Here is a 576,716-nt window from a genome sequence, read left to right as displayed (position 1 = left end):
GGTTTTGTGCTGTATACCTCCTGCCAATTGTTAAGAAGATCCCTCTTGCCTTTTAGGTGCTACGTGTAAGGGAAAACCTATGGAAAATGCATCAAAGCAAAATCGTGTTTTGTGGCCCGCCATTCATCTTTTCACTCCCTTAAGCTATCACTTTTAAACATTGCATTTTCTACTAATGCAGAAAGAACAGTGGCATCGTTGTTACAAAGCAGAAATATGAGTAATTCCAAACTGTCGGAATCCGAGTGATGTAATATGTAAGGTCATAAGTATTGCATGGCGAGGGCATGAGTTATAGTTCCTTGAATTAACTATAACTGGTGAATTTAAGTGCTTTTTAAAGTTACAAATGTCAAGTTTTAATAGACAGTATCACCTTTTTCTAACGTAACTTTAACATTTGTTTTTTTCAGTGAATCTGCAGGGTTTTTTTTGTTGTAAAGTAATATTTTATTATGGTCCCCCAACCTCCCATGGTTGCACAACAACCCAGTGACACTCACCAAACTTTTTGGGTGGGGATTTGTCCCACAGTAATCTTACAGCAGTTTCATAGTTATTGCATAGCACAAATAAACAGAAAAATATCAAGGGTTGGAGAGAAGCAAGACATTTCTATTTCCCAATCCGCGTCCAAAGCTATGTACCAAAGTATCAAAATGAGTGGGACAAGATGTTGTCAAAAGATCTCTTTTAAAGAATTATTCAGGACCCTCAACAGATATCTTGGGTGAATGGTATATTTTCGCCGCTGACGCACTAATACCCATCATCATTGGTTCTTTATATCCACCAGGAGGCAGTCTCCTAGAACCCAGGGACTTTTAGGGATCCATGTTAACACACAAATGAGTGAGCTAAAATTACCTCTTAACCATAACCAATGAGATTTATTAAATATAAATAGAGGTAAGGTTGAAAACAAAGATAAGATGTGTGTAGGCATATGTAAGGTGCTCCTCACATTGTGAATATAAAAGCAGGTTTACATGTTTCAGCCTATTTGCGCCACAAAGGGTTGGTGGATAAGGATTCAAAGAATGGATAGATCCCTTTTCTGCACCAGTTGGGACACTTTCCCCTGGTTTGGTTTGTTCACTCTATGTGAGTGTGAGTGTGATAGAGCGCAAATAGCACTCTAATTTGTATGGGTGCACTATACTCATGTTTAGGACGCACCTGTATATAATCATAGTGTTACACTGTATTATATTTATATGAATGAATTTATTCTACACAATCAATAAGAAATGTAATGTGCACTTTAAAAAGAATGTGCATGGTTTAGAAAACACCATCATTTTGACATGTATAAGAATGCCTTTTAATTAATATATTCATGAAAATATATCTGTATGTGATAAAGTTGCCTGCAGTCTAGGCCCGAAACTGCAAGTTGTTTACGAGTTAGTTTTACGCTCAGCTACTGAAGAAATAAGTAAATGTATTTTTGTATGTGCAGAGACAGTGTGCTTCCCTCCCATTGCAGGTATAAAGAATAACATCATTCTTTTCAACTAGGGAGATACTTGGAATGTCTTTGAACAAGCCTGAGAAGAGATGGGGAGTATATCTTCTGTGCCTGGCCTATCTACACTCCAAGGTCATAAGAAGCAAGATGATTTAATTAAAGAAGTTACGGAAAAACACTGAACCTTTGGAAACTGTGGAGAAATGAAACAAATTGTTACGTGATACCCACAGGAGGGGGCTAAAATTATCCTCTTTTGTATTATGCACAGGTACAGAAACGCCAGACTTCTAGAGTGTGGAGAAGAGAGAGCACCTTAAAATGAGCTCTATAGCTTTTAGCTATTTGACCCATTTTTGAGGTGAGTACTTCTTAGGAAGTCTACACTTGCTGACACCTTCGAAAGCTGAGCCAGGGGAGCCACCCAGAATCATCATTCACGAGAGTAGTGTAGGGAGAGATATTTTATGCTTTCTTTCCTGATGAAAAGGGACTTTGACTCTCCCTCCATCTTGAGTTGCGTGCCGATCTTGGAGTTTATAATTGTGTGCCTCTTATGCCCAAGTAATTACATGCGCAGATTTGGCTTTGTTTGATTTTTCCGGCTTCATTGATATTACGGTGTGTCTATATACAATTATTTTTAGTCTTATAATAAAATCCATAATTAGAATTCGGAGTTTGTGGTCCTTAAAGCATAATGAAATTGTAAGTATAATTTTGATGTGTTGTGTTTCCCCTCGACAAACTTTAGCAGGCAAATAAAAGACCATCTGAGCCAAACTCGAGTGATAAAATAAGGTTTACGTTTGGCTCTATCAAATGGTAGCAGAGGATGGTTTGCCTCTTATTTGAGGGGAAATTGAGAGATTTAGAGTAGAAATAGGGAACATTTTAGCACTGGACTCTGCAGCGTGGAAGACTGTGGAGGAGCAGCGACCAATGGAGTTTGGCAGACGTTGACGGTGCAGCGGAAAGGAGGAGAAGCGGTGTGACTATGAATGAGTGAGTGAAGTGTGTTAGATTGGGGTGTGTTTCATGGGTATGGTGTCTTGCGAAGTGAAAATGTGTGTGGAGTGATTGTGGGTTATTCGGTTTATTGGTCTGAACACGTGCAGATCAGGAAGTTTTGAAGTGACGTCCAAGCTGCCGGGATAGTTGTCTCTGTAATTGTCTGGTTAAAATGTGGGCGTCATGAATCGCTATTGATGGTCCACTTGTGGTAGGGAACTTTGAGTGAATGTGTGAGTAAAGTCGCGGTGGTAAGCCTCAGGTACCAGGGGTTAATCACAGAGATTGAGTGATCAACGCGGTCACAGCCGATGTTCTTGTGTGAGTGTCCTATCGATCCGGTAGAAAACCGACAATTACTTGTTCATGTGACTGTTAGTTATTGTGGCTGTAGTAGGAAGCAGCTACTTGGTTAATAACTTTGGTTATACAGTTACTTGTGTATGAATGTGTGAGCGAGAGAGTGCGAGGAGAAATTGTAAGGGAGGGTGAGCCGCTGAAAGGAGGGATTTGTAACATCAGGGAAGAGCAGCACTGGGATTGGTTGGTTGGTGTAGCTCGGCGCTGGGTGTGGTGGAAGTTCATTTCTAGTTTTACTACTGTATTTGTAATTTATATATTTGCAATGAGATGTTTTAAGGTATTACACGATATGTGCAGAGGTGATACAGGAGTAGTAACCCGGGTGGGAGAAGAGGCTCCACTGGAGGATACCCTAGCTCATTATATGGCCACCAATGTAGGACTCCATACGATAGTGTGGTTACAAAATTGGTACAAGCTTACAGAGAAAGAGGGTGACTTGGCTTTTCCTCATTATGGGTCATTTAAGATGGAGGTGTTGTATCAACTCAGAGGAGTAATTAATGCTCTGAAGACTCCACCCAGACCGACACAATTTGAGCCTTTAGATGCATGGATGAGGGCAGCAATGGCAAAAAGAAGGGAAGCTACGCAAGAAATGATAAAAAGAGCAAAGCATATCAAGATGCTAGGTGGGACGCGCAGTTGAAAAGGTGGAGAGTAGACACTATAGAAGGAGAACGCTTATATCCATTTAGATTGTTAAAAGGAGGATCTGAAGGTCAGAGCAAAACAGAAGAGAATAGTGATACAGATGATAGTTTTCTAGAGAGATTATTGGCAGGTCACCCTCCCCCTTTGAGTCTAGGTCAGAGCAGGACACAGTGCAGCAACTTGGGGAAGCAGTATGAATAGGTCAGACGTGTCTGGAAGACCAGTTAACTGGAGTGCAGGGAAGAGTGGTAGTGGAATCAGAATCCCAGGAGGCGCTGGAGGGCCTGGATTTGAAGGTACCGAGCACAGTAGAAGTGTCAGTGCTAGACAGTTACCAGATTCATTAACATTGCCAATTATAGTAGAACCTGTCGCTTTCGAATTATAATCCAATTGAAGGAACAGATGAAAGACAAACTCAACAATAGAGGGAAAGGGAGGATACAATAACAGGGGGAGCCTTAATATGAGTAGGACAGGTATGGTTCAAGGGCCAGTAGAATCTAGTACTCCATTGCCAGCTACTGCCGATCCATCAAGAATAGGTAGTGGGTCAGAACGAAGACGTACTGGAGCATTGGCAAATTTCAGATCAGATCTTAGAATGTGGGTTCATCCAGTAAGAGAGTCAATGCTACCAAGAGAAGAGCGGGAGATGAGACATGAAGCCCCTAGAGTAACATTTCCTCCTATGTCGACATGTGAGGAAAATCATTGGTGAAGTCGGAGTTGTGAAAGAGAAAGTCGTCCAATAGTGAGAGAAGAGGAAGGTGCCATGCCAAAAAGGACACAGATTTGGGGCAGGGAAGAGTCTAGGAGTAAACAAAGTCAGAATATAATACAATGGGCAATATGGGCACCACTGTTAGACATGGTTAGACTGAAAATTGAAATAGATGAGGTGATAGAAGGGAATCTGCCAATAGAAAGGATTGAAACATATAATCCTAGTGAGTTGCTATTTTTAGCTAAGGATGTTACAAAAAAAGCAAATCGCGTTCACGAGGCCTTGGAGCAATTAGCAAGACGATATGAAGTGGATTTGTCAAATACAAAAGTGATGCAGGGATATTGAATAAGCATGGGCGAATTTTGCGAATCTGGCGTTCGTGAATTTGCGTATTTGCGAATTCGCAATCCGCAAAATTCACGATCTCGCAAATTTGCGGATTTTTTTTTTGTGTTCGCAAGGGTTTCTGCCAGTTCGCGAGGGTTTTGTACCAGTTCGCAATTGCGAACTTACTTGTCGGCTCCCAACGGTCACGACTATGTTGTTTCTACGTCTGGTTCATCATCACAGGTTCACAGCACCCTCTGTTTCACCACTGCCAACCTCTGTTTCAGCCATGCCACCCTCTGGTACATCAATGCCACCCTCTGGTTCATCACTGTAGATTATGGGGGGGGAAAGCAAGCACACCTGCCCTGCTTCAACTGACATGAATTAATTTGGGGTTGATTTATTAATGTGTCACTGTTTTAAAATTCCAGTCTGGCACCTGCTTCCTTATCTGTAATTTACTTTCTGTTGCAGTGCAATTTTTTTTCCCAGGACCTTTGTGGCCTACTTGTAGCTATTCTATGAGCCTGCTGTGAGGGTCAGAGCAGGGTCATAGAATAGTTGCAAGTAGGCAACTGAACTCTGGAGGGGCCCCTCAGGAAGCACTACAGGGAATGGTTACTAATGATGAGTTTGAACTTTTGCACCTGCTGAGTGCTTTCAGTTTTGCAAAACTCGTTTTTCTGCAATTTCGTGGGATTCACGGGGCGCGAACTTGCGCGAGATCGAATTCGGAAGCCGCGAATTCGTGCGAATATGCGATTTGTTTTTTTGCGGCGTGTTAGTTCGCAAGGTTTTGTCCGTTTTAGTGAGCCGCTTGTAGCGCAACGGCGCGAAGATACCCTGACGGTCGTTCACGGGCGCGGCCATCTTGCATGACGTATTTCCGTTTCCGGGCGCGATGTGTAATCTCGCAAAGTGTGTGGCTCGCCAGTACAATTTTGCGCGTGATCGCAAGGAAAATCTTGCGTGAACTTACCCACTTGGTCGTGAACGGGCGCGGCCATCTTGTTTCTCATTCATTGCTATGGTTCTGGGCATGCTTTTTGTATCCTCTCTGAATCTCTGCCATCCTTTGCTTGTTTGAAGTTTTTTTTATCTATTTTACTTATTATCTATCCCTCTATTTTTCTAGCTCTATATTTTTGTGTTTACTGCTACTTTTGGTTAATTTTAAACTACTTTTTTTAACTCTTTTCTTTTCTTCTTCCCTATTCTATTTCTTCTTTATTATTTAGTTTCCTTTCTGCCCAGACCATGGTAAAGGGAGCCGGGAAGCATCCTGAGAAGGGGAAGGGTCCCGCACCCTGTGCCCCGCTCCCATGCGGGCGTTTGAGGGGGGAGACAGTCACAGCCCGGGAGATCTTTAGCGCGGAGGAGGTGGCCGCACTAGTCTTTTATGTCCAGCGCCGCCTCCCCAGGACCATCATGGCAGGCGGCAAGATCGCTAGCGGCTACGGGATCCAGGAGCGCCGGGAGCGGTGGGAGAAGGTGTGCCGGGCCATGTACCAACACTCTCGGGTCCGGCGCACCTACAACCAGGCCACCCACCGTTGGACGGATCTCCTGGACCGGGAATGCGATCTGCTCGACCTGCTCGGCCTTGAGATCCCCGGGCTTGGTGAGTAGTAGTAGCTATTTCTTTACTACTCTGTTTTCTCCTGCTCTGTGTGTTATTATCTTGCAAATTTTTGTTTTTTACCAAGAGCAATAATGCTGCTGATTACATTGTAGGTAAATTATATTTCAAAATCTTCTGTGCATTTCAGATGCACTGCTCTCCTTCTCAGTAGCGCTGCTACTATGCTTATTTGTTTTCGATTTTGTGTTCATTTCATTGGCCTGTGAAATTATGCATGAGTGTAGTTTAAAAAACTGCATAATGCTAGACACTAACGGTCAGATTTTTAATTACCGGCGCATCCCTGCAAAGTAGCAGGGATGCGCCAGTAATTGTGCGCCACGCCACCACCACCCATGGTGCGCCGTATTTACAATGCGGCGCACCATTGCCCAAAACGTCACCGAAGCGTTACGCTTCTGTGCCGTAAAGGCGGTGCATTGCTGGAGTTGCGTCGCAACGATGGCGCAGCTCCAGCAATGCTCTGGGGTGCCCTATCTCCCCAATGCTGCATCAAGCCATAGGGTTTGAGTCACGCATCATTGTCCTCAAAGTGACTGATTGAAATCTTGTAGATTTCCCTCAGCCACTTTTAGGATGCGTTCCTGCGCAGGAACGCCCTCCCTTGCGCCGGAATGCCCCCTGATGGCGCAGGGCTTTACAACGTGATGCATCTCCCATATGCGTCACGTTGTTAATATACGCCGCACCATGGCGCCTCTTTTGTTCTGCCGCTGCGTCACAAAAGTCACGCAACAATGGAGCAAAAGAGCCGCAAGGGTCTTCTAAATCAGCCCCTACAGACTCAAGTCCAGTCCTTCCTTTGTACACCTGGCAATAAGAAGAAATAGTGGTGGTGGATTGATAGTTTGAGTATTTTAATGACTGGTTAATGTAGTAGGAAACTTTTTAGTGTTGTCGCTGATCTGCAATAACAATGGACTTTGTCTGTCACTTCGCGTGCTGCGGACTGCTGCCTGCCAGTCCTAGGCGAACCTTTTTAGTAGTTTGTTTAGTGAGTTACATAAGAACTTTCCAAGTCGACGGTCCGCAAATCAAGCAATACTAATAACGTAGTAGACCACATGAGATAGGTCAATATATCCCGTGGAATAGTTGTCTATTTGCGATTTCGCCAAAATATTTTGTTATTGTTCTTTTGAAATGTTTGATTTGGTTGACAAATATCATCCATGTTTTTTGGTCTTTCTTTCTTTCATGTTGTACATCAGCTCCCCCAGGGGCAAGAGGGCATTGGAGGAGGCTGCTGCTGCTGCTGAACAGGATCGGTCAGGCGAGGGCTCCTTTGCTGGCCCCGGTAAGTTTTAATTTTAATATAGAGTACCTATTTTTTCCTAGCGTTCCTCATTCGATTTTTTCTAAATCGTCTTTGATCTTCTTGTAGACTGTATCTAAATTCTTATCCTGCCTCGACTATGACTCCCTGTGGTATTACTAGATTATTCTTATTAGTCTGTCTGTGTAGCTAACTAAGATTGCACATTTGGCAATTCCATTGGACTCCCATTCTAGTCAGCAATAGCTCTATGCACTGAGTGCAGTCCTCTGGGATTGTCCATAATGTCTTTTCAAGTCTTCTAAATGTTCATGCTTTGACAATTGCCAACAATAAAAAGGTGAATGACCACCAAGAAAGAATAAGATACTACTTTACTCTTGGTTTGGATAGGAGGACAATCCATTCTACTACTGTTGCTGGGACAAATCTGCACAAACAGAACTATGGACACTAAATAGTGCATGTAAGTAAGTAAGAATAAGCTTTATTCGATTTGCGTAAAATCATAAAAGCACAGCAAATACATGTAAAAGCATCACACTTAATAGGAGCTTACATATTAAATTTAACAGTTAAAAGAGCTGCAGTCATAATCAAATCTTAAAAATCATCCAATACCATACAATTTGAATTGCAGTTAATACTAATCGGCACAAAATACATGGAAAGACCCAGACAGAAGTGTTTTACAGCATGGTTTTCCGCAACAGCATAACAGATCTTAAAAAACGAGATACCGCAAAGATCACATGCTCGTCTTCCAATTTTAACAGTCTTAAGAAAGCAGGCCTGCAATTTCTTACTCCCCAGCGTTTTAACAAAGGTTTCAAATAAAATGTTCTGGGGGTGGAATAAAAGGGACAAAAGAACATTAAATGCAGGTTAGATTGAAGTGCGATGTTATCACACGGACATATTAAAGTCAATGTAGACCAGTTGTTCATCACCGGGATGGAAACAATACGAAAGAAAATACCAAGACGTAAACGGGTCAAAAGCATTCTATAATAAGGGCTGGGGTCCACTTTTAAATACTTTTGCATGCCTTCAGTGGGGGTGATTTCTTGGAAATTTAGGATGGTTTGTTTGTTTTTTTCAGTGTTCCATCTCAAAATTTCCAGATGGGTGGTCAGTGTTTTCTTGAGACATGATCTAGGTACGCCCTCCATGCTCCTGGGATTTACATAATAGTCCAGGAGACCTATGTCACTAAGTACAGATCTTACGTACGACAACCACCGGAAGTTTGCGACCCCATCTAGGGCCAAGCAGTCCTCCAGGAGGTCCCTATTAAAACTGGCCTCTCTAGTTGTCCATACCTTGTGCCATAAAAGAATTGGGGCCATCTTAATTGTGTCGCCCAGGTGCTTGACTCCCGCCTCTATGTGTGTCATAAATGAGGATGTAGTCTTTGGGACACCCAGAAGGTAGCTGATGAACTGGTTCTCACAGCTCTGCAAGGATTGGTCCTTCTCGATGCCCCAAAGTCCCGCCCCATAAGTGGCTGTGGACACACACTTCGCCTGATATATTTGAGCCAGTTCTTTGGCTGGTTTACCACCCACTCTGTTTGAAAAGGCGCGTAGGGCGCCTATAGTGTGGATAAAGGCCAGCTTTCTTGCTTCGATCGCCTGTTTCCAACGACATTTCCTGTCAAACATTATACCAAGGTAGCAGAATTTTTCTACGGTGGCTAAATTCTGGTTATTCAGGAGCACTTTACAAGGCACCTTACTGCGCTTGTTAGTGCATGGCATAGTAAAGGTCTTCTGAATATTTACTTTCAGCCCTCTATCCTGCATAAAACCTGCAAATTTAGACACTGCCCTCTGCAGTCCCACTTGGGTCTGGGACATTATAGCCGCATCGTCGGCGTACAGAAGGATCGGGACCGGTAGACCTTTCACGGTGGGGTAGTCGTTTTGAAAAAGAGAAAGATGATGGCCCACTGAGTTGATATAGTAAGTGAATAGCCTGGGGGCTAGGATACACCCTTGCCTGACCCCTCTTGACAAGGCGAATTTGTCAGTACATTCGCCTTGCTTGCCAAATCTTACTCTTGCCCCACAGTTATGATATAATTCTCTAATAAAAGTAATTAGGCGTGCGTCAATACCCATTTCGGCCAATGTTGACCATAACAGAAGATGGTCCACGCAATCAAAAGCCGAACTCAAATCAACAAAAGTAATAAAAAGTGATCCGCCTCTAGCCTGCGTGTATTTGGCACAGAGAAGGGCCAGGTTTAGACACTGCTCAGCAGTCCCTATACCCTTCCTGAATCCATATTGGAGGTGCGAGACTACATTATGTTCCTCCTCCCATTCTTGGAGTCTCTTTAAGATAATCCTCCCTGCTAATTTCATAAGGCCATCTAATAAAGATATTGGCCTATAGCAGGTTGGATCATCACGCCTGCCCTTTTTAAAAATGGGGACCACTATTGCGTCCGACCAGCTATCTATAAACCCCTGTTGGTTGCCTTTATTCAGCACATTTGTGAGCAAGGGGGCCCAAAAATCTGGTTCAGCCTTGTACACATCTACCGGGGTGCAATATGGCCCAGGAGCTTTTCCTGATGCACTGTCCCTAATTGCATCATACATCTCCCCCACCGTAAATATTATGTCAATAGGGAATGCAGAAACATGGGGATCGGTCTTTCTCCTACTGTCTATAATTTGTGGGACAGTTGGGACATGCCCTATTGGAGTGATGGTTTCAGCTGGCTTTGTGTCAATATACAGCTGCTTAAAGTGTGTCAACCATCTGTCACCTGTTATTGCCAGATCAATTTTATTGCCATTATTAATAGGCTGGTACAAGGACTTAACAAGCCTCCAAAACTTGGTGGGGTTTTTCTGGGCAGAAGCTTCTCTTAGTGTATCCCACGCTTGCTTTTTTAGGGCCAGGGTTCTTTCTTTTAATGCACATTTATATGCTTTCCTAGCACTACGAATTGTTTCGGGGTCCCTAGGTTTGAGGGCTAAAGCTTTTTTGAGAGATTTTAATGCTTTTGTGCACTTCCCATCAAACCACCCTTCTCTTGGTGAATAGTTATTCGCTGCCCGGGTCAGCAAGTTTTTTATCCGCTGTTGGATGTTGCAGAAGGCGGTCATGACAGAAGAAGAATCCGCCTGTTCCTCTAGACAGAGGTTAACATCGTTTGCGGAATCGGAGAGTAATTTTTTCAAGAATGCAGCGGGAACAATCCTCTCCCATTTCACAGCGTAGCCATTAGATTTGGATAGATCTACCCTATAGGGATACCTGGAAAGGGTAGGGTTCTTGGAATTACGTTCCTTTGTTTTTACACTAATAGAAAGGGGGTAATGGTCACTAAATACATCCTTGCCAACCACACACGAGGTCAGAATTCCAGAATTTGCAGTAGAAATTAAAATGAAGTCAATAATTGAATTACAGTCTCTACCAAAAAACGTTGGCTCAAACTGCACGGGTGAGGGACAGAGCAAGTTGGCAAAACAAAGATTAAATTTAAGGACAAAAGTGTTTAACAACATCCCCCTCTTTGTATGCACAAAATGAGTTGGGTTTTCCTCGCCAAGGTCCGCAATACCACACAGGGGGGATTCGGACTGTGGACAGATGGTGCAGTTAAAATCCCCTACCCACATTATTGTTGCCCCCTCGAGGTGATCCACAATGTGTGACAACAGACGAGATATATTTGACATAGTGGTCTCCAGTTCAATATCAGCCATATTATTGTAAAAGTTCAGCAGTACTATGTTCTCTAATGTGCCCCACTTAAGGAGTAAAATTTGAAAGTGGGTATTAGAGAGGAATTTATGGATCTTAACCTTAGCTACTGTTGAAACATAGACACAGAGCCCCCCCTTATTGTGGCCCTGGGCTGATGGTATGGCAGGAGAATGAAAAGTTTGGTACCCCAGTAAATGCACTTCCTCACAGCACCAGGTCTCTTGAAAACATAGGATGTCATACATATGGACAACATTAAGCCAAGCTTTGTTGGAAGCCTTGCTGGCTAGTCCCGCCACATTCCATGAGATGAGTGAACTAGAGGCAGTGGCATTGCTGATGTCTCCACGAAGACTGCCTAGATTCACACAAGGTAAGTCAAGTTGTTGTATTCTGGTAATAGAAGTATGGGAAGGGTTCAAGGCATTGGAAATGGGGCCGTTATCCACTGACTGTTGAGACTGTGGATGATCCGGTGACCGTAGTTCATTTAGTGTGTCCGTACCCACTTCTATTCTGCCACTATTGCTCTTAAGAGGGCTGGATAACGAGGAATGGATGGAAGTGCAGTGGCTAGTCCACGGGCCATCCGAGGATTTCTCTGCGATAGGTGGTTTATGAAGTCATTCATTGTCATCTAATCCTGATAATGGATGGTAAAAATTGGACAGAGGTATATTCCAGAATTCTTTTGGATTGTGATGACGTGGCTCGCCCCAGTGAAAGTTGGAATTATGGGGTTTCCTAGGTGGTAATGGTGCCTGACTGGGTTGCTGCCAGAAGTCATTGATGTTTTCAAATAGATTCTGATCTCTTAATGTCTTAGCATAGGCTAGACTATCTCGGCCGGAAGGTCTATATGGCAATGGGGCGAAAGTATTCGGATGGTAGGGAAAAAGAGTGTTATGGCCCTTGTGCTGGTTATGAAATATAGGGGTGTTGAAACCACCGGGGGTTTTTGGGCGACCATAGCTATCCGGGTGGTAAGTTCTGGGCTGGGGTGGCGGTTTCCTCAGCATAGCCTCAGGGTAGAAATAGCTTAGGTTATGAGTTGAAATTCCCCCCTCCCCCATTCCAGGGTACCAATCACTAATATAGGTTACCAATCTGTGATCCTTGAAGTTTACTAGGATCACGTCACCTTCAATATCCTTGGGTCTGGTACCTACCCAATGGCATCGCCTGGCCGAGACGATGTCGCCATTAAGGTGAGGCGGGAGTGGTCTATTCCTCCTCAGCCAATAGATGACCTTATTTTTTAGATTGGCCTGATGTTCGCGCTTGCCTTCTGGCAGGGGCAACACTCCTGTGAGGGCTATAACATAATTTATGCATTCTGGGGGCAGATCTACGTTATTCTGTGTTCTTCTGATTGAGTGATGTAGCACGGTGGGTGAGGGTTTTGGATTAGTGCTATTGTTGGGACGCGTAATGTGGAGCATTATAGGAGAGTTGGGTTTATCCACAGTCGGAGGTTTTGCTGATACAGTTGTTTGACTGTTACTTTTATTACTATTTTTAACGTGTGATATGGAGTTCTGGGCCGGTTTTCGTGGCCCTGGTGTTGGGAGTGCAATTGCCTTGGGTGTACCAGACACTGTCGTAAGTGTTTTAGATGTTTTAGATTCTTTAGATGGCTGTATTGGAACTCTAGGGGCATTCAAGTTCAAAGAAGATGGCTCTGAATGCCCTTGTAGAAGTTTTTCCACATTCTCCCCTAATCTTTTGATCCTTTCAGTAAGGGGAAGGATCAATGCCTTAATAAGGCAGTCAATGTCGTTTAGTAGACCCGCGTAACTGGGTACCGAGATAGAGCTGGAAGTAATCTCTTTCGCGGGGTCTACAGCCCCAACCTTATTTGGAATAGTGAATATGGAAGGTGACGGTTGATTAGGGGGCACGACTCTCTTTTTAATTGTCAGCTTCTTTCTACGCTTCCTAGGTGGGGAGCCAAAGGAGAATTTACTGGAGGGGGTTTTAGGGCTTTTAGTAGTGCCCCTGGGTGATGGCAATGGAGGCTGGCCCACGGTAGTGCACTTAGTATGGTGGTCAGATATGCTTGGTGTGAACACGGGAGATGGAATATTTGGATCATAGAGAGGGGCTGGATCTACAGCGGGGGTACATAGGTCTATTGACTGAGTGTCAAGTGCCTGAGAATTGATGGAATCCGAAATGATGATGATATCGTTCTGTACAGTGGGTTTGGTCTGAAAAATGAGAGGAATGTCATCTATGGGAGGTGAAATATTGACATGGTCTACTGATGAAGTTAAATCCCTAGAAGTGGAGCTGGCTGTTGTTGGATCCAAAAGTGTTAAAGGTTTTGATTTCAGCCTGTCGATGGAAAGACGTCGACCTGCCCTTTTTTCAGCCAAGAGGAGCTCCCGGTCTACGTCAGTCTTGATTTTGGCAAAGAATGTGTCCAAAGGGCCTAACAGAGAGGACCCTTGTGCGACCGGTGCCTGCGTTGCCTCAGAAGACAACATCACTATAGGCAGTAAGGCGATAAACAGGGCGTGTAGGCAAAATGTAATAAAGATAACTTACTGGGACAAATAGGTTGGCGGGTAGGTCTAAGAGAATGGGCCCAGCCCGGCCTCCTTTGGCCCCGGACGGCCACAGACGGCCCCGCCCTTGTCCCGGGCTTCTCCCGGCGCTCCCCGCGCGCTCCCGCGCTGCAGGATCTACGTCTCCTTTATGTAGCTCACTGCTATGGGGACCAGCGGGTGGGCGGGGCCGGCAGGGAGAGCAGCCCAGCTGGTCACAAGGGCGCGCAGGGACTCCTGGTCCTTGGAGTCCCTGCTGGTGCTCGCAGCCCTGCCGGTTGCCGCTACAGTGCCCCTGGTGGTCAGTGTCAATGGGGTGCAATCGCCGATGTCCGTGGGCGAGGTCCAGAAGTCCAGGTGTCACGGAGGCGCTGAGTTTACAGGCAGCGCGATGGGGAAGGAAATGCGCTCACTCCCTTAATCAGCCGACTTTTAACATCAGGAGCGGGCGGGCGGGGCCGGCAGGGAGAGCAGCCCAGCTGGTCACAAGGGCGCGCAGGGACTCCTGGTCCTTGGAGTCCCTGCTGGTGCTCGCAGCCCTGCCGGTTGCCGCTACAGTGCCCCTGGTGGTCAGTGTCAATGGGGTGCAATCGCCGATGTCCGTGGGCGAGGTCCAGAAGTCCAGGTGTCACGGAGGCGCTGAGTTTACAGGCAGCGCGATGGGGAAGGAAATGCGCTCACTCCCTTAATCAGCCGACTTTTAACATCAGGAGCGGGCGGGCGGGGTCGGCAGGGAGAGCAGCCCAGCTGGTCACAAGGGCGCGCAGGGACTCCTGGTCCTTGGAGTCCCTGCTGGTGCTCGCAGCCCTGCCGGTTGCCGCTACAGTGCCCCTGGTGGTCAGTGTCAATGGGGTGCAATCGCCGATGTCCGTGGGCGAGGTCCAGAAGTCCAGGTGTCACGGAGGCGCTGAGTTTACAGGCAGCGCGATGGGGAAGGAAATGCATAGTGCATTGTTTATCAATTATAATACTTCAGAAAAGGGGGGTGGTGATGGACAGAGCATCTGAATTAAACAGAATACTCGTACCCAGTCAACAGATCAGGGCTTGATCCATCACCGTTTTTTAGCTCACTGCACCATCCCAGCTCAGAACCTGGCTACATGCAATTAAGTCTGTCCCCTGGTCCAGTGCATCATGGGAACAGGGCAGACCAAACTACCAAGCCAATTCTTATACTGGAAAGGAAACAAGCTTCTGGGGACCAGTTTCTGGCATTACAGCCGTCTTCGGCCCTGCTTGCTTAAATCCTGATGGTGCAGTGAGCAAGGGACTCACATCTGAGTATACCCTTCCACGCTTATGGTGGACAAAATGATTCAGAAAAGGGGGGTGGTGATGGACAGAGCATCTGAATTAAACAGAATACTTGTACCCAGTCAACAGATCAGGGCTTGATCCATCACCGTTTTTTAGCTCACTGCACCATCCCAGCTCAGAACCTAGCTACATGCAAATTAGTCTGTCCCTGGCCCAGTGCATCATGGGAACAGGGCAGACCAAACTACCAAGCCAATTCTTATACTGGAAAGGAAACAAGCTTCCGGGGACTGGTTGCTGGCATTACAGCCGTCTTCGTCCTGGCTTGCTTGAGTCCTGATGGTGCAGTGAGCAAGGGACTCATATCTGAGTATACCCTTCCACGCTTATGGTGGACAAACTGATTCAGAAAAGGGGGGTGGTGATGGACAGAGCATCTGAATTAAACAGAATACTCGTACCCAGTCAACAGATCTTCGGCCCGGCTTGCTTGAATCCTGATGGTGCAATGAGCAAGGGACTCATGTCTGAGCATACCCTTCCACGCTTATGGTGGACAATGCTCTGTCCATCACCACCCCCTTTTCTGAATCGTTTTGTCCACCATAAGTGTGAAGGGTATGCTCAGACATGAGTCCCTTGCTCATTGCACCATCAGGATTCAAGCAAGCCGGGCCGAAGACGGCTGTAATGCCAGAAACCGGTCCCCGGAAGCTTGTTTCCTTCCCAGTAAAAGAATTGGCTTGGTAGTTTGGTCTGCCCAGTTCCCATGATGCAAACAAAACAGGTGATGGACAGAATGTGGATCAATGTCACACATTCACCCCAGTCCAAGGATCTGGGCCCAAATCCATTGTTTTTTTGCACTCCTCACCACCCTGGGTTAGACAATGGCGATATGCAAATCAGCTCTGACCCTGTGCCCCATGGGAACAGTCCAGTCCGAACTACAAAAGCCATGTCCTTCCCAGAACGGAATCAAGCATCCGAGGACCGGTTTCGAGGTAACACCTCTCATCAGCCCGGCTAGCTTGACTCCAGTGGTGTGGAGTGCCTGGGACCCACGTCTGGGCATCCCCAGTGCACTTAGGGCGGAATTTGCAAACAAAACAGGTGATGGACAGAATGTGGATCAATGTCACACATTCACCCCAGTTCAAGGATCTGGGCCCAAATCCATCGTTTTTTTGCACTCCACACCACCCTGGGTTAGACAATGGCGATATGCAAATCAGCTCTGACCCTGTGCCCCATGGGAACAGTCCAGTCCGAACTACAAAAGCCATGTCCTTCCCAGAACGGAATCAAGCATCCGAGGGCCGGACCGGTTTCGAGGTAACACCTCTCATCAGCCCGGCTAGCTTGACTCCAGTGGTGTGGAGTGCCTGGGACCCACGTCTGGGCATCCCCAGCGCACTTTGAGCGGAATTTGCAAACAAAACAGGTGATGGACAGAATGTGGATCAATGTCACACATTCACCCCAGTCCAAGGATCTGGGCCCAAATCCATCATTTTTTTGCACTCCACAACACCCTGGGTTAGACAATGGCGATATGCAAATCAGCTCTGACCCTGTGCCCCATGGAAACAGTCCAGTCCGAACTACAAAAGCCATGTCCTTCCCAGAACGGAATCAAGCATCCGAGGACCGGACCGGTTTCGAGGTAACACCTCTCATCAGCCCGGCTAGCTTGACTCCAGTGGTGTGGAGTGCCTGGGACCCACGTCTGGGCATCCCCAGCGCACTTAGGGCGGAATTTGCAAACAAAACAGGTGATGGACAGAATGTGGATCAATGTCACACATTCACCCTAGTCCAAGGATCTGGGCCCAAATCCATTGTTTTTTTGCACTCCACACCACCCTGGGTTAGACAATGGCGATATGCAAATCAGCTCTGACCCTGTGCCCCATGGGAACAGTCCAGTCCGAACTACAAAAGCCATGTCCTTCCCAGAACGGAATCAAGCATCCGAGGACCGGACCGGTTTCGAGGTAACACCTCTCATCAGCCCGGCTAGCTTGACTCCAGTGGTGTGGAGTGCCTGGGACCCACGTCTGGGCACCCCCAGCGCACTTAGGGCGGAATTTGCAAACAAAACAGGTGATGGACAGAATGTGGATCAATGTCACAAATTCACCCCAGTCCAAGGATCTGGGCCCAAATCCATCGTTTTTTTGCACTCCACACCACCCTGGGTTAGACAATGGCGATATGCAAATCAGCTCTGACCCTGTGCCCCATGGGAACAGTCCAGTCCGAACTACAAAAGCCATGTCCTTCCCAGAACGGAATCAAGCATCCGAGGACCGGACCGGTTTCGAGGTAACACCTCTCATCAGCCCGGCTAGCTTGACTCCAGTGGTGTGGAGTGCCTGGGACCCACGTCTGGGCATCCCCAGCGCACTTAGAGCGGAATTTGCAAACAAAACAGGTGATGGACAGAATGTGGATCAATGTCACACATTCACCCCAGTCCAAGGATCTGGGCCCAAATCCATCGTTTTTTTGCACTCCACACCACCCTGGGTTAGACAATGGCGATATGCAAATCAGCTCTGACCCTGTGCCCCATGAGAACAGTCCAGTCCGAACTACAAAAGCCATGTCCTTCCCAGAACGGAATCAAGCATCCGAGGACCGGACCGGTTTTGAGGTAACACCTCTCATCAGCCCGGCTAGCTTGACTCCAGTGGTGTGGAGTGCCTGGGACCCACGTCTGGGCATCCCCAGCGCACTTAGGGCGGAATTTGCAAACAAAACAGGTGATGGACAGAATGTGGATCAATGTCACACATTCACCCCAGTCCAAGGATCTGGGCCCAAATCCATCGTTTTTTTGCACTCCACACCACTCTGGGTTAGACAATGGCGATATGCAAATCAGCTCTGACCCTGTGCCCCATGGGAACAGTCCAGTCCGAACTACAAAAGCCATGTCCTTCCCAGAACGGAATCAAGCATCCGAGGACCGGACCGGTTTCGAGGTAACACCTCTCATCAGCCCGGCTAGCTTGACTCCAGTGGTGTGGAGTGCCTGGGACCCACGTCTGGGCATCCCCAGCGCACTTAGGGCGGAATTTGCAAACAAAACAGGTGATGGACAGAATGTGGATCAATGTCACACATTCACCCCAGTCCAAGGATCTGGGCCCAAATCCATCGTTTTTTTGCACTCCACACCACCCTGGGTTAGACAATGGCGATATGCAAATCAGCTCTGACCCTGTGCCCCATGGGAACAGTCCAGTCCAAACTACAAAAGCCATGTCCTTCCCAGAACGGAATCAAGCATCCGAGGACCGGACCGGTTTCGAGGTAACACCTCTCATCAGCCCGGCTAGCTTGATTCCAGTGGTGTGGAGTGCCTGGGACCTACGTCTGGGCATCCCCAGCGCACTTAGGGCGGGATTTGCAAACAAAACAGGTGATGGACAGAATGTGGATCAATGTCACACATTCACCCCAGTCCAAGGATCTGGGCCCAAATCCATCGTTTTTTTGCACTCCACACCACCCTGGGTTAGACAATGGCGATATGCAAATCAGCTCCTACCCTGTGCCCCATGGGAACAGTCCAGTCCGAACTACAAAAGCCATGTCCTTCCCAGAACGGAATCAAGCATCCGAGGACCGGACCGGTTTCGAGGTAACACCTCTCATCAGCCCGGCTAGCTTGACTCCAGTGGTGTGGAGTGCCTGGGACCCACGTCTGGGCATCCCCAGCGCACTTAGGGCGGAATTTGCAAACAAAACAGGTGATGGACAGAATGTGGATCAATGTCACACATTCACCCCAGTCCAAGGATCTGGGCCCAAATCCATCGTTTTTTTGCACTCCACACCACCCTGGGTTAGACAATGGCGATATGCAAATCAGCTCTGACCCTGTGCCCCATGGGAACAGTCCAGTCCGAACTACAAAAGCCATGTCCTTCCCAGAACGGAATCAAGCATCCGAGGACCGGACCAGTTTCGAGGTAACACCTCTCATCAGCCCGGCTAGCTTGACTCCAGTGGTGTGGAGTGCCTGGGACCCACGTCTGGGCATCCCCAGCGCACTTAGGGCGGAATTTGCAAACAAAACAGGTGATGGACAGAATGTGGATCAATGTCACACATTCACCCCAGTCCAAGGATCTGGGCCCAAATCCATCGTTTTTTTGCACTCCACACCACCCTGGGTTAGACAATGGCGATAATGCAAATCAGCTCTGACCCTGTGCCCCATGGGAACAGTCCAGTCCGAACTACAAAAGCCATGTCCTTCCCAGAACGGAATCAAGCATCCGAGGACCGGACCGGTTTCGAGGTAACACCTCTCATCAGCCCGGCTAGCTTGACTCCAGTGGTGTGGAGTGCCTGGGACCCACGTCTGGGCATCCCCAGCGCACTTAGGGCGGAATTTGCAAACAAAACAGGTGATGGACAGAATGTGGATCAATGTCACACATTCACCCCAGTCCAAGGATCTGGGCCCAAATCCATCGTTTTTTTGTACTCCACACCACCCTGGGTTAGACAATGGCAATATGCAAATCAGCTCTGACCCTGTGCCCCATGGGAACAGTCCAGTCCGAACTACAAAAGCCATGTCCTTCCCAGAACGGAATCAAGCATCCGAGGACCTGAGCTGGGATGGTGCAGTGAGCTAAAAAATGGTGATGAATCAAGCCCTGATCTGTTGACTGGGTTCGAGTGTTCTGCTTAATTCAGATACTCTGTCCATCACCACCCCCTTTTCTGTATCAATTATAATAGGCGCAGGTAGACTTTCTACATAACTCAGTGATATCAGACTTTGAAGAACCCCCAATCTCCTTACTGACTAGATAGTGTGGCAGAGTCATTTAGCTCCCGAATTCATCGATGATTGATCCCCAATGATGATTATCCAACGCAGGACAAGAGTACGGAGTCAGAGTCCAGAAGTGTCAGAGGCACGGACTCATGCTTGCAAATTGCAAAACCTTTTGCTCATTCACTCATGACCAAAAACCACAGAGTCTATTTAAGTTTTAAAGCTTTATTAAAAGTAAAAATATTTATTAAAATCAAGCTTGTCATAAAACATAAACAGTTGATTAAAAATGGAAAAGTGCTAATACTCATTTTTTATTTCACATATTTATTGTGGGCGAGCCGAGCCCTCACCTGGTTTGAACTTTCATTTTTCTTTTTGGTGCTGAATCATTGGTCCCTTCGTCCTAATGATTTCTTCTTAGAAGTGAAGCTTCTGTCTGTTATGAGGAAAATGGTGCGTGTTAAAAAGCAAGCATTCATCAGTTGTGCCAAATAATGCTGCAAGACAACACCCTTCCCTGGAAAAAGGGACATTTTTGCTTTAGAGTAGACAGTCACAATTTATTAGATTGGTTTCTGTATTCACATTTCTTCATTCCTAGACAAAATACTAGTGAGTGGTGTATGTCTATGACATCTAACATTCTTAAATGTACTTTGTAGGTGGAACATCTGGAGCTGGGCCCAGCGCGGAGGTGGAGGGAAGCTCTGGGGAGGAGGCGGTGCAAGTGCCAGACCAAACTGCTGTGCGGGTTGCCACGGTAGTGGCGGGCAGTGGTAAGCTCTTACCTTCCTTACTTATTGAGATTGCAGACTGTATAGTGTGCTGCTCCCCGTGAGAAAATGTAAGGTTTGTCCAGATGAGTACATGAAGAAGAATGATTGACATTTAGGGGCCTATTATGATGGCGGACGGACCTGAGTCCGTCCGCCACCATAGAGTAGGAGGGACCGTCCGCAGGGGCAGCGGCGGTCCCTCCGTGGTAATTAGGATGTGACTGCCACCCTGGCGGTCACATCCTGTATTTTTATCATTGCGGCGGGTGCTGCTTGAAGCAGCACCCGCCGCAATGATAAAAATGTAATTTGTGCATTTGCATGAACAAAGCGTCAGGCACCGAGCGGTGCCTGCCGCTTTGTGCAGGCAAATGCAGGGGGGTACCATAGGTACCCCCCATGTGCACCCCCCACCCCCCTTCACCTCTGGGGGCCTGCAACGGGCCCCCAAACAAAAATCCGTATGCCTTTGCACTTCGGAAATGCCGCTGTGTAAAGGCATGTTCCTCCAGACATTCTAATATGGCTGGCGGTGTCTGATAGACACCGCCAGACATGTTAGTGCTTTTCAGCTGCGGACGGGAGGCGACCGCGGCGGAAAAGCTGCGGACTGAAAAACGATCCCCCAGCCATCCTAATCTGGCCGCTGCAGATATCCCGCATCCTCCGGGCCGGCGGCACGGCCCGGAGGATGCGGGAAATCCGCAATCCTAATCTGCCCCATAGTTTGAATGGATGGATGCCTGGATCATGGTACTATCTGACTCTTAGATTGCATATGTGTATCTAGAGAAAGTAGATGGTCACTGGATGAACTAAGTGTTACTTTGAAGAGCATGTAACACCGCACCCACACGTCCGTCCCAGTGTAGGAAAGGCAAGGAAAAGAAGTTGTAATTTTGTCCGAATACTACCATGAATAGTAGCAGTAGTTTGTATTGCAAGCACAGCATATATCCGGCTATTACGATGGCCACTCACTACCTCTGTTAATAAGTTTAGTAGAACTCGGTCATTCATGTCTGGATGTATCACTGTTCACTCAATAAAAAGCAAAGCACCTAAAGTCATCCCATATGTAAGTAAATACATACCATGTGCAGTGATAGTTAATCAGATTATTTATCTTCTTCATTTTCCTTTTCTAGTATTCTTTGGCACTGTAGGGTGAAAGTTAAATTAATTAAGCAGTAGCCCTTGTAACAGAGTATTCTCAGTGCCACCCGTAAAAGAAAAGTAAGAGCATCACCACCTTCATGTACTGGACTGGTACAGTAACGCAAGTCTGTCTCACTCATCATGGCGGGCGTCTGTTTTCCTCGGGTGCAAGTTGACTGCGCTGGCATTATGCCGGCTTGCAGAAGTTAAAGTACCAATTTTGCTAAACAAGAGAGAAGAAGAAGAATAAGACTGGTGTACTGTCATAGTCGACTCTAATGGAGTGAGTCCATAGCGCTCGTAGAATTGATTCATTAAACTCCCACTAATGTTAGAGCAAGGGTGAAGAAGTAGGAGGTTAGATAGATACTGGCCACAATAGTTATGTACTGCACTTGCAAGTTGCTAGTTCTACTGTGACATAACTTTCTGCTGAATCATTTTTTGTTAATCTTAAAGAGCATTGGTTACAGACTATGTCTTTCTTTCTTCATATAGATGCTCCTTCCAAACCAACCCGGAAGGAGCTGGCTAGATGGGCCCGGCAACGGAGGCTTGAGGCCACTGTTGCTGAATATCGCCGGCTGGTGGCCCAGGAGGAGGGGGACACGCAGTCTACCACAACATCTACCGGGACAGCTGCATCCTACTCCGCGCTCCCTGGGTCACCCAGACGGCGCAGGTCTCCAGCGGTATGGAGCCGGGGTACCGCAGTCACCCGCCACCGCCAAGCAAAGAAATCAGCTGCCCCCCACAGCAGTTGCAAGAAACGCATGCACCGCATTTCCCTGAGGGTTTCCTACCTCGAGCAGGAGCTGCTCAACATGAAAACCCTGCTCGAGACCCTCCGCAAGGAGCATTCCGACCTGGCCCAGAAATTCAACAGCAGCAGCCAGCAGTCGGAGGAGACTGTCCCTTGCCCCTTTTTTAAAGACTTCTGGGGGGTGGGAATTGGGAGTTGGGTTTTTTCACTTTTTTGGACTTTTCACGGACATTCGTTGGGGTTAGGGAGTGGGGGTGGATTGGGTCTTGTGGGAGATTATTTTTGTCAGGGATATAAATATACTTTAAACTTTATCTTAGCATACGTGTTTTTTTTACTGCTTTTGAGGCGGGTGGGTGGGGGTTTAACAGTAACTTTGTTTTGGTGACACTTAAGAGTCATCTTGATTCAAGTTGTGTAATTAATTGCCCAAATGTTTTCAAAACTAAGTGCCTCTCACAGAGTAAGTGAATTCAATAGTCCTAGGACTTTACTAGTACTAGTGTCAGTCTCTCGTCTCTCCTAATACTCCATTATACTTCCTCCTCCCAAACGCTTATCTTACCTGTAATTTGTGTTTGGAAATAGGGCTAGGCACAGGGCTGGCTGCACGTCAAATGGCGATATGGCAATACTGGGCGGATGAAATGTCATCATTGCGTTGGTACTAGTGGTGTTACACAGTGGCAGTTGCAGCATCTGAAAAAAAAGAAAATAAAACCTTGTTTGTCCTTACCGTAGCATTAGAACAGTACGATAGAGAATATAGCAGGTGACAGTACACTAGAACAGTGCCACAATGTAGCCTAACAAATGGTAAAGTATTGAAAGTATAACTAGTACTTGCGTTGAATTTCTTTGACATTGGCTACTACTACAAGAAATAGTACTGAAGGTGAAGGACACAGCAGCGTAATAATTTGCCACTTCTAGGAGGAGGATGTTCTTGATGACCTATCAAGTTGATGGCGGCATGGCGCACATGAAAATCTGCTTTCATTTGCCAATAGTGACTGAGTGTGAAGCTGAGTAAGTATAGAATATATCCTCGGATTCCTTCACCAGCCTGTTGCTATGACACTATCCTCCCCAGCAAGTGTGTGGAATTATTGCTGTCATTTAGTCACACATCAATCAAAACCACACAGCCCGGGGGAAGAGGGTTAGGGTTTGTAAAATGGATGGGAATGGGGTATTTTGGGAAAGTTTTTTTGAGAGAAGAAAAAAAAGCACAGCATGGACAAACAATAATTGAAGATAAAGAAATCTTTGGGTACAAAGCTAACCATAAATCTTTTAAGTGACATAAAGGAAGTGCATGCACTACTGCATGCATTGTTACTGAAAAGCAAGTAGTACTTTCGACAACCGTGAATGACAGAATGCGACAGTACAGGGCTGCAGCGTTTTCACTTGCCTATCTCTGCACTCAGAGAAACACTTCTTACATTAAATTAGGTTTAAAAAATAGCCGAAGTAAAACCTATAGAATGGCTGTAGGGATCAATTTAGAAGCAGAGAGAGATCCAAGAAATGCAGAGTCACACTCATAGAAGTTCACAGCAATAACATTACTTAAAAAATAATTAGAAAAGAATGGATACTGTATCTGTATGTTGTTGTAGTTGTCCTGTTGAATTTGGTAAGTAAGTTGCACGCATCAAACCATTCCTCTTATTAGCGGCACTCCTCCATTCCAGCTGACGCTTCGTCCATCAATGTTGGTGACCAGAAGGCACCCTGTCCACTGCCTGCCCGGCGGATGCTGAATTGCGGCTCGCTTATGTGAAGCCGGACTTCATCCTTTTTTTCCCATTGCACAGACTGAAACCCGGCCTGTAATTATTGATGGAAAAACAGGAAGTGATATTAGAACACCACTGACAAATAAATATAAAGTATGTACGCTGTGTAGTGCAAAAAGTCACACTTTGAGTTTCCTAATAGACAGTACAATATTTTTGAAAGTGCGTACTCTGTCTGAGTCTCCTTTTGAAGGATAAATAAGTATGGGCAAATTAATTTAGCGGATCTTTCCCCTCAAGCTAGGTGTACTGTAAACTGTGTTTTAGAACAAAATTAGACCTTCCCAGCTGTGCTCCCACCCAGACCCTTACTAAAGCCAGTCGCAAAAATGTAGAAGACCCCCAATCAGATCTCAAAAAACGAGACCTAGTAGAAAACTGGTGACAAAACGTACTTTGAAAGTAAAAGTAGGCCCAAATCCCCCTTACCCACCGTGGATTGTATTCAAACCACTTGCAAGCAAGCAAACGTATCCATACCCAGCATCGCTCCAAGACTCGCAAACGCCCCCACAAACAACCCCCCCCCAAACACATGCAATACAAATACTGCTAACCCTCACAAGCTCTAAGTTAAGAATAGTGGCAAACGCTTGCTTTAACTATGCCAAATCCCCCCTTTCCCACCATGGATTTTCTTCAAATCACTTGCAACTAAAGTTACACATTCCCACGAGTGCTCTAAGACCCCGAAACTCAGTTGCAAAAATCTAGAACACCCCGAAACACATGCAAAACTGCTGCTAGGGCTAACCCTAACGAACCCTAAGTTACAAAAAGTGCCGAAAGGCTTTTCCGCATGGATTTTCTCCAAACCAGTTTTATCCCAGCAATGCCCAAAGACCCGCCAACCCACCCGCAAAAAAGCACAACACCCCCAAACAGCCAAAAAGGAAAATCTCATACTTACAATATTTTTCGGCCTTCTGTCCAAATGCGCTGTGCAGCTAGGTCATAACTCCCTTTTTCCAACATGGATTTCCTGAAAAGCGAATGCAATCAAAATTAGACTGTGCCAGCAGTGCTCCCAGACCCCAAAACCCACACACAAACACCCGGAACCCCCCCAAAGAGCACCTCAAAGACAAGCAAGTCAGCAAAAACGCAAAAATAATTTCGCCTCCGATTTGGTCCAAACCACTTTTATCCGGTATTAGAGCTTCCCAGCAATGGCCCCAGAGCCGTCAACCCAGGCAAAAACAAGTAGAAGACCCCCAAACAGCCAAAAAGCAAAAGTTCCAAAATGGGGACTTAGTCATTTTCATGGCAATTTCCAAAATCACTCCGCGCGCGCTCTGCAGCTAGGCCCTAACTCCCCTCTGCCACCATGGATTTGCTTCAAACCTCTTGCAATCAAAAGTATCCATAGCCAGCAGTGCTCCAAGACCCCGAAACCCACCCACTAACACCAGGAAGCCCCCCAAACAGGCCCCCGAAAACGCTACATTTAGCGAAATGTCAGAAATAGCAAAATCTTTTTCCTCATGGATTTTGTCCAAACCACTTCTATCCGGTATTAAACCTTCCCAGCAATGCCCAAAGAGACCCGCCAATCCACCCGCAAAAAAGCACAACACCCCCAAACAGCCAAAAAGGAAAATCTCATACTTACAATATTTTTCGGCCTTCTGTCCAAACGCGATGTGCAGCTAGGTCATAACTCCCGTTTTCCACCATGGATTTCCTGAAAAGCAAATGCAATCCAAATTAGACTGTGCCAGCAGTGCTCCCAGACCCCAAAACCCACCCACAAACCCCCCCAAAGAGCACCTCAAAGACAAGCAAGTCAGCAAAAACGCAAAAATAATTTCGCCTCCGATTTGGTCCAAACCACTTTTATCCGGTATTAGAGCTTCCCAGCAATGGCCCCAGAGCCGTCAACCCAGGTGAAAACAAGTAGAAGACCCCCAAACAGCCAAAAAGCAAAAGTACAAAAATGGGGACTTAGTCATTTTCATGGCAATTTCCAAAATCACTCCGCGCGCTCTGCAGCTAGGCCCTAACTCCCCTCTGCCACCATGGATTTGCTTCAAACCTCTTGCAATCAAAAGTATCCATAGCCAGCAGTGCTCCCAGACCCCAAAACCCACCCACAAACGCCAGGAAGCCCCCCAAATAGGCCCCTGAAAACATGATAGTGAGCAAAAAGTCAAAAACGTTTTCAAGTCTGATTTGGTCCAAACCACTTCTATCCGGTATTAGACCTTCCCAGCAATGCCCCAAGACCCGCCAACTCACCCGCAAAGAAATAGAACACCCCCACAAGTGCAGAGTCTTTCTTCATTGGGCATAATCCAGCCCTCTGCTTTGAGAGAAATAGGAGTCCGGAGGAGGAGGATAGAGGAGCATGTTCTTGTGAACCTGAGGAATGCAGACTGCGGCACCTTCAAATCAATAAGGAAATAAGTGAAGACAGTTCTGCTGATGGGCTTGTTTTTGTGATTAGGTGATTAAAGTTTCAATTATATTAACTGTGCAAAACAAAGAAAGACAGACACACAGGAATAAAAGTGAATAAGGATGAAAAAGAAAGTTATTGATTCATTGGCTCATTTTCAGGGCTCGGTGTCAGGGAATAAGAGTTCGTTCTCATACTCTGCGAATTCAGGCAGGAGTAGGTCAGTGTCACCTAACAGAGAAGAAATTCCCTCATCTAAGTTGCTGTCCTCCTCGTCTTCTTCCGGCGTGTATTCTCGTACTTTGTAATCTGGTGGTATGAGGTGCTGATTCATCTTGATGATTGTTAACCTCTCCACATTTTTGGGCGAGAGGCGGGTCAGTTTGCAAGTTACAATGCCACCAGCAGCACTGAAAACACGTTCAGAAGACACGCTTGCGAGTGGGCAAGACAAGTAGTTTATAGCCAAGTTGGAGATCTGTGCCCACAATTCTATTTTCCCATGCCAATACGCCAATGGGTCAGCTTTAACATAGACCTCTGTTGAGTCATTCAGATAGTCCTGCACCATCGACTGAAGGTTCTCCAAGGTTCCTCTACTTTGCTTACTTTTTTCTGGGACCTTTTGAGAAGCAAACCCAAGCTGAGTTAGCCAATCCTCTTCTTCACCCAATGTTACTGTTGTGTCTGGTGCAGATGATCCGGTTGCCAGTGTCTTTAACGGCTGAGAGGTCACTTCTGCCACAGCCAGAGGTGCAGAAGTGGATTCTTTTGACTGGGGATGGCCTGCTGATGCTGATGTACTGCCTTTTCCTTCAATTTTCTGCCATTCTCTTTCAAACCTCATGGCTGACAAGGCTAGCCAACGTTTGTACTTTGTAACATCTTCATCACCAAAAGGAAAGAATGCTCTGCCTGCCAGCGCCTTTTTGTAGCGTGGGTCCAGAATAGTAGCACAAATGTAATGCTGTTCTGAGTGGATCATTTTAAGATAATCATCGCCAAGTAGGCGCTCTAATAATTTCTCCGCCAAAACAAAAGCGTCTTGCTTTTCTTTATCTTTTTGAAACACAGAAGACACCGCCTTCAGTTGGTGCTCCAGCATGCGCAACAATGGGATAGCTTTTCCCAAATTACAGTCCTCCCTGCTGACTGCACGAGTGAAGACCTCAAAAGGACGAAGCATGTCTGTCAGGCTTTTAACTAGCTTCCATTGTGCCGCATCTAGCCTCAGGTCCTTCTGAGCTGTACCCAGTGTTAAGAAATACTGATCGAGTACCGTAAACTGCTCATGCAGACGCTCAAGCATGTAGAAGGTTGAGTTCCAACGTGTTGGCACCTCCTGGATGAGTGCTTTCACTGGCATTCGACGTTCATGTAGCAGGCCCCTCAGATGCTTCCGGGCCTTAAAAGAATGGCTGAAATGGTTGCACATCCTTCGGCAGGTGGCCACTAACTAGCACGCTGGGCTGTCTTCTTCACTCAAGAATTTTTTAACAACCAGGTTTATACAGTGCGCCAAACACGGCACTCTGAAACAGTTACCCAGATCCATGGCCTTAACTACATTGGCGCCATTATCCGTGGAAACATAACCAATCTTGCGTTTTTTTGGGGCCAGCCAGTGAAAGACCTTTGTGTTAAACTCATTCAAAATATTTTCTACTGTATGACGTTTCTCCAAGCCAAACAGGGCTAGTGTTGCATGCTTCCGAGCAGCTTTAAAAACTTGGTCCGGGTCAACACCTGCGTTTAGCTTTGCTTTAACCCCTTAAAAAGAGACCCAGTGTGCAGTGATGCACATGTAATCAGTGCCTGCGGCACTGGTCCACATGTCTGTTGTCAGATGTATAGTGTGAACAGCACTCTTCTGCAAAGCTGCCCCAATCACCTCCAGCACATCTTCATGTAGTGCTGGAACCGCAACTCTGGCAAAATAGAACCGGCTAGGAACCTTCCATTTAGGGCAGAGCGCTGCCACTAATTCTAGAAAACTAACCCCTTCTACAAAAGAAAAAGGGAGAAGGTCCAGAGCTAGCATTTTAGCCAGCTTAGTTTTATACAGACACGTCAGTGGGTGGTTGCGTTCATATGGCGCTTCTGAAAACAACATGGTTCTAATGTTGGCCTGGACCATTTTACGGGATGATGATGATGACTTCTTCGACCCAGTTATGCTCGCTGATTAACTTTTTCGCATTGGTGTCTCACTCTCTCCCACACTCTTAGTGTGGCTCACAGGGGGTGTGCTGACAGGGGTACTGGGTGTAAGTGAAGTAGTGTTTGACGCTTCTTCCTCCTCGTCATCATCAGATGAAACATCAACGTTTTCTTGACTTGCAATTTGGGCTTCCTTGATCTCCTTTAGGTGCGCAAACCATTGGACAGCGTGCTGTCTCTTAAGATGACCTCTCTGGCCTCTGGTACCATAGTTGGTAACAAACTTACCACGACTAACTGCAAGCTTACAAATGCTACAAATGGCTATGTTTTCCTTTTTTGGGCAAACACTAAAGAAGTCCCAAACTGCGGACTTGAAATGTCTGTGGGGGCCGGGGGAGGCGATACTGGTGGTGGTCATGCTGCTAATGCCAGATGAAGTGGAGGATGTGTATTGCCGAACTTTACTACATTGTGCACTTTCACCACCACTAATTGAGGCCGAGGTGGATGGAGGTCCCTTCTGGCGAGGAAGAAATATGGAAGCGGTAGGTGGTGGTGTACTAGTTAACTCCAATGATTGTGGTGTTCCCATTGCCTCGTCGTCGACATCATCACGCTCAGCAGCTTTTCAGCTAGGGTCAAAATGTCTGTTTGCTGCATGCCCGCTGAGGCTCGAGTGACGTCTATGATGACTGCGTCGTCGTCGTGAGAGTCTTCATCAGCAGGAGTATACGCTACTTCTTGTTCAGCGTCATCATCACACTCCATAACTATGAGAGTTTCGACGACCTTCCTTTTACGCTTAGCTACCTTTGTCAGATCATGGTGTGTCTCACTCTCAGACGGCTGTGGTGGTTCCCAATTGTCATCCATATCAACAGAAGGAAGGGGGCTTGAAGAAGATGTAGACACCACCCTTGATCTTTTCCTTGCTAGGGATGTGGAAGACAATGAATGATCATCAGGAGGAGTGGCTTCCTCAATGATACCTCGGCTTGATTGTCGATTTCCTGATGTGCCCCTACTTCGGGAGGAACAACTATTGGGGGCACTTGTGCCCCTCCATGCACCCCTGCTTGCGCATCTCCTTGCGCTGCCTCTCCTTCCACATGTACTTGGGCTTGTACTTGCACATGTGGTTGTTGTTGCGGCTGTGGTTGTTCAACACTTGTCAGATGAGTTACAACAACCTGTGTTGATTGAGGGACATTGCTGCTACTTTCTTGCAATTAGCCAACATCACTGGTCGATGGTGATTGAACAACTAGACTAAATGCCTCAGCAGCACTCAAGGGCCTAGTTGGCGTGGTGGTGGTGGCACTGAGCCCAATGGAGCGGAGGTGCTGCTCCCAGCTTGGTCCCCAGCAGATCCCGCTGCTGCTGCAGGCGTACTTTTTTTTTCATTCCACAAAAATGTGGCGGGCGGCACACCAGTCTCCTTGGTAACTTGCTTCTTCTGCTCCTTACTGGCAACTTTCTTGTTAGAGGAGCTACGGGGAACTTCTTTTGGGGCCATCTTCTTCAGAGGTCAGAACAGCAGGCCGCAGTTGCATGAGTTGCAGAGTCGTCTGTGGCCAGACGTGACGTTGCGTGACTTTATGCTGCACACACACACCGCTGCGGGACTTCTTCCTGGCACTGGTGGTTCTCTTGAGTCTTGTGCACCTAAAAGCAATGGAAGACAGAGGAACATCAGTTCAGTTAACACCCCAAAAACTTGAAAACCACATAAAAATCAGCACAATCCCATGCCATCAAAGCCCTCAATGATGTTTAAATTCAAGACACCCCACAGAAAGACTAGGCCCATGCACCACTCACTAGCCCTGGTCAAAAGGCCCCAACAACAGCCCAAAAATCGAAAAACACACAAAAATCACCACAATCCCATGCCATCCATGCCCTCAATGATGTTTAAATTCAAAACACCCCACAGAAAGACTAGGCCCATGCACCACTCACTACCCCTGGGCATAATGGATGAAAGCTAGGCAAAATGGGCGCAGGCCTGAGAACACTGCCTGCATTCAAAATGGCCCCTTGCCTCCCAGCACATGGCCAGGGCCTGCCTGTGCCAGCACTGAAAATGGCCCCCACCCACATGGCCAGTCCCCATGAACACCCCAAAAAATCAAAAAACACAGAAAAATCAGCACAATCCCATGCCATCCATGCCCTCCATGATGTTTAAATTCAAGACACCCCACAGAAAGACTAGGCCCATGCACCACTCACTAGCCCTGGTCAAAAGGCCCCAACAACAGCCCAAAAATCGAAAAACACACACAAATCACCACAATCCCATGCCATCCATGCCCTCAATGATGTTTAAATTCAAAACACCCCAGAGAAAGACTAGGCCCATGCACCACTCACTACCCCTGGGCATAATGGATGAAAGCTAGGCAAAATGGGTGCAGGCCTGAGAACACTGCCTGCATTCAAAATGGCCTCTTGCCTCCCAGCACATGGCCTGGGCCTGCCTGTGCCAGCACTGAAAATGGCCCCCACCCACATGGCCAGTCCCCATGAACACCCCAAAAAATAAAAAAAACACAGAAAAATCAGCACAATCCCATGCCATCCATGCCCTCCATGATGTTTAAATTCAAGACACCCCACAGAAAGACTAGGCCCATGCATCACTCACTAGCCCTGGTCAAAAGGCCCCAACAGCAGCCCAAAAATCGAACAACACACAAAAATCACCACAATCCCATGCCATCCATGCCCTTAATGATGTTTAAATTCAAGACACCCCACAGAAGGACTAGGCCCATGCACCACTCACTACCCCTGGGCATAATGGATGAAAGCTAGGCAAAATGGGTGCAGGCCTGAGAACACTGGCTGCATTCAAATTGGCCCCTTGCCTCCCAGCACATGGCCAGGGCCTGCCTGTACCAGCACTGAAAAAGGCCCCCACCCACATGGCCAGTTCCAATGAACACCCCAAAAAATCGAAAAAAACAGAAAAATCAGCACAATCCCATGCCATCCATGCCCTCCATGATGTTTAAATTCAAGACACCCCACAGAAAGACTAGGCCCATGCACCACTCACTAGCCCTGGTCAAAAGGCCCCAACAACAGCCCAAAAATCGAAAAACACACAAAAATCACCACAATCCCATGCCATCCATGCCCTCAATCATGTTCAAATTCAAGACACCCCAAAGAAAGACTAGGCCCATGCACCACTCACTACCCCTGGGCATAATGGATGAACGCTAGGCAAAATGGGTGCAGGCCTGAGACCACTGCCTGCATTCAAAATGGCCCCTTGCCTCCCAGCACATGGCCAGGGCCTGCCTGTACCAGCACTGAAAATGGCCCCCACCCACATGGCCAGTCCCCATGAACACCCCAAAAAATCAAAAAACACAGAAAAATCAGCACAATCCCATGCCATCCATGCCCTCCATGATGTTTAAATTCAAGACACCCCACAGAAAGACTAGGCCCATGCACCACTCACTAGCCCTGGTCAAAAGGCCCAAACAACAGCCCAAAAATCAAAAAACACACAAAAATCACCACAATCCCATAGCATTCATGCCCTCAAAAACGTTCAAATTCAAGACACCCCACAGAAAGACTAGGCCCATGCACCACTCACTAGCCCTGGTCAAAAGGCCCCAACAACAGCCCAAAAATCGAAAAACACACAAAAATCACCACATTCCCATGCCATCCATGCCCTCAATGATGTTTAAATTCAAGACACCCCACAGAAAGACTAGGCCCATGCACCACTCACTACCCCTGGGCATAATGGATGAAAGCTAGGCAAAATGGGTGCAGGCCTGAGAACACTGCCTGCATTCAAAATGGCCCCTTGCCTCCCAGCACATGGCCGGGGCCTGCCTGTACCAGCACTGAAAATGGCCCCCACCCACATGGCCAGTCCCCATGAACACCCTAAAAAATCGAAAAACACAGAAAAATCAGCACAATCCCATGCCATCCATGCCCTCCATGATGTTTAAATTCAAGACACCCCACAGAAATACTAGGCCCATGCACCACTCACTAGCCCTGGTCAAAAGGCCCCAACAACAGCCCAAAAATCGAAAAACACACAAAAATCACCACAATCCCATGCCATCCATGCCCTCAATCATGTTCAAATTCAGGACACCCCACAGAAAGACTAGGCCCATGCACCCCTGAGTACACCTGGGCATAATGGATGAAAGCATGGCAGACTGGGTGCAGACCTATGGCAAAACAAAGCACACTGCCTGGCTTTAAAATGGCCCCTAGACCCCCACCACATGGACAGGCCCGGCCTGCACCAGTCCTCAAAATGGCCCCCACCCACATGGACAGGCCCATGAACACCCACAAAAAATCGAAAAAACACACAAAAATCACCACAATCCTATGCCATCCATGCCCTTAATGATGTTTAAATTCAAGACACCCCATTGAAAGACTAGGCCCATGCACCACTCACTAGCCCTGGTCAAAAGGCCCCAACAACAGCCCAAAAATCGAAAAACACACAAAAATCACTGCAATCCCATGCCATCCATGCCCCCAATGATGTTTAAATTCAAGACACCCCACAGAAAGACTAGGCCCATGCACCACTCACTACCCCTGGGCAAAAGGACCCAACAGCCCAAAAATCGAAAATTCCAAAATTGTAGTTGCAGCAACTGTAATGCCCCAAACAAACTTACTTGTGAAATTTCTAATCTAAAAGTTATCCAAAGAAAGTCAAAAAGGCCTCAAATCCAAATATCCAGCAGCATCCACAAAAAGTAATCCTTCCAGGTCAAGATCCGACTGAAAGTGACCAGCACATGAAGAAAGCACTGGGAGGAGCCTGCTGGACAGGAACATGAAGTTGGAGACTGTGGGGCACTTCCTTCCTCCCACCCCCACCCCCCCAAAATGGACTCCTTACAAAAAAAAGTGCAGGCAAATGTCAACCTGAGGAGTTATTCTGATAAAAAATCATCATTTTCAGAAGGTTTATGCTGCTTGCTGGTGGATTTCTTGTGCAGAATTGCAAATTCTGTATTTCGCGAGTGCGAGATTGTTGCTGCCCGCCGCATCGACGCATTCGCAATTGCGAACTCTCGCGATGCGTGCTCTGCAAGGTGGCAAGCCGCGATTACGTAATCGCAGTCGCCAAACTCCCGCGGGATCCCGCAGCAAGATCCAAAATGGCGCAGCACTCGCAAAATATCGAGAAAAACAACTCGGCAAACGCTGAATGACGGTAAGTGAACGCCGCGCGCCGCAATATTGTATCACCAAGCAAAAAAATCTGCTGCGTGCAAATTTGCGGATTTTTGGCAAATTCGCGAGAGTTCACGGATTGCGAATTTACCGAAAATCCGCGAGCGGAACGGATTTTACGCCCATGCTCAATATTGAAGATTAAATTACACTGATCAAGATTCGGAGGAATAGCGAACCACAGGACTAAAAACGCAAATTAGAGATCTGATAATAGCAATGAGACCATGGAGAGCTTTGGACAAATGGGAAGAAACGTGGGGCAAAAAGAAAAGTACCACAAAAGTGATAGGGGATACTCCGCCTCCAGGTAGAGGAGCAGGAGCAACAAGACATTTCCCTATTAGAGAAGTGCAGAATGCAAGGTATGTACATGTGCCATGGAGCAGGGGGGATTTGGCAGCTTTTACTAATGACTTTGCTCGGCTGAGGGAAATGCCTGCCGACTGGTATAAGTAAATTGATCGGTTTGTCAAGATTTTGAAAGTGTTGTGGATAGATCTGAACAAATTGTTTGATATAGTGGTTCCGGGTGATTTGTGGACTGCATGTAAGGTTGCTGTTGATTGACCTACTGCAGAACCTGCTAGGGATGCATTGACAAATGGTCCTTCAGCAGAGGTAATGAAGAAATATGAACAGGTAATAACTTGGTTACAGTCTAAAGTTACTCTGCAAACTGTTGATTAGCTTAAAATCGATCATACCACTCAAAACACTAAGGAGTCTGTGCACGATTATTATGAAAGACTATTAGTAGCATTTAATCAACATAGTGGATTGGTTACTGTTGAGCCAAAAGACATGGGACAGTTTGAGTCTAAATTTGTGTTAGGAGTGCAATCTGATATCAGTTTGATGATACAGCACCACTTGATATGTTGGCAGAACAAGTCTGTTGATGAAATTTTGAGATATGCAAAATATTGCAGTGAACAAGTGGAGGCAGCACAGAAGAAAACAAAAGGAAAAGTTGATGTCAGTACAGTTGAGAAATGCTGAACGGCCAGATTGGGAGCAAGGAGGTTGAGGAAGAGGAAGTGGTGGAGGAATGAACCAACAACAAATTGTGACACAACCCGGACAGGGTAGGGGAAGAGGTGCTGAGGTTGATATGGGAGTTGAATGGGTGGCCAATCAAAAGCGTATGACAGCGTGTCATTATTGTCACAAAATACGGGCATTGGAAGCACAAGTGTAGATCGAATCCAGCAAACCAGATGCAATATGAAGGTGAGGGACAGATGACAGAGAGCATGAATACTGTGACATGACCCAGATCTATGTATGGGGTAGTTGTGAGTTCCAACTTCAAATACCACAACCACAACCACCCATGACTACCTATGAACAATCAGACATACAGACAGATGCCTTATTTTGAGATTAAAGACAGACTGGAGCAAACACCAGATCCCTATGGGTATCAGGGGGAGGGGGCAGGGAGAATGCACTTTTAGTGCTGCCCTGGAAATAGACCAAAGTGGACCCTTCGTGGATGGAAGGGTGAATGGACATCCTGTTACTTTCTTGTTAGGTACTGGAGCCGCATGTTCCACGGTTCGAACAGAGTTGGTCCCAGACTTAACTTTGTCAGGAAAATCAATCCAAGTAGTAGGAGTATCCAATTTGAAAATTACTAACCCTTTAACACTGAACTGCCTGCACTCCAAGAGGTGTGGAGTTGCATACCTATGATGATGATGATGATGATTTTAAGATGGCAAACATGAGTCTGTGTGCAGAGCTGTTTGTAATTCTCACAATAGAAGAGTTGCACCATGACTTAAGTGATTCAGTATCACTAAAGGTATGGGATTTTACTGGTGAAGACATCGGATTGATCAAAGGCGTTGAACCTGTGAAGATACAGGTTAAACCCAATGTTGAATTTCTCCGAATTCCACAGTATAAATTGACTCCAGAAACAATGGCTGGAATATGACCCGTGACTGAGTCCATGTTCGCACAGGGTATATTAAAGGAAATAAGAGGGAGTCCCTGTAATTCACCTATAATGGGACTACAAAAATCTAGGAGACTGCAAGATGAGGTCCCAGAAGAAGAAGCAGCATCGTGGGTTAAAGCAGGTTGTCAAAAGAAAGATGATGGCATTTGGGTGTCAACAGATGAAAGGGCAGTATTACCAAATTGTTTATTAAATCAAATGGCAAGACAAATTCACAGAGCAGTTAATCTTGGAAGAGATGCCATGGTGCGAGTGTTTAGGCAAACATGGTTTAACCCTCGATTCCGTGTGCATGCTGAAGCAGTTTGTGACAGATGTGTTACATGCCAACAAATGAATGTGGGAAAGAGAACTGTGGTTGCAATGAGTCACATTGTGGGGTCAGGAGGTCCGTTCAACAGAATACAGTTAGACTTCATTGAGATGCCCCGATGCAATAGGTTGGGATGTGTCTTGGTGGTGGTCTGTATCTTTTCACGATGGGTTGAGGCATATCCCACTAGGCGATGCGACAGTCTCACAGTGGCAAAATTGCTCTTAAGGGAACTGATACCGAGGTTTGGAGTTCCGACCTCGGTGGAAACAGATAGAGGAACACACTTCCACAACGATCTCATGCAATTGTTTTGTGCAGCTTTGAAAATCGATCAAAGATTACATTGCAGCTATATGCCCGAGGCTTCAGGTCTAGTGGAACAAGTGAATGGTACCATCAAAATGAGGGTGTCCAAAGTGTGTTCATCAACTTCTTTGAAATGGCCTGATGTGCTCCCTCTTGTACTGATGAGTATGCGTAGTACACCTGATAGGAGAACAAGGCTCTCTCCCCACATGATATTGATGGGAAGAGCTATGCGACTACCTATGATGCCAGCTACTGCATTAATAAACATCACTGATGATGTGGTTCTGCATTATTGTAAGGGACTGGCTGATGTAATTACTTCTGTGTCTCACCAGGTCGAGGCTGTGACTGCATCCACCTCGAGTGACCTGTTGCATGATTTAAGCCCTGGAGACTGGATCCTGGTTCAAAAGCATGTGAGGAAAAGCTGTCTTGATGCCCGGGGGCAGGGACCCTATCAAGTGCTTTTGGTCACAAGTACAGCAGTGAAGTGTGGTGGTCTACCAAATTGAATCCACGCTTCACACATTCGCAGAGTCCCAGAACCTGTGGATAGAACAACACCTCTGATTTCGAGAAGAGCAATTGAGAGTATAACTGAAACAGAGAAAACTCTTGATGAAGAGGAACAACCAGCTGAGCGAGAAACAATAAATCCAGCTTCTTCTGAGGCAAATACAGAATCTGAAATTGATGATATTGTAGAAGTGAACTTTGACCAAGGACAGAGTGAACCATCTGGCGCTGAAGGATCAGATCAACAGGAAAGACGGAGAGCAGATGTAGCCACAGCAGCAAAGAGGCCAGCAAAGAAAGACAGGCTGAATTTACGGCTTGTATCTGGGGAAAATCTTGCTCCAATTGCTGAGACATCTAAATCTGAACAAAGTGATACTGAAGAAAGACCGGATGGTCTGAGATGATCGAGAAGAGAAAGAGTGCCATCTCGAAAGTACACATCTCCTGAGTGGACATACCTGGCTGCAGATGCAGGGACCGGGAGAATTTGGGAGACTGGGAAAAGGCACAGTGAGTTACAGTGGTAATACCCTGACCATAAATCTTCAGTTAATAGTTCCTGGAATTGACGCATTTGGAATAATGGCTTTGACAGTTCCAGATCCACCAAGGCTTAGTGGATTGCGCTTTTTGATTCTTAACATGGTTCATTGTCCTACCTTTGGTCGTCAGCCAACTGCAGAAGAAATGGGAGTAATTTGTGCCGAACTATTGCAGCTTGCTCTTACTATGCTTGGATCAAATATCATAAATGATGAAGAGTGAACTTTAAAGAGACATTTGTTAGCCTTAGAAAGAAGATAACCTAGCCCCGAGAGAAAAGAAGATATACATTTAGGGCCTTTTCACTAGAGAGAAGAGCTGAGAGTAGGGTTGACAACTTCTCTTCAATAGGCTTAGTACTGTTGAACTGAACATTGAGGAAAAGAATGAAACGATAAAGACATTGTAAATAATCCAGTAGATAGCAAATCAGTCAAATTCCATTGAGAATCAAGACAAGAAAAGAAGCAAGATAGGGTCCGAAAAACCAGGAGGGAAAAGGAAATGTCTAATTGGTACCCTTATTGTAATGATGATTATTGTTTTAGCAATGGTGATTGTTGGAGTCCCCTGATTCTGAAAAGAATGACATACCGCCTACCTCCTCTACTGCAGATTTAGATGAGGGTGCAACTGCCAAGGATAGGGATATGATTAGGGAAACCAGCCAAATGCTACATGTAGATCTATCAAAAGGAGATTTCACACTGAATCCCTATGCTCGATTGTTGTATGAGTATGTTGACACCATGGAAGCGAAAGACTGTTACATGTGTATGCAATTACCTGCATCTGTAGAAGAGGGCATTTAATATCACCACCTACCTCTGACGTATGGCATTAAGTGTAGTGTGTTGCTAAGCATGTTTTATAGCAAAGCCCACTTCGAGTATTACTTTTCTAATTATGATGTGGTACTCTCAGAAATCCCCGGTCTCAAATATATGAATAAATATGACTATTACAAAGAGGTAGAAAGATTGTCTACATACTTCATGCCCACTATTACACTAGATACTTCATACACCCATAGGCATAATCTAACCTGCATGCTGACTGAAATTGAGAAGAAATTCATAGATCAGATAGAAGATTGACATAGACAGACATTATTTAGACCAGATCCAAAGCCTAAGGTTATTCCATGGACGCAGGAGGAATTAGATCATAAAGCTAAGGGAAGTTCAGGTCCTATAACCTTAGACTTCAAACAAAGAGGGAGGTTATGTATCAGACACCCGTCCACTTATTATGATAATCTTTTGTGGGTGACAGTGATTGTGAACACTTTTTCTTGATTGAAGAAGCAATAAGAAAGGCACTATTGGATAAATTGACCATAGTGCCAAATGTGTATTTTGTGTGTGGACAAAGAGCTTATGTGAAGTTGCCTAAGAACTGGTATGGTACCTGTTACCTATCAATATTATTTCCCAAAATCTTCCATGTAGAGGATCTGTGGCCTTTGGAGGGGAAAAAGGTTCGCAGGGGAAAAGTGGGGTAAGTGCTGGATCAGTTGTTGGTGATATATTTGGAGCCATGATACCAAGTGTGGGTGTGATTTTGAATGATGTGAAGATTAGAAAACTGGCAACTATAGTAGATAAACTCTCTTTGAATATGCCCCACATTTTTTTGCTTTGAGATTAGGAGATGGATTTGATAAGGCCTATGGTTCTTCAAAATCGGCTTGCTTTAGACGTCCTTCTAGCAAAAGCCGGAGGAGTCTGCAAATTATTGAAAGTGCAGCAATGCTGCACTTATATTCCAGACAATAGTCGGGACATACGCAAATATATCAGTAACATCTCAGAAATCCATCAAGATTTAATTGATTTAGCTGCAGATGGTCTGTGGGAACAAATTGGTAAGGGTTTTTGGAATGATTGGGAGTTGGTTTGGAAGCCTGAGACAAGGAATAGTGGGATACATCCTGAAACCCATCAGAATTGCAGTTATTTGTGTCATTGTGTTATTGGGAGCCATCAAGGCTTACAAGTGGCAGAAAGCACGTCATGCTGAAAACTTCTTGAAGAAACGAGAGCAGCAGTTAGAAAGACAGCAGGACAGTCATTACCTGCATCTTAAGGGATTAGAGAAATTCAGACAAGAACGGCAAGCCACAAAGCCCATGTAAATTGCTCTTTTGTAAGGGTAAGTGATAGGGATGTGTGATGTTGGTGTTATGACACTAGTCATAAGAGGGGGGACTGATAGAGCACAAATAGCACTCTAATTTGTAAGGGTGCACTATACTCATGTTTATGACGCACCCGTATATAATCATAGTGTTACACTGTATTATGTTTATATAAATGCATGTATTCTACACGATCAATAAGAAATGTAATGTGCATTTTAAAAAGAATGTGCATGGTTTAGAAAAAAACATCATTTTAACATGTATAAGTGTGCCTTTTAATTGATATATTCATGAAAATATATCTGTATGTGTTAAAGTTGCCTGCAGTCTAGGCCCGAAACTGCAAGTTGTTTACAAGTTAGTTTAACTCTCAGCTACTGAAGAAATAATACGCGGAGTTCTACAAGCAGTGGAGAGCGCTAGATCGTGCCGTTCATGCAGATTTTGTGCGCTGGGTGTTTTTCCTCTGCTGTGAAATCTGCGCAAATGGCACCAGTGCAAGATGGCGCTGCATTCTTTCTGCCACTCAATTTGATGTTCTACTCGAGCAGCAGGTTCCTCAAAGCAACCAGTAGTGGCCATCCACAACCACCCGTGTTGAGAAATCTTGCCGGTAGGTCGACTGGAGTAAGCTTTCTGTGCTCGCCAACTTAACATTAGCTCGCACGAGTGAGAAAAAAACTCTCACCGCGCTACAAGGAGGGTGGAGTGGGAAAAACTCTGCGAGGTGAACAGAATTTTATGCCTAGGCCTACTTCATTAGGACTTGCATCTCAGTCTTGAGACCTAAAAAACGGGCCAAAAATGACATAGGGAGGCAGGGTAGGGTTGTCCTGACCCCCAGGTATGGTGGTGGGGATCCAGAGGGACCTCGCTTGGGGCCAAAAATATATTTTTTTAAGTGTTTGCAGTGAATTCACAGAGGATTTGTGATTTGATGGCCAAATTACAAAAACATTTGTGGGCTTTCACACTATTCCTAAGAAAACATCCCCCCTGGGGAGGTTTAAAAATGTTTTTTTTTGGGGGGGGGACACATGGCCTCTGCTCCTGGAAACTCTTTGGGGCCCCGTCCCCTAGGTTCACAGTACATAAAAAAAGGAGGGGCCCATACCCTCCTTCCTCCCTGAGCCCTATTAGGGCCAAGGGACCCTAATCCCTAGTGCCTAAATAGATAGAAAAGGTGAGGAGGGGCCATACAGCAGCCCTCTCCACACCTTATCAGGCCCCAGGGTTGAAGTGCATATTAAAGGGAAAGGAAGGCCAGGCAGTCCCCCGGCCTGAGCCATTAAAGACTACGGTAAAGACCACGGGGACCCCTTTCCCCAGGGCCAGCTCAGTTACTTTTTCCCAGGTAGCCCACTCCCGGGACACATTAGTTTCCCTGTCCACATCAGAGTTGGAAGGAAAAAATATGTTTGCTCCCATCCGGCTGGAGCATTTTTTAATCTCCTGCTGAGTGAGAACAAACATGATGTCACTGCCTGCAGGAGTGAGGGCAGAGATGCCATGTCTTCTCTTACTCATTTAGAAATTTAAAAATGCTCCCACTGGGTGGGTGGAAAATTCTGATTGCCTGACTGTGCTTCAGGGGCAGTGAAGCACACATTATCCCTGCCTGGAGGGAGCAATCAGAAATAGCGGCTCCCACTGGGCTGGGGGGGCGACTTTGTGCCCATTCCTCTTTATTGGAATTTGGCCCCATGAGATGGGTTTCCTTGGTCTATCAAGGCTTGGATAGGGGGCCACGTGGCCCCTTGCCCTTTTTAGTGGAATTTGTCCTTGGTGGGTAGGGTCCCTGGGGCCTATTAATGCTCAGAGAGTGGGTCTGGGCACCCCTCCCCTTAATATATATTTTTTGGGCCCTGGGGGTGGTGTCCCCAGAGTCTATTAAGGAAGGAGGTTTGTACATGCCCTCCACTTAATATATATGTTTTAGCCTGAGGGATGGTGTCCTTGCGGACACTATTAGCTTGGGGAGGAGGGGCGTGTGCCTCCATCCCGCTAACATATATGGTTTGGCCCCGGAACATGGGATAGCAGGGGACACTCTTGGCATGGTTGGGAGCCCCATTTCCTTAAGGGCCCGAAGGGATAGGATCCCCGGGCCGCTTCTTGGGGGGGCTTAATGCCCCCTCCCTTTTATAACTATCTTCTGGTCCCAGAGGATGAGGTGCCCCGGATGACAAGTGCCTTCAAAGAGAGGACCGCTTATCCACCCTCCCTTTAAAAATAAAAATCCCACGGGATGAGTCCCCAGGGCTCGAACTCCAATCTTACACTGCAAAAGGCTGTGTGGGGTGTGGTGTTGGCATCCTGTAAGGGGTTGGCCGCAGGGTCTGGCCATCTGGCAGGACCTGTGGCCAAGCTCACACCATGGGTTGGTTGTCTGCTGGGGTTTCGCCACAGAGCTTGGCAGCAGGCCAAGTACAATACATGTTTTTCTAAAATCACAATCACTAACCAATGAATTGTTTACCTTCCCAGTATCCTATCCTTAAGAGTGTCTAGTTTCAGCACTTAGGAGACAACAAATGACGCATTATTTTGATATATACCAACATGGCTAGCCCTAGAAAAAGCTATCCTACACAATTCAGACCCCCTAACCCTCCTAACAGCCAACAAGCAGACACTATAATGTAACCGGATATTCAAGACAACTAGATCTGCCCTCCTTAAGCTCAGAAACTAGAAGTAAGCATAAAGAACTCAAAGTGGATAACACTATGGAACAACCCGAAAATAAGATATAGAGGGAAAACCATAGAAATAAGCATGTGGAGGGCTCTGGACATCGCACATCCAGCTCACCTAGAAGAGGATGGCAACCCTCTCACTTTCAGCACCTTAGAGGGGAGGTTCGAAGAATCAAAACAGCGATCACAAAAGCAAACCTAAGCAACCACACCCTATCAATTTTCAAATTCATATAAAACCTAAACAAAACAGGGCACCACATTTCACACATATATAAACTCCTCCGCCCATCGTCCTCAAAACTCAACGACAAGAATAAAAAGTACTGGGACATCCAGATAGGCAGAACGCTCACGGAACAGGAACAAATAACCATGTGGAGCTCCCCCACGCTAAATATAATTTCACCTATACTCGCACAGACCAAATTTTGGTTATTGCACCAAGCACACTGGACCCCAACTAAACTGGCGAAACTTGGCCTGAGAGAAAACAGCCAGTGCTGGAACTGCAATAAGGCAACAGGAGACCTAGCCCATCTAATCTACCAATGTAGCAAGGTCAGGAAATTCTGGGACAAAGTGTTCGATTTCACCAACCAAACACTAGGCTGCAACCTTAAGAGAGAGTTCTACACGCTAGCAACAGCTTTCCTTAACACCGAAATCAACACACAACAAGACAGGTACCTTCTCGACTTTCTCTTAACTAGTCCAAAAGGAAGAACACCGCCAAGGCCACTTATAAGGGGTGGCTAAACAGGGTGACATTCCTGAGAGGGGCTGACAACACAGCACTAAGAAATACACCATGGAAGAGACCAACCAGACAGATGTGGTCATCACTAGACAAGGCGCTAGACCCATTCAAACCCCCTTAGGCAACATAAACGGCGAGACAGAACCAGGATGTAGTATGCCGATCTGTAACCACTTGCCAACACCTATTTGTTACATGTTTCATGTTATATTTGTATAACAAGTATTGCGCCAACAAAGTCAGTCCACTGTAATGTATATAAGTAGGTTCAGCAAAGGGGGACATGTACTAACCACCCAATGAAGGAGAACTACGCATAGGAAATTCACCTAACTACCTTATGCAATGTACTGGGGCGGCGTTCTATGCACAAGAAATGCTATAAGTGTTTGTTTTTATGTGTATATTGTGTCTACAAAATTCCATAAAAATATTTAAAAATAAAAAAAAAAAGAAATTGGGTTTTAGGTTGACTAGGGTGTGAGGTCCAGTCAAGCAGCAGCCACAGTCCTAGTCAGGGCAAGAAGCAGGCAAACCCTAAATTAACCTGTGCTCACTCTCTGGTAGCTTGGCACAGAGCAGTCAGGCTTAATCATAGAGGCAATGTGCAAAGTGTTTGTGCAACACTTCAAACAGTAACACAGTGAAAACACCATACAAAAAATTCAACATCAGGTTAGAAAAATAGAACTCAATTAAAAAAAATAAAACAAGACCAAAACGACAAAAATCCAATATGTAAAACTTGAGATATTGAATTTAAAAGTTTTTAGGTAAAAATAGAGCCTAGAAGCAAAAAGCGCAATTCAGAGTATCTGTTTGCAGCAGACTGGTACAAAGTCAAAAGGTCAGGCCCATCGCGATGTAGCGTAGGCCGGAAACAAAAACACTGTGAGATCCGCTGAACAAAGGTACCGTAATCCTGGGTGCGTGTCGTTGAGAAAGTGTAGCAGAGTTGAGATGCTGTCTCGCTGTCGATCCATGAAGCAACGGCAACGTGCTGGTCCTGAACCATGCAGCTGTGGTGATGCCTCAGCTCCAATGAGCTGCAATGTGGATGTTTGGTGTTGATGGTGAGGCTGCCGTGGACGGAGATGTGAGGACATTGCACTGGGAAGAGCATCACATAGTGGTGGTTCTAAAGGCAATGCATCAGTTCCAATCCACGCAGCAGCACAGATGAGTCAGTGTCAATCCACACAGCAGAGACGATGCACCAGTTTGGATCCTTGCAGCAGAGGCAATACATTGGTTCTGATCTGCGCAGGATTGGGATGGCTCCACCAGGCAGGGCAGACTCATAGTTTGCAGGTGCAAGAGCAAGATGGTTGGAAGTCTTTTATGTCCCTGAGACAGCTAGCCCTTGGAGTCCCTCTGGGTTCAAGTGATGCAGGCCCGGGCAGGGGGAGAGGCGGCAGCATGGCAGCAAGGCAGTAGCCAAGCAAAACATCAGTCCAGCAGAGTGGCAGTCCTTCAGCAACTTAGCCATTGTTTTTCCTGACAGGGTCTACTCAGGTCTAGAAGTGTATTGAAGTGGTGGTGTCTGAGGTCCAGTACTTCTACAATGTCTTTCCTTTGAAGAGGACAAGACTTCAAAGACATGCCTTTGGAGTGCACAGGGGTCCTACCTTCCTGCCCTGGCTCCAGAGTCACTAAAGGGGGAATGCAGCCCTTTCTGTGGGGACAGGACATAGCCTATTCAAGTGTAATTGAGGCTGGGTCCAGCGCCTTCCTCCAATCCTGGTAGGATGGTCCATCAAATCACATCCAATCTCCCATTGTGTGAGGCTGTCTAGGGGGAATGCACAAAGCCCAACTGTCACCCACCCCTGACATGCAATCAGAGATTGCCGCAGACACATGAAACCTAAAGTAAGAAAATCCGAGCTTTCTAAAATGCATTTTCAGAACTGCATTTTACAATCTAACTTCTCCATAAGGTTAGATTTCAAATTGTGATTCCAGAGACACTTGGAAAGTTCATCTCTTCACAATTGGTAATTACACTTAGACAATTGAATAATGTAATTCCAATGTTATCCTATGGGAGAGGCAGACCTTACAGTAGTGAAAAACGAATTTGAGAGTTTTTTACTACCAGGACATGTAAAGCTTAACAGTACATGTCCCGCCGTTTAAACACAATGCACCCTGCCCTCTGGGTACAGTCCCAAGAGTGTTTCAAAATGCACCACCAGCTAATTACCACACACTTACCACTCTCCTGCTGAATAGGCTTGAAACATTTGCTCCACCTGTTTTTTGGTGTATCAATTGAATTCGTCACAATTACTAAGACTTTAGTGATCTAATTAGTACCCTCACTCTGAAAGCACCTCACATGCAATGCCCCCTCGACACAAAGCAGAGCATAAGGCAACTTTGCGCTACTTTGAGATACTGTCCAGTACAAATTCAGATATGTGTTGAATAGTAAATCCAATGCAAGCACTTTATGCAAGGTTTGTGTTACAAAAGTGATGCAACCCTGGCACAAAGCAGTAGCAAATCTATGTCTTGGTCCACTGTATGACTGACTGATATCAGTTGAAGTGACTGACGTTGTGAATGTTGGTGAGAAGAACACTGGGCAGTAGCAGAGAAGCATAGCGACAGGCAGTCCTTTTAGTATTGCAGCACACCCATTTGTAAATATTATTTTTGTGCCTTTGAATTACATAGAGGATCCAAACTTTTTCCTGCATTGTCAACACAATGCTTTTCTCCTCTGTTCTATTAGTCATAAAATGTTTTTAAAACAGACCTTAACCCCTTCCCTGCTTATGACGGAACCACGCCGTCATAAGCCACGGGCGGTGTGTGCTCATGACGGCGTGGTTCCGTCATGCTGCGGCCGCTCCGCCCATGCTGCACTGATTCCCCGCCTGTGCGGGCGAATTAGTGAGTGGGCGGAGTAGTGACGGAACCACGGCGTCATGAGCACAGCTCGCCCGTGACTCATGACTGTGTGGTTCATTCACGAGCATGGCGGTGCAGCACCGTGGCGGAATTAGCGCCGCGGCCAAGGGGTTAATTCGTATACTCCCATAGTTATTTAATATTTGTTATTGTACCACAATGTGCGTCTTTTTTTATGTCCTCTTGAAATCTTTTTTTTAGGATTCGTCATTTATAAGCCTTTCCTGACAATAGTAAAGTTAGTGACACACTGTAGTTGAGAAAGAGTACGGAAGTTGAAGGTAAATTCAAGGTTTTATTCCCAAAGTACTCGCCCACAACATACACTACACACACACATCACCAAGCATCTTCCTAATATTCACTTGTTGATAGTAAATTAAGCGGAAAGTCGTTCATTTATGAGCGACACAAACACAAATGTTTTTTCTGCCCGTCAATGTCTCAATCCTTCTAAAGTAATTTAATTCGGAGCTTGGCTGCCAGGCTTTCTTACCTGATATCTCTTGATGAACGGTGCTTGGTTGCTGACTCCTCAATAAAGGTCTAAAAGCTTTAGGAGAAGTGGACTCCTGTTGTCCCCTCTCACTTGTCCTGCTGCCATTCACCTTCTATGTTGAGAAGCGGCTTGTTTCTGGTTGCCATAACCTCGGATTCTGCGCTGTGGCATCACACAGGCATCGACGTCACACACGCAATGACATCACATGAACAATGACATCACAATGCTGATCAGACGTCAGCCATTCTCCCCTGTAGTCTGTAGCCAAATCCATGCATAAACATTGACACAAAAGGGATAGTGCTTCCTTTTATTTTTTTACTACTAGTCATAACATAAACATGTGCTCCTTTAGCTTATATTCTCCTTCCATTATTACTGCAGCAGTGGTACAAAAATGGCAGTTTGTACTTTCAGGAAGTGGGTAATAAATGACACTTGAAAATGGAAAGTACAAACGAAAGAGAGTTTATTTCCACCGTAAAATCATGTTAAAAAGCATAACCTGTACAAAGTTTGAATAAAGTCACGTTTGGAGTGAAATAATTGCGCCTGTGGCATGTATCCCTAGCAAACAGTGCCCACCCTTCGGAATGTAATCCTCACCCAAGTGGAGCTCTGTCAGCGTGCCTATTGTTATGGTGGTTTAATGTTATGTGAGAGGGGATTTATTGTTATGCAAGGAGGGTGGCTTAGTGTTGTGTGAGAGGGGTGGTTGTGGTATTGAAAGGTAAATGCTAAACCATATGGCGTGCCTCAGAAACGTAACTGCCAGAATACTTCCTCTGACATCGGGAATAACCCTCTTTTGGCCATTATAAGTCCACTCTAGTAAAGTAGCCAAGGCATTAATGTCTGAAGTCTGTTCCAGCAGGGCTACACATTAGCCTGGTTCTGGGGCCAAATGGGGCCCTCCTTAAACCACATCAAAAATCACCACAAATGGGAGGTGCTGGGTGTTCTGGGCACCCTCTGAAAGGAAGTACCACCACACAAGACCCTTAGAGGGTACCTTCTAATATTTCTACCACTGCAAGAGTGGCTGGGGTTGTATAGAGTTTTAATTCTGTGTGTTGGGGAAGCCAGTGAGGTCACTCAAAATGGACACAGGGTTAGTGTTTGGCTGTTATGGGTAGGAGCACAAATGAAGGGAAAGGTAAGCCTGAGGTTTTAATATACTTCCCTGGTAAGCATTTCCATAAGTCATTATTTTAACTTCGCTTTCATATGAATGTGATTGAAACATGGTGAATCATACGTAGAGTTGAGGGGAGAATGTTGTCAAATATGCTTTGTTACCTAACAATATCATCCGGAAAAACCCGTCCTATTACCAGAGCAAACTTTTCTTCCTCTTCTGGAAAGAAAAATAAATTGGATAAACACGCGCTGTATGTTGAAGATGTTAGGAGAACTGGTGAAAGAGGATGGGAATATTACAGAGACAATTATAGGGTATCAAAATATATTTTTCTTTCAGGATAGATCAAGAAATTATAAATCTCCTTCTAAACACCCTCTTGCAGGAGCAGAAAAGGCAGACCACAAGTTTATATTGAAACAGTGTGGACTTAGGGCAGATTTACTAAACTGTCACCCAACAAAGCCAAAAATACTACGCTGCATGACAGGGAGGAAGCGCAAGAGTACTGTATCTACGGAGATATGGCTCTCTCATCCCCTCTCCCTAGCACCAGGGTCGAATTTTCCCCACTCTCTAGCACCACTGACACACACACCTTTGTGCCATAGTGCACGCGCGAGTCTAGCATATGTTTTGCAATGGAAAAAATCCCTTCCAGTGCAAAATACTATGCCTAGACAACTCCTAAAACTTTTCCTTCTTCGTATATAGGCTGTACAGTTCAGCACCCATGCAAAGTCAAAAAAGAAAGGAGAAATTACAAGATTTTTCCTTTTAATGCCTAGTTTCAAAAGGCGTTATTTTTTCACGCAAATCCCTGTTTCACATTGTTGGTAGATAGGGTTTTTCGTCAAAAAGGATGGGTGATTGCATGGGCATGCCAATGTAATACCCCGTTGATGCTGAGTAACTCAAAGCAACACTCTACTCTTCTTTGCATTACTTTCAGTCAATTTCCAATGCAAAACAAGTTTTGCCCTTTAAAGTAAATAATAAAAAAACATTTGTGCTGGTTTGTGTCACTTTTATGATGCAAACCCAGCACAAAATGTTAGCAAATTACCCCCTTAGTCTTCAATTCATCTGAGGTTAATAAATAGAGCATTATTTAATTGGGTAACTGTGGAACCTCTTACTGACAATGCTTAGAAACCTCACACATAAGGGAGCACTGAATAAAAAGTCATTATGAGCAGGGAATAGGTAGTGTCCTACAGATAAAAGCAAAGAAGAGAGCTTCTAGAGCACCAAGACCTTCTTCCAATTTTCCCTGCAACTGACCTTTTTAGGAGCCTAAGAATAAAAGGAAGTTAAGATCATCCATAAATTTAATTTACAGTGTAACCAATTTGGCTAAACAGTGAGGACCCAAAAATTGGCAAATGGTTTAAGTATAGTTGTATTACAAATTCAAAGCCAAGCTGATGTATACTAATCTCAAAAATATATTGTAAAGATGCAGAATTAATACTGGCATACCAAATCTCCTTACAAAGTTAGGTCTCAGCAACAGGAAACATATGAGAAATTCAGTAATTGCAATGCAGAAAATGAGGAACAGGATTTGATGATCAGAATATGATTAGCATTCCTCCTGTCTAGGCATGCGTCAATCTAAGTTACCTAAGCTGAGCCTACTCTAGGTAGCAGTAATTGGTGAAACCCTAATTATATCCAGAAAAACAGGAAGTTGGCAGCATTACAGACACTTCTGTAGAAGTTCTCCAAAATCAGTAGAATTTATTAGAATAAAGCCATACAATAGAGAAAAGGCTCTAAAAGAACTCTGAATACAGCTGAATTTGATCACCAATTAAACCTGCAAAAGAACATTTCAGAATCACATATCACATCTCATTATTTTCCAGCTTCAAACAGTAAAACTTGGCTACTACACTTGAATATTTGGTCCACATATCAGAACGTCCTTGGAATCCTCCTGCCTCCCAATCCAGCACAGACAATACTCCTCCCTTTGTTAATTAGTGCCTCTTGTTCTTGCCAAAAGTACTCCTCCCCAACCTCACTTTCTCTCATACACAATGAGCCTTTCTCTATCCATGAGAGCATATGAATGCACCTGCAAAGGAGAAAAAAAGATTGCAACCTTAGAAAACGCTCTTGATGAAGATAAAACATAAAATTAAAATGTTACGGCCTTTAGTCAAGTTAACGTGGTGATCATCTCAATGCACATTTAAATGCATGGCTATGGATACATATTCACTTATAAAATGCATGCAGAATACTATTCAATCAGTATGTGAACATATATGAATTAATAATATTATTCCACCCACACAGTTACCGATATGCATCAGAACTGCAATCTGATAACACTGTAAGAAAAACATTACTATTCACCCTCATTTAAATGTAAAGATTATACAGTAAATGCACTTTCTGTATCTGCTCAAGTGCACTACATTACATTAATGATATTAAACCACACAAATACATGAGACCATGTCTACATACATATGCCATGGTCAAAATATAAAAGGGTGGAGTCAAAATTATGTTGCTCCAGAGCTAACTTGGTCTAGACATAAAGAGCCACAGATACATACCTAACTACCTACATGCACTGCTGAACAATTACCATGAGAATGCTAATCACTAGAAGAAATAACCATTGAACAATATGTTACAAATAACATTATATCACTTTAAAGTTGTCTGTGGTCTCAGAAGTACACCATTCTTAATCCCAGTGGCACCCTTTCACCAACTAACAGGGTAGCTGCACAAATTGATATGGTGGAAAACAACATGCAATAGCTGCATTAATTCCTGTATTCAAATAATTATGAAGGTGGAGCAGGTTTGAAAGCCTGCATAAGTATTACTTGGTCTATCAATTGGTAGCCATGAATAACTAATTCTACTTCACAATCCTGCGTCCATCAGTGTAAGGGGGTGGGGCACTGTCGGGAAAGATACTTTCTCTGTCCCTTTAGTCCTCTTCCAAATCTATGCCAGTAGGTCCAAGATCGAGAATCTTGTAGCTCTACATTGCCTCACACTCTTTCGCATAACTCTCCTCTGCTTTTGATCTTTGTCAACATTTAGGGAACAGGGATAATCAACTTGTACTCAAGGATCACTCTAATCTATCCCTGAATTTAAATGGTCTCACTAACTACATTAAGTGAAAAAAGGCACAATTTTACATGGCCACTAAATCCCCTGATACAGGGCTTGTTTAAAAGCCACACTTGTCACTGAATTAACATATGAATTAGTAAGACACTGGGTGATTAAAGTGCTGTGTACCTGTAGTTCCTCCTTGGCAGAGTTATTACATTTTATAAATCGATCTTGCTCCGAATACTGAAGTCCTTGTCACACCCCAAGGGTCATTTTTAGGTCTCGCCTAGACGAAAGCAAAAAGCGAAGCTTTTTGCTGTCAAGGGAGACAACTTATGTAATCACTTTCCGGGGAATGTAGACAGGAAACTGTCACGAGCTTCTCCTGCTGGAGATTTGACCTCGCTCTCGCGCACGCTCTCGCGTCGGTGAACAGGCAGGCACACACATGCACGCAGACACACACACTCACGCACGCCCGCAGGCAGGCACACACACACACACACGCAGGCACACAGACACACACATACAGGCAAATGGACCCCCCCCTCCCCCTCCCCCTCTCCCTCCCCCCCTCACCAGGCTCGCACCAATGAGGCCAGCGTGTCCAGGTCTTCCAGCCGGTACTGCGGCGGCTCCTCTGGAAGCGGCGGAGGCGGCTCCTGCAGAGAGGTAGGTGGGTACCAGGCTGCCTCCTCTCCTTGCTGTTTGCCAGTGCTGTTCGCCGGGCCACCCGGCGCTCTAGCCGCCCCAGCCTCTATCGGCGGGGATCCCCCCTTACAGCCGCTGTCCTGGCCACGGAGTCCCCCGTCGGTCGCCGCCCCGCAGGCTGGAACACAGCACTAGGAGCCCGGGGCTTCTGCGCCACATTACCTCGGCTCACAGGGAAGGCATGTGGATCTCGCCGGGGGACAGAAGCTCCAAACGGAGACAGCGCACCTACTGCCGGCAGCGGCGCCCAGCTACACACAGAGCGGCGCGGAACACACAGCCCTGCCCACTCAACAACTAGTAGCCAATACCAAACGGCCTAGGTCTCAGTACAGGCTCTATTGGCTGCGGCACGTTCCCACTCCTTCCAGCCCGGATACCACACTCGCTTTTTTTTTTTTTTTTCATTCACGTCCGCCAATGCTTTTTATTTTTTTTTCCGTGCATGGATTACTCTTTAATAATGCTGCGCTGGACAGGCTGCCCTCTGGTGCGTGAGTATTGTCAGGGCGTGCTTTGGAACGTAACTGTTGCGTGTTTTCTGGTTTGTTCATCTGGCTTTGGCAATGGCGGCCGCGAAGTGCGATGCAAATATAAACTATCGGCTTTTTTCCATTAGCATGTCACTTTGTGTAGCCACATCAGCATGTTACAGGACACCTTTCGTACCCCATCTTCGCACAGTTGTGCAGGCAGGTGCCTGCTGCCCCTACCTTCCACTGCGCAGGCAGGTGTCTACATGGCTAGCCGGCCTCTGTACGCAGGTAAGCGCCTCTGACCCCACCATGTGCCAAGTAGCTATCTAACGCGCACAGCCCACGTGAAACCAGCAGGCGTCTCCCCTCGGGTCTGCAGTGAGTAAACAGGTGCCAACTCCCCTCTGGATCAGCGTTAGGAAAGCGGCGCCTGCCTCCCTAACGCACATCCTGCACACACTCTCCGAGACCCACTACAGTCAGAGGAGGCTAGCCCGTCCTCTCAGCCGTGCCCCGTAGCACCACGGACTGCCCCCAGTGCCTCTTCTAAGTGCACTTACCTGTCTACTCACAATGCGCGCACTTTGTGCAAACATAAGCCCACCCTCACTGTGCCCTCCGCATGTGCTGCCTTGTGCCTGCATTCCTGCACCCCACACCTGTGCCAGCAGGATCCCTCGCCCGCCATGTGCCAGCAGCCTCCCAACACCCCGGCAGGTGACTGAAGCCCCCATGCCCCGTCAACCGTGCCCCCCATCCCCCACCCCATGCGCAGATCAGCATATTTTCCTTTTTGGCGAGTGAGCACCTGCAACCCTAGATGTACTTCCGTGTAACCCCTCGGTGTGCAGGCAGGGGAGTGTTGCACTGCTGCTCCGGCCGTGTGGAGTACAGAACCTGCCCTCCCCCCCGACCACCCGTTTGCAGTTAGATATGTCCACCGCTAGTGCCTCTGCGTGAGCAGTTGGGTGCCTACACTGCCAGTGCCCCCTTCATGTGTGCCTGACTCTCCAGGGAGCAGTCAGGTGTTTGCACCTTGTTCACCCCTTCCAGTGCAGGTAGGTGCCTCCCCCTCTCCCCTAAAGCCCCATTCAAGTCCGGTCAAGGGTCTGGTCTTCGCGGTCTTACTCCTGTGGAGGCAGATACCCCCTCACCCCCTCACAGTCTCCTCCATGTGTAAGCAGGAGCCTGCAGAGTGCATTCATCCGATCTCCCATCGCTGCTATCCGTTCTTTATTCCTTCCTTTCACCGTCTTGCTGGCACCTTCCTCTGTTTCCCTCTTCCTTCATCTTTCACTTCCTCCTTCTTCCCACCTGTACATCCCTTTACCTCCCCTTCCCTAACTCTCCAATCCACTCCCTTCCAATGCCCTTCTCTTCCAATTCCCTCTCCTGTCCCTCTCCCTCTCCCTGCCCCTCTCACTCTCCCTCTCCTCTCCCCTCTCTTATCATTCTCTTCCCTCCCCTCCCCTGCCCTCCCCTATCCTTCCCTTCCCTTCCATGCCCTTCCCATCCTTCTAACTTCCAACGCCCCCATCTCTACTCTTCCCTTCCCATCATAGATGCGGCACTCAAGCCTCGACATAGCATCTCCCCATGAGCACAAAGTGCCTCTTCATTCTTACATACACTTTACAACGCACCCTACCGGAAGACCTGCTTTCACCGCCTCATTTTAGAAGAACTGCTTTCAAGAATGCACAACCTCTGTCAGCTAGTGCTATGGACTCCGTCAGTGAAATGTCATATGTGTGATCTTACAGCAGTCAGTCACCCTCGAGAAGACGCGGCCGCAAGGCGCCTGTATTGTCATCTTGATGAAAGCAGGCTTTATTATGCGGCACCCTTGTTTGCTGTAGGCTTGTTTTCTATTGCTGGCAGTTACCAACAAGCGTTTGCAATGCAATAGGTCTCGCATTTTCAACCGTTTAAGCTATGAGCGTTGCAAATGACAATGCCTTTTATTTATGTTTTGGCTTTTAAAACATAAATAAAAAGCATTATCGTTACATTGTCAATAGCTCAAACTTGTTAAAAGCGAGACCTATTGCATTGCAAATGCTTGTTTATTTACTGATAAACAGAATGCAGGGCAAAATGCTGCCAGTGTGCTTCGTTTATGCTCACAACTGTAGGAAATTGGAATTTCTACGACCTCTTGAGTGCCCTGCCAAAATTTGGGTAGACATGAAAACTGGTGCAAGGGAAATGGAACATGACTGTACACTCGTTATTAACCCCTTCGATGCTGATGACGAGCTCAGCTCGTCATCAGCCACGGCGCTCGTATGCTGATGACGAGCTGAGCTCGTCATGTAACGCGGGTTTTCGAAAAACTCAGCACACAGCGGGAAAACCGCTAGCGTGCAAGGGGTTAACAGGCATGTAGGCCTGACTGCTGATGGTAGGGAAAGACGACTACTGAAGGTTCTGATGGCAGACAATGAAACAGTTGACCTCTGGAGACTACTGTACCCATGACAGAGAACCTAATCTTTCCTTTTCTGTCTGCAGGGTATCATCACTTCTATGACTTCATTCTCCTTTCTGGCACATTGTGGCAGCAAGTATGTTCCTGCTCTATTCTGGAGGGTGTCATCTAAAATAAAGCCTTTGTTAGGACCTGCCCATGAGACTAGTCCAACCTCCTTTGAAGACATAGCACATTAGTACGCCCGAATATAAACTTTCTACTGAAAAGAAACAACTTATGTTTCACTTTACTGTTTGAATGACTACAATGGTTTAGTTTCCTCTGACCAAGTGCTCTTGACTGCCAAAAAACAAGCATCTTTGGTCCATGATGGGAGATCTGTGTGGAGCCATCAAAGCTCTTCAGTGCATCTAGAAATAACTAAAGAAGACCTCACTCTTCCATCCATCACCTTGTTGTTTTTGCATTTGACACCCTAAGCACACCAAGTGTGCCTAGATGTGGGTCCGGTGTCACCGTGCTATAGGAGTCAAGATATAACTGTCTGATGAGCCCATAAAAAAGGCCAATTCAAACATGGGTTGCTGGTGTTCCATTTCAGGGAGGACATTTACTTCAGGAGGGACCCATTACTTGGTCAGGCCACAAAGCCATCAATTTTAGTCTAAAAGTTGTTCCACCAACCAAAAAACGCAGAAGGCAGGAAAGAATATGGAGAAGAAATGATCTCAAGGAAGAAAAGGCAAGGTAAAATCAGCCTATTCTTGAATACAAAAAATGATTCTTATTGATAAAACCAAATATTTTTTTTAAACATTAATGCAACAAACAATGTCAGTATAAAACTTTTCAAGACAGTCCAAGTCCTGTCACACAGGGCCCACTTGTCAACTTTTCTGTGATAAGCCAGCAGAATTTTTTTATAAAATAATTGGAGGGAACTGCAAAGCCTACAAATGCGGTAGCACGACTGCTGAAGAAAATTCCCAAGTATAAGTCAGTCTCCGAACCTCTTTCTGAACTCCATTGGCTCCCTGTGAGAAAAAGAGTGATTATGAAGGCCTTATGTTTGACAAATAAAACTATATATGGTGATGGTCCTGTATATCTAAGAAGAAACCTCTTTTGGTATACCCCAAAAAGAACCCTGTGCTCAGCAAATTCTAGGACAGGTAATGTCTTTAAAATCAGAATAGAGAGCTGGGAAGGAAGGCGCTTTATCCACATTACATGTCAACTGTGGAATAAATTACCCTACCAGCTTAGGACTCAGTCCAACCTTTCTAGTTGCAGAAAACATCTGAATACCAGGTTTTTTCTCCAATGTGGTGTGATCAGGTATAGGCCCTTTGTGATGGTACATTTTTGGTTTCTCTCTGTTCATTTCGTAATGTAGCAGACACCAGCGCCAAGACACCTTTGGAATTTGTGTGCTATATAAAATATTTAAATATCAATACCTGACCTGGCAGTTTTTGCTGAACTGTTCTCATGAGAAGCAGGGTCAAGATTGATTTTTATATGCTTGGGTCGAAACTCAAGTGACATGGTGGGAAAAGGATGATGGATTGCGATATGGCCCGAGTGATTGCCAATGGCTGAGATTTATTCAAACATTCCATTCATCACTGTCTTGTTTTTGCATTTGATGACCTAAGCGCTCTGGGTTGGCCAGTTGTGGGTCCTAGGCTCATTGTGCCACTGGAACAAAGCTACACCTGGCTGAATAGCCCTTAACAAGGGCAAAGCTGGTCCTGGGTTGATTGTGGGTGTGACCTGGCCTGTCAGTTTAGGGCTGGACTGTGCTCATGAGTAGCATGGCCAACACTGATTTGCATATGGTTGGGTCCAAATTGAGGTGGCATGGTGGGCGAAAAGCAATGGACTGGGATGTGGCTGAAATAATTGCAAGTGGCTTAGATTAATTCAAATGCGAAGGAGACTGCGGAACCCCACAATCTAGATACAGTGCACAGCTTTGAAGACAATGATGATCGTCTCAAAACATTTTTTGACTGGTGATTTAGCATCAAATTAATATGCAAACTCTCATGTTTTTATCATTTTCAACATTTGTTTTATCTTTCACATAAACATGCTATTTATTTCAGCATTGATTATCACGTTATGTAACATTCATATATTCATATTCTCTACTTCCAAACACATCATTTGTTATGTTACATCCTATATTGCATTTGTACATTTGACATGAAAAGAAAGAAATTTGTTTGCAAAATTCAAAATTCTAGAGAAGAATCCCAACGCATTTTGGGTCTATCTGACCCTTCTTCAGGGGTTATTGCAATTATACAATGTGTTAGTGATGCATTTTCATAATCTTTGATCCTAAAATGAAACTTATTGTGTTGTAACCTACAACACAATAAGTTTAATTTTAGTACTGTGAAAAATAACTATTACTCAGAAAAAATAATTCATGCATACGCATGCAAAACCACTGATGTAGTTTTTAAAAAGCACTCTCCAGTATTCTACATGAAAAGTGAAAGGGACATTTTGGGGAAACTTATATAGTGCTTAAATTAGGTGTTAACCCCATGTTGGGTAAAATTAAAGAAGTAGAAAAAAGTAGAAAAAAGTAGCGAGTTTTTAGTGTGCAGAGTTGATTATATAGCTACCCTTGCTTGTACCTTAGCCCTATAGTGTTTTAAACTTTTAAAATTCCCTCATGTTACAAATGAATTTAACTGTATGATTCTTACCGCTCCTTGCGGTGCAAGGTAATCGCTAGCTGGGGGCTTGTGCGAGCTCCACTTCAATCAGCTATCCATTGACGTTACAATTTTTGTGGTGACTAATGGTATAATACTCTATTAGCTGTGGTACTGAGGGGTTATATAAAGTATTTCAGTACAGTAGGTTCTTCTAACATTTATTTACCTCCCGAATGGTGTGGAGGTTCCCGTGGGAGTCCGCTAACGCTGTCCTTTATGGCGTTTCTTTAAAGTTGTGCGTGATCTATTTAAGATAATAAAGCGAGTTTAATGAACCGCTTTTAGGGTGTTACCGCTACTCGAATGAATTTAAAGTTCTAAAGTGAACCGAGTCTTCACTTACCCGAATTGTGAGATTTCGAGATTTCGATTGGGGGAGTCAATCCTTCTCCGTCTTCCGTGAAATGCACAGACTGGACCTGTCCCAGCATGCAATGAGGTTTTAAAGAGATAGTCTCTCTTTTACTTTAACTTTCAATAAATAAGTTCTCAACTCGCTAATGAAGTCTACCTTGGATGACATAACGTCTTTTAAACTTGAATCAGAAAAGGATTTTTCCAATAATAAACTACTGAATGTGAAATAAATTTGTGTGTATAAGATTTTCAACGCAAGTATCATGATTAGATTAATTCAAGCCATCTGTCCATCACCTTGTTGTTTTTGAATTTGAGAACCTAAGTTTGCTGGATATGCCCAGGCATGAGTCTCAGGCTCACTGTGCCACTGAACCCAAACTTTACCCAGCTGAAGAACCTATAACAAGGGCAAAACAAGTTCTGGGTTGCTTGTGTTCTGGTTCAGGGAGAACCTGTATTGTTCACATGTGTAGAGGGTCAAGACTGATTTGTATATGGTTGGGTCTAAACTGATGTGGCAGGGTGGGCAAAAAATTCTCGATTGGGATGCGGCCTGAGCAATTGCCTGTGAATAATTTAAGCATTCCATCCATTACCTTGTTTTTGCATTTGATACCCTAAGTGCCCCACGTATGCACGCACAAGGGTCCCAGGCGCACTGTGCCACTGGAACTAAGCTATATCCAGCTGAAGAGCCCATACCAAGGGCAAAAGACGTCCTGGGTTGCTTGTGTTCCAGTAACAAGGAGGACCTGGTCTGGCAATTTGGGCTGGACTTTTCCTATGAGGAGCAGGGCTAAGACTGAATTGGATATGGTTTGGTCCAAAGTGAGGTGGCATGGTGAGTAAACAATGTATGAATGGGATGCAGCCCCAGGCAATTGACAGTGACTGAGATTAATTCAAATATTCCATCTATCATGTTGTTGTTTTTGCCCTTTGTGTGGAGGTAAGACACAGAATATTCAAATGTAAGTAAGGCTATGCCCAGCTCCTGCCAGTGATGGCCCATCCAGGCACATGTAATCTCCCTATTGTGTGTAGCTGTCTAGGAGGAATACACAAAGCTCATTTGTCAGCTACGTCTAGTCATGTGACCTATGTACAGGTTTCAGGCACCAAATTGCTAAGGTAAGGAAATGCCACTTTCAAAATGTAGAACAAGGGGGTTACCTAGGCCTCTAATATTGAATCAAACAACAAATTCCTAAGTGGGGATAAACAAAAATGTATTGGTTTATCCTGACATCGATTTATGTCATTTTTGTTTGTGATTATTTTTCTAAATCTTTTTACATCAAGACGGAAAAAAACCGTAGTCAACTTCATGTAGTGCCATACAATTTTCAACACAGTGAAGAACAAATCATAAATATTTACAATGAAAAAGACATGACATTGAACATATGATTATACGTACAAAAAACAGTGTGTTCATGATTTTCAAGAATAAAACAAGTAACAGTTACCAAAACTTAGTAGTAACAAACTGAATCGTCAATGCAAATCCTATGAGAGAAGGGGAAAAAGCTTATTAAATGTCACCCCAATTTATATACAATATAAAGCTGTTCCTATTTTAATCAGGAATTAGATGCTGATTAACAAATGAATGATGTTGGCATTAAATGACGTTAAAGGATAAATGCTGACGCGTTTCGAGTCTCTCAGTCTGAGTCACAGGACTCTCATCAGGGCAGGATGAGTTAAATCCATTGGAACTGTTTACAAAAAAAGAAGAAGTGCGGGGGGAAGATTTTTACAAGCAGGTCCTCAATCCATTGAATCTTTAAATAAATTGCATCATTGCGATGCGGCATACCTTATTTTTGTCGTAACCAAGGATGTGCTTGCTTTTAAAATGTCGTCAGTGCCGTGGATATCACACTGCAATAGAGTGAATTTTTGGATCAGAATCGAAGGTTCCCAGTGTAAGCCAATTGGTACTTATGTGGGGGACACAGGGTTGTTATTTAGCTTAAACCTTCTTGCTCTGGCGGCGTGTCGGCCGGCATGCGGGTGTGTAGAATTTTCAGATCGGTTTACATCTCTGAAAAATCAAGTCAAACATAAGTATTTTTGGTGTCCGCAAGGCGATTGAAGCTTGTTGGAAAAACAAGAGACTTACTCGTGAGGAGAACGAGAAGGACGCGGAAGGACGTGCAGTGAGGTGTGTGAAGCACGCAGAGCGGCAGGTAAGTTCAGCAGCAATTGCCTCCTGTACTTGCTGCATTTCTTTTTTTAAAAGGGTGCGGCTGAGGGGCAGATTGTATGCCTTTGTGAAAGTATTCAGGTTAAACGCAGTGTCAATCATGCGCTGTAAATAACATGATTACTTAACAAAGGCATACACAATGTCCCACAGCAGTGCCCTTTTAACAAAAGAAATGGATCAAGTCTACAATCAAGATGTGTGCTTTCAGATGATTATGAAAGCGCATGTGCTTGTAGACTTGCTGCATTTATTTTATTAAAAGAGTGGGGCAGATTGTTTGCTGCACTCTATTATCAAAAGAAATTCATCAAGTTTACAAGCACGACTTTAAGCAGGTGCGGAGACATCTCACGAACAGGCATTTTTACCTTCAGGATTGAGAGAAAAAAAGCATAATTTCTCATCCATCATTGCTTTTGATGTAACTTCAAAGACACTCACTTTTCAGTTTAATATAGCACGAACTTGGAGCAAACACGAGCACTAGTTACAGTACACAAGGACATTTTCATGTTTTGAATTACAGGATATTGATTGAACGGACTTGAGGCTCGAACTTACTTTCTCAGCTCGAAGGTCAGCTGCTCTAGCCTTGGCCACAACCTCATCCACAAGATTGGAAGCATTTTCAATAATATATGCAACAAAGTCACAAGAAGCACAGAAGCAGCAAAATACCAGTGGGGCAGCACACTATGCTAAGCACAGATTTTTACCGTAAATATTTAAAGCAACGCCCTTGATTACAGCGACCACGTCCCCATGGAAGACCCCCAGTTTTTCCATCCCAATTAAAGCCCTGGCCTCAGCTTCAAAGTGTGATACACAATTAAATGAATTAGACGGGATCAATAGTGGTACACAGAAGAGCTTAGACTTCATCGACAACATTGTAGGAATCTAGAAAGACGCTGGAGGAAATCCTATTCCCCCATAGCTAAGCAATCCTACAAAGATGCCTTAACTATATATAAAAAGGCCATTACTGCTCGGAAAACAATTTTTTTTCTCGACCCAAATAGATAACGCTAGGAATTCGGCCAGAGAATTGTTCTCAGTGGTCACCTCCCTATCTACTCCTCCGTCGGGTCTCGTAGTTGAACCCTCCCAGCTGTTCTGTAATGCACTGTCCACTTTCTTTATTACTAAAGTGGCAGATATTTATGCATCCTTTGGTGGGGATGCAGGGGCTAGATCCACTGTCAGCAGTAAGGAAATACCCCATATCAACCATGCCCCTCTCTCTTCATTTGTCGCCACCACAGAAGACCAAATCAGCAGACTTATTTCCATCACCAAGTCTGGATCCCCTCTGGACCCATGTCCTCCCTCAGTGATGGCTAATTTAAGTGAGGTGATTTCTCACCCACTCATGGAAATCTGCAACACAGCCTTTCAAACCGGCTGTTACCCAGCCCCGTGGAAGAAGGCAGTGATTAAGCCTCTTTTGAAGAAGCCCTCCCTGGATCCCTCCGCCTTGGTCAGCTACAGACCCATTGCCTGTCTCCCCTTCCCTGCCAAAATTTGCAAATCTCTGATGAATATACAACTCTCAGAGTTCGTCGATACTCACCAACTCTTAGACGAAACACAGTTTGGCTTTAGGAAGGGACACGGGACGGAGACCGCTCTAATAAAAGCTTCAGATGAAATTAGAACCATCATGGACCAGGGAGGTGCGGCCATCTTAATTCTTCTGGATTTGTCCGCAGCATTCGACACGGTCGACCATGCTATTTTGGTCGACCGTGTCACAGCTCTGGGGATAGACGGTTCGGCTAGAGACCTTATTTCATCCTTCCTGGCCGACCGCACCCAGACAGTCAAGTTGGGTAATTTCTACTCTCCCGTCTCTGCATTACCATGTGGAGTACCACAAGTCTCCTCGCTAAGTCCCACGTTATTTAACATCTACGTAGCGGACTTAGCGAGGGTAATAAAGGCCTATGGGGTGCGATTAACTTCCAACGCAGACGACACCCAACTGGTGCTGGCGATCCATAAGAACGGCACAGCAGTGGCAGCCAATTTCCAGGAGGCTATGCTTGCTGTCAGTATGTGGATGTCCTCCAATTGCCTAAGGCTTAACTCGGATAAAACCGAGGTTATGACCTTTGGCAACCTCTCCCCGGAATGGTCTTCCATTTGGTGGCCCAACCAGCTGGGCTCTCCACCCGTCCCAGTGGTAAAGGCGAGGAATTTGGGAGTCATCTTCGACAGCAAGCTGACTTTTAACCTTCATGTCAACAAGGTTGTCTCCTCTGCTTTCTTTATTTTAAAGAAAATTAAGAAATTGCTGCCTTACCTCCCCACCTCAGCTGGGAAGACCCTAGTTACCACCTTGGTATTTTCCAAAATTGATTATGGAAATGCCCTTTTTCTCAACACCCAGAAATTTGTGTTGTCAAAGCTACAGTCTATACAGAACGCGGCTGCTAGAATTCTCTTAAACATTCCTCGCCGCCAGCCTACTACCCTTGCCATTCGCCAGCTTCATTGGCTCAGAGTAGAAAGCCGAATTAAATTCAAGGCCCTCTGCACTGCCTACAAGGCAGTGCATGGCATTGGACCCAAGTTTCTGACTGAGGCACTTCAGCTGTACACTCCCAAAAGACTGTTGAGATCTGCTAACACCTGCCTCCTACCTGTACCTCGCACTAGAACGGCAACTTGGGGAGACAGACGCTTCTTAGTGGCCGCACCAAAACTTTGGAACCTTCTACCACTAAATATTAAAAATGCCCCCAACCTGATGAGCTTCCGGAGGCTCTTAAAGACATGGCTGTTAGATCAGTGAACTCTATTATTGCGGTCCTGCTAGCTCACACATGCACCGAGACACCTTAGGGTAATTGTTTGCGCAATAAAAATTCCAAAAATAAATAAATAAATAAATAAAATAGTGGGGAAGGAGTCCGGTCATTCTATGACTAAACCGAGTGACAAATTGATTCTTTCATGAGACTGCAGAGTTTCTTCCCCACACAGACTTTCTGAAAATCAGGATGGAAATGTGTCATTCCAAAGCATAGTTTGTAGAGGTCATTGGTCAGAGGCTGTAGCAGTGTGACAACAAACAATACAGCACCTTAACTGTACACATTTCACCTGTCTAAAGATAGATTTAGCATCACTCAAAAGCTTGTGTCATCAATCTTTAAACGATAAAACAGCTAGAGAGAGAAAAGACTTTTAATCAGCCCCTTGGTGCCAGTGACGCCAGGATTCAGCCCCAGTGGCGGCTCCTCCACTATGGCGGAGGAGCCTCACCACACTGCTTTCTTGCAGTGCAAAAAGCAAAAACATTAAATGGTAATGACTTTTAGTTATTACCATTTTATGTTTACTTTGTGAGAGGACAGGGGAGTGGGGCTGCTCTTCTAATGGAGTAGGGCAGGGGGGAGTGGTTTGCTCACTCCTAAGTGTGCAGTGACTGTTTGGTCGGCCCTCTCAGGGTGCCCAAACCAGTCATGTGCACTTTTCCCTTCTCCATGTAGGCTGCATTAAATTCCAGGTTGCAATGTTGTTGGAAGTCTGTTGTGTCCCTGACGCTTCAGATCAGGACGACAGCCAACTAGCCCTTGGAGTCACTGTGGCTTCAAGTGATGCAGATCCAGTCCTTCTCACCTGGGCAAGAGGTTAGCATACAGCAGGGAAGCAAAGCAGCAGCTCCTTCAGAACAGCAGTCCAGCCGAAAGGCAGTTCTTGTAGCAGCATAGCCTTCTTTCTGCTTGGAAGAGTAGTCACAGGTCCAGAAGTACTGAAGTGGTGTTGTATGAAACCCAATAGTTATACCCAGTTGTGCCTTTGTAGTGGTGAGAAGTTTCAAAGGTTTTGTTTTGAAGTCTCCAGGTACCTTGCCTCCCCTGTCCTGGCTTCAGAGTAACTACAGGGGGTATGTAGACCTTTGTGTGGAGGTAAGACACAGCCTATTCAAGTGTAAGGCAGGACAGAGGCTATTCAAGCGTAAGCAGGGCTGTGCCCAGCTCCTCCCGCCCATCCTGCCAGTGATGGCCCATCCAGGTGATAGAGCGCGCAGGTCGCCGGACCCTTAGATTTTCCAGATTTCACGCACTTGGGCCCATGACGGTATTATGACAATATTTTTGGGAGTCGGGTGAGTTTACGCACCACTATCAGTAATTTGTATGTGTCTTCTTAAACACTATTACCATGGTGCCTGACTTACCACAGGCACTTATCTTCCTGATGGATCAGGAGCTATCAGTGGACAAGAGATAAGATAATCCTAAAATACATTAATCATTCAAAAATACTTTTAATAACTTTATAATGACCACAGACACCTGAAGGGTTTTAAGGATTTTATATAGTAATTAAAATTCAAAGTGCCAACAGTATAAGGCTGATGCAAATCAGTACGTCAATAATCAGGATTACAACTATAATGTAGCTATGAATGAGGGCAAGCACCATTGAGTGCGAGTGGTGAATCTACTGGGTAAGGGTAACAGGGAACATGCTATTCAGTTTCAGGCTTACATTAAGGTATGCACGTTTAAAACACATTAGTCAGTGAATTTCTAAAGACCTATATGTGATAAAACTGATCTTGGTCTAACTGTTAATTCAAACCTAAATTCTAAACACAAGTGAATTTTAGATCATGTTAATTAAGTAAAACAGTTTCAGTAATGTTCTATAGGTAGGGGAAAAATGGAACACAACTAATAAACAGTTTGCATATACGACATTGGAGATGACAGGGAGAGTATTATGGGCATAGAGGCTTTATTTAAAGAACAGGAGGAAGGAGGATAGAAAGACGAATACCCACAAGTTATATTTACCTAGGACAGGAATGAGGACTAACCCTGGCCACGGGTCAGCTTCGGGAAAAGACGAGGACAAGGACCCTCAAGGATTTAGGATGCCAGTAGGTGAGCAGGTACAGCTCACGGACAATCAGGACAGGATACCCCTCAGGATTTGTGTCAGGACTGGGCTCACCAAAGGGCACGACCAACACCTGCAGCTTCGGATGCAACGCCTGCGCTACCCCCTCTCTGCACGGAATCCGCCAGTAACCCCGATTGGGTTCTCGAATCTCCCAGCAAAGTGCTTCGCCAGCACTTAAGTCTATTTCCACCCCTTGGAGTTTTGTGGAAATTTCGGACAGAGGGCTCCGCAGCCCTCTGTATCAATCACCTATAGAGTTCGTAGGGTCGGTGACAGGTCAGCTACTCGGACAAGTCGGACAATTTCTCTAGCTAAAACTAGGCTAGTTATACCATTTTTCGGGTCCCTAGACCACCCACAAATGTTGCAAGTGACAGGGTCCCCAACTTATGAGTGGTCAAGAGAGGTGGTTAGGTCATTGTCACCACCTAAAATTCTGGGTTCCCATGTTTAATATTCATATTTCAGTACCCACCCCTTACATTCCAGTTCCCAGGCATACGTGTAGAAGAGAACAATAGAGCACACAGTGGAAAGAAACAAATGTAACAATTTCAGGTGAAATTCAGCTTCTTCTCTCTGGGTCAGGGGGCAGGTTCCCAGGAGCATCTCAGCTTCGGTAGCCAGCTGGCTGGGTTCCACTGATGTAAGGCTCGGTTCTCATGTCATGTGATCGGGTCCGCATAGACTTCTAAGATGGAGAGGCTCCCCACTCCCAGGCCCCCAGATACACGGTACATGAAAAGTAAGCGAAAACAAATTAGAAACACAGAAGAAATGAATACACTGTACACCATGATAAGCTACACTTCACCCCTTACTTTATAATAACTATAGCGGTTAGGAGTTATGCAGAAATAGACAGAAGTGCAAAGCGGCATTGGCAAGCAGAGAGCGTGTTTAAAGACAAGCGGCCATTTTAGCAGTAATGCGCATGAGCGAGAATATCCCTCCAAAACTGCGTGTGCGTCACATCACATGGGTATGACCGACGCATGCGCAGACTGGATTTCTGCGAAGCAGCCATTCTGTAGTATTCAAGCTTTGTTTGGATTAATAGACACATAGGCAAGCGTCTCTGGGACACCCGCGTGTACTGTAAAAGTGCGATATTAATGACAAATGGGATTGGTTAATACTATTACATGTTAACGAGGTTCATGAATATGAGCAAGTCGCTTTATGTGCGAATCCTTGCTCCATCAATCCCCTCTTTGATGGTATTTACTATCATCACTATTAATGTAAACAGATGCCAACATCCTTTCTCACATATCACTCATCTCGATCTCAATAAATTTGTTATTGAGCTTCTTCTCAGCATCTTTATTAGGATGGAAACTCTTGGCCTTTTTGTAAATCTGATTTCTTAATTCCTCTAATTCCAGCTCATCCACATTTCGTTTTACTCCCCTCCTATTTACAGTGTACTTCTTTCTGCATTTTTGGCATTTACAGCAAATTATTATAATGAACACAATCAGACTTATTCCAGCTATTGGCATCAGTATTTTCCCAACGAGACTTCGCCCTATGTTAGAAAACCAACTACCTACAGAGGAGAGACCATCAGTCAGTCTCTTCCAGGCACTGTCAACCTCCAGTGGTTTAAGTTCTTTTTCCAAATTTGTTATGTTTCGCACATATTTCCTAATTTCTACGCTTTTATCAGGAATGTAAGTGCAACAATGTTGCGCCTTCAGCATCCTGCAGACTCCGCCCTCTTTTGCCAATAAGGTATCAAGAGCAAGTTGATTCTGTAAAACCATTGATCTGATCGCAACCATTTCAGTATTGACCAGCAGGAATCCAGCAGCAGTGTCAGTTGATACCCGATCCACTACTGTAGATAATTTGCAAATACGGTGAGTATTCAGAACCACTCCCACTCCAGGTATCAGTGCACTAAATATATCACCTATAATTTCTCCTACACTTTCACGTCTACTACGTATTAAACCGTTAGTATTTTCATTGCTTCCAGCGGCGTCGTTCACATAGTATATTTTCGGGAAGACAATGCCAAAATAGCAGCTTCCATACCAGTGATCCGGCAAATTGAAATAAGCCTTGTTTCCGCATATATAATAAATTCCGGGAAACACAGGTTCTGACCCATTTTTGAAACCCCAACCTCCAATTACCTTGTAATTATGTTCGCATTCACTGGAACCGATGAGTACATTGTTATAATAACTAGTCTTTTCTCTATGAAGACAGTTTCCCTTTTCGTTCAAAGTCCAGCAACAGTGCAGGATTAGCTTCGCCATTTGAGGTGCTTTCCATGTTTTCAGCCCATTTAGGAGTTTTCTGTCTCTTATCATTTGCCTTCCTCTGGAAACTCTCCCTTCTCTTTTCTGCCATTTTCAAGAACATTTTCTCTTGCTCATGTAATGAACAAGTCAAATTATCTCTGCGAGCTTCATTTAAGTCTATGTCACCTATAGTCAGGAAGTATTCTCCCATGTAACGAGTTACTACGCTTCTAACATGTACAATGTTCAGGCTTCCCCGAATAGGAAGTTCAGAAAAGATCACGTCAGTGTTTGAGTAGTAGTACGGTAAGGTGCTTCTATAAAATAAGCTTGCTAATATACTACAGGAAATTCCATAGGTCAGGGGTAAATGGTGATAGGTCACACCTTCCGCTACAGAAGTAGGTAGCTTCATACAGACAGAACAATCTTCTATTTCCATAGTTTCTACATAATGCACTAAAAGATTTGCAAAGACATTTAAATGTGTTCTGTTTCTCATTCTGTGAAAATGTAGTCCTTCCTCATCTGGTGCTTCTAAGTCAGGTCGGGTTTGTTTCAGGCTAACTGAATTTTCACGTCTTTCTACACTTCGTGGTGTTTCTTCGGTATGTACAACTTCTGTGTCTGGTGTCATCGATTTAGTAGGGTACAAGTTAGTATCTTTACTTATCATAAAAGGTATAAAGACTGTTAGTCCTATCCATACTACTATAACTATTGCTACGCTGCATAAGCATATTTTACAGCAAGTTTTACAACAATTTCCTCTAGGTCTTCCATTCACATTTGAATCAGACATTTTGGCTCACAGGTGGCTTTCCAACCCCTCTTTGTTTCTCAACACAAGAGGCTTACGCTGTTTCACTCTCAAGTTGGGTCTTCTTCCGCAGGACTCAGATCCTCAATTTAATCTTGGTCACTTTTGTCGCTTATTTCGGGATTAAGAATTTCTTCCAACACCAAGTAGGTCCATTCCGGACTTCGATAGTTTTTGTTTTGTCTTTTTATCCTGGTACTGCGTCTGTTTTGCTGCGTTCCTGTTTTCTGTCTTTCACTAGCAGCTCTTTTCCGGTCTTCTATCTTTTCTTCTACTGTTTTTAATCTTAATTTCAGTCGCTTTATGTATCTGGGTTCACTTTTCTTCTTGAGCCTTTTAGCTGGTTCTGTAGTTTGGCCCTCTTCACGAGCCCTTTTATTTTCGTTTTGTTGTGGCACTATCGCTTCGGCAGTGTCTTTTTCCCTTCCTGTCTGACTAGTCCCAGGTCTTTCTTCAGTTTCTTCTGCCTGGTTTCTAAGCTGGCCTTGTTCAGGTATACTCTGGATTTGTTTTTGATTTTCAACTGTTTCGGGCTCTGCCTCCTAAACACGTTTGTCTATGTCTATCTGTTCCTGTTCATGTACTTCGATACCTTGATTTTCTTCCGCATGAACTTCAGCCCTAATTACTATCTGTCCCTTTTCGGTTTCTGGAGTCTTTGGAGGTGTGTCGATGACTTGGTCTGTCCCTACTTGACCTACTCCCTGATCAGGTCTGACGTGAATCTCGATAACCTGACCGTCTTCTTCTAGTACTGTCTCATCCTCACTATCCCACTCTCTATCTAGATAAGAATACTTTCTGGTTCTTATTGGATCAAGAATCAGATCGTCTGCTGGGAACCATTCATCTTGACTGGTGCTCGGTAGTATGACATCAGCTAGATCCGGAAGCTCGTCATGAGTCTCCTCAGCTGCACCACCTTCAGCTTCAGTCGCTTCTTCTCCGGTTACCTTCTTGGTATGGCTGGCGTGGATCCACTTTGGCACGCCGGCGCACTTCACAGCAGTGGTAGTGACAAGGATCACTTGCCTCCGTTTTCCCCACTTTGGTGCAAGGCAACTCTTCCGGGTGTGTTTCTTCAACACAACCCAATCCCCAGGTTTCAGTTTATGGGCTGGAGTTGTTGGCCATTCAACAGCAGCCTCCCCAATCTTGTGAGAGATAGAACGCACTTGGTCACCCAGCTGCCTGCAGTATTCTAGTACCAAATCATCAGAAATACTTAGCAGTTTGTGTCCAGGTACCCATGCCTGTCGCATCACTCTTTTCATTAGTATCTCATGGGGGCTCAGGCCTGTTTTTCGGTCTGGAATGCTTCTCAATCACATCAGGACAAGAGGTAATGCCTCTATCCAGTTCAATTTTGTAGAATTACACATTTTTGCCAATCTCGATTTTATAGTGCCATTCACTTGTTCGACTATTCCAGAAGCCTCTGGATGATATGCACAGTGTAGCTTAGGCTCAATCTTGAACGCTGTATAGAGCTCTGTTAAAAATTCGTTGGCAAAGTGCCCACCTCTGTCTGTTTCAATTGTTTCTGGAAATCCATACCTAGGTATTAGTTCCCTGAGTAACAATTTGGCTATGGTAATGGCATAATTTTTCTTTGCTGGGTAGGCTTCCACCCACCTTGAGAATAGGCAAACTATCACTAAGACATACCTATACCCTTTGCACATGGGTAACTGAATAAAGTCTGCCTGTAGTCTGAAGAAGGGGCCTTCTGCCTTTCCAATTGTACTTTGTTCCAATACAGTCCTCTTCCCTGGGTTAAACTGCTGGCACACCAAACACCTCTGGCAAAGCATCTCCGCAATGTTTCTGAACCTTGAGTTATAGAACACTTAATGGAACATACGGCACATCGCATCCCTCCCAATATGTGTGTCTCCATGGATCATCCGGGCCATTGGGGCAACCATGCTATCTGGCAACACAGGCACACCGGTCTTATCAACCATAACACCATCCCTGTCCCTGGGCTGACATTCCTCAGTCTCCCATCTTTGCTTTTCCTCCTCCTCTGCTGCTTGCTGCAACTCTTTCAGTTCCCTCCAAGAAGATACATTCTCAAACACCATAAGTTGGCAGCTGTTTCCTCCTCCCCATAATTTAATTTTTAGGGACATTTTGTATCGGGCACAGTATTGGGCAATTTGGTCAGCATATCTATTTCCGGCTGTCACATCGTCATTACCAGATTTGTGAGCAGCACATTTGACCACCGCCAATTCTTTGGGTAACTGGATTGCTTCCAGTAGGTTTTGTACCACTTTTCCATTTCTGATAGGGGTACCTGAGGAAGTCATGAATTCTCTTTGCAACCATAGCTGGCCGAAGTCATGAACAACCCTGTAACCATATTGACTGTCAGTATATATGGTTACTCTCTTATTTTTCCCTTGCTTGCAAGCTCTTGCCAATGCAATTAACTTGGCTACTTGGGCAGATTTTATTTCACTTAAATAGGATGCTTCCAGGGTCGTTTCCAGTGTGACTACAGCATAGGCAGCACTCAACCCTCCATCCTCATGTCTTAAGCAGGAGCCATCCACAAACATCACAAGGTCCTCTACAGGTAGAGCCGTTTCTTTTATATCAGGTCGCGGTTTGGTGCTAAACTCAGTTAAGTCAATGCAATTATGTTCAATTTCACCCTCTACTTCTGCATTTTGGGTGATTGGTAACAAGGTTGCAGGGTTCAAGACATTACATCGGGAAATTATCACATTTTCTGCACCAATAAGAATTCTTTCATACTTAGTCAGCCGACTAGGTGTGAGGTACTGGGTCTTGGTTCGGGTCAACAGAATCACAACTGAATGTGGAACATAAACCGTTACAGGATGTCCCATGACAATGTTTTTACTTTGTTCCAGACTAACGCAAGTGGCAGCTACTGCTTTCAGACACCCAGGCAGTCCAGCAGCCACTGGGTCCAGAGTAGCTGAAAAGTAGGCCACTGGACGTCTGGTCAGACCATGTTCTTGTGTCAGAACAGAGAGTGCACAATTGTCTCGTGTATCACAGAACAATTCAAAGTTCTTTGAATAATCAGGCATTCCCAATGCAGGAGCTAAGCACAGACAATTTCGTAACTTTATCCAGGCAGTCATGCTTTCATCATCCCAGCTAACGGGATCATCTACTCCTTTCTTGGTCATTTTTATCAATGGTTTGGCTAAAACAGCAAATCTCACAATCCACTGTCTGCAGTATCCCACAACCCCTAGGAACATCCTGACTTCCTTCTGGGTTCTAGGTAACTCCATATCTCGAATTATTCTAATTCTTTATGAAGTAACCCTTCTGATACATTTTTCCATCTGGTGCCTCAGATATTTCACCGAATTTTTACAGAACTGCAATTTGTCAGGTGATACTTTATGTCCTCCCTTGCCTAAATGATTCAATAAGGCAATGGTATCAGTAACACAGTCGCCTTGACTTTAAGACGCCACTAGAAGGTCGTCTATGTACTGAACCAAAACAGATTCTTTTGGCAGGACTAAGGACTCAAGGCATCTTTTTAAAATCTGATTGAAAATCGAAGGACTTTCTGTGTACCCTTGAGGAACACGATTCCAGACGTAGACATGACTGTCGAACTCAAACGAGAAAAGAAATTTGCTGTCTGGATGTAATGGGATGGAAAAGAATGCATGACATAAATCAATGACAGTGAACCATTCTGCATTCCATGGAATCTGGTACAGGATCACTGCAGGGTTTGGCACAATGGGACAGCAAGGTACAACAATCTGGTTTACCTTTCGCAGGTCCTGCACTACCCTGTACTTTCCGCTAGGCTTTTTAATTCCAATTATGGGTGAATTACAAGGACTGCTCATTACCTCCTGTATTATGTTTGCCTCCAGCAATCTGTTTACTTCGATTGCAACTCCAGCTTTCACTTCTGCACTCATTTTATACTGTCTAGTTTTCGGGTAGATAGCATTGGGTTTAATGGCTATTTTAACTGGGTCCACATTTGCCATTAATCCTACATCTCTCCCAGTGAAATCCCACACCTCTGGTGTCACCCTTTGTTGGAGTTCTTCAGGTAAGTCGTGAACTGTCAGAGCTTTAATTGCTGCATCGGGCCTTAGCAACATTAGTTTGTACAGGCCGTCTTCATCTGGGGTCTGAATTTCAACGCCTTTTGGTGTGCAAAAGATGGTACCGTTCATTTTGCAAAACAAATCACGTCCCAGTAGATTCACTGGACTAGAGTCACAGACAACAAATCTGTGCATTTCCTTGAAATTCCCTATAGAAATCTCCATTGGTTCAGTTACAGGAGTACTAATTATCTGATTTGATACGCCCACTACTTGGATAGCTTCTCCCGAGAGGGGTAGGTTTGGAACGTTCACTGTTCTCACAGTCGAACGGGTAGCACCAGTGTCCAACAGAAAGGTGACATAATTTCCTTCAACCTTTCCTGCAATGTATGGCCCTGTCTGGTCTACCAGTAAGGAGGCGCCAAGCACGCACTCCTCTTCCTCCCCCCTCAGGCCCCGTCAGTATGGTTCATCGCAGAGGAATGTATCATTTAACAGGAATTGTGAAGTTGCTGCATTTCTCTCATTCCCTCCTTCCCATACCTCGACCCCCTCATTCTGTTGAGCCTGATTCTTGTAATTAGGTCCAGGAGCTCGAGGCAATGGATGCTGGTTTACCTGTTGCTGATTCTTTCGTGGCCCCTCTTTCTGCACCTGTGGATTTAAACCATTTATGGGGGCATTACCAGCCTGCAAATGTGGACACTCGTCTCTCCAGTGCCCTATCTGACGGCACCTGTGACAGGGGAACTTTTTCTTGGCCTCTTCTTTACTCATCTTTACTCGGGGCTACCCTCCTCCCCCAGAGTTAGTATTTGGAGTATTACTATTCATTTTACTTAACTGTTTCTCTTGTTGCTCAGCCAATTTTACTTGTGCCCACATGACCTTCTCCTTCAGGGCTTTCTTTTTGTTCTCCATCTCATCCTCACAGTACTTGGCGTACTTGAGAACCTCATCTATGGGCTTTCCCTGCCAACAGATTTTATTATCCCTAATCCACTGGGATATTTCCGGTCTCAAACCCAACACGAATCGATAAATGAAATGGGTCATATCCTTCATTTCAATGTTATCGATTCCACTGTAGGTTTTGAACACCTGTAGTAATCTTTCATAATAGGAATGCACAGTTTCGTTATGATCCTGGGTAGTTCTATCTATTCGGGTCCAATCAGTTTCCTTTGCTGGCACTTTTCCTTTTAGGTATTGTATGACTTGATCATACTTTCTCATCACGTCTGGAGAGGGAGCTCCCGTTCGGGAGTCTCTCTCATATTCGTCACTGGGCCAATCAATTGCAATCTTGCACTCAGTCCATAAATCTACAGGAACTACAATGTCAAAGAACCCATCCAGGTCTTTTAGGAGACACTTCCGGACTTTCACAAATCGCTCCACTTGCCTATACCACTCCACTGGCTTTTCCCTTAATTTTGGGAAGTCATTGGTAAAAGACACAATGTCGTGTCGGGACCACGGGACATGTACGTATTTCTCACCTGGTACTTCTCTCATGGGATACAGTTTTTCTGCTTCGCCTACTTCTTTTAACACGTATTCGGAAGTCTTTGGTTTGGCTTTACTATCTTCCTTTTTCCTTGCCCACCTGGCTTTCCATTTATCTAAATCACCCCATTTCTGCAGTATGTTCAGTAATTCTTTTATCTGTATCTTCTTCCCTGACACATTCATGTTCTCCAAATCCTTGTCGGAGAATTCAGCTCTATAGGGTTTCTGTAGGACTTTGGATCGACTAACATCAATTCCCATATCGGCAGCTGTGTCCATCAATTTCTCGTGGAGCACTCGAGTGTTCCGGGTAAGGATTTTGCTGATAAACAGCAACTCCTCCTCACTGAGGGTATTCAACCTATCTAATCCCACATTTCCGGAAATTAGCTCCTCCATTTCTATCCTTAGTCTGTAGATATCTAACGGTTTGGGCTGGGGCGTTTCCTTTTCTATTTCTCTGGTCCATCTATCCAGTTCTTCTGGAGTCACCATTGTGGCACTCCGAGTCCCAGAACCTGTTTCAATTTGGACTTCCCTTGCCTTCGCCGGATGTCCTGACCGTGGTACACTGGTTCCAGGTTCCCTTATGGGCAAATCCATTAAGGAGATCACGGACTCACATTCACTTGCCTGATCATCAACTATGAGCGGCTCCTTTCTTGGGGGTGCTGCAATTGGAGTAATAACTGGAGTTCTTGGACTAGCCTGTCTATCCCCATAAAGAGGAACAACAGGACCAATAGTCACTGGGATTGTTAGGGAGTCAGGACTGGGATTTATCTGAGCTATGGTCTGAATTAGTTCATTTCGCTGTTTAATCAGTGCTTCTCTTTCTCGTTCATGCAAAACCCTTTCCATAGAGTTGTCATGCATTACTTGAGGTACTAAAGGAGGATATATACTCGGGGCAGTCGGTATGGCTAACCCTGGTCTGTTTTCACCAAAAGGTCGGTAATTTGGGACCGCTGTACCGGGTCTGCAAAACTCGTCACTATCACTGGGTTTGCTACCAGTACCAGCTACATCTGTCTCACTGGCCCTTCTACTTCAAGGATGTCGGAAAAATGGATTTTTCGAGCTTAGGGCCCCAGACTCTTCAGCATAAGGAGGTGGATTTTTCATTAACAAATCCTCCAGGTATTCATCCTCCGAATCCCCCATAGTCATTAAATGTCGGGATTTCTCGGTCCTCTTTCCTCCCTCTTGTTCAGTTACTCCAAACATTGGAAACAGTCCCTCAACCATCATATTCTTTCTCCACTGTTTCATCTTGTTCTCCTTTGTTTCCCGCTGCAACTTTGGATACCATTTGCTCACTCCCTTATCCATTCGGGGTCTGTCTCGCTCTAGAGCCTCAATCTCCCATTCCTCTAAAGCTTCATATTGCGTTAATCTGGGTCGGGGTGTAATTCATTCATGCGGGTCCTCAAGTTAAACAGGATTCTACCATTAAAGGTACCATCGAGGGGAAATGCTAGGACTCCATCGTCTTCAGTGTACTTTACCCAATTTTCCAACCATACACAAGTATGATACCCTTTGTCAAACATCATAAAGGATGCAGGAGTATTAGGAGGTGGAATGATCACATCCTCCCTATTTCTAACGGGTTTGTCTTTCTTGAAATAATTCTTGATCTTTTCGGCAAGGGTCAATTTTCTCTTTCCTCCGTACATATTGTAAGGTCTACCTCTTAGCATCTGCTCCTTATGAAAACCTAGGTTTTGCGGATTAGGTAAGAATTCAGGATACCACATACACCTTTCCAGACTATCCTCAAGCTCGGATTGATTAATTTTGTTTACTTATGTGCTTCCAATGCTAGCGCGTCTTTCAACTCACAGCAACCAATCAGCACTAAGGTTGCAAAATCTGTCGACCAATGGGTGCGCGGCCCCTTCGTGAGACGTGGTCTCACTCTTCGGCGCTCACCCCTCCCTTACAATTCTGGCTTCGCTACACACCCGCTGGTTCAACCAATACCAGCGCGGCACGGAGTGACGTCAGTGCAGCCTTGCGACCGACTCCCTCCTTCACAAGGTAACGGAAACTTTAAATTTTCCTCAAAGTGCAAGTACTTATTTAAGTTAACAACTATACCATTCGCCACTGTGCTTGAGGGTTTTAAAGAGAAAGAGGGTTTTTCTTTTACTGCAAGTAAACCACTTTTCACTACTTTTCATTCACTACGGATAGATCTCTTCTGCCTATCCTCTCATACAAGCCTTAGAGAACCTGCTACTCCTTTGACTCATCCACTTCTTTCCGGGATATATACTAAGTCAAACTTTCACCAGCGAACTCCTTTGCTGTCATTCAAGCTCCGAAGAACCTATTACTCCTACCGCACGTGACCCTTACTAGGTGATATCACAACGGAAGTTTCATCAGAGTACTCGTAGCTAACATTTACACCTCAATAAATTCGGGAAAAAATCCTAATTAGCGCTTCCTGTTCTACCTAACCATGCACTAATCTCCCTCCTAGCCAGTGACCTCACAGCCAAGTGGATTCTACTCACCACCTGCTATTTTATTTCCCCGGGGATTCCAAACAACACAAAAACTCTTACTCACAATTTTGTTAGTCACATGAAATAATATAGCAGCATTTCATGAGATATAATAAAACTTATTTTATAACATTTAAATGCAATAACAACCTTAATTTTAGCAGCAATATTTTTAGCAGCACATTTTATTTTTCACAATTCATCAGAAACTATCTTATCTACCTATCTTAACTAGTCCTAACTATAGCTCTGCTACCAGAAAATACTGACAGAGCGCACAGGTCGCCCGACCCTTAGATTTTCCAGATTTCACGCACTTGGGCCCATGACGTGATTATGACAATATTTTTTGAATCGGGTGAGTTTACGCACCACTATCAGTAATTTGTATGTGTCTTCTTAAACACTATTACCATGGTACCTGACTTACCACAGGCACTTATCTTCCTGACGGATCAGGAGCTATCAGAGGACAAGAGATAAGATAATCCTAAAATACATTAATCATTCAAAAATACTTTTAATAACTTTATAATGACCACAGACACCTGAAGGGTTTAAGGATTTTATATAGTAATTAAAATTCAAAGTGACAAGAGTATAAGGCTGATGCAAATCAGTACGTCAATAATCAGGATTACAACTATAATGTAGCTATGAATGAGGGCAAGCACCATTGAGTGCGAGTGGTGAATCTACTGGGTAAGGGTAACAGGGAACATGCTATTCAGTTTCAGGCTTACATTAAGGTATGCACGTTTAAAACACATTAGTCAGTGAATTTCTAAAGACCTATAAGTGATAAAACTGATCTTGGTCTAACTGCTAATTCAAACATAAATTCTAAACACAAGTGAATTTTAGATCATGTTAATTAAGTAAAACAGTTTCAGTAATGTTCTATAGGTAGGGGAAAAATGGAACACAACTAATAAACAGTTTGCATATACGACATTGGAGATGACAGGGAGAGTATCTTGGGCATAGAGGCTTTATTTAAAGAACAGGAGGAAGGAGGATAGAAAGACGAACACCCACAAGTTATATTTACCTAGGACAGGAATGAGGACTAACCCTGGCCAAGGGTCAGCTTCGGGAAAAGACGAGGACAAGGACCCTCAAGGATTTAGGATGCCAGTAGGTGAGCAGGTACAGCTCACGGACAATCAGGACAGGATACCCCTCAGGATTTGGGTCAGGACTGGGCTCACCAAAGGGCACGACCAACGCCTGCAGATTCGGATGCAACGCCTGCGCTACCCCCTCTCTGCACGGAATCCGCCAGAACCCCAATTGGGTTCTCGAATCTCCCAGCAAAGTGCTTCGCCAGCACTTAAGACTATTTCCACCCCTTGGAGTTTTGTGGAAATTTCGGACAGAGTGCTCCGCAGCCCTCTGTATCAATCACCTATATAGTTGGTAGGGTCGGTGACAGGTCAGCTACTCGGACAAGTCAGACAATTTCTCTAGCTAAAACTAGGCTAGTTATACCATTTTTTGGGTCCCTAGACCACCCACAAATGTTGCAAGTGACAGGGTCCCCAACTTATGATTGGTCAAGAGAGGTGGTTAGGTCATTGTCACCACCTAAAATTCGGGGTTCCCATATTTAATATTCATATTTCAGTACCCACCCCTTACATTCCAGTTCCCAGGCATACGTGTAGAAGAGAACAATAGAGCACACAGTGGAAAGAAACAAATGTAACAATTTTAGGTGAAATTCAGCTTCTTCTCTCTGGGTCAGGGGGCAGGTTCCCAGGAGCATCTCAGCTTCGGTAGCCAGCTGGCTGGGTTCCACTGATGTAAGGCTCGGTTCTCATGTCATGTGATTGGGTCCGCATAGACTTCTAAGATGGAGAGGCTCCCCACTCCCAGGCCCCCAGATACACGGTACATGAAAAGTAAGCGAAAACAAATTAGAAACACAGAAGAAATGAATACACTGTACACCATGATAAGCTACACTTCACCCCTTACTTTATAATAACTATAGCGGTTAGGAGTTATGCAGAAATAGACAGAAGTGCAAAGCGGCATTGGCAAGCAGAGAGCGTGTTTAAAGACAAGCAGCCATTTTAGCAGTAATGCGCATGAGCGAGAATATCCCTCCAAAACTGCGTGTGCGTCACATCACATGGGTATGACCGACGCATGCGCAGACTGGATTTCTGCGAAGCAGCCATTCTGTAGTATTCAAGCTTTGTTAGGATTAATAGACACATAGGCAAGCGCCTCTGGGACACCTGCGTGTACTGTAAAAGTGCGACATTAATGACAAACCGGATTGGTTAATACTATTACATGTTAACGAGGTTCATGAATATGAGCAAGTCGCTTTACGTGCGAATCCTTGCTCCATCACAGGCACACCTAAGTTATTTATTGATTGTGGCTGTTTAAGAGGAATACACAAAGCTTAACTATCAGCTACACCCAGCCATGTGACCCAGATAAAGACTACAGACAGCAAATGTCTAAGACTAGAAAATGCCAACTTTCAAAGCGTCTGACAGCAACAGAACACCACACGAGACCGCCTATAGATGCCATGGTTACAGATTCGAAAACTATTAATTTTCACCTCTTCTACATTCTCTTATAGGAGGTTAAATAATCTATCATCCACTTCAGAAGAAAATAACTACATCATTACAACTCTTGACTCACTGATTAGGGGTCTTGTCTTGAATCTTCAAATGATTTGTGTGCACAGAAGATAGTCTCATAGATTATTTCCAAAAGAGACTGAAACATTGACACCTAACCCTACTTCTTTTTATTCATTGTTAAAATTACTTTAAAAGGTTTAGTTCCTATGTATAGTACAGACTCTAAAGGTGTTGTTACAGGAAGTGGGCATTCATACATTGATAACTATCTAACTTTCATCCATAACAATTGTAACATCTGTTGTCAATGTTGTGTGAGGACTTTGTTTTCAACCCCTAATTCTTTGTATTTTAATATAAAATCAGAAAGAAAAAAGGCACCTGGCTAATGGAATTCAATTCATTAGATGAACTGATACATGCATTGCTGTAACTGATTTGTGTTGTCATGGTGAGACATCGGAAGCAAGTAATAAACCTTTTCTTGAAAAATAAATCCCTTGTATGCATTATTGCCTTATAAACTTTCTATAATTTGAATTTTCAAAATTGTAATTTAAAATCCGACTTCACCATAAGTTAGGATTTTAAATTCTAATTCCAAATACAATAAACATAAACCGGTTACCTGTTCCCATTTGGAAATTGCACTTTTAAATTAAATAAGGTAACTCCAATGTTATTCTATGGGAGAGGTGGGCCTTGCACTTGTGAAAAGTGAATTCAAAATGTTTTCACTATGGATAACTTATATGTATTAAAAAGGAAGGTTTGGGCCCTGCAAAAGGGTTTACTCTACCAAGTCGAAAAGGTAATTTACAATTGCACACACAGGCTGCCAGGGCAGGCCTGAGACACGTTTAAAGCACTTCTTAAGTGGATGGCAGAATCAGTGCTGCGGCAAACTAGTAGCATTTAATTTACAACCATTGGGTACATGTCGTACCACTTTGCTAGAGACTTCTAAGAACATTAAATATGCCAATTGGGTATAAGTTGATGTTACCATGTTTAGAAGGAAAAGCACAAGCACTTTAGCATTGGTTAGCAGTGGAAAAGTTGTGCATAATCCTGAGGCCAGCAAAAACAACATCAGCAAAAATGGAGGGGCAAGCAAATGTTTGGGGGAGATCTCCCTGAATGAATGAATGAATGAATGGAATCTTGTAAAGCGCAACTTAGCCCAAGGGCGTCAAGGCTCATGAGCAGGTCAGATGGAGAATAGTCGACTAGGGGAGATCTTACGGATACGCTTCAGAGAAAACCAGGTTTTCAATGCTCTGCGAAACAGTGCCATAAAAGGTTGCCTCAAGAGCTGGGGGGAGGGAATTCCACAATCTGGGAGCAATAATGGAAAACGCTTTACCTCCCCATTTGGCCTTGTTGAACTTGGGAACCTCAAGAAGATTTTTGCTAGAGGAGCGAAGGGATCGACAAGGAGCATACGGATGTATAAGTGACCTGAGACCCTCGGCACCTGTACCATGGAGAGCCCCATAGGCAAGACAAAGAATCTTAAAGGAGATCCTAGATTGAATGGGAAGCCAATGTAGGCTTTTACGGGATGCTGATGCCGAGGCACGTCTGGGGAGGTTAAGAACCATCTTTGCAGCCGCGTTCTGAACCATCTGAAGGCGATAGATAAGACTCTTATTAATGCCCACGTAGAGGCCATTACAATAGTCAAGTCTCGAAGAGACCTAGGCCACAGTGGCCAGTTTCCTGGCCTCAGGGGACAGGTAGTGAGCGATTTTTCTGAGGACCTTGATGATGCCACAGCAGGTGGAGACAGTTCTACTGACTTGACGGTCAAAGGAGAGTGAGGAGTCCATCAGAACCCCTAGGTTCTTGGCAAACTGATGGGGGGGAGGGCAATCCCCGAGAGAAGCCGGCCACCAGTCATTGGACCAGACGTCCTGACAGCTCCCGAAGATCAACACATCCGCCTTCTCCCCATTCAGTTTCAGGAAGTTCTGAATCTTCCACTGAGACACCGCCTCCATGCAGTTCCTGAAGTTCGAAGCCGAATCCTTAACAGGCTGTGAGAGGGAGACCATTATTTGGGTGTCATCCGCGTATGAAAGTACTTCCAGCCCGAACGATCTAACTATCCTAGCAAGTGGGGTCACATAGATATTAAATAAAATAGGGCTCAACGAGGAGCCCTGAGGGACCCCACAATGCACAGGCTTCGGACTAGAAATAAACTGGCCCAACTTCACTCTCTGTTCTCTTCCAGTAAGAAAGGAAGACAGGAGACTCAGGGCAGGGCCTCCGACCCCAATCTCCCTAAGGCGAGAGATCAAAATAGAGGGAGATAGGGTGTCAAAGGCCGCTGTCAGGTCTAAAAGGACCAGGAGGGTGGTGTAGCCCTTATCGACTTGAGAGTGTATGTTATTAACCACTGCCGTTAGGGCCGTCTCAGTACAATGGAAACTCCTGAAGCCATGTTGGGAGATATCAAGGAGGGCCGAGTCCTGAAGAAAGGAGCTGAGGTATCAATTAAGAATCCAGCATCTTAGCCGGAGCCGGGAGGAGTGAAATGGGGCGGAGGTTTTTCAAGACCCCAGGGTCTAAAGTGCACTTCTTAAGTAAGGGTTTAACAACCACCAATTTCCAGGAGGTTGGAAAAACTTCCTCAGCAATAGCACGATTCATGACATTCATGAGGGGAAGAGTAACTGCATTCCGGCAGGATTTGAGAACTTTAAGTGGACAGTATCCAAAGGGGACCCTGATTTGATGTTGTCCAGGAGCTGAATTGTCAGCCTAGGAGTAAGTAGGGGGAAGGACAGAAAACTGGGCAGGGGTCCAACAGATGTACTCGGAGCTCCGGGTGAAGCCAGAGTGTCAGGGGAAGTAATACTCTGATTAGATGATTCAAGGGAGCTATAGATATCCACGAACTTAGAGTGGAAGAAGACCGAGATGTTGTCACACAGATCTTGAGATTCCACTATAGGATCGGCTCCCTGAGGGGAGGACAGGGAATCTATGATTTTAAAAAGATCCCTGGAGGAGCTTAGGGAAGCAGTAATCTTAGAGAAGTAGTCCTTCTTTTCCTTCATAACAGCTAATTATAATCTTTAAGGAGGAGTTTATGTAATTCCTTCTCTAAGGGATCCAGCCTAGTCCTCCAACGCCTCTCCTGCTTACGACACCTTTGTCTCAGCAACCTAAGTCTGTCCGAGAACCAGGGGGATGAAGGGTTCTTTCTCGCGGAGTAATGTTTCTTAAGGGGGGGCCAGGATCTCTAACGCCCCTGAGAAGGTGTTTGCCAGTTCAAGAGCAGCAGAATTGACATCCTGCAATTCAGCGGGCGTAAGATTGTCCAGGTACGGGGAGAGGGATTCACTACGGCTGACAGGTCTAACACCTGGGAAAACCCTCATTATCCTTGAGCTACAGACTGGCCCCACTGCGTTACAAAGATATTTGAGTTTTTGCAAAGGGTCCGGCTAACATTTTCAAGACCCTGACTCTGTCTCGAAAACACCTGGAACCAGTGACCTATGCACTGGGGTGCAGCTTTGGAGGTAGTATTAAGATACTCTTGTGTTTACTTAGGCAAGTCAGTAATTACCAGGATGATAAATTGGCAAGTTGTTGGGTTGTGTTAAATGGGAATACCTTCTTAGCGTTGTGTTAATTGGGAATACCTTCTTAGAACTTTGGAAAGGACAGGAATGGGTTCAAGTATTGCAATTAAGGGTTGATTGCTCTATTCAAATAATTTAGTTGTGTTGAATTTCACACTGAAAGTTTTGTGATAAAAAGGGGTATCAGACAAGAATTTTTGCTGGTTAGCTGCTCTTACTTCTGGCTCTTAGTAGTGGTAATATGTCATTCAGAATGCATTTGGATAATTGAGTCTTCAGCTGGCGCCCAAAAGATCTAACTTATTCAAATAACATTCTACTCATAATCTTACCTCCTGATACCTCTGCTCAGTGTCGATTGGATCTGAATGTCAGTTTTCCATTGTCACTTGTTACTAAATAATCTAGTCAAAGAGTAAGGTGTTCACTAAGACTAAACAAAGAAATAAGTCTGTTTATTGTGATCACCCTTTCAAGTGAGTCCCTAAAAAATTGCCTAGGCATTTAACTGAGCACTTCTAACAACAACCTCATGTTTGATAAGACCTCCGTTGACGTTCTCTACTGCTCAAAGCTTCACCTATCACTGTTGACAGCGCCTAGAGGCACAGATGTATATTGCTCTTAGGCTTTACTACATATTCAGCATGATATTGTTGACAATCTATTTAATTAATTACGAGGGTTGATAGGTAATATCAGAACTATCTGAGTGTTAGTAAGACTTAAAGCGTCTTTGTAAGACTAAGTCCAAGCCAATTAAACAAACTCTCACTAGACAGGATTCCAGGTTAAACCTTCTAGGTTTATTCATAATTAGGATACCAACAGAAGGAAAAATGTATTAGTTAGTGAATCATGATCAATGTCTCAATAGCAAATCATAGTCGAATATTGTGAGAAGATCAACATAAGGTTTACTTCCAAATCAAGCAATCAGTCTGAAGTATAGTACAGCAAAAGGAAAAATAAAGAGTCTTCCTCCAAACGAAAGCATAGAAAGTCTCCAAGAATAAATCAAATGACAAACTGACATTGAGTCTGAACAGTTAGGAAAGCAAGAAAGGTCTGTTGCACATCCCCTAAACATTGTCTTTTATATGCTTTTAGACAGAAAAACCATGCATTCTTTATGGTCTGACATGATATAATAGGGCTGTGTTTAGCACACAAGCGTTTATTTAAACAACTTTTCAAATATACATGGTATATATATATATGACACATCTAATGAACCCTTACTTTGCTGCATATTATTAAGGAGGTGCGCATAGAAAATGAAGGAGATTGTGGTACATTTATGAAACATAGCAAACAGTTACATGTTAAGTGAATAAACAGCTGTTTCGTTCAAGCCTAGGAAAAAGACCTTAAAAATGACAACACACAAGAACATCCAGGACTTGACTTCCTCTTGCGGAAGGCACATTTCTATGATTATATTAATACAGTGTACAACACCATAACAAGGTTTCTGTTTTGATGATTTTTGGAAAAAGAAAAGCACACAGAGAACATGAATGTGGAAAGGCTTGTTCACATAAAATAAAAGTGCACATTTCTTTTTGCAAACAGGAGCATATGTCTTTGCAGATTTACTGATGTCTAGTCAGGCCAACTAAACCATGTCTAAATTAAGCATTGTTTTCTGATTAATAAAGATACTCCTACAGTACCCTTGAAGGTCCCTAGATTGTTTCTAATGAAAATAAATTAAAGGATATAAATGATTAATGCAGAATACTATTAGACATGCACTTAAGTCTTTGAAGTTACTTCCTACAATGTCACTAGGCGACACCGTGTTCAATACATTTATTTTTACTATATGATTTATCAGTTGACACATACTGCATGCCGCTTATACCCAGGACCCTGGTTGGTTGATGACTGATGTAATAGTACTGATAGAAAGATTTATATACCCTGGCCATTGGGGTTTCCACTCTGCCTGTTACAACCAGCGACACTATAAGACATAGATTCTTCCTCACTGACCCAGGTAGTAACAATATTTAATTATATGAACGATATTGGGTTCCCACTTGAGTAGCTGTTAGGAGTCAATCTTAGATACAGATTTCATCCGTATGGTGTGAGGATGTCAGGCACTGGGCTGATTTCTTGTGAACGTTGACAAGTCCATCACTGGCACCCTGAACATTTCCCCGAAGACTTGTCTACTACGGCACTTTCTGTATTCTCGCACGGCAAGATATATCAATAAATTTGCACACTTGTTGCTGTTATTAGCCAAAAGCAGGATGAACATATGGTGGAAGGCTCCCCTGATTTTGTGTAGTGAAGCTCAGTGGGAATAGTAGTTCCTTAGGTGGCTGGCATTGCGGTGTGGCTCAAAATACACAGAGCGTGGGAAGTGGAGCTGAACAAAGTTGCTCAGAAATCAATTCACCTTCCCCGTGACTTCTATTGTCTCCTTGATGAAAAAGATATAATAGGACCCCAGCAAAATGGGTAAGAATTACGAGGTGATGAAGGGAGATTATGTTTTGCCAAGCCGCCCATCTGAAGATTGGTGTGGTAATGAATCAAAGCTTCTCCCTGCTAGTATTATCCTGTGATGACGTTAGACATGTGGCCCTGTAAACCTGATTTTTTTTTTGTTTATAATTGTTGTAAACTTTGTAGCCTGAATAATTGTACAACTCATGTGACTATCCTGTGATTATCTAATGCAGATCAGTAGTGGTCGGTGGTGGGAGTGCTGCCGGGCGGTGACATGGGGTGGGGAGGGGCAGGGTGGGGGTAGTAAACTACAGAATACAGCCAAATACAGGTAAGTAAGCATATAAATAAATAAAATGAATTTCGTTGTTCGCACTGCATCGAATTTGGCGTATTTATATGTTTACTTACCTGTATTTGGCCGTATTCTGTAGTTTATTACCCCCCCACCCCATGTCACCGCCCGGCAGCATTCCCACCACCGATTGCTACTGAATGCACTGTTATGACTGGCAGATCAATCACATAAACTCTGAAGTGTAAGGCAAAAAAAACAACAACATTTGAAATAGAAAATGAATAAAGTTTGTTCTAAGAAAATAGTTGCAGGCACGTGCATGCCAAGACACCAATTTGGTGAAGCACAACATTTATCATAAGACAAGTAAGGCATAACAATAATAATAATAATAATAATCTTCATCATCGTCATCATAACCATCGTAATCATCATCATCATAAAAAGAAGTAGAACTAATGATTGTTTGAAAGCAGATAAAGTACTGCTCATGCTGATATGTGTCTGCTCTCCAACTTTTATGTGAGTGAATGAAGGGTGCATCTTTTGCTCCTCCTCTTTTTCTTATTAACTCTTCTCTTCTATTCCATCACACTCTCATCTTGTTTTTTCAAATGGCTGGTCTGACTCAACTACCTTCTCGCTTTCTCTGTTCTCATTATTCCATTCCATCTTAACCCACTTTTCTTTCTATAGCAGTCTCAGATTAATACACTTTATTTCTACATTCTTCTTCCTCTTTCCATAGTGTTGTCAACTTTTCTCAGCTCTTTCTTTCTTCGTTTTGTTGGTTTGTGTCCTCCCATGTGATATAGTGGCTAAGTTACTAATATTAAAAACTAGAGATCTCGCTCTCTCTTTAGCAAACCCAGCACTTACTATTATTAGCCATACTAATATAATAAAGAGAGAGCCCAAACCTTTGAGGCGGGTAATCTCAGGAACCACAGCACCAATCACAACATCCAATACAGCGTTGGGAAGGGCAGTTGCAGCAGAAGGACATAGGCTATGCAGATGCCCACCATATACATTTAAAAGGTAAAAGAAGCGTGACAGCAAAGTAGTCCCTTGTGGGAGTGTCTGTGTTGTGCTGTGGGCGTGTGCTGGGGGCGTGACAAACGCTGGGGGCGTGTGGTACGTTCCGTCCTTCATGCCATGTCTCATATCGTGTGCTAATCCCACCCTGCTCCCTTTAAATACCCCTGCACCCCATAATCATAACCCACCCTTACTCCTTAAAATACCCCAACACCCTTAAACACTAACCCATCTTAACCCTATAAATATACCCTGTACCCCAAAACCCAAACCTATCCCTAAACCCTAAAAATACCCCTGTACCACAAAACCCAAACCTAGCCCTGAACCCTAAAAATAACACTGTACCCCAAAACCTAAGCCTAGCCCTGAACCCTATAATACCCCTGTACCCCAAAACCCAAACCTATCTCTAAACCCTAAAAATGCCCCTGTACCACAAAACCCAAACCTAGCCCTGAACCCTAAAAATAACACTGTACCCCAAAACCTAAGCCTAGCCCTGAACCCTATAATACCCCTGTACCCCAAAACCCAAACCTATCCCTAAACCCTAAAAATACCCCTGTACCACAAAACCCAAACCTAGCCCTGAACCCTATAAATACCCCTGTACCTCAAACCCCAAACCTGCCACTGAACCCTAAAAATACCCCTGTACCCCAAAACCCAAACCTAGCCCTGAACCCTAAAAATACCACTGTACCCCAAAACCTAAGCCTAGCCCTGAACCCTATAATACCCCTGTACCCCAAAACCCAAAACTAGCCCTGAACCCTTAAAATACCCCTGAACCCTAAAAATACCCCTGTACCCCAAAACCCAAACCTAGCCCTGAACCCTAAAAATAACCCTCTACCCCAAAGCCCAAACCTACCCTGAACCCTAAAATACCCCTGTACCCCAAAACCCAAACCTAGCCCTGAACCCTAAAAATACCCCTCTACCCCAACACCCAAACCTAGCCCTGAACCCTTAAAATACATGTGTACTCCAAAACCCAACCCTACCCCTGAACCCTAAAAATACCCCTATACCCCAAAACCCAAACCTAGCCCTGAACCCTAAAAATACCCCTGTGCCCCAAAACCCATACCTATTCCTAAACCCTAAAACTACCCCTGTACCCCATAACCCAAAACTATATCTGAACCCTTAAAATACCCAAACACCCCAAAACATATACCTCAGTACTCCAAAACATATTCCCCTATACCCATACTTACCTTATCCAAACATAAAAAAACATGCTTTTACCATTCATGCATTTACAACAAATTTCGTTGTAAATGTATGCGTGGTAAAAGCATAAAAAATGTAATGCCATGTGTTATAATGGCATTGCGGAGTCATGGTACTTTTGTAATGAAAGTATGCGGAGTGATGGCATGCGGAAAGAAAGTTGCGGAATAATGGGTGTTTACCCTCCCCCGGTAAGTACATTGGTGGCACGGCAGCCCACATCTCCAGCAAAAGACTCTTATTTTTTAACCACCCATTTGAAAAATGCACAGGTCTCTCTCATTGATGACCAGCACGACATACACTTTTAGACACACCTCCCGCCACAAGTTCTAGAATTTCGAACTTTAGAGCCGGGGAGCTATGTTCGAATCTCGGCATCAGCTCAACATCCTGTGATTCCAGGCAAATTGCTTTGTCTCCCCGTGCCTACCACAAATTAATGTGTTCTTCTGTAATGTAAAATGTGCTCAAGCCATGTTGTCGAGTTTGCGCTATATAATATTGCAAGGAAAAATAAAGTAGGGAAACTCGAGTTCACACACTACTGAACACGCACTCTTAAGTGCATCAGCAGTGCACTGTGAATCGGAGCGTTTCACAGGCCTGTCACAGATAAGAAATGCTATCAAAACAAAATCCTACAAAACAATATACTACTGGCCGGCAGCAATTCATACCCGGACAACGTCGGGACGGGCTGCTAGTTATTATTATTATTATTATTATTCAGGCATGCTAGCCTCTAAATTTGTTTTTTATCACTAGAGAATTTTTTCTGCTCCAACTACTGGACCTGCCCCTGTCTGGACTTCCAGTATTGGCCTTCATCCTGGGGGCTTCTTCTGCTGCTCCCACTGCAGGCCACCAGCAGCGTCCCCCCTGTCATTGGCCATCCTGCAGGGCAACTGTGTGTCAGTTCCGCAATCAGTGTTCCCCCATACTGATGGGGATCACCTAGCTGCTGGACCAAGCCACTAAAGGTCCAGGAGAACCCACCAGAGTCCCCCCAAGGATATCCTTCCCGCTACTGTCCTTAAGACCCTTGATAATAACTCCCAGTCCCTTGGGGTCAGTTGGAGTTCAAGTCCTTAAGTTAAAACTTGCAGTTTGGTCAGGTGACTTCTCCTTCCAACTAGGCATGTATTTGCCCATTGTCTCTCCCAGATCCAGTGAGTTTTCAACAGTCTCTCTAGTGTACAGGTGTTTTTAATTGAGGGTGGCAAGTTCTAAAAGGTAGGTACCACTGCCCAATCAAAGGGCGTCACAAAATCAGTACATCCCTGCCCCAACCGCCCTGTGCAGCACACTAAGACATTTAAACAAGTACACTGTGAATGCTAATGGGCATTATAAGGCAGGCGCTATGTTGACATGAATCCCTGAAGAGTTCCTTCTGTCACAGGCTACCTACACGTAGATACCAGGCTCAGATAAATGGTAATCTAACACACTCATCCTACACATGTTGTTACACATGAGCGCTCATATGTTTGGGTGTAATCAGCCCAGATCCTCTTACCCTAGCTGTGCAGCGGTAACGTTATCTTAAATGCAGGCACTGGTGATTAGCACTCCCCTGTTTTCACAGAATGTACAGTGAGTGAGATTCAAGTAGTGCGACTCACTCACAGTAAAAGTCATAAACTGGGTAGTCAACAAGAGAAAGATCCAGCAGGATTAAATGCGCAGAACCCATTTCCTACATTCATTATAATGTGTTCTGTACATTCCTGTTTTAACTGTGTTTTTTAAATGGATGCTTCCAATAATAACTTTAAATCACTTTGAGTTGCCAGGGTGGCAGAAAGGAGAAGAAAAGAATGAAGAATGAATGAATGGATCACTACAACTGTGGCACAAATACATAACATCATGACCTATGAAACTCACAAGGGGGCAGATTTACAAGAACTGACGCATCTCTGCATATTAGCAGAGATGCGTCAGTTAATTTGCAACATTAAAAAAAGCCCTTGCGCCACCATGGATGCATCGCAATTACAATGTGGTGCACCGTGGCACAAGGATTGATATATGCATGATGCATCTATTGGGTTAAAGGCAACGCATTGCTGGAGTCGTGTCACAAGCATGACGCAACTCCAGCAATGCCTAATTCTGTTATGCTGCGTCATTTGTTACGCCTGCTTCAAGCGCGTTTAAGGTTTTGACACAGTGGCATCGTAAAAGTGACTGTGAAATCTTTTAGATTTCACTGCGTCATTTTTACGAGGCTTTCCTGCGTCGGAACGCCCACACTACATACATTATAACTGATGCAAGAATAATGTGACGCAGGGCTTTGCAAAGTGACGCACCTCCATAGATACGTCACGTTGTAAATATGTCACAACGTGGCGCATTGTTTACGACGACGCTGCGTCACAAAAGTGATGCAACGGCAGTGTAAAAGAGGGGCAGGGGCTTGTAAATCTGCCCCAAGGTTTTTAACGTTTACAGTATCCATTTCCTTGCAGTTTGCCAGAGGTGAATCCACTCAACACTTTCCTAGTGTACAAAGGTAAACATTGCAAAGATGTGCAAACCTGCTGCTCCCTGCACAACATCCTTCCAGTAACCATGTTTGTGCCTCGCGTCAGTATCCTATTATTCGGGGCTTAACAGCGCTGCTGCCTTTGCCATGCTTTAACAAGCAGTGGCAGAGGAAATGCGTCACTCGGCGAAAAACAGATTAACGTTGACTAGGAATGCGTTCTGCTCCCTGCCGGTGTTTATTTGATTTACACGCTTTACTGAAACTTGCAAACGCCTGAGTGAATAAAGCCTTTTTAGGGTAATGGCCTGCGAGTAGTCAAGATGGCTGCCTTCAAGATCATCATTTCGTTGGGAGTGCGCTCCTACTAGAAAGACGTGGTAATAGTGGCATTCTTATTAAAAGGGCTTGCTAAAAGTAGCTTCGGCAGCTCTTCTCATCTGATGTTGCTTGCTTTATTTTGAATTGTCAAGGGAATCTAGTTCAGACTTTTTCAAAATTAATCACTTGGCACCTCGAGGTGTTTTCAATATGTATATAATTACAATCCTTGTTAAAGGACTGCATGGGGAAAATCTTGCATGCCAACGAATCAGAACCCCATCTAACATAAAAAGGCCTACTTTGGTATGCATTAACATATTTTACAGAGTCTGATAGGGATAAAAAATGCATTATTTAGTTATTTATTCAGTTTCATGAGGTGCGAGCAGGCAGTGGGTGTCAGATTGTGCTGTCCATGAATGTTGGTTAACAGAGTATCAGGAAACCAATATCTGGGACAGAAATCCAACAACCACTCTATATCTGTACTTGACAAAAAAAGATATCTACATATTGGGGCGAGTCACAACATTTTTGATGACTACGGGAGATAAAGCTATGGGAAGCAATACTACATGAGTACTCTTTATGTTCTCCTACATGCACGGAAGCGTCCAGCTCCCTATTGGTGAAAGTATAAAAACAGATCAGTCCATTCTTTTTATACTGTTTGTAAATGGCTACTCAGAAATATTCCCATTTTAGTTGTTTTGGGGCCAGACTATTTCACAAAGCCATGTAGGAAGGAATATGTTAAAGAGTGCTAGAGGAGTACCACTCGTGCAAGCTGGTCGCAATGCTGTTGCAACGTGAATACAACACTTTACAGGGGAGTCAAGCAAAAAGAATTCTCACACAGTATGTGTTGGCCTGACTCAGCATTCAGACCTCCATTTGGGAGGTAGAAGTCATTGTATACTATTGCACACTCCCAAATCCAAGCCTCAGTAAACATTTTGCAGATGAGCAGACCCTTGATAGAAAGCCAGATGAATTTAAGTATAGTTAGTTCTGCAGCAATATATATATATATATATATATATATATATATATATATATATATATATATACTAGCAGCCCGCCCCAGCGTTGCCTGGGGCTGAAGGGGGCTGGGGGCTGCATGTTTACCCCGGGGCAGACGGTGGCTGGGGCAGCATGTTCTCCGACTCCCGCCCCGCCCGCCCGCCTCCCGCCTCCCGCCCCGCCCGCCCGCCTCCCGCCTCCCGCACGGACTCGAATTAAGTTGTAGCAGCCCCCCCGCCCGCCCCGCCTCCCGCCTCCCGCCCCGCCTCCCGCCTCCCGCCTCCTGCCCGGACTCCATAAACATTAAAGCCCGCTTGGTGCACCCGCTGACTCCCTCCCGCCTCCCGCCCCAGAAACGTACCTCTCACTGCCACTGCTGCTCCGGTTCTCGCAGCTCCTACCGGCGCTGTTGTCCTCCGCTCTTCCTGGTTGTGGTCAACGCCGCTCCTCCCCTCACGTCGCTCATGTCGTCTGCTCTTCCTGGTTTTCGTAAACGCCGCTCCTCCCCTCACGCAGACGTCGCGGCCGGCGCTAGTTGCAAGGGACTACTTTTTTTAATTTATTAACATTTTAAAAAACGTTTTATTTTTATTTTTATGTAGCCTATGTCCTTCTGCTTGCCCTGAGGTTTTCTAAGATGTCTTGGGTGTGTGGATTGGCACTGTAGTTCCAGAGTTTACCTTGCCTAAAGGTGCAAGTTCTCTCTTTATAATAGTAGTACAGATATATATATATATATATATATATATATATATATATATATATATATATATATATATATATATATATATATATATATATATATATATATATACCGAAACAAGAAGCGGAGTCCTGCTGGGATTCTTCCTCCCGAGTCAGATGGCGCACGTGTATCGGCGGACCGCAAAGGCCGATTGAGTTTTGTAAAACCAAAGTAATGCTGCAAAGCAAAAAGTTGCGCACTCAGGAATCCAATTTCAGCATGAAAGGTTTATTTTCAGTTACGTTACCAGGCTTGTTATGCTCTAAACAAAGGTAAACATGGAAAAGGTGACTCAACATGGTAAACATAACATTTCATCACTCAAAAGATTTTGAGTTTACACCTACGAGTGCCCCAGCCAGCGTCATAAAAGGATATTCATAATTCTTTTTTGACGCTGGCTGGGGCACACATATACCCGCTAGGACTATAGGCACTAGACCTTCAGAAAGTCATATGGAGATGCCCGATAACCCAGATATATATCATATCCCTGCATGCATATTGTAACACTTTTGTGTGATACTATGTAGCTCCACATCAGGATGCTTTGACATAGAAATATGATAGGCGTTGGAGTGATCTCTTTTTAAAATTATGGTGAAATGTTTTACATGTGCATATCATGACTACTCACCGCCTCGATGTTGGGTAAAATCGATACATCTCTGATCTTCTACTGTATGATTAGATAATATCAACCCAGCAATGCGTTCTGTTGTGTCATATAATTACTCGTTATGAATTACAGCAGGTTGGTACTACATCTCAGTCGAATAAGCAGTAGATATAATTTAACTTGTTTCAGAAATACCCCGTTACAAAATGGCGGTACTTTTGAGTGATGAAATGTTATGTTTACCATGTTGAGTCACCTTTTCCATGTTTACCTTTGTTTAGAGCAAAACAAGCCTCACTGTTCAGGGTGGTTCACGTGTGATCAAGACACATTGAGTGTCGAAACGCGTAGCGTGGTAACTGAAAATAAACCTTTCATGCTGAAATTGGATTCCTGAGTGCGCAACTTTTTGCTTTGCAGCATTACTTTGGATTTACAAAAAATATATATATATATATATATATTTTTTTTTTTTACAAACTCATGCTATTGAAAGGTGCAGTCAGGATGTCATTGTCCATGACACTTTGGGACAAGAAACAGTCAAACTATGGCCAGTCGTACTTGCAAGTAGGGATTGGAAGTTATGGTCTAATTTTTAGAAGACGAAGCCTGAGTAATAGCTGGAAACCCAAGTGTGGATGCAGATAAGGGAGGGAAAGTGGTACTGTGGGCACTTATGAAGAAGATTTCAGATTCAGCAATGCAATAAGATCCTCTATGTGATGTAAACCTCCTTGTAGGGCGTTTGCTTACAAATGGTTCCTGTTAGATGGTTTACAAAGCAATATAAAGTAGAAACAGAGCCTGTGATTTCAAAGACATCCTTTCTGAAGTATCTGAAAGCTATCTGTATGATGTGAAGACCATAGAGTAGGAAATATGACCCAAATTTAGGAGATTTTTGTGGTTCCTTTTCAGACATCATGGACCTATATTTTCCCAGGATCACTAACGAGAGAGCTATGTTTAGGCACTCAAGGCTTTAATTATTTTCAGAATTTATGATAATGGTTCCAGGATTTTTTCAAAGGTAACAGATGCACAGGGGTATAGTTTTGCAAGTTTATGGGATCTTTTAACGACCTTAAAGGATCCAGATATTGTTTCCAGGGCTGTAGGAATCCTTAGAGCAGCAGGAATTGAGCCACTGTGGTCCAAAGGTGTAAGGGACCCACTGCATCGCAGTTATTACCTCCATATATTACATGACAGGCAGTAGGAGACCCATTTGGGTGGTTTGCATTCACACTCATGGTATCTTTGCAATTGTAATGCTTGTTTCATATTCTCATGTGATGTACCAGGAAAGAGAGTATGTAAAAGTTTTACATTCACAACGTTTTACAATATTTTTTTACTACTTTGCACTGAAATCATTCATATTGTCTCTACTTGGAGTGAATTTATTCAGAGATGTCATACTATTGTACCTACGTAGCATAGAAGACCTGTAAGGGCCCGATTCACAAAAGAATCTGAGACAAAATCCTAATTTTACGACTTTTGGTATTCACAAAGTGCATTTAGGAGTAGTAAAGTTAGGAATCCCAATTTTACTACTCCTAAATGCCCTTTCTGAATACCGAAAGCCGTAAAGTTAGGATTTTGTCTCAGTTAAACTTAAGTTTCAAGTTAAACTTAAGACTAAAACTTGAGTTAAACTGAGACAAAATCCGAACTTTACAACTTTCAGTATTCACAAAGGGCATTTAGGAGTAGTCAAGTTAGGATTCCTAACTTTACTACTCCTAAATGCACCTTGTGAATACCGATTGTCGCAAAGTTAGGATTTTGTCTCAGATTACTTTTGTGAATATGGCCCTAAATTAATATTTTCCCTTCTCCTGATTTATGCTTGATGATTACTGTTATGTGGTTGAAATATTGAAGTTGAGGCAATATACTGATCCACGGGGCAGTAACTGAGCAAAGCAGACCTAAGAAGCATATTGATTGCAACTCACAGATGACTGGGAAAATCTTTCTAAATGTATTATGCTCATAAACCTACAATAGAGAAGATTAAGTGAGTACTTACTACAATGTGGGAAGATGTGAAGGCCAGGAGAGGACTGCAGCCCCAGACTTCAAAGACAACACCCACATTGTAGAGTGGAAGACAACATTAGGATTCACATGGGATTACGTTCTGATACTCACCAAGCATACTGATGGTGGCAGAGGTGGCGTCTCAAGTGATGTGGCAACTTCACTGAGGTAATGAAATCGAGCGGCATGGCATGGGGGGGTATATGTGTTCTCCTTCCTCTGGCTTCTACACCCTTCCTCACATCATGTGTGGTACTGATGAAGTAATGAGTCCTCAGTTCATGAGGACATGAGAACATGGGCGTTGGCCCTGGAGCGTGCTCATTTCAATTTTACAGCTATATGCTGTTTTTTAGTGCTTCGTATCCCTTGCTAAATAGCGTCAGCCTGGCGCGAATATAAGAAGTGACGCATTGCAAGCTCTAGCTCAGGAACCTCAGGTACTAAACTGCACCCACCTCGCCAAAGCATCTTCCAAACAGATTTCCTGTAGTGCTTTTAAAATGCGAGGAACTTTCTTCGCGATATTGCTTATCACAACAAATGCTGTGGCACAAGCCTTTAAATAAACACATCGGATAAAATGTGTACGCGGATTAATGTTAAGGTATTTATCTGCTTTTTGCTAACTTGAAAGGGGCATCTGAAACACAGCCAGCAACAAAAATGGACGTTCCTGCCTCTGTTATACCAAAAATACAGCAGAAGTAAAGGTACCATGTGCTGTAATTTTAATAAATAGGGAACTTTTCTCACCTGTGGTTGTGGTTTTTGTAGTTCAGGGGGTGGGATGGCGCGACCCACAGCCCAAATTGCCTGCCACATTTTCAGGATTACGACATGGGGTGAACAGGCTGAATAGAGCACAGAGCTCAGCCCGCTGACCTTGAAATGTCATGCTTTAGTGATCTATATTTGAAAGAATGAATATCTGATTATAAACCCTGGTTGAGTCCCTCAGCGGCTTAGCCAGTCCCGTTAGAATTACCGTAGCAGAAAGGATTGAATCACTTGCCCACCTTAGGACATAAGCAGAGTTGACAGCATGCAAAGGCACGTAGAGAAAGAATAATCGATTTCTGAGGACAGAAGGCGAAGGAACACAACTGAGACTCTTCGTTACAATTTTTGGTATCTGCCCTTCGTATCATTTTGCTTTGCTTGGACCCCAGCTCATATGAACAGATGTTGCATTTCTCTTAGTTCAGTATGTCGTGCAAAATGTTCTACAGGTGCTATGCTAATAATTTAAGAAAGACAGCATTCAGGTTGATAAAAGTACAAGAGCGACATTCCAGTCAGAAAACAGAGCAATAAAGTTGGCACTATAGGCCTGATTGCCAGTCTGTCAGAGCAAAATTAAAGTATGGGTGCATGTTTTATGTATCTCCGCTTGATTATTATTGGTTGGATTTTCCCGGGTGTGGCCGAACCTAATCCAGTTCCGGAAACATCACGTGAGACTTTGGCTGCAGAAGCAGCAAAGTTTCTTTTTATTTTTTTTTATTTTTTTATTTCAAATATTTTTATTGAAAATAAATTTGTTTTACATATACATAGACATACAGTAGTCTTGCTTGGGCTGTTCTTGTAGTGTGCCATTTCGTATGAGCTTTGGCCTGGTGGAGCCAGCGAGAGAGAAAGAGAAGGAGGAGAAAGAGAGAGAGAGAAAAGCGGGGGGGGGAGGGGCTTGCTGTCATTCCTTTAGATAGGCGTCGAGGGCTTCCCACATGTCTTCTTTGCCTGTGTGGTTCGCCGCCTTGTGCTTGGCGGTAATGTTGTCTGCCCCACGAAGGAATGTTACCCAGTTGAACCAGCGTTTGAAGGTGGCTTGGGTGGTATTCTTCCAGTTCCCCAGGACAGTTTTAACTGCGGCAGTCAGTAGAATGTCGACTAGATCGCGTACTTCTTTGGAATGAAGCTGTGTGTCTAGGAAGCTGGTGGCAATCCCTGCTAGACCCCGTTGAATCTGGCAGCCCGTGATTGTGTCTATGAGGTTATATACTTTGTCCCAGAATGCTTGGACTCTCGGGCATTCATATATCATGTGGCCTAGGTCACCCCTCGCTTTATGGCAGTTCCAGCAGGTGCCGCTGTCACTTCCCCCCACTGTTTCTAGTTTCGCCGGTGTCCAGTGTAGTCTGTGTAGGATCCAGTATTTTGTTTGTGCCAGCTGCGGTGTAATTTTGTTTTTGGACGCCGATGTCCATAGTTTGGCTCTCTCTTCTTCGTTTAGTGGTCTCTGTATGGTTCCTTCCCAGAATGCTAATGTTTTGTTGTTAAGAGTTGTGGTGCGTGGTGTGATTAGTTTGTAGATCTGCGCTGTTTGGTGGCCTGACTCGTACAGGTTCTGTGCAAGCTGTAGGATGGTGGGTTTGAGTTTGGAGAGGTTTGCTTTGGTGATGGCAGCTTTGATTCTTAGGAAATCGTAGAATTCCTTGTCAGGTAGCCTGGTTGGTTGCTGCAGTGCCTTGTAGGTGAGTGGGTTGTTCCCTACTTCTAGTTGTGCCGGCGTGGTCATTCCTCTCCTGAGCCATTCTCTGTTCTCTAGCGCTTTGCCCTTGTATGTGATTTTGGTGTTGTACCATATTGATTCCCATTTGGTGCCTCTGATGCTTACTACTAGTTCCCTGTCTACTCTCAGTAGCGCTGTTTTTGTGTTGCGTAGTATCGCGTTTTTGACTTCTGGGTGTTTGTTAGCCGTGAGCGCCATGATCGGGTCAGCTCCTCCTAGAATACCCCTTTCCAGGTCCAGCCACACTGGCGTGTAGTCTGGGGTTGGGGCCAACCAGTGTAGCCCCTGCTTGGCGAGGCAGGCCATATGGAAGGCCTTGTAATTTGTGAGGTTCAGTCCACCTTGTTCTCTCTTAAGTCTGAGTTTTGCTAGGCTTATTCTTGTTTTTTTCCCACCCCATAGGAACATGTTGATGGCTTTGTCCATGTGTTTGTGGAAGTCCGTGGTTAGGGTTAGTGGTAGCATGGACAGAAGGTAATTTAGCATAGGGGTGATCATCATCTTGACTGTCTCTATTCTCCCCCACCAGCTGACGAATTTGGGACCCCATGTTCCTAGTTTCGTCTTGATCTTTTTCCCTATCGCTTCCTCGTTGTGTTCTAAAGTTGATCTAAGGTCCCTCCCGAAGAGAAGGCCCAGATATTTTAGGGGTTTTGTTTGCCACGCCAATCCGGACGTGCCTAGGACTGTTCTGGTTGTGTGGCAGTTCATTGGTTTGCATTCAGATTTCTCCCTGTTGAGTTTGTATCCTGAGACTTGTGCGTATTTTTCTATAGTCTGCATTAGTGCCTCTATAGATTCTTGTGGGTTGCTGGTGGTGACCAGGATATCATCCGCATATGCAGCGAGTTTGAAGGCTTGGCCCTCTACCCGCACACCTGCGATCTGCGGGTTTGTCCTGATCATATGGAGGAGTGGTTCTAGTGCTAGTAGGAATAGGCCTGGAGAGAGAGGGCAGCCTTGCCTCGTCCCTCTGCTTAGGGTGAGTGTTTCTGATGTTGCTGCGTTGACCACGACTCGTGCCCTTGGATTTTTGTACAGAGACATGATCATGCCTCTGTACCTATCGCCAAGTCCGAATTTGCGCATACATTGGTTTAGGAATGGCCATGAAACTCTGTCGAAGGCTTTTTCCGCATCCAATGCTATCATGACGGCCTTTTCTGTGCTGTTAGCGGCGCTGTTTATTAGGTGGCAGAGTAGTCTGGTGTTATCTTGCGAGAGTCTATTTTTCAGGTAGCCCACTTGTGTTTTGTGTATAAGACTGGGAAGGTATGCATTTAGTCTTGCTGCCATTGCTTTTGCGTAGATTTTGCAGTCCACGTTTATTAATGAGATTGGCCTGTAGTTTTGTGGGAACTGAGGGTCCTTCCCCTCTTTGGGGATGACAATAATATTTGCCTCCGCCATTGAGTCTGTCATGCACCCTTTCTCTGCGCAGGTTTGGAAGACTCTGACTAGTATGTCTTTTAGTAGCGGTTGGAATTGTTTAAAGAAGGTTGCTGTGAAGCCGTCTGGCCCAGGGGCTTTGTTGGGTTTTAGTGAGTCTATGGCCATCCCTATTTCTGCTGTGGTTATGTTTTGGTCTAGCGCTTCTCGTTCCTCGCTGCTTAGTCTGGGTAGGTCTAGTTTATCTAGCAGGCTGGTTCCCCCGTCGGCTTCTAGTGATGATTCTGCGGTGTATAGGTCCTTGTAGAACCTTCTGAATGTTTCGAGGATTTGTTTGTTACTCGTGTGCGTCTTGTTGTCTGTATCAGTGATTTCCACGACTGAGTGTTGCCTCTGTTTGGCTTTGAGGTACCCTGCCAGGGCCCTACCTGCTTTGTTTGCTGAACATAAGTTAATTGATTTGTATTTGTTGATCTATGTGGAGGCTCTCTCACTTAGTAATCTGTTGAGTTCGTACTTTTTCTTTGTGAGTGTTGTGAGTGTGTTCCTGTCCTGTATGTTGGCAATATGGTTGCTTTCTAGTTCCTTTATCTGTTCCTCCAGATCTCTCATTATTTTGTTCCTTCCTCTATTCATTCGCGCCTTAATGCTTATGAGTTTCCCTCTTATTGCGGCTTTAAGGGCATCCCATATTATCATAACGTCTGTTTCTTCTGTGTCATTGTGTTGGAGGTATTGTTTGATCGCCTCTTCTATTTCTGTGATGTTGGTGGGGTGTTCTAGTATGTCGCTATTGAGACGCCATCTTCTGCTCGGTGATTCATTATGTTTCCCGCTTAAGGAGAGGGAGATATGAGCGTGGTCTGAGATTGCTATTGGTCCTATGTCTGTTGTGTCAGTTAGGTGTGTGTGTGTGTTTGACATGAGTATATAGTCTATTCTGCTGTACGAGTTGTGAGGGTTTGAGTAGAATGTGTATTCTCTGGTGCTCGGGTGCTGTAGTCTCCATGGGTCCGATAGTGCAAGTTTGGTGGATAGGTTCTTGAGCATATTCTGTTCATGTGTGGCATGGCAAGGCCTGGTTGGGTGCCTGTCTGTGGCGTTATCCATCGCCTGGTTCATGTCACCCGCAGTGATAAGTAGTTCTCCCAGTGGGATCTTGTTGAGCTCGTTTTCTACCTCCTCCCAGACTTTTTTGTCTGTTGCGTTCGGTCCGTATATGTTTGCTATGTGTATGCTTTCCTCTCCCCTTTTGATGCAGGTGACTAGCCTTCTACCCTTCGTGTCTGCAGCGTTGTCGTGGACGCTGAATTTCCCTTTTTTGCTAATGATGGTGATCACCCCTCCCTTTTTGTTGACTGCCGGTGAGCAAACAACCTCACTTATCCAGTTTGCCTTAAGCTTGTTAGCGTCTTCTATGGACACTCTTGTTTCTTGGAGGACGTATACGTCCGCTTTGAGTTTGTTCAGGTAGTCTAATGTTTTCCGTCTCTTGGCGGGGTGGTTGAGGCCTTTGACGTTTAGTGATACGATCTTAAAGTTTGAGGCTATTTGCGCCAGGCCCTGAGTGTGGGGTGCAGTCATGGTGTCTCAGTTAGGTCGCCGCTCTTTGTGGTGTGTCTTGTGTGTGGCCTCCATCGTCGGTGTGTGCCTGCTCCTGCTCTTCGTCCCCCCTCTTTAGGCCTCCCCCAGGGTATGGATAGGGATGGGAATGTGTGAATGGGTAGAAGAAAGAGTGAGAAAAATAGAAGATAGCTCCACCAAGTTGCAAATGGTCCTGCCGTGTTGCCCCCTGCCCGCGTCCCCCCCCCGCCCCCCTCCCCCCTGTCAACGTACTGTAAACGTGCGACAGCAACGGTTCTCCGCCCTCCGCCCCCCCGGCTGCAACAAAAGAATCTGACCCCTGCTCCCTTTTGTGCTGTTTTTTAGGAAAAGGATATAAGCAGATCAATGGGCCTGCCCAACAATTGTCACATTCTCAGAGTTCTGTAATGCTTTTCCTGGCAGTCCTTGTTCTTCATATCAGTTTCTTGAGGTAGGTCTCGTTCGGTAATCTGTTAGTCACATTCTAGGAGTCCTGTAACGCTTTCCTGGCGGTCCTTGTGCATTTGTGTCGATGTCCTGAGGTGGGTGTCGTTCAGTAGGCTCTTAGTCTACCCTTTCTTTTTTCTTCCTTTTTCTTTTTCTTCTTCCTTCCTTTCCCTGAGGTAGGTCTCTTTTCCACTGAGGTAGATGTTGTTCTTCCGAGGTAGTTGTCCGTTCCGATCATCTGCGTTTCCATGACGTTACCTATACTTTTATCGGCCGCCTGCTGCTCCCTTCTCTTCCGTCTCTGAGCTGTCTGATGAGGCTCTTCTTTTTGCCGTTCCGGGACTTGTGTGTTCCATCTCCTCCTGATCTGGCTTCCTGAGGTACCTACGTAGTTCTGCTGGGTCATCGAACACACGTGTACCCTGCCCGTCTGTTATTCTCATTCTTGCTGGACCTACAAAGCTGAACGTTATCTTTGCTCTCTTCATAGTGTCTCTTAGCGCTAGGAACCCTTTCCTTGCTTCTACCGTGCCCCTTGAAAGGTCTTGGGTGAAGATTATCTTCTTGCCTTTCCAGTTGACGGTTTGGCCTTTGCGTGCGAAGGCGAAAATGGCGTCGGTGTGGCTGGATCTTAGCGGTTTGCAGATGATCGTTCTTGGTCCTTTCATGTGCATTTGTTTTGTGGCGGGGACTCTGTAGGCTTTGTCGATCTCCAAGGTTCTTTCAAATCTCAGGCCAGTCAGCTTGGGTATCAGTGTTTCAAGTAGTGCCGCGCATGAGCCTGCCCCCTCCTCCTCGTCTTCCGGTATGCCTAGGATCCTGATGTTGCCTCTCCGGTTTTTATCTTCTTGTTCTGCGAGCCTTCTCTGCATGTCGCTGGAAATCTTGGAGATGTAGCATATATCTTTGTCCATGATACCTGACTTGTCTTCTATGTCGCTGATCCTTCTTTCTGTCTCCGCTACTCTGCTAGCTATTTTGTTCTGGTCTGCACGTATGGCTGTAAGTTCTAGCTGGACGTTGTCCATGGAGATCTTTGTGGCCTTGGCCAGGTCGTTGGCTTCGGTTATTTTTTTGACGAGCAGGTCCATCGCAGTCTCTGTTTTGCAGGCTTTTCATTTTGATCGGTGATTCCAGGTCTTTCCTAATTTTTCTGGTATCACTGTTCATCTTCCCTAGACCTCTTCTACCCTGGTATTTGGACAGTCTCTCCTTCTTTTGCAGGTCGGACTGAATTGCCCCTTTTGGTGGGTTGTTTTTAGTGTTTGTGGCTGTGTCAGCCTTTGAAGTGCTAACGAAGGTGAACCTACTTGGCCACTTTATCGACCTTGTTCTGGTTTTCCCGGACGCCAGGGCTACCTTCCCAGAGCTGGGTGTCTCCTTCCTTCTGCTGTGGTTAGTGCTGATCCCTGGTCTTTGGTCTCTGGTGCCTTAGTCAGGGCCTTCTCAGCGCTCTTTTTCCTTCTGTTGCCGCCTGCTTCGCTGTTACTCGCATTAGCAGTGGCCAGCAGTGCCAGGGGTGACCAGAACGTTTCCGGATGGTTGCCCAGGAGGCTGCAGTGATGCGTTCAGGCGCTTGGTTGCGCTCCGGTTGATTCTCGCAACGAGGTTGAAGGATCCGCTTTCTCTGCTTGCCTGCCTGTGGGGAGCCTCCTCTTATGGTGCCCGCTGCCGGTTTCTCCCTTCTAAGATGGCTGCCTATGTCTTCAGCCTCACCTCAGCCACACCTTCCTTGCACCTTGAGTCGCACTTCAGTTTACAGCGTGTGGCTACTAGGGCTTAACGCCTGGGTGCATACCCGGCTGGTGTTACCTTTTGTTGCGGTGTGCTTGCGTTGGTGTGTACTGCCGCGCCCCGGTCTGATGTGGTCTGATCTGATGTGATCTGCCCCATCCAAGATGGCCGCCGCCGTTTGTTCACCTCGTTTCCGGATGGGCGCCTCTCTGTTTACCGGCTGCTACCTTGGTGCTTCTCCGTTTCGATGGGCGGTGCTCGCGAAAAGACAAGCAGTGCTTCGTTTTCCCCTGCCTGCCTTGTGTCGGCTGGGGCTCGCTCTCTCGCGCTTCCGTTTCCAGCGGTATGACCTGCCCCTTCCAAGATGGCCGCCGCCGCCGTTAGTTCCCCCCGTTCCAAGATGGACGCTGCCTCAATGTTTACCGGCCGCTGCTCTGGTGCCTCTCCGAGTGGTGGACGGCGTTTGCGAAGGAGACAAGCATTGCTTCGTTTTGCACGGCCTCCTTTGCGCCGGCTGGGAACTGCTCTCGCACTTCCGTTTCAGGGGCTTGTGTCGCTGTACAGCTTGCACCCAGCTTTCGCCTCACTCACACTCTCCCACACCACCTCTCCTACCTCCGTGTGTAGCCGCTTGCTCAGCTCTTCCTCGTTCTCACGGTTGTGGACCTACGGGCGGGTGCTTCGCTGGGCTTGTCCCCGTTTGTTTCCCCTCCTTGTTGCACTTCAGGTTGTGGTCAAGATGGCCGCCTTTGTTTATCTTCGGTTCGTGCTTATTTCTTTTGTGCGCAAGTCCGACCCTCCGTTCTCTTGTACAAGCCGTACGCCGCCTCTGCCGCGGTTTGTCATTCACCCGTATCCACCGCGTTTAGCCTGGTTCCAGATGAGCCTTATGTTCCCCCAATCGTTGTGGCTTCTCCTTGCTCTCTTGATTGCTCTGCCATCTTGGGCTGTTCACTTCGCTTTCCCGATCTTAGGGTTTTTTGCTTATTTCGCCTCTTGACCATTGTTCCGCTCACTCAGGCTCCTCTCTTCCGCTGCTCTATGTATTCCCCCACACTTTTCTCCATTTCACGTGGGAGACCGAGGACTATCGCTGATTATCTCGCCGTTCTTCTTCAGGGGGTTGCGGAGCTCTCGAACTTAGGCGACTGCCTGCGTTGCCATCCAAGCCACGCCCCCCAAGCAGCAAAGTTTCAATTCGTTTTTAGCTCGAGCGTAAGCGAACAGCCTCATGTATACTTTAGTATACTTCTCTGAGACAAAAGCTCCCCCCCTGTCCCCCACCCCACTTTTGATTTGTTTGTTGCTGTGTCCTTTAAAAATCCTTGCTTGCTAATGGTCAGTCCTACCTCTTTGTCCCTCCATTTCTCTTTCACTCCTCCCAGAAGCAGGGACTAACTAGGGTATCTTTACACTTAGTTGCGTTTATCTATTCCCTAAGGATTCTTTTTGCTTGGATTCCTGCTAGTGTTTGGGAAAGGTTCCCTTTTCTTTTGCAGAGCATTCTTGCTCTGGGCTTAGCTTAACTGCAAGGCTGTTTCTGTAAACAGGGCTGAAAATCATGCTATGTCTGTCACATTTACTACGCCCTTCCCCACTTGTGTTTTTATTTCTCCATCAGGTCGACTGCTGTGCTTGGTTTGTCTCTGTGCCACCGGCCCCGCCCCATACCTTCCTGGCTCATTCACGTTCTGGCAGTCTGCTGCTATGCTGAAGGTCCCCACACCCTCTGGCTAGTTATTTGTTTAAAGTGCAATTTATACATTTTCCTTTGAAGTCAAAACTCCATCGAACCCCAAGCTCCCGAAAATATTTGCCCCTTGAGAGCTGGGCCTGTTGCCTTTCGCCCACATAGAAAACTGGATGAGATTTCCCTGTGTTCCCTCCATGCAAAAAATGCCAGGAATGTGATTTGTTTTTCTTCCTGAGCACCTCTCCTGCAGCCCGACCTTATGGCGGAGGTCAATTCCCTCTCTTTACTAGGGGAACACTCGGTCCTTGTGTCCGGTCTCCTCGTGGGCTGATTGCCTGTGGCTGCCTCCTGAATTCTAGGTTTTACTGAACATTGCAAAAAAATATTTCCACACACCCAGCTCACTCTGTACCACGTTTCCAGCTGAATGGGGCTGTCCCACAGGTGGTGAGCTGGAAAAAAATAGTCCCCTGTATAAATGAGAGAACTGACTCATTCTCATGCCTCCACCCCTGGGACAGCTCTCTCCACCCACGTTCTTCATTTAAATGCATACGTGAAAAGGTAATTTCCTTAGCTTCACACAACTTTAAAATACATAGAATGCTGAACACGTCAACAGGGAAACTAAACATAGGTCTGTAGGCAGACCGTTAAGTAAGTCTCAGGGATGCAACAGTGGGCCATGGCCTTTCAGAACCAATCCTATTTTTTATTGTATTATCAAATATGTGCAGCATAAAACAAAAAATGCCTATTTAGCCTTTATATGTGAAAAGGTACTCATTACTTTTGAACTGTACTTTTTTCGCATTTTTATTGAATATCCTCATATATTAACACAGTTTTGACCCTCACCTAAATCCCCTTTATTTTTGTAGAACACAGCTTTTATTATATAAAAGTTCTCTTTGGTAAATACGTGCGCCCTTCAGTTTGTTGTTTTTCTTCAATTCTTACAATGATCCTTATTTTGCTACCCTGTATTGATTTTTTGGTCGAGCCCAGGCAGTGCATGAGCAATCTGGAAGATCTGCTGTAATCTGTACATAGAGGATAATCAGACCTCTACTTACTATTGGTTCACTTCTGTGTTGCTCTTTTTTGCTGCCTTCTAAGTCGTTCCCACAGCTGAAAGCTCACTTCCTGTCAAAGCGAAGGAGCACCGGCCAAGCACAGACTCATTGCACTTAATTTCTTTATCTGTTGCTTTACAGAACTATTTTTTTAATGATTGCTTTAGGCCTGTCGCTGCGTTTGCCCTCGCACCATGCTCAGACACAAATGCAGTGTTTCCAAATGCTGGTGGTCACTCATTGCGGCGTTCGTGGGCTACAACTGTCAGCACGGATCGGGCGCCTTTTGTGAAAATGTGCCACTTCTGGTAGACTAGACAGCTGCTTTCAAACAGAACTCTTCACAAAATGGTTTGGTATGTTCACTTATATGAAACACAATACTTACACCTAAACATCACATTTGCATTATTCATTATTGCAGCGGCATCCTACATTGGCAGGGCGACCATACCAAATAGCTCATTTCTGAAAATGTGTAAACAACAAGAAAGACCCAACATGTGGCACTGACTCAAGCTCATAGTAAAGATGGCTTTTGATGCGGCACAGAAATCCAAAATGGTGCAGATGCACACAGTAAATTGTTCTACTTTACTGTCATGAGATAATGGCTATACTCTTAATATCCCGGGTAAAAAAGGTGCATTTATTCTAACAAGAGGATTCGTCATGTTCGTCCTGATGGAGCAAGGATTTGCACGTAATGCGACTTGCTTGAATTCAGTCCTCTCGACATAACGTTAATGCGCTAACCAACATGTTTGTCTTATTAATATTGCATTTCACAACATGTTAGGTATCTAGAAGAAGCTTGCTTATGTGTCTCTACTAACTATAATCCGCTTGCACTAAAATGGCCACTGCTACACGGGATTTCCTACTGCCCATGCGTCTGTCATACTCATGTGACATGACGTCTTTCTCGGCTTGGAGGGAAACTTTTGCTTCTCCTCACAATTACTAAGATGGCTGCTCTGTGTTACAGCATGCATGAAGCTTGCACTGCTGCTTTTGCTAAGCTGTTCGTTTTGCCTAATAATTAACGCAATAGTTAAATTAAAAATAATGGGAATAGAGTAGAGATAAGTAGTATACAGTACATTCATTTATTCTGTGTTCTAAAACTGTTTCTTTTCTACTTTTCATGTATCGTAATCTTTGGACCTGGGAGGCGCTATTACTCCTTCTTGAAAAACCACACCGCGCATGTCAAACTTCAGAAGGAGCTATGTCATTCGTCATTGAATCACAGCCAAGCTTACAGTACACTAGAAGATGTGCCTGGGAGCGTGAACTTTCAACATCAGGAGAGGAAGCTGGACTTTACAATACTGAACGCTATTGTTACTGATTGATAGATTCATTGCCGGGTGGGATAAAAGTGCATGGGAAAATAAAGTTATGGGCGGGAACGTTAACTTTAATATCATCAAGAAAAGTTTAAATTTGGCATGGTGTGATAACCTCTCCCCTTTCCTTGTCCAATCAAAATTGGGGATCCTTACACTTGCAACATTGGGGGTTGGTACACTGACCTGGAAAATAGTATAACTAGGGTAGGCTTAGCTACTTAATTTGTACGACTTGTCCGAATAGCTAACCTGTCACTGACCCAACTCACTCAATAGCTCAATAGGTGATCGGGAGCAGAGTTGCTGGCGGAGCCCTCTGTCAGAAGGTTCGAAACCCACATTGGGGTTTGAGACCTGAAGTGCTGGTGAAGCACTTTGTCAGAGAAATCGATAACTCTTACCGGGTTCTGGCTGTTAGCTGCAGAGAGGGAGTAACGCAGGCATTGCAACTTTAACTGCGGGTGCTGGTCTTAGCCCTTGGTGGTCCTGTCCTGATCCAATTTGGTTTTACCTGTCCTGATTCCTATCTGCACCTGCTTGCCTTTAGGGTGCCTGCACTTTCGGGGTTCTGTCCTTTAAACTGACCCGTGGCCAGGGTTAGTTCTTCACACCATTCTAGGTAAATATTCAATGTGTGTATGTCATTGTACTGTTTCCTTCTCTTTTCCCACCCTTAATGTTAAATGCGTAAATACTGCTTTATAAAAACTGCATATTTTCATTCTAATCGTTATTTTTCTAGTTGAGAATTTTGTACTGTTCAATGCTTGGATTATGACATTTTAAAGATTTAGATAAAGAGTTTAAACCTTTGCCCGAGTTGTGGTTATTTTATGAGTGCAAATGTTCTTTTCGACCTATTATTCTAACACCTTTGTTCCCTTAGGACTCTAGGTACCGATGACGAAGATTGGTAAGTCAATGGTATAGGTCCTAAAGGAAATTTATAAATCACTGCTTAGAGTAAGTGCACTGGTTACCTGATTAAATCTCACCATATGTTGTTTATGGGCCCAGGTGAGTATGGTAATCTGAGTCGGGTGACCTGCGTGCTATATCAGTATTTCTTTTGGTAGCAGAGGTAAGGTTAGGGTTTAGTTAAGATAGGTAGTTAGTTAATTATGTACTGATTATTGATCGATCAAATCTGATTTTACATTGATTATATTGATGCTGTATTGATTTATGAATTAACCAAAATCGTTTGTACCTGTTATATGTTTTGTCTGGAATCCCCGGGGGCAGAATAGCGGGTGGTAAATGGAAGCCACACTGCAGTGAGGTCACTTACCTGTAGGAAATAAGTGCATGGTTAGGGAAAACCGGAAGCACTATTTAGGGTTTTCTGTGTAAATGTGTGAATAAATGATAGTAGAGAGTTACGCTGGCAAAACTTCTTGTGTGATATCACCTAGAAAGGGTCACACGGAAGGAGTAGCAGGTTCTTCTGAGCTTGATGGATAGCAAAGGGGTTCACTGGTGAAACTTTGGCCTTAGTATATCCCGGAGTGGATAAGTCTGAAGGAGTAGCAGGTTCTCTAATGCTTGTGTGAAGGGTAGACGGAAGGGATCTACTCATAGTATATGAAGAGTAAGCAGAAGAGATTTACTCGTAGTGAGTGACATTTATCTTTCCTTTGAATTAGTAACTCAGGTACAGTGGCAACTGTTTTTACGTGGTTGAATAATAAAATCTGCACTTTTAAGAGAAAAAGAAAAAGGTTTTGGTATTACCTTGCAAAGGAGGAGTCGGTCGCGGTGCTGCACTGAAGTCACTCAGAGCCGCGCTGGTATTGGTTGAGACAGCGGGTGTGAGTCTGCGGTAGTAATTGTAAATGAGGGGTGAGCCCAGGATTATGGGAACTCGTCTCTTGAGAAAAGACGTGCAATCATTGGCTATTGTTATTTGAAACAACATTGTTCATTGGTTAAAGAAAAATAAGAAACATACTGGTATTGGAAGCACTTTAGGTAAACAATTAAGTGTAACTGGAAAATTTCAAAATCCGGTAAAATTATATGTGGCATATAGGTCCTGATAGGAAATACTTAGGTTTTGCTAAAGAACAGATGATAAGAGGCAGACCTTATATTATGTACGGAGGTGAAAGAAAAATGTTGTTTGTTAAAAGGGTTAAGAATTTTTTTAAAAAGGATAAACCAATTAAAACTAGAGAAGGAATATTATTCCACCACCGAATACGCCCGCATCATACATGATGTTTGACAGGGGCTACCACACTTGTGTATGGTTCGAAAATTGGGTGGAATACACTAAAGATGATGGAGTTTTGGCAATTCCCCAATATGGCACTTTCAATGGAAGAGTTTTATTTAATTTAAGGACACAAATGAATGACCTAAATCCCAGACCTAGATTAACCCAATATGAGGTACTAGAAGAATGGGAAATTGAGGCTTTTGAGCGGGACAGACCCAGAAGTGACAAAGGGTTGAGTAAATGTTACCCTAAGTTTCCACGAGAAACTAGAGATAAATAAATGAAACAATGGCGACAGAATATGATATTGGAAGGATTATATCCTGTGTTAACTTCAGAAGAACCTACTGGAAGTAAGAGGACTGAGAAAACAAAACATTTAATGACCAGTGATGAGTCAGATGATGATTATTTGGAGGATTTATTAATGAAAAATCCACCACCTTATAATTAGGAACTAAGCACAGTAAACCCAAATGCACCATTTCTGAAACCACCTCTGATTCCGCAAGTGGTATGTGAGACTTCAATAGAAAAGGTATTTCAAGATAGAGAAAGAGAAGCATTAAATAAACAGAGAAGTGAATTAATTCAGAAGATTTCCCACATAAATACATGTCCTGAAGCCCTGACAATACCGGTAACTATTGGCCCAGTAGTTCCTTTGTATGGAGAAAAACAAGCTAGTCCTCAAACCCCTGTTTTTACTACATCGGTAGTACAGTCAAGAAAAGAACCTTTGATAATAGACAACCAGGCAAGTGAATGTGAATCACTAATCTCCTTAATGGATTTACCAATAAGAGAACCAGAAAGTAGTTCGATTAGGAAAACCACTCCTGTAAATTAAAGAGAAGTACAAATAGACATCCTCAGGTACAAGAAGTGCCACGGTAGTAACCCCAAAAGAAATAGAGAGATGGACACGAGAAACAGAGAAATCAAAATCACAACTAAAGTCATTTGATATATATAGATTAAGAGTTGAATTGGAGGAAATGATGGCTGGAAATGTGGAATTGGACAGATTAAATACATTAAGTGAAGATGAATTGTTATTTATATGTAAAAGTATTACTAGAAATAGCAAGGTGTTTCATGAAAAATTTACGGACACAGCAGCTAGTATGGGAAATGACATTGGCAAATCTAAAGTATTACAAAAACCATATTGAGTTGAATTTTCTGACAAATATCTAGAAAACATGAATGTGTCAGGGAAAAGGGTACAAATCAAGGAGCTGATGACTTTATTACAAACATTGGGTGAATGAGAAAAATGGAAAACTAGATGGGCCAAAAAAAAAAAAGAGGTTTGATCTAAACAAACAGCATTTGAATATGTATTAGAAGAAGCAGAAAAAGTGGAAAGGTTGTATCCCATGAGAGAAGTGCCAGATGGAGGTTATGTACATGTCCCGTGGTCCCGACAGGATATTTTGTCATTTACAAATGACTTCCCAAAACTTTGTGAAAAACCCGTAGAATGATACAGACAAGTTGAAAGGTTTGTGAAAGTTTCAAAATGTCTTCTGAAAGATTCAGATGGGTTATTTGATATTGTTGTGCCAGTGTCAGTAGCCAGGTCCGAACCACAGGAGTCGAAGATGGACCCAATGCCCCACCACCAACACACTGCCCGAAAGGATACAATTCCTTCAGGACAGTACACCAGCAGGGGGGAAAGGGGAAGTGGATAAACAAGAGAGACAGCCTTGATATGTAGACGTAGTACACGATGTTGGTTCAGCTCTGCTGGTACCTTCTTATCTGCACCTGTAGTAAAGAGAGTTTCATTAAACCCACACAGTACATACGGTGAAATAACTTTATATTTACTATAAACAAGCTTCAATTACCAGGTGTACTTAGGCTATTGCTTCTCTCTATTTTTTTGTTTGTTGGGTAGGTTCCTGTTACGATATCTGAAACACATTAGATTGACATGCTATAGCTAATTGTTTTTTTTTTAACCTGAATATATTCTATTTAACACCAGCTAACATATGTATATTTACCAGGTAAACTTCGGTAGACGCTGCAGTTGGGTTCTGTTCTAGAAAATTATTTTACAATGACTAAATAAGTAGTTAGTCAAACTGGAACTCAAGGAAATTTCTCTCAAGAAGCATTTCAACCTCACAGAAAAAACTGTGGTAATAGAAGCGGTGTCGACTGACACCTCTTCCCACCGCAACCACTAAATCGGAATTGACAGTTCTTCTTCTACCGCTGACTTGAAGAATTCCTTCGCATTCAGCAATACAGCAGGATTCCCTCGTTGTGCATGTGTTGAAGATTTTCTGTCAAAAATTAAAGACTGAATACCAGGAAATAACCTATGAGATGCGCGTTGGTATAGTTAACTACAAACGCGACCAAACTCGAGTGGTTTAGAAACTTTAAGATAGTCTCTCACGAAACACCAGAAAAAGCTTTCGGCTTTGAAAATGCGACGGTTGAAGTGCGCAGCTAATTGTTGCTCGCGCGTCGAACACCTGGTTCAACTGCGCGTCTGAAAACCTGGGACGCTGACTTCATTGCCTTATTGGCGCTAGTGGGTGCCATGTTGCTTTTCTGCAGGATCAAAAGACAATGCCTTAAAAAGAGTCTAGTAACCTTCAAGGCATGCTTTCTAATTAAACGCTTTTGTCCAATGTCTCTCTTATTTCTTGAATGATTGCTTTGTATTAGACCGATCCTGACAGCCAGTGGATTTTTGGACAGAATGTAAAATTGTTGTCGACTGGCCTAGTGATGAGTACTCTAGAGACCCAAAGACAGGGGCACCTTCCGATGAGGTTATGAAAAAATATAACCAGGTAACACTATACCTCAAAGGAAAGGTGCTTGCAAAGGAAACTGATTGGACTAGGATAGATAGAACAACTCAGAATAAACGTGAATCTGTGCATGCATATTATGAACGACTGTTACAAGTTTTCAAACAGTATAGCGGCTTACACAACATTGATATGAAGGATATGATGCATTTCATCTATCGGTTTGTGTCAGGATTGAGGCCAGAAATCTCTCAATGGATTAAAGGCCACAAAATTTGTTGGCAGGCTAAACCAATCGACGAAATCCTTAAATATGCAAAATATTGTGAGGACGAACTTGGCCATAAATGATCAGAGTTCAAGTGAAAGGTAATGTGGGCACAAGTAAAGTTAGCTGAGCAACAGGAACAACAGTTAAGCCAAGCGAACAATAACCAGACGCAAGGTGAGGGAAATGGGGGTAGGCCCAGAGGAAAGTTTATTAGGGAAGAAGCAAAGAAGAAGTTTCCCTGTCATGGGTGCGGTAAGTTGGGGCACTGAAGAAATGAGTGTAAGGAAGTACAAAATGGTAATGTCTCCACTAACAATTTAAATCCACAGACGCAGAATGAGGTGCCACGGAAACAGAAGCAGCGGGTAACACAAGCCCAGTTGCCCCTTGCACCTATGCCAGATCCTGGGAAAAAAGCAAACTATAGTCCAGAGAAGAAACACAGCGACATCACAATTTCTTTTAAGTGATACGTTTCTCAATGAAGACTTATACTGACGGTGCCTGAGAGGGGAGGAAGAGGAGTGTGTACTTGGTGCATCCTTGCCGGTAGATCAGTCACGTCCATACATTGAAGGAAAGGTTGAAGGAAATGATGTCACCTTTCTTTTGGACACTGGTGCTACCCGTTCTACTGTGAGAACAACAGACGTTCCAAACCTACCCCTCTTGGGAGAAGCGATCCAAGTAGAGGGTGTTTCTAATAAACAAATTAGTACCCCAGTTACAGAACCGATGGAAGTTAAAATAGATCATTTTAAAGAAATGCACAGATTTGTCGTATGCGATTCTAGCCCAGTAAATCTGTTAGGCAGGGATTTGTTGTGTAAAATGAATTGCACAATCTTTTGCTCGCCAAGTGGTGTAGAAATTCAAACACCAGATGAAGATGGTATTTATAAATTAATGCTGGCTAAACAAGAGACTGAAAATAAGAAGTTGACTTTAGAAGACCTACCAAGTGATTTACAGCATACTGTAAATCCTGTTGTGTGGGACTTCACAGGAAAAGATGTAGGATTAATGGAAAATGTAGACCCGATAAAAGTGACACTAAAGGAAGGTGCAGTTTACCCAAATACCCGACAGTACAAAATGAGCCCAGAAATAAAAGCAGGAGTTGCAGCAGAAATAAAGCGCTTGGTTGAAACTGGCATTTTACAAGAAATAATGAGCTGTCCATGTAATTCACCCATAATTGGCATTAAGAAACCGAGCGGTAAATACAAGGTCGTATAAGACCTCCGAAAAATTAATAAAATTGTTGTCCCATGCTGTCCAGTTGTGCCCAACCCTGCGGTGATTCTCTTTCAGATACTGTGGGAAGCTGAAAGCTAACAAACTCCTGAGGCGGAAAGCCGGGAGCGCTGCTCATTTTACTTGTTTTTAAAATTGTATTTGCACTGCTGTGTTTGACAACTCACCGGCATCTTGCCACGATCCTTGCCTGCTTTCCGAGGTCCCAGACAGACGATTTGGGCGCTGCCTTGGGGAATCCTCCCTCGCTGCCGCCATCGACCGTGAGCGAGTAAGCTCCGCCCACTTTGCAGGCCACGCCCCCTTCCATCTGTTATAAGGGCGCGCTGACCACTAGCGCGTCCTCCTAACAAACTCCTGAGGCGGAAAGCCGGGAGCGCTGCTCATTTTACTTGTTTTTAAAATTGTATTTGCAATGCTGTGTTTGACAACTCACCGGCATCTTGCCACGATCCTTGCCTGCTTTCCGAGGTCCCAGACAGCCGATTTGGGCGCTGCCTTGGGGAATCCTCCCTCGCTGCCGCCATCGACCGTGAGCGAGTAAGCTCCACCCACTTTGCAGGCCACGCCCCCTTCCATCTGTTATAAGGGCGCGCTGACCACTAGCACGTCCTCCTAACAAACTCCTGAGGCGGAAAGTCGGGAGCGCTGCTCATTTTACTTGTTTTTAAAATTGTATTTGCACTGCTGTGTTTGACAACTCACCGGCATCTTGCCACGATCCTTGCCTGCTTTCGGAGGTCCCAGACAGCCGATTTGGGCGCTGCCTTGGGGAATCCTCCCTCGCTGCCGCCATCGACCGCGAGTGAGTAAGCTCCGCCCACTTTGCAGGCCACGCCCCCTTCCATCTGTTATAAGGGCGCGCTGACCACTAGCGCGTCCTCCTAACAAACTCCTGAGGCGGAAAGCCGGGAGCGCTGCTCATTTTACTTTTTTTTTAAATTGTATTTGCACTGCTGTGTTTGACAACTCACCGGCATCTTGCCACGATCCTTGCCTGCTTTCCGAGGTCCCAGACAGCCGATTTGGGCGCTGCCTTGGGGAATCCTCCCTCGCTGCCGCCATCGACCGCGAGCGAGTAAGCTCCGCCCACTTTGCAGGCCACGCCCCCTTCCTTTTCCTCTCTCCCTCTGATTCTCTCATAAAAGGATGTGTTTGGGCCGGAGGCGCAGCGGACGGGCGCAGCGGGCGCGACGATTGCGCGCCAAAGGCGCGCCTAAGGCAAGCCCGTCTGCGCCCGTCCGCGACTGTCCGGGGCCAGGGGCACGTCACTCTGCCCCACTCACCATCTATACCCCCGACCATCTACGCAGCCTCCAGGGACCATGGTCCCTACCTGCCTCCACCCGCTCTCGCATCTCTTCCCTCGGCCTATCTCCTGCTGTTCCCCTTCACATCCCCCCTCCTCTAGTCGCCCCCCCCCCACTTTCCTAGAGACAATGCTCTCCCTGCAACCTCCAAAACTCTTGCGGCATTCTATCTCAACACCCGGTCTGCAGTAGCCCATGCGCATGAACTCTCGGTACTGCTAGACCTTCATGCCCCAGATCTTCTTTTTTTAACGGAAACTTGGTTCTGCGATGACTCCCTCCCTGCCCTACTGGCCACTTTACCAGCTCCATACTATGCCCTCCGGGCAGATCGCCCTACTGGCAGAGCCGGGGGCGGCGTGGCGGTCATCGCACGTACCGACCTTCCTTTCCAAACCCTATCCCTGACAGACATCGCGACCACCGAGTACCTGGCTATCCGCACTACTTCCATTACTCCCCCTCTCACCTGTTTTCTTACCTACCGCCCTCCTCAATCCCCTTTACCATTTCTCTCTGACTTCCTGGAAGTTCTGGCTACAATCACTGTAAACAACTCCTCTATTCTACTTCTTGGCGACTTCAACTTCTGGCCCTCCGACCCAGCGGAATGCTCGTCTTCAAAAGAATTTTTTGAAACCCTTCAATCCCTTAACTTCAAATCTCATGTTCATTCTCCTACCCACATTAAAGGCCACACGTTAGACCAGATCTGTTCCCTGAACTGTTCTGTGGAGTCCCTTTCAATCTCGCCGTGTACATGGTCTGACCACCACCTGATCTCATTTGCCCTCCCCATTCACCCTCCAACCAAGCGCCCCGTCCCAAAAACATCTGGGTTCGTGCTTGGGGCCGAGTTAACCCGGAAGACCTATCTTCCCTACTCACCACCTCCCTCCCTCCCCTGCACGGCCTACCCACCCTCTCCCAGGTCAAGGCCATTGACCAGTGGCTCTCCTCAGGCTGCGATTCTGTTGCCCCTCTAAAACGAATTACCTCTAAGCGGGAGAAGGACGCCAACCGGTGGTTCAACGATGAGCTCAAGGCCACCAAACTAGCGGTACGTCGCGCGTGTGGTAAATAAAAATTACCTATACTGAATTTCTATGCGGTAAAGTTCAATAAAATAACTCAATCGAAAATGAGAGGCAGAGTCCGTGGCATCTGAGTTTATAAGGGTTTTATTCCATAAAATGGAATTGGTTCGAACCAGGTATCATGTTCCATCACCACGAAGGTTCAGGAAGGGATAGACAATGCTTTATTAACAGAATACAATATATATAGTAAATGCATATGATGGTGATGGATACAGAAGGCGTAACAGCTGAGAGAAAAGAGATAAGAACACATGTACGTAACAGAAGGCGTGCACGAGGGCGTACACGGAGGTGTGTGCTAGACAACGTCACATGAAAGTGTTACAGGTGGGTGGATCCATAGAGGAATCCTGCAGTGTCAGCAGAAATATATGGCAGAGATGCGCGCGCAGCAGCATGACGTGTGATTGACGTGGAACTGGAGGGTGAAGGGGACTTGACATTTAGCTCTACATAAGGCGACAGAAGTCTGGCGTGTCAGGACAATCTAAACCCAATCATATCTGATATCTTGTGTTTGAGGAACTATATTATCTAGAAGGAAAGGTCTCTCGGGCAGAGGCTATTCTATACTGACTGCTATTGCGTGTATATGCGCCTACGTGTCTGCGTGTAGTGCGAGGGGCCATGGGCCTACCATGGTAACAGGAGCAATGAATTACTTGCACGGAGACAGAAAGGCCGGGCCCTTTGCTCTGCAGCTGGGAAGATGTTTTCCTAAATCACTAGACAGGAATGTATTTTCGAGGAGCGGAGCAGATAACTTGAAGGCAAAATACAGTCTTGGCAGGCAAGCAGGCCGAGCCGGGCACCGCTCGCCGCACAGGGAGTAATGCAAGGGTCATGGAAGCGGCAGGCTGCAGCTTTCAGAGGCAGAAGGCAGAAAGGGCTCGATGGCAGGAATCAGGGCCTAGCTCGCCAGAGCCAGGAAAACGTGAAAGTGCACCATGTAAAGACGGTGGCAAGACATACTTAGGAACTGAATTATCGATCCATTCATGGTGCATCTGAAAGAGGACATGTTAACGTTGGACGCAAATGTATTTGCGTCTTTCTTCATAGCGGGTTGTGGAGGGAACATACATGTACTTGAAGCACGTACATGGAGCCGTTGGGGTCTACGTTAGGGGACACAATTGACCATAAAAATTCATATTACCTCATTCCCTCCTTGTCCCCTACGGACCCTTCATGATATATCGATCTTCATTAGTCTATCAATTTGTTCATATAACATCATTTGCTCTTCCTTCTTCTGGCGGGATTTTGAACGTGGACTTGAATGGGGGATACATGATGTGGCGCACAAGCCGCAAATCGCTGGCCCACATTGTAAACATAAGCAACAACTGAATACTATGAGAAGGGCTATTCCGAGGAAGGATAGGACCTTCCATCCCCAGGCTGATAGCACGCTCCAGAACCAACCGGACCAAGTCCAGGTGCCTGGGTTCTGGTGTATCTGACTTGCAATCTTGTGGAGACGGGTAATAGCTCTATATACTGATGGTGCGTTTTCTGGAATGAAAACACAGCAACTCGATCCGATGACTCTACAAGCTCCGCCCCTATCGGCCAGGATGACGTCAAGGACAAGACGATTTTGAAGAACAACAATCCGCATAGCAGACTGCTCCTCTGTTAAGTTGCCTAGGGCGGAAGTAGTTTCATTCACTACTGCTTCGAGGGTTCTTGTTAATTTGCGTATCAGTTTACTATTAAAGACAGCACCTAGATAGGGAAAGAAACCTTTATTGAAGTCTGTATACTGTTCCCATGCCGTTTCAGTATAGTCGACAATCGGGAGATCTCTCTGGGGTCTGTTGTGTACTAGATGGGAGTTCCTATGATAGTCAGGAGGGGCTAGGAAAACAGGTGGCAGAAGGAATGCAATGTAACAAGTACCATCCCAATCTAGAGGTAAGCGTATATACGCTGTATGACCACAAATGAAATAGGAATGACGGGAAGCTTTGAATGTAGACTTGCCTTTATCACTGAATTCGATCACAGTAGTACATCTACTATGACCCAGGTGTACTGAACCATTCTTTCTGACACATAATTCACCTTTGACTGGTAATACTGACATAGCGGGCAAGACTGGTTCGGTTTCGGACTGAACATGAGGTTAAGTGTAAAATTACCTAATCCATATACTTCGTTTTCTAGATCAGTCCCTGTCCTTTGGGGAAGACCCTCCTTGTCGGGGAAACATACTTTATGCAGAACTGTGTTCAGATTTCCCCACACCCAATTGCCCTGGTAAACTACGGAATCAGAATCTAAAGAATTCATTAAACTAAACCATGCACCACAGGAGCCATTATGTGTGAACGGGTACGGAAAGAGGGGCAGAACTCCCTTGTATTTCTGATAGGGAGGGAGTCGGCCACATATCCAACAATTGGTAGCATTGCTGGTCTGATGGGAATGATGTAACATGCTGATGAATGTATTGTTGCGCAGCGCAAGTCGATAAGATAACTCGTGCGGGGGCAGTTCACTGAAAGTGTGCTCGGCAGTGTCATTTGAAGAAGAATGTGCACGTTTGAAAATAGGAAAATACATGTGTAACAGTATACTTGCAGCAATAATCATAAGACTCAGAAAAAACATAATCAATAATGTCACAATGCAGTGACTACGGAGAGATTTACAATATTCATGTTTCTTGATCTGTTTCTGTCTATCTCTCTCTCTATTGGGGTCTAGGGGGTACATATCAGAAACTCGTCTAACCGATTCACCTAGGGGAGGACTTAAACAATTAAACTGTCTGACTTGCTAGACCTCAACTTCATGCGAAATTCCTGGGAAGGAGTTTTCTCTACCAGGGGGAGTTTTGTATCAGTCTCTGGAAGGGGGCAGGGCTGGGAGTCTAGTTTCGGAGGCAGTCCATAATGTCTTTTTACATGACTCGAGTGGAGCCAGCCCTTGCGGCCCTCCACTTTTATTGCTGTCCTTGTGGTTAATAACACGAGCTTCGGCGCCTGCCAACGGGGCTCCAGCGGACTCCTCCTGTCAAAGTTCCTCACGAGCACCAGGTCCCTAGGAACAATCTCGTGTGGCTTCACCTCGGTGTTGTCGGGAAATGCTGCAGCTACCTGTGAACGACATGATTGTAGTGCAGACATCAAGGAGGCAAGGTAATCTGTCAGCATAGTACAGTCAACATCTGTTATTTTACGAGGCAAAGGCGTCCCCCACATATTCGGTGGCCTACCAAAGACCACCTCATACGGGGATAGCCCTGTTCTTGAATGCGCTATCATTCTCATGTAAAAGAGTGCAACTGGTAAAGCTACTATCCAGTCAACGCCTTTCTCTCTACAGATCTTGGCAAGACGTATTTTCAGGGTCTGATTATGACGTTCCACGAGACCTGCTGCCTCGGGATGTCGGACACAGTGGAACTTCCACTGATAACCTAGCAGGAGTGATACCTGCTTCATAAGCTCGGACGAGAATGGCTGACCATTATCTGAATATACGATACGGGGCAAGCCATACCTGGGGAAAAATTCACGTACCAGCTGCTTGGCAGTGGTCGGAGCAGTATAATCTGGGACTGGATATGCTTCTGTCCAACGGGAGAGTGCACATACAACTACAAGGACATATTTGAATCCTCGACAACGTTCCATCTGGATATAATCCATCTGGAGGACTTCAAAAGGGTGATCGGGAGGATGAAATCCACCTTGCTCTACGGGAATGCCTTTACCTGGGTTGAACTGACAACAGATCATGCAAGTACGTACTTTCTGTTTTGCTGCTGCTCGTAAATGCTTATTGAACCAGAGGTTTTGAATACTGTCTAACATGGCTTTTTCTCCTAAGTGTGCAGGACTATGTACTGTGTTAATGATAACCTGAACCATAGAGTCGGGGAGAAACCATGTGGCTTTCCCCTTCGTCATCCATCCCTGTTCTGTCTGGATCCCTCCTAGTTCAATCCATTTCTTGATTTCGTCTGGTGTAGCATGTGTCTGTATGTCAATTACATCTAGGGCGGGATCTCTAACTGTCATGCAATGTGTCGGTGTCTGGACTATTTTCTTTGTCAGGTCAGTTGCGTGAGTCTGAGTCTGGGCTGTATGTTTGGCTGTTCGGTCTGCCAGGTCGTTACCCTGGGAGATGGTATCTGTGACTTTCGTATGTGCTTTGCATTTCATGATGGATATCGCTGTAGGCAAATGTATTGCGTCTAACAGAGCTTGAATGAGGGGACCGTGCTGGATTTTGGCTCCGTGAGAGGTCAAGAAACCTCTCTCTCGCCAGAGTACACCGAAGTCGTGTACGACTCCGAATACATAACGGGAATCTGTGTATATGTTAACTCTCTTGTTCTTTGCTCGAATACAGGCTTGAGTCAGAGCGATGAGCTCTGCTGCTTGGGCTGACAGTGTATCAATACGATTTGTTTCTATGACTTCAGTTTCGGTCGTGACTGCGTAGGCGGCCACTAACTCTCCTGTACTTGTTCTCATACATGAACCATCCACATAAAGTGTCAGGTCTGGATCTGGTAATGCAGTGTCTGTCAAGTCTTGTCTGGGTTTCGTCGTAATGGTAACGACTTCAATACAATCATGTGCCAAAGGGTCTGTCTCACTTAATGGCAGAAGTGTAGCAGGGTTCAATGTATTGCAACGTCTGATTTCTATGTGTGGTTGAAACAATGTCAATTCATAACCTGTCAGTCGTGCTATAGTCAAGTGTTGAGTCTGTGTTCGGTTTAAAAGAACTTCCACGGAATGCGGAACTTGTACTGTCAATTGGTGTCCTAACACTATGGAATCACTTTGTCTAATCGCTAGAGCTGTTGCTGCTACAGATTTCAAGCACGCAGGCAGAGCCTGGGCTACTGGATCTAATGTACTAGAAAAATAAGCGCACGGTTTGTGTGAACCTGCTTGATCCTGGGTGAGTACTGACAATGCAGTACCTTCACGTTCTGTGACAAAAAGTGTAAAAGACTTGCTGTAACATGGTGTCGCTAAAACAGGTGCTTGACATAAGGCTTTCTTTAACTCGTCAAAAGCTTGTGTATGTTCCTGAGTCCAAGGGAGGACAGTCGATGTCGCTGCCTCCTGGGTTGTCAACTGTATGAGTGGCTTGGCTAGAAATGCATACTGAGGAATCCATTGTCTACAGTAAGAAGTGAGGCCTATAAAGGCCCGTACCTCCTTTTGTGTCTTGGGTTGTGACATGTTTACTATTAACTGGATACGGTCAGGTGTTAGCTGTCTCCCCCCTTTGGACAGCAAGTGCCCAAGGTACACCACTTGCTGAACACAGAATTGTAGCTTCGAAGGAGACACCTTGTGTCCCTTGTCAGCCAAGAAATGTAAAACTGTCAGTGATGCTTGTTCACACTCTGGTTCACTTCGGGCGGTGATCAATAGATCATCGACATACTGTAGTAGGGCAGTGTTGTCAGGCATGTGAATACTGTCAAGTTGTCTTTTCAGTGCTTGGCTATAGATGCTGGGGCTTTCTGTGAATCCTTGAGGTGCGCGTGCAAATTTGAAGCTTCGGCCATTTAAACAGAATCCGAAAAGATATTGGCTTTCCGGATCGATTGGGACACTAAAGAAGGCGTTCTTCAGATCAATTACAGTAAAGAACGTTGCTTCGGAATCAATGGCAGTCAATAGAGACGAAATGTCTGGGACCACGGGATATTGTGGTACAATGCATTTTTTCAGTTCTCGTAGATCGATCACTAATCGATAAACTGGGGGTGCATTTGGGTCAGTACGTTTAAGAATTGGAATGATGGGGGAGTTACAGAGGTTTGAGTCGGTTTCCACAACCACTCCTTGTGCAATGAGCTCGTCAATGATTTTCAGTAAAGCCACTACAGCATCTGGGGGTAACTTGTATTGTCGGATTCGTGGTAGTACTACTCCTGGCTTCAGTGTGACACGGTATGGAGTAATGTGCATACAACCTACATCAGTGGGGCCTTGTGCCCATAAATGTGCAGGAACATTCTGTAACCTGGGATCCATATCTCTCAACACATAGTGACCCTTAAAGTCACGCAAAAACAATCTTACTCCTTCCGGAGAACAACATATTACAGCTCCTAGAGCCTTCAGTGTCTTAATACCTAATAAGTTTTCTGGACATGATTTCGTGAGTAATAAATCTGTCGTGCGAGACAACGGACCAACTAAAAGGGGTACTGGTTTCGATACTTCATTTAAAATAGGCTTGCCTGAAAATCCAAGGGAAACATTCTGTGAGCCTGAGAGGGGTGCCCCTGGAACCTCGTCGTGACTTATTGTCGTCCTGCTTGCCCCTGTATCAATCAAAAACTTTCTATCTTTCCCTAATACTTGACTATGTACGTAAGGACCCTCTTGATCTACAGGAACCTCAATAAGAGGCAAGCCAACCTCCCTCTCTAGGCTGTTTCATGTGTATCGCTGGTAATCGGGATAATCAGTTTGTGCATACTGGTACATCTGCTGTGTTGCATGTTGTGTTGCGGCAATGGGCTGTGTCTGTGGTACCGCTACGGTCTGTACTGTCTGTTGTGGAGCATGCATAGGCTGTACATTCTGTGGTACGTGTTGTTGGACCTGATCTTGTCTATGTTGACGCGGTCTTTCTTTAGTTTTACCTGTGGATATATTGTGTTTCAAGACTGCACAATCGTTTACATAGTGACCTGGCTGTTTACAATAGTTGCATGTCCCTTTAACGGGAGCTGCCGAATTATTGGACTGTGTCATACCCTTTTTATTACCGTCAGATGGAACTGACTGAGCAACTAGCATTTTCATTTTCGTGTCTTTCATACGTCTTTGTTCGTGATCCTGTTCTTCCCTAATTCTGTTCTGGTGATACTGTAACATCTGTAACATTTGTGAAGGCGTATTTGCTTGCCATGTGCTCTCGACTTTCAGTACACGATTCTTAACTTGGGGCAGTGAATTCTCGACTAATTTGGATACAAAAAGGTGCGGGTATGACTCGCTACTTGCTTTCAGGCCACTATTAATAATAAAACATTTCTCAAATCGGGAATAAAAATCACTAGTGTCTTCATCGGGTTTCTGTTTGCAGGCTGAGATTGCATCCCAATCCTCCTTTTTAGTTGCTAATAACCTTGGCAATACTTGTACTAATAATCCTGGTAATGCTTTAGTTTTATCCCCAAGACCTAAACCTGGGGTTCGGCCATTTTCTTCTGTTTCTAATGCAGCCCAATCTATCTTTTTGTCACCCACCTCCCATTTTTTTTCTTTGAGTTTCTCGTAAATACCGGCAGGCAGTAGTACTTTCAATATTTTCATAATGTCAGGGTAGGTATAATCTCCCATGAGTAACATGTCTTCAATTTCACGGTGGAAACCTGCTGGGTCCTTATCATGACTAGGCACTATTTTCTTCATTTCCAATAATTCCATTTTAGTTATGGGCGTGTACACAAACACGCGTCTAAGGGTATTATCATCATTCCTGACTGGGTGTACTTCTCGTAAGGGATTCTGTCTGTCTATGTAAAACATTTTTCTTTCTGGGGGTGGAGCTGGAACAAACTGTGGATTCAGGAAAGCACTATATCTGTGTCTATGTTCTAAAATTACTTTAATTAAATCGGTACCTAGGCCTCTCCATTTATTCATGAGTAGTTCTACTAGTATATCCGGTAGGGGACCTGGATCAGCATGTTGGCTCTTATACAATAAAAGGAGATGCTGTATCATGTACATACCAGCTAGTCGCTGTTCATCTGGGGAAAGATTCAAAAAGGTTTGTGCTACTGCGTCATCATTATATTTATCGGAATTGTCAGCCCATTGTACTGCTGACCTGGCTAATTCTTGTTCATCCATGGAATCGAGTACATGGTACCCCATTCGTTCTTGAAGTATTTTATCGGTAGCCTGAAACAGATGTTCAGGAGTCCTCGGGTTTGACATGGCAGAGTGAAAAAGTCTCTTGCTTTCTGGGCGTATCGTTTTATTAAAGGGTCTACCCTTTCCTACATATGCTATCGTTCCTGTATCTTCTGGCTCATCCTCCTCTGAGGATTTATTCGCGTCTGATTCTGCTTCCCTTTCAGCTTTCTCTTTTGCATGGAATACTGTTATTTCTTTACGGATTTTTCTGTACATGGCCTCTATACATTTTTGTTTATCATGTTTTCCGTCTGCAATGTTCTGACCCCATGTAGTTAGTACCTCCATCTCTTCTTTATTTACATCAGGCCGGTCTCGATCTCTTATGAAACAGTTTATGAGGAATCTTAATAGTACACCTTGAGTGTCTACTTTCTGATGTGCCATGGCCTCGTGAATACATTCCTGACCCTCCCCAGTCTGAACAAAATGATATATCCTGTCTAGATAATCTTGCATTCCTGGAAATAGAACCAAAAAGTTTGCAGCACGTCTTATACGTATTGAGGCTAATATCATGCAACCGTCTTTGCCTGGTACTGGATCATATCTACAGTCTGTAAGAAACTCTTTAAGCTTTTCAATTGTGACTGGTTTCGGAGTGCGTTCCATTGCTAGTTCTCTAACAGTTAATCGGCGTACTGGTGGCGGGGTATGGTAACCCCCTAATGCACCTCCTGTGGCGGAGGCTTGAGCATGATCTGTCTGTAGGGTCGGTGGCGGCTGTAACAGAATTCCAAAAGGATTAAGCGGATCAGTAGGGGGTGCAGGAAGTGGTGGAGGAGTGGTCTGTCGTCGGGGAAGGCGATCAGTGGGTGGTATAGGTGCAGGTGGAACATTGGTATATTAGGGAGCTACATCGTCTAAATAGGAAGAAAGAAAAATATCTGCTGCAGTCTTGTGACGTAATTTAGTCGGAACCAATGGAGGGGGCAGATTTTTCGGTGTTTCCGGGGTCGCCTTGGGCAGGCCCTCGGCCAGGACTGGATACAATCCTGTCATAATTGCGTTCCTCTTTCTGTCGTGTTGTTCCATTCTAACTCGTTCCCCTTCTTCTAATAGTTCTTTTTCTTTGGCTTTTTCAGAATCCTCTCTACTTTTCTCTGCTTTTCTGAGTGCTTTCTCTGTCCGTCTGTGTGATTCTTTACGCCATAGTTCAATGGCATCTTTCTGTGACTGTCTGGCTTTCTTTTTCCACAATGCTTCTTCTACTCTCATGATGCAATCGGCATCCCATGTCCCTGTAACGGGCCATCTCTGATTTTCTGCTAAATCCTTGGTGTAATCCACCCACAAGTCGAGATATAATACAGCGTCTAAGCCGTGTTTGTGGTACATAAAATATCCGGGAGTGTCCCTGGGTGGGATGGGAACAGCTTCCTCGAGTATCCCTTTTCTAGTTCCTATCTGTTTCAGTTTAGAAAACAGCGGCATTTTGAGCCGTGATACTTGACACTTGATACTTACTCGGACTTGGACACGACTAATACAATAAACACAGTAATGAAAATCAAACAATCACTCATACCACGACATTAAAAAAACACATTGAAACATTTCAGACTTAAACAATAACTTGATAGCTGGATACTTGATATACTGCTAAACAGTACAGATACACTGCTAAACAGTGCAGACCGGGTCTGTGTACCCAAACCCGTCTTGACCGGACACAAATTAATGCACCCGTCTAGATGCGTCCCCAGCAACGGTACTCACCGGGAAGCACGGAACGGAAGGCCTCGGAAAACTCGACACTGGACTGGACCGGACTGGACTCGACTCGACTCGTGACGTAGGTACTTCGGAACTTCGGAACTGGTGGGCCTCTGAACACCTCAGACCTTGCTCTCTCGGCTGGGCTCTGGTCGGGATCCTCCGCACTCCTCACCGCCTCGTCTGGGTGTCGATCGCAGCCTCAGTCACCTCCGTTGGCCTGAGGGAGATACAGGAAATCCTGCGGGTACGCGTAATTGTCCGTCACGGCTGTGGCAGGGGACCAGGCCTGCAACGCACTGCCGGCGCGTAAGGTGGGGGAGGGGTCCCTGTTCGGGCGCCAATTATGTGGTAAATAAAAATTACCTATACTGAATTTCTATGCGGTAAAGTTCAATAAAATAACTCAATCGAAAATGAGAGGCAGAGTCCGTGGCATCTGAGTTTATAAGGGTTTTATTCCATAAAATGGAATTGGTTCGAACCAGGTATCATGTTCCATCACCACGAAGGTTCAGGAAGGGATAGACAATGCTTTATTAACAGAATACAATATATATAGTAAATGCATATAATGGTGATGGATACAGAAGGCGTAACAGCTGAGAGAAAAGAGATAAGAACACATGTACGTAACAGAAGGCGTGCATGAGGGCGTACACGGAGGTGTGTGTAGACAACGTCACATGAAAGTGTTACAGGTGGGTGGATCCATAGAGGAATCCTGCAGTGTCAGCAGAAATATATGGCAGAGATGCGCGCGCAGCAGCATGACGTGTGATTGACGTGGAACTGGAGGGTGAAGGGGACTTGACATTTAGCTCTACATAAGGCGACAGAAGTCTGGCGTGTCAGGACAATCTAAACCCAATCATATCTGATATCTTGTGTTTGAGGAACTATATTATCTAGAAGGAAAGGTCTCTCGGGCAGAGGCTATTCTATACTGACTGCTAATGCGTGTATATGCGCCTACGTGTCTGCGTGTAGTGCGAGGGGCCATGGGCCTACCATGGTAGCAGGAGCAATGAATTACTTGCACGGAGACAGAAAGGCCGGGCCCTTTGCTCTGCAGCTGGGAAGATGTTTTCCTAAATCACTAGACAGGAATGTATTTTCGAGGAGCGGAGCAGATAACTTGAAGGCAAAATACAGTCTTGGCAGGCAAGCAGGCCGAGCCGGGCACCGCTCGCCGCACAGGGAGTAAGGCAAGGGTCATGGAAGCGGCAGGCTGCAGCTTTCAGAGGCAGAAGGCAGAAAGGGCTCGATGGCAGGAATCAGGGCCTAGCTCGCCAGAGCCAGGAAAACGTGAAAGTGCACCATGTAAAGACGGTGGCAAGACATACTTAGGAACTGAATTATCGATCCATTCATGGTGCATCTGAAAGAGGACATGTTAACGTTGGACGCAAATGTATTTGCGTCTTCATAGCGGGTTGTGGAGGGAACATACATGTACTTGAAGCACGTACATGGAGCCGTTGGGGTCTACGTTAGGGGACACAATTGACCATAAAAATTCATATTACCTCACGCGGAGCGGGCTTGGAGGAGAAATTATTGCCCCTCTCTACGATTGGAGTTTATCAACATCTTGACCCAATATAAAAAAGACATCTTGGAGGCTAAAACCACCTACTTCTCCTCCAAAATCCTCGCAGCAGAAAACCAGTCGAAGGAAATCTTTGCAATCGTTCACAACCTGGCGTTCTCGGACAGAACAACCCTTAAGCCCGCCCCGTCCAAAGAACTCTGTCCCTCCCTCAATAACTATTTCATCCAAAAAATATCTACCATCAAAGCCAACATCCCCCCGTCCCCCACTTTTGTCGACCCCCAATGTCCCCCTCTTAAGGGAGAACTCACCACCCTCCCCCCTATAACTAAAGAATCTCTGACCTCCTTAGTACCCCTCGTCAAATCTGGCTCTCCACTAGACCCCTGCCCTGCCCATATTCTCCGCCACATCTTCATCACTTGTCCAGACCCCCCCCTTCACCTCCTCAATAGCTCCCTTTCTCAAGGCGTAGTACCGAACCCCCTTAAATCTGCGGTAATTGTGCCCATCCTGAAAAAGCCGGGTGCGGACCCCTCAATCCCTGCCAACTTCCGCCCCATCTCCCTCTTGCCATTCCTGGCAAAGGTGCTCGAGCGCCATGTCACTGGCGCTCTGAGCTCCTTTGTGGAGAAGCATGGAGCTCTGGCCCCCCGCCAGGCCGGGTTCCGCCCCACACACTCTACGGAGTCCGTAGTCATTTCGGTCTTGGACAACCTCAGGGAGGGTATGGATACCAACCAGCCCCAGGCCTTGGTGCTCCTCGATCTCTCGGCCGCTTTTGACACGTTGGACAATACCATCTTGCTTTCCCGTGTCAAGGCGGCGGGGATCGGGGGCACCGCTCTGGCTATCCTCCTTCCTGAGCGACCGCACCCAGGCTGTCCGCCTGGGTGACTTCACTGCGGACATTCGGAAAGTTCAGTGCGGGGTCCCCCAAGGCTCTTCCCTTTCCCCTCTTTTGTTTAATCTTTATATTGCCCCTCTTATCTTCTCCCTGCAACAAATGGAGGTCGCCGTATTTAATTATGCGGATGACCTCCAGCTTGTCTTCAATCTGTCTTCTTCCCCCTCTTCTGTTCTAAATTTCCAATCTATCATGCTCCATATCCGGGACTGGATGAACCACAACCACTTGAAGCTCAACCCCGACAAGACCGAGCTGGTGTTGACGGGTGGTTCGTCCAGCCCCTGGTCCTCTCTATTCTGGCCCCCCTCTCTTGGCCCTTCACCTGCTCCCTCTACCTCAGTCAAAACACTAGGCATAAAACTCAATTCTCAACTAACCCTTCAATCCCAGGTTAGCTCTGTGGTTTCTTCTTCCTTCTTATCACTGTGCACCATACGCAGGGTGTCCCGTTTCTTTTCCTTTACTGCCCTCAAACTTATCATCTTGGCCATGGTGGTGTCCCGCCTGGATTATGGCAACGCCCTATATGCAGGTATTCCTGCATATAGCTTACGGCGTCTGCAACAGATCCAAAACCAGGCGGCCCGCCTGGTCTTCAAACTCCCGAAATTCCACCACTCCACCCCCCTCTTGAAGTCTTTACACTGGCTCCCTGTTCGTGCTCGGGTCCAGTTCAAGCTCGCCTCCATCACCTTTCTGGCTCGACTGGGCTCGGCACCGGCGTTCATCTCATCTGAGATCACCCCTTACGTTCCCACCAGGGAACTACGCTCATCCACCCAGTCCCTTCTCACCATCCCACGTTACCGGAGAAAGAAATGGGGAGGCTCGAAATTCGCGAGCCTTGCCCCGCTCCTCTGGAACTCCCTCCCCCTCGAACTTCGAACCCTCACTCTGTACCCACAATTTCGGAAACACCTCAAGGCTCATCTGTTCATGAAGTCCTTCAACTAATCCTTCTGCAGTTTATCCTTGTCTTCTGGCCCTGGATCTTTTGTTAGTTGTAGCGCCAAGAAACCGTTGGTGTATGTGCGCTTTAAAAATAATTTTAAACTCAACTTAAACTGAATGGTTCACTGTAATTGACCTTTGTCTTGCATTCTTTTCGATTTCATTACATCCAGATAGCAAATTTATTTTTTCTTTTGAATTCAACAGTCATGTTTATGTCTGGAATTATGTCCCTCAGTGGTACACAGAGAGTCCCTCGATCTTTAATCAGATTTTGAAAAAGTGCCTTGAGTCCTTAGTGTTACCTTGGCACTCAGTGCCCGTTCATTATTTAGAGGACCTACTGGTGGCATCAAAATCTGGAAATGACTGTGTTGTTGATACCATTGCTTTACTAATTCACCTAGGTGAAGGAGGGCATAAGGTGTCACCTGAAAAGCTGCAGTTTTGCACCACATCAGTGAAATACTTAGGGCACCAGATAGAGAGAGGTGTTAGGAGAGTTAATTCAGAAAGAATCAGAATATTTAAAAACATGAATCTACCTCAAACTCAAAAAGAAATTAGAATGTTTCTTGGAGTTGTTGGATACTGTAGACAGTGGATTGTGGGTTTTGCAGTTCTAGCAAAGCCATTGATACAAATGACAAAGAATAGAGCAAAAGACCCAGTAGAATGGGATAATGAAAGTATGACTTAATTTTTGAAATTACAAGAATGCCTGTGTACAGCTCCAGCATTAGGCATGCCTGATTATCCAGAGAATTTGCACTTTTCTGTGATACACGAGACAACTGTGCACTTTCAGTTTTGACCCAAGTCCGTGGTTTATTGAGACATTCCTGTGGCATATTTGTCTTCCACACTGGATCCAGTGGCATGTGCATTGCCAGGATGTCTAAAATCAGTGGCTGCAACTTGCATGAGTCTTGAGCAAAGTGAGTCCATTATTATGGGACATTATGTAACTGTGTATATTCCACATGAAGTTGTGATATTACTGACAAGAACCAAAACTCAGCATTTAGCTCCCAGTCGGCTGACTAGGTATGAGCGAATCCTTATAGGCGCAGGAAATGTAACCATTGCTAGGTGTAATATTTTGAACCCAGCAACACTGTTACCTGATTCACACTTTGCAGAAGTAAAAGGAGAAGTCGAGCATGATTGTATTCACTTAACAGAGTACAGTACTAAACCACGTCCTGACATAAGAGAAGAGCCATTAATTGATTCTGAATATGAGCTATTTGTAGATGGCTCATGCATGAGACATGAGGAAGGAGGTCTAAGTGCTGCCTACGCAGTGTGTACCTTGTGGGGGTCCAGTTGAAGCATCCCACTTACCTGGAGTCAAGTCTGCACAAGTAGCCGAATTGGTGGCATTGACAAAAGCTTGCAAATTTGGGAAAAATTGGAGAGTAACCATTTTAACTGATAGCCAGTATGGTTACGGGGTTGTGTATGACTTTTGCCAACTTTGGATGCAAAGGGAGTTTCTGACTTCTTCAGGTACTCCAATTAAAAATGGTCAATATGTAACAGATGTACTTGAAGCAATCCAACTGCCAAAAGAAGTGGCTGTGGTCAAGTGTGCTGCTCACCAATCTGGAAATGACAAAGTGAGAGCTGGTAATCCATATGCTGCCCAACTTTGTGCCAAATTTGAAATATCTGTAAACAAGAAAATTGAAGTAGGAGGAAACAGCTGGCAACTTATGTTGCTTGATGGTGTGGATACATGGGAGGAAGTGAGAGACTTACAGAACAGAGCAGAACTAAAAGAAAAGGAAGAATGGAGAAAGATAGCTTGTCAGAGAAGGGCTGAAGATGGTGTCATTGTGTACCCTAATGGTAGGCCTGTGTTACCAGACTGTATGCTTGCTCCCATGGCTAGGATGTGTCACAGAGATTCTCATCTGGGGCGGGATGCCATGATAAGATTGTTCAGGCAGTCATGGTTCAATGCGAAATTCAGGAACATAGCAGAGGCACTTTGCCATAGATGTTTAATATGCCAGCAAATGAATCCTGGAAAGAAAACTGTAGTGTTGCCAGGGAAAATTGGAAAGGCAGAAGGTCCCTTTATACAATTGCAGATTGATTTTATTCAGTTACCCCCTTGTCGAGGACTATAATACATTCTTGTCTTTGTCTGCCTGTTTTCAAAATGGGTGGAAGCTTACCCCACACGCAGGAATGATAGCATCACTGTAGCCAAACTTCTACTCAGAGAGCTTATACCACATTTCGGTTTTCCAGTAATGATTGAATCAGACCGAGGCTGCCATTTTAATAATGAAATAATTGGTCTAATCTGTGAAGCATTCCAAATAAAGCAAAAGCTGCACTGTGCATACCGCCCAGAGGCTTCTAGAGTGGTAGAACAATTGAATGGCACAATCAAGTCAAGATTGGGAAAGATGTATGAATCTACCCGATTGGAGTGGCCTGATGCTTTACCTCTTGTTCTGATGGGACTCAGAAGTATTCCAGACAGGAACACAGGCTTGAATCCTCAAGACATACTAATGGGAAGAGCAATGAGGCAAGCATGGGTGCCAGGACACAAGCTGATAAATATATCTGATGATTTAGTAATGGAGTACTGCAAAGAACTGGCTGACCAAGTGCGTTCTATCTCTCACCAGGCTGGGGAAGATGCTGTCGCCAGACAAGCAACTCCAGCACATGACCTGAACCCAGATGTTTAGGTAGTGTTAAAGAAACACACTCAAAAATCTTGCCTTGCACCGAGGTGGGGAAAACAACAGCAAGTCATTTTGGTTACCACCACAGCTGTAAAGTGCGAAGGAGTTCCACACTAGATCCATGCCAGTCACAAAAAAAGAGTGACTGAACCTGATGAAACTGAAGCTGAAGGTTGTACAGCTGAAGGGTCTCAAGATATTGATCCTGAAGTAGCTGAAGAGGAACAACCAAGCACCAGTCAAGATGATTGAATTCCAGTAGTTGAGATACCTGCAGAATATGTGAGAACCAGAAGTCAGACTTATCTAGACAGTCAGAGTGATAGTGAGGACAAGATAGATCTAGAAGAACTAACTCAGATTACAAAAATACAAGCCAGTAGTAATCCTGAGGTGGAACAGATAAGGAAAGATCAGAATACTCAGACAAATGTATTCTGTAGAATATGAACATGTAGTATAGTGATTGTACTCGTAATATGGTTAGGATTAACAATAGCTATTCCCTATCTAATAAGTAAACAAGTACAGAATGACACTAAAATACATGACAAGGTAGATGCTCTTGAAAAGATAGACACACATGAGAAAGCACTTATCATTAAACAACAGAAGGTAGATTTAGAAGCATCAGATGAGAAGGACTACATTATACTGGAATTAAAAACAGAACTCACTTAAATGTATTAGCAAACCAATTAGTATATTATGTAGATGCTATGGAAATAGAAGATTGCTATGTTTATATGAAGTTACCTACTTCGGTAGCCGAAGGTGTGACTTACCATCATTTACCACTAACCTATGGTATTTCATGTAGTATTTTAGCTTGTTTATTCCATAAGAAAGGACCTTTGAAGTATTACTATTCTAATTCAGATGTGATATTTCTGAACTTCCTATACGTAGTAACCTGAATACTGTACATACTAAGAGTGATGTACCAAATTATATGGGTGAATACTTTCTAACTATAGGTACAATAGATATAGCTGAAGTACACAAGAATAATTTAACATGCTTATTACAAGAAAAAGAGAAAATATTTTTGAATATGGTTGAAAAAAGGAGAGAGAATTTCCAAAGAAAGGCGAATGATAAGAATCATAAAATTCTTAAATGGGCAGAAAATATAGGGTTCACCCCAAATGGCAAGACTCATGCTGCTATGTTGCTGGATTTTGAAAAGAAGGGGAAACTCTGTCTCTACAGGGAAAGAACTAGTTATTATAACAATATATTCATTGGTTCCAGTGAATGTGAACACAATTATAAGGTAATTGGGGGTTGGGGTTTTAAAAATGGAACTGAACCTGTGTTTCCTGGAATTTATTTTATATGCAGAAACAAGGCTTATTACAAACTGCCATATCAATGGTATGGGAGCTGTTATTTTGGAATAGTCTTCCCAAAGATATATCATGTAAACAAAATCACTGGAAACAATGAAGAAACTAATGGATTGATACGTAGCAAATGAGCTAGTTTTTGAGACATAGTAGGTGATATATTTAGTGCATTGATACCTACAGTGGCTCTGAATACTCAAAGAAATTGCAAATTGTCAATAGTAGTGGATCGGTTATCAACTGATACTGCTGGAGAGTTTTTAATGGTCAATACTGAATTGGTTGCAATCAGATCAATGGTTTTACAAAATTGACTTGCTCTTCAAGTCAAGTCAAATAACTTTATTCGGTTGCTTAAAATAACAACCATAAAAGCATTACACACGAAACATATATTGACTCATACTTACATAAAGAAAGTTAAAAACAGCTTAGAGTAAATGGGGTACAAAAAGTTACAGGCAGAATGTACACTCAAAATGTTGAAAGAGAATGTTCTGAGGATGTAAAAAGGTTAGTATTTTACTGAAAATATATCTATTACCAACACTATTATCCTTCCATACTTTTCCTAAATTTGAGTGCTAATTTAAAAAAAACTGCATACAAATAAGGTACAATCACAGCTTAGCATCTGAAGATAATAAAGTGCTGGTCTAAATTGAGAGAAATTAAATTTTTTAAGACAGGGTTTTAGGTATAACCTCCGTGGTATGATATAAAATGGACAGAAAAATAAAAAGTGTGCCAGGTCTTGCGGAGACTTTTCATCGCAGCAGCAAGCCGGCAACACTTGACTACGGTAGGATCCCTCAGGCACAGCCAGAAGTAAGTGAAATAAATCCAGCCTAAACCTTGTCAACAAAAAACGATCATAGCTTGACATCTGCCACGACAAATACGGTTCCATGAGCAAAGTTGTTTTTAATAGCACATGTTTTCGTACACTTCCTTTGTTTATTTCACCGGCCTCCCTGGCTAAGTACCAGGAGGAGATGAAAGCCTTCTTTACAAGGGTAACATCCAGTTTCGTAATGGATTTTGGGGTCAAAAAGAGATCTGGGCGCCCATTTCAATAAAGCAGTTGCTTAAATACTTTATCCAAGGGACCTTAAGCCTATTTTCCCATGTTAGCGCTTCCCTCAATATGAGGTGAGTAAGAGGTACATCATTATTTAACCAGCAGTTTAGCCAACATACTAGAGGTTTTACTGCTATTTTGTCACATAAAAATGGCATACCCAGCTCTTCGTGTACGGAAAAATTTGCTGTTCCCCTAGGAACCCTCAGTATCTGTTTAAGAAAATTATTTTCTACTATCTCCAGGGCTCCTAGTGGGGCATATCCCCATATCTCGCTGCCATAACATGCAGTAGCAACACTCTTGGCCTGGTAAAGTTGGAGTAATGCAGCCACTGGACTATTGCCCATTTTTCTTGCAAATTCGAATATTGCTGCTCTCCCTTTTTTTTCTGTACTACGGGTCCCCAGTTCAGTTGATGGTCGAACAGGGCTCTGAGATAGGAGAATGTTTTTGTTACTGGGATTATTACCCATTAACATTTAGGCAGTTTGGCTTTTTATTACCTTGGCCAACCTTCATTACGAAAGATTTGGAGTTGTTTATGCTCAAATCTCGAGATTTCATGAATGTAAAGAAGGAATTTAATAATGTTTGAAGACCGATGGCAGTTCTGGACAAAAGGACTGCGTCGTCCGCATAACGCAGAACCGGCAGACCCTTTCGACCAATGTAAGGGTAGTCTGCTCCTGTACTTAAAAGATGCTCTTCCAAATCATTTATATATAAATTAAAAAGGAACGGGGCTAAAATGCACCCTTGTCGGACGCCCCGGTACACTCCAAAGTCTCCTGTCACATTTAAATCTTGTGTGTACAGGACGTTTGCTCTAGTATCAGAATGCATATCTGCTAACAAGTTAATTAAATTCTGCTCTACGCCCATTTTCACCATGGCGTCCCAGAGCTTTCTACGGCTTACACAGTCGAAAGCCGACGATAGTTCCATGAACGCCATGTGAATTGTACCTTGACGGGCCATGGTGTACTTCCCTATAATTAGGTACAAATTCAGACACTGGGTAATCGTAGAGTGGCCAGGTCTGAATCCATATTGAATTGGGGATATTACATTATTTTCATCTGCCCATGCGACTAATCTATTTAAAATTACTCCCCCCACTACTTTGACAACAGAATTAATTAGTGATATTGGTCTGTAACAGAGGGGGCTATTGCGGTCTCCTTTCTTAAACACTGGTACAATGGTGGATACCCCCACGACCTTGGGCAACCAGAAGACACAGCCGCATTGAGTACGGCGGTGAGGACTGGTGCCCATAGCGGGGTTTATTTATGATATCCCAAAACTTGGCACTGTTTCTCAATGTTTTGGGATCTAAAAGGGACTCCCAAACACTTTTCTTTACCTCTCTCTTTCAGGTAGCAAGGGATTTTTTGTACCTAGCACGCATGATCTTGATATGGTATTTACAACAAGGGGTGGTGAGGGACAGAGTCTCTGAATTAAGCAGAAAGCTCTCACCCAGTCAAGAGATCAGGGCTAGATCCAACACCGTTTTTTAGCTCACTGCACCATCCCAGTTTCAGAACCTGGCTGTATGCAAATTAGTCTGTTCCTGTCCCAGTGCATGATGGGAACAGGGCAAACCAAACTACAAAAGCCAATTCTTACACTGGGAAGGAAACAAGCTCCCGGGGACCGGTTTCTGGCATTACAGCCGTCTTCGGCCCGGTAAATAACGGTGATGGATCAAGCCCTGATCTTTGGACTGGGTAAGAGTGGTCTGTTTAACTCAGACACTCTGTTCATCACCACCCCCTTTTCTAAATCGTTTTTGGCCACTATAGGTGTGGCAGGGTATACTCAGACATGAGTCCCTTTCTCACTGCTCCATCAGGATTCAAGCAAGCCGGGCCGAAGAAGGCTGAAATGCCAGAAACCGGTCCCCGGTAGCTTGTCTCCTTTCTGGTGAAGAATTGGCTTGGTAGTTTAGTCTGCCCTGTTCTCATGATGCACTGGGCCAGGGACAGACTGATTTGCATATAGCCAGGTTCTGAGCTGGGATGGGGCAGTGAGATAAATAACGGTGATGGATCAAGCCCTGATCTTTGGACTGGGTAAGAGTGGTCTGTTTAACTCAGACACTCTGTTCATCACCACCCCCTTTTCTAAATCGTTTTTGGCCACTATAGGTGTGGCAGGGTATACTCAGACATGAGTCCCTTTCTCACTGCTCCATCAGGATTCAAGCAAGCCGGGCCGAAGAAGGCTGAAATGCCAGAAACCGGTCCCCGGTAGCTTGTCTCCTTTCTGGTGAAGAATTGGCTTGGTAGTTTAGTCTGCCCTGTTCCCATGATGCACTGGGCCAGGGACAGACTGATTTGCATATAGCCAGGTTCTGAGCTGGGATGGGGCAGTGAGATAAATAACGGTGATGGATCAAGCCCTGATCTTTGGACTGGGTAAGAGTGGTCTGTTTAACTCAGACACTCTGTTCATCACCACCCCCTTTTCTAAATCGTTTTTGGCCACTATAGGTGTGGCAGGGTATACTCAGACATGAGTCCCTTTCTCACTGCTCCATCAGGATTCAAGCAAGCCGGGCCGAAGAAGGCTGAAATGCCAGAAACCGGTCCCCGGTAGCTTGTCTCCTTTCTGGTGAAGAATTGGCTTGGTAGTTTAGTCTGCCCTGTTCCCATGATGCACTGGGCCAGGGACAGACTGATTTGCATATAGCCAGGTTCTGAGCTGGGATGGGGCAGTGAGATAAATAACGGTGATGGATCAAGCCCTGATCTTTGGACTGGGTAAGAGTGGTCTGTTTAACTCAGACACTCTGTTCATCACCACCCCCTTTTCTAAATCGTTTTTGGCCACTATAGGTGTGGCAGGGTATACTCAGACATGAGTCCCTTTCTCACTGCTCCATCAGGATTCAAGCAAGCCGGGCCGAAGAAGGCTGAAATGCCAGAAACCGGTCCCCGGTAGCTTGTCTCCTTTCTGGTGAAGAATTGGCTTGGTAGTTTAGTCTGCCCTGTTCCCATGATGCACTGGGCCAGATACAGACTGATTTGCATATAGCCAGGTTCTGAGCTGGGATGGGGCAGTGAGATAAATAACGGTGATGGATCAAGCCCTGATCTTTGGACTGGGTAAGAGTGGTCTGTTTAACTCAGACACTCTGTTCATCACCACCCCCTTTTCTAAATTGATCTTGATATGGGCCGGGTCTCTGGGTTTGGTTTTCAATGCCGTCTTAAGCTCACGGCTGGCCTTGGAGCAGGCGTTGTTGAACCATTTTGGGTTACTGCTAGCATTCCCTTTAGCTGGCACCATTAACATCGACCCTACTGTTAAGGCAACACCCTCAAAGGCTGCCAGAATTTGTTGTGATGATGATACAGGTGATATACATAGTGAAAGTTCAGAACTGCACAGATTATTAATAGAAGTATACAGATTTTCACAGTTCACCATTGACCATTTTAAACGACGCTTACCATTTATACACTTTATGGACCCACGATCCACTCGTGCCTTTCGCTGCTCAAAGATTCCCCCACCCATTTTGATACATATAGGGTTGTGATCACTATAAATGATCATTTGGATGTAGAAGTCCAGAACAGTGTTGGCAAGGTCAGCAGACAATAAAATGTGGTCTATGTATGATCCAGTTGCATGGCCTTTGAACGTAGGAATGGGAAAAAGAGTTTGGTCCGCCACGGTAGACATTGCTGAAATTAGGTTATTTTCATTCATTAGCGTATTTAGTTCTGATCCACGCCGCGAGTGATCAAAGTGGAAACCTTCCAGGCTGTTACATCCCAATTGGTCGATAACAGTCTCTCCAGGATTTCCACATGGGTGTGTATTAAAATCACCTGCAATCAGCATTTGGCTGGGCAAGTTCTCAGCATTTTATCTCAGGAAATCGCACAAAGGTTGTATGTTACAGTCACCTCTCTGATTCACTGCGTTATAGAAGTTAATCAGAGTGAAGGTCGTTTTACCCCTCTTTAGCTCCAAAACTTGAATATTTCTATTTCCTGAATGATACTCAGCTTTAAAGCATATAAGAGCCAGGTTAACATAGATTGCCAAACCCCCCTTTGCTCTACCGCTAGTTGAGGGTTCTGCTGGGATGAAAAAGCTTTGAAACCCCTCAATATGATTTTTTTTTCCCACCAGCCATGGTTCCTGGAGACATATTACCGCATATTGTTTAACTAGAGACAACCACCCAATGTCGCTAGATTTATTGAAAAGCCCTGCAATTTTCCATGATATTAAACTTTCATTACAGGGTGGTGATGAGCACAGTGTTTTGGTATCTGTGTCTGTGTTTGCCTTTTCAATTGGGATAACATACGATGGTCCTGTACATCTGTCTACCTGTTCTTCCACGGAGTTATATATTGTGTCTGCTTGAGTAGAGACAGGGTTATACATGTTTGATAAATTATTAGGTCGATTTATCTGGGCTGATGAAACTGTCATCTCGGAGTTAAGACCGTGCAGCACAAAAGTATTATCCTCATACCTCAATCCTACACCTTGTTGTATACAATTGTTATAATCAGGAAAAGAAAGTATATCAGGTAGTCATTCAACCCCTTCTAGCCCTCCCTGACCATAGAAGGCGTCAAACCTGTTGAAAATAGGGATGTTGTACTGGTTATTAAAATGGGTAGGGTATTGATATTCGTGTTGGTGAGTTTGATGTGGCCCTTCCCACCTTTCTAAACTACACCCCCAATTGTTGATAGAAGCACCTGTGCCCCATCCATATGTTGTTCCATTCCGTGCTGGCCTAGTGAACATATGGGTTGTCTTGGGGTAAGTCATACTTCGTTGTTTCTTGCCAAAAAATTCTAAAGTGAGTGGGACAATAGTGCCTCTCCTGCGTTGAGGGGGGAGTATATTTGATAGAATATTAGGTAGAACAGCTGAGTTCGTGAAGTTTAGAACTATACAATCACCATTAAACTTTTTTGGATTTTGCCCTATCCAAGGTACCCTTCTGGCTGACCTGACCTCTCCTGTTAGCTGTTGTTTTCCCCAAGGGGCCATCTGCATATTACCCGACAACCAATGCAGGGCCTTACTTGTCAATGATGTGGGGGATTCTATTTGGCCAGTAACCAGAGGGGGAACGTTTGCCAGTACCAGCACTAAGGGTGAGGCATCTTCCATAAATTGTAATGAATCTATTTCTGCGCTTAATGTGGTCAATTCAGATGGTTTTGGAGGCGGATCTTGTCTTATCACTGAGTGGTTATGGTCTATAGCTGGTGTATGTCCAGGAGGATTGGTCTGTGCTACATTTACACCTCCCTCTAACCCACTCGTGGCAAGCTCTTTGTTTGTGTTAGCTAAATTTGTGACTATGGTTGATATGTTTGTCATCTCATCCGCTATCTTTTGCTGGGCCGCACCTAGTTTCTTTACTTCAGCGGTGAGCTTATCTAATTAAGCCACCACCGGTTTAATAAATGCCTTCAGCTTGCAATCAATCATATCCGCTATCCTATTTAATAACTCATCATCCGCATTTTGTTTATCACTAACATCCCCTTGCCCCCTACTTTTGTCCCTAGTTTTGGCTGGCGATGCAGCCCTTTTTCTCCCTGGACGAGACCCTCCACGATTTGTCTGAGCTTTTCTACACTTTCTAATTGCCTGTGTAACTGGCACAAGAACAAGGGGGTCTTCAACTGCCATGTCCACCTGTGTGTCCACCTGTATAGGAGAGTCCTGTACTGTATCATCAACCTGAGACTCAGTGTCATGTTCGTGATCTAATTCTTGGTCAGACTCTAAAAGTACACTATGATTAAGAGTCTCACTATCACGTATCTCAGTATCTGGGGCTTCATTTCCTATATCCTGGGATGGTATATCTACCCACGGGGAGTTTGGTGGTGGGCTCAGGGGGTGCAGAATAGGGGATTGACTTAGTCCTAGTGACTGTCTTCTTTCACTATTAATCTTAGATACGTGTACCATATAATTATCCATAGTGTTTACCGCAACGGCGGGAATCTTTTTTGGCATCCTAAATAGAGTTAGTTATAGCACAAAATCTATACCGTACAAATAAGGTTAAACATTATGAGAAGAAGGAATGAAATAGTGAACCTCAGTGTGGTTACAAACCAAGCACAGAATGTCTTACTTTGGCAGGGTAGCTTGTTGTCAGCACGGGCAGTATGTCGTGCCCAGTCCACTCACGGCCTGTCTCGGACTGTCTTAGACTGTCCGCCCTTTGTCCGGGCTTCATCCCGGTCTTTGTCCCGCGCGCTTCCCGCTTGCGCGTGTGGGGGTGTAGCTATATGTGAGGAGGTGGGGGCGGGAAGAGGCACCAGGTGCGCGTGATCACAAAGCGCAAGTCCCTCTGGTCCTCGCAGTTCCGCTCCCCCTAAGGATCCCAAACTACGAGTCAACAGCAGGTCCGGGTCAGGAGCAGGCAAAGGAAGCCAAGCAGCAATAATTTGCAGCAAAAGTGGAGGTACGTGGGCTTTAAAAACACGCCAATGACACCAGGTTACTCCAGAAGTTTGACTACGAGCGGCTCCCGCGGAGCGGGGGCCGCGAGTCGTATTTAGAAGGCAGCAGGGAGGAGGGGGCGGGAAGAGGCACCAGGTGCGCGTGATCACAAAGCGCAAGTCCCTCTGGTCCTCACAGTCCCGCTCCCCCTAAGGATGCCAAACTACGAGTCAACAGCAGGTCCGGGTCAGGAGCAGGCAAAGGAAGCCAAGCAGCAATAATTCCCAGCAAAAGTGGAGGTACGTGGGCTTTAAAAACACGCCAATGACACCCGGTTACTCCAGAAGTTCGACTACTTGCTCTTGATACATTATTAGCAAAAGAAGGCGGAGTCTGTAGAATGTTGAAAGCGCAACATTGTTGCACTTATATACCTGTCAAAAGTGTTGAAATTAAAGGGTATGTAAGAAATATTACACATTTGGAAAAAGAGCTCAAACCACATTGGATGGAAGAGACTTACCGATGGTCCCTCCACCATAGGTAGTTGGCTTTTAATGTAGGACAAAAATTTGTAGGCAGAATACTGATGCCAATGGGTGCAAATGTCTGAAGCACAAAAAGACATATACAGTAAATATGAGAGGGAATAAGAGAAATATTAATGAGCTTGAATTAGAAGAGTTTATATATAAGAAAGTGAAAAACTTTCACACAAACAATGAAAATAAACAAAATAGAAAGCTTGAAGAAATTGAGTTGGGTGAAATGTGAAAAGTTGGCTACTGTTTCATTAATTGGTGATGATATAAAATATCCTCAAAGAGGGGATTGATGGAGCAAGGATTCGCACGTAACGCGACTTGCTTGAATTCAGTCCTCTAGACATAACGTTAATGCGCTAACCAACATATTTGTCTTATTAATATTGCATTTCACGACATCTTAGGTATCTAGAAGAAGCTTGCTTATGTGTCTCTACTAACCATAATCCGCTTGCACTAAAATGGCCGCTGCTACGCGGGATTTCCTACTGCGCATGCATCTGTCATACTCATGTGACATGACGTATTTCTCGGCTTGGAGGGAAACTTTTGCTTCTGCGCACTAGAACTAAGATGGCTGCTCTGTGTTACAGTATGCTTTTGCTAAGCTGTTCGTTTTGCCTAATCATTAACGCAATAGTTAAATTAAAAATAATGGGAATAGAGTAGAGATAAGTGGTATATAGTACATTCATTTATTCTGTGTTCTAAAACTGTTTCTTTTATACTTTTCATGTATCGTAATCTTTGGGCCTGGGTGGTGGTATTACTCCATCTTGAAAAACCACACCGCGCATCTCAAACTTCTGAAGGAGCTATGTCATTCGTCATTGAATCACAACCGGAGGAGGCATCGCCATCGTCCATAAGAACAACATCAAAATCACGTCCAGCTCCGACGATAACCTTACAACCGCCGAACACCTCCACTTCCAGATCCACACCGACCCTAGGACCACACTCAGAGGCACCCTCATCTACAGGCCTCCAGGAACCCGTAAACAATTCAGCGAAGACATCACTGACTTCATCAGTCCACTTGCCCTCGCCTCCGAGAACTACATTCTACTAGGAGACCTCAACTTCCACCTGGAAAAGAATAACTACAGCAACACCACCACCCTTCTTGACAACCTGGCCAATCTCGGCCTCAAACAAATCGTTGACACCCCCACCCATAGAGCCGGACATACGCTCGACCCAATCTTCACCTCCAGCAAACACATCTTCTTTGATCGCACCACAGCTCTCCATTGGACGGACCACAGTTGTGTTCACTTCAGCTACAAAACCACCTCGACCCACAACCCCCCACAACCTATTCCGCGAAGAAACTGGAACAAAATCACCACCGACCAACTCCTTACATCGCTCAACCAAAACCCACCCGCCCTCTCATCGGACCCAAACCAAGCGGCCATCAAATTCAAACAATGGATCACTCACAGCGCTGACGAATTAGCACCCTTGAAAAACCATCACACCAAACAAGACAGAAAAAAGGCCCCCTGGATCAACGATGACCTTAAGAAATCCAAGAAGCTATGCCGTACTCTCGAGAAAACATGGAGAAAAAACCCACCACCGACAACATGACCACCTTCAAGGCAGCCACCCGCAAACACCACCAGCTGTTTCGATCCACCAAGAAATCAGCATTTAAGAATCGACTCGACAACAATGCCCATAACAGCAAGGAACTATTCAACATAGTCAAAGAATTCACCAACCCCACCGCAGCCTCAAACGACATCACTCCCTCCCAAGACCTCTGCGATTCGTTATCCTCCTTCTTCTACAACAAAATTGCAGACATACCTAACAGTTTTGAAAACAGTTCCAATGAACAATCCTCTCTACCCCCCTCAGAACGTAAACCGCCCTCTAACAACCTCAGCACCTGGAACCCAATCACCACTGAAGACACCATCCGCCTAATGAACTCCATCCATTCTGGCTCGCCAACCGACCCTTGCCCCCACCACATCTTCAACAAAGCAGACTCCATCATCGCACCCCATCTCCGTGATGTCATCAACTGCTCCTTCAACTCTGCTACCTTCTCAGAAAGCTGGAAACATGCCAAAGTCAGCGCCCTCCTGAAGAAACCCACTGCAGACCCCTCTGAACTTAAAAACTACCGCCCCATATCTCTCCTCCCATTCCCGGCCAAAGTCATTGAGAAAGCCGTCAATAGCCAACTCGCCGCCTTCCTCGAATCCAACAACTCCCTCGATCCCTCACAGTCCGGCTTTCGAGCCAAACACAGCACCGAAACTGCCCTCATTGCAGCAACAGACGACATCCGAACACTACTGGACAACGGAGAAACAGTGGCCCTCATTCTACTCGACCTCTCCGCCGCCTTCGACACTGTCTGTCACAGCAATCAATCAATCAATCAATCAAAGACATTTATAGAGCGCACTACTTACCCGTAGGGTCTCAAGGCGCTGGGGGGAGGGGGGTGCCGCTACTGCTCGAACAGCCATGTCTTCAGCTTCTTCCTGAAGGAGAGGTGGTCTTGGGTCAGGCGCAGGTCGGTCGGGAGGGAGTTCCAGGTCTTGGCGGCCAGGTAGGAGAAGGACCTTCCTCCTGTAGTCGCTCTTCGGATGCGGGGGACGGCGGCGAGGGCGTGGTTGGCTGATCGGAGGTGGCGTTTGGGAGCGTAGAAGTTGATTCGGTTGTTGAGGTAGCTCGGGCCTTGGTCGTGTAGGGCTTTGTGTGCGTGGGTGAGGAGGCGGAAGGTGATTCTTTTGTTGTCGGGGAGCCAATGTAGGTCTCTCAGATGTCCGGAGATGTGGCTGGTTCGTGGGATGTCGAGGATGAGTCTGGCTGAGGCGTTCTGGATCCGCTGGAGTCTCTTCTGGAGCTTGGCGGTGGTACCGGCGTAGAGGGCGTTGCCGTAGTCCAGTCGACTAGTGACGAGGGCCTGGGTGACGGTCTTCCTGGTCTCGGTGGGGATCCACCAGAAGATCTTCCGTAGCCTGCGTAGGATGTTGAAGCACGCCGAGGAGACGTTGTTGACTTGTCTGGTCATGGAGAGGGAGGAGTCCAGGATGAAGCCCAGGTTTCGTGCGTGGTCTGTCGGTTTGGGTGTGGTGCCCAGGGCGGGAGGCCACCAGGAGTCGTCCCAGGCGGAGGGTGAGGAGCCCAGGATGAGGACCTCCGTCTTGTCCGAGTTCAGTTTCAGGCGGCTGGTCGTCATCCACTCGGCTACCTCTTTCATCCCTTCGTGCAGGTTGGCTCTGGCGGCGGCGGGGTCGTTGGTCAGGGAGAGGATCAGCTGGGTGTCGTCGGCGTAGGAGATTATGCTGAGGTTGTGTTGTCGTGCGATGGCCGCGAGGGGGCTCATGTAGACGTTGAAGAGGGTGGGGCTCAGCGAGGATCCTTGAGGGACGCCGCAGATGACTTCGGTGGCCTCTGACTTGTACGGTGGTAGGCGGACTCTCTGTGTTCTTCCGTCGAGGAAGGAGATGATCCATTCCAGAGCCTTCTCCTGGATTCCGACGTTGCTGAGGCGCTGTACTAGGGTGCGGTGGCAGACAGTGTCGAATGCCGCGGAGAGGTCTAGGAGGATGAGGGCCGCTGTTTCTCCCTTGTCCATCAGGGCTCGGATGTCATCGGTGGCGGCGATGAGGGCGGTCTCGGTGCTGTGGTTGGCTCGGAAGCCAGACTGTGAGGGGTCGAGGGATCCATTCGTCTCAAGGAAGGCGGCCAGCTGCTTGTTGACGGTCTTCTCGATGACTTTGGCTGGAAACGGGAGGAGCGAGATGGGGCGGTAATTCTTGAATTCGGTGGGGTCCGCTGTGGGTTTCTTGAGTAGAGCGCTGAGTTCGGCGTGCTTCCAGCTCTCAGGGAAGGTGGCGGTGTCGAAGGATGTGTTGATGATGTCTCGCAGGTGGGGTGCGATGACAGCGTCGGCCTTGTTGAAGACGTGGTGAGGGCAGGGGTCGGTCGGCGATCCGGAGTGGATGGAGTTCATCGTGCGGATGGTGTCTTCGGTGCTGATCGGAGTCCAGGCGTGGAGGGTGGTGGTGGGGGGTGGTTGTTCGGTCTTGGTGTGCGTTGGTTGGTTGTTGAAGCTGTTGTGTATGTCCGCGATCTTGTTGTGGAAGTATGAGGCGAGGGAGTTGCAGAGGTCTTGCGATGGGGTGATGTCGTTGTTTCCTGCGCTGGGGTTGGAAAGCTCTTTCACGATGTTGAAGAGTTCCTTGCAGTTGTGTGCGTTGTTGTCCAGCCGGTCCTTGAATGCAGTTTTCTTGGCGGCGCGGATCAGCTGGTGGTGCTTTCGGGTGGCAAGCTTGAAGGTGGTCATGTTGTCCGGTGTTGGTTCCCTTCTCCAGACTTTCTCGAGGGCTCGGCAGTTCTTCTTGGAGCTCTTGAGTTCGTCGGTGAACCATGGGGCTTTCTTGCTGCCGGGTCTGCTGGGCGGGATCCTCAGCGGGGCGAGCTCGTCTGCGCAGTTGCTGATCCACTTTGTGAGGTTGACGGCGGCCTGGCTGGGGTTCGCTGAGCTGGCAGGCGGGTGCTGGCTCAGTGAGGTGGCGAGCTGGTTGGCTGTGATCTTGTTCCAGCTTCTGCGGGCAGCCTGTTGCTGGTAGTGGTGGGTCGTCGTTCTTTTGAAGGTGAAGCACCCTCATACAATGCCTCAGCAACATCGGCATAAAAGGAAAAGCCTTGGACTGGATCATCTCGTTCCTAGCTGGGAGAACTCAGAGAGTACAACTTCCCGATTCAAATCAGAGGCCACCGAAGTCATCTGCGGTGTACCACAAGGATCTTCACTCAGTCCCACCCTTTTCAACGTTTACATGAGTCCACTCGCTTCCATCGCGCGTCAACACAACCTTAACATCATCTCCTACGCTGATGACACCCAGCTGATCCTTTCCCTCACCAAAGACCCCAACACCGCCAAAACCAATCTTCACGAAGGTATGAAAGAAGCAGCCGTTTGGATGAAAAACAGCCGCCTAAAACTTAACTCAGACAAAACGGAAGTGCTCATCCTAGGATCTTCCCCCTCTGCCTGCGACGACTCATGGTGGCCTTCGGATCTGGGCTCAGCACCCATACCCACAGACCACGCACGTAACCTTGGCTTCATCCTAGACTCCTCTCTCTCGATGACCAAACAAGTCAACGCCGTCTCATCCTCCTGCTTCAACGTACTTCGTATGCTCAAAAAGATCTTCCATTGGATCCCCGCCGAAACAAGAAAGACTGTCACCCACGCACTGGTTACGAGTCGACTAGACTACGGAAACACCCTCTATGCCAGAATTACAGCCAAATTACAGAAAAAACTCCAACGCATCCAAAACGCATCAGCGAGACTCATTTTAGACATCCCCGCCAAGATCACATTACCGGCCATCTGAAAGACCTCCACTGGCTTCCCGTCAACAAGAGAATAACATTCCGTCTCCTCAGCCACGCACTCAAGGCCCTCTACAAACTAGGGCCCGAATGCCTCAACACTTGACTATCCTTCTACACACCCACCCGCCAACTAAGATCCTCCAATCAAGGCCTCGCCGCAGTTCCGCGTATCCAAAGATCGACCATGGGAGGTAGATCCTTCTCCTACCTGGCGGCCAAGACCTGGAATTCACTCCCAACTCACCTCCGCCTTACACAGAACCACATCTCCTTCAGAAAAGAACTTAAAACTTGGCTATTCGATAAATAATAATCCCCCCTCTCCAAGCGCCTTGAGACCCGCTGGGTGAGTAGTGCGCTATATAAATTCTTGAACTTGAACTTGAACCAAGCTTACAGTACACTAGAAGATGTGTCTGGGAGCGTGGACTTTCAACCCCAGGTGAGGAAGCTGGACTGTACAATACAGAACACTATTGTTACTGATTGATACATTCATTGCCGGGTGGAATAAAAGTGCATGGGAAAATAAAGTTATGGGCAGGAACGTTAATTTTAATATCATCAAGAAAAGTTTCATTTTGGTATGGTGTGATGACCTCTCCACTTTCCTTGTCCAATGAAAATTGGGGATCCTTACACTTGCAACATTGGGGGGTGGTACACTGACCTGGAAAAACGCATAACTAGGGTAGGCTTAGCTTGTTAATTTGTCTGACTTGTCCGAATAGCTGACCTGTCACTGACCCAATGCACTCAATAGGTGATCTGGAGCAGAGGTGCTGGCGGAGCCCTCTGTCAGAAGGTTCAAAACCCAGATCGGGGTTTGAGAGCTGAAGTGCCGGCGAAGCACTTTGTCAGAGAAATCGATAACTCTTACCGGATTCTGGCTGTTAGCTGCAGAGAGGGAGTAACGCAGGTGTTGCAACTTTAACTGCGGGTGCTGGTCTTAGCCCTTGGTGGTCCTGTCCTGATCCAATTTGGTTTTACCTGTCCCGATTCCGATCTGCACCTGCTTGCCTTTATGGTGCCTGCACTTTCGGGGTTCTGTCCTTTAAACTGACCCGTGGCCAGGGTTAGTTCTTCACACCATTCTAGGTAAATATTCAATGTGGGTATGTCATTGTACTGTTTCCTTCTCTTTTCCCATCCTTAATGTTAAATGCGTAAAGACTGCTTTATAAAAACTCTGCATATTTTCATTCTAATCGTTATTTTTCTAGTTGAGAATTTTCTACTGTTCAATGCATGGATTATGATAGTTTAAAGATTTAGATAAAGAGTTTAAACCTTTCCCGCGTTGTGGTTATTTCATGAGTGCAAATGTTCTTTTCTACCTATTATTCTAACACCTTTGATCCCTTAGGACTCTAGGTACCAATGACTAAGATTGGTAAGTCGATGGTATAGGTCCTAATGAAATTTATGAATCACTGATTAGAGTAAGTGCACAGGTTACCTGATTAAATCTTATCATATGTTGTTTATGGGCCCAGGTGAGTATGGTAATCTGAGTCGGGTGACCTGCGCGCTCTATCAGTTCATTAAGTTTTCATACATTTCATGATTCTTTTGATGAAGATAAAATAAGGTACATCGTATGAACAGAAAAAATGAAAAAAAGAATGTAGTGACAATTGTTGGAATGTTACTGACTTGAGGCACTCCTCTGAAACCTGTAACTGCTAGTTCTGCTTCTCGGATGACACTGGCAAATCTCACCATCACTGTGTCTTTCTGATTGGGCTACGCACTTTACACAAATGAGTGAAATGATGAATGTGCTAATGGCCTTGCATAGTCCAGCTTTGTGGGTTCAATTCCCTTTGTCACGTGAATTCTTCAATGAGCTCAGGGATTAGAAGAACGCCTGCCTGCTGGTTTCAGAAAAGGTGCCTTTTAAGTTTCTTTCTGAAAGTGAGACAGTTGTGGCTTTAATGTTCGTATGGAGTACACTCAGGATTAGGCAGGTGAGTACCTAGATGAATGTGAGAGATAACCAAACAGTTTTAGGCACCGACAACGGTGTCAGAACCTAGCAGTAAGGAACTTTAAGGTTTTCTTCCAGTGATGAGTTTTGAAAATCTGGGTTCAAAGTTTCAAAGAACATTTAGTATAAGTGGTAGATATATTTTAAAAGGGTACAGGTGTGATTTATGAGCGATGACTTTATGGTAGGGTGACCAGGCGTCCCCGTTTTGCCAGGACCGTCCCAGTTTTTAACCAGCTGTCCCAGCAAATTTCAAGAAATGTAGCTCATGTCCCGGTTTTTAGAGAGGGTCGACTGAAAACGATGGGAGCTGTTTTTTATGTTTTACAAAGCAGGGATAGTTAGCAGTTGTTTCAAGAAAGCAATTTAATTAACAGGTAAGCTACTGGGCTTAAAAATTGCATTTTATGTATGTTCTTACAGCCTGTTCTGTAATTCTCTGCTGAGGAGCGCTCTCATCGCTTGAAGTAAAAATGTATTCCTTCTATTTTTGGGAAATGTCCTGGTTTTTGGCTTTAAAATTCTGGTCACCCTACTTTAAGGGCTGAACAGCAGCAGACTGCGATCGGTCGGTGCTGGAAGAGAACAGTGCTGTAAGTGCAGACGTGTACCACGGTAGACCGGTGTAGGTCCCAGAGAAGCAGGGCACATGACTGAGGGAGCGGATTGCCCACTGTTTTTGACTAAACTAATAATGCATTTGGTTATTTGCACTGCTATCATTTAAGTCTGTGTGAATTCAACCTTTTCTTTGGCTCACTCTAACAGAATATCCACCACCAAACACAAGTAGGAACACCTGTGTCACTTTTAAAATGACTGATATCAGAGACTGGTGTGGTGTCTTCCACATTAAAGAAGAAAACTGGACATCGTGAAGCAAGTAAGTGGGTTTATTAACCTCATCCACTAACAGACATAGTTCAACTGACAGATGAAAACATCATGTTCTAATAAGGAATACAGATCATAAGTTCTATGATCTTAAAGGAGAAAGAACAACATTATCACAACTGGCAGCGTAGGGAACCGCCGACACACAACAGCCAGTGAACCAACCTGTTCATCAGTGCAAGTTTTTTTCTGCCAGAACATGTTCCCAGCCTTATTTGGAGAATGTTTCACTCTGTTAGCTTTTGAGGTCGAGCAATCGAGATGCTGGTAATATACAGGGGTGAAGCGACATCCCCTGCTATCCTGCTCACCTCTGTGCTCTCTGCTCCTTCTCTTCTCCATTCATCTCACTATTTCTGCTCCTCCTTTTGTTCACCCATTATTTATTTGCTGCTTCTTCTCTACTCCCGTTCATGTTTCATCACTAACCTCAGGGCAACTCGTTCCTTCTTTTCTCCATTCACTTCAGTTCTTTTTGCTCCTCTTTTTCTCCACTCTCAGCAGTACTTTTGTCTTTTTCAATTCAGCTTTGACCTCACAGCACTCTCCTCCTCCATTCACCCCAGACTAAAATCTATTTTTCAGTATTCACCCTGGTGTGCTACGTCCCCATTTTTTTCCACCCGACAATTGTCTGCTCATCTTTTTCTTCCCTTTTCAGTATTCACTGCGCCTCACTTGCTCCACTTGCCTGGGTTCTCTGCCCTTCTTTTTTTTCAACACACCTCAATAGACTTTGTACCTGGTTTTAATTATTGTTGGAGTGCTGGTCAGACTGATTTTTTAACTTTGAATTTATTTATCCTCACATTGTGGCCCCACTCAATGGGACTACCCATGACCGTCTAAGTCGTCTGTATAAATGGGATGCCACTTGGCTTAAGACTTTATCGAATGGCCATGTGCATTGGCTTGGTTCCCTATACTTCAGTCTACTCTGTCAGTGCTGCACGGCAGGCCCCTGGCTGAGCTGTGTGTGTGGCATGGCTCTCAGCTGTTGCAATGTGTTTTGCAGCAGTACTCTGTGCTGCCTGAACTGAGGGTTGCTGCATGGTTCTGGCATGAACACACCTATAACATGACAATCAGCGAGCTAGAGGTATGATAATGGAGATGTATCAGTTGTATGTGTGCTTTTTTTGTGTGTGTATTCTTCAATACTGTTTGGCGTAAGTCATCTTGCACAATTACTGAACGTGGCTGCTTCTGTGGGGTGCTGCTTTACACATGTCAGTGTTAATTATCCATGCAGTGCACGCCATACAATTGAACTCCTCACATTTCCAATCCACATTACATAATTTAACACCAAACCACATAATTCATCTCAACAACGGAATTAGTCCTATCTCATACTTGCCAATTTACAAGAAAGTAGGATATTTTATATATATGTTGAGTACCAGCAAATCGGTTATGCTAACATTTGTAATTGAAAGTAGAGCTTGTCAGCTTTTTCTATCATTCACCCTAAATATTTTAACCATAATGTCTCTTTCCACCTGTGCCCCCTAGTGAACATTCAAACCTAATCAGAGCAAATGCCACAACATGGAAAGTCTGATTTTTGCCAGAGGGGTTAGAGGCTTGTTACGTTTAATAATTTTTTTGGGTGAAGTTTTCTTCAAATTTGGCTACTCTAGAAAAGAGTCAGTTTAACCGCTGTTTGTGGTTTGAAATATCGGCGCAACCATACCGGCATCTTTGGTCGCTTGCTCTCCATGCAACTACAGCTACGCAGCTATCTTTTGCAGATTTGGGATGCTTTAGGAGCGCCGACATGCTTTGTGCCACCCGCCTTGCATCATTCAGCGTCTAGCCATTTTGTGTTTGGCGTTTCTCAGCGAGTTGGTGATCTACGCATTTTTCTTCATTCTCCACCTTGATTTGTGAATGCTTTGCCAACCACGTCCTTAATAAAGTTAATTCAAAACGTGTCCACGACTGGGAACATCATGCTGCTCTTTCCAGCCGTAGTTCATATTTTCGAGGAATTTGAAGGTGTCCTGGGATGTCGTATAGTTTTGATTGTTGGCAAGTCTTGTTGGAGATCCGATAAGCCACAGGTATCTTTTTGCTTGATTATTATGGGGCTGCCACCTAGTTTGGTTTGGAGACACATGAAATGATCTATCTATTTGAACTTGCTCACAGCTGTATCCAGACCACATCTCTTAATACATTTCTAGAAGAGTTATGATGAACAGCTGTTTACAGTCATGTTTGACTTGTGCTGTGCAATGCCAAATAACTAAATGTTTTATTTGCCTTATTTAATAAGTTTCAAGTGGGGCGCACAAGTTTGGTATGTGCCCAAGGTTTTGCTGCTCGGGTGAGAGATCGCTCACCAGCGTGTTGCATAGGGGCTTATGATTTTTTCTGAGGGGCATGACCTAATATTTTGACTAGAGTGTTGTATTTAGAAGATATAGAGTATGCACTTCTTAGTTTTTATGTTAAAGTAACCTGCTATTACAGCACATTTATTGTGTAGTGATGCCACCTATTACAGCACATTTATTGTGTAGTGATGCCCAGTTTAGGTTCATTTATGTATGGGACATCCTAGTCTCCTAGTGGGTGGACATCACAGTTGATCCCTTACTTGAGGGATATGTTTTGGCTATAGTACATCCTTACATGTCGGATGGGTTTGGGTAATAGTCCTTTCACTATTTATTCTTTTTGTCAAAGTTAGGGTTGGGTTTGGTCCCAGTTAGTAACTTCTGCTGGAGGGTTGGGACATTATCGTTTTGTTAGTATAACCCTTACATAGGGTTAGGATAAGGGTTTAGACCCCATTTTGATGTTGCGCGCAGTACTAAGGTACAACCCAACATAGGGTGGGTGTTATGGGTGCTAGCTCCTCACACAGGTTCATGGGTCGTTGTCCCATATCTTGTTAGTTCCCTTGCAAATGGGATTGGTGTTGCGGGGTGTTTTACCTTTTGCATTACAGTATATTATGTTACAGCTTGTTTTATAGTATTACAATTTGTACTTGATTTTCTACAAGTTTATGCTTCATAATATTTTTATAATTTGTCATGGGGAGGATGAGGGATATTGATGCACATATATTTTGATGTTTTTTTAAGCATCTTTTCTTGTTTTGTATTGTTTACTCTCTTGTGATGTTTTGCTTTTAGTTGCATCCCTGAGTTATGAACATTACAGCTTTCTTGTGTATAGTTTTCTTCTTTAGATTCTCGCCTTTAGATTTGTCATTTTTGTTTTTATTTAAAGGAAAGGGATAATGTTATATCCTAAGTATTACATTTACATGTAATCATCCTGGGTCCTCCTAGCTGCTCAGCCAGAGTGAGAGATGGTAACGTAATGTTGGTGTGACTGTGATGAATGGAATGTCTGGGTGCCTGTGTGGATGAGTTGTGACAGTTGGAGATGGGCTGAGCAGCTAGGCAGGCTTGTTCCTGGTGGGGCTAGTACATGGCTAGTACGTGGCCAGAGCTGTCTGGACAGAGATTGATGCTACCTTGACATGGAACCAATAAAGAAGACTTGGATAATACTACATGGCTACCAGTGTCTCTATGTACAGGGTACAAAAATTTCCACTCAAGTACTCCTACAAGTTAGATTTAAACTACGTTCCATTTGCTCAGATTCTGGGAGTGGGGGATAGAGTAAAACAAAACATGGATCACATATTAGGCCTAATATTAGTTGCACACTAGGGTCTGGGATCCACGCATGCAGGGGTTACAGTGACTGTTTCCTTGCTGAAACAATGCCATTGGTGGCCAGGATTAACAAAGCAGACTAAAGATTATGTCTTGAAATGCGACATCTGCCAGCAGATTAAAGGCTCCACCATAACATGTCCAGCGCAGACACCATTATTAATATCAGACAAACCAGTTGCATGTGTTTATTTGGACCACTGTGGTCCCTTACAAACAGATTGGGCTTATTGGTAACCCTGGGCAGAGTGCTTCGCTCAGCCCATGGACTGCACATAGTGTTGCCTACTACGCAATTCGCAAAGTAGGCGTAGTAGGCAACACTACGTACCCCCGTGGACGGAGCGAAGTTGCCCGCCGCCCGCCTCCATCCCACCCTCTTCTACACCCCTAATTTGGATTTTAAATAGGTTAAAAAGTAAAGAAAAGCACTTACCTTTTATGCGGCGTCCCGGGGCTCCCTCATCCTCTTAGCGCCGACTTCTTCCAAACCAAATATGCATGCGCGGGTGCCCGCGCATGCTCATTTGGTTTGGAAGAAGTCCGCGCAAAGAAGACGGGACTTAAAGTAATCTTCAACAGCTAAGTCAGTCAAAATTTACCTTATTTGGTTTGTCACAACCATAAAGCATACATATACAAAATTTCAATTAAAATAGCAAAAGACAAAAATTCATTTACTTAAAATATGTTTTCTCATTCCTTAATTAGACACTTTATTCCAGACCCTGTCTGTAGTCTGTTTCTGCTTTTTGAAACTGAATCTCTACAAAGTTCATGAATTTTACCCCGCGGCATATTAGGACGTTTGAACCTGCTCCCATCCAGCTGGTAACAGCTTGCCTGCAGGTACGGATCTGTAACATATTAAAAATTGGTTTCAGTAAAGTTTTCCTCTTGTCTTTGGAGGACTCACATGTACACAGGAGGTGGCACAAGGTTTCCCTGTGGTAATCACAGAGTCTACATCTTGGTCCCTGGTGTGTGTCCTTCCATGACGGGATCAAGTCTTTTGCTATTTTAATTGAAATTTTGTATATGTATGCTTTATGGTTGTGACAAACCAAATAAAGTAAATTTTGACTGACTGACAACAGCTAGAGTATTAGGTTTGGGTGGTAGTTGGGACAAACATTTATATGGAGTACAAAGAGTCTTGAACAACATGCCAAGAAGTTCTCTTGGGGGAGTCACCCCTTATGAGGTCCTCTTTGGGATGAGAATGTGGGTACCTGATCTTGATTGTGACGGCACAGTGGCAGATGATAAACCTTTTGATGTCCATAAACGTTTGGCTGTTTTACAGGATCTGAATTAATCCAGGGCACTACATAGCAATGTCCAGATAAAGAGGACCGCCACTGGGGAAGTCAAGGCAGTTATGGCAAAACCTGTCTGGGTCACAAAAGTTGGGGATCTGGTCAGAGAAAAAATAGAGTACAAAAAAGAATTTGGCCATCATACAGAATGCCTGTACCTGTCCTGGCCATCGAAGGAACAAGAACTGTACTTCTGCTGCCTTTTGCTGGGAAAAAGGAACAAAAGATTGGTCTTCATTAACTGGATAAAACCACACTATGTGGCTTATACTGAATAGTAGGCTTCGTGGACTCCTGAGTAGCCGATGGCCTCCTCTCGCTACTATACAGGGAGTTCACATTTGAAGAGTGCCTAGCATGGAATGATCGACTATGCAATAATGCTATGGAACTCGTTCCTCTTGAAAATGAAGTTTAAACTCAAATTCAAAATCATAATGAAAGACAAATTTCTATTCGACCAAACAATGATGTCTACATCAACATGCCTCAACAAGAGCTTTCTGCAAGTTCCACAAAACCCACGGTACTACCAAAAATAGATCAAACTGAATCTGGCTATTTCATCGACTATGACACCTTTTCATTGGATCCAAGTGAACCTGAAAATATGCCAGCCCAAAAAACTTGTCAACAGCAAAGCAAAGACTTTTCATCTTTATTAAACAAAGATACCTGGTATCACCTTGGATAGAACTTTGGGTAATCACTGGGATACTTTTTTTTCTTTCCTAGATAGGCTTAGTAACAGTTTTTATCATGCCCATCAATGGAACTTTTCTTAGACAAAGCTCTGCAGCATCCAAAGTGAATATGATTCTGAAACCTCACCTTTCATCACATCGTGAACAAATAAACTTGTCATTAGTAAACATTACAGCAGTTCCTATACCAGATGGGATAGTGTGGGACAAGGTTGATTACAATATATTTGGTCCGACCAAACTTTTTAAAATACCACATTTATTTATTTACTCCAGTACATTCTCCGTTGATTGGGATTATGAAACTTTAAATAATATGTTGTCTGATTTAGAACAAACTGCTGCCTTTTCTAATAATGAAATGTTGGAAGACACATCAGATTTCAACACAATGTATTGCTATCAACTTTATTGTAATCATATTTTGCACAATTGTGTTAATCCCAGAAATGTTTTCACTTATCACCAATGGGAACATTGCCCAACACCACCAAAAAGCAGTTTAAAAACATTTGCACAGAAATGTTCCAATTTTTCAGGGTTTAACATGTCTGATCCAGCTTCATATTATTATAAGGTTGCACCGACATCAGCATAAAAAAATATGTTGACAAACAGCAAACAGATTTACTCTGCTTCCCTTATTACCCAGATGTCTAACCAAGGTATCGATTTATAGAAAGACACAAAATCAGTTTGGGGTTCTAGAGACAGGCAAATCCAGGGAGCAGAAGTGCTATTTAGAGCATGCCTCACTCCTCAGCAGATTATGTTTCTGAATGGTACTATGCAACAAACTACCTGTCTTGGAATAGCCAAGAATAAGGATTTGAACACACCATCACATACCGAGGGTAACGTTACATCACGGGAAGGGTTTACGCTACATGACATCATGCAATACAATAGATAAGACCCCAATTGGAAAGGATGGTTGGTTTGGCCCACAGACACCAATAGATGTCAGGAAAGATTCAAAGGTACAACCAAAGGGTTTAGTATCCACAGGCCAGATCCACACTATGTACAGAGAGAACATCCCGGGGTAGTGACGTCATTCAGTGTTGGGAATGTATGCCTAGATTGACTAAAAACCTCAATACTTACACAGGTATAACAACATTTATCCTTACTTACAGAGGATGTGGACTTATGGGATTTTTTATTCGGTCCCAGAAAGCCACGTCAAAAACGTTTCTATTATGCTATCTATAACGAAATGTGGAAAATCTCCCAACAAGAAACAGAGAAGAGGTTACGAGAAAGAGATCAGATTAACTTAGAGAAAGCTTTAGCCGTAGTTGTCAATGGCATGACTATGTTGACTTCCAGGATATATTCACTGGGCATCATTGTATCTTCTGCTATTGATGTACCCAATGTGTTTTTATCTTCCTACTTTCTCGCCTCAAAACCAGCATGACGTTAACTTGTGTAATGATTGTTGCTCTGCCTAACTATTGATGAGGTGTGACTTGAACCCGAATTGTGTGAGTTCCATCGCGCCATTTCCTACGGTGGTTGGTGACCACCAATGACACCAGTATGTTTTGTTTATGTCACATGTGCCACAAGTCTTCTTATTATGTTTGTCTGGCTATGCACCTCTTGAGATGCACTAACCACTTGTGCATGTGTTTTTAATTTCATTCTGGGGGAATTATTACTGTGTGTGCATACCTTATTCACGTATCATTGTTTTTCTCTCTCTGTTTTGAATCTCATTAGGTTGGACCCATGATTTGTATTATTAAGGTACCTCATTGAAAGGTCATCAGAGTGATTGGTGCATTTTCCATAACCAACCACCCATGTAGATAGTGCATCGAGATAGGTCCTGAAGAATTGCAGAGTGATTTACACACATAGGTCAAAAAACATGTTGGCCATAACGACACACATATAGTCACCTCTGACTATTATAATCGCTGGTATCCCTATTTTGGTTTTAAATGAGACGAGTGGGCTTGCAGATTAAAATTCATTTTGGAGCACCACCTTACCTCTTTTTATTTCTCCTCACATCACCTCACATCTATACAACTAGGCCCCTCACACACAGCTCACCTATATGGCTTGGGAAAAAGATCTCCCATAAAGAGCCCCTCATAGTGTGCCCGTCAGGCATTACAGTGCCGGCCTGATGAAGAGCATGCCCTATGATGAAGCATGACACCCAAATGGGTGTGTGAGGGCCCCACTTCCCAAATTGGAAGACACACTCTACTACTGTGTAACGCTGTTGAGCAACCCAACGTCCTTCTCTCTTTCCCCACCCTATAGGAACTGCATACTCCTTCGGTGCTATAGAGACCTCAAAGGCCCAGGAGTATACTGGCTTGCTAGGGTCAGAGCCCCACTACTTATATCCAAATGTTACTCTGAAGTGGGGGTGACTTCAAAGAAGGCCCTTGAAGTGCACAGGTTCCCTTCTTCTCAGCCCTATGTACCAGGACTTCTGTGGTAGTAATCAGCCCTTTGTGTGGTACACAGGGCACTGCCTATTCAGGTATACCCACCCTTTCTGTGTTTGGGGTTGTCTAAAGGGAATGCACAAAGTGTAGCTGTCACCCACATCAGACTTATATTGGAGACAGGCTGCAAGACAGACAGAGCAGTGGGAGCAGAGAAATGTCCGCTTTCTGAAAGTGGCATTTCTAAGACAATACTGTAAAATCCAACGTTACCCCAAAAGAGGATTTATCATTACCATGCCAAAGATATATAACATGATGCAGCTACTACTTTCCCATCTGGAATTACTGTTTGTCACTACCAGAACATGTAAAATTGAAAAGTACATGTCCTACCCTTTAGTTACACAGCTCCCTGTCCTTAGGGCTACCTAGGGCCTTCCTTAGGTGTGACTTGTGCATGATGAAAGAGGAGTTTAAGGCTTGGCAAGTAGTTTTAAATGCCAAATACAAGTGGCATTAAACTGCACACATAGGGCCTGCAATGGAAGGCCTGAGGGAGGTTTGAAAGGCTACTTGTGAGGGGGACACATTCAGTACTGCAGGCCCACTACTATCATTTAGGTTACTGGCCCTGGATATCTGATATACCACTTTTACAAAGTACTTAGAAGTAAACTAAATATGTCAATTGTGAGTACACCACATAGACTTTAGCACTGGTCAGCAGTGGTAAAGTGCTTAGAGTCCTGAAGCCAACAAAAAGAAGGTCAGAAAAATAGGAGGTGCTAGGAAAAAAGCTTGTGATGACCCCTCAGAGAGGGTCATTCTCCAATATGACCCCCCTCCAACCTAAAGCCAGGGTATATTATTCAATACCTAAATGGACTTCCCTTCTTAGGCGATAGAGCAGGTGCACTTGCCAGTTCTATGTCTTTCTGAACCGAGTTGGATCCCTCTGTCTATGCTCTCTGGAGACACGGAACTGACTTGTGGTGAACCCTTTTCCTCATCTGTGGACCCCATCTCTGCAGCACCTAACTTTAATCTACTCACCGATGCATCCCAATAGGCAGATAGTACCACCATAGCCAACAAAATGATGTGGCCCATTCCACCCATTGGGTCTGACAGCAACAAATAGAAGTCACAGACAGCAGTCAGTATCAACAGCCAGACCACCACCCCTCCAGGGGTCTCAGTCCTGCATGGTTTCTCAGAGTGGGAGGCAGTATCCCCAGGTGATTTGCACCATTTTTCCACTTTCCCTCCCGCCAGTGAGTGGTGATATTCTAAACCTGGTAACCCAACTCAGGGTCTGTACCCCCAGGCCAAATATGTGCCTGGCAAGCCTGTACTTTCAGGGGCATACAACTACCACCCAAGGGAAACATATTCTGCATGTGTTGTGCAATAGTATGCTGGCTCTGGTTTCTAGCCCTCGTCAGTGACAATGCTGGGGCCCCCGAGGCCATAAGTAGCCTGACTAGGGTCAGTCTTGGGATACTCTGAACTCAGAGCTGGAAACCTCTGACCTACTGGTCCTCCCACTGTGAACTGTTTCCACCTCCTGTCTCTATCTCTGGGCCTCTGCACCCTCTGCTGTGGAGTAGTACCCCCATAAAGCATAACTGGTAGGTCACTTGTGGCTGCCGCTCCCCCATCTCTGTTCACACTCTGGGGCTCACATCAGTGGATAGTCTCTTGGTACAGACCAGGCATCCCTGCTTGTGCTCCTTCTGGAACATTCCAAGTCCTGGGGCTGGGTATAGGGCACCCTGTGCCTCTGCCTACTTCACATCCTACTCTTAAAAGGAAATGGGCCCCTTTCTCCCCCCAATACTGTGACCTGCCTGGGTCACTGAAAACCTTCCCCTCACTCTGTTAAGGAGAACCTGAAACACCCTCCTTTGGAGTACTCTCAAATGCCTTCTCAGACACATTGGTACTCACCCAGAAGTCTACCTCCATTGCAAGTTCCCTGGGGTCAGAGAACGTACAGTCCACCAGGTGTTGGAATAGCTCTAAAAAACAACGGCTGAACATGTGCTCTCTGTCAATAAAATTGTACAGCGCCTCCAAAGTGTTTACCATGCTACCCTTCACCCAACCATTCAGTGCCTTGCAAAGGTACTCCACATATTCCCCCACGACAGGTGAGGCAGTTTTTGGATAGCACACATTCACCCAGAAGGGTATCTTGGCACTGAATAACAGATGTTTCTTGTTACCCAACAGTAATCGTTTTATTACCCTCTGAAGGCTGAGTGGACCATTTGGGATCTGAACCTATGACTATGAGGTCAAACACAAGCCCCCACAGTTGGAGGATTCGTCCACTAAGGCACCAGACCCAGTTATGTAACTGTATTAACATATTTAGTATTAACACAAACATCAGAAAACATCACATCAAAAATATCTCAGCAACAACACTAAAAATGAAACACTTTTTCAAAAGAATAAGAAAGATAGTCTTGCTAAACTAATCATTGTCTGCACTAATATGTGCAAACAATAACCTAATAAGTGTGATGGGCATTATTGTGTATGCATTACATTTCAGAGCACTCAAGCAATATTGTTTGCCTTCTTCAGGACACCATAATAAAATAATCTAGTGGAGAATGGTGCCACCATATGTCCAGCTTTGATTAAATGGCAGTGCTACAACTTACAGATCACTGCAAAGTAGGGTAGAATAAAAGTAATGAAGGAAGGATACAAAATGGAGGATGATAGGAGTAAAGGAAAGATAGTTTCCTGATTATGTCTCGAACAATGAAGACTAGATGATTATTATCTTTCCATTCTTTTTTACACAAACTCTATCTAACAAATCTACCATGTAAAAAATAAAATCTACAGGATAATTGCTATTGAGTGTGTGTTGGGGGTAGCTATATCTGTGCTTGTATGTGTGCAAGAAAGAAAACAAAAGATAATCAGATGCATTTTATTGTACCCAGCCCAACATTCAAATCATTTCCCAGGAAGAAGCACTGACTACTCAACTAAATTACCCAGGAGAGGTAACAGCAACTTTGGGGCCCAACATTCATCCAAAGATTACATACCGAGCATGCTGGTCAGTAAAGAATGCTTTGAGTCTGAACTTTAATACTCTTTGGTGAGCCATACATGTTCAAGATTTGATAATAGTGGCACACATGTGAGAGCTAAATCATACACTGAGTGGATTATCAGATGGCAGCATATCAACAGGAAATTCTGAATTCGAGGAACTAATCATATCAAACAAAATGTATATACATTTGAGATCTCCATGTTTACAATTATCACCAACATTGTGATTTGCATGTGAATTGTTTTCAGACCAGACAGCCAACGAAAGCCTACATGCATTAGCACATTTTACTTTTTTTCACCAGAAAAATACTTATCCAGCTATCAGAGGCAATGTTAGTGTTACTAGGAAGGCAGCCAACTCATTCTCCCATATCCTTTTGAAAACCGGTATCATTGTATTAAACACTTTTACTTTCACCTTTTATAAGAATATTTTACTTGTGCTCTCATGTAACTAGAGGTTATGCCCAGTTCTGGCACCATTAGTGAAGATTGCAGCTACGTTTTGCCCCTCCCCCTTTCTCCAATATGTTGGGTTGTCATGCTTTGTGTATTCTGGATAAAGTGAGTGCACTGAAGATGCAAGCCCTCAGTGTGCTAATCATGTGAACCAGACACACAGGCCAACATGCCTGCAAATTCACCATATAATGTCAGGCTGGTTATTACTAGTACCATCAAAGGATGGTAAGGGAAGATGGGGTTTGGACTGGGAGGAAGAAGATGATAGGATAGTCTGTCCTAGCATAGTTTTCCAGGAAGTACTTCTTTCAGGAAAAACATGTCCTGTGTACTAGGTGACTGGAGTCATATGTAATCCAGTATGCCTCCCCGCAAGGTGCTGAATCTCTGGTAGTGAGGTAAACCCTGAAAACCTAAGCCTTACAGTGAGCCTCTCAGATCCTAAGAACCTCTATTACTCTGAGGGGTTCCCTGAAGCTTAATCGGACTGGTAAAAGGTAGGACAGACAAATTATCATTTAAATTGACAGTAAATGGCCCTAGGCAATCCCAGAGTGGTTCTATGATGAACATTACCAACGGAAATATTGCATAACAAGAAAATGGCAAAAAAACTATAGAGGACAAAAATATCAACTTTACATTAATTTGTTTGTAAAGTACAAAATATCAACTACAAAAAAAGAAAACCAAAACATCATCACAAAATATCTAAGTATATTGATTTTTAAATGACAAACATTGAATTAAGTTTAAAAAAGATTTTGACAAAAAAATTACATTTAAAAATACATAAAATGTAAAAGTACATTTTATAAATTACAAACAGAAAATAAAAAGGTTCTAGGTTCATCTCTAGATTTTCTCTATCTTCTGCACTATCTTTACTCCTAGGTACCTCATCTCTCTTTTGGTCTGGTATTGGCACACCCCTAGGTTCCAAGACATCACCTCAGTCTTCTCTGCGTCAATCTCATATCCTGATATCAAACTGAAATATTCTGCATGCTTTATTGTCACTGGCAGGGCGCTAATAAGGTCAAAGGAGAGGACCAGCACATCAGCGGCATACAGGGCCACTTTCCATTCCCATCACTCATATCTGAATGGTATAATATTTATCTCATCCCTCAACCTCTGAGCAAATGGCTCGATGAATAAATTGAAGAGGAGGGTAGATAGGGGACAGCCCTGTTGTTGTAGATGATTCTAGGACTCTAGTTAATATTCCCGATTTCATGCCCTTATGTGGTTATATCAAATCATACCCTTATACAGGCATAAGAATCATACCCATATTAGGACATAGCCAATGCAGTCCAAATACGGTAAGGCTACTCCCATAGACTCCTAGAAAGCACAACGTGTTCTTAAACAAACCAAGCCTCCAGCAGCCCAGGAATTCCCCCTTCTTCTGTATTGATTTGTCCTAGAACTCCTAGAGTCCTGAAAGAACTGCGAGTTCCTAGTGACTTCTTATGTCCAACCTTACGTCAAACTTGGCACCTTCCAGGTATAAATATACCAGCATCTGCCTTAAGCAACACACGGTGGTTTGGAGCAGATCGGCTATCTACTTGCCCGACGCCCTGCTGATGCGAGTGCCGAAGGAAGCCGACCCTCCCATTGACGCACTGAGAGAGACGCTGTCTTTTCTCCTGCCGAGAAATCCAGCTCCAGTGTTTTCCGTCACCCTTGCGGGTTGCTGGGAGATCGAGTCCTGAGAAAGAGAGACAAGACCTCCTTCATTCTATAACCAAGGTACGGAGCTGATTAGACCCACAGAAAATTCTTGATTCAGATTCTTGGCAAAAACTATAACTCATCTACTTCTTCCCTGTACTAGGCTTAGGTTAGGTACACTGGGGTAGGCGTATCTTAGAAACACCAGTTGAGTACGTTTAGTCATTATTTTATCGTTGTATGTATTTTATCCATTTTAAGTATCTTATGGCTTAGAAACCATATAAATGCTTTTACAGTATTATTTCATAATACTCATTTTACTGTACACACTTTACTTTATGACAAGTATTGCAATTGTGGAAATTCACTTCTCTTGCATGAGAAAGTAAACTGCTCAATAAATAACCACTTTTATTGAAAACGCCTGTCTCTCTATTTCTCTGCACTTCTGGTGAAACTAAGCATGCACGATGGACTGAGTGAAATAGCTATCTATTGTTTCCGCGACTCTGGAGATATACTCCTTATTCTGGGGGAGCAAAGTTGTCATGTTTATGCGGTTGTCAGAAACTAATCCCTTCTTGTCTATCCAGGAAAGTTAACACCTTCTTGTTTACTCTAGAAAGTTTCTAGTGACCTCTGAGCTAGCTGGCACACATAATTAAGTCTAACATATTCAATAGAGACCTAGTTGAACTCAGTCCTATGTCTACACTGTTGTTTATGTTATTCCAATGCGCAGAGCCTATTGGGAATATAGGAACTACACTACACTGTCTTGTGCCTCTCCTGATGTAAAAAGGGCTGGTCAAATTACCATTTACTGGCAACTTAGCGTACGGGTCTTGGTAGAGCAACTGGATGGTCCTGCGGAACTTTACACCAAAATTATATTTTCCCAATAAAACCAACAGATACACCGAGTTGACCCTATCAAATGCCTTAGTAGCATCCAAGGTCATAGCTGCAAGAGGGAAATAGTATGTTGTGGCTAGATCGATTGCATCTATCAGATCACAAATAAGTTCATATAAGTTTCTGCCCTTAGTGAAGCCTTTTTGATCTAAATGTAACATACGCCCTGCTACAATTCCCAACTTCTCTGCCAGGACTTTAGTGAAAAGGTAATACTACATTTAGAACTGAAATGGGTCTGTAGGACTCACATTTTGCTGGATTCTTGCCTGGCTTCAGTAGCAGAATAATTGTTGCCTCGCCGCAAGAGCCTAGCAGCTTCCCACATTCACTTAAGATCTCATTAAAAAGCTGGGTCAAAAACAGATTTACAACCTCACCCAAGCTCTTGAAAAGTTCGATTGGCAAGTTATCTGGGCCTGCGGCATTCCCTTCCTTAATATCTAGAATGGCCTTCCTGACCTCTTCCTGCGAGATTTCCTGTTCTAATAACTCCTGCTGACTTTTGTCCAAGGAGTTTAGGGAGCCCTTGCTCAACCAATCAGCAGCCTCATGTTTGTTAACTACCATATCCTCCAAGTACAACTTTCAGAAAAAATCATTGATAGCACCCTCTGTCTCTTTATCTGTAAATACAACAGCCTTACAGTTTCCATCCTCAATTGATTTTATCAGATTGCAGGTCCTATCTGATTTTCCTTTCCATGCTAATAACCTCCCAGCCCCTTCACCATATTCAAAATGGGCTAACTTACTAGCCTAATCAAAAGGAGGAGCGGGGGACGCACAAATTAGTTAATGTAGATTTTTCAAAGAAAGTTCAATGAGAGTTTGTATAGAGAGTGGGGTGCTCCAACCAGTGGCGTGTCCGTCCGAAACACGTCTCTGAATGAATTTGATTATGTGTCACCATAAGACTATGGTGACATCCCTGTGATTGGGCACACCTTAGGTTCTTGATGAACAAGATTCCACATGGGATTGATGTGAAGGATTTATTCTAGTATCATCATTAATTTTCATGAGAACATACTATATTATTTTCATTTTCATAGTTGCATTACATGTTCAAGATTCCATGAAGTTTCAAAGAACTGCTCCAATGCATTTCGGGCCGGTGGCCCTTCTTCTTGGAGCTCTACAAGTAAATCAAAGATATAGCACTAAATAGCTGGAACAATAACAGAAAATAATCAAACAGCCTACATGTGACACGATGCGTAGCAAGCAGGTAGGTAGCAGTGGGGAGTGCTCACAAGTGTATTACGTCTAAAAAATGAAAAGATGAAAACGAGTGTCAGCTGGGGTGAAGTGAATATCGAGTGCGGTCATATTTAAAGTGCCTATGGTGAAGGTTAGAGATTATGACGTTAAAGAAATACGCCTTAAACACTCACGTGTTATCCGACGTGTAGGGAGCCTAAAACAACAAAAACGTAAGAGCTCAGGGTTAAACTCACAACAATGTATTTGTGCGAGTCATAAAGTAAAAAGTAAAAACGCGGCTCAAATTGCCGACTTACTTGATAATTCACTGGCGCAATGCCTCAAAAGGTTAGTAACAGTCAGTCCGGTGTGTTCAATAACAGTGTAAACCCGAAGGACGGAAGATCGCGATATTAGGAAGGAATAGTGATAGATAGTGAGAAAGGACTATGGGAAGCTAAAACATTGGGTGAATGAACACAATACGAGTAGAGACCAAGTGCATGAAAAAAGGTATAATGCATAGTGAAACGTGAGTGCATCAATAAAAATAGATTATTATAAATAAATGTAATCACTGTGATAGTGGGGATAGCATGCAGAGTGTAATAAAATGGTGGAAGTGAAAAATACGACAGTGTTATGCTACACTAATGGAAATACAGTAAACGGCATATAGTACCCCATGGTGGTTCACAAAAAGCAGGAAAATTCCAAACGATCTTTAAGTCCCATCGGTTTCATGGATTGTATTTTAAAAATCCAAGCAATCTCTCTTCTTAACAGTTGTTATCAATGTCCTCTCGTTTTTTGACAACCTCAAGTATCAAGAACTTGAGTTGGGAGATGTTGTGTCTTGCTTCATTAAAATGTACAGCGACATTTGATTTGGTGTTTTTCAACCTGATGTTGGATTTGTGCTCATTAATACGAGTCTTCACCTTCCTTTCTGTTTTACCAATGTAAATCATGCCACATGGACATTTAATCAGGTATATGCCATTGGGAGTATCACATGTCGCATTGACGTTCAGTCTGATATCAGTCCCTTTCATGGGGTGGTTAATGGAATTGCCTCTGATGATGTTATTGCAATTCGTGCAAGGTCTAGTGCCTTTATAGGTGACTTTGGTGGGAAATTTCTTGTTAAGAATTTCTTGAAAATTAGGACTACGGGTGTAAGCAAAGATGGGTGGATTTTTAAATGTTGTTCCAAAATCTGGTTCAGCAATCAGTATAGGACAGTGTCGCATGATAATCTTCTTGTAAGCCACACTTAGCGTGGAAAACTTGGAAACTAGAACCATTCTGGCTTCTTTGTTCTTGATAGTTCTGGAAAGTAATTTTTCTCTCGGAGTTTCCAACGCTCTTTTTTTGGCCTGGTCAATGAGGGATTCTGTTATGAAATCTATCACCCATTTCGTCGAGGCGAAGTACTGTCTGAGTTTGATTAGAGGTGATCCTTTTAACTCGTAACATCTGGGACAGTGGTAGATGCTGTTTTAGCGACCCTTGGTAAAAGTTTGCGTAATGCAGCGTGTTGTTTCTATCTGTGTGTTTTCGAAAAAGGTCAGTTTCAAAACCGGACTCTGTGATCGAAATTCTGACATCCAAGAAAGTTATAGTTTTTTTGTTGGTCTCCCATGTGAATTGTATGCGTTCGTTGGCGCTGTTTAAAGCGGTAAGTGACTTAAGTAGAGTTTCTTCAGTATTCTTCCAGACGATGAACACGTCGTCGATGTATCTTACATACATTTTTATGTTGTCAGTCCAAGTAGGGTTGTCATAAATGTTTTCGTCTTCAAAGTATTTCATGTAGATATTGGCATATGTCGGTGGGGCACAGTTGCCCTTCGAAGTACCGGACAGTTGAAGGTACCATTCGTCATCATGTTGGAAATTGCTCTGATTAAGTGTGAAAATCATCAGCTCCATTAGGAATTGTTGCATACCTGTTTCTATGTTGCTTTCAAGAATAGCTTTTTCTATAGCCTCCATAGCTCCATCATGGGGGATAGAAATGTAGAGGGAACAGACATCCGCTGTACACAATATCAAGTGTTCATCTTCTGAGATCTTAATTTGAGTCAATTTGGTTAAAAAGTCAGTGGTGTCTTGAACATAACTTCTCATTTGTCTCACAATCGGTTGCAGGTATCGGTCAATGAATTTTCCGACCGGTTCTTGGAGAGAACCCTTAGTTGAAACAATTGGTCTGAACAGAAGGTTTTCAAGGCCCTTATGAATTTTTGAGGTCATGTGTATTGTGGGACATTTTGGAAATGATTTCAATAAGTATTTTTTAGTTCTTTCATCGATTGTGCCCATTTCAAATGCTTTCTTCACAATTTGGTTTAACATCTCTTCAAATTGTGTGGTTGGGTTGTTCGGAGGTTTCATATAAATCAGTTCATCATGAATGTGTTCTTCAATAAGCATGGGCGAATTTTGCGAATCTCGCGTTCGCGAATTTTGCGGATTTGCGAATTCGCAATCCGCAAAATCCGCGAATTCTCGCGAATTTGCGGATTTTTTTTTTTTGTGTTCGCAAGTGTTTCTGCCAGTTCGCGAGGATTTGGTACTAGTTCGCAATTGCGAACTTACTTGTCGGCTCGCAACGGTCGCGACTATGTTGTTTCTACGTCTGGTTCATCATCACAGCCTCCCAGCACCCTCTGTTTCACCACTGGCACCCTCTCTTTGACCCATGCCACCCTCTGTTACATCAATGCCACCCTCTGGTTCATCATCACTGTAGAAGATGGGGGGGAAAAGCAAGCCCACCTGCCCTGCTTGAACTGACATGAATTAATTTGGGGTTAGTTTATTAACAACACCTGCCCTGCCCCAACTGACAATAATGAATTAGGGGCTAATTAATGTGTCACTGAAAGAATTTCAAGTTCCAGCCTGGCACCTGCTTGTCTGCTCCTTTAGCTGTAAATCAGGACCTTTGTGGCATACAGTTAAGGTCAGAGCAGGGTCACACAATAGTTGCAAGCAGGCAACCGAATTCTGGAGGCCCCCCCCTCAGGAAGCACTACAGAGAATCGTTACAAATCATGAGGTTGACCTTTTGCACCTGGTCATTGCTTTTGCTTTTGCTAAAATCGTTTTTCGGTTTTTTCGCGCTATTCGCGGGGCGCGGAGTCGTGCGAAACCGACCGCGGAAGCCGCCAATTCGTGCGAATGAGCATTTTTTTTTTTGCGGCTTGTTGTTTCGCGAGTTTTTTTGCAGTATTCGCGAGCCGCTTGCAGCGCAACACGCGAATTTACCCCAAGGTCGAGTACGGGCGTGGCCATTTTGTTTGCGTGACGTATTTCCGTTTCCGCCCGCTATGTATAATCTCGCGCAGTAAGCGCATTGCGAGTAGAGGTTCGCACGAGATCGCGCGGGAAATCTAGAGGTTCGCACGAGATCGCGAGGAAAATCTCGCGCGAACTTACTTTCGCGCTCGTGAACGGGCGCCGGCCATCTTGTTTTTCATTCATTTCCTGTGTCTGGGCATGGTGTTTAATCCTCTTGGTATCTTTGCCATCCTTTGCTTGTTTTCAGTTTTTTTTTTACGATTTTGCTTCTTATCTATCCCTCTCTTTTCCTAGCTGTATATTTTTGTCTTTTCTGCTATTTTTCTTTACTTTTAAACTACTTTTTTAAACTCTTTTCTTTTCTTCTTCCCTATCCTATTCTTTCTTAATTTTCTACTTCTTCCTACCTTACCTGCCCAGACCATGGTCAAGCCAGGCGCCGTGAAGCTGCCCAGGCACTTGAGGGCCGCAGCGGCGGCGGGGAGTAGTGCTGGACCCAGTGCCAGGACAGCATGCGGGAGATTGAGGGGGGAGCAGGTGACGCGACAGGAGATATTCAGCCCGGAGGAAGTAGGCGCGCTGGTCTACTTTGTCCAGCGCCGCCTGCCCAGGACCATCGCGGGAGGCGGCAGGATCGCGGCCGGCGGCTACAACATGCGGGAGCGCCGGAAGCGGTGGGAGAAGGTGTGCTGGGCCATATCCCACCTCTACGGGGTCCAGCGCACCTACAGCCAGGTCACCCATCGCTGGACGGACCTCCTGGACCACGAGCGCGACCTGCTAGACCAGCTCGGCTTGGAGATCCCCGGGCTTGGTGAGTAGTAGTAGCCATTTAATCACTCACTACTATGATGTTTTCTCCTGCTCTGTGTTGTTGTATTGCAAATATTTGTTTTTTACATGGAGCAAGCCAATAATGCAGCTGATGACGATTACATTGTAGTTAAATTATATTTCAAAATCTTCTGTGCATTTCAGGTGCACTGCTCTCCTTCTCAGTGGCGTTGCTACTATGCTTATTTGTTTTCTATTTCGTGGTCTCATTGGCCTGAGTAACTATTATGTATGAGTGTACTTTACAGAACTGCGTAATGCTAGACACTAGGGGGCAGATTACATTTACAAGCCCCTTGCGCCACGTTTACGTTGCCTTGCGTGACGCAACAGCTGCGTAAACGTGCCGCATCCCTGCGAGTCATTTACAGCATGACGCATCTAGGGAGATGCGTCACGTTATAAAGCCATGGGCCTGCACCACAATGGGTGCGTTCCTAGTACGCAGGGTGGGCGGTCCGGCGGCTGTGCGCCTCGCAAAATTGCCTGCGTGAAATCTACAAGATTTAACGCAGGCACTTCTGCGACGCTGCTACGTCAATTCAATTCCTTATGTCTGCTCGAAGCAGGCGAAAGGACTGACACAGCATGTTAAGTATTGGGTGGCCCTGAGCATTACTGGAGTTGCATTGCGTTGGCGACGTGACTCCAGCGATGCGCCGCTCTTACGTGACGAGATGCGTCACGCAAGTGCCTACCCTTGCGCCAGGGCGCACCGCATTGTAAATGAGGCGCATCTGCCGTGTCGCAAGGGTAGTTTTGCGTGATGCATTTGATCTGGCGCATCTCTGGAGATGCGCCAGAACGCGTAAGTAAGTATGCCCCTAAGGGGCAGAATTGCAATTACCGTCGCATCCCTGCAAAGTAGCAGGGATGCGCCATTAATTGTGCGGCCCGCTACCACCACCAAACATGGTGCGCCGTATTTGCAATGCGGCGCACCATGGGCCCAAAACGTCACCGAAGCTTTACTGCTGGAGTTGCGTCGCAACGATGGCGCAGCTCCAGCAATGCTCTGGGGTACCCTATCTCCCCAATGCTGGGTCAAGCCGTACGTCTGCTTCAAGCAGGTGCAGGGTTTGTGTGACGCATCATTGTCCTAAAGGTGACTGATTGAAATTTTGTAGATTTCCCTCAGCCACTTTTAGGATGTGGTCCAGCGCAGGAATGCCCTCCCTAGCGCCGGAACGCCCCCTGATGGCGCAGGGCTTTATAACGGGATGCATCTCCCAAATGCGTCACGTTGTTATAATATTATACGCCGCACCATGGCGCCCTTTTTTGTTTAGCTGCTGCGTCACAAAAGTCACACAAGAACGGCGCAAAAGAGCCGCAAGGGGCTTAAATCTGCCCCTTCCTTTGTACCCCTGACAATAAGAAAAATAGTGGCGGTGGATTGATAGTTTGACTATTTAAATGACTGGTAATGTAGCAGGCAACTGTTAGTGTTGTCACTGATCTGACTGAAATCACAATGGAGTTTGTCTGTCACTTTGCGTCTTGCCTGCGGACTGCTGCCTGCCAGTCCTAGGTGAACGTTTCAGTACTTTGTTTAGTGAGTTACGTGACTTTCGAAGTCACAGGTCCGCAAATAAATGAAAACTAATCCTAATCAATATAATTTCGCGGAAATATTTTGTTATTGTTCTTTTGAAATGTTTGATTTGGTTGACATTGACAAGCAACAATCATCCATGTTTTCTGTTCTTTCTTTCATGTTGTACGTCAGCTCCCCCCAGGGGCGAGAGGAGGACACAGGAGCAGCAGGCGGCGGATGCTGTTCAACAGGGCCAGGATCGGGCAGGCGAGGGCTCCTCTGCTGGCCCCAGTAAGTTTTCATTTTAGACTAGTACCTATTTTTCCTAGCGTTCCTCATTTGACTTTTTTCAAAATTGTCTTTGATCTTCTTGTAGACTGTATCTAAATTCTTATCCTGCCTCTACTATGACTCCCTGTGGTATTACTAGATTATTCTTATTAGTCTGTCTGTGTAGCTAACTAAGATTGCACGGTTGGCGAAACTCCCATGATTCTAGTCAGCAATAGCTCTATCAACTTAGTGCAGTCCTCTGGGATTGTCCATAATGTCTTTTGAAGTGTTCTATCTGGACTCATGCTTGCAAAAATTGCAAAACCTTTCGCTCAGTCACTCTAGTCTGGACCAAAAAACACAGATTGTATTTAAGTTTAAAAGCTTTATTAAAAGTAAACACATTTATTAAAATGAAGTCATAATAAAACTAAACGTTTAACTGATAATGGAAAAGTGGTTAGTGCTGACGATTAATTGAAGACATTTCTTGTAGTCGAGCCGAGCTCTCACCTGGTTTCAACTTGATCTTGTTGTTAGAAGTCCATCTTCTGTCTGTGTGGAGAAAAATGGTGCGTGTTAAAAAAACAGCCTTCATCAGTTGTGCCAAAAAGTGCAGCAAGACAACCTTCCCTGCAAAAAGGGACATTTTTTTTAACTTTAAAGTAGACAGTCACAAATTACATTGTTTTCACATGTCTTCATTCCTAGACCAAAGACTAGTGAGTGCTTTATTCTAACATTCTTAAATGTACTTTGTAGGTGGAACATCTGGTGGCGGGGCCAGTGTGGAGGTGGTGGTGCTCGACATGGAGGCGGAGGGCGATTCTTCAGGGGAGGAGGAGTCGGCGGCTGTGAGAGTTGAGACGGTGGTGGTGGCGGCCAGAGGTAAGCTCTTATATATTCCTTACTTATTGAGATTGAAGACTAGCTGGGAAGGCAAGAATATGAGATGCATGGCTGGGTGAATGATGAAGCAATGATGGGTGGAAGGACAACAGCCTGGGTGGGTGACACAGAAACTGTATGTGTCCATATACCTGGATCATGCTACTATCTGACTCTTAGATAGCATATGTGTATCTAGAGCAGGGGTACTTATAGTACGGCCCGCGGGCCGGTGGTGGCCCGGCAAGCCTTCCTTGGTGGTGCGCAGACCTTGCAGACAATCACTGCTCCCCCGGCCCCCACAGAGCAGAGGCTTTTTTGTATTTCACCTGTTAGCGCCCCTGCATCTCCACTCTGACAATCACTGCTCCCCCGGCCCCCACAGAGCAGAGTGGAGATGCAAGGCCACAAAGAGGTGAAATAGAACAAAGCCTCTGCTCTGTGGGGCCGGGCAAGCAGTGATTGTCAGGGTGGAGAAGCAGGGGCGCTACAACAAACAAAGCCTCAATAATATGTTAATGGTCTTTTAAAGACCTGTTAAGTACTTTGGTGTTGTTGTCTGTGTGTGCGCGTTGAGGAAGCGGTCTCAACCCGGGCTGAAGGCTGACACAGATAGACACACACACAGTGAGATGACAGAGGTGGAGGGAGAGGGAGGGCAGGAGGGAGAGAGAGATGGAGAGGGAGGGCAGGAGGGAGAGCAGGAGGGAGAGAGATGTATGTAAATGCTGGGTCTGGTGGCTCAGTGGATGAGGGCATCTGCTGCAGGGACCTGTGTGCAACCTCATGGTCACAAGTTATCGTTTTGCTTTAGCCCCGCCCCCTCTGACTCCGCAGCCACCAGTGCGGCCCTCGGCCACAAACTACACTGTAAATTTAGCCCCTGAGAGAAAGTTTGTGAGTACCCATGATCTAGAGAGAGTAGACGGTCAGTGGATGAACTAAGTGTAACTTTGAAGAGCATGTAACACTGCACCCGCACGTCCGTTCCAGTGTAGGAAAGGCAAGGAAAAGAAGTTTTAATTTTGTCCAAATACTACCATCAATAGTAGCAGTAGTTTGTATTGCAAGCACAGCATAGATCCGGTTATTACGGTGGCCACTCCCTACCTCTCTTAATAAGTTTAGTAGTACTCAGTCATTCATGTGTGGATGTATCACTTGTCACTCAATAAAAAGCAAAGCACCTAAAGTCATCCCATATATAAGCAAAAACATCCCATGTGAAGTGATAGATAATCAGATTATTTATCTTCTTCAATTTTCCATTTCTAGTACTCATTTCCACTGTAGGGTGAAAGTTAAATTAATTAAGCAGTAGCCCTTGAGTTGTAACAGAGTATTCTCAGTGCCACCCGTAATAGAAAAGAAAGAGCTTTGCCACCTGCATGTACTGGACGGGTACAGTAACGCAACGCAAGTCTAGGTCACTCCTCATGGCGTGCGTCTCTTTTTCTCGGGTGCAAGTTTACTGCGCTGGCATTATGCAGGCTTGCAGAAGATAACGTACCAATTTTCCTAAACAAGAGACAAGAAGAAGAATAAGACTGGTGTACTTTCATAGTCGACTCCAATGGAAGTCCATAGTGCTCGTAGAATTTGTTCCTTAAACTCCCACTAATGTTAGAGCAAGGATGAAGAAGTGTGAGGTTAGATAGATACTGGCCTCAATAGTTATGTAATGCGCTTGCAAGTTGCTAGTTGTAGTGCAACACAAATTTCTGCTGAATGATTGAGTTAATCTTAAAGAGCATTGGTTACAGACTATGTCTTTCTTTCTTCATATAGGTTCTCCTTCCAAACGAACAAGGAGGAAGGAGCTGGCTAGAGCGGCCCGGCAACGGAGGATCGATGCCACTGTGGCCGAATAGCGGCGGCTGGTGGCCCTGGAGGACGAAGAAAGTGTGCAGTCGACCACAACAACTACGTCGTCTGCATCGGCCTCCGTTCCCCCACGGGCTGCCAGTGCCACCCAGCACAGTGGTCCACCCAGACTGAGCCGGGCTGCCAAAGCCAAACGCCACCGCCGAGTAGCAAGGACAACAGCTTCCTCTCACAGCCGTTGCACCTACAAGGCATTGAAGGCACGCCTGCGCCGCAGTACCCTGATGGTGTCCCGCCTCCAGCAGGAGCTCCACCACTTTTCAGAGGAGTTGGAGGGGCTCCACGTAGAGCACGCCTTGCTCCGCCAGGAGCATGATGCCCTGGCCCAAAAAGTTGACAGCATCCACCCATAGTGTCCCTTGCCCCTTTTTTAGAGACTTTTGGGGGGTGGGAATTGGGAGTTGGGTTTTTGGGGACTTTTGAAGGACAATCGTTGGGGTTAGGGAGGGTCTTGCGGGAGATTATTTTGTTAGGGATATAAATATACTTTTTCAAACTTTATCTGAGCATACCCGTTTCTTACTGCTTGCCTGGTGGGTGGGGGTTTAACAGTGACTTTGTTTTCCTGAAAGTTTAGTTCCATTTTCTTCCTTTAAGTGTAAATGCCCAAATGTTTTCAACACTAAGTGCCTCTCACAGACTAAGTGAAGTGAATCCAAGAGTCCTAGGACTTTAGTAGTACTACCTTCAGTCTCTCGTCTCTCCTACTAATACTCCATTATACCCCCAAACCACCAAACGCTTATCTTACCTGTAATTTGTGTTTGAAAGTAGGGCTAGACCCAGGGCTGGCTCCACGGGAAACAGCGAATAAGGTTGGCAATCTTGGTCGGATAAAATTTCCTCATAGCGGTGGTACTAGTGGTGTGACACAGTGGCAGTTGCATGCCTATGAAAAAAAAGAAAATGAAATCTGGTTTGTCCTCCTGAGCAATTCAACGGTACAACTGAGAATATAGCAGGTGACAGAAGTACAGTAGAACAGTGCCACATTGTAGCCTAACAAATGGTAAAGTATAACTACTAATTCGGTTGAAGTTCTTTCACATTAGCAATGGTTCTTTGTCAAGCAGAGTAAGAATATATCCTCGGATTTCTTCACCAGCCTGTTGCTATCACCTTATCCTCCCCAGCAAGTGTGTGGATTTATTGCTGTAATTTAGTCACACATCAATCAAAACCACACAGCCCGGGGGAAGAGGGTTAGGGTTTGAAAAATGGATGGGTACGGGGGTTTTTGGGAAAGGTTTTGGGAGACAAGAAAAAATAGCACAGCATAGACAAACAATTGTGAACATAAACAAATCTTTGGGTACAAACCTATCCATCAATCTTTGAAAGTGCATGCACTACTGCATGCATGTCAGTGAAAAGTAAGTAGTACTTTCGACAACTGTGGAAGAAAGAATGCGACAGTACAGGGCCTGTGTGGAATTATTGATAACGATATTCAACATAAGGTCTCTGTAGCCAGATACCCGAGAGCCTTGCTGGTCACTATAAATCCATTCACAACAACACTCAATGGGGTTGGTCTGGAAGGTATAGTAGATAGAAAAGGAGAAATTGCTTTTTTTCTAGGTGTCCCCTCACTCACCAGGGTTGCCCCTTGGTGACATGCTTCATCATTGGGGCCATCCCAGTCCTCTACGGCCTGGGGCGTGCTGCGACTTGCGAATTACGTAGGAGCACTTACAAATGACTATGTGTGGTGCAGATGTGATAGTGGAGTGGACTAAGTGATGTGTTAAGGGATCAATTTAGAAGCAGAGAGAGATCCAAGAAATGCAGTCACAGTCAGAGAAAAAGGCAAGGGATACTGTATCTATGTGGTTGTAGTGGTCCTGTTGGAAGTGGTAAGTAAGTTGCCTGCAGAAAAAAAATCCTCCTATTAGCGGCACTCCTCCATTGCAGCCGACGCTTCGTCCATCGATGTTGGTCACCAGAAGACACCCTGTAAAAAAAAGCACAGCATAGACAAACAATTGAACATAAACAATTCTTTGGGTACAAACCTATCCATCAATCTTTGAAAGTGCATGCACTACTGCATGCATGTCAGTGAAAAGTAAGTAGTACTTTCGACAACTGTGGAAGAAAGAATGCGACAGTACAGGGCCTGTGTGGAATTATTGATAACGATATTCAACATAAGGTCTCTGTAGCCAGATACCCGAGAGCCTTGCTGGTCACTATAAATCCATTCACAACAACACTCAGTGGGGTTGGTCTGGAAGGTATAGTAGATAGAAAAGGAGAAATTGCTTTTTTTCTAGGTGTCCCCTCACTCACCAGGGTTGCCCCTTGGTGACATGCTTCATCATTGGGGCCATCCCAGTCCTCTACGGCCTGGGGCGTGCTGCGACTTGCGAATTACGTAGGAGCACTTACAAATGACTATGTGTGGTGCAGATGTGATAGTGGAGTGGACTAAGTGATGTGTTAAGGGATCAATTTAGAAGCAGAGAGAGATCCAAGAAATGCAGTCACAGTCAGAGAAAAAGGCAAGGGATACTGTATCTATGTGGTTGTAGTGGTCCTGTTGGAAGTGGTAAGTAAGTTGCCTGCAGAAAAAAAATCCTCTTATTAGCGGCACTCCTCCATTGCAGCCGACGCTTCGTCCATCGATGTTGGTCACCAGAAGACACCCTGTCCACTGCCTGCCTGATGCTGAATTGTGGCTCGCTACTGTGAAGCCTGACTCCATCCTTTTTTCCCCATTGCAGAGACTGAAACCCGGCCTGTAATTATTCAACGAAAAACAGGAAGTGATATAATATTACAACACCACTGATAAATAAATATAAGGTATGTAGGCTGTGGAGTGCAAAAAGTCACAATTTGATTTTCCTAGTAGACAGTACAATATTTTTGAAAGTGCGTACTCTGTCTGAGTCACCTTTTGAAGGATAAATAAGTATGGGCAAATTAATGTAGCGGATCTTTCCCCTCAAGCTAGGTGTACTGTAAACTGTGTTTTAGAACAAAATTAGATCTTCCTAGCAGTGCTCCCACCCAGACCCTTACTAAAGCCAGTCGCAAAAATGTAGAAGACCCCCAATCAAATCTCAAAAAACGAGGCCTAGCAGAAAACTGGTGACAAAACTTACTTTGAAAGTAAAAGTAGGCCGAAGTACCGCCTTCCTAATTACCCCTTACCCACCGTGGATTGCATTCAAACCACTTGCAAGCAACCAAGCAAAATTAGCCATAGCCAGCATCGCTCCAAGACTCGAAATCCCCCCCACTCAAACACATGCAATAGAAATACTGCTAACCCTAACGAACCCTAAGTTAAGAATAGTGGCAAAGGCTTTCTTTAACTATGCCAAATCCCCCCTTTCCCACCATGGATTTTCTTCAAATGACTTGCAACCAAAATTACACATTCTCACGAGTGCTCTAAGACCCCAGAACTCAGTTGCAAAAATGTAGAACACCCCGAAACACATGCAATCCTGCTGCTAGGGCTAACCCTAACGAACCCTAAGTTACAAAAAGTGCCAAAAGGCTTTTCCGCGAGGATTTTGTCCCAACCACTTCTACCCGGTATTAGACCTTCCCAGGAATGCCCCAAGGCAAAGACCCGCCAACCCAACCCACCCGCCAAGAAGCATAACACCCCCAAACAGGCCAAAAGCAAAATCTCATACTTGCAATATTTCTCGGCCTTCGGTCCAAACGCGCTGCGTAGCTAGGCCATAAGTCAGGGTTGCCACGACGGATTTCCTGAAAAGCAAATGCAATCAAGATTAGAGTGTCCCAGCAGTGCTCCCAGACCCCGAAACTCACCCACAAACAGACGGAACCCCCCCTAAGAGCACCTCAAAGGCAAGCAAGTCATCAAAAACACAAAAAAATTTCCGCCTGGGATTTGGTCCAAAACACTTTTATCCGGTATTAGAGCTTCCCAGCAATGGCCCCAGAGCCGTCAACCCAGGAGAAAACGAGTAGAAGACCCCCAAACAGCCAAAGAGCAAAAGTACAAAAATGGGGACTTAGTTAATTTTTCACAAATTTCCCAAATCACTCCGCGCGCGCTCTGCAGCTAGGCCCTAACTCCCCTCTGCCACCTTGGATTTGCTTCAAACCTCTTGCAAAGTAAAGTATATATAGCCAGCAGTGCGCCCAGACCCCGAAACCCACCCACAAACACCAGGAAGCCCCCCAAACAGGCCCCCGAAAACGCTACATTGAGCAAAATGTCAGAAATAGCCAAAAAAAAATCGGCCTGGATTTTGTCCCAACCACTTCTACCCGGTATTAGACCTTCCCAGGAATGCCCCAAGACACGCCAACCCACCCGCCAAGAAGCATAACACCCCCAAACAGGCCAAAAGCAAAATCTCATACTTGCAATATTTCTCGGCCTTCGGTCCAAACGCGCTGCGTAGCTAGGCCATAAGTCGGGGTTGCCACGACGGATTTCCTGAAAAGCAAATGCAATCAAGATTAGAGTGTCCCAGCAGTGCTCCCAGACCCTGAAACTCACCCACAAACAGACGGAACCCCACCTAAGAGCACCTCAAAGGCAAGCAAGTCATCAAAAACACAAAAAAATTTCCGCCTGGGATTTGGTCCAAAACACTTTTATCCGGTATTAGAGCTTCCCAGCAATGGCCCCAGAGCCGTCAACCCAGGAGAAAACGAGTAGAAGACCCCCAAACAGCCAAAGAGCAAAAGTACAAAAATGGGGAGAGTCAATTTTTCACAAATTTCCCAAATCACTCCGCGCGCTCTCTGCAGCTAGGCCCTAACTCCCCTCTGCCACCATGGATTTGCTTCAAACCTCTTGCAAAGTAAAGTATATATAGCCAGCAGTGCGCCCAGACCCCGAAACCCACCCACAAACACCAGGAAGCCCCCCAAACAGGCCCCCGAAAACGCTACATTGAGCAAAATGTCAGAAATAGCCAAAAAAAAATCGGCCTGGATTTTGTCCCAACCACTTCTACCCGGTATTAGACCTTCCCAGGAATGCCCCAAGACACGCCAACCCACCCGCCAAGAAGCATAACACCCCCAAACAGGCCAAAAGCAAAATCTCATACTTGCAATATTTCTCGGCCTTCGGTCCAAACGCGCTGCGTAGCTAGACCATAAGTCGGGGTTGCCACGACGGATTTCCTAAAAAGCAAATGCAATCAAGATTAGAGTGTCCCAGCAGTGCTCCCAGACCACGAAACTCACCCACAAACACCAGGAAGCCCCCCAAACAGGCCCCCGAAAACGCTACATTGAGCAAAATGTCAGAAATAGCCACAAAAAAATCGGCCTGGATTTGGTCCCAACCACTTCTACCCGGTATTAGACCTTCCCAGGAATGCCCCAAGACACGCCAACCCACCCGCCAAGAAGCATAACACCCCCAAACAGGCCAAAAGCAAAATCTCATACTTGCAATATTTCTCGGCCTTCGGTCCAAACGCGCTGCGTAGCTAGGCCATAAGTCGGGGTTGCCACGACGGATTTCCTGAAAAGCAAATGCAATCAAGATTAGAGTGTCCCAGCAGTGCTCCCAGACCCCGAAACTCACCCACAAACAGACGGAACCCCCCCTAAGAGCACCTCAAAGGCAAGCAAGTCATCAAAAACACAAAACAAAAAAAATTCCGCCTGGGATTTGGTCCAAAACACTTTTATCCGGTATTAGAGCTTCCCAGCAATGGCCCCAGAGCCGTCAACCCAGGAGAAAACGAGTAGAAGACCCCCAAACAGCCAAAGAGCAAAAGTACAAAAATGGGGACTTAGTCAATTTTTCACAAATTTACCAAATCACTCCGCGCGCGCTCTGCAGCTAGGCCCTAACTGCCCTCTGCCACCATGGATTTGCTTCAAACCTCTTGCAAAGTAAAGTATATATAGCCAGCAGTGCGCCCAGACCCCGAAACCCACCCACAAACACCAGGAAGCCCCCCAAACAGGCCCCCGAAAACGCTACATTGAGCAAAATGTCAGAAATAGCCAAAAAAATATCGGCCTGGATTTTGTCCCAACCACTTCTACCCGGTATTAGACCTTCCCAGGAATGCCCCAAGACACGCCAACCCACCCGCCAAGAAGCATAACACCCCCAAACAGGCCAAAAGCTAAATCTCATACTTGCAATATTTCTCGGCCTTCGGTCCAAACGCGCTTCGTAGCTAGGCCATAAGTCGGGGTTGCCACGACGGATTTCCTGAAAAGCAAATGCAATCAAGATTAGAGTGTCCCAGCAGTGCTCCCAGACCCCGAAACTCACCCACAAACAGACGGAACCCCCCCTAAGAGCACCTCAAAGGCAAGCAAGTCATCAAAAACACAAAAAAATTTCCGCCTGGGATTTGGTCCAAAACACTTTTATCCGGTATTAGAGCTTCCCAGCAATGGCCCCAGAGCCGTCAACCCAGGAGAAAACGAGTAGAAGACCCCCAAACAGCCAAAGAGCAGAAGTACAAAAATGGGGACTTTGTCAATTTTTCACAAATTTCCCAAATCACTCCGCGCGCGCTCTGCAGCTAGGCCCTAACTCCCCTCTGCCACCATGGATTTGCTTCAAACCTCTTGCAAAGTAAAGTATATATAGCCAGCAGTGCGCCCAGACCCCGAAACCCACCCACAAACACCAGGAAGCCCCCCAAACAGGCCCCCGAAAACGCTACATTGAGCAAAATGTCAGAAATAGCCAAAAAAAATCGGCCTGGATTTTGTCCCAACCACTTCTACCCGGTATTAGACCTTCCCAGGAATGCCCCAAGACACGCCAACCCACCCGCCAAGAAGCATAACACCCCCAAACAGGCCAAAAGCAAAATCTCATACTTGCAATATTTCTCGGCCTACGGTCCAAACGCGCTGCGTAGCTAGGCCATAAGTCGGGGTTGCCACGACAGATTTCCTGAAAAGCAAATGCAATCAAGATTAGAGTGTCCCAGCAGTACTCCCAGACCACGAAACTCACCCACAAACACCAGGAAGCCCCCCAAACAGGCCCCCGAAAACGCTACATTGAGCAAAATGTCAGAAATAGCCAAAAAAAAATCGGCCTGGATTTTGTCCCAACCACTTCTACCCGGTATTAGACCTTCCCAGGAATGCCCCAAGACACGCCAACCCACCCGCCAAGAAGCATAACACCCCCAAACAGGCCAAAAGCAAAATCTCATACTTGCAATATTTCTCGGCCTTCGGTCCAAACGCGCTGCGTAGCTAGGCCATAAGTCGGGGTTGCCACGACGGATTTCCTGAAAAGCAAATGCAATCAAGATTAGAGTGTCCCAGCAGTGCTCCCAGACCCCGAAACTCACCCACAAACAGACGGAACCCCCCCTAAGAGCACCTCAAAGCAAGCAAGTCATCAAAAACACAAAAAAAATTCCGCCTGGGATTTGGTCCAAAACACTTTTATCCGGTATTAGAGCTTCCCAGCAATGGCCCCAGAGCCGTCAACCCAGGAGAAAACGAGTAGAAGACCCCCAAACAGCCAAAGAGCAAAAGTACAAAAATGGGGACTTAGTCAATTTTTCACAAATTTTCCAAATCACTCCGCGCGCGCTCTGCAGCTAGGCCCTAACTCCCCTCTGCCACCATGGATTTGCTTCAAACCTCTTGCAAAGTAAAGTATATATAGCCAGCAGTGCACCCAGACCCCGAAACCCACCCACAAACACCAGGAAGCCCCCCAAACAGGCCCCCGAAAACGCTACATTGAGCAAAATGTCAGAAATAGCCAAAAATAAATCGGCCGGGATTTTGTCCCAACCACTTCTACCCGGTATTAGACCTTCCCAGGAATGCCCCAAGACACGCCAACCCACCCGCCAAGAAGCATAACACCCCTAAACAGGCCAAAAGCAAAATCTCATACTTGCAATATTTCTCGGCCTTCGGTCCAAACGCGCTGCGTAGCTAGGCCATAAGTCGGGGTTGCCACGACGGATTTCCTGAAAAGCAAATGCAATCAAGATTAGAGTGTCCCAGCAGTGCTCCCAGACCACGAAACTCACCCACAAACACCAGGAAGCCCCCCAAACAGGCCCCCGAAAACGCTACATTGAGCAAAATGTCAGAAATAGCCAAAAAAAAATCGGCCTGGATTTTGTCCCAACCACTTCTACCCGGTATTAGACCTTCCCAGGAATGCCCCAAGACCCGCCAACCCACCCGCCAAGAAGCATAACACCCCCAAACAGGCCAAAAGCAAAATCTCATACTTGCAATATTTCTCGGCCTTCGGTCCAAACGCGCTGCGTAGCTAGGCCATAAGTCGGGGTTGCCACGACGGATTTCCTGAAAAGCAAATGCAATCAAGATTAGAGTGTCCCAGCAGTGCTCCCAGACCCCGAAACTCACCCACAAACAGACGGAACCCCCCCTAAGAGCACCTCAAAGGCAAGCAAGTCATCAAAAACACAAAAAAATTTCCGCCTGGGATTTGGTCCAAAACACTTTTATCCGGTATTAGAGCTTCCCAGCAATGGCCCCAGAGCCGTCAACTCACCTGCAAAGAGGTACAACAACACCCCCACAAGTGCTGAGTCTTTCTTCATTGGGCGTAAACCAGCCCTCTGGTTTGATGGAAATAGGAGTCTGGAGGAGGAGGATAGAGGAGCATGTTCTTCTGAACTTGTGAACCTGAGGAATGCAGACTGCGGCAACTTCAAATCAATTAGCAAACCAGTGAAGACAGTTCTGCTGATGGGCTTGATTTTGTGATTATCTGATTAAAGTTTGAAATATATTAACTGTGCACAACAAAGAAAGACAGACACACAGGAATAAAAGTGAATAAGGATGAAAAAGAAAGTTATTGATTCGTTGTCTCATTTTCAGGGCTCGGTATCACGGTCCAGGAATAACAATAAGGCTTCGTCATCATACTCTGCGAATTCAGGCAGGGTGAGCTCAGTGTCACCTGACAGAGTAGAAATTCCCTCATCTATGTTGCTGGCCACCTCCTCTTCATCCGGCACGCTTTCTCGTACTCTGAAATCTGGTGGTATGAGGTGCTGATTCATCTTGATCATTGTTAACCTCTCCACATTTTTGGGCGAGAGGCGGCTCCATTTGGGAGTTACAATGCCACCAGCAGCACTGAAAACCCGTTCAGAAGACACACTTGCGAGTGGGCAAGACAAGTAGTTTAAAGCCAGGTTGGTGAGCTGTGGCCACAATTCTTTTTTCCCATGCCAATACGCCAATGGGTCAGAATTAACATAGACCTCTGTTGAGTCATTCAGATAGTCCTTCACCATCGACTCAAGGTCCTCATCAAAGGTTCCTCCACTTTGCTTAGCTCTTGCTGTGCCTCTGACCTTTTGAGAACCAAACCCACGCAGAGCTAGCCAATCCTCTTCAGCCTCCAATGTTTCTGTTGTGTCTCGTGCAGATGATCCGGTTGCCGGTGTCTTTAACGGCTGAGAGGTCACTTGTGCCACAGCCACAGGTGCAGAAGTGGATTGTTTTGACTGGGGATGGCCTGCTGATGTACTGCCATTTCCTTCAATTTTCAGCCGTTCTGTTTCAAACCTCTTGGCTGACAAGGCTAGCCAACGTTTGTACTTTGGAACATGTTCATCATCAAAAGGAAAGAATGCTTGGCCTGCCAGCGCCTTTTTGTAGCGTGGATCCAGAATAGTAGCACAAATGTAATGCTGTTCTGAGTGGATCTTTTTAAGACGTTCATCACCTTGTAGGAGCTCTAATAATTTCTCAGCCAGAAGCAAAGAGTCTTGGTTTTTGTCATCTTTTTCAAACACAGAACACACCTCCTTCAGTTGGTCCTCCAGCATGTACAACAATGGGATAGCTTTTCCCAAATTAGAGTCCTCCTTGCTGACTGCACGCGTGAAGAACTCAAAAGGACGAAGCATGCGTGTCAGGCTTTGAACTATGTTCCATTGCGCCGCACCCATCCTCAGCTCCTCTGTACCCTCTGTAAGGAAATATTGATCGAGTTCCGTATACTGCTCATACAGACGCTCAAGCATGTAGAAGGTTGAGTTCCAACGTGTTACCACCTCCTGGATGAGTGCTTTCACTGGCATTTTACGTTGATATAGCAGGCTCCTCAGCTGCTTCCGGGCCTTAAAAGAATGGCTGAAATGGTTGCACATTTTTCGGCAGGTGTCCAATACACTGTACGCTGCACTGCCTTTATTACCCAAGAATTTTTGGACAACCAGGTTTATACAGTGCGCCAAACACGGCACTCTGAAATAGTAACCGTCCCTCATGGCCTTAACTATATTGGCGCCATTGTCCGTGGAAACATAACCAACCTGGCGTTTTAGTGGGGACAGCCAGTTAAGGACCTTTGTGTTAAAGACATCCAAAATGTTTTCTGCTGTGTGACGTTTCTCCAAACCAAACATGGCTAGTGTTGCATGTTTCCGAGCAGCTTTAAAAACAATGTCCGCGTCAACACCTGCGTTTAGCTTTGCTTTAGCCCCTGAAAAAGAGACCAAGTGTGCAGTGATGCACATGTAATCAGCGCCTGCGCCACTGGTCCACATGTCTGTTGTCAGATGTATAGTGTGAACAGCACTCTTCTGCAAAGCTGCCCCAATCACCTTCAGAACATCTTCATGTAGTGCTGGAACCGCAACTCGGGCAAAATAGAACCGGCTAGGAACCTTCCATTTAGGGCAGAGCGCTGCCACTAATTCTAGAAAACCAACCCCTTCTACAAAAGAAAAAGGGAGAAGGTCCAGAGCTAGCATTTTAGCCAGCTTAGTGTTATACAGACGCGTCAGTGGGTGGTTGCGTTCATATTGCGCTTCTGTAAACAACATCTTTTTAATGTTGCCCTGGACCAAGGATTTACGGGATGATGATGATATCTTCGACCCAGTTACGCTCGCTGATGAACTTTTCCGCATTGATGTCTCACTCTCTCCCACACTCTTAGTGTGCCTCACATGGGGTGTGCTGCTGACAGGGGTACTGGGTGTAAGTGAAGTGTTTGAATCGTCTTCTTCCTCCTCGTCATCATCAGAAGAAAAATCAACGTTTTCATTACGTGCTATTCCGGCTTGCTTAAACGCCTCTAGGTGCAGAAACCATTGGACAGGGTGCGCTCTCTTAAGGTGACCTCTCTGGCCTCCGGTACCATAGTTAGAACCAAGCTTACCACGACCAACTCGAACCTCACAAAGGCTACAAATGGCTACGTTTTCCATTTTTGGGCAAACACTTAAGAAGTCCCAAACTGGAGACTTGAAATGTCTTTGGGGGCCGGAGGAGGCGGCGATACTGGTGGTGGTGGTCCTGCTGCTAATGCCAGATGAAGTGGAGGATGTGGATTGCCGAACTTCAGTACGTTTTGCACTTTCACCACCACGAATTGAGGTCGAGGACGAGGTGGGTACCTTCTTGCGAGGAAGAAATATGGAAGCGGTAGGTTTTGGTGTACTACTTAACTCCAAATCTAATGATTCCATTTCCATTGCCTCCTCGCCGACATCATCATCACGCTCAGCAGCTTCTCGGGATAGGGTCAAAATGTCTCTTTGCTGCATGCCCGGTGGGGCTGCAGTGACCTTTGTGATGACTGGCTCGTCGTCATCGTGAGAGGCTTCATCACCAGCAGTATCTGTCACTTCTTGTTGAGCCTCATCACACTCCATAGGTATGAGTTTTTCGACGACCTTCCTTTTACGCTTAGGTACCTGTGTCAGATCATGGTGTGCCTCACTGTCAGACCGCAGTTGTGGTTCCCAAGACAGATCACTTGCATCAGAACGAGGCGGGCTTGAAGAAGATGTAGACACCCCCCTTGATCTTTTCCTTGCTAGGGATGTGGAAGACAATGAATGATCATCAGGAGGAGTGGCTTCCAATGATACCTCGGCTTCATTGTCGATTTCCTGATGTGCCCCTACTTCGGGAGGAACAACTATTGTGGGCACTTGTGAACCTCCATGCACCTTTGCTTGCGCATCTCCTTTTGCTGCCTCTCCTTCCACATGTACTTGGGCGTGTACTTGCACATGGTGTTGTTGTTGCGGCTGTGGTTGTTCAACACTTGTCAGATGAGTTACAACAACCTGTGTTGATTCAGGGACATTGCTGCTACTTTCTTGCGGTGAGCCAACATCACTGGTCGATGGTGATTGGAGAAGTACACTGACTGCCTCTGAAGCACTCAAGGGCTTTGACTTAAGTTGGCGTGGTGGTGGAGGCACTGAACCCAATGGAGCAGGGGTGCTGCTCCCAGCTTGGTCCCCAGCAGATCCTGCTGCTGCAGGCGTACTTTTTTTTTTCTCCCAAAAAACGTGGCGGGTGGCACACCAGCCTCCTTGGTAACTTGCTTCTTCTGCTCCTTACTAGCAACTTTCTTGCTAGAGGAGCTACGGAGACCTTTTTTTGGGGCCATCTTCTTCAGAGCAGGTCAGACAGCAGGCCGCAGTTGCACGAATTGTAGAGTTGTCTGAGGCCAGACGTGACGTCGCGTGACGTTATGCTGCACACACACACCGCTGCAGGACTTCTTCCTGGCACTGGTGGTTCTCTTGAGTCTTGTGCACCTAAAAACAATGGAAGACAGAGGAACATCAGTTCAGTTATACAGCACAAAAAAATCGAAAAACACTGCAAATTCAGCACAATCCCAATCCATCCATGCCCTCCATAATGTTTAAATTCAAGACAACCCACAGAAAGACTAGGCCCATGCAAGACTCACTACCCCTGGGCATAAATAAAGGTTGAAAAGTAGGCAAAATGGTTGCAGGCCTAACAACAAAGCCTGCATTCAAAATGGCCACTTGCCTGCCAGCACATGGCCAGTGCCTGTAGCTGCACTCAAAATGGCCACCAGCCACATGGCCTGTCCCTCCCCATGAACACCCCCAAAAATCGAAAAACACTGCAAAATCAGCACAATCCCATTCCATCCATGCCCTCCATGATGTTTAAGTTCAAGACAGCCCACAGAAAGACTAGGCCCATGCTAGACTCAAATACCCCTGGTGAAAAGGCCACAAGTACAGGCCCAAAAAACGAAAATCACTGAAAAATCAGCACAATCCCATTCCATCCATGGCCTCCATGATGTTTAAATTCAAGACAACCCACAGAAAGACTAGGCCCATGCAAGACTCACTACCCCTGGGCATAAATAAAGGTTGAAAAGTAGGCAAAATGGTTGCAGGCCTAACAACAAAGCCTGCATTCAAAATGGCCACTTGCCTGCCAGCACATGGCCAGTGCTTGTAGCTGCACTCAAAATGGCCACCAGCCACATGGCCTGTCCCTCCCCATGAACACCCCCAAAAATCGAAAAACACTGCAAAATCAGCACAATCCCATTCCATCCATGCCCTCCATGATGTTTAAGTTCAAGACAGCCCACAGAAAGACTAGGCCCATGCTAGACTCAAATACCCCTGGTGAAAAGGCCACAAGTACAGGCCCAAAAACGAAAATCACTGAAAAATCAGCACAATCCCATTCCATCCATGGCCTCCATGATGTTTAAATTCAAGACAACCCACAGAAAGACTAGGCCCATGCAAGACTCACTACCCCTGGGCATAAATAAAGGTTGAAAAGTAGGCAAAATGGTTGCAGGCCTAACAACAAAGCCTGCATTCAAAATGGCCACTTGCCTGCCAGCACATGGCCAGTGCCTGTAGCTGCACTCAAAATGGCCACCAGCCACATGGCCTGTCCCTCCCCATGAACACCCCCAAAAATCGAAAAACACTGCAAAATCAGCACAATCCCATTCCATCCATGCCCTCCATGATGTTTAAGTTCAAGACAGCCCACAGAAAGACTAGGCCCATGCTAGACTCAAATACCCCTGGTGAAAAGGCCACAAGTACAGGCCCAAAAACGAAAATCACTGAAAAAGCAGCACAATCCCATTCCATCCATGGCCTCCATGATGTTTAAATTCAAGACAACCCACAGAAAGACTAGGCCCATGCAAGACTCACTACCCCTGGGCATAAATAAAGGTTGAAAAGTAGGCAAAATGGTTGCAGGCCTAACAACAAAGCCTGCATTCAAAATGGCCACTTGCCTGCCAGCACATGGCCAGTGCCTGTAGCTGCACTCAAAATGGCCACCAGCCACATGGCCTGTCCCTCCCCATGAACACCCCCAAAAATCGAAAAACACTGCAAAATCAGCACAATCCCATTCCATCCATGCCCTCCATGATGTTTAAGTTCAAGACAGCCCACAGAAAGACTAGGCCCATGCTAGACTCAAATATCCCTGGTGAAAAGGCCACAAGTACAGGCCCAAAAAATGAAAATCACTGAAAAATCAGCACAATCCCATTCCATCCATGGCCTCCATGATGTTTAAATTCAAGACAACCCACAGAAAGACTAGGCCCATGCAAGACTCACTACCCCTGGGCATAAATAAAGGTTGAAAAGTAGGCAAAATGGTTGCAGGCCTAACAACAAAGTCTGCATTCAAAATGGCCACTTGCCTGCCAGCACATGGCCAGTGCCTGTAGCTGCACTCAAAATGGCCACCAGCCACATGGCCTGTCCCTCCCCAGGAACACCCCCAAAAATCGAAAAACACTGCAAAATCAGCACAATCCCATTCCATCCATGCCCTCCATGATGTTTAAGTTCACGACAGCCCACAGAAAGACTAGGCCCATGCTAGACTCAAATACCCCTGGTGAAAAGGCCACAAGTACAGGCCCAAAAAACGAAAATCACTGAAAAATCAGCACAATCCCATTCCATCCATGGCCTCCATGATGTTTAAATTCAAGACAACCCACAGAAAGACTAGGCCCATGCAAGACTCACTACCCCTGGGCATAAATAAAGGTTGAAAAGTAGGCAAAATGGTTGCAGGCCTAACAACAAAGCCTGCATTCAAAATGGCCACTTGCCTGCCAGCACATGGCCAGTGCCTGTAGCTGCACTCAAAATGGCCACCAGCCACATGGCCTGTCCCTCCCCATGAACACCCCCAAAAATCGAAAAACACTGCAAAATCAGCACAATCCCATTCCATCCATGCCCTCCATGATGTTTAAGTTCAAGACAGCCCACAGAAAGACTAGGCCCATGCTAGACTCAAATACCCCTGGTGAAAAGGCCACAAGTACAGGCCAAAAAAACGAAAATCACTGAAAAAGCAGCACAATCCCATTCCATCCATGGCCTCCATGATGTTTAAATTCAAGACAACCCACAGAAAGACTAGGCCCATGCAAGACTCACTACCCCTGGGCATAAATAAAGGTTGAAAAGTAGGCAAAATGGTTGCAGGCCTAACAACAAAGCCTGCATTCAAAATGGCCACTTGCCTGCCAGCACATGGCCAGTGCCTGTAGCTGCACTCAAAATGGCCACCAGCCACATGGCCTGTCCCTCCCCATGAACACCCCCAAAAATCGAAAAACACTGCAAAATCAGCACAATCCCATTCCATCCATGCCCTCCATGATGTTTAAGTTCAAGACAGCCCACAGAAAGACTAGGCCCATGCTAGACTCAAATACCCCTGGTGAAAAGGCCACAAGTACAGGCCCAAAAAACGAACATCACTGAAAAATCAGCACAATCCCATTCCATCCATGGCCTCCATGATGTTTAAGTTCAAGACAGCCCACAGAAAGACTAGGCCCATGCTAGACTCAAATACCCCTGGTGAAAAGGCCACAAGTACAGGCCCAAAAAACGAAAATCACTGAAAAATCAGCACAATCCCAATCCATCCATGCCCTCCATGATGTTTAAGTTCAAGACAACCCACAGAAAGACTCAGTCCACCCACCACTGAGTACCCCTGGGCAAAAGGCCCCAAAACAGCCCAAAAATCGAAAATTCCAAAATTTTCGTTGCAGCAACTGTAATGCCCCAAACAAACTTACTTGTAAAATTTCTAATCCAACAGTGATCCAAAGAAAGTCAAAAAGGCCTCAAATCCAAAGATCCAGCAGCATCAACAAAAAGTAATCCTTCCAGCTCCAGATCCAAATGAAAAGTGACCAGGAGATGGACAAAGCACTGGGAGGAGCCTGCTGAACAGGAACAGGAAGTTGAAGACTGTGGGGCACTTCCTTCCTCCCACCCCCCTCCCCCCCTCCCCAAAATGGACTCCTCGCTAAAAAAGTGCAGGCAAATGTCAACCTAAGGAGTTATTCAGATAAAAATCATCATTTCAAGAAGGTTTATGCTGCTTGCTGGTGGATTTCTTGTGCAGAATTGCAAATTTTATATTTTCGCTTGTGCGAGATTCTTGCTGCTCGCCGCATCTCAAATCTCGCAATTGCGAAGTACCGCGAGACGTGATCTCGCCGTACTCGCGTTGACAAACTATCGCTGTGCAAGTTGGCAAGCCGCGATGACGTAATCGCGCTCGCCAAATTCCCGCGGGATCACACAGCAAGATCCAAAATGGCGCAGCACTCGCAAACTATCGAGAAAAACAACTCGGCAAACGATGATAAACGCCGCGCGCCGCAAAAATTGTATCACCAACGCCGCGCGCCGCAAAAAAAATCCGCTGCGTGCGAATTTGCGGATTTTGCGGGAAATTCGCAAATCTCGCGGATTGCGAATTTCCCGAAAATCCGCAAAATCCGCGAGCGAAACGGATTTTCCGCCCATGCTTATTCTTCAACTTTCTGGTTGTACATGAGCCTCATCTGAAGGGCATAATCTACTTGTCCCTTTACCTCCCTCAATTCAGCTAGGTTCTCCTGATGTTTCTCTGGTTCTGTCATGTTATTCAGGTCTTCCTCTATGTTCTTCATTTCTACTTCTCTTTGGGCAATCTACTCCCTAAACTGTCTGTTTCTAAAACAGACCCTGCTCGTAACATTTCCCCTTAAGTATACCTTCCAAGAATCCCAAACTATGGGAGCTAAGGCTGACCTCACATTCTGACTCAAGACATCTTTTGTCTCATTGATCAAATACTTCTTCTCCTCCTCATCTAAAAGCAGAGTATGGTCAAAAGTCCAAACTCTGTTGCTCTGCCTATTTTTTAGATCCAAATCCAAATGTACCCCTGCATGATCTGATGGATTTGGCGTCAGATAACTGATATCTTTCACTATCTCCCTCAAACTATGACTGATCAACACATAATCAATCCTTGATTTATGATGATCCTTCCCATTATAATAGGAGACTCCTAGCTGTTAGCCTGATATGTCTCTCCAGATATCCCTACGTCCCATCTGCTTCATCATTGCATAAAGATATTCCCGCAATTTAGAGGGTGTCCTGGCTCTACTGTGCGGTGATTTGTCCAATTTGGGATCCAATACGATATTAAAATCACCTGCCAAGATTACGGGATCTGGGAAATCTAATAGGTTTGTAAAAATCATTATTAAGGCGGTGGGATCATCATGGTTTGGGCCATAATATCCCACCACTGTAAAAAGAGTGCCCATGATGATCACCTTTAGAATGACCCACCTCCCCCCATTATCTACCCTAAAATCCACTGGACAAGCTTTTACTTGTTTTTTTTATCAGTATTGCCTTCAGGGCCATATTTAAAATCTTCTTCCTCAAAGAGTATGTGTGGAAATTAAGAAGAATCTTCCTCGGTTTAGACCTGTTTGGGTTTCTTATGTATGGATCCCTATGAGCCCTTTGAATATCATGCTTTAAGTCCTCATCAGACTCCTTAATGTAAATTGACTCTTTCAATAGTTTAACAATATAAGATTTTAAATTCTCCCCCTCTTTGCCCTCCGGAATATTAAAAATCTGGAGATAATTTCTCCTGGAGTTATTTTTCAACTGCTCTATCTTTTCCCAGGCCTCCTGCTCCTCTTTTTTAAGAGCCAATATATCTGCTTTGGCTAAACTGAGGTCTTCTTTTAGTACCCCCATAGAATTTTCAATTGTTTCAGTTCCTGCATTGAGGAGATAAATCTTCTTTTCCAATGTCTTACAAAGGTTTCTGATTTCAGCTTGGTTCGATTCTGACACTGAAACCCCCTTTTTAATGTCGCTTGAAAGGGGACAAAATAGGGATTCTAAGGAAGCTGATGAGGCCCCTTTTGACTCTTTGGGGTCTTGCCCAGGCTCCATACACGGGCCCTCCCCTGACACAGAGGGAACTTTATCTCTCGGACTCCCAGGACTTGGGTCAGCACCACCTGTTCCTGCCAACTCCTGCTCTTGCATAGTCGAGAGATTACTTTTTGGAGACCCCCCCAGAAGCTGCCATATCTCCTATGCCGGATTCTAAATTGATGAGGGCTGGCCCCCGTCTAAGTGCTTCTCCCTGTTTTGCAATATTGAGCACAATTGATTGGACCTTAAAATATGATCTGAGGGAGGGGGTGATCCTCACCTTAAAGTCCATGGATTTGCTCCTACTTTTCCCAGCTTTTACAGTCTGACCTTTTATTTCACACCTCTGAAATGAGCTAGAGATAGACCCCTCCTCTAATACATGTGTGCTGATCTGTGCAGGGGGTGAGAGATGTATTTTACCCTCCCCACCTACAACCTTCACCTTTCTGAGGCGCTGCCTTTTCCTCTTAACAGTCAATTTTACAGGCTCTTGAAAGGCCCCCCAATACCCTTTACCTTCCTTAACAGTGGCTGGATCTGGAGCTGACACGTCCACCGGAGGTTGGTTCTCCAAACCTTCTTGCCTTACTTCCAGGGAGAGAGTCCGCAATGGTTTCTGAGAGCCCAGCCCCTCAGTTTGGATCTCCTCTCCAGCAGCTGACTCCACCCATGGCTGAGCTTGCTCGGCATGTACTGTTGCTGCTCAGACTAACCCGGAGGAGACCGCGCTCCGCAGCTCTACGGCCTCTCCTGTGCTCCAGGGCGGCCGCCCCCCACCGCGTAACCAAGGCAGAGACCGCTGACAGACAACTTCCTGTCAGCCCCGGAGTCTCGCAACACGTACTCCGGTAAAAGAAGTTCAGATGAAACCAAGTTTCCCAAAAGGCCCAAAGCTGATTTAACCAGGGAAAGAGAGCGGGGTATATAAACGTATAAGTCAAGTCAAGTCAATTTTTATTGTATAAAATTAATAAAAATTATTACAAAAACATTTCTAAAGTTAAAAACACATATGTAACTATTACTTATATTAGAGTCTGTTGATCATATGAAGAATAAAATAAAATATATTTCAGTTTTTTGCTATAATTCCCTGTTCGGCTTGCTGTAGGAGGGATTGGGCTTCCATCATATATTTAACCCCCCTACATGCCAACATAGGAGATGGACCATCTAGCCATCGAATTACTGCTTGCCTACATGTCCGAATGTTCAATTTGTTAAAAATGTCCTTTAAAAGCCGTCTCCTCAAATCATTAAGCGCCGGGCAAGCACATAGCAAGTGAGTTAATGATTCATTTTGATATCCACATAGACGACAGTGAGAGTCAAGGTACCAATTTTGCCAGGATGGTAACAAGTCCTTTGAAAACTGTAGGCCTAATCGATGGTTAATATATCTTTGTTTTAGGAACCTATTGAAATGACTTTCCAGATACGTCTGTGGCTTTATCCCGGAGTATGAATTTATCACGGTCCACCCGTGTCGTCGTTTTGCTATACTTGTTTTATCTTCCAGATAGGATTCCCATTTGACAGCATTGTTTGTGATTTTGTCAAAGGTATAAACGTATAAGTATTATGGCATATCCATTAGAAGTCCTCCCTTAGTTTAATTCCAGCGCAAGACATAGGACCTGGGAGCCTCCGACGAAGCAAGCAGCAGCTCACACAGCATCCCCCATGTTCTCCGAGTTTGAGCTGGGTTCACCTCTTTTTATCAATCCTTGTGTGGGTCAACCCGGTAAAAATGATAGTGCTCCCCAAAATTACTTTTCTTTTTAATACCATTCATTTACATTTTAACAAATTGGCTATAGACAAACTCCGGCAGGCAATTAACTCTTTTATTTGGGCCTACAGAGGTACCAGAAACGCATGGAAAAAGTTGAGGCGTAGAATGGAGGTCTTTCATTGCCGGACTTGCAGTATTATGCCTGGACCTTTCAATTGTTCCAACTACCTTTTTCCTGCGGTTGATATTGACCACCACATTTTCATCTTAATGACTGCTCTCATTGTCATGTAATCATTGAGATTAGGCAATTAGTTTGCACCTTGGTGGTGATGTTGAATTGAAATGAATGCTTTGATGACCTCTTGCCTAACCTCTTGTATGGTCATTTGCATGGCCACCAGCATGACTGCTTGTATGACTGTTAAAAATACGGGTCTCTAGTTGGCAATGGTTTGTGCCTTTGTCCAAGTAGGGACCCTTCTTCCTAGTCTGGGTAAGGGGGTTACACTTCTAAAATAACCCCTGTTCACCTCCTTGGTAGCTTAGCATGAGCAGACAGGCTAATCTCAGAGGCAATGTGCAAAGGATATGTGAACACATACAGTAATAAAATGAAAACACTAAAAATGCACACCACACCAGTTTAGAAAAATAAGAAATCTTTATCTAAACCAAATAAGACCCAAACTTCAAAAATCCACAACACAGTAATAAAAATATGGCTTTCAACTGGTAGAAATAGTTTCGTTTAAAGCAAATTGCAGATGCAACAATTTTCACACAAAGTACCTTGGATGCGTCACGCACAGAAACAAAAAGGACCGCAGGGAAGGTGATCTATTAGTTCCTTACACTCAGGGAAGGTGATGCATCGGTTCCTTGCTTCGGGGTGGTGATGCATCAGTTCCTTACTGCTGCACAGAGGAGGTCATGCGTTGGTTCCTTATTGCTGCGCAGGGGCAGTGATGTGCGGTTCCTTACTGGAGAGGAGGTGATGTGTCAGCTTCTTACTGCATGGGGAGGTGATACATCGGTTTCTTACTGCGTCCCCAAATGATGGGACAGACCTGGCACCTTGATGCAATGGGACGATCCGGGACAATGCGTGGATTCTTGCAGCCACACAGCAGGACTTGTGTCAGTATCGGTGCGGTGATCTTGAACTTCGGAGACCAGTGCACTCGATGCAGCGTGTCACGTGGTGATTTCTCGAGCCGCGCCAGGCGCTGCGGCAGTTTCTTCGGCGATGCATGTGAAACAGGCCCAGATGCATCACAGTTCTCGTTGTTGTGTTGCTTTTCCAGCTCCCAACAGCCAGAACAACTTCCAGAGGCCCAGAAGAGCTACAGGCCCCTCTTGGCAGGTCAGAACTCCCAGCAAGGAAGGTCAGAGGACCTGGAGGTGAAGTCTTTCTGTCCCTGAGATTTCAGAACAGGAGACAAGCTTTTCTTCAAGCCCTTGGAGAACTTCCTCAAGCAGGGTACACAGCAAACTGCAAAGTAGCCACTGCAGGCCAACCCCAGCCAACAAACAGCACAGGGGCAGTAATCCACCTCAGTTTCTCCAGCTCTTCTCCTTGGCAAATATTCCTCTTAAGTCCCAGAAGTGATCAAAAAGTCTGGGGCCTGGACCCCTCTTTTCATAATACAAAATCCTTTGTTCTCTGGAGAGAGAGAGTGTCTATGCCCAGCCAAAAGCAGTTCTGTCCTCACTGGTGCAGCTTCCTGGAAGGAGATGGAGGTAGCATTGTCCTTGGCAGACCAGGCCCATTCAGGTGTGAAGGAAACCTCCTCCCCCTATTCTGAATGCACCCCAAGTCTATTCAGCCCAGCCCTGACTCACCCTGGAAAGGTAGGACACTCCTTAAACCCCCAAGTGGCTGTCTGAACAGCATGCACATCCCCAGCCCCTGTCACTCCAAAGCCAGACAGTTAATACACAACCTAGCAGAGGCACACTAGATGGTTAGTCTAACAATGACCAATACACAACACATGTACAGTCACCTATTTCGCAGACACCATGACAGATTGTATAATAATTTCAAGCATATCACATGAGAGGCTACATGACAGTCGGTGATCACTTCATAAAACAGATTGCCTGACAAATTGTACCTCAGACTGCTTACAAACTGTGTGACAACTATGTGAAAAACAGCATAACAAATTGTAAGTCAAAGTAAATAACAAATATCTCTAATATAAGTACTGTGCGAACAGTATGTACCTGTCCACAAAGAACTTCAGTGCTTTGGCAGGGTCCAAAGAGCTTTATAAATTCCACTGTAATACAATATTTGTGACAGAGTACTTGTGAATTTCTTTGAAATAACCAAGCATTGTTTGTTTAAAACGGCATGAATTAAACAAAAGGTGATTGACAAAATGCTTTCAAATAGTCTAACTCTGGCAATCTTTCTAGGTATTGGAAACCATTGTTTTTTCCCCCAAAATGACACATCATATTAGCCCAAGTCATATGCAAATCAGCCTTGGTCCTGCTCCAATAGGAACAGCCCAGCTGAAACTGCCAAACCAGATTGTCTCTGAACTGGAATATAGCAATCCAACAATGGCTTGGGGGTAATTTGAGCTTTCTCTATCAGGTGCAGCTTGGTTTTATTGGTACCGTGAGCTCAGAACCCATGTCTGGACACATCCATGGCCACTTTTGGCATTACATTAAACACACAAAAGGTGATGAGAGGAATGCTTGCAAATAGCCTATGAACAATCAATCACTCTGGAAAGCAGTCAAACCATGCTTTTTTTGCCAATTGTTCCACCTCATAATAGACGGTGGCATATGAAAATCATCCTTGTTCCTGCTTCAATAGGAAGGGGCAGTCCTCCTCAAACTGCCTAGCCAGGACGTCGCTTAAGTAGTTTAGTATTTATGAGAATATCACACAGTGCCACAAGTCACCTTGCTGAGCTGCATGACAGGGTAACGGCAGGAATGCACTGTATTTAAAAGAATATGGCTCGGTGGCTTACGCGCCGGCGTGTGATGGCGCTGCCTTCGTGAGCTCCGTGGCGACGCGGGATTCCCGGCTGCATATCTCGTCACTTACCCGCATACGGAGACCGGCAAACGGCATCCCCGCACGGCGGAACATGGTCCCCGTGTGTTGCGAGGTGCAGCGGCTTTCATAATTGCCGCCTTCACCTTCTTTTGCCGCAACATCTTCTTCAGCCACTGCGGGACGCGGGCGGCCGCCATTTTGTGCCGCCGCGCTCGCGTCCCGTTTTTTTGTCATCTTCACAGTCTCATCAGCCCGTGTATCCTCCTGCAGAAACGAATGCTCTTATTTGGACAAGGTATGTGCTAAGGGATGCGCATCAAGCTCCTACTATGTATCCATGACCTTTGCGGCCAAAGTTCGCTGCATAACATCTAATTACACTATACCTCATAGCGGCGGCCATTTTGTGGTGCTCCCTGTGCAATGCTAAATACCTTCTTTTCCTCTGCTGTCAGTCCTCCGTGGAACATCAATTGAGCCTCTTGGGTCCCATATAGTATGGACGCTTTGCTGTTTCTTTGATGCTATATTCCTGGATGGTTTTTTGACTGCGTATTGAATGGATTTTTGCTACTTTTCGACGCATTTCCTGTAGGTCTGAGGTATTGCTTCTCCATTGCATTCTATTACCTCTTATATGACCTCTTCCTTCCAGTACTTCGTATCCCTCTACATATAGGGTCTCAACATTTAGGCTATTGCATTGCGGCTTTCATCTCTGCGGTCCTCCTAGTTTGCCCCTCTGTTGACATCATGTCTCAGGACGCAGGCCATGCGAGATCGTCTGTCACCGGTACCAAGCCGAAACGCCCTAAGAATGACCCTCCATCTCCAATTCGCACTTCTCAGAACCCCGTGCTGGACTCTATCCTTGAAGAGGTTCTTGGCTTACAACCTTTCATGTTGGCAACTAACGAGAAGCTCAAGCAGATAGAAGATAGATGGGTCGTCATGGAGAACAAGGTTCTGCAACTAGAACAACGCATTAGTGACGTCCAGGATGTATCTACGAAAATTCCTATTCTTGAAAAGGAGATACAGCAGTTGAAACTTCACACAGAGGACCTTGAAAATCGTAACAGGAGGAATAACCTCCGTATTTATGGTGTTCCGAAGTCCCTTGGGGAGGCTGATATGGTGTCCTTCATCCGCAAATTCCTCTATGAACTCTTGGAACTTCCACCTGAATCTACTCCTCTGAACATACAGCGTGCTCACCGTTTGGGCCGTCCAACGTCTAACCCAACCAAACCTAGAGGTATTATCCTGCTTTTCCTTGAATTCACCGAATTGATGACTGTTCTTAAAGCTGCAAGATCTAAACGTCGCCTCATTTGGTCGGGCCACACCATCTTTATAGCCCAGGATTTATCGAACGCCACGAATGCACGTCGCAAAGAGTTCCTTAATCTACGCCCACGTATGAGGGAATTTAGCATTCAATATGGAATCCTACATCCATGTCTCTGCAAAATAACTCACAATGGTCGTTCCCGTACATTTGATGATCCTCAGAAGCTTCGAGAATATCTCCAAACTGTTTCTGCTCCCACGATGGACACTAATGACTGAACATAACCCGTTGCTGGTGTCTGCTTTCACTTATCTTCTGTCTTGACGAATGTAGTGGCCTTGTCCCGGTCTCTTGCTTGTAATTCTTTGCTACGACTTTTCTTCTTTTTGATTGTATCTTATCTATATTCCCGCGTTTTCCTTGCTCTGTGAGGTAGGCGCCCGCGCTGGCGTCTCCATGCTCCTAATGTCTCGGTATTCTCTTTTTTCTCAGATCTGGCGTCTTTGCCTTAATCTGTTTCTTATTTTTCTCCTTCTTTTTCTTTCTTCTCTTTTTTCTCTTTTCACAGGCCATTCATGTTTTCCCCTTGCTCATTTGTGTCCCGTTTTCTTTTTTGTATCTCTTATTTCCTCTCTTATTGTTACCTCCCGTACTCTTCATTGTTCCTCCTCTTTTTTCCTTATGCTTGAGATGCTCATTTGCCTACTGTTTCTCTATATTTACCCGATTTTCATTGCCTTTGTTCATATTTTGTATTTGATTCTCATTTCTAACATGTTTGTCTCCATTGTCTCTCCTTGTAGTTGTTCACCTGCAGTGTATTGGACCCAGGTGTTACCCTACTCCCTTGCCTTCCATCATGTGTAATTTTGTATCGTGGAATGTTCGTGGTCTTGGCAACCCTGTCAAACGTCAAAAGGTACTGTCCCATTTATCCAAGTTAAATGCTCAGATTGCCTTTCTCCAAGAAACTCATTGTACAGATGCCGAATCGTTGAAACTTAAGAGAGCTTGGGTGGGTCAAGTTGTATTTTCTCCTGCTGTTGCTAAAAAAGGTGGTGTTGCTATACTATTTCGCAAAGGTTTGGATGTTCAAATTCTCTCTTCTCAATTGGATGATGAAGGTCGTTGGGTCATGTCAAAAGTGACTGTACAAAACAAAACTATGGTGCTCCTCAATATTTATGGTCCTGTCCGACCAGACCCTAAATTTTGGTCTGACGTCAAAATCCTCATCTCTTCCATTGACTGCCCTAACATTATCATAGCTGGTGACCTTAACCAATGGTTAGATCCCTTTTCAGATAGACTATCCTCCTCCAAATTCCAGCCTGATAAGACTCATAAATCCTTCCAATCAGCCATTGCCTCACGTCCCCTTTTCGATGTGTGGAAAACATGCAATCCAAACTCACTCGAATATACATTCTACTCTAATGTTCACCACTCCCGGTCCAGAATTGATTATATTCTAGTCAGCAAATCCCTTCTCCCTGCGATTCAGAAGTCCGAAATTGGTTCTATTTTTCTCTCCGATCATGCACCTGTTTATGCCACTTTTGACCTGGCCCAAACCTCTTCCTCTTTCAATCGATGGAAACTTAACACATTCCTCCTCTCCGATTCTGTATTTATGTCTAAAGTTAAAGATTTCATTGCTGAATACTTTTCCCTCAATTTACCACATGACACATCAGTTTCAAATAATTGGGATGCCTTTAAAGCTGCTTTACGAGGTTTCACAATTTCTTATGTATCTCGGAAAAAGAAACTCAACCGTGATAAATATACCGCCCAACTCTCCAACATCAAGACCCTAGAACATTCTTACTTTTCGTCCAAGAATCCTGACGCTCTTCTCCAACTTATCAAAGCTAAATCTGACCTCAATCAAATCGCCACAGTTGAAGCTTGTAACACCCTTTTGAAGATTAAATCTAAATTTCATGGGGGCCAGAATAAAGCTGGGAAAATGCTAGCAAACTATCTCAAAATTAAATCCGAGCGAAAATCAATTGGCTCTATTCTCAACGAGGTAACCAACACACTGGTTTCTTCGGATGAGGATATTGCACAAGTATTTCATAACTACTATAAACTCCTATATACTGATGATACGCACCCTGATGATGATGACCTCTCCCGTTTTTTCAAAGACCTACCTCCTCCCCCATCTCTACCTACCGAATTCCATCAACTAGAGTCTGACATTACCCCTCAGGAAATTCTCAAGGCAATTACCTCCTAAAAAAAGCGAAAGCCCCTGGCCCAGATGGTCTCCCAATTGAATTTTACGCCACCATGCATTCTATTTTTTTCCCTCATCTTTTACAACTTTTTAACTCCTTTATTGCAAATGCCAAAGCCTCTGGCTCCTTTTTGGATGCCCTAATAATCATAATCCCCAAACCTGACAAAGACCATTCCCTGTGTAAAAACTATCGTCCCATCTCCCTGATTAATTACGATTGTAAAATTTTTGCCAAAATTCTAGCGGCCCGCCTGGACTCCCTTATCCCTCTACTAATCAGCACCGACCAAGTTGGCTTTGTGAAAGGTAGACTTGCTGCTGACAATGCCCGTGTCTTTGCCAATATTATTTCACACAGTAAACAATTTAAAGCCCCCCTAGCTGCACTATCCCTGGACGCTGAGAAAGCATTTGACCGTATTAATTGGAATTTCATGTTTAAATCACTACAATGGTTTGGGTTTGGTCCATACTTCATTTCCTTAGTTAAACTACTTTATTCTGCTCCTCGTGCAAGTGTTTTTGTTAATAACCAATTCTCAAAATGTTTCCCATTATCCAGAGGAACGAGACAAGGCTGCCCACTTTCCCCTTTACTTTTTATTCTTTGCCTTGAACCCTTCCTCATTAAAATCCGCTCTAACCCCCTAATTCATGGGTTCAAATTGTCTTCGATTGAGACAAAAATTTCAGCCTATGCCGATGATGTCCTGGTTTACATGGCTAACCCTGTTGCTTCCCTTCCTCCATTTTTAGAAGAAGTCCGCTTATACTCCTCTGTTTCTGGTTATAAGCTTAATCTCTCTAAAACGGAGGTCCTACCCCTCAACTCATCTTGTTACCAATATATGTTTGCATCAACTGATTTTGCATGGTGTCCCTACAAGATCAAATACTTGGGTATTTGGTTCTCCTCTACCTTAGGTGAAACACTCAAACTGACCTTTACATCCCATACTCAAAAGATTCAATCACTCCTTCAAATATGGTCCCCCCTTTTCCTTTCATGGTGGGGTCGTTTAGACACCATCAAAATGATGATTTCCCCTCATATTTTATACACTGTCTCCATGCTTCCTGTAAAAATCCCTAAATTGTATTTCAATCGGCTGAACTCCATCTGCTCCAAATTTCTGTGGAATAATAAAAGACCTCGTATTGCCTTACATAAACTTACACGCCCGAAATCCGAAGGTGGGGTTCGCTTTCCTGACTTTCAATCTTACCACTCTGCCTTTTTAATAAAACAAGCCTTCTCATTGGCTTACGATTTCAAATATACCCCTCTGCCCAGATGGATCGCAGTCGAACGGTCCTTGTTAAAAGATTTTACTTTTCAACAATCTCTTTTTATGTCAAATTGTTCATTCTTGACTACACACCCTGTACTGAAATACTCTCATACTCTGCTGCACAATGTATTCTCGAAAGACTCGTCCCCCTTACAAAGTTTTCTCTCTTCTAGTGTATGGTATAACAAATATCTTAAGTACAAGGGCAAATCTTTTTATTTCAAGTATTGGAAAGAAAAGGATATTATGTTTGTGTACCAATTTTTTTCTGATTCCTCCATTATTCCATTTGATGTAATACAAAATATGTTTAATTTACCTGCACATTTTCGCAAAGAATATGACATTATTACTTCTGCCATTCTCTCTCACCTTTCTACCTTTCCTACTTTTGATCTCCTTCCTTCCCTTACTCCTTCCACTCCTCTATATCCTATGTTTACTCAACAAATTCCCAAAGCTGCTCTAATTTATAAACTGTTATTAGATAATGTTGGCCTTAGGCCTAAAACCGTCACTGAAACTGTTTGGGAAACTGATTTATCTTTCTCGTTATCTGTTGATGTTTGGGATCGCTTATAGTCTAAACTGTTTAAGACTTTGATTTCAGCCCGTATTACTCAGTCACTTTTTTTTCTTTACCATAGAGCTCTTATTACCCCCGTAAGCATAACAAAATTCTCCCCTTCCTCCTCCCCCCTTTGTTGGTCCTGTTCCTCCCACCCAGGCACACTCAAACACCTCTTGTTTGATTGCCCCTCTGTTCTTATTTTTTGGAGCTCAGTTTGGAATTATTGCATGCGTATTTTTCATTTCTCTGAACCATTTTCATCGTTGCACATTTTTTTAGGTTCCCTATCTGATGTTTTGGACTTACATTCGTATAACGCTAAATTGTTTGATCTTCTTATTGCAACTGCTTTCAAAGTAATTTTGTCTTGCTGGAAGGATAACTCTAAATTGTCTGTGCATACGTGGTGGAATTTTGTATGTGATGAGCACAGAATTGCAATTGCTTCTTCTTCTTCTGTCGCCTTAAAAATTAAATCTGATCTTACCTGGCTACCTTTCTCTACCTTCTTATCCTCTTCTCCCCCTCCCTAACCTTCCCTTCCTATTTCTCTCTCTCCCTCTTTTTCTCTTTTCTTTTCTTATCTTTCTTTCTCTCTTCTATTTTCTTCCATTTCATATTTTATCTGAACCTTTTTTCATCTCCACTTATCTTTCATGACTATCTCATATTGGTTCTGTTTTATGTCATGCTGTTATATTATGTTGTACTACTTTTCTTAAACAAAATAAAAACCTTATTAAACTGAAAAAAAAAAGAATATGGCCTTTCTGGCAGCGTTTTGACTGCCTAATGCCAATGCAGGCACCCTGATACCATGGTACAAGGGTACCTGTGTTGCTTTCAGAATGTTTCTTGTGCAGGAAGGGACACCTTCTTGCGCAACACAATCCTGAGAGGCATATTCCTCTTTCAATATGTGCTGCAGAATGCAACACACACACAGAGACGAAGTAATAAGGAGAAATGAAGATATTTTTCCATTCCTCCCCTGAAAAGGCAAATCTTTTTGGGCATTCCCAGGTCTACTACTATTGGTAAATCTAGGAATGTATAAAAAATCATGGGAGTTGCTTGGTAACAACCACGCAACACCCATGTAACGCATTCCCAGGGCAGGGTAATGCAATGCAGCGATTTGTGCTGTCTTGCGTTACTTCAGATTTATGAAGCCACTCAGGGCCACGCGAGGTGGCCTTGCATACCTTCATTAATCACATTTTGGGATTGTGTCGCACCAGGAGCATATTGAATGGTGCAAGAGTGACGAAACTCTCCCCATAAATATTCCCCTTTGTTTTTGGGTGCAGGTGAGGCTAGTGCAGAGCCTTTTATGCTTTTTCAGGTTTTATTTAGACAGTATGGTCTTCTCGAAATAATGGGGTGCTTTCACATCGACTTCGAGATTATTGTGTGAGGCCGAGCAGCGCTTCACATGAAGGCGACAGGATGTTATTACCCGAGTACAATTGGGTTCCTATTTCATCCGCTTCCGAGGGATAAAAGGCTCTGAGTGCAACGCTGAAAGGTGAACCTGTAAACCTCAGTTTGTACAATTCCATCCTTAGAAGCGCTGAAAGAAAATCTGACATCTACCGAGTTCAGAACTTACAAATGAGGCCCATTGTTGGTTCTTTTGTGCGGGCCTTCAAAAACAAGAGAAAAAGGAAAGTTCAACCTGCGCATTTTCAATATCTTTAGTGACTTTCAGGACGAACTGTTTCTAAAAATAGAGAATGAAATATTCTTACACCGCAGGTGTTTATAGAAATGTCGCGGGTGCCCCTGTCGCGGTGTAACTAATGCGCGTACCATCTGCCGAAAGCGGGCCCCGGTTCGAGGCTATTAAAATACATCTCTATATCTTACTGAAGGCTAGGTAAATCCCGAGATGTGTTCTGCATTACAGCTCTTCATCGCTTCTGAGAACCTGGAGGTTGCACGCAGACATTTTGCAGGTGATCTGAATTCCCGCCTCGAGCAGTTAAATCTGCTGGAAAGTAGGCAACAGGCCTTACGCGTGGAATTGGGGAGACCCGGGGCCATGATAGTTTAAAAAAAAAAACACGAATTATCATACATTGAAAAAACATGACAGTAGCTTTCTCCAACCCTCCTGGCAGTTACTGCAAGACTGCATTCCGAGCAGCCGCTGTGGAAATGCAAATATCTTCCCAGGGATTTTTATTTCCGTGTACTACAAGAGACGGTTTTGCGAAGACATAAATGTGCGTATTAATATTTTAGCATTGCGGTAAAATATTAAGTGGCGTTACCAGGAGCTCGAACTGAAAAACATTGTAATCTAACAATGATTTTGCAATGGGTATTTTAGATTGGAATTTGGCCAGGATACATAGATGCCCAATGGATCTCTATAAACTGGTAAGAAATAAATATTTTTTACCTCATCATTATAGGGGTTTGCACAAAAACCAGGACCTCGGGCGCCATTGTCTTTCTTTCAGCAGTAGATATAAAAGGAGAAACATGCTGAATAATATTTGATTTTTTAATGCAACTTGCAAACTTCTTTATGACCACGCTTGTTTTGGCTATCACATATATGCCCATCGCGCTGCATTGTATCACATCTTCAAAATGACCAAACAATATGCAAGCTAGTCTTACTCCACTCAACAACAGGTAAACTAAGCCCACTTAAGAGCAGCAAAAACAAACAAAAAGAACAATAAGCAACAAACAGGTTTCTGCTTTTTAGATTTCATTAGTAAGATTCTTCTGGAGCTCCTAATTACACATTGAAGACTCCCTACTATTTTAGGCAGGGCTAAATAAAAAATAAAAAAAATGAAAAAAAAGACAAATCCCAGTTCCCAAAATGAGTGCCGGTGCCTCCATCTGTAACAAGATGTACAAATTAAGCACCGAATTTAGGGGCATATTAGCAACAACTTGCGATAATTATCGCAAACCGCGATTAGCGCGATTTTTTTATCACCTACTATCGCTGGATTTTATTGCGGAGATAACGCTGTATTACCAACATTTATCTCCACAGCAATAAAAAATCCAGCGATAGCGGCGAATCCCATCTATAATGTGAGATTTCCAGCGATAACAATCCTATTGCTTGGAAAATCTCGCTAATAGGCAGGTGGGGACTTAGCCATAGAATCCACCTCCCATTGACTAATATGGCTAAGCCAGGTTTTTGCCAGGTGTAAAATACTGGCGCTAATCGTGGTTAGCTCTCCTTTTTTAATTGCGTCGCGGGTATTGCTAATAGGTGATAGCTGTGTTAGCGACTGCTTTCTGTCGCTACCAGTTTGGGTACGCCCAATTTGCATGTCATTAGCGATAAATATCGCTGACATGCAAAGCGGGCCCCAAACCGGTCGCTATCGCCTGGAAGCTGTCGCTAACTGCTGTTAGCGACAGCTTGGTAATTAAGGGATAAAAAAATTGCTCTTTATTGGTAAAAAGTGCAGCTAAAAGTGGTGATAACACCCTTGTTAATATGCCCCATATGGTTGCAAAACGCCAGATATGTAAAAACTTGTCACAATGGCTTGTAGGCTACTACTGATAAAGTTTGCAGTGAATCGATCTGGGAGCCTCTCCTCCACATTCAGAGTCAGTTGCAGGGTGCTCCAAAGGTTGTCACCTCACCTTTTCTCAGTCTCTATTAAACCATTTAACCTCACTCACAACTGGTCTCTTTGAGTGGCAACATTTGTTTGAGGTTACCTTAACTTTTTTGATTGAATTCATTTTGATCACTGGTATTAAGTCCTCTTACCTTTGTTTTGTTTCTCATTCTCCTGTTCCCTCTCGGTTCCCTAATATTTGCCTTATAACCATTTGCGGATTATCACATTTCTTAATTCTGGTCTCCGTCTCCATCCCTGAGCACCCCAGAGATATCCTCCATCAACTGTTGCCACCAGCCTCCCTTGCTGAAACCAACATTAATCTGGTCTGGGTTTTGCTAACACCACAATCCTTCCTGAATCACTCCTGTGTGTCTCTCTCGTCCCTTCCCTCTTTTGCCCTGGTTTCTCTTGTGTGAAGATGCCACTTCCCGAAGGATGGATGGAAGGAAGGAAGGAAGGAAGGAAGGAAGGGGAGCCAGGATCTGCAGCGAGTCCACGTCTCTGCCTTTGGACATACCCAAAGGCCACTGTTGACGGGCAGATGTCTGCTTTGGCTACTTACTGTGAGGAATTTAACATCAAATTATGTCAGTTGCAACTCACTTATTTGTTTTCAATGAGTTCGAGTTAAATTCTGAAAAATCGAGGAGAACCTGCTTGCCCCAAAACATCAGTGTGTCTCTGAGACTCTCTGTCCATTTCCCTCTACTCTACTTGCCATCTTTCCAAGTTATCCAGCTATGAAAAAAACATGGGCTGCTCTACCGACGCTGATGTGAGCTTTAGCATTCACACTGACCACAATTGCTGGTTTCAGAAACACCAACATTTCAAAGGGCTTGGTTTCCTTCCCGTTGATGATTATAATGTAATCGTGGGGGCTACGATGTAATATGAAGTTTATTTTGGGAACCCTATGTTCAGGTGGCGTCCCCGATTCCCATCTTAATTGGGCTCAATATTGCCTTATTAACTATCTGTGTCATTCCTTTGTATACATATTTGCCTGTGTTGCAACTGCAGTTTAATAGCTGGGTTGTCATTGCAAGACTATCAGCATTTAATGTCCCTTCATGAGCATCTAAGCTACCAGAGGTCTTTAGCAAACCAAGCGGAGGACAAGCAGACCTTTTTTCTGGGTTTAGTTGTCAGGGGAGCAGTGTGATCTAACAATACCAAAGGGTAAGTAAGGGTTAACTGAAACTACAGCCCTGTGCTGCTTCCACCCATTTAGTCAGTAGTCCTTCTGGCATACATTTTAAAATAGATTTTAGAGGGGAGCTGATAATCTATATGTGAATGAAACATATTCAGATACTTCCTTCATCATTACTTTTTTTACTCTTCAATAACTTTTTATACAAAAAATATATACGTTCATAAAACCTCTTGTATATATCAGATGCATACCAATCTCAATTACTGTTCAAAATGCCTCATTAAATCCTTTTACATTTATATTCTCACATAATTATTGATCTATAGATCTTTCATATGCAGAAAAATAGTCTATGCACGGAGTCACTACTTATTGCAGAGTTCATGCCAGACGTATATCCTATTACGAATATTAGCACAGGCCCCATTTCCTTCTCTAGTTTTATCACACACTATGAAATCGGCAGGGTGAAACAGAAGTGCATTGAAAAGTAATGTGCAGAGACTAGTAGGTTATGAATACTTGTTTTACTTTGGATGCTATATAGCACAGTACAGGAATGCAGTGGGATTTTCTTCTTTGATACAATGGCAAAACACATTTTTGGTCAATGAAACTAAAGTGAATGGCGCATGTGTTAGTTCTGGGAATAAGATGTCTTGTCTTGACCTGTTGCTATAGAATTGGAAGTGAAAACCCCAAGAAACGTGATATAGTTTAGCCCATTCAAAAGGAGTGATGAAAAGTTCTATATCTAATTACAGCCCTGAAGAGTGTAATCTGTGTTAATTAGGGACTCCATGCAGAGACTATTATTTTACCATTGTCCATGCACAATTCATCTGTAAATTCTTTTACTGTTGAAACGTTTCAGCCATACTGCTTATTCACACACATTGTAAACAAACCTTTCTTCTACCCACTTGCTATGGTGATCTATCATAAATAAAGTACAATTTAAAGTGCCTAACTTAGGGGCCCATTAGGATGTCGGGCGGATTGCTGGTGGTAGCCACCGCCGACCTGGCGGGTGCAATCCACCCGACATCCTCTCCTCAATGCCCCACCATATCACCATATTAGTTTGACAGGGGGACCGCGGCGGACGGAAAGGTTTAATATGGTGGCGGTGTCAGTTTGACACCGCCAGCCATATTACAATGGGCCCGATCTGATGCCTTTCCGTGGTGTCAATGTTGCATGCAGTCTTCACCTCAGGGGCCCCCTGTGGGCCCCCATGGTGAAGGGGGGAGTGGGGGGGTGCACATGGGGGGTACCTGGGGTACCCCCCTGCATTTGCATATGCAATGCGGCAGGCACCACGCGGTGCCTGCCGCTTTGTGTATGCAAATGCATACATGCATTCTTAGCATTGTGGCGGGCGGTGCTGAGAGCACCGCCCGCCACAATATTAAGAATGCATGATGCGCCCGCCGCTGTGGCGGGCGCATCCTAATGTCCAGTGCGGGACCGCCGCTCAGCTCGCGGGCGGCCCCGTTTTCCGCAAGGGTGGCGGGTGGGCAAAGTCCGCCCGCCATCCTAATTGGGGCCTTAATGTCAGAGGGAACCGCCATATCCAAGGTGAGCTGAGAATTATGAGCTTCATAAGGTCTACTGTGATCGTTTAACACTTCTCATTTACAGCACAATCCACACAATCTTCAAAAATGTCTCCAATGGCTCTATTTAAGGTTGGTCACAAAAAGTCTCATTTGTCATGCTGTTTCAAGGACCTCCTTTTAATGTCTTTCTCAAGGTCCCTCTTTCTCAATGTTAACAGAACCACCATCAAGCCTAGCCATCTTTTTTTCAGTTTAAAAATGAAGTTTATTGAAGAACAAGGAATAAAGGAATACAAAATATGAAGAACAAAATATATATACAATAAAGAAGGAAAAAGGAAGGCATATACAGTGAAGATAGCATTTAATCATGGGTGCAACTGAATGGTAATATAACAAGATATCATTATAAGCATTGATATATATGTTTTGTTATAAAATGCTTATTAAGCGCTCGAATGCTGAGGCGTCTTGGTGCTGGTGTGTGTGAGCGGAGCGAAAGTGATAAACTGATAACTACTCAGAGTTAAACAGCCGGGATTTCAGGATTTTCCTGAAAGATGAGAGATTCGAGTGAAGTCTCAAGGCCACCGGCAGTTTATCCACAATTGGGCAGCACAACTAGAGAGTGAGTGCCCCCCTATCTGACCCGTCTATACCTTGGGATACAGATCAGGCCAAGATTGGCCAACCGTAGGTCTCGCGGGGGGTGTATAGAGCCCGAACCTATCCTGACAGAACTCAGAGCCACCCCCATATCATGCCTTATGTACCAGGCAGAGTACCTTAAACTCAATTCTCTGCTGGACGGGGAGCCAGTGTAGCGTACTTCTGCTCTGAGTAGTAGGGTGGCCCTTCGGAAGCTTTAGAATCAGTCGTACTGCGGCCATCTGCAGTGATTGAAGTTTACTGATCTGGTGCTTATCGATGCCCAGGAGCATCGCATTGCAATAGTCCAATCTGGACACAAAAAGGACGGCCATTACCGTCTTCTGGAGTGCCAGGGGAATGAAAGAGAAGATTTTGCGCAGGGTCTTAAGTAAGAAAAAGCTAGCCAATGTTAGGCTATTCACCTGAGCTGACATGTTCAATTTGTCATCAAAAATGACCCCAATATTCCTCACCTTCTTTACTGGTAAAGGACATTCCCCCGCCTCCTGCGGCCACCACAGGTTACTCCAGATTGGTGGTCCGTTCCCAAATTCAATCACTTCTGTTTTCTCTGTGTTAATTTTCAGGAAACTCAGACTCATCCACTCCATGACATCCTTCAAACAGGCATGGAATCTTGCCGCTGTTTTCTCCGGCATGTCTGAGACAGATATCACCAATTGCAAATCGTCCACGAAAGACACGAGGGTGAAGCCATGTTCCCTCACAAGCCTGGCCAGCGGCTTCACACACAGCTAGATTCATGAAGCCAAATTGCGATTGCAATAGCTGCGAGTAAGCAATTGCGATCGCAATTTGATGAAAAGGAATTCATGACAGTGTAATCCCAAAAATTGCAAATTCGCAAATGAAAAATTGCAATTTCGCAAATAAATTTGCAGAATCCTGGAAGAAACCCATTAGCGATTCTGAAATTGCGAGAAACCATGGAATCTGCTAATTAATCTGCAATATCACAAAAAAATCGCAATCGCTATTCATGAAAATTCGCAGAATGCGAAAATCCCGAAAATCGCTATTTGCGACGCGCAATTTAAGGAGAACCCAAACCAGGTGGTAACCAGTAGGGAATTTTTTTTTTTTACAAAAAAGCATTTACTAAGTGCCAACAGGTGCAGGCCTGACCAAACACACTTAAGGACATGCAGCTGGAGCATTAGGACTCTCACAATGCCAGGACTCTACATGGTGGTCAGGCGGCGAAGGCTACAGCGAGCAGCATGGAACAAACGTAGGATCCAGGAGTGGATATTCTGCCAGCGGGTCACCCTTCTGGGCCAAACCAGGGAGCAAATATACGCTAAGTACCGCCTGAATGGGCCAATGATCATCAAGCTAATCAAGAACCTAGACCCCTGATGCAGCACCCAACAAGGAGGACCAATGCTGTGCCCACACATGTCCAGGTATTGTGCAGCTCGCACCTTCTGGCCTCCGGAAGCTTCCAGGGGATAGTCACTGTTGCAGGGGGGATATCCCAGCCCACCATGTCCCGCTGCCTAAGGAGTTTCCTGGAGGCCATGCTGACCCGGCTACACCACTACATGTCATTCCCCACCAGCCAACAGGACTTGAATGACACCAAGCTACAATTTTACAACATAGCACAATTTCCACATATAATAGGATGCATTGACTGTACCCACATCCACATCTGCCCACCAGCACAAACGGAATACATGTATCGCAACCGCAAGTCCTACCACTCTCTCAATATGCAGATGGTGTGCAATGCAAAGACAATCATCACGGACATAGTGGCACAGTACCCGGGAAGCACACATGACTCCTTCATATTCCGGCACAGCGGCATTCACACACGACAGGCCAGGGGAGACTTTGGTGAAGGACACCTACTAGGTAAGTACACATGCCCCACAATGTTACACTGTGATAATGTAGCTGCGCAGCACAGGCACTCACCCTCTGCTCCTATCATTCAGGTGACAGCGGCTACGCTCTCCGTGAGTACCTCCTCACCCCATACCTCAACCCTGCAACACCACAGCAACGGCGTTACAATGTAGCACACATACGCACAAGAAATTGCATTGAGAGGACATTTGGCCTTTTGAAGAGCAGATTCCGCATACTGCACAAGACTGGTGGGGCCATCAAATACGAGCCAGAGGTCTGCTGCCGCATCGTGGCCATGTGTGCAATCTTCCACAACATTGCTACCAAGCGCAGGATACCTGTAGACATCTCTGGCAGTGAGTCGGAAGGGGACAACCGACCACCTGCACATGTGCGTCACGCACGCGGGGAGAATCCTGCAGAAGGACACAGGCGCCGTAACCAAATCTGCATGAACTATTTCTAGTGCACCAACTCCCCACACCCATTACTTCACTCGTGCATGACAACATTAATATTGACATGAGTCAGATTAAGTTAGACTGAATATTTGTTATTGTTACTGCACAATAAAGTGGGGATTCCCCAAACTGGTACATGAATGACATATTGCGTCATATTTCTGTTCTTCAGGAGAGCATGCTTGTAGCAGCAGCATGGCCCCTCATGTAAATGTTCAAATGTTCAATGCCGCCTCCGGGCAGATGCTCCTAACCTCCTTTCAACATCCTCCTCCTGATTCGGCCGTGAGGCAGCAGAGGGCCTGCTGCTGCGGCGGGGTGCTACCACCGGTGGCACGGACTGGCTACTATGGCTGGAAGTAGCCTCACTATTGTCGTCACCCCCCCCCCCCCCCCCCCCAGCCTGGCCTTGGCCGGTAGCCTGCATGCCCTGTACTGCTGTTGACACCTGCTCAAGAGCTCTCGCGACATCCTGACAGCGCTGGACCATTTGGACCTGCATGGCCAAGGAGCGTCGCGAGAGCTGGGAGGTCGCCTTGCCAATAATGTAGTTGGACCGCGTGTATGCTGACAGGCGGGTCAGCAGCTGCCGGTGTCTGCGGCAGTTGAGGTCCCGCTAGCTGTACATGGCCTGTGTGTTGGCCTCCATGGCAGCTGTCATCCTCTCCATGCGGTCTGACATTTGTGCTACATTTCGGGCGGTCTTGTTAAGTTGGAGGTGGATAGCCGCAAGATTCCGGGCCTGTGTTTGATGGACATGTAGCATACGGCGCTCAATGGAGAACCCACCTGGGCGCACGTTTGGTCCCCTGCCAGCGCGGGAATTGTTATTGCGTTGCTCCCTCACCAGTCCGCTTGACTGGCTCCTCACTGCCGCAGGGCGGCGGGTTGGTCGGCGAACTGCTGCTGGTGTTGTAGGCCCGACTGGTGGTCGAGTGACACGCTGTGGTACAGCAGCGCCTGTTGGCGCAGGGGTGGCACTGTCCACAGGGACAGGTGGTGGAATGACCGCTGGTGCGGCTGCTTGCCCTGATGGTACGGGCTGTGGGGATAGATGTATGTCTCCCTCTGTGTCCTCTGTGATGTCCTCAATTAGCAGGGCATCGCTGTCTGTGCTTGGGACTTCAGCCCCACCTGTGATGTAAAGTGGACGTTGATTAGTGACATGTTTCTTCCACATTTAGGCTTCCTACATGCATACAGACTACCATTCCTTGACTCACTGCAGGATTGACTCTCACTAAACATGTCTGGCTTTATGGGGCTAGGTGGTGATTGTGGTCAGACTACATGTCCCACAATGCAATAGCGCTTTAGTGGTGTGCTTTGGCTGCATGACTGGGGTTTTAAATGGAATGCTCAGGACTTATGGACATTGTTAGGGGACAAGGGGTCGCAGTCACATGGCACTTACCTTGTGTGTCTTGGGTGGGTCGGGAGGAGTCCAGCTGGATCACACCCACGCATGCCTGCGGATTAATGGTGTCCTCCACTCGATCCTCGAGTGGTGTGTTTGGTGGGTCAGTGGGCTCCCCTCCACCTGTCGCAACACGCTCCCCCAGCCTCTCTGCAATCTTCTCCTTTGCCCGCCCTCTCAGGTCGTACCACCATTTTTTGAGCTCGTCCATGGAGCGCTGGGTCACCCCCACAAAGTTCACTTTTGCGCGGATGCGCAACCATATCCACCTTTTATCGGCCTCAGGCACCCTTCTGGAGTCTTTACCGAAGAGCCGATTGTGGTCCTTGCAGACTCCTTCCATCAAATATTCGAGCTCTTGCTCAGAAAATTAAATTTTTCTTTTTCTTCCACTGGAAGTTCCACCTGCAGCTTCCTGTGACATGCTGGCCACTGGGGTGTCTCCTGGTTTTCTTCTGTTGGCACTCTGGAGTGGAGCTCTGACAATGCTGCATCCACTTCAGGCTCTCACTGCTGAATGAGGGTGGAACCTGCCTACTTCCTGGTTGTGATGTCATCACTGTGCTCAGGATGCGACTTCCCGTTTTTGCGATCTCGCAATTAGCGAGATCGCAATTTGCGATTTCGCTAATTGCGAGATCGCAATTTCAACACGGGTATCGGCCGATTCTGCGAATATTTACCGATTTTTGGGTTCTCGCAATCGGCGATTGCGGCCGATTGCGATTCGCTTTTTTTTCTCGAAAATATTCATGAATGCCATTCTGCGATTTCTTAATTGCGATTCGCTTTTTCTCGTAATTTAGAAATCGCAGAATTTGACATTGATGAATCTGGCTGATAAACATTAAACAGTGTTGGGGACAGAGATGAACCTTGTGGAACACCGCAAGGCAGATTAAAACTGTCCGATTGTAGACCCTCCCAGTTCAGACTTTGTTTCCTATTGTCTAAAAATGAGGAGAGGAGGGCCAAAGCCAGCTCAATGATTCCTATCTCCCGTAGTCGCTGCAAAACACGGTGTGATTCACAGTGTTAAATGCGGCCGACAAATCTAGGAGAACAAGGATTGCCCTCCCCGTCCATTACTGTTCGAATCCCCTCAGCCGTGGCAGTCAGAGCAGATTCAGTGGAGTGTCTTGGACGAAAGCCATGCTGGGAGGAATCCAATAGCCTGTTACTATCCAGGTATTCCGCTAATGTTTTATTAATTGATTTTCAAGGACCTTGGCCACTAATGGCAGACCCGAGATTGGCCAATAGTTTTTAAATTCAGTGGGATCCAATGTGGCTTTTTTCAGGATCGGCCTGATACTGGCTGTCTTCCAAGCTGCAGGGTAAATCCTAGAATCCAGGTCTCGATTAATCAAAGAGGTAAGGGTTTCACTAATCCTTTCCGCCGCCAGGTGCATAATGACCGTGAGACAGGGGTCACAGGATGAGCCAGATTTAATAGATTTTAAGATGTTTATTGCCATTTCTTCCGATAGGGGGTCAAAACAAGTCAGTTTGCATGGCATTGCTCCCCCCCCAACCCCCTCCCGGGGGAGTTGATGAATACCTGACAAAAAGTTTGATGAGTTAGCCAGGTCATCATATATTGTTTGCACCTTGTTCTGGAAACAAACCGCTAGCTGATTGCAGAGAACCTGTTCGGGTTTAAACAGGCAGCCTTGCTGGGGTTTAGCTAAAATAGACACAGATTTAAACAGTTCTTTTGCAGAGTTTCCAGTTTCCTGGATTTTTGAGGTAAAATACGCTCTCTTAGTAGCCAGAATAGCCTCTTTATATTTATTCAAGGTTCCATTGTAGGTATCTCTAATAATCCTACTGTAGTCGACTCTCCAAAGACGTTCAAACAGTCTACATTCAACTTTCAGTCCTTTAAGTTCAGGGCCATTCCACGGTGTCCCCAAAGGGGACCTGTCTGCTGTGGCGGTGTGCTCGGGAGCAACACAATTGATCGCTCTTAGGATCCATTGGTTAAACTGGGTGACAGCCAGTTCATTATCATTATCTAGAGTTGGAGGGGAGTGGTCAAGAGCAACCTCTAGGTCTTTTCTTGTTATCTTGTTCCATTGTCGGAACGTCACCTTAGTGGCTTTGTGAGAAGGACACCTCCCTATTGCCTTGGCCCTAACCTCGAAGAAAACCGCCTTATGGTCTGTCCAAGGAAGAGCCTCTACCAAGCCCAGTGAGATGTCAGGGTGATCGGAAAATAATCAGTCTAAAATATGACCCCCTTGGTGTGTGGGTACAGACACTAACTGACGCAATCCATGCGCTTCCATGAGGTCTAGAAGTCTGCCAGTCTCCGGGTGAGTGCCCAGCTCCAGATGGTAATTAAAAATCGCCTAATATTGTAAAACATTCGGAATCTATACAGGATTACATGTAGGACATAAGGGCCGCTGGAAAAGCCGCTCTAGGGTCCGGCGGTCGATAGATCAGTAGGCCATGAAGTACAGTTGCCTCCTTAAGCCTACCACAAAATTGCACTGCTTCGGCATTCAGATAATAAATGTGCTAGTCATATGAAAATGAAATAAACAGAGATATGAGAATATGTTATTAAAAGGAGGAATGTCATGGAGGTTGGGCAACTTCTTGCTGAATAGGTGTTAAGGAAAAGGAGTGCTTAGCACTAGCATCAATAAACAATGTGACTGTTGACCATAGATTCAAACGTTGTATAGCAAAATGAATATGATGAACAAAAGCTGTGTCAAGTCTATGATTGTAACGCATGGCATACCACCAAGCCTGAAATGATAATTGATTCAAATCCTACCCATTTTTAGTGATTTGCTGAAATGCAACAGTTTACAATGAATCAATAATCTTTACATTGTGCGTATAGTCTTCCCAAATAGGTGATAAACTTCCTAGAAATAAAAGAATATTTGAAAAAGAGAAACTAGAACCAAAAATTAAGGTGATCTGGGACCAAACTAGTTTCCAGAAAGTGTGTACAGGTGAAAAGAAAGTGTTTCAAATCAACAGTTGGGGAAGAGGAGAGCCAACAAATCTCAGGGATGTCATTGTCTCTTATGCAACAGGACCAAGTTAAATAAAAGCCTCATGTGAATGAAAAACAGTCTTTGAGTAGTGTTCTCGGCTCTAGATGACTTTCTAATCGTGGTCCAAATTTTATTCCACATAAGAATAAACCAGTCTATCCAAAAGACCTCTTCCCATGCAAGTTCCACCTTAGTTTTTTTGTTTAACCAAAGACGAAAAGCGTAGACGAGCATAAAAAGTGGAAGCTCTGGGGGAGGAATATAAGAGATTGTGTAATTTGTTGATAGGAGAGGAACTTGAAGGAGAGTGGGAAGACACTTGAGTATAAGCATTGAGTAGAGCCTGGCTAAAAAGCTTATATTCAGACTGAAAAGATGGAGGTAAGTCAAAGAGTAGGTTAGCTCTGGAGAAAAATATAACAGTATCTTGAGAAAAAAGTTGATATACCCAAATTAGACCTTTTTGTCTCCAGACTTCCAGTAGATAGTCTTCCCACAAATTAGTATAGCTTTACTATGCCATAGAGAAGAATTCTGAAAGGAGGCTGGATCGGTAGGAGGTGATGATGAACCAGAGTCTAGACGTTTAAAGGTATGTTTAATAATAGGGGTAGGTAAAGATTGTGTCTACGGGGGAAAGAAAGATACTCTTTAAGCGAAAAAGGAGAAAGGAATATAGGTTCAAGGTCTACCCAACGAGGGCAATGCAACAAATAGTCATCGAGCCATCTAGAAGCTTGACGAAATAAGAATGATTTGTGATAATTACGAAAATCAGGATCATTTACTCTACTTTCTGAGTTGGGTTGTATTAATCAAAACAGTGACCTACGAGATTTTTTTTTATTCCACAAGAATGATGAAAGTAGAGAATTAATTTTTTAAAGAATTTTAAAGGAATGGGAACCGGAATATTAGAGAGGGTGTATAAAATAATAGGAGAGAGCATCATTTTAATAGTATCCAAGTGGCCCTACCAGGAGAGATATAAGGGATGCCACCTAGTTGTCAGGGTGGAGATTATTTGTATGCATTTCTCCAAACACTAAGAGATTGTAGTTGAAAGTAAAGGGGTGAAAAAGAGTCATACATTTTTAATATGTTGAGAATTCCAGGAAAAATTCGAAACACTGAAATCATATTTAAAGTTATATTTAGTTAAAGGTAGTATTTCACACTTGTCTTTGTTGAGGTTGTAACCAGAGACCGAAGCAAAATGCTCCACTTCATGTAAAAAGGCTGGGATGTACAAATGTGGGTTCAAAATGAATAATAAAATATCATCATCATATGCAGCCAGCTTAACTTGGGTATCATTCACTTCAAATCCCTTTATATCATTATTTTGACGCAATCTGGACAAAAAAGGCTCCAAAGCTAAGTTAAAAAGATATAGAGAAAAAGGGCATCCCTGATGCACACCCCTCTTCAGATTGAAATACGAAGATGTAATGCCGTTTACAAAGACCACTGCATGAGGGTTGGAATAAAGAATCGAAATCAAAGAGATGATCTTTGGGCCAAAACCGAACTATTTAAGCGTTTGGAAGAGGTACCGCCAATTGACTCTATCAAAAGCTTTCTCTGCGTCTAAACCTTTAGCAGCTAAGGAATGGGATAAATGAGAGGATTTAGAAATTATGTCCAAAAATAAGCGAGTGTTACCCGAAATAAGACGACCTTTTACAAATCTAGATTGTTCCGCACCAAGCAATTTGGGAAGAAAAATCTCCAAATGCAAAGCCAATGCCTTAGAGAAGATTTTGTAATCTAAGTTGACAAGGGAGATAGGCCTACAATTTTTATAGTATTTTAAATCTTTGCCATCCTTAGGAATTATACATTTTAGAGCCTCCGAAAAGATCCAGACAATTTATTGGAATGTGAAAATGAATTAAGGAGGGTTAGTAACTTGGAAAGGAATAATGAAGCAAAGTGTGCAAAAAATCTATTGTGAATCCATCCGATCCAGGAGCATTATCTCTTTGTAATGAGAGCAAAGCAATAAGTAGTTCTTGCTGAGAGATATCGGTTTCTAAAGGAGTGAAATCTATTTGAGTGTCGTGGGTACGATGAGTGTTGTCAAGGAATTGTGCGATATGAGAATGTGAAGGAACCTTTTAAGGGGAGTAAAGTGATTTGTAAAAGAGAAGGAATTCATTTAATATTTCTGAATCATTTGATTGCAATGTGTTCTGTTCATCCAAATTACACTCAATATCAAGCTTATTATGTTTAACTTTTAAATAGTTTGCCAAAAAATTACCTGCCTTATTCTGTCCACCATAGAACCTAGCGCTGGATTTTAACAGATAAAGGGATGCATTTTCAGTCGATTCCTTATTAAATTGGAACTTTGTCTTAACAAGTTGAGACAGACACTGCTTGGATTTAGAAGTGTAATATCAATGCTCCAGTCTATTTATCTCAGCTAACAGATCACCAGTGGCTTTGCAGGAATTTTGGTATTTCCTAGAAACAAAGCCAATAATGAAATCTCTTGCGGCTGTTAGGAAATCATCCCAAATTACATGGAAGTGGAGCGTATCAGACTGGTTTAAGGAGAAATATTCATGGAAGAAGGAGGAAAAAAAAGAGGTAAATTTGGGGTCTAAAAGGAGTGAGTTATTAAAATGTCACCTTCTGGGAATTTTGGATCTAGGTGCTATATCCAATTGAATGAAGATGGGAGCTTGGTCTGAAATCAAAATGGAAACAATTTCGGCACCTCTTAATGATTGGGAAACGTTATGAGAAACAAAAAAAAATAAACAATTCGTGTTTGAGTCTGATGAGCTGGAGAGTAAAAAGTATATTCCTTTGTAGTGGAATAACAAAGTCTCCAAGCTTCTATGAGGGTTTGGAGGAACATGTTATACGCTTTGTGCGGCCTAAAAGAAAATGACGAATGATGATCTATAAAAGGATCTACAATTTAATTACAATATCCCGCTAGGATAAAATTATCATCAATGCACAATGACATTTATTGGGAAGGGATAAGCAAAAGGAAGGTTTACCAATAGTAGGAGCATACATGTTAAATAAAGAAACTGGAGTATTTCCAATCAACAATCTTTTATATAACCATCTCCCATCCTCATCAGAGAGTTGGGAAAGCAATTTAACATTAAGTGATTTGTGACAAAGTGTTATTACACCATTCCGTTTACCATCTCTGGGTGAGAAGAATACTTTTACAACCTAACCTCTCTTCAGTTTCATAGATTCCGTGGCCATTAAATGAGATTCTTTTATAAGAGAAATGTCGGCACACCATTTGGTGAGTTGGGTTAGGACACATTGTCTTTTTTGGGGGGGAATTCAAACCCATGACATTTTGTGAAATGATCTTCAAAGTCATATAAATAACGTTGAGAAAACAAACAAATGAGAGACTAAACAAACCATGAACAAGTATGAAGCAGAATAAATGACAAGCCAACCATGAGAGCATGAAGTATGGCAGGAAAGGGGAACTAAGAAGAATAAGTACGAGAGTAAGTGTATAGTATTAAACCAGAAGAGGAAAAAGGAAGATGTACAGAAAGTAAAAGAAAGAGAAGTGAGACAAAGAGAGAAAGCAAGGGAAGATAAAAAAAACCAATAAAAAAGATACAACATACCTAATTCTAAAGACATCATAAGGAGGTGGGGGGAGATGAGGCCACATGGAACGAATGGCACGTGTAAACTCAATGGAACAAAGACGAGAACAAACCACAGCATTTCACATAAGGTGAGGATACATAATGGGTACGAACATCAAATAACCTATGAAGAAGAGGAGAAGAACAGACATCATAACAAAGAAACAGGGAATACAAAATACAATAACAACACAAGATAAACCAACAAAACGCACAGTGATAAATAAACAAATACTATACATTGATTTAATAGATGTTAGGACCTAAAAACAATAGAATCAAAAAGAGAAATTGTAATATTAAAGAGAATAACCAATCAAACATTTTGAGAAGATGAAGCTCCAGAAAAGTCCATAGAGTCAGCTTTGCAAGAATTGATGAAACGCTGCAATTTAACAGGATCCTCATAAGTTGTCATTTTGTTTGTATAGGTAACCTTGAAAAGGCAGGGGACTGTTCCCATGAGGGACAGGGTCAAGACTGAATTGCATATAACTTGGCCTGAACTGAGGTGGCGAAGTGAGCTAATGAATGATGATAGACTCAACCCAGATCTGTGACTGTGGGTGAGTGTCTGAAAACTTTCGGCGCTCCGACCATCATCTCTTTGTGTTTGCTTTGTTCGCCCAAGTTGGCAGGGTATGCCCAGATGTGGGTACCTTGCTCACTTTGCCACTGGATTCAGGCTAGCCTGGCTGATGAAGGGTGTTACCCAGAAACCGGTCGAAGAATGCTTGTTTCCGGTTCAGGGAATAAATGGCTTGGCAGTTTGGGCTGGACTGTTCCCATGAGGCACAGGGCCAAGACTGATTTGCATATAGCTGGGTCTGAACTGAGGTGGCAAAGTGAGCTAAAGAATGATGATGGATTCAACCCAGATCTGTGACTGAGGGTGAGTGTCTGAAAGGTTTCAGCGCTTCCTCCGTCATCTCCTAGTGTTTGCTTTATTTAAAATGTAGGACATGTCCCTTTACCCCTTGCATGCTTGTGACATCCGGGATCCATCACGCGTCATGGTGGGCGTGTGCAGAGGATGGCCCCCAGCCATCTGAATCCCACCCAATAATAAAAAATGCCGGCACAGTGCGAAAATTTGCGCCGCATGCAAGGGGTTAAGGGTTACATGTCCTGATAGTGAAAAACTCTTAAATTTGTTTTTCACAACTGCAAGGCCTTCCTTTCCCAATAAGCATTAGGGTTAACTTATTACATGTAATAAGCTATTATTTGAAAATGGGAACAGGTAGTCAGTTCATGTTTGGTGTCTTTGGAATTATAATGAAAAATCCTATCTCACGGTAAAGTCAGATTTTGAATTACAGTTTTGAAAATGCTACTTTCAGAAAGCAGAGATTTTCCTGCCTTAGCCATTTTGGGCCTGCAACCTGTCTCTGGGGCGCATGACTGGGTGTAGCTGAAAGCTTGGCGGCTTTGTGTATTACTTCTAGAAAGCCGTGCACAAACGAGAGCTTAGGTGTGTTTCGATGGCTCATCAGTGGCAGTATGGGATTGTGGAATCTGAACACCCCTAATGACACTTAAGTAGGCTTTGTCCTGTCTTCACTCAAATGGCTGCATATCCCCTATAGTTAGCCTGGAACAAGGACAGGTAAGGCAGGAAGCCTACTGACTTCAAAAGGAAACCTCTAGAAGCTTCTCCCAATTCATAGGAAGAACCAGATATAAATAGTGTACCTCAGACACCAACACTTCAGTACTCTTCTAGACCAGTGGAGACTCTGCCAGGAAGACAGACTACTGTGCTGCTGATGGGGCTGCCTTGCTGGACTGCTGCCCTGTTACCCTGTTGCTGTCCTGCCTGAATCAGAGGGATCTGGACTTAAACCTGAACACAGGACTCTCAGAGTGACTCCAATGGCAAGTCTGCTGGCCTCCTATTTAGAACAACAGAGACATGACAGGCTCACAACTACTTGAACTGCCCCAGTTCTAGCTGAAGAAAGCCTCTGACCCTCAAGTGGTGCCTCTTATGTCAGTGACCTTAGTGTGGCCTCAGAGAAGTGCTTTGGGAGCGCAAATGGGCCCTTTAGCACCCAAAATATTGCAGCTCGCACAGACAGACAACGTGAAGGTCAGTCAACAGAACTCTTTGTGCGACAGCATTGACCGCTCATGGGCAGTGCCACCAAGAAGCGCTGGCCAAGCAGCTTGTGGCGACAATAGGATTTTTGCTCTACAGTGAAGACCGTCTGTGATGCCAGGCCTGCTCTTTGCTCTACATTGACGACCGCCCACGATGCTTCCCTGCTCCTCACGGACCCCTTCATTGTGAACATAACTCTTTGTGCTTGACTGAGAAGGCAAGTTTTCAGCAGGGCTGCCCTGGTCCCTGCATCTGACCGGTGCTCCATTGCTGTTGGCTTTAATTTGTAAGTCTCTCCCAGTCTGGCACAACCAGATTGTCACGAGTGGCACTTTCAGGTTTTTGGCACTATATTTATTGAAATCTTTAATATTGCATATCTCCGATTCTACTTTAATGATTTTTGTCATGAGGTCTTGTTGTATTTCTTAACATATACACTTTTAGTGATCTGGTGTAGGATCCCTTTTGTGGTGTGTTTAAATTTTTTCACTGTTTGAAGTTTTGCACAAACACTTTACACATTACCTCTAAAATAAGCCAGACTACTCTATGTCAATCTACCAGAAGGTTGAGCACAGGTTAATTTAGAGTTGGCTTGTGACTCACCCAGATAAGAATTGTCCTCATAGCTAGAGTAGGGTTTTATTCTCCTCAACCAGTAACCCAGTTTCTCACAGCCTCATAGTGCAGTGGTAGTGAAAATATGACTTCAGGCCTACTACTGCAGCCTGCCTGTGCAGTTTTAAAATTGCAAAATCAACCAGCCTAAACCATCCTTTTAAATGTTGATAAGTTACCCTAGTAAGAAGACCGAGAAGGCAGAGTGCATGATATTTAAATGTACAACATGTAAAGATCTAATGTTAAACATGTCCTTACAGTGAAAAGACGCCAAAAGCTATTTTTACTGTAGCAAGGTTGGCTGTTCCATAGGAAAGAATTGGGATGCCATATTAAATGAAATAATGTTATCCAACTAGTTAACAGCTTCAAAATAAATGTGTCTTTTTATATTTACAATAAGCCCAATTCAATGGTAAAGTCGGATTTGTAATAAATATTTTGGAAAAGGTACGTTTTAGAAAGTTTACTCTTACCAGCTTAAAGCCTCTAGAAGCTGACTTCAATGAGCTCCAACTGTCACACAGGAGCTGGTCAGGTATGAATTTGCTACAGGAGCTGAGACAAAGGTCTTGGGTGTGGGGATGTGTTCTGTTCCGCTGGCAGGATAACATTCTGGCCTGTGCCCAGGGATTAGATTAACTTCAAAAGGCCTACCCTGTTACTTACAAATATTAGCCAACACCTCCTTTTTCCACCTAGATAGGCAGGCACCAACCACTCTGGGTGAGGAGCTGCACCCACGGTGGGGGGGGGATTGCTAATTTCCGTGGTCACACCACTGGGGCGGGCACAGTAGCAGTGCACATGGGAAGATAGTTTCTGCCTTCTCAATTTTAGGTAGAGAGGCATACTGTGGAACTGTTTGCAGTAGGGGACACAGAGGATGCTTCAAAATTAGGTAGGGTTAACCTTTGGGGACTTTTTCCTTATTGGTTAGGCAGAGCACCTGGAATCACCCTCACCCACAGGCTCATGCCATGGATCTATGTTGCACTTCTGGGCACCCTCTTCAGAACACTTATCTACCTGCGGAAGACAGAAGAAGGACTGCAGCTGAGACCTGTGAGGAGACCTGGAAGGCTGGACCAGCCCCCTCTTCTGCCATGACAAAGACGCGAACTCCAAGGGGCAGATAACTGAACTCCTGTTAACATACAGGGACACAAGCCGGTAGAAGCTCTTTTTTCTGAGGAGCCCAGATGACCAGTTCCAACTGAACCTGATTGAATCCTGCTGGTGGCTACTGCTGGAGTCATTCATCTCCCTCAATTGCTGTTCCTAAGGTCCTGGGACCATTGACTGTGTTAAAATAAGGCCCTACTACTATCTTGAAAAACTGGAATGTGAAACCTTTGGGTTTCAAAGACCTCTGGAGGATTGGGACAAACAGGCTAAGTCAAACTGGTGAAGATGCATTGCTGCAGGGCAAAAGAATCAAGTTGTTCCTACTTGAAGCCATTTTGCTGCAGCAAATCCATTGTAGCAGGACATGGAGACAGATATAAGGGCTTGTGGATTGGCTATAGCTTACAGCCTTTGCCCACTGGGAGAATATGAACTTCAAAAATTTGACCTAAATCGGAACAGTTAAATCTTCACTGGGTGAAGGCACCAAAAGTATCCTTCCGGAGACACACCTTCCTTGGGAGTGATTTTTTAATTTCTCCCACTCTGAGCTTTCCAGCAACAAAGTCAATAACTTCACTGGGCCCTCTTCTGATTGCTATATGGTCTCCTGGAGCCATTCTCTACTTTGCTCCACTGAGGATAGTTTACTTCAGTAAAACTTCTGACCGGGAGTAAACAAATTTCTGTATCTGACCAGCGATACACCACGGCCATCTATAAATTGCACCAAAGTGTAAATGGGCTTGCTAATATGCGTTATAGAACTCCAATAGAAACCCAGGTTAGATGTGCAGGACATCTAACCTGGGCTTCTACTGGAATTCTATAACGCATATTAGCAAGCCCATTATCGCCGTTTTAGCGGCAGTTTCCTGCTGTTAAAACTGCAATATTTTTAACGAGGTTCTTGCTAATATGCCCCGTGTCACTATGTCACGAGTCATGTCTATCGGGACTAATAGCAGAGGGGTTACCCAGGGAACACCCCTGCTGGTGAAGTGGACATGGCCTGACCCACTTCATTGAACATAACATTCCTCCTGTGCTAACAATAGACTCCAGAAACTAAAAGGAAGAATACAACAACAAAATGGGTAAAGAACAGAGAAAAGAAACATAAAAGCAAAAAAACAAACAACATTTTACCATCATAAACAAAGGTGCAATAATTTTTCCTTCTTTATGGCAATACGAAGTTCTTGAATCAAGAGGACCACACAGGATTGGATTGAGTCATCAATGTGCAAACGTATTAGATGGTTTTTAAGGCAGTCTATGCCCTCAAACAGGGATGGAAACTGAGCCAGCAAACCATCCACACTTTCTTGGTGTATGCTGAGTGCAAACACGACGAGCTGAAGGCGCTCTGCCTCATTTGGTGACGTCAACCTTGGTACAAGTTGAGTGAGACTCATGGACAATTTACTTATTTATTTGTATTTATTTATTTAATGCAGTTTTATGTGGAGAAAACTTTACCCAAAGGTGTTGGAGCACTTTACAAAAGAACCAAGTAAGTTACATAAGGTACACAAGATACATTAAACATGCTAACAAGTTACATATATATATAGTTACAAAGGTGCAGAAGAAAGACAGTACGCTAACAAGTTACACATATGATCAATCAATCAATCAATCAAACAGCAGAATTTGTGTAGCGCGCTACTCACCCGTTAGGGTCTCAAGGCGCAGAGGGGGGGGGGGGGGTTGCTACTGCTCGAACAGCCAGGTCTTGAGTTGTTTCCTGACGGAGAGATGGTCCAGGGTCAGCCATAGGTGAGTGGGGAGGGAGTTCCATGTCTTGGCTGCCAGGTAGGAGAAGTATCTTCCTCCGACGGTGGATTTGCGGATTCGTGGGACGGAGGCGAGGGCGAGGCTGGCAGATCGGAGCTGGCGGGTGGGTGTGTAGAATGTGAGGCGGCTGTTGAGGTACTTCGGGCCCGTGTCGTGGAGAGCCTTGTGTGAGTGGGTGAGGAGTCTGAACGTGATCCTCTTGTTGTCGGGGAGCTAGTGCAGGTCTTTCAGGTGTGCAGAGATGTGGCTGTGGCGAAGGATGTCCAGGATGAGTCGTGCTTAGGTGTTCTGAATGCCCTGGAGTCTTTTCTGGAGTTTGGCTGTGGTTCCAGCATAGAGGGTGTTCCTGTAGTCCAGACGGCTGGTGACGAGGGCCTGGGTGACTGTCTTCCTGGTTTCAGTGGGGATCCAACCGAAGATCTTTCGGAGCATTCGCAGGGTGTTGAAGCAGGATGACGAGACGGTGTTGACTTGCTTGGTCATCGTGAGGGAGGAGTCCAGGATGAATCCCAGGTTGCGTGCGTGGTCCGTTGGCTTGGGTGCGGTGCTCAGGGCAGGGGGCCACCAGGAGTCATACCAGGCGGAGGGAGATGGTGCGAGGATGAGGACTTCCGTCTTGTCTGAGTTCAGTTTCATACGGCTGATCTTCATCCATTACGCGACGTCTTTCATTCCTTCCTGGAGGTTGGCTTTGGCGGTGGCGGGGTCGTTGGTGAGGGAGAGGATCAGCTGGGTGTCGTTGTCGTAGGAGTTGATGTTGAGGTTGTTTTGGCATGCGATGGCTGCGAGAGGGCTCATGTAGACGTTGAAGAGGGTGGGGCTGAGTGAGGAACCTTACGGAATGTCGCAGATGACTTCGGTGGCCGTGGATCGGAACGGGGGGAGGCAGACTCTCTGGGTTCTTCCTTCGAGGAACGAGATGATCCACTCCAGGGCAGCTCCTTGGATTCCGGTGTTGCTGAGGCGCTGTATCAGGGTGCGGTGGCATACGGTGTTGAAGGCTGCTGAGAGATCCAGAAGGATGAGGGCAGCTGTTTCCCCGTTGTCGAGCAGGGACCTGACGTCGTCGGTGGCTGCGATGAGGGCGGTCTCGGTGCTGTGGTTTGCTTGGAACCCGGACAGAGAGGGGTCGAGGGATCCGTTAGTTTTGAGGAAGGCGGAGAGTTGTCTGTTGACAGTCTTCTCGATGACGTTGGCTGGAAAGGGGAGGAGCGAGATGGGGCAGAAGTTCTTCAGGTCCGTGGGGTCCACAGTGGGTTTCTTCAGGAGGGCGCACAACTCGGCATGTTTTCAACTCTCCAGGAATGAGGCGTATGCGAAGGTGCTGTTGATGATGTTCCGGAGTTGGGGTGCGATGATGGAGTCGGCTTTGTTGAAGATGTGGTGTGGGCTGGGGTCGGTAGGGGAGCCGGAGTGGATGGTGTTCATCAGGCGAGTGGTGTCTTCGGGGCTGACCGGGGTCCAGGTGCAGAGGGTGGTGGTGGGGGGCGCCGCTTCAGTGGTTGGGTCCATGCTCAGCGCGCCGAAGCTGTTGTGTATGTCGGCGATCTTGCGGTGGAAGAACGAGGCGAGTGAGTCGCAGAGGTCTGGCGAGGGTGTGCTGTTGTTGTTGCAGGCGCTGGGGTTGGAGAGCTTTTTAACGATGCTGAAGAGTTCCTTGCTGTTGTTATCCAGTCGCTCTTTGAATGTTGTCTTCTTGGTGGTGCGGATCAGCTGGGGGTGTTTGCGGGTGGCGTTCTTGAGGGCGGTCATGTGTTCTGCTGTCTGGTCGTGGGGCCAAGCTTTCTCGAGGGTGCGACAGGTTTTCTTGGAGTTTTTGAGTTCGTTGGTGAACCACAAGGCTTTCCTGCTGCCGGGTCTGCTGGGAGGATTCTTCAGTGGTGCGAGTTCGTCGGCGCAGTTGAGGCGCCACTGTGTGAGGTTGCGGGCTGCTTCGTTGGGGTCCGTCGTGTTGGTGGGCGGGTTCTGGCTGAGAGCGGTGGTGAGCTGGTCGGCGGTGATCTTATTCCAGCTTCTGCGGGGAACCTGTTGCGGGTGGTGGTGGGTCGTGGTTCTCCTGAAGTTGAAGTGGACGCAGCTTTGTTCTGTCCAGTGTAGTCCGGTTGAGTGGCTGAAGGAGATGTGCTTGCTGGAGGAGAAGATCGGGTCGAGCGTGTGGCCGGCGTAGTGGGTGGGGGTGTTCACCAGTTGCTTGAGTCCGAGGTTGGCGAGTTTATCCAGCAGGGCGGTGGTGTTGTAGTCCTTGTTGTTCTCCAGGTTGAAGTTGAGGTCCCCTAGGAGGATGTAGTCTGTGGAGGTGAGGGCGTGCAGACTGACGAAGTCAGCGATGGCTTCGCTAAATTGTGTGCGTGGTCCCGGGGATCTGTAGATTAGGGTACCTCTGAGGGTGGTCTTGGGGTCGGTGTGTATCTGGAAGTGAAGTTGCTCAGCGGCGGTGATGGTGTCGTCAAAGTTGGTGGTAATGCGGATGGTGTTTCTGTGGACGATGGCGATGCCTCCTCCGGTTTGGTTGATGCGGTCCCTCTGGGTGATCTTGTAGCCCTCCGGGATGGCTATGGCGATGTCGGGGGTCTGAGGAGGCGTTAATCCATGTTTCTGTGAGGAAGGCGACGTCTGGTGATGTTGAGTCGAGGAGGTTCCAGAGTTCGACGGCGTGCCTGTGGACGGAGCGGGTGTTGATCAGGATGCACTTGAGGTGGTTGTTGCTGGGGCTCGGCTTGGCGGGTGCGGTGCAGGTTCGGAGGCAGGTGAATTGGCAGGCTTGGCAGATGAAGGGTCCGTGGGTGCGTTTCGGGGTGGCTCGGTAGCAGGCGGGGTTCCGGCCGGCTTTAAGTGAGTGGAGGGTGGCGTCGTCGTAAGTTCATCCGGTGCGCTGGCATCGACATGGGCCAGGGGTTCTGGCGCTGGGCGCGGTCCAGGCGCGGATGGGCGCAGATGAGCTTGCCTTTGGTGCGCCTTTGGCGCGCCAGCGGCGCACCAGCTGCGCACATCCGCTGCACGGTCGCTGCGGGGTCTGCATAAGTGTGCTGACGGGCGGGAGGAGCTGCTGGGTGGCGGGAGCAGGGCGGCGAATGGGGATCCCGGGGGTTCCGGGGGCGGGGCTACAGGGAGCAGCGGCGGGAAAGCGAAGCGATCAGCAAGGCTGGCAGCGGGCACCAGGGAAAGCGAAACGATCAGCAAGGCTGGCAGCGGGCACCAGGGAGAGCAGGCAGCAGCGGCATGTGGGCGACCTAACCTGTAGACAGGGTCAGAGATTTCATATGCAGTTCCAACACTAACTATTTGCATATTTATATTGTACAAATAAAAAGGTGTCAGTGTTAGGTTTAAAGCAGGAGTTAAATACATATTTACAAGTTGTCCTCATGAGAGTGCTAGATGACCGTAAGGGTCAAGAAATGGGTTGAATTATTCCAGGAAAGAGAAGAGTTTTAAGATCAGTTTTGAAAGGTCTGGAAAGAGGTAGTGGTTCGGAGGGATGGAGGAAGTGACTTCCAGATTCTGGTCGCATTATCAGAGAAGGATTGAGCTATAAACCTTTTGCTTTTGAATGTAGGAGGTTCAAGCAGTAAGTGTTCCACATTGTATGAAGGTCCAGAGCCGCCAGAGATTTTGAGTTTATTAGCCAGATAGCATAGGGTGGAGGTGTGTGAGAGTTTGTGGTTGATACAGGCAGTCTTGTAAATTGGTCTTGCTTCGATAGGAAGCAAGTCAAGAGACAACAGTAGGGGTGAGATGTGATAATTTCTATTAACCCCATATACAAAGTGAGCTGCTGAGTGGAGGATGGATTTTAGAGGGGAAAGGTGAGATTTGGGGAGGCAAGCAAAGAGTGTTGCAGTAGTCCAATTTGAAAAGTACCAAAGATTGGACCAAGGTTTTTAGGTCTTGCTCAGGAAAGAAGCACTGAACTCAACGAGTTGGAAGTGGAGAGATTGATCCATAGGCGAATACTTTGGTAGTGGTGGTCCTCAGGGTAGGCTGTTCCGGTAGGGTAAGTAGCATGGACTGGGCCATGATGTTTATGGATGCTCCAGTGTCAATTAGAACCTGCACCTGCTGTTACCCAGGAATATGGTACATTTCATAGTGTGCCTTCGAGGGTATCCTTCCAGTTGCAAAGCATGGATCACGTGGACTGCACCCTCGACATCATCATCATCCATGTCACCCTCATCCATGGGCATATCAGACGCAACCAAGTCATTGACTGGCCGGGGCTTCTGATCTCTCAGGGGGGTTGATGACTGAGAAACTTTGTTGCATGTTGAGCATCACTTGCCTTGCACAGAGCAAGTTCCTTGGTGAGGGTAAGAGCCTGCGCATCCGTAGCAAGTTCTTGGTGCTCTCAGGAGGGTGTAGAAAGCATCCACTGATTCTTCAGGCAGCTGCCTGGTCTGATCCACTAGAAAATGTTCATAGACAGGATTTGCCAGTGGCTTGTAATAGGCTGTTAGGGCCCGCTTTAGCATGCCATACGTGCAAGGGGGACTGCCTTCAACAATTGACTTTCCCAGTTTGTGTATGGCTGACCCACCCAGGTGTAAGAGCATAGGGCGTTGTCTGTCATTTTCAAGGTGTATGGTCGCAAAGTAGGTTTTGAGATGCTACACCAGTCCTTCCATTTTGCTGCCTGCGCGGGTTGGTGGCCATCATTCAGAAATAGTTCCATCGGGGGTATGGCTGACGTAGTGGATGCACCAGTAGAAGAGTACATGGGGCTTTATAAGAGAATAGCACAGGTCATGTATCCCCTTGTCAGATGTTTGATGGTTAGAGGTACTGCCTCACGGTTCTCATTAGGTGTACCACACTCAGCCCAGAATGTCAACCACTATATTCCACATGACCGATCTTCCTTTTGTCTATGTGTGTTCACCATCAGAAGAGAAAAAACAGAGACCACCAACCTGGGGCAGCTAAGAAGCACTGCTGGTGCCCAGTGAAAGAGGAAGACACCCTCAAAACGGCCTCTGCAATGTGGGCATTGCCAATGTTCGTAAACGTTCAACCACACGTCCCTCTGTACTTTCAGTTATTTTCTTCTTTATTGGCATGTCTTAGTGGCAGACTGGGGAACAGCGAAGCACTGGACGCTAGAGCTGACGATTGGAGGAAGGACCGGAGCCTGTCCGCTTTAAGCAGGCAGCCACTTCTGTTGTCAGCAACAACACTCACCTGGAGCCACAGGGCGGCCTTTTTGAAGGGAGAGGCACATCCAGCGGAAGGCACGCGCTCCACACAGCCCACAGACTCAGACCGGCACAGCTGGCAGCCGTACAGCCATCAACGGACGGTAGTGCTGAGCATCAGGATCAGTACATGTGACCCAGCAGCCAGTAGAACATGCAGGATATCTAGGCAGAGGGATCCCCAGCAGGCGCCGATGCCGAGAACGATTCAGACACGAGCCACAGCGGACCCTCGGCACAGCAACAGCAGGCAGCTGAGGTAGAAGGCGGGTATGAGCCTCCTTCTGCGCCAATGTTGTGTGTGTGTGTGAGTGCACAGGCACAAGTGGCTTACATTGCGCACATTGCTAACATAAAATATATGACACCACATAGTAGTCTCAGTTGGTACTCCCAGGCAACGCTCTCAAGTCTGTTTATTTTAAAGTCCATATCCCTACATCACGAGTTGTGACTATGGAGACTAATAGCGGAGGGGTTACAATACCCACGGAACACCCCTGCAGGGGAAGTGAACATAGGCTGACCCACTTCCTTGAACATAACAGCACACATCCATCAACCCCACTTGTGTTCTACGTAACTAATGTTGACAATATTTCGAACTTTACTTTAGAATTGAATTGTGGCAGAAACACTTTAGTTTTCCCTATACTTCATTTAACATATCCTTCCAATTTGCATCCCCAGGTACTTGCTTGTAGGCCTGAAACACCTGGTTGTGATGAATGGGATGCAGAATATTGTGTAGCCTCCTTTACTCTTTCTAGACTACTAAGCAAGACGGTTCATTGTTGCAGAAAAAAAGTCAATTTGTTTTGTTGTATTTAAATGTTACCATGGTGTCAAATGTCCTTGCTATTTCAATAGATATCTACTCATACACAAACAATTGACTTTAGTCTTCTTCATTCCACTGTTGCTAAAGAAATACCCATCCATCCATGCCTTACTTGTCGATGTAAATGGTGAGCCAGAATTTGTCATCATTTTAGTTCAATGTCACTCACAGTCCTCGTGAAATATGACATTTTGTCCTTCATTCCTTCTACCGACAGCACACACATTACCACCAGGTCCCTCCTGTCCTCGTCCCCTTCATACAAACAATTGAGATTAACCATCTCCCAGACAGAAAAAAGAAAGCAGGAATGCTGGCACGCCCCTCCCTCTCCCTATAGGGAGTACATAAGGGTACAGTACCCAGCATGCCTCCTGTTTTTTTTCTGTCTGTAGACAGTTTTTTCTGTGCATGGATCCAGGAGCCGTGGGGCTCCTGGGGCTTGCCTGCTGCTGGGCTTCGGGTAGGGCTGGTCTTCCTGGGTCTCTCCTCCTGCCGGGCTTGGGGAGTTTCCTGTGGCGCTTCCAGGTCGTCCTTAGCGGTTGGCTGCTGTTTTCTGTTGCCATGATGGTTCCGGTTGGCCCTGGAGGTGTTCGCGCCGTGTCTCCGTTCTTCCAGGCTTTTCGGAGACACGGGCGCTCTGGGAAGGATCTCTGCGGTGTTGCGGTGGCCCGGTGTGGCTGGGGCGCTTCCTTCCTGTTTCTGCCTGACTTCCTTTGGTTGGGGCAGGAAGTCAGGCGTTTTCGTTTGTCGGCTGGCAGCAGAGTCTTGGAGGTGTTGCCGGTCTTTCTGTAAGTACTGCGTAGCGGTCTCCTTTTCCCCTTATAAAACGGATGTGGGTTTCTTGGTCCCTGCATTCGTTTTTTTTGCTGATGCTGGTGCGTGGTGCTGCTGTTTGGCTCGGTGATTTGCATATCTTCCTGTGAGCCTCGCTCCCTGGATTGCTTTCTGGCTTGGCTTGCTGGCTTGGCTGGGGTGCGCCCACGCTGTTGCTTTGCTCTGTGTTTCCTGCTGGACTTTGACATGGGGAAGCATTCTAGGAAGAGCAGGCATGTTGCTGTGTCCTCTTCTTCCTCTTCATCTTCTTCCTCTTCTCCTGCCCGTTCTAGGCATCGTTCTAGGGGTGGTGATGCCAGGTTGAAGGCTCTCATCAAGGAGACTCTTTTGGAGATGGGGGGTCCCAGGTCCAAGGGATCCTCGGCCAGGTCGAAGTCGCGGTCCGGATGTGTTCTGCCTCTGTCTTCTTCTTCTTCTTCAGCTTCTGGCTCTGAGGAGGGGGGTTTGGACGCAGATTCTAATAAGGGCAAATATGTCGATAAGGATATGTTGCCGGACTTGTTGAGCCATGTTAAGACTAATATGGGGTTCCCTGCAGATGATGTCCCTAGCACTTCTGGGGGTTCCTTGCTTTGCCAGTTCCAGTATTCTGCGCCTGTGGTGATGCCTGTTCATCCATGTGTGAAGGAGGTTTTGGATCGGGAGTGGAAGGATCCGGATCGTATCCTGCTTCCTCGCTTCATGACCAAGCTGCATCCTCTCCAGGATATGGCTAAGGATTTTCCGGACTCTGTTCCTGTGGATTCTCTGGTGTCGAGTCTGGTGGGGCGCACCTCCTTGGCCGAGGATGCTGTGGTGGTGATCCTGTTGATAAGAAGGTGGACGCCTCTCTTCGTAAGGTGTATTCGGGGTCCCATTTGGCGCTGCGGGCTGGCATTTACGGGACTTATGTGGCTCAGTCTTTGCTTTCTGACTTGAAGACTTTGTATGGTTCCATGGATAATGCCACGGACTGTTCTGACGTTCTGGCTCACATTGAGCGTCAGGTGGAATTTCTTTCGGACATTTCCTTCAATGTAGTGCGTGCCTCTGCTCTGTTGGGGGGTGCTTGCATTGCTGCTCGTAGGAACGTGGTCCTCAAGGACTGGAAGACCGATTCGGCCCAAAAATCTGCTGCCCTTCGTTTGCCCTTTCAGAGTTCCATGTTGTTTGGGACGGAGTTGGAAGGCAAGCTTCATCGGCTTTTCAAGGAGAAGAAACATTCCTCTTCTTTTAAGTTGCCCTCGGCTGCTCCTGCTTTTTCTAAGCCTAAGCCCTTCTTTCGGCACTCTTCTCACACTCTTCTCACAGGCAATTTTCCTGGGGTCGTGACCGTTTTCAGCCTGGTCGAGGACGGGACAAGAAGTCCCCTCCTGAGAAGCCTCATTCCTGACTATCTGGGGTCCGAGGTCGGATCCTTGGTTGGAGGTCGGCTTCGGTTGTTTCTTCAGGCCTGGATGTCCTCCTGTTCAGACTTGTGGGTCCTGGACGTGATCCGTTTGGGGTACCGGGTGGAGTTCTCCAGCCCGCCTCCGGACTCGGGGGTCCGTCCGACTCCTTGGCCGTCTTGCCACTCCAAACGTGCAGAACTGTCCCGGGGGGTTCAGTCTCTGTTGGACAAAGGGGCTATTCAGGTTGTTCCTCCGGGGGAGATGGGTCGGGGTTTTACTCCATCATCTTTCTGGTGCCCAAGGTGACTGGAGGGTTTCGCCTTGTTCTGGATCTCAAGACCCTGAACAAATATGTGTTGAGGATTCCGTTCAAGATGGAGACTCTTCAGCGGGTGATTCCCCTGGATCCCCAGGGTCATTACATGTGCACTCTGGACCTCAGGATGCCTATTATCACGTGCCTGTCCATCCTCTCTCCAGTCCCTTCCTGCGCTTTTGTCTTCTGGGGGTCCATTACCAGTTTGTAGTTCTTCCATTTGGCCTGAGGTCGGCTCCCAGGGTGTTTACGAAGGTGGTCGCCCCCTTGGTGGCTTTCTTACATCTCCAGGGGATGATGGTTTATCCGTATCTGGACGACTGGCTCCTGCATGCTCCCTCAGCGGAGCGGTTGTTGGAGGATCAGGGGTTGGTGTATGCAGCATTGAGAGACCATGGGTTCCTGTTGAATCTCCCCAAGTGCCGGCTCCCTCCGTCTCAGGACTTACAGTTCATCGGGCCCGTTTCTGCACAGATATGAATTGGTTGTTCCTGCCGGTGGATCGGGCTGTGACCCTGTGTTCTCTGGCTCATCGGTTTCTTGTGGGGAGGTCCGACTTTGGTTGCGCCTTCTGGGGTTGATGGCGGCCTCAGTGTTCACTGTGCCTTGGGCGCGTTTCCATCTTCGTCCTCTGTGGTCATACCTGCTGACTCGTGGGATCCCTTGTCGGGGGACTTGTCCCTCCTTGTTCCGGTGTCCCTGTTGATCCTTCCTGCCCTGTGTTGGTGGTCTCTGTCTTCCAATCTGGACAAGGGCTTGCCTCAGCAGTCTCCTCCTCCGGTGGTCCTTACGACGGATGCCAACGCTCTGGGTTGGGGGGCGACTTTGGGGTCGGAGTGCCTTCAGGGTCGTAGGTCCCTTCTGGAGGGTCGTCGGTCTTCGAACTGGCGGGAGTGGTCTGCTGTGTGTCGGGCTGTCCGGGGGTTTCGGCTCCGTCTGGTGGGCCACCATGTGTTGGTTCGGTCGGACAATTCAGTGACAGTGGCCTACTTGAATCACCAGGGCGGTATCCGTTGTCGGTGCCTGAACGCGGTGGTGTTCCCGTTGTTTTGCTGGGTGGAGTGCCATCTTTTGTCCCTGGTGGCTGTACATGTTTGGGGGGTGGACAATGGGGTGGCAGATGCCCTCAGTCATTTTTTTCCTGCCTCCCTGGAGTTGGCCTTGACCCCGGTGGCCTTTCGTCTGGTGTGCGTGAGGTTTGGTCGGCCCTTTCTGGACCTCTTTGCTTCCCGGCACAATGCGCAGCTTCCCCGTTTCTTCTCCCGGATTCCTCAGGAGGGGTCTTGGGGGGTGGATGCTCTGTCCCTTCCCTGGCCGTCTCGCCTGCTGTACGCCTTTCCTCCTCTGGTTCTGATCCCTCGTTTTCTGTCCCGGCTATTGAGGGAGGATCGGGATGTGGTGGTGGTGGTGCCTTTCTGGCCTCGCAGGTCTTGGTTTCCCACGCTGATGCTGTTGGCTGTTCAGGGTCTGTGGTTCTTCCCCTTCCCTCCGTCTCCGTTACGGTCCTCTCCGATGTTTCCCCTGCGACGGCTTCGGCTGTCGGTTTGGCGGTTGAGAGGCAGGGGTGGAGTAATAGGGGTCTCCCGGAACATTTAGCCTTGGCTATTCAGCAGTCTCGAAAGCCTTCTACTCTTCAGTCCTATGGTAGGCATTGGGGCAACTTGAGCGTTGGTGTCTTGGCCTGGCTTTGTAGCCCTTGGTTTGTCCTTTGCCGGATGTTCTCCAGTTCCTTTGGGATAGGTTCGAGAAGCGTTTGTCCGTTTCTACTTTGCGGGCTCAGTGGGCTGCTATCAGGGCTTTTCGGGCTCCTTGGGGGAATCTGCCGGATGTGGATGGTCTGGTTTCCCATCTGTTGCGTAGCTTTTCTAATTTCCGCCCTGTGGTGCGTCTTTCTTTTCCTCTCTGGGATCTTCCCTTGGTTTTGAGGGTTCTTATTGCCGCTCCTTTTGAACCTTTTGGAGGAGGTCGATATGAAGTTTGTCACCCTGAAAGTAGTTTTTTGGTGGCTATCACTTCTGCTCGTCGCCTGGGGGAGCTGGGTGCTTTGATGGCTTGGGAGCCTTTTCTGTCCTTTTCTGCTGACGGGGTGGTTCTTCGTTTAGATTCCTCCTTCGTTCCTAAGGTTTCCTCCCAATTCCATCTCTCTCAGGAGCTGGTCCTGCCTGCTTCGCTTTCGGCTCCTGTGGACGGGGACGACCTTCCTTGGTCCTTGTTGGATGTGTGCCAGGCTTTGCAGGTTTTTTTGGATCGGACCAGTGCCTTTTGGCTTTCTGCCTCCCTGCTTGTTTCTTTTGGGGCTGTCTCTAGGGGTTGCCGTGCTTCTTCTTCTTCCATTGGGCGATGGTTGAAGCAGGTTATTGTTCTGGCCTATTCCCTTTCGGGTTCTCCCCCCCCCCCCCCCGGCTGGGGTTCAGGGACGTTCCACTCGGGGGATGGCTGCTTCCTGGGCGGATGTTCGTGGGGTGTCCCTTTCTGAAATTTGAATGGCCGCCACTTGGGCTTCTGCTAATACCTTTGTTAGGCATTACCGTATCCAGAATGTTCTGGGGGATGACACTAACTTTGGTTTGGGGGTTCTTCGGGCTGTGTGTTCCTGATTCCCCTTGTTTTCCTTCTGCTCTGCTGTTGTTTTCAATAAATTGCTGGGCTTTGCTGTTCTGCTGTGTCCTAGTGGTTTGTTATTTGATGATGGCCGGTTGCTACTTGGGTATTCTCAATTGTTTGTATGAAGGGGACGAGGACAGGAGGGTAATGTCATATTACTTACCGGTAATCTTCATTACTCCGGGTCCCGTTGTCCTCGTCCCCTTCATACCATCCCTCCCTCCCTCCCGGGCTTTCCGGCCCTCATCTTGGGCTTGGTGGTTCAGGAGGCATGCTGGGTACTGTACCCTTATGTACTCCCTATAGGGAGAGGGAGGGGCGTACCAGCATTCCTGCTTTCTTTTTGCTGTCTGGGAGATGGTTAATCTCAATTGTTTGTATGAAGGGGACGAGGACAATGGGACCCGGAGTAATGAAGATTACCGGTAAGTAATAGGACATTTCCTCTTGTTTCTTGTCTCCCACATCCTTAATTAATTCTTCTTCTCAGTCAAATCATTCACTCTATTGTTGCCAAAGGTATTTGCTTTCTATCTTTGTGCCAAGTAGTTCCTTACACTACAGCTACTGATTGTGAAAGGTAATGTTGCTGGAACAATTTTCAGAGTGGGGATGCTTCCTTCAATGTTATGTCAATGAAGTCAAGGGTTGCGAAATAACCCAAGAGTTACATAAAGTGTAGCAAATGAGCCATGCCTACTCTGCAGACGAGATGTGGGCGAGTAGTGTGTGCCCAATGGTGTATATTGCATCCTTCGAAGTTTTCTTTCTGCTGATATAGTTTGAAGTACTGGTAAAGTTCACATACAAGTATATACATTTTGTTGTGTGTTAGAAAACATTTGACATCCTGCAGCCTTTCATTTCATGCTTGTAACCCAGCAAGATTGTCACTGGATTGACATTGCAAAATTCCCTCACTTCCAACCACGGAAAAGAAAAGTAAATACAAATCTTCATGTTCAATGAGCAGCAGTTTGGTAAAAGTAATTCCATGACGCTTTACATCTGCCTTTGAACATCAAATATAACAAGATGTAAAATAAACGTAAAGGTCTCCTTAGTGCCCATCCCCTTCTAAAGAACTGCGGGGTTATTTTGGTGGTGCTACAGCACTTATCGCTTCTCTACTCCCAGCGCCCCAGGAGCCATACAATGGGAGTGCCCCCGGGGCACAACAGGCGCGTTCGCCCACTTTCCATGCCCCCAGGGCACTTTGGTATTACAGAAGGGGCCGCAGATGCCTGTGTGGCCCCTTCTCTAATACCGGTAGCGTGGGCATGCATGAAATGCCAGCGCTATCTTCAGAGGGCATTTCCTTCATTTGTATGGGGGCGTGCCTGATGCAAATGACGGAATCCCTTTACCTCTGTGCCCACGATGTATTACCAACGTGGGTGCAGAGACATATAAGCTCTCGGGAGGGGCACTGACAGTGCAGTACCTAAAAGGTGGATGGCAGCAATCTGGAGGAAGAAAATGGGGTCCTGTGGAACCCCCAGACTTCTTCTTGCAGATGGGTGTAGTCGCTCACTGCATCCGCCTGCAAGGGACTCTCTAATCTGCCGGCAACCCACCTGCACTGTTAACAAATGGAGCAATTTCAAAGCAGCCACTCCGTTTTTCACCTGAAATGCACCGCCCTCCCGGGCAGCTTGAATTCGGTGCTGCCCCAGGGGCAGCGCATTCATGCTAATGGGATACATTTTCATTATCTGTGTTGGGCGCACCTTCTAAAAGGTGCACCCTGTGCAAACAATAAAAATTTGCCTTATCTGTAATAAGGCCCCTGGTGAAAATGACAGACATGTTTTCACTTCCAATTTGAAAAGTACTACAGCACTTCGAGCAGCAATTTACTTGTCTCTAATTTATCACCTTTCTCACACCTCATTTGTTTTGTTTATATGCTTTTGGCTGTATCTCTAGACTTTGCACCCTTCCATGCCCAGCAGTCTTAATTCCATTTAATTAATTTACTCAGCAGGGTACCCTAACCTGATCTGTTTTATTTGCTTGCTCCAAACCAGGAACCTTCACTGCCAGCAAATCTTGTCAAACTTTTCTACTGCTCTTTTTATCAGATGACTGATTTCGAATCACTTCATCCTCAGAGTGACAATAATTACAAGTTGTAGCTAGTGACCTCAAAACTGTGAAATATGCTTCAATTGTTTTCCCAAGAAAGAAAACAAGAGAAAACTCATAAACCCCAGTTGAGACCTGGGTGAATCCGGTAACAAACATCATCTCAACAGGTAATATTTTCAAGAGACAATTAGATAGGGTGCAAAATAAATTCCAAAAATACAGATATGGGAACCAATACTACAATTGGATACAGCATATGCAGCAATGGCTGCTGGGAGTAAGAGGGCAAGTGAAAACATTAGACCTGGTCCGAGGGGTAGAAAGGAACTGCTCCAGGACTCCTGGGGGTTGTGGAAGAGTGACACAAGGGGGGCAAAGACCTGGAGTCTGGAGCTGCCAACATGTGTCTATGTGAAACGAAAGGTAGGATCAGAGATAGATTTTGATACATAAAATACTACGGGCAAGATGTAGGTAATTGTGAAATATCGATTTCTTAATACCAAATTTTACCGATTCGGTATTAAGAAATCGGTATTTCCAATGTAGGTAAAAATTTGGTAATTTTCACCGCATCGGTAAAAGTCTGAAAAAAAATACAGAATCCTTAATAATGATCGGTATTACCAATTCTGAAATACCAAATCGGTAAATACCAAATTGGTAATTCAAAATTTTTGCAATTGAGGAATCAGCCAATCCTGTGCATCCTATTTACTCCCAACAAGGAAGTGGCCACACCCAAGCAGATGCACTGAACCAGAAGCTGTTGGAGAGGCAGGCAGCAGAGAAAGACAAACAGGAGCAACTTTACTACCTGACATCAAACACCAGATTGGACAGCCAGGACAGGGAAACTGATGGTGCAGAAAGGAAAAGAAAACTTACATTTGGTGAGAGGGAGCTTGAGATCTTAATTGAGGAGGTGGCAAAGGAACACACTAAGCTATTTGGTAAAAAATCACTACAAGTGCCTGAGTCAGAAAAAAGAAAAATATGTATTGGAATCAAGGACCTCATTAATTCCATAGGTGTGAACCACCGTGACGTGGATGACCTAAAAAAGAGGTGGTATGACCTCAGGAGTATGGCGAAGAAGAGGATGTCTGAAAGGAAAAAGCAAGCAAACCTGACAGGAGGATCAAAAAATAGAACACCTGCACCGACTACCCTGGAACTGCTTGTCGAGTCCACCATTGAGCCTGAGAGTGTCAGCGGCATCAGGGATGCCGACAGCTCAGCCAGAGCTGAAACCAAACAAGGTAAGATGCATGCACACCAAGCTGCAGTCCCCACTCCCTAACCCCATTCCCCAATGAGGCAGTGTGAATCCCACTCCAGTACAGGTTTTACTAAACACCAGCAATGCATTATGGGAGATGTAGTCAGTGTAACACCTATCAGAACAGTCAGCCCACTGAACCCAAAGGCATGTGACGCACATCGGCGATAAGCAAGCAAAGGACAGTTAGATTTATTGGCAGACATGAAATTTATTTGCATGCAAATGCTGCCAGACAAGTGAAATAATATACAATCTGTCTCCACAGGTTAGACATCGTACAGGGCTGCGCCAGGCAAGGCAGGAAAGGGACCCCAGAAAGATAGAGCGGAGGAGGAGGATGTCATTTCGCCTGCAGGCCACACCACAACACCACCGTCAACACCACCACAATCAACACCACCACCATCAACACAGGCATCACGACTGGCATCACTAACACCATCATCTCCAAGACCCAGGAGGCATGCAGTTGCCAGTCTCCAACAGATGGAGTTGTCCGACGAGGACTGCAGGGGGGGAAGAACAGCCAATGGTGCCAGACGATGGCAATAATGCGGTACACAGTCCCCCACAGAGCGACCACACACAGGTGCCAGATGCCGTAGTGCTAGGGCACACAGTCCACTTTCGCAGGTCGAGGATCAGAGTGTCTATGCAGGTCTGGAGGTGAACATGTTGAATGTCCAGCGCCCGCAAGGAAAGGCAATCCGATCAGTTCAGTGGCAGATGGGGCACATGACAGCACACTTGTAGTGCATAGAGATGGGCATCTGCACAATGAGCACAACACTGCCTGAGGGAATAAGGGACATGGCTGAGGGCATGAGGGACATGTCCGACTCAGTGAGGCTGTTGTGCAGCAAGATGGACCATGACAGAATGGCAAGGCGCAGGGAGAGGCATAAAATGGAGAACTACACCAAGGTAGTGAACCGCCTCTCCACTGCCACTTCTCTGCTCTGCGGGCGCCATGCAGGAGGAGATGGCATACTGCAGCCGGGATGTGGCAAGGGGGCTGGTGACAGTGACCACTGCACTTGAAGTGCTACAAAATAATCAGACTGCCAATACTGGTGCAGGTGATGTGGTGGACAGTGAGGAGACAAATAGCTGCAGTACTGAAACGCCTCCTGTTACAGAGTCCAGGAGGTGCATTGGACGGCAAAGTGATGGCACAGGACAGATTGCCAATGAGGATAGTGTATACAGAGGAAGCAGCAATGTTGTGCATGGGCGCAGGAGGCAATGCCAGGCACACTTGTTTTTGATACATGGGTGAATTAACCCATGACGGCTTTGTAGGCTTTTTAGGATTGGGACTGCTATGTTAAGCCCTTCATGATGTGGCATAGTGACATGCTATTAAATTACTTCATTCACACACAATTACTGGCTGTGTCTCCTTACTTACCTAGAAATAGTTCAGTGTAATCTCAGCCCGTTTTTGTCTCCCCTCTGGTGCTGGTGCCGCCCCTGCTGCACTGGGCTCTGGCTGGGGACAGTCATCGTCATCGTCCTCAGAGTCGGTCAAATCGACTGTTGTCCCTTTTTTAGTTGCCAGGTTATGCAGCATAGCACATGTAGCGATGATCTTGCAGCAGATGATGGGTCGGTACTGACGGACGCCTCCGCTTTTGTGGAGGCAGCAGAACCTGCTCTTTAATTTATTTATTTATTTATTTGTTTAATTTGTAAGGTGCTCAGCTACCCAAGAAGGGTTTCCCGGCGCCAAGACGGAACATTGGCAGTAAGGCAGGAACTTCCGTGGGTGTTACTGATCAAACAACCAGGTTTTGAGGTTTTTTCTGAAACGCATGTAATTAGTTTCTTTATGGATGGAGGTAAGAAGAGTATTCCAGATGGAGGGGCCTAGATAGGAAAAAGACCCCCCTCCCATTCTGGAAAGTTTAAACCTGGGCACACAGAAGTTTGTCGAGGTTTCAGATTGTAAATGGCGGGCAGGTACGTAAGGATGTACTAGTGCTTGGAGATATTTGGGAGCAGTACTAGCTTTTATCCTAAACATATAGCTCAGGGCTTTGAATTTGATGCGATTTTCCACCCTGAGCCAATGTAGGTCACGTAGGTATCCAGAAATGCTGGAGGTCTTTGGAATCCTACAAAGCAACCTGGCAGCAGAATTCTGGATTAGCTGTAGTCTACGTACCACGGCTTTGTTTGACACAAGATAGAGAATGTTGCCGTAGTCAAGTCTTGATGTAATAAGAGCATTGACTACGGGTGGAAACGGGCAGCATCCATGAAATGTTCTTGAGCCATTTTAAAATGGTGAAACATAGTGCAGCTACCTTGACAGTTTGATGGTGCATGGACAATGTGTTGTCTACAATGACACCCAAGTTCCGGACATGGCTGGTAGGTTTAGAGAGATTACCCATTTGAGTAGGCCAGTGGGAAGACTTCCAAAGTTCTTCAATTGTCCAAAGGTGCGCTCCACCACATTGCGTGTTGATTTGAGCGCAGCATTTTATCGTCTCTCACTTAGGGTTGATGTGTTTAGGTAAGGAATGAGGATGAATGCCCGCACGGCAAATGCGCTATCTCCTAGGTGAGAAAGAAAGTGCCATTAATAACAAACACCAACACATTCATCAGCAGTATACATCAGGGTGTAACACAGTGATTTACCTAGCAGGTATCCTTCTCTAAATTCCCCCCCAGCCAGACATGTGCATATCCCACTGCTGTATAATATATAGGAGTCATGGGTGCTCCCAGGAAATGTTGCCACGATGTTGGTGATGATGTTGGCCGCATCGCAGATGACCTGCACATTGATGGAGTGGGTTGATTTTCTGTTACGGTAGATGTACTCATTGGCTGCAGGTGGGCAGATAGGTATGTGTGTCCCATCAATGCACCCTATAACATGCGGGAACTGTGCCTTTTGGTAGAAGTCTGTTTTTGGTTTTCTGCAGTTCGGCCTGTGTGGTGGGGAAGCGTATGTAGTGATGCATCCTTTGCATCATGGCATCCAGGAAATTAAGGAACCAAGACAGGCAGTTCTGCAACACACCACCTGCCGCAGCTATCACCCCCTGGTAACTTCCTGGTGCTAATAGGTTGAGGCTACAGAGCACCTGGACATTTGGTGGCATAGCGTGCGCCCTCGGTGTAGGATGCTTCAGGAGTGGGTGCAGGTCCCGTATCAGGTCCAGGATAGTTTGGGGGTGTAGCCTGTACCTTTCTTGAATTTCTGCCTCAGTGAGTTGAAATAGTGTGATGCGCTGTCTGTATATGCGCTCCTCCCTTCTCCAGATCCTCATTCCTACTGCCTGAAGTCGTAGCCGCCTTGCAATAACGTAGGGGGTGGCCATTGTGTTGAGACTGTTGCGTTTTGGGGCTGTATAAATGCTGTGCACATGATTACCACCTGCTTTGAATCAGTGGTAATTACTGACTCTTAAATACCAAATTTCATGAAATTTGGTATTACCGATTTTTGGTACATCTCTTTTACCGATTCTTATTTACCGAATCGGCGGGGTTTTTGGTATCTCCTATTCGGTAATAGGGAATCGGTAACTGGTTTTCCTTATTTTACTGATTCCTTATTACCGAACCCATTCGGTATTACGAAAATTGCATTTGGCTAAAAACCGGTTGGTAACAGTGAAATTTACAGATTTTCACTGTTACTGACCGGTATTTAGCCACCTACATTGGGCCCTACATTTCTAATTATCAGTTATTTACTGTCAATCAAATGGCAGTAGTACATATAGTACCCGCTGTAATATAGAAAAAGTAGAGGGGGTTTAGGAAAGAAGAGTATATGCAATGAGTTCTCACAAATGTGCAGAATATGCTAGATATAATAAACAGTACTATGCCACATCCGATACTTTTTAACAAAACAAAAACATTATTAAAATACAAAGGGCATTAAAAACTACAAAAAAGAGAGAACGTACCAGTATTTATGGGATGAATTCTACAATAGCACCTACCAACCCCCCAGAATACGCCACTTGGGCAGGTTGGACAGGTATGGAAATAACCGAACAATAACAACTTCCAACTCCTCCAACACCTCCGTCAAGGACTTTCACCCCAGGGAGGGCAGTAGCTGAGACAGAAGGCAGAGTAGACCACCACCACCTCTCCTCCCTACCCATTTTTTAGACTTAATATACAGACGCGACAAAGGGAAAAACTAGGCCCAACTATCAGTACCATTATTTGGGCAAATGCTAGACCTGACCCACAGTCCACAGTAATTCATTTGACCTACATGAGGATCTTCTGTGTTTCTTTAGATGCATCAGGCTTAAGCAATTTTTCTTTGACAGACCCCACTATAACAACTCTAGTTATTCTCATTTCCATCCCCCATTGGCTTTTCTTCCACCAGCCATCACAATACCACCAGAAAACTTATGTTTGAAAGATCGGTCCTACATGAAGTTATGGAGGTCCAAATTTCATTTGAATATGTTCTTTACAACCTCATCCTCAGAGAAAAACATGCCCTGAACAATCTTAAAGCCAACTCAAACAAAGTGACCGAACCAGCGGATAAAGGGGGAGACACCATCATTATGGACTCAGACAAGTATGATGCAGATATAATGAGGCAGCTGCCTAACAGTAACCACCTCCGTGTCTTACCCTCTGACCTGTTACCTAACATTCGTATCTTGATTTAACAGGTTGGAGACTAGGGTGTCATAATGGAGAAAGAACACTGTTTCCAAAATAGCTCTCACTCACACACCCCAGTACTATACGTAGTACCTAAAATACATAAGGACGTCTTTAACCCCTCTGGTTGCCAAATCATTCAAGATGCAGTACTATTTTAGAACGTATAGGAAATAAATTTACGCCATTATCAAAGACGTTTTCCAATCACTGATGCCTATATAAGGGACAATACAGACCTCACCAACCAAATAGAGGATAAACCCTTTAACTCTGAAACAGTTTTGATGGTAGACTCTTTAACTCTGAAAGTTTGGATGGTAGGCCTTGATATTGAATCATTATACATGAACATACCGCATATTGAGTGTATGGAAGTGATTCAAAATCTTTTTAATACCCTCCCCATCAGAATGCAGATCTCTACTGAATTTGTGACTTACCTACTGAAGATTGCCTTGACTAATAACTATGCTCTATGTAAAGAGACCTTTGATTTATAGATCAAAGGCATCTCCATGGGGGCTTGCTTTGCACCCAATTTTACCATTCTGCATGTCTTGAAAACCACCTGCATCCTGACATTAGAGAACGCATTTTATAACCAATAGGTTTCTGGAGGAGATATATTTATGATATTTTCCTACGATAACATGACCAAAATAACTGTCCTTTGCAATTCATTGACTGGCTGAATCAATGCCAAGCTCACCTTAGATTCACCTCTAAAGCTAGAAAAAATAATGTACCTTTCCTTGACCTTACCCTGCACACAGAAGATGACAAAAGTGGTAATTCACTGTTCCATAAACCAACTAATGCCATATAGGCAGTTTCTTCGCATCCAGAGAAACTGCAAATGAAAAAAAAGATTACTTTAGAGAAGCAGCAGTCCTGACAGACAAACTAATCCATCTGGGCTATTTATGTTGACTAGTCTCCTGGGTGCTAATACGGAATGGTATTGTCACAGAGACCTTCTTCACACCTCAGGACCCAATCGTGAGAACGCACGCATAACATTTGTTTGTACATTCAGTCCCTCCAGTAAGAAGGTTAACAAAAGAATCAGAAGAAACTGGAACATCTTGTGCACACAGGTTCCCTTTCAGGAACCTCCCCTCTTTTACAAGAGAGAATCATCTGGCGGATCATTTGGTCCATGCAGTAACATGGGACAGCAAGACTAACAACACCCAATCTATCACCACATCCTCTTAGTAGTCGGGCACTACAAATGTCAGAATTGTGTGCTTTGCTCACTCACGCTTAACACAAAGGATTTTCAAGTGGGAAACCTTGTTCACCAAATAAAGCAATTGAGCAATTGTCACACACCAAATGTCATTTTCTCCATAAGCTGCCCATGCAACCTATTAAATATAGACCAGACCAGCTAGATGATAAAACAGCACATCATATTACACAATAGCAGCATCAGATGCAAAGTGGAAAATGCCTCTCTGGGATCTCACCATATTGATAAAAAACACTCAGAAACAAATATGATATGCCAAGTGATTGACCAGCCTTCCATCCCGTAATGTGGAGGTGATCTATAACAACTGCTGCACAGATGTGAATGCCACTGGATAACACAATGTAATTCAGTAAACCAAGGTCTCAATACTCTGTCGGAGTGGAATAGCACACTCTACACATAGACATGATCTCCTGATTCTTGCATCACGTTCCATCTGGTACTCTCACTCTTCACATTTAATTATTTATGAAAAGAAGGCTCCTGGCCTACATAGAACCTTTTGCCCAATTGTTGAAAGGACATTTTAATAGTTATCTCATGGTGTCAATATTAAAAGACAGTGCAAGCGCGGTCTGAACAAATTATTGAGCAAGCATGTCTTTACAGAGGGTCTACATGTTTCGGCCATGATGATCAGTCTTTGATCGCGGCCTTCTTCAGGACCTAGATGACAAATGCTACTGCCAATATAATGTGAAAAATAATAATTTAAAGTAGTTAAATTAAGACGATGCAACATGCAAACATCTGTGATATTCTAAGTTTTGGTAAGGTCTACAGGATTTGTTTGGGTCTTTTTTTTTTGTCCTCATTCGCCTCTCCTCACCCCCTTTTTTCGCGGTACCGCCCTCTGGCAATTTCATCTCATATGGTGGAGTTTTATGCTCTTAGGAGGAAGTACACCACCTTAACCGGTCTTCCTTGAAGCATGTTTCCGCCGAGATTTTGGAGAGGCTTAATCATAGGACTTGTTTACACCTTTACCTTAACCACCCTTCCCATCACCCAAAACATCGTAAGAACGGAGTCCAGAATCTATATCTCTTCTTATGCCGATCCACCATATCAAGCTTAGCAATAGCTCTGATTGCTCTTAGCCATTTCAGATTTGACGGCGGGTCTACAGATACCCACATCCTGCAGATCTCTCTCCGGGCCACCAGTATAGCATAAAACACCAATTTTACTTTATCATCCAAGCCCTTACCTTGTAGATCCACTCTTCCAAAAAAAATCATGGGGGAAGGATCACTTGTCCTGCATAACCAGGGTATGCAGGTAGGTACGTGGTGTCTCACAATTTAAAAGACCCTCATGCATGTGTATTATGAGTTATCCTAGCGGTATATGTTGTCTCCCCGCTCTTTTATACATGTGTGTGCATAATCCTTGGGTCAGTATTTATGCACCCTCCGCCTGGAGGATTTACCCTTGGTTAAAACAGTAGTGATCGTGGATAGTGAGAAAGAGGTGCTAGGGAAGTGAGTTAAAATACCCGGACAGCCAGGTTAGAAGAGGCAGCGATAGCACAAGCTACGCGGGAGGAGTCATGCCACAGTTAGGCATGTCCTTTTAGCCCCTGACCCGAAGAAGTGCGCTTCTGCATTTCGCAAGGTACAATGCGACCTTAGACTGCCTGAAAACAGGTCATATTTTCACTTATTTTCACTTTTTCTTTTCATTTTGCACTGGTCCTGAAGAAAGCCCACCGACCTATATAGGCAACAAGGCTGAAACATGTCAACCGTTTTTTAACACATACCATACAGTGCGCTCGAATTCCTAATCATTCCAAAGCGGCACACCAGCCAACTGTCCCCCTTTTTTGGGCTACCCAAATCCAGACCCAATAAAGTCATGTATCTGGCTGTCCGGGTATTTTAACTCACTTCCCTAGCACCTCTTTCTCACCATCCACAATCACTTTCTCCCATGATTTTTTTGAGTATTTAAAGGAGACTGAATGGATCAGCATTCTTCCTCCCCCCTGTGATTTTTTGATCCGCTCTTCCCGTCATAACAAGTTCAGGGCTTACCTCAATGTGCTGCCCCAGTACGGTTGACAAGCAATTACTCACAGCAGCCCAGAAGTCCTTCATCGCCGGGCAGGTGACAAACATGTGCAGATCGTCTTCATTCGGGCTACTGCATTTAGGACACATCACTATTCCGCCGGGTTTGAATTTCGCCAATTTTTTGGGAGACCAGTAAGCCCTGTGGAGAGTGAACAAGTGATTTCTCCTTAAATTCGCAGGTTTTACCACCTTGTAGAGAATCAACATAGTTACTTGCCATTGATCTTCTGTAGCAATCCTCGGCAAGCACTCTCCCCAAAGGGTCTCCACCAATGTAAAGGGTCCGTCCTCCATTTCCACTATTGACCAGTACCACATCCCCACTTCTTTTTTTAATCCAGGTCTCCAAAGCCAGCTTCTCTTCAAACACATTATATTGCCCAATTAACTTTTCTTTCCCGGCAGCCCAGCTTTGTATCTGAAGATATTTAAACTTAGAGAACTTGTGTCCCCACTTTTGTTCACAATATCTCCATGGTGCTAAGCTGCCTTCTATAAACAGATCCCCCCATCTCTGAGGACCCTCTATTTTTAGTGACCTTGCCAACGCATCCTCGGACCAACTCGGAGCTCCTGGTGTATCCCAAATTGGTGCCATCGCACTAAAATATGGTATTCTTGTTGCCCTCCTGATTTTATACCAAACCATTGCTAGATCTTTCAGCACTTTTAATCTTATTGTTTTAAAGTACTTCGGATCGGCAAATTTGTACATGAATCCATTCTGCTTTATCTTCTCCATTTTAAGCAGTGCCGACAGCAATTTACCATTAACCTAACTCCCTGGAGTGCCCAGAAGCATTCTACAGTTCTACAACAGAAAAGCCCAAGAGTAAATCTGGAGGTCTGGAGCTGCCAATCCTCCTTTCAGAGGTTTCCTCCTAATCTTTTTCCATGATAGGCGCGATCCCTTAGACGCCCAGATGAATGACCCAATCTCGCTCTGCAACTTTATGAGCCCCTCTTTCTCAAAAAGAAGAGGCAGGGAATCAAATAAGAAAGTTATCTTAGGTAAAACCATCATCTTTACCAAGTTAACTCGACCACATGTTGTTAGCAGCAGGTGTGCCCAACCTCTCATAGCCGAAGAGATTTCCTTCCTGACTTTGGCATAATTGACTTTAGTGAGTTCCTTTATGTCCTGTGTTATTCGCACTTCTAGATATCTTATTTCTGCTTTGCAAGTTATGTCATCTGCAGTTAAATTCCAAGACATAACCTCGGTTTTGTCAACATTTATACGATATCCGGAGACCTCCCCGAATTCCTTCGTTATAGTATCTATACAGCCCATTGATTGCTGGAGGTTGGGGGTTAAAATAACTATATCGTCCGCATATAGCCCGATCTTCCTGGCCCATCCCTGAAACTCAAAAGGGGGAATCATATCTGCCTCTCTTATTCTGCAAGCTAGCGGTTCTATGTAAAGATCAAACAAGAGAGGAGATAAGGGACACCCCTGTCTTGTACCCCTCATTACTTTTATTGGCTGGGTTAGTGTCCCGTTTACTAATACTAGGCATGGGCGGAAAATCCGTTCCGCTCGCGGATTTTGCGGATTTTCGGGAAATCCGCAATCCGCGAGATTTGCGAATTTCCTGCAAAATCCGCAAATCCGCGAGCAGCGGATTTTGCTCGCACTGCTCGCACTGTTCGCGTGAGTTCGCGCCCCGCGAATAAGTGCGAAATTGCAGAAATACGATCTAAGCAAAACTGAAAGTAACTACTTACCAGGTTCAAAAGTTCAGGCACATCATTAGTAGCCATTTCCTGTAGTGCTTCCTGAGGGGCCCCTCCAGAGTTCAGTTGCCAGTTGAAACTATTATGTGACCCTGCTCTGAACCTCAGAATAGTTACACATATGCCACAAAGGTCATGAATTACAGCTAAGGGAGACAAGCAGGAGCCAGGCTGGAAGTTAAAATCCATTAATCAGCCCCTAATTCATTATTGTCAGTTGGGGCAGGGCAGGTGTTGTAACTAATTTTGCAACAATGAAAGCACTTAGCAAGTGCAAAAGATCACTAATCAGGGCGCACTAAGGAAGCAGGTGCCAGCTAAAAAATATTCTGTGACACATTAATCAGCCCCAAATTAATTCAGGTCACTTGAGGCAGGGAAGGTGTGCTTTGCTTTGCCGAAAATAATGTACACTGGACAACCAGAGGGTGTGGTGATGAAACAGAGGGTGGCATGGGTGGGCCAGAGGGTGGCATGAGTAGTCAGAGAGTGGCAGTGGTGACAGAGAGTGGCAGTGATGAAGAAGAGTGTCCCAAACAGGTTGGACACGTAGAAACAACAAGTTCGCAAAACTTGCGACCCGACAGGTAAGTTCGCAAATTGCGAAATTGTAAAAACCCTCGCGAACTGGCAGAAACACGGGCGAACACAAAAAAAAAAAAATCCGCAAATTCGCGGGAATTCGCGGATTTTGCGGATTGCGAGTTCGCAAATCCGCAAATTCGCGGATTGCCAATCCGCAAAATCCGCTCATGCTTAACTAATACCTTCGAGGTAGGTGATTGATACAACCAGGCCAAGACCGTGCCAAAATTTGCCCCATCTGTAGATGCTTTATTAAAGCCTTTAAATACACCCAATTAACACGATCAAACGCCTTGGCGGTATCCAGAGCAACTACCGCCAAGGGAAGATTATGTGTAACAGCCACATCTATACTCCCTTTAAGGGAAAAAGTTAACTCCTTTAAGTTCCTGCCTTTTATTAAGGATTTGTTGTCATCACCCGTAATTTCATGGGTGGATACCTCACCTCACCTGGCAGCAGCTCAGGATGTGAGGCCCGCTCTCTCCGTTGGTACCCTGCGCCTTCTTCTGGCTGCTACCGTTGCAAAAATTTCCTTTTTCTCCTGGTAGCCACTTCACTTTTTCACATTAATTTTTGCACTGCAATTTGCTTCAAATCTATACGGATATTAAGAGATCCAACACTCTGATCTACCAAAACATCCCAGAGCTCCTCCCTCACAGTGCGGGAGTTTTAGCCCTTGGTTGCACTAGGTTTTGCAACCAAGAGGAGATTCCATATGATGAAGCATGCCGCCTCGGTGGGTGATGGGATTCCGTCCTCTTAAATAGGACTTCTTCCTTAGTTCAGTAGGAGCAATTTGCTTGTACTTTCAGTGATTTGGACCTCCTTTTGGAGAGCCTGTTAGACCTGCGAACTTCGTTGTTTGATATCATTTCTACATCCCTCAGGGCTACTGGAGTGGTTCCTTTCTTCCCCTCATACCCTGTCTAGTGTTCTCGGTAGCCGAGTCCTTATAATACTAGCAGCCATTGCACCATCCGTGCTACAAACTGGACGCCTGCTGGCCCAAGAATAACAACCTCAGCGCATGTTCCCTTCATGGAATAGCTCAGATAGAGCAACACGTACATGAGGTAAGCTGACACATGCTCCAGGCCACCTGTTCTATAAATACATTAGAAGTTGCTCCTGAATTATGTATTTTATTACAATACACTATTTTCTTCTCCTTTCCACCTCGTAACTCTGGGCAATTCGTGGTATCTAGTGCCAGGAATAACACCACTGCATCTCTTCACGCACCTGCATCCCGATCCTTGGCACTTTGGGTCATTTGTAGTCCTCAAACCTGGATGGTAAGCGCGATTGACCACTCCTTTTTGAATCCCTGATAGCCTTTACCACCTCCATCATTTGGGATTATTTCTGAATCCAAATTGGCTCGCATAGCCTCTACATGATCATCCCACTTATCTAAATACACCCTCCCTTTATTTCAGAATGTAATTAGGTCTGCACAGCCTGTGCACCTCATCTCACAGGTGCATTCTACTACGCACCTCATCTGGATCCTCCCTAATCAACTCTTCGGTTGAATTGCCCCCTGGAATTATATAAAATCAATTAGGAGTCCCCCCTTTACAAACCTATCAAGTAGCTATTTACACACCCAACACATCCTCCCCTTTACTAACTGCTCCCTCCTTTCTATCCTGTATCTTATCCTTGACCCAAATTGCTGTCTCCAACGTACAGCAACTACTGATTCATTGTGTACTCCTGTCCTGATGGTGACCTGAACTCATACAGGTTGAAACACCGTTGACTACTTAGCATACTCTTGGCCTTCTGGGTTCCTAACATGTTCTCAAATAGTTGTTCTCTCACTGTTCATTTTATGTTTCTATTTTAATACATTGCACCATCTTCACTGCTTATTCCACTAAATTACGTGTCTCACCTTTTCACAAGAACTTGGTGTGCCCTGCATTTCTGGATTGCACTTGTATATGATATAATATTGCTGACAGAACTACAAACGTACTGTATTAAAAGATTACATGCAGACTACACTATCCAAGTTTAGTGTTATTTTCAGTTTCGTTCCTTTTGCAATTTATTTTACACCGAATCAAATTGTCTCTCAAAAAGATTACCTGTTGAGACATTGCCGTTTGTTATCAATTGGTTTTCTAAACATGTGTTCCCTTTCCATAATATATGTGGCCTTACTTGACTGCATTTTTCCTTGGATTACATCTTACCAAATATCGTAGGAGCAGACACCTACTCATCACATACATCTTCAAACCCCCTTCCTCGCTGTCGTTTCCTTTTTAACAACTGTTTTTAACATATTTCTACCTTCAGAGTCCTAAATCTTTCTGAGTAAAGCAATTATTTTTTTAACACCCCAATGCCATTGAAGTATGTTTCAGACCCTTCCCTCCACAGTTCCTCCAACAGTCTTTAGAGCACCACCTGCCAAAACAAAAGTGGCAGAGGTGCAAGAGGCTTTCTGATAGTCACGCATTTCTTACTAACGGCATACTCCCGGGTCCAAATGCTATTTATCCAATGTCAAAACAAATGCAGTTTGATCAATTGTAATGATTTTACACAGAGGTATCAACGCTGGAGGTACGCTCCCATGTTACAGCACTAATGTAACCACAAAGTTTCCATCTTTCTTCAGTTGCAGCACTCACTCCTTGGAAGAATACAGTACTAGGCTTCAGACTTACTCTTTTTTCAGAGCAGTGGAGCACCAAGTCTACTTTTGCATCATTGCATTCCAATTCAGTGGTCTAGGAAGGCCATAACCACTGTGCAGACTAGAGACTTTTACAAGGGAGGCTGGATTTTTCTAAGAAGAAAGAGAAGACAAAAGGTTGATTTCATAACAATGTTTAGCTCGAATAAGAATCATACCTTACTGTTGGGCAACACTTCCAAATTTCAGACTCTTCCTGAGAGAAGTGAAGGAGGGCTCAATGTGCCGCAGGGATTGCAGAGGAATTTAATGTCCAGAAAAGAAGGATTTCAGTCTTGGTCTCATGCAAAAAGAGCCACCCATAGTTGAACCTATGATTTTATTACACATGTGAAAATAGGAAATTTTGTGCCACCCATAATGCACGTTTTTCTTTTTTTGCCATTCCTCTGCTCTACATTTTGGCGTCATATTTACTGGTCCGAGACTGAAATGTGTAGAAAATGTCTTGGAGGAGAAATATTTTTCTCAAATTAGTCTCCGACCGTTATCTCTGAGAACGTTTTCTTTGATGACACCCTCATATGATATTTTCACATAATATAGTGGCCAAGCACATTTCAAGCAGTACATATATTTGTGTAACTTTTTGTTTTTTGCATTTCACATAAAGAAAGCTGGAGTATTCATCAACCCTAAAAATATGTTTCCTTTCTACCAAAAGGTAAAGAAAATTGCACCCAAGAGAATGCTGATTCAGTACCATCTGTCTTCACAACTGTACCCTCAGTGTAGGTACTGTGTAATATCAGTGCATGACCTCTTCAGTAAATCCTATTAAAAATCTGAAATGGAACATTTTCTAGCCCCAAAGCTGAAGCAAATTTTCTATATATGACTCACAATTCGATTTATATTCCGACTTAGTGCCAAGAAGTAATGTGGTTTAGAAAGTAGGTTGAAGAAGACATTTAACACTATATGAATAAATAGCATGATGTAAAACACTGTTAAATTCCAAGGCCTGCAGTTTATGTGACTTTGATGCAGAATTACATAAGTCACGTGCCATTTTCAAGAACAGTATTCACCTGATTATTCTATGTATGATAATAAAATGCAATGTGGGATGTAGAATTAAAAACACATTTCAAAGATTGTGTTTGGGATACATTTGTCTTTCTTAAGAGAGCACATCTAAAAAGCTCGATAATCAATCACATTCACAGAAGATTAAGGGCCAGATAAACAAAGGTTTAACATTCACTTTGCATTACTTTTTTAATGCACATCCTATGTCAAATCCTCCTTGGTATATACAAAGCAACCAATTGGCTATTTGCATGGCTTTGTACAACAACAAAAAAGCACAGCACCTTGCACCAGCTTGCATTGCTTTGCATCAGAACAGTAATCCATGGGTGGTGCATGGGTGTTTCCATGCATCCGCCTGCTACACCTGTCAGCCTTCGGGTGGTCTTCCCCCAAAAGTTTTACCTACTTACCTGCATTTATCTGCTGACATTTGTTTTTGTTGGCCTTAGGACTCTGTGCACTTTACAACTGCTGACCAGTGTTAAAGTGCATTGAGCTCACTCCCCTAAACATGGTTACATTTGTTTACACCTGCCTGGTATAATTACATTCATTTTAAGTCCCTTGTATAGTGGTATATCATATCATATACCCGGGGCCTATAAATGAAATGCTACTGGTGAGCTTGCAGTACTTATTGCGCCACCCCCTTAACCCCTTCGCTGCTGATGACGAGCTCAGCTCGTCATCAGCCACGGTAGTCGTGTGTGGATGACGAGCTGAGATCGTCATGTAACGCGGCTTTTCGTAAATTGCCGCACACAGCGGGAAAAGCCGCCGCAGCGATGCGGTTAAGTAGCTCGGTAAAACATGTCCCAGATCTGAAATTGCAGCCCTAATGCAGGTTTAACCCGTTTACAGTGGCAGCAATTCTGCCGTGGTGCTGGCGTTCGACGGAGTGGGTGGGTCTGCATTGGCCAACGGTTGTGTGCATCACCCAGCAGGTAGCAACGCAAGCACGGAAGGGGTTAAACCACCAATTTAACTTGACAATAAAAAACTCTTGTCAAGCCGTAAACTCCCCTTTTATTGCACATAAGTCACCCCTAAGATAAGCCCTAGGTAGCCAATAGGGCAGGGTGCACTGTAATTAAAAGGTGGGACATGTACTTTAACATTTTACATGTCCTGGTGGTGAAATACTCCTAAATTCGTTTTTCACTTCTGTTATCCCTAGCTGTCCTAAGGGATAACCATGGGTTGCCTTGTTAAATTTAATAAGTGCTAACGTTTGATTGAGGACAGATAAGCATTTCATGTTTAGTATCTATGAAATTGTAATTAAAAATCATATTCAATGATAAAGTCAGAATTCAAATTACTATTTTGAAAATGCATCCTATAGAGAATTTGAATTTTGATGCCCTTAGCCAGTTGGTGCCTGTATCTTATCCTGGGTCACAGGACTGGGTGTAATTGATAGATTTTGTGAATCCTCCTACACAGTCACACAATAGAGAGATTAGGTGTGCTTGATTGGGCCATTTGCTGGCAGAATAGGGGGCGGATCTGGGCACAGCCCCAGTTGCAACTGACTAGGCTGTGCTCTGCCTTCACACAAAGGGCTTTCCACTTCCACATTTTCTCTGAAGTCAGCTTGGAGTCAGGGCAAAGGAGTCTGAAAATTCCAAGCAGTTCAAAGAGAAACCTCAAAAAACTATTTCCAACTTCAAAGGAGGCACCAGATATTGAAATACAGTCCTCAGATCCACTCTTCAGTTCACTTTCTGGACCTTTGGATGGACTATGAGAAGACTGCATGCTGCTTTGGCCTGCTGTGTACTCCAAATGACTGCTTTGGTGCACCTTGAAGGACTGCTTATCTGCCTGGAGACTGCTTGAACCCTCAAAGGTCAGCCCTGTTGTTTCAGTTCTGCATTTTCACCTAAACCTAAGACTACCACAGTGACTCCAAAGGCTGGGGAATCTATCTAGCACCAAGTTCTCTGCATCTTGCCTGACAGTGATTGTCCCAACTTCAAGGAAGAACTGCGTCTGGGTCCCTGCCTGCCCGCCTCCCGCTGCCTAACTCCTTGTAACATCGCGGAGTAGGGCCGCCGAGTGGAGTGTGGGCGGGGCATAAGAACTACAAGCCCCAGCAGCCCTAGCGGCACCCAGGGAAAGCTTTTCGTGCCAGGAGGCGCTTAAAATCAACGTCACCCCAGTCGAGCGGGGGAATCTATCTAGCACCAAGTTGTCTGCGTCTTGCCTGACAGTGATTGTCCCAACTTCAAGGAAGAACTGCGTCTGGGGTCCCTGCCTGCCCGCCTCCCGCCGCCTAACTCCTTGTAACATCGCAGAGTAGGGCTGCCGAGTGGAGTGTGGGTGGGGCATAAGAACTGCAAGCCCCAGCAGCCCTAGCGGCACCCAGGGAAAGCTTTTCGTGCCAGGAGGCGCTTAAAATCAACGTCAAGCCGGTCGAGCTGGGGAATCTATCTAGCACCAAGTTCTCTGCGTATTGCCTGGCAGTGATTGTCCCAACTTCAAGGAAGAACTGCGTCTGGGGTCCCTGCCTGCCCACCTCCCGCCGCCTAACTCCTTGTAACATCGCGGAGTAGGGCCGCCGAGTGGAGTGTGGGCGGGGCATAAGAACTACAAGCCCTACCAGCCCTAGCGGCACCCAGGGAAAGCTTTTCCTGCCAGGAGGCGCTTAAAATCAACGTCACCCTGGTCGAGCGGGGGAATCTATCTAGCACCAAGTTCTCTGCGTCTTGCCTGACAGTGATTGTCCCAACTTCAAGGAAGAACTGCGTCTGGGGTCCCTGCCTGCCCGCCTCCCGCCGCCTAACTCCTTGTAACATCACGGAGTAGGGCCGCCGAGTGGAGTGTGGGTGGGGCATAAGAACTACAAGCCCCAGCAGCCCTAGCAGCACCCAGGGAAAGCTTTTCACGCCAGGAGGCGCTTAAAATCAACGTCACCCCGGTCGAGCGGGGGAATCTATCTAGCACCAAGTTCTCTGCGTCTTCCCTGACAGTGATTGTCCCAACTTCAAGGAAGAACTGCGTCTGGGGTCCCTGCCTGCCTGCCTCCCGCCGCCTAACTCCTTGTAACATCGCGGAGTAGGGCCGCCGAGTGGAGTGTGGGCGGGGCATAAGAACTACAAGCCCTAGCAGCCCTAGCGGCACCCAGGGAAAGCTTTTCGCGCCAGGAGGCGCTTAAAATCAACGTCACCCCAGTCTCGCGGGACACCGGGCGAAGCCCGGGCCAAGGGCGGGCCCGTTTAAGCCTGTGAAAGACCGGGTAAGACTGGACTGGGCCACCTTATTAACATTCCACTACCGAGACTTTGCACCCTGTATCACTTGTATATGCTCAATTGCCAAACATATTTGTCTAACTTATTGTTGGCAAGAGGGCTTCCATTAATCACTAGGTATACATTATTACTACCTTCTCTTATCCCTGTCTATGGTATTACACACGCTGATTCCTACCACTAATCATGAGTACAAGGTGAAGTAGGAGCAAAACGGCTCAGGGTGTAGGCCAGATTACAGGCCCGATCGATCAATTCATCACGAGGGCAAATGAGGCGATAGACCAGGGCATCATTCTGTTGGAAAGAAGGGCTTCACAAGACCTAGCTATAGCACGAAGGTCCTCAATGGGCCCCTTGGCGTCAGCCAGAACTCCAACCCAGTCAGGAGCAATTGGACCACTCTTGTTGGAAATCCCCGCAGACATTCATAGCATCCCTAATAATGTAGATCTATCCGCATCCCTACTTACAATGGATTCAGAGATAAGGGAAGATTTAGAGAAAACTCCTGTCTTGGTTATGAGTCCAACCCAAATAGTAGCCCCAACCCAAGTAGAATCCCCAAAAAAGCAGGAAACGGGGAGGAGGGAGGGAGCCATCCCAAAACAAAGAAATAATAAGAAGAAGAAAGAGCTCAAACAACAACCCACCAAAGCCTCTGCAAAGAACCAAAGACATTGAAACTCCCCCCTAAACAAAATGACTTAAATTCTACGAACACATCTATAGTCAACCTCTCTCCAACACCGCCTAACGCAGATGCTACAGGTGGGGGGGTGTAATCTATGTGAATCAAATTAACAGCTGCTAGCCACCATCGGGGAGTTGATTAAGATTCATCTACTACCAATGGAGCAAACTCTAATGAACATTGAAAAACAAATAGCCAAGCTGACTATCCACCCAAACAACCCGACCAACTCAAAAGCTTTAGGAGTCACTAATGTGGGGGGTATTAAAGGCATCACTACACAGAAACATCTAGGGCCAACAATAAAAACTAAAACACCTTTAAACATGCCTAATGCACAAGAAAAACCAAACGTAGCTCAGGATAACACACAGATAATACCTGATATCCCTAAAGGACCCACTCAGGCAGAAAAACAAAAGCCAGCGCCACCTAAGACACCAGTACCTCAACCTGAGGGAGACAAAAAAAAGGGAGGGAGGTTTAGGCGTACCATTGATCTCCCACCAGAGGCAAGCCCTTTCACAGTGGGTGAGTAGTGCGCTATACAAGTATCAATTTACAGTGGTCCTCACAGGGGCCCCAGAACTCCCCAAAAATGTGAGAGAATCCACCTGGTCTTTAAAGAATAAAGTTCAGCAATGGCTTAGCACAAATAGACCGCTTCCCCCCTATCGTAGTGGTAGAATTTCTATGGTGCGCAGGGTACCCTGGATTAGAGAAACAAAGAAAAGAACACAGGGGGACTGTATCATTATAAATTTTGATGACCCAGGTACAGTCGAATATATTTGCTCATGGCCAACACTGGCAAAAAAAGAAGGAATTGATGCAAATCGTCTATCCTTCTTTTACCCTCCAACATATGCTTATGACCAAGAACCCCCGTATAACTGGAACCAATGCTCTGAATGGAACTGGAGCCAAGTAGACCCCCGGAATAGGAGAAGGGACTGGGAGGCCTGGTCCTGGAATCCAAGAAGAGACCAATCCTATATGGAGGGCTGGAGGGGCATACCAACTAGCAACCGATTTACATGTCTAGAAATGGTAGACTGACCATCACCAAGCTTAATACCTACCGAGATAGATGCTATAAACCCCAGGACACCCATAGCACAAAGGGGAATCCGTACCCAATCAAACGAGAGGACTTGTCATTCATCCAAACATAAACTAGGGAAAAATAATACTGATCTGTCTATCGACCAAGAACCCCCCAGCCCGCACCCATTAGTAATAAGTAATGTATCTGGGGGGACTAACATTTTAACCAATAACAGGGGAGACGAGGAAGTCTTAACGGATGGCAATCGAAATAAGTTTCTAGCCCAAAGAGATAGTGCAGGAAAAATGGGAGCTCAATCCAGTTAAGAGTGGGGTCAAGTCAAACGGGGCCAACTCGAAAAGGTTCCAGGGACAATCTGTCCATTGTAACATGGAATATTGCGGGACTTTCCAATAAAGACACAGACCCAACTTTTTTGAACGTTGTCAATAATTTCGACTTAATATGTCTTCAAGAATGTTGGGATCTGGAGCCTACCAACTTAGATGGCTTTAGCACTAATTTTACTCCGGCTATACAGACTAGTAAAGGTAGGAGCTCAGGCGGTCTCTGCATGTATGCTTCAAATATGGCAAACATGGCAGTAGAGAGTCTGGATTCTGAGCAGGATAAAAATAAAAATAAAAACAAAAACAATAAAATTGGACACTCAATCCAGGCATTCATAGTGAACGGGAAAGGGGCCCATAGTTTCTTGTTGATTAATTTATATAATATTATCGCGAGGGACGACCAAGTAGAATTTATGGATGAGCTATCAAATGCCCTGAAGTGGGGAATGGGAAGGGATAAAGTGGAAAGATGTGCCATAGTGATGGGTGATTTTAACTGTCATTTATGCCCCCACAGTGGATCGAATGTTTGTGATATAAGAAGCCTTAATGGCGAACCAAGCACCCACTTCGAACATGCCCACCTTGGAAATTTAATGAACAAATTAATGCATGATTGGGACTTAGGCTTTGTTAATGAGCTCACCGAGCCAATGGTTAATTTCCAACCCACTTTCCACGGGAGGGGGACATATTCTTTAATAGATTTCATGCTGATGTCCAATAGCCACTATCGAAGTGCTATGGCTTTTAAAAATGAGGACATCCCATGAGTGATCACTATCCGATTAGTGCAAAATTTGATGCAGGCCTTAGGGTCAGTCAGACATCGGATTTGACGGAATCCTTACACTGTCACTCGATCTCCCTGGCACGTATAAATGGTTACTCTATAAAATGGTCCAAGGTAAACCCGAAATTTGTTTTTGAAAGATCTGATCATGGAGGATCTTGATCAATTTGTGATATGCCTTGAAGAACCTTTTAACCCGTGCGCAGCAAAAGCGGCCTTTGGAAAAATAGCAGCCACAATCAAGAAAAACTTGACAAGGAAGCAACGGGAAGGTGACAGGGATAAGTCTGTGGGTTGTTTCAACTCTGAATGTTCAAAAGCCCATAATACCCTTAAAGACACATTAAAGAGTACCCAGAAATTTACTAGAAATTAGAACTGCTCGACTGGCATATAAACAGTCAATCAAGAAACGAAAAAGGGAACTGAAAGATGCCGCCTGGGAGGCGCTACTAAAAGCTAGCACCTTGAGGGATAATACGGCCTTCTGGAGGGAAGTGAACACACCTTTTTTTATGGAGAGGACGACAGACCTCCTAGAAATTGCTATAACAGAGGACGTCTGGATCAACCACTTCACAGATTTATATAAAATAGATGACTTGGTTGAACCACATAACCTCGATCCCTGGCTGATAAATGAGAGTGGCGCACAGAGATCCCCGGCAGATATATTCCCGTTACAGATACACTTTTCACTTCCAGAAATAGAACAGGCCATACTGGAAAGTGCAAACTCTAAAGCTCCCGGGCCGGATGGCATCCCAATCAACATATTTAAATATAATATGTCTTTATGGGCCCCCCTCCTTACAAATGTTCTTAATTCCTATAGCCTAGAAGGTTTTCCAACAACATGGCAGGAAGCTATTGTAATTCCCATCTTCAAAAAATGAGATAGAATGGACCCAAAGTGCTACAGGCCAATCTCCCTACTTGATTCAATGATGAAGGTAGCAGGTAGAGTCCTGTTGAATAAATTACAAACCTGGGCCACAGAAAAGGGAGTTCTTTCAAAATTCCAATATGGATTTGTATCGGGCTAGCCACTGTAGAGCAATGTCTCAACCTGGCCTTGATTACAAATAAATACGCTGTGGTAAAAAAGAGCAATCTATACATGACTTTTGTTGACCTAAGTTCAGCATTTGATTGCCTCAATCACAGCGTACTTTGGAGCACCCTTATAGAGCTAGGAATTGATTTAAACATACTTGAATTCATAAAGGAATTATACCGAGGGGCGGGGGCAATGGTCTGATATGGAAAAAACGGAAAATGCACCAAGAAATTTCCTATAAAAAAAGGTGTCCGCCAGGGATGCATCCTTGCCCCGTTTCTTTTTAACTTATACATAAAGGGAGTGGCAGATTACCTGGCTAAGCTGGAAGTAGATTACCCCAAAATTAATGGCATGGCAGTACCAATATTACTTTATGCAGACGTTACTGTCATAATGTCAAGAACACTACTAGGTCTGCAGAAAGCACTGACTGGTTTTTCTTCATTTATGGGTTCAAGAGGACTTAGGATAAATGTGGGAAAAACCTTTACCATGTGTTGCACGTTAAAAAACAAAGTAGACTGCAATACTTTTTTAAATCAAACAAAGATAAGCTTGACAAAGACCTTCACCTATTTGGGTATTGTTTTTAATAGCAGGGGATCATGGAACACAGCCATCAACACACGCAACCTGGCCTTTTGTCAAGAAATAGGCGCTTTAAAGAAATTTGCTAAATAATTGGGCGGTAAGCCGGTCCAGATCCTGCTCAATATTTACGCAGCGAAATGCGTTTTCACTGCGACCTATGGCGCAGGAATCTGGGGCATGGCGGACTGTCGAGAGATCCAAATCAGTGAGAATGCTTTTTTGAGATACTTATTAGCAGTGCCTAGATCTATCTCTACTACCATATGCCACAATGAACTTGCTCGGGTCCATATCACTGACGTAATTAAGATAAGTCCAATATTGCTTTGGCACAAGATATGGACCTCTAGTGAAACAGATTTTAGCAAGGATGTTAATAGAGACTGTATGGGTCTAACCGCCTCAAGAAACATACTGTGGCTTTCTTATGTTAGTAAATTTCTAAATTCTATAGGCCATTCTGAACTGTTTGAAAATCCTATTTCATGTTCTTTAATTACGAAAAAGGCTCTTAAAGAATGCTGCCTAGGTTTGCTGGAAGATAGGCGCTCTTATTTAGAGGGAAACAAGCCAACTATCTCCCACCATCACCTCCTGTTGTGCGGAGCAGGTATTCAACCATACCTATCACCATTATACTCCGCCTATACGAGATTATTAATAACAAGGATGAGGACGGAGAGCGAGGAAGATGGCGGCCATCTGACGGCGGTCATGAGAGCTCCCTCCTGACTGGGAATGTCTGGTCTCTCGGATTAATGTATCGTCGCCCTTCAGAAGTCCATGCGGTAAGCGAGCGGATTTTGCACTCTTCCCTTCTTTTTTGAGTAGCAAACTAATAGGGGGGTGATCTACTTTCTCTCTCTGAGTGACCTCCACGGGGTAACACGGCGATGCGGAGCCGGAGGCATTAGGACCCGGTGGGAGACCTCCGAGACTGATGGGCGTGGACGTGGAGGTTGGAGGCGGAAGTGTTCAGCGCGGACGAGGCGAGAGAGGTGGTCTCTACGCGGCGAGCAGGTTTGGCTTTTTTTGGAGGAAAATACGAGGGGAAGCTGGTTAATGATTGTGGCATATCTACATCAAAGGCACGGCAGAGAGTTTACGGCTGAATGACTCTGGAGCACGGAGGGGAAAGCTGGCATGTTATACACTCATAGAGTTTAAGGGAATGGACTCGGTTACTCGCTTGAAGTCCAAGATCCCTTTGGATACAGCGGAGAGAGCTTGTCTGCAGCAACAGGACTGTAATAAAATAAGCCATAATCTAGACTCAAGTACAGGCGATCTTTTGCAAGGTGCTGCCCCTCCGGTAGTAAGGAGTAGGTACCTCCTCCGCTCTTTGCCGGATAGAGAATTATCATATCCCCCCCTAAAACGAGATCGTGGGCCAATCCCTCTAACCCCTTTACGGAAAAAAGAGAAGAGAGAGAGGAATAAGAACGTAGAGGGGAAAAAGCAAAAAAAAAAGACACTCGCAGCCTCAAAACCAGCCCCCTCCTTAACGTCATACTTCAAAATCATGGAGAAAACAGTATCTAGCTTAGACCCCTCCACCACTGAGCAGGTTTCAACTCCTGTGGCTTCACAAAACTCGGTTGAAGTGACCTTGCAAAATAGGTATACACCTTTATTGATAGACCCAGAAATGGAGGTAACAGATGACGTCCCAAGCATTGATCTACGTAGGGATGACTCACAACCTGTGGTTTCCGTAACTGACAATACATCTCCTGAGGTAGCTGGCTCTCCGGCAGGGAGTGGTTTAAGTGAGGATAAACAACATAAAGTAGGAGGTGAAAGTATGGAGCACTTGTTTAGATCTTTACAGGATGATCTTTTGGCAAAACTTTTACCTAAATTTGAAATCTCTGAAGGTAACCAAAGGGAAATCGCTCAGAAATGCACTATCTTGGAAGGAAAACTAGATGATGTATGTACAAGAACCGTAGCATTAGAGGGCGAGGTTGCGGTGCTTTCAAGGGCCTCACAAGCGCAGTCCAAAACAATATCTGACCTGAAAGCCAAGAATCAGACCCTCCAACAGGATATGGAAACGTTGGAAATCCACGCAAGACGCAATAATTTGAAATTTTTGAGAATACCGGAAGAGTCAGAGAATGGTGATGTTAAAACCATGATTTGCAAGCTTCTGAGAGAAGGTATCTTAAAAGACAGACCGGATATTGACTTGGAGCACGAAATACAGGGAGCCCATAGAGATCCCTTTCGTAGACATTCTGATAGAAATACCCCAAGGAAAATTTTGGTTAATTTCCTATCTTATTCTGTTAAAGAATTAATATTAGGCAGGGCTCTGACTGACTCTTCACTTCAGATAGGGTCCTCAAAGTACTTAATTCATTCTGATGTGGGTAGAGCGACGGCCCAAAGACAGTGGGAGCTGGAATCCAGGATGCAGGAATTGAGAGGTCTGGGTGCTCAGGTGATGATGAAATTTCCTGCTTCCCTACGAGTGGTATGGAATAATAAGATTTATAATTTCGCATCCCCGCAGGGATTAGACGACTTTGTAATAAGTCTGAAAGAGGCTCGGAAAGTCTGAGATAACGGAATGTTTACATTTGAGACTTTAGTGGATTATATGAATAGAATTACCACTTTGTAGAGATACCGTTATAAATGGTTACATTAAAGTTGTAGTTTTGGAATATGAGGGGGAGATGAAGGAGAAATAAACCATAAAGAGATGTTAAAAAAAAAAAAAAACTTTATGTAAAGCACAGGAAAGAAGGGGGTAAAAAAAAAAAAAAGTTTATTATGATTGTGTGATTAGATGGGTGAAGGTACATATGATTTGTATAAGTATGCAGAGATAGGACCAGAATTCCAGTCGGGGGGAAGAGCCTCGAATGGCGATGTCTTCGCCAAAGGTAATAAGGGAAGGTTCCTCATGGGGGGAGGAGGGTGGGGGAGGAAGGGAGGGAGCAATAAAAAAAAAATCCTCATATAGCTAGAAACTCTGAGAGCACTAAGAGCCTATATGTAACTAAGAGCCACTTCCCCTTAAGGTATAATCAAGGAGTATGGAGAATACATTAAAAATAATTAGCTGGAATGTTAATGGACTGAGGGAAAGCAGAAAAATCGGTAGAATTTGTGAATTCTTAAATAAATCTGGCGCCCATATTCTTCTATTAGAAGGAACCCACCTTCATTCACAGGAGTGTAGATTGGCTTTTAAAAATCAAAAATGGATACAGGACACTCTATGTTCTCAGCAGAGCGATAATACTAGAGGAGTGATGATAATTATCAGAATTAATAGTGGAATAAGGGTAGAGAAGTATGAAATGGATCAAACAGGCAGATGGCTGACTGCAGCATTGGCAGTAAAAAACATAAAGGTAACATGTACTGTATATTATGGCCCAAATCAAGATGCGCCAGAGGCCTTGATTAGTCTGAAAACTAGACTTATCGATTTGAATGCCCCCATCATATTAGGTGGCGATTTTAATTTGGTATTCGATCCTAGATTGGATCGCACTTCTAAGGCTCTTGTACCTCCACTATTTAGATCAAAAAGGGAACTTGGAAACATAATAAAAGATTTCAATTTGATAGATGTCTGGAGGACTAAGAATCGGAACAACAGAGACTATTCATTTTATAGCCACAGACATAGGCACCACTCACAAATTGATTTCTTTGTTATTGATCAAAGTCTTCTCTCTGAGACCCTCTCCACTGCTTACATCCCGGCAATATTATCAGATCACTCCTTAGTAGAGCTAGTGCTTAAGCTCCCACAGAATTTACAAGTTAGGAGATGGACCTTAGATAGATCCTTATTATCAAAAGAGAATTTAAAGCTTGAACTATTGAAACATATGACAGAATATTTTCAACTAAATAAGAGTACCGTATCAGATCAAATATTATGGGGTTCAAGCCTTTCTTAAGAGGTATATTTACATCCGAAATGATAAGAAGAAATAAAATTAGAAAAAAGGAAGATGAACACTCTTTGTCTCTTATAAAGCAAAAAGAGCAAGATTTACAGAAAGCTTCCTTAGAACAACGGATGGATGTGACATCCATTCAAAAGGAGTTAGAGAACTTAAAAATTAAATACCGGGCCAACCTAGATACAATTATCAAATTAAGGTGGGATACGAGTAGACTCCAGAATTTTTCTTATGGGGAGAAATGTGGGCGAATATTAGATTGGAAGGCCAGGGCAGATCGTGTTAGGAACCAGATATCCGGATTGAGGATACAGAGCTCTGGCGATATATCATCAGATAGCGGGGAGATTCTGAGTGAAGTTAAAACCTATATGCAAAATCTATATATGGGGAGCAATGATAAAACATCTTTGGAAGAGGTAGCTCAATGGCTGGAGGGAGTATGTATACCCGCCTAACAGAGACAGATAGCTCATTTCTAAGCTCACCAATTAAGGAAGGAGAGGTACACGATCAACTTAAGAGGATGGCCAGCGGTAAGGCTGCAGGCCCAGACGGGCTCCCAGTCGAAATTTACCAAATAGGGTCGGAAATTTTAGGTCCCATTTTAACGGCCCTTTTTAATGGAATACATCTAGAAGGAGATCCTATACTCCCGACTTGGTCAGAGGCCACAGTAACCCTGGTTTTGAAACCTAATAAAGACCCCTCATTGGTTGAGTCGTATAGGCCAATATCGCTGCTGAACGTGGACTATAAAATCTTTGCAGGGGTTTTGGCAGCGAGATTGGCCAAAGTTATTAAGACTATTGTTCATGAGCACCAGAGGGGCTTTATGCCGGGCAGACAATTAAATGAATTGATTTTTCAGGCCATTGCAGCAATTGACTTTGCTTCAGTGGGGGAGGTACCATTAAGCATAGTAGCCATAGACGCCGCTAAGGCCTTTGATCAAGTAAGTTGGATGTATCTGTGGGAAGCTCTGTCAAAGTTTGGCATACCGACTAACTTTATAACATCGATAAAAGCGTTATATTGCCAGCCCAGAGCTAAATTCTTAGTAAATAACTTACTTACAGACTGGGTTAAAATTACACGTGGCACTAGACAGGGTTGTCCCCTATCCCTCCTATTATTTAATTTATACTTGGAGCCCTTTGTTATCAAATTACGATTAGATGATCTAATTGAACCTTTTCGCCTGAATGAGCTAAATTTTAAATTTGCCCTATATGCTGATGACCTCTTAATGTTCACATCTAATCCCGAAACGTCAATCCCTCAATTATTTCATCAAGCAGAAGTATTTGGAGAAGTTTCAGGGTACAAAGTTAACAAAGAAAAAACTGAGGTCATGCAGTGGAATCAGGAGGTTAGGTTTCCTGGTGTAAAGACCCGTATGAGATATCTTGGCATCCAGCTTGTACAAAACATTACAGAAATACCCAAAGCTAATTTGGAGAGGGTACTTAAGGATATCAATACACTTTTACACCGTTGGTCGGGACTGGCATTAAACATCTTTGGTAGAGTGAATCTGTTGAAGATGATCCTCTTACCAAAGATCACCTTCCTTTTCAATTCGATACCTCTTTCATTTAGCTCTAAAGATATTGCCAAAATACAGGGACGGATAGGGTCCTTTATTTGGAACTCCAAATCGCCCAGAATTTCTATGAAAAAACTTAGAAGAAAGATTAAGACAAGCGGGCTTGCTTTGCCAGACATTCTCCACTACTGTCAAGCTTTTCATTTAAAAAACTTTAGGTCAATGGCCGATAAAGCTGACACATCTTGTTTGGGTCAATTATTCCAAGCTTTGGTACATAACATTCCTCAAGGTAAAGAATCATTTTTATTCAAGTTCGGAGACCCGAAGTTCTACAAGAAGGTCAGATTAAAGGTCTTGGGAACAGCTTTGAGAAATTGGGTGTTTGTCAGGAAAAAATTAGACATTTCTTACTACACTCCCCATGCCCCCATATGGGATTCGCCGGGAACACCCGAATGCCTTAGGGATCAATTATCGATTCCTCTTAGAACAGCGGGCATTGGACAGTGGCAAGATCTCATCGTAGACACAAGACTAATGGAGTGGGATTCATTATCCAGATTAACATATGGAACCCTTACTAGATTCAAATTTTATCAGTTATCCAGCTGGTGTAGTACTATAACTTGGAATCTTACAACTCATCCTAAATTTGATCTAGTAAAGAGAAAAGAGAGCTGGAAAAAAGAAGTTTCCTTTTGGTACGAGGCACTAAATGAGAAAGATCAAGCCACCGAACCTGAAATTAATAAATTATGGGGAGAAGCAATAGCTCTACAACATGGCGAATTACTAGGTCTTTGGGGAGATTCTTTCAAATTGTTGCATATGGTTGTTAAATCCGCCCCTTTTAAAGCAAAACCACTTGTTCACATTATATAGAGCGTATTTTTCAACCAAGAAGCTGTCCAAGTTTACGAATACTGAATACTGTTGTTTGCGCTGTAAGCTTTCCAAGGCAGACAACATACATATGTTCGTTGAGTGCCCTAAACTATCTCTCTTTTGGTCCAAAATAGAGGAGTTTATAATAGAAGTGTGCAATACACGGTTTAAAAACACTCCGATGACCATTTTTTTGGGGTTAGAGTTTGGATCTCAGCATAATGAGATGAGGACGAAATTTATATTTTATGCAATGATTATAGCTAGACGAGAAATATGTAAACTTTGGAAGTCGGAGATTCTTCCTACCTTTGCAGATTTTTTAAGTTATATTATATATATTAGTGAAGCCGATATTGCATGTGATAATTCTAGCCTTGACAAAACTTGGGCGGCCCCGGTGGCTTGGCGGAACCGATGAGATATATTCCTGTGATTTCACCTGGGTCCTGTGGGTGCTTGGTATCCTACCCAACCGAGGGCCGTATAGACTATAGGGTATGGAGTGGACCTAGCTCACAGTGGAGGCTGGAGGGGTATCCTACCTCCTCTCCCAATCTGGAGCCAAAATGGTAGATTTGGTCCAGTCAGACGGAACATCGCACTGAGGAGAGGAGAGGTTACCCTTTCTAGAATACCCACTTCTGGTATATGAGGAATATAAAAAAAAAAAAAACAAGGATGAGGACTGACTGCTTCTTCAGACTGATAACATTTCCCACTGTAAATGATTGGTCTGCCAAATTGATTAACTGCCCGTGTGACGATATTTCAAACCAATCAAATATCCATTGCATTTTATTCTGTAAATATTATGAATGGGGAAGAAAGAGACATTTGGTTCCGCTGCTAAAATTATGGGGCCTTAGGCAATGCAGACCAACCTTGATTAAATTATATATGTTACAAGATGAAGTCACTGTGGCAGCAATAGCTAAGTTTCTGAAGTACGTAGTAAAATGTAATGTGCTTTTATGGTTTTTATCTTCAAAAATTGAATAAAGCTATCTTTGAATTGAATTGAATTGACTCCAAAGGCTTGTTTGCTGGCCTCCTGTTGAGAGTCACAGGGAAATAAACGGTTCCCATCATCTTGAACTCACACCTGGACCTAGCTTGAGTGAGTCTTAAACCCCTGAAGGATGTCCCACCAGTTCTGTAACTTTGGTTGTGGTGCTAACAGTGCTGAGATACCCAAAATCTAAAACTTGGGACTTAAAGCATTTTTGGCTAAAAGTTGCATTAAGAACTGAGGGAAGAGCAAAAACAAACTACATATTCATCTGCCCATGGTGGTTCGCTGGTCGTCTTGACTTCATGTCCACTCCTACTATGTTCTTCTCCACAGCACCAAATTCAGTTATGCAGTCTTTCACCAAAAGGGTATTTGACCTCCTGGAATTGTCTTCAGCTACATCTCCTACCAGGCCACACTGGAGAGTTTTGTTTTCCAAAAAAGTGACTTAGTGCCAGATGTATAAAGAGCTGGAATAGCGATTTACAAATGGCCATTGTATCTGAATATCTATGTAGAAATAGCCATTGCTTATGTGTGAAACGTTTTGTTTCATGCTTGTGATTCCAAGTGGGTCACGAATCGACCTACCTCACGAATAGTAATGAGGTCAGTTTCAATTTGCAACCCATTAAGAATGCCAATCATTACAGGAAATGTGGACTGCTTATTGTGTCTGTGATTGCCTTTGAATAAGGGTTCTTTTTTTGTTGAAATGTAACCCCTTTTCGTTAAAGGAAAATGGGATGCCTACCAACAATAAAACATTTAATATTTTGTTTTCGTTTCTTAGGAGCAGGCAGTGGTTCATGGGACCACTGCTTGTTCTTAAGAAATGTTTTTCCAACATTCACAAAGGGAAAGGGGTACTATGGGTACCCCTTCCAATTTGCAAATGCATTACCACCCACTTTGAGTTGGTGGTAAAATATCAAGGTCTTGTGACTGAATTTCAGTCCGAAAACCTTGATACATAACACTGGAAATCGCTATTTGGAAGAGACGCCATAAACACGGCCCTTCCAACTATCAATTTCTACACCAAAGCTGCGATTCTGGAGAATCTCATTTTGGATGCCTGTGCATTTGGAAAAGCGTTTTTGTCATTGCAAACATTCCAATCGACACCAAAAATGCTTTGTACTTTGTGCATATGGCCGTTAGTTACAACATAGAAATCTTCACCGCAACTTCGTCCAGAGGCTCCCCAACGACGACACACCCTCCTCGGACAAAGCTTACAACCTTAACCCACTACCTTCTCAGAACATTTTTCTCGAAAATTCTTCTAAATCCAAAGGTAAGGTCTGTTTGGGCCTAATCCATTTCTTGTATCTGAACCGTGCCTTATTTTTCAACTTTAGCAGGTGTCATGTGACTAGATGTCCACAGTTGGCATTTTATTCTTTTAGGCATTAATTTTTAGTAAAAAAACATATCTTGAGTTCTACTGACTGGAGTTTCTTATTTTATTTTCACTTTCTTGCTGTTTTAGTGCTGCATAAATACTTTACTCATTGTCTCGCAATCAATCAATCAATCAGGGGCTTGTATAGTGTGGCTACTCACCCATGAGGGTCTCAAGGCGCTGGGTGTGGAGGATCATTCAAAGAATCAGGTCTTAAGTTCCTCCTTGAATTGGGTCAGTGACGTGGATTGGATGAGGTGGAGGAGCAGGGTGTTCCAGGTCTTGGTGGCGAGGTAAGAGAACAAACTTCCTCCAGTTCTGGTCTTGTGCATCCTGGAGACGGAAGCTGCAGTGAGTTGTGTGGAGCAGAGTTGTTTGGTCGGTATATGGAATGTGAGGCGGTGTTCCAGGTATCCTTGTCCTTCGTCGTGTAAAGCTTTGTAGGCGTGAGTGAAAAGCTCAAAGGTGATTCTCTTGTTGTCTTGGAGCCAGTGGAGTTGTCAGATGTGTGGCGCGATGTGGCTGCAGCAGGGTATTGATGGAGCAAGGATTTGCAAATAAGCAAATTGCTTGGATATAATCCTCTCAAATAACCGCGTAATAAATTATTAATAACGTTTGTAATACTAATTTACATGACATTTTCACACTTATTTGAAAAAGGGGAAGCTTGCCTATGTGTTTTACTAACAAGTAACCAGAGTGCAACTAAAGATGGCAACTAACGCGGGAAATTTAACTGCGCATGTGTCAACTGCATGATGTCTTAACGCTTGGAGGGAAAGCTTTGCTTCTGCGCAATGACAGTTAAAATGGCCGCTTAACAACTCACATGCTAAGCATCTGCTCTGCTGAAACTAAAGTGCATTGTATACCAAGAGATAATGCATAAATAGTCTTTATAATTAAATGGGATTAGAGTAGAGATAAGTGGTATACAGTGAAATCATTTTATTTGAATCTAACATTTTGTCTTTTTTACTTCTCTGTTAGTTTGTGTTTGGGCCTTAAACAGAGCTATGGGCTGACATACATGTGACACCCATCCGCATGCGTGGTAATGACAACTCCGGAGTCATGAGCTAAAGTCATGGAACCCGATAAAGGACACCCTTCTACATGTCCTGGGAACCAGCTGAACATCCTGAAGACTCAATGGACAACTGTACAAACTGTATATATTGTTGATAATGCATTATGAACATGGGTGGGAAATAAAGCTTGGGAGAAACAAATTAATGGGCGGAAACATAAGACAAAGGTCTTATGAAAGGTATTAAACTTAGCTTGGTGTGATGATCATTCCCTTGGCTTGTCCAATCAGAATCAGGAGTTTCATAATGTTGAAACATTTAGGGGTGGAACATGCCACAAAAAAGGTATAATTGGAGTAGTTAGTTGGATTAGTTGCTCAATTACTGCCAGAACATTGAGAGACAGACATGCTATCTGATTGCTGATCGAAATACCTAAAGAAGCAGACTTAAGAATTTTCAAGCAAATAAAATTAGGAAGGAGATGGCGGAAGAATCGAGGAGGTAATAGAATTAGAAAGAAGAGTGTGGAAGAATCAAGGAGGAAATTAGAATCAGAGAGGGGTGAGACGCAGGCGTCAAATCCAGAAGAGGCTACCTGTCCTGTCCTATTCCTGTCCTGAACCTATTACCTGAATTCCTAAGGGGTCCACCACTCTTGGCCAGAGGGGTTTGATCTCGCACCCTCATAGGGAAAAAAAATCTGTGTATTGTGTCAATGTGCCTTTTCTCTCTATCCTCTCTTCCTGAGGTACTTGTCATTAAATTATTCGTTTTAATTTGATTGAATCTTACCTCTTCAGAATGATGAAGTTAACACTGTAATTTGTCTTTGATTCTCATGGTAAACTTAGATAACATTTTAAACCTATCAGAGTCTGTGGTTATTTAATAATAGAACAGGTAAAAGCTTCATTGTCATAATTACTACATATAATCAACTAAAATAGATCCATTTGTAAGAAAGGGCTTAGTATTAAATAGGCTCAAGACTGAGAGGCAAACTGACATATAGAAATAGCCCTAAAATAGATCCCTACGGGGTTTCATTGACCAGGTAATGAGTGAGTGTGTGGTTTATGAGCCCGAATGAGTATTAAATGAATTCTGTCCCCAGGTTGGTGTCCCGCTGGATCAGTATGTCAAGGATCAGTCTGGCTGCAGTGTTTTGAAAGTTGTATAGTTTCTTGAGCTGTTTCTGGGTGACACCAGATGAAAGTGCATTGCCGTAGGCGAGTCTGCTGTGATGAGTACCTGGATCCTGGTGGGATCCATCTGAACGTCTTTCAAAGTCGGCGGAGCATGTGGAAGCAGGCTGAGGAAACTGCATTGACTTGGGGGTTCATTGTGAGTGATGAGTCCAGTATGATGCAGAGTTTGCATGTGTGGTCCGTCGGGTGGGGGTAACCCAGAACAGCTAGCCACCAGGAGTCATCCCAGACATAAGGTGTGGGTTTCAGGATGAGTACCTCAGTCTTGTCCAAATTGAGCTTGATGCAGCTGTCTATCATTCAGGTAGCAATGGCCTTCACACCCCTGTGGAATTTGGTTCTGGCGGTTGTGGGTTTGTTGGTAAGAGAGAGGATCAGCTGGGTGTCCTCAGCGTAGGAGACAATGTTGAGTATGTGACTTCTGACGATGGCTGCCGGGGGCCATGTAGACATTGAAGGGGTGGATCTCAGGGAGGAACCCATGAGCACTCTACAGCTGACATATGTGAGTTCCGAGAGGAACAGTGGTAGTCTAACTCGCTGAGTACAGCCGGTGAGGAAGGATTGGATCCAATCCAGCGCCTTGTCTCTATGTCAAGCCTGGCTGTTTTTTGTGCACAGCTACCCAGTATTAACCATGGGTTAATTTTGTGACATTTTGTGGTTCATCCTGCCAGGGATTGTGGCTGTTGCTTGGCTAGGGCACACACCCCAGTAAACCAACAACCTAATTTCTCACACTGCCCATGAACTTTGTTAAAAAACAATATCTGCAAAGACTTATCGACATGGATTCGTGCCAGAATCCCGTGTCTCCCTGAGATGGGCATAATAGTAAGAAATATCTTTATTTTTCCTTGTTAATTCTCTTTGCATGTTTACCCCTTCCGGTACAGAACTATCCTGACCAAAACTTCGATAACCTTGCAATATGGTACAAGTTTGCCTGTGTGAGCGCTGGGTAGCACAAAGTGCACCCACACAGGAGAGGGCAGAAACGCTCCATTTGTTTGAAGATATGACACAGTTCTGCTCTCTCCAGGTGGCGCCACGCAGTGCAGTGACTTTGCTTGGTACGCTGTGGTGGGCCACCGTTAGTAAATGTGGCCCTAAAGGCCTGATTTAGAGTTTGACGGCTGGGTACCCTGTCACAAACATGACTGATATTTTGTTTGCATTATTACAAGCGCCATCAGATATAATGCTCTTGTAATAAGGTGGATGTAAATCCGCCATATTTGTCATGGTGTAACCTGTTCACCAAACTCGAACTCAGCTCCTAACGCATTACACACTACATTTTGTCATTGTTTTCTGACCTACGTCTGAGAAAAATAGTGTGTCGTCAAGAAATCATCAAACCTAAAATCCGTCATGACTTCGAGGAGAAAACCTATTTCTCCTATTAGAATAATAGAGTAATGGTCTTGTACAGTCCTGTCCTGCTGATTGCAAGTGAACTCACCCGTGAATCAAACATACTGTCATGTCACAATAAGACTGCCTACTTAATGTTTTCACTATTGGTTTCACATGTGAGAATGATAAACGCACACCGTCATGTATTGAGATTCATACATTCGCGCAATGGAAATTGCATTTTGTTTTCTTTGTCTCCCAGTAATGATTAAATAAATGAAGCATGCTGTTGTGAAGAGGTTTCTCGTTTCCTCCAAGAATACAAAATAATTCCTTTATATCTTGAAAGCTGGGTCACGCTTCAGCAGTAATGCCGCATTGGAACCTGTCTCTACTAACACTGAGGTTTGCAGTATTATGAAACAGCTGGGAGCTTGCGTTTTAACCCTCACTTTTCAGATAACAGACTCTACATGTTCAAAGGCAGTGCGGTTAACAAGGTTACTTTTATTAGACGCACAACCCCATTGGTTATTTATCCCAAAACATTTGAAGATTGTTATATCAGGTGATTAAGAGTTTTCCAGTATAGTAACATAAGTGAGAGAAATGATTAGTGCAAAATCGTGGTGCTCTAGACAAAACAAGACCCCCTACACAAACACAAACAAACACTCGGCAACTGGTGCAAATGCTTCTAGGACGTGTCTTGCATGTGACACTCTAGGCAAGCGCCCAGGATTGCATTTTCCTACCACCCTAGAAAGAGACATGGGTCTCAATTCACACAGATTTTGCTTTGTTTACGTGTAAAATACTCTTGCAGTACTCCCAGAGTACATAAGCATTGTCAAAGTCAATAGGTTTGTTTTCTGCAAAATGTGTAAGTTTTGTCAAATTTTACTGTACAACATGGCTTAAAGTTTATTTTTTTTAAGTGAAATGACGCACACAGCGTTGACTGCGTTATAGCGCTTTTTATTTTACTTTAATCTATGCTGCAGTGTAACGTGTCTAAAAAACTTTGCAAAAAACCCCAATAGATTTCGCAGAGGCGAAACCTGCTACCTTTGCCAATGCTTGTTATGTTCTAATCCTTAAAAGTGGCTTTTGCCATTTTTATTGCGGCAGTAATAAATTATGCAAGCTGCTTTCTTCCGCACGTCTTGCCTGGCGCTTGTCCTTCCGAGTTTGCCAAGGGGCGCGTGACTCCTTGGATAAATAATAGCGAGGTGTGTGCTCTGATACTGCAGGGATGTGTACAAACACATTTAAAAGTGCATTATTCTGTGTGCTAGGTGGGCTCACCTAGACAACTTTTTACACAAACCAGTAGGGGGAACAAATCTATCACCCTTAAGGAACACACCATTTTCAATAGGCAGGTCATCACAAACCTTCTAGAAAGTTCCAACTCCACGTGCACATTATATTTCTCAAGCCCCCCATGTGGCCCATGCACGGACTCCACAACTGCACTCTTGGCAGTGTCATGCTGTCCCTCCAATAAACTGTCATAGGGGGTGAGTCATTATAGATTTGTCTGAGCCAAACATCTCTTATTAATGAGGCAACAGTACATGGACTATGAGAATCAATAATTAGAGGCATTGGGTGAAGGTTCCAGTGGTGGGAGATTTGGAACGTTTTGCTGATGGGATTGCAGTAGGGACTGTTGCTGCTGGCTGGTAAATGTGTTGGATATATGATCTTGTGCTCCTTACTGAAATAAACTGTTATTTTTTGGTTTGCCTGTGCAGCAGACTTATCATTGGCAATACGTTTCCATCACCTGTCCCATGAGCATGAACAATAAGGGATATATCGTTTAAAAGCACCCACTACCTTAAGTCCTGACAGCATCTAGGAAGGAAGAAGAATCAATAAAGAAACAAACTGCAAATCAATGTGCCTAATTGTCACCAAGCACTTCTTGAGTAACTTACCGGAAAGTGGTGAAGCAGAAGCGTTGGGGGCACCAGGCCTTTGCCTGACTTTCATCACAAATGTATGAAGCGTCTTGACCACTACCATGGCAAAACGTGTGAGTACATCTGCCAACGACTTTCAGAGAAAAGAGAAACAGCCTCTTGTCTCTGCTCGGGGCAGAGCGGCCGACTCAGTCTCTCTCCTGTCCCAGGCAGCGTGGGACAAGAGAGAGACCGAGGCGGCCGCTCTGCCCCGAGCAGAGATAAGAGGTTGCAGCACAAACAGGTGCAGTCTATCATCAATACTGGACTCTGCATAGCCGCCATATTTACTCATATTGCAAAAGTGACACCGAAAGCAAAGCGCTTTAAAGAAATATCAGTGAATACTCAAGTTGGAGCCACTACAGCAAATGGACACATTCTTACCAATCGGTAATATCTATAGGATATATGGGCCTGCCATTGTGTAATCAAAATTAACCAGATTTATACTAATTGATCCCCCATTCAACCTCCACTGCATACATTTAAAGAAAGCAAGCGGCCCTGAGGAAGGTGGATTCAAGTATATGTATCCACTGAAACGTGCGTCGGCCTGATCTTTTTCCAGCTAGTGGCATAACCATGGATATTAATGAAGAATATTCACCATGAGTTTCCTGTTGCAAGCCCTTTTAAGCTGGGAAATAATGAATGTGATGTGATGTGTGTATGTGTATGTTTGGTATGCAACGACTGTATGTGAGGTTAGTCCAAATGTGACGATGGTAAGGGGACATGTTTAAGCTTGTCATGTTGTATGTATAAATTGCACAATTATGCTCAAATTGCACATTTAGGAGAATTGTATTAATTTTGAATTATTTATGATCTGGACTGTATATGTGTATAAGAAGAAATTATGGTTTTATAATACCATTTAAAAAATGCTATCGAAAAATATGTTCTATAATTTTTGCAATATACCTACAAAGGAGGACAACAAATAAAAGATATGAATTAATGCATCGCTGTTGTACCTATTGATATTAACAACAAAGGGATAGCCCATTAGAGCTTAATGTAGAGAGAGCTTTTAGACTCACATCTTCAACTACAAATACAGGCTCAGTCTTACAAACACATCTTCAAAAAAAAGTAAAACTAATGTAACAGTGCATAATATCTACTCTAGAATTACTGCAGCATGGTTATCCAATTATTTGTGCTTTTCAGGACATAACATAGTCATACGTTCATATTGATGGGGGCACTTCATTATTGACTAATTCTTCGAACTAGATTACAAAACATTCTAATATGCCGGACTAAAACATTACTGTGAAAACAAAGTTTGCCTTGAAGAGAAGATCCACTGACAAAAAATGACCTACTCACTCTGTGGCTTTTAAAATATCAGAACCCTCGCAGTCGCCAAAACACGTCAGACTTAGGATTATAAAGAAAGAAGAAAGAAATGCTTGCAAAGAAATAAACATTTTATAAAGAAATACTCAGATGCTTCAAGGACTTAGTATGCCATTGTGTAGTGCCGCAACAAAGAGATTTTATTGTGCTTTTATCTGTGGAGGAGGTAATGTGTTATAACAAGAAAATAATAATCATAACCAAACAGGTACGTCTGCAACCGCACACTCAGGATTGGTCTAGCAGTGTCACTTGAGGTGCCTCACCGAAGAATTCACCTACACGAATACATTAAACAAGCATTTACAATGCAATGGTCTCAGCATTATTAAAGGTAGAGCTATTTTCATTGCTCATGACTTTTTGTTTTTTAGTTTTTAAATCATAAAAAAATGGCATTGTCATTTATATTATTAAAGGTAGAGCTATTGGCATTGCTCATGACATTTTTTTCGTGTTTAAATCATAAATAAATGGCATTGTCATTTATAATGCCAATAGCTTAATCGCTCGCAAATGCGAGACCTATTGCATTTGCACCCACACACAGAGTAAGTAGTAGAGTGAGTAGTTGATAGTGAGTAGGAGAGAGTGATTAGTTCAGATAATATTAGAGAGCAAGTAGTAAAAAGTTAAAGAGTGAGTATTAAAGAGTGAAAGAGTGAGTAGTAAAGTATTGGCATTGCTCATTGCATTATTTTTATTTATGTTATTGTTTTTAAAACATAAATAAATGGTATATTGCTAGAAAGTGAGACTTGCTCGACATGCAAGCTGTTTTTCTAGGGCAGTTGAACATTGTTTGATGCAGGTTAACATAGGAGAATCGTGTTTGAGAATTACAGTAGCAAGAAAATTAATTAGGGTTTCAGTGTTTAAAGAAGTCACAAAAGTGCACCTGCAGGCATATATCTTTGCTTTGGAGCTGGTTCACAGCTGCATTGAATTTACAACAATTTAGAGAACTGAGTCAAGAAACTACTCCTAGCAAATTTTCGTTGTATTCCTATTTTGCATGAGGACATCGGTATAGGGGGTACAGCTGCTTAATAAAATCTGCTAAGAGTTCCCCTCGATCCCCCTCCCCCACCATGGAAAAACGTTGATACCTGCAGCCTTTGTCAGGAGTAATTTCCAACCTCCTTTCAGGGCGCAAACAGACTGGAGAGAAAATGGTGAATACTATTGAACATGCTATTTTGTGGATGTGCACAGACCCACGGGACGTTCCAACCCTGCTTCCAGCCCTTATATGTAAACTTTCTGAAAGATGTCAAAATAACTGAATTGCTATCCATTCATAAAATGTACAAAAGAGTTACCTCACGCATAATCAGGAAGGCTATTGGGGCTCGTAGACGAGAACACTGCAATATGTCTCAACTACATATCAGTTATGTAGTTGAGACATATGGAAGTCATAACATAAGGGATAAGTGGACTTTTTTTGTTTACAGAAAAGCAGATTCCTGAACATTCCGTCTCTTGCAAAAGCAGGTATTTCATAAAACCCCACACCCCTGGTGTTAACTGTTCATGAGGAAAGCTACTCTGAGGACAACCACCTAGATGTCACACAATGGTTTCTGACGGCTGTTGAACTAGCTTTATTGCCGCTAGACTGAAGCAAATATAAAGTCCATCGTGAAATCTGGACTATGCAACCGTACGCAATTAGCAACCGCTTTTTCCTTCTAGCCCACAGAACTTATGAGAACCCACAATATGAAATTTCAGTTTTTTATGGAAGGGGCGGAGGTAGACTGCACCTGGAAGAATTAGACAAACATCTGGTGCAAAGAGGTGATACAGGCAACACGGAAGTTAAGCCGGCCACCAAGGAAGACGTTAACATAAGTTTTGATAATTTCAATTTGATTCCAAAGCCAAGAATGAAAACTCAAACAACGGCGACCTTGAAGACTTGATGTCAAGCATGACTGGCTCGCTTTCAAGCAAACTGGCAAAGTCAAAAGACCTGATATAGAAGAAAATACCGGTACCCGCACAAATTACTGGAGAAAAAAACTTAATAGGATTTAAGCTTAGAATGGGAGCAATCTATAACCAGACATTCCGAAATGTACCAAATTCAATTAAGGCACTTACAAAACATTATCTCAAAGAGAGCACTGCGTACAAACTGATAAAACAGGGTTTGGTGGCTTAGTGGACTAACGCCTCCACTATAGGTAACAGGTTAAAATCCCAGCGGGTCCACTTAGCCTTTCATCCTTCTGAGGTCGACAAAATGAGTACCACTGAGTTGGGTAACAATAAACATCTGTTATTTAGCGCCTTGATACCCTTGGGTGATACTGTGCTTTACAAATACAGGCTAAGTTATAAAACGAAAAATACAGGCTTAACTCAATCACATTTCGTGGTCATTCTGAATGATACAGCTAGGACTGTATTCCATTCTCGTATTCCGTACGCGATGTAGTTTCTTTACCAAAAAAGCCCCATAACTGGTAATTATCTATTTTGAAACAGGAAGAGTAACGTAGCTTGCGTCCATGGTAACTTCAAGTACAGCAGTTTTGTACACGCTGTCCTGACTGAAGGGGGGTGGTGGGGCGGCAGACGACGCTTGAATGTACGTTCATAATACAACAGTTCTATTCAGACTAGGTAGTTAACCACACGGAATTCATACCTTATTTGTTACTTGAACCACTCATTTGAAAAAACACCTTTAATTGTAACACAATGATTTTTCAACTCGGTACATGACGAATTCCAGATAATGGACTGCTGAACTTGTGAGCATGCCTCACTGTTTTTGAAGTACACGCCAGGATTCAGATGGTTGGTACCCACACACACACACTTCAATCTGAGCTCTTGCTCTCACAGATTGTTTGTAATTTAAAATCTGTTTGTTTACTGCCAACACATCAAAGAAAAAGTACTTCACAGTTAATGAACTCGTTCAGTATAGATATAGAATCGATTATTTTGCCAGGTGATATATATACATTAAATACAATCCCCGGAATGGCTCAGCTGCCCAGGCCGCTGCATGGTATTGTACAAACACGGGACTCCCTCTGCCCATCTGGGTGGTAAGGACACCCACCTGCTCACCTGCTGGTTAAGGTCGACGCCCATCTGCAGCTGCCAGAGAAGGAAGAAGGCCTGTCCCCCGCAGCGGCCAGGTGCACGGGGGACTGGCCCAGGCCATCCCCGGCAGAGTTGACGGTGCTGCCCATCTCCATCAGGCTGCAGGGGCTGTCGAACTGAGGAGAGAGAGAAGGCGGTCAGACACGAGCAGACAGCACACCCTGCCCTGACCCCGGGCGCACTGCTCTCCGGCACGGAGCGCTTGCTTCATCACGTTAGTTAATGCAGCGCGCCGTGCCGGGTGACAGTGACACCACGGGTTACAAATGTATAAAACGGCCATTTCAAGTCCACCCTCACACAATGATTTTTGATACCCTTCTGCGCCCCCCACACACAGCCGCATAACCCTTTCTATTGGGAAGCAGGATAACAAAGGTGGGTGTTGAAGAACGCACCTCGCTGACGCGTGGAAGGACCATCCCTCACCTTGCGTGCAGCCATTTTCGGGACCCCTGCAGAACACCCTTCCGAAACGCCAAATGCTTCCAGTGGATTAGCGTGCCACCCTCTAAAAACAGACCACCCACAGTAAACGTGGCCTTCCGGCACATGTGGAAGTCAACATGGCGAGAGGTGTTAAATGTAATATTTGAATGCTCACACGTAGCGTTCTTTCTTGTTAGCATTTAACATGATCAAATTAATGGGTACTAAGCAAAGAAAACGCTCCCAGAGGCACGAAGAGTGCACTGAAAACATTCTTAGATCGGGGCTGCAGGACTGTCCATACCACCCCTCCAACGCTCCCACCACTTGGTTTGTGTTAGTGAAATTAAATGCAATTTTAAAATTATGCACACCTGGAGCCCTTCCATTGTATATCTACCCTAGCGGGTAATTGAAAGGATATTGATGCTTACCTCTGCATTGCATTCCAAGAGCAGCATGTCTGACGCTGTAGCAACCGAGCACGTACGGTGTGAAAAAGATATAATCTGCAGGACTTGGGTGGTACTCGCTGCAGGTTGTAGACGCTCGGCGCAGGCAGGCTGGATTGGTCGGGGCGGGGCCTTAGTTTTGGCAAGCTTTTGTTACGAGCTTCCCCCGTGTCTCCCCTTCTGCTTGTCACTCGCTGTAATTACTAATGTGATATTCATTAGAATGTACCTAAAGAACCGCACGCTACCCTTTAAGAATAGCAAGAAACAGGTTTTTGAGAAAAACAAAAGGCATTAAACCCATGGCGCAAGTCGTAACAAGGGATAGTTACCTCATGTCCGACGCTGCTCGAGCAGCAAAATGGCGGCCCCAAACATCCGAAAATTTTGGATTTGGGGGCGTGTTTTGGCGTTCAGAGTGACAGGTTATGTCACAGGACGAAAGAACGCCAAAAACACGCCCCCGAATCCGAAAGAGACTAGGCTTTATTGGAGTGACTCCCATCTCCTCCAATGGCTGGCCTCCGTTTAGGAAGCCAGCCAATGGAGGAGAGAGGCGGGTTCAAGCCCCCATACTGAAAGTCACTCCAAATCATTAAATCTCCTCTCGGAGACTGCGCAAGCGCAGCCTTTGGTCCTTGACCTAAAAACTATTTGAAAGGATGGTTTCCTTGGACATCTTTCAAATAAAAACATCTGTGACATGATGAACACTAAGGTAAAGAAAAATGCTTATTTGCTTTCTGATAGGTGTACCCTTGCATACTTATCTGGAAATGTAATTTAAAACCAATTTCAAGTGCTCGCTCGGTTAAAAAGAAAAGAGCATATTAGCAAGAAGCTCGTTAAAATTATCGCCGTTTTAGCAGCAGAAAACGGGCGCTAAAAAACGGCGATAATGGGCTTGCTAATATGCGTTATAGAATTCCAATAGAAGCCCAGGTTAGATGTCCTGCACATCTAACCTGGGCTTCTATTTCAATTCTATGACGCATGTTAGCAAACCCATTACCGCCGTTTTAGCAGCAGTTTTCTGCCGCTAAAACGGCGATAATTTTAACAAGTTTCTTGCTAATATGCCCCATAGTTCTCCAGCACTGACAAATGTGGCATAGATACAGCCTGCAAACGATACACTCTCATGAAGTGCTACACTTCAAAATAATAAAAAAGTTCCTTTGCAATCACGTTGACACTGGTCACTGGAAGCAGTACTTGGTCCAGGCTCCACAGCAGGATGATGGAGGTTAGGAGGAGGCGCTGACAAGCAGAGAGACATGGGAGCCTTCATTGGAGCCAACCAATGGTAAGTAAAGTGAGGAGGGAGCCACATGGGAGCCATCCAATGGTAAGTGATGTGATGTAAGAGTCACATGGGAGACAGACAATGGTAAATATAGGTAAGCAAGGTGTGAGTTCTAAGCCCCTTTTAAGATTTTTTAAAAAATAAGAAAGATTTCCCATCACAGCGCAAGCGCTGTGCAGGTGAAACCAAAAAAACGAGTTACCAAATGAATTGCTATATGGTTGGTGCACTTGGACTCATGGACATGTGCCTACACGTGTGTGCGCACTTTGTGAGGCTACCTTTGTGTATAGCACGGCAACTGCACACAGGTAGCCTGGGATAGAGGGGCTCTGCAGAGTTAGATATTGACATGGGGAAGGCTTTATACTATTAGTGGAAACTCATAGGTAAAGTCAGTATGATTTACTGTTCTGCCTCCAATGACACTTTCTTATACATATAGGGGGAAATTTGCCTTAGACTACATTTTTGCTTAACAAAATTAGTAATTAACACTACTCCTGTCAGCTCCTGAGTAGGAAGGGGTGTGGAAGAAAATCTGCATCTGTTCATTACCTTTCACACTGTTCCAGCGCTAGGGACAGTCCAGTACCACTGAACAAAGGAAAAGACCAGACAACTGGAGCCAGCACATGAGGGGGCACCTCTGTGAAGATTTGGTCGCAAATGTCCTGGCAGCGATGTCAACAAGGGGTGAAGGTGAGACCCCAAGAGCAGATGTGACAAGTGACTCTGTGATGATGCCATCTTAAACTCTCCATATTTACAACAAGGGGTGGTGAGGGACAGAGTCTCTGAATTAAGCAGAAAGCTCTCACCCAGTCAAGAGATCAGGGCTAGATCCAACACCGTTTTTTAGCTCACTGCACCATCCCAGTTTCAGAACCCGGCTGTATGCAAATTAGTCTGTTCCTGTCCCAGTGCATGATGGGAACAGGGCAAACCAAACTACAAAAGCCAATTCTTACACTGGGAAGGAAACAAGCTCCCGGGGACCGGTTTCTGGCAGCTTGTCTCCTTTCTGGTGAAGAATTGGCTTGGTAGTTTAGTCTGCCCTGTTCCCATGATGCACTGGGCCAGGGACAGACTGATTTGCATATAGCCAGGTTCTGAGCTGGGATGGGGCAGTGAGATAAATAACGGTGATGGATCAAGCCCTGATCTTTGGACTGGGTAAGAGTGGTCTGTTTAACTCAGACACTCTGTTCATCACCACCCCCTTTTCTAAATCGTTTTTGGCCACTATAGGTGTGGCAGGGTATACTCAGACATGAGTCCCTTTCTCACTGCTCCATCAGGATTCAAGCAAGCCGGGCCGAAGAAGGCTGAAATGCCAGAAACCGGTCCCCGGTAGCTTGTCTCCTTTCTGGTGAAGAATTGGCTTGGTAGTTTAGTCTGCCCTGTTCCCATGATGCACTGGGCCAGGGACAGACTGATTTGCATATAGCCAGGTTCTGAGCTGGGATGGGGCAGTGAGATAAATAACGGTGATGGATCAAGCCCTGATCTTTGGACTGGGTAAGAGTGGTCTGTTTAACTCAGACACTCTGTTCATCACCACCCCCTTTTCTAAATCGTTTTTGGCCACTATAGGTGTGGCAGGGTATACTCAGACATGAGTCCCTTTCTCACTGCTCCATCAGGATTCAAGCAAGCCGGGCCGAAGAAGGCTGAAATGCCAGAAACCGGTCCCCGGTAGCTTGTCTCCTTTCTGGTGAAGAATTGGCTTGGTAGTTTAGTCTGCCCTGTTCCCATGATGCACTGGGCCAGGGACAGACTGATTTGCATATAGCCAGGTTCTGAGCTGGGATGGGGCAGTGAGATAAATAACGGTGATGGATCAAGCCCTGATCTTTGGACTGGGTAAGAGTGGTCTGTTTAACTCAGACACTCTGTTCATCACCACCCCCTTTTCTAAATCATCTTAAACTCTCCAGCATGCTGTGCAGGAGTGTTGGAACAAGTGTGAAGTTTGTGATGTGGCACCCTAGGACGGCCCAGGATTGGCTGGCTTCTAGAACCTTCCACCCCCTTTTAATAAACTCTTGCAAAATGGAGAGAGAGGGCAGTTTGTGTTTTTCGTTGCTGGCCCCTGGGACTGTACCAGCCATGAGCAAATGAGAAAACAAATCCCCTGATGCCAAAAAGGATTCAGGACTCTGCCCACAGTAGACCCCAGGATCAGCGGAGCTCTCCAAAGGTCAGTTATGTTTGTCCTCTTAAACCCCCTGAGAGCCAGTTTTGGAAAATATCTGGACCTCTGCACCCAGAGATAAAGACCAGGAGGAGAGTTGGTGTAGGAAGCCAGTGCAACCATCTCTCTGCAACGTAAGCTGCCTTGGAAGTAAGGAGGTCTGTTAACACTGCTCCTGGTGGCTAGAGCTTTTCAACAGGAGTAAAATGACCTCAAGAACTGAAATTGGTCTATTTGAGGGCCACGTTATGGACAATTAAATAATTTGATATTTACCCCCATTCAGGAAACCTAGTGGATGGCGCTCCGCTAATTTTCCCAAAATTCCCCCCAGTGTGGTCCAAGGCCCTGAGGTTGATGCAAGGAGCATTTTGTCAATTTTATCCAGGGAGGGGGCATGCATTGGCCCCCATACCCAGACTCATTCCTGCCCTCATAGGCCTCCATCCCGACACAAGAGGACTGTGGGTGCATGATCGCACCCCCCAACCATGAGAAAAGTGACCCAGGACCTATCTGCACACCCAATAATCGCAGATGAGTGGGAACACCATCACAATTCCTAAGAAGAGCAGGAGAGGCCCGGGACCCCATATCTGGGCCCCCAAGGACCCAGAGGGGAGCGTTCCTGCCTTCCTCCACCCATGGTGGGCTTGCCCCTGCTCCATGTGCCCATGTAAGGGGGGAGCAGAGCGGGCAGCATAAAAGAAGACACCCTACCTGCAGGGCAGATAGTGGAGAAGAGATCTGCCTGCTCCCGTGCTGCAACAAAGGAGACTGCTGGCCAGGTGGGGGGTCAACTTGGGCAGCCAGTGGTGGGCCCACTGGGCTGCCCCCAACAAAGGCCACTATGCGGGGTGCCTGGGTGGGACAGGGCACTCCCCAGGAATAAACAACAAAATGGAAAGCTGTGTGCTGCAAGACTGTGTGGCAACAGCAAAAAGAATGTGGCCAGAGCTGCCTTATCAAAATGTACTATCCTGGTAGGGAGCGCCCCATATGCTCTGCAAGGCTTTTCATTCCATTTCCTTGTTTCACTGTGGCAGCTAGCCCCAAAACAAGCACGGGCACCTCCATCACTTAAAAGTAACTGTGGGGGGACTGCAGTAGTGCAACAGCTCCCCGTGTTAAAATCTAGTTTGCAACATCAACATTATCGGCGCCATCTTGTCCCTCTTCAGGCTCATATGTGCGTGTAGGTAGCAGCCATTTTGAATGTCATGGCCTCTCTGCCCACTGCCGATAGCCAGCGCGTCTTTCTCTCTCTCCCTTTAACCTCGCAAGCATCCCCCCGCCTGCTGACAGCCCCCGCTCTCACATGCTTGGGCCATAAACCTACCTTTCAACGTGACCCTGCCTCGGAGCCACATCCCGTACCCAGCCAACACCTCCCTCCATCCCTTTCATAATCATACATCCTTTGATGAACTCCCCCTTTCCTCTGTGCCCAATTGTCCTGCTCGTTCCCAGGCCACCACCCGGCCCTACGGATGCAGTTTATTTCCCCCATACAGTAGGAAGCTTCCCTCTTCAAAGGATCTACAACTGATCAAAGCCCCCACCCCATGAGATCCGATCAACCGCACACATTCCAGGAACCGGCGGAATGTCCAGCAGCGCGACAGTCATCACCTACTGAGATCGGGGTGGGGAATTCTACTGTAAATGTGTGTGGGAACGGGCTTGAAGCAGGGATTCCGAGGATGTCTTTCCATACTTCAAAGTATTTGCAGGAATGTTCCACATGTAATAAACTGTAATAAAGACCATAAACCTGTGTATAAGAGGCCAGGCCTCAGAGATGCTGTTAGAGCACCTTGAGAAGATACCCTGTTGTCTGTTTTGACGTGTTCTGCTCCGTCGGAATAAACTCCTGTTTCCCGCCTTCCAGTCTCCAGCGCCTGCCTCTTTGTTTGACAATTTCGAGTGGTATGAGAGGCGGCTAATGCCGGGCAATACTTAAGGTTCTCGGTCGAAATCGGCCCTACCTTTCTGCACCCGCAGACAAAGATGTTTTCAAAAGTGACCCTAAATTTCTGGGGGCATAAAAATTATGACCCTTGATTTTCTGACAGTTATTCAAACCACTACTTTTAAGGCAGAGCTTTTGCTCTTCATCTGGGAGTGCATTGCTCTTTAGGAATTGGCTGGGTCTATTGTTGGATGTTATGTGGCCTAAAAGTGTACAAAGAAAAGATACAGACACGTGTTTGGTTCTAACTTTAATAACTGTTTATGTTGCCAGTGATAGTGAAATTCTTTATTGATGACAAGCATTGCATTTACACATTGTTATTATTCATTATGTCATGTGTACACAAACGTATGGTGCTTTTAACGTTTGGTTTGTTAGTCTTTTTATAAGATCAACCATTGACAAAGCCAATAGACTTACCTTATATGTTTTGATGACCTTTGATAGCCAGTAGGTCTGTTTCATTTAAAGTGTTAAACCCCCCCAATTTGTGAAGTGGTTTCTGGCATAGGTCTAGGATTTTTGGGGTCATGACCTTTTAGGAGGTCTAATATGAATTCATAATGTCATCTAAAGTATTTTTAACCAGGTTTATGTATATCTTTGTAATTGAATGTGAAATATTTATTAGTGTGAGTGCTAAATGTACATTTTCTTTCTCAAAAGAAAAAGCCCTAACTGGATAATCATGTATTGAGTGTTATTATTGCTTGCCAGAGAATTGAGATTACTAGCCCACACCACCTCCCCTAGGTAGGTCTTAGACTGCTCTACTTCGCTACCCTGAGAGAGTTAAGTGCTGCTGTTAAGTGCTTGGATCCCAATAAGGGTAAATTGTGGACCTATTACTTGGCAGGCCTCACATTCTGCACATCTTATAACCCAATTTCCTAGAGAAGAGTCTTATTGAGGAGGAAGGACTGTTACCTTGCTGTCTTGGCTTTGGGTCGAATGCTGCAACAGTTGTCATGACCCCTAAATATACTCCGCCCCCGGTATTTGAAACATGCCCACCCACACAGACAAAACAACCAACAACTCAAGCATTATATGGAATAGACACAAGTGTGCGGGAAGCATTATCTACCTTGAACAATAACACAAGCAGAGATGAAAGCTCCCATGCACGAGCGCAGCACAAACATACTGTGCTCATGTGTACAACAGTAACCACGTCCGCTTTCAGCTTCTTGGCAAAAAATGTATGCTTTGGAGCGGATAAACTTAAATGAGAAGTTGTATTAATATTCATAATTGAAAGATAATATAATACCATGATACCACCCGCTCCGCAGAGTGCAAAGAGCAGGCTAGCAGGAACATTTGGGAGACAAAACAAGCAATGGCAATGCAAATAGGGCTGGGTTTAAAGAAATGTTGTATGGTACTGTGGAACATTACAAGTAGCTTGCATGAGAATGGATGTGTATTTGTACCAAAGCAAATAATTCTTGAATGATATTTGTGTAGGTTAAAAGGTCAGGTTATTGTTGCACTGTCAAACCAGATCTAAAAATCCAAGTAGGTTAATGATAGCCCTCCTTACAACTGTGCTGCTGCCATAGAAAAACACCATACCTTATGTAGTCATCTAAGACACTTTAATAGCATTACAACGGCATGTGTGTGCTGCACTGTCAAGACAGGCCATACAAGCAGTTTAGGAATGTATCTCCTTTAGCTCCCCATCTACCGCGTGCCCACAAAAGGTTGAAAATGGGTACTGGGAGGTAGTTGCGGGAGGTGAGGGGCTGTTCTTTGCTATGGCAGGCTGTGTCTGCTGCCTCACTGGTATTTGAGTGGGCAGCAGGCGTCTAGCGGACTGTTCCTCTGCCTACCGCCTCTGCCCCTGTGCAGTTTCCAGACACAGCAATTTGAGCCGGACCACTTACAGGACGCTCCTGGGAATACTGTACTGGGAAACTCGTTATGGAACCCTGAGAATACATGGAATATTAACTCCCACACTCAGACATCCTGTAGACCGTGAAGTGTAGTGAGACTACTGCACAAGTTAAAAATCGTGGGGAACTAACTCACTGAAATTCCCCAAATCTGGGAATGATGGCCATAGGGTAGCAGGTTTTGTGTCACTCATAGTAACATTTTAGAGCTTACATTTCTTAAATTTACATTGATTGTGTCTAATCTATCTTCTAGCTACTATTGACCTAGATACCAATGCCAACATTTATTTATTGATTCATTTTATTTATTTGAGGCATTTCTACAGCACACACCTAGTCACCTAGTCTATCGCTGAGAGCCTAATATAAAAAATACCACACATAGCTGCCTCAAAACGAGTTAAGAAGCAGACAGCGGTAACAGAGGTATTGTAGTACAGAAGTAATACATGCAAGTGACAATTTTTGGTGTAGTAATTGATGAAAAGGATACAAAAACCAACTGCAATAATTGTAACAGACACTAGAGTGGGAGTAATGAAGAGATTAGATTCATCACAGTAGTCCTAACATATAATTAAACATGTTGAGGTCTATTCACAAAGATATTTTTGTCCCGAAATGTACGCGTGTGACTCAAAATACCACTTTTACTTATTCCAAGAATCCAGAAAGCGATTCCTGGCAGGCGTAAATACATTTACTAGCAGAGAATGCCACTGTAGTAAATCCCACTCTAAAGTGAAAAGTGGGCGTCTCAAGGCATGATTTGCCTTGGGTGATTGGGAGTGCCAAAAAACATATGTTTTTTGGGCAATGCCAAACGTTGATCTAACCTCTTACCACTTGGATGTGGTTGGAGATTACTCCCCTACCAAAATAAAAGTAGGAACTAAATAGTCGCTGGATTTGCTGGGGAGGTAGGGGAAGAGACGTTCTTCAGAAGGAAAAATGTTTCCCTAAGGGAAAAATATGCATCGTCAAGAGGCGCCAGTCTTCCTGTGCAGAATTCTGCGAATTGTAAAACTACGCATAGGGCAGAATTCTAAGCAATATACAATGCAGTATTTTATATTGCTTAGAATTCTGCACTGTAAGAGAGAGGTACATAACAATCCGAGAACAGCAGCGAAAAGTTGTGGATAGGAAAAATAAGTGCAAATCTCCGTTCATATTTACTTTTGCTGTCCGATTAGGCCGTAGCCATTTCTGTAAACGGAAGGAGTTTGTGTTAATGTTCGTGTGATGGAATCACCTAGTCGTCATCACATTGGTCAAAGTTCTACCAGGTTTATGTAATTCTAGTATATTGTAATGCATTGTTTAGGCTGTTACGTCTATGTAAACTGCACAATGTCATTGCAATATGAAAATCATAAATGATATAACTCTGCCCGGGGCTTTAAGAGGGCCTGGTCTTGCCGGTGCCTTAAAGCAGGTGCTGAACTGGGTCTCTATCGGGATCTCCATTTTTGCACTCAGGGTGAAAAAAAAGTCTTACCTCTGAAGCAGTCCCACCCTTTACTGCTTTTGAGGTAACTTCAAAGATAGTCGTTATAGTTCTTTCACAGTCCCATCATTCCAGAACGGAAACCTTTTCAATAGTCTATACAACGAAGCCATAGTGTTTGCTGATTTATCTTAAGCAAACAACAACCATTGGGAAAGCCAATAGCCCTAGCTTGTTGTAGGTGTAATGTTACTTGTTGCATCAGTATTATATATCTGTACGCAATGACAGAAACAGCAAAATACCAGTTGGGCAGCACACCATGCTAAGCAAAGATTTGTAGCTTGTGTATATTTAAGCCATGCCCTTAATTACATCGACCACGCCCCTTTGAGAGACCCCCTAGTTTTGTTTATTCCACTTAAAGCCCTGACTCTATCACAGCACTGAGAAAGTCCAAAGGAAGAAACATGTTATCTTGTTTTTATTGTCCCACGTGACTATTGAGAGCTAATTTTCATCTTAGGGAAATCCACAGCGTTGGTGAATGAGAAGGAGCACAAGAATGGTTTAGCTATATTATTGTGCACACCTGATGTGGTTTAATAGCGGTCACTGAGCCCATCCCGGCTAGAGTGTCCAGGTCATTACAGACCAGTCCATTACAGTACAGTCCTGAACGTCTGGTGATTACCTAATGCATTCTGGATGCTGTAGTTTTGCTTTGGTTCCATTGAGTTCATTAGACAAAGACACATGAAAACAAGCACTGATGACAGTTCCAGATTGGAGTGAGACGGCCAACCTAATCGGAGATTATGAGAAATACGGGGAAAATTAGGAGCCTTTTCAACTTCTCGCAGGGACTCAGGTTGCTCCCTAGAGCCAGCGCCTCTGGACGAAAATGCAGCCGAGATAGAGAAGTAACCAGGGGATATCAATGTGTTATTTCCTTAGTAGACCCCCAGTTTCCAATTCCTAATGGGGTGTGTGGTTCTTTGCTCCCACAGATACCCTTCTGGTCGATAAAGGTATATCCAGTAACTAGAAGCCAAGATCTGCTGAAGTTTTTTTCCTTTAAATGCCGTGAATCTGGTTTCAAATTTGAACTAATGTTTTAATAAATTGACACGGGAAGTTATGTTATCAGTGGTTGTCACCCCGACTTTGTCCAGTACGATCTATCTTACCGTCTCCCCGCTATTAATGTGGACAAAACCTATGCTTTTCACAACGCATGTTATTTTAAGCAGACACTTCCCACGGCGAGAGACAACATGCAGCACAGAAACGGTAATTCTTCAGATTGTTATTACATCTCTGGGTTGGAGTGTTTGTCTTGATAATAGAGTTAGACATTGGAGCACATAATGTAATCATGTGGGCACTTCAGCCCACACTGACAATATGTTAGTTTAATTTGGTTTTCTGAGAAGTGCGGTACTTTCTGCAAAGCTGGGTATGGGAGAGAGGCGGACAAGTATAATATGTTTATTTTTACTGCGCTTTTACATGCTAGTTCATTACTTGGATTAGTGAGAACATAAATTGTCTTGTCGGACAACTTTCCTGTTTCCTTTCAAACCCAACTGCTGTTTACAAATGTACCTATTTTGTACTTTCTGAGGGGCATATTTATGGAATAATGGTGAGCAGGCCACCTTGCTGTGCTGCGTCATTAGAAAAGGGCAAGAACATGCCCTATTTAAAGCAAACGCTGCATTTCTGTTTTTCCCCTTGTGCTGGCGCCCTTTTGGCAGTCTAGCGCAAACGCAGGCACCCTTGCATCATGGTGAAAGGGTTCCTGCATTGCATGCAGGATTGTTTTTGTGCAGGAAAGGACACATTCCTGCACAAATACACACCATGTGAGGCATTTTCCTTTTTCTATGTTTGCTGCAGAATGTCGCACACATAAAAAGAGGAAGCAATAAGCAGAAATATAGATATTTCTCCTAGTTAAACCTCACCTGGGGAGGCGTATTTTTTGGCGCATTCACAGGTTTATACGGTCTTGTAAATCTGGAAATGCGTCAGAAAACATGGGCGTTGCGTGGGACCACCTATGCAACGCCCTTGGAATGCCTTTCCAGGGCAGAGTAAGGCAACACAGAAATGTGCACTTCATTGAATTACTCCAGATATTTGGATCTATTGAAAGCCACCCAAAGTGTCTTTGCATGACTTAAAAAATGTGACTTACGGTTTGCGTCACTCTTGCACCACATTGCTTGGCGCAAGAGCGACGCAGACTAAGTCAAAAATATGGCCCTGAGTTTATATGGCCACACTTAAACAGTTCAGGTTTCTTGTTCTTTTTGAAGTACCTAAATATTACTTATATTAATATTGCATTTGTAACAATGCCTATTCAACCATATTACACAATATATTAGCTTGAACAGGTGCACTATGTGATCCATTTTCTGTTTCTGTCTATTTGTGAGGTATATATTAAGGGGCATATTTCCTAATATGTCGCATAGCAAAGCCTGGCAAGTGAAGTTGCTGAGATGCGTTTCGGGGAAAAGGAAGGAATGCGTCGTATTTTACATAATGTGGTGCATTCCTGCCTTTTTCCAGTGCTGACTCACAATGTGCTGCTTAGCACCAACTTAGACACTCTTGCATCATGGTGCGAGGGTGCCTACATTTTAAGTAGGATTTTTTTGGTACAGTAATGAGCACCTTCCTGCACAAAAGCAGTCCCTTTAGGCATTTTCCTCTTTCTATGTGTGGTGCAGAATGCAACACACTTGGAAAGAGATAAAAACAAGGATAAATAAACATGGTTTTCCTCGTTATGCCGCACCTGGAGAAGGGTAGCAGTTCTGCTGCATTATCAGGTCTACCACTTATGGTAAATCTGGGAATGCATGCAAACACACGGTGGTGGGGAGCAGAGCAACGTTCTACTTGTCCGAGAGCCCAGCTGTTGCCAGAGCCAAAAGAAAACACCCCTCCCTTCGACGCAGTGAGAAAGACGCTGTCTTTTTCTCCAGCCGAGAAAATCCAGCTCCGGTGTTCCCAAGTCACCCTCGCGGGTTGTTGGGAGATAGAGTCCTGAGAAACAAGATACAAGACCTCCTTCATTCTATAACCAAGGTACAGAGCTGATTAAAACCTTAGAGAGAATTCTTGATTCCGATACTTGGCAAAAACCTAACTTAACTTAAAACAGCAACTTACTTACTCCTTCCCAAGTATTAGGCTTAGGTCAGGTACATCGGGGTAGGCGTATCTTAGAAGCACCAGTTGAGTTCGTTAGTCAATGTTTTTATGTATGTATATATTTTATCCATTTTAACGTATCATATGGCTAAGAAACCATATCAATGCTTTCACAGTATTATTTCCTAATACTACTTTTACTGTACGCACTTTAATTTATAATAAGTATTGCAATTGTGGCAATTCATTTCTCTTGCATGAGAAAGAAGACTGCTCAATAAAATAACACCTTTTATTGAAAACGCTCGTCTCTCTATTACTCTGCATTCTGGTGAAACTAAGCATGCACGATTGACTGAGTGAAATAGCTGTCTATTATTTTCACACGACTCTAGAGATACACTCTTTATTCTGAGGGAGCAAAGTTGTCATGTTTATGCGGTTCTCAGAAACTGAATCCCTGTTTCTACAAAACCATTGGTTTGTATTCGAAAACCCTCATAGACATCCTGGTATTGTCGTTTGCGGTGTATCTTTTCTCCGCCCCATCAGGAGTCATGGCGTATTCATCGGGTGATCGATTGACGTGCTGGGTGCCTGCCTCACCTGAGGCTACCTCTGGTGCAAGTAGAAGTGTCCAGAGATCAAAAGAATATATGTGAAGAAATAGACTAAAAATAGTGTCTAATCAAAAAAGGTTTGTTTATTCTGGATAGTTTAGGCACTATGGTTAAAAAGGAATTGCGATATAAGGTGGTCAAGTTACTGGACTACCATATCTTTTAAGGGACGTGTCGACATGTTTCAGCACGCTCGGCCCGGTCGGGTCTATGGAGCTTTCGTCAGGACAAAAAACGTATATACAAACATACAAAAAGTAATTAAGAAATGAGCTTCACACAATTTGTGTGGGATTTAGTGTTTTGAGGAATGGGAAGTTCCCATGCTGTGGAGACAAAAACCGACACAGACTATAATTAGGGTCGGTACTCTATTCAGGTGAGTAGACAGTCTTGCTAGATTCTATGGGGAGCGCTATTGCTTTACTCCAAATATAGAATATGCGCTAACATTGTGGCATTTATACAGTGAGTACGAAGAAAAAGAAAACAAATTTGGTCTGAGGGGGAAGTGCAATAATGGCGAAACCAAGATCGTGATAGCCAAGGCAACAAATAGTTACAAAACATACAGGTATATCACATGCAAATTAGATCAAATGGTATTGAGTCTGATCGCTGATCTATTGTGGACGGGGAGTTGGTAATCTAAGTGCCCCGCAATCGTCTGTTAGGTGGAAAATAGTGCATGGTCGGTGGTGGTAGTTATTTGATGAGTCATTTTGGGTTTTTATAGGAGACGAGAATAGTGACTTGTGTAACCCTTTTAAATGAAAAAAGTTGTAAATACCTGTTTTGCGCAAGGTGAGCACTTCAACAGGGGAACCAGAGTCGCATATGGTAATTTACTGTCAAAGCAAAGATGGGCCCATTGATTAGTACAGTGTTTGGTCTTACCCGTTTTGCTGGAGAGCGGTGTGCTACCATTCTTACCCATGAGGTACAGCTTAGTGTCCCTTGTGCTGACTCTTCCCCTGGCTATGGGCGGGACTTTAGATTTCAGTCTTTTATACTGGTCCTGAACACAAAGAAGGGACAACTCTATGTGTTGGAATGAGTACTAGTAAAAATGGAGGATACTCAAGGCAATGTTAATTTTTCAGTAGAACTGGTGCCAAGGAATATGATCGTTCATCCCCAGTATGTCTGTTTTGAGGCGGTCTACCCATCTTTGCTCTTTTTCGAAAAGAGTTTGCTCTGCATTCTGGCTTTTGAATTGGAGCCTTTCAATGACTGTCCATCTGAGTTCATCGCAGGTGTTACCTGCCTCTAAAAAGTGAGTACATAGTTTAGTGTTGTTTTTCTTGAGTCTGATGTTGCTCCTATGTTCTCCTATGCGGAGTTTGACTTTGCGACAAGTCATGCCTACGTATTGGCGTTGGCAGGGACAGGTGATTAGGTAGATTACGTGAGTTGAGTTGCAGTTAGTGTGGCTTCTTTAAGTCCACAGTATGTTGTCTGCTAATTGCAGTGTCTTGGTGGTATTCGTGAACTTGCAAACTCCACATGTGCCACAAGGGTAGTGGCCAGTGATTGGGGTCATGTTTGTATCCCTGATGGTAGACTTGAGTGGTTTATTACTTGGCCTAGTGTGCACAAGGACGTCTTTGATGTTCTTCGTCCTTCTGTTCGCAAATCTGGGTTTGGGCCAATTGAATTTGCCTGAAGTCAGTATTTGCCAGTTTTTTCTTATGAGTTTTTGAACATCATAGGTTGCCGGGCAAAAGGTGGTGACACAAGTGACAAGATCTTTTATTGGTTCTTTGTTGGTATTCTGTAGGAGACATTCTCGGGGCTGATGTTTAGCACGTTTCTTGCATTTGGAGATTACTGCTGGGGTATAGGCTCTGTTGCGTAGCTTGCGACTCAGTTCCTGTGCTTGTTGTGTATAATCCTCCTTCTTACTGCAGTTGCGTTTGTGCCTCAAAAATTGACTATAAGGAAGATTGTCTCGCAGAGGACGGGGATGATAGCTGTGATATGAAAGCAGGCTATTTTTTGGTGTTGGTTTCGTGAACGTTTTAGTTTCCAATTGACCATTCTTTGATCTCTGGACACTTCTACTTGCACCAGAGGTAGCCTCAGGTGAGGCAGGCACCCAGCACGTCAATCGATCACCCGATGAATACGCCATGAATCCTGATGGGGCGGAGAAAAGATACACCGCAATCGACAATACCAGGATGTCTATGAGGGTTTTCGAATACAAACCAATGGTTTTGTAGAAACAAGTGTCCATTCTATTTTTGATTAATGAACGTTTACTCAGGGGAAATGAATGGACTTCTAATCCTCTTCCCTCCTTTTTTGATATAAGAAACTGAGGGGCATATTATCAAGCCTGTGCGCTAAAATTATCGCCGCTTTATCGGCCGAAAACGGCCGATAAAGTGGCGATAATGGGCTTGATAATATGCTCTGTGGAATTCCAATCGAAGCCCATGTTAGATGTCTTCACATCTAACATGTGCTTCGATTGGAATGCCATAGAGCATATTATCAAGCCCATTATCGGCCGCTTTATCGGCCGTTTTCGGCCGATAAAGCGGCGATAATTTTAGCGCACAGGCTTGATAATATGCCCCTGAATCCCTTCTTGTCTAATCAGGGAAGTTCACTCCTCCCTGTTCATTCGAGAAAGTTTCTAGTGACCTCTGAGCTAGCTGGCAAAACTAATTAAGTCTAACATAGTCAGTAGAGGCCTAGATGACCTCAGTCCTACGTCTACACTGCTGTTTATGTTATTCCAATGCACAGAGCCTATTGGTAAAATAGGAACTACACTACATGGCACCCAACATTTGGTAGGGCGATAATCTAAAGCAAGACACTAGAGTAACTCAGTCGTGCTTTTCACACAGACCCCTTTCTCCCGTAAAAACTCCAATAGACGTCTGGAGTGGGTGAAAGGTTAATATCCGTCGGAACTTAGTAGGATGAGAAACCTATGTATTAGTTCTTGGCTGAGTCAACGTTGAAGGATACAGTGTTCCAAAATATTGTGCACCTAATATTTGTTTCCTTGAAACTTGATCTGCAACACAAAAAAACTTTCTTTCAGTAAAATGTCGGAAAGTGAAGAAGAAAGAGATAGAGAAGCATTAGCAACTCAACTCTTAGCGGAAGACACAAGTCTCCAGCAAGATACCCAAATGCCATAATCATTCCGGTCAATATAAGAAAAACTATAACTCTTAAACTTATAGAAAACGGACTAAGAGGTGGTACGGTCATATTCGTAATAGAGGCACATGAGTTTTGGCTAGACAGAGGTATTCTATTCATGGATATATTTTCCAGCAGCACACGCTGTGATAAAAGATTTCCACTATTACAAAATAGAGGAACCTCCGGATGTATACACTCCCTTCGAGGACGTTGAAATCCCACTAACTTACCAAGAGCACCTGCTCTGGTTTAAAGGCGCCCTAAAACATCCAAAATCACATCATCAGGCACGGTCCACTAGGTAGACCAGGAGCCACGTGGCCGGTTCAAGCCAGCTACACAACACATCCAGACATTGAAACAATGTCAAGCGAAGAACTCCTAGTTAAACTAAAGGAATTAACAAAGGCATATAGAGAATTAGTTCAATTGGCAAGGGACGATATAAAGTACCTCCAGAAATTGAAGGAGACAGATATAACAGACCAACCATTTGAACTTGCCAGAATCATAGAGAAATCCTATGAAGAGCTAGGAAGGGATAGTTTGGGTGGGAAACCAATAAAACCCCAACTAACTGAAAATCCTGAAAAAAGATTTATTAAAAATAATCCAAATACTCCAAAAAAGAGTTGCGATGGTAATAAACAATCCACTACCAAGGAAAAACGATTCCAGTCCAGAGGAAGGTCTCCTCAACGGAGAGAAAGATCTCCTGGCCGAGGAGGCAAGTCTCCCCAAAGGGAACCCTCTGAAAAAGGGTTGGAACCCTCTGAAAAAAGATATAATCTTAGAGATAGGGATAAATTGAGAAAACCTGATAGATATCAAGATATTGATACACGTCCCTCTCGCTCTTTTCAGACTTCCTCACAGAAATTGGAAAGAAGAGGACAGTCAGAACACAAGGAAGAGCACATCAAGTTTAAAGTCAAAGAACCTGCTCATCAAAGTAAAAAATCACAATTTCCCAAAAAGAAGGTAGCAAGTTTTAAAATTAAACCTGCCGAGGATTCTGAGGTCACAACTGAAAAACGTAGAGTAGGCCCAGACAATGCTAGACAGCGCAGCAGAAGTGACCATAGCTCACAAGATCCTGATGAATCTTCTGGAGACAGTGGACACGAATTAATACATTCAGGTGGAAAATGCAGACACACGAGTTAGCGTGCCCCATAAACTATATGAATAACATTACGTATAGAGGGAGATAAAACTAGGAAAATAAAAGGTCTCTTTTGGGAGAATCTTTCTAAAGGCTATGACATCCTGTTAGCTGAAAAAGACTGGCCACCAGAGTTTGTCAGGGAGTGCCCTCATGGTGAAGAAATGATTATGCCTGCCTTCTCAAATCATATTCCAATACATAAAAAATACACATTCGCAAGAAAATGGGCAGTGGCCCAAGCCCCTGCATTATATAAAAATCATGTAGGATGGGATGAGGACTCTCCTCACCACAAAATCCAGTTAAAAAATCTACCTACTGCACAAAGGCAGTACCCAGTTAAACAAGAAGCTAGAAAACAAGTCAGGGAGATCTTAGATCAACTTGAATATCAGGGGTGATTGAAACATGCACCTCACAAATGAACAATCCTTTGTTTCCTGTCTCCAAGCCAGACAATTCATATCGCCTAGTTTTGGACTACAGACATTTAAACTCCTGCTGCAAAACTTTTGCAGAACAAAACTCTCACAGTGCAGCACTAATGAACAACATCATGCGCAAAAAATATAAAACGACATTAGATATCTCTAATGGATTCTTCTGTCAAAACATTGCACCTGAAAGCAGGTATGTGACCGCTTTCTCAATAATGGGGTCGCAAAAACAATTTTGCCGACTTCCACAGGGATTCAAGAATAGCCCTGGATTATTCTCAGCAAGGGTAACAGAATTACTACAAATATATGATGATGAGGCATTATCATATGTCAATGACATCTATCTTACAGACGATGACCTGGACACTCACTTAAAAAGAGTGAAGACCATAATTCTTGGGTTCGCTTCAGAGGGTTACAAATTTAAATTTAAAAAGTCAAGAATTGCTCATCTAACAGTCCTATTTTTAGGATATGAATTATCAAGTGAAGGCAAAAGCCTGGCAGACAACTTCCTAGAGAAGCGTGCAGTACTCCAAGCACCAAAAACGCTGAAAAATGTGCAATCAATACTAGGCTTGCTGAATTTCAGTAGAACATACATTCTAAATTATGCAGAGAGGGTTAAACCTCTCTATGAATTAATAAAACCTGATTTCAAACCAATACATTGGACTCAAAAACACACAGAAATGTTAAGATCATTACAGACAGACATGTTAACTAAAACAAAACTGCAAACACGTGCAAATGAACGCAACCTGGTAATCTGAGTCATCCCAGGAAGATGCGGATTCACGTACCTGACCTCTAATGAGGGAGAAACGGTACCTATAGCTTACAAATCACATTTGTGCACTCAAGCTGAAATGAAATTCAGTTCTACAGAAAAAATTCTGACAGCGGTTCAAACTGCTGTGGCAAAAGAAAGAGCCCTGGCACAAGGTAAACGAATATTAATTGTTACACCAGTACCTGCCCTAGAAGCAGTAACAAGGGCAAGCATTCCGAATGCTAAAGCTGACCGAAATCCTGCCTCTGGAACATTACGGCTGTATAATATATACAGACGGATCAGCATAACCCGCAGTTGGGGGTAAACAAGCTTATAGTGCTGCGTGCGCGATCGTTAAAGGTCATTGGCACAAAGGAAAATTTTGACCACTGGTCACTAAAACCAAATCTCTAGGAGATTGTACAGCTCAGCGAGCTGAACTTCTGGCATTTAAGATGGCGCTTGAAAATACCGATCACGAATTCCCCACACTAATCAGAACCCCCAGGATATAGCGGCATGGATTAGCAAATTTAGCGGCACAAAAATGGAAATTTAGCGGCACAAATATGGAAATTTAGTGGCAATTTTGCGGCATTTTATGTGGCCATTTTTCCTACAACAAACACAGATATCTTAGTTTTTTTTGTTATTTAACAACATGAAGCTATGTATATTTGGTTCTTTACAATGTAGACACTTTGGGGCAGATTTACAAGCCCCTTGCGCTGCTTTTATCCCGCAGTTGCCTCACTTTTGTGACGCAGCGGCAGCGCAAAAGATGCACCATGGTGCAGGGTATTTTCTACGTGACGCATCTCTAAGATGCGTCATGTTGCAAAGCCCTGCGCCAGAAGAGGCGTACCATTGCAGGTCAGTTTGTGTCTTGCAATAGCCTTAGAGCTTGGAGCCACTGTACCTGCTGCACTAATGATGGCTATACCTATCGCCCCTTTTATTAGTAAGCACGTTAAATAGTACAGTGTATTTTGAACACAACCTGATATCCCACCGGATGCCCGTTCGACAGACCTAACCACTAGAGAAAGAGCAGTCAAAACCGCCAACTGGTCACTTGTTAAACAGTAGCGAACTGCATGTTGGCACTTGTAGTTTCGTTGCAAAATGTCAGCCTGCAAATCGTCTCCGATTTAAAAGCGGGGACTGGTTGAAGTTGACCCCCATGACATGGGGCCACTTGACGCCCGTGTTAAATTTCTCGCCTCTAGGATTTTTCCCATGGCTCACTCCCAGGGGGAAATGGTCTGCAATAGGTGAGCTCAACCCTCTGACTTCATCCCTTGTCCAGCGCGCCTCTGCAGATACCCCGTCCCGTGTGCGCCTCAGCTCTCTCGGCTGAGTGGTTCTGTCTGTTTATCTTGAGGGACAGACATCTCTGCACGGCGCTCCGTCTCCAAGCCAGCGAATAGGGTGACTAACTGGCATTGGTGCAAATTCAGGACGGTGAGTGTAAAAATTCAGGACAAAGGGTCAAAATTCAGGACACAAATTCAGGACAGGAGCTCAAAATTCAGGACAAAACGTCAGGACAATAGGTACTTTTACAGACACATCAGAGGTCGCGCAATAGTATATAAGTAAGCCCAGCCATTTCCAAACATATTCAACCGTTTGCAAACCTATCCATCATGTATCCTTCCATCTATCATTTCACTCATCCATCCCTTCATCCATCCCCTCATCCTTCCTTTCACTCATCTCCATTATCCATCCACCCTTTCACCCTATCCATCTGTACACTTATCCATCCACTCTTCATCCCATCCATCCATTCACTCATCCATTCAGCCATTTACCCTTTCACCAATCCAGCCATCCTTTCACTTACTAATCCTTCCACCCATCCACTATTTTCGTCATCCATCCATCCTCCCTTTCTCTCTCCATCGACCCTTTCATTTAGCCATCCTTCCTTCCATCCATCCTTTCACCCACCCATCATCCATCCATCCATCCATCCATCCATCTGTCCTTCCCCTCATCGTCCATCCTTCCCCTCATCACCAATCCATCCTTTTCCCTCATCATCCATCCATCCATCCTTTTCCCTCATCATCCATCCATCCATCCATCTACCCACCCACTCCTCATCCTTCCCCTCATCATCCATCCATCCTTCCCCTCATCATCCATCCATCCTTTCACCCGCCCCCTCATCATCCATCCATTCCCTCATCATCCATCCATCCACCCTTCCCCTCATCATCCATCCTTTCACCCACCCCCTCATCAACCATCCATCCATCCCCTCATCATCCATCCATCCTTTCACCCACCCATCCATCCATCCTTCCCCTCATCATCCATCCATCCATCCCCTCATCCATCCATCCTTTCACCCGCCCCCTCATCATCCATCCATTCCCTCATCCTCCATCCATCCACCCTTCCCCTCATCATCCATCCTTTCACCCACCCCCTCATCAACCATCCATCCATCCATCCCCTCATCATCCATCCATCCTTTCACCCACCCATCCATCCATCCTTCCCCTCTATCCATCCCCTCATCCATCCATCCTTCCTCTCATCCATCCTTCCCCTCATCCATTCATCCTTCCCCTCATCCATCCTTCCTTTCATCCATCATCCATCCTTCCCCTCACCCATCCATCCATCCATCCTTCTCATCCATCCATCCTTCCCCTGCATCCATCCACCCTTCCCCTCATCCATCCATCCTTCCCCTCCATCCATCCATCCATCTCCTCATCCATCCATCCATCTCCTCATCCATCATCCTTCCCCTCATCCATCATCCAGCTACCCTTCCACCCATACATCCAGCTATTTACATTTTCTCTCCATTCTTCCCCTCTCATCAATCCATCCATCCTCTCTCATTATCCATTTATTCAATCTTTCATTCATCCATTCACCCTTTCACTAATTCATCCAGCCATTCACCCATCCCTTCACTTACTTACTCGCCGACCTTTCCATATTAATTTTGAGCTGAGCCCTTTTGAGAAGAGGCCCATCAAGAACTTCACCCTCGCTGCAGGGGCCGTTCCAGGACTGGGACAGAAGCCACCCAGGGCGGAGACAGGATCCACCACAGGGGGGGACAAGAGCCATCACAGGTGTAGGTGGACTGGAGCCACAACATGGGGGGACAGGAGCCATCACAGGCAGGGGGTGGACTGGAGCCACCACATGGGGGGACAGGAGCCATCACTGAGGGGAGGGCAGGAGCCATCGCAGGAGAGGGAACAGGATCCACCAGGGTGGGCACAGGGGTGGGCATGCAGTATTCTAGTATCATCATGGGCTCCTCGCCCCCTCCTGCACAAGACAACCAGAAGACAGGCTCTCTGTCCAAAATGCCATCCCCCACTGTGATGTACAGTACTTACAGGAGATACTCTAAGAGAACTGATTGAACTGATTGTCCTCCATACTCTGTTAATCAGTGTGGGTGCGATTGTGCCATTTCTGTATTTTCCTAAATTATAGACTGCATGTTTGAAGAACCGAGGTTTGCTTACAATTTAGTGACAGTAATTACGCTCAGTGAAGAGAACCACGTGCTGCCTCGGTGTAATCAGGGGTGTAATCTGGCGGAGTCTCGGATGTTTGGGGCCCTGGGTAGAAATGGAATGTGTGAGCCCCCCTCTAAATAGCAGAGACATGACACATTCAGGGCTGTTTGCATGTGAATTAATCCTTGGGTGCTATTTGGAGTATACCAGCGCTCAAGAAGTAGTACACCTTGTATTATATCTCTCTATCTCAAATGCAAAAAAGGGTGCTTACAAAGTTAATGGGAGGAAAACACCCAACTCCTCCCTGCGTAATCATACGATTAGGCACAAGCAAAATATACACAGATTGAAGCACTCCGCTTATAATAGCCAAAATTTAGCTTAGTTCATATAGAAACATCCAAGCAAAAGAGTTTTTCATGAGAATTATCTTCTTTTATTCCTTTTTGTTCCAGTCCAATCCCAACCAACGCGTTTCGCCGAGGTTATTAAATACCTGTCGGCTTCGTCAGGGCTGGAAATATTACAAAATAATACACTCTTACCATTATGTACACTTTCTTAAATTTGAAAACAGATAGAGCCCCACATGGCCCATGAGAAAACCTGTGTCCTTATTTTACAGAAGTGAATACATGCATCTTAAAACATTAACAGCTTATTTCATCAGCAAATTGAATTAATATCCACAGATTCCAGTGAGGAAACAAAACCTACTACGCCTCTATTTAGTGAATTTGATACAGAAATCATGTCCATGCACATTGCAAGTGAAAAAAACCTCATGTGAAATTGCTCCCTTAATTTATTATAACCTTATGTCCAACAGATATATTGTAACAATGTTTTACCTTATCTTCTATTAGAACCTGCCTAAAAGGAGAAACAAATCCTTACTCTCAAGTTATGGCGTGAAGGAGGACTTTGAATGTCTTCAATCACTCGAGTGGAGTTCTTTTGGATGTTCTAGTTAAAAGTGCAGGTGAGACTTTCAATCGTTTCAATTTTTAGAGTGATGTTTAGTTTTAAAAAAAAGGTCAACAGGGATATTGAGAGATGGCTTTATATATAGATATATATTTTCTTTTAGAAATCGCAACATACAAGGATATTATTCACTCCGACCAAAGAAAGTGCAGCAAATAATATTTACAGCACCCTAACAAAAGACTTGAGGTATGAAATATAAACTATATATAGAGTGATTGAAGACGTTCAAAGTCCTCCTTCATGCCATAACTTGAGAGTAAGGATTTGTTTCTCCTTTTAGGCAGGTTCTAATAGAAGATAAGGTAAAACATTGTTACAATATATCTGTTGGACATAAGGTTATAATAAATTAAGGGAGCAATTTCACATGAGGTTTTTTTCACTTGCAATGTGCATGGACATGATTTCTGTATCAAATTCACTAATAGAGGCGTAGTAGGTTTTGTTTCCTCACTGGAATCTGTGGATATTAATTCAATTTGCTGATGAAATAAGCTGGTAATGTTTTAAGATGCATGTATTCACTTCTGTAAAATAAGGACACAGGTTTTCTCATGGGCCATGTGGGGCTCTATCTGTTTTCAAATTTAAGAAAGTGTACATAATGGTAAGAGTGTATTATTTTGTATTATTTCCAGCCCTGACGAAGCCGACAGGTATTTAATAACCTCGGCGAAACGCGTTGGTTGGGATTGGACTGGAACAAAAAGGAATAAAAGAAGATAATTCTCATGAAAAACTCTTTTGCTTGGATGTTTCTATATGAACTAAGCTACATTTTGGCTATTATAAGCGGAGGGCTTCAATCTGTGTATATTCTGTTTGCATGTGAATAGATGTCGAAGCTCCTGAACCTGCAGCCCCTCCCTCTCAGTCACCTTCGAAGCACCTCTTAACAGGTCATCAAGGGCTGGAGGTGTGAGGTTTGCCATCCCGCTGTGACGCTTCAATGCTGCTGAGTATCTGAGGAGCTTTGGTGCAGCATCGGAGACAGAGGCACAGGCGATAGCCACATAAAGCGGACCCCCCAGGATATAGCGAAAAATGCCGCGATTTCTACAAAAATGCCGATTTCGCAGGCATTTTTGTAAAAATCGCGGCATTTTTTAAAAAGTGCCGATTTCGCGGCAAATCGCGAAATCGCGAAATCGCGATATCCTGGAGGGTCTGACTAATAGTGTGTGATTCATATTACTGCGTTCAATCTTACAATGAATACTTACAGAACTGGGTTCAAAACGGCTTCAAAGATGCAAAAGGCAGCACAATCAAGCATAAAATGCTTTGGGAACAAGTAGTTCTTTTGCAGAAAGAACTACAAAAGACTCACGTGATCCATTCACTGAGTCATCAACGTGATGGCGTTCACGTTGCGGGAAATTCATTGGCTGATGAAGCCGCGAAGGCAGCTGTGCAAACGGCTTCCGTAGCTGCTATCACCCGGTCAAAAACAAAAATAGACAGCGATATAATGCAAGCTGTCAGTGCTTCAGTAAAAGATGATAAAAAAACACTAACGAAAGGCTTTCCATTAAAATATTCATACATAACTGATGCAAACAATGTTCCATTGGCTCGAATCCCTGGAGTGGGGGATAGGGCAAATCCAAACAAGGAACACAGATTAGGACTTATTTTAGCGGCACACGAAGGGCTTGTTTCTGCACATGCTGGTATTTCCGCCACAACAAGGGTTCAGGGTCAGTCAGCGTTATTAAAACAGAGATATTGGTGGCCACGCATGAGAAAACAAACTAAGAACTATGTTCTAGAATGTGAAATATGCCAAAGAATGAAAGTATCAACTGTGAAGCGACCAGCGCAGACGCCCCTTCTAATCTCAGATAAACCATTAGCGTGTGTTTACCTGGACCACTGCGGTCCCTTACAAAGGGATGGCAACTATAAATATATTATGGTCGCAGTGGATTCCTGCATGAGATTCATTTGGATGTGGCCCCAGTGCTCGGCTGAAGCCAGAACTGTTATAAAAGATTTGCGAGTCTTTATCGGCACATACGCAATTGGCATGCTACATTCTGACCAGGGTCCTGTGTTTAGCTCTCGAGTTTACGAAGAGGCCATGACCAGCATGGGCATTGCATTGTGGTACTCTTCTCCCTTCCATCCTGAGGGAAATGCTGTAGTGGAAAGAAAAAACTGTGACATAAAGCAATCTATAACAGTGAGGGTATTAGGTTCGGGTGATGGGTGGGTCAAACATCTAATATGTCCAACGTAGTCTTAATAATATGCCAAGAAATTCTCTACGAGGTATCAGTCTGTATGAGCTTTTGTTTGGTACTAGAATGATTATCCAGGATTTGGATCATCAAACTTCAGTGGTAGAAGAAAAAACTTTTGATATCAAAGATTGTTTGGCTGTTTTACAGGACTTGAATGAAACAAGAAAGAGTCTAAGTAACATAAAATTTAAGCCAACAACCACTGAAGAACCACCTGTCCCAGCAAGACCTGCCTGGATTCCAAAAATTGGGGATCTGGTCAGAGAAAAGATCTCGGTGAAGAAGGAATTTGGGCCTTCTTACAGAAAAGCAGTACTGGTCTTAGCTGTCAGCGGAACAAGATCAGTAGTACTACCGCCCCTTGCTGGTAAAAAGGAAAACAGAATTGTTTCCAACGACCTGGTGAAACCACAAACATGTGGCTGATAATAAATAGCAGGCCCAGTGGATTACCAAGAAATAGCAGAAGATCAAACTTTGCTACAATCCAAGAGGTTCAAACCGAAAGACTAATCACATTCGATAAACCTACAGTAAATAAATAAGGACTATGCAACAAAGCCATGGAACCTGTCCCTCTTGAAACCCAAATTGCAACAATTCCTGATGATACACCAATCTACAACGATGTAGCCTCAGACTGTACAAATGTAATAAAACAAAAATGCAAGGATCAATGGAAATCCGGAAGCAATCCTACCAATTGACAGAACGGCATCTGGCTATTTTATCAACTTTGATGACTTTTCCGATGATCCGAGTGAACTTGGAGACAAGCCAGCAACAAAAACTTTCAAAGAAAAAATAACTGAGCTTTTTCACCAACTAAAAGAGACATATCTGATTTCACCATGGATTGAATTTTGGACTGTGTTAGGTGTACTTTTACTCCTGCTTTGGCTCATCATGGTTTTATGCTTGGTAAATTCATTGATGGAAAATATAGTACAATGGACACAGCAAGCCAGAACATCAACTTGGCCCTAAAGTCTCACAGATCCTCTCACATCGAGAAAAGAGAACTAACATCAGTGAACATCACAGCCAATCCAATACCTGGGGGTATAGCATGGGACAGAACTGACTATGAAATTTATGGCCCAATTGAGCTCTTGAAGTATCCACACCAGTTTAAGGTTTCCTTAAGTGATTTTGTGATACCAAGTTCTTTTTCTGATGATTGGGACTTTGAAAATATTAATAATATGATGTCAGATTTAGTAATGTCTGCCAAATTCACTGAACATGAATATTTACAGGGTTTATAAAATTATGAAGAATTCTACTGTTACAATCACTATGGTCATCACTATTTGCATAAATCTGCACAACCTAGAAATGTTTTTACTTATAATCAATAGGAACATTGTCCAACTTCATCAAAGGGAAGTTCGAAAACATTGTATGAGAAATTTCCATACTTCTCAGGGTTTGACAACAGTGATCCTGAAACGTTTTGTTTTAAAATGTTAAATAAGACAGGTATGAAAACAATGTTGACAAATACTAAATTGATTTATTCTGAAAAGTTTTATGACAAAATGTCTACATTTGGTTTTGAATTTTGGAAAAATAACATTGAAACATAAACCATCTGGGGAACAAAAGACTGGCAGGTACAAGGTCTAGAATCATTATTTAGAGCCTGCATGATCCCAGAACAAATAATATTCCTGAATGATACCATTCAACAAACTACCTGTCTTGGTTTAGCTAAGATAAAAGACTTAAACAAACCGTCTATTCCGAAGCCCATACCAGATAGTAATAGTACTATGGAGGTGAAAAGAGACGTATCCCATATTTTTCACCAAAACAGAACAAATCCTGATTGGAAAAAATGGTTGATCTGGCCCACAGACACAAATAACTGTCAAGATACATTCCTGAACAAAAGTCAGGGGTTCAAACTGACCAGGCCAGACCCAAGATATTCCCAGAGACAACATCCAGGGATAGTTACAACATACAGTGTAGGGAAATTATGCCTTGAGTGGCTACAGAAATCCACACTGGCTGAAATTAAGCAACACTTGACTTTACTTAAAGAAGGTGCTGACTTGCGAGATTTCATACTGGGACCTCGCAAACAGCGTCAAAAAAGTTTATAGTGGCCAGTATATACGCTGCATACAACGAAGCTTGGAAAGTAATGCAAATTGAAACAGCAGAAAAAATACGAGAAATTGATCGTATAAATCTGGAAAAATCACTTTCTGTAGTCGACAATGGGTTAACGACTCTGTCTTCCAGAATATATTCACTGGACAGTATTGCATCATCTGCCTTCGAAATAATATAGCAAGACTTGCTAATATTACAACATGGTCAGTCTCGATTGCGTTCTATTGTACAGCTAGGCTGGACGTTGCAAAACCTACGTTCAGGCTACGTGCCATGGCGTCTAATCAACATAACGTCATTATTTTCTATCTTTAACCTTACTGATAAACAAATCAGTTTGGCACAAAAAGGAGCAGACTATATGATTCTGAGCATTGAAAAACTTGAGAGATTACCTTTGACAATGTCAGAGAGACCTGTCATTGAATAGATAATACACGGAACAATTACAATTCCTATAACAACTTTCCAGTTTAAATATTGCCAAGAATATATACCAGCAGGCCGGTATGAAAGGTTGGGTAAAGGATACATCAAATAAACCTGGGATTTACCTTACACACACAAATGTTATTGTGAAGGGAAAAAGGAGGTATTCCTTAGTGGTAATAATTGTAAAAAATCACTAAGCGGTACACTTCTGTGTCAAGGTATTAACTTGCAAGGAGCCTGCGAAGGGTCTTCAAATAACCTTTCATGTCACCTGCAAGGCACTCCTGCAACTAAGATAGAACCATTCTTCAGACAACTCTCTAATGGTAACTACGTTTTAATAACTGACCACAGCTGTTGTGGAATGGTGCCAGAAGAATGCTATCTCGTAACCGTTACTTCCAGGGTCGTTTGCTGTATGCAAGTATTGTATCCAAACAGCAATCCAGACATGGAGGTGGCAATATGGCCTTATGTGAATATCTCTTCTATTCGAATTGATATTTTAAGCAGAATGAAGTCTATTCTTTTACAGACTACTGTGCCGCTGACGTCATCTAAAGAAACGTATGATCTGCAAGTTGCCAGGACAACATCAGAGATACATACCCTTTTATCAACAAATTGCCCCGTGCATTTTGTAGTAATGTGAAGCCAAATTTTAAACATGTCTGATACCAGTGGCATCGCACATGTATTTAAGACAAGTTTTTTCGGGACTGTTAACACCATTTGAAACAGTTCTGGGCATCTTCCCGAATTTTGTCCTTTCTGTCTTTGGCGGCCTACTTTTAATTTTGGGATTCCTAGAAGGAATTTTATTTTTGTTCCTTCTGCTCCGATATGGCAAGCCAATCCACAGACAAGACTCCAGCAACCATGAAAGAAACGATCCTAGCAATACGCTACCGAGACCGTATCACTAAGGTCCTCGGATTAGCCCGGCTAAGAGATCTGAGTACAACTTGGTTTCTTTCATTCAGACCAATCTGGCAGGATTGCATCTTACCTGTGCTTCGATGTCTGCTATGCGGAGAAGAATGCGTGTTGGACGTCTGTCTTACACTACCATCAGCAGTACCAATGGATATCGATACTTTGCTTTGTCTAGTAACAACTCATGCAACGTGTTGTCCCAAGCGGCTACATATTCTGATGACGGCATTCGTTGAGACTTCACCATTACGAGTAGGTGGCGGTGAAGTACGAGAGGAAAGCAGCACCAAACAGGTACAACCTTCTGTGAGCATTGCTGATCCAAACATCGATGATAGCAATCACGCAAAGAACTGCACAGTTACAGTATTTTCAAACTTGGTCGAACTTTCACCTGATGTTGTTGACCAATTTTTTGCAAGCCTGTCTGATATGATGTTCTCCCCTGAACAAAGAGAATAACTTTAAAAACAAAAGCACACAGTGTTCCCTGAACTCTATATTTGGCCTTCAGTTCTGTTAAAGCAACTGAAAACCTTTGGAACTATTTTTCCCCTGAAAGCAAAATTATTTTTCTTACGAATCAAAAATATTTACAATTTTTTCCGGCACATGGTACTTTGCTTAAAGTAGAACTATTCTTAGAGAACAGAGCTTCTATTTTTAGAGACATTAGAGACAATATTTTACCTCAGCCTTTACATTATCATATAAATATGTGATAAAATGGTCTCGACCTTCTCTTCTGTATACAGAGCCATTTCATGTGTAATTTTTGCAATTCGTTCAGCTGATATATATACATTTAACTGAATGATATCCTTGCTTGAAAAAACGTACATTACCAAAACGTACAGTATAAACCAAACACCATTTTCAAATGCAATTATGTATTTTGGGGTGGGTTGGAAAACACACATGCAACATATGTTTAATATGGTACACAGACAAAATATCGAGTTTTAAATATCGATATACAATAATATCTAAGTTTAAATATCGATGGGACAAAATATCGAAGGTAAGTAATATCGACAGTCTTAATATCAATATTAGTATGATATCAGTAATATCGAAGTTTTAAATATCGATGTCAATAATATCGAAATAAATAACTTCGATGTTACTAATATCAGTTTTTAAATAAATTTAGTGTATATTATATTGTATTTATTATGTTTTATTATTTATTTTTAATGTAATTTAATTAAATATTGTCTTTTACTACTGTAGCAGGTTGTGGGTTTATAGGGGAATAGGGTGGGAAGTAATTTAATTATGTTAAATTAATTATTAATTAGTAGGAATTATTAATCAATTAAGAAATAATTTTTAATTAATTTTAATTAATTGATTAATTGATAAATATGTTCTGTAGCGGGTTATGGGTTTATAGGGGAATAGGGTGGGAAGTAATTTAATAATAATTAATTAATTAATATATGTTTGTACATATTTTAATTAATAATTAATTGGTATTTAATTTATAATAATTAATTAATTAATATAATTTTGTACATATTTTTAATGATTAATTAGTTGGTAATTAATTAATATTAATTATTTAATTACATTAATTATCATAATTTTTTATATATAATTTTTTGTTATTCTTAATTAATTAATTGGGAAAAATAATATTAATTATCAAATTAAATTAATTACAGCTAATGTGCTAATATATTTACTTTATTGTTATTGTTAATTAATAATTAATTGGTAATTAAATAATATTAATTAATTTTGGGTAAAGGAGTATTTTTAGGGTTCAGGGTCAGTTTTCAGTTTTTGAGTAAAGGGGTATTTTTAGGGTTCAGGGTCAGTTTTCAGTTTTTGGGTAAAGGGGTATTTTTAGGGTTCTGGGTCAGTTTTCAGTTTTTGGGTAAAGGGGTATTTTTAGGGTTCAGGGTCAGTTTTCAGTTCATGGGTAAAGGGGTATTTTTAGGGTTCAGGGTCAGTTTTCAGTTTTTGGGTAAAGGGGTATTTTTAGGGTTCAGGGTCAGCTTTCAGTTATTGGGTAAAGGGGTATTTTTAGGGATAAGGGTCAGTTTTCAGTTCATGGGTAAAGGGGTATTTTTAGGGTTCAGGGTCAGTTTTCAGTTTTTGGGTAAAGGGGTATTTTTTGGGTTCAGGGTCAGTTTTCAGTTTTTGGGTAAAGGGGTATTTTTAGGGTTCAGGGTCAGTTTTGGGGTTTTGGGGTACAGGGATATTTTTAGGGTTCAGGGTCAGTTTTGGGTTTTTGGGGTACAGGCGTACAGGGTAAAAACAAAAAATATTACATTAAATTAAATAAATAACATTAAAAAAAATTACATTAAATTATTAAGTGTTTTATTTATTTTAAATGTTTATGTATTAGTTTTAATTTTGTTTTAATATTTTTATTTAATATTTGTAAAATTATATGTATTTTAAAATAATTTTTACATTATTATTAATACATTTAAAAAAACAATATTTTTGATTCCGATATTTTTGTACTACGATATTATTTTTTCGATATTTTTGTACTTACCTTTATGAAGATAGGATTCCGATATTTTTGATGTTGATATTTTTGCTCCGATATTTTTGTATTTCGATATTCTGTCTGTCGATATTATGTCAGACATTCGTTTAATATTGCTTAGTTTTTAGTAATGATGGACATTAATACGTGGAGTAGGTGTTGTATTTCTATCTAGGACCCTAATTCGATATTCCTGATTCATGCCCTTATGTGGTTATAATAAATAATATCCTTATAAAGGCATAAGAATCATATCCATATTTAGTAATAGCCTATGCAGTCCAAACCACGGCAAGGCTACTCCCATAGACTCCTAGAAAGCAGAACGCGTTCTTTAAACAAACCAAGCCTCCAGCAGCCGGGAAATTCCCCCTACTTTTGTTTTGATTTGCACAAGAACTCCTGGAGTCCAGAAAGACCTGTTAGTTCTTAGTGACGTCTTATGTCCAACCTTACGTCTAACCCGGCACCTTTCAGGTATAAATATACCAACGTTGCCTTAAGCAAACACATGGTTGTGGGGAGCAAAGCGACGTTCTACTTGTCCGAGAGCCCAGCTGTTGCCAGAGCCAAAGGAAAATGCCCCTCCCTTCGACGCACTGAGAAAGACGCTGTCTTTTTCTCCAGCCGAGAAAATCCAGCTGCGGTGTTCCCAAGTCACCCTCGCGGGTTGCTGGTAGATCGAGTCCTGAGAAGCAAGATACAAGACCTCCTTCATTCTATAACCAAGGTACAGAGCTGATTAAAACCTTAGAGAGAATTCTTGATTCTGATACTTGGCAAAAATCTAACTTAACTTAAAACTGCAACTTACTTACTCCTTCCCACACATTAGGCTTAGGTCAGGTACAACGGGGTAGGCGTATCTTAGAAGCACCAATTGAGTTTGTTAGTCAATGTTTTTATGTATGTATATATTTTATCCATTTTAAAGTATTATATGGCTAAGAAACCATATCAATGCTTTTACAGTATTATTTCATAATACTACTTTTACTGTACGCACTTTACTTTATTATAAGTATTGCAATTGTGGCAATTCATTTCTCTTGCATTTGAAAGAAGACTGCTCAATAAAATAACACCTTTTATTGAAAACGCCCGTCTCTCTATTTCTCTGCATTCTGGTGAAACTAAGCATGCACGATTGACTGAGTGAAATAGCTGTTTATTATTTTTACATGACTCTAGAGATACACTCTTTATTCTGAGGGAGCAAAGTTGTCATGTTTATGCGGTTGTCAGAAACTGAATCCCTTCTTGTCTAATCAGGGAAGTTCACTCCTCCCTGTTCATTCGAGAATGTTTCTAGTGTCCTCTGAGCTAGCTGGCAAAACTAATGAAGTCTAACATAGTCAGTAGAGACCTAGATGACTTCAGTCCTACGTCTACACTGCTGTTTATGTTATTCCAATGCGCAGAGCCTATTGGGAAAATAGGAACTACACTACACTCTAGTGTGTTATTTTCATATTCTGTATAGTTTCTTAGTCGAAGGTTGCGTGACCACTGGCACCCAAGTACCAGTTGCATCTGCCCAGCTCTTAATATGTGCAGCCCTGCCCAGGGTGCTCTGCTGTGTGTGTTGTTCTATCATTTCTGCTGCTCTGAACTTGATAATACCCAACTATATTTAATTTCTGAACTGTGTAGGATAGTGTGTAGAGCGCTCTTCAATATGTTGTGCCGTGTTGAATATTTGTGTTGGTGTCTGAGGGGAATATTTTTGTGAGCACGGTACTATCCAACAATGGCCTTCAATACAAGCTTTTCAATAACCCCACATAAGTAATTCTACAGCTGATATTAATGATTTTGCGAGTATTGGTAATTTTGGGATGCTGAATTACTAAATCTATTCTGTATGATGCCCTGGTGGCTACCTAAGAAACTGGAAATTCCCCAGAGATTATGTGATTAAAATATACTATTCCTGCTGTAATTCCCATCTCTGTCAGGATTCCCACATATAGATTTCACAAGGTTTTTTTACCTGGTGAAATGACCAGCGGAGGATGGGCGAAGGAACCAGAACATATCCAGTACTTCGTTATTCACCCAAAAGTGGAGTTGCATCTAAGTCAGAAGTTACACATCACTTGTAATGGAGGCCTGTATGCTGTAGCTAAGCTGCATTTTGTTGGATGTGGGAATGGTGTTCTGTCTCATGCATCCTATTGAATGCAGGAATTAGATGCCTATATGTTCTGCCCACATTGATCTGTTCGACAGAGTGACAGAGGAAAAGGAGAAAAACATACAGGCACATAAATATTCCCATTCTCCTAGCCAGAGAGCCAGTGGAGCACGGTGCATGCTTACACTAAATAAGCATTTGCAATGCAATAGGTCTTGCATTTGCGAGAGTTTGAGCTATTGGCATTGTAAATGACAATGCCTTTTATTTATGTGTTTTGAAAACTTTGCAAGCTGTGCGTAAGCCTGCACTTTGTACTTATAGTCTTTGCTTACGAGAAGCAAGGGTGGCAGTAAAAGAGGTGCAGTTACTGCCAGCCTTGCTTACAGTAAGCAACGACTATAAGTACAAAGTGCGTGTTTACACACTGCTCGCAGATTTTAAAAACATATAAATAAAAGGCATTGCCATTTACAATGCCAATAGCTCAAACGTTCGCAATTGTGAGACTTATTGCATTGCAAATGCTTGTTACACTAGTCTTGAGATCAGCTGCTCAGCTCCTCGTGTGGGTTTACCCAGTCTCTTCTCCAATTACACTCTGCACCATTGTTGGTAGGGCTGTAAGTGGGATGAAACAACAGGGAGGTCTCACAAAGGGGCATGGCTGATGTAATTAAAGAAGTGAGTTAAAAACACATAGACTGAAAATCTGTGTTTAGCATAGTGTGCTACCTGACTGGTATTTTGCTGTTTCTATCATTGCATCCAGATATATAATACAACAAGCAACTTCACACCTACAACAAGCCCGGACTATTTGGCTTTGTCAATAGTTGTTAGTTGCATATGATAAATAAGCAGCAACTACGGCTTTGTTGTATATAATATTGAAAATGCTTCAGTTCTGACATCATAAGACTATGAAAGAACTATTATGAGTCTTTTCGAAGTTACATCAAAGGCAGTGAAGGGGGGTACTGCTGCAGAGCTAGGATTTATTTATTTTACCGAGGATGAGGATAAAAATGGAGAGCCCGATAGGGACCCGTCTCGGCACCTGCTTTTTAGTACTGATGGTTCTCAGCACGGGCAGGGCCCGGGTCACTTAAAGCCCTGATTGTTGGATATGAACATTCACACAAAATTATCCAGTTTCCATTCACCAAGCAGCCATATCTTCAGCCTTTCCATGAGCGCGCACCTAGCCAAAGTAGCCACAAAAAGATCGGCCTTTCTCAGCCTCCTAGACATACCTTACTCCCACACACACACTACCATTACTGGAACCCCCATGTCCTCAACACAGCCGTTTCCTCCATGCAACCCACACTGGCGCACGTGGACCAAGGTAGGCAGAGCCATACAGAGGTACATTAACATGTGTGCTGTGCACTGATGTCATTGATTTGCATATGGTTGGTTCCATGTCTGAGGCGGCAATAGTGTGCAAAAATGATGGAATGGAATGCAGGCTCAACCAAGTACTGGGGGTTGAGATTCATTCAGACATTCCACCTCCACACATCACTTTTTTGTTTCCCTCAATCAATCAACTACCCCGGATTTGTCCTTCGGTACCTTAAACACTGACATTTACGAAAGACAATGACACGAGCCAATTAAAAACATGGGCGGAGAGTGGGCGGAGATTCACTCCATACTGGATTACTGCATGTCTCGCAAAGTGAGTAGCACATGCGCGCTGCCACGCTAGGCTCGACCTAAAAATCATGATCAAAAGAATCAGTGATAGAAATGGCAACATGCAGAACACAGACATACTTTCAAAATAAATCAACTCACAAAAAAAAACACGGAGAGCAAGAGTCTAGCTAAGGTACTGGCCATCAAATTAGCCGGGGTGATTGTCTCTTTGGTGCATGAGGACCAGATAGGATTCTTACCCAAACGTGCTACCCGCCTGAGCCTTCGTCGGCTGCAGGTATGGCTAGACAGGATAAAAGGGAACATGGAGCCCAGAGCGATTCTCAACCTGGACATCGAAAAGACATTTGATTCTATAGATTGGAAGTATCTCCATGGGACCCTGAGGAGGTTTGGGCCCAAATTTTATAAAGTGGGTAGCCTTGCTTTAGAAAAACTACACAGCAGTGGTGAGGGTGAATGCAGTAACTTCCACTGTGTTCAACCTGGGGAGCCGAGAAAGGCAGGGGTATCCCCTATCCCCCTTACTGTTTGCATTGTGCCTGGAGCCACTTTTGAGCTGGGTGTAGTGCAGAGCTGATGTTAATGGGTCCCCAGGGCTGACGGGGGAGCCTGAAAAAGATTCTCTGCATGTAGACAATGTACTGCTATACCTTACCGATCCAAGGATGGCTATCCCAGCTGTCCTCTCAATCATCGGGTGTTTGAAGAATATTCATACTACTGCATTAACTGGGACATGTGAGCTTAGGGGCAGATGTATCAACCTGATTTATAGTCGCAAACGCTGCGATTTGCAAAAAAGCAGCGTTTAAGACTAAAAATCACGAAAACTGGATGTATGAAGGAAATGGCATCACAAAATTAAGGATCGCAAAATTTGTTATTCTTTAACTTTGCGCAAGCATTTAAGGAATCGCAAAAAGCGATTTCCTAAATGCTATGTAAGAAACATTTAAGTTTTGTGAATTCACCTTAAGAAATCGCAAATTACCACCAACTTCAAGTTGGTGTTAATTTGCGATTTCTTTCACAAAAGCACTTTTTGGCATTTGTGAAGGTGCCATGTGGCACTCATACATGCCCTTAGGGCATGTATGTGTGCCATATGCGCACACATGTAAAATTCAGGGGTGCAGCAGGGTGTCCTCAAGACACCCTTGAAATTATTCTCACTTTGCGATTCTCAAATTGCAAATTGCAAATTGAGAATAACTTCCCAATCATTCCTATGGGCGTCCTGGCCCATAGAAATGAATGGGAAATTATTCCTTAATTGCAATTTCGCAATTTGCAAATTGCAATTCAGGAATATTAAGAAATCGCTAAAAAATTGTGATTTTCTACATACATCCCAAATTGCAATTCTCAAATAGCGATTTCTAAAAAATTGCTATTTGAGAATCGCAAATGATGGTGATGATACATCTGCCCCTTAGTTCCAGGTTGGGCTAGAAGAGTCTGGAGGGGTAACTAGGGGATTTAGAAACTCAATAGTAGGATTCAGGTATCTGGGGATGGAAGTCTCCATGGATTAAGGGAGATACATAGTAGAGCATTTGCCCAGAGTCTAGACAAGTTCAGGGTAGATGCGGACCAATGGGGTAAGCTGCCCTTAATGCTTTTGAGTAGGGCTTCACTGTACAAAATGATTACCATGACCAAGCCGCTGTATATCTAAAAAAATATGCCATTTGAGACACCGTAAACCTAATTTAATAAGGTCAACATGCCACTCCGACCACTTCTTTGGACTGAGGGGTCCCGAGAATAGCCCTCAGGACACTATAGATCCTGTTATAATGGGGGTACTGCCCTACCTGACATCGGAATGCACTAAATGGTGACAAAAATGCAGGTTAATAATGACTGGGGGATTAAGCCTCATACTGGCCCAGCGACCCGAGTTGAGGGGGTGCAGATGAGGCCAGACACTTACACCTAATAATTATATAGTACACTGGACTAGGGTGACTCTGAAAGCTTGGGACGATGCCCACAAGGCGATCGGATGGCATGAGATGCTTACGGTAGCCACCCTGTTGTGGAAGGGGGCAGCTCTGAGGGAGGTCAACACACTAGCATAGTTCAAGAAGTGGGAATTGGTGTATAAAGAAACCCTAGGAGACATCCTGCATAAGGAGAGCAGAAATCCTTTGAAGAATTGCGAAGAGAATTCCAGTTAGCCTCCCCCCAAAGATACAAATATATACAGCTACAGCACGCACTCAAGAAGGAACAGATAGTTGGATGAGACATCCCAAAGCATATGCCCATAAACGTTTGGGTGCTACAGGAGGAGATAGACCAGAGGCGAGTGTTACAAACCTATGTACACTTAAGAATGACGCTCCGGATGGTCTCCTCAATCTAAAATGCAGATGGGAGAAGACTATTGGGGGGATAGAAGACATAGATTGGGAGGCAGCCTTGCTGTACCGTAGGGAAGTGGCCATCAAGGCAAGGCTATGATTTTTACAACTTAATATATTGCACAAGATGTATTATAAACAAAGTAAACTCATTAAGATGGGATGTGCTGAAGCCCCAATTATCTAAGATGTGCTGCTGGGGAGGGGACTTTAATACATAAAATATAGGGATGCGCCAAAGTTGGCAACTACGGTAGGGGAGTTTTCTAAGAGCTGGAGGCAGTGCTGGGCCTGGAGATACAGAGAACACCCCAGCTGCTAATACTAGGGATCCCTAATGATGTGGATATGCGACCTAGACCCTTGAAATTTTGAATGTTGGAGTTTATGGTGACCAATAGAGATGTGGCCAAACTGTGGGGAGAAGCACAGATCCCAAACGTCACAATAAGGAAAGAGGAAATAAATACGTTCATGGAAGTAGAAAGGGAATGGTTCAATGCAGGGGATGCTCTAATAATTTGAAAACGTGTGGTGCCATGGAGGGAATAATATGGGATTGATGCATTGAAGGAGATTGGAGGAGCTGATGAAGAATCAAACCAAAAGTATAATCCTTGTAGATGGGGGCGTCACCAGGATGGAAGATGGGAGACTAGCCTGCATTAGAGACATTGGGGGCATATGAAGAGAAGAAGCTCTACTGCATGAATGTTATTTTGGGCCTGATTTAGATCTTGGCGAATGGGTACATTAAACTCAGTAGTCCCACTCTAAACTATACAACATGTCATACTTTGGAGGGGTCAGAAATTCTATTCCCACTCCAACCCAAGCACCAGGGATCAAATTTACTATTCCATCCACAATGTAAGAAACAGTAGGGTACATTTTGGACTTTGGAGGGGTCAGATTTAATATTCATACTCCAATGTAAGCAACAGTAGGGAAATAGGGAAAGTGTTAGAATTTGGATAGATCAATTGTACTATTTTCACTCTAATGTAAGCAACAGCAAAAAAAGTGTTAGCATTTTTAAAAGACAGATTTACTATTCCCACACCAAAATAGAATATCTATCTATCTATCTATCTATCTATCTATCTATCTATCTATCTATCTATCTATCTATCTATCTATCTATCTATCTATCTATCTATCTATCTATCTATCTATCTATCTATCTATCTATCCATCTAATTAATTTCAATAAATATATTAAAGAATAATAACTTGAATATAATATAGTGTATGTACTAATTATGTAATAATAATTAATGTATATAATATTAAAAATAACATGTTTAATGAATATAATTAGACAAAAAAAATAATTATTCACATAATATCCAAATTAACCAACTAGCACTTAAAGCAATTAATCACTAATTAAAAACACATTCTACTTCAATACTTATCAATAAAAAAAACTAGATAAATAATGATTAAGTACTTTTGGCAAAAACTGCCCTGAAGATTCCAGAGGCTTTAAAAAACAATTCTGCGAAGATATAGCCAAAAGCGAATCATGTGGTGTCTGAAATCCAAAAGCATTTGTATGACCCAAGTGCTAGGCTAGTGAAAAGTGTGTAACTTTCACAGGCGCTCAGGAGCATAGCAGTGAATGTGTTTATTTTCATAACATACATCAAAGTCTTCCCAAAGTCAATGTGTTTGAGTAACGCTCTTTACGCCTGACAAGGCACAAAGTGTTTTTGGGGACAGGTAGTTAACTACTATGCAGGTTTTGGACCTTGAGTCAGAGCTCGCTAGGATGAATATGGCATTTGTTTCCCTGTTCCTGTCAGAGAAATAAATGACACTGAAGAGCTATCCTTGCTCAGCATATCATGTACATTGTCTCATCTCGTGAGTGAATGCAATGTCTAAAACAGGCACTGAATCAATGATTCAAAATCATCAGATTAATGGAATGTGTGTTATGTGCAACCCCAGGCCACCTCCTTACTTAATGTACAAAAAATGTAGACATCATTTGTGACCAAAAACAGTCATTTAAAGTCCACATCTCAAATGACGGACGTTTGTTTCCTTGCTGAAAGTACTAAAGAGAGTCATTCTACTCATCATGATAGGGCATTGGGAAATCTTCATTCAAACTACTATCTTGGAAAGACCGGACTACTCTAATTCCATCTTTCTCATCCTCCCGAAAAACCAGAGCAGATGCCTACAATTGGTTCAAAGTGGCACATCACATTTGTGTCTGGGCACTAAAAAATTGAGGCCTCATTTCCTTATTTCATATCATTATACTGACCATTATACTAATTAACATTTGAAAGAGATATCCTCTAAAACTTATTTTCCTCTGCCATTGTGCGGTATGTAGTGTCATCTGATCATGTGCATTAGGACTCTTGTTGTCCTAGGCAGGCTCCTTACAAAGTCAAGTATTCAGTTGGGAAGCATTTTGGGTGTGTCTGTGTGTGGTCAATAAAGTCTATGATGCAGTATGTTCAGTTAATATTTACATGCCGAAGTATAAAATTGTGTATTATAGAGCTTTGTGTGTGGCATATCATTTGGTGCTTCAGAGCTGGGGTTCGTGCTATAACTGGCGATAAGTAGGGAATACATGCCACGAAGAAAGGAGACCGCTCTTCCTGAGAGTTTGCTGAGGTCCAGCAAATTACTTGAGTGTGCCACGTGTGCTCCAAGAAGCAGGCTGCGGTTTCATATGTGGCAACAAAGCGCCGCTATACTTGCACATGGTCCTCGAAGAAAGTGAACAGAAAGCCCACCAGAAGCCTACTTGTAAGGCGGTACAAAGAGATCCTGAGCCACAGAATAACACTGTGCCATCTTCAATACAAAAGAAATGCTGGAGGCAGATACCACCAGGTGCAAAGAAACACCGGAGGCAGCGACAACCAGGATGAAGAAGTGCTGAAGGCAGTGAAAGCCAGGTACAAAAAAGTGCTAGTGGTAGAGAAACCTGCTGCAAAGAAATGCTAAGGCAGAGGCTATTAGATAAAATAAGTTAAAGTCTACTCACCAGCAGGAAACAGACAAAACACAGTACATCCTCCAAATCTGGCAAGGCGACTCATGCACAAACTCTGGGGTTGCGCTTACAAAGCCATTGTCCCCTACCTGCAGAAACAACCAAAAAGGCTGCAGGGGACACTCAGAAAAACTCAAAAGTTCTTTAAGATATTGATGTTCTCCAATGTCTGCGGCTGCTGAAAAGAGTTACAAATACGACACATCCACGATCCTGAAGCCACCACCGCCATTCAGTAATGTCAAAAAGCAGAAGATTGGCTCCAGATTGATTGCATGGATGGAAACTTTCAATGACTTCATAGATGCTCTAAAAGAGGTAGATGACAAAACAATCATCAAATACTTAAAGAATCTTACAGGTGATGATGTGAAAGAAGTGATCAATAAAATATCACAAGCTGATGAAACATTGTAAGCTAAGTTAGATCCAATGCCGAATGTCGAATATGAAAATTAAATTTTTGGCCAGGCAAGACTGCAAGCTGGTGAAACAATGGATTAATTAATTAAAAGCCTTGAAACCCTCATCAAGCATTGCAAATTCAGTAAATTCAACGATGAAAAATCCATGCATCTCAGAGTCATCGATGGGTGCCTCTCTGAATCATTCAAACTAGGCATGCTGAGGTAGACGCTCAGTCTAGAAAAGGTACTGATGGCTGTTAGAGCTGAGGAATGTGCAGATTGACAGGCTGCTGACATGAAAGCTGGAACAACCCAAAATGAATCAGCATTGATCATGAAGAGTAAGCAGAAACACAAAGTGGAGGCCCCCCGGAAGATGTCTCCAAAGAAAAAGAGGTTGTGGTACCGATGTGGATTCTTTTTTCCACACAAAGGTAAATGTCCCGCCATTGGACAGACATGCAAAGGCTGTGGGAAAGAAAACCATTTCATAATGGGCTGCAAAGCAAAATATAAATTAAGTGCATCAGAACAAGATGAGAAAATGGGTGTCTGAAAATTCTAGCAGCATTCTAGTCACATCAAATAAGGCAAGTAGAGATTAAACGAAGTCAAACATCATCAAAGTCCTCTTCCAAAAGTTCATCAGCGTCGAGCAACAGTCAAGACGATGGGTGTTCAATGGTGATATTGTCTGCAGATAATCGGGCACATGTAGGATTGGCTGCTTGCAAAGGAAAACACAAGTCAAAAGAGAGATCGCTACATACAGCAACCCAACTCATTTGGCCGATGCCCCAAGATCATGTTAAAGGTAAATGGCTGACGTACAACTTTCATCATAAACAGATCAACGTTTGCCGGCAGAAAAATACAACAAACTTTCTCCAATACCAAATATAACACGATTGAAAAGAAAGGTGTACATGTGGACTGCTTCTACGCCATTGCTAAGTCAAGGATCATTTGTAGCGACCATGACCCAAAAGAAAACAACAGTACAAGCACCAATTCATGTTCTCCAAGGTACTTCATGGAGTGCGTGTTTACTCCGTTTCAGCACTGCTGCTGACATGGGACTGATATCCATAAACTACAACCTCAATGCACATTCTGAAACAGTAAGTCTATTCCCATTGTTATTTCATGGACTAGGGAAACTAAAGACAATGAAGGTGCAACATCCCATTAATGAGAACAGCTGTCCTGTTGCTTAGCGACACCATTGGATTGGTTTTCATTAACAAGAGGCTGGTGAGAAAGAACTAGAAGCATTATTAAAGGATGATATCATCAAGCACTCTACTGGTCCCACACCATTAGTTTCACACATAGTGGTAGTGCCAAAATAGACATTGGAGTTGCACTGTGCATATGTTGATGTAAGCCAGGCCAGCAAAGCATTTGAAAAGAGAAAGATATCCAGGTCCATACATAGCGGACATGATTACACAGCTGAATGTAGTCAAAGTCTTCTCCCGTCTTTATTTGAAAGAAAGAAAACCATAAACTCAAACTGGAAGAGAACTGTAGGTACATTACTGCTTTTTAAACTCAAGTTGGTTTGTTCATACACAAAAGACTCCGCTTTGGTGTGTCGTCGACTGCAGAAATATTTCAGGATGTCATTCACTGAGTAATTCAACCTGTCACACATGCTTTAATCTACAATGATGATATATTAGTGTTTGCGGCCACACGGAAGGAACATGGGAAAGCTCTGACACGAGTATGTCATTGGATAATCGGGGCAGGTCTCACATTCAGGGGCCGATTCCGATCTTACTCGGAAGGGCACCGAACGTGATCCAGGCTGGAAAAAGTACGAGCTGTACGCGTGTTGTCCGCCCAACTCGTACAGCTGTACAAGTGAGCAAGTACGATGCGAGCAATATGAAATTCACCGACTGAGTCATTTCCGGGTCTGAACCGCTCCGTACGTCTCTTCCGTAAGTAAACCGTGCTATGCAATGGATGTGATTGGCGACTGAGCCAGTACGATGCACGCGTCGGACAGCCAGTGCGAGCCGAAGTTTATGGCTCGCAAAATATCCAGGAAGTTGCCTTTGGGGGTCCGCGTTGGATCCCTTGTCACCGGCAGCCTTACGACTCCGAGACAAGACCCAAGGGTCTTCCCAACACAGGCATGTATGGTGCTGATGGCACTGATGCGTACTCACTGTGGGGGGCGCCCTTGTGCCAGACGTACCAATTCAGTCAGCAAGAGCCCATGTGCGCTTCCTACGACCAGCTCCCATTGACTTCTATGGGAGTCCGACTGAACCTAGTTTGGCAGCATGCCACTCGTTTTATTTTTAAGTCACTGATCACTTTACCTGGTATTTGCTGTCAGACACAAGGCACTTTATAGTATTTGCTGTATGAATTGCTGTATGATTTAGCTGTTAATAATATTAGAATCACTGTGAACGACTTTTCCTGCTAAATTATCAATCTTGCCACACAGGAAATGGGGCAAACAGACATTGCATTTTAACCAGTTGTTTATCTGGAACTTTGATTTTTTAAAATACTAGTGATATTGGCGCATTTAAGAACATCTCAAACACTTGTGAAAGCAATGCTGTGACACCACAACTCGGGCTGGAGACCGCCATCTTGGGGTGATCGGTCTAGTGTTTTGATGAGGGGGAGGCACATAAACGAGAGCGCTGCGCGGCTGTGCAGGGCTGTGCCCTGATGGAATACCAAATCCAGATGCTAAGGTAAACAAAATGAAGGCCCATTTTATTGTTGTAACTGTAAATAGGGAGGCTTCCCAATTAAGGTTCCTCCCATTGGTTTATCCAATTTAACTCACTATTCAGTGGAACTCTCCTTAAAATGACTGTATTTTAATATAAGATTACTATCTAAACATTTTATTGAGATTTGGGACCTTATTACTGATTCAACCCCAAGTGTAGACTTAATCACTAAAACATGGCTCACTGAGCATTCCCCATCTGATATTGCAGTCTTATTGCGCTTAGGATATAAGATACTGAAATGCAAAATAATAGGCTGCCAGGAAGGCGGCATGGCCTATATTTTCAAAGACATAAATATATGCTCCATTGAATTTAGCTCGTCCTCTGCTGAATGCGAACTGTTAGCATTCCAACTGTTTCTCAGCGAGCTTAGACTGCTAGGGAGGTCCTATCCTCTACAGACCAATGGGGCATAACTCTCAGTGGACAGTCAATCTACATTTATGGCTCTCCCCACATATCTAAAATATGAACTTGATACGGTGATAGGAGACTTTGATTTACACTTTGAGAACCTAGAAGACCCTCTCTGTAAACAACTCGAAAGCGCCATGCAAATTTTACAGCTTAATCTAAAAGGTACTGGCCACACGCATGTAGCAGGCCATACACCAGAACTACTTATCTTGAATATTGACGCTAGTAATACTATTTATGTTTTGCCTTTAGTCTGGTCAGTGCAGTCCAACATTATCTTAAAACCTACCACCGCAAATCCTTTACTCTAAAAAGGTCCTGGCACAACAACTAAATACGGATAACAAATTACCAGATGTATCCTTCACCACATTTCTTGTCCTTTCCTTGCACACTGTTGTACCTGTTCCACCTGCCTGTCATGGGATCTGAATAGGTGTGAATATCCGTCCACATATGCAATAAGCACTATCAACTGAGAGGGAAAATAATATTGTTATATAGTAAGAGATATTGTGCAGTCATTTGTGGCTACAAATTTATCAACCCTCACAAAGGAGCCAACTATTAGGTGGGTGCAAAACAGTTACCCGAATTATGGATATTCACAAAATGTACCTATTTTGTTTCTCTCACAGTTTAGTATGCGCATCAAAGTACCTCCTCAAACATATTAGCAGAGTAAATAAGCTCAATAGGTAATGGTACCCACTCAATAATTGAGTTCTAGATCAATGAAAAGTTTAGCAGAGACAGTGATGCACACATTCACATAGTTTAGTTACTAATCCATGTATTAAGTAAAACACTTTTAATTACTCACTTAAACAGACTGTCAGATAGCTACTAAATCCTCCATCCAGATGGTTATATATCCACTCAATCTTCAATACAGATTGGTATATATATATATAATACTTATTTAAATTTCAAACTAAACCACATTCACTGGATGATGTCATCAGTGATGTCACTGACCATGTCATGAATGATGTAATATGTAACATCATCAGAAGTGCATTGCGGGCGCGTGAGTTAAAGTTAGCAGAACTAACTATAACTGAGGAATTTCTATGGTTTTGTACGAGTGAAATGTCCAGCTAACTATAACACCCCTGAAAGCTATGGCTTTTTCTGTGAATTTCTGATGTTTTTAAATGCTGATTTCTACCTATCACGTCTCTGAAACCTATGGTTTTTTCAGTGAATTTTAAAGCTTTTTTAAATGCTAATTTCTAACTATAATGTCTCTGAAACCTGTTTATTTCACTGAATTTCAAAGTTTTTTTAAATGCTAATTTTTAAGTGTAATAGTAGTTATACCTATTTTTTGGTACTGATTTTCTACAGTTTTTTAACTGTTTATTCACAAATATTGTATTCATTAAATAACATATATTTTTCAGAAAATTGCAAAAAAAATTTTTTTAATTCAACTGAAATATTGTTTTATTTTATTTATTTCTTTTAATATATTTATATTATTTTCTTTTTATATGTTTTTTTTCCAAATCTTTTCTGAGTCGCGCACTAAAAGCGTACACATCACGGTGGGTGCGCGGATTCTAGCCGCCATTTTAGAAAAGTCGTGAAGGATCCACATACGGTGTGCGACGGCTGCTTGTTTTTCAGTTACATCATATACATTTAATATTACATGATGTGCGCAATTGGTATGTGACCAGTCCGCAACTCCTGCTCCTGCGCATTCGGGATACATGCGCAATATGGTACGCGATGCTTGACTCCAGTGGCATGGAGAGCACAGAAACCACGTCTGGGAGACTTATTTGTTATGAAGTTTCCTCATTTCCTCCAGTCTCCTCAGTAGGAAATGCTTTCAGTTTTTGTACTTTGGTTCCATCAAGAAGGCATTCAGATGTGTTACACATTTGTCATAAATTCTAAATGTTAGCATTCTAGTTGCTCATAAGATAACTGTAGTTAAGCTACTGCTCACCAGGAAAGTCTGCTGCTGGTATTCAAAGTGCATGTTTCAGTCTCCATGTCAGAATTTTTTAATGAAATAGAAGAGGATTTTAGAAGTCAAAATGTGCCCTAATTTTTCTTTCAGCAGCACTAATCATAATTTCTATGGCAAAATGAACCCCCTCATTTTGTTCCTTTGCAAATTAAATGTTTTAAATGTTACCACTTTATTCCAATCAAGATGGCTGCAGGTGTTCCATACTTTTGTCATAAGTAAGACTGTTAGCGCTCTAGTTGTTCTTTAGAACACTCTGGGACATACTGTCATTGGGCTATACTAGGGCTAAATCTGGGTGATATTTGTGCTACATGTGGGCTCTTTGGTCTCTGGTGGCCATCTTGGGAGACTTATTTGTGATGAAGTGTCCTAATTTTCTCATTTACTACAGTCTCCTCAGTAGGATACATACTTTCAGTTTTTTACTTTGATTCCATCAAGAAGGCATTCAGATGTGTCATACATTTGCCATGAATTCAGAATGTTAGCACTCTGGTTGCTTATTAGATCACTGTAGTAAAGCTACTGCTCACCAGGGAAGTCTGCTGCTGGTATTCAATGTGCATGTTTCAGTCTGCATGTTAGAATTTTTTAATGAAATAGAAGAGGATTTGAGAAGTCAAAATGTGCCCTGCGTTAAAGGGGCGTGCAATGGGTGTTGCTGGGGGCGTTCCCAGCAGCATCCATGGAACTTGAGTGCTTTATAGCATCCTCAAAGTCAGTCTATCAAAAATTCCAAAGTATAGGACATGATAATCCAAATCCAAATGTTTCTCAAGAAAAGTCATAAACCGTGTCCGTGGGTGATTTCTGCCCAAACGCCTATATTCCGAACGATTGAAAATGACTTTTCTTGAGAAACATTTGGATTTGGATTATCATGTCCTATACTTTGGAATTTTTGAAAGACTGACTTTGAGGATACTATAAATTACTCAAGTCTGCCCGAATTGTGTAGGTAAAATTGATACCTAGTCACTTTGAATAAGAATGTACTTACGACTCGTCTAACATTTGGAAGAAATATCTAGTTATATAATAACAGGATACCGACATAACTTGAAGGAAATAAGAACGCCCTGAAGAAGTTCTAAGTTCAGAATAAAATTTATTGGAAATAAAAAGGTGTAAATACAATAAAACAAATAATACTGAAGAGGAGCAAAATAAGCTGGAGAATCTTTGCATACATAATCAAATAAAATAAGAAAAGAAAAAAAAATACACAGCACCACTTGCACAATAAGTCCAATCAAATCATATCACTTAGAGTCCTTATTGAAGCGCTGAATCTTGGTGTATATTCAAATGGTTTTATTTTCCTTAAGTTTATGTACCACAGCCAGCTGACGCGTTTCGTTCTGTACAACAGAACTTCTTCAGGGCGTTCTTATTTCCTTCAAGTTATGTCGGTATCCTGTTGTCATGTAACTAGATATTTCTCCCAAATGTTAGACGAGTCGTAAGTACATTCTTATTCAAAGTGACTAGGTATCAATTTTACCGACACAATTCGGGCAGACTTGAGTAATTTATAGCATCCTCAAAGTCAGTCTTTTCAAAAATTCCAAAGTATAGGACATGATAATCCAAATCCAAATATTTCTCAAGAAAAGTCATTTCAATCGTTCGGAATATCAGCGTTTGGGCAGATATGACCAACGGACACGATTTATGACTTTTCTTGAGAAACATTTGGATTTGGATTATCATGTCGCCCCCAGCAACACCCATTGCACACCCCTTTAATGCAGGACACTGCGTTAAAGGGACTGATATTTATCAGGCAGTATTACGCCACAAAAAGTGGCTTAGTCCTGCCTGATAAATATCACTCAGTCTTCTGCACCACCGGAACGTCACAAAAATGACATTACAGAGGCTCAAGGGACTCGTAAATAAGGCCCCATAGGATTCACACTCGTTATAGTTAGGAATTAGCATTTAAAAAACGTTTGAAATTCACTAAAAAACATAGGTTTCACACCAGTTATTGTTAGCTGGCCATTTTACTCATACAAAACTATTGAAATTCCCCCGTTATAGTTAGTTGTACTCACTATAATTCGCGCACCCGCAATCCACTGCTGATGATGTCACATATTACATCATATAGGAGCAATTTCAATGGTTTTTTAAATGCTAATTCCTAACTATATAAGGCCTGAAACCTTTGGTTTTTTAAGTGAATATATATATATTCACTGAAAAAACCATAGGTTATAGACCATATATAGTTAGGAATTCGCATTTACAAAACCTTATTTTACTCACACAAAACCATTGAAATTCCATATATAGTTAGTTGCACTAACTATATATCGCGCACCCGCAATCCACTGCTGATGATGTCACATATTACATCATTCATGACATGGTCAGTGACATCACTGATGACATCACTGATGACATCTCAAATGACATCACTGATGACATCACTGATGACAACATCCAGTGACTGTATGTTTCTGTAAAGTTAAAATAGGTCTTACATATTGAAGAATGAGTGGATGTATAAGTGTCTGGATGAAGGATTTAGTAGGTGCATGACTGACTGTATGAGTGAGTGATTAAATGTGTCTCACTGAGTGCATGGGTTAGTGACTAAACTGTCTTAATGTGTGCATCATTATGTCTGTTGTTCTGTAAACTGTTGCATGTGTTGATAAGTAGCTATATGAGTAACTATATGGGTTATTGATTGGTTGCCCAAGTATTTGTATGGGAGACTGAGTGTGTGTGTGGGTGGCTGGGAGGTGTATGACTCTGTGCATAGATGTGTGAGCAGTTGATTCAGTAGATGTATGGTTTCAAAAGTGCATGTGGAAACAGCTGTATGGGCGGTTGACTGTGTGCATGAGTGTATTGGTGAGTGAATGGATATCTCAGTGCTACATGTCAAAGTAAGTACATATGTAAAACACAGTACATGTGAGAGTTGACATATATAAATAACTGTGCATAAGAGCCAGTGAATGTGTGAGTGGCTGTATGGATCATTGTGAACTTGTATCAGGGATTGTATAAGAGAGTAAATATGTGTTAGTATATGTTTGAATAAGTAAAGTTTGTATAACTGTATAGTTGAGGAAATGGAGGTGTGATTGATTCTTTGCATGACTGACTAGGTGTGTGAGTAACTCCATGGATGAGTGACAGTCTGTGAGTGTCTGTTTACACTGATTGTATCTAAGGTTATATTAGAGTCTGAAGAGGTTCATCGTATTATCACATGAATGATATCATCAGTGATGTGATCAGTAATGTCAAATGAGATGTCATCAGTGATGTCATCAGTGATGTCATTTGAGATGTCATCAGTGATGTCATTTGAGATGTCATCAGTGATGTCATCAGTGATGTCACTGACCATGTCATGAATGTTGTAATATGTGACATCATCAGCAGTGGATTGCGGGTGCGCGATATATAGTTAGTGCAACTAACTATATATGGAATTTCAATGGTTTTGTGTGAGTAAAATAAGGTTTTGTAAATGCGAATTCCTAACTATATATGGTCTATAACCTATGGTTTTTTCAGTGAATATATATATATATATATATATATATATATATATATTCACTGAAAAAAACATAGGTTATAGACCATATATAGTTAGGGATTAGCATTTAAAAAACCTTATTTTATTTGCACAAAACCATTGAAATTCCATATATAGTTAGTTGCACTAACTATATATCGCGGACCCGCAATCCACTGCTAATGATGTCACATATTACATCATTCATGACATGGTCAGTGACATCACTGATGACATCACTGATGACATCTCAAATGACATCACTGATGACATCACTGATGACATCACTGATGACAACACCCAGTGACTGTATGTTTCTGTAAAGTTAAAATATGTCTTACATATTGAAGAATGAGTGGATGTATAAGTGTCTGGATGAAGGATTTAGTAGGTGCATGACTGACTGTATGAGAGAATGATTAAATGTGTCTCACTGAGTGTATGGGTTAGTGATTAAAGTGTCTTAATTTGGCAATCATTATTTATGTTGTTCTGTAAACTGCTGCATGTTTAAATCAGTAGCTATATCAGTAACTATATGGGTTATTGAATGGTTGCCCAAGTATTTGTATGGGAGACTGAGTATGTGTGTGGGTGGCTGGGAGGTGTATAACTCTGTGCATAGATGTGTGAGCAGTTGATTCCCTAGGTGTATGGGTTCAAAAGTGCATGTAGAAACAGCTGTATGGACAGTTGACTGTGTGCATGAGTATATTGGTGAGTGAATGGATATCTCAGTGCTACATGTCAAAGTAAGTACATATGTAAAACACACTCCATGTGAGAGTTGACATATATAAATAACTGAACATAAGAGCCAGTGAATGTGTGAGTGGCTGTATGAATCATTGTGAACTTGTATCAAGGATTGTATAAGAGAGTAAATATGTGTTACTATATGTTTGAATAAGTAAGGTGTGTATAACTGTATAGTTGAGGAAATGGAGATGTGATTGATTCTTTGCATGACTGACTAGGTGTGTGAGTAACTCCATGGATGTGTGACAGTCTGTGAGTGCCTGTTTACACTGAGTGTATCTAAGGTTATATTAGAGTCTGAAGATGTATGATCACATAAATGATATCATCAGTGATGTAATCAGTAATGTCAAATGAGATGTCAGTGATGTCATCAGTGATGTCATTTGAGATGTCATCAGTGATGTCATCAGTGATGTCATTTGAGATGTCATCAGTGATGTCATCAGTGATGTCACTGACCATGTCATGAATGATGTAATATGTGACATCATTAGCAGTGGATTGCGGGTCCGCGATATATAGTTAGTGCAACTAACTATATATGGAATTTCAATGATTTTGTGCAAATAAAATAAGGTTTTTTAAATGCTAATCCCTAACTATATATGGTCTATAACCTATGGTTTTTTCAGTGAATTTTCAAGGTTTTGTAAATGCAAATTCCTAACTATATATGGTCTATAACCTATGGTTTTTTCTGTGAATTTCATTGGTTTTTTAAAAGCTAATATCTATAGCTGTAAAATATATTCTTTATTAAGTGACGTATCACGTAGCCCGTGAGACGCCTCATGATGCATCGCATAACCGTGACGTATCGTCTGTGCAGCGCAAACCAAACCCAAAACGTAAGCGCGCCAGAACACGCTTAAAGATATATATATATTTTTTTACCTTAATTAGACAAAATCCACACGTGCACATATCACAAACGTTCAAAAAACACAATATGTCGGACTCCCGTTACGCTGCCGGTTAGCTGCCCGGTTAACGTACCAGGAAGCACCTTTACCGCGAAAAATCGCAATGTTTTTTTTCTTTTGCCCCGCAGGGAACTTTAATAGCCCCCTCATCAATCCTAGGGGTTCAGGAGGGGTCTGCCTTACCACTTTCATTCATTTACACCTTTTTTTTTCCACCTCTTGTCTCTCGATCCTACTGAGAGACAAGATGGCGGCCGCTCCGGACTGTTTACAATGTTGACAACCAATCAGCTACTCCTCAGACTCCCGTTACACTGCCGTTTAGCTTCCCGGTTTGCTGTCCGGTTAGCTGCCCGGTTCGCGTACCAAGACGCGTCTCTACGGCGAAAAAATCGGATTTTTTTTTTTTTTTTTTGGCCCCGCGTGGCTTTATAATATCCCCCTCATCAATCCTATGGGGTCAGAAGGGGTCTACCTTGCCCTCTTTCCTTCATTTCCCCCTTTGTTTTGGTCTCCTCTTGTCTCTCGATCCTACCGAGAGACAAGATGGTGGCCGCTCCGGACTGTTTACAATGTTGACAGCCAATCAGCTACTCCTCAGACTCCCGTTACACTGCCGGTTAGCTTCCCGGTTAGCTGCCCGGTTAGCTGCCCGGTTCGCTTACCAAGACGCGTCTCTACGGCGAAAAAATCGGATTTTTTTTTTTGGGGCCCCGCGTGGCTCTATAATATCCCCCTCATCAATCCTAGGGGGTCAGAAGGGGTCTACCTTGCCCCCTTTCCTTCATTTCCCCCTTTGTTTTGGCCTCCTCTTGTCTCTCGATCCTACCGAGAGACAAGATGGCGGCCGCTCCGGACTGTTTAGAATGTTGACAGACACCGGAGAGCCAATCAGCTTCGCTTCGCAAAGTTCCGATACGCGAAAAGTTCGCTAACCGGGGCGCTACCCGGAGCGCTGTTACAGATATATATCTTGTTTTAAACGTTAATTTCTCAAAATCCACTGAAGCACATATATTGAGACCTAGCAAAGGCACATCGGGCTAACAGTCCCTACAATTTTGCCAAGTTTCGTGGAAATCCATTCAGCCGTTCGGGCTAAAAGTGAGGCCAACCGCCCTATGGAAATTAACATGGGAAAAACGCGTTTTGGGACCCCCCTTTTTTCTCGGCCCCACCTTGACGAACCCCCCCCAAATTTCCAGGAGCTGCTCAGAAACAAAATGCGCCATGTTCCTGAAAATTTCAGCCAATTCCGTCCACAAACGCCAAAGTTATTAGGCATAGAATTTTCAAAAGTTCCATAGAGAAAAAATCCTAACTATATATACCTACTGGCTATCGCCAGTAGGTATATATATATATATATATATATATATATATATATATATATATATATATATATATATATCACGTCCACACTGCTGCTTGAACGACCCTCAACCAGACAACGCTGATGCCATCGGTAGCAGCAGCCGCTACCTCGATATCTGTAGGTACTGGATCCCACCAATTAGAAGGAAGCAGAGACGGCACACCAGGAAACCTTGCACAAACCCTTTATTGAGCACTCGTTAACCCAAGACGACGCGTTTCGGCGTAAGCCTTTATCAAGTAACCACCATTTTGTTTTTTGCCATACTTATAGTCCCACAACTATGTCTGTACACAATAGACATAAAGAAAATACTTAATGGTAAACATTATCAATGAAAAAAAGATACATTCAGCAAATTATATTTCATTATGTCAACATTTCAGCATTCATTGTATGCAATTTGTTGGGTGTGTCTAGTGTGGAAAGTAGGCAACGTCCGACTACTCCGCTGGCAAGATTGTTCGTGGTCGTAATAAATATTGACAGACTACCCTTTCCGGAAACAATTGCAAGTATATTTATTGTGCAATTGTGGACTCGCATACATGAACGTCAGGGAAAATAACCCTCATGACGTGTTTACATCGACCGGCGAGTCGCCGCTAGGTATCTTGGGAAATGTAGTTAGATACCGCGGGTCGGGACAGTAGTCCCGGGATAATTCATGGGAGCTCCCAGATTTTGGATGCATGGATAATGCCTTCGGATGGGGCTATGTCAGTGGAGGAGAGCTCCCCTCGATAACTGACCATCATATGAAATATGCCAAGGGGTGTTGGGTGGTAAAGGTCAAGGTGTGAGTGCTTTTGATAGGACGAGTGTAAAGTGAGAAAGTACGATCCAAATGCATGTGTATATACAGTGAAAATTCAAAAAATAATAACATAAAAATAAAAATAAAGTAACAACCAACTCAAATTTCAATTCATTATCCTGAGTATGGTGTCAAATTCCTATGTTCGACTATTAATGCATTGCCTACAATTCAAACAGTGGGGAAAAAAGCGATGCAGTCTGCCACATCCTGGAGACAGAGCCCCCCCACTCATTGTTTTACGCATGTCTGAACATAGGACATTTTTTTTACAGGTAAAACGTGAATAAGTGTAACACACAAATCATTCATCACAACGCGGGTATACTTCTGCTTAGTCCAGGTCAGATCTAGGAGCCTATATGGGATGCCAATTCTTCCCCATAATTAAGTCCTTTTGGGGCCTTACTCTCCATGTCAATGATTCTTCTAGATTCTCTCATCCTAAGTTGTTTTTCGCGGTCCCCACCTCTAATAGTTCTAGGTATTCTATCTATTCCATAGAATCTTAGTCTGCCGTTGTTGCTGCCATGTTTTTCTTCATAGTGGCGTGCCATGGGATAGTTATGGTCCTTGTTAGAAATGGCACGAAGGTGCTGTAGAATCCTAGTTTTTAATGGATGCTTAGTGCTTCCCACGTACTGGAGCCCACATGGGCATTCCAGTACGTAGATGGCGAAATCAGTGTTGCAGTTAATGGGTTGACTGATTGTACGTGTCTGTCCTGATCCTGTTTTATAAGTTTTACAAGATCTACCATTACGGTCACATTTACAACTCCCACATGTGGTAAAGCCATTGGGAATTGGGGGCCATTTCGTAATTTTATTTTCACCGGGATAGCTTTGAACTAATCTATCTCTCAGGGATCGTGCTCGTCGGTAGGTTATCTGAGGTTTATTGCCCACTAGTTCCCCCACAATAGGGTCAGATGTTATTATCTTCCAGTTGGCTCGCATTATTCTTTCCAAAGCCCAGGCTCCCCTACTGTAATTAGTTATCATCCGGGGTGGATTGGGTCGGGTGCTATTCTCCAATTCTTTCCTTCTGGAGTCACTTTTAGATGTACTAAATAGGACTTCCTCATGTTTTAAACCTTGGACTTTGGTCTGTGCACTGTTTAACACCTTGTCACTGTATCCCCTTTGGGTGAAGCGTTCCACCATGGCCCTCTGCTCTAGATGGAAATCCGCATCGGTACTGCAATTGCGTCGAGCCCTCAACAGCTCCCCATAGGGGATGCTCCTCTTTAGGGGGGCCGGATGGTGGCTCGACGCATGCAGGACCGCATTTCCAGCTGTGGTCTTCCGGAAAAGACATGTTGTCAAATCCCCATTCTTTATCTCTACTGCCACATCCAAAAATTCACAATATGTTTTACTTATCACATAAGTGAATTTGAGATTAAGAGTGTTATTTCCTAGATGGCTGATATACTGTCTCGCTAGTGTTTCAGGGCCATTCCAGATTAAAAATAGGTCGTCGATGTACCTGACCCACATAAGAATGTGGTCAGTGTACATCTCAGATCCTTCAGCACAGACGACCTGTTCCTCCCACCAGCCTAGGAAAAGATTCGCTAGGCTGGGGGCAAAACAAGTCCCCATCGTGGTCCCGGATACTTGCCGGTATACTGCCTTTTCAAACAGAAAAATGTTTTCTTGGAGACAGAATAGCATCATTTTTTGCAGCATGGTATTGTGCCTCCAACAATCCACATGGCGACTTCTTAGGTAATGCATACAAGTTTCCACACCCTTCACTTGATTGATACAAGTATACAGAGAGCATACATCCATGCTGATCATATAGTATCCCTCCTCCCATTTCACATCATGCAGTCTTCTGAGGAAGTCTGTGCTGTCTTTACAAAATGAGTTCAAATTTTGAACATATTCATTCAAGTACAGATCCAGGAATATGGATGTGTTCTCTAACAATCCTCCATTGGACGATACAATGGGACGCCCTGGTGGTCTAGTGGGGTCCTTATGGATCTTGGGGAGGAAATATATACAGGGGATGCGCGGATTCTCTGTCTTTAAAAATTTGTATTCATCAGTATCCAGTAAACCAGTGTGGTACCAGTCCCCAAGTAGTGAGTGATATTCCTTAATGGTACGTCTATACCTTTCCCAATTGATAAGTTCGTAACATGAAGAGTCACTCAACTGTCTCATGGCTTCTTCTTTATAGTCTTTGTAGTTCATTACTACTACATTGCCCCCCTTGTCGGAGGGCTTGGTTATAATGGAGCCATCGTCCTCTAATGCTTTCAGTGCATTTCGTTGTTCTTTGGTTAGGTTGTCCCATTTGGAATTCTTGAAATTCATTCGAGTTCGTTTAAGTTCATTCGTCACCACTTGGTTGTATGCTTCTATGTTGTCGAATGGGACATTGGGATTGAATTTTGTCTTTAGTTTCAGGCCACTGTGTTTGACTCGCTCGCCTGTTACTCCACAGGCTTGTAGAATAGTATGTTCACTTCTCTCATTCAGATCTGCTGTTTCTAACTGGTACATGTCTTTCAACAATTCTAAGTCATGTATCTGCAGGTTGGGGATGTTCGAACCCATTGGATCTGAGGTGTGTTGTTTGTTACTGGAGCGAGTTGCATATATTTTCATCAATTTTAATTTTCTAATGAAAAGAAAGAGGTCCACCCTGGTATCAACATAATCCAATGGAGCACTGGGGCAAAAGGATAGTCCTAATTGTAGCACTGAAGACTCAACTTGACTCAGGGTTCTATCTGAGATGTTTACGACCGTCTTGTTTGCTTCATTGCATTCTAGAGTGGATTTGCACATTTTGATTTTTCTGTGTTTCCTTTTTAACTTTCTTCTTCTACTGGCATTCCGCGACCTCTTCCTTTTGCTTTTTTGGTGGTGCTTTTGCTCCTCGATGTTTGGCCCCTCGTTTGTACTCTGTTCTGTTGGCCCGGTTCGTTCTTCTGATTCAGAATTTCGAACTCCTGATGGATGGTCAGCGGAAGCTCGTCTAAAGGGATACCTCTGGTGCGATCCTCTGTGTTGGTACTCAAGTCTGAGCTTGATCCGGATGTGACTGTCGTCGATTTTTTATTGCTTATTAATCTGGCCCTGATGTTCTTTTGTGCTTTGTCGTATTTTCTGGCATACGTTAGTATCCGTCCTTCGGCATAATCCCGTTTGTCCCTAATGAACTTACGTTGTTTCTTTTGCTTGATGGTTTCCTCGTAATCTTGCAATCTTTTTGGGAGTGTCTTGTTAAATTCTTCAAACAATTTCTCAGTTTTGTATTTTTCCAGTTCAATCCTAAGTTCTGCTAGATCTTTGCGTGTCGTGCTGAGGTCGATTTGAGCATACTTCACGAGCATTTCAAGCATGCCCTTGCAAGTCTTGGCCATGTATGTTGCCCATTCTGTAAGTAAGTCTTTGTTAGGATTGTCGTAGGTTGGTACGATACTGATCCTTAATCCTCTAGGGACTCTGCCCACCTCGATATAGTTAGTGAGGGAGGCCACTTCCCACCACTTATTGATTTCTCGTTTGCTCAATCGTTCTAATAATGCCAATTTCTGTTTTAGAGTGGGCTCTCCGCTACTTGGTGCTTTGCTATTTGCTACGTTGATAGACGTAGTATCCTGCTCCTCACTGAACAGGGACAGGGCTTCAGCTTGCCTCGCTGTCTCCCATTCACTCATCATACAGTTCTAGGTTTCCTCGCGCCACTATCGTTATTAGTGGCAGCCACGTTTGCCTCCGTGTTCGGACTTGGAATTATTGCGCGTACTGTTACCGCGCTGGGGCAGAGGCACAGTGCTGCAGGTGGGAGGAGATAGCGGGTCGGCAATCTCCTTCAAAACTCCCTCCCCGTTTCTCAACCCCACACGCACAGCCCGGCTTACCCGTAGTGTTCCGCAATCTTCTCCCAGGAGGCGGTCGGAGTCGTTTCACTTAGAATCACGTCCACACTGCTGCTTGAACGACCCTCAACCAGACAACGCTGATGCCATCGGTAGCAGCAGCCGCTACCTTGATATCTGTAGGTACTGGATCCCACCAATTAGAAGGAAGCAGAGACGGCACACCAGGAAACCTTGCACAAACCCTTTATTGTGCACTCGTTAACCCAAGACGACGCGTTTCGGCGTAAGCCTTTATCAAGTAACCACCATTTTGTTTTTTGCCATACTTATAGTCCCACAACTATGTCTGTACACAATAGACATAAAGAAAATACTTAATGGTAAACATTATCAATGAAAAAAAGATACATTCAGCAAATTATATTTCATTATGTCAACATTTCAGCATTCATTGTATGCAATTTGTTGGGTGTGTCTAGTGTGGAAAGTAGGCAACGTCCGACTACTCCGCTGGCAAGATTGTTCGTGGTCGTTCGCGGTATCTAACTACATTTCCCAAGATACCTAGCGGCGACTCGCCGGTCGATGTAAACACGTCATGAGGGTTATTTTCCCTGACGTTCATGTATGCGAGTCCACAATTGCACAATAAATATACTTGCAATTGTTTCCGGAAAGGGTAGTCTGTCAATATTTATTACGACCACGAACAATCTTGCCAGCGGAGTAGTCGGACGTTGCCTACTTTCCACACTAGACACACCCAACAAATTGCATACAATGAATGCTGAAATGTTGACATAATATATATATATATATATATATATATATATTACCTACTGGCGGTCGCCAGTAGGTATATATAGTTAGGATTTTTTCTCTATGGGATTTTTGAAAATTCTATGTCTAATAACTTTGGCGTTTGTGGACGGAATTGGCTGAAATTTTCAGGAAAATGGAACATTTTGTTTCTGAGCAGCCCCTGACAATGTGGGAGGGTTTCATCAAGGGGGGGCCGAGAAAAAAGGGGGGTCCCAAAACGCGTTTTTCCCATGTTAATTTCCGTAGGGCGGTTGGCCTCACTTTTAGCTCGAACGGCTGAATGGATTTGCACGAAACTTGGCAAAATTGTAGGGACTGTTAGCCCGATGTGCCTTTGCTAGGTCTCAATATATGTACTTCAGTGGATTTTGAGTAATTTAGGTTCAAAAAAAGATATATATCTGGGCGGAGCCTAACCACACATCTGATCTGATTGGCTGTCAGCACTTCATCCAAGAAGTGTTGGCAGCCATCTTGGGACCAATATACATGATAGCACCTCATTAAAAAGCATTGTAGTTAATAGAGGGTTTTAGGACTTTAGTTACATTATAAATCATTTGTTGATGGTACCATACTCGTTTTAGGAATTGTGGTGGGTTCTAAGGTGATTTTACCATGTGAAAAAACCTTCTGCTGTGATATCATGAATATTGTTTGAAAGAAAACTAATATCTCATGATTTTCCCACAGTGGTTTGGAAGGGGATCTATAAGCTAAACTGAAAGCATATTTTCTGTAAATTCACATTATCTTTCTCAGTCATGTGAAACTGAAGTCTGACATTCTCAGTAAAACATGTACATCCAACAAGGACAGAGACTGTCAGTTGATTCCTTTGTGTTCTACTGCAGCCTCCTAGAGTGTTCTAAAGAACAACTAGAGCGCTAACAGTCCTACTTATTACAAAGGTATGGCACACCTGAAGCCATCTTGATTGGAATAAAGTGGTAACTCTTAAAACATTTAATTTAAAAAGAAACAACATGAGGGGGTATATTTTGCCATAGAAAGTATGATTAGTGCTGCAGAATGAAAAAATAGGGCACATTTTGAGTGACTTCTCAAATCCTTTTCTATTTCATTAAATCATTCTGACATGCAGTCTCCCAAAATGGCCACCAGAGACAAAAGAGCCCAAATGTAGCCCAAATATCACCCAGATGTAGCCCAAGTATAGCCCAATGACAGAATGTCCCAGAGTGTTCTAAAGAACAACTAGAGCGCTAACAGTCCTACTTATTACAAAGGTATGGCACACCTGAAGCCATCTTGATTGGAATAAAGTGGTAACTCTTAAAACATTTAATTTAAAAAGAAACAACATGAGGGGGTATATTTTGCCATAGAAAGTATGATTAGTGCTGCAGAATGAAAAATTAGGGCACATTTTGAGTGACTTCTCAAATCCTTTTCTATTTCATTAAAACATTCTGACATGCAGTCTCCCAAAATGGCCACCAGAGACAAAAGAGCCCAAATGTAGCCCAAATATCACCCAGATGTAGCCCAAGTATAGCCCAATGACAGAATGTCCCCGAGTGTTCTAAAGAACAACTAGAGCGCTAACAGTCCTACCTATTACAAAGGTATAGCACACCTGGAGCCATCGTGATGGGAATAAAGTGGTAACTCTTAAAACATTTAATTTAAAAAGGAACAAAATGAGGGGGTATATTATGCAATAGAAGGTATTATTAGTGCTGCAGAAAGAAAAATTAGGGCACATTTTGAGTGACTTTTCAAATCCTCTTCTATTTCATTAAAAAATTCTGACATGCAGTCTCCCAAAATGGCCACCAGAGACAAAAGAGCCCAAATGTAGCCCAAATATCACCCAGATGTAGCCCAAGTATAGCCCAATGACAGAATGTCCCAGAGTGTTCTAAAGAACAACTAGAGCGCTAATAGTCCTACTTATTACAAAGGTATGGCACACCTGAAGCCATCTTGATTGGAATAAAGTGGTAACTCTTAAAACATTTAATTTAAAAAGGAACAAAATGAGGGGGTATATTTTTCCATATGAATTATGATTAGTGCTGCAGAAAGAAAAATTAGGGCACATTTTGAGTGACTTCTCAAACCCTCTTCAATTTCATTAAAAAATTCTGACATACAGTCTCCCAAGATGGCCACCAGGGACAAAAGAGCCTAAATGTAGCCCAAATATCACCCAGATGTACCCCAAGTATAGCCCAATGACAGAATGTCCCAGAGTGTTCTAAAGAACAACTAGAGCGCTAACAGTCTTACTTATGACAAAAGTATGGCACACCAGAAGCCATCTTGATTGGAATGAAGTGGTAAGTCTGAAAACACTCAATTTAAAAAGGAACAACATGAGGGGGTTCATTTTGCCATAGAAAGTATGATTAGTGCTTCAGAAAGTGAGCGACTTCTCAAATCCTCTTCTATTTCATTAAAAAAATTCTGACATGCAGACTGAAACATGCACTTTGAATACCAGCAGCAGACAGCCCTGGTGAGCAGTAGCTTTACTACAGTGATCTAATGTGCAACTAGAGTGCTAACATTCCGAATTTATGGCAAATGTGTGACACATCTGAATGCCTTCTTGATGGAACCAAAGTAAACAAGCATTGAAAATGCAATAGATCTCGCCCTCGTTTAAGTTAAAGCCATTCTGTTTGTAATGAGGTGGCTTTTTAGCTTTGCTTTTATTAGTGTCTTTTCAACTTTCATGTAAATAACATGCATCTGTATGCATATAAGTATATGTATGCATGCATTTATGTTTGTATTTATATAGATATACAGATGATATATGTTTATATATGTATGTATATATATATATTCACTGAAAAAACCATAGGCTATAGACCATATATAGTTAGGAATTAGCATTTACAAAACCTTGAAAATTCACTGAAAAAACCATAGGTTATAGACCATATATAGTTAGGAATTAGCATTTACAAAACCTTGAAAATTCACTGAAAAAACCATAGGTTATAGACCATATATAGTTAGGAATTCACATTTACAAAACCTTATTTTACTCACACAAAACCATTGAAATTCCATATATAGTTAGTTGCACTAACTATATATCGTGCACCCGCAATCCACTGCTGATGATGTCACATATTACATCATTCATGACATGAGTAGGAGGAGCCGAGACGGGGAGGACGTGGACCGTCTCGGCTCCCGGCCAGCGCGCTGCTCCGGCCTGGAGCCCGGCGTCCCTGGGAGGTCCCCTGCGACATACTCGCCTCATAACTGTGGCGGAGGGTGTGGGCACCTGCAGGGCTACCCAGATCGCTGCTGGGGCCGGTGGAGTGCAGAACGCTGAGTGCTCCTGATCCCCGCCGAGGACCCAACATGGCGGCCGCCCGTTGCCAGCTCGGGCGGTAGAGCAGCGGAGGAGGAGCGGAGACCGGGAACGAGTCGGTCGGGCGCTGTGCACCCGAACCGTGTGTGGGACGCCTGCCGCGTCCCCCGCTGCCACCTCGCTGCTGGTGTCTGTGGAGCGGCGCTGGCTGGCGGCTATCGGTCCCTGCCGGAGACCCAACATGGCGGACGCCCGCTGTCGGCCCGGGCTGAAGAGCGGCTGAAGGAACGGCAGAGAGGTGAGCGGAGACCGGGGGCGAGTCGCACAGGCGCTGACCAACTGAGCGGTATGTAGGGCCCCCACTGCGGCCCCCGCTACCACCCGCTGTCGCCCGCCGAGACTCTTGCCCCCCTTCCCCCTTGCTGACCACGCTGCTTAGCCGGTGCCTGACTTTAAGATGGCGCCCTGGGGGACACGCTTTCTCTGACCGGCAGACACAGGCTCCGGGCACACGAACACGAACGCGGAGGATAGTGCCCTGGTGGACTCTGGAGGACTTCTCTCGCGGACTAGACCCTCCCTCCGTACCCTGCATCCTATCCACCCTTCATCTATGCTGGGAATGCTGTTGTTTGCTCGGACAGTTTGCGCTGGACTCTAGCCCTTCCCTCCGGACCCTTGCATCCCACCCACCCCTCCTCTATGCTGGTACTAGTGTAGTGTTTGCAGTGGTCCTTTGTACTCTCTACCACCCCTATATATTACCCTTAGAGTGCTTCCAGTCACATCCCTCCTGTTAGGATAGAAGACAACTCCAACGACTAGTATCCTATGTGATTATTAGATTGTATCCATGTGTATCCCCTCCCTGTCTTTATAACTATAGCCTTAACGACTAATCGACTGTGAAACTGCTGGAATATAGCCATGTGTTCCCCTCCCCCGTGTGAAGTGATAACCCTACTCACTAGAGCAAAAAGAAATGTGCTCCGGAAATGTGTAACGTTACTGACTCTATGTAAAGTGCCTTGTAAAGGGGCAGCTGACATTCCAGGAGCCTAGTCCCGACAGCCCGACGACTTCGGAGGGTTGGAAGTGGTCCCCCGCTACACGGCGGAGGAGGGCTCTGGACATCGAATGCTGTCCTTGTAAAGCGCGCTGATAACCTAAGCGGTTCAAGATCCTGAAATGTGCAACGTAACTGATTCTATGTAAACTGCTGTGATAACATGTAACTGTTGCTATGTAAAGCGCTCTGATAACCTAATCGGTTCAAGTTCGCGCTATAGAAAACTCTAAAAATAAATAAATAAAATAAATAAATGACATCACTGATGACATCTCAAATGACATCACTGATGACATCACTGATGACACCATCCAGTGACTGTATGTTTCTGTAAAGTTAAAATATGTCTTACATATTGAAGAATGAGTGGATGTATAAGTGTCTGGATGAAGGATTTAGTAGGTGCATGACTGACTGTATGAGTGAGTGATTAAATGTGTCTCACTGAGTGCATGGGTTAGTGACTAAACTGTCTTAATTTGTGCATCATTATGTCTGTTGTTCTGTAAACTGTTGCATGTGTTGATAAGTAGCTATATGAGTAACTATATGAGTTATTGATTGGTTGCCCAAGTATTTGTATGGGAGACTGAGTGTGTGTGTGGGTGGCTGGGAGGTGTATGACTCTGTGCATAGATGTGTGAGCAGTTGATTCACTAGATGTATGGTTTCAAAAGTGCATGTGGAAACAGCTGTATGGGCGGTTGACTGTGTGCATGAGTGTATTGGTGAGTGAATGGATATCTCAGTGCTACATGTCAAAGTAAGTACATATGTAAAACACAGTACATGTGAGAGTTGACATATATAAATAACTGTGCATAAGAGCCAGTGATTGTGTGAGTGGCTGTATGGATCATTGTGAACTTGTATCAGGGATTGTATAAGAGATTAAATATGTGTTAGTATATGTTTGAATAAGTAAAGTTTGTATAACTGTATAGTTGAGGAAATGGAGGTGTGATTGATTCTTTGCATGACTGACTAGGTGTGTGAGTAACTCCATGGATGAGTGACAGTCTGTGAGTGTCTGTTTACACTGATTGTATCTAAGGTTATATTAGAGTCTGAAGAGGTTCATCGTATTATCACATGAATGATATCATCAGTGATGTGATCAGTAATGTCAAATGAGATGTCATCAGTGATGTCATCAGTGATGTCATTTGAGATGTCATCAGTGATGTCATTTGAGATGTCATCAGTGATGTCATCAGTGATGTCACTGACCATGTCATGAATGATGTAATATGTGACATCATCAACAGTGGAGTGCGGGTGCACGATATATAGTTAGTGCAACTAACTATATATGGAATTTCAATGGTTTTGTGTGAGTAAAATAAGGTTTTGTAAATGCGAATTCCTAACTATATATGGTCTATAACCTATGGTTTTTTCAGTGAATTTTCAAGGTTTTGTAAATGCTAATTCCTAACTATATATGGTCTATAACCTATGGTTTTTTCAGTGAATATATATATATATATATATATATATGTATATATCAATCACAACAAGGTGCCTGTCATGGAAAGAACCCACAGACCAGGTGAGTATTCGCCGTATTCTTTATTCGAAGCAACAGAAAGAGAAAATGCACAGCGGCAGCAAAATGTCCAGCCGACGCGTTTCGTGCTAGCGCACTTCTTCAAAGGCTTTGGCTTACTGTGGCAGTGAATAGGCATTTTCTAACACCACATAAGTAGCGATAAAGTCCCGCCCTGTTGGGCGTGGCCGCTCTGCGGCCTGATGGTAGCTGTAGTGCTGGTGTTGGTTTTGTTTGAAGGTGAATGACAACAGCGACAGAGGTGCTGGGCGGCGCAAACCCACTGGGGTAAAACTTGAACTGTTGCAGGAATTAGGCAGCTTATGAAAGCAACACCAGCACTACAGCTACCATCAGGCCGTCAGCAGCAGTGCATTGCAGGCGCGCAAGTTATAGTGAGTCCAACTAACTATAACGTGGGAATTTCAATGGTTTTATGTCAGTAAAATTTCCAGCTAACTATAACTGGTGTCAAACCTATGCTTTTTTCAGTGAATTTAATAGGTTTTTTAAATGCTAATTCCTAACTATAACTGGTGTGAAACCTATGGTTTTTTCAGTGAATATATATATATATATATATATATATATATATATATATATATATATATATATATATATATATATATATATCACGCTCCCTGTCCCACTGGAAAGTCAGGGCACTCGCGGGCGGGTGCGGTTTGCGGTAATGGGTACCCGCATAAACACTCAGCTCGGCCTCAGAGATTGTATCATCCAAAGAACCGCACTCGTGGAACCAAAAGATTTAGCAGTGCTCACACCATAAGTTTAATCACAAAATGTTAACAGACGCGTTTCAGCATTACGCCTTCCTCAGTGTCAATTACATTATGAGGACCTGCCTGGGATATAGCGGCAAAACAATCATAAACATGGTAGACGGACTACCTCAGTTTAACGGGCGCGCCATCTTGGAACATGTTAATACAGTTCACAGTTAGGTGCACATTACCCCTGTATGGAAACAAATCAAATCTATAACGTGGGAATTTCAATGGTTTTATGTCAGTAAAATTTCCAGCTAACTATAACTGGTGTCAAACCTATGCTTTTTTCAGTGAATTTAATAGGTTTTTTAAATGCTAATTCCTAACTATAACTGGTGTGAAACCTATGGTTTTTTCAGTGAATATATATATATATATATATATATATATATATATACATACACTGAAAAAACCATAGGTTTCAGGCCCTATATAGTTAGGAATTAACATATAAAAAACCACTGAAATTGCTCCTATATAGTTAGTTGAACTAACTATATATTTCGCGCATTCGCAATCCACTGCTGATGATGTCACATATTACATCATTCATGACATGGTCAGTGACATCACTGATGACATCACTGATGACATCTCAAATGACATCACTGATGACATCACTGATGACATCTAATTTGACATCAATGATCACACCACTGATGATATACTTCATGTGATAATACAATGCTCCTCCTTACACTATATTATAACCTCTGTTACACCTAGTGTTAAATACAGAGTATCATTTTTGAAACCATTGACACACGAATACCAGTTACTACATACGCACTCACTGATTCCTACGTCTACACACACATTCACTCATTCAGCCATACAATCACTCGTACATACAGTCACTCATTATTACACCACTATCATATGCACTCATACACCTATGCAGACACTCACACACTGCCACTCATCCATGGAGTTACCCACACACCTAGTCAGTCCTGTATAGAATCAATCACACTTTGATTTCTTCATCTATACAGTTAAACACAGAACAGCTTACATTTTCACAGATATACTAACACATACTTACTCACTTATACAATCAAATCCTTCATCCATACTCTTATACATCCACTCATTCTTCAATATGTAAAACATATTTAAACTTTACAAAAACACACAGACACTGGATGATGTCATCAGTGATGTCATCAGTGATGTCATTTGAGATGTCATCAGTGATGTCATCAGTGATGTCACTGACCATGTCATGAATGATGTAATATGTGACATCATCAGCAGTGGATAGCGAATGCGCGAAATATATAGTTAGTTCAACTAACTATATAGGAGCAATTTCAGTGTTTTTTTTATATGTTAATTCCTAACTATATAGGGCCTGAAACCTATGGTTTTTTCAGTGAATTTTTAAGGTTTTTTAAATGCTAATTCCTAACTATATAAGGCCTAAAACCTATGGTTTTTTCAGTGAATTTCAATGGTTTTTTATATGTTAATTCCTAACTATATAAGGCCTAAAACCTATGGTTTTTTTCAGTGAATTTCAAAGGTTTTTTAAATGCCAATTCCTACCTGAATAAGGCCTGAAACCTATGGTTTTTTCAGTGAATTTGCAAGGTTTTGAAAATGCAAATTTTATTAGCGGATAACGTTTAAATATGTTAATATCCTTGTGGGACCACCTGAGCAGCCCTAGGGATCCGATTTTTGGACCGGAGCAAGATGCTCTCTGATTGGGCCGTATTTCTTGCCTTCTGCCCCCCTGATTGTGCCGTATTTCTTGGCTTCTGCCCCCCTGATTATGCCGTATTTCCTGCCTCATGCACCCTGATTGTGCCATATTTCTTTCCTTCTGCACCCTAATTGTGCTGTATTTTTTGCCTTCTGCTCCCTGATTGTGCCGTATTTGTTGCCTTCTGCCCACTAATTGTGCCTTTTTTTCTTGCCTTCTGCCCACTGATTGTGCCATTTGTCGGGCCTTCTGTCCCCTGATTGTGCTGTTTTTTGTGCCCCTGCCCCCCTGATTGTATTATCTTTGCCAGTGTTGGTTCGCTGCTGGTATTGCCTTTGTCCGTGTTTTTTTTTTGTTGCCGTTATTGTCTTTGCCTTTTTTTTTCTGCCGTTATTGTCTTTGCCAGTGTTTGTTTGCTGCCGTTATTGTCTTTGCCAGTGCTTGTTCTCTGCTGGTATTATCTTTGCCAGAGCTGTGTGGGCTGTGGGAACTGTGTGGGCTGTGAGAGCTGTGTGGGCTGTGAGAGCTGTTTGGGCTGTGAGAGCTGTGTGGGCTATGAGAGCTGTTTGGGCTGTGAGAGTGTGGGCTGTGTGGGCTGTGAAGGCTGTGAGAGCTGTGTGGGCTGTGAGAGCTGTGTGGGCTGTGAGGGCTGTGTGGGTTGTGAGGCCTGTGAGAGCCTTGTGGGCTGTGAGACCTGTGGGGCTGTGAGAACTGTATTGGCTGTGAGAGCTGTGTGTGCTGTGAGGGCTGTGAGGGCTGTGTGGGCTGTGAGGGCTGTGAGGGCTGTGTGGGCTGTGAGAGCTGTGTGGGCTGTGAGAGCTGTGTGGGCTGTGAGAGCTGTGTGGGCTGTGAGCTCTGCTTCTTTTGTGCCTCAGTCTACCTAGGCGGGCTGTGAGAGCTGTGTGGGCTGTGAGAGCTGTGTGGGATGTGAGAGCTGTGTGGGCTGTGAGGACTGTGTGGGCTGTGAGGTCTCTGTGGGCTGTGAGAGCTGTGAGAGCTGTTTGGGCTGTGAGAGTGTGAGCCATGTGGGCTGTGAGATCTGTTTGGGCTGTGAGAGCTGTGTGGGCTGTGAGAACTGTATGGGCTGTGTTGGCTGTGAGAGCTGTGTGGGCTGTGAGGGCTGTGAGGGCTGTGTGGGCTGTGTGGGCTGTGAGGGCTGTGTGGGCTGTGAGAGCTGTGTTGGCGGTGAGAGCTGTGTGGGCTGTGAGAGCTGTGTGGGCTGTGAGAGCTGTGTGGGCTGTGAGAGCTGTGTGGGCTGTGAGATCTGCTTCTTTTGTGCCTCGGTCTACCTAGCACAAGATGGATGCCAACACTTCCTGGTTTGTAGTGTTGACAGCCAATGAGCATGCAACTTTCTCTGGAACGCATGCTGATTGGCTGCTACTGTCTATCAACACTCCAAAACAGAAACAGTTGGCAGCCATCTTGTGCCTCAGTAGACTAAGGCACAGGAAAGCAGGAAAGCAAATGTGTAGAACTCAAAAAGGGGGCAGGGTAGAAGCACCCTGACCCTCTAGGCCTGCTCAGGGGGTCCCACAAGGAGCCCCAAGGCCCCTAAAAATTGTTATTTTTTTTTTTTTAAATCGCGGGGTGCTCGCACGGTGCTCGCACTGTGCGCGCTTATAGATATATAATTGATTTCAACTTGAATTTTCTCAGCAACTACTGGAGGGATTTACACCATTTAAGCAAAAGCGTGATCTGCGAATCAGACTCTACCATTTTGCCAAATTTCTTGTAATTCCGTTCAGCCGTTCGGGCTGTAGCCGTGTCTAAAGGTCCTATGGAAAATTGCATGGGGAAAACACGTTTTAGGACCCCCCTTTTTTCTTGGCCCCTGCTTCACGAATCCCCCCGAAACTTTCAGGGAAGGAGCGGAGCGGAATGCGCCATCTTCTTTGAGAAATTCACATAGATTGATCAACCGGCGCCAAAGTTATTCCCAATAGAATGTTGCGGATTTCCTATGGAAACTAGGTCCTAACTATATATACCTACTGGCGACCGCCAGTAGGTAATATATATATATATATATATATATATATATATATATATATATATATATATATATATATATATATATTACCTACTGGCGTCTCGCCAGTAGGTATATATAGTTAGGATTATTTGTCTATGGAACTTTTGAAAATTCTATGTCTAATAACTTTGGCGTTTGTGGACGGAATCGGCTGAAATTTTCAGGGAAATGGCACATTTTGTTTCTGAGCAGCCCCTGAAAATTTGGGGGGGTTTCGTCAAGGGGGGGCCGAGAAAAAAGGGGGTCCCAAAACGCGTTTTTCCCATGTTAATTTCCATAGGGCCTTTGGCCTCACTTTTAGCTCGAACGGCTGAATGGATTTGCACGAAACTTGTCAAAATTGTAGGGACTGTTAGCCCGATGTGCCTTTGCTAGGTCTCAATATATGTACTCCAGTGGATTTTGAGAAATTAACGTTCAAAACAAGATATATATCTGTAACAGCGCTCCGGGCTGCGCTCCGGTCCGCTTACTTTTCGCGAAACGGAACTTTGCGATGCGAAGCTGATTGGCTCCCCGGTGTCTGTCAACATTCTAAACAGTCCGGAGCGGCCGCCATCTTATCTCTCGGTAGGATCGAGAGAGAAGAAGAGGTGAAAAACGAAGGGGGAATTTAATGAAAGGGGGCAAGGTAGACCCCTCTTGACCCCCTAGGAATGATGTCGGGGTTATTAAAGGGTCCCGTGGGGAAAATAAAAAAAAATGATTTTTCACGGTAGAAGCGCTTCTCGGGCCGCGAACTGGGCCGCAAACTGGTAGCGAAACGGGAATTCGCCATTTTGTGTTTCGTTTTAATTAAATTACTAGGTATAAGGGGGTGCGGGAGACGTATCCTGATGCCTTATGTTTTCTGAGGGTGGCTGAGAAGGCTCATATATGTTGATACATGTCTTCCAGCGGCAGTGCGTGTTTTTTTTTTTTTGCTGCGTGACGTCTGTTAACGCTCGATTCGATGGAAATCAGGAAGTGTTGACCGCCAATTTGTCACTGCGATAAAATATTTTGTTATAAATGAATCCTTATTGATAAACTTTGTCTGCGCCATCTTGCCTTTTTTCCAATGCCACAATTTTGTCGTGCACGGCAGCCATTTTAGATGCCAGGCCGGTCCCAGGCTATCACCTAGCCCTGCGGATGTAGTTTATGGCCCCAGCTGTAGAGAATCCAGACATGCCAACCCTCCCGATTCAGGCGTGAGACTACTGATTTCAGTGCTAGTCTCCCGCCTCCCGATTTCTGCGAGCAAAAACCCGGGGGCATATTACCAACAACTAGCGATAATTTATGTCTCTAACTTGTTTAGAGACAAAAATTATCGCCGCACATCGGCGATTTTTATCGCAGATAAACCTTGCTATTACTGAAAAGTCAGCGATATTCATGCATTATCCAGCAAATGTTCTTAGCCATGTTATCCACCTCCAGTAGGATAACATGGCTAAGAACTGCTCGCAAATGCGATAAAAAACGGCCGCAATGCATGAATATCGCTGAAAAGACAGCGAGATTCATGCATTATCCAGCAAATGCTCTTAGCTATGTTATCTACCTCCCATTGGATAACATGGCTAAGAACTGCTCGCAAATGCGATAAAAAACGGCCGCAATGCATGAATATCGCTGAAAAGTCAGCGATATTCATGCATTATCCAGCAAATGCTCTTAGCCATGTTATCCACCTCCAATTGGATAACATGGCTAAGAACTGCTCAGGGCAGGTGTTAGCTTGTGGAGACATTCGCGCTTAGCGCGAATATCTCCAAAATTTGGTAATAGGAGATAGCGATGTAAGGGACTGTTTCCAGTCGCTAACATCTTGGCACGCCCACTTTGCATGTCATTAGTGATAGATATCACTGACATGCAAAGCGGGGCCCAAGATGGTCGCTATCTCTTTTTAGCTGTCACTAACTGGTGTTAGCGACAGCTTGGTAATAGGGAGATAATTTTATCTCCGCTTTCTTGGCTTTTAAAGCCAAAAAAGCGGAATTAAACCCCCTTGATAATATGCCCCACGATTCCTCAGGGGTTTCAGCTGACAGGGCTTGGTATTGTGTTACGTGCTAATTCTTCCAGGAAACGTCAGAGGGTCGATGCAGGGGTTCTAGAAGGGGTGATAAACCATTTAAGCCTCATGAACAAGCGCATGGTCTTTTAAAGATCTGTGAAGTACTCGGGCGGCGGTGTGTGTGTGCCCTCTTTCAGGAGCGGGCGGGGGGGGCACTGCCAGCAACTTGCCAGGCCAGGCAGTGTTCAACACTTGCATCACCCTTTCTCTGCCTGCTATTGCACTCCATGCTTCGGAAAGGTAAGAAAAAGAACGTGCATTTGAGTTTGAAATGTCCGATCCTGTAGCAGTACACTTGCAAAGCCCACACATGACAATAACCTAATTCAAGGCCCCATTCTCCCGATTTTTTAATAATATATAGTACTCCAAAAAAGTAGGTTTATAAAACTTTATTAACTTTTAAATATAACGAACGTAACAAAAACTGTAAATATATTTAAACATTTTTTGACAAAAAAAACAACAATGGTCCGAAGCTGTCTTTTGTGCGAATAGTCCCAAGGCAGCACAACGTGCTGAGTTGTGGACGGCACCCAGGTGAAGAACCATCCCTTCTTTAAACCCCATGGTGACCAACTAAGTGCAGGTTTTACATAAAGTAGTGTTTGCCTAGAGTGGTGCTGTGTTGGACACTCTGAATGGAAATTAACCAGAACTATAACGATAACAACAACAACAACAATAATATAACTTTTATGCTTAAATTACGCAAACATTTAGCTAATCTGCTAAAGGGGGGAGTCGCCATTTCTTTAGATAATTTATTCACCCATCCGTAGCCTCTCTATTCTCCATTACAATGTGTTTCTTGCTGAAATTAACCAGAACTATAACCATAACAACAACAACAACAACAATAATATAACTTTAATGTCCAAATTACGCAAAGATTTAGCTAATCTGCTAAAGGGGGGAGTAGCCATTTCTTTTGATAATTTATTTATCCATCCGTAGCCTCTCTAATCTCCATTACAATGTGTTTCTTGCTGTCGCTAGCTGATGAAAAAACTAAAGTGATAACTTCCTCATCCTTATTTTGTCTTTCTTTGTTCCTTAAGATGTTATCTGTGTCAACCTCTTCCGAGAATGCTGATGCGTTAGGGATTTTCTTGTGTTTCTTAATAGCATTGGTGTCTGCACACTTCTTTGTCAATTCTGTTTATATGATAACTGCTTCATAAACAGACGATATCTTTGTTTAGTCATTAGTGTTAAGTGTGTCTGAAACTACAGTGCCGTTCTGTTTTTCTTTCTTCAGGCTCTACAGAGTTTTGTGTGTTGTTCTTTTGAGCGACAATTATTCCAGAGGTTTCAGGTTCACTTGTTTTGTCCTGCAGTGAGTTAACAGCTTTAGAGACTTCATGTTTATTTGCTATGTCCTGCTGTGCGTCAACTGCTTCAGAGACGTCAGCCTCATTTGTTATGTTTGACTAGATCCTGGACCTGCCCGGCCGCGCCCAAAATGGCTCCGGTGTAAATGGGACTCGTAACTGCTTGTTGTGTACTGGTTGCCCAACCTTGATATCACAAGATACGTATGCAGTTGTGAAGCACATGGCGAAGGCTCGTCTGCTGTAGTGGGGTGCCCCTTTATCATTTCAGTTGCCATTCCGCCCGCTTTTGCTACACTGTGCCTTTTCCGCCATTCAGCTGTTTACCGCCCGCTCTTACGGCTACAGCGTCTCGCTCACCATGTAGTTGAGTTGCTCCCACTCTTGCGGTGCAGCGATAGGCGGCTGCCACAGGACTCTTAAAATGGCGGCCGGCTCTTCGGATTTGGGCCTGGTCCAGTAAAATGGCCCTGGGACACTTTGGAACTCGGACGCTTGTCTGCCAGGGCTTGGGTCCCATTCTCGAAAGCGTCCCCTCAGCCTTGAAGATTCTACAAAAGTCTTGGGGGACCTCGACTCCCGCAGGCTTTCGGTGGGGAGCGGCTGCCATGATTGCTTGCGGAATGGCCACGACGGAGCTACGAGATGGTGGTGCTCTCATGGTGACGCCAGCTTCAGTCTGAAACATCCAGAAACAAGGTGGGGCTTTCATCGTTTGGGAAAAAAAATGTTTTAATCCAATGAAAAGTGTTATTTTTAGGTCACATGACCTAGTCTTACATCATTAGGAAAACAAAAGTAAAATGAACCAATGAAAAGTTTTATTAACAAGTCACATGACCTGTTATGCTTACGTTACGCGCTGCGCGGCGCGCTCTGGATCGTTTCCGGGAAGCTGCGCCTTGCGCACCGGAGCACTTCCGGGTGCGCTAACGCGGCGCGTCATATGACGCATTACGCGACAACGCAGGTCCAGAATATAGTCAAAATGTCTCCACCAACCAGCGGTCGGAATACAACCGCTTTCAGCAGTCCAAAAAGTTCGGTTAAATCTTAAGAGCGGGAGCAACTCAACTACATGGTGAGCGAGATGCTGTAGTCGCAAGAGCGGGCGGTAAACAGCTGAATGGCGGAAGAGGCACAGTGTACCAAAAGCGGGCGGAATGGCAACTAAAACGGTAAAGGGGCGCCCCACTACAGCGTGTCTTCAGGTCAAACGGATTGTGGGACAAGGTCCAGAATGGAAGAGTCATCACAAGGCAAAAAATTCCGCCGGACCCCGGGAGCCGGCCGCCTATGTCGGGGGCGATCTCAGGCCACACCAGGGCAACACGACTTGGGGAGGGGGCAGGAGCCAAGCGCCCCCTCTCAGTCCGCGCCATCTCACCGTCCCTCGGGGGCCTCCGTCAAGCGGTTTAGGGAGGCACTGTATCACATTGTTTTCCAATGCAGTCAGGTCCACAAACGGACCCCACTTACTTTGAATAGTGAAGCTGCAGCAGGTGCAAATAAGGTTTAAACAGTGTAACAAGCGCTGCTTAGAACTCTGAAGTATGGCACTCAACATCCAGGACTTATGCCATTTGTGTAAGGCAGTGACATCGAAGCAACTCAGGGACCAAAAGCATGAACGAACACTCACGTATGAAAATATTATTTGGGGAAGGGGCAGGATCCAAACGCCCCCTCCCAGTTCGCGCCACTACACCGTATGTAGAAAATCTGAAGCCATCGTTCTACAAACTCTCAACGCTTGCTATCAGTGCATGAGTTTCATGCTCGATCGATTGAGCTGGCCTGATCGGGCAACAAAAAGTATAAAATAGTTATGTAAATAGTTATTTAATAAAATGTTTTACCCTGTTTCTTTGCTGGTGTGTTGTCTATATTTATAATATTTGCATAGGGTTTGTCGTTATTTTGGGCGGGGTGGGTGGCGGAGTCGAGCTGTCTTGCAGCCCTCATGGTGTGGAGCTCAGTTCATTTCACTATTTTCGTATTTCTCATGAAGGGTTGTTCCTAATGTTTGTATTTTACCGAGGTCAAAAAGAGATCGAATTAGTGGTCTACTGATTTTGCTCGATTACTTTTATTTTTTTACACGATTTGTCACTATCTGCAAAGACTAAACAGAGTATTGCGACTTTGTGCTTGTTTGTAAATAGAGAATGATCCAAAGAGAACCAATTCTAAAACAGTAAATGCTTGGATAACAATCAATCAAATGGAGAGACAAGCAGGTACGACGGATTACAACGGGGGTAAAGGTCTGCGTTAACTACCGTTCACTATCTGCAAAGAGAGAGTACTACTAAGAGAAAAGACGGGAGGGGGGGCAGCGTTCAAAGCACATCAGCGTGCATAAACACGAAAACGTTTTTACCTATCACGTACTTGACATTTGACAGCTTTTGATATTTGCTATTAAAAAACCATTGAAATTCACAGAAAAAACCATAGGTTATAGTCCATATATAGTTAGGAATTTGCATTTACAAAACCTTGAAAATTCAATGAAAAAACCATTGGTTATAGAACATATATAGTTAGGAATTTGCATTTACAAAACCTTATTTTACTCGCATAAAACCATTGAAATTCCATATATAGTTAGATGCGCTAACTATATATCGCGCACCCGCAATCCACTGCTGATGATGTCACATATTACATCATTCATGACATGGTCAGTGACATCACTGATGACATCACTGATGACAACTCAAATGACATCACTGACAACATCACAGATGACATCATTCATGTGTTAATACGATGAACCTCTACAGACTCTGATATAACCTTAGATACACTCAGTGAAAACAGACACTCACAGATTGTCACTCATCCATGGAGTTACTCATACACCTAGACAGTCATGCAAAGAATCAATCACACCTCCATTTCCTCAACTATACAGTTATACACACCTTACGTATTGAAACATATTCTAACACATATTTACTCTCTTATACAATCACTGATACAAGTTTTCAATGATCCATGCAGCCACTCACACATTCACTGGCTCTTAAACACAGTAATTTATATATGTCAACTCTCGCATGTACTGTGTTTTACATATGTACTTACTTTGACATGTAGCATTGAGATATCCAATCACTCACCAATACACTCATGCACACAGTCAACCACCCATACAGCTGTTTCCACATGCAGTTTTGAACCCATAAATCTAGTGAATCAGCTGTTCACACATCTATGCACAGAGTCACACACCTCCCAGCCACTCACACACATACTCAGTCTCCCATACAAATACTTGGGCAACCAATCAATAACCCATATAGTTACTCATATAGCTACTGATCAACACATGCAGCAGTTTACAGAACAACAGATATAATGATGCACAAATTAATACAGTTTAATCACTAACCCATGCACTCAGTGAGACACATTTAATCACTCCCTCATACAATCAGTCATGCACCTACTAAATCCTTCATCCAGACATTTATACATCCACTCATTCTTCAATATGTAAGACATATTTTAACTTTACAGAAACATACAGTCACTGGATGTTGTCATCAGTGATGTCATTTGAGTTGTCATCAGTGATGTCATCAGTGATGTCACTGACCATGTCATGAATGATGTAATATGTGACATCATCAGCAGTGGATTGCGGGTGCGCGATATATAGTTAGCGCATCTAACTATATATGGAATTTCAATGGTTTTATGCGAGTAAAATAAGGTTTTGTAAATGCAAATTCCTAACTATATATGTTCTATAAGCAATGGTTTTTTCATTGAAAATATATATATATATATATATATATATATATATATATATATATATATATATATATATATATATATATATATATATATATATATATATATATATATATATATATATATATATATATATATATATATATATTCACCAGTGGGTAGTTATAGTTAAGACCTAGTTTCCAGTAAAAAAAAAAAAATTTTTTGCTAATAACTTTGGTGCCATTTCACAAATCTTCATGAAATGTTAATAAAAACTAGTTTGCCACTCACTTCAGCTACTGCTTGGAAAGTTTCTGGGTGACTCGTCAAGTGGGCATCGATTAAAAAGGGGGTCCCAAACGTGGTTTCCCCATGCAATTTCCCATAGGGGTTTTGAACATGACTACCGCCCGAAACGCTGAAAGGAATTACATCAAATTTAGCAGAAAGCTAGGTCTTTGTCCAAAAAGAGTGATTTTCGTAATTTTGTGTAAACCCATTCATTATTCTTGAAGTTGTTAAAAAATAAAAGATTTATGCATATCTAAGGATGCCGAGCCTACGCAAATCTGACAGATGTCATGATGACATCTGCTTGATTGCCACCACTTCAACCGGGAAATGGTGGCAGCCATCTTGGAACTCAGCGCGAGTCACAAAAAAACAAAAAAGAATAACAGAAGGGGGCAGAGTAGTAATACTCTGACCTCCTAGTTTTTTTGTAAATATTGCCACAAATTTGGATCTGCAAATTCATGGCAAAAACCAAAAAATGAGTGCAGTCTCCCATGATTAGTATTTTAAATTCTCCCTGGGTGGGCCAGGTCGTGGGGGCATTATAATAAAAATAATTTGGGTGGGAGATTGTGTGGGCTCCCCCATACCATTTTCAGCCCAGTGGGCCCCATCTCCCATGGCCTAGCCTTATTGTATATTGGGTGGGGAGCAAACAGCTCCCACAGGGCTGATTTCGGCCCAGGGACCCAACCCCCTGGGCCTGGATGTCTTAGTAATGGGGTGGTAGACCCTGGTACTATCTATAACTTGCATTCTTGCTGTGCACTGCTAATTACCCCAAATAATACATCAATCATGACATCTTCAATGAAATCAGTTTGCCAAAAAGCGCATTTGTAAAGTGGTAGAGCTAGGGGTATGGCCTCCAAACACTTCTCAGCAATCCCACTTTGTGGGAGTTACTGGTCATAATAATCGGTTCAGCTGAAATTTCTATTTTGAATTTTGTGAGTTTATCACTTTGGCTATACTGTCACTTCTTTGAGCACACTGTTTCAAGACTGTCTTGTGTTGATGAGGTTGTGTTTATTTGCACTATTCGTGTAGGTAAGCCTATACGTGTGAGATTCATTGCATATCATTATCATCTACTCAATAAGCAATAAGCTGAAGGTGAGAAGAACTCCTCACTTCAGCACTTTGGCGTCTGCCTCAGCAGGAGTGGCACTTCGCACTTTCCATGTCTGATTTTAACAGTGTTATCATTTAGCTTTTAAATACTTTATATGCTTTTAGCTTTTACATATTTCAACTATCATTTTCTTGCAGCTCTTTAAATATTTTAATTGTTTTAACGTCTCAAGGCACACATGTTGTTTCTATTTAAATCACTGCATTCTTCAAATCGAACTCACCTGATTCTGCAGAGCAGGACAATCTCTTTGTTTCCACTTCCCTGGTCCGCCAAGGTGTTTGCCGATTGAACATAGGGACGCAGACACACCCTCTCGCCTGACCTGCCTGACTTCCAGTGGGGATTACAAATCACCGGGCAATTTGGCGCCCGGCCAGCTACATAAACGCACGCTGGGCTGGACCCGGAGCGGAAGGTGAGAGGAACCCCTCCCTTGAGCAGTGCTATCTGCCTCAGTGGGAATGGCACTTCGCACTTTCCACATCTGATTTTTTAACAGTGTTATCTGCTTCTAGTTTTTAAATACTTTATCTGCTTTTAGCTGTTAAATATTTCAAATATCATTTGCTTTTAGAGTCCGGGCCTTTGAGATGAATGCCAAATTTCAAATATCTGTGAGTGTTCATGCACAAGGACACTTTGCGCCCCTTTCACGTAATTCACACTAGCGCACCCACAGCTAACGTCTGGCTGCCTGGCCACTTCATCGTTCGGCAAAGGGATAAATTAGCACTGTTTCTGTTTGAAGTAATTTGTAGCTGCTTAACCTGGGAATTTCTCAGAAGGCTGTAAGGGAGAGGCTTGGTTCGCTGTTGCCTTGAACATTCATAACCACTTTTTCTCACAGTTTGCCTGATTTGAAGCTTGAGGTGGTTAGAGGAGACTGGAATGTTTTGTTTATGTCCATATGGACATTGCAAGGCAATGGACAACTTATAGGACCTTATTAAGCAGGAAGTTAAATATGAACACCAGTTGCAAATAGAGCTCAAATGCAACTTTTGTCTATAAAGTATTGGTGCGGCTCACCTAAAAATCATAGATGGTATAAATGTTATATATAATATCACAAAGAATCACGTCTTGTTCTCTGTGGTGGGGCCGAGACTGCTGCTGTATTTAGGGAGCATGGGTTGTGAGACATTATGTGGTGAAGTGTGGCTCACTGGTTAGAGGAGGCAGACCTGGAAGCAGAAGTCAGCCCGGTACCAGGATTCAATTCCCAGCTCGGCGGGGTCTTGAGTCCTAAAAATGTCCATGGACTCGACAATTCTCACTCCGGTGCCTACTCGATTCACGGGTTCACACTCTGCGACTCTGGGCAATAGCTTGCTTCATCTCCACAACGGCCCCTCGCGGCGGGATGCCTGGCTTTCACCTTGCGGATACCCTGCCGGGGTTATCTCACAGGGGAATACCAGGACGGGTTCCCTAAGCAAGCGCTTAGAAACCGCTCGGTGATTTGCGCTATATAAATTCCTGTACATTTACGTTATGATCGGATATTGCGACTGCAAGCCTGCGTTACTGATAGTGCATTGCATTGATTGATGCTTCTTTTTTGGAGGGTCCGGTTGCAGCAAGGAAGAAGGGGTTTGGCAGCCAGATGTGAGTAAGTGACATTCCAGAATAGGCATCATCAGAAAGGAACAGCTGGGCTTCAAATTCAGAGTTTACCCTGGTCTGCTCGCTGCCAGCACTGGACTCCAGACAGGAGCTCTCTAATCACTGCTGGGCACCTGCACTGATTCTGCAAGTCAGATCCTGACACCCTGTGTATTCAGGACTAATGGGGCCTTGATGTGCATTCTGTGGCCAGGGATGTGGAGGTGAGATGTCATGGGTGTGTAGAGCTCAGTCTTCCTCCTCTCTGGGTGGATGTGAGGTGTTTTCAGATTTACACCCCTGTGGGTGACAGGCACCTCCTCAGGATCTTGCTGTGCCACAGCTTGCCCATCTGTGCTTCAATGACACACATCTAGTGACTGACCCTCACTCACAGATTCACAGTACAGGGTATAGACTGTCATGTCGTGCATCCTTATGGCCATGCACATGGCACATTTCCTGACCTTTCAACCTGGAGATTTTGGTTCTAACCCTTGTTAATGGCACGTTTAGCAATACTAGTTCTGGATGTGGATGGGTGGAGACAATAGAGGAAGTGGGTGGAGCCAGTGGAGAGAGTGGGTGGAGCCAGGGTGGGTGTGGCCTCCTTAAAAAATGTTAGCACCTGCACTTATTATTTTACAAACTAAGCACTGCCCGAAGGCATCCCAGGGCTAAGGAAAACACTAAACCAGATTCATAACATATCAGGGAAAAAGAAAGCTTTTTAACTGTTTACAAAGATGCTGGTGAGTAGATTGAGAGTGGATGTGAAGGGGGATAAGATTCCAAAACTTGGCAACACTATATCAAAACAGGCGGCCTCCACTTCTTGTTCTTTTGATTTTTGAAACTGTTGACAAGTATTTACCCTCTGATCTTTGGACTACTTTAGGCTGGTAGGGAAGAATCATGGCCTGATTCAGCAGAGATCCTTTTCACACCAATGCTTTATGTGCAATGCACATAGCCGTAAATTGAATCCTCTCCTGGATGCCAGTGTAATAGACACTCCCAGGATATCAGTGAATTGCTCATGGAGCGACAGCTAGACTTTCTCTTTGTTTCTGAAACCTGGTTAAAGGACTGGTGTAATCCAGACATTACAGCAGCACTTCCCCTCAAATGCACGATCTGTAGGAAGGACAGAGGAGAATCCAGAGGAGGGGGTTGACCATTATCTTACATGACCCACTACAATGCACTAGTTTCAAACTTAATACACTTAAGGGAGCAGGAAGCCTTGGCTTCTGCTTCACAATAAATGCCTCCCTTGCCTTTACAGGAGCCCTGATCTTTGGCCACCCGGTCCGAGTGCCACCTTTCTTGATTCTCTAGGAGAAACCGTAAGCCATTTTTTGGTTAGATGTGCCAATTTCACCCTCCTAGGAGACATTAATGTCCACCTAGAATGCAGAAATGAGCCGGTGCGGACATATTCCTTGAGATAACAGAATCCCTTGGATTGCACCAGCTGGTTGATGCTCCGACTCACCAGGCCGGCCATACATTGGATGGTGTCTGCTCCAATTTCATCTCGTTATCAGTAGATACCCCTATCCAATAGATATGGTCAGACCACAAATTCATACCCCTCGCTATTAAGAGGCCACTTGTGAATCCCCTGCCAAGCAAACCCCCCCTTACAACCAAGGTGCAAGTGGGCGCAAAAAGCCATCAATTCAAAGTTGCCCACCACTGCCCAGGCTCATGTCCCTGTCCTAACTGGCAAAACCTCCAAGGATTCATGACTCTGTCACACCTGGATGACCTCAACAAGCAATAAGCTAATCCCACTAGAACTACCCAATAAGAAAACGAAAACCCAAACCCAAAAATCCCCCTGGTTTATGCCCGCCCTAGCTCAACTACATCTCCAATGTAAGCAATTGGAACACAAGTGAAGAAGAGTCAATGATGCATCAGATCAAAAAGCATTCAAAACAAGCAGGAGCCACTACCACACTCATATCAAATTAGCAAAAAAGGAGTATTACTCCAACAAAATACTTGAGCACAACCAACACCAAAAAATCATACTCTCAATTATAAAGTCCTTCACTGACCCCCAAGCATTGCTTAAAGAAATTCCTCCCTCTCAGACCGTATGTGACTAGATCTTGATCTTTTTTGAGGAAAAAATCCAGAAGGTTCAAAAACACCTTGCAACGTTCCCCACACAAAATTTTGATTGGGACTGGGAGCCCAACACAACTAGATCTGGTCACTTACTCCAAACCTTTAAACCAATCTTTTTTGAGCAGACACAGGCTGCAATTGCCACCTGTAAATCAGGGTCCCCCTTGGATGCCTGCCCCCCCCCGCCCCCATGATTCTTCGCCAAATCATAGACATTGTTAACCTGGTAATCAACCAGATAGTCAATTCCTCATTACTCTTAGGTACAGTTCCAGAGGAATGGAAGCTAGACACTGAAAAAAAGCAAAACATAGACTCATCCAATCTCTCCAATCTTCATCTGATATCCCTCCTCCCGATACTGGGCAAAATCACAGAAAGATTAATTCACAAAGAACTAACTAAGGGGTCTAATATAATGGCTGGTGGATCGCCACCGCCCGTATGGCGATGGCGATCCGCTCACCATTATAAACAGCCTGCCTCCCATTTACCCCCGCCATATTAGGATGGCAGGGGGACCCTGGCGGACAGAAAGACCGGCCGCTGGTTTTCTGCCGGTCAAACAGGTGACCGGGAGGAAAGGGGGCATCGCCATCCATATCAAGTTGTAGGCGGTGATGTGCCTTTCCATGGAGGCATTGCCGCTATGGAAATGCATGCAGAGTCTGCATGTGGGGACCTGTTGCGGGTCCCCAGGGTATTGGGGATTTAGGGGTGCACATGGGGGGTACCTATATTACCCCCCTGCATTTGCATGCACAACATGGCCAACACCGTTGCACTTATTGGAGTGGGAATAGTAAATTATTCCCCTCCGCTGTCCAACACTTTCCCTAGTGTTGCACTTGTTGGAGTGGGAATAGTAATTTTTACCCATCCGCTATCCAACTTTTTCCCTACTGTTGCACACGCTGGAGTGGGAATAGCAAATTATTTCACTTTGTTATCCAACACTTTCCCTACTGTTGCAATTGTTGGTGTGGAAATGGTAATTTTTACCTGTACGCTATCCAACAGTTTCTCTAACATTGCATTAATTGGAGTGGGAATAGTAATGTTTACCCCTCCGCTATCCAACACTTTCCCTACTGTTGCACTCCCTGGAGTGGGAATAGTAATTTTTATGCCTCTGCTGTCCAACACTTTCCCTACTGTTGCACTTGCTAGAGTGGTAATAGTAATTGTTCCCCTTCGCTATCCAGCACTCTCCCTACTGTTGCACTCATTGGAATGGGATTAGTAAATTGTTCCCCTCCCCAGTCAACACTTTCCTTACTGTTGCAGTCATTGGGGAGTGAATAGTAAATTATTCCCCTTCGCCATCCAGCACTTTCACTATTGTTGCATTTGCTGGAGTGGGAATAGTCATTTATTTCCCTATGCTATCAAACACTTTCACTACTGTTGCATTCGTTGGAGTGGTAATAGTAATTTATTGTGTGAAATCAATAAGGACTAGCCTATTTGTGAATTTACATAGACTCAAGACTGTACGACAGGGTACAAACCCTTTTGTTTGTTCATGAAGCACTCACCCACCAACCTGGTTGGTGGCATGCTTCATCATCAGGCCCACCCAGAGTGTGCTTCGATGTCTGAATACACCGGAACAGGTATGTTTCTGAGTGTGCAGTGTAGTGACGTGAAGGTGAAAGTTTAAAAGCTATACAGGGATCCCAGTACCCGAGGGTAAATTATATTTTAATAACTGGGTCACTGTTAGCATTAAAAAAAGGCTGTTGGATGTTATAGGAGTGTCAATTAGGGTCTCCTACATCCTGGTGTGGTCTACATGTTTCAGCCAGGCTGTTATGATTAAAACTGGCTTTCCTCAGGACCAAAGTGTGTAGGTGCAGATTACTTAATTTTAAGTGATGGTGTAATTTTGAAAATGTGTAGGATTAGCTAAGGTGCTTTACACGTGTGAGGGGGATTCCCTCTTAGCGCATTACTGAACATACAACAAGTATGACAAAACACAAATACAGGGGAGAGTCTTAGTATAGTAGCATATTCACAAGACAGTTTGATTGCCGATATCTATTGTGCTGTGTAGACGATAAATAAATGGCAAATGGTGTAGCCATATTGGTGGTACGACTAAGGTGAAAGTTACCATATATACATGAAGTTTTGTGGTGGGCTAAACATCGTAAGCGCATCAACACAATAAAACGGTGGTAGGTGGATGAAAGGAATATTATCCTCACGTTGGCTTGTTGCCAAATTAGCCCCATGTAGTAGTCCAGCAGAGGAGTGGACCCTGGGAAAATAAAGGGGCCTCAGGGGGTTATGGACCTGTGGAGAGAGAGCTTACCCGGCTCGTAGCTGAAGCGCTCAATTTACTCACAACACTTTCGGTCAGTGTCTGCGCTGAACCTCATGTCGTCTCCGCGGCCTCCGTAAGACTGTCCTGGGCCGTGTTTGTGCCTTAAATGCAGTCTGCATCATTCGGAACACCTGTGCGAGAAAGGACAGAGAAAACAGACTGTGCGAGGACATGCTGAGTCATGGCTATGCTGCACAGGTGCGGGAGAGTAGTGTATCCTGCTGTGAGCATGCCCATGTGCGGGGACACACTGAGTCATGGCCATGCTGAGCATCTGCGGGAGAGTAGTGTATCCTGCTGTGAGCATGCCCATGTGCGGGAGAGTAGTGTATACTGCTATGAGCATGCGGGGTTCCGATTGTCGGCGCCTGCGCTTTGGGTGTGGCTTTGTAATCTGTACCCAGTGTACACAGATTAGTGTACAGGTGTAGTAACATTAACGGTTGAGAAATAAAGAGCGCTAATGGTAAAAAAAGCTCTGTGGGGGTTAAGTTGTGATGCCAGGTGTATTATAACTGGCTAATACAACAGAGGGACATTTAGTACGGAGTGGAATCAAGAGTAGTGTTTCATGTGGGGAGAAAAGAGTCATGTCTTCAGCGATCTCCAAGGTATGGAGTCATTCAAGCCCAAACCCAGTTTCTGGATGGAGAGGCGATAGATCCATCTCTGTTCTTTTGCATGAAGGATCCGGTCATTGTCTGTTTGGTTAATGTCAAATTTTTCAATGACCAGGTTCAAAGGCCAGCTCGGTGGCACTGGAGTTGCACGTGAATCGTAGGTAAGGGTCATGCTCATTAACCCAAGTGAGAAAAATGTTTAGTGCATCCTGTGTTCCCTTACCTACAATTCATGTGCAACTCCACTGCCACCGAGCTGGCCTTTCCGGATCTCAACATTACAGCAGAACAAGGGTCTCTGCGCAGTACCACCTACTACAAACCTACAGCTAGGAACTCGCTGTTGCGGTTTGATAGCTTCCACCCCAGACCCTAAGAGAAAACCTACCCTTTGGGCATTTCCTGCATATCCGCAGAAACTGCAGCCACCTAGCGGACTACAAATGACAATCCTGCACCTTATCACACAAACTACAGAAGCGGGGATACCCCAACGGCATTATTGTCAAAACCAGTAAAAAGGCCCGCAATATAAACAGAGAATCAATACTGGAAACTGTGACAAAAGACCGGGAATCACCATCCATGACCTGTGTCACCACCTATAATACAGCGTCAAATCAGGTTTCTAGTATTATCCGCAAACATTGGAAGATAATCAATTCAGGCACCAGAGAATGGGAGACCCCATGCTTTGCATTTAAACGTGCTAACAGCCTTAAAGACAAACTAGTGTCGACATGACCACGGGCCAGTCCTAAATCTATGGACAATACAGTCCTCAACTGCTGGGGCCTCCCCAAAGTAACATGGCCATTACCCATGTAACAACTGCAGTGTGTGACATCTCACTAAACCAACAAAAACTCTCAACCTTGAACCTGGCAAAACCTGGACACAATGCCAACACATGAACTGCAACTCCAGCAACCTTGTGTACCTCATAACATGCCCCTGTGGGCTCCGTTATGTGGGCATGACGACCCGCAAAATCAGGACTAGAGTGGCTGAACACAGAAGCACGATCAGGTGTGGCAAAAACATCAGCAGACTGACAGAGCACTACCTCACGGCACATCACACCCCCAATGACATGTCCTGGACTGTCATTGAACAATTTGACATTAACCAAACAGACAATGACCGGATCCTTCATACAAAAGAACAGAGATGGATCTATCGCCTCTCCACCCAGCAACTGGGTTTGGGCTTGAATGACTCCATACCTTGAAGCTCGCTGAAGACATGACTCTTTTCTCCCCACATGAAACACTACTCTTGATTCCTCTCCGTGCTAAATGTCCCTCTGTTGTATTAGCCAGGTATAATACACCTGGCCTCACAACTTAACCCCACAGCGCTTTTTAAGTCCTTTTTCACTGTTAGCGACCTTTATTTCTCAACCGTTCATGTTACTACACCTGTACACTAATCTGTGTACACTGGGTACAGCTTACAAAGCCAGACACGCAAAGCGCAGGCGCCGACAATCGGTACCGCGCATGCTCATAGCAGAATACACTACTCTACCGCACATGGGCATGGTCACAGCAGGATACACTACTCTCACGCACATGTGCAGCATAGCCATGACTCAGCGTGTCCTCGCACAGTCTGTTTTCTCTGTCCTTCCCCGCACAGGTGTTCCGAATGATGCAGACTGCATTTAAGGCACAAACATGGGCCAGGACTTTTTCGAACAGACTACGCGGTGAGATGATTACATGTTTCAAGGTATTACTTAGACCATAGAGATTGGATGGGGAATATGGTACAACTCTAACTACACCTCTTAACAGACAGTACTAGTAAATAAACGAAGGATTGGTTAACAGCATAGCAACAAGGTGGCCATCCTTTTTATTCTTGGATTCTTGAAAAGAAAGATTCCACTAACAGACGTGCTCTTTGTAGGATTCATCAATAACTTAGTCAAATCACGCTCTTGCCCTGAAGAAGTCCTCTGGACGAAACGCGTCGGCTACGTTTTGTATAAAGCAAAATAATAAAAAGAAATTTTAAGCCCTACTGCATGGATTTCTTAGATTCTTACTTGATGATTACTGTTTGATTTGGGAGTGCTGAACCAGCGTGTTTTATTGTTAATCATAAAGGCCTGGCTGAAACATGTAGACCACACCTGGCTGTAGGAGACCCAAATTAACACTCCTATAACATCCAACAACCTTTTTTTTAATGCTAACAAAGACCCAGTTATTAAAATATAAGTTACCCTCTGGTACTGGGATCCTTGTATAGCTTTTAAACTTTCACCTTCACGTCACTATACTGCACACTCAGAAACATACCTGCTCCGCTGTATTCAGGCGTCGAAGCACAACCGGGACACACTCGGTGTCACTGGGTGGGCACGATGATGAAGCATGCCACCAACCAGGTTGGTGGGTGAGGGCTTCATGAACAAACAAAAGGGTTTGTACCCTGTCATACAGTCTTGAGTCTATGTAAATTCACAAATAGGCTAGTCCTTATTGATTTCACATATAAAACCCTGGGGATATTGACTAGCTACCTAGTCCTCTCTCTCTCTGGTGATAGTGATATAGTAATTTATTCCCCTATGCTATCCAGCACTTTCCCTACTGTTGCACTTATTGGAGTGGGAATTGCAACATTTTCCCATCCGATATCCAACACTTTCCTTAGTCGCTGGAGTGGGAATAGTACATTTTTCCCCTCTTCTATCCAACACTTCCCTACTGTTGCACTCGCTGGAGTGAGAATAGTAGTGTATTTGCTTCCGCTACCCAACACTTTGCCTGCTGTTGCAGTTAATGTAGTTTTACATTTTTTATTATTTAATTTATAATATATATATATTTTTGTTTTTTTTATAGTACAGGTGCGTGTATATATATAAATATATATGCACAAACTCAGTTCCCCACACGCTGTCGCTTCCCCAGACGTGGGGCAAGAACAGACAAGACCACAAGATAGTTGATGCCGGATTTATTTCAGTGCTGTCGCCATAACGTTTCTGCTCACAATGAGCCTTGATCACATGACAACGTGAAGGTAGTGCTAATTCTCTTTTAAAGTGCTAGTGCCACATTTCAGTTACATCACATGGGTTGGACACAGAAGAAAGACTAGTAAAACACATATAACGTCGTCCTAGAAAAGCAATACATACTTTAAAACATGGCGATTAAATAATGGCTTTTGCAGGGATAAAAATATATGTTAAAATCAATTAATACATATATAAATATCTACAATATCTGTTCCCTATAAATTGCTGAAGATTTTTGTATATGTGCAATATAAAGCCAAAATGTAAACATAAAATCCATATGTAAACATTTAAATATCAAGGTTTTGAAATTTACCACCATTGAATTACTAGTCCAAAGAAAATTACAATCACGGGATAAATCCCTATGTATAACGGCCAACCTTAGTGACATATACCCAAAGTTGTGCTCATAAAATAAAGTGCATGGTGCTTGGTGCTATTGAAAAAAACATGAGTCTAAAAATAATTCTGGACTTGTTCCTCTGGATCAAACTGAGCCCAGACTTATTCACAGAGGAACCGACCTCACTGCTGGTTTTTACATCAGATAGTAATTGATACTTAAAATCATGAAGGCAAGAATTAATAGCTAAAAGATAGAGGAAATCAGTAACTTTGAGTAGATACCTAAGTGCAAATTACATAGCAGCATATACAGTTCATACAGAACAATGGAATCATGTGCAAATTGTTGTTTCAAGTTTTTAAATAACCATGCAATATAAAACAATAAATAACTATCAAAAGTTAAAACTGTCTAAAATTCATATATTGCAACAGTGTAGTTTTGCGTCATAACTAAGTAACATTGGTTGTAATTCTGGAGGCCTCAGTGTAAACATGTATACATATCTTCCGTAAGATTTAAACCGTTAGGTTGTTTACTATCTAATTGGAGAATGTATTTAGTCTCAAGTTTTCTTAACTGAGCCTCTCTATTGGCACCTCTTCTACTTGCACATATCGAGTCAATAACATAGTACTGTAGCTGGTTACTGTTGCTCTGGTGGAATTCTTTAAAGTGCCTTGCTACAGGATACGTATTGACCTGATTTGTAATAGCCCTAAGGTGCTGTAATATACGTTTATAAACCGGGAGTTTGGTACTCCCGATATACCGTGGGGCACAAGGGCATTCGAGAATATAGATGGCGAATTCAGTTTTGCATGTTAGGACCTTATTGATTGTACGGTTCTTATTGCCAAAACCATCTCTGAAGGTCTTTTTATTGATGCCATGTGCACAGGTCTTGCAAGTTTCGCATTTAAAGAAACCTTTGTTGGTTTGCCACCAAGAGGTTTTGTCAAGCACTTCAGGACTAGTATCTACCAATTTATCTTTCATTGAGGGTGCACAACTGTAAGTGATAGATGCCTTACTGGGAAGTAAATTACCAATTACGACATCTTTTAATACAATTGGCCAGTTTCTGTTTATGATCTTACGCAGTTCTGTATGTTGATTACAAAAGCCTATTATGATTCTGAATGGCTCTATTGGTACAGTATTAGGGGTTATAGTTGCCAACTGCATGTTGGGCGTATCTTGTGCAGTACAATATTTACTAAGCAACTGAGAACGAGTAATCAACATAGATTTCTGTATAGCCTTCCTGATAGTTTTTTTAGGATAGCCTCTTTCTCAGAATCTAGCCATGCTAGATTCTTGTGCCAACTGTAGCTCCTAGTCATTGCTACATAGTCTTCTTAACCGGATCATTTCCCCATAGGGTATACTTGTAATTAAATGAGCCGGATGTGCACTGCCTGCATGTAGCGTGGTATTACCTGCAGTGCTCTTTCTATATTGGCGTGTTTCAAGACCATTTCCAGTTACAAAAACTTCTGTATCCAAAAAGGTTTTTTTTTCTTGGCTCAAAGTTGCTGTAAAATTAAGGTTAAAGGAATTTATATTGATGTTTGCCACAAAATCTAGTGCATCTGTCTTACTGCCTCTCCAGATCACAAATAAATCATCAATATATCTGTACCATGTAGTCACATTGTTGGCCATAGTATCTTTATACTCAACCAGGAGGACCAGTTCCTCCCAAGCTCCCATGTGTAAACATGCGTAGCTTGGTGAGAAACTGGCCCCAATGGCTACTCCCTGGAGCTGTTTGTATAGCAAATTGTTGTACATAAATACATTATGATGCAAACAGTATTCCAGCATAGTAATCAACATTTCATTATGATTGTCAAACATTCTTTCTCTGCGCAATAAATAGTATTTAATTGCTGCTATACCGTCTCAATGTTTAATGCTAGTATATAGCGATGAGACGTTTAGCGCCATCAGCCAATCCCCCTCCTGCCATACAACATTGCGTAATTTTGATAAGAAATCCCCAGTATCTTGGATATAAGAGTCCAACGATTTTACAAAGCCTTGTAAAAAGTAGTCAATATAGACTGAGGTATTTTCCATCAGACCACCCCTGGCTGAAATAATAGGCCTGCCAGGGGGGTTAATGCAATCTTTGTGTATCTTGGGGATGTGATATAGTTTTGGAATCACCGGAAAATCATTCCATAGAACTTTGAACTCCGCCTCAAAAAGTAATTTTTTGTTTCACCATCCCCATAATTTCTGATGGTATTCAACTTGCATGGCTTTAGTGGAGGTTGCATTAATTCGTTCATAATGTTCCCGATTATTTAGTTGAGCATAAGCTTCCTTGACATATGCCTCTTTGGTTTGTAATACAATGTTATCACCCTTATCACTGGGGCGCACAACAATATTCTTATAATTGCTTAATTTATTAATCAGCGCTTCATAGTCCATAGTTCTTTTGTCATATTTGAATTTTTTCATGCAGGTTTTGCTGTGTAGACTCTTGATTTTATTTGTTACATTCTCATGAAAAATGTCTAAATTGTCCCGTGGCATTATGGGGATAAATGTGGAGGGTGGTCTAAAGGGAGTGATTGGATTTGTCAGATCCACTGTTCTAGTTTCACCTCTGCACTCAATGTTCCCTTTTCCATTCCTTCATTATTCCACAAAGCTTCCATTTCTTGTGTCAGGGATTCCCCTCTTGAATCTGTGGTATTCGCCTGGGGCGTATCATAGATGGTTTGTAGTAGATGGAACTTTTTTAATTTAAGTTTTCGTACAGCCTTGTAGATGTAAATATATATGTGTATTTATATTTTTTATATATTTCTAACATGTTATAATTTATTAAAATAATTATTTACTAAATATATATTACATTTTATATATGCATGTTTAATTTATTTTTACATTGCATTCATTATTTACAATTGAACATTTTCTAATAATTCTCAATATTTTTTTAAGTTATATGTATTATTTAATTATTTGACATTATTTTTTATACGTTTAAAAAAACGATATATTTTTTACTTCAATATTCTAAACAACTAAGGGGCCGATTCCGATCTTGCTCAGAAGGGCTCCGAACGCGATCCAGCCAGAAAAAGTAGGAGCCGTACGATCGTTTTCTGACTGACTCGTAAAGCTGTACGAGCGAGCAAGTAGGATGCGAGAAACGCAAAATTGCCAACCGCATCCTTTCCGGGTCCGAACCACTCCGTACGTCTCGTCCGTAAGCAAACCGTGCCGTGCAATGGAAGTGATTTCCGACCGAGTCAGTACGATGCACGATTCGGACAGCCGGATTGAGTCGGAGCCTCCGACACGTAAACTCTCCGGGAAGCGGACTTCGGGGGCCCGCACTGGACCCCCGTAGTCCGCTTCACCCATAGTCATACGAGTCGATCGCACATGCATGTACGGTGCGGGTGGCACAGATGCCTCTCCATTAAAGGGGGCACCCTTGTGCGCCGCGTTCCTTTTTCATCAATGGGAGCCTATGTATGCGTTGTACAACATGCTCCTATTGACTTCAAGGGGGCTCCAAGCGACCCGTGTCCGTCAGCTCTTGTTCGCATCGTACTCGGGCACTCGGAGCCCCGGAGCACGTCGGAAAGCCCTCCGGATCCAAGTTGGATGGAGCCTTCTCCCAGCGAGAATGGAATCGGCTCCTACATATTGAATTTTTTCCATTTTCTTTAATTGTACTTCTTTTTCATGTTTGTCCAGCCTTTTTTCCAAATCTTCAGATGATTTCTTTCCTTCTGGGGTTAAAAAGAATCGTTCTAATGATTTCTCAATGGCTGTGATTTTCTCCATTGCAGATGACAATCTCCTCTCTGCATGTGTAAGTGTATCTATCAGTTTCATAGAACACTCAGTGTGTCACTTTGCCATTTCAGGAGCAGGTTGCAATCCAGATCACTTAGGGTTGGCAGGACAACAATTCTCAGGCCCCTGGGAATGCGTTTGCATTCTATAAATTTCTTTAAAGTTAGGCTCTTCCACCACTTATTGATCTCCATTATTCTAGCCTGCTCTAGATCTTTCAACTGTTGTCGCAGTGTATTGGTTACGTTGGGACCTTGGCTGTTACTGGATCCTTCGTTGATGTCTCCACTATCACTAAACATGTCCTTTAGGTGTAGTTCCAGTTTACTACAGCTATCTGCCATGTTGCTTTCATGTTCAGAAGTGTCTGTCTAAAAAAAAGTTTTTTATGTTTTAATTCAGTAATCCCCTTTGAGATTATGGATATGCAAGCACCTTTATGTAAGTAATATGAAGCCAACTCCTTGTCGGGATTCCCAACACACCGCAATGTATTGTTATCTCACTTATTTCAAATTGCGGTGCAAACGGAAAACAACTGAAGTCAAGCCTGCAATTCTTTTCCGGCTACACTGTAGCAAGATGGGATGTTGCTTGGATACAGCAAACTGGCTCGGAAGGAGGCGCGTGGACGGGACGCCTTCGCGTACACTTGGGACCAAGAAACCCACAAAGGTCATCACACCTCCTGCTCCCGCCCAGCCTCTTACCATCCCGTTTCCGTCTGTGGAAATTCTTGAGCGTTTTCCTTATTCCACCATGGCTTGTCAGTCGGAGTCAGCTCCCTACACCAATACTGCGGGAGCCAGTTCAATTCCGGATGCATGTCTCGTGTAGATCGACTCTATGTTCCAAAATGTGAACGTTTCTGGGACCTGCCCTGCTTTGCAAAACGTCCGAATTCCAGGACGAAACAGAAGGACAGCACACAGGAATCTTTAGAAGAGCAGTTTATTAGGCTTGAACTGGTTCCATTGTTTTTTTTAAGCAATCATCACGTTGCACGTTCCAATATGGCGGCACTTTCTGTTATTGCTTTTGGGTCCTTTGTTAATGTCCATGAAATGTTAACGTTTGACGGGTATATTACACTAATGGCCACCGCGCCTTCTGTGCAACAATTGACGAAGGCCGATGCCGAAACGCGTCTTTATGTGTTAAGGGTTTTCTATTAAAAACGGACTGAAGACCACCCCCGTGAGTGCTACGTTCTTTATCAGGATAAGGTCCTGTGGATGTTGGGAGCAGTGTATATATATATATATATATATATATATATATATATATATATATATCCAAATTCCACTCTCTACGTGTTTTGTAATCACGCCCGAGAGAGACGGACTCTTAAATTCAGCAGCAGCCGCTGGTAACTTTATTGATTTTTTTCTTTTCTAGTGCATTGCTGTGCCCTTAACCAAATGCGTTTCGGTGATACCGGTCGCCTTGCTCGCTGATCATCAAGTGCTCACACCCCCTCTAGGTTTTAAATTCAGTACTACCAATCCCTGGTCGCCATCAATTTCATAAAAACAAACAACAGACTGAAGCAAGCATAAACTTATCAGAGTCCATAACATAAAAGACAGACTCCATTATTCGAGACTCATCTTAAAAATATCACATGCCGTTATCTAAAAAAAAATATATATATATGAATGAATGAATGACTACGCATTTTTATAGCGCATGGCTACCCGGGGGCATCCCAGCGAAATTCCAATTTTTTGGTACTCATGTGGCTGGTAAATTGTAAATTCAATGAGTTGTCATTGAGGATGATCTCAAAATCATTTGCTCACATGAGTACCAAAAAATTGGAATTTCTAGATGTTAGTCTAGAAATTATCAATGGGACACTGTGGGGAACAGTTTGCTCCATGCTAAAAGTTGCCACCCTCCAAACTTAATACGGAGCATCCCATTGGGAGAACTAATCAGGGCCAAACGCAATTGCAGTGCCAATGAGAGCTTTGAGGCAGAAAAAATTACCATGTGCCAGAGGTTCAGGGAAAGGGGGTACAGCAGCAAAGTGATTAAGCAAGCTATAACCAAGGTTGAAACAATGCAAAGAACTGATTAGTTAGTACCCAAGACACGTGAAGAATCTGAACAGATCAGGTTTATCACCAATTTTGATAGCCAAACTTGGCAATTGAGAAAAAGTCTAGAAAAACACTGGAGTATCCTCAAGCTTGATCAGGATCTCAGTAACGTTCTCAGAGAGAATCCTTCACTCACCTTTAGAAAAGCAAAATCGTTAAAAGATTCTCTCAGTAAGGCCACACTACAAGAACCTACCAAATCCTCCCAAGTGGTTGGATTTTTTTCCCTGCACCAAGTGCAAAGCATGAAAAAACAGCCACAAATGTAAAAGTCTCAAAATCTGCAGTAATCAGGCAGAACACAAAATCACCAAAATGCTAGGCTGTAACGCTGAATACGCAGTGTATGCCCTCAAATGCCCATGTGAAAAGTTCTACATTGGGATGACGACCAAAAAAGCGAAACTGAGGGCACTTGAACATCTTCGTGCCATCAAAAATGCAAACCCACAATATCCTGTGGCTAGGCATTTTGCAGTTGAGCATCAACAAAACCCCAATCTGGTGAAATTCTATGTCATTGATTGTGTGACTAGAAATGAACGGGGTGGTAACAGATTATTAGAGCTGCGCAAACTGGAATCCAAATACATCATCCGGTACAATACCATACAGCCCTTTGGACATAATGTGGGGGAAGAATTATCAGTGCACTTACAATCATAATAGACATATTTTGTCTGCTTTCCTATAAATTCCATTCTGTTTGTTTTTAATATGTATATTTTTTTACGTGATGTAATGGCTAGATAAAGTAAATCTCTTATTTATTGTCCTTTGAATTTGAATTTCTAGGTATGCTGAATGTACACACAACAATTGGAACAAGTTTGCCCACTGGGGCTAGATACCTACAAGCATGAACTGTGGACTGTATTTTCTCCATACAAGGAACAGTATATTGGTTATTTTGCCCACTAGGGCGAGACATCTTTATTCATGAACTCATGACCCCTGCTATTACCCTTTCATTGGCAAAACATTTCTTCAAATGAGGGCTTTGAAATGGCCCATTGGGATATAAAATGCAGGTTTTTTGTTTATGAATTGTCATGCTCTGCAACTATTGTTTAATTACTTATTGTGGAAGCGAATTCATTTTCACTTAATGTTCCAATGCTAAAATATGTGTATTGTCATAGCAACCTTCTGATGTTACACGGAAGACGATGAATGCAACAAAGTAACTCTTCCATGTTCTTTGGATCACGTGCATGAAAATAATCATGTCTGTATCACTTTAAAAAAGAATGGCCACCAAAACAATGTACCCGTGAGCAAGAGGCGCAAGCTTCGAAACGCGTAGGGTTTGTCCGTGTGCCAATAAATATAGCACTTTGAACGAACATTTGGGCCCCGGCTCTGGTGTGTTGCTGATTTATGAGCTCTAACTACCAGGAGTGTGCGAATATATATATATTCCCGGACGAAACGCGTCATGCTGCCATCCCCATTGATGGAATAAAGCACATTATTTTGTTCTGAAATCCTTGGTTTGTGGTCTGTACCTGGCTGTGTCCGTTCGGTCTCTTCGGCGCTTCAGGATCGTGGATTCTTATATATATATATATATATATATATATATATATATATATATATATATATATATATATATATATATATATATATATATATATATATATATATATATATATATATATATATATATATATGTATATATATATATATCTATATATATATATATATATATATATATATATATATATATATATGTATGTATATATCTATATATATATATATATATATATATATATATATATATATATATATATATATATATATATATATATATATATATATATATATATATATGGAAGAAAAGGTTGCCACCTAGGTGGGAATGCACTTACAGGTAGGAATTAATGCCAGCGCAAGGGCGCGAGCTGCGAACAGAGTCCCTTTCCTACCAGACGCGTTTCGGGCCAACGCCCTCTTCAGTGGCAGCACATGTGACATGACGGCAGCAGCAGGCACCAGTAAATACCCTCAGTGATTATGCACAGGTGTGGAACCTGAAGCAATGCTTTCTGGGACTGGTGGTTCGATAAAACCCAAGTGGGTCGCCGCCGCCATTCGCATGCAAAAAAAGTTTTAAAGGGATTGCCAATGTCCCCGCAAGCACCCCGCAAGTAAAGGCACCTCCTGTACCACAAAAAGCTGCCCAAATGAGGCAGCGGTGGACCCGCAGTTTGTCCGCGGATGTGCAAACCCGCGACCGTGGCCGGCCGCTAACAAATGGAAGAAAAGGTTGCCACCTAGGTGGGAATGCACTTACAGGTAGGAATTAATTCCAGCGCAAGAGCGCGAGCTGCGAACAGAGTCCCTTTCCTGCCAGACGCGTTTCGGGCCAACGCCCTCTTCAGTGGCAGCACATGTGACATGACGGCAGCTGCAGGCACCAGTAAATACCCTCAGTGATTATGCACAGGTGTGGAACCTGAAGCAATGCTTTCTGGGACTGGTGGTTCGATAAAACCCAAGTGGGTCGCCGCCGCCATTCGCATGCAAAAAAAGTTTTAAAGAGATTGCCAATGTCCCCGCAAGCACCCCGCAAGTAAAGGCACATCCTGTACCACAAAAAGCTGCCCAAATGAGGCAGCCGTGGACCCGCAGTTTGTCCGCGGATGTGCAAACCCGCGACCGTGGCCGGCCGCTAACAAATGGAAGAAAAGGTTGCCACCTAGGTGGGAATGCACTTACAGGTAGGAATTAATGCCAGCGCAAGGGCGCGAGCTGCGAACAGAGTCCCTTTCCTGCCAGACGCGTTTCGGGCCAACGCCCTCTTCAGTGGCAGCACATGTGACATGACGGCAGCTGCAGGCACCAGTAAATACCCTCAGTGATTATGCACAGGTGTGGAACCTGAAGCAATGCTTTCTGGGACTGGTGGTTCGATAAAACCCAAGTGGGTCGCCGCCGCCATTCGCATGCAAAAAAAGTTTTAAAGGGATTGCCAATGTCCCCGCAAGCACCCCGCAAGTAAAGGCACCTCCTGTACCACAAAAAGCTGCCCAAATGAGGCAGCCGTGGACCCGCAGTTTGTCCGCGGATGTGCAAACCCGCGACCGTGGCCGGCCGCCAACAAATGGAAGAAAAGGTTGCCACCTAGGTGGGAATGCACTTACAGGTAGGAATTAATGCCAGCGCAAGGGCGCGAGCTGCGAACAGAGTCCCTTTCCTGCCAGACGCGTTTCGGGCCAACGCCCTCTTCAGTGGCAGCACATGTGACATGACGGCAGCTGCAGGCACCAGTAAATACCCTCAGTGATTATGCACAGGTGTGGAACCTGAAGCAATGCTTTCTGGGACTGGTGGTTTGATAAAACCCAAGTGGGTCGCCGCCGCCATTCGCATGCAAAAAAAGTTTTAAAGGGATTGCCAATGTCCCCGCAAGCACCCCGCAAGTAAAGGCACCTCCTGTACCACAAAAAGCTGCCCAAATGAGGCAGCCGTGGACCCGCAGTTTGTCCGCGGATGTGCAAACCCGCGACCGTGGCCGGCCGCTAACAAATGGAAGAAAAGGTTGCCACCTAGGTGGGAATGCACTTACAGGTAGGAATTAATGCCAGCGCAAGGGCGCGAGCTGCGAACAGAGTCCCTTTCCTGCCAGACGCGTTTCGGGCCAACGCCCTCTTCAGTGGCAGCACATGTGACATGACGGCAGCTGCAGGCACCAGTAAATACCCTCAGTGATTATGCACAGGTGTGGAACCTGAAGCAATGCTTTCTGGGACTGGTGGTTCGATAAAACCCAAGTGGGACGCCGCCGCCATTCGCATGCAAAAAAAGTTTTAAAGGGATTGCCAATGTCCCCGCAAGCACCCCGCAAGTAAAGGCACCTCCTGTACCACAAAAAGCTGCCCAAATGAGGCAGCCGTGGACCCGCAGTTTGTCCGCGGATGTGCAAACCCGCGACCGTGGCCGGCTGCTAACAAATGGAAGAAAAGGTTGCCACCTAGGTGGGAATGCACTTACAGGTAGGAATTAATGCCAGCGCAAGGGCGCGAGCTGCGAACAGAGTCCCTTTCCTGCCAGACGCGTTTCGGGCCAACGCCCTCTTCAGTGGCAGCACATGTGACATGACGGCAGCTGCAGGCACCAGTAAATACCCTCAGTGATTATGCACAGGTGTGGAACCTGAAGCAATGCTTTCTGGGACTGGTGGTTCGATAAAACCCAAGTGGGACGCCGCCGCCATTCGCATGCAAAAAAAGTTTTAAAGGGATTGCCAATGTCCCCGCAAGCACCCCGCAAGTAAAGGCACCTCCTGTACCACAAAAAGCTGCCCAAATGAGGCAGCCGTGGACCCGCAGTTTGTCCGCGGATGTGCAAACCCGCGACCGTGGCCGGCTGCTAACAAATGGAAGAAAAGGTTGCCACCTAGGTGGGAATGCACTTACAGGTAGGAATTAATGCCAGCGCAAGGGCGCGAGCTGCGAACAGAGTCCCTTTCCTGCCAGACGCGTTTCGGGCCAACGCCCTCTTCAGTGGCAGCACATGTGACATGACGGCAGCTGCAGGCACCAGTAAATACCCTCAGTGATTATGCACAGGTGTGGAACCTGAAGCAATGCTTTCTGGGACTGGTGGTTCGATAAAACCCAAGTGGGTCGCCGCCGCCATTCGCATGCAAAAAAAGTTTTAAAGGGATTGCCGATGTCCCCGCAAGCACCCCGCAAGTAAAGGCACCTCCTGTACCACAAAAAGCTGCCCAAATGAGGCAGCCGTGGACCCGCAGTTTGTCCGCGGATGTGCAAACCCGCGACCGTGGCCGGCCGCTAACAAATGGAAGAAAAGGTTGCCACCTAGGTGGGAATGCACTTACAGGTAGGAATTAATGCCAGCGCAAGGGCGCGAGCTGCGAACAGAGTCCCTTTCCTGCCAGACGCGATTCGGGCTAACGCCCTCTTCAGTGGCAGCACATGTGACATGACGGCAGCTGCAGGCACCAGTAAGTACCCTCAGTGATTATGCACAGGTGTGGAACCTGAAGCAATGCTTTCTGGGACTGGTGGTTCGATAAAACCCAAGTGGGTCGCCGCCGCCATTCGCATGCAAAAAAAGTTTTAAAGGGATTGCCAATGTCCCCGCAAGCACCCCGCAAGTAAAGGCACCTCCTGTACCACAAAAAGCTGCCCAAATGAGGCAGCCGTGGACCCGCAGTTTGTCCGCGGATGTGCAAACCCGCGACCGTGGCCGGCCGCTAACAAATGGAAGAAAAGGTTGCCACCTAGGTGGGAATGCACTTACAGGTAGGAATTAATGCCAGCGCAAGGGCGCGAGCTGCGAACAGAGTCCCTTTCCTGCCAGACGCGTTTCGGGCCAACACCCTCTTCAGTGGCAGCACATGTGACATGACGGCAGCTGCAGGCACCAGTAAATACCCTCAGTGATTATGCACAGGTGTGGAACCTGAAGCAATGCTTTCTGGGACTGGTGGTTCGATAAAACCCAAGTGGGTCGCCGCCGCCATTCGCATGCAAAAAAAGTTTTAAAGGGATTGCCAATGTCCCCGCAAGCACCCCGCAAGTAAAGGCACCTCCTGTACCACAAAAAGCTGCCCAAATGAGGCAGCCGTGGACCCGCAGTTTGTCCGCGGATGTGCAAACCCGCGACCGTGGCCGGCCGCTAACAAATGGAAGAAAAGGTTGCCACCTAGGTGGGAATGCACTTACAGGTAGGAATTAATGCCAGCGCAAGGGCGCGAGCTGCGAACAGAGTCCCTTTCCTGCCAGACGCGTTTCGGGCCAACGCCCTCTTCAGTGGCAGCACATGTGACATGACGGCAGCTGCAGGCACCAGTAAATACCCTCAGTGATTATGCACAGGTGTGGAACCTGAAGCAATGCTTTCTGGGACTGGTGGTTCGATAAAACCCAAGTGGGTCGCCGCCGCCATTCGCATGCAAAATTTGGGCAGCTTTTTGTGGTACAGGAGGTGCCTTTACTTGCGGGGTGCTTGCGGGGACATTGGCAATCCCTTTAAAACTTTTTTTGCATGCGAATGGCGGCGGCGACCCACTTGGGTTTTATCGAACCACCAGTCCCAGAAAGCATTGCTTCAGGTTCCACACCTGTGCATAATCCCTGAGGGTATTTACTGGTGCCTGCAGCTGCCGTCATGTCACATGTGCTGCCACTGAAGAGGGCGTTGGCCCGAAAGGCGTCTGGCAGGAAAGGGACTCTGTTCGCAGCTCGCACCCTTGTGCTGGCATTAATTCCTACCTGTAAGTGCATTCCCACCTAGGTGGCAACCTTTTCTTCCATTTGTTAGCGGCCGGCCACGGTCGCGGGTTTGCACATCCGCGGACAAACTGCGGGTCCACGGCTGCCTCATTTGGGCAGCTTTTTGTGGTACAGGAGGTGCCTTTACTTGCGGGGCGCTTGCGGGGACATTGGCAATCCCTTTAAAACTTTTTTTGCATGCGAATGGCGGCGGCGACCCACTTGGGTTTTATCGAACCACCAGTCCCAGAAACATTGCTTCAGGTTCCACACCTGTGCATAATCACTGAGGGTATTTACTGGTGCCTGCAGCTGCCGTCATGTCACATGTGCTGCCACTGAAGAGGGCGTTGGCCCGAAATGCGTCTGGCAGGAAATGGACTCTGTTCGCAGCTCGCGCCCTTGCGCTGGCATTAATTCCTACCTGTAAGTGCATTCCCACCTAGGTGGCAACCTTTTCTTCCATTTGTTAGCGGCCGGCCACGGTCGCGGGTTTGCACATCCGCGGACAAACTGCGGGTCCACGGCTGCCTCATTTGGGCAGCTTTTTGTGGTACAGGAGGTGCCTTTACTTGTGGGGTGCTTGCGGGGACATTGGCAATCCCTTTAAAACTTTTTTTGCATGCGAATGGCGGCGGCGACCCACTTGGGTTTTATCGAACCACCAGTCCCAGAAAGCATTGCTTCAGGTTCCACACCTGTGCATAATCCCTGAGGGTATTTACTGGTGCCTGCAGCTGCCGTCATGTCACATGTGCTGCCACTGAAGAGGGCGTTGGCCCGAAACGCGTCTGGCAGGAAAGGGACTCTGTTCGCAGCTCGCACCCTTGTGCTGGCATTAATTCCTACCTGTAAGTGCATTCCCACCTAGGTGGCAACCTTTTCTTCCATATGTTAGCGGCCGGCCACGGTCGCGGGTTTGCACATCCGCGGACAAACTGCGGGTCCACGGCTGCCTCATTTGGGCAGATTTTTGTGGTACAGCAGGTGCCTTTACTTGCGGGGCGCTTGCGGGGACATTGGCAATCCCTTTAAAACTTTTTTTGCATGCGAATGGCGGCGGCGACCCACTTGGGTTTTATCGAACCACCAGTCCCAGAAAGCATTGCTTCAGGTTCCACACCTGTGCATAATCACTGAGGGTATTTACTGGTGCCTGCAGCTGCCGTCATGTCACATGTGCTGCCACTGAAGAGGGCGTTGGCCCGAAACGCGTCTGGCAGGAAATGGACTCTGTTCGCAGCTCGCGCCCTTGCGCTGGCATTAATTCCTACCTGTAAGTGCATTCCCACCTAGGTGGCAACCTTTTTTTCCATTTGTTAGCGGCCGGCCACGGTCGCGGGTTTGCACATCCGCGGACAAACTGCGGGTCCACGGCTGCCTCATTTGGGCAGCTTTTTGTGGTACAGGAGGTGCCTTTACTTGCGGGGTGCTTGCGGGGACATTGGCAATCCCTTTAAAACTTTTTTTGCATGCGAATGGCGGCGGCGACCCACTTGGGTTTTATCGAACCACCAGTCCCAGAAAGCATTGCTTAAGGTTCCACACCTGTGCATAATCACTGAGGGTATTTACTGGTGCCTGCAGCTGCCGTTATGTCACATGTGCTGCCACTGAAGAGGGCGTTGGCCCGAAACGCGTCTGGCAGGAAAGGGACTCTGTTCGCAGCTCGCGCCCTTGCGCTGGCATTAATTCCTACCTGTAAGTGCATTCCCACCTAGGTGGCAACCTTTTCTTCCATTTGTTAGCGGCCGGCCACGGTCGCGGGTTTGCACATCCGCGGACAAACTGCGGGTCCACGGCTGCCTCATTTGGGCAGCTTTTTGTGGTACAGGAGGTGCCTTTACTTGCGGGGTGCTTGCGGGGACATTGGCAATCCCTTTAAAACTTTTTTTGCATGCGAATGGCGGCGGCGACCCACTTGGGTTTTATCGAACCACCAGTCCCAGAAAGCATTGCTTCAGGTTCCACACCTGTGCATAATCACTGAGGGTATTTACTGGTGCCTGCAGCTGCCGTCATGTCACATGTGCTGCCACTGAAGAGGGCGTTGGCCCGAAACGCGTCTGGCAGGAAAGGGACTCTGTTCGCAGCTCGCGCCCTTGCGCTGGCATTAATTCCTACCTGTAAGTGCATTCCCACCTAGGTGGCAACCTTTTCTTCCATTTGTTAGCGGCCGGCCACGGTCGCGGGTTTGCACATCCGCGGACAAACTGCGGGTCCACGGCTGCCTCATTTGGGCAGCTTTTTGTGGTACAGGAGGTGCCTTTACTTGCGGGGCGCTTGCGGGGACATTGGCAATCCCTTTAAAACTTTTTTTGCATGCGAATGGCGGCGGCGACCCACTTGGGTTTTATCGAACCACCAGTCCCAGAAAGCATTGCTTCAGGTTCCACACCTGTGCATAATCACTGAGGGTATTTACTGGTGCCTGCAGCTGCCGTCATGTCACATGTGCTGCCACTGAAGAGGGCGTTGGCCCGAAACGCGTCTGGCAGGAAATGGACTCTGTTCGCAGCTCGCGCCCTTGCGCTGGCATTAATTCCTACCTGTAAGTGCATTCCCACCTAGGTGGCAACCTTTTCTTCCATTTGTTAGCGGCCGGCCACGGTCGCGGGTTTGCACATCCGCGGACAAACTGCGGGTCCACGGCTGCCTCATTTGGGCAGCTTTTTGTGGTACAGGAGGTGCCTTTACTTGCGGGGTGCTTGCGGGGACATTGGCAATCCCTTTAAAACTTTTTTTGCATGCGAATGGCGGCGGCGACCCACTTGGGTTTTATCGAACCACCAGTCCCAGAAAGCATTGCTTCAGGTTCCACACCTGTGCATAATCACTGAGGGTATTTACTGGTGCCTGCAGCTGCCGTCATGTCACATGTGCTGCCACTGAAGAGGGCGTTGGCCCGAAACGCGTCTGGCAGGAAAGGGACTCTGTTCGCAGCTCGCGCCCTTGCGCTGGCATTAATTCCTACCTGTAAGTGCATTCCCACCTAGGTGGTAACCTTTTCTTCCATATATATATATATATATATATATATATATATATATATATATATATATATATATATATATATATATATTGATTTATCCTGAGTGGGGGTCAAAACGCGTAATGGCGGACTTGCTGGGCGCTAAATAAATTACTTGATTGGCACCTTGAATCTGGGGTCCGCTTTTCGTCATTTCTGTTCGAGTGAGGCAGCTGTTGCCGGCAAATTGCGCATATATAGATCTATAACCACAAACAGAAAACTGGAGCACTGACAGGGCATTTTTGACCAAATTTATTCACTGCAGACGCGTTTCAGCTGTCAGCTTTCCTCAGTGCGGCATCCATAACCATGTGGGCAGAACACAGAGATTTAAACTTCTCCTCTCCCTGGTCACCACTCAATCAAAGGGCACCAAGCTTGGTGCAGAAATGACGGGCTGGCGATTTCATGTTATTTTCATAAAAGGACTTCAATGTCCAATACGACCACTGTTATTTGATGTTTTCATGGGAGCTGCTCCACCATTGTCCTCCGCTCTCAGTGCCCTTTACAATCTGTGTGCTGTCACTCAGTAAATTTGGTTTATATGCCACTCATCTGCTGTGGGTCCTTCTGTGGAAGTCAGACGTGTGACTGGCTTCCCCAGACTCAATGGTATATGACCTCCAATGGTCAACAGCCGTATTCCAAAGACGGTTAAGGCAGGCTCTAATAGAATGCATCAAGTCCCCACCCAAAGCCGCCGAACTCATGAAGGGTGCCTCCATTATGCGGGGGTGAGACCCGATGTGTAAACAACTACAAACAGGAAACTGGAGCAGTCACAGGGCATTTTTAAACAAATTTATTTGCCTCAGACGCGTTTCAGCATTCACTGACTGATGCTTCATATTATTCTAAGGTATTTTGTGCTTACATTCAGCACTCTAATGCCATATGTATTTATAGAGCAATGTGGCAAAAGAAGCTTGGATGATATAATTAGTGATGTCATATATTTTGTTATAGAGCATGTCATGAGTGATGTAATATGTGAGGGCATAAGCAGTGCATTGCGGGGGCAGAAATGATAGCTAGCTCTGCTATAAATTTCTGTTTTTGTTTTAGTTCAAAATGTTGATGTTGTCATGACACATCCACCTAACTATAACAGAACTTTAACCTTTGTTTTTTTCAGTGAATTTATAAGTTGTTTTTTTAAACAAAAACAGATCTTTTTATCACACCTAACTATGACAAAACTTTAATCTTTATTTTAGTGAATAAATATATGTACATATGTGTGTGTGTTTAAAACATTATTTCTTGTGGGGTCCCTGCCTCCGCTTTTCATTTGGAAGAGTGTTACAGTACCTGTGAGTAGCCTTGTATGGTGCTGGACCTATGTCAACGCTGGGCTGGAGTACATTTGCAACTATTTTGGATCCCATAAGACTGTATTAACTTTAGAAGTGCAGTTTGTGAAAAAGCAATAGGCTAACTCTTTTGTTGGTTGCCATCTGTATTTCCATAGCCCTCCAACAGCCCCTCCATAGCTCTTCCTAATCCCTCTCCATTTCCTAATATTTCCAATTTTCCAGCTATCCAGCCAGGTTCGTCCCACATTTACTTGTGTAATGTATACCTATGTGTGCAGAGACCTCAGTAACCAGCGGGAAATTTCCACAAAGCAAAGATGGGAGAGGTGGATGTCTCTGCATGTATGTTTGTGAATAGGAATTTGTAGCCTCTCATTAGTGCTATTGTAATACTATTAACTGTACTTCAAACTGCAGTATCTGAATAGGCTTCAGGGATGGGAAGCCTCAGACAACAGCAGTCCATATAATTCTTATGAATGACGGTGCCTTTTCCACCTCCCTTGAGCTAGGGTAATTCTAACAATTTCCTCTCTAGTGCTATGCATGCATGACATGCTGAAGGGAATCCTGGAGCTCCCCTTAGCTCCAGGGTGGGGAGATGGCTGCCTCTGAGCTCCGTATCAGTTCTCATCTAAGCCCATCAATAAATCAATCAAGTCATTTATACATCGCACAGCCACCTCAGCAGAGGCGTCTCAGCGCTCAATGGCAAGACTGACGAGCAAGATAGGCCACTCATGCCTACACTTGATTCAAGAGCTAGGTTTTTAAATATTTCCTGAAACGGTGCTCAGACTCAGCCATGCAAGATGAATAGTCAAGGAGTTCCAAAGCCTGCCAATCAGAACTGAGAAAGACTTGCCACTTCGATGTACCTCGGTATGCACAAGAGTCACAGGGATTAGATCTCAAGGCTCTCTCCTGGTTCTACTGACTGAGCCTGTTTCTCAGGTATTTTGGGCCTTTGCCCCAATAGCTGTAAATGCCAATGTCAGGGCTTTGAATGCAACCCTCTTAGTAACCGGGAGCCAATGAATCTGCTTCAAATGGGGAAGATGTGATGATGAAAGGGTGCCTGCCGAATCAACCTGGCTGCCATGTTCTGTATCATTTGAAATCTATGAGTCAGGAAGTCCCAGATATAAGCTGTTAGCATAATCCAAGCACAATGTCACCAGCGCATGGGCTACAATCTTTCGGGTCTCTACTGGCAGGAAGTGCAATAGCTTCCAGACAGATCTTAACTTCATAAAGCAGGGCGATGACATCTGCCGAATTTTGGTAGTGAAGGAAAGGTCAGAGTCAAACATGATCCCTCAGTTTCTAGCTGAAATGGCCGGTGCTGGTGGTGGATTAAATTCAATCACCCACTAGAGACTGGATAGAGGGGGGGCGACATCTGACTGAAGAAAAGCACCTCTGTTTTGTCTGCATTCAATTTCAAGAAATTGGTATCCATCCATTTTGCTATGCACTTTAGACACTCTTTGAATTTCAGAAAGGCAGCTTTGGAATGTTCTCTAAACGAAAACACAAGTTGTGTGTATTATGCAGCTGAAACAACCTTCACTCCCCAGGTCTAAATATTGGTGGTCAAAGGGGCCAAGTATAGGTTGAAAAGCAGTGGACTGAGGGCTAATCCCTGTGGCACGCTACAAGCCAAAGGTTTTGGTGAAGATGAGAATTGGAGAAGAAAGACCCATTGAGTTTGATTTTCTAAAACAAATAATATCCATGAAAGCACAGTGCCCTGAAATCTGAAATGGCATAATCTATTCAAAGAGGAAGCATTTATGACCATGTCGAATTCTGCCAATAGGTCTAGCATTACGACCATAGCAGTGGCACCGCCATCCAGAACCTCTCTGACAGTCTCAGATATTTACACTAGAGTAGTCTCAGTGCTATCGCCTGCACAGAAGCCAGATTAGGTGTTGTGAAGCAAATCATTAGCTTCAACAAAGGCAGACAATAGGTGAAATGCCAGTTTTTCTAAAATCTTCGCAGGAGCAGGTAATAATGAAATGGGCCTAAAATTGCTGAGCACCTCAGGGTTTGCATTAGGCTTCTTTAGCAATGGCAATAAGAACACCTCTTTCCATAATGTAGCAAAAAGAACAGATTTTAAAGAAGCATTCCAGATCCTATTAAGGATAGTATTTAAAATAAGGGCAGCCACTTTAAGAAATTGAGGAGGACAGGTGTCCTCTGGAGAGCCAGTGTTTCATGTCAATAACTCCTCAAAAGAGTCCTCTCCAGAAAAAGCGCAAAATTCCAAAAAAGCAGGTCCTGAACTGTCAGACGGTCTCAAAGATCTTGCTGAACAGACTTCTGATGAGAACATTGAGTATAATTTTTTTATCTTCTCATCGAAGAAATCAGATAGGCTAGTACACAGGGCCGAGGATGGCTGAAAAGTACTTTTAGTCACTTCCGGTGTACTAAAAGATTTAATGATAATATACATTTCACTGGATGGATTAACAGAATTCTTGATGCGAAACAAGAAATGCTCTCTCATCGTTTGCCACGTAAGCTTGCAAACATTTTGAAGGGCCGCCCTATAGACGTTTTTTGCGACAGGGTCATAAGACCTTCTCCAGCTCCGCTTGTCCATGTCTGCCCCAATAATGATAATCCTTAGAATTAGATTGCTAGGGCAGCACGAGCATCGGACAGAATAAGGGAATCACAGAGTTTCCTTATTTGCAGCCACTCAGCCTTGGTGGGATAATTCCTGGGATTCCCCATTTGGTTTTATGAGCTAGTTGTGCCTGGGACCCTTGACTCTGGGATATTTGCGGACACTCCATGGGTTTTGGGGATGCCCCAGTGAATCACCCCAAATGTGTCCCTGTGCCATGTGCCAGCAATTGGCCACATGATTAATAAGAACTGAGGCAGCCAAAAAGACCTTGAAAACAGGGGAATGTAAACACACCAAAAACTCAGATTTGGAGTGCAATAATTAACAACAATCACATATCTCAAAGTTAATTATCACTGGAATTAGTCCTATGCTTTAACGGAGAGTCAACAAAAAAAAGAAAAGGCTGGAGCCATTTATTCAGTATTAAATATTATGTATAGTGACAGTACATTTGACAACAAGTGTTATGTGCTTAAGTGATCACACAAGGAATGGAAATGTGTTTAAAATAGTGAAGACAACTGAGCAACATTGAGAGTAGTAGTAGGTCTGAGCAATTCTCAGGTTCAATGGATCCAAAAAGTTCATTAGTATAATGTTCACATCGCCGTGGTCATCAACAGCGTTTCGATCAGATGTCATTTAAGGGTCATCATCAGGAATAACAACTTATATATGATGCAAGACCAATTCATCTGAAAACAAATGTAGAGAACCAGCAGTTGGAGCGCGATATGAAGTAACTGATGGGAGGAAAACCATCCATGTGTAGATAACCAGGTAAAAATTATCCAAGAAGTCAATCTGAAAAATGAATAAAAGTATCTTGAGTAAAAAATGCTTCTGAAACATAGTGAAGGTGTTAGTAAGTGCAACCATAGTGACAACATATGCTAGGGCGAAACGCAGCTTGATTGGAGTAAAACTCCCTGAATAGTGATATCGCGAATGTCTTATTCCAGAGGTGCCATAATAAGTTTGACCAGAGTTCTTAAAAATTTTTAGGGTTTTGTGTGACTCAGGGAAATAAAGTGTTAAGTTTGCACTAACCACATATGGCTGAAAAAAGACCAGCAACTGTGAGTTCAAAAATGTACTGAATGCAGCATCTCTGCAAGCTGAAAGGGAACTCCTCAGCAGTTGGCGTCCAGTGACGGTCTTGAAGGATTCAAGATGTGTTCGGAACTCTATTGGGTGTCAACATTGCCCCCGAGCGCATATCATTGAAAAAAAAGAAATAATATTTCGACAACAGTCTTGAAAGTAAGGGAAGAATGGGGTTTAGAAAAATGTAAATTACAGAAGACAGGGGTTAAAGAATAAATACCTAAAAAGTGAAAAAATGAATTTAAAAAAACTTCCCCATCTGAAAAAAAGTTTTCCTGGTATCTCCATTTGCTCAATGGTCACATATGTGGATCTCTGCAAGAAGGGAGGAAAATCATCACCAGCAGCTGAGGAGATGGTAGTATATACCCGGTCATAGAAGTTATGCCATAAGACCAAATGATGAATAAATGCAAACATGTATGGTTGTTGTGTTGGCACGAAAGCAGAAGAATGGAAAAATGTCAGTTAAGCAAAGAGCAGAGGTCACAATTTTTCTCATGTTAAATATAGTACATTTGAATAGATACATCCCAGGAGGGCCGATAATATGCTACTATTGAAACCGAAGTGTGGCTCAACAACATGAATTATACCTATGATGAATTGAACAGAGATCACAGTTTAACTCATGTGGGATATAATGCATAAAGTAAATACATCACAGGATGGAATGCTATTATGATGCAGGTATACCAATGGCATGTGACTTGAAGGGCAGAACAAATACACACCACACAGATCAATGTAAGTTATGTCTATATAACAGAGTTGCATTCCTCCTCAATGTTAAGACCCTCCATGATGCTGTTACATTTTAGAATCCATCAACATTCTGTTTGCTCAACATACCTTGCTGATCACCCCTCTTGATGTTTTCTTCACCCAGTTCTACTACTTATCACCTAAGATCGCACTCAGTCTGATATGTTTTGGGTGGAATGTGCGAATAGGGGTGCCAATATCCCCTTGCACCTGATCCTGCTGTGATGCTGGCTTAGTCTGGATCTAATTTTCTGTGTAGTCTGGACTACGTAAATTAAATTACAGGAACACCCTACTGTACAAATTACATTACTGGAGTTGCAGGTTGCATAGTCCATAAACGTATGTGTAATCACCCCATGTTTGAATTCTTTTGTATCAGTAGTGGAACTACATGTGATGCAGTTACTGCTTTGATAATGTCCAATAAATGTCTGTTGCCCTGATGTCAGATCATATAGTTTCTTCCTAATGCCTTCATGGACTAGGTGGTATCTTTAAAGGAAAACATTAGTTGTTTATCAGACTTTCCACTGTTAGGGTAACAAAGCCTCACAGCCTGATTATGGCTTTGGTCCCCACTCCCAGACAATCAAAGTCCACTGCTGCCTGCCCACCAGATTACTAGTTTCCTCATTGTCTGGTGTGTTGGTTGCATGGTGGTCAAATTGCAGTGCCTGTTGAATAAGCACTGCAATCGAAGTGCCTAAGGTCGTTCCTGCATGGCCTGGACTTTGCAGTCCATATCGTGCAGTAAAGGGAAGGCATGCAGACAGGGAGGCACAACATGTGCCCCCCCCCGCATGTATCCCCATGTACAGAGGCAACAGGGACCCCTTTGTTTCCCCACTGCCAGACTTTTCATGGTGGGCTCGCCACCACAAACAAGCTGGGGGTGGGGAAACTCATGATATGCTTGGTGGTGCCTCAGCGTCAAGCATATTGCTTCTCCAGACCGCAGTGAGACCAACAAGGATGCGGATCCCTGGCAGTTTTGGTGGTCCCGTGGAGGTCCTCCCGCCATTCTCATAATACGGGATATTAATAGGGGGGGTAGACCCAGTTAAAGTTAGGGGGACCTGGGTTATCAAATTAGTAAAAGGAAGGGGTCCCAGTAGCATAGGAACATTAACCACAAAGATGAAAATAATCAAACAAACATAAATTTGGTCCACATTGTTTTATTCACAATGGGAATGTATATTGAATATGCAATATTTTCAGAATAATAAATCAGTGGTTTTCACAGTGCCCCAAAAGTAGAAGCGGGGAGGGTAGTGTGATAGTGTGGGGAATTGGTGAAAGAAAGAAAGAAGATTCTTAGGTGACAGTAAAATCAACAGTTATGGCTCGTTTCTCAAAGTTACAGGCTATGTACAAGGAACAGGACCAACAGGTTCATTTGGTTATTTCAAACACAAATCATACTCCAAGAGTTCAATAAATGAAAACAATAGGGTGTGGAGTTGACAGTCAAGGGCAATCGGTTGTCAACGTTTCGACCCTCATACGTGCAGATATCGGTATTTATCTTGCTGTGGGGTCTTCATCAGGACTGGAAGGTTGGGGACACGTAACCACAAACGTGGTATAGACAGGACCCGATGATGTATAAGTTCGGAGTCGATAACGAGAAAGGATCGTAATTAATACCAATCGTTGATTATATATTCAGCAGTTCTTTGAGGATCCGGACACCATCGATAGTATACAATCCAAACGCCGTTATTAGGACACGTCCGGCGGGGAATCGTGTTCCGTAGCGGGCAGGCGGGGATACTTTTCTTATTATATCGGTCACGGAGTAAATCCCGTTCCGATCTCTGCTCCAAGTCGCAATGATTGCAGTCATTGCGACTTGGAGCAGAGATCGGAACGGGATTTACTCCGTGACCGATATAATAAGAAAAGTATCCCCGCCTGCCCGCTACGGAACACGATTCCCCGCCGGACGTGTCCTAATAACGGCGTTTGAATTGTATACTATCGATGGTGTCCGGGACCTCAAAGAACTGCTGAATATATAATCAACGATTGGTATTAATTACGATCCTTTCTCATTATCGACTCCGAACTTATACATCATCGGGTCCTGTCTATACCACGTTTGTGGTTACGTGTCCCCAACCTTCCAGTCCTGATGAAGACCCCACAGCAAGATAAATACCGATATCTGCACGTATGAGGGTCGAAACGTCGACAACCGATTGCCCTTGACCGCCAACTCCACACCCTATTGTTTTCATTTATTGAACTCTTGGAGTATGATTTGTGTTTGAAATAACCGCATGAACCTGTTGGTCCTGTTCCTTGTACATAGCCTGTAACTTTGAGAAACGAGCCATAACTGTTGATTTTACATCACCTAAGAATCTTCTTTCTTTCTTTCACCAATTCCCCACACTATCACACTACCCTCCCCGCTTTTACTTTTGGGGCACTGTGAAAACCACTGATTTATTATTCTGAAAATATTGCATATTCAATATACATTCCCATTGTGAATAAAACAATGTGGACCAAATTTATGTTTGTTTGATTATTTTCATCTTTGTGGTTAATGTTCCTATGCTACTGGGACCCCTTCCTTTTACTAATTCTCATAATACGGCAGTCGGACTGCTGGTGCTGTGGTCCACGACAGCCACCACACCTCCACCTTGAGTTTGGCAGTCCTATGGACCACCAAATTCATATTCGGGCCCTTATTGGACATTATCAATGTGGTAATTGCATCATTCTCATCTGTGTTGGGCAGTAAGCTAATAGGCCCACCAAGCTAAGGCTAGATGTGTCTTTGGGTAGCCTTCAGCAATGAAAGATAATCACAGCCCCTTATGGCTTTTGTCTTGAGTCTTTGGTAGGTAGTTGTTCACTATCTCATTGCACTTTGTTCTTAGTTTACATAATGTATCACCATTGGTAAACAATTTCCGAATAAACAATCAGCAGAACGGGCCTGGCAACTTTTCACTTACATTCTTTGAAACCTTGCCTGTTGAAAAGCAATATTTATTTCTTTAAAATCAATAGGCGAGAACTAAAGTTATCAGCTTCTATAAAACCTTGTACATTATTTAAATAGGATCACTGGAAAAGGGAATTCATTCCATACAGAAAAGCTTGAATATATTCAAGCAGATGTATTTATCACTAGTTGCAATTAATAATTACATGAATAAATGTGCAGGTAAAGTTGACAATTATAATAAAAGTAACAACATATATAATTCAATAAGAAGTATACCTAAAAGAAAAAGTATATGATAATTATAACAGAAGGTTGCCTTCATGTCACAGATATAACATACATTTAAATATCTTGCTGTGCTCCTGATGGGTGCAAAATGAGGCAAAATATATTTTCTCTATATGACCTTTCACACTCTAACTATCAAACTGCAACATGTCCCTTGTTAGCCATGAAGGAATAGAAACCTAACCGCCTCACACATAGTTCGGTGTCAAGCAAATTACCTGGGCACCCACTATCTGATAGTTAGTAGATGCGCAGGAGAACACATGGATGTGGAGCCGTGATTTTACCCTCCAGTCAATGTACGAATCCAAGCAGTACTCTTAAGAGTCGAGAGAAACCCTGAAAGGCTGAAGACTCCCAAAAGGGTAGGTGCAATTCCATGTTACAAAGACACTTGTTGGTTCCATCATGGCCCATCAACATTCAGCAACTAGGGTTACCTTTTGCATAGTTTAACAGCATAGCATCTTCTGTACAGCCAAAACTTATCAAAGGGAACTCCATCCATTATTATGGACCAGTCTGTGAATGACCCCTAACAGTAATAGCCAATTCGGACCAAGGACTATCCATCCCCCTTTTAATGAATAGAAGTGTTAAATATTCCTGATGCACAAAATATGCCCCCAGAAGCATATTCTGTGGATCTCTACAGGGTATTGTTGTCCATGCCACTGTAACATGAAACATTTGCTAGGCAACAAATATGTATTAATTTGTCTTGAGGCATACCCCAGTGGAAATAGGGGAATTACTTTGTTTGTATGCATGCAAAATACATATCGATAATAAGGGTATGCTTCCACCCTCGCAGTAGGAGCAGAGTTAGAGATCATGGCATGTGCTTCTTGGCACAGAGCATCTTAATTAGCATTAAACAGTAATGGGAAATCTTCCAATTTATAATGGAGTTGTTAAATTCTCTATTGTAGGATTATCTGGCGGTGGAGAATCCTCTACAGAATTATCTCTGCCACTGAGTTAGTATAGTTGATATAATTCTGTCAGACAATTCACCTCTAATGGACATTCATCCTATCAAAGATTTACTACATCTTCGACAAATCAATAGACTTCCCATTACCACTCTATTCTTATTCAGGCACTCAGTTCCTGTATTCAGACACTTAAACAACATCATCAGTTTTTTAAAATGTTTGTCCCTAAATGAATCTTTAGAATTCATTCATATGAGGATCTCTGCCATTGGTGACTCCTGAACTGCACAGGGACGGAGCTTACAGGCTGTTCTCAAGTAGGCCAGTGGAAGTATGTGATCCTAGTAGATAGGTTGCAGAACATGAAATCAGATGACCAAGGGCAGATTACATACCGTGAAAATGGTTAACTGTTACTATGGATTCGTTTCCAACCTCTACTACAATTGGCCTATGCAAAAATGATTGCTGCAAAATAAAGAGCACTTCCACTGGGGTCTTAGCTCAATATACATTTTGCACTGATACAACTGCCATTGCAAATGTGCATGGCACAGGTATTGAACTATGTAATCCAGCCTCAGAGTTTTATTCTAGTTCTTTTTCCTCAACAAAATGTGTCACCTTACAAAATCCATTTTACCTCACAGTTTCTCTGTTACTAAATGTGCCCAAATTGAGAGCTCTCAGCAATGGAGTGAATGACAAATTCCAATTTACGAGTTATCCTTGCAGCCTCTTACACCATTGCATTTGGAATTACTGAGGTGCAATGGCACATCTGTAGTGAAGATTGCCACTTCGCTTTACAGGACTTACCATTTGTGTAGCCTTAATATCTATGCCCCCTTGATCAATTTGAATCAAAATTGAAGAAAACATTAATTAGAATGAAAGTTGTCAGCTTGTTAAATTGAGTGCAGGTTGCTCAACCGCATCAAATGCCGAAACGAATAACCAAAACTGCACTTTTTATGATCTGGCTTGACAGCACAATTGTCATCAGACAACTGTGTGAGAATCACTAGAGAGGGGCTTTAGCTTGGCCCATATGTTAAGAGCTAGAAATACATGTTTTGGTTGGGCAGAAGTTGTATGCTTCCCCAAAAATAGTGCTTTCCCACCACGTAGCTGTGAGTATTTTGTTTATCTAACCAGCTGCCTAAGCTTGAAGTTTAAGGGGCACACACATGGCATTGGAATGCTATTAGAGTTTCTTAGATAACTAGAAAAAGCATGTTGCTTTTCTCTGGCAGTAGCAGAGATGGGAGGAGGGCAGTCATTAACGTACATGGATTTTTAGCTCTAACTTGACAGTGAAACTTCCACCTGACATTTTAACCTACATCAATATTATCCTACAGTTCTTTGCTTTAACACAAATACATATTTATTCCCACACTGTTGACATTTGATGTTTCACATTATCATACAACATTCCTTTAAAGCCAGACTGTTAGACCTGTCAGTCTTAAGGCAGTCTTCCCCAAAATGTTTTGCCTTACTCCTCCCTGGTTGATCTCAATTTGTTGGCCAAGGACCACCAGAGGGACTCCAAAGCCTTGTCTCTTGTAACCAGCACGTGACTCTGCTACTGTGAGTACAACCTTGCCAAGTGATGCCACCTCCATCCTGGTACCTTGATAGTGGGCCTGAAGGTGCTCTGATAGCCCATCTGCAGATCCAGTAGAATCAACTAATCTCCTCTGCTACTTGCCACCTTTACGGGCAGAACTGATGCATCACCTCTGCTGCAGAGACTCTCCCAGTGCAACCAGGTACTTTGCATTGCACTCACATCCAGTAGCCCTATTGGAGCTGCCACTGTGTGATGTATCCTTGATGCAGGCCGTCGCATTACAAGCCCCTCGTCGACGGCAGCCTCAGCGATGATGTGTGACTCTACATCGCCAGCCCCACAGATTCTTCGGAACCAGCTGATGCGGACATATCTGTCACTCAGGACTTTGTGACGCGGTGTGATGCATCTCTGACCCGGACATCAAATCCTCACATTTGTTCAACACATCCTTGATGCAGGACCGAACAACACTCCGCAAACAGGATTTAAGTACGCTTGTTCAGTGGCCTTTCTGATAGCATTTGGCCTGAACATGTGACTTTTTTCTGGTTTGGCACTGTTGTGCTTTCACTTTCTTAGTGTTTGCATCTTGCACTCATATTTTAAACATATTGCCTCTAAGATAAACCTGACTGCTCTGTGCCATACTACCAGGGATTTGAGCACAGGCTAATTTGGGTTTGCTTGTTAGTTAACCTTAACAAGGATTGTGATCACTTATTGAGAATATTTCCACCTTCCCCCAACCAGTAACCGCATTTGTTACACAGACCGATTGGCATTGTCGATGCTTGTTTTTGATTAGCATGGGGATTACCACAGGAAAGTTCCTCAGCACATACCTTATAAATCACCGAACAAACATCAGCCAAATTGTAATTGCATTTTAGCCTTTGCATCATTCAGTGCCATGTCCTGTTGTGCAGAAGATCTTTCCTTACATTTAGATACATAAATAATGTTATCGTGCAGTACACATCCACCAACAATGTATGTATCCATAAATGTTGTGAATAATTAGAAAACATGAAAAATAAAAAAGATATACCTGCACCGTTTAGTTGAACTTGCACTTAAGGATGGCAAACTCCCATACTCCCAATGTACACAAACATTGATAGGGAATCAAAAAAGCAAAAGAAAAGCAGAAGCGCATCAATGCCACATATGAGGATGAGGAAAAAGCACACAGGGGAATGTGACAGCTGACAGATATGCCAACCCTCCTTTATCCTCTTTTAAGTGACATCGGTCATGGCAGCAACTGGTCACAGTTATTCTACTGCCATGTCAGCAAATGTGCAAAGGACAGCGAGTGACTGGCTCTACGTCAGTGCTGGTATTTTACCATGGGAACCCTTCTTATGCCAAGAACTACCTCAGTAAGCCCAGGTCTGCATTTTTTTATGGGTGCCTTTAATCACATATGCTATGGCTGCCCTACCTCATAACAAGAGTTACTTCCAAAATGCCAGCTTCTGCATTTTGCTATGGCTACCCGCATATGCCAAGGTGTCCTCCCACATGAGCCAAGAATCATCTCCAGTGCTCCATCAGCAAAGTCACATGCATAGAATACACTGACATACTCACACTTTCACACACACAGCAACCTACTCAAACATATCTTGTCACGCTCTAAGACAAAACCTCTCACATCACACACAATCACTTCATGCATACTCTCACATACACCCCTAGTCATCTTCATGCACTCAAACACTGTCATTCTCATACACACGCTCACTCAGACTCAAACATATCTTGTCACACTCTAAGACAAAGGGCCTGATTCACAGAACTAACTTAAGACAAAATCCTAAACTTACTTCCATTTTGGTATTCACAGAAGGCACTTACTCATTTCAGTATTCACAGAAGTTAGGAGTCCTAACTGTAGGACTCCTAAATGCCTTCCGTGAATACTGAAAGTCATAAAGTTAGGATTTTTCTCAGTTTAGGAGTCCTAAAGTTAGGAGTTCGAACTTTACTACTCCTAAACTGAGAAAAATCCTAATTTTAAGACTTTTAGTTTTCACAGAAGGCATTGAGGAGTCCTAAAGTTAGGAGTCCTAACTTTACTACTCCTAAACTGAGAAAAATTCTAACTTTAAGACTTTCAGTATTCACAGCAGGCATTTAGGAGTCCTAAAGTTAGGACTCCTAACTTCTGTGAATATCGAAATGAGTAAGTGCCTACTGTGAATACCAAAATGAGTAAGTGCCTTCTCGGAATACCAAAATGGTAGTAAGTTTAGGATTTTGTCTTAAGTTAGTTCTGTGAATCGGGCCCTCAATGTCTGACATCACACACAATCACGTCATGCATACTCTCACATACACGCCTAGACATATTCATGCACTCACTCTATCATTCCGACACACCCTCACTCAGACTCTCACTGAAACGCCCACACACTCTTTCTCTCACATAATCTCACTAACAAACGCCCACACACATTCTCACACACTCTCAATGGAAACAATGTATTTACTTAACTTGCTTCATCTTCTGGTGGCTGCTTCAAACTAGCATGGTTTCAACTCCTCCCTTGAGGCATCAGGGCTTTATCCCTGTACTGGAAATAGGAACGAGGAAACGAAAATTCTCCAGGATGGAAACATAGCCAGACAAAAACAACAGACAGATCAAAAAGAAGGGAGGGATTAATGAGAGGAACAGCCAATATAGGTACTGTCACAGCTTCTGATGAATATCCTTTTCAAAAGCTGGTATAAAGCTTATGATCCTGTCCCTGCTGCTCTGATTGAATTGCAATAGGTCTGAGGGACACGTTGATGAATATCCTGACAGCACCACTGCAGCAAATATGCTTCAATAACTGGGGCATGTACTGTGTGTCCGCTAAGTTAAATTCATTGTGTCTTTGTGCTATGTCATATCTGAATTACACCCTCACATATGCAGAATACCGACATCCATGTAGAGTGCCATTTTCTTAACTGACACCCATGCAGATCAGTTGTTTTTTTGTGCCCTCAGGCCCCATCCTTCTACTGCCATCATCAGCTGATGCTGATGGTCTTGAGCAGAGTCTAGTGGGGGTGGCATGCATGTTGTAGGGTTCATTAAAAGACTGTGGGACATATGTACAAGCCCCTATCACCACGGGAACGTCACTTTTAAAGACGTTCCTGAGGCGATTGGGGCTTCCCCTTATTTACAAGGCAGCGTTAAGCCACTTAACGTAGCTTTACGCCGCCTTGTAATTAAGGCCCCCGTTCAAGGGATGCTTCGCGTGAAAGAGGTTGGCAGTGGATATTGTGGTGGGTGTTCCACCACAACACCCATTGTCTTTGATTCTGCCCCCTATCTACAAGGGTGGCGTAAATAGGAAGCAGTGCCAAAATTAAGACCAAGGAAAACCTAGTCTTAAATTGGCAAAATGAGAAGAAATTCCTTATTTCTCCTCGTTTTTGCTTTTTCCATGTGCTACTGCAGCACACACGGAGGAAGCAAAATGCCTTGGATTGTTTATGTGTAGGAAACTGTCTCTTCCGGCACATAAATAATCATTTTTTTTTAATGACATTTTGTAGCTTCCATGCCTGCTGCATTAAGCAGCACACAAAGAAGTGACAAAATGGCACTTAAAGATTGTTTATGTGCAGGAAGGGAAACCTTCCTCCACATAAACAATCTTCCCCCACACGCAGACATCCATGCACTATGGTGCAAGGGTGCCTGCGCTGGCGCTAGGCTGCTAAGTGTAGCACCAGCGCAGGGGGAAAAGCAAGGCTGCTTCATATTCATGCAAATATGGTGCAGCCCCGCGTTTCTGAAGTGGCGGAGTGAGGTGTTAAGCCAGGAGGGCTAACACCTCCTCCGCCACTTCTTTGTAAAGTTGTCCCTGTGTTTTAATAAGAATTGCTAATGAAAATGCAGAGAAAATGCGGGCAGAGGCCAGGGCTATCATAGGGCAGTTCACAGGTGACAGGGCCCTGTCCTAATAACACTGTTGACGAGCCACCACTGCTACGAATATTGTTAAAAGTTTGGATAGCATCATCCTCCCTATCTGGAAGCTTCATATGGAAAGGAACAGTTGTATATGAATGCTCAAATTAAAACGCCAAGGGCCCAACGACTGACATGCTGCAAAGATTTGAATCAAAAACATTTAATAAAATAACAGGGCTTGCTATTCACTTGTCATTTCTTCAAATTCTATGTAGATTTAAAACAGAAATGTACATTCAAGGACGACTTCAACAGTTACGGGGGTGGGGGAAGTGTCTGAAAAGTTTCAGAGCTCCATCCATCATGTTATTGTGATTGCATCATTCAAGGGCAGTGTCAGAGTTAATCATGTTAAATTGTTACAGATTATTTTCTACACATGTATGCTTCTGGCTAGCAATTTGTTCCATGAGTTAGGCTCGGCCAACTGGTAGAGTATGCTTCCGGTACAAATGTATGCGAGAGGCAGGCTCTCTCACCTGTGCACCTTGTTGTGATGCTGTGCGTCGCGCGAGGCAGCCTTGTTTGAGAGCCAGACGTCAGGACTGCAGCAACCCATTCCTAGTAGATAGGGCTGTGCGCTGTGCTTTCCTTCTCGCGAAACGCTGCGCAGCAAATTCGGATGCCGCGTTGCCTAAAAAAAATAGCAAATCTGGTCCTACATTTTTCCGAGACTGCTCCTGGTTTCCGGGGGATCTCCATGAAGCCTTTGTAAATTCCTGGATTGTGCGAGATATTAAATTGGTGGCTGCATAATTAGTTTGTAAAACGGGCCCTTTTCGTTGCAGAAGCGGAGGTAGATTGCTTCAAAATCCATATTGTTAATGTAAAAGTGAAATAGATTAAGGGGGACGGTGAAGTATTTTTGATAGGGGCAGGGTCATCTTAAGGTAAGCTATCTACTGCCTGCAGGAAGATTATTAATATAATGAAACATCAATGGCAATTGACTTATCTGCCTCTTTTCTGGCTCCTCTGTCCCCATTCCCCTCCTTCTCTTTATCACTCAGGCTCACGTGTATGTAGCTTTGACCTCCAAGTGAGAAATGCACGAGAACAGAGGTACAACCTGTGAATTATTCATGAGAGGGATTCCTGTGGTCTCCATTTTATGTAATTATTTTCTGAGAAAAATAATGGAGAGCAGAATGCCCAGCTCCCCAGCAGATGGAAAAGAGCGCTACACGGCACATGCCTGCGGGGGCCTTATGTACCACCATATGCTCTAATTATATTTAATGCTACATAAAGACAAATTAAGCTCCATTGAAATGTCACGAAAAGTACATTTTATTCCTACGCTGCTGGCTGCACCGCTTGCGAAGGACATCAGCAAAGCAGTCGGCTTGACTTTTATTGAAGTGCATGTTTTCAAACGAGTTCAGTAGCATGTATGTTAAAGTAGTAAATATGATACATGCATCCCGAGATAATATTTAGCAAGCATACTCTGACTAGTGCTCTCTTATTAACAAATTTTAGCTTGGCTGACATGTATCCACAACCTAATGTGTTTGTCATAATAATAATTCTTGTGCTGACTGGAGCCATTTATATAGCGCTGATAGCATAACTGGATATATATATATATTACCTACTGTCGGACGCAAGTAGGTAGTTATAGTTAGGATCTAGTTTCCATAGGAAAATCGTTTTATAATTTGCAAATATCTTTGGCGGCGTGTTTGACAAATCTTCGCAAGATTTTAAAACTAATGGGGTGCTCCGTTCAGCTCCTGTCTTGAAAGTTTCGGGGTGATTCATAAAGTGGGGCCGAGAAAAAAGGGTGGTCCCAAAATGCGTTTTCTACATGTTAATTTCCATAGGAAACTTTTGTCATGGTCACAGCCCGAACTGCTGAACAGTATTACACCAAATTTGCCAGAGAGGTAGCTCTTGGTCCAAAGTGCACTCTTTGCTTTAAATGGTGTAAATCCGTTCTGTAGTTTACGAGAAATTCATAAAATAAAACATATCCATATATATGTGACTGCGGTGGATCCGCGAACCCTCCCGAGCACAAGCTTGATTCTGATTGGCTGCCAACATTTCAAACCAGAAAGTGTTGGTAGCCATCTTGTGACTCAGTTGAACCAAGTCACAACAAAAATCTGAAAAAAAGAAAAGAGGGCAAGGTCGAAACACCCTGAACCCTCTAGGCCTGATGGACCCCCAGGGCCCAAAAAAGCATTTAAAGAAAAAAAAGTCGACGGGATTCACTAATCCCGCCGAAAAAAACCAAAGCACATGCCAGGTCCCAGGAGCAATGCGCATAATATATGCGGGATAGTAAAAAGCAACAGGAGTATAACCCATAGACCAGGTTGAGATCTGGGTAAGTACGCAGAAAACTAACAACAATCTCTCAACCTGTATCATTGAAGAAGGCAAGTATATATGCATGTACAAGACATTGCAAAGAGGGAAAGGGAGACTCGTGGCATGTTTTAGAAAGTGCTCATGGCACCATATATTTGAAATAAGAAATTATACAGGGCAGTTATATCAGCATGCTGGGCATGAATTGCAAAGGCTACCCAAAAGAACTTGCTCTATTGTGCTTGTGACACACAAGGGTGACGGCGCAAGTGACAAGTGAGAGAGCAGCAGAAGGGAGGCGGTGCACATTGAGAAGCAGAGGATGCAAGAGGAGGGTGAAGAGTGACCTACCTGAAGGAAGCAGGGGGCGAGCCTCAAGGGGCAGTGTGGCTTGCCCAATAGGAAGGGAACAACTGATATTGTTCCAGCTGGGGAACCTGGGAACCACGGGCGTAGCACAGCGAGGAAAAGCGTCTACGTGGTGGAGGGTACCGGTAATCACTGGTGGTACCTGGAAGTGAAAAGGGAAAAGTACTGCAGAGTCTTGGAGGGAGACTGCGTGTGATGTGGCGCAATGGTATTGACAAACTTACCTAACAACGAGGTGAATCTGGAATCAGGAATGCATACAACAGGGTCGGAGCCCCTATCCACTATGTTGGGTTTGGTGGGAAATTACGGTCCGTGATTAGAGGAGAGGACCAGTTCAATGATTGGAAAAATCAAAAGGGGGTAGCAGTGCCCAAGCATACCATCAGGGCAATGAGTGAGGTTTACCGTAAGGTATACTGGGGAGGTAAGCGGTATTCAGCAGAATAAATCCGGGGACAGGAAGAGCGCTACGATAAGCGACGAGCTGCCACATTTGTGTGTGGTCAAGCCGGTGTCCAAACCAGGGGAATGACCAGCAGAGGAAATAGATGCTACATTTCCAGGAATGGAGTGTCAAAGTGTCATGTGAACCTGAATCATGGTGCCGGGCGGCGTGGCCGGAACAGTCGAGGCAATAACGCGACCGCGGGGCCAGCCGAAGTTAAGGAGAGGTTGGATGTGCGGGGAGGGGAGGGGGGAGAGGAGGAGAGAGAGGTATGGGAACAGGGAAGAAATGCTGCAAACATTGTTGCTCCATTGAGGCTGCTATATACTAGCCGAGTGCAGTAGATGGCAGAAAGAAGAAGGCTGGTACAGTAATAACAGTGTTGTTGCTGTGATGTACATAAACAATTTAAAGTGATATACGTAAATGCCAAATGAATTAAACACAATAACTCGTGCCATGTGTTGAAGGACTGCATAAATTATGTCTCAATTCAAAGAGGGAAAAGAAGTGGTATGGGCGCAAGGGTGACCGAGAGGTTCAGTACAGGGACAGGGAAGAGATAAAGAGCAGTGTAATCACAGGTCACTGCAGAGGGTGTCAGGTGTGCTGTCACAGTTGTACTGTACTATTCCACTCATCAATGGTATTCAAACCGTCGTCCACTGAATTGCATTAGGTAATCCATTTGCACTTACTCCTGTTGAGTAGCACTTGGAGGTTACCCCCTCTGGTGGGCAATGGGGGCTGGTCGATCACCTGCCAAGTGATATCTAGTTAGCTGTAGTTTTTCTCAATGTAGTGCGATACCAGGGCTCAGTCAATACTTTGCAGCGAATCCTGATTTTGTGTTGTAATATTCTTTGTTTCACCATTTGGGTGGTTTGCCGAGGTATATAAGGTCACAAAGGCAACGAATGGTGTAAATGACATTTTGGGATCAGGAATTGGTGAAAGTTCTTAGTTTATAGTTTTTGTTGGGCTTGAATTCTTTGGTGTTAGATGTGAGGTCACATACAACGCAGGTCTGGCATATGTAATGTCCAATAACCGGTGGTAGGCCCCATTTAGCAGTGATGGACCTCTGTTGTGCTGGTTTCGTAGGCCAAGTGATGGCATGAAAGAGATGATTGGACAGGTTCTCTCCTTGTTGGTAGGAGAAGAGTGGAGGTTCTTGGAATGCCTCATGTGTTCTCAGTATGGACAAATTTCGTTTGATGATTTTGCTGACATGGTTGCTGCAGGGACTAAACTTAGTCACAAAAGGAATCCTGGTATTCACTCTTTTGTCTTGGGGTGTCAGGAGCTGGTCGCGGTGGCAGTACCATGCTCTTTTGCGGGCACGGGAGACCAAACGTGGTGGATATCCTCTGATGATCAATTTGCAGAGGAAGAAGTCAGATTCCCGGATATAATCGTTGCGCCACTTGCAATTACTGCGAATGCGCAAGAATTGGCCGTAGGGGAGACCATCTCTAAGGCCGCCTGGGTGGTAGCTGGAGTACTGCCTTAATGTATTCCAGTCCGTCGGTTTGCGATATAGGGTGGTTCCAATTTTTCCATCATCCGCATGTATGGTGATGTCCAGGAATGGTAGATCATTGGGTTTACAATTGGAGGTAAATTTAAGTGGGTTTGTGACTAATTGAGCCATTGGACGAAGGAGTTAAATGAGTCGATAGGACCCTTCCATAGAAGCAGAACGTCATCTATTTAGCTCCGCCAGAGGGAAATCTGTGTTTGGAAGGGGTTGTTAGGGGTAAGTATATGAGTCATTTCAAGATTATATACAAAGAGAATAGCGAAGTTGGGGGCAAAACAAGCACCATTGATTTGTAGATAAAATGTGTCCCGATATAGGAAGTAATTGTTCTCCAGGGCAATGTGTAGTAAATCCATTATGAAATTGATTGGTATCAAGATAGGTTTGGGTATGGTCTCTAATAGTTCTTCAATGACCGGAAGGCCCTCCTCATGGGGGATGTTGGTGTATATTGACTCTATATCGAGTCCCACCATGAGTTCGGCACTGGTATCAAAGGGTCTGTCCTCAATGGTTTTTATGAGGTCCATACTATCACGTATGAATGTTTCTGTCAGTGGGACGAAATCCTTGATGATTTCGTCGATGTACTTGCCCAGTGGCTCAAGGATGGAGCCACAGCCTTAATCGGGCGTCCAGGTGGGTTGGTACTGTCTTTATGTATCTTAGGTAATACATAGATCACTGGTGTTCGTGGATGTTGGTTGTTAAAAAATACTAATTCCTTTTGTGAGATAATGTCTTTAGATCTGGCTTGGCTAGTGATTTGCTGGATTTTGATTTTCAGTTCAGGTAAAGGATCCTTAGTGAGTGGATGATAGTGGGTAGTGTTAGCCAGTTGTCTCTTGATTTCAAGGTCATATTTGTCGATGTCCATGACCACAATCCCCCCGCCCTTATTGGCAGGTTTGACTATCATATCTGTTCTCTCTTTGAGGTTGAGGAGAGCTTGTTTCTCTGACCAAGGGAGATTGTATGGAACATATTCAAACTGTTTTTGATTCAAATGACATCACTGATGACCGTTGTTGCATATGATTAAGACCCTGGTGGGTCGAAACGTGTAATACTACAAGGTTTGAGCTGCTTGCTATGAATAAAACCTCTTTTTACCTATTTCTTAAATGGTTGGGCTTTTTTGTCGTGCTGAGAAAGGAGCATGATTTTTCATATGGAATGTAAAGGCGGTGACGTCGCCAAAAAAGCCCCCACACGTCAGGATGGGCGTTTCCTTCGTCGCAGTTCATTTCGATAAGTAATATGGAGATGCCTGCCGGCTGTAAATATCACGAGCTGATACATTTAGTTTTGCGGCGCCACCACTGAAACGGGAGGCTCCGCCACTGATTCTAAGGGAGGCCTGCTGACTGAAAATTTCCAAAATAGTATGATGAAGCCAGGGTTTGTGGAGGTTGATAAGAACCCTTGCACATTGGAAAAGAAGAAAGACTGTGAGTGAGCAGCCTTGTTAACAATGTAACAACTTGAAGTACGAGGATCAGTTTTCTGGAGATAAAGTAATGAAATACATTTCGCCACCAACACTACATGGAATTATTCCTCTGAGGCAATGAAAGAGGTGGCAATCCTTTTTCATATTTATCTTTTCTAAATACGAGACTCAAGTTTTTTGCATTTGGGGAGGACGCAAGATTGTATTTGGAAGCACATTTGCAAAGTATGATGGACGCTGTAGTCCGATTATGGATGTTACTTGGATCAGAATTTTACCAACTCGAACATTCTTTAGAAATAGCCGCATGGTGAAATAATGCTTTGAGAGTACTCGTTGAAAATAAATGTCCTGATTTTAAAACTGCAATTAATAATTAAGAAAGTAAGGTGCCTGTGTTATCTGGAGCGAAGCACTTACAATGTTATGTCCCTCCTTACTATTTACCATCTCAGTATATTCAAACCAAGGACAGCTGATGTCGCTGTATTTGTTGACGGCTGGGCTAGAGGAAAACATGGTTGCCAGCTTGCTTGCAGGTCGCAGGAGCCCGTATCCCAGAGGAGTAATGTTTTCAATTTAGAGAGAGTTTAACCCCTTGCATGCTGATGACGGCCCCCATCCGTCGGCGCTCGTGTGCTGATGGCGGCTGGGGGCCATCATAAACCCGCCCACTCGCGATTTTGCCGCACAGGCGCAGAATGGCGGCAGCATGCAAGGGGTTAAGTAATCTAAATAATAGAAAACGGGAGAGAACGGAAGAAAGCAGAACGGGGATGTGAAGAAGTCAACTAATTCCGCCTTGAGACCTTCTCCTAGGTAGCAGGCTTTTTTCTTGATCTGCAACACTGCAACATGACAGCACGGCATGGTTTTGAGGGCCACTAGGTCAGCCTTCACAGAGAAAGGATGTACACAGTTCGCGAAGTAAAGATAACGAAAAACAGGGGAAAAGCACAGATTTAGTAAAATTAACCTTTTGAGTGTTTCTCACCTGGTGGCATCTTCAGATCGGCAGTACAGCGGGGGGTCAGCCGTGGATGCGCGCGGCGCAGGAGCAACGCAGAGGAAGGCGCGCCGCCTCCCGGATTCTCTTCCTGGGGAGGGGTGTTGGAGACGGGCAGAGCAGCACCAGTCCCTCTGAGCTTGTCCTTCGGATACACGCCAAAGGAACAGAAAGCAGGGCCGGACTATATTTATTATTATTATTATTTATTATTAAACATAATCCTTTATATCTTCTTTTCAGAAAAACATACATTCAGAGAAAAAATAAAACATTATTTCAGGGCATTGTTTATATATTAAATGGTTATAATTTTTATATTAATAACAATAAATAAGTTATATTATTTATTATTATTAATTATTACCATAAACAATTATAATGTTTACTTAAAAACAAACACAAAGTTATTCCTATAAATGTACACAATAAGAAATTATTTACATATATTCTTTTAAGTCTTACATAATTTTTTAATATTATTAATATATAATAATTACTATATATTAATTAATATTAAATATATTTATATTTTTTAAACAGTTTAAATTATAATGAGTCTAGTGTATTAATTTGTTAAAATAACAATGTGTATGTATCATATTTTTTCACTATAACATTGTATTTTCTATGATACCTTTTCAAAAATGGTTTAAGGGGACTACTTTTTTACCGCGTAAGGTTATTGCGCTTCGTTCAGGACTGGAGAAGCTCGCGGTTGGGAGTTGCTTCCCGTGGAGAGAGGTAAGGTTAATTTTACATACAATTTATAACAGAGTGATAATGTTTGAGGGTATATTCGAACTGTGTAGTGTTTTTGTGTGTATGTATGAATTGTTTAAGTAGCGGTTAGGTGAAATGTCGTCGTTATAGATGCGTCGTGTATGTTTTAGTTCTAGTGTTATTTTAAGAGTTAGGAAATGTCTTCTTACATGGTTAATGTTAATTGTGAGTGTATTTACAAATGTTATGGGCTATTTGTGGGTGGGTTTCGTTATGTATGTTTTTTTACAGGTTCCGGTTCCTCGCATGAAAACTACATGGAAGGAAGCGTGTTTTTTTCCAGAGAAACTAATGTATGACTTATTATGGTTATATTTTGACATGTATCTCCTATTTTTCGTGTTTGCCAGGAGCGGATTTTACATTTTTTAAAAATTTTGGGGGTTTTTGGAGGGTTTCGAATTGGAATGATACATTGATATGCGTTACCGTTTTTTAAAAGTTGTGTGTATATCACTTTAAATATTAAAGTGTCCACACTACTGTTTTCAGGATTTCCTGGAGCGTTTATTTCTTTTTTACTTAATTTTCGGGTTTTTGAGGGTTTCCCATATTGGAATTGTTCTATATTGGAATGGATTGTATGGATTGTATTTTGCTTGATGACGTCTTTTTCATCTACAAAAATTGTAAGTATTTAAAGTACTTTTTATATTGGGTGGGAAATGTCGATCTTTATGTAATGTGTATGTGTGATGTAATTATAAATATTGCATATTTGTTCAGAAATAATGTCCCAAATTTTGATAAGTTTGTTAAACAAATATGTATTATTTATAATTGTTTACAAATGTTTATGATTTTTAAATTTACCATTATTGTAAGAAGACATTAGTATATTTTGTAGACATTTTTATAGTAGGCTTTTAGCTATTATTGACAGGTATTCTAATCCTCTAGTTGTAGGATAGAGTGTGACTTGACTTTGCAGTAGTCGGAACATTTGTTTAGTTTGTTTAGTTAGTTTTGGACCAATTTGGGTCACAGATTGTTCCATTCTTAGTTCTTGATAGCTTTGTTCTTTTTTCAAAGCTTCTAGTAGGTTATGGAATGTGGGTTTGCCTCTGCTTGTGGTAGCTTGGAAAGCATTATGCCACCCTTCTACACTGTTGTTTGTTTTAGCCTCTTGGTTTAAAGTACTATGATAGACATTCCACCAAGGGATTTGGAATTTGGGTTGGCGTCGATGTCCAGATCTGTGCAACCTTCCCACCCAAGTATCTTCGAAATAGTCCAGTAATGGGGTTAGTTTATCTTTATTCCTCTTGTAATATGTGCTGTCAATTAATACATTGTAGTGTTCCGCTACATCGGTAACAGGAACGTAGGCCAGTGCTATCAATTTTTTAATTTGATAGGCAAAGGTGCTATCTGTTGAGTATAGAATACTTAAAGTTGATTTCTGGAGATGCCTCCATATACTCTGATTGAAATGGTAATAGCAACCCTGGATTGCTGTGTGGGGAAATGTTCTCAAAATGCTATTAATCATAGCTAATTCGAAATCAATAATTATTTTTTGTGGAAAATAATTATTGACTTCTGTTTTGAGAACATTTAATATTTCTGTATAAGTGTTTTGCTGTTTGTTGGGTAGCAAACAGTAAATGAAAGGGATGTTATAGTTATGGTATAAACCATGGATGGAATATAGTTGATAAAAAGGTTTTGGGCATGGTTTAAATGTTCCATCCATCATCCATTGGGGACACTGTTGGATTTTTCTTAAATTACTTGCAGTTGCAAACATAATGATTCTGTTTGTACTGCTTTCATTGTCAAAAAGGATACTTTTGTATTTATTGTGTGTGATGCACATTTCTGGTGAAAAAATAATTTCCTCAAAAGTAGTAGGGTTGGGTTGGGTTGTGCTAGTGAGTCTTTTAGTGCGTGCAATTGTGCGTTTCAGGGAGTCAAAAGAGGGTAGTTGACCTGAAGCATGGGCTGGGACTTTTAACAGTTCTTCTTTAAGGAGTTGTGTTGTTGGTTTATCACTTTGTGTGCTGGCAGTTTTTATACTTTCTAAAGCATCTCTTATTTCAAATTCTGTGACATTTGGGGGATGATTGTGTTCCCTGGTAAATAACACATTAGTTTCCTCAGTTGCAGCCCTCCCATAACATTTGTTGGAGTAATATTTGGTACACTTCCCAAAAACTTTTCTACCACTTTGTCTTTCCTGATTATACACATAACCCATATAACATAACAGTAATTAATTTTTCTGTGACATAACAAATTCTGCACCTTCTGTCATTTTGTTTAACTTGTTCTAGGAAAGAGTAGAAAGAAACAAAATCAAAAAACATATATTTCACTTTGTGGTGCAAACATAATTAATGATGTATTTATACTTACAGTTACTAAAAGTAGTAATCACAAATGCAGAACTGTATTTTGAAGGATTTTCTTGTATGTATTTCTTTATTTACTGTTGGTATGAAAATATAGAAATGCTAAGTTAATGTTTACACTTAACAAACGTTTTTCTAGGAAAACGCAGTTTTCTATTTTGCTTAGTAGTACATTTGATGTACACATTACATATACTTACTTGTTTAAATAGTTGAGTTGTAGTATTTGGTGGAGTACATCAAGGTAGTAAAGTTCAGATCTGTAGAGAAGATAGAATAAATTATTGTTAAATATTATAAATATTATTTTGAACCGTTGGGAAATGGGAAATATTTAAAAGTATACTAACTTCTAAATAAGTAGTTTTCTTTGCTGTAGGTAGAATAGATGTATGATGTATTCAGAATATCTGTAGAGGAAATATAAAATATATAACATGGTGTTAAGAACATAGTTTGCGTTTTTTTCGGAAGTTTTAGACAAATTACAAGTATACTTACATTTTTTACAAGGGTAGTCTTGTCTTTTGGTATAGTTGATGTTGGATGTTTTTATAGGATCTGTAGGGAAGATGTAATATGCAAGATATGTTGTTTAGAAAATAGCAGTTTTAATATTGGGTGTTTAATAACAAAAACATATATACTTACATGTTTAATTAGTGTAGTTGTATACATTTGTAGTGTTGAAATAGGAAAATCTCAGAATATCTGTGAATAAAATGTTTAAAATAAAGAATGAATCTTGTGCAATAGTGTTTAAAAACAGCAGTTGGTGTATAACAGAGCATTAATATATACTTACTATCTGATTTTTCAGGTGAAGAAATATGAGCATGTATTAGGAATTTATTTGGAGTAGTTTCTATCAGAAATGTGGGAGCACATAAAAATAAAATAAGTGCAAGAGTTAGGAGATATAAGTAAAATAGTACAGTACTAATTTAGATTTCTAAATAATGCACTGTAACTTACTTGAATAATTAGCTAGTGAGCTGGATCTTTAAAGATGTTTGTTCAGTGTTGGCATCTTCTTTCTATAGAGTTAGCAGCAACAAATGGTAGAATGCATGTATCCCTTTTATAGTATGTGTATTTTGTGTGCTTTGATTTGATTGGTTGTAGGATGAAATGAAGCATTGTATAGGCTAGTTTGAATTTTTTTTTATTGGTGTGTTTGTTGATGTGATAATGGTGGTATGTGGTGATTTCCGCATTAAAGCAGGTTAGTTGTTAAATAAAATAGATGTGTAAGTGAAAAAAAGTAATGAAAATGTTTGTTAAATGTAAAGTATTTCTTTAAAATGATAGAACGCATTTAATAGAATGTATAGCAAATGTAGATAAATAGGAATGTTATAAAAGTAACAGGTATTATATGTAAAATGTCTTTTGTATAGAGCAATGACTTTTATTGATGATTAATATGGTATTTTAGACATGAAAGGGTACAAAACTGAACTCGATATTTTTTTAAAAACGATATTTTAGTAGTCTATATTTTAGTAGTCGATATTTTTGTAGTGTTAGGGGTAATTTCATGAAAAACGATATATTTGTAGTCGATATTTAGTAAGGCGATATTTATGTTCTCGATATTCTGAAGAGTCGATATTTTTGACTCAATATTTTTGTAGTTTGTGTAATAAGTATAGAAAGTCGATATTTTTGTCGTCGATAATTTTTCAACGATATTTTAGCAAGTCGATAATGTGACCGTCGATAATATTTCAGTGATCCGAAAATGTGGTGTGTCTATTTTGCATTTTGCGCCGTTTACGGGCACTAGGCCTACCCACACAAGGGAGGTACCATTTTTCCTGGAAGACTTTGGGGAATGCAGAGTGGTTGGAATTTTGTGGCTGCACGCAGATTCCTGAACTTTCCACCACAGAAATGTGAAGAAAATGTGTTTGTTTGGACAATTTATTTAGGTTTGTAAGGGATTCTGGGTAACAGAACATGGTGAGAGACAGTCAAATCACCCCATCCTGGATTCCCCTGGGTGTATTGTTTTCAAAAATGTATAAGTTTGCTAGGTTTCCCTCGGTGCCGGCAGAGCTACGGTTCAAAAACTACAGCTAGGGAAAAAAGGGTAATTTTTCACTGTGAAAATGCGGTGTGTCCACGTTGTGTTTTGGGCCATTTCCTGTCTTGGGCAATTGGCCTAACCACACAAGTGAGTTACCATTTTTCTCTGGAGACTTAGGGTAACACAGAATCGTAGAATAACTGTTATTGCCTACTGACTTTCGATGCATTTCTGTCTTCCAAATGAAAGACAATGTGTAAAAAAGAAGTTCATTTTAAAAAATGACCTATAATTGTCATGCTAGTATGGGTACTCCCAGTTTCGAAAATGTGCAAATATCTACTGTTTCTAAACTCTATATTTTGTTCCCATTTCAGAAGCACATAGTTGTCTTTCATACTGATTTTTCCATGTATACATTTTCCCTGAATAATTGCTATTTACCCGGTACATAATAAAAAACCATTGCAAGATGCTGCTCAGTTATTGGCTCTGGGTTTTTCGGGTTCTTGGTGAACCTACAAGTCCTATATATCCCCACAACGAGAAATCTCCAGCGGATGTAACATATATTGCTTTCAAATAACATTCAAAATTAGAAGAAGTTACAGGTGAAAACGTTGACACAAATGGCTGTTTCTTTCAACTAATTTTCAATTTATGCTATATTTACCTATTAATTCCTAAAAACAAACCTTGAAGGATCTGCACAAATGACTTCTTGTTGAATTTAGAATTTTGCCTACTTTTTTAAAAAATGTATAGCTTTCCAGGATCCATTATTGCTTTCTTAGCCATTTCTACCATTAACTGGAAGGACTTTGAAAGCACAAAAATAGCAAAAATAGGTTATGTCCCAGAAAAATGCCCAAACTGTGTAAAATATGTTGGTTTTCTGACAAAAGTCTTCTTTTCCCTGAAAGCTGGGAATATAGTGATTTTAGCACCACAGCCCCTTTTTTGATACCATTTGCAGTGGAAAAACCATACGCTTTCATCTGTAGCCTTTTTTCCCATTTATCCCAAAAAACTTAAATTTAGCTGTATTTTGGCTAATTTTTGGGTTCCCTCCAGGGGAATCCACATACCCTGGGTACCTTTAGAATCCCCATGATGTTGGAAAAAAAGGACGCAAATTTGGCATGGATACCTTATGTGGTCAAAACGTTTCAGGGGCCTAAGCCTGACTACCCTGAATAGCCAAAAAAAGGCTTAGCACGGGGTGGGAGACCTAGCAGCGAAGGGGTTATGCCAAGAAGGCTAACAACATGCTTTGTCATTTTAGAAATGCAGGACTGCACCATATTTACTAGAATATGGTGCAGCCCTGCGTTCCCCTGCACTGGTGGTAACTTTAGCTGCCTAGCGCCAACTTAGGCACCCTTGCACCATAATGCAAGAGTGCCTGTGTTGAGGGGAATATTGTTTATGTGCCGGAAGGTCCCCCTTCCTGCACATAAACAATCTTTAAATGCTGTTTTGTAACTTCTATGTGTGCTTTTAATGCAGCACACATTGAAGATGCAAAATGGCAGTTTTTTTAAAAATGATTGTTTATGTGCAGGAAGGGGGGCCTTCCTGCACATAAACAATCATAGAAATTGTGCTGTTTCTATGTGTGCTGCACAAGGCAGCACACATGGAAACAGCAACAACGAGGAGAAATGAAGCATTTCTCCGAGTTTCGCGTGTTTAAGACCAGCTTTACTCTGGTCCTGATTTTAGCGCTGCCTCGTATTTACGCTGCCCTTGTAAATAGGGGGCAGCATCAACATCAATGGGTGTTGCAGTGGAGTGCCAACCGCAGCACCCATTGTCTTCCCTTTCACACTAAGTATCGCGTGAACTGGGACCTTATTTACAAGGCAGCGTTATCATTCAGCCACGTTATGTGGCTTAATAGCTGCCTTGTAAATAGGGCGAGGCCCCTGTCCCCATCAGAAGGTCACTGAAAGTGACGTTATTGTAGCAATAGGGGCTTTTAAATATGCCCCTTGTAGTCAATTCCTCGGTCTCTCCTACTCCATACTACTTTAATTAGCAGCTGTCTCAATTGGAATTGGAGATTCTAGCACAAACGTCCCAAATGGCTGCATTTGAAAGGCTACCACTGGGAAAGAAGAGCAGGGCCCTCTGTCCTGAAATGAATATTTTCTTACCTCCGGCATGGTGATGGTTAAATATTATTTACCAGACAGAGGGTCGTAATCCCCTCTACCTTCTACATCTTTTTTCCCTCAACGGTTGTAGGCAGATGCAAATTCTGCAAAATATTAAAAGTTTCTTCTGGATTCACAGCCGCCGTTCTGTGGATTGAGAATAGCAACTCTCCCAGATGTACTCAATGTACCATTGTCTTCTTGTCTCTTTCTTCTATTTAAATACTATCTTTATGTTTTAGATTGGCTGTTGAGGTCCACATTGTTTATATTTTTAAAACATTTAAATTCTATTTTCAGTCAATTAATAAACGTTTGTTACTGCTAAAATGTTTTCTATTATATTTTTACCAATCTGCATGTGTATTATTTGTATGTTTCACTAAATGGGGTTTCAGTTATTTGGTTTCTCAAAAATAAGTCTTTTTTTTGTTTTACTTCAAATGCACATATTGCGCATGGTCATATTCTCTGGAATACTATTGCTTTGCTTATGAGTCAATCATAATTGCATTGGTATTTGTTAACCAGACATTATAAGAAAAGAGATAGGGGGTTTAGATACTACACCCAATGTCTTGTTAACAGCTCTATATGGGGAGAAACATAAGGGAATAGGATTCTGGTATAAAAAGTTACTCCTTTCTGGATCATCTCCTGTAATTGTTAGTCATCTAGAAAAAATAAGCCTCACGTCACAGTGCGTTTTTTCAGATAAAGACTGGGAAGTAGTATGTCATCTAGGTAACAAAGGACTCCGGGCAGCTAATTATAAGCGAATGTCCTTTCTTTCTCGCTGGCTGGCGTACTATACCCCGGAGGCTTTGCAGAGAATATTCCCTGAATGTGAGAATAAATGTTTTAGATGCAAAACTAGGGGTCAGGGAGGTTGGTATCATATTTTTTTCTCCTGCCCAAAGCTAGAATCTTTCTGGAAGGGGATTTTCGCAGATATGGAGCTGGCAATTGGGAAAATACTACTACCAGAAGCAAAGGTGGCCCTTTTTGGTATCTGTAAAGAAAGGAATAGGTTCAATAAATCAGAAGAAGTATTTATTTATATTGCCACTGTTGTAGCACGGTCCTTGATCTTACAAAATTGGAAATCTGCGGTGATTCCATGTCAATTAAAATGGGTTAATAAAATGAGAAGAACATGTAATTTTGAGAGAGCTTATGCAGGTAGGTTGGGAGCGATTGCAAGATTTGAAAGGAATTGGAAATATTTTGAGAAGCTGGAATCGATAAAAGGAAGTTGATGCTTTACTATTGCTTTATTTTAGTCAATTTTTACATGTTTTTGCATTGGCACTTTAAGAATTGGAAGTATATACTTGCTGTATTATATCAGCTGTTTGTGCACTTTATCGTATATATTAGCCAATTCTGCACGATACTGCATTAGCACTTTAAGAAATGCAATTATATTTTTGCTGCTTTAAATCAGCGGTTTTTGCACTTTATAGCATTAGCACTTTATGAATCGTATAGTAATCTTGATGCTTTATATCAGTTTTCTTTTTATATTAGCCAATGTTGCACGATACTGCATTAGCACTTTTAGAATTGCAATAATATTTTTTCTGCTCTAAATCGGCGGTTTTTGCACTTTATAGCATTAGCACTTTATGAACCGTATAGTAATCTTGATGTTTTTTATCAGTTGTTTTTATATTAGACAACTTTGCACATTTTTGTATTAGCATTTTAAGATTGGCAATGATAACCTCGTCGCATTATATCGGCTGTTTTTTTGTATAAATTTTAATAGGAATTTCGATGTATTATATCAGTCTGTTTTCCTTGCACTATCTTGCACTAGCACTTTAATATCGGTACGCTTAGTCGTACGCTATTGCAGTTTTTGCACTTTTCGCTGTGGTATTGCATATTCTAGGGTTGTCTCTTGTATATTGTTTTGAAATTTTTGTCTAATTATGAAGAGTTTAATATACCAATGTCTTCCTACTGTCTTGTTCAATAAAATTAAAAAAATAATAATAATAATAATTGCATTGGTATTTTATTAAATCTGATAATTAGAAATACCCTGGAGCTCTCTATATATTGAATGTGATAAATGAATACGTTTTGTCCGGAAAAGGGTGCATAACAATTGGATATATTTGCTTCCTGCACCTGCTAAATATTGTCAGGTTTAATCTACTGAAATGTATTAGGTGGCAAATCCAGCTAACAGAAAAATCCAACATAATCATAATTCCGACGCCCATTCAAACAGTGAGCTAGTGCTAGATATTAAATATATTCACAACAAAGTATCAGAATATTGAAACTAAAATATCAATTTAAATTTAAAGTTTAAATAGCACAAACCTGGCATGAGGACAATGGGGCAGTTTACATAAATATAAGAAAGTTACACAATTTTTTCCAACATTAAAAGATTTGCTCAGAGTCACAGGATGTCGAGCTAGTGCCAGGATTTGAACCTGGTTTCCTAGTTTCAAAGTCGGTATCTCTAGTCTTAAGACCACATCTCCTCCCCTAATCAAATGACACTAAAATTGTGCACTACCTTTCTTTTACAACAGTATCACCCTATGGGGGAAATAATAGAAAATCTGCACCCAATGGACAAATATTTTGTAAATGATATTATGGTCACTATTTCTGTCAGGTGATTTTTTTTTGCTAATGCTATTCTGACATACAACTCCCATCACAGATGCATTCCATTTCTTCAGTTTTCAGGGCCTTCTATGAGGAAGTCGAGGCACTATCCAAGACAATCTTTAGAGACACCAACATCTCTGTGATTTCATTGCCTGAGTTTGAAGCAACTCCTGCACTTTTCTGTTTAGTCGGAGTAAGGAACATTCAAGCCCCTCCTTGAATCCTGGCTAAGCATCCAAAGCAGACAGCATATGGATCAGTTCTTGTCTTGTTGCTTAACACCTTCGCTGTGGCGGCTATTCCCCAGCAGCGCTAAGGGGGTGGGGGGCCGCACGGCGCTCACACGCTGGTGATGGAACCACTCCGTCAAAAGCCTCGGGTGAGCTGTGCTCATGACGGAGCGGTTCCGTCATGGCCCCGCCCACTCAATGGAACCCCCAGCGCAGGCGCGGAATCCGCGCCACGCAGGCGCGTCGAACAGGCCATGACGGAACCGCTCCGTTATCAGCACAGTGCCACCGCTGCTGATGACGGAGTGGTTCTGTCATCAGCGTCGAAGAGGTTAAGTAGTTGTCAAATCTGAGGTTGGTGGCTCATTGGACTAATTGACATACACTCCAACTGTTTGTGTTTTACTTCACTGTCATAAGTCTGAATCTTGCTGGGTCGCCATAGCTTTTTTCCTTCGGAGGGGTATAAACTGAGAAACATTGACTGAGGTAAGAATAAATATCTGCTTTTGAGCACTAAGGGCCTGATTTGGTGGATGGGTTACTCCTTCACAAACATGATCAATATTCCATCACCTTATTATAAGTGCATTGTATCCTGTGGCACTTGTCAAAAACGTGGACAGTATATACATCATATTTGTGACGGAGTAACTCTCTTCCAAATTTTAAACAGGGCCTTGATGCTATAAGAGGTGAATTTGTGCTTTGTGAATATCAGCTCAAGACGAGTCATAACTACTTGCTTATAAATTTGGGAAAAAATTAAGTACTTTGTTAGAAGATGATACTCCCCACTCATGGCATGAATTCATAAACACAGACGTAATAACATAGCTTGAATTGTGGCAATTGAGAGTTATTTTATTACCCCTGTTATTCCCACATCAAGATATAGAGCCCTACACTGACGAGGTTCTCCAGGGGCCATATGTATCAAATAAGCATTTTGCGATTACCAAATTGTAATTTTTACTGAATCACTATTTGGTAATCGTGAAATGCTATGTATGTAAGGAATCGTCAAAGATTTAGCAATTCCTTCATATTACCTAATAGCGATTTGGTAAATAGAGAATCACTATTAGGTATTAAGCTGTGAATGGTTTCGCATTAGCTAATTCGCGATTACCTTATTGGTAATCACAAATTAGGTCATGCAAAGCCAAGGGTGTCCGGGAGCCTAAGGCCCCCCTGAAACACCCCCTAAGAAATAAATGTGCACATGTAAAGAGCACACATGCTACAGGCATGTGTGCGCTACATGACACTTTGAAAAATGCACTTTTGTGCATTTTTTTAAGTTTGCATATGGTTACCATCGACTTGCCTTTTCCTAAATGCACAGTTTGCATTTCGAGAATGCTTCATACATGTGATAAGGGAATGGCAATTTATGATTCCTTATTTGCAGATGCAATTTTAGGTAATCGCAATTTTCGCCATTACTTAAGATTGCGACTACAAAGCTTTTCATACATCATGAAAGGCTATTTTGCATTCGCACCGTTTGCATATGCAGAAAACTATCATACATGGGGTCCTATAAAAGGGTCTTAGAAGAAAATACGAGGAGAAGTTAAGAGAGCGAAGGACTGTCAGTGAGAGAAGAAATGACGCATTCTCAGTTCAGTGAACAATAAGGATTTTAAAGCAGAAAATAACAATATATTTAAACGTCACTTTATTTTGAGTCTCACGCAATTTGCTATATAAATTCTGTGAATTTTGTAACACTTTGCATTCACCTAAACATCATTTTCTGACGCCATCCTCTAATAAAAATCATATATGAGCTTTTTCCATCCCATCTTCTAACATGGGAACAGTTACATTGGAAAAATAAATGCAGATTTAGGGTATGGGACATTTATTGTGCACCTATGCAACAATCAACAATGTATGGAGATTTCCAGCCGTAGTCCTGAGGACTCTCAAAAAAGTCATAAACCAGGCAAATCGTAGGTAGATATCTACCATGCATACTTTCCCAATTTTCCCAAAAATGTTTATGAATCGGACCATGACCAATATGTCTTTTAGAAAATATAAATTGAGCCAGCACCTCATTGTACATTGTATATCATCCCTAACAGGAAGACTGACCACAAAACATGCATGCTAAATATAGCTATACATATATTACAGATAATTGCCTGCAAAAAAATACATTTAATAGGTAACGTGTTTTGCTGGAGTGTGAACTGCATGAAATCTGACACAAATGTATTCCTAGAACTGTACATAAGGCCATAAATATTTCAGCATCTTGTCTTTTGTAATACCTTGCATTGATATAATTGTTTTAATAATTAATGAACACCGTGATAAAAGCTTTTCAAATGTGTTCTTCCAGTGCAAAATACAAATTAAACTGGAACCATATTTTACTTTGCATTTTACAGGCACAGCATTCCAAGAAAAGGAAGGGGCCTGCTGATTTAAAATTAGAGAAATATATGATTATGGGTAGATTATGATTTCAGGCACTTATTCAGAAAAATATAAATTATTCAAGAATAATGTTTGCAACTGTCCCTAACATTAGGCAATGCATCATGATCGAGTTGAATATTTCTATAAGGCAAAAATATCTGAGAAACATGAACTCTCTTTTCTCATTTCGCAATCAACATATGCAGTTCCAACTGTGAGACAGCGACACGTTTAAAAAACCCATTAAGAGGCACATAGAACCGGATCAGACAACATTTTAGACAGCCCCTGCATCATGTCCTTCGTGGTGAGTAAAGGCAGTGATTGGTGCAAGCACTTTTTACCTTAGTCTTTTTATGCTGTTTGTAGTGACCGGATAGTCACTGTTCTAGTTATTCTCTGTGCCTGCCAATCCTTGAGGGCTGTTTTATAATTTGAAGAATTGGGTTTGTAAGGAGCACTCCGTGTTAGACTGATTTTTGTTATAATCAATTGGTGCTGCGATTTTTAGGATTGTCACTCCTAGTAGTCAATGAATGGTTATGATGGGTTATAGTACCCACCTAATCGCGCACTGTTCACTTGGTGCTCCGCACCTTGTAAATTTACGTTTTTATTTCCACGCTATAAACCAACTATTTATCTTTTGTTATCAATTTTGCTTTTAATCATATTTTTCTTTCTAGCATTCATAACAACATGCTTTTGAACTCATTATTTGGCACATATCACATTTTCTTCAATACATTTCAACATTATTCATAACTCATATAATCAATTTTCTGTAGATGAGCCCAATGCATTTCGGCACCATTTTGGCGCCTTCATCAGGGGCAGTTCTGCAAAAGTAAAAATACATAGTGTAAGTGTTTTATGCTTCATTATATATGGGGGTTCACGTGAGTTTGATGTGTTTGTTTGCATACCTGGATATACCTGCTGTGTGATGACGTATGTGTGCGAGGATCCACCGCAAACGCAAGAAATCTGTTAGAACGAAATACAAATCCATCTTTAGCTAACTGTGCCATAAGTTATATGAACCTAGTTGGCCTCTCCTGATTTGATAACGTACCTTATGCTCTTCGCCGCAAAATTCTGAAACAACATATGTAAACATCCTTAAAACTCTATGTCTATCACCGATAATCATTCGATTAATCTCAAAAAGTCTCCACACTGTACCTTATCTTCTCTATGTCACTGGCGTCTAAAAGAACCAAAAAAGAAAAAGAAAAATAAGTTGCCACGGGATTACTATCATGTATGAAGTTATCCGCTATTGCTAACCCTATTTCACGTTCTGCTCGTACCTGTATATCCTTGATTGTCTCCTTCAACGAAAAACCGCAGCCCTGTGCTAACTTCTGTGTCACCTCTACTCCCGATTCAAACGTTATTTCAACTCCGCGAACTCCGTGGATGTTGCGTAGCTTGGAGATAAAAAACTGACTCACTACTGACCTTAGTATAATCAGCGGTGCTTACTCGGCGCCATCTTAGAATGGTGAAAGCCTCGAACTTATCGGTTCGGTTTATAACGCGACTTGCTAATTAGAATTGAAGATGTTGGATGATAACCAAACGTTCACTATACTCCCAAATCCTTTACTACGAACCTGCTATTGTCTATTTCCTCACTATATTATGTACGAGTGCCTACCTGGTCTGCGTTGCAACCCTCGGTGTCTCTAACGGAGTTTACCCGATGTGTTCTACCATATTGAATCTTTATTGGTGGATGCGCCTGTGTTATTGAGATTAAGGATCCATTGTGTGTTCTAGTGATTTCTTATGGTGGATGTTGTGCATCGAACAAAGTGATTGAACATACAGTTTAACATAAATTGCATATTGTTTTAACATGTTTTAACATTATCGTCTAACAGTGCAATTAAAATATCATTGTACTCTTATGTCTGCTTTGTGGATGGTGTCTGATCCTATTTACAATTGAGTATTTGTCCTTTCATTCTATTGTGCTCCCTAAAGGTAACATGCTAGATCGTATTTATCATTAAGACCTATTGGTACCATCGTATTGAGATATTTGATCCAAAACAGTTCTCGCTGCAACAATTTTTGATGGATGTTAATCCCTGGTTTTGTTTGCACCTGTTCTAGGACTAAGAATCTAAGCTGAGAAATACTGTGTTTTTCTTATCTCCAGTGTTGCACCAATGGTGAGGTTAGATTATCATTACGGATCCGACTTTTATGTTCCATTATTCTTACTTTTATTTTTCGTTCCGTTTTGCCAATGTACATTTTGCCACATGGGCATTTGATGCCATACACAACATTCTGCGTATTACAGTCACTGGTGTGTTTTAATTGTATGTGTTTTCCTGTGGTCGGATGGGTGCAAAAGTTTCCTGTTATTACATTGTTGCAATTTGTGCAATTGAGACAACGGATTGTTCCTTTGTTTGTTGTAATTGACGGTGGTTGTTTTCTGTGTTTTAGTCTCTCTTTTAGATTCAATCCTCTAGTGTATGCATGTAACGGGAGTTCTTTAAATAATCCATTGAAATCTCGCTCCATGGATAGTAGTTCCCATCTTTTGTTGATGATGTTTTTGATTTTTTGTGATTGGGTTGTGTATTTGGTTACAAATACCATTCTGTCTTGTTTAGTTTTTGTCCTCGGTTTCAGCAGTTCTGCTCTGTCCATTAGTGAAACCTTTTGTATCTGCTCCTGTAGTGTCTCTGGTGGATATCCTCTGTCCTTATATTTTTGCACTTGCTTTACCAAGGTATTTTCACATATTCGTGTATCCGAACAGATGCGTTTAATCTGAATGAACTGTGATAACGGAAGATTCCTGATTAAACTCTTTGGGTGAAAGCTCGTATAGCTGAGAGCATTATTCCGACAAAACAAAAGATAAATAGTTGGTTTATAGCGTGGAAATAAAAACGTAAATTTCCAAGGTGCGGAGCACCAAGTGAACAGTGCGCGATTAGGTGGGTACTATAACCCAAACTCAAAAAAGATATGTGCGGAGGGTCAAAGGGGAAATAATTTTATGCCCTGTCAACTCATGCCCCTGCAAACAACTTGAAAAACACCAAAAGAGAAGACCAGGTCAAAGGTGGTGTCCTGTCCTGTAAGTGTGCGAAAATCATATGGACACACATGTGAAAAAGAAAAAAAGAGTCTTACTGGGCTATAGAAGTCCCATCAGACCACCCATTATGGCGGCATTTCATCATATGGGAATTAGTGGTCGTTCCAGGAATCCCCTGATCAGCTCATGGCAGTGCATGGGTCGAAACCGACAAGTATAGCCACAGTGAAGCTCGAAGAAATTCAAATACAAAGTCGTGCAGTGCTAATGAAAATGTGCTAACTAAAATTGACTACCCAGATTGCTAACCGTGATTAGTCTGGGTGTCAAGATTAAAAACACGCCCAGTAGTGAGTGAATAAGACTACCTTATGGCGATGTGCAAGTGGCCACTTTTAGTTAGCACATTTTCATTAGCACTGCACGACTTTGTATTTGAATTTCTTCGAGCTTCACTGTGGCTATACTTGTCGGTTTCGACCCATGCACTGCCATGAGCTGATCCAGGTGATTCCTGGAACGACCACTAATTCCCATATGATGAAATGCCGCCATAATGGGTGGTCTGATGGGACTTCTATAGCCCAGTAAGACTCTTTTTTTCTTTTTCACATGTGTGTCCATATGATTTTCGCACACTTACAAGACAGGACACCACCTTTGACCGGGTACTATAACCCATCATAACTATTCATTGAGTACTAGGAGTGACAATCCTAAAAATCGCAGCACCAATTGATTATAACAAAAATCAGTCTAACATGGAGTGCTCCTTACAAACCCAATTCTTCAAATTATAAAACAGTCAATCCTGTGAGGAGGCACCCAAACAATTAAAGATGCAGTTTGAAACAATCACAGCAATAACGGACAACAGGGCCAACACATTGGCCTACACAAATGAACAGGCAGATCAAATCTACTCATTAATAAAGGAAGTAAGAAACATGGATGCACATGGGGGTTCCATAAGTCAACAACTCAAACAGCTTGAATACCTAACCCGACGTCAAGTAAACCAAAGGATGCACGCTTCGACGCTTTTTCAATACCATAAAGCCAAGCGCATTCCCAGAGGCCTTCGTTTATCCATAAAACCAATGCTATTTCGTTTTAATCTCAATTCAAAGTTTATGGATAAGTGGTACAGGTCTAATGAACAAATGTTCATTAGACCTTATACTGCTTATAATAGAAGAACTAGCCAAAACAATACGAGACCTAGAGGATGAGATCTACACCCTTAAAACAGAATTGGAAACAAGAATGGAAGTCGACACCTGGAAGATCAGTCTGGAGGGCATCAACTTGAAACTGGAAAAATACGAGAAGGAGTTGCAAGAGGGAAAGTTACGCAAATACAAACGCGACACAATAGATTATAAGCTCAACGAAGTTTATACATGGGCTGACATCTATGCCCGACGACAGTTTGTCCCAAAGAAAACAACACCAACCACACACTCGTCTGAAGAGAGCCTGGTAACGGATAAGGAAACATCAATCCGAAGAGGACCCATAAGAGCAACACAAGAAGGAGTAGTATTGACTACTGATGGCAGGCAGCAAGCAACAACAAGTAGAGACACAGCTTTTTTGTCACAGGAACAGGATCAAGGGCAACCACCAACGCCGCAAACGGAAACACTAGTAGCAAGCGGAAAACAAGGCGAGGAAGTGGCAGGCAAAGCTCTAAGGAGCGGACGGACAGTAGTTTAATTATCAACATGTCTTCTACAAAACTAACGAAACAACAAACAATGACCTTAAACAAAGGACTTTCATTTGTACCTACCACGGCAACAAACGAACTGGAAACAGAGGGTGCATTTTTCAAGTTCATGAGAACATTAAAACTTAGACATTACTTTGAGAATGTGGCAGAACCTACAGACAACAGGGTTGAGCACACGGAGAAACAATTCAAACCAAAAAGTGTGTACCAAGCCCCAGTGTCACATAAGATGTTAGACACATTCGAAATAATGGTGAAAAATGATCTCAAATCTCTAGACTACAAAAAAATATGACATAACAATTTGACTAAGACTGAACAAAACATCATAAACAATTTGGCAAGCAACGAAACATTAACCATACAACCGGCAGATAAGGGCGGTGCCCTAGTAATAATGGACACACATTATTATGAACACAAAATAGATGAACACGTGGCAAACACAGACACTTATTTACTGTTACCATCGGACCCTACCACAATGCTCCAAACTATGCTAAATGGAATATTGCAAACAGCTAAAACAAATGAATGGATTGATGATCAAACAGTGGCATACCTAACAGAGAAAAATCCAAGACGGCCAAAACTATATATGATCCCCAAGATCCATAAACATCCAATCAACCCACCATTTAGACCTATTGTCTCGGGGTGCGGGTCAATTTTTGACCCCCTCGGACAATACATCGATCATTACTTACAGCACTTCGTACAACAGTGGGGATCTTACATAAAGGACACAACGGATTTCTTGAGCAAACTAACATGGATACAAGAAGGTTTCCAAAATCACTGGATTATGTGCACCATAGATGTGGTGGCACTTTACACCTCTATACCATACTTAGCAGGACTGGAATCCGCAGAATGGGCATTGCTCAAACTGGAAGATTTACCCACCAACAAAAAAATCCTTCTGTTACAGTTGCTCAAGTTCTGTCTTTACAATAGTTACTTTGTATGGAAGGACAAATATTATGCACAACTTAACGGAACTTCCATAGGCTTTGCAGGGGCCCCAGCCTATGCGAATACATTCATGGCCCAATTCGAGGCACAGAATTTGATGAGTTTGAGTGAATGGCCACATGTGAAAATGTACTGTCGATTTATCGACGACATTTTTTTGATTTGGGATGACACTCAAGAATCATTGGAACAGATAATCAGAACTCTTAATTAAGCTGATGCGAGAATTCAATTCACACACAAGATAAGCAAGGATGTCATTGACTTTCTAGACGTCAGAATCACTAAAACAGAGAGTGGATTTGAAACGGAACTGTATACAAAACCTACAGATCGGAATAATGCTCTCAGCTATACGAGCTTTCACCCAAAGAGTTTAATCAGGAATCTTCCGTTATCACAGTTCATTCGGATTAAACGCATCTGTTCGGATACACGAATATGTGAAAATGCCTTGGTAAAGCAAGTGCAAAAATATAAGGACAGAGGATATCCACCAGAGACACTACAGGAGCAGATACAAAAGGTTTCACTAATGAACAGAGCAGAACTGCTGAAACCGAGGACAAAAACTAAACAAGACAGAATGGTATTTGTAACTAAATACACAACCCAATCACAAAAAATCAAAAACATCATGAACAAAAGATGGGAACTACTATCCATGGAGCGAGATTTCAATGGATTATTTAAAGAACTCCCGTTACATGCATACACTAGAGGATTGAATCTAAAAGAGAGACTAAAACACAGACAACAACCACCGTCAATTACAACAAACAAAGGAACAATCCGTTGTCTCAATTGCACAAATTGCAACAATGTAATAACAGGAAACTTTTGCACCCATCCGACCACAGGAAAACACATACAATTAAAACACACCAGTGACTGTAATACGCAGAATGTTGTTTATGGCATCAAATGCCCATGTGGCAAAATGTACATTGGCAAAACGGAACGAAAAATAAAAGTAAGAATAACCGAACATAAAAGTCGGATCCGTAATAATAATCTAACCTCGCCATTGGTGCAACACTGGATTCAAGAAAAACACAGTATTTCTCAGCTAAGATTCTTAGTCCTAGAACAGGTACAAACAAAACCAGGGATTAACATCCATCAAAAGTTGTTGCAGCGAGAACTGTTTTGGATCAAATATCTCAATACGATGGTACCAATAGGTCTTAATGATAAATACGATTTAGCATGTTACCTTTAGGGAGCACAATAGAATAAAAGGACAAATACTCAATTGTAAATAGGATCAGACACCATCAACAAAGCAGACATAAGAGTACAATGATATTTTAATTGCACTGTTAGACGATAATGTTAAAACATGTTGAAACAATATGCAATTTATGTTAAACTGTATGTTCAATCACTTTGTTCGATGCACAACATCCACCATAAGAAATCACTAGAACACACAATGGATCCTTAATCTCAATAACACAGGCGCATCCACCAATCAAGGATATACAGGTGCGAGCAGAACGTGAAATAGGGTTAGCAATAGCGGATAACTTCATACATGATAGTAATCCCGTGGCAACTTATTTTTATTTTTATTTTTTGGTTCTTTTAGACGCCAGTGACTAGAGAAGATAAGGTACAGTGTGGAGACTTTTTGAGATTAATCGAATGATTATCGGTGATAGACATAGAGTTTTAAGGATGTTTGCATTTGTTGTTTCAGAATTTTGCGGCGAAGAGCATAAGGTACGTTATCAAATCAGGAGAGGCCAACTAGGTTTATATAACCTATGGCACAGTTAGCTAAAGATGGATTTGTATTTCGTTCTAACAGATTTCTTGCGTTTGCGGTGGATCCTCGCACACATACGTCATCACACTGCAGGTATATCCAGGTATGCAAACAAACACATCAAACTCATGTGAACCCCCATATATAATGAAGCATAAAACACTTACACTATGTATTTTTACTTTTGCAGAACTTCCCCTGATGAAGGTGCCAAAATGGTGCCGAAATGCATTGGGCTCATCTACAGAAAATTGATTATATGAGTTATGAATAATGTTGAAATGTATTGAAGAAAATGTGATATGTGCCAAATAATGAGTTCAAAAGCATGTTGTTATGAATACTGTGAATAACAAAATGAAATGCTAGAAAGAAAAATATGATTAAAAGCAAAATTGATAACAAAAGATAAATAGTTGGTTTATAGCGTGGAAATAGAAACGTAAATTTACAAGGTGCGGAGCACCAAGGGAACAGTGCGCGATTAGGTGGGTACTATAACCCATCATAACCATTCAATTCTTGAGGGCTGGCTTACACCCCACCCCACACCCAGCCAACACCCAGCCAACACAGGTGTCACAGGACATGTGACCCTGAGAATAAAAGGGGCTGGGCGCACGTGCCCTGGGCTAGTTCTACCCACCAGCTACTCGTTTCTGTGTCCTTATTACTTATGCATGGGGGCCTAGGGCATTACAGTGATGATGAGCAGGTGAACCCGCATGTGTTACCGCCTTCAAGGTGGTAGAGGAGAGAGTACAGCCCATGAAGAGTGCAACCCCCACCAGCAGCAGTAACACCGCAGCAAATCAGAAGCTATTCCCCAGAGCCAAACTGGGATGAGCGAGCCGAGTCCTGCCTGCCACGACCCCGAGAGACCATCGAGGATATGGGGAAGTGTAGCCCATGTCGAGGGCACTCCTGCAGCGGCTGTCAGCACAAGGGCCGTAAAGAGTGGACGGCAAAAGGATAGAACCATCACTGCAGCGCCTTAAGGCACGGAGGTGAGAGGGGAACAGATTGTCACTGCTGTATCCAGCATGAGGGACGTCCCTGGTAGTATGAAGAGATGGAGCTGCCCCAGCAGGGATGGAGCTGCTGAGGCTCTGTTTTGCTGCGCAGTGAGACGGGACTGCGGCTGGTAAGCACTAAAGTGGCCCAGAGCATCGGCAAAAGCTGCAATTGTGTGAGTGAGGGGCCAGCAGTGGAAGGAAAACAGTTGGCGCCTGTGAGCATCCCCCTGCCAGTCGCTGGCGTGCAGGGTGCACAGGACTGAGGAAGTAGCCCTGGACTGGCCCTAATCTCAGCCGATAATGGAAGTGACTGACGAGAGAGCGGCCTGGAGCCGCTTATTCTGCTGGTGGATATTTGTTCTGCAGGGAAGTGGAACTGAGCTTGAAGAGGCCGCGCGAGCACAGGCGGAGGCTCGCTCCGCGTGGCCGTGGTGCTGCCCAGCAGTGAACAATTAACTAAACAAAGTTTAATGTGTAAGGGAGGCGGCCTCACCTGGAAATCGGTGAGTCTGGCACTCTTGCTAGGAGACTGGGCCTGTGCAGGCAATGAATATTTCAGACATGCCAGAGTGGTAGGCCACAGCTTTCAGAAAGCAGCACCAAGCTCTGAGAAAGGCTGCAGTGCCGCCTACAGGTCGCAAGAGGCACTGCACCTGAAAAGAAATAAACAAATGAAAATAAAAAATTTACATTTTAAATTTTAACAGCAAGGCGTCTGTACAGCAACTTAGGTGCAGCAGTTGTGGTTTAAAGCTGACGGGGAAGATGGACAATATCCCCAAACTGAAGTGGCAGTCCCCCTAAACATTTGTTTTACAGTGGACGAAGAAAGGACTACAGCCTCAGTCAGTAAGTGGGCATGGAAAGAACCCTAAGCGGAAAGGCTGCCAGGGCCTGTCACGGAGAATGCAGCAACGCCTAGTGGTCATAGGCGGTCACCGCAACAGCAAGGACACAGGAAATTACGCCACCAGGAGAGAAATTGTGGCACACAACAACAGCCCTAGGCAGAAAGTTCCTGAAGGACTGAGGAAAGTGTGCGGCATGTGCTGCAGTTGTCAAAGGACACCACCGCAAGTGGAAGAAGGAGGAGCGCAAGCTGCCCGATGCACGAGTACCATCAGACATTAGGATGGAGAGTGCAAGGAGAGAAGTTGCGCTGAAGATCATACCCTAGACCCTGACAGTACAGGCTGGAGCCTGAGAGCGTGAAGAGGACCTGCAAGAGGTCACCAAAGAAGACCTGCAAGAGGTCGAGAAGTTGACCTGAAAGAGGTCATCGAGGATGACGGGCAAGAGGTCAGCAAGGATGACCTGTAAGAGGTCTGGGAGATGATGACCTTCAAGAAGAGGTCAGAGAAGCGGTGACCTTAGAAAGGTCAGAGAAGATGACCGAGTTATAAATATTGGAATTAATTGGCCAGGAAAGACTATCTCCTGCTTCCGCGTTTCTGATGGCTGCACATGTGGATCATTATGTGGCAGTGCAGTGAGATTAATGTATCACTGAACTTAAGTAGAGACAAATGAGAGACCTTGAAAAGTGTAATCTAATGAAGTTATCTGCAGGTGCCCAGATGAAATAGGCTAAACTTGAATGTACAAATTTATTGTGCGACATGAAAAGGCAAAACATGTATTAGGAAAAAATATAGGAGGCCCGGAACAAAGAGATACAAAAGTACTTTGATGCTTAAAGTTGATAGACAGTTTAAAGTCATTCTAAGGGATTGAATTTTATATTTACCTGGAACGGATATTATAAAAGGACAATACTGAAAAACATAATTCAATTAAAGGCATGAGTGATAAAAATATGTTTACCTAGTTAGTATTAGCTTACTAAAAATGCACTTTAATAGCTCACAGAACAACTAATTTCATATATATCCTTGCCATGTGGGTTTGGAGATATGTGGCTTGTGTTCTTAGATGAAAAAAGATTATAGAAATAAAGCAGTACAATTTTGAAAAAGTTTAAGGAAATATGAACGGACCAATTTACAAAAACAGTTAATCTCATAGGTTTTCTATTAATGGAGTAAATGTATGTCCTATTTTAATTCATAAACAAATCCAGAATTGCTCATGGAATGCTGCTACTTTTTAAGTTTCCCAGATGTACTGACCAAATTGGATGTCAATGCAATCAGTGTGTCTTCAAACTTAGGGCCTGATTCTGATGCGGTTAGGAAAGCCTCCTAATGGCACTTGCTCCGTCCAAATTGGATCGGCAGCGTGTCTTTCTGACCGACTCAGAAAGGTTTTCCCACCGACCAAGTACAATGAGAGTTAGACGTTAGAAGTATCCCAATCGGAACCTGATGGCATTTGGAATGACTGAGACATACGGAGCAGAATCGTAAGTCTCTACGGGCTGTGTTTCCGAACGACCGAGTGCGATGCTGGATTTGGACAGCCTTTTTAAATTGTGCAGTCTGACTCAAATCAGTAGTCCGAATCAGATGTTGGGAGCCCGTAGTGGGCCACCTGCACCCGCAGCCTTCCTATTCGGGCCCGTGGGAGTATCCATGGGAGTACCTTACCAGCGATGCACAGTGTGTCAGGCACCAGGGTGCCCGATATTCCCCAGCCACCCCTTTCTTCAATGGGAGCCTATGTGTAGAAAAGTAGGATATCCTTCTTATGGTTACCCCCACTTTTTGCTTGATGTTGCACTGTTTTTGACTAGTCTAACTGGGTTACTGCTGATCAGGACCCCAGTCTATCTGCTTTTTCCTTTAAATTAACATGCATCTACTTTGGTACACTCCAGATTGGATACTGAGGTACCCTTATAAGTCCCTAGTATATGGTACCCATTTACCCAGGGCATAGGTACCCCCAAGGCCTCCCATGGGTTGAAGCATGTATTATGCCACCCATGAGAGGCCATTCAAAATGGAACTACAGGTCTGCTACTGCAGCCTGTGTCAGCTGGGGCTTGCACCACTTACTTTAGATATAGGCTCACATATAAGTCACCCCTATAGCAGGCCTTATAAATCCCGAAGGCAGTGTGCTGGGTTTTAGGTGAGAGGGTGCCCATGCATGAGCAGAGCCACTCTGCAGCCTTTGCAGACCGTTCTCCCGTGTTGTCTGTGACTCAGCCGGACATATAGGTAGAGGTGCATTATATCCTTGCGGTAAATGCTATCTCGAAAACGGCTGCATGCAAACATATCATGTTTAGTATCCAACACCTTGGAATAATACCTCAAGCCGGTAACCTGTGTGGGATGTATAATTCCACCCTTCAAAAGCAAGCTTCGTGGGGTCACTGGTCTATCCGGTGCCAGCCTTATCAACCCAGACAGCACAAAATAGATGTTGCCGACCAGAGACACATTTCTTCCCCCCGCTGCTGAGACAAGCTCAAACAGAGGAAGGCAGAACAAAAGGCATCCGGTCACAGGGACGTGTGACCACCTCCCAGACAGGATTTAGTGTATTGGGGCTTGGTGGGTGCACGCTGAGAGTGACTGAAAGTCTGCACCTGGGGCACATTTGGTGTCCTTGTGCATAGTCCAGTTCAAACAAGTCCTGGGAGCCATTGGCTCCTGCTCTGGCGTGAAACTGAACAAAGGACATGAGAGTAATCTCCCCTCTGTCCTGCTCCTCCCCTAAGAGGGCCCCCTGAATCTATGCAACCCTCTCCAGTGGGTACAAAAGGGCTTACCTGGCTGTAAGACTTTAGATTTTATGTGGACAAGATTCTACAAGAAGAAACTACTGACCTTCAAACGTCTGAACATTACGGACAACGCTGTAGTTCAACTGGGCCCGACTTCGTCCCCCTCTCTGTCCAAAGCTTTATCTGTTCCCTTGCTCCATACAGGCTCAATGCAGGCCCTGTGGTGCACTAAGGACAACTAAAGAAACTCTCTTGGGCTGAAGGAATCACTCCCCTGTATTGCAGGCACCTCAATGCAACTGACTGGTTCGCTGCTCCAGAGCTCCTGCAGACTCCAAACATCTCAGGAACACAGGAGGTGGGTTATGAAGGTCTCTGAGATTGATCTGCTCTCTCAGTCAATTTTAAGCCAGTATCCCTTGTGGGGACTGCATAACCCGAACCCCTGTGCACCGAGTCCATTTGCAGTTTCACATGCTTGTTGGTGATTCCTGAGCTTGTGCATTAGACTTTGTGTAGTCCTGACCCTGAGCAGTATTTGTACCAAAGAACTCCAGCCTCCTCACACCGAGTTCTTCGTGGGCTGGTACTCCTGGTCATTCGGCCTGTGGGTACTCCTGAGGGCCATCTTGATTTCTGTTGGGCTTTCCTGGTAGCTCCAGATGTGCCCTCACTCCCCATTGCTTAGTGAGTCCCCTGGATCTTGCTGGTCCACCATAACTTGCTTGACCTTCCTGCATGGGTTGCTTTTGCCGAGGCTTGTTGGTACTCCAGCCGGACACCGACCCCTCAGCATTCAATATCCTTTGTGGGACAGCTCGCATCTGGCTCCTGGTCATCATCAACATCTTCTGGTCCTCATAGCTCCAGAGTCAAGCATCCCTTTTTTGCACCTGAAGCACCTACCATGGGTGTGCATTTGTCTACCGAGCCCCTGGTCACTCTGAAGTGACCCAGACTTTGTCCCCTCTGCTTTCAGGGTCCTTCTGTCCAGAATCCAGGCTTGGATTTCACTGGACCCTTTGTACCTTCATGGCAGCAGTACTTCTTCACAGCCCTCCATTGAGAACGACAACCCTTTCCGACAACATTCCAGACCTATGCACCCGGCTCCTCTGGGATTGGTAACTCGGGTACTACGGTATGCACGAGTGGGGTGGCTCTCCAACCTCTTAAGTTACAAAGGCTTTGCTCATAGAAGGGCCCTTAAACTTTAAAATTGCAACTACCATTTCCCCATAGAATTGTACGGAGCCTGTGGTCATGTTAGGACACTGCACCTGTCCACCATGGGGTCCCTGTCTACTCACCTTGGGTGGTTCCTTGGGATCCCAATGATTCTACATGCTACAGACCTCGTCTTTATCACAGTTGTGATTGTTATTCCACTGTTTTAGTATATGGTTTGGTCTCCCCCTGGAGTCCACTATCTATTTTGTGACTTATAACTGTTCTATTGATCTCATATTGTGTGCTTTGTGTTCTATGCTAGTTTAGAGGATAGTAGAGAGTGTTATATTAATAAATACATATTTTTATATAACTACTGTGTGGTTCTCCTTTCATGTGATTAATTCAGGAGGTGATAGTCTGGTAAAACAAGCTGCTTTACATTCCTTCAAGATTAAGCCTGAAGGCTGCTCTCCATAGCTACCACTAGGATAGCTTTCTAAAGGTTATCTTTGACCTCATACATCATAAGGGTAATTTGAACTGGTGCAAGGTGCCCACTTTAATTAGTTGACGTCATACACTAGGCCAGCTTCTCACATTGGTGTGCAGCGGGTTGGATTCTAGCCTGCATTGTTTTACCAGATAAATCTCTTGGATTGATTAACTGAAAACCACTAAAGTATTAGGCACATAAAATACTTGAAAATTACAAGTACTGAACTTAGTGTTGGGTAGTGGGTAAGTTAAGGGTCTAGCACACCCTTTCTCCAACCTAAGAGAGTTTAGACCCCACTAGATTAGGTAGGTGCATACACCACACCAGACTAGTTATGCCTTCTAAAGGAGATGCCAGGGTCTCTCTACGCTCTAGGTACAATGGTTTTAGATTCCAGGAATTAAAACTCATGTGAGTAGCTAGGTAGCTGAAGACAGAGAAAAATGCCAACACCCTACTTCTCATTGAGGTGTTACTCTTAGATGACCTTAGGAAGACCCCAGGGTCAGATGAGGTAGAAAGAGTGGGTGGGGCAGGGAATGAGGACAGGACAGAATGTAAAACCTTTTTTGACCTAGACTCAAACCCTGGCCAGGAGGATCAAGATGATCCCTACCTGGACAACTCAGGACTTCAGGAAGAGGGTGGAGAAGGCCCCAATGTCCCTCTCTTTACTCCTCCTAGAAGAGTGCAGAGTTTACCAAGGAGATCTAGATCTCCCTCTGGAGAATCTGATCATTCAGGACATTCAATATGGACCTCCATATCTCTTAAGAGAGATAACTCTTATGGCTGACAGGGCCAATTTCTAGAGCATGAGAAAGTCAAGCTTAGGGTCAGGCAAGAGCAATTGGCCCTAGATAAGAAATCCTTAGAACTCCAGAATGCCAGGAAAAGTTTGGAACAAGAATCCCATGGTGGTAGCAACAGTGTCCCTACGGTTAAGGAGCATATGTATGACCATATGAACCTGAGATAGTCCCTCCCTACCATGGTGGGGGTGACATTCACAAATGGATAACTGCTTTAGAGAGGGCCTGTAAAGTACAGAAGGTCCCTCAAGAGCAGTGGGCAGCTATCTTGTGGCTCTCCTTTGCTGACAAAGGTAGGGATAAGCCCCTCACTGTTAGAGAAGAGGATGCTGACAACTATTCAGTCCTGAAGAGTGCTCACATTGATGGGTTTGGCTTAACCACTGAACATTACAGGATTAAGTTCAGAGACACCCAGAAGACACAGACTCAGGACTGGGTAGACTTTGAAGATTGTGCCACTAAGGCTCCGGAAGGCTGGTTACTTGGCAGCAAAGTGAATGATTTCAAGAGATTGTACAATTTGATTATGAGGGATCCTTAATAAGTGCCAAAATCAGTTGTTGCATCAGTACCTGGTTGACTCTGCTCTGACTTCTTCCCAAGAATTGGGAAAGAAGGTAGACAGGTGGGTCAGTACCCGGGTGAAGAAGAAAAACCAGACCATATGTGGTGACCAGATGCTGAACCTTTAGATAAGAGTGGGGAAAAGGGTAAAGACCAGAAGTCTTCATCAGGGCCCCAAGAACCTGCACCTGGGGGAAGTTACAGTCTAACAAAGGGAAAGGCAAAAATAAACCTTGGTGTTTCCTGTATAAGGAGAACCGCATTGGACAAGAGATGCAAATTGTTCAAGAGCCATGGATCCTCCTAACTCCACCAATGCCCCTAAGGCAACAGTTTCCCCTAGTTCAACTCTGAGTGGTGGTACAGAACAAGGGTATAGTAGTGTTAACCTTAGGATTGGAGATGGGTTCTGGTCTAGTCAGAACTCCAGCTCAGGCTGTTATAGTCTGTGATGGAGGCATGGGTATTTCCTCCTTATTTATAAGCCCAAGTAATCTGGGCAAATACAGGCAACCCCTTTAATCAATGGTTAGGGGGCCATGGCATATAGGGACACAGGAGCAACTGTCACAATGGTGAAAAGAGATGTTGTGGGTACTGACCAGATCATACTTGGTGAGATGTACCAAGTGACCACTGCTAACAATGTCAGGACAGACCATTCCATGGCAGTTGTTAATTCCAGCAGGGGAGGGGTAACTGGCCCTAAGAAGGTTGTGGATAGCTCAGACCTCCCTGCAGAATGCTTGTTAGGCAATGATTTGGAAACTTTAGCCTGATCTGGTTCAAGTTCCTCTGAGACAGTTCATTCACAGGGACAAAGATCATCTTCCTCAGGAGACTGATCCTCACTCTGAGTCTGGCGGGAAGACACTGTCTTACCCCTACAGCTCCTTCTCTTGGAAGGCACCTGGTCTATTTTTCAAGGATCCAGGACAGATCAGGTTGTGTTCTTGGGGACAGGGGGCCCTTCCAGGGCAGATCTGAGCCAGAGAAGCACTTCTGCCCCTCTCTTGAACCCCTCAGACAGGAAGCTGCTGCTGAGGCTGCTGGGAGTGCCAGTGGGTCCCACAGGATCTACTGTGATGAAGGACTCCTTTACTCAGATGGTAGGGACCCCAAGCCTGGTGCTACAAGGAGGTTGGTCATACCTCTGAAGATTAGGAGCTTCCTACTGACACTGGCACATGATATCCCTTTAGCAGGAAACCTAGGTCACAGGGAGGTGTGACCACCTCCCAGACAGGACTTAGTGTATTGGGGCTTGGTGGGTGCATTCTGAGAGTGCTTGGAAGTCTGCACCTGGGGCACATGTGTTGTCCCTGAGTATAGTCCAGTTCAAACCTGTCCTGGGAGCCATTGGCTACAGCTCTGGCAAGAAACTGAACAAAGGACATGGGAGTAACCTCCCCTATGTCCTCCCCCTCCCCTAGAAGGACCCCCTAAATCTGTCCAACCATCTCCAGTGGGTACAAAAGGGCTTACCTGGCTGTAAGATGTTAGATTTTATGTGGACAAGATTCTACAAGAAGAAACCACCGACCTTTGACCATCTGGATACTTTGGGCTTTGCTGGACTTCGACTGGGCCCGACTTCATCCCCCTCTCCGTCCAAGCGTTGTCTGTGCCCTAGCTCCATAAAGGCTCTGTGCAGGACCTGTGAGGCACTAACGACAACTGAATAATCTGCCTTGGGGTGAAGGAGTCACTCCCCTGAATTTGCAGGCACCTCAACACAACTGATGGGTTTGGTGCTCCAGAGCTCTTGTGGACTCTGAAGATCTCAGCAACACAGGAGGTGGGTTGCAAAGGTCACTGTGGTTGATTTGCCCTCTCAGCCAGTTTGAGACCAGTATCCCTAGTGGGGACTGCATAGCCGAATCCCTGTGCACCGCGTCCATTTGCAGTTGCATGTGCTTGTTGGCAATTCCCGAGCTTGTGCATTGGATTCTGTGTAGTGCCGAACCTGAGCAGTATTTGCCCCAAATAACGCCGGCCTCCTTGCACCGTGGGCTGGTACTTTGCAATCATGCTTGAGGTTCCCTCGCGACTCCTAGTCATTCGGCCTGTAGATCTTCCTGAGAGTAATCTTGATTTCTGTGGGGCTTTCCTGGTAGCTCCAGATGTTCCCTGACTCCCCTTTACTCAGTGAGAGCCCTGGACCTTGCTGGTCCACACCGTAACCGGCTTCACGTTCCTGCATGGGCTGCTTTTACCAACGCTTGTTGGTGCTCCAGACGGACACCGACCCCTCAGCACTCAACATCCTTTGTGGGACAGCTTGCATCTGGCTCTTGGTCATCATCGGCGTCTCCTGGTCCTCCACTCTTGGCACCTGAAGAACCCTACATCGGTGGGCATTTGTCTACCGAGCCCCTGGTCACTCTGAAGTGACCCAGACTCTGTCCCCTCTGCTTACAAGTTCCTTCCGTCCAGAATCCAGGATTGGATTCCACCGAATCCCTTTTGACCTTCATGGTGGCAGCACTTCTTCATAGCCCTCCATTTCGAAAAACTGGGGTTTCCGACACCATTCCAGACCTATGCACCCGACTCCTCTTGGATAGTTAACTCGGGTACTACGGTATCCACGGATGGGGTGGCTCTCCAACCTCTTAAGTTCCAAAGGGTTTACTCAAAGTCCTCCTAGAAGGGCCTTTAACTTTAAAATTGCAACTGCAACTTCCCCATAGAATTGTACTGAGCCCGCAGTTGTTTTAGCACACTGCACCCGTCATCCTTGGGGTGCCTATCTACTCACCTTGGGTGGTTTCTTGGGGTCCCTGTGATTCTACCTTCTCCAGATCTTGTCTTGGTCCCAGGCGTGATTTTTATACCACTATTTTAGTATATGGTTTGGTCTCCCCCTGGAGCTCACTGTGTATTTAAAAATAACAAAATGGATACTTTTGAATTTCAAGAAACAATTTCAGAAATGCCAAATGGGATTTGCATTAGTTGCCAATGAGCACATCACAAGAAGCACATTAGCATTCTTGATCTACTTGAAAAAATTGAAAATGAAGAAAAATAGCACGGCGAGATTTGACTCTTTAATCATCAGTTCATCTGCAATAACTCCCATGGAAAACTATACCATAACTTGATGCCTTTGCATGTGATACATGAAAATTAAGAAGTGTATATAATAGCATTAGAACTACTCAAACCTAATTTATATTGAAGCATTTTAATTCAAACAGTCCATCTGTTTCAAACTATTGTTAGAATGCAATCAAAGTTAGGAAAATGTCAGCTACATGAGTTAGTATGCGCACTCAAAGGAAAATGTATTTTCTTTTCATTGGATTTCTCAAAAAAACATCACCACTCTTGGGATACAATGCATCATACTGCTGGATTCTTACTGATCACATATTTGTATATTACACAAGAACTGTTTACTCTTTTTTGACTTATGTTGTTACAGTAAAGAAATCACAAGGATTAAGCTTGGATTATGTACTAATCAAAATTGGCTCTACAATATTCAAAGATTAAATGACCCTCATTGCTCTGTCTCATGTTAAAAACATTATAGAACGGTATATTTTTGATTTGGATGACACAAGAATTCATGCAGACTGTAACTCTCTGAGAGAATACGATCATTTCTGAAAGACAAAAACTCCTCATCTTGGGGAATATCCAATTTTTATAAAGTCTAAACTGTCCCTCAAAAGAAAAATTGCATCAAACAGCAATTAGGAAGAAGAATGGGAACAACTGAAGACAAAACACACTGAAATTACAACACATCAGTTTCAAAAACCGAATAGCAGCAATTGCTATAGCAATGTCATTGTAAATCTGCTTTTATACTTACCGTCAGTCAAGAAGAATCAAAGCAACATGTAGATCAACCTTTCTGCAAGTCCTTCACACATCTTCATCAACAAATTGTGTCCAACAACAATATATGCCACTCATCAAATGACATTAGAGATATGGTAGATATAATTAGAGGTACTCTTCAGTTTTCTATCAAGGAACAGCACAATGATCAGGTTTTTCTGAATTACTTTTCTAGAAATATTAGCTAATAAGACTCACCCAAATTGTGACCTCTTTAGAGCAAGCTACTCTTGGGAACATTACTGCTTCCATTGCTTACATGCAGGCTCCTCTGTTACATATTTTGAAAAGGCTGCCTAATCAAAATTTTGTCCAAAGTGTAATTCTGAACTTCTTTCAATCCTTACTTCAACAATGATAACACATTTTCTGATTTTGATGATTCAAAGATGAAGTCTGTATTTCATCCTTGAACTTTATTGCTTCAGAAATTTTCATTTCAGGGCTGACTATAGTACTATTTGTGCAATCATTTTCCATCAGGGAGAGAGTGCAGCATCTGGACACTATACCATCTACTTAAGAAAAACTAATACCTGTTGGACAGAATGTGATGGTAACAATTTTACTTTTAAGCACAGGCTGCCAAGAAAATTAAGACAGTTACCTGTTAATTTTACAACCTAAATTCTGTGTCTTAGTTTAACATTCAAATAAAGCTACAAATGTATTTTTGAGTTGGATGTTTGTAATTCAGTAGCTATGTCATTATGTGGCCTAGTATGTTTGAAGACATTAGACGAAATCTACTGTCCTTGTTGTTTTCAAGCGTTTTGATTATATTACATTAGTTAGACAGAAATGTGAACAGTTGGACATGCACAGCCTCTATGGGGATTGTTCATAACACAATATAATCATCTTGACCTGCAAAGGCTCTAAATGATGACATAGTTGTGTAACAGTAATGTTATTTATATCTGAGAAACACACAAAGGAAAAGCATTTTGGATTTCTTTATAGTTTTGTTAATCACTTGCATTCAGATATTACTGTATTAGTGTATAACAATACGCTTCACTCTACACCACTCTGCTCTAAATCCCTCCACTGTGACATATTATACGGCACATCACCTGACTATATATCACTGTACTCTCTAACACTATACCTGCCATATTACTCTTCTTCACTGTATACCCAATAATCACTCAACTGAAGATAATTTTTTTTATTGAAATTTGTCAATGTAACACTTTTTGCAGTCAAGTACAAAAACAAATACATTTCACAAAATACACCCCAACCGGGGGAACAAGTTCCCCCCACCTTCCATATCGTATAAGGTCCGAATAAGCTTGCTCATAATTACATTTTGTATATTTACTCTTCTAAGTCATATAAAGTGCAGAACAGTGGTAGACTAGCGTACATCCGGGGATCATAGGTTACAGTGGATGAGCTTGGACATCGTCAATTTTGCTACCATGTAGGTCCCTATTACTTCATACAGAGAGTGACTGCAACTAGTTTCCGTCTCCAACCTTTATATGGGGGATAGCAAGTGATTGTATTACATCAACTATCCCGTGGGGGGGGGGGTACGTCCTGGTCATCAGCCCCTCCTGTGTCTCTGGGATGGTGTCAGTGTTACCTGTTGTGGTGAGAAGGTATGACATTAGTGGGCTCTATATATCTCTGGGCCTGGAGGTAGGCGGGAGTAGTTCAGCATAGCTGGGTGATTGCTCCTAGCATGCTGTGGAGTCGTGTATGCATTCTTTGAATTTAGGGGCTCAGCCCCTACCCCATCAGCATGCTACCCTGTTCTTTGCTATTTGGAAGCCTAAAGCTAAAAACGTCTTGTATTCGGTGTCGATGTTATGCGTGTAACCCAGCAGGGCTATAGCCGGTGATGCTTGTAGTTGCGCATGCATCGAACATACTCGACATACCCATTAACAACGGTTGCCAGTACTGTTGGATGGTCGGGCACAGCCAGGCTAGGTGGAGAAAATCCACTCCCTCCCCTCTACACCTGGCACATCTATCGTCCTCCCTTAGCTTGAATTTATGGAGCTTGCCGGGGTGTAGTATAGCCTATGTAGGAACTTCTAGTGTATGAGCCTCAGTCGGCTGCTGGCTGTTATTGCTTTTGTCTGCTTACAACTGCATTCCCACTGTTCGTCTGTTAGTTTTCGTCCTCAATTGTTTTCCCACTCGAGGCAGGCCCTCAAAACTCAGGGTTTTGGTGGGTTTTGCTCATGGTGGTAAATGAGTGAGGTGACATGTTCAGGCAGCTCTGCTTGGACCAGTGCATGAAGCAGTGGCAGTGTGGGTGATTCTGAGGGGAATGCTGGGGTAGCTGCTTTAACACTCTGCCAGAGTCATATATACATAAACAGCTCCATGGTGATGTGTATGTTTGCTCAGAAGAACTTTTCCCTGGACCGAAATGTTCCTCCCATGTAGAGGTCACCCCAAGTAGTAAAGTGTAGTTTTTCTAACATTGACCTACATTGTCGTTCGTATGTGACTTAGAGGGATGGATGGTATATCAAAGGTACTTTGGGGGATTATAACATCATTGTTTCCAGTCTGTCAGCTATTTTCCCCCAGGTTGTGATGGTACTGGCGACTTTGGTCGATCACACATCTGTTACCCACCTGAGGTGAATAAGAAGCCTGAAAGGGGAGTGGGAGACATGAGCCCCTCCTCTACCACCTCGGGGGCATGAAGGTGGTATGGATGTAGCCAGTATATGGCGAAGTGTGCCTGGGCGCAATGATAGTAGAGTTCAAAATTAGGTAACTCGTACCCTCCCTGTGAAAAAGGCAAAGTCAGAGTGTCTAGGCCAAGCCAGGCTTGTTTGCCCCCACATACCAGACGTATTATTTGTGTTTTGAGGGAAGTGAAGAAGTGCTTGCCAGGATGATATGGTATACTGGTGAATAGATAAAGGAACTTACGTAACAGTATCATTTTTACCAGGGAGACCCTCCCAGGCATAGAGAGAGGCAGAGAAAGCCATTTTGTGACCGGCTCCGTAACTTTATTTAGTGTGACTCCGTAATTGGCCCTTAGAAGCTCTTCCCTATTTCATGTGACTTTGATTCCCAGGTATTTGACTTCCTCTGACTTCCATGCCAAGGGATAGTCTAGGGGGTACTGGGTGGTCGCATCAGTGAGTGGGAAAACAGGCAACTTCGCTTAGTTGATATTTATGCCCGAAATGGCCCCGAATTTGGTGATCTCGCGCAATACGGGATTTAGGTTGTCTTGTGGGTTTGCAATATAAAGAGTGACATCATCCGCTTAGAGCGAGATGATGAGCTGCCTGGAGGGGTGGATCAGTGCGCATTCTTTGTGGTGCTGCGGGATTTTCGTGGCGAGTGGCTCTATAGCCAATGCAAATAATATGAGAGATAGGGGGCAGCATTTTGAGCGTGCCCCTGGTAATGGTGAAGCTGGGGAATCGTGCACCGTTAAGGAGAACTGTAGCCATGGGTTGTTGATACAGTGTTTCTACCCACCCAAGAAATGGTGGGGGCATTCCCATGTTGCGAAGGGTGCCCAAGAGGTAATCCCATTCGACAGAGTCTAATGCCTTGGTGGCATCGAGGAAAACTGCGACTGCGGAAGTCGTGTAGTACTGTAAGGAGGGTCCAGAGGTTATGAGTTGTCGCTCAGTTGGGGATGAATCCGGACTGGTCCGGTAGAACCAGTCTCTCCATGAGCAAGTTTAGTCTGTTGGAAAGGACCTTCACTAAAATTTTTGTATCACAATTATTTAGGGATTGAGGGCGGTAGGATTCACATTGGGTTTTGGGTTTGTCTGGTTTAAGAAGGGATGTGATCAGGGCCTCTCTCATAGTGGCCGGGAGACACCCCTCCTCTCTGGCTTTGTAAAAAACCACCTTAAGTATGGGAGCTAGTTGTGTAAGTTATGTCTTGTAAAATTCTATGGGGAGCCCGTCCAATCCCATTGCCTGCCCCGATTTCATTTACAAGATTGCTGTGGTGATTTCATCTATCTCTAGCTTAGCACTGAGGAATTCTCTCTGAGTGTCACCCATCCAGGCAAGGGCAGTATCCTCAAAATATGCAGGGAGGTCAAGTGGTTGCCCCCGATGTGTTGTGTACAGGGATTTGTAATATGTCATGAAGTTGTGGAGCTGTTAGGGTAGGTTTCTGTGGATCCCGCCCTATGAGTCATGGACTGCCGCAATGTGGTTTGAGAACTTTGGCTGCCTGACGAGATTTGCCAAAACCTTCCCGGGGCGGTCTCCCTCACCATATGTGTGACCAACATGATTCTTGCCTCGTAATTTGCACTCGCAATCAGCAGTGTAAGTGCATTCCGTCAGTTTTCCACGCAACTGCGCCCTGGTCATGTCCCCCCGTCTCGTTGCTAATTTCCCGTTCCAATGCTTCAATATCTGTGTCAAGCTGATTTAGCTTGTTACAGATATCTTTTAAAATGCCCCCACCTTTAGCAATGCAGGAACCTCTGATTGTTACTTTGAAGGCATCCCAGACGGTGGTAAGGCTCGGTACAGAATCTACGTACCATTAAAAGTATTCTTGAATCTCTTGTTCGAGCTTGGTTTTGAAGACTATGTCCAGGTGTAGTGGATTGAGCCTCCACCTAACATAGGGGGATTGTACTGCAGGAGGTTTCAGCACCATCTCCACTGGGGAGTGGTCGGAAAATGTCCTTGCCATGTGAGTAACCTTGTCTATCTAGTCGGCCATGCCGATAAACAGAAACCAATAGTCTAGATGGGACCAGGAGGAATGGATGGCCGAGAAGTGTGTAACTTCTTTGGTTGCCAGGTGTAGTGGATTGAGCCTCCACCTAACATAGGGGGATTGTACTGCAGGAGGTTTCAGCACCATCTCCACTGGGGAGTGGTCGGAAAATGTCCTTGCCATGTGAGTAACCTTGTCTATCTAGTCGGCCATGCCGATAAACAGAAACCAATAGTCTAGATGGGACCAGGAGGAATGGATGGCCGAGAAGTGTTTAACTTCTTTGGTTGCTGGGTGTGTGTCGCCACGCATCCAGAAGATAATTGTGAGAGATAATTCCCGTTAGCTGTTTCTGCATGACTGAATAATGTAGGGCAGTGGGGTTAGATCTGTCCTTTGTCGGGAACATGGCTGTGTTGAAGACCCCGCCCCAGAGTAAGTAGGTGTAGCCCATGGGTAGGATTTTTTCAAATAGAGTGTTGGGGAATAAGGGATTGTCCTCATTGGGACCATAGCAGTTGGCAATGGTTACATCATGGGAGGCCGGACATCGCCACATCATCCAATAGTGACCTTGTGTATCCGTGGGGTGCCACCTAGAATAGAAGGAGTGTTACATTTAATGAGGATTGCTACCCCCATGGTAAGTGCAAAAAGGCGAGAGGCAGTGATATGAGTCCCACCTGGTGGCAAAGTTGGGAGTTGTGGATGGAAACTGATGGGACTCCTGAAGAAGGGCGACCTGAACATGGTGTCTATCCAGATATCCTAAAATCTGTCTTTTTTCGTGGGTTAAGCCCCAGATATTACAGGTCATGCAATGTATACTAGACTGTATGTAAGGGCTGGTAGATGTTGAGTCTGTTAGTGTGGTCTGAGCTGATGAGAGCTTCTAGATATGTCGGACATGTTTGCATTTCAAAATGAACAAAAATGCAAGGCAAACTACCCTCCCTCCATCGCAATCCGACTTCTCCAACTTGCCGGGCATGTATTCCCTCCCAATCACAACTACGAAACAAGAAAAAAACAGGTGGTACTTATTTTAGGGGTACTCCTGTGTAGGTGAGGCTAGGGGCCCATGACATGCCTCCTATTATCCCACCCGTCCGTCGCCTCACCCTAACCGGGATGATACAGGTAACAGGGGGAGGGTAAGACACTGGGCAGTACAGTTCTGTTAGTCACTTTATAGGAGGTATTGGTGGCTGGAGCCGGCATAAAGTTCAGCATTAGGTATCTAAGGCCGACCGCTGTGCGCTGCCATCTGGGTGATCAGGATTAGTCTTGTGTTGACAATGGGGACATAGATTTAAGAGCGAGCTCTGTTGGAGGTCGTGGCTGGCGACGTCGCCCGGTGGCTTTTAAGATAATCTTCTGTCTGCTGCAGGATATGGAACACGTGTTGCTTCCCCAAGTGTGTGATGCGTAGCCACGCTGGGTATTGCATGGCGTAGGGGATACTGTGGGTTTGCAGTTTCTTTTTAACGTTGGCTAATTTTTTTCATCTTGCGTCCTGCACATTTTGTGTAAAGTCAGGGTAGAATGCCAAGGTTGTATTTTCATACTCTACCTTCTTCTTTTCTTGTGCCAGATGCAGTACTATATCTTGATCCCTGTAGTTGAGGAATCAGACAATTACAGGGCGTGGAAGTGTCCCCGGAGGTGGGTGTGTGCTCAAAGATCTGTGTATTATTTCCACAATGAGGTGTTCGGAGAAAGCCTCAGTCCGGAATAGGTCACTGATGAGAGTCTCAATGAAGTCCTCCATACGACCAGTGTTGGTTGACTCTGCCAGGCCTAAGATACGTACGTTGTTCTTCTTACAATAGGCCTCCAGGTCCTCATTTTTCTCAGCCATGACTTTGAGTAGCCTGTCCATATGTGAGATTTGCTTTCTGCCACTTATGGCAACGTCCTCACTTCGGTGATTCTGTTTTCCGCTTCTTCTATGCGGTGGCCGTGCTGCTTGAGCTTGTGCACTACTGAGTCCGTGCACGAGTTCATGGCATCAATTTTTGCATCTATGGATGTAAGGCTATTTTTCATTGTTATCAACAGTTTTCATGTCTTCCTCTTGGAACTCATTTGACTCAGGTGCTGAGTGCTCTTTGGTTTGAGACCGGGGTGTTTTGTGTGTTTCGAAGGGGATCTTCATTTGCTTCCCTTTTGTCCTGACAATTGTGAGACCTGGAGTGTGGAACTGTATCCCTGACTGTGATATGGAGCAAGAGTGTAGCTTGATGGGCGAAGGGACTCCGGGTCTTGCTGTGTCAGCAATCTAAGGAAATGCTTGCGCTAGGTACAGATCTGAGGAGCATGGAGGAGGGTTATGGCGAGGGCTCCTGCCGCCGCCGCTATACTAGATTGACTTGGTCTTCAAGCCTGTTGCACCCCGTGTCAGCCCAACTGATTGCCTGCAGCAGAGCTCAGAAATAGTCCCGAGCAGCAACTATAGGCGGGCCGCTGTGAGGGTGACTGTGGAGGGGGTCTCCCCGTTGTTTGTTGTAGGAAGGGGGGCAATAGTGTCATCTCCGAGGTCCCCCGCACAGCGGTCAGTGCGGCTGGTCCCAGTCCCTCCGTACGATAAGAGATTGTCTCTTAAGAAGGGGAGAGGAGAAGTTGAGTAGTGTGTTCAATTTATGCAGCAGTCACTACCATTGCACCTGCTTGGGGAATAGGTGGTGCTGGTCGATGGTGGCCAGGTCAGTTCAATTGTGGGTTCGCTCGCGTAGTCATAGTGTCCCCTATCCAAGTGTCGCAATTCCTCCGGGTCCACCCCAGCACCGCGAGTGCTCCCACCAGGTGACGCACACCTGCCTCTTCAGCACTGGGGGGGGATTGCATAGGCGTTTCTGTGCCCCACCAACTAACGCGCTCCATCCATTGATGCTACGCACCTGGGTGTATGCAATGTGAGTGCGGCCTACACATTCTCAGCAGGCCACTGCTCCCAGGCAGACGAGAATGCGGCCTTGGGGGTCAGTCTAGGCCAACACTTCGGTCACTCACGTCGAGGAACCCCCACCGACTTCTCACCTCTGTGCTGATGCATGTGTCTTGGGCTGTAGTGTGCTGGGTCCCGGACTGGCAGTGCCCCTTGGGGAGCGTGAAGGCTAGCTCTGCAGCCTCAGGGTGTATAGCATTTAATACCAAATCAAGCAAACCTGAAATGAATAAAAGCAACCCTGACACAGTGTTTCGCTCTAATTAGAGCTCTTCAGAGAGGTATAGCTCTAATTAGAGTGAAACACAGTGTCAGGGTTGCTTTTATTCATTTCAGGTTGGCTTGAGTTGATATTTTACCAATTCAAAGCTGTAATATTGTGCCAGGAGTGATAAATGGCTTTTGTCATTTTACAGCCCAGCAAGGACAGCACTGTGCTAATCCTCTGCTTAAAGACTTTGCTGTAGAAACGGCAAAAGACTGTGTCTTTTTCTATCTCGGCGTGGATGGCACTGTGCTAATCCTATGCTTAAAGACTTTGATAGAAAAAGAAATTTCAGGTGAGCAGATCTAGAGTGTCACTGGTGTTGAGAGCGCTCTAACAGGAGCTGCTTTCCACCTAAACTGAGAACTACCCGGAGTTCTCTCCTTCTTTTTTGTATAATTTATGCGTCACTCTATGCCTGAAAGGGTTTTGTTTTGTAATTTATATTGATATTATGTTTATAATGGATTAATATTTTTTGTTGTTTCATAGTTATGTTTTTCATATTTTTAATGTTTTGTTGTAAATAATAAATGTTATTTTCTAATTATTTATTTTTATTTTTAGATACATTTTTCGGAGCCAGACGTTTATTTTATAGGGGATAAGGGTGGGTAGTAATAAAAAAATATAAATTAAAAAAAAATTGAATTTGAATATTAGTAAATATTTTAGGAGCAGGTTGTTAGGTTTATAGGGGATAAGGGTGGGTAGTAATTTAAAAATGTTGTGTTAAAATTTATAGAATTTTTAAAAATTAGAATTAAAAAAAATTTAATCAGAAATTTTACATTTTATATTAGAAATTTCTTATTTAATGAAATTATGTTATATATTATTAAAATTTGTATATATTTTGGGAGCGGGTTAATGTATTTATAGGGGATAAGAGTGGGCAGTAATTTAAAAATATAAATATAATTTTATTTTAAATTTGAATATTAGTAAATATTTTAGGAGTGGGTTGTTGGGTTTATAGGGGATAAGGGTGGGTAGTAATTTAAAAATGTGTTAAAATGAATACAATTGTTTAAAATTAGAAGTAAAAAAAATTACATTTCGAAATTTTAAATTTTAAATGAGAAACGTCTTAGTTTCTGAAATTATGTTATATGTTATTAAAATGTGTATATATTTTAGGAGCTGGTTGTTGTATTTATAGGGGATAAGGGTGGGTAGTATTTTAAAAATGTTGTGCTAAAATGTATAGAAATTTTTCAAATTATAAGTAAAAAAATATTACTTTTCCCATTTTTATTTTGAAATTTGAAATTTCTTATTTAATCAAATAATGTTATATATTATTAAAATTTTTATATAATTTAGTGTTGGGATGTTGTATTTATAGGTGATAAGGGTGGGTAGTTCTTTAAAATGTGTAACAATTTATTGAAATTCAAATAATTAGAATAAAAAGATAAATTAAATGTTATACATTTTAAATGTGAAATTTCAAATTTCAAATTTATTATGGTTTGATGTTAAGTACTTTCCCTGAGTTATGTTGGGCTTGGAGTTAGAATAGTAAATTATTATTGTTAACTGTCCAGCACTTTCCCTGAGTTATATTAGGCTTGGAGCTGGAATAGTAAATTATTATGGCTTACTGTCCAGCACTTTCCCTGAGTTATATTGGATTAGGAGTTAGAATTGTAAATAATTATGGTTTACCGTCCAGCACTTTCCCTGAGTTATATTGGGCTTGGAGTTAAAATAGTAAATTAGTATTGTTTACTGTACAGCACTTTCCCTGAATTATATTGCGCTTGAAGTTGGAATAGTAAATTATTATGGTTTATTGTCCAGCACTTTCCCCGAGTTATAATGGATTTGGAGTTAGAATAGTAAATGATTTTGGTTTACTGTCCAGCACTTTCCCTGAGTTATATTGGATTAGGAATTAGAATACTACATTATTATGGTTTACTGTCCAGCACTTTCCCTGAGTTATATTGGATTTGGAGTTAGAATAGTAAATTATTATGGTTTACTGTCCAGCACTTTCCCTGAGTTATATTGGATTTGGAGTTAGAATAGTAAATGCTTATGGTTTACTGTCCAAATCTTTTCCTGAGTTATATTGGAATTGGAGTTAGAATAGTAAATGATTATGTTTTACTGTCCAGCACGTTCCCTGAGTTATATTAGATTTGAAGTGAGAATAGTAAATGATTATGATTTACTGTCCAGCACTTTCCCTGAGTTATATTGGATTTGGAGTTAGAATAGTAAATGATTATGGTTTACTGTCCAGCACTTTCCCTGAGTTATATTGGATTTGGAATTAGAATAGTAAATTATTATGGTTTACTGTCCAGCACTTTCCCGGAGTTATATTGGATTTAGAGTTAGATTAGTAAATTATTATGGTTTACTGTCCAGCACTTTCCCTGAGTTATATTAGATTTGGAGTTAGAATAGTAAAGTATTATGGTTTACTGTCCAGCACTTTCCCTGAGTTATATTGGGTTGGAGTTAGAATAGTAATTTATTATATTTTACTATGCAGTATTTTCTTTCACTTTAATTGTATTTGGAGTTATAATAGTGAATTATGATAATTGATTTTTTTTTATTACAATATTGGACAAGAATACAACTTGTTATTGTTTTACATACCTTTTCTTGAATATTTTGCAATATATTTAGAATTGTTTAACAAATTATATGTTATAACATATGTAAAAATGAATTACACATTTTGTAACATTTTATTATTTATTTGTAATGCATGTTTCATTATAAATTAACATAGTATAATTTTGTCATGAATATACAGTCTGTATTGTGTTGTATATATTTATAAATTAAAATATTTCAACATTTTCATGAACTTTTTTTACATTTATATTTAATGATGTATACAATTGCAGTAGTTTTAATATATATACATTGTAATTTTTTTAATATAATGCTTTATTACTTAGCATATAAAATGTTATTTAATTTCAATAAAATGTAATATGTTAAATAATTTACAGGTTTTTTCTATTTGCAAAAGTACATATATAAATTTATTAACATTTTTATATTATCAGTAAATAAAAAGGTAATGTTATAAACATAAACATGTTTTTAATATACATTAATGTTTGTGTTATACATTTTTTAACATAATAATTAATGTATATTTCACAATATTAATATGTTTATTTTAAAAATTTTAAAAAAGGGAAACATTTTTTTAAGACATTTATAAACAATTTGTTATTTGTTCCTTTTCATTTATATGGGGATTAAGTCCTATTTTTGTTGTAATTATGCTACTATTTTATTTTCCTTGGTTCACTTTTTAGACTATCTATATTGTTGTTTTGGGTCATTTGTGAAGACGTAACCTTGCGGTTGGGAGCTGCTTCGTCTTTGTCACTGTAAGTTTCATTTTAATTACTTTTAAGTTAGTTTTAAGGTAGTGTTTAGTTAGTGGTAGTGATATGCGTTAGTAACTGTTTTTGTGAAATTTACGTGTTATTTACGTAGGTTAGTGATTGCCTACTTTGTTTACTATCTAATGCTAATGTAATGTTAATGTTTTGTACTTACTATTTTACTATGTGTGTTCATAAGTCTTATATGTTGTTATTTCTATTTGTGGGTTTCTTATTTGTTATGGGTGGGTGTTGTTTGTATTTTATTTACATATGCCGGATTTGGTGAATGGACGGAATTGTTCTAGCTTTTTTTTTTTAAATAAAGGAAATTGTTGTTACTTGTTTTACTACAAGTTTATCTACATTTCCATATTTTTCAGGATTTTGGTTAAGTTTTTTTATAGTGAAATATTTTTGGGTTTTTATGGTTTCGTTATCGAGAGGAGTGCTATGTTGGAATTTTTTTATACAGTTGGATTTTTCCATTTTTGGGGGTTTGTCATTACTATATAGATTGTTTTTCCCTTGGATTGGTTTTTAAATTGAGGATATTCAACAGTAAGTTGTTTTTTATTCTGTTTTTTGGGTGGTTAAAGTTTATTTGTGAATGCATTTTTTTTATTAGTTATATTATGTCATATGATATTAATTTATATCTGCAATTTAATGACATAATTTAACTAATATAAAAAATACAATATTTTTCTTGTGTGTTTTATATGTTTTTACTGTTTGCTATTTGTATTTAATTAAAGAATGGATTTTGCTATTAGGTCCATGTATTCTAGACCTTGGATACTTGGATACATTCTTGTTTTTTGTTGGAGGTATTCATACATATTTATTGTTTGTTTGCTTAGTTTTGGTCCTATTTTTGATAAAGATTGTTCAATTCTTAGCTCATGTTAACTTTGGGGTCGATTAGGATGGCGGACGAATTGCCCTTGCCGGCCCTGCGGGGGCAATCTGTCCGCCATCCCCCCACCTCATTAGGATGGCTGGGGGGTCCGCAGAGGACAGGAAGACCATCCGCTGCTTTTCCGCTGCGGTCGCCTTGCGACCGTGGCGGAAAAGGTCTAATATGGTGGTGGTGTCTATCAGTTACCGCCAGACATATTAGGATGGGCTTTGGGGAATGCCTTTTCATGCCGGCAATGCTGCCACGGAAAGGCATACGGTCTTTGCTTTGGGTGCCCGTTGCGGGCCCCCAGGGTGAAGGGGGGTGGGGGGTACACATGAGGGTACATGTGGTACCCCCCTGCGTTTCAAAGTACAACATGGCAGGCACCGCGCGGTGCCTGTCATGTTGTGCTTTGAAACGCACAACATGCATTTTTAGCATTGTGGCAGGCAGTGCTTTCAGCACCACCCCCGCAATGTTAAAAATGTGGGATGCACCCGCCACTGTGGCAGGTGCATCCTAATTCGGTGCATGGGTCCTCCACCATTATGGCGGACGGTCCCTTGCCACGACAGGATGGCAGACGGACAAAGTCCACCTGCCATCCTAATCAACCCCTTTCTTCTTTTTTTATTGATTGGATAAGTTTATGCAGTGTTGGTTGTCCTCTCCCTATTTTGGCTTGGAAGGCATTATACCATCCTTCTACTGCGTTATTTGTTTTGGCTTTTTGTGCAATACTGCTAGCGTAGACATTCCACCAGGTAATTTGGAATTTTGGAGGTCTACAGTGACCTGGAAGGTGCAATCTTCCTACCCAGGTGTCTTCCAAATAATCTAACAAGGGAGTTAATTTTTTTCATTAGTGTAGTAGAAAGGACTGTCAATTAATATATTGTAGTAATTTGCCACTTCTGTTGTTGGTACGTATGCTAGTGCAAATAATTTTTGTATTTGGTAAGCAAAGTTTCTGTTGGTAGAGTAGTCAATACTTAAGAAAGATTTTTGGAGGTGTCTCCATATACTTTGATTAAAGTGGTAATAACACCCTTGTATGGCAGTGTGTGGGTATATTTTCAGTATAGCTTGTATCATAGTTATTTCAAAATCTATTATTATTCTTTGGGGATAGTAATTATCTGTCAATTCTTTTATTGTTGTTAATAGTTCTATATAGGTGGGGTTACTTTTATTTGGCAGCAATGTATAAATTAAGGGAACATTAGTTTCTTAATATTCACCATGAATGGTATAAAGTTGGTAAAATGGTTTTGGACACACTTTAAATGTTCCATCCATCATCCATGTTTCACAATTTTTTAATTTTTGCAAGTTGTTATTAGTAGCAAAAATAAGAATTCTTTTATCATGGCTTTTGTCTTCATACATCAAGAATTTGTCTTCTTTATGGGCAATAGTATATTCTGGTATTATTTCTTTTTCTTGAAAGGTTTAGGGTGGGGGTGGAGTTGGATTGGATGATCTTTTAGTTTTAGCTATTAATCGTTTGAGGTTAGGGACCGAGGGTAATTGTCCTGTTACATGTTCAGGTACTTTTGTTAATACATTTTTCAAAATGTCAGTGCTTGTTTGTTGGGAGCCTGTGCTTGCTTCTTTAATTGTTCCTAAAGCTTCCCTTACTTCTACTTCGGTCCCATTGGGTGGATAGTTATGCTCTCTTACATTCACAACATTGTTATCTACCGTTGTAGCTCTACCATAAGATGCTGTTGAATAGTACTTGCTGTATTTCCAATGTGTTTTGTTATCTTTTACTTTTTCTTGGGTGTAGGTATAACCAATGTAACTGAGCATTAATTTTCCTTTTTGTGATGTGATAAAAGTAGCTCCTTCCGCCATTTCTAGGGTGTATCTGTGAAGACATATATATGTGTTTTTAGTAAATATGCAATAGTTATATAAAAATGTTGTGTGTTTAATTGGTAATTTAAAAATAATACTTACAATATTGTTCTTTCTGTTTTGTTGATGGCTTTATTTCTTTTTATTGAAGTTTCACTGTTGTAAATCCTGTAGTTGTGGTAGAAAATAGTTTTAATTAATAATACTGTCTGATACTTTGTAATTTCTCTGTTGTTATTATTTATTTAAAGTGTAAGTATATTTACTTTTTCTAGTAGTAGATTTTAATTTGGTGGATGTTCTTTGGTAGATTAAGTTTGTTGAGGCTGAAATTAAAAATATTTATATTAGTTATTTGTTAAATTTGTATCTTTGTAAAAATATTAGGCAATGTTACTTCATTGTTAGTTATAGTTTGCTACTTTATTAGTTATTCGTTATTTTTCTATGTAGGAATAGATAAGGTGGCAAATTGAGTTTGCATATTATTCTTTTTGCTGTTGCTGATAGGAGGTTTTGTTTTAAATAAAAAAGAGAACTTTTATATACTTTAGGGAGTTAAACTAAGGATGTTGATGATTTTATAGTCATTAAAATAAGCTTTTTCTTACTTGTGTTGTTGTATAATCTGTTGTAGTAGTTGTTGTACAATTTCTTTCTCTCTCTCTTCAGCAAAGTAACAGTCTTCCTCTGTGTTTGGCTGAAAAATGGTAATTTTAGTAAGTTAGGTAATTGTTTTTATAGTTGTTAGTTAAGTAGTTTTGCATTTTAATTGGTTAATGGTGTTGTACTTTAATTTTTTTGGTTGAGAAAAATATTTTGAATTTGGTAGCAGTTACTTTTTAATTAGGGTATTTTATCTGTTTTTTGTTAGTGGTATATAAATAATTTTGTTTTGTAGGTGTTTTAAGAATACATTTATACATTTGTTTTATAATTAAAAAAATGTTTGTATATGCAATATATGTTAATAAATATGTTTTAGTGAGTATATTTTAATTATTAAGTATGTTTACATTTATTGGTGTATAATTAATTTATTTATATATATTTTAAGTATATACTATACTTATATATGTTTGTTTAGTATTTATTTAAATGTTTTCAATAATTAAATTGTTAGGTAGTTGAGAGGAGTGTTTATTTAATGTTGAATAGTATTGTCGATATTTTTTGTACAAGTTATTAGGCTATTTGTAAGTCGATAATAGTGTTGTTGATATTTTTGTTATCTTTCTTTTTATTTTAGATCTGTTCGATATTTTTGTGGTCGATATGTTTGTAGTTGATATAATTGTTAACAATATATTTTTGGCGATAATTAAATATCGATATTTGTGTAAATACTTGTTTAATAATATGATGACGATATTTTTGTATACAATATTTTTCCGGCGATGTTTTTGTTGGTCGGGGTTTTTGTGATAGATATTTGAACAGGGATCTGGCCACAGCGTCGGTGTAGAGGTGCGGGATCTGGTGAAAGATGGCACCAAGCAAACGCTCCAGACGCCTCAAAGTGTTGCTGTGGACGAAGTCCCCGCCGTTGTACCTCGGCCCCCAGGCAGTTCCGACTTGAAATGAACAGCTGTAGCGGGACCTCCGACAGTTAGATATCTGATTCCCCCAGTTATTCAGAAGGTTGATGACTCAGGATGGTGATGCCGTATATTTGAGCGCCTGGCCGACAAGAGCCTCATTGGTGTGTGGCCATCTTGGTCACGTGCCACCTAGCTCCCCCCTGAAGATCATTTTTAAGTATAAAACTCCACTCAACTATATGCCTCAAAATTCAACTCAAACCGAAATCTCACTTACCTTACTGTTACTGTTCATTACTATCTAACGATCAATTATATTTTGATGTGACCTCTAAAAGTTGTGGTTAATTTTAACACCCTCTCTTTATTGTTGGAAATATTTGGGTTGTTCTAAACAGAACAGTTTTTCTGCAATTTTTAAACTTTCATCTGTAATTTTTTTCCTTTTTTTAAAAACAGGTCAAGAAGACCCACAAAAGAAAAGGAAGGTGGAAAGGACACAGGAGGGAAAGGAAGGGAAGGGGGAACTATGGATATTGGGTAGGACATTGAGGAGCAATAACTAGTTGCCTGAGAATATTTAAGTCCTTCTCTCCAGCAGCTATCACTGTGTGACTCACCCGGTAGTAGATAGCTGTACTGCCATTCTGGTCAACAATGTTTTGATCCTGCCTTAGCAAGTACACAGAAACTGCGCTACCAGAAGCATTTAGAGAAGGGTGAACCATTGCAATTGTTGGTGGTAAAGCCAATCTTCCAGAGGTGGAAGGTCTGGCAGAGTCAGATGGTCTCTGTGCTGATGATGAGGCAGAGGCAGGCTCCTCCAAATCCTGCTCCCAATTCCTTTCCACACGCACCAATCTTAAGAAGCTGATGGATGTTAGGTGTTTTCGCATCCCAGATGTCTGGCAATAATGCCACCATCATGTGCCACAAGAGATGACTGGGCAGAGGTTTCAGGTCACATGTGAAGCATTCACTTTTTCCCTTCCCTGGTGGCAGGGTGAAGAATTGCCACACCACAGATTGCTTCAGGCACCTCCTCCTCTCTTCCTCTTATTCCTCATACAACAGGACTTGCTTCTCTTACTGTTCTTCCTCCTCCTCATGCTGGTCAGAAATATCTTGTTCACCCATTCTGCAGAAGAATTACCCCAAGAACTGTGAATATTGCAGCACAACAATATCACCACCTTGCCCTTCAAGGTGGTAGGTGGAAATGATGATAAAGGGATGTTAACTTCCTCTTTCATTGCCAGGTATGAAGATAATCACATTTTCTTTTTACAAGTACCACGGTACTAGCGCAATCATATCTAGAAAGTACCACAGTACCGGCAATATGCAAAAATCCTAAATAATACTGATACCACAAAGATACACATGGCATTGGCATACTATTATACCAGCTTATATGTATGTTAACTGCCTATTTAGATAGTAAACTAAAAATATAACATTTTAACCACTGTTTCCTTAGAGTATGCACAAATAGCCCACGAATAGCCCAAACACAGCAACTCAGACTACAACCATGAAGACCATAATGTGTAGCACAAACCAAAAAAATTGACTATAACCATAACATAATAGTATTAGTTTAAAGCAAAAACCGTAGGCATTGTAGTGACAGCAGGAAAGTGATATTATTTTATATGCTATTAAAAAAAAAGTTATTAACTTTGTGTACCTTATCACGTACATGTGTATATATGCATACGTTACAGTCTTACTTTAAAATTGCAATTAATAGCACTATTTTAAATACAAATATGCCTTTAGTTTCTATCATTATTGTATTTATTTATGTATTAAACATAAAACCAATTACATTAAATGAGAAAAACATAGGTTACATTTTAGTTATAATTAGGACTCAATTATTTATGTATTCTATGCAAACTTAAATTAAACTACACAAACATTTTAATTTCTACAGGTATGCCTTTCATTTCTAATTTATGCACCACATTCACAATATTATAACTACCACATCTCCATATAAGCTGTTTTTCAGCTCACATCATTGTCCCTGTAAACCCCCTGCACTATGGGATAGACAAGACTCCCCTCTCCCCACCTTCAGCAAGATTTACATTAACAGAAAGAGAATTCATTTCAAAATCACTGTGTAAGAAAAAAGCCCTGATGACCCAAACTTATATGCCTATAGCAAGATCCTTACAGAGGCTTAGTTATTTATCACATAGACACCAAATGCAAAGCCACCAAATGCACAGGGTAATATTTAAGGTCATAATGAATAATGTAAATCTCTGGCAAAATCCACCATTTATCCATTCCACGTAGAATTGCATAATAATAAATATGTTTTTCAAAACCGTAAACAACACAGTCCTCCAGCATACAGATTAAAAAGCACTGGCCATCAACATGGGAATGCCACCATGCAACACATCTGACTTGGGTTGTCTTAAATACCATTTCTGCTGATGACTGGCCTATTTCCTCAATACACCAAGGGCCACCTCATGGGAAAATAATAATATCCAATTGTCTATATTGAATGACACCCCTAGTTTAACTCTCATGCTACTTCTCATCATAATTAATGATCCTCTCCCTCCTGAAGAATCCCAATCTGGATGCTGGTGACCTCCTGGATTACCCTCTGATCACTCACCTGCTATTCCTGGAGGAGATCTTGTTGTAGACGAGTGACAACCAGCAGGAAAGTTCCAGCGAAAAAACTCTTTTAGGACTATCTGTTCATGTATTAGTGAATAAAAGCGATGACAACAATTCCAGTGGTCCAGTGTGTATTTAAACACAAATACTGTTGACCCCCTGCTCCTCAAACTCCCTGACCTGTCTGCAGTCTTCAACATTATTGACCATCACTCCCTGTTCAATACCCTCAGCTCAGAATGGAATCTGGAATTACTGACTTGCAATGATTTACACACTTACTGAATAACAGAGCTCAACTTGTCCAGATGAATCTACTCAGATCTCACCTAATGTCTAAAGTTTGTGACATTCTTCAATGCTCCATCCTCTAACCAGCGATGTTTAACTTCTATATATAGGCCATTAGAGTTCTGTACACTGACAGGATCATTATTGTGCCTTATTATGGGGGTGACAACTAGTTCTGCCTGAAGCTATCTTTTTTTAAAAGACATTCATCATTGAAGGATTGCTTCACAACAATGTAACTGTGGCATTACAAAGCTTACCCTAAGTTCAAGTTCACAATCATAGAATTTGTGCCCATCACAGTGACAGCAATCAACAAAAGGTGCACCATTGGCTCCTAGAAATTACTTCACAACTTGCTTATAATGCTAAATTCATGGGTTTCTACACAGAGAGCAATCTCAGCTTTAGGACTCAGATGGCAAACAAGGCACAAGTCTGAGTACCAACTCCACAAAGTAAATACCTTTTTATTTGAAGTGCATTTCAAATCTCTGCTTCTACTCCATCTTGATGGCTGCTTCACCTGCTACTCAAAGTTTCAGGCAAACTTGATCCCCATGAAGAGCACTGAGGAGCTCATTCCACTCAAGGTCTTTGGAAGTTTGACAGAATCACCCCTACCCTTAAATACCCACCTGGCTCCATCAGATCAAATGAAGCGACACATTTTTCAAAGCAGTGGATACCCCTTTGCAAAGGTTGACTGGTCACCTTTAAGGACCTTACTTCTGTATTTGGGTGTAAAACCGGTAATAATGAGGTGACATCGTTGTCCAGACCATGTTAACATGTCTGCAGATATCAAAATAAGTTGGTAATACTATTCCAAAATGTTTTGCATTGTGCTGCATAATATATATTTTCTTGCTGCATAATTTAGTCAACCCTTCGGCCTGATGTTTGGTCTTTCCAAGACATGTAATTCCAATGACCCTGGTTATAAAACTTGAACCAAGAGAGCTTCCCCTTGATTACTACGGGAACTGGGTAAATTATCACGCTACTACAATACTGTTACACACCAGGACCTAAAGAAAAGTAACATGGGTTGAAATATTTGCAATTCACAATGTACAATTCACCCACATTTCAAAAGATATTTATTACTAAAAGGGATTTATATACCAAAAATAAATTGCATTAAATCCCAAAATTGTCCCTCTGTATAACTGATTGTCATATATCTTTACTAATATTGAACCATATATAAATAAATGCATACTAGTGAGCATCATAGTCACGAATTTGAAACTCTGCAATGTGTAAACAGTGATCATGAGAAAATGTGCCTACTCACCGTTTCAGTAGTGTTGATTTATATCTTCCACCTTCTTCAAGACTAGCAATGTCACAGACTAATGAGGCAAATATTCCAGTGATATTTCTCAAGCAAGATTTACAACAGCTGAAAGGGATAAGTTGCCACTCTTGGCAGAATGTGTATTAAATGAGATGCCAGTCTAAACCATAGTGCATTAAAATATCACTGTAACACCGAACAACTCCAGAAGTAGTGGAAAGCCCACAATGTATAATCAATTCCTTGGGCTGTTTTCAAATGATCTACTTTAAATCTTGAGCCCCGCCCCCTTATATTGAACAAACCAGGAACCACACATGTAGCCTTGCAGTATGTGTGAATGTATTATAATAGCAGCCAGCCCAGTGGTGTTGTTGTAATATGGCAGCTGGGAAGCCTCCGGCTCGGCAGAGTTCTCCTGTGCACCACAACGGCGGTCCAGCGGTAAGACTGTGAGACTTAAAATCAGCCCCTAAGTTAGGTTATTTGCACAATGTTCACTGTATATTTTTATCAAATCATTAAACTCCCCTGGTGTGGAGAGAACATTTCAGTGGCTTACAAGAAATTAGATTAGTCAGATTAAATCACTCTCCTGTGTAGTTCCTGATAAGTAGTCCAATGTTGGATGTGGAAGATGCTAATTAGTATGGACTGTGACAGATGGTATGGGAACATACAGTGTACGCATGGCTGTTAGATACTGCACAGGTATAAGATTAGAATGATGTTCTCTATATTAGGACATAGTCAGGAAATCCATTTGGGAATGAAGGTCAGTTTTTGTGTATAGGGAAGATAACATTTGTACTTTAATCTTTAAAATTGCTTTAGTCCACCTTTACAACTAGAGCAAGTTTCTCTATACACAAAGCAAGAAAACTGTGGAGCATATTCTCAAGGACATATCGCTGAGTTAGCTGCACTTTATCGCAGTCAAACTGGCGATAAATATTACGCCCCATTCACAAGCCGGTGCAAACAGCCGATATCACCAGTTTTCCTGCGAGAGCAGCTGTAATGTAATGTAATGTAAAAAATTCTTATAAAGCGCGGTTTACACCGGACGGTTTCTTGGCGCTGTTCACTTATTTGGGGAAGAGGCATGAAGGGAAGGTGAAGAGTGCTTATGTGTAGATGCTGCGGAAGAGGTGAGTTTTGAGGAGGGACCTAAAGTGAGGGTAGGAAAGAGAAAGTCTGAGTTCCAGCGGGAGTGAGTTCCAGAATGAGGGAGCCTGGAAAGAGAATCTGAGACCTCCATGTTTTTTGCGCCTAAACCTAGGCGTCTGGAGGAGCGCATGGTGAGAGGATCGGAGGTGCCTGGAGGGAACGTAGGGGTGCAGAAGAGAGGAGATGAAGGAAGTGCCAATGCCGGCCAGAAATTTGTGGGTCAAACAGCCTAGTTTGAACTTGCAACGCTCCGATACAGGGAGTCAGTGGAGGGCTTTAAGCAGGGGGCGGACGTGGTGGTGTTTGGGTTGATGGTAGATCAGGCGGGCTGCCTGATTCTGTATCAGCTGTAGTCTTTTAATTTGATATTGTGGGATGCCTGCATACAGGGCGTTGGAATAGTCGATCCGGGAGATGACTAGTGCCAGCAGTGCCAAAGTGAGGGCTTCGGTGGTCAAGAAATTAGCTATTTTCCGGGTCTTCCTAAGCTGGAAAAAACAGGAGGACACAGTGGCACTGACCTGGTGCTTCATTGAGAGATCATGGGAGATGTAAACTCCCAAGCTTTTCACCTTGTCAGCGGGGCAGGGAGAGGGGCCAAGGGAAAGGGGCCAGAAGGTGGAGTTCCAGGGGTTGGATGGCCTCCGACAAGAACAAGCTCCGTCTTGTCAGAGTTAAGTTTAAGATGGTGAGCACCCATTCAATTACTGATGTGGCAAAGGGTGGACTGAAAGTCTTGGGCCGCTTCGTCCGAGGAATCGAGGTTGAAGACAAGCTGAATGTCATCTGCATAGTTAAACGCAGTGACATTCCTTCCCCGGAGGGAGCGGATCAGGGGGGTGAGGTACAAGTTTAATAGGAGTGGTGACAAGGACGAACCCTGCGGGACGCCGCAGGTGAGCTTCATCCTGTCAGCCGAAAACTGGGAGAGTCGGACAGATTGGTGGCGGTTCGTCAGGAAGGAGCGGACCCAGCTAAGGGCCGTCCCACTGATGCCCGCCTCGTTGACACGGTCGACCAAGATCGTGTGGTCGACCGTGTCAGAGGCCGCCGACAGATCCAGGACAATCAGGGCTTGACTAATATTGGAGTCGGCGCCTCTACGGAGTTCCTCCATGACAGAGAGGATGACCGCCTCCGTCGAATGGGCAGGTCTAAACCCGGCTTGCTGGGAGTCTAGGAAGTTGGAATCTTCAATAAAAGAACTAAGGACGCGGTTACATGTGTTTCAAGTACCTTACTCAGGTAAGGGAGAAGGGAGATGGGACGGAAGTTACCCATAACCGCGGGGTCAGCGTTGGTTTTTTTTAGTATGGGAACCACCTCAGCGTTCTTAAACTGGCTGGGGACCTCACCGAGCAGAAGATAATTGTTCAGGAGGGCCAGCGGAGGGCCAGGGCAAGCCGAAAAGGCAGCCCGGAAAATCGCAGGAGGGCAGCAATCCGTGGGGGAGCCAGATGAGACTTTATTAAGCAGAGAGAGAAAATCTCCTTCTAGTATGGGGGGAAGCTGGGTCAGGGAGCGGGGATTACAAAAGGGAGTAACCTCTGTGGGGGACATCGCCGGGGGTCCAGAGGAAATACTGTTTTTGATTTTGCTGATTTTATCGGTGAAGAATTGGTTAAGGGAATCACATAGTGCCTGAGATGGGAGGGGTTTGATGGTCACCCTGTCCGGGTGTGAGAGCTCCTCCACAATGGCAAAGATTTATTTAGATTTTTGGGCGGAATTAAGAATTTTTGTAGACAAGTAAGCAGTTTTGGCGACTGAAATTGCCTGTTTGTATTCTCCAGATAGTTTTAAGAATTGTAATTTTTCTGAGGGGTCATAGTTTCTGCGCCAGCGACGCTCGGCTTGGCGGAGTCCCAGTTTTAAAGATTTAAGGCTATCTGAGAACCATTGGTGTGCGTCATGGGGACGCTTAGTTCTAATTAACTTAAGGGGGGCGACCTTGTCGCTAGCGGACTCTAGCCATTTGACAAGTGCAGCTTCCTGGGAGTCTATGGAGCTGGGGCTCGGCAGAATCGAAGATGTTAAAGAGGTAAGAAATAGATCGAGGTCTGCTTGTTCCAGTTACGGGCCAGGAAGCTAGGGCCTCGGCTATGGGGGGCGGTGGAGGGACCAGGAGAAGAAAAGAGATTAAGTTGTGGTCCGACCAGTGGCAAGGTGAGATCGCAAGTGACTTGATTTCAAGATTGTAGGTCCACACCTGGTCTAGGATGTGGCCCTTGGAATGAGTGGCCGTGTGGACGTGTTGAAGGCCATTGAGCCCACTTAATAGGTCGGTGAAAGCCAAGGAGTGGGAGCTTTTGTGTACGTCTGACGGCCAGTAGTTAAAGTCTCCCAGGACCAGGAGTTTGGAGTTATTGATTGTGAGCTGAGAGAGTAGGTCGCCAAAGAGCGAGGGGAAGTTGGGCATGGGTTGGGGAGGGCGGTATACCAGGACACAGGTGAGGGGGGACACCGAGGATTCGAATCTGATTGCCAGGCAATCGACCTGGGGAATGGTGAGTAAGGAGAGGGAGGTGAACCTGAGGGAGAGTTTGATAATGGCGGCTACGCCACCACCAGGTTTCCCAGCTGGCCGGTTGGCTTGGAGAATATAATACCCAGGTGGAATGGCTGCCAGGATGTCAGGGGGGGAATCCTAATTCAGCCAGGTCTCCGTTAAGAGTAGAATGTCAGGTCGGTCTGAATCCAGGAGGTGGCATATGTCAAGTTGGTGGCTGACTAACGACCGGGTGTTAAGGTATGCGATTGCTAATTCCATATTAGCAGGTGCCTGAGCGGACAAGGGTTTAGAAAGAGGGGGGGTGACTATGTGCTCGGGGGTGAGGGAGGACGGGAGGGTCCTGAACTCTGGAAAAGTACTGCGGGCTTGGAAAATGCCTAGTTGTTGTAGTTTTAAGTAGCTAGTAGATTCCAGCGGCCAGAGTGTGTGTAAAGCGATCAAGTCCCTAGTGGCAAAAGATGTAAATTGGGCAGAGTGACGGCCCCAGGCCCCGGTCGGCCGCGGACGGGCGCAGACGGGCTTGCCTTAGGCGCGCCTTCGGCGCGCAATCGTTGCGCCCGCTGCGCTTCCGGTGGGGACACATACTATATACAGGTGGAGAAGAGGGTTGGAAGGGGGCGTGGCCAGCGCAGGTGTGCGTATCCCACTGAACGCGGAAATGGCGGCAAAGATAACACCAAACACCTCACCCGCTGCAGCGCTAGATCCGCTGTGCGGGGGTGTCTATGGCCGAGGAAGATCAGATGCGCCAAGGGTAGATAGGTGAACAATTTTAAAAACACAAAGAAGTACAATTTTAAAAATTAGCAAGAGATCGTTGCTCCCGGCTGGGCCTCAGGAGAAATAAGTGAGTTGTGCGGCGCTCGTAGTCAGCGCTATAAGTAGGCTTTTGGTGAAGGGGGCGTGGCCAGCACAGGTGGGCGTATCCCACTGAACACGGAAATGGCGGCAAAGATAACACCAAACACCTCACCCGCTGCAGCGCTAGATCCACTGTGCGGGGGTGTCTATGGCCGAGGAAGATTAGATGCGCCAAGGGTAGATAGGTGAACAATTTTAAAAACACAAAGAAGTACAATTTTAAAAATTAGCAAGAGATCGTTGCTCCCGGCTCTGCCTCAGGAGAAATAAGTGAGTTGTGCGGCACTCGTAGTCAGCGCTATAAGTAGGCTTTTGGTGAAGGGGGCGTGGCCAGCGCAGGTGGGCGTATCCCACTGAACGCAGAAACGGCGGCAAAGATAACACCAAACACCTCACCCGCTGCAGCGCTAGATCCGCTGTGCGGGGGTGTCTATGGCCGAGGAAGATTAGATGCGACAAGGGTAGGTAGGTGAACAATTTTAAAAACACAAGGAAGTACAATTTTAAAAATTAGCAAGAGATCTTTGCTCCCGGCTGTGCCTCAGGAGAAATAAGTGATTCGCAAAAAACATTGCCAGCAACTAACGCTATTGAGATGCAGAGTAGGTGTTCCTGTGCAAAAAGCTGCGAAAACACCACCTTGCAACATTCTCAACGACCAGACAAAACATGCGATAAGGCGCATTAGCAGCAGGGATTTAACACCTGCTCTTACCTGGTGTAAAGTCGGATGACAACCTGCACCATAAAAGGGAGCCCAGCCCAGAGCCACACCTGAAGAACAACAGATGCCATGGAGCTACCGATCATGCAGTTCTGACACCCAAGAGGGCCGCAACACCCACCGTCACCATTCCTAGACTCGCCATCCCCCCCCGGCCCCCCAGACTACCACAGAGGCAGTGCAGACAAAGTCAGCGGACCTTCGGAAAATGCACCAGCCTCACAGAATTAACACCAGAGGATGTCATTGCCCACTACAGGCTCAAAAGGACAACCATCCTCCGCATCCTGAACTTCATTACCCACAGGCTGATGGTACTAACACAGCGGACAAATAACATCCCCCCGCCGACAAAGCTGCTGGCTGTGCTGCACTTGTTGGCATCTGGTACCTTCCAGCCAACAACCGCCATAGTCGGAGGAGTCTCACAGCCATCCCTATCAAAGTTCATCACAACTGTCTTGGATGCCATCATCAGCTTGGTACCCCAGCACCATCATTTCCCCCACACTGCGCAGGAACAGCTGGAGACCAAGCAAGGCTTCTACGCCATAGCTGGCTTCCCGCACGTGTTGGGGTCAATTGACTGAACACATGTCCTACTTGTGCTCCCTGCCGACACTGCACACAATTACCGCAACAGAAAGCACTAGCATTCCATCAATGTGCAGGCAATAGTCGACCACCCGGGACTCTTCATCAACGTCGTCGCCAACTACCCAGGCATGGATTCATGATTCCTACATCTTCTGATAGTCCGTCATCAACCAACACTTCCAGGATGGCACCTATGGGAATGCACTGCTCGTTGGTAAGTACCAACTGAACATTCCACACACCTCAACTCCACAATCATGCAACTCACAACTCTGGGGATGCACACATTACAAACTCACAAGCAACATGCCAAACAACATGCTCACCTACCAGACATTATTCAAACAATTAGAGCCTCACCTACATGTAACAGCATCCACATAAAAGACCAACAAGAACGGGGCTACTTATCGTAAATATCCCCAGGAATTTGTCCAATAACATAAATCCTTAGGTCAGGATGCGTACTTATTATAAAATAACACAGGACCACATGCACTCCACCCAAAAAATGTGTGAAGAATAGAGAGAGTACCTCACGGTAGAACAACCCGAGGGGGTTCCCGGTTAGTAATTACCGGTATACCCACTTCTCATCATTGGCCACTCTCTCTATGTGAAAAGACAAACGTGCACTAGAAGAGAATAAGTAGTGCGGACGTGAGAATAGTGGTGAAAAACACAAATAGTGACAAACGTATCAACACTGACACACACCTGTAGTGTACAGAAACAAATACATAGACCCCTAACCAAACACACAGAAAATGTTTGGTGTGTAGTAGGGTTTAGCTTGCTTTACCATTTTATTCTGACGCAGCAAACCCCACTTGTTAAAAATGGTTATTTATATACCATAGTGATTTTTGTCCTCAAGCTTGAACTTCTGATTGTCTGATCACTGTTGTATTTGTTGCCAGCACCAACCACTCCCTGAGGGCTGGCTTACACTCACACCGCACCCATCCAGCACAGGCGTCACTGAACATGTGACCCTGGTAATAAAAGGGGCCGGGGGCACATGCCAGTATGTCTGTGTGGTCATATTGTATGCATGAGGGCCCCGGGCCCTACCATATTACATTGTGCTATGTACAACGGATGCAACCATGTCACCTCAGGCAGTGGGAAAGACCTGGGACATGTAGCTGTGTCGTAGCCCCCTGTAAGCATAAGCGGAGTGGACTGGCATAAGACAGTCCAGCATAGGGGGTGTTATTCATCAACCTGGGGCTCTGGGCGTGGTTAAGTTTTGGCCTTGCCAAGGAAGTAACTAATGCATGTGTCTCTGTTGTAGCGTCAGCGCCACCCGTCCCGCTATGGACAATGGTGCAATGTAGCTTGCCCCTGGAGTGCGGGTTTGGCTGAAGTGGTAAATGAAGGAGCACAAGCCTTCTAGGGGGCTTGGGATCATACATGCCAACCGCATCGCGAGTTCAGCCAGCCATGTTCTCGACATCTGTTTCCACCTTATCCTTATCATAGGCCTACACACACGTGGCCGCCCACCTTCAACGCACATCACAGTGTCGTTGTCAGGCTTGTGGACATGCTCAGACAGGCATGACAATCGTGTGCCGTAGGTGTGCGGGTGATACAATGTGCTGCGCACACTAGTAAATAGGTTCGGGGGAGGGAGGAGCAGCAGTGAGGCTACATATTACACATTGATGCCGCTCATTTTCTACAAGAAGTACATGTCAAACAGGAACCACTAAGTCACACATATCACACACCAATGAACCAGTGAGTCTGTCAACATATCATGTAGCACCAACTACTGACTCATGTCTCTCTGCACTCTCTGCACTATCACAGGTGATCAAGGATATGCACTCTGCCCTTGTATGGTAACACCCCTCTGAGCCCTGAATACACAGGCCCAGAGGCAGTACAATGCGGCCCACAAGCACACCAGGGGCATCATGGAATGCACATTTGGCATGTTGAAGTCATGTTTCAGGTGCCTGGACATCACAGGTGAAAGGCTCTTGCACAGCCCAGACATTGTGTGCAAGATAATCATTGCATGTTGTGTGTTGCACAACATATGTGTATGCACCAATGCCCCATGGATACAAGTGCCAGATGCACTGGACAATGATGAGGAAGATGAGGCAGGTGGACCACACCCCACTGCAGCTGCAGCAGGAATAGCCCGTAGGAACACCATCATTGACAATTTATTCACATGAGCACGTCACATTGTGACAGTCCTTAGCAATCATTATACAGTAAAAAAATGACCACAGGCATGTGCAAATAAATCCGTTACAACACACATTCCCTGAGTGCATGTCACTCCTCTGTACACGAACATCACTCTGACAAGCGTAAGTGCAACATGTAGTGCTAACAATCTCATAATTTGGAAATAGATGGTGGGTGTGTCACCTCTGTACAGAGAGGCTGTTTAGGGTGTCATGTTTTTGGAAATGCCCTTTCTGTGTGTCCAAGATAGTACAGAATCCCACTCATCAGCGTTTCACATGTGTCCATAATTATTACATATTGGCTGTTATGTGTGACCTACAATTGACAACAGGCCTTCTTTTGGGGTCAGACATCTACCACCATGATGCAGGGATGCACCCTGTGAGTCCAGTCCCACAACATGAGAAACATATACTTAAGGGAGAATCACTCTGAATACAGTCGTTCATGCTTTTATACCTGCTTAATCATAGACATGACATGTCTATGTGTATTAGTATGTATTATTCATGTTCAGTGGAGTTTTGAAGCTGTCTTAGTACTGGGCCATGCAGACAACACTTTACAATGTTGCCAGTGGAGGGCCAGCCAGGGTTTGACAGGTTACTCAGAAGGGGAAGAATCCAGTCTGCAGGCTGATTGCTGTGTCATTGTTAAGCAAACAAAATATGGCAGTCCATGTCGAGGTCCAAGGTTAGTGTCGCAGAGTGTATCGGGGGACAGTGGAAGGTGTTCTTCCAGGGCATAATGCAGAGGGTAGAAACAAGCCATATGGGGGGGGGGGTGAGTGCTACTGCTTCCTTCTTACCACTAAGGCAGATTCATCCTCTTAATGCAGCAGCACAGTCTACAATTATTTAACAAGAATTATTTTCACTTCAGCACTCACACGAGAATATGTTACACAAAAATGTGCACAAAGAAATAAAGGGCCCGACTCACAGAACTAACTTAAGACAAACTCCTAAACTTACAACCATTTTCGTATTCACAAAAGGCACTTACTCATTTTGGTATTCACAGAAGTCACATACTCATTTTGGCATTCACAGAAGGCACTTACTCATTTTGGTATTCACAGAAGGCACCTGCTTGTTTTGGTGTTCACGGAAGGCACTTATCAATGAGTAAGTGCCTTTTGTGAATACCAAAATGAGTAAGTGCCTTCTGTGAATACCAAAATGAGTATGTGACTTTGCCTTGTTGCATTCCCAAACCAGAAAACAAGATCCGAGACCCCCTGCCCGTGTGACAACACTTCACGTCAGAGCTGCTGTCATTTTTTATTTTTTTGTGTAAATTTTATCACTTTTTAAGGGTAAAATATCTAAAACCCATCTTTTTAAAATACAATATCCGTTCTTCAAAGAGTGCTCTAGTATTATTATGCTCTCTAGAGAACGTAGATATTTGTTTCTTTGTTGCTACTTTTATTCTGAAATGTACAGCTGCCAGGAAGAGCATAGTGCTGCTATAACTCCATATGTTCCTGTCTGTACACAAATGTCCTTTTTCATGTTGTATATCGTATTTTAACCTCGTATTTTGCCCATAGTATGTAAATGTATGGTCCTTTTTTGCTCACACATCAAATTAACCTCCTCGTGTTTGCCCGAGCCATATCGATCTTTCGCTTTAAAATGTACAGCTGCCAGGAAAAGCACTTGGTGTGATAATTATATTTATTCCTGTCTGTACATGTATGACATTTTCGTAGCTTTTTAGCCCTGTTTTATATTTTCAATCATATATTGTTGTCCAGTGCTTGTTAGTATATGTTCCCTGCTTTTTTATGTACTACCCTCGAGTATATTTTGATTCACTTTTTTACTACATATGCAATGAATTGTTTTTAGATGTTTTGCTTGTATGATTTGTATTTCTCAAATCGAATAAAAGCTTATGACTTGACTTGAGTAAGTTACTCAAAATGACTAAGTAACTCATTTTGGTATTCACAGAAGGCACTTACTCATCAATGATCAGTAAATTAAACAACAGACTTCATTTTTCAGACAATTTTCTTCAGTAGTGATTCAAGATATAGAATAATATTTGTTTTTTTAGGAACAGCAGATGCTAAATGCCATATGTATATTTCTTGATTAAGATCTAATCAAAAGCAAGACTGAGTCAAAGAGATGAGAAAGATGGGGAAATGGAGACCCTCTTCACACAAAGAAGGAGGAAGGGGAAGCTCTTTTCTGGCTTTTTGGATTGTGCATTTCTGAATATGATTCGTTGTCTGATCTTCTTTTTAGTGTTCTAATTTCCATGAGGTCAACAAAATGTAGTTTGCTAGTTCATGCTAAGCTCCTGAATGGCCTCAGGGCCTTGTAATGATGAAAGAAATACACAATACTCAAATCTCTGTGTCCTTAATATAATTGAAAGCTTCATTCACAATAGTTACAAAACATGACATCATCTGGATCATGATCAAAGCATCTGCATTTGTTATATGTCCTTTTTGCACACCAAAATTCCACCTAGGTACACACAAATGTTGTGATTAGGTTTATAACCTGTTCTGGTGGCCGTTCAGTGCTGTGTGCACCTGTGCTAGACGGAGGATGGATAGTTCTAAACCTGCATCACTAATATTTTTGAGATGGTGGTGGTAGCACAACATAACTTGGAAAACATGGAGTACCTGCTGTTGCTCTGGGTCTCTACTGAAACTCCTATTGAGCAAAAGGATCAGTAGCCTTCAAGCATCATGAAGCAGGTGCTCACTGCCTCCTCATGGGAATCATTCCAAGTTGGCAACGGGAAGTTGTCCACCATGAACCACTGCCACTGTGGAAATATTTACATCTGAAAAGCGATGAAGGAACAATTCAAGTCTTTTCAGACCTGTGAACAGGCACAAATCATATCCTTGCATGGTGAAACAATGACTTATTTGACTTGTCTGGAATTTCAAGGTGCTAGTTTACAATTGCAATTTTTCAAATAAAAGAAAACTCTTTTATATATTTGGTCCAATATACCTAAGAGAAAAATAAAAATTCTCTGAAAAATCCACAAATCCTGATTCACAGATTTAGAAGAAACAGAAACTTTGAAACTCAAAATGCACTTACAGAGGTGTAAAATTGGTAGTCTGAAATTGAGTGTTCGAGGCAGAAGAGCGTTTAGGGCAGTAAACACCCATGACTGTGTTTATTTGCGGGCCATCTAAAACAACACTAAAGTATTGTACCCCCCGATGCGATATAAAATGGAAAGGGAATGGAACACCCCTATATCTTACAGGTGTGCAGAGGAAGGTTTTTTTTGCACATGAATAACATTTTATCTTTTGGAAAGGTTAGACCTGGCATCTTTTGGCGTGTTTCCCCTGTCTTTTTGCCTTCTCACCTCCTGTTTTTGATGGTATGTTGGACTTTGTTTTTGCTAGTTTAGTGTCTCTGAGCACTTTTTCACTGCTATTCAGTGCTAAAGTGCAAGTGTTCCTACTGTAAATTGTGTTATGATTGATTTTCCATGATTGGGATATTTAATTTACTAGTAGGTCCCTGGTATAGTGCACTTTGTGTTCCCAGGCCTGTACATCAAGTGCTACTTGTGAGTGTGCAGCACTGGTTGTGCCACCCACAAAAGTAGCCTTTCAAAGGTGTCTTAGACCTGCCACTGCATTGTTTGTAAGCAGACGTTCCTGCCATGCCAACTTGTCAGGACTTAACCTTCCCTTTTCTTACATGAAAGCCACCCCTCATGTCATGGGTGCATATGCATCTGTAAGTTAGTTATGCTTTCATGCACCTTTTAATATCAGAAAACACTACAGTTGTGTATTACATTGTATTAGGTATAGCTTAAAAGAGCTATTTCCTTGGATATAGCAATCCTTGTTTAGTATTTGTCCTTAACAATAGCAATGCTTGTTGTTTTCTCCAGGATTAATGATAGCCCGTGTCTCACGTTTAGGCTGCCTCACATTTAAAGATTGATTATAACATCTTTTTTCCCAACACGTGTTAAGCAGCCTATGCCCAAACAGGAAGACTATAAAAACCCTGCCTTCTCACACGGAGACGCTTCGCTTCGTGTCATTCAGCGTCTCCGTGAGCGTTCCTTTGTCAGCTGTTCAAGACCCGCCCGGACTCGGTGCCTACCTCCTCCTTCCTCGCTCCCACAGCCCTTCTCCTGTTCCTGGTCCACCGGAGTGAATCCTGCTTACCTGATCTTGTCTTCTCCTCCGACTCGAGGCATTTTCCCGTCTTCTGGACTCCAGTGTCTTCCGTCTGGCTTCCGGTCGACTCCTTCTACGGACATCTGCTTCCTGAAAGACAGTAAGGAAAGTTACTTAGCAACCTTGCATAATAACAAATGAACATTGGTAAAAACAAATTCCGATTTTTGAAAAGACAGATCTACTAAGACTTATAGTAGGTTGTTGCATACCAAAAGGATTTCAACTAGGATAACAGTCTATAAACTTTGTTTGAAACGCAGAATAGAATTTGAAACTTAAGGATCTAAGAGTTCAAGAACGAATATTGAAAGGGCTCAACAGTGATTGAAACTGCTATTGTAAGCCCTGGTGTACCATTTTGAGGACAATACTTGTGTATCAAAATACATTTACCCTATGTTTATTTAGGAGAAAGTGCAATTGAGGACAATACTTGTGTATCAAAAAATATTTAACCTATGTTTATTTAGGAGAAGGTGCTATTGTGTTTAGAAAGAATTCCGTGAGATAGGAGTTGGTATGTTCTTTCTTTTTTCCTTTCTTTTATTTGCTTTACAGAACCCATTTGAAGATCTCAACTCACAATTGCAAGGTAAACTAGTTTGATGTGTGATACGATATTTAACCGGTTGCCATTGAGCCTTTTATTCTGTCTTTATTCCAAGTGACTTAATCTTGTATTTATTTCAAAGGCTACAGTTTTCAAAGCGTCTGGCAATTGTAGGAGTGTTTGAAAGGGCTTTTACTAGCATGGTATGTACAATATATTTTACATATTGCATTGATTGATGTATAAATCAAGGTATGTTTACATTCATGTACCCTAATGTTTATTCAGTGATACATCATTGGAAGTCTATGACAATCCAGAAGCCCTGAACACTTCAAGAGAGAACCTTGCTGACATCTCCAGAAGAGATTCCAGTGTTTGTCTTGTTTTTCTTTCCACTTCCCCTTTCCCTTGGGGATTTATCAGTTTAGCTAAGAGTCTACATCCTTGCTAATTGATTAGTCCACAAGGGAGTTGGTAGTTTAAATCGCCAAGAAGGAAACAACAGGAACCTCGTGAGCATCGCCTGACAGAAAGCAAAGCCACACAGTCTCTTGTTTCCTTTTGTTGGTGTAAATGGTGATGGAACCATCCACTATGGATGAGACTCAGTTAGCACAGCTTTTACAAAAAATGACAGAAGAAATGCAGGAATTGTGCCAAGAAAATCAATCCCTTAGAACTGAGTTAGATAGGACTAGAACAGGGTTTACAACATGGCGAGAATCAGCAGAAGATAGACGTCCCATATTGACCCCTCCCAAATGTAGTGTTTCAAATTTTCCTTCTCAGACCACCTCGGGACACGTCGCTAATCAACCTGTACAGGTTACTGTTTTAACACCTAATCCTATTCCCCTGGCCAACCCAGAAAGGTTCACTGGAGATAGTAATCACTATACTACATTTATGAGCCAGTGTCAGTTGCACTTTATGTGCAAACCACAAGTTTTTAACACAGATACCTCAAAGGTGGCTTTTATCATATACTATCTAGGGGAGTAGCAGCCAACTGGGCCATGCCTCTGGTTGATAGGAATGATCCTGTGATACATAATCTGAACAATTTTAAAACTGGTATGTCCAGTCTTTTTGCCAAGCATGTATTTCTGCAAGCATCTGACAATGAACTCCTGAACCTTCGCCACGGTTCTAAGGATTTAATATCGTATGTCACTAGTTTTAATAGGTTATTGGCCGAAACTCAGTGGCTGGAGGGAAAAAGAATATCCTTATTTTACAGAGGCCTTAGAGATGATTTAAAAGATTCTCTAGCTCATATAGTTAATTTACCAGAAGACTTTATAGAATTTCAGGATCTAGTAGTAAAATTAGATCATAGATTAGGTGAACGAAAAAGCGAAAGACCAAGAGGTGACATCAGACATTTACATTTCAAATCAGAACGTAAGGACAACGAAGATAAAAATACTCAAGTAGAACCCATGCAAATCGGAGGAGTCAAAGGGCCTCTTTCACAGGAAGAAAAAGACCGAAGGCGAAAAGGGAATTTATGTTGTATTGTGGTAAGTCCGGTCACTTCGCCAGAGATTGCCCTATTAAACCAGTTAAAAAGAAGGCTATGGTAATTGTGTCCGAACCTTCTCAGATATCGGAAAACTAACTGTCTCGAGGAATAAGGAGATCGTTTCCTCGAGAAATTTAGGCCTAAAGATCTCTCAGTATGCAACTAGTGTAACTAATCACATACCTAGACATTTCACAGTGAGAATTATTCTGATATTAATTAACCAGCAAAGACATAGCATTCCTATACTTATTGATTCAGGAGCAACAGGTAATTTTTTTGATTTAGGGCTGGTTCGGAAATTGAATTTGACTCAAATACTCAAAAAGGAACCTGAGCCTGTGAGAGCTGTAGATGGTTCTGCACTCTCTTCAGGTTGAATACCATTCCATACGACGCCTTTGATTTTGGTAACAGACAATGGTCATACTGAACTTACCACCTTTGATCTCATCGATGCACCCACTTTTGGAGTCATTTTAGGAATACCTTGGCTTGAACTTCACAATCCTAAAATTGATTGGATTAAGCGTACCGTGACTTTAGATTCATCTTATTGCAAGCTCCATTGCTACCAGGAAACTAAAGATCCTGTTATGCCTCTGTATTGTGCTGCGTTACACTGTAAGCACAGTACCATTCCCAAAGATTACCAAGATTATACTGATGTGTTTGATCCTGTCAGAGCTACTAAGTTGCCTCCTCACAGGATCTATGACTGCCGAATCGACCTGATTCCAGGAGTAGTACCGCCTTGCAGTCGGATATATGCACTAACGGAACCGGAAAATCAATATTTGCGTTCCTTTCTGGATGAGATGTTGGAGTTAGGGTTCATTCGTCCATTCCACCTCTCCAGTTTCATCTCCTCTCTTCTTCATAGCGAAGAAGACTCGAGATCTGAGAACGTGCATCAACTACCACGCGGTTAACAAGGCAATGATTAAAAATCGGTACCCTTTGCCTCTGATTCCTGTATTGCTGAACCAAGTGAAAAGTTCAAGTATTTACACAAAATTAGATTTACGTGGAGCATACCACCTAATTCGTGTAAAGGAAGGGGACGAGTGGAAGACCGCCTTCCGTACTAAATTTGGCCTTTTTGAGTATACAGTAATGCCATTTGGTCTTTGTAACGCTCCGGCAGCGTTTCAGTACTTCATCAATGAAGTCCTGCATTACCTGTTGGATAGCTGCATCATTGCATACATTGACGATATTCTCAACTATTTAAAGAACCCAGAAGAACATACAGAACATGTTCGAGTAGTTCTCCAAAAACTCAGGGACAAATTATTATTCGTAAAATTAGAGAAATGTATTTTCAACACACCTGGTGAAATTTCTTGAGTATTGGCTATTCCCTGAAGGAATTACAATGGACCCAAAAAAGGTAGAGGCAATGTTGAATTGGCCAGCTCCAACTTCAATTAAAGAAATGCAACGAGTCCGAGGATTCGCAAATTTTTATAGATGCTTCATTTCTAAATTTTCCGACAATGTTGTACCAATCACGCAATTACTACAAAAAGGAAAAAAGTTTCATTGGAGTGTATAGGCAGAAGCAGCCTTCCAGACCTGAAAAATGCCTTCACTTCAGCACCAATTTTGGTGTATCCAGATCCAGACAGACCGTTTTTTTTAGAAGCAGATGCTTCGCAGACAGCCATAGGTGGGGTCTTGCTACAAAAAGATATCAGTATTGGCCGTTTACATCCAATAGCTTTTTTCTCTCGAAAATTGTTACCTGCAGAACAAAATTATTCTATAGCTGAACGCGAGTTATTAGCAATTAAAGCATTATTCCAGGAGTGGAGACATCATCTTTAGGGGGCTAAGCACACAATAACCATTTTTTCTGACCATTAGAATCTGCAATTTTATTCGACTGTAAAAGCATTTACTCCCAGGCAAATGCGTTGGCTGCAATTCTTTAGCGAATTTGATTTTGTAATCACCTATCGTCCTGGGACTAAGCAATTGTTGTTAGACACCCTTTCACGATTGGTTTGCAATAATAATACCGAGCAACCAAGAGAATTGCAGAGTATAATACCTGCTGAAAAGGTGTGTGCAGAAACCTCCTCTGATGATTTTTTGACAATACTGAAGAAAAAAAACACAAAAACTAGATCAACAACAATGGCTTTCACTTAAAAATACTTCAATCAAAGACGGTTATTTTTTTATGTAAGAATAAACTGTTTATTCCAGAAAAAGACTTGAGAGAACAAATCATGAAATGGAATCATGATATTGCTTCAGCAGCTCACCCAGGAACTAATAAAACATTAGAACTTTGCCAAAGACATTTCTGGTGGAAAAACACGAGTATGGACATACGTCGCTATGTTCACACCTGTCCTGTATGTGCACAAAAATCGGTACATACCCCCCCAATGGGTTTATTACAACCCTTAGCGACTCCACCTTTTCCCTGGCATACTATTAGTTTGGACTTTATCACAGACCTACCTAAGTCCCATGGTTTTACCACAATATTAGTGGTAGGTGATCTTCTATGAAAGATGGGACACTTTATTCCTCTACCCAAATTACCATCTGAAACCGATTTGAGCAGTATCTTTTTGACTAATGTAATTAAGCTTCATGGATGGCCACAAAAAATCATTTCAGACAGAGGCCCCCAATTCCTTTCAAAGTTTTGGAAACAACTTAATAGTCAATTGGGCATTGAAGTGGCTTAATCGTCCGCCTTTCATCCTCAAACGGACGGTCAAACAGAAAAAGTAAATCAATATCGTGAGCAAAGTCTGCGCTGCTTGACTACAACATTATTTTCCAGTTGGGATGAAGCATTGCCTTTAGCTGAGTTCACTTACAATAACTCAACACATTCGGCTTTGGGATGCTCACCCTTTTATTTTGTTACTGGTCATCATCCCCGAACATTACCAATAATACTTTCAGACAAAAAACATAACATGCCAGCAGTCACAGAAAGATTAACTAACTTGCAAACATTTCAGGAACAAGTTCGGAAGTCTTTAGCCAAAAACAAAGAAAAGATGAAAAAGGCAGCAGGTCTTCATAGGATACCAGCTTCCCAGTATAAACCAGAAGATATGGTTCGGTTGGCAACAAAAAATATCCGGATGGAAGGACCTAAGAAACTGAAACCCCGATTTATTGGTCTGTTCCCTATAGATTAAATTGTGAATCCAGTATCAATCAAGTTGATATTACTCCAAGATTACACAATTCATCCTGTTTTCCATATCTCCCTGCTAAAACTCTATGATCCAAATACCAGACCTGTTAATCCACCTCTACCCATAGTGGTACTAGATCATGTTGAATAAGAAGTAGAAAAGATTTTGGATGCGAAACGCATTCGAGGTCGTCTGTTTTACCTAATTGCTTGGAAAGGATATGATCCCTCAGAAAAGTCATGGGAGCCTGAAATTAATGTACACGCTCCCCGATTGGTCCGTTTGTTTCATGCTCTCCATCCACAAAAACCACGATCTGTAAGAAGACCTTTGGGGAGGGAGAACTGTCATGGGTGAAAATGCATCTGTAAGTTAGTTATGGTTTCATGCACCTTTTAATATCAGAAAACACTACAGTTGTGTATTACATTGTATTAGGTATAGCTTAAAAGGTTGATTATAACGTCTTTTTTCCCGACACGTGTTAATCAGCCTACGCCCAAACAGGAAGACTATAAAAACCCTGCCTTCTCACATGGAGACGCTTTGCTTCGTGTCATTCAGCGTCTCCGCGAGCGTTCCTTTGTCAGCTGTTCAAGACCCACCCGGACTCCCCGCCTAACTCCTCCTTCCTCGCTCCCACAGCCCTTCTCCTGTTCCCGGTCCACTGGAGTGAATCCTGCTTACCTGATCTTGTCTTCTCCTCCGACCCGAGGCATTTTCCCATCTTCTGGACTCCAGTGTCTTCCGTCTGGCTTCCGGTCGACTCCTTCTACGGACATCCGTTTCCTGAAAGACAGTAAGGAAAGTTACTTAGCAACCTTGCATAATAACAAACGAACATTGGTAAAAACAAATTCCGATTTTTGAAAAGACAGTCCTACTAAGACTTATAGTAGGTTGTTACATACCAAAAGGATTTCAACTTGGATAACAGTCTATAAACTTTGTTTGAAATGCAGAATAGAATTTGAAACTCAAGGATCTAAGAGTTCAAGAACGATTATTGAAAGGGCTCAACAGTGATTGAAACTGCTATTGTAAGCCCTGGTGTACCATTTTGAGGACAATACTTGTGTATCAAAATACATTTACCCTATGTTTATTTAGGAGAAAGCGCAGTTGAGGACAATACTTGTGCATCAAAAAATATTTAACCTATGTTGATTTAGGAGAAGGTACATTCGTGTTTAGAAAGAAATCTTTGAGATAGGAGTTGGCATGTTCTTTCTTTCTGCCTTTCTTTTATTTGCTTTACAGAACCCATTTGAAGATCTCAACTTACAATTGCAAGGTAAACTAGTTTGATGTGTGATATGTTATTTAACTCATCACTAATTACTAACCAGTTACCATTGAGCCTTTTATTCTGCCTTTATTCCGAGTGACTTAATCTTGTATTTATTTCAAAGGCTACAGTGTTCAAAGCGTCTGGCAATTGTAGGAGTGTTTGAAAGGGCTTTTACTAGCATGGTATGTACAATATATTTTACATATTGCATTGATTGATGTATAAATCAAGGTATGTTTACATTCATGTACACTAATGTTTATTCAGTGATAAATCATTAGAAGTCTATGACAATCCAGAAGCCCTGAACACTTCAAGAGAGAACCTTGCTGACATTTCCAGAAGAGATTCCAGTGTTTGTCTGGTTTTCTCTTTCCACTTCCCCTTTCCCTTGGGGATTAATCAGTTTAGCTAAGAGTCTACTTCCTTGCTAATTGATTAGTCCACGAGGGAGTTGGGAGTTTACATCGCCAAGAAGGAAACAACAGGAACCTTGTGAGCATCGCATGACACCTCATGTAGGCACAAGGTAGGCCTGTGGGCAGGTTGTATTGTAGGTGAAAGTTAGGTCAAATTATAGTGTGTTTTATATGTCCCAATAGTGAAATACTGTGCATTTTGTTTTTCACTTTTGCAAAGTTGTCTGTCCCATAGGTTATAATGACTGCTGCCTTGTAACATCTTACAAGTGTAGTTTTCTATTGGGACAAGATAGAGAAATGGAGTTTAGGCTTCCTGAACTCAGAATTCAAAAATAAGTCATTTAGGGAATATGGTTTTTATATTAAGTGTTTGAAAATTCCACTTTTTGTATACGGTGGCTCAGAGTGACTAATAAAAAGCTGAGATTAACTGGGGTTTATATAATCTTATTCACAGGGAGTATCCTGACATCCCAAGCATAAGGTACCTGCTTGCTTCCTTACAATGTTTGAGTTTCAGTGAGTTGTTAGCCAGCTTGTCATTGATACCATTTTTTTAAACTTAATTCACAGCGACAACGACCTCCCCAATCCATGTCCTGAGGAGAACCCTTAACTTACCGAACGGGTTCGAAACGCGTCGGCGTCCTGCTCCACCCAGATACTGAACTACCAGGGCGTATTAGGAATAGAACTCACACAACTCCACACTGTTGCATAGTTTTTGTGTCTTCCTATTCTCCTCACCATATGACAAATTCAATGCGTATCTAGTGGTGGTGGAATCAAGTAGGCTAGTTTGTCATCTTGCCAGTCCACTTGTTCTTTTTCATTCAGGATTGGTGCCTCAACAACGTAACCTTTTGAGGCATTGCACAGTTGTCTATATTTATTGTAATCACAATTGTTATATGTGTATGATTTGATTAAATGTATTGTATATGGTTTTTTTCAATGCATTTGTGAACCTCTGTAAATGCGGTGGTGTATCCCTTGATGCCAAAATATTTGTTTAAAATCTTTTTCATAAAAAAACAAGTGACTAAACACAAATGGTTTGTTAGCCTAGCAATTCATTGTACTAGGTGTGCATTTGTTTCTAATAATCTATACTGTCCGGCACCGTGGGTTGTTTGTTTCACTTTTAGAAAGTGGGCATTTTCTTGCTTTACTATCCAGCAGGTCTCTGCCTGATTGTGTATTCCCTATCTGGGTTGAGTATTACAGGAGCTCGGGATGTGTATTCACAATAGACAGACAGAAGGGTGAGGTTGAGGTGTGTCCTGCCTTTCCTGTGTAACTCATAGCCAGGCTGAATAGACCTGTCTGCATTTAGAGTTGTGGGAGGAGTTGTCACTTGCACCTGAATGGACTGTGGCTGCCCCTCACAAATATGTCCCCCCCTCCTGTAGTGAACGTGACCTGAGCCAGGCAGAACTGGATTATGTGTGCTAGAGGAACTTTGTATGTACCTACTTCAGAGGAAAATGTCGTATAAATATCAGGGCTCTGCCCCTAGAACTTTGGAACTCTTTGGGATTAAGGAACCTGCCAAGACGAAGAGCTTGAGATGCTGTGAGGGAAGACTACCACTTTGCTGTGTGCTTTGCTATGTTGGCCTGCAGTGGCTGCTTCTTTCTTGGGCAGTGAAAGGGCTGAACTGGACTTTCTACAACTTCTTTTCCTGAGTATCTCCAAGGGCTTGAGGTAGAGCGTCCCTCCTGTTCAAGAAGTCTCGGGACAAGCAAAGACTTCACCTTCCTCTGGATGCCTGCATTTGGAACTGTGTGTTTCAGCTCCAACAGAGAGGAAAAGCAATCACACCCCATCACTGATGCCATAGTCAGCTCTGTGACCTGACCTGAAGGCAACACAGAGGGCACCACCACATTTTGCATCGCAACCCTGCTCCCACCGACCCTACTATCTGATGCTGCCACTGAGCCGCTGCTTGCACCGTGACCTGTGGGCACCACACTCTGCACCACCTCGCATCACACTGCTGCCCTGGTCTCATCATTGATGCCACTGCAAGCTGATATCAACGCTGCTGCCTACACCGTGGTTTGGGGCACTGCTCATAAGTTACACAATGTGCCGTCCCATCCCACACTACAGTTTTGACCCACCAAAGCTAGTACCATCGACTCCAGATCAGCAATTACATTGCTGCTGCTTGCACTGTGACCTGCCAGCACTGCCCCACTTTGCACCACAGCCCAGGTCTGACAGACGCCACTGGACAACCGTCACCAAGCCGCTGCCTGCACCACGACCTAAGAGCACCGCACGCTGCACTGCTCCACCTCACACAGCAGCCTTGATGCCTGCCGGTCCTCCTGACTCTAATCTCACGGAGTTTGACCTGCATGCGTGTAACTTCAAGAATCTGACAACTCCTGCACCGACCACCGGAACTGACACCTGCTGAAGCCGGGCCAGCCGGAACCATTGGATTTGTTTGTTCACAACAGCGTAATAGCCCCAGATGGAGCTATTGACTTAAAGGAACTGTGTTTAAAGTCTGTTTTTGCATTATTTGTATCTTGGTAACTGTATGTTGGATTTTTATTGTTTTGGTCTTATTTTACAAGGATAAATATTGTCAATTTCACTCAAACTGGTGCGGTGTTCTTTTGTAGTGTTTACACATTACCTCTGAGATGAGCCTGACTGCACATGTCAAGCTACCAAGTGTTGGTGAGCTGGGGTGGAAATTTAAAAAAAGAAAAAGTAAATGTGCAAATGCTCCAAGGAGGGGGAAATCAGGGTACAAATATATTGCTCAATAGGAGTGCACCACGAAGTCAATGAATTTCGAACATTTTTAGGCGTACTCAGAGGATTCTGTGTCAGAAATCAAACTGAAAGCTAGGAATATACCATTTGGAGCACACTTTCGGCTCATGCCAGCCCTGCTTCGTCAGTCCTGCCCGCAGTGATTAAGAGGTTTGGAGCAGCGCTGGCTCTGCACCAGCAAAGTACTTTAGTGCATCTTGCTTAGTATCTGGAAAGGAAACAACGTATTCCCAGAATTGTGTTCCTTCTTTGGAAACATCATCAGATTACATAAATGAATAAGCAATGTTTTGAGAGGGCAGTTTAAGTCTATGTACTTGGACGGCTTGCATTTAAATGAGTTATTATAGATACTGTTGTGATGGTCAAGAACAGGCAAACGGAAACACTGAGTCTAAATAAAAAGAAGTGTATTTTATTGTGTGCTATATTCGTTAATTGCTTCCAGATTCTTTGTTCTAGACCCACTAGGTGCTTGACACAGTTTCCTGTGCCCAATAGTTCTTCCCTCAGCATTTTCAGAAAGAAGAGAGAGAGAAATGTTTGCTTCATTGCTAGGTCACCAGTGAGTTGCCGTCACAGAAAGGGCACATGTAAGAATTGTCTGAGAAACAGAGGTAATGAAAGACACGAACATAATAAAGAGCGTAGAGCAGGGGACTTTTAGTAGACAATGAAAGGATTAGAGGACGGAAATAATGTTCTTTTATGCAAAACAGTGTATCCTGAGATTATCAATAAACTGGGAAAACATCCGCTTGTTGAGTATTCAAACAACTAAATTAGCAGGTGGCCCCTCAAATCGCTCAAAGAGAGGCACATCCTTTTTTTATTTCTTCTACGAAAACTGCTGATTGTAGGATTTTTCACTGAGGCTGCTTCGGAGAAAGGAATCTAAAACTACGACCCCTAAATTGTTGGGGGACTGTGATGAAACCACAACCATCATCAGGGCCGGACTGGCTACCGGGCAGTTTGGAATGCACACGCAGGTCTCCATGAACGAAATCAGCCCCCACCGCTGTGAAAGCAGCCCCCAGCTCGGCAGCATTCCAAACTGCCCGGTAGTCAGTCCGGCCCTGACCATCATCGGAGAGGGTCCCTACACTGAGAAGCACTGAGAAGAGCTAACATCTTATTTTAAATCCCCGAACTACAGCAAAGCTGTGCAGATTAATTGTAATTATTAAACTCATGAAAACTTTACAAAGTACTTATCCCACGTGGGAAACATTGTTTACATCACAGTGTTTACACCTTTACAACGCGGGTAGTACAATGAAAGACATTACAATGACTTGCAGTAGACGGTGCTCTAAACTAAGGCATAGTATGATTTACTAATCCAACACTGTCCCTACTGTACGTAGACTGGAGTTGGAATAGTAAATCATACTTTTCCTAAGTCCAGCGCCCTCCAACGCAAGTCGTTGTAACGACTTGCGTTGTAATGCCTGCGTTGTAATGGTATCGCAGTGCAAACACTGCGGTTAGGAGTGGGCTGAAGGGTGGTTACAGGGCTACAACCAACGATGAGAGGAATGAGTGGGACTGTCCCCAAGACTCTGTCAAACTACTTGCCTGTAGGTTTGGATGCGAACTGGCCCGCCCTGGCCAGACAGACAATATTAGAGTACTTCATGACAGTATTCCGAAATGCAATATACAAATGAATATGGTTCACTTTAGTGCTCCACACATACTTGACACCCAATCAGTTGCACAACATCTACCCTACCCTTTGGTGTCTGGTGAGCACCCAGGTGGCTCTCTGGTAATTCTCACTGAATGCATATTTTCTGAGCTGCAATGCCATCCATTGTTACTGGACTGAATTTATGTGAATATACAGCAGGTGAATGGTTCCATTATTAATGCTGCCCCAGGGTAGGCCTACTACATATACAAAAATGCACAAAGAGGAACAAAATTGAATGTAAATTTGCGGACCTCACAATGTTACTTGCCAAATTACAACTGGCTGTGGCCTGGGAATCCTGAACTGCATGCCAGGTAACATTTTGGATGAGCGCCAAGTTCAAATAAGCATGGGAGGAAACATAGTAACTGCAAAACCACAGGAAATGGGAGGGGGCAAGTGTATAATGGGTTAGCGCACTGTGAAGTCATGGAATGTTGTCGTAATGGTGTGGAAACCCAAAGCAAAGATGCCATTGAAGGCAGTTGCTCATGGGTTTGCTGCGGGTGAGGTCTGCCTTATAAATCTCATACCTGTTTTCCGCAGTATCTATGTGTCAGGCCCTTGCTTTTCACAGACACTTTACTTCTTTATCTCACAGAGCAGAACGATGATAACCCTGCGTGAACTGGCAGAAGGGACATCGTTCGATGAGCAGGAGTGGCTTGTGTCAGGGAAAAAAGGCGAGCAGGAGGTTTGGGTACGACAATAGAGAAAAAGAAATACTTACCTGCCACCCTCAGCATTGCGCTGTTCTGCTCCTCTCCAATGCAGGCAGGCACAGGCTCCAAGACTGCACTATGGCCAATCCCAAAGCTGCTTTCATGCAGGAGAGCAGCTTCAGGGTTGACCTGAGCAAAGTGAATTTGTGCTCCCAGACAGCCTGGAAGCCTTTGCCTGCTCTCTCCAACCCAGCAACGCAGCTCAGGTTGGAAAGACCCTCAGTGCACATGATGGTTTGGCCAGCCTAAGACGTCCAGCCAAACCGTCAAGCACATTGATAACAGTGCCCACCACTGCCCCTTCAGTATTACCACCCCCTGGCCCCGCTCCAAGACTCGGCACACAGTCATGTAGAAGAAATATAACATGATAATAAAATGGGTTTTAAACCCGTTTCATTATTGTTTTATTTTACACATTTAGGGTGCTTGGGGGCAGGGGGGGCATTCTACTTCAACATAGCGCAGGAGTTGCTGCTGCTGCTGAGATAAAACCTCACTACTCCCAGAACTGATCGGCGAATACCCAGTACTTAATATGGGCAGGTGGTTTCTGGTGCTTGGCACCAGCACTTAATTGGTTTCTGGTGCACAGGTTTCTGGTTTCTTGCGTCAAAAACACACGTATGTCTGTCTGCCACATGGTGGCGCTATTCATCTCATATAGTGATGAGCAGAACAACGGTTGTTTATGAATACAATATACATTAACAATTACTAACACCTACCTCCCCAGCCATTCCTTTAATTTTGGGTGTCTCGAATAATCAGAACTGTAACAGTACAGGCAAAAGAGTTGTTTGGTACCATCATTGACATCGATGATGGACACTGGGTGGTGCAAGCTGCAGTGGCTTCCTGGCCAGAGCCATGGCACTTATTATTTTACAAATTAAGAACTTCGAATAATGACAGTGACATGTAACCCGAAACAACACCATACTTAAACTAACACAGGACCCAGAAGCCTAGTGACCACAGCACACAGGAAGGGAGCTAAAAAAAAACCATGACTGATACATTCTATCCTGTGGACAGATGCATACGGGTTTCTGTTTCAACCACTGACAGCACAATACAGAGTGAAAAGACCCTTAAACGTTGATTTACTGTTTTTGGTTTTGATTTCATTGGAAAATAAAACACAAATTGTACATAGTGACGTGCATATACAATGATGAATGTAACGTGCATATTTTCCAGAAATGTCAATAAACATGTATAAAAACCTAAAGTACCAAGCACTTTATGTTAATACACTTTGAGAATGCTAGAGTAAAGAGAACAATACACACACACTACTGATCTTGCTTCCAAAGAGCATCATACAACAACTGCAAAGTAACACTTACCACTTGCGGATCTTCGTCTTTTTTAGGCTGAGCATCTGGAACACATCTTAACAGGCTCGTCCTCAGATTCAATTCATATAATATGTCATCCATGGATTTGCTCGTTTGGTGGATTTCCATATGTCTATGCTTGATTCCATCCTGTGATGCCCGAGGGAGCAAGCAAACAAGTATGCAAAAAGCATTACGAGAACAGAAACAAGGAGACTCAATAAGTTTTTTTCAAAAGTGCTTGTGGCATCATATAATTTCGGAAAATAATCAGGCAGTTTACAGTTGTAGCACCATTGTGAGTGAACAAATAACAAAACAACCCAAATTGGACATGGTGCATGGCATGTCCAAGTGACACAGAAGTGGCGACACAAGTGACAATTGTGGTCAGCATAGGTGGCGCATGGTGAATTGTGCTTGAATATATACAGTGATTAAAGGAAAAAAATGTGGCTCCAAATGAATAACTAAGCATGATTTTCTCAGTTGTGTTGGTTTCATTTGGATGAGCCACACTGGGGGCTGCGCCTTTTATTGCGCTGAACGGTCGACGACGTTTCGATCCACTTTGATTGGGATCATCATCAGGACTGGGTTGTGGTTGGTAAACAGTGCTGTACAAGGAAGGGAGAAAGAAGGTAAGGGGGTGGAAAAAGAGAGGAGGGACGACGCGTGCGCTTGGGATAGGAGAAGAAGGACGCTTCAGAAGTGAGGTGGTTGGGGACAAGGGCTGGGTGGGGAGATGTGTTGCAGAGGCTTCTCTGGGGGGCCGGTGTACCTGGGAGAGGCCAGAGACGCAAGATATGATTGAGCGGAGAAAGGTCTTGCCAGGAGATGGCCGGCAGGAGTGGAGAATCAGCTCAAGAGGCTGTGGGGTGGGAGGCAGAGGTGGATGGCCTGAGGGAGCATACTACGTGAGGCATGTAGTATCTATAGATGGTCAAATACTAGCGGAAGAATACATGTGGGCACAAAAGGTAGATGCGAGCGTTTCTACGGGAGGTGCACGTTGTGAGAGGAGTACTATGTGGCAATGGAGAGGCAAATACACCGGGGGGGAAAGGGAACATGTGGGCAGGCTAGCGTGTGTAGCGTGAAGGAATACCTGGAGACAGCCTGTATGGCATCCGTAGCACTTGGAGGATCCAGGTCACTGAGGAAGCGATCAATGCATTCCTAGAGCGGGGGCGAGAAAGGGCAAAGGGTGGTTGGTGTTGGGATGGTATGTGATAGTACTGAGGATAAAGCGGGCACAGGGCTGTAATTACCTGGTTAGGACGCAGGTTCACCTGGGCTGTTGGTGTTAATCTTATAGAGTCAGCGGGGCACCCGATCAGTTCAAGAACCGGTGGTGCATGAGTAAATCTGCACTGTAAATGACCAAGGGGTCAATTAGTAATCCAATTAGCTCGATGAGGTGACCGATCTGGTGAATGATCGGTGTTGCGGGAATAGATCTATACAGTGAAAGATATGGAATTACATAGGGAAGGTTCGTGATCAGGGAAGAACAAGGTGGGGAATTGTGAGGAAGGAGGGCTTACACCACGCTGTGAAAGCCGCGAGGAGTGACTCCGACTGGCTACGTCCGGGTATGGAACGCGGTAGTCAAGGATACGTGGAAGTATAAGCAGGTCGCAAGGCTTCCGGGACAGGGAGTGTCTTGATCATGTGTGCGCCTATGGGGCCCGCCTGATCGGGAATGGTGACGCACATGGGCGGGGGAGTGGGGAGGGAATGGGTCAAGGAGAGCGCTGTTCGTCAAGAAGGAAACAATAAAGTAATACATTTCAATGGGTACAGAAGAAACGGTAGCAGCAACCTGTCATTTGGGTTTAACAGCGATGTGCAAGTGATCATATGTAAACGCTGGTGACAGTGTTGGTTATAATAAAAAAGTTGTAAGAAACCTCATGAAGATTTACAAATTAAAAATCGAGTATCGCTGAAAAACTGTAAACAATTATTAGTGTCTGAAGGCATCAGAAACTGATTGGAAAGGGACCTAGAGTGGAATAAGGTGAACAAGTATGAATCATACAAGCGTATTAAAGGTCAACAATAGTTGGTGGTAAATGGGGAAGACCACTCAGTGAAGTTGACAGTTAATTGTGTACGAGGCATTCAAAGCGGTAGAAGGGCATGTATATACAAGTAGAGTACAAACGTCAGGTAAGTATGTCATGGAAGTGCATTCCGGTGGACGAGTATAGAGTCAATAGGCATGTATATACTGGGAGAGAGAGAGTGTCAGACATGTATTCATGGAAAGTACAAAGGACACAGTTAGAACATTCCAGTCTATCTCCTGGTGAAATAGGAAAGGAAGGAAACAGGGGGTGAAAGTCGCCTGCAGGGGGGGGGGGGATGGAGAGGGGAAGGTCGAATATGACTGACAGATTGAATGTAGTGTCAATGGGGTATCAGAATATGTCAGATAGCGATGGTACTCTTCCATTCATCGATTGTGTTAAGGCCCTGGTAAACTGAGTTACATAAGGTAATCCACTTGCATTCACATCTGTTGAGGAGTGTTTTGATGTCTCCTACCCTTGTTGGTAGGGTTGGTTGGTCTATCACCTGCCAGCTGATGTCTGTGACTCTGTGGTTTTTTCTAAGTAGTGCGGTACCAGTGGTGCAGTGATGACTTTGCAGTTGATACGGCTCTTGTGTTGAATGATTCTGTTCTTGACCATAGGGCTTGTCTGTCCTGTATACATCAAATTGCAGAGACATCGGATAGCATAGACAACGTTCTGTGACCTGCAGTTGGTGTGATTTTTCAGTTTGTATGTTCTGTCATTGAATTTGAAATCCTTGGTGTTTGCAGTGAGGTCGCATACACTGCAGTTTTGGCATTTGTAATGTCCAATGACGGGTGTAAGTCCTCATGAAGCGGTAATGGTGTGTCTATCCGCTGTTTCTCTGGCCATGTGATGGCATGTACAAGGTGTGAGGCTATGTTGTCACCACGATGGTATGAGAAGAGTGGTGGTTCCTTGAAGGGTTTGAAGGGGCGTAACAATGTCCAATTTTTCTTCATAATCTTGGAGATTTGATTGCTGCATGGACTGAACTTGGACACAAAATGTATTCTCTTCATGGGTTTTTTGCGTTGGGGTGTCAGGAGATGGTCTCTGTGGCAAAACCATGCCCTCTTCCGTGCTCTGGTGACCAGGCGTTTGGGATATCCTTATTCTTCTGATGTGTATGAACTGGCCGTAGGGGAGGCCGTCTCTGAGTCCTCATGGATAGTTTTTTACCCCCCTTACCTTCTTTCTCCCTTCCTTGTACAGCACTGTTTACCAACCACAACCCAGTCCTGATGATGATCCCAATCCAAGTGAATCGAAACGTCGTCGACCGTTCAGCGCAATAAAAGGCGCAGCCCCCAGTGTGGCTCATCCAAATTAAACCAACACAACTGAGAAGTTCATGCTTAGTTATTCATTTGGAGCCACATTGTTTTCCTTTAATCACTGTACATATTCAAGCACCATTCACCATGCGCCACCTATGCTGACCCCAATTGTCACTTGCGTCGCCACTTCTGTGTCACTTGCACATGCCATGCACCAAGTCCAATTTGGGTTGTTTTGTTATTTATTCACTTACAGTGCTGCCACAACTGTAAACTGCCTGATTATTTTTCGAAATTATATGATGCCATGAGCACTTTTGAAAAAAAAAGTATTCAGTCTCCTTGTTTCTGTTCTCGTAATGCTTTTTGAATACTTGTTTAATCGCCAGTTGGGATATTGTTTGTTTATGCTGATTACCTACCCCAATCCCAACGTGGTTGACGGGTTATACTCCTGTAGTATCTTTCAAGCCAGAGGGAGCGAGGCACTCAGCTCCAGCATCTTATATGCATACCAGATGAGGGGTATACCTCGGCCTCAAAGAAATTTGCTTGCTAAGAATTGCCACTGCATCCCAAAATGGAAAAAGGAAACCAGAAACAATAAGAAAAAATATTTGGGCACACCACTAAAAATGTAAACCCAGGCGGTTTAGGGCCACAGGGTAAACCAGGATGAGATCACATCTTCAGGGTCTGGCCCGGACTGGCACGTATAGGGCGGGTGCACCATTTAACTTGGGAAGCAACACAGAGCAGGTGCTGCTCTCCCTGGTCAGTGCTCTTCAAGTTAGTATGCAACAGGTTGCCTGCATAAAAGTCTGCAACAGAGACATCATATGTATGCAGGAAAATCTACCTTACAAGTACTTTGTTGATGTATTTTTAATCTTCACAAGACTATATTTTGCAAAGATTTCATATTATATCAAAAAAGTTAGAAATATTTGTGGGAGCAAAAAAATTGGAAATTGGAATTTATAGTGGAAACAAAACTAATGATTTCTTGCAGAACGTAACTTCAGGTGCCCCGAGTTGTCCGGGTAAATGCATTTTTTCACCTTCAAAACGAAGGGGCAGATTAACAAGCCCCATGCGCCGCCGGTGCATCACGTTGTGTGTCGCACCGGTGGGCAGCCTGCTAAGGAATATTTACAAGCACAGGTAAAGTCACACTGCATGACTTAACCTGTGCTTGTAAATATCTCCCCTGTTCACGCAGCACTTTGCGTGTTAGGGGCGGGACATGGGTGTTGCTGTGGGTTTTCCCACGCAACACCCATGTCCACTGATGCATTTCCAGATTTACAAGAAATCATAAACTTGGAAATGCGTCAGTTTGCTGCGCCACCGTTGGGTTGTCGTAGCCAAGCGAAACGAGGAGAAATGTTTTAATTTCTCCTCGTTTATTTCTCTTTCAATGCATGCTGCATTCTACAGCACGCATTGAAAGAGGAAAATGCCTGCAGGGATTGCTTTTGTGCAGGAAGGGGCCCCTTCCTTCACAAAAGCAATCTCCCCATGGCTCATGCATTCTTGCACCATGGTGCAAGGGTGCCTGCGCCGGCGCATGGCAGCTATTTCTGCACCAGCGTTGGGGAGAGCACAGGAATGCGACATCTCATTGTAGATATGTCCCATTCTTGCGCTCTGAAAGTGCTGCAGCGTGGCAGAGCCAAAGGGCTTGCGGTGCCGCGCTGCGCCATTTTCTTGTAGATCTGCCCCTAACTTCGTGAAGTTTGCTAAGTTTCTTCAAAAACTTTACAAAGATTAAAGAAGAAAAGTTCCATAATTTTTTTCCAAAACATATTTTTATTAGGTCAGCAGGCAAAGCTACCACATTTCTTACAAGGCAATTGCAAAGTATAATGATGAGTTGTGCAGCAGCAAAACTGCTGAGTTCCATTGCAATAATATAATATTTACAATGACATAATAGGAACATAGCGAGCTTAAAAACATCAGTTCGTAACCTTATAACTTTCTGTGTCATAAATATATTAATGATCCAATCATCACTTTCATCGAGTCTGTTTACATATAGTTTAGCCCAATATACCATCAACAATTTCCATCTCATAGTGTTACAGCGTTTCCGCATCCGTAGTTAGTGGTGAGGCGGGGGTTCCAGGATTAGGCTTTAATAGTCTGCCCATCATTACCATATTTTTGGGTGCTTCTGGATGCAGCCCTGTGCATTAAATATGAGTTGTTTCTGACCCATTTAAAATCAAGACCTGGTTTCCAGGTGCACAGCCTGGGCGGAACCTGGGCCTTCCAATCCTTCGCTAAGTCCCTCTTGGCCAAGGTAAGACTCAGGAATAATAGTTGTCTTTTATATTGATTTCCCACCATGTCCTCCATGATATGGAGTAGACCGAGTTTTGGCGAGAGTGGCACATCCCATCCCAATACTTGAACAGGCAAGTTGTGACACCCTGACAAAATCTAGTGAGTGCAGTGCAGTGAAGTGCCAAATTGTGTGGAGGAAAGTGCCTTCATCTTTACCACAACTGAGACAGGTAGGGGAAGGTATCAGTTCCGCCCTCCACAGTGTGTGTCTGGTGTAATAGGAATGGTGTAAGTATTTAAATTGAATTATTTGTAGGCAAGAGGCTATTGCAGCGGCCCGTGTGGATTCTAACGCTTCTGTCGAAAAGTCATGGTTGAGGAGGCCAAGCTCTGCCTGCCATTTATCTTGGAGTTAGTCTAACGTAGTGAAGAGATTCGTCACTAAGGACTGATATATATATGTAATCTTGTGGTCTCCTAGGTCGCCCATAAATACCTTTGCCTCGATAGGGTTAAACCCTGTCAGATGTTCCAAGTGTGTAATATACGGGGACAGAGCGTGGCAAAATTGTAAGTATTTATAGAATTGTGTATGTGGCATACCAAATTCCTCTTTGAGCCCCTGGAAGGATTTAGGGTGGTACCCCGCAGAACTGTACCTAACGTAGAGATCCAACCTCGGAACCCCGATAAGATGGACATCTGAGGTAAGAGACCATTCTGCTAGAGGGGCGTCTCTCTCGTTAGTTGACCCCACCATCCCATTCTATGTAGTGAGCCCTTCCACACCTCAACAACTACCCGTGTTGCGGGTGTGAGGCTCTGAAGTACTAATGGTTTATGCAAGAGTGGATGGGGTAGCATTTCGCCCATCAGCCACTGTTCTACATGATACACCAAGTTTCTTCTGTTCCCGTACCACCAATCATTCAAAACCAAGAGATGTGACGCTGCATAGTACGAGAAGATATAATGGGTTGCTATCCCCCCACAGTACGTGGACTGAAAGCAGGTTTTTAGCACAACTCTAGTGGTTTGGTCAGCCCAAAGGAAATGACTAAGTCCTGAGTTGATTTGATGACACCACGTGGGTGGGATCCGGAAGGGGTAATTTTACAGTTGATTAAGGAGACGAGGGAGTGATACCGTTTAAAAATTGCCGATCTCCCGAGAATTAAGAGAGGCAGGCGTGCCAATGACTTCATCTCGGCCTGAGTTTGCATCCATACTGGGGTAATATTTTTCGTCCATGATATGGATGGGCAGGATGTTATATAGATGCTGAGATATTTAAACCCGGTCGTGGCAAGTGTTACCTCTTCTGCCCAGGTCCCCATTTCAGAATCCCCCAGCACGGGCCTCAGTATTGATTTGCGGGTGCTCAAGCATAGTCCAGTGGTCTCCCCAAATATTTGCATAATGTGGAGCAGCCAAGGTCCTGTCCGATGCAGCTCTAGGAGAAAAAATAGAATGTCATCGGCATATAGGGAGATTCGGTCCAAGAACGTTCCTGGCCACTCGAAACCCCTGACCTGTGCATTGATTCTAAACCAGGGGGCCATGGGCTCCATGGCCAAAGCAAATAGATATGGGGATAAGGGGCATCCCTGGCAGGTACCGCATCCTATAAAGAAGCGGTCGGAGACCGTGCCCACCGCCTAAACCAAGTCTGTAAAATCAGTATAAAGCAGCCGGACGTATGAAAGAAATCAGGGCCGATATTTAGACTCGACAAAATGGCAAATAGATATGTCCAACCCAGCCAGTCAAATGCTCTGTTTATATCTGCCAGCAATAGAGCTGCCGGACTGTCCTGATGGTCAACTGCTGCCACTGCATTATGAGCACACTGAATGTTACGGCAAGTGGCCCGATGAGGCATAAAGCCTGCCTAGTCTGGGGCAATAGATCTGTCATATTTGACAGGAGGCAATTTGCCAGGGCTTTGCCCAATAATTTGGCCTCAACATTTAAAAGTGAAATAGGGCGATAATACGCATGTTGGTCTGGAGCCTGCTGGGCTTAACCTATTCTGTGCGCTGGATGGCCCCTGGCCGTCTGACATCACAGTGGGCATGTGCGTCGGACAGCTGGGGGCATCGAAGCAGTTAAGAAATACTGCAATTTCGGCGTGTCGCCAATCAGGTGGGAGTCTGTTTCCTTAAGTGCTTCATCTACAACCGCAAGATAATGGGTTGTAAGCTGGAACTGAAAGATCGTGTAAAAAACCGCATTGGAAGCCCTTGGGGCCTGGCGCTTTACCTGTGTGCAAGTCTACCAGAGCAACCCCTAGTTCTTCCATTGTCAGGGGGGTGTCTAAGTCCGTGTGTGCTGAGTCAGTAAGGGTTTTTGGGGGCAGGTCATCCAGAAAGCACTGTTTCGTGGTTTCTGGTACGTCATTGTGGGGCGTGCAGTTCAGCGCAGTAGTTCGCAAAGCTTGATGTAATTTGGACTGGGTCAGTGAGAATTTGGCCATTTGTGTCCGGAACACAAGGTGTAGTTGATATATGAAGTGTGTGTTGACACAGATGATGTAAGAGAGAGCTTGAATTATCTCCCTACTGATATATTCTGCTGCATGAGGCCAACCACACCTGTCTGTCCTCATCCCGCAATGCGCTAGCATATGTTTGTTGTAATTGAAGTAGTTGGTGACATACTCATTGTCCATCTTCCCGCCTACTGCGTTTTTCCAGGTCTTGAAGCTGTGCCTCCGTCTAAAGCAGTGTCTTCTGGTGTATCTTAAGCTTGGCGGAACAGAAGGAGATATATACTCCCCTAAACTTTGGCTTCCTGGGCTCCTGAATAGTCTCTGCCTTGTTTACTGTACCTAGATTATGATCAATATAATCTGTGATAGCCTGATGCATGTGTGTTTTATTTCGCAGATCATGTAGATGCCTTGTGGAAAGGTGACAGTGGAAGGGGGGACGTGCTGTCTCTAGCCTCATCTCCAACACTATAGGGGAATGATCAGACAAACCCCTCGACAGTATGTCCACCGACGCGATCCTGTAATAATAACTTGTGGGCACAAAAATATAATCAAGGCGGAAGAAAGAATCATGGCTAGTAGAGTAATATGTGAAACTCTGTGTGGTTGGGTGAAGGTGCCGCCATGTGTCCATCCAACCCATGGTGCTTACAAATGTCTGAAGTCAAGTTTCTCGCATTGTCACCACCCTTCCATGTGGTCGCCACCTATCTTGGGTTTGGTTTACAATGTCATTGGAGGGGGTGTATATATATTGCCTATAGTAATTTGTTCTTCAAGTATTGTGCCGGTGATCATGATATATCGTCCCTGGTGGTCTGACCAAGACAAGGGCCAGATCTACGACCCTTTAATTTAGCACCTTGCAATTTGCGACAAATTGTGAGTCGCAAATTGCTAGGCACTAACTGTATTGTACGTATAACAACATGAAAGGGACGTTCCCATTACTCTAACGGGCCAATAGGTTCCAATATAAACAATTGCCCACAGAGCAGCTGGTAATATTAAATCTTTTTATTGTCATGTATATAAATATATATGTTCACTGAAAAAAACATAGGTTATAGACCATATATAGTTAGGAATTAGCATTGACAAAACCTTATTTTGCTCACACAAAACCATTGAAATTCGCATATATAGTTAGTTGCACTAACTATATATCGCGCACCCGCAATCCACTGCTGATCATGTCACATATTACATCATTCATGACATGGTCAGTGACATCACTGATGTCATCACGGATGACATCTCAAATGACATCACTGATGACATCTCAAATGACATCACTGATGACATCACTGATGACATCTCATTTGACATTACTGATCACATCACTGATGACATCATTCATGTGATAATACGATGAACCTCTTCAGACTCTAATATAACCTTAGATACACTCAGTGTAAACAGACACTCACAGACTGTCACTCATCCATGGAGTTACTCACACACCTAGTCAGTCATGCAAAGAATCAATCACACCTCCATTTCCTCAACTATACAGTTATACACACCTTACTTATTCAAACATATACTAACACATATTTACTCTCTTATACAATCCCTGATACAAGTTCACAATGATCCATACAGCCACTCACACATTCACTGGCTCTTATGCACAGTTATTTATATATGTCAACTCTCACATGTACTGTGTTTTACATATGTACTTACTTTGACATGTAGCACTGAGATATCCATTCACTCACCAATACACTCATGCACACAGTCAACCGCCCATACAGCTGTTTCCACATGCACTTTTGAACCCACACATCTAGTGAATCAACTGCTCACACATCTATGCACAGAGTCATACACCTCCCAGCCACCCACACACACACTCAGTCTCCCATACAAATACTTGGGCAACCAATCAATAACCCATATAGTTACTCATATAGCTACTGATCAACACATGCAGCAGTTTACAGAACAACAGACATAATGATGCACAAATTAAGACAGTTTAGTCACTAACCCATGCACTCAGTGAGACACATTTAATCACTCACTCATACAGTCAGTCATGCACCTACTAAATCCTTCATCCAGACACTTATACATCCACTCATTCTTCAATATGTAAGACATATTTTAACTTTAAAGAAACATACAGTCACTGGATGTTGTCATCAGTGATGTGATCAGTGATGTCATTTGAGATGTCATCAGTGATGTCATCAGTGATGTCACTGACCATGTCATGAATGATGTAATATGTGACATGATCAGCAGTGGATTGCAGGTCTGCGATATATAGTTAGTGCAACTAACTATATATGCGAATTTCAATGGTTTTGTGTGAGTAAAATAAGGTTTTGTAAATGCTAATTCCTAACTATATATGGTCTATAACCTATGGTTTTTTCAGTGAATTTTCAAGGTTTTGTAAATGCTACTTCCTAACTATATATGGTCTATAACCTATGGTTTTTTCAGTGAATTTCAATGGTTTTTTAATAGCAAATATCAAAAGCTGTAAAATGTATTCTTCTTTTAAAGGAAAAATATATTTTATATGTATTTAATATAATTTTTTTATGTATATACATTTTTTGAGGGAATGAATTTATCAACTATCATGCTGAAGAAAAATGTGGGGAAAAAAAACAAAGAGGAGGACTAAGAGGAAAGAACAATCAGTTAAAAAATACAATTGCTTTAAAGCATGAAGTGCTTTTCCACACATTTACATTTAAATAACCCATATTAGAACATACAAAATATCTACAGAGGAGATGGTGTACATTGAATTTTAGACTCTTCATTGGTACCTACATGTTGGTACTTACATCACCCACACAACACAACAGCTCTATTCAGAGCTGCCCTACCTCAAAGCACTCTAAAATATTATTTTACTATTTCGCTTGGTTTTCCCCTTGTTACGCTTTCCGTAACGCTACCCGGTACGCGGACCGGGCGCTAACCGTGCGAAAATTTGAAAAAAAAAGGTTTTTTTTTTTACATACATGGGCCTCCTCAGCCACCCTCAGAAAACCTAAGGGTTCAGGATATGTCTCCCGTGCCCCCTTATACCCATTCCCAACATTGTTTATCCTCCATCTTGTGACTAAATTCGTCCAAAACACAAGATGGCGGACTCCCGTTACGCTACCGGTGAGCTACCCGGTTCGCGTACCGGGTAGCGCTTCCACCGCGAAAAATCGGAAAAAAATGTGTTTTATTTTTTTGCCCCGCGGGGCCCTTTAATAGCCCCCACATCAATCCTAGGGGGTCAGGAGGGGTCTACCTTGCCCCTTTCATTCATTTCCCCCTTCGTTTATTTCCACCTCTTGTCTCTCGATCCTACCGAGAGACAAGATGACGGCCGCTCCGGACTGTTTAGAATGTTGAGAGTCACCGGAGAGCCAATCCGCTTCTCCTCGTGAAGTTCCGTTACGCGTCTGGTACGCGAACCGGGGCGCTAACCGGGACGCTGTCACAGATATATATATTTTTTGGAAAGTTAATTTCTCAAAATCCACTGGAGCACATATCTTGAGACCTAGCAAAGGCACATCGGGCAAACAGTCTCTACAATTTTGCCAAGTTTCATAGAAATCCATTCAGCCATTCGAGCTAAAAGTGAGTTCAACCGCCCTATGGAAAACTCAATGTTAAAAACACGTTTTGGGACCCCCTTTTTTTCTCGGCCCTCGCTTGACGAAACCCCCCCAAACTTTTAGGGTACGCTCAGAAACAAAATGTGCCATTTTTCTGAAAATTTCAGCCAATTCCGTCCATCAACGCTAAAGTTATTCAACATAGAATTTTCAGAAATCCCTATTCAAAAAAATCCTAACTATATATACTTACTGGCGACCGCCAGTAGGTTATATATATATATATATATATATATATATATATATATATATATATATATATATATATATATATATATATATATATATATATATATATATATATATATATATATATATATATATATATATATATACATATGTATATATATATATATATATATATATACATATAAACATATATATATATATATATAACATTTCTATGGCAAAATGAAACCCCTCATTTTGTTCCTTTGCAAATTAAATCTTTTAAGTGTTAACACTTTATTCCAATCAAGATGACTTCAGGTGTGCCATACTTTTGTCATAAGTAAGACTGTTAGCGCTCTAGTTGTTCTTTAGAACACTCTGGGACATTCTGTCACTGGGCTATAGTTGGACTACATCTGGCTGATATTTGGGCTACATTTGTTTTTGTTTTTTTCTCTGGTGGCCATCTTTGGGCTACATTGGGCTACATTTGGGCTCTAACATATATATAGCCCAATGTAGCCCAATATGTATTTTTCAAAGTTAATTTTTGTAAAAACCACTGGAGCATATATCTTGAGACATAGCAAAGGCATATCGGGCTACCAGTCCCTACAATTTTGCCAAGTTTTGTGTGAAATCCATTCAGCCGTTCGAGCTAAAAGTGAGTCCAACCGCCCTATGGAAAACTCAATGTTAAAAACACGTTTTGGGACCCCCCTTTTTTCTCGGCCCCCGCTTGATGAAATCCCCCCAAACTTTCAGGGGACGCTCAAAAACAAAATGTGCCATTTTCCTGAAAATTTCAGCCAATTCCGTCCATCAACGCCAAAGTTATTCAACATAGAATTTTCAGAAATCCCTATTCAAAAAAATCCTAACTATATATACCTTCTGGCGACCGCCAGTAGGTAATTTGTAAAAAACTCCATTACTTCAGTAATTATATTGACATATGTAATTCATATAACGTCAGCCCAGAGCATCAAGAACAATAAAAACATTTTATATACATAAATAACTCATACAGTCAAGCACAAACCCATTCATAAATCAAAACATCCATCAAGGTACAACCAGCTACAAACACATTCTCAACAGCCAGACAGAAAGAAGCGCCGACGCGCGTTTCGGAAAAATGCCACAATGGGGAATTCCTTCATTAGGGCGCCAGTCATTCAAATATGTGTGGCCATCAAGGTCCTCCAAAGTGTCAAGAGGATGAAATTTTAACTCAATTCCAAGGTTTCTGGGCAAACAACAGCATATCCCAGTGTATCTGTGGGCAAAAACAGAATTAATCAAGCATAGATCCACAATACTAGCAAAAAAGGGGGGGCTTTAGAAAGGGGAGGTGGTTTTGGTCTATGCATGGAGTAAAACAAAGACATAGTTAAGTCTTACTACATCCGGTCAACATACATACAAACAGTCAACTTTCTAAATAGGAAAGAGGAAGGTCTATTCCTATATTAGGGTCACATACAAACAAGGAGCTAAGCAAAAGCCAGTCTCAGGTCTCCTAAAAAGGGGGGCTAGTACTTCAATGTTGCAATCGACTAATAAGCAGGACGAGGGAGAGTTAATATGTTTACATACCGGAGGGAAGAAACTGATCAGCATCTAACCCCTTCAGGACGGAAAACGGCAGGTCCTGCAGTCGATGGCGGCTGACATAGAGGTAGACGAAGAATAATCAGGCTCTCTGAACTGTATATGGAGAAAAGGGAAGATAGGTGGCCATATAATGCATATATACTACATGGTATCTTAAATAAGGACAACCCTATTTACAAGTCGAGTTTAAATAAACGACATAGTGGAAAGGCTGCAATTAGACCATCTCCGAAAAGAAATGCCCATTTAAAGCATAAGGGACCCTATTAATTTTCATGTAGAATTACAGCTGCACAGGAATAACAAGCGGTAACTGCTCACCTGAATGTTTGAGGGAACGGTGGTTCAAAGGAGAGATAAAAAGCGCAGCAATCCTGATACCAGTGACATGCAAAAACGCATTTACGAAGATGTACTCTAAAATAAAAAGAGACAAAGAATAGACGTTTGCCTATTCATACTAAGCATACATGAAGAGGAATTAGCTAAGAGACAGCCCGTTCACGAGTGGAGCGAAGTTACCAAAAAATGACTCGTATTCTAATAAAGGCCATAAGACGGAAAAGTTGTTACCAAATACGACTCTACAATACATTATATTTTAAGCACCTCAAGACGTATAGTTTCAGGGTCCCCTTTTTGTTCTTTGTAGCTAACTGTATTGTACAACAGTGTGTTTACACTGTTTTGCGATTCCCAATGGGGTCGAGAATTACTAGGCTCATTATTATTAATGAGCCACTCGCAATTTGCGATCCCATTGTGAACGCCAGCCCTCCCAGGGATGGTGGCCTGCTGGGCTCAGCAGACCACCATGTCTGGAACTGCTTTTTAATAAAGTAGTGGGTTTTTTTTCAAACGCAGCCAGTTTTCCTTAAAAACGGGCTGCATATAAAAAAGAAAAATTAAACTCTTCAGTTGAATTTTTCAAAGGGCAAACACTGGTCCCCTGGGGACCCCTTCCCTTTGCGAGTGGTTTACCACCTACTTGGAGTAGGTGGTAAACTGGGAGTGTTTTGCTGCCACAAATGTGGCTGCAAAACATTAGTACATAGCATGTTGACTCGCTATTAGGAAGGTACGTCCCGCCCTAATAGCGAGAGTCACAAATGCTATTTTGCGAGTCAGTGACTCGCAAAATAACATTTGTACATGCGCTTACCCTCTTTTGCAGCCGCAAACAGGAGGATCTCCCATTTGTGGCTGCGGAAAAGAGTAGTACATCTGACCCTTAGTGTGTGAGTATGGGGCCCTCCGGTGGATAAAGACCACAACCCCACGCGAGCCCCTCGTAAATCCCGCATGGAAAACCTGACTGTATCCAAGGCGGGAAAGACATGGTGCCTTGGTGCCCAGGAGGTGAGTTTCTTGTAGAAATAAGATGTCTGCCAAAGTACGTTTGGCTTGGCAGAGCAGGGCCCTCCTCCTTAGCTTATCCAGCGCTCCTCGGATATTCCACCTAACTATTTTCAGTCTATTATCTATTCCCGCCATACTGTTGAGGAGGAAGCTTAACATTAGGACATGACTCGATGTTGGACATGTTGGTACAAATTGTTGAAATATATAACATAGCACATTCAATAAAATTAAACAACCCCATTTCCTCTCCCTCCCTCCCTCCCTCTCCAATACCTCAAAACAGTTGAAGCATCTATCGTAGTTGGGAAACCTTCCGTTCCCCGACATGGGGGTGGTGGAGTCCAACACCAATGGATCCCCAGTAGGTAAAGTTCTCAGATACTGAGAAAAGAGTTGCTTATTCTGGGGGGGGGGGAGTCTCCTGAAGGCCCCAACATTCTGTCATCAGTCAAGTGTAGATACCGTCCATTAAAGTGCTCACTCTTCCCGCTTCGGTGGAGGAGATTTGCGTGGGGACTCATCTGGCTGAGACCAGGATCGATCTCGTACCTTGGAATGACATCTAGAGAGCGACCTATGATTGGATTTCCCCTTAAGTTTACTATGCTTGTGAGCGGCTTCTTCTGGGGACGATACTGACTCAAATCGCAGCGAGGTGTGTGGCTTGAGCTTCTCCCTCTCGTCTGTCCAGGCGAAGACTTCCTCTGGAGTATGGAAGAATATGGATCTTGATTGGTATATGAATCTTAGTCAGGCTGGGAACAGCCAAGCATATTGGATTTTTAGATCCAGAAGTCGGGCCTTAATGGCTGTGAAAGATTGCCGGCGCTACTACACCATTATAGTACAGTTATGAAAAATAAGGATATGCTTTGAGCCATGATGCAGCTTGCCCACCAATCTGGCTTGCGCTAGGATCATATCTCGATCATGAAAGTTCAAGAATCTGGCAATGATAGATTTTGGCCTGGATCTAGGTCGAGGCTTTTGCGTCAGGGCACAATGCCCTCTCTCGATAATGAAGCACTGGGACAGCAAATCAGGAGCTAGCTATCCCTTTAACCAGGTTGCTTCCCTCACAGCCCTCCGAGAAGCCAACAAATCGAAGATTGTTCCTATGTGCTCTACCTCCGGCATCTTTCACCCTCGTCACAAGGCCTTTTGTAACTGAGTCCACCAAGGATAGTTTTTTTTGGAGAGATGTGATTGTGTCTTCAGCGGTCAAGATCCTGGTTTCCACCGCTGTTATTCAATCAACTGCTTTGCGTAGGTCCTGGTGGATCAGCATGACATCAGACCCCAGTGCCCCTATTTTGGCCTCTAGTGTGTCCTGTGATTGAGTTATCACAGCCAGTAGCACAGCAATATCTGGGGTGGCAGAGGCCTGGCCCGTACGATCGGTCGCCTCGGCCACAGCACATGTATATCAATCCATTGTGCTCTGCTTAGTGCCCTAAGGCTGGTCCTGAGTCATCCTTTGTAATGGTATTAGGGCCCTGCAGTCCAACTCTCAACACTTTGATGTTTTTCTTGTATTACGGTATGGTCTTGTCCGGGTCCACTGCTATTGAGTTGTTAAAAAGAAGGGGAGCTTTTATAGGAGTAAATCCCGGCGCTGGGTATAGTCTTCCGTAAAGCAGGGAAGAAGGCTGGTGAAGAGGCAGCAGATACACAGACCGCACAGAGACCTAGCGTAGCCGCCTCCGTGTGTCCACACCTCTCCACCCCCCTATTTGGTGCCTCTGTGCAGCTACGTATCACAGTGCCCGTGGACTTTAGTAAAGGGTGTTTCTTACCGGACATTATAAGGTAGCAGCTTGTGATCACCATGAGGTCCACCTCAAGGTTGTGGAGTCACTCACAAAGCAGCAGTTATACACATGTCTCCGGCCGGGTGCTAGTCTCGCCGCAGATCTCCTGACTCAACCTAGGCGACATCCCACTCTACTGGGTCTTATAGCACTGGGCCACTGGCTGCTAGAGGGGACTAGGAATCAGGGGACCGAGAACGACGACTCCTGGCCGCGAAGCTGCCGCTGATGATGTGTGGGGTGCGACCGGGTCAGCATATCTCATCTCCCGGGAAAGGTCGTGCCTCCACTGTGCAGTGAGAATGGTAAATCCTTCCGGGCCCTGGCCTCTCGAATCTCCGTTGGGTCCATGCACGGCCAGGCAGCGAGCGGCCTTTCCTGCAACTGTGGCACATCCGCTGGTTGCCTCCATAGCCTCCAGGCCCAGTCACTGCCACTGAGAGGGTGTGTACGTCAGGGCCGTGCAGTTAGGTCATAGGTCTGGGCCCCGGGACCACGGGCGCGTCACCTACCCTCACCTGGTTTGGTCCTCGTTGCAGTCTGGCTGGCACATCTCTCACCAGGCACCAGAGCTCTTTCAGACAGCAGATCGGTGCTCACCACAGGACTGAGGCCACTACACTGTAATGTGGACCCAGGCCACAGCACACCAGCACAGAGGACACATTGTTGATGGGACAACTCCACAGCAATCCAGCAATGTTCTATTTAAAAAAAAATATATTTCGTTATCTATGCTGCAAGGGAGGGAGCCTGGGAGAAATTTCAAGGATGATGAGCCAGGATATTAATCAGGATATCGACAGGGGCCTCCGGAGCTCTTCTAAAGCTCGTCCTTCATGACAGGGCGCTTGGTCACACCCCCAAAGTTCCATATTTTTGCCCAAATATGTTTCATGTTTTTCAGACAGTATTCCTAGGTGGATTTATTGCAATTGAACATGGAATTGCTCTTTCACTTATTCCCCTTGGTACATAGCAAGAGAATGTCATCCATGTACTGCAATTATATAGTGATTTAGGAGCCTGTTAGAAAGTCATCATTTTGCACTGTTCACCCCCATGTTTTGCCGAATGTACAGGTGGTAACCTACTATGACTGTAGCCTGGGCTCTGCTAGTCAGGTCCAGGGCCAGTGCTGTGTTCAAAAGGGTACATGTAATTAGGGACACTTACAATTGGCACTGGCAGACCCTATAAGTCCCTGGTAGATAATAGGGACAGGAGGCATCCTTTTTCTGGTATTGGATGTGTGGAGCATCCAAAGTTAAATAGTGCTACACATAAGGAACTCTTTACTTGTTGCCTGGAGTGGTATCCCCATACAAAATGATGCTCTGGGTAACTTCAATTTCCCAAAGTTGGTATTTTCAGGTCAATAAATGCTGGCTCTGATAACTCTGGTTCAGGAAGCATCAGGCCCTGTGTTGCCAGTGTAGATCTGACCCTGCAAAACTGTGTTAAGGGATATAGGCAGGGATGCAGCCTAGTACCCAACAGCCCTGCATCTCTACCACAGTACAAACTAACCTAACCCTGATTGCCTTCATCAAAACAGATTATAAAGGTCAGTGTAAAAAAAACATTATTCATACCACCAGGCAAAATGACATGCAAATAACTTGTGATGCCTGTTATTTTTTGGAGGGAATCCAAGTGGAATCATAGACTGGCCCCCAGCAATTTGTGAAGAGGTCCAAAGTTTGGGTCTTCTGAGCTCCTTGTGTTGATCACATAACCACTGCCAGGTGACATATTGCTCCTTTAACCTGTTGGCTAAGGTACACAGCACATCATTTAGGATTACCCCGGCAGCTTCTTAAAATTTGCTTTCTATCATGGATTGTGCAAAGGCCCTTTCCAAACCGGCAATTGATGGAAGGGACCATTGGGCCTTACACTTTTAATGATAGCTTCTGAGCACCATGGGCCTGTGGGCATTCCCTACAGGAAGAAAGCAGAACCTGAGCCTGCGACAGAGCATCACACACGCATGTGGTACAATTCAGAAGAGTTCAGCCTGTTCAGTGACTTTTTTTACCACTGATCGCTCATGCTACCTTAAACTTTTTAGAGCCATGTAAAATGTTAGCCATGTCACAGAATATTTACAGTACATGAATTCAATAGAAACTATCTTGTAAAACCCTTATGGGGCTAAGTATAAGTGACCTGTTAAGCCAGATGGGGCAGGAAACTGAAGCTATTGGCTTAACTAGGCTTACAAGTAAAGTAAGAACACTCCCATTCAGAGTTTTTCACCAGGACACTTATACTGCTCAAAGTAGGCAAAATGTCTCAGTGAAACTCCACATTGGAATTAGAGACTATAGGGCTAGATGTAGGTAACTGGGAAATACTGATTCCTAAATACAGAATTTTACCGATTTGGTATTTAGGAATCGGTATTTCAGATGTAGGTAAGAATTCGGTAAAAAATACTGAATTCTTAATATTCGTTATTACCGAATCGGTAATTGAGATTCGGTAATAACGAATACCTACCCATTCATTCCTTCAGGCTTGGAGGCCCATGGGAATGAATGTGAAGACATTCTGTATCACCGATTCGGTATTACCGAATCGATAATACCAGTAGGTATTTCAAGGGTGCCGGGGTGTCCTGAAATGTGCATGTGTACATGTGGCACACATGCATGCCCTAAGGGCATGCATGTGTGCCACATGGCACACTTCAAAAAGCAAAAAAGTGCTTTTTTAAAGAAATCACTATTTACCACCAACTTGGAGTTGGTTGTAAATAGCGATTCCTTAAGGCTGAGGTACACTGTTTTAAGTGCCACCTACATTGCATTTAAGGAATCGGTATTACCGATTCCTTAAATGCAAGGCCATAAGAAATCGGTATTAAGGAATTGGTATTAACCGATTCCTTAATATCGAATCCTCCCTACATCTCAAATGCCTAAATACCGGTCGGTAACGGTGAAATTTAATGAATTTCACCGTTACTCACTGGTATTGAGCCACCTACATATGGCCCTATATGAGGAATCTTCATGTAAACACTGATTCCTGCATGTTATTCCTTTCAATCCCATAACTGGGAGAAATTCACATCTCCTTCTCCACAACCTCAAAATTTCAAATGCTGTCGGTATTGTTAATGTTGAGGGGATGGGTAGCTTAGCTGAATACTGGGCCATATATAATGGGTCCCTAAATATTAGCAAATATTCCACACTTTCTTGCAGTAATATGGATACCACTTTAGCAGAGCAGATAGCATGTCTTTGTAATATTATTGTTAGTAATGGGCAGGTGCATCTTGGCTTGCTCATGAATTGAGGTGACCGTCAGACCACTTGCTCTAGAAATGTAATAGCTCCTTAGAGAACATGCATTTTCCCTGCAAAATAAATGCATACCTTTGACGATATATAAGCAGCAGGCTAAATCTTGGAGCAGCGTAATGTTGGCTCCCCCCTTGCAGGTCACAAATATGCTACATAAATGTGCACTTAGCACCTGTTTTCTGTCTGGCCTAACGAGATTATTGTAAAGTGTTACACTTACCACCACTATTAAGGTGCATTCGCAATAGAATTCGAGAGCATATATATTGTGTGACTTATTTAATTAAATTACATTTACTGATTAGGTGATTGAATAGAAATAATCCTCACAATATTAAAATGTATTTTCTTTAGAAATTACAATGGATTTATGTAATGTGTGCACTCATATTTTCTATTTGCATTTAAATGTAGTTCGTAGTCACATTTAGAGGTGTATATTCATCATATATTCTTTACTTTAAAATAAAACCATAAAATATGCATCATAAGTATACACATACAATTGTAAAATACAAATGGGACAATTTCGTATATAGATAGTAACACCTCAGCATGGTAGGGGCTGAAAATTTGAATCAGTAATACGTTTTCCGTACCAAAAAATACTGTTAAAATATTTAAATACATTAAAACCTAGACATAGAAGTTTTTTTTAAATTAATGAACTGCGCACATAAGTCATTATTTGTTGTTCTAGTGTGAACATGTGCATGGTTATATAAAATTTCAATGTTATTTCCACATGGCCATACCAACTCAAATACTTTTCTATGCAAAAGTAAATTCATAGTTTGATTTTAGATTTAAGACCATAAAGTGTATGTGCGTGATTACAGTCTTAATCCAATGTTAGCTCTTATAAGACTCACATTAAATAAAAACCTACTGACACTAAAAACTATTTTTGGGATGTATCTATTTTCAATATTCTTCCTGCCTCTATGCAAACTCTAGTGTTCAGATTACGGCAAATGGGTTTGATCCATTTATTCCTCGGTTTGCCCTATGCTGGGCAAAAGAATAATACGTGTAGATCATTCTCCTTTGGTGCATTTTGACATAGTTCACAAAATTCAGTACTATTTCTATCACAGTTTGCTGACCATTTCGATGTGTTCACATTAATGTATAACACACCATACCTGAACTTCATGTACAAGGCTTTAGCTAGTGGTGGACGTATCTCATCCAAAAAGGATTCAAAATTCGCTACTTCCTTGAAGAGAAGAAACTTGGTTGTTAATGTACCATTGCCTGTACAATGTAGCACATTATTTTGAATATGGGTCCATAAAGTGGATTTTAACAATTTTTTACTAGACATAGTCAACTGTGTCAGGGCTTCCCTAAAATTATTCAGGGCCATTTTCTCAAACCAAGAAAAAACATGTTTGATCCGAGGGGTACCCCTGCTCTTGTCAATTTCTAAAATCTCCTGTAGACCGTCCTTGTAACTGGTCAATTCAGGAGTTGACCAGAGCTGTACCCAGAATAATAAGGGTCTTAATATTGCATAGTGATCCGTTCGTTTGACGTTTAAATCCATAAAAATGGGAATTAAGGGTGTTCTCACTGGCAAGCTTAAGACCCTTCTAAAAAATGTAGTTTTTCCCAATTCAAAACTCCTTTTGCAGTGTTGTCCCCAGATTTCAGCGCCGTAAAGAGAAGCTGATTGTACTTTATATTTAAAACCTCCAGAGCAGGAGTCAACAACCTTGATATACTACTCCCATGCTTCTTTAGTATTGGCAATGAGTTTTGACGTTGGATAATCTTACTTTTTTCTAACTGTTGCTTCCATTACAACTTTGTGTCCAAAGTTATACCTAAATAATTAAAATAATGTACATACTCTAATTTTTGGCCACTAACTGCTAAATTCTTTTTTAAAGACTTGTGTGGATTTATTGCCATGTACTTTGTTTTGCCGGAATTTATTTCAAGGCCCTTTTTTGCAATAAATATTAAAAGTATCCAAAAAGGATTGTAGACCTTTAGGGGTTTGCGATATCAGTATGGTGTCATCAGCAAATAAGAGAGCTGGCATCAAGTCCCGACCCAACTTGGGCGAGTCATGTGTACACCCAAGTAGATGACTTGGAATATCATTGACATATAGTGAAAATAGGGTGGGTGCCAGTACACACCCCTGACGTACACCCCTTCTTACCGGAATGGCCTCAGTTAGTTCCCCCCTCAGGCCCCATCTTACTTTTGCAAAATTGACTTCATGCAATCTTATTATTTGCGAGAGTATTTCAGCAGGGACGCCTTGATGTTTCAATGATTCCCAAAGTAAGTTCCGGGCTACAAGGTCAAAAGTGGCCTTTAGGTCTACAAAAGCAATATACAAATGGCCCTTTTTTTATATTTCCAGCATAGACATAAAAATATAAAAACCTGATCGATTGTACTTGTTTTCATTCTAAACCCCGCCTGGAATTTTGAGATTACACTGTTTCCTTTAAGCCAGTCGTTCAATCTCATTAACATATGCCTAAAGTAAATTTTTGTAAAATACCAACTAAACTAATTGGTCGGTAATTTGCCTTTTTTTAAAATTGTAACAATTTTCGCCCCATTCCATGTTTCAGGTATTGGTGAGCCTGCAGCAATTGCATTACATAAGTGATTAATATAGGGACCCAAACACTGCAATCATGCTTCAGTAAATCTCCCGGTATTTTATCGGGGCCTTGAGCTTTCCCTGACTTGACTGCATTTATTGCCAGTAATGTTTCCTCCAGACTAAAATAAAGATTATTAATAGTAAGGTTAAACACTGCTAATGCAGTGCATGATGTTTCTACCACTTGTATGTCCACATAGAGTCTGGAAAAATTGTCCTCCCAGGTTTTTGCATCAAGGAGAAGATCCTTATCATCCCCACTTGTCTTTCTGCCTTTTGCTATTGAACGCCAAAAGCCTACTTGATCTTTGGATTTGGCCGCTTCAATTAAATCTGTCCAAGTATTGTCATCCCACATTTTTTTGTATGGGCAAAGTTTGCCTTTAATTGAATTCTTTTCTCCCTTATAGCTGTTACATTGTTCTCTTTTATTGACAGTTTGTTCTCTTTTATTCACAGTATGAGGTCAGCCTTTACCTCACGACACTCCCTATTATACCATGGGTTAGCTCCTTTTTTTATACCTATTCCGCTATGTTTCCCTGGTAATCTACTCAATACTGGTGCCAGTGCATCCTGCAGAGCTTGATGTATAGCCATTATCGATAAATCCACTGCTGGTGAATCTAAGTGAAGTGAAACAGTATCGGCAAAGATTTTATTAATCTGTGTCATGGATTCAGCCTTTCCTAAAATGTACAGCCACTTTAGAGCCCGGCGATGGTTACTGACTATATTAGCTTCAGTGGGGTTAATAGTTTCTTCATTGCCCAAAATTTTACCAAGAAAAAGGTCAAGTATTAATGACAAGTGTAGGGGACGATGACTGCTATCAGTTCTATTGTCAACGGATAACAATATATAATCAATACTGCTCCTATAATTACCTCTACAAAAGGTAGGAGCGTTCGGTCTATCCAAAGGTAGCCGGCCATTGCAAGCTCTAAGACCTTGCCCTGTTGTTAGTTTCATGATTGTGTGACTGCTGTGGTGCAAGGCACTGTCGGACTACTTTCTAGAGCGGGAATATTATTCATTGCATCTTCCTCCTCAAAAAGATTGTCAAACCCCACCACAGGTTCAAACTTACAAATGAAATCGTCCCCTACAATTACCATTGCAACAGCCTCTATTAGCCTATTAGGTTCGGGGATGAATCAAGTTGATCTATTATTAGAGATTCTTTCGTAGTTGTGCTTGGCCTATTGTAGATATTAATTAGATATATTAATTGTTTATCCTGTGTTTTATTTTTACACCAACCAGATCCTAGGATGGTATGTACAATGCAGTTGATTCAATTTTGGGGGTTATTCTAATCCATATGATAAGACCCCCTGAAGGCCTACCTCTCGTTGATGGAATGGCGTTTACACTGAAGGTCTTAAACTCTACCCTATGGGGAGTTTCTAGAGTCCAAGTCTTTTGTAAGAGAAGAATATCACTTTGCTCTGTATATTCCACTCATTCCGAGTCTCTAAGGGTCCTGTTTAATCCCGCTATATTCCAGGATGTAAGTCGTATTGCTTTCCAAATGCTTACCTATTGTTGTGTTTGACCTATAAAGGCTATTCACCGAGTCAGAAGAAGTTGTTTTTGGCATGAGTAAAGACTGTTGCTGCTCCTCCGCCCCAGCAGTTGCGTGTAACTCATATGCATTATAAGGGGCTATCTCCCCCTGTACCTCCTCTAGATGATGTATATTTCTGGGGCACATTTGTTCCATACTACTATTTGTCTCATTGGTTACAGGAAGGAGTATTTCTCCGGCTATGGAGGTTGGTTGTCAATCCACGGCATCCAAAACAGACAATGCCTGGAACCTATTCGGGGATAATATCGGAGCGTCATCATGAACTAATGGCCCAGGATGTGGTTTATAAAAATACCCCAATGGGAGAGCACAGATACAAGTGTTTTGAGTAAAGCTTTCCTTTCTGATATTTAATATTGATCAAACCATCTGCGGGTGACGAAAATTAACTACTATATAATCGCCATCTTGGTTCTTTAGAGAGTCACTAACCCACCCTACTCTGCGGACCATCAAAATGTCATCAATATTTCGTTGTCTAAAGTTTTTGTGTTTTGCCAGCCAATTGATTGTCTTATTTCGCAGAGTCGTCCAGGATTCACTCTGTCCATTTTTTAATGCCAGAACCCCTGCCTGCTAGGATGAATACATAAGGACATGAGGCAGGTGGTAATCCTAGAATATCGGGACTTGGATTCAAAGTTAGGTCTTGTAAATTTTTTATTGTGTCTGGGCCTAGTGTTTTTATTTGGTAGATTTGGAGTTTCATGTTTATGATCCAAAGCATGTGTTTCCCTCATTATATTGTTGCGTGTTTATCTAGGTTCCTGATCGATACTGTGACCTTATGCCCCTATTCGGCTATAAATCCATTTATTCCCTATATTGGCATAACCGTTCAAGTGCGATTTTCTGAAAAGTCATCTCTGGCCTCACACGAAAAGAGCCACATTCCAGCATAGTTCTCTCTGCCACTTCCTTTGCGACCAATTAGTGCAATGACAGAGCAGTAGTCACTATCTGATATTCCTAGATAACACTCCGAGTTCTTCAACAAGATAAAAACTCAGCAAACCTGGAAATCCCCGCTTGCTATGTTTTGATTAGTAATGGAACTCTAATGAGCAACTGATAACTATCACTTCCTAGTGACATCTTTAATTGACGTCTTATGTCCAGCAAACTTGCGTCAAACCCGGCACCTGTCAGGTATAAATATTACCAACGTTACCTTAAGCAATGTGAGCTGCAAGCTACTGTTGCTGGCTGCCTGCAAGACCCCGTGTTGGTAAATCTAGCACTCTGTCGCTGCAGCCTGCTATCCTGTGGTGGTGAAGCTGCTGATACCATTATCGCCGCTAAAGCGCGAACTATGGTGCAGTACGCTTAAGGAGCTGAACAGCCGTCCCTCTGCGAAGACATCCAGCAGATTCCAGCTGCCCGCGGACGCTGTCCCCCCTCCTTCCTCGACGCGCTGAAGAGAAGCCGCTGCCTTTCTCGTGCAGAGAAATCCAGCCACGGCGTTTCCGGTCTACCCTCGCGGGTGACTGGGATATCGAGAGAGACCCCTGAAGGAGATACCAATCCTCCATCATTCTATTCAGAGGTATGGTGTTGACTAAACCCTTAGACGAGAATTCTTGAAACAAACCTTGGCAAAACCAACTTAACTTAAAGCTACTTACTTACTCCCCCTTCCACGTGTTAGGCTTAGGTCAGGCACACTGGGGTAGGCTTAGTTAGAAGCACCAGTTGAGTATGTTAGCCTAATGTATATATGACTGTATATATGTTTTATTACTTTTAAACCATTGTATGGCTAAGAAACCATATCAATGCTTTTACAGTTCTATTTCGCAATACTTATCTTACTGTACGTACTTTTTCTAATAACAATTATTGCAATTGTGGCAATACATTTCTCTTGTACGAGAAGAAAGACTGTTCAATAAATGTTAACCTTTATTGATAAACGCCCGTCTCTCTATTCTCTACATCTCGTGAAAGTAAACTGCACCAGACTGACTGAGTGAAATACATGTCTATTGTTTCACACGACCCTAGAGATTGACTCTTGATCTGAGGAGCAAAGTTGTCATGTTGCACGGTTGTTGGAAAGCTGAATCCCTTCTTGTCTGTGCCAAGGAAGCTGATCACTTCCTATGCAGAGAAGAAAGTTTCCAGTGACCTCTGAGCTAGTTGGTAACACAACCCAATTAAGTTTAGCATAGTCAGTGGAGGCCTGGAATATCCGCAGTTCCACGTCGATACTACTGTTTATGTTATTCCAATGCGCAGGGCCTAGTGGGAAACTAGGAACTACACTACATGGCGCCCTAACGTTTGGTAAGGCGATAAACTAACAAAAGACTTTTAGAGTAACTCAGTCGTGCATATTTCACACCCCTTTCTCCCGTAAATACTCCAATAGACGTCTGGAGTGGGTGAAAGTTTAAAATCCGCCCGAACTCAGTAGGAAGAGATTCCTATGTAAAGCTCTGGTTTATTCAACGTTGAAGGATACAGTGTTCCAAAATATTGTGCACCTAATCTTTGTCTCCTTGGAGACCTACTCTGCAAACCTCGCATTTTTACAATGCCAGAAAACGGAACCCCTGGGGCCGCAGTAGATGCGACTCAGCAAGGTCCCGAATACACAGACCCGGATGCTATTATCATCCCGGTCCACTTAAGAAGATCTATAACTTTAAAACTTATAGAAAACGGACTGACACCACAAGGTGGTACAGTAATTTTCGTGATAGAGGCTCACGAGTATCGGCAGACAGAGGTATTCTATTCATGGATAAACTTTCCAGCGGTAAATGCTATAACAAAAGAGTTTCACTATTACAAAATAGAGAAACTTCCAGAAGAGTACGCTCCTTTCGAGGAGATTGAAATTCCACTTAAATTTCAAGAGCACCTGCTCTGGTTTAATGGCGCACTAAAACATACTGATCACATTACCAGGCTCGGTCCACTAGGTAGACCAGGAGCCACGTGGCCGGTTCTAGCCAGCTACACACCACATCCTGACATTGTAAAAATGTCTAGAGAAGAGCTGTTAGTACAGCTAAACACATTAATAAAAATACATAGGCAATTAGTCCAATATGTAATGCGGACTGCAACATTCCAGCCAGCTGTTAATACACTACAGCTGACCCCTCATCAGGGGAACACAAATAAAATTACACCACAGAACATACAGTCATGTCTTGGTAAAACACCCGTAAAACGGGAACAAATTCCTTTCTGGTTAGCACAGAAAATCACTCAAATAGAGGCAGTATTTCCTGATACTACCCCTATTGAGAAACACAGAATCTTGACCATCTGCCTTCCTATGGGAATCGCACCACACGTGGAGGACTGCGACACTTGGGGTACAGTCTTTGCTTCCATTTACACAAAAACACACGGTGTTCCGTCTATGGCGGTAATACCAGAAGTGCTAAAACAGATTCAAAATGAATTCGGTCCAGAGCCCGCTTTAAATCTAGGTATGAAATTACTGAAAGACTTCAAGCAGGTTTCGGCTATATTATTAGCCAACATTAAAGGAGAAGCAGCATCTGTGGCGATTCGCCAGAAGTTGAAGGAAACAGATATAAAAGATCCTGTTGAGCTTGCCAAAATCATAGAAAAATGCTATGAAGAATTAGGTAGAGACAGCTTGGGTGGGAAACCGGTAAAGCCCCAACTGCTCGAAAATCCTGAAAAATTATTTATTAAAAATAATTCAAATACTCCTAAAAAGAGCTGGGATGGAAATAAACAATACACTCCCAAGGAAAAAGTTTTCCAGTCCAGAGGAAGGTCTCCTCGACGGAGGGAAAGAACTCCGACTCGAGAACGCCAGTCTCCCCAGAGGGAGCCCTCTGAGAAAAGATATAACCTTAGAAATAGGGATAATCTGAAAAAACCTGATAGATATCAAAGTATTGATACACGTCCCTCTCGATCTTTTGCACAGAATTCGGAAAGAAGAGGACGGTCAGACCCAGGAGAGCACACCAAGTCCAAAGACAAGGAACCTGCTCAGAGTAAAAATTCTCAATTTCAGAAAAAGAAGGTAGCCAGTATTAGAGTAATCAACCATGCCGAGAATGCTGAGGACACAGTTGAAAAACGGGGAGTGGGCATTGACAATGTTGGACAGTGCAGCAGAAATCAGTATAGCGCGCAAGATCTTGATGAGTCATCTGGAGACAGTGGACACGAATGAATACATTCAAGTTGAAACTGCCGACGCCAGACTTAGCGAGCCCCATAAAATATACGAAATAACATTGCGTATGGAGGGTGATAAGACTAGGAAAATTAAGGGTCTATTTTGGGATAAGCTCTCAAAAGGCTATGATATTCTGTTAGCTGAAAAAGATTGGCCCCCAGAGTTTGTCAGGGAGTGCCCTCGTGGCGAAGAAGTGATTATGCCTGCCTTCTCGAATCACATACCGATTCACAAAAAATATACATATGCAAGGAAATGGGCAGTGGCCCAGGCACCTGCATTATATAAAAATCATGTAGGATGGGATGAGGATTCACCGCCTCACAAAATCCAACTAAAAAGTGAACCAACTGCCCAACGGCAGTATCCCATAAAGCAAGAAGCTAAAAAACAAGTCAGGGAGATCTTAGATCAACTTGAGTACCAGGGGGTGATTGAAACATGCACCTCTCAAATGAACAATCCTTTGTTTCCTGTCTCCAAGCCAGACAATTCATATCGTCTAGTTTTGGACTACAGACATCTTAATACATGTTGCAAAACTTTTGCAGTACAAAACTCGCATAGTGCAGCCCTAATGAATAACATAGTTAGGAAAAAATATAAAACGACATTAGACATTTCTAATGGTTTCTTTTGTCAAAACATTGCACCAGAGAGCAGATATTTGACCGCTTTCTCTGCATTTGGGTCGCAGAAAAAATTCTGTCGACTCCCACAGGGGTTCAAGAACAGCCCAGGACTATTCTCAGCTAGGGTAACAGAGTTACTACAAATCTATGATGATGAAGCATTATCTTACGTAGATAATATTTATCTCACAGACGACGACTTGGATACTCACTTGAAAAGAGTGAACACCATTATACTTGGGTTCGCAGCAGAGGGTTACAAATTCAACTTTAAAAAGTCCCGAATTGCCCATCTGACAGTACTATTTTTAGGGTACGAATTATCAAGTGAAGGGAAAAGCCTAGCAGACAACTTCATAGAGAAGTGCGCTGTACTCCAAGCTCCAAAAACGCTGAAGAATTTACAATCCATACTAGGTTTTCTGAATTTCGGAAGAACATACATACTAAATTACGCAGAGAGGGTTAAACCTCTCTACGAACTAATAAAACCTGATTTTAAACAAATCAATTGGACTCAAAAACACACAGAAATTTTGAGATCACTGCAAACAGACATGTTAGCAAAAACAAAATTAGATACACGTGACAACACGATCGATCTTGTAATCCGAGTCATCCCAGGAAGATGCGGATTCACATACCTAACCTCTAATGAGGGAGAAAAGGTACCAATTTCAATTAAATCTCACTTGTACACACAAGCAGAAAAAACATTCAGTCCCACAGAAAGAACTGTGAAAGCAGTGCAAATCGCATTAGCAAATGAAAGAGAACTAGCACATGGCAAAAGGATTAATATCCTTACAGCGGAATCCGCCTTCGAGGCGCTATTCAGCCCAGTAAACCTGCCTACAGTGTCACTGGATCCGAAATGGATACAGTGCATAGATTCTCTAGGAGCGGAAAACGTGAAATACTATTTCGCCCCGCAATTTGAAGAACTGAATGATTTAGAGTATGAAGAAGAATATCCTCTGCCAATCGAAATTCTGCCTCTCCCACAATACGCCTGTATAATCTACACAGATAGCTCTGTACAGCATTTCAACGTAGAGAGAAAATCCTACGATGCAGCATGTGCGATTATTAAAGGTCGTTGGCTGTGCGGTAAATTCAGACCGAAAGTAACAAAAACTGAATCTGTAAGAAACTGTTCGGTTCAGAGAACTGAAATCAGATCTTTAAAGATGGCGCTCGAAAATGCAGAACGTGAATTCCCGACACTTATAGTGTGCGATTCTCATTTTTGCGTCAACTCTTACAACAATAAACTGCAGAGTTGCGGTGAAAACGACTACAAAGATGACACAGGTGACACAATAAAGCATAAATTGCTCTGGAACGAGGTAGCTCTTTTACAAAAAGAACTACAAAAGACTCACGTGATTCACGCACAGAGTCTTCGACGTGATGGCGTTCACGTTGCAGGGAATTCATTGGCTAATACAGCCAAAGCGGAAGCAACTAAACCGGCTTCCGTAGCCACAAAAAAGCGTACAGATAAATACATAGACGGGGAAACCATGCTGGCAGTAAAAACGACCGTAAAAGGCGACTGTGCAGCACTGCCCATAAACTATCCACTCAATTATGCATACATAATCGATGCAAACTCCGTTCCTTTTGCTCGAATCCCTGGAGTGGGGGACAGAGTAATTCCAAACAGGAGCAGGAGGGGCTTCCTCTTACTGGAAGCACACATGGGGTTGGGTCTGAGACACCAAACAATCAAAGCCTCTCTGAAAGAATTACAATCAGAGTACTGGTGGCCAGGAATGAGTATACATATTCAATGTTTTGCTCAAAATTGTGAAAACTGCAACAGAGATCGCAGAAATGAACAGGCCAGTGTAGTTTCAGGATCCCTTCTTGACAGCATAAGGCGGTCTATCTGCGCAATCAAAGAAGAGAAGCGCGTCCCAGTGTACACCGTTAAGACGAAAGGCACTTAAAAAAATGAGGCTCCCAGCGCTCGGCTGACGCTAGAACGGTTATAAAAGATTTGCGAGTCTATATCGGCACATACGCAATTACCACATTCCATTCTGACCAGGGTCCTGCTTTCAGCTCTCGAGCCTATAAGGAGGCCATGGCCAGCATGGGAATTGGGTTGCGGTATTCTTGTCCGTCGCACCCCGAAGGGAACAGTGTGGTAGAAAGAAAAAACCGTGACATAAAGCAATCTATAACAGCGAAGGTATTAGGTTCAGGCGCTGGGTGGGTCAAACATTTAATAAGTGTCCAGACTAGTCTTAACAACATGCCAAGAAATTCTCTAAAAGGTTTCAGCCCATACGAACTATTGTTCGGAATTAGAATGTGAGTTCAGGACCTCGATAGTCAGATGTCAGTGGTACAAGAAAAAACAACAGACTTTGATGTAAAGGATCGTTTGTCTGTTTTACAGGAACTGAATGAAACAAGAAAATCCTTAAGCAACATAAAGTTAAAACAACAGCCAAGTACCACTGACGAGGCACCACCCGCAACAGCCCCAGCAAGGCCTGTCTGGATTCCAAAGATTGGGGATCTAGTCAGAGAAAAGATCGCGGTTAAGAAGGAATTTGGGCCTTTTTACAGAAAAGCAGTACCTGTCTTAGCAGTCACCGGAACAAGATCAGTTGTGCTACCGCCCCTTGCTGGTAAAAAGGAGAACAGAGTCGTGTCTATCGATCTGGTAAAACCACAAGCATGTGGCCTATAATCAACAGTAGGCCCAGTGGACTCCCAAGAAACAACAGAATACCCAAACTTGCAACAATCCAAGAGGTTCAAACTGAAAGACTAATCACATTCGATCAGCCTGCAGTGCACAATGAAGGACTATGCAATAATGCCATGGAACTCGTGCCTCTTGGAACACAGATTGAAACAGTTCGTCAAGAAACAACACCAGTCTACAATGATGTGGCATCAGAAAGTGCTACCGAGAGACAGATTGAAAGAACAATCCCATTAATTGACAGAACTGCCTCTGGTTATTTCATCAACTTCGACAACTTCTCTGAAGATTTAAACGACCCCGAAGTGATGCCAGAAACAAAAAAGTATTCTAAAGAAAATACAACAGGACTCCTTCAACAAATCAAAGAACTATATCTGGATTCACCGTTGATTGAGCATTGGATTATCTCAGGGGTATTCATACTCCTACTATGCCTAATTTTAGTTTTAATTTTAGGAAAGTTTATTACAATTGAATGGACACAGCAAGTCAGAACATCAACCTAGTCCTGAAACCACACAGATCATCCCACGTGAAGAAAAGAGAACTGTCAACAGTAAATGTCACAGCAATTCCAATACCTGGTGGGGTAGTATGGGAGAAAACAGACTATGAGATCTATGGTCCGGTCGAAATCCTGAAGTATCCTCATCAACTAAAGGTTTCCTTAAGTGACTTTGTGACACCGAGTACATTCTCTGATGATTGGGACTTTAACAGTATTAACGACATGATGTCTGATTTAGTAATGTCAGCTAGATTCACAGATCATGATTATTTACAAGGTTCATCTAGTTATGAGCAGTTATTCTGTTACACCCACTATGGGGATCATTACTTGCATAAATCTGCACAGCCTAGAAATGTTTTTATGTATAATCAATGGGAACATTGTTCTACACCACCTAAAAGCAGTTCTAAAGCATTTTTTGAGAAATTCAAATACTTCTCAGGGTTTAACACCAGTGATGCAGAAACGTTTTATTACAAACTGTTAGATAAAACAGGAATGAAAACAATGCTGACAAATTCTAAATTGATATATTCAGAAGCATTTTATGACAAAATGTTGACATTTGGTTTTGATTATTGGAAAAATAATATTGAAACAAAAACAATTTGGGGTACAAAAGATTGGCAGGTGCAAGGCATTGAAGCACTATTTAGAACCTGCATGATACCAGAACAAATGTTATTTTTAAATGACACAATACACCAAACATCTTGTCTTGGCCTAGCTAAGATCAAAGACCTTAAAACACCGTCTATTCCGAAGCCAATACCAGAAAATGCAACCGCTGATATTGAGTTAGACGTGTCACAAATTTTACATTTTAACAGATCACATCCTGATTGGAAAAAGTGGTTAATCTGGCCTACAGACACAAATAGCTGTCAAGATAGATTCCTGAATAAAACACACGGGTTAAAAATGACCAGATTAGACCCTAGATATTCCCAGAGACAACATCCAGGTATTATAACCACATACAGTGTAGGGAAACTCTGCCTTGAATGGCTAACTTCGTCCACACTGGCTGAAATTAAGCAACACTTGTCTTTACTAAAAGATGGTGCTGATTTGCGCGATTTCATTCTTGGACCACGCAAACAGCGTCAAAAGCGTTTCATAGCGACCAGTATCTATGCTGCGTACAACGAGGCTTGGAAAGTAAAGCAAATTGAAACTGCTGAAAAAATACGAGAAATTGATCGTATTAATTTGGAGAAATCACTTTCTGTAGTAGACAATGGGTTAATGACTCTGTCTTCCAGAATATATTCGTTGGACAATATTGTATCCTCTGCCTTTGATGTGATAGACAGAGATTTGCTAATGTTACAACATGGCCAGTCTCAATTACGCTCTATTATAGATTTAGGCTGGACGCTGCAAAATCTTCGTTCAGGCTATGTGCCTTGGCGTTTAATCAACACAACGTCATTATTTTCCAGTTTTAACCTTACTGATAAACAGATCAGTTTGGCACAGAAAGGAGCAGACTATACAATCCTGAGCATCGAAAAACTCGAGAGATTACCATTGACAATGTCAGAGAGTCCTGTCATTGAATGGATATTACACGGAATTATCACAATTCCGATAACAACTTTCCGATTTAAAAAGTGCCTTGAGTACATACCTGCTGGCCAATATGAACAATTGGGTAAAGGATATGTAAAATCCGAATGGAAATTACCATACACTCATTCTTGCTATAGTGACAGTGACAAAAATGTATTTCTTAGTGGTGAAAATTGTAAACATTCACTAAGCGGTATACTTTTGTGTCAGGGTATTAATTTACACGGAGCATGTAATGGAAATTCAAACAACCTTTCATGCCACCAGCTAGTCACACCTGCAACTCAGATAGAGCCCTTCTTTATGCAACTCGCGAACAGGAGTTACATTCTTAGAACGGATCACAGATGTTGTGGCCTCGTGCCAGGGAAAAGTTATCTAGTAGAAGTAACATCCATGGTCAAATGCTGTATGCAAGCATTGTTTCCGAGTGGGCCTCCAGACATAGTGACTCCCATCTGGCCTCGTCTGAATCTCTATTCTATACGAATTGATACATTAAGCAAAATGAAATCTGTACTTTTACAGACAACAGTGCCTATAACGTCATCTAAAGAGACGTATGATCTTCTAGTTGCAAGGACAGCTACTGAAGTTCATGACCTTTTATCAACAAATTGCCCCGTACATTTCGTAGAAATGTTCAGCCAACTCCTTAACATGTCTAGTGCAACAAGCATCCCAGGCATATTTAAGACAGTCTTTACGGGACTGCTAACACCCTTCCAGGCAATTTTGGGAATCTTTCCTAATTTTGTGCACTCCATTTTTGGCGGCATACCATTATTTTTGGGACTTGTCGCAGGGATTCTATTTTTGACCCTCCTGCTTCGTTATGGCAAGCCTCGGCTCAGACATAGCTCCCATGGGAATGGAAGAGACAATCCTAGCAATGCGCTACCGGGACAGGATAACTAACGTCCTTGGATTGGCCAGGCTGAGAGATCAAAACATGACCTGGTTCCTTTCATTCAGACCGATATGGCAAAATTGCATTTTACCTGTGCTACGGTGTATGCTTTGCGGCGATGAATGCGTGTTGGACATCTGTCTTTCACTTCCATCAGCAGTACCAATGGACGTCGATACTTTGCTCAGTCCAATAACGGCTCACGCATTGTGTTGTCCCCAGCGGCTACCAATCCTGATGACGGCATTCGTGGAGACTCCTGTACTACAGCCAAGTGGTAACAGTGGAGCGAGTGACAAAAGCAACATCATCCAGGTACAACGTTCTGTGAGCATTGCTGGTCCTGCCTTCGATGACAGCAATCATTCTCACACCTGCCAAGTTACAGCGCTATCTAATTTGGTTGAACTATCACCTGAATTTGTAGACCAATTCTTTGAGAGCCTGTCTGATACGATGTTCTCACCCGTAGAGAAACAATAACTTTTAGAAGCTTTTCCGACACACAGTGTTCCCATGAACTCTGAATTCGGCCTTCAGTTTTGATCAACAAAAACTGCCAAGAGCTTTGGAAATCTATTTTCTTTGAATTGGACAATTTTTCTAATATTGACCTTTTTTGGCACGAACAATTCTTTGCTTAACGTAAAAACTATTCTTAGAGAACAGAAGCTTCACACTTCTATTTCTAAACACATCTAGAGACATAACAACATTACACCAGCCTCTAGCACACATGTTATTACAATGCATTTTTATGTGATGATTTATCTTGCCTTTCTTCTGTCAGAGATACTTCATGTGTAATTCCTTTTGCATAATCGTTCATTGATTTCATATGCAATAATTTTTTGAATGATTACTATGCTTTAAAAAACGTACAGTACCTAAATTCATGTATTACAAGTACGCCTATTTCGATTTGCATTTATGTATTTTGGGGTGGGCAATGTTACACATACATCTAATTGCTTTAGTTTTAGTAATTTTGATGGACATTAACCCGTGGAGTGGGTGTTGCGTGTTTATCTAGGTTCCTGATCGATACTGTGACCTTATGCCCCTATTCGGCTATAAATCCATTTATTCCCTATATTGGCATAACCGTTCAAGTGCGATTTTCTGAAAAGTCATCTCTGGCCTCACACGAACAGAGCCACATTCCAGCATAGTTCTCTCTGCCACTTCCTTTGCGACCAATTAGTGCAATGACAGAGCAGTAGTCACTATCTGATATTCCTAGATAACACTCGGAGTTCTTCAACAAGATAAAAACTCAGCAAACCTGGAAATCCCCGCTTGCTATGTTTTGATTAGTAATGGAACTCTAATGAGCAACTGATAACTATCACTTCCTAGTGACATCTTTAATTGACGTCTTATGTCCAGCAAACTTGCGTCAAACCCGGCACCTGTCAGGTATAAATATTACCAACGTTGCCTTAAGCAATGTGAGCTGCAAGCTACTGTTGCTGATGCTGGCTGCCTGCAAGACCCCGTGTTGGTAAATCTAGCACTCTGTCGCTGCAGCCTGCTATCCTGTGGTGGTGAAGCTGCTGATACCATTATCGCCGCTAAAGCGCGAACTATGGTGCAGTACGCTTAAGGAGCTGAACAGCCGTCCCTCTGCGAAGACATCCAGCAGATTCCAGCTGCCCGCGGACGCTGTCCCCCCTCCTTCCTCGACGCGCTGAAGAGAAGCCGCTGCCTTTCTCGTGCAGAGAAATCCAGCCACGGCGTTTCCGGTCTACCCTCGCGGGTGACTGGGATATCGAGAGAGACCCCTGAAGGAGATACCAATCCTCCATCATTCTATTCAGAGGTATGGTGTTGACTAAACCCTTAGACGAGAATTCTTGAAACAAACCTTGGCAAAACCAACTTAACTTAAAGCTACTTACTTACTCCCCCTTCCACGTGTTAGGCTTAGGTCAGGCACACTGGGGTAGGCTTAGTTAGAAGCACCAGTTGAGTATGTTAGCCTAATGTATATATGACTGTATATATGTTTTATTACTTTTAAACCATTGTATGGCTAAGAAACCATATCAATGCTTTTACAGTTCTATTTCGCAATACTTATCTTACTGTACGTACTTTTTCTAATAATAATTATTGCAATTGTGGCAATACATTTCTCTTGTACGAGAAGAAAGACTGTTCAATAAATGTTAACCTTTATTGATAAACGCCCGTCTCTCTATTCTCTACATCTCGTGAAAGTAAACTGCACCAGACTGACTGAGTGAAATACATGTCTATTGTTTCACACGACCCTAGAGATTGACTCTTGATCTGAGGAGCAAAGTTGTCATGTTGCACGGTTGTTGGAAAGCTGAATCCCTTCTTGTCTGTGCCAAGGAAGCTGATCACTTCCTATGCAGAGAAGAAAGTTTCCAGTGACCTCTGAACTAGTTGGTAACACAACCCAATTAAGTTTAGCATAGTCAGTGGAGGCCTGGAATATCCGCAGTTCCACGTCGATACTACTGTTTATGTTATTCCAATGCGCAGGGCCTAGTGGGAAACTAGGAACTACACTACAATATAATCATCCCTATTCTGTGCTTTTTCCCGTATGCCTCTTTCTCTGCTGTCTCTTTGAGTCATAGTTTAGCCATAAAAGTGTCCTTTGTCCTACTGCTCATTCCAGCAATGCTCCGGGGCCGAGAGTCCTCTAAATGCCTTAAATCACCTCCCTTTTCTATAATACCTAGGTTAGTACTTTCTAATTTATCTCTCAAGTTACCTACAATGGTGTTCAACTGATCAATCTTTTGATCCAATAAACCAATTTTTTTGTCTATTTGATCGTTTATCTGTTTTAACATTGATCTAAAGACTGTTTCCAGTAGCACGCTAATTACACACTCATGAACCTCAGGACTTTCTTTTGTTATCTCAGGGGTAAGAACGACATCAGCTTCCGTCTGTGTACTAGACTTTTTTGTCAATACAATAGTTTGTTCCTCTACTCAGTGGTTTATCTGGGCATTAGACTTTGGACCCCTTATTTTCTTAGGTTCTAATCCCCCATAGCATGTTTCTGCCTTGTTCTAGGAGCTTTCCCTTTGGCTTTTTCTATTTGTTTCAAGGTTCGGGATCTGATTCCTATACTTGGGGCTGTTATCATCATCTAGTGCTAAATTTGGGGATGTAGGAATTAAATTTGGCAGGACGGGTGTTTCAGGTCCACTTTGGACTATTATTCTAGGTGTTAATGGCATATTTTCGTCTTTATACATCAGAAATTGCGTGGGATCAAGTGACAACCGCCTTTCTGTCAGTTGGATTTCATGTGTCAGCAGAGATTCTGTTCGGTTAAAAAGGCATCTAAGATGTCTGCAGCACCTTTACGTTTATTCATACTCCTTATCTTTGTAAACATCTATGGGTCAGCAGTACAAGAGAAATAAATGAGGGGAAGCTAAGCAGCAGTACAGGGATATAAATCTTTTAGAAGGTAGGAGGAAGAAAATGGTAGACTGTTGTTACAATCTTTCCAAACAGTTGTATCATCACAGCCCCAATATCACAAGGGGTGGCCCTTTCGGCCTCTTCCAGTCTCTAATATTTATGCCATTTGTCGATCAGACACCCCAGCTACACTTGTTTTAACACCTATGTACTATTATCTACTACACAAGGGGTCAAGTAACACAGGACTGAGACGTGATACTAACCACCCTGAGATAACCCGCATCTTAATGTGACTCGCCCGATTTTTGTTTAATATGAATAGCAATACAGTCCACAATTCCTTTGGACTGCACAGTTCACAGTTCACAATCCGGGCACTTTCCAATGTCAATGGAGTCTCAATAGAGTCTCAAAGGAGGTCGGTGGATGGTGTGACAATGAGACTGGGCACAAAAAATTAACGTAAATCTTACCCGCTGGTACATCAATGTCACAAACACAGCAGCCAAAGGAGGTGGCCCTGCCGTGCCTCTTCCTGTTGATGATGGGCGCAGACGGGCCCGCCTTGGCCCAGGTTTTGCCCGGGCGCGTCCCGCGCTGTGGGGGCCTGGCAGGCCGTTTGAGCACCTCCTGGCGCTCTGAAACTGCCTCAGTAGTGTGCACGCTGCGGGGGTGCAGGGAAGTGCAGTCTGTGAATCTCCCGTGGCGGCGATGACTCCAGTGGAGGTGGTGGCCCCCAGACCAACAGAGCAGCAACAGGTAAGTTTTTTAATGAGCTCCGAGCCCGTCAGGCCTTTTAAGCGCCTCCTGGTGCTCTGAAACTGCGTCAGCGGCTGGAAAGTAAGTGCAGTCCATCAATCCCTTGTGGCGGCTATGACTCCTGTGGCAATTGCGGCCCCCACAACAACAGAGCAGCAACAGGTAAAATTTTAATGAGCTGGATATTCAAAATTATTTTACCTTTATGAACCTTAACATGAATCTAATGTACTGACAGTTTTTTCATTTGTTTTTGAATGTGCATACACATATTACATGTACACCAAAGGTTTAATACTTTAGGTTGTCCTAGCAAGGCCTATATTTGCTGTTTTCCGTTTCCTGCTTGCATGTCTTTTCCTAGGAGATACTATTCACATAGTTGGTTAGTTTGAGAATAGATACAACAACGTACTAGTGATAGAGAGAGCCTGAGAAGAAGACCTTAACAAAGAAAATGGAGAACCAGAGAGTCAACTGAAAGCTTTAATTCGTTACTGTTGCAAAGGCTCATAGCTGACAATGTACAACACCTTTCCCATGTCTGGCCTGGGAAGAAATGTTGTTACAACTTACCACGTGAGATTGGAAAGGACAATGGAGCCCCTGATGATGCAAACAAAAGAATGTCACCTGGGAGATTCTGGAGCAAATAACTGGTGTTCACACTGTCTAAGGTTACACCCACTTTCTTTTGGACTTAAGAGGTTTAGACCTCTATGCTTCCGTTTTGACTCTTGGAGAGTGTGGCTTAGGCTTACACTCATTTTCCTGACCCAAGGAGCCTCTTGACCGAGCTTCTGAAATGCTGACACCTTCCTATACCTTCCAGCACTTCCCCACATTTTACAATTTTTCTGCATGTGCCTCATTTTTGAGAACCTGTTGGATCTAAAACCATCCTCTAAGTTTGGACTTTAACTTAGATGATCTTAGATTTACTCATGTATAGAAAAGAGACTCGGAAACTGTCTCTGAATACCAAATTCTGTTGTTAATTTTATGAATTGTTGTGACTAAACTTCTTGATTGCCTCTTATTGTTAGCCTTAACTTCTTTAGGAGGTTGGGTTTTCCAGTGAGTATTCTGTATCTTTATTAGAATGATACGGAGATTTGTTTACCTTAACCGGATTGCTAACTTGTATTAAACCTTCTTGGCTATAGTCACTGACTCCTGGTCCCTATTGTGTAGCCAGATGGGCTGCACTGTTAATTGAAACTGATTGATTAAATGCTAACTCTTTTCAGTGAGTCGGTGAAGAAACGATCCACCGGATAACCCTAAATATTAACATTTATTCCATTCTTCCTTGCAGTAACATGGAAACGTTTTTATCAGAGCGGAGAACATTTCTTTGCATTATTTATATTAGAAATAAGAAGGTGCATCTTGCCTTGCTCGTGAATCGCGGTGACCTTCCGACAACTTGCTCCAGAGATTTAATACCTCCTCAGAGAAAATGCATATTCACTGCAAAATAAATGCGTAACTTTGACAATATAGAAGGAGCAGGCTAAAGCTCTTGCTGCGTGCTGTGAGGAAACCGTTCTCACGTCTCGTTTGGAGTTATTCATACTGCTAACAGGTTTCCAAGTAAATACCCTGGTGGTTGTGATTTATTTATCACACTCGTTCTGTACTGGCAACCTGGGGCCTATTCAGAGGGTTGTGGCACTAATTATTTCGATGCATTGCTTCAAAGAAGTCCTGGATGTGAGGAGTTTTAAGTTGTCAAGAAAATGAAGGCAGAGGTTTAGAGATTTGTGAGTTTATTGGTGGTGTGTAGTTGTCTGTCATGTTCATTAACAGCTTTTTAAAAATGCTTTGCTTTCCAAGCCTGAACTCCATGGCCTCCATTACAAGTTGCGCTGAGCTGTATCCCGAGGCAGCATGCTTCCGCTTTACTCAACTATAGCTACCCAGTGACCCGGCACCCGTACTCCCTGGGTGGTTGAAAACTGGTTTAATCTCAATTGGAGGGAGGGGGACAAGCCAAACCGAGACCAATTTTTTGAGTGTGTAAAAGGACGCTTTATTGAAACAGGTGCATATCATAATGATCAACATTGGCAACTGCCTTACAAAACTAAAACCTCATTATACATAAAATAACTGATCCCCTGTTCCCCCCACCACTACTACCCCCACATAAAATCCCCCACCCTGCTGATACAATATTATCATTACATAACAACCATATTACACAATATTGCATTTACAAATCCTGCCCTCCAATGACCCAGACCCCCGCCTGCCTTTGTGGAACTGTAACTACCAAACATGTAGTCTAAACCTAGCCTACCTGCTTCCCTTTCCCTGCCCACAAACTTCCAACATTTAACTAAAAACGTCTGCCAATCTTGGCCAACTTTTAACAAACCTGCCTGCACCTGTTCCAAGTGATGAATATACAATTAGAAAAAAAACCCTATGCACCTGTCCCCACAAACCCGGCCTCGAAAGAAAAACACTGACCCATGATAAGCTAACCCCAGAAAACCAAAATAGAGGGTGGGAGGGAAGGAAGAAACACTAACTACCACTACACTCCCAACCACCAGGTCACCAAACCTAAAATGGTGGCTGGGAGCTCGCCAAACCCCCGAATATACCTGTGGGCTACAACTACAAGTTGGGCTACAATTGGGCTATTCCCAATACGCCCAACCAACAAAAGGGACTCTATTCAGCTCGCCCCGTCCCCCTCCCAATCTACCTGGGGGCAGACCTCACTGGGTTCAGCTGCCCCCCAAAACCCCCTTGGGAGGGAGGGGTACAAGCCAAACCGAGACCAATTGTTTGTGTGTGTAAAAGGCCGCTTTATTGAAACAGGTGCGTATCACAATGATTAACACTGGCAACTGCCTTACGAAACTAAAACCTCACAAAACATTATCCCCTGTTCCCCCCACCCTTATGATCCCCACATCAAATCCCCCACCCTGCCGATAACAATAATAACATTACATAACAACCATATTACGCAATATTGCATTTACAAACCCTACCCTCCTATGACCCAAACCCCTACTTGCCTTTGTGCAACTGTAACTACCAAACATCTAGTCTAAACTTAGCCTACCTGCCTACCCGTTCCCTGCCCCTGCTCACAAACTTCCAACACTTAACTAAAAACTTCTGCCAATCTTGGTCAACTTTTAAGAACCCTGCCACCCAGGAAAAGGCAAGAGAGTAGGCAGAAAAGTCGCCTCCCCATGTTTCTGCCCCCCTGTCCTCATAGGAATGCCCTCTTTAGTGCCCCTGGACATTCAACATCTCTGATTTCCAACAAATACAAATCCATGCCCATACGTGACAAGTGAACGCCATCACCCCACAAGAATTCCACTGTGTCAAATCTGATGTCCTTATGCGTAAACCTCGCAAAACCAATCTCCCTACAAAAGCGCACCATTTCTGAATTGAGTTCCCTCCGGGCCCTGTCCACTGCCCCTGGATTAACAGCACCTCTCCAAACTCTACGGGGAACAAACTCGGTCCAAATGACCGAACATTCAGACCACTGTAGTTTTATCAAGGCCAGGTCCCGCTTCATACTCCTCATTAACACTAGCTCCATTTCCCTGACCATGTCGTTCTCACCCAGATGTAGCTACAAAATGTCGGGGCACCTTCCAGGCACCAACACGCCATTCAAAACCTGCACCAGCCAGCTCTTTCCAGAGAATGCCCCCTCTTCCCCTCCAAGAAACTTTAAACAAATCTTCATTGAAACCCAAATTTTCTCCAAAGTAACTGGCGCAGGCCCGGACCTGTGCCCACTTCACAAATGAATGTCCCACTACCCAAATTGACATCTCCCTGGGGAGGGGGCCCAATCACCGAAACTGAAACAAGAAAAATTATATGAGCAGGGAAAAGAAACAGGACCGCACTACATCCCCCGAGCTATGCCGTGAACATATCACTGGTAACAATCTGAGGACCCTCTACCCAGCCTCATAATGTCCCCCGCCCCCACACCCTGTTAGTTGCTTCCGATGCCGCCTCAACCCTGAAAGAATGAGTCCCCAAATCCCTAACATCACTCCCCAACTCTGCAAGCGCTTTCGTGTCTGCGTCCTTGGCTAACTCACAGAATCTCCCCCGCTGTGAACGAGACAAAGTATCCGCTATGTCATTGTCCACTACTGGCACATGCAACGCTCTAAAAGCGATATCATGACGTAAACAGCCCAAAACGAACACCCGCAAAAACTTCAAAATCTGTTCATCCCTGGCTGGCTGTCGGTTTACAATCTCCACAATCACCATATTATCAATCCTGAAAGTCACCTTCCTGTGTGCTAGTTGTTCCCCCCATAATGTGACTGCCACCACCAGGGAAAAGAACTCCAAAAATGTGATACTCCTACCGCCCAACCGACTCTACAGGCTACTTTTCTACACACCTCTTTCAATGCCAATAAAGGCCAAAGCCCTTGCTGCCAGCTGCAGCTGAAAATATTAGGACATCCCACACCATGTCACTCTCCTGCATCAAAGGAATGGCATTGAAATCTTGTAAGAAAAAGTTCCACATCCGCAAGTCTTCTCTAACTCCCACGGACAATCGCACATGATGGTGTGGTGGTCTCTGCCCAGCAAGTGCCCTGCCCAGTCGTCTGCAAAACGTCCTGCCTACTCTCACTACTCTGCAAGCAAAGTTGAGATGACCCAGCAACACCTAAATCGCCCTTACTGTAACTTTGCCCTTTGCCAACATTGCCGCCAGAAGCCCCAACATTTGCTGCTTTTATCTTCGGGAAGGCGTGCCTCCGTCAATTGAGAATCCAACTCAATACCTTAAAAAGGAAAGAGACGTGCAGGGCCCCATTGTCTTCTCCGGCATCAAAGGCACCCCTAGTTCCCTCATGATCTCCTTGAAGCTGTCCAGATCTACCTGGCAGTTCGTGGAGTCTGAGGTGCCCACAAAGAAAAAGTCATCCAGGTAGTGTGTTACCAGCTGGTGACCCGTCCGCTCTAAAAAGAACCACTGAAAAAACGTGCTAAAGCACTCAAATAGTGTGCATGACATAGAGCAGCCCATCAGTAATGCTTTGTCCACGTACCATTTTCCATTGAACTGGATGCCCAGAAGATCCCAATCATCCGGGTGGACTGGAAGCAAACAGAAAGCTGATTTTAAGTCGCATTTTTCCATCATCGCTGTTGCGCACATGGTCACTACCAGTGACATGGCCAAGTCAACTGATGTATAAGAAACATTAGCCTCCCTTTGTTCACTGAAATCATTCAGGGAAACCCCTTATAGCCACGACAAATGCTGAATTAAATGGAATTGCCCCTGTTACTTTTTTGTTACCACTCCTATGGGAGACACAATCAAATTCTCCAAAGGCCAAACCTCAAATGGGCCCACCATGCGGCCCTCGAGGTCCTCTTTGTCCAATTTTTCCTGCACTATCTCAGGGTGTTTCTCTGCAGATTGTAAGTTGCCCACCCACCTTTGCGTCCTAGGTGCCCCATACAATAGTCTAAAGCCCTCTTGAAACCCTGCCTGCAAGATTTTTGCAGCCTCATGGTTGCCGTAATCCTGTAAGGCTGCTGCTAATTCATCTGTCCTAACCAGTGTAGGAGCCTTTTGGCCCAGTCACCTTAGCCCCCGCCCTCCCGCGAAGGGCTGCTGTCCACCTGCATTAAACCCCCCTTGCTGCCACTACTGATCCCCTTGTTGCTGCCCCTGCCCTCCCCGAAGCAATTAACCAAGGCGTGTCTGCCTCCACATTTTGAGCAGTCATGCAGAAATCTACTGAACTCCCCGGTGCATATTCCCTTATTAAAATCCCAGCAGGCCGCCCAATCCTGTCTGTCCTCTGCCTGTACCTCCCACCCCTCCCCGGGTGGGTCACCCTGGAAAGGGCCGATACACGAGCGGTAGCCTGCTGGCTGTGAAAATAGTCTTACATGTCCGGGACGCGCCCATCGTATTCTGCCACAAACCTGTGTCTAATTCTCCCCATTTTACCTCAGTGTCCCATGCCAGGCGGGCCCTAAATTCTTCATCATTTTGAGCCCATGCATATTCACCCCCAGTAATCTGTGCCTTCCTGATCACATTCATGTAGTTAAACAGCGCCACATACCTCTCTGGGTATTTTTCATAGTAGAAACTTGCATATTTCAAAAAGGGTGCTGTCCAGCATTAGGTGTGCGCCCAGAGGTTTGGTTACTTCCATATAAGGCACCCTTTTTATTTTTAACTCTTTTCTCTATAACTTGTTGTCTTTCTCGACTGTCTTTATTATACCTGCGTCACTTTTCATCTTACTATCATCCCATGCGCTTACTGATGACTTACTTGCATCATCTGTGCCCAATCCCACATCCGAAACATACTTGACTCTTCGTAACCACCCCCTTCCACCCCCACCCCCACCCCCTTTTTCCACCTCCGACCCCCAGTGATACCATTATTGGCCTCACTCCTCCATCCCGCTTTTTACCTGGTTCTAAGGAGGGTGCCCGTCGTACTGCAGTCCGCCTTGCCATTGGAGCCATCTGTTTCTCCAACCTCGATGTCCGACCTGTAGGCTCTGCCAGGCGTCGTAACACCTGCTACACACGAGACAAGACAAGACATTACTCGGCCCCCCACACCCCTGTCCTCACTTCCATGTAACGCGCCATACTCCAGGCTGTCCTCATCATAATCTAACTCTTCAGTCTCCCAGAGTCCCCATGTCCTCTCAGCTGTAGGTGCTGACTACACTCTCCTAGACCCACTAATAGACTTTCTGCCTGCGCTCCTGTGTCCTCGATGCCCAGTGGACCACTGAGGCCCGTCGGGTGTTGGGGCCAGCAAGACCGCTCCTACTTGTGCCAGCCGCGCCGTGATCCCACACAGGTAATGGGCATGCTGCACGAGGCTCTACCCTCCCTTCTCCTTGGCGCCGTTGGTCCGCTCCCAGCTCTGCCAAGTCTGGCGCCCGCTGTTGCTCCACCACCTGAAAGAAAAAGGAATGGTCTGGTGTGCTCAGCCTACCTTCCCTATCTCTCCCATCCCAACTCCTCTTCCAACCCGCCCCTAATGTACAAGCCGCCCATGCACGCCACACTTTGCTAAGATCCACTGCTTCCCCATCACCCTTTTCATCTTTCTCATCGCTCCACTTCAAAACCACAGCCCCATCCCCCAAGAATTCTCTACCCAAACCCCACTCCTCCCCCCGCTGACCCCCATCCCCTTTTACCCTGACCCCCTTGCGACATGTACGTATCTAACTGGCCCACCCTATCTAAACCCCGCACCTCCTCATTCCAGGAGGTGAAAAAATCCAGACCCTCCCAGTCCCGGCCACCCCGTCTGACTCCAGCTCATCAGCCAAACAATCCCCTCCATCCTCTTATACCCAGGCACCACCCTCCCTCACCCCCACAATCTCTGCCATCCCCGGGAAAACATCTACGCCCCGCCAGGCCGACACCCTATCTCCTTCCTTCCCCCATGCCCAGTAGGGTTGGGCCGGGCCAAAATCTCCATGAACCGCTTCTCCAGCGAACCCCGCCCCCTTGACTCCCTGCAGGAGCGTCTACCACAGTGGGATGATCCGGCTCATTGTCCACACGCGGGCCGCTCTCCGAACATAGGAACAGCCCCGGACCTTTGGAGACCCAGCCAGGGAGATGCATGATGTGCTCACCTTGTCTATCAGCCCCAGCCTTCACCTTCCCACTGCACAGCAGCACCGAGACGACCAAAGGGGCTGCACTCGCACCATACGTGCTGCGCCAATCAATCACCTGACCCTTTTTAGCCCTTTTGGGGGGCAAGCAGGACGTGACAGCAGCCACCACCCCCTCACCGGGCACGTTCTCCCCAAATTCTCCGGCAATAGTAAATCAAGCCGGCTGACCTCACTCAAAAGACAAACCACATCCAAAACGCGGTAATCCTCTGCTGCCATGATGGAAATCCCTGCCTGCTAAATATACTGCCAACTCACTACCAAAATGATATACAGCCAAAAAACGCTAACTACCACTACGCTCTCAGCCACCAGATCACCAAACCTAAAATGGTGGCTGGGAGCGCTGTAAACCCCCGAATATACCCCTTGGGCTACAATTACAAGTTGGGCTACAATTGGGCTATTCCCACTGCAGCCCACCCAGCAAAATGACCGCTATTCAGCTCGCCCCTTCCCCCTCCCAACCTACCCAGGGGGCAGACCTCACGGGGTTCATCTGCCCCCTAAACCCTCCCTGAGAATGGACTGCAAGTTGAGTGTGGCTCTGGTTTCTTGCCCCCACATAAACCTCATCTAACAAGTAACGTTCCCTTGTCAGACCACAAGTCTTGCTTTCCTCTCCCGTATTTATCATCTTCCTCCAGCCCCCTGCCATACAGCGACACCCTCTGGTCTAATTTACCACCTGCTGACAGCAGCTACCAAATGAGAGCACTGATCACCACGGAAAAGGGACACCATGCAGAATTTCACCCAGAGAAACCATGTACAAATAGTTATCTCTCATTCCATGAGGATTTACTCATAATAGGTGCAGTTATGTAGGTGCTGGGATCTCAGCAGGAATCTGAATTTTTTTTTTTTGACCTTCATACCTGCACTTTATTTTGTTATACTTTTAAGTGTGATCTATGAAAGGTTTTCAACATAGCCACAGCAACTTTATACAAGGAGGCTATGTTACCCCAAGAAAATTCACATTGAAGCATATCAGAGCACTGTTGTCTATTTTCGTCTAATTTGCCTTGTGAAGGCTAGAAAACCATGACAAAGCACGTTGTTGTGAAATGTGTCAGAGTAAAGTAAGAACAAAGGAATGTTATGGAACACTGAGCTAAACTGAACAAAAAGATGCTCATACTATATATAGATTAACGTCACATTCTGTATTGACTCATCCATTTTTTATTTGGCCTGAGAGATGAGTGGATTTGAGATACTTACATCTTACAAACACCTGTCTCTTTCCTGATGGTGCAAGGCACTACTCAGATGGGATGATTCAGAAAGCTCTATACTACAAGGAACGGATTGAAGAGGACCCCCGAGAGGCCCCCCTTCCCTCACCATTCCATATTTAAAGGTCTTTGGTTACGGGTTACCCTCACCCCGTCATATGTCAGAGTTCATACCAGATCTACAAAGTCCCTAATTCTTTTCCACATCATCATATCATTATCGCTTGTGCTGTCCCTGGTTTCTTCTTCCAAGATCTGTAGCCCATCCCCCATTATTCATTTGCTTCCCCTTATACTTATAGGACACACAGGAAGCCAAGGCAGCAAGTATCTGTAGTAATCCACCATTTTACGAACTAGTGCATTTCATCCCTAGCCAGCGAAGTGTTGCACAAACTGAAATTCATATTCTATTGTTACTTGCTATTTGTTATACATAAAATTTGCGCTATTACTGTTGAAATGTACTGGTAGAATGTGACCCATTTTCATTCTTATCAGGCTATTATTAATAATGTTTATAGTTGACAAAACCCAATAAAAATTGTTTAACAATTGAGATACTAACATCTTACAAATGCTGGCAGAATAACAAGGTGTCATCTAATGAATCCCTGATTCAGAAAAGGGGGGTGGTGATGAACAGAGTGTCTGAATTAAGCAGACCACTCTTACCCAGTCCAAAGATCAGGGCTTGATCCATCACCGTTATTTAGCTCACTGCACCATCCCAGCTAAGAACCTGGCTATATGCAAATTAGTCTGTCCCTGGCCCAGTGCATCATGGGAACAGAGCAGACCAAACTACCAAGCCAATTCTTCACCGGACAGGAGACAAGCTTCCGGGGACCGGTTTCTGGCATTTCAGCCATCGTCGGTCCCGGCTTTCTTGAATCCTGATGGTGCAGTGAGCAAGGGACTCATGTCTGAGTATACCCTGCCACACCTATAGTGGCCAAAAACGATTCATAAAAGGGGGGTGGTGATGAACAGAGTGTCTGAATTAAGCAGACCACTCTTACCCAGTCCAAAGATCAGGGCTTGATCCATCACCGTTATTTAGCTCACTGCACCATCCCAGCTCAGAACCTGGCTATATGCAAATTAGTCTGTCCCTGGCCCAGTGCATCATGGGAACAGGGCAGACCAAACTACCAAGCCAATTCTTCACCGGAAAGGAGACAAGCTTCCGGGGACCGGTTTCTGGCATTTCAGCCGTCGTCGGCCCGGCTTGCTGGAATCCTGATGGTGCAGTGAGCAAGGGACTCATGTCTGAGTATACCCTGCCACACCTATAGTGGCCAAAAACGATTCAGAAAAGGGGGGTGGTGATGAACAGAGTGTCTGAATTAAGCAGACCACTCTTACCCAGTCCAAAGATCAGGGCTTGATCCATCACCGTTATTTAGCTCACTGCACCACCCCAGCTCAGAACCTGGCTATATGCAAATTAGTCTGTCCCTGGAGCTAAAAACGGTGTTGGATCTAGCCCTGATCTCTTGACTGGGTGAGAGTATTCTGCTTAATTCAGGAACTCTGTCCATCACCACCCCTTGTTGTTAAATCTAATGAATCCCCTGCACACTCACACCAAAATGCCCCCCATGTAAATCCCTCTATATTTTTTGCAGGACCTTTGAATCAGCTGCCTTGCAGGCATTATGAGCAGGGACCTTATAGCCAATGCAAAATTGGGTTGAATTAACTCAAGTTATAGTATTTTTGATGGGCAAATACACGATTGTGGAATTAGTTATATAAGAATATTTTTTTAGATATTTTTAGGTTCAGTGGATATTTTTGCAGTCTATGGCCAATATTTAGAGATCAGTGGTAATGAAAAATCCAGCAAATTCTGAGGTCAAAAGCACCAGAAGGCAGTAGCGGCTGCTACCAAATGGGATTGGTTAGTAGGGGCAGCGAGGGTGGGGGTAAAAAAATGATAGGAAAAAAACAATTACCTGGGCCGACCGGCCGCTGCCTCTCCTCTGTCCACTTCTTCCTGTTTCCACAAGCAGCAGGAAGCAGCAGGAAGCAACCGGGGTCACAGGCTCCCCATAGCCAATCACAATGCTGCACTGCATTGCTGTGATTGGTTTGTGCGTCGAACCACGGGGCTCAGATTGGGAGCCTTTGCATACTCCTCACGAGGCTGTGTAATGCAAGCCTGATTGGGAAGACGCAAAGTGTGCAGGGCTCTTCCGGGCCAGCAAAGCAGTCATGAGCACTTCAAGAGTGCAAACCACTCCTCTCCATGCTCTGGCCAGCCTCACCCCACCACGAGAGCCACTGACTTCAAAAGGAAAAATACAATGATAATAACAATACACTGATATAATTTTATTTTTCCGACTGAAATTTCTCCCAATTAATCACATTCTCGAAAAAATGTGTGATTTTCCATTATGATTGAAACTGAGTCAGGCCCGATGATGGTGATTGTTTTTCACAACCTGTCAGTTTTTTGTCTTTGATTCCAATGACATCCTGTCTTTCGTGGACTGAGTAGAGGAAGGACGCAATGAAGATATTATCAAGGTTCCAATCATGACACCTAGCACCATTCTGCCATTAAAAGATAGCACAAGGCTGATTTGTATGGGAAGTTGGCATGTGACGCATGTTGTGATACCTCTACTGAATTTTACTGAATTTGCCTTCCCTGATGTGTTAGGCTAATTTCCACAGGTGATAGGAAATACCTTTTGAGACAAGATATGAAACCTTCATTATGGAACTCTGATTGCAATACTGCCACAAGGATGCACTTGCTAAGACATGAAATCCCATTCAACACAAATGTTTTGAATTCTAAAGCTCAGGATCCAATTTGTTTAGTCTATCATGGTTCTACTGTCCATCGGCTGATGGACAACTGGAGTGACTACCATGAAGGAATGGATTTTAAGGTACATTACCTAATGTCCCCGTTCACGCCAAAATGATGCATACATAGCATCCACCTCAGGTATAGTTTTACATGAGGACTAACAGTGCTTGGTGAACAATAGTATCTAGTACCATTGTGGGGAGTGCTCATATGGTACTATAGGTGAAATTCCCATGGAAAGAAGTACTATATTGATTGTGGAGGAATCACTTGCGAGCACCGAGGTGGCCTGCATCATTGCCCGAACCTGCTTCCACCGGAGCCATATAGAGCATTGTTGTTTATCACTGCGTGGAAGGAATCACGACTGACTGTAGGGGACTACGTGTCCCAGAAACATTTGAGGGCAAGGAGGAGGCCCGCATCATTGGCTGTACTTTTACCATTGGAGTGCTATATAGTGCATTATTGTTTCCCACAGAACATAACATAACATAGTTGATAAACATGTATGATCAATTGGAGGAAGGAGAGAGAGTTCGGATCCTTTCAGTCTCCGTTTAGTTATTCAAAATCAATGGGGAAAAGATCACTAGTCCTGCATAACCAAGGTCTGCAGGTAGGTAGATTGGTGTCCCCCAGATAAAAGACCCTCATACACGTGTTTTTAGAAGATCTCGTAGCGGTATATGATGTGTCCCCGCTCCTTGTTACACGTGTGTGCGTAATCCTTGGGTCAATTTTTGTATGCACCCTCCGCCAGGAGGTTTTACCTTTGGTTAAAACAGTAGTGATCGTGGGTGGTGAAAAAGTGAAAAAGGGGAGGATATTAAAATACCCGGACAGCCAGGGATTCAACTTTAATAGGTCTGGATTCGGGCAAAAAAGTTATGTTTGTGCAGCTGTGGAATTGTCTATGAATTCAAGCGCACTCAATTAGTGAAATTAAAATACCGTCGACATGTTTCAGCCTTGGTTGCCATGTGGTCAGTAGGCTTTCTTCAGGACCAATAAGTGATAAAGTGAATTAAGGTGAAAGAATAGGTAAATTTATGACCTGATTCTTCTGACAACTGGAGGTCGCATTGTACCTGTAATGAAAGGAAAAACTTACACACAACATATAGGGGAAAAGGTAAGGGAGAACACACAGTTATATACAATTGTACAGTCTCAAAATCAGTTGTTTTTGAAAAGAAACTAAAAAATGGCAATACTTTACACAGAATCACAGTCACATCAGGCGTCAACTCTCTCATACTCATGCTTCAGTGAAAGCTCGAACACCAGTGCATACGACTAAATAACTCGTCTCTTTCCATGGTCTTGAGACTTAACCAGCCCGGAAACACACCCGTGACCTATTCCGGGTGACTACGGGCAGAGACAGCACATGCTGCACGAAGGGCGGAGAAGGCTAGAGGTACAGAGAGCTACCGTCTCCTACGAGCTGAACAAAACCGCAAGTATACGACGCCCATTTATTAATAATATCCTTCACTCCCAACAGTGAAGCCTCCCCCCAATTGCCGTACTCCCTGAAGAAGCAATGCTTCGGAAAACTAGAGGTACGCAATGTTGCATAACTTGCTCAGCACCCCTATCACGAAAAAAATAATAATAATTACACAGCGCCTTGTCTATTCACGCATTTGACTCTAAAGGACAAGTTTTCTTAAACACAATGTATCACCCTCTGATAGCGTATTGCTGTTAATAAAAAAGTCGGCACATCCTAAACCGAGTAATAGCTCTAAGGAGTTACAAACATTAACAACAAGACCACTTGAATACCGAGGGCCATCAGCTATAAAACAGATGCCCATCCTGAGCGCGCGCTGGTAGTAGTATATAGTTATAGTAATAACCGCATGCAATTTACGCCAACCACAACACCACGATGAGCGTATTGACTAGTCATGATTACCATATTGATAATAAGCATGTCACCTGACCTAAATATCATCAGGAATAAATGTGTATAACAACGATATGATTCACCTTAGTACCAGTGTGGTACTAATAGACACAAGGAGCAGTAAAGCTAAGAACACAGCAGTACAGTATACCAAAATCACTTACCTTTCACTGAAGCATGAGTATGAGAGAGTTGACGCCTGATGTGACCGTGATTCTGTGTAAAGTATTGCCATTTTTTAGTTTCTTTTCAAAATCAACTGATTTTGACACTGTACAATTGTACATAACTGTGTGTTCTCCCTTACCTTTTCCCCTATATGTTGTGTGTATGTTTTTCCTTTCATTACAGGTACAATGTGACCTCCTATTGTCAGAAGAATCAGGTTATAAATGTTCCTATTCTTTCACCTTTATTCACTTTATCACTTATTGGTCCTGAAGAAAGCCTACTGACCACATTTCAACCAAGGCTGAAACATGTCGACCGTATTTTAATTTCACTAATTGAGTGCGCTCGAATTTATAGACAATTCCACAGCTGCACAAACATAACTTTTTTGGCCGAATCCAGACCTATTAAATTTGAATCCCTGGCTGTCCAGTGTTTTAATATCCTCCCCTTTTTCACTTTTTCTCCACCCACAATCCACGATCACTACTGTTTTAACCAAAGGTAAAACCTCCTGGCGGAGGGTGCATACAAAAATTGACCCAAGGATTACGCACACACGTGTAACAAGGAGCGAGGACACATCATATACCGCTACGAGATCTTCTAAAAACACGTGTATGAGGGTCTTTTATTTGGGAGACACCTATCTACCTACCTGCAGACCTTGGTTATGCAGGACTAGTGATCCTTTCCCCATTGATTTTGAATAGTTGATAAACAGCCATGGACTAGTAAAACCATATTATCTTTCATCAACACAGCCGTAGGTGCCCTCAGTGAGGAGATTTCATGGGTGGAAGATCAGCTGGCTGCAATCCAGTGTGAGCCACATCTTGCTCAGGGAGTTGTTCCACTGACCACCATGGCACCGTCTGCTAATACCCTTTTACATTACTGTCCATCGATAAGTCCCTCTGCCAATTCCCAATGCAGGGACTCTCTATACAATCCTTCACATGATTCGGCTTGTCCTACACGCACCTCACAAGCTAGTTTTGAGGGAGGGTTTCAGACTGAAAGATAACATTCCAGGGTTATCTTGTAAGTCTACTTTGGGTAATAAACCATCTAGGGGTACCAAAAAGGGGACGGTGTCCCTATCCCCAGTCTGAGATTCAGCGCTGTGCTCACACTCTGACTCCTTTCAGAGTTTAGATCGGTTAATTTCTTTGACATTCGATAAACTGGTGCATGGTATCTCAAATCTGGAATAGACTCTGGGCAAACTGTGAGGCTTGGTGGCCGCAACGCATTCATTGTTGGTAAATACCCTTGATAGTCATAGAGCCTTGTCAGACATGACCAAGGTCAATCCAGGTGCGCCCCCATAACGACCGAGATAGAGTGCTACTCCCCCCACAGTTAGGGGCTAGGGGTCTAAGTGTGGTTGCCACGCAAATTATTTTTCAGTCAGCACTTTTCCTCTGCCTCCCCCCTCTGAGTGGTCATCAGGCCTGTAGAGTCCCCGATTCCATTAGTCGGCGTAACCCTCTGAATTATAACCATCGGTCCTTACCACGAAAGATCGGAAGGAGACACCCAACATCCACATCCATTGATTGAGGGACTCATCCCTGCAATATTGTTATCCAACTTCCCCATGCTACTAACCTCTTTATTCTGGTCATGGCCAATAGTCTTTCTCTGGAGCAAATGGATTCTAAGAGCTACCACCAGCTCAAAAATAAAACAATACAATGGCTATCAAGTAGGGCCAACTCAGTATTTTCCTTTGGTACTGAAATCATTATGTCCCACAGAGTAGGGTGGAATGGCAGCTCAAACAAAACTTTTGATGGGGATTGTACTGTTATTCATTTTTCAAATAGGAGGCGTATTTTCTAAATAGGGTCACTCAAGGTTCAAATCCCAGCAGTAAAATATCCTTACTTCCCCTGTGTTTTTTTCGACAAGACCTGGAGAGATGGGGCGAGCGGGAGAACTGATTTCCGTCGAAAGATGTGTGTGTTAGTCATTGTTGTCAACTGGAGAAGGTCCTTAGCCTATCATTGTCTAATTATTTTGACATTTTAAGCAAGCTAGATACTCAAGATTAATTCACCCCTAGGCTTTGTTTGTCTCTAATGTCATGCGCTCTATGCATGGCAGAGCTAAAGGAGGGCTAGCCACTTAAATAATTTTGTGTCTTAGTTGTAAAATGGAGGTGGTCTTATTAAGCTCATCCCATATTCTGCGCACACTCTTGTTCTTTTCGAAAGCGCACAGGATTTTGAATGTGAATGTTTATAATTCTATTTCAGCCTGGAGGGAACATGATGTGATGCGTCATCTCATTACTTTCGGAACGATTTTATTTCCAGCTCATCATCATCAAGTTTTACAGTTTTGATGTTGATAGTTTATTTTAACCTGTACCCTTGTATAGATTATTATATGTATGGTTATACTATTGACACTCCTTACGGTATGGACCAAGCTCACCTCAAGCACTCACGACAGAGGGATATGTTAACTAATCTGATGTTAGAACATAACCTAGTGAACCTGTTAAAAAAGAAGGATGTTAATGACCCTGGTCGAATCCCAACTTCCTATGGGGCAGGATCCAGTTCAATAATTGACTGCATGTTTGTTTCTGTTTGCCTTTTTTCCACCTTTATTAACTTTTATGTTGTCTGGCACGCACAAAGCAATCAACCCTTTCTTGGCCATTTTCCGGTGGTCTCTTATACTGGTCAAGGCTGACAGTTTATATGAGGAATCAGTCAGCTTGAAAGATCAGGGGAGAAGGCATAAATGGGAGAAGATAGTTCCATGCAATTTTAATTTATACCTGTTTTCCTCCTCTCTGTCTGATTTTAATATTTGCCTTGATGAGGAGGCCTCTGATGTCAACATTTTGACTGCATTCTCCAGTCTCACAGGGTGTATTAAGGCTGCCCTTTCTGTGCCTTGTGCCGTGCATTCAGTAGTCCCAAACAAATGGTTTGACAGGAAATGTTTGCTGGTTCATAGAGTGCTAATGGCTTCCCTGCCAAAGCAACCCCAGGAATGTAAAGATGCCAAGGAAGCTAGGGCCCCTAATCAACCTGGCACATAATTAGAGAAAGAAAGCCGAAATGAAAGAGCTATGGGATAATCTTCTGTGAGCTTGTGCCTTGCCGGGTAGTACGGCCTTCTCAGGTGTAGTGAGCCACCCTCTGCTCGATTTGGAGCAAATGTCGGCGCAAACTCTCACTATTACCCAAGAGGCTTAGGTCGATCCTTTTGTGGCCATGTATGCCTTGAGAAGAGCGTGGATTCACAGCAGTTTGCTTCTGACTAGTCGGCTCCATTTGGAGTTTGTGCCCATTTTTAAAAGTGGAATAGGATGGCCCAGCATGCTATCCCTTGATTTCTTTGGTGGATAGTGAAGTGAAAATTATAGACCACGTCCTCTTAAACCGTCTATTCTGTGGGCTAAAATAACAATGTACTTTCAGGGACCCAGTACTGGTTCAGGTAGGTACCAGGGACAGAACAGGTTCAGGTAGGTACCAGGGACTGTTGAGCAAAACTTAAATCTTTATCTGTTGCTCTCAACATGTGCAAGGGCAAAGGGGTGCAGGGTCATCTATTTGGCCTTCATGGATCTCAGTTCGGCCTTTGACATGGTTAACAGAGCTAAGGTCTAGGCTGTGCTGCGGTCCATGGGGTCCAACCTTCTTGTCACCTTCCTGCATAATATGCATGATGGCCTTACAGCCTCTGTTAGGTCTGGGGCCAACGGTGAATGCATCCAGCCTTTTAGTTTAAAGAGAGGGGTACACCAGGGTATTATCTGGCCCCCTTTCTCTTCTCTTTAGTCTCCATATTAATAGTCTGGAGTCGACCTATCAGAACTTGGGACTGATGTCCCATACTTGAACAGTCACTAATTGCCCACACTCTTTTATTCAGATGACGCCGTTCTAATAGCCCGGATGGCCAAGTGTCTGCATCATCTCCTAGATCTTTTTATCACTTTTATGGATGAACTTGATCTTTCGACTAACTATTCCAAGTGCCATGTTTTGGTTATAGGACCTAGAAATACTAGCTCCAAAAGATTTGTGGTGAAGGGTGACCCTGCCAGTAGGGTAGAGACCTTTTCTTACTTGGGCATCCTATTGGAATCCCATTGTTTCCTGGCAACCTTTACTCCAAAAAAAGTCCATGCTGTTTAAAAAGGTGGAAAACAGTATCAGTACTTTTTCGATGAGCCTAGGAGAGAACGACATTGAGTTGACTCTCAAAGTCTGTAAGGCCAAATGCATTCATGCAGCTAGTTTTTGGTGTGACATATGGTGCTAGGCATTTTCTGCTCACTTACAGGTGGCCAAAACTACTTTTTAAAGAAGTTTCTTAAATGTCCTCCAAGGTATCACCAGTGAGATAGTGTATGAAGAATTGGGGGTGCGATACTTTTCAGATCTCCTTCGATCCCTGCTTTTATGGCTATCCATTTGGCTGAAGGAAGAGCTACAGCTCAACAGATTCATAGTGCGTGTATGACTTTGGATCACATGTCCCGTATACCCTGGTTGTTATTCATTAGGAGACATTTTACTGAGGTGAGCAGACTGGAGATTTTTCCAAACCCCGTCTGTATACTGGAAGGGGATACTGCCTGACTGAAGCAGGTTTTTCACTCGAGGGTGGCAGCGGAAATAGATGTCACTGCCTTGACTATGAACTCGATGAAACATTTTATTATGGTTAAATCAGTGAGTGGGATGGAACCATATTTGAATTGGAGACTGTCCAGTTATCACCCCAGGTTGTTAATCTTTTTTAAGTTAAATCTGTTCCACCAGCTGACGTTTTCCCAAAAATACCCCCAGAGAATGGCAAGCACAGTGAAAACCGGATTTTTACAATACAATGGGGTCAGAAGAACGTATGCACTCCAATAAGCAGTGGAAAGCTAAAAAATGTTAATGTTGGGAGGGGAGTGTCCCCTGCATAGTATATGAGCTGGTTTACATGCCTTGAGTGTCCAAGTGGGTGTATATCTGATATGCTTACTGTTATTTTGGCCCTGTCATCATGCTAATCTAAGTGTGTGTACAGAGGTCTAGGTCTATCCCTGACAGAACTCTGGGGCATATTATCAAGGGGGTTTATCTCTGCTTTTTTGGCTTTAAAAGCCAAGAAAGCGGAGATAAAATTATCTCCCTATTACCAAGCTGTCGCTAACACCAGTTAGTGACAGCTAATAGGAGATAGCGACCATCTTGGGCCGCTTTGCATGTCAGTGATATTTATCACTAATGACATGCAAAGTGGGCGTGCCAAGATGTTAGCGACTGGAAACAGTCGCTAACATCGCTATCTCCTATTACCAACTTTTGGAGATATTCGCGCTAAGCGCGAATATCTCCAAAAGCTAACACCTGCCCCTGAGCAGTTCTTAGCCATGTTATCCAATGGCAGGTGGATAACATGGCTAAGAGCATTAGCTCGGTAATGCATGAATATCGCTGACTTTTCAGCGATATTCATGCATTTCAGACGATTTTTATCGCGTAGGAGATATACCTTGATAATAGCAAGGTTCCTAAGCGATAAAAATCGCTGCAGCTCGGCGATAAAAATATCGCCGCTAAACCAACATAGCGATAATTATCGCTAGTTGTTGGTAATATGCCCCTCTGAGTTTTATTCTCCTGGGTCTGAAGCCTATCGGAAACAAGCACACACTCCTTTCAGTTCAGCAACCTGTGCAGACTTTCCAATCGACATCAATGTCCCAAAGACATTGTTACACATTTTTCATAGTTCATACTTATTTGCTATTTATTTAGTTTATTTGTAATATGGTATACCACCAAATACACTTTGCCATGCAAGTGACAAATTAAAGCTTCAGTAATCAATTTGACAAGAGTTAAAGAAATAAAGATAAAAGTTTCAGTGATCATATTCGACAAGAGATAAAAAATAAAAATGGGGTAATGCAAATTGATGGTGAAATAACGACAAGAAAACGTCTCAGTTGTCTAAAGGGGCTTGAAATCTTCAAATAACAAATATTGAAAAAATATATAGATCTGGTTGGGGCAAGATAGTACGATGCTAACATTTTTTATTTATATTTGCAAGAGTATTCTACATAAATAAAAGAAGGGAAACTAAATATATAATGTTGTTGCCATATGCTTACATTGAAAATGTTAATGTTGCCATATACTTACATTAAAAATGCTACATTAAAAAAATTACCTATAACCTTAAGAGAACAATATTGGTGCTTCCTTGCACGCAGATGTACTAAAACGGGTGTAGTAACTGTTAGACCTGGCATCCTTGCTATGGTTTCTTATGACTTTTTGCTTTATGACCTGTATTTTGCTGACTCGATTTTGCTGACTTTAGGACTCTTTGCATTTGCTCTCTGCTTAAAACATGGCAACATTGCCTTATCCACAATTGACATATTTAATTGACTTATAGGTTATGTTAAAATATGTTTTGTTAAAATATTTGTAAAGCACATGACTGCCCCAGCAACGGGACGTCGCAGCACTGACTGTCTAGCAGAGTGGGAGGAGGAAGCAGCTTAGAGATTGGAGATTAGCCAAGTCTTCACAGTCCTTCTAAAGATCCAATGGTTGGATATGCTATGGGCAGAGCGGGGTTTGGAGTTCCAGAGGGCGGAAGTTAATGCCTTGAACGAGCGGCCACCCGCTCTAGCCCTGCGCACCCGGGGTACTCGGGTCAGATGCAGATCCGCCGAGCGCTGGGCCCGCATGGGTGTATATGGGGAGTGGGAAGCAACTGTTACAAGCCATGCATTACAACGCATGCTTTTAGCCAGCATGCCATTACAACAAAAATGGCTCTCTGTAGGGGGAATTAGGTTTAACTCCAACACCTTCCCTACTGTTGCAAAGACTGGAGTTGGAATAGTAAATTATAACTCCAGCACACCCCCGACAGCAAGTTGGGGTAAAAAATTGCATTGCAATGGCATGCGGGGTAACAGCATGCATTGTAACATCATGTGGAAAATGAGCCCATAATCCTATCGATGCCCAGGCCGCTGGCGCAAACCGCCTCTTAGCTCCCATATTGATCAGTTACCAAAATAAAGAGACGGGCGCTGGAAGCAGGAATCAAGAGCAGAGTTTATTTCTCATGAGGAGAGCATGTCATTTCGGACACGAAACACAGTGTCTTTCGGGAGGTGCTCTAACAAGTGAGCTGAGACTCTGGCTTTTATACTCTACAGAACACATGATAACACAATCAGGACTGTATGACGCAAAAGGAAAGACATCCCTATAATCCTCGTGGTGATCCTATAATCCTCGTGGTGATCCTACCCATATACATTCACAATGGGGACCCTTGACCTGCTGATAAGAGGGGAGGGCAATCACGCAACTGAGTGTTTTGTAGGATGTGTACGCCTGATCATAGCCCAAGGGGTGGGGTGGCTAAGACCAAATAGAGGATCCTTTGAAGAGGAGTGACTTCATACAATAAGGGCAGTAAATGGTATCTCCTGGCTCAGGCGATGGCCTCGGACATGTGTGGTCAGTCGGACTCGGGGGAAAGGGTCATCAAAGGAGTGGTATTAATGCTGCGTAGACAATCGAGTGCGGAGGGAAGGCTTGTCAACAGAGGGGCATTCATGGAAGGGAAGGAGGGGTTGGTCAGGCGCGGTCATGATTCTCAAGGACAGGGTCTTGCAGAAGAAGAAGTTTTATGACTTGCCCACGTGAGGAGAAGGGAGGGGTAGCCAGGGTGGACACAAGGGTAGAGTCATACAGAGAGCGAGAGGTCTTATGACCTGTACATGAGAGAGAGAGAGAGAGAGAGTAGTCAGGTGCAGCTGGGGAGGGCTACGTCAGCTAAGGCGAAGGATGCCTCTCCAAGAAGGAATAGGGGGTTTTGTGCGAGTCAAGGGGGAGAGTTGCCTTTCACAGCGGGGTCGCGCAGAGGGAGAGGGCTTCATGGTTTATGCATGTGAGGGAGAGAGATTTCGAATACACGCAGAAGGGGAGCCAGTGATTCTAATCTTAGGCGGGCAAAAAGGACCAGGGTGCCTAAAACGGCTGTCATGTATACATGGGTACAGGCCTTTGCTGGCAGTAGGATGTAGTCAATGCTTTACGGTATTCATGGTACACGCAGGGAGAGGAGTGGGAAAAGGGAAATGAACGTTGCTTATGTACATCAATATTTCTAATTTTCTACAATCATACAACCAAGGCGAGCACATATCTCTCAAAACCCTAGGGCAGAGGCCTGAAAAGATCTTGTGAATGATACAGAGAGTTTTAAAATACATTCTCTGTTCTATTTGCACCCAATAAAGCCAGGGAAGGAGATCAGAGACGTGACAGTACTTAGGGAGTGCAAACAGAGCGCGGGCTGCAGCGTTCTGGGCATGTTGGAGCCTTTTCGTCACTGATTTGTTAAAGCAGAGAAGCAACATGTTACAGTAATCCAATCTTGACAGAACTGTGGATTGGACAATCAGCTGTCGGGTGTGACCGTCGAAAAGTCCCAGAATAGGCTTTAGACCATGTAGCAGTCCAAAGCATGTGCCTACCACAGACTTAGCGTGTGTCTCAAAAGAAAGGGTGCCATCTACCCAAACTCCAAGGTTCTTAACCACAAGTTTAGTTGAGTGGGGGCGCTCCAAGTATAGAGGGCCACAACTGCCTACCCCAGAGATGGGAATCTCTGCCTACCAAGAGGACTTCTGATTTGGAGGAGTTCTGTTGGAGATAATTATCAGCCATCCATTCATAGATGGCAGTTATATCTTCCTGAAATTTCACAGAATCCTGGTCGGGATTGCTAGAGAAGGTAAGCACCAGCTGATTTTCATCAGCATATGACACCAGAGAGATGTTCCGGGCTTTAGCTATGAGGGTCAGAGGTCGAATACAAATATTAAATAAAGTAGGGCTTAGTGCTGAACCCTGGGGAACACCACAGCGTAGAGGGTAGAGGGTGATAGAAGGAGGAGAAAGGGGGGGCAGAGACTTGGAAGGTCCAGTCAGCCAGAAAAGACGAGAACCAAGAGAGGGTCTTGCCATTGATGCTGATCTCCCTTAGTTGGTATAGCAGGAACTTATGGGAGACTGTGTCAAAGGCTGCACTCAGGTCAAGCAGAATCAGTGCTGTGGTTTTGCCCTCGTCCAGGGAGGACCGTAGCTGCTCTGTGATAACAAGCAGTGCAGATTCAGTACTGTGCTGAGGCTGGAAACCATTTTGGGAAGGATCTAATATTGAATTAGCTTCCAGGTACTGAGTTAAGATGGTGTTGACATGGGATTCAGTGATTTTGTAGAGGAATGGGAGCAGGGAGAGGGGTCGGATGTTTTTGGACTTGGACACCTCCAGCATCATTATTTTTAACAGAGGGACAACTTTAGCGTGTTTCCACGTTTTGGGAATGGAGGCCGAAGATAGAGACATATTATTCAACTCCAGGCCCTCAGGTAAGAAGCAGTGTTGAAATTTTTTAAAAAGGTCAGGTTTCAGAGGGTCATCAGCGGACCCTGACTTTACCTTGACAAACAGAGCCTCCATGTCTTTGGGAGACATAGGCGAGAAGACAGAGAGGGAGTGGGTCTCAAGGCTAGTGAGCGGACTCCTCCAGGAGCAGGGAGCAGTGTTCCCCGGGCAGAAACTGCTGTAGATATGGTCTACCTTATTAATGAAGAATTTAGCCAATACCTCACACTGCAAATTTGAAGATATGGTGATGTCAGAGGCAGACGTAAATTTTGTCAAATCTTTCAGGAGTGTAAAAATGGTTTTAGTAGGGTTGCTACTTGTGGTAATCATTTTGGCATAGTGTGTGGCCTTACTCTTCTGGGCCCGTTTATGATATGCTTTAATTACGTTTCTATAGAGTAATTTAGCTATGGGGTGGAAAGACCATCTTCAGGCCCGTTCTAGGATCTTACAGTTCTTCTTTGCCAAAGTTAGTGACGCATCAAACCAGGCATTGGTCTGTGCATGTTTAGAATGAGTTAGTTTGGTCGGAATGCAAATATCCAGTGCTTTATTGACCCATCCCAAGAAGGCTTCATTTGCTGCCTCAATGTCTGCGGGTCGTTCTGGGCGCTGGGTGCCCAAGACAGCTTTAAAGAAGGCCGGGTCCAGTTTGTGCCATGGACCCTTCATCAAAGGATTGCGATGGGGTTACGACTTAGGCCCAGCCAGAGGTAACTACAGAGAGATAAGGGAATGATCGGTCAAAGGCATAGGAAGAGGAGCCTTTGCCTCCAAAGACTGGAGATTCGGCTGGGTGCCAAGCTGCCAGAGGGTGAGGACAGGTTAATTTAGGATGTGTTTGTGACTTAGCTTGACTAGGGTTGTAGTTCCTGCTTGGACAGGATGTGGACCTCTGCCAACCAGGAGCCCAGTTTCTAACAGTAACTCTTTTCATTTTGAATAGACATCAAATGTAAATATTTTATTCGCATCAGTGATAAGAAAAGGTAATATTGGCTAAGATCATTTGTAACTGAGAACAGAATTTAAACACACTATGATGAGTAAAAAAATAAGACATGTTAAAGCAAGGAAAATAAAACTGCTAGCAAAGTAAAGTATTTCCCTGCTAGTCCGGGCTCTGTAGTGCACTTCTTTTTAGGTGGAAGTGCACATTGGATCAGGCAAAATTCCGTCATTCACTGTGCAAGACAGCCAAATGAATAAGTGGGCTGATCCATTGCCCCGTGCAGTATGCTGGTCGGGCAGAAGCAAAATGTGGACTAAAAGGTCATGTTACATGCTTCAGCATGGGAAGTGATATTCGCTGGAGAGTAAGCACTAGCTGCATGTATCATAGATGTCTTTGGAACACTCGGAAGCTCTATTTTAATTGCTAACTTAGGCCCTCATTAGGATTGCGTTTTTTCCGCATCCTCCGGGCCGGCGGAAGCGTCCGCCGGCCCGGAGGATGCGGAAAAACCGCTGCGGACACTTCAAAGACCCCCCGCCAGATTAGGATGGCTGGGGGGTCAGGAAGACCGTCCGCCGCTTGTCCGCCGCTTTTCCGCCGCGGTCGCCTTACGATCGCGGCGGAAAAGCTCTAATATGGAGGCGGTGTCTAACAGACACCGCCAGCCATATTAGGAAGGGGGAAAACTGATGCCTTCGCGGCGGCTTCTCTGCCGTGGAAAGGCATACAGAGATGTCTTTGGGGGCCCGTTGCGGGCCCCCAGGGTGACGAGGGGTGCACATGGGGGGTACCTATGGTACCCCACTGCATTTGCATGCACAAATCAGCAGGCATCGCGCGGTGCTGCCGCTTTGTGCATGCAAATGCGATGCATGCATATTTAACCTTGCGGCGGGTGCTGCTTCAAGCAGCACCCGCCGCAATGTTAAATATTGAGGATGTGACCGGCAGGGTGGCGGTCACATCCTAATCTGCATGGAGGGACCGCCGCTGCCCCTGTGGACGGTCCCTCCTACTCTGGGGTGGCGGACGGACGCAGGTGCGTCCGACATCCTAATGAGCACCTTAGTTATTTGCTTTACTTTTAAATGCAAAACATTCCAATGACAGCCACTGCAGAACTCCTTTGCTCTGTCAAGCACACAGACAATGTAGGTGAGAAAACTGGTCTCTTTCCCCTCAAATGCACTGAACAATGTGTTACGTGTGAAAAATTGTGATAATTCATAATTGTAGTCCTCTATCTGCATATTTGTTCAGATCAGCCCAGTATTGAATAAAAAGCCAAATAAAATCTGTGGGCTTGCTGCAATGTGGAAGTATTATAGGATATAGCTGGGAGGCCTTATTGTGTAAAATTAACACAATACACAGAGATGGACCTTGGATTCACCCTCAGCAGCCTTAGCTCAGTCCTGGTAGCATGGCATAGAGCAGTCAAGGGTATTCAGAGGAACATTTGTTAACCATTTCACAGTACCGGCATTGAAAATAAGTAAGTAACACGACTTGCAAGAAAACGTGACATCAATATATTAAAATTTAGATTATATTTTTATATAAATATTCACACAAAACTAAACTTTGTATCATTTATGCAACCGGAGTTGTGGATTTTTAAAGCATGCAAAAATAGATGCGGTAAATCTCTCAAAGTATTACCATTGAAATGAATGGGGGGAAACGCAAGTGACACTCAGTCACTTGCAGGGTGGGTTCAAAGGAAACCTCTTGATAGTAAGGTCCAGTAGGTCCCTAGACCAAGTTCCAACAGTCGTTACTTCATTACTTTGCTAAGGGAGTCCAGGTGCAGAGGTGACTTGGCTGTCCTTGGTACTAAATGGGATTCGCGAGAGCTGTCGAACTTGCAGCACTTGACAAACCGACACTTGGCGATAGAGTCCCGCTCTACCCACGGAGATCAGAGGCCTTTGGAGTCCTCGGACCCGGGTTCATCAAATGGGTTTCTTCTACCTTGCTCGCTGGCCCTGGGTGCTGAGGTAGCTGTCCGGTGTCAATCACAGGGGCAGATCACACCAAAGATGCTTTATTACACACTTGACGACTCCAACTTCAGGATGCGGGAAAAGAGCAGTGGGGGAATTGCCGATGCTGGTCTCTGTGAAGTGCTCTCGGGCTGGAGATGTCATACAAGGGGTCGACCACCCGACTGGTGATCACCAAGCCATGGCTGTGGCAAATGTAGTCTAAGGTTACTGTGGCAGCTCGAGGTCGGAAAGAGTAGAGTAGTGGCTTAAAACTTGGAGAAAGCTTGGCTACCACTCCCAGCTTGCAGATCACCACTTCTCTCTGGGCTCACTCTCAACAGGCCCAGTGGGTCACAATTCTTGTTATGCAGCATTTTGATTTTCCAGCAAATTGCAGGGGATTCGTCCCACCAATCCAAGGGATTCCACTTTGGTTTCTGGTGTCCACTGGAGTCCCTCTCGCTGAGAGCAACAAGCTTTTGCAACGAACACATGTTGAAAACTCTGTTCCAATATATGGTGTCTTCAGGGCACTTAGGTGTCCTATTTTCGCACTGCCACAAAGTCCAAGGTCCTGTTGTTGGTGACGGCATCCTCTTTGTGCCTCTTCTCAGATTCAAAGTCAGAACTAAGGTTCTGGTGCTAGGGGAGCCGCTTAAATCCTAGTTTAGGGAGCGTTGAGAGCATGAGGGCCATTTCCCAATTGATTACTGGTCCCCACGCCTAACTCACCCTTTAAGTGACAACATCCTGTGGGTGTACATCTCCTTTCTACCCATAGTCCTCTATTTCAGAGTCTGTCAACATGGCAGAATCCTTCCTTGGCTGTACAGACCTCCTGGCCCATCCTAAAGGTGTGGCTAGCCTTTTAGAGTGTACACTTTCTGAATGCCTAATTTTCCCAGGCTGGACAGGATGGGAAGGGCTTTGCCTTCGAGTGGGGGACAAGGAATTACAAATCAGGGATGGTGAAAGCCTTTGAGACTCACCGTCTTGATGAATGCAAATACAAGCCATCTTGGGAGGGAGGAAGTGTGACCTACTTCTTACCCGGGCCTTTGTGTCCATCCTGGGGATGTGCTAGCACATCGCAACAGGAGGGCAGAATCTTGTCTTGGCGGCAAATGGCTCAGGGAAGCCCGCCAAGGTGCTGGGTCACAGCATCCTGGGGGGTCATCCACTCAGCGTGGCACCCCTGTGCATGCCAGCTCATCCTCGACACAAGAATCATGTTCGGGTGAAAAGCATGTTGTTTGACACCAAACACGACACAGTTCAGTCATTCCATAATGGAGCTGGCTACCTTGTGTTTTCTCAGTAGCCAACCCATGTTATTCTATGAACCACCAGTCACTTACAGTAAAACCTTGATTTACAGGGTTACTGTAGGGATATATATGTATAAACATATATACCTACACCTTTAAAGTAATGCACTCCACCTCCTGGGCTTAGGAGGTGACCATAAGAATGATTTACTTATATTCAGTGGTGTGGCTCTGCAGCAATTGGTGAATACAGAGTCACTCTCGGGCAGACAAGCTGCTTGAGCAGGGGTGCAATGGCAGACCTGCGGACACACCTTTATTTGGGTCACACAGGGCGGCACAATACACTGCTGCAGCCCTGGTGACCCCTTTACTACAATTGCCCTCAGTACCACTGGTACCATACACTAGAGATTTATAAGGGTGCAAAGTACCTTGCCCATTGGATGTACCAATTCACATCACTTTTAAGGGAAAGAGCGCGGGCACTGGGTCCTGATTAGCAGGTCCCAGTGCAAAGACCAGCATCTAGCAATCTAAAATAGGGCAAAAAGTGGGGGGCATCTGCAAAGAAGTCCAGTTTCCAACAGAGCTTGATTCACAAACTGCACTTTGTACAGCCCTGAAACAACAGATGAAGCCAAAGTTACAAGTGTAAAGTTGCCGCGAGTAACTTTCCACACATAGGTAGAAATCCCCCTCTAGAAAAGTATAGGGAAATTTGAGAAAGTTTATTTTTAAAAATAGTAAGCATATTTTTATGTTAAACATTAATGTAGATTAATTTGATATACTTAAATTATGCATGGATTTGATCAACTTAATTTATATTCATTTAAAAAAAATAATTGCATTCATTTGTAATATATATATATATAGTCATATTTATTTTTTATTTTATACTTTTTAAACATGATATTTACATATATATTTATATTTTGTAGGTGTGCAGTCGCAATATGCAGTAGACAGTTGTGGTCACATGGTATATTGAGGAGTAGTTGCACTTTAAATGGAAACCTACTCAAGACAAATAAGACATTCAGTGAAGTGTACAGTACGCAACTGATGTTTACCTAATTGAGAGAATTGGGTATTGCCCACTTGGCATAATAGTAGAACTAGTGTGTATGAAGAACTATGTATGCCAGTTGATAGCATAATAATAGAAATGTCAGATATATATTGATGAAGTATCCATACCTTTGCTCATTGTTATTTTATGACAATGAGTACCACTACACTTGTGGTCATTTAAGTTTATAAGTATTTATTTTCTTTCAATCTGTTTTATGTGCAACTTGATACATTATGATTATTGTTATGTACATTCTAATCTCTCTGTGCTCACTTGGGCGTGATTACTATCCATAGACCAATAGTACCCAAAGCAATGTCACCCACTATAAAATTGTGCTGATATTTTTCGTCTGCTATAGTCCTAATTTTTTGTTTAGTCAATATTCATGGTGTTTAAAATGACGTGTATCGACAAAGTCAGCATCATGACAAATGCCAATGAAGCTAAAATGTGTCTGATGCTTTTTCCCAATTTAGATTAAAACAATTGTCAACACCATTTGGAGTGTTCTAACCCGACAACAGGAGTTTGGGAATGAATAAATGCATATATCTGTCTGTCTATCTATCTATCTATCTATCTATCTATCTATCTATCTATCTATCTATCTATCTATCTATCTATCTATCTATAAAATTGTATTTTTACTTGAAATATATTCATTTATTTAACAATATTTCATCTTTCCTGTGAGGTTCCACTTTAAGTTCCTGACAGCATTATTTTCGATGGGAGGGTGTTGCAGTGTCAGTGATTGGCCATGTGTAGTGCTGGATTTACTCCAGGTCAGCGCTGAAGTACATTTACAAATGTTTTGGTTCCTGCTTATGTGTATTAACTATGAACGTGGAGTTTGTGAATAGGAATGGGCTAACTCTCTTGTAGATGCATACATGTTCCTTCTTCAACTAAGGGTGGGGAAAATATTCCACTCTGCCAGCAGAATTGGTGGAATTTTGGCCACTCTGTGTTACGCTTGCAATGAGGAGTTCCAGCCAAATTCCACCAACTGCTGCTTGGCTGTGTTTTTTCTCACATACGGTTCAAAAACAGTATGTTGGAGAGTGAGATGTGGCATCCCTAGCACCATTTCCGGTCACACAGTGAGATTTCTCTGATCTGGGCAGTTGCAACCATTTGCAATCTGAATGCTTTTGCTTGAGTGGAAAATCTACTCTAGTGGCAGCAAAATCAACTTAAGAACCTGCACCCTCTGGCATCCCATGCGCTGCCATTCGTGCAGATTATTCAGAGCAGAATAAGCTCCGAGTGCTAAATCACAGTGCAATGTCCCTATTTCTGCCCATTTGCGTAATTCTGTGGAATCTCGCTGAGTTGTTTGGTAACTCTGGGGAATCCCGAGGAGTGACACTCTGAGTTCCACCCAGGCCTACCTCCAACCCCTGCCTTGCTCACCATTAGCCCCTCCTTAATCCTCCTTAAAACTCTCCCAAATAGTAATAGGTATTTTTAATTTTCTAGTTACTCTCTTCTACTCCAAAATTACTATGAAAATATTGGCATATGTGCGTCAAAATCTCCACTGTGGACGCGGGACTCTCAGCAAAGAAAAGAAAGGAGAGCCGGAGACATAGATGTAGATCCTTAATCCTCCATAAAAGTCTCCCAATCAGTAATAGGTATTTTTCATTTTTTAGTTACTCCACTTCTAATCCAAAATTTACTATGAAAATATTGGCTTTATGTGCGCCAAAATCTCCACTGTGGAGGCGGATCTCTCTGCAAAGAAAAGAAAAGAAAGGTGGAGACATAGATGTAGACCTCCATACATTTGTTAGTGAATATCATTTTGTATGTGAGGAGTACTACTAACATACTACAAAATGCAGTTTGTGGATAGGCCCCACTATGCTTGAAACTGGCTTAAGAATGTGGCTTCACTCTGACCTTTTGTTTGGAACTTCCTTGGCTAAACGGTGTGAGTTCCTGGTACTTACAACTGGCTTCCGGAGTAAGTGGTTGGAAATGTATCCAATTTAATTGATATTAGATTGAATACACTTCTCATTTATTTTTAACAGGGTGATGAGATGGCTCCATGTCACCGGTATACAACATTTCCATGCAAGGAAGTACTTTAAGATATAGTTGTTTTCAGGTGTGGTAGTCCAAGTCGTTAAATTGAACTAGATTATGACCACAACTCGCAGACCATGCTTCTTTTTAGCTGGAAACAAAGGTCTTGAGTGACATGGATTCATATGGTAACTCTAACTTTGTAAAATGCATCACAGCAAGATCCAAAATGATGTCAGCAAATCGTCTTTACTGTGTAATCCCATACAATGTATTGAACCAAAAAGGCAGTGCACTGAACTCTTGCCGCTTACAAAAGCAGTGTTCAGGGGGTGCTTCATTCTAATCCTCTCAAGGTAGACTCAGTCTCCCGTCCTACGAAGTCATTATTGTAAGTAACACAAATCAAGTAATAGTAACGGCTATTATTTAATGTGCTTAGAAAGGCAGAAGTGCAGTATTTAGTGCTAAATAGTTCAAAGTTCAAAAAAGCTTTATTCGATTCAATTAGAGAAATCATAAAAGCACAGGTAAATACATTGCCAATATTAATAATAAATTCATTAAAACATGTCATAAAATACTGAACCGTAGGCCAAGTAAAAATCAATTCATTGAAGATCTGCATCTAATTACACTTTTTAAAATCATGGCAACTAGGTACGTGGACATCTCATCTTCTAGCATACGCAGTTTCAGTAATGCCAGTCTACATTGTCTCAGGCCCCATTGTTTCAATAAAAGTTTTGTTGTAAACGTATCTAGGACCCTAATGATGCATTTGCCTTAAGCAAGACACAGTGGTTTGGAGCAGAGCGGCTATCTACTTACCTGAAGCCCAGCTGATGCGAGTGCCGAAGGAAGCCGTCCCTCCCATTTGCTGCACTTGCATGAGAAAGAAGACTGCTCAATAAATAACACCATTTTATTGAAAACGCCTGTCTCTCTATTTCTCTGCACTCTGGTGAAACTAAGTATGCACGATTGACTGAGTGAAATAGCTATCTATTGTTTTCACACGATTCTGGAGATATACTCCTTATTCTGGAGGGAGCAAAGTTGTCATGTTTATGCGGTTGTCAGAAGCTAATCCCTTCTTGTCTAATCAGGGAAGTTAACTCCTCCATGTTCATTCGAGAAAGTTTCTAGTGACCTCTGAGCTAGCTGGCATACCTAATTAAGTCTAACATATTCAGTAGAGACCTAGTCGACCTCAGTCCTATGTCTAAACTGCCTTTTATGTTATTCCAATGCTCAGAGCCTCTTGGGAATATAGGAACTACACAACATGGTGCCCAACGTGTGGTAAGGTGATAATCTAACGCAAGATACTAGAGTAATTCAGTCGTGCTTTTTCACACAGACCCCTTTTTTCCCGTAAAAACTCCAATAGACGTCTGGAGTGGGTGAAAGGTTAATATCCGCCGAAACTTAGTAGGAAGATATTCCTATGTATTAGTTTTCGGTATAGTCAACGTTGAAGGATACACTGTTCCAAAATATTGTGCACCTAATCTTTGTTTCCTCAAAACTTGCTCTGCAAACTTTCTGTTAGTAAAAATGTCAGACAGTGAGGATGAAAGGGAGAGAGCTAGACCAGCAGCTCAACTCTTAGCGGATGACACAACTGTCCAAAATAATGACCCGGATACAATAATCATCCCAGTCAATATAAGAAAAACCATAACTATAAAACGTATAGAAAATGGAGTAACATCAAGAGGTGGTACAGTCGTATCTGTGGTAGAGGCACATGAATTACGGCAGACAGAAGTATTTTATTCCTGGATACATTTTCCAGCAGCACATGCTGTAACACATGAGTTCCACTACTACAAAATAGCGGAAGCTCCAGAGGAATACTCTCCTTTCGAGGAAGTTGAAATTCCACTAACATACCAAGAGCACCTGCTCTGGTTTAATGGCGCCCTAAAACATCAAAATCACATTACCAGGCTCGGTCCACTAGGCAGACCAGGAGCCACATGGCCGGTTCGAGCCAGCTACTCACCACACCCCGACATTGAAACAATGTCAGACAGAGAACTGTTAGTTCAGTTAAAACAACTAATTAAAATACATAGACAATTGGTCCAATATGTCATGCGGACTTCATGAGTCCAACCTGCAATTAAAATTCCACAAAATACCCCTCAACAGGGGAACACAAATAAAATTACACCACAGAATATACAATCATGTCTTGGTAAAACACCCGCAAAACGGGAACAAATTCCATTCTGGTTAGCTCAAAAAATCACTCGAATAGAGGCAGTGTTTCCAGATACTACTCCTCATGAAAAACACAGAATTCTGACTATCTGTCTCCCAATGGGGATCACACCACATGTGGAGGACTGTGACACTTGGGGCACAGTCTTTGCTTCTATCTACACAAAAACACATGATGTTCCATCTATGGCGGTTATACCAGATGTACTAAGACAGATTCAAAATGAATACGGTCCAGAACCTGCTTTAACTCTGGGTATGAAATTACTGAAAGACTTTAAGCAGGTCTCAGCTATATTATTAGCCAACATAAAAGGAGAAGCAGCATGTGTGGCGATCCACCAAAAATTGAAAGAGACGGATATAGCAGACCAACCTTTTTAACTTGCTAAAATAATTGAAAATTCCTATGTAGAATTAGGTAGAGAAAGCTTGGGTGGTAAACCCGTTAAACCCCAACTAATTGAAAATCCTGAAAAGACTTTCATTGAAAATAATCTCAATTCTAAAAAGAAGAAGTGGGAGGGTAATAAACAAACCTCTCCCAGAGAAAAACAATTTCAGTCCAGAGGAAGGTCTCCCCGATGAAGAAATAGATCTCCAGAAGGGGGGGCAAGTCTCCACAACGGGAGCCCTCTGAAAAAAGATACAACCTTAGAAATAGGGACAATTTGAAAAACCTGAAAGATATCAAGAAATTGATACACGTCGCTATCGATCTTTTCAAACTTCCTCAAAGAAATCAGAAAGAGCACATCAAGTTCAAAGACAAGGAACCTGCTCATCAAAGTAAAAAAAACAATTTCCCTGAAAGAAGGTAGCCAGTATTAAAATAAAACATGCTGAGAATCCTGAGGACACAACTGAAAAACAGAGAGTGGACCATGACAGTGCTAGACAGCGCAGCAGAAGTGACCATAGCTCGCAAGATCCTGATGAATCTTTTGGAGACAGTGGACACAAATGAATACATTCAAGTGGACATCTGCAGACACCCGAGTGAGCGTGCCCCATAAACTATATGAAATACCATTACGTATAGAGGGAGATAAAACTAGGAAAATAAAAGGTCTCTTTTGGGAGAATCTATCTAAAGGCTATGATATCCTTCTAGAAGAAAGGGACTGGCCACCAGAGTTTGTCAGGGAGTGCCCACATGGCGAAGAAATGATTATGCCTGCCTTCTCAAATCACATTCCAATTCATAAAAAATACACATTTGGAAGAAAATGGGCAGTGGCCCAAGCCCCTACATTATATAAAAATCATGTAGGATGGGATGAGGATTCTCCTCACCATAAAATCCAGTTAAAAAATCAACCTACTGCACAGAGGCAGTATCCTGTTCAGCAAGAAGCTAAAAAAAAGTAAGAGAAATTTTAGATCAACTTGAATGTCAGGGGGTGATTGAAACATGCACCTCACAAATGAACAATCCTTTGTTTCCTGTCTCCAAGCCAGACGATTCATATCGTCTAGTTTTGGACTACAGACACCTAAACGCCTGCTGTAAAACTTTTGCAGTACAAAACTCACACAGTGCAGCACTAATGAATAACATCGTGCGCAAGAAATATAAAACTACATTAGATATTTCAAATGGTTTCTTCTGTCAAAACATAGCACCTGAAAGCAGATATTTGACTGCTTTCTCCAGCATGGGGACCCAAAAACAATTTTGTCATCTCCCACGGGGATTCAAGAATAGCCCAAGATTATTTTAGCCAGGGTAACAGAGTTACTACAAATATATGATGATGAGGCATTATCTTATGTCGATGACATCTATCTTACAGACGATGACCTGGAGACTCACTTGAAAAGAGTGAACACCATAATACTTGGGTTCGCAGCTGAAGGGTACAAATTTAACTTTAAAAAATCACAAATTGCCCATCTAACTGTCCTATTTTTAGGATATGAATTATCAAGTGAAGGAAAAAGCCTAGCAGACAACTTCTTAGAGAGGTTTGCTGCACTCCAAGCTCCAAAAATGCTGAAAAACTTACAATCAATACTAGGTTTCCTGAATTTCGGAAGAACATACATTCTAAATTATGCAAAGAGGGTTAAACCTCTCTACGAACCAATAAAACCTGATTTTAAACCAATTAATTGAACTCAAAAACACACAGAAATTTTAAGAGCATTACAGACAGACATGTTAACTAAAACAAAACTGAAAACACGCGCAAACGAACGCAACCTTGTAATCCGAGTCATCCCAGGAAGATGCGGATTCACATACCTGACCTCTAATGAGGGAGAAACTGTACCAATAGCTTACAAATCACACTTGTACACACAAGCTGAGATGAAATTCAGTTCTACTGAAAAAATTCTAAATGCGGTTCAAACTGCTGTAGCAAAAGAAAGAACCCTAGCCCAAGGGAAAAAGGATATCTGTTTTAACAGCAGTATCAGCCCTTGAGGCAGTAACAAGACCAGGGATTCCAAATGCTATAGCTCTAGATCCAAAATGGATACAATGGGAAACTTCTCTTGCTACAGAAGATGTGAAACACGCTTTCGATCCGAAGATGAAAAAACTAGAAAATCTGGAATATGAACATGAATGCCCTCTGGCAATCGAAATTCTGCCTCTAGAACAGTACACCTGTGTAATCTACACGGACAGATTTGCACAACACTATGTTGTGGAAAACAAATTTACAATGCTGCGTGCACGATTGTTAAAGGTCGCTGGTGCTTAGGTAAATTCAGACCGATGGTCACTAAAACAGAATCACTCAGAAACTGTACAGCTCAGCAAGCTCAAATAGGATCTTTAAAGATGGCACTTGAAAATGCTGATCGCGAATTCCCGACACTAATAGTGAGCGATTCGCATTAACGCGTCCGGTCTTACAATAATTCCATGCAGACCTGGATAAAAAACGGTTACAAAGATGAGACAGGTGCCACAATAAAGCATAAAAAACTTTGGGAACAAGTAGTTCTTTTGCAGAAAGAACTACAAAAGACTCACGTGATACATACGCAGAGTCTTCAACGTGATGGCGTTCACGTTGCAGAGAATTCATTGGCTGACAGAGCCACAGCGGCAGCTGATCACTCGGCTTCCGTAGCTACAAACAAGCGTACGAAAAAACAAATAGATGGCGAAACGCTGCTTGCAGTAAAAGCCTCAATGGAAGGCAATTATGCAGCGTTACCTCTAAACTATCCACTTGGCAATACATACATAATTGAGGCGAACTCCCTTCCGTTTGCTCAAATCCCTGGAGTGGGGGATAGAATAATTCCAAACACGAACCGGAGAATCTTCTTGATACAAGAAGCACACATGGGAATGGGTATGAGGCACCAAGAGATCCTGAAATCTTTAATAGAATTACAATCAAAATACTGGTGGCCGGGGATGAGCGTGCAAATTCATAACTTTGCAATGAATTGTCAGGACTGCAACAGAGATCGCAGTTGTGAACCACCGGACCAGACACCTCTATTAGACAGCATCAGGCTATCTATTTGCAGACATCCAGACGGAAGAATGCGATCCCATAATTATTAAGAAAAGATACATTTGGATGTGGCCCCAGCGCTCGGCTGACGCCAGAACTGTTATAAAAGATTTGCGAGTCTTTATCGGCACATACGCTATTGGCATGCTACATTCTGACCAGGATCCTGCGTTTAGCTCTCGGGCTTACAAGGAGGCCATGGCCAACATGGGCATTGCATTGCAGTATTCTAGTCCATTCCATCCCGAGGGAAATGTGGTAGTGGAGAGAAAAAAACGTGACATAAAGCAATCTATAACAGCGAGGGTATGAGGTTCGGGTGACGGGTGGGTCAAACATCTAATAAGTGTCCAATGTAGTCTTAATAACATGCCAAGAAATTCTCTAGGAGGTATCAGTCCGTACAAACTTTTATTTGGTACTAAAATGATCATCCAGGATTTGGATTGTCAGACTTCAGTGGTAAAACAAAAAACCTTTGATATCAAAGATCGTTTGGCTGTTTTACAGGACTTAAATGAAACAAGAAAAAGTCTAAGTAACGAAAAGCTAAAGCCAACGACTACTGAAGAAAAACCACCTGTCCCAGCAAGACCTGTCTGGTTCCCAAAGATTGGGGATCTGGTCAGAGAAAAGTTTGCGGTGAAGAAAGAATTTGGGCCTTCTTACAGAAAAGCAGTAGCTGTCTTAGCTGTCAGCGGAACAAGATCAGTTGTACTACCTCCCCTTGCTGGTAAAAAGGAGAACCGAGTTGTATCAATCGACCTGGTTAAACCACAATCATGTGGCCAATAATAAGTAGTAGGCCCAGTGGACTCCCAAGAAATAGCAGAAGACCAAATCTTGCTACAATCCAAGAGGTTCAAACTGAGAGACTAATCACATTTGACAAACCTGCAGTGATTAAAAAAGGACTATGCAACAAAGCCATGGAACTTGTGCCTCTGGAAACCCAAATTGCAACAGTTCATCAAGAAACACCAGTCTACAACGATGTAGCCTCGGACTATACGAATGTAACAAAAGAAAATGCAAAGATCAATGGAAATCCGGAAGCAATCCCACCAATTGACAGAACTGCATCTGGCTACGTTATCAACTTTGATGACTTTTCCGATGATCCAAGTGAACATGGAGACAAGCCAGCAACAAAAACTTTCAAAAATAAAATCACAGAGCTCTTTGATCAACTCAGAGAAACATATCTAACTTCACCATGGATTAAATTATGGATTGTGTTAGGTCTACTTTCCCTCCTTCTATGGCTCATCTTGGTTTTAAGTTTGGGTAGATTTATTGATGGAAAATATAGTACAATGGACACAGCAAGTCAGAACATCAACTTGATCCTGAAACCACACAGATCCTGACACATCGAAAAAAGAGAACTGTCATCAGTCAACATCATAGCAAAGCCTATACCTGGTGGTATAGCATGGGACAAAACTGATTATGAAATCTATGGCCCGGTTGAGCTCTTAAAATATTCACACCAATTTAAGATCTCCTTAAGTGACTTTGTATCACCTGGTACTTTCTCTGATGATTGGGACTTTGAAAATATTAATAATATGATGTCAGATTTAAAAATGTCAGCAAAATTTACAGAACATGAATGTTTACAGGGTTCGTCGAATTATGAGGAAATGTATTGTTACAATCTCTTTGGGCATCACTATCTGCATAAATCTGCAAATCCTAGAAAGGTTTTCAGTTATAATCAATGGGAACATTGTCCAACTCCCCCAAAAGGCAGTTCGAAAACATTTTATGAGAAATTTCCATACTTCTCAGCGTTTAATTACACTAATCCAGAAACGTTTTATTTCAAAGTGTTCAATAAGACAGGAGTGAAAAACATGTTGACAAATACTAAACTGATTTATTCTGAAAAATGTAATGAAAAAATGTCTGCATTTGGTTTTGAATTTTGGAAAAATAACATTGAGACAAAAACCATCTGGGGTACAAAAGAGTGGCAGGTACAAGGTCTAGAATCATTGTTTAGAGCCTGCATGATCCCAGAACAAATAATGTTCCTGAATGACACCATTCAACACACAACCTTTCTTGGTTTAGCCAAGATAAAAGATTAAAACAACCCGTTTATACCAAAGCCTATGCCTGATAGAAACACCGCTACAGATGAGGGGTTAGACGTGTCCTATATTTTAAAACAAAACAGAACACTTCCTGATTGGAACAAATGGTTGATCTGGCCCACAGACACGAATAACTGTCAAGATAGATTCCTGAACAAAATACAGGGGTTCAAACAGAACAGGCCAGACCCAAGATATTCCCAGAGACAACATCCAGGGATAGTTACAACATACAGTGTAGGAAAACTATGCCTCGATTGGCTACAGAGATCCACACTTCCCGAAATTAAGCAACACTTAACTTTACTCAAAGAAGGTGCTGACTTGCGAGATTTCATAATGGGACCTTGCAAACAGCGTCAAAAACGTTTCATATACGCCGGTATATATGCAGCTTACAATGAAGCTTGGAAAGTAACACAAATTGAAGCTGCAGAACAAATACGAGAAATTGATCGTATTAATTTGGAAAAATCACTTTCTGTAGTGGACAATGGGTTAACGACTCTGTCCTCGAGAATTTATTCACTGGACAGCATTGTATCATCTGCTATTGATATAATAGAACAGGATATGCTAATGTTACAACATGGTCAATCCCAATTGCGTTCTATTGTACAGCTAGGCTGGACGTTACAAACCTCCGTTCAGGCTACGTGCCATGGCGTCTAATCAACATAACGTCATTATTTTCTATCTTTAACCTTACTGATAGACAAGTCTCTTTGGCACAAAAAGGAGCAGACTATACGGTGCTGAGCATTGAAAAACTATAAAGATTACCATTGACAATGTCAGAAAGACCTGTCATTGAATGGATAATACATGGCACCATTACAATCCCGATAACAACTTTTCAGTTTCATTACTGCCAAAAATATATACCAGCAGGCCTGTATGAAAGGTTGAGTAAAGAATACATCAAATCAACCTGGAATTTACCTTATACACATAGATGTTATATTGAAAGGAAAAAATAGGTATTTCTTAGATGTAACAATTGTAAAAAATCATTAAGCGGTACACTTCTGTGTCAAGGTATTAACTTGCATGGAGCCTGCGAAGGTTCATCAAACAACCTTTCATGTCATCTGCACGGCACCCTTGCTACACAGATAGAGCCCTTTTTCAGACAATTTTCCAACAGTAGCTACGTTATATTAAGTGACAACAGCTGTTGTGGCATGATGCTAGGAAAAGCCTATCTCGTGAGCGTTACTTCCAGGGTCATTTGTTGTATGCAAGTATTGTATCCAAACAGCAATCCAGACATGGAGGCAGCAATATGGCCTTCTGTGAATATCTCTTCTATTCGAATTGATACTTTAAGCAGAATGAAGTCTATTATTTTACAAACAACTGTGCCTTTAACCTCATCCAAAGAGACGTATGAACTGCAAGTTGCAAGAACAGCAGCAGAGATACATACCCTATTATCGACAAATTGCCCCATGCATTTCGTAGAAATGTTAAGCCAAATCTTAAACATGACAGATACAAGTGGCATCGCACATGTATTTAAGACAATTTTTTCAGGACTGTTATTACCCTTTGAAACAGTTCTGGGCATCTTCCCGAATTTTGTGCATTCTCTTTTCGGTGGCCTGCCTCTTATTTTGGGACTCGTAGCAGGAATTTTATTTTTGTTCCTCCTGCTCCGATATGGCAAGCCAAGTCACAGACAAAACTCAGGCTACGATGGAAGAAACGATCCTAGCAATACGATACCGGGACCGTATCACTAAGGTCCTCGGATTGGCCCGGCTAAGAGATCTGAATACTACCTGGTTTCTTTCGTTCAGACCAATTTGGCAAAATTGCATCTTACCTGTGCTTCAATGTCTGCTATGCGGAGAAGAATGCGTGTTTTCGTCTGTCTTACACTACCATCAGCAGTACCAATGGATATCGATGCTTTGCTTTGTCCGGTAACGACTCATGCAACGTGTTGTCCCCAGCGGCTACCTATTCTGATGACGGCATTCGTTGAGACTTCACCATTATGATTAGGTGGCAGTGAAGTACGAGATGAAAGCGGCACCACACAGGTACAACCTTCCGTGACCATTGCTGATCTATTACAACAAGGGGTGGTGAGGGACAGAGTCTCTGAATTAAGCAGAAAGCTCTCACCCAGTCAAGAGATCAGGGCTAGATCCAACACCGTTTTTTAGCTCACTGCACCATCCCAGTTTCAGAACCTGGCTGTATGCAAATTAGTCTGTTCCTGTCCCAGTGCATGATGGGAACAGGGCAAACCAAACTACAAAAGCCAATTCTTACATCAGTATTCAAGCAAGCCGGGCCGAAGAAGGCTGAAATGCCAGAAACCGGTCCCCGGTAGCTTGTCTCCTTTCTGGTGAAGAATTGGCTTGGTAGTTTAGTCTGCCCTGTTCCCATGATGCACTGGGCCAGGGACAGACTGATTTGCATATAGCCAGGTTCTGAGCTGGGATGGGGCAGTGAGATAAATAACGGTGATGGATCAAGCCCTGATCTTTGGACTGGGTAAGAGTGGTCTGTTTAACTCAGACACTCTGTTCATCACCACCCCCTTTTTGTAAATCGTTTTTGGCCACTATAGGTGTGGCAGGGTATACTCAGACATGAGTCCCTTTCTCACTGCTCCATCAGGATTCAAGCAAGCCGGGCCGAAGAAGGCTGAAATGCCAGAAACCGGTCCCCGGTAGCTTGTCTCCTTTCTGGTGAAGAATTGGCTTGGTAGTTTAGTCTGCCCTGTTCCCATGATGCACTGGGCCAGGGACAGACTGATTTGCATATAACCAGGTTCTGAGCTGGGATGGGGCAGTGAGATAAATAATGGTGATGGATCAAGCCCTGATCTTTGGACTGGGTAAGAGTGGTCTGTTTAACTCAGACACTCTGTTCATCACCACCCCCTTTTTGTAAATCATTGCTGATCTAGACACTGATGATGGCAATGCATCGCATATATGCACTATTTCAACTTTTTCGGAGTTGGCCCAACTTTCAATTACTGTGGTAGACTTGTTTATTGCTGGCCTATCTGAAATAATGTTCTCCCCTAACAACGAGAATAATATTTGAAATAGCGAGCACACTGCGTTCCCTGAACTCTGAATTCGGCCTTCAGTTTTGATAAACAGCACTGCTGAAAACATTTGGAACTATTTTTTCCCATGAAAGCGAAAATATTTTTTCCCAATTTCCAAAATATTTACTTTGTTTTTGGCACAAGGTACTCTGCTTAAAGCAGAACTATTCTTAGAGAACAGAACTTTTATTTTTAGAGACTCTAGAGACAATATTTTGAATCAGCGTCTAGCACACGTACAATCTTGTATGAATATGTGATGAAATGGTCTCGACCTCTTTTTTCTGTATTAAGAGCCATTTCATGAATGTAATTTTCGTGATTCATTCAGTCAACATTTTAAATAAACAAAATGTTATCTGAATGATACCACTGCTTGAAAGCGTACAGTATAATACTCATTTTCGTGTATCTCTACCATTTCAAATGCATTTGATGTATTTTGGGGTGGGCTGGAAAACACATGCATACTTATATGTTTATATATTGCTTAGTATTTAGTAATGATGGACATTATATGTGGAGTGGGAGTTGTAAACGTATCTAGGACCCTAATTAAATATCCCCGATTTATGCCCTTATGTGGTTATAACAAATCATATCCTTACATAGGCATAAGAATCATATCCATATTTAGTAATAGCCAATGCAGTCCAAATACGGTAAGGCTACTTCCTTAGACTCCTAGAAAGTACAACGAGTTCTTTAAACAAACCAAACCTCCAGCAACCTGGGAATTCCCCCTTCTTTTTTTTTGATTTGTTCTAGAACTCCTGCGAGTCCTGAAAGTACTGCCAGTTCCTAGTGACGGTTCTTATTGACGTCCTATGTCCAACCTTACGTCAAACACGGCACCTTCCAGGTCTAAATATACCAGCATTTGCCTTAAGCAAGACACGGTGGTTTGGAGCAGAGCGGCTATCTACGTACCCGAAGCCCAGCTGATGCGAGTGCCGAAGGAAGCCGTCCCTCCCATTTGATGCACTGAGAAAGACGCTGTCTTTTCTCATGCCGAGAAAATCCAGCTCCAGTGTTTCCAGTCACCCTTGCGGGTTACTGGGAGATCGAGTCCTGAGAACGAGATACAAGACCCCCTTCATTCTAAAACCAAGGTACGGAGCTGATTAGATCCTTAGAGAATTCTTGATTCAGATTCTTGGCAAAACTAACTTAATTTAAATTGCAACTCTATTACTCCTTCCCACGTACTAGGCTTACGTTAGGTACACTGGGGTAGGCGTTTTTTAGAAGCACCCGTTGAGTACGTTTAGTCAACTTTTATCATTGTATGTAACTGTATATATTTTATCCGTTTTAAGTATCATATGGCTCAGAAACCATATCAATGCTTTTACAGTATTATTTCATAATACTCCTTTTACTGTACGCACTTTTCTTTATGATAAGTATTGCAATTGTGGCAATTCACTTCTCTTGCATGAGAAAGAAGACTGCTCAATAAATAACACCCTTTTATTGAAAACGCCCATCTCTCTATTTCTCTACACTCTGGTGAAACTAAGTATACACGATTGACTGAGTGAAATAGCTATCTATTGTTTTCACACGACTCTGGAGATATACTCTTTATTCTGGAGGGAGCAAAGTTGTCATGTTTATGCGGTTGTCAGAAGCTAATCCCTTCTTGTCTAATCAGGGAAGTTAACTCCTCCCTGTTCATTTGAGAAAGTTTCTAGTGACCTCTGAGCTAGCTGGCATACCTAATTAAGTCTAACATATTCAGTAGAGACCTAGTCGACCTCAGTCCTACGTCTAAACTGCCGTTTATGTTATTCCAATGTGCAGAGCCTATTGGGAATATAGGAACTACACTACAGTTTTAAATACTTATTCCTAGACAATGTGTAAAATTTACAGAAAAAGGTACAGTGTATCAGTGACTGCTGAGAAATGTCGTCACAGGGGCAAGGTGTCAAGGCTTTTTGCCAAATATTCGGTTCTGGGAACGTAATTAATCTAAAAAAGTTCCCCCCCTGAAACGGGTCAGTAACATCCTTGTATAACAACTCTGGGTGTATATTAAATAACCCTGAATCCCAGAGCTCTGTGAGATTAAATGATTCTCCATTACTGAAACCTTCTTACCCTCTAGATGCCACCGTTTAGTCTCTAACGAGACAATACAGATCTCTTTCAATTGTTTACGCGATATAGTGGCTAACCGGGCCGGGGAATCAAACAATTCAGGATACCCGATTTCATGGAAAAAGTCCTTAACGTAAATAAGCAACTTGATACTTAAGGCCCCCTGTGACTTAAGACAGTCCTGTATTATGTTCCTATTTATTTCAGTCTCAATTGAGGTCCATACCTTATGCCACTGCAACACAGGACTCACTTTAATAAGATCTGTAACATAAACCAGACCCAGCTCCTTGTGGCAAACATACATGGAGGTCAACTTAGGTACGGCTAGCAGATATCTGAGGAAAGCGTTTTCACACAGTTGAATCTCATGACTGTCTGTAATCCCCCAAATTCCTGCGCCGTATGTTGCAGTTGAAATACATTTCGCTTTGTAAACCTCCACCAGAATATGTACGGGCCTGCCCCCTAACCTGTTTGCAAAATGTTGAACTGCCCCAATGGCACGAGAGAACGCTAATTTTCTCGTTTGGGCTGCTGCCGACCATGACCCCTTCCTGTCAAATACAATCCCCAGATAGGAAAAAGTATTAGTTTGTTCTATCTTAGCATTTGCTAGGGAAAGCTTGCATTGTATATTTATTTTGTGAGTACAACACACAGTAAAAGTTTTCCATATATAGATTTTTAAACCCCTTTGACTCATAAAGTCTGCAAAAGAACTCAGCACTTTTTGTAAGCCAATCTGGGTCCTAGCCATAATGACCGCGTCGTCGGCATAAAGTAGGATGGGGGCAGGATTATCACATATTTAGGGAAAGTCCTGTTTTTCATTCATTAAATGGGTTGCCACATTATTAATATAAAGGTTGAATGAAAATGGTGCTAATATGCAACCTTGACGCACTCCTTTTTTTATTGGAAATTTTTTGGAGCATTGACCCTCTTTAACAAATCGAACCTTTGCGCCTGCTCCCCGGTATAATTCTTTAACAAAATTTAAGATGTTAAAATCAATGCCTAATTCTGATAGGGTGTTCCACAATATTTTGTGGCTCAGGCAATCAAACGCCGGACTTAAATCGACGAAAGTTAAAGAAAGATTCCTTTTTTTGGCTGCCACATGTTTACCAATGATTATCGCTAGATTGAGCCCCTGTTCCACAGTGCCCACTCCTGATTTGAAACCATATTTAAATTTTGAGAGGGCTCCTGAGTCCTCTGCCCAAGTCTGCAGCCTATTTAAGATAACTCTCCCTGCTATCTTCATCAGGGAGTCTAACAGCGAGATGGGCCTGTAGCATTTGGGATCGTTTCGGTCCCCCTTTTTAAAAATGGGAACCACAATTGCCTCCTGCCATGAGCATAAAAACCCTTCTTTATTGATACTATTCAAGACATTGGTCAAAAGGGGTGCCCATAGATCCAGGTTTGTCTTGTAGATGTCCATGGGCACCCCATCTGGCCCAGGGGCCTTCCCTGCTGCACTTTCTGTAATGGCCATTTCCACTTCAGATAACGTGAAATGGATATCTAATGGAAATAGACCCTCTGAGTTCATCTCAAACATATGGGCTGGTAGGGCTAAATAAAACAAGCTACACTATTTCAGTGAAAACATCATACATTTTTCTTATCAGCATTATTTGCAAAGTGTGAACCTCTGAATCTTATTACTGGGCTCCTTGATACACTCGATGCCACCCCTGGGACCTATTTCCTGCTCCATTGATTTGTGCTCTATGTTGGGCCACTGACATCCATGAATATGTCTACAGATGTATGCATTCTTTGTGGCCATTGATAACAGGCCCATAGATGCATGGACTGTATGGGGTGGCTGATATCTATTCCTTGACTAACTGATACGTGAACTGTGCAGGGACACTGATATACGTTATTTTGCCTATTTACGAATGGCTTGTGTATAGCTACTGACATGCCTCAATATGACTATTGGCGCATGCACTGTATAAGACCAATGACAACCTTAGAAAACCCTTTACTGCATGTACTCTTCCAGTAGGATTGGGAGCTACAGTTCATCTCCTTGCCTAACTACATCTCAAATCAGCAGCAGACACCTAAAATAGGCCATACATATTAGCTGTGTCAATTATTGTTAAATAACACATCAGAATACGTTAAATACTGTTTACTGATTTACGTAGTGTAAATGGTTTTAGCTCTGCTGTTGAGATATGAAATAAAAACATAAACCAAACCCTCACTTCAATCAGTTTTGGTGGGTGTTGTAGTAGGCAATGTCAGGTGTAAGCATGGGCGGAAAATCCGTTTCGCTCGCGGATTTTGCGGATTTTCGGTAAATTCGCAATCCGCGAGATTTGCGAATTTCCCGTGAAATCCGCAAATCCGCGAGCAGCGGATTTTATGGCTTGCTCGCACTGTTCGCGTGAGTTCGCGGCTTGCCAGTACAACTTCGCACCCCGCGAGTAAGTGCTAAATTGCAGAAATACGATCTTAGCAAAACTGAAACTACTTACCAGGTTCAAAAGTTCAGGCTCATCATTAGTAGCCATTTCCTGTAGTGCTTCCTGAGGGGCCTCTCCAGAGTTCAGTTGCTAGTTGCAACTATTATGTGACCCTGCTCTGAACCTCAGAATAGTTACACATATGCCACAAAGGTCCTGAATTACAGCTAAGGGAGACAAGCAGGAGCCAGGCTGGAAGTTAAAATCCATTAATCAGCCCCTAATTCATTATTGTCAGTTGGGGCAGGGCAGGTGTTGTAACTAATTTTGCAACAATGAAAGCACTTAGCAAGTGCAAAAGATCACTAATCAGGAAGCACTAAGGAAGCAGGTGCCAGCTAAAAAAATATTCTGTGACACATTAATCAGCCCCAAATTAATTCAGGTCACTTGAGGCAGGGAAGGTGTGCTTTGCTTTGCCGAAAATAATGTACACTGGACAACCAGAGGGTGTGGTGATGAAACAGAGGGTGGCATGGGTGGGCCAGAGGGTGGCATGAGTAGTCAGAGAGTGGCAGTGGTGACAGAGAGTGGCAGTGATGAAGAAGAGTGTCCCAAACAGGCTGGACACGTAGAAACAACAAGTTCGCAAAACTTGCGACCCGACAGGTAAGTTCGCAAATTGCAAAATTGTAAAAACCCTCGCGAACTGGCAGAAACACGCGCGAACACAAAAAAAAAAAATCCGCAAATTCGCGGGAATTCGCGGATTTTGCGGATTGCGAGTACGCAAATCCGCAAAATTCGCGAACGCGAGATTCGCAAAATTCGCCCATGCTTAGTCAGGTGTAGCTAGATGTGTTTATCAGTTTAAGTACATGCATTATAGGTAAATTGGTATGTGTATTGCCCAGCTTGAACAATGCATCTCAGGCTTATGGTGTCTTGTTACGGCTCGAATAAGCCTTAATCTAGCCGATTTGTGAGGTGCAGGGTGGATTCTGGGTTGGTCTAGAGACGATATGTTAGGATGGGGTGCATTTCTCTAGAACCCCCATGAAAAGTCTTCCTGACTTTCCAATCAATTTTTTTGGCCCTGCCTTCCTCACATCTTATTGTGCAGATTCTTCAAAAGAAATTAGGATTTTTGCCCCAGGGATATCCCAGCGGCCCCCTGCGCAGACCCCCACCTTCGCAGATGTCATTTTTCCTCCCCATGTAGTTATACTACTGCTTCTGGTCCATCTATCCACTACTTTCCTCCACTTGCTTCTGGGGGAAAGGTTTCCCACCTTCTAGTGCTTCACTATGTATCGGTTTGCTAATATAAAGGCTAAACAAAGAAACTTTCAGGTGAGAGAAGGCCCTTCAAACAGCTCTCAAGTGTATGCAATCCCTCTCTATGTAAGGTCTCTTCTAAGGGGCCGTGTACGATCTCTCTAAGAAAGTCCTCCGTACGATCCTGAGGGCTTTCTTAGCGAATTATGCTCCGTGAGTCCGAACGACTGATTTCTATGTACCCATATGGTAATGGACTCGGTTTGCTCGGACTTCCATTGAACTCTATGGAAGCCTGTATACTGAACGCGTACACAGGCTCCCATATCAAAAAGTGGTGGGTGGGGAAAAGAGTACACCCTGTGGCAGCTGCCCACTACACTGTGGATGAATGGAAAGGGGGGGTCCATGGGTACCCCCACAGGACTGATTTGGAGGGCCCCGGGTGAAGGGGGGCCCGCTACGGCCCCCCAAAGTCTGATTCCCAGAGCTGTTTCATCTTACTGAGACTGAGTTGATACGGATGTCCGAATTATGCAATGTACCCGCTCATTCAGAATCCGACTCCATTGTGTGGAACAAATCAGCTGCGAACGAGTCGTACAGACAGGATCGGGATCAGAAACAATTTGGTCGGAACGGGGGCAGATTCGGTCCGAAACATAGGGTCCTATTCAGATTTGCTAGTTCCGGAACCCGTCTGGAGGCCTTCCTAGTGAGATCGTACTTGGCCCCTGATTGTTTCTTAGCCCTTTTACACAACTGGTTAATAACTGTGCAGAAAAGTACTATGTGGAAGAAATCCACACCGAGGTAACTCCATCTGGGACAAGTCATTACATGTTGATTCCAATTATCCTAATAATTCTTTTGTAGGTCATGTAGGTCTTAGTGAAATAATTCTGTTTGATGTATTTAAATCTAGCATTTTTTATTGCGTTTGTGCGCATATTTAGTTTTTCTACCACTCTTGATCATTTATGTCCCCGACCAAGCTCTTCTCTAAGTCTGTCCTCAAATCCCTGAGATTATTTTTAGTTAGTGTGAGAAGAAATCTGTAGAACCTGGTTGCCAATTTACAGATATATTCTATTGTGAGATGGGGGTGCAGCGCCTCATGTATTTTGGGTTCTGATGCATTAATTACGCTTGGGAGAAATTGTATTTCTGCTAGCAGAATCTGAAGTAATTTCCTCTGTTTAATTATTAAATTTTTTCTGTTAAAGATAACACCATTGCGCCATGTTGTGTAATCGAGGTTTCCCTTGGTAAAAAATATTATCCCAGGAGCGCAGGAACAAGTGAAACAACAGAACACGAGAAGCTGTTGTTCACATTATACGATTTTCATTAAGTTTTTTTTTTGCTGCAAAATATGTCCCTGCATCCAAAATGGATGCAAGGGTGGATTTAATACAAAATAAAATGGCACCAAATGCCAGACTTCATATCTCGCAATAACATAATGGGCCATATGTACAGACATATTTCCCATAGACACAGAATGGGTAAAACTCTTTGATACATCTGGCCCAATATCACATAATTTTCATAATTTCTGCAAAGGAAATTATCCAAATTTTACGCAATTCTAGTATTAAGCCCCTTCTCCACTTCTCCCATATAGTGCTGATGACAGCACTGTATGCCATGAATTGACTGGTTAGGATGCAATATTACTTTCCTACAGTTCGCTAATTTCAAAACACACTCCAACCATGGTTATGTCCAACCATGTCCAAGCTATGAGAACTGAGGAATCCCTCTGCTATGAAGGCCCAGCAAATGTAGAGCCGGATTATATAACAGCAGGTTTTCTGTGCACATCTTTTTCAGCACTTCAGTGGTGTTCGGAGTAGCCTAGTGGGTCCTATTTTTCATACTTACCTTAAATGATTCGAGCAATTAATGAGCCTTGATCAGGTCCTCTTCTGATTATCCCAGTTTCGTGGAGGTGCACTTCATCTAGACATGTTGCCACCTATTACCATAGGCCCCAAAACCTCAATGAACAACCTCTGCTAGCGGAGTGTTACCCTGTGGCTGCCTTCACACCAAATAAAGCTCTTCAGTAAAGAGTCACATTCTCTGAAGTCGCTCAGTGGTAACAAGAGCCATAGGCCAATGAAGAAGTAAAGGAGGCTGTGCAGCATGAGGATTGTAGCCAGGGCTATCCAGTACTACGCTGGCAATTTGAGAGTTTACTGAATCTCTACGAGATGCCCAGTGGAAAAATGGAACCTTCTTTATCTATATGGATTTCCCAGACAGTAAAAGGTATGTACACTTCTTCTACATGTAAGTGTGCCTCTTCCATAAGGCAAGAATTCTGTTGCACACTATTGCCCCTACTCTGTAATCTCTCAGATACGAACTTCACTAGGGTGCCTCCTGGAGCAGTGTCTCCTGGACGCTTATGCGTTTCATGTATTCTTGTATTATAAATCTTTTACTCACAGTTCCCATTCCACTGACATTCCAGGTGAGAAATACATATTTGCTCAGCCTAGTAATTTCACTTTATTTTCATGTTGCCTCTGCCTTCCTTTGTGTGTACCTCCTTTCTATTGGCTGTTGTGGTGCTTGCTCACTATGTTTAGTACAGTTATGAGCTTGACATACCCAGCTATAGGCAGCATTTAAGCTCTTTTGAAATGTATTTAATGTGTTCAGTTGGATGTTCTGTAGTGTTTCCAAATGGAAAGTTGTGTGCACAGTGAGAGCCAATTGCGTAGCACATAACAACGGAGTTCAGTGCTTGATGGCATCTTTTCAAACGACATCAGACAAGACAGGAATCCCGATTCCTCTGGCCAGTTCAGACCATTTGGCAGTGCCCTTCGAGCTGAATAGTTCTCATCCCTCCTCGTCCCCTTCTGACACTAAGATATGGGAGCTCAGGCGAGATTTTAAGCAGATTAGCAATGAAATTCTGGCCCCTTTTATGAACGAGCTTGGACCTTCCTCTGATAATGACATAAACTCTGCAGTAACGGATTTGACCAACTCCATTTCTAGAGCTGTAGGCATTCTGGCCCCTGTTAAACAGCGCTACTGCGCCCGCAAGAGTCCCTCTATGCCGTGGTTCTCTGATCATCTTAGAGGACTGAGACAGGGTTGTAGAAAACAAGAAAGGAAATGGCATTCCCATCCTGATCCCGCTGGAAAGACACAACATAAACTGCTCCTCAAAGCATATAAGCTGGCAATTACGGAGGAGAAAAAGTCCTATTATGCTAATCTGACGGCATCATTAAAATCATCTAGAGATCTCTTTAAGATCATCGACTCCCTTTCTGTTCCTAAGACCGTGGATCCTATAGTTGAATCCCAGGCGCTCTGCGATAATATTTCATTTTTTTTCCATACTAAAATCGAGGACATCCATAAATCTCTCAAACTCCTTAATACAGAACTGGATGCTAGCGCCCCTCTGCCTTTCTCCTACGTGCCTGTCCCTCCGGTGGTGAAGTCGGCGTCTAGCCTTCTGGACTTCCCTCCACTCACCTCTGATGGGATAAACCACCTCCTGGATAACATCAAGTCAGGCTCTCCCCTGGACCCATGTCCTTTAAAAACACTGAAGTCATGTACGGAGGTGATTGTTTCCCCCCTTCTTGAGGTGATGAACCAGGCTATTGCAGAGGAAACTTTTCCCTCCTCATGGAAATTGGCGGTTGTAAAACCACTATTGAAAAAGGCTTCTCTGGACCCTGGGGTCCTGAAAAACTTCCGTCCAATTTCTTTCCTGCCGGCCCCTGCTAAGATTCTGGAGGCTCATTTAAATTGCCATCTTACCACCTTCATGGAAGACTCCAACCTCCTGGATATCTCGCAACACGGCTTTCGAAGTGCTCACAGCACGGAATCTGCCCTTACTGTCGTTATTAATAACATCCGGACTAAGGTCAACATGGGCCATACCACTCTTCTAGTCCTTCTCGACCTCACGGAGGCCTTCGACACCCTGTCCCCCTCGGTCTTGATTTCCAGGTTGGAGGAGATAGGGGTTGGAGGCTCGGCACTTAGTCTCTTGACTTCCTTTCTCCATCAAAGGGAACAAAAAGTCAAGTTGGGCGAATTTCTGTCCCCTTCTAAGCCTGTGCAATGTGGGGTCCAACAGGGTTCAGCTTTAAGTCCCCTATTGTTTAATTTTTATGTGACCCCCCTTGCTTCGGTTGTGAGATCCTTTGGGTTTGAGGTGCTCTCATACGCTGACGACACCCAAATTTTGGTCTCTCTCACCCAGTTGGTGGCTGACTCTGCCTCAAAGTTTAGATCTTGTATGGAGGCAGTTTCCCAGTGGATGATCCAGAACTTTTTGAAACTTAATGGAGATAAAACGGAGGTCCTTTGGTCTAGTGACTGGTGGCCTGTTTCTCTTGGGGACTGTCCTGTCCCCTCTCATTCGGCCAGAAATCCGGGGGTCCTGATCGATACCACCCTCTCCTTTGACCTTCAAGTCAGTAGGATGGTGTCTACCTGTTGTGGTATCCTCAGGATCCTCAGAAAGATTGCTGCCTACCTCTCTCCAGCTGCCCGGAAGCAAGCTACAGTGGCTCTTGTCTCTTCGAGACTGGACTACTGTAATGCGTTATATGGGGGTATGAACAAGTCCTCTGTCCATCGCCTTCAAATGGTAAAGAATGCTGCAGCCAGGATTGTTCTGAATCTCCCACGGCTTGCCTCAATTTCACAGGCTGGGAAGGCCTCCACTAGCTCCCTGTCCAGGATAGGATATCCTTTAAGCTTCTTTGTCTTGCCCATGGGGCCTTCTATGCCCTGGCTCTGAAGGTATTAGTTCCCTTCTTCAGCCCTATAGTCCTAATAGAGTGCTCCGCTCCTCCACTAAAAATCTTTTTCTTGTTCCGAGATTTGTAAAAGCTAGATGGGGAGGCAGAGCCTTTTCTACTCTGACGCCTAGGCTCTGGAACTCCCTCCCTCCAGAACTGGCCTCCCAAACTTCGCCGGGGCTGTTTCGTAAACAATTGAAAACCTGGCTCTTTCTGAAGGCGTATTCGTAGTTCCTGGATTTGGTGCCGCAAGACTTCTGTGTTTTGTCTGTTTGTCCTTTTCGTCATTGTGGGCGCCTTGATGCCCTTGGGCCAAGTTGCACCTTATAAAACCCACCTCATTCATTCATTCAGTGCTGCGCAGCGGGCTTATATCAGCCTTGTTGCCTCTTGTATTTTCCGATAGGAACGGAGGTAGGTTATGACTGGTTGGTAAACACAGGGCGCCGGTTAGTTACATGTGCGAACGAGGGCGCTATGTCGATAAACTTTTGTAGCCCCAATGTACCTGGCAGACAATGACCTTGAAAGAACAGCCCATCCACCCAAAAAGACAACAGTGACAAGGGAGCTTGGAGACATGCGCAATAAAGCCCCTGTCATGGCGCTTGTAGTGTCCTAGCATGGACAAGTTCTAGTGTTCAGGAGTGATGTAATATACTTTACACCCACCCACCACAGATGTCATGGTGACACATGACACTGCCAATAAAAGAGGTCGAGCGCACGTGCTCGTGGCCATTCTTACTACCCCTTACAGAGTGTCCGTGTCACGTCATTACCTCAGCATGAGGGCCTAGGGACCCATCATTACACTGGTGACGAGGTCGGTAGTGAAGCCCATGCGTGCCACTGCCCAACATCGATGAAAAGGGGGAGAGAGCTGCCCGCTTAGAGGCCACCCCCTGCGACACGGCGCGACGCGCCGAGAAGCCTGTGGGCACGTCGGAGCCCTGCGACACAGCCCGCAGTGACCGGGAGGCCCAGGACGCGACAGAAGGCTGAGTGAGAGCCCAGCGGTGCCTACCCGTATCAAATTGCCCAGCTGAGAAGCAGAGGTACGTCGCGACACAGCGGAGCCCAGCCGCGACGCCAGCCACTCCGAAGGTGAGCCCGCAGGCTGCCCGAAAGTCAGCAGGGACTGACCGGGGGTCCGGGGGAGTCCACCCCGCCTCCATGACTCTCACGAACAATGAGGGGGAGGGAATGGAGTAGCTAACCACCTCCCAACCCCCCTCGCAACGAGAGTGAAGCGTAATCAAAAGCGGAGCCCACCTGCAAAGTAATGGCGCCCTGAGGGGTGTGACGCGACCCGCTGCGGACCGCATGCATCACCATCCCCGAAGGCGGGTGACGACCCCGCATACCAGCATGCCACAAACACCCCCCCTGCCCGCACGTTAACTGTGAGGCTGACGCGGGCAGGGAGAGATAAGTTATCACTGTATGCCACCCCGCATGGCTACAGCGCCGCAAGAGGAAAGAAATTGCGGCCTGCACCGCCTCTCGGTGCCCTGGGTCAAGCACTACACACCCGCCAAGGGAATTGCTAAAGCGGAGCCCACCCGCTCAGCACAGAACACGCCCTGCCCCCGCACAACCACGCATCCCCAAGCACAACACCCCCCCCTGCCCGCGCGAGGACTGATGAAAGACAGAAGCAGGCAGGGAGGGCGAAGAGAAGTGAAGGCAGGACGGCCGCCGGCAAGAGAAGTATGCCCCCACCTCCTGGGCTCCCTGGCAGAGAAATGAAACGCCTGTAAGCGGCCAGCGCTGCTGAAATGGAGGAAGACGGCACCCAGCAGGGACTCTGACATGCCCTTTCACCGTACATGAGACCGGAGAAATGCCTCACCCTCCGTCAGCAACACACGCAAAATGCATGTGCCCTCCTGCCCCCAAAGGTGAAAAAAATACAGAAAAGGGACTCACCAGGAAGACAGCGTGATGTCCGGTTCCCCGCGTGGCTCCAGCCCCCGGTACAGCCCGGGAGAAGCTGACTGAGGGAAAAGAAAACACGGGTAGAAGGTAGCTGCAAGGCAGGCTGCTGCTGAATCAAAGCTAATTGCAACACTGCCATCTAGTGGACTGATGCTGGAACTGCAGCCAGGAGAAAGGGAATAGAAACAAGCCTGCGACAAGGCAAAGACTCAGAGGAAGCACAGGGCTGGATTGACAGCTGCAGGTAACTGAAGGACAGTGCAAGAACGCGCCGGCGTGGTGTCAGACCACCACGCAAATGCCAAGGATCAAGAGACACTGCACAACTACGCACCAGTGGCACAGGGACCCCACACACCCGCAGCAAGCAAGAGTGCAAGTGATCAACCACCGCAGCAAGGAGTCTGCGGCTGTCACTTCCAGTGCGACGTGGGAAAGAAAGCAAATGCAAGGAGGACGGTGAGGCAAGGAGAAGCACTAGCACCTTAGGTAGTAATCAAGCACTGAAAGAAATTCCTAGGGAAAAGACTGCGTAATCAGACGACGGAGAGAGCAGTGACGCCTTGTTGCCACAGGCGCACACCGCAGCATCAACTACTCCCGCCAACGATCCCAAGCAGCAAGTACCCGACGACACGGACGAACAAGGGCGCAGAGTGCACGCCCAGTGGCTGTCGACGCCACCGCAACCAGGTGAAAGAGCGCACGGAGCAACTGCGCCGAAGAAGCTCCACAAAGGTACCAATCCGCGCCGGAGAGCAAAGAAGCCGCACCCAAGGAACCAGAGGGTGTGCGCAGCAGGTGTTCAAGCAGACCGAAGAGTAAGTGCGCAGACCACGTGCCACGTGGCGACACGACGCCACCGCAAGGAGGAGGAAGAGCGCATGGAGTGCCATCGCGCCGGACAGGTATCCCGGACGGTCACACGACGT

Source organism: Lissotriton vulgaris, chromosome 3_1, assembly GCF_964263255.1.
Source record: "Lissotriton vulgaris chromosome 3_1, aLisVul1.2, whole genome shotgun sequence".
NCBI classification, from domain to species: Eukaryota; Metazoa; Chordata; class Amphibia; order Caudata; family Salamandridae; genus Lissotriton; species Lissotriton vulgaris.
This window is presented reverse-complemented; position numbering follows the sequence as displayed.